The following is a 576716-nucleotide window of genomic DNA, read 5'->3' as shown; positions in this document are numbered from 1 at the left end:
ACAGCCGTACTTCCTTTTACTAGACGACAGCTGAATAATTTCCAACTTACGCTTAATGGACAAATTTTGATGTGCGTGAAAGAGCATAAATTTCTTGGAATTATTCTTGACCGCCAGCTAACATGGGCTTCACACATCCGCGCAATTGAAAAGCAGACCAATGCAGTAATAAACGTACTTCGGCGACTCGCAGGTACAACGTGGGGGGGATCCGTCTCTTCGCTACTACAAGTTCATAACGCACTCATAAAACAAAAAATTGCTTACTCGGCTCCTATTCTCCATGGTTTATCGCAATCTTCTGAGGAACGCCTTCAACGTTTACTGGCAAGAGGGCTGCGAGTGTGTCTTGGGGTTCCACAGGCTACCTCGAGTTCTTTAGTAATTGCTGAAGCTCGTCACCCACCATTTACAGTCATACGAACGGTTGAAACATGCCGACATATTTATCGCATTAACCCAACACGAGAATCATCCATTAAACCTCGCGCTTACCGAAAGAAACAAAAGCAAAATTCACGATGTTGTTCGAGAACATAAAGCATTATTACCAAGGTTTGAAATATGCAAAGTGGATGTTTGTTACCCTCCCTGGATGTTAACATGTCCTAAAATAGAATTATCGGTTGACGGGATTATATCTAAGAGAGACATGTTCATAGTAGCCGCCCAACAACTGGCACTCTTCCAAATTTACTCCTTATATCCCCAGTACATACACGTTTATACAGATGGTTCGTGTCATAAAAATTCCTCGACTTCAGCATTCGTCATTCCACATTTAGCGCTAGAGCAAACATTTAAACTATCCCGAGAGACATCTTCCACTGTGGCAGAACTGTTTGCAATCCTGTGTGCTTTGCGGTTCATAGCATCAAAAGAACATTCGCAAAAATTGGTTATCTTTAGCGATTCGCAAGCCGCTCTCACATTACTACAGAGCAATAAGAAAAATTCTTTGAACGCTTTGCTATTGTATGAGACACTCAAAGAACTTACAAAAGCAAGCGCACTGAACCACGTAATTGCATTCCAGTGGATACCTGGGCACTGCAATATTCCTGGAAATACTGCAGCGGACGCAGCTGCGAATCGGGCGCACAATAACGTGGAGACAACCAATCTTCCTCTATTGCGTAGTGAAGTCCGTCTGCTCCTGAGACAGATTTCTTGTCGCCTCAGCAAAACTACCTGGTTTGATCAGCAAACTAAAAACTCTGAGTTATACTTTATAGACCCATGTATAAACCTAACAATGCCGGGAAATCTAAGAGACAACAGAAAATTTGAAAAATTGGTACACCGCCTGCGTCTTGGTACTGCATTCACTAAACACTTCCTGTACAGGATAAAACGTGTCTCTAGTCCACAGTGTTCTTGTGGCCATACAGACGAAGATGGGCATCATCTTCTCCTCGAGTGCACTAAATACAATCCACAAAGAAGGGTACTGCAAGCAAATTTGTTGATACTAGACAGAAGACCTTTCACTCTAAAAAAAATACTTGGCCCATGGCCAACTGCGGGCCTTCAAAAAAGAGCGCTTCTTGCTCTGAAAAAGTTTTTAGAGGAGACCAACATTTTGGGAAAATATTAGGCATCAGATGATCCGAATGCGCTAAATGAGTAACATAAACGTTGTTCGTGATTCATAATTGGTTTATGAGGCGATCGCAACTTTTATGCAATATGTATAATTCTGTTCTGTACTTGCAGTGCATTACATGTGTTGAGTGTTATGACTGTTCTAAATATCTGACTTTATATATGCGTACGTGGACTGGACTTATGCACAGAACTTTGCGACTCATATACTGTTGGACTGTATATTTTTTATTCATCCAGTGTTCTACTGAGTGCCATCTTTCGTGTCGCTATTCTCCCTTTTTACGCAAACTTGTTTTCCTTTGCCAAGTGACAAGGAGTAGCCGGTGCCACCATAAAGGCGCCAACCTCTCCTAATATTCATCTCAATAAAAAAAAAAGACACCAGAATGAAACACGGTCGAAATACAGAAGAAAGATTGAAGAAATGCTTGAAATGTTTGAACAAACGATGTGGAGAAATGTTAAAAATTATAGGCACAATTATTATTTGAACAAAACAGACTGATGGGCTAGTTGGTATTGCATGGTAATAGTTTTTAGGGCAAAGAAACGCCCGACACGAGAGAAGACACATAGGACAAGCGCTGCGTCCTGTGTGCCTTCTTTCGTGTCGTGCGTTTTTTTTTTGCGCTAAAAACTATTAATGTAATTGGAAGTGTGAAATGTTTGACAGTCATTATGGCGCAACCTGTACGTCTTTGGGAATGCGGTCAGATTTAGTAGAAGGACTATACTTTTTACGTAATTTCTCACTGTACGTATTAAAATTTTAACTGTGAACATTTGAACTATGCGAGTTTGTCTCCACTTGCCCAGTGGCACCTATTCTTATTGTGCGTTTTACCACTTTCAAATGAATCCTTTGTCGTTGGGTCGATCGCCTCTCACAGATGAAAGAAAAATGCATTAGACGAGAAGAATGTGATTCATTGGATATGATGTCAGATTTACTGTCTTATATCGTTACCATGCCACAAAGACAAATATAGAAGACTGCAAGGATGCTAAGCAATTTTGTCCTACTCTGCTGCCTCAATTATAAAATCGTGCGTTCTATACCCAAGCTATCCAACTTAGTGCATATTTTGAGAGCCGTAAGAAAGCATCTTAGAAAACATGTTGCCTGCAGGAACAGTGCTTAGAGCTTTACTAAACATTAAAAGAAAGTTTAGCCATAAATAAAATATTGCGTTTCGGAAACCGTCTCCCATCCGGAAAGGTCTTGATATCGTAAATTTTTCTTCTTCAATTTTTTTCCGTTATATCTCAGAAATTTTAGATACAATAGTGCGAGACTACGAAACATCCTCAGCGTAGAAAACTGCAGTCGTCGGTCCCCATCCGCTAAGAACAATGAAACGTTTCGCGGAAAATAGCTGTTGTACTAAAACACAACCGGCAGCATGTTCCGTCGACCACTCACTTGCCTAAACTAATACAGAATCGGCAATTCAGCTGAAAGATTGGCTGTCTGGCTTTCCTGCGATGCAACTTCATTTGCATACTGCTTGGAAACAACTGCATGCGTCGAACACCCCCGCCCCTCCACACACACGCACGCACACACACACACACACACACACACACACACACACACACACACACACACACACACACACACACACACCTTTTTTTTCCCGTCCTTCGTGTTTCCCGGACGGCAGCGTTCGCAAGCGCGTTAGCGGGCACCGTCCGATGCATTCTTAATAGAAATAGTTCTGTACTCCCAACACCGGATTCGGTAGGCCGGGAACACGCCTTCCGAGAGGCCGTTACGTAGGTGGGAATGCAGACCGAGCGAGCATTTCCTTATTGTGCTTGCATTCCCGGCACTGCATTCGAGAACATCGTTGCGGCCTGCGCAACGAGCTTTCCTGCGCGGCTTTCTGGCCCATCTCTCCTCTGCGTCGCCAACTCGATGGCTGCTTGCGCCCGCACGAATGCGGACGGTCAAGTCAACAGCCCAGCGGTCGCGGGCAAAGAAAGGGCACGCCAACTGCGCGCGGAATTGTGCACCCGTTTGCTTGCCGAGGCAAAAAGCTGCATGGCCTACATTCCGCTTCGCAGTTATCTTGGTTCTTTTCGTTCTCCACGTGTGTGGCAAACGCGCGTCACCAAGCACCAACGGCCGTGCAGTTGTTTCTTCAGTGCCCATCGCTGCACAATATTCTCACTCCAACCTTGTCCGTGGTTACCCTTGCTTTTTTCCCCTCTCTCTTTAGTACGCTGAATCCGCAAACTTCCGTGCGCTTAGATTTAGCCGCACGTGTAAAAACTCCTGGTGGTCGAATCTAATACTGAGCTAGCTATTACAATGTCCTACTACGAAGCCGTACAACGTCAAACGCCATTAAGTAATTGTTTGTTTAACCACCTTCAGTGCCAGCAGAATAATTGAAACGTTCGACGGTAGCCTATCAAAGAGCGTAGCACGTGCTATATGAAGAAATAATATTACCGGAACAATAAAAAGAAAGCAGCTTAAATTGTCGTCCATGCAATGTGGGTATTCTGGTTTCATTGTGAAACGCTTATAACCCTCTGGCCAGATATTACTTTTCATGATCACACGTGATCACCCTTAGTTCTAGATACGTATTCTTTAGCGCAAACGCTCTCGTCACTTTTGCTGAGGCACTTACACTGGTGGTGATTGCATTCAGTTCACGGTGCCACTTCAGGCGGGCTTTCTTTAAAGTTTTTTCGTTGGAAGTTCCGCGCAGCGCAGACTATAGCATTCTCAGCGCCTTTGGTACCTCGGGCGTGTGGAATTTCTTTTATATCGCTGCTGACTTTCTCTACCGCACAGTTAATCAAGCAATCGCCAGTTTGCGTGCCTTCTTTCTAAGTGTTGTCGCCATCTTGTTTTCATCAGCAGTTATTTTGACACAAGCTTTTCGGTTGCCACAAATTATATAGCAGTATCATTGTTTGCGTCCACGTTCTATTTGATATTACCTCCGCTTTACTGATCTGTACTACGCCGCTCTCACAGATGGCGTGGTGCACTCCTTAAACCCAGCACTAAAGCTCAACCTGCAGCACTATGAAGCAGCGGAGTTCACAAATGAAATCGGTACATTGAACGCTGTATTCAATGTGGTGCACTTATGCATACTTCACTGTCTGAACTGTGTACATATCTTAGTGGCACACAGCCGTAGGTCGCCATGTCAAATTTCAAGGAAAAAACGCTTGAGAAACAGCACAAAACGTACAAACACGCAGTGGCCTAAGTAAGTGCTTACTAGCGCCTGTCCATGTATATTCTTCACAATGGCGGCCGAAACCCAGCGTCGTCGGACTGCAGCACAGGGTTCTCGGCTTTATACAAGTCCTTGATACCACATGTGCGGTCGGTCGTTGTTGTTCAAGGAATGCAGAAAAATAGGAAGCTAGGCTGCATTAGGGCCAGCTATACCACGATGCACATAGAAAATGGAAGACACCCAATTGCCCATAAACATGCAGGCACATAACACAAATATACTAACCCTGTAAAAAACAACAGCAACAACCAAAAACACAGGCTGGAGAAGCGAATGATATGCACCCATGTTCAACAAACGAAATTCATGGCCACTGTGCAATAAGAACTCTATTATACGCGAACGTATGTTACGCTCCTCTTTTTCTTCACGTGGTGCGAAACCTATGTTTCACCGTGAATTCCCCCCTCCCCCCTTTTTTTTTTCTACGCTTTGAATCTTGTATAGACTTTTTCATCGGGAAACCCGAAAATCTCCTCTCTGGATTGTGCGGTGTTTCACGCCCAGTTACCACAACTGAGAGAGCAATTGTCTTCATGCGAGACACGGCGCTCTTCGACACCTGGTGACGCACCCCTGATCCCAACTCACCGGCGGCTCAGGCGGAACAATTGCCTGCTGCAACGCCACCACCACCGCCATCCCCACAACCAATGTGGCGACGCTCAGGGCGTTCTCGTTGAAAAGGTCTATACGCAGACATAGAACTCCATCTATTCTGCAAGTGCAGTGGCTGTTAAAGAAGAAAAGAATGCAGAGTGTATAAGGCTGAAAGTCAAACGTTACAACGTCACTCCATTCCGGTGAGCCTATCCTGTCGGAAACAACGCATTGAATAGACCGTTTTTTGTTCACACCGCTGACGACCTGTCAGTTCAGTCGAGAGGAAATGCGCACATTGGCTCCACCAGATCGCTTTTCAGAGGCAACTATATGGGTTCAGTTATAACGTTGGGGTGCAGCAGCCAAAACTCCCGATAGTTGTGGCTCCCGTGACGCTTCGCCAAAAGCGAGCCACCCAGCGGAGCAACCGTTCTCGGCATCGCGCGGGTGCACGGACACAACGCGGCTAATCGCTGTGATCGTTTGTCTTGTCTCGCAATATACGAGCCAGTTCTTCATAGGGAACAAAGGACGAGCATGTCAGACAAGCTGCGGCACCCACAAACCACGCGTGTTTTGCAACGTCCAAGCAGCGCGCCCCCGCCGCGGCGAATAGATAAGACCCGGTTGCGGAATAGACTTCCGCGCTGCCGCTGTTCCCTGCCTCGGTCTCGCGCACACACGGGGCCGCTCGAGGCGGTCCCACAAAACAAAGGCATGACCCGCGAACAATGGCGAATAAGCACGCCAGGGCCATTATCTTGGCTCGCTAACAATCGCGCGCGCGCGCTCCGCGCCGGATCCTGAGCTACGAGAAGACGCCGGCGGCGTCTCGCATTGTGATTCCTGCCAGTCACGGCCTCCTCCATGCCGGCGACACGGCTCCCTCCTCTACGCGCGTTGAATGCCGCTAATGATGCGCCGCACGCGCGGTTCAGAAACCGGGGACAACGAGCCACGCGGGCGTAACCGTAACCACGCCTGATTTCACAAATCAACCACCGTCGTGCCGTCGCGGAAGCCAGCTCAGGCGGGTTAACCGCGTGTGAACTGCGCACTACTCGTGTGGTGGCCTATGACGACGCTAGGCGAAATGCAGCTCCTTGCGTTGCCTCTCGATAAGAAACCGCCCACGGAACGGGGTGCCCATGCCCGCGTGCCTGCCTCAATTCCTTCGAAGCTTCTTTCCCTTTTGTTTTGGCCCCTCGATTAAGTTTGCCCGTCAGTGTCCGAGGTAGAACCCCGGCCTCCGCCCCACCCGAGTTAGAAGAGCGTTATCGCGCCAGCCTCAATCGAGCGGCCGTGTCCCTCGGGTTCTTCGGGGACCGCTGACGCGCACTGAGCTGATAGGAAGAGAAGCGAAAGGTCCACGGGGCACGCGATCTCCTTGGAAAGCGCACGCCTGGGCTACAGTTACGAGCGCTGCCTTAACACGGCGTCACACGCGCTTTTGCTCGAAGCTCAGCGTCGCGCTGACCCTCGCGCCGAATACGTCCCGTGCTTGCATGTCTGGTAACAACACCACAAAGCCGAATTGGCGGCGGGCGCCTGCTCGAGTGGCTAAAACCGTCTAGGGGATCTTAGAATTTGCTTTCTTCAGGATGCGATAAATGTGACTGCTTCGCGTGCTTACTCATCTCAACTTCGTTTGCTCTATTGCTAATCACAGCAGCTTATAGCTGCAAGATAAGAAAAGAGAATAATGCAAATAAGCAGTGCAGGGTCGTACCGCCCCGCCTAATGCAGACTTGTCCGACACTGCGGTGAAAATTTGAAAATAATATGGCACGGGCCACTATTTTTTTTATTGCTATAGGAATTATATGGACACTCTAGTCGCCTTTTTTCTGTCGCCCCCGCGCGCCATATGCTGTATGCGTGAGTGAAAGCACGCGTTGGTAGCCGACGATCGCGGCTCAATCTGACGCGCTCGATGGAGGAAAGCGGACAGCAAACGTGCCGTCTTCCGTCGCGCGAAAGGCCGTGGGGGGATTGGAGGGAGTGAGGGGGGTGGTGTTGGGCTCCGACAGCGACTGCGTTTTTAGCGACCGGGCGCAAGGGAACTGACGATCGCGACTGAAAGTAGCGCTCTAAAGGGAGGAAAGTGGGGAGGCAGGGCGGGAGGGGGGGGGGGGGGGGGAGGCGGTTTTGACTCCGCCAGCAACTGGGTACTTTGTGCGGACTCACGGCCCCGTATCTTGCAAGCTTTCTGCAGGCGGCGCGTAGCTTTGTGCGTGTTGTGTTCCCGCTGCTTATTTTGCGTTGAAGCGATAAACAGCGCGAAGTTCACTTCGCTCGCTGCTGCTGCCGCGCTTGCTCACTCCAGCGTTTTGACAGCGAGTGTCCGTGGCCATCGAGTGTGATGTGTTATATGTTTGCTTGTGCACGCTGGCACCATGCTTGATAATTCAGTTAGTTAGCGAATGTTTGCAAGTTTATACGGCCGATAAAACTACTACCCTTTCTTGTATAGCTGTCTACTAATTTCCGGCAAAAAAAAAACTGTGATTTTTTAATAAATAAGAGGGTGCTTTTTATCGTCTTTTCCCCCCAAAAAACTTCCTTTTTTATCGTATTTTCTGCGGATGAGCCTATGCCTTTCATCGATAAGCAACTGAATAAGAATTCCACATTAAGGTTTTAAGGTTTTGAAATGCTTTGTCGGCTACAACTTCCTCCAAATGACTTGCCACAAGAACAGTGCTACAGCAGAGTCGGTGTTACTGTGCGGCGATACCGTTGACAAAGTCATTTCGTCCTATTATTGTGCTTTAACGTTGAAAAGAGCTCATTATGAACTCCGCAAGTTAGACCTTGAAGCCGGTCCCTGCTACTTTTGCCGGCTTTTCTGAAAATAAATCTGTGCATTCTCACTGCACTGCTAGAATGCGCAGGCCATGATCGGCAGCGCACTTACGCACATCACGACACATCGACCTATGGCTCGCCCATCTGCAATTGATTAGAACAAACAGTATGCTGGTCGTGACTTTATAGAAATTGTTTTGCTTTATTGAGCGCATTTCGGGTGGCCACGCACTGAGAGAATGAGACGAGTCACTGAGCGCCAACGAAGAAGACAGCAGACGAGAACGTCTTTACGCGTTCTGATACACTGACTCCGGCCTGAGGTGTCGTCATGGTAAGGGAAGCGTCACGGAAAGAAGCCTCTGTGGTGGTCGCGGCGTGGTGCCCAACTGTACGCGTGTATGCGTGCGGCGCGCTCGCACGCGTTGACCGAGCCTACGTGTGACCATCAGCCGTTTCATGCGTGTGCAGGCGTACGTTCTTCTGTCGAGCCTTGTCCCTCAACTACTCAAAGCAGCCGCTTCTTTTCCGTCATTCCGCATCGCGATTTTGCGTGCCACAAATGAATAGTCCGCCATGAAAAGCAGGAACATTTCACAGCTATCACTGACCTGAAAGGCGTTTATCGTACATATTCTGAATGACGGGGGTTTCAGTCTGTGGTGATATATTTGCATGAATCCGCCGAAGACGATAAGTATACTCCCAGATTGTCCTTCGTCCATGGCGTGGTACGCGGTGTACGACGTTTCATGCGCGCTCGTTTCGCGCTTCCCGCTTGGTCCCAATAACAGTCGGGAGAGCACGGTTTGGATAACAGAGCGGAACAAAACACGGAGGCTAACGCGAACCTGCAGACACGATGCTTTTGCCACGGTAAGAGACCTACGGAGCAGCACACGCATGAGCGCACACCACTATAAGAAAACCACCATTGCTCCCTCACAACATGGCCGCTGCAGCAAAAAATTCCCCGTGACTACCTCAACACTTCTCTCCTAGCGCACGCACTGGGTGGGGTCTCTACAGCTTTTCCATAATCCATATGTCCAACCAAGTTTAATATTTACTTCGTTATATCCGATAATTTGTTCTTTGTTATATCCGTGTTCTCTATATCGAAGTTCGACTGTATAATGCTGCCGTAAACCGAATGCGTCGCCGGCCTGGCGCCGAATGATGCAATATTTCGGGCAGGTTCATAGACGCGTGGCGCACCCTCCTCGCTCATATGACCGGCTGCTTCAATACAGAACACGAACTGCGTAATCCGCTGCCACCCTTACTTCAGCCCTTTCCTCCACTCTGCTAACCTCTCATGAGGTTCCTCCACCGTCGCCCTATTCCTCCTTACCACGTCATGTGTGACGCCACTTGCCCCATCATACCTGCACCTCACCTCCATCTGTCCTTGCTCTGCGCCAGCTCCATCTACCGACGGGCATACTGCATCGATATCGACCGGCAAGAGACCACCGAGTGTCCTGTTAAATGCTACGTAATTGAAATGGGTGTATGTACGCCACAAGGTATTCTTCCTTCAACCGATGTATTATAGTAAAACATGGAAGAAGTTCAGATGGGGTCACATAAATGTAGCGCGGTCCTTCTATGATATACGTAGCTTGCAGTATTACAAATGTTATATATATATATATATATATATATATATATATATATATATATATATATATATATATATATATATATATATATATATATATATATATATATATATATATATATATATATATATATGTGTGTGTGTGTGTGTGTGTGTATGTATATATATACGTCACTGAAGCAGTAAATTCGCCAAGGCATCGCTGGGATCGATGACGTAGATGGTGTCAGGCTGTCCCACGCTGTTCCACGCTTTATCATCTCTGCCACGCTTTGGTGTAAACACAGAGGGACACAGTGACGTGACATATACAGTTTTACCGAAACAAGCAGGGATCATAGAAAACACACATTTCCAAGGGATTCAATCTTTGTTTTGCCTGGCAGTGAATACTGCGTAGCGGGTCCTGTGGCATCCATCCTTAGCCTTCTTCTCTGTCACTGTTCACCGTATTAGTTTCTTGCTCTCCCTCTCTCCATCCGTACCTTTTTTCCTTTTCTGCACAAATCAAAGTAGCCCCTTCAGGCGCCACTGTACCTCTGCATTATTTAGTCGGGGCACAAATGAAATCTCATTATCAGTTAAAATTAGTGTTCTCCGTTGCCTCAAAACTGCAGTTACTCTGACAGTTGTAATGCTGAACATTGCAGCTCTTCGTTGACTTCATTGTGAGAAGTACATGCGTTGCGCGTTCACCCCATTGCTCATAGCAGTACACGTCTTCTATGGCGCTGACGTCTGCTGACCCCTGTTTGCATTCTAAGGAAACAAAACGAAAGAGTGAAATAAAACTCTTGAAAGTTCGACGTTCTGTCACCCGTGTACCGCTTGCGAGATCACGTTTTGCCTACGCCGGCACACAATCCAATGCCCGAACGTCTGTCGAAATCAACGACTCCACGCCGGCATTTATTTGCCTCGTAGGCGACCACTCAGAATACCAATTCGTCGGACCGTATCCGTACGCAAGTAGGGCAAGTTCAGTTTGCAGGTTGAGTACTAAAGCACCAGAAAAATACACAGAAGCATGGACGACTGTCAGTGAGTTAACAAATCCAAATGAAGCTAGCGATGAGAGTTGAATGGAAAATGGTGCAATGGCACACGCAGCCGAGTCGAAACGGAAGCGCGAGAAGGCTGAACGTAGGATGAAAGTCGCATGCGAGAATAAGCACTCGCAAGAGCAGGTTGAAGGGAGGGGAATTGTTTGTCTTGGCTGCTTCATCTACTTGGTCAGCTAAGCACTGCTCTTGTTGGGTGGATTCACTAAGCGACGCCGAGTGTACGCAATTTCTTAGCGAAAAAGTTCTTACGCAGAGATAAGGCTGCAACCGAACTTAGGGTTGCAACCGAAGGCTGCAACCGAACTTAACTTACGGCGTCGCATGACAGCGAGGAGGAAACAAAGCTCGGATTAAACGACAAGGGACGAGAGAAACGCGGCCAATTCATAGCATGATCGCACGTCATGCATCTGTAGTTGAAGCTATATTTTCACGGCAAATCACTGCACGCCCCTTTTCGACAGCTTCCTTTTCTGGTCGTCTGCTACAGTGCCGACAAGCGCAACCACGCTCGTCCATTTCCCGCACTGCCGTCAAAAGAATGGCGCAGTGGAAATGTCGAGCATTTTTCTCAAATTTCTAACATGCTTGGAGCAGAGAGGCTCAGGCGGCGCAATTGCTGCCCAGGTTTGCCAGGCTAATCTCGCCTGTAGCAACATCCCCACCACCACCACCACCACATCACAGAACGACTAATTGTCTTTATTTCGATGCTAATTAGGCACAGAGGAAAAGGAGAAAGCTGCATAATAAATAGTTCATAAGCCTCCAAGGAAAAGCCACAACCAACCTTACGCTCATCGGCATGGTATGTGATCGCGCTGCACACGGTTGCAGTTGCGGTTCAAATGCCGCATATAGGCTCGATACCAGCTCTCTTGGCAAACGGTGCCGTTTATAAGGTGCTGGTCGACGGTGTCATCGAGGGACAGCTGACAACGAAACGCGCGCTTCATTCGTATAGGACTTCTGTCGGGGGCACGAAGAGCTATGAAAGCAGCCCTGAAAAATAAATGCAGAAAAAGCCTTGGCTGGCGACATTCGCAATATTATGAGAGGAAACTTCGCTAATAACATACGCATGTGCAAGTTTTGCCGTCTATCGCACTTTCACGTCATATGAGCGTTCATCGCACGCGTAATGCAAAGACGTAGGATCGTTCCCCACCTGCGGCAAGTTGTTTTTACATCCGTTTTCATTGCCATTAATTTATCATTTCTTGGATTCAAGTAGCCAGTACAAGTAATTTCCCCTGTGTTTGTCTAGGCGTTTTCGTTCGTTGGCTTCTCACGATATGATTATATATATATATATATATATATATATATATATATATATATATATATATATATATATATATATATATATATATATATATATATGTAACGTTAGACAGTTTCCTAGCCAGCGTTGGCAGACAACTACGGTCGGAGGAAGCTATCCTCGGCCCATGGCCCGACACTGCAATTTCAGTGCGTGCAACCAAAGTATTCTTGAAGTTCCTCCAGGACACCAAGCTCGACGAGCGGCTCTAGCGAGGCAACTGTCTCATGTATACATAAGCACTCACCACTTCTCTTATCATCATCATCCATCCCAATACTTTCACTCCCCTTCCCTCTTCCCCAGTGCAGAGTAGCAGACTAGAGCGCACTAGCTCAGGACGACCTCTCTGTCTTTCCAATCAATAAATTCTATTCATTATTCATATATATATGTATATATATTGTTACACACGAGGTGTTTTAATGCAGAACCAGATGAATCTGGTTGATAGGCGCGGTTGTTGAAGAGCGGTCTCGCGGCAGCTTGGCTCACGTCGTTCTCTTCTTTCTTTCATCTGGTTGTTTGCGCGGCAGGCGTGGTTCATGACAGCTTGTGACATTTCCCCGCTGGCAGACGAAGCCCGCCGGGCGAGTCAGTCATCTCGCGGATTGTAACGCCTCAGACGCGCGACGTGTGTCACTTCAGCCTTGGCCGAGCGTCGTCCACTGCTCGTGAGACGCGCAATGCGGTAGTTTACATCGCTGAGGCGCTCCAGAATAACGTAAGGGCCGACGTAGTGGGCGAGAAACTTCTGGCACAAGCCACGCTTCCGCAACGGCGTCCAGAGCCACACAAGGTCACCAGGATCGAAGTAAACGTGGCGGTGACGCCCGTCATAGCGTATCTTGGACCGGTCCTGCGATGCTATGGTGCGTAGCCTAGCGAGGCGTCGCGCTTCTTCTGCTCGACATAGGAGCTCATCAATTGATTCGTTGTCATGAGCGAAGTAGGGAAATATTGTGTCGAGGGTGTAGCGCGGCGGACGAGCATACAGAAGGAAAAATGGTGAGTAACCAGTGGTCTCGTGTCTCGCGGTATTGAAGGCATAGGTAATGAAAGGCAAGATACTGTCCCAATTCTTGTGTGCTGAATCGACGTACATGGACAGCATGTTGGCAAGCGTTCTGTTTGTGCGCTCGACCAGACCATTAGTTTGTGGATGGTAGGGCGTAGAATGGCGGAAGCTACATGAACACAGACGAAGGGTTTCTTCAACCACGTCCGCGGTAAACTGTCGCCCACGATCGCTGATTACTATGCGAGGAGGTCCATGTCGGAGTATAATGTTAGCCAGCAAGAAGATAGAAACTTCTGTAGCTGTGGCCGATGGCAATGCGGCGGTCTCACAATAGCGGGTAAGGTGATCTACGCAAACGATAACCCAACGATTACCCTTGGAGGATCGCGGGAAAGGGCCCAGAAGATCTATACCAACTTGCTCAAAGGGGACGCTAGAAGGGGGAACTGGTTGAAGCAGGCCATGTGGCGCTTGTGGCGGACGCTTGTAGCGCTGGCATTTAGAGCAGCTGGCGACGTACCGTTCGATATCTTTCCGCATCTTAGGCCAGTAAAAACGTTCTCGAGCCCGGTAGAGTGTCCGTGTGGAACCAAGATGACCGGAAGTTGGGTCATCGTGCATGGCGTGTAATACTTGGTGGCGAAGGTTCGTGGGGACAACTAAAAGGTAGCGTGCACCGGTGGTCGAGTAGCTCTCCTTATACAGCGCGCCACCATCCCGTAGGCGAAAGCGACTGCCCGCAGGTGACTCCTGTGCTGCCGCGAAGAGCGGTTGTAAGCTCTCGTCCTTGTGCTGCTCGGATATGACGGTACCCATATCCGGAAATTCCGGGGACACAAAAGCGATGTACTCATCAAAATTGTCCGCATCACATTCAGTTGTTTCAAGTGGCATCCGAGAGAGACAATCAGCGTCAGCATGCCGCCGACCACTTTTGTAGCAAATAACGAAATCGTATTCCTGTAGACGGAGGGCCCAGCGCGCTAGTCGTCCTGAGGGATCCCGCAGATTCACAAGCCAGCATAGCGAATGATGATCTGTTACGACAGTGAAGGGGTGCCCATAGAGATACGAACGAAACCGTTGCACGGCGAAGATGACCGCCAGACACTCTTGTTCGGTGACTGTGTAGTTGCGCTCGGAGCGGCTCAAGGACCGGCTAGCGTAAGAGATCACGTGCTCTCGGTCGCCAACACGCTGAACTAGCACAGCACCGATGCCTACGCCGCTGGCATCGGTGTGAATCTCAGTTGGTGATGAAGGATCAAAGTGGCGAAGAATTGGTTGGGATGTCAACAGGAACTTGAGTTGGCGAAATGATGAGTCGCAATCTGCAGTCCATTCAAAGGGAACGCCTTTTTGGAGAAGGCGTGTAAGGGGATGAGCCATGTCAGCAAACCGGGGAATGAAGCGGCGAAAATAGGAGCACAAGCCCAAGAAACTTCTTAACTGCTTGACAGAGTTGGGTACTCTAAATGCTTCTACGGCCGCAGTCTTTTGCGGATCTGGTCGGATGATTTCTTTAGCGACCAGATGGCCTAGCACAAGAGTTTGCCGTTCCCCAAAACGGCATTTTTTTGAATTGAGCACAAGACCCGCTTTCTCCAAGCAGTTCAAGACCAAATCCAAACGTTTGTTGTGCTCACTAAACGTTCGCCCGAAGATCACAACATCGTCTAAGTAGCACATGCAAACTTCCCATTTTAAGCCGCGTAATATCGTGTCCATGAACCTTTCGAACGTTGCGGGCGCGTTACACAACCCGAAAGGCATCACGTTAAACTCGAATAGTCCGTCGGGTGTTACAAATGCTGTCTTTTCTCTGTCGTCCTTGTGTATAGGAATTTGCCAGTAACCTGACCGTAAATCGATTGAGGAAAAGTAAGATGCCGCAAAGAGACAGTCGATGGCGTCGTCAATTCGGGGGAGCGGATATACATCTTTCTTAGTAACGGCGTTTAGGCGACGGTAATCAACGCAGAACCGCCACGTACCGTCTTTCTTCTTCACCAATATTACGGGGGCTGCCCAAGGACTAGATGATTCTCGAATGACGCCTTTGCATAGCATTTCTTGGACCTGATCACTGATTATCTTGCGTTCTGATGGGGATACACGATAGGGTTTTTGTCGGATTGGCTGGGCGGCTCCTGTGTTGATGCGGTGACGAGTTCTGGACGCAGGAATTGATGGCGGTCCATTGTGCTGCGCAAAGTCGAATACCGAGGTATGTTTCGTAAGCAGGGCCATCAAAACTTGACGCTCATTATCGCTGAGTGACTTATCAATCATGGAAAGTATCTTCGAGCTCCCGGAGCTCGAGACACTGGTTGCTCCTTCATCGGGGAGTTCCGCAAGTACTGCCACCGATACGGGAGAGTCTGTCGGAAACGTGGCAATCTTTAGGCCTTGAGGTAGCACTGCCGCTTCAGTGGAACAGTTTAGCGCCCATAGCCCCGCGCATCCATTGGTCACTGAGACCACGCAGTGCGGAACTAATACGTTTTTCTTGAGGCAGTTCCGATGCACAGGTTCCACTGCAGCATCGAACGAGATAGGAGTCGGAGATGAACAGGCGACGGCAACACGCATCGCGGATAAGGCGGGCACAACTGTATCTTCAGACACGCACAGCACACTCTCCGGGCAAGCTTCACCTTCTAAGAGCACAGGTGAAACACTGGTGTCGACACTGAGTTCTCCCGTCCGGCAATCAACATTCGCACCACACAACTGCAAAAAGTCAATCCCCAGAATCACGTCATGCGAGGAGCGAGGAAGAACAGTAAACTCTGCATTAAAAACTTTCCCACCCAAAGACACATCCACGGTACACACACCAACCGGGTATAATGCTTCACCACTGACTCCACGGAAACTTGTGCACTGGTCCCAACGAAACATAACCTTGCGTCCCAGAAGGCCTTTAAACCCCACACTCATGACCGAGACAGTTGCTCCCGTGTCGACTAAAGCCATTGTGGAGACCCCATCAATCAGTACATGAACCTTATTCTTTAACATGAAAATAGTTGGAGGCAGTTGAGTCGGCAGCACACATTTTCCAGCGACCTCACCTCCATCGGCCGCGCTGGCTAGTTTCCCGGCGGGGGCGACACGAAACGGCGCCGAGGCGATGGTGACGTGAATCGCGGCCGAGGGGATGGTGATCGGGAGGCTCGGAAGGCTGGTGGTGGCGTCAGAGTACGGTCGGAGGCAGGGGAGCGGTAGCGGTTCCGGGTTCTTTCTGCTCCAAAGTAGCTCTCCTGGGCGGTGCATCGGTCCTCTCGAAAGTGGCTTCCTGAAGAGGAGTCTCCTGGCCACTGAGTGCGCAGTGTACGACCGCTAGACCGCGTAGTCGGCGCTGACGATCCGTAGTTTGATGCTCGGCGTCGGCTACAGTACCTAGCTATATGGCCAGGCATGCCGCAGCAGTAACACACTGGCGAAGGGCGAACTTCAGAATGCGGATTGAAGTAATCTGCCGAAGACATCGGTTGAGGGTAACGAGGCTCTTCCCCTTGAAAGTCGTAGGTAGCGGCGAGTCTTCGTGGACGAAAGTTGCGTGGGCGTGAATCAAAACGTTGAGGGGGCGAATCATTGCGTGGTGGTTCGGTCGTAATGTAATGCGGTTCGTCTCTGGAGCCGATAAGTTCCGCGACGTTCACCGAGTGGTTCCAAGTAGCCGAAGGGGGTTCCCGAAAAGTGTCTCGGAAAACGGAGGAGCTGCAACGTGGCGCCGCATAACGTGCCTGTTCGTCATGTCGCTGGAGCTCCTCGCGGACTATCTGGCGGATGGCGGACGAAAGGTCTGGGAGCAGAGGACTCGTGTCAACACTTGCTACAGTCGTTACATTGGCCAGCCGTCCAAACTTTGGTGTAATTCGGCGAGTCTTCAGCGCCTCGAACGTACGGCAGTGCCGTATCAGTTCTGATACAGTGTGCAAGTTCTCTTTACCAATGAGGAAGTTGTACACGTCTTCCGCTATTCCTTTTACCACGTGCCCCACTTTATCTTCCTCTGTCATTTGAGGGTTGACGGTGCGGCACAGCTTCAAAATTTCTTCGATGTAGGTAGTGCAAGTCTCGCCGGGTACCTGAGCTCTCTGGGCTAATGTGAGTTCCGCACGTTTCCTCTTTGCGTCCGAGTCACCGAAACACTTTTTGATTTCCTCAACGAAGCGTGTCCAAGTAGTTAGCATGTCTGCGTGGTTGTCGTACCATACCAACGCCGTGCCGGCCAAGAAAAAAACAACGTTCCTAAGCTGACTGGCAGCGTTCCAGTTATTGTATTGGCTTACCCTTTCGTAATGGGTTAGCCACTCATCCACATCTTCCTCTGCCTTCGCCGAGAACGTGCGTGGCTCTCGGTAGTGCTGGAGAGGGACTGGGCTCGCCGAGGCACTGCTGGTGAGGGTATTTTGCTCTGTGGCCATGACTGAGCGCGACGGCGAAAGTCCGGCGAGGCGACGGCTTCGGCGTAGCTCTTGTGCTGGTGGCTCCGTTGTAGGTCGTCGGAGTTACCCCGCACAGCTCCACCAAATGTTACACACGAGGTGTTTTAATGCAGAACCAGATGAATCTGGTTGATAGGCGCGGTTGTTGAAGAGCGGTCTCGCGGCAGCTTGGCTCACGTCGTTCTCTTCTTTCTTTCATCTGGTTGTTTGCGCGGCAGGCGTGGTTCATGACAGCTTGTGACAATATATATATATATATATATATATATATATATATATATATATATATATATATATATATATATATATATATATGTGTGTGTGTGTGTGTGTGTGTGTGTGTGTGTGTGTGTGTGCGTGTGTGTGTGTGTGTGTGTGTGTGTTTCCTGGAGTCCAATAGAAGCGACAGCGCTAGGTCAAACTGACAGGTGTTGTTCGCACAATCTTTATTCCACACAGAGTAGAGTATTCGTGCACTGGAGGCACGTTAAAAATCCCCGGGTGGTCACAATTAATCCGGAGTCCCCCACTACGGCGTGCCTCATAATCAAATCGTGGTTTTGGCACGTAAAATCCAATGATTCATTCATTCCTTCCTTTAACACTATTCGCTACAAAAGTCCACAGCAGTGGACGCACACTACAATCATGCACAATACTGCTCAATTCACTTCGAGAAGACAAATCAGACCGCGCCACAAAGATGTAAGCACGCAGAAATTCGGCTATTAGTTGTGGTCCCTGGCCAATCGGCCGAAACGCGCGTTCCAACGCTGAACCGCGTCCTCTCGAGCTGCACAGATAGGCATAATCTTTTTCGTAAGTGTTCTATCCCCCTATCGTAGAAATGTCTTGTCATGTCTGCAGCCGTGACCGCTGTTTAAGTTTTGTGAATCGACTTACGCTTACTATTGGTGCAAGTGGTGAAGTTCGCACCTGCGCTACCATTACATACACGCCTCTTTTCTACTGAAGCGCTCGTATTTGTAGCGGCGGGCATTGAATGCTTGCTGATCTTATGAACAGTTTTAGTTTTGCAAATCCGCTTTCTTTCGTAAGATTTTTCTTACGCCAAAATTTGTTCGTAAGTTTGCTTAGTGAATTCCGCCCCTGGAGCATACACGCTCGTGCGCAAACAGGTCATGCACATATATGTACGACTGCTTCCCGGTGGCGCACCATGTAGTTACGCATACCTATAGCTCAGCAGTGGGATGATGTTCGCTATAAACCACTTTAAAAAGAAAATGTTCTCAACCAACTCTTTCTCATTCTTCAGTAGCACCCTAGTCTGAAACTTATATTTACCGATGCAAGAGCTTAATAGTTGTTTTATTCTTTCTTACGACTGAAGCTACGGTTTATGGCTAGGTATCTCGCAGACATCCGTCTTTAGGATTAAACAAAAAACAAGGCGGTTCTGGTGTACATGGAAATTCGAGGGGACTCTATACTGACAGCAAAACGCTTTGGGGCATGTCCGAGAGAGAGACAGAGAGAGAACAACTTTAGCGAAAATGCCTGCAGAGTCGGTTAGGCTCAGAGAGAGGCAGCGACTGCGCGAAACCGTGGAGACGGGGCAGCACCCCCAGGAAGGGGGCGGCGGCCCTCTCGGACCCACGGAAGTAGCGAGGAACCAAGACCTCGAGGAGCACAATGCACGAGACTGACGTAGTGGCCGCGTCGCGGTAAAAGCTTGTCGTCCGTGCGTGGGGCATGTCCGATGCTGTGATTCGAACCATGGTCCTTCTGTGCAGTTGACGGACGCTCTGTCAAAGTAGCAGTCACGAAACGCATCAACAATTGTCACCCTTTCTTCTCTTCTTTATTAGTAGGCGCTTGTGCTTTGGCACGATTGAAAACATCAATGATGCTCACAAAACTACGATCGCGCCAAAATGCTTTTCTAAATCTTTATCGATTCGTAAACCAACCTTTAACTGTCGAATCTGATCACGTGGGGCTAGATAAACCCCAAAAAAGTTCGATTTTGATTTCTTACTTATAAGTCACAGGGCCGCACCTACACCTGTTCCATGTGGGAAAAAAATCAAACGATCACATTCCCATTCACAACATATAGATGACAGTAGGTGTCTCCTGAAGAAGTCACGCGAATGACATGTGACTAGACATAAATTCATGTTTAAGTGGTATGTGTGACGTCCTGGCATGATTCTGTACGGAGCAAATGCTGGATGAAAGCAAGTGAAAGTTTTGACACTGAAAAATTAGCGGTATTTCACATTGTTCTAAGAGAGCGTCGGAAACCGGTGTAGCTCCGTTCTTAGGTACGTTGTGTGTGCTGTTAAGGCTGCCGAAAGCACGTGAAATATTCCTTATTGAGTTTTAGTGGTGCTTCACGAAATCCAGCATAGTTCCATCGAGAGAAAACTATGCATATACTATGCATAACACGCATCTTCGTGACTACATTCGCTTTTAATGTAGCAACTACTAGCCGCAGCTTCTTTAGTCCAGAATTTGGTTCAGAAATCAAACAGCCCTAATTTTTTCCATGCTTCTCTAAATTTGTCTGGCTGAAGGCGACTTTTCCTACTGTTTTCAACGAGGGTAAACATCGAGGTTGAGGGAGTCCTTAGTTCTGCTGTCATAACGCGATTTAAAAAAAAGTATGAGAGGGGCATTCAGCGAGAGCGGGTAATTTTGTCTGGAAGAAGGGCTACCTCATTTATTCAGTGATGACGGACTTTATGAGTGCATGACTGAACATCAACTTGCGATGCTACCTCCTCCTAGAGTCTCTCCCACCCCGGTTTATGGTTGCGAACGCATAGCTCCGCATAACACCGTGCTCATTGACAAAGAAAAAAAAAAGAGCCAGACGAATCGCGCTACAAACCGCTGATTCCACGTATCTCTGCTCGCTTGCACGCATTGGCTTGGTGTTCTGTGTCCTGAACAGATCATTCAACTATGCTTGAGGTAAATAATGCGTCTTCATCCTAAGTCATACCAGCGAAAATGCAAATCACAAAATGAAATGCGGATAACGACAAGGCACCATATAGATGCCCAACATTTATTTAAGCGACATATCCCGGCTGCGCCTACGTCCAAGGCACACTGTCGGATTTGCGTATCGCTAATGGTACACCATTCGATTCGAGCTTGTCCCACTTTCTTGTCTCTCTGTTCACTTGCTTTCTTCCTGTCTGCCCATCTTACATGATTTCTTTTCTTCTAGTCCAGATCGATAGGCAAGCGGAAGCCTGACTGCGTCGTCGTCCTCGTCGCCATGCCAAAAGGTCCGCCACCGTGTTTAATATTTCATAATCACCTCCGCTTAGGCGCAGCTGCTCCATTATTCAGGCGTGTTCGCCCCCGCCTGATTTGTTTTTCATTCCTCGCCTCAACGCCGCGTTCTCTCCCGTTCCTCTCCGGCAAAGCTGCCGCCGATGGAGCGGTGTGTGCACGGCCGGAAACACACTCAGCACTGTTTTATACCCGGAGCCGCCTGCGCATAACGACGGTTCGACGAAAATCTGACGGCCGGCTCGTCTTTCTTCGCTCTCCCACCGCTGCTGCCGCGCTGGCTTCACAACAGCGCGCGCTGCTCCGTCCGTGGCCTCGGAAGCCGCTTTGACCCCCGCGCGGGCACGGCGCCGGCGCTGCAAGCGACGCGTTCACTGCCGTCTTTACGTCGCGTAGTTCAACTGGGAGTCCGGAAGAATGGGCCAATTCGTCTTTTGCATAATAGCCGTGTTGTGCGCAGTTTTGCTAAGCACCACTTTTGTCCGCTTTATAACCAGTGCTCAAATATGCGTGTCGAACCAGAAGAGGAAGTGGAAAGTGAAAATAAAAACGAAATAGATCAGAGGACGAAGTACAAAGCTAATGAGCGAGTAGGAAATGGCGCAAAGAATGAATGTAAGAAAGGTATGTATAAAGGGTGGTTGAGGCAATACAAAACGACATGAACACGACACAGCCCTTCATCAAGTTGCTTTCTTACCTTTCTTCTCGGTTCATCTTATAACTATCGTTGTTGTTTTTCTACCTGTACATACGCCGATTTGCCAAAATAGAAGTATAGTGTGAACGAGAGGCGGGCTGCAGAGTCACCGGCACTGAAGCGCGACGCTAAGGAAACTAGGCATTTGCAGTTTGTTTACGTGCAACCGAAACATCAGGTCGGCTATAATTTCTGTGTCGCGCGTCAGGACCACTTTCATCTCAGAAACTAAGCTCATTAATCATTTTGGCAAGCTCGACTCGTGTAAGTACAGCTCGGCAAATAAGTTCAACGTGATCGCTGCCATTCGTAGTTAGTTACAGAGTGCGTGCCATGAGCGATGGTTCTTACAGACACTCCTTGAGTTTACTATTAGGCCGTGTTTAAGATACAGACAGTTTTCTACTCAGTAGTTACTTGAGATTCGCCGGAGGGATGATGGGCACAGTTTACTCTGTGTTCACGGCTGCACTCCAAACGGAACCCTATAGAGTGGGCTTGGCTTGTCTTCCTTTGAGGCATGTAAGACTGCGGCTGATTCTCAAGATGGAAAGCAGACAAAATATCTTGGCAAATTCTTCGTCTCTGTTGCTGTCACTGCGCTCGTCCGACTGACAGCGTCGGAACCAGGCCTGATTCCCACTCGGCAAAGGGGCTTATGTTTTGCTGAAATCCCCATCTTTGCTCGCTTACGACCGACTCCCTGTTCCCGACACCCGAACTTGTCGCAGGCGTCCCACGAACACGCGCATCTCGCATTGACACACGATCCGCGCGCTCAGTCGGGCGCCGTGCTCTACGGGCGAAGGGGCCTGCCTGGGGTGTTTGAAGACGGGGGAGGTCGCCTCAAACTCGACTCCCACCGCGTGCCGAACAAGACACGACGACGCAGCCGTCAGCAGCAGGAAACGCGGTAAACGTGCTCTGAAAGCGAGCTCATCTTCATCGTCGCGTCGGCATCATTTTTTGCTATCTTTATCTTGCCGCCTCCGTACGTAGCCAGGTTCAAAACAGAGAGGCTCTTGGCAAAGCTAAGAGGAAACCGAAACAAAGAAAAAAGGAAAAGCGGTAGAGAAAGGGCGCTCGGGAGCGGTCGCCTGGCCTCGCTGGGTGGCTCAGCTGCGCAGCTTGGACGTGCCCGAAATCCCTAATGGCCACAACCCATGCAGCGGGCCATCTTTCCCTCGGCTCTCGTTCGTTTTCTCCCCCATTCCTGACAGATACGTTCCTGTTTGAGCGACGGCTGTTTCATTGCAGCCTCACCAACATCACTGGCACCTTAGCCGCCCTGCCTATGATGAGCGCCGGTCTGCAGTGACCGAACAAAGGCGCCGAGGGAGGGGCGCCCCGTGCCGCCTGTTGCTGACAGCCGGAAGGCGCGTATCGAATTCGGGAAGCCCCGCGGCGAGAGGTCTTGTTCGTCGAGCAGAGTCGCCGCCGCAAGGAGGAGGCTGCGTTCCGAACGCGCTAAAGAAACAGACTTACTTCACTGGCGAGTGACGTCGGCTCGAGTGGCGAAGCAGACGAGCGCGCGGTTCGCCATTCCTCGTGACCGTTGCTGCGGTGCTTCGCTCGCGACGCGACTATGATTGCAGAAAAAGAAATGGGTGCCGCCGTAGGAATGGAATAAGCCTCCGGCCGCACAACGCTTTCGTTAACTCCACAAACAGTTCCTTGCTGATGCTGAGAGCATGTACGAGGGCTGAATAACGTAAGGAGAACTCAACAACCGGCGAGCCACTAGACAATCAAATTTTGTCAGCGGGTGAACTGTATGTTAAACTGCTCGCTTTAGAGCGCGCAACATATACCACAGGAAAAACGTGTATTGCTATACTTTCTGTCTGATTCGCCAGCTGGAAAATGGTGGAAACTCTGGCTACTCGTTCCGGAGCCAAAGTTTCAGCAGAACAGGTATAGGCAAACCTTCATCTCAGCGTTGCTTGTCCCAGATGTCTATTCGGCCCCCCATTGTCGCTGTCGTCGTCGATGTTGTTTACGTTGTTTTCGACGATAAGGAGACGCTGGCTCCAGATGAAATGCCACAAGAGATTTTTTTTTTAAACCTATGTGCAGTGTCACAGGGTCAGAAACAAGAAAGAAGGAAACAAAGTATGCATTATTTGAGAAATAGTTCATGCACCGCATTTCTTAAGTAAAATAATAAAAATGCGACGTTTATCTGGTAAACAAGCCATATGCATACTTTGAAGTTTATTGTTTACAATATTTGGTACATTATCGTACGCAGCAAAATAAAATATATATGAGGTCGTATTATGTAACGCTTCTTTTTATTTATTTTTGTCTTATTTTCGCCCTTAGCCATTCGCTTACACGAAACCGCGCCCCCATTATTCCCGTGACTGACCACTCAGCTAGACGGACGATGTGAAATGAATAGAATGCGATCATAAGAATGCTGACATAATACGGGCCCCGGTGAACTAAAATGTAAATTTCAGTAACGCAAGCTGTGGTGTTAAACCGCATTACACTGATCACAACGCACGCGGCAGACATTGGTTGATGTCATTGGTTTGATTTAGCCATTCGCTCAAGTCCCTCGTTTTGTTGCTGTGTGCTCTGCTCTAGAGCAGGGGTGTGCAAACTTTTTGGACAGAGGGCCGGATTGTCGACCAGTGACGGTGTCGAGAGCCGGACGATGAAGGATGAAATAAATATTAGAGAGAATAAATTCGTAAACATAAGTAACGATACAAGGCGTTGACTAAAACATTTCTTTCAATTATTCGATATCATTTATTTTTTGAAATAATTTTTATGCCGCTTAGTTGCGTTGACCTTCTGGCATAACGTCAGAAAAGGAGCGAAATAATTATTTTAGAATTACAATTTCGCATTCACCGCCAAGTGTCTGCGGGTACCTAATGATTTGACACGTATATTGAACAATCGTGGTAGCGAACAAGTTTATTCGTATTTCAAGGTAACGCGCAACTTCTTTTTTTTTTTTGCTTGTTCACAGTAAGTCTATTTGCGCCAATCTGATATATTTACAGAGAGTTGAGGTGGTCTGGCAAACTTCGTCATTACTTACAAAGGGTTCTTCGTTTTGCAGGTTTGTCATTACCGTAACCCCGGTATTTCTACAAATCCGTGTTCACATTTGCGCGTAGTGTTTATTTTTCAGCAGTGTAGAAGCATTGGCCAGTTGGCCCAGCATTTTCAAGAAGAAAATAGAGCAATATGGAGATAAATAGAGGCTCGTCTTGTGGTCTGCCATGTGCGTTGTGCTATTTTATCCCTGGCAATGTTTTCATTTTAAAAGTTCCCAGCCTTGATTGTTGTAGTTTGTCGTGTGTCATTTATGAACAATGGTCATTCCCGTACTGGATACCTTACTCCTTTAGATGGAGAGTTACTTCAAGGCCAAAATGTAGGACGGGAGTAATTTGATTGCTGGACCTGACGCTTTCACTATTATTCAGGTGCGCGCAACCATTTTCAGATGGCAGGCTAAGCTTATTTTCTTGCGCGGTTGAACGAAATAACCACGTAACAAATTAACCGTGACTGAACCACAAATAAGTCAGTCTAAAAAGCAAGCCTCTTCTGGTAGGTTATCAAGCGAGGTTAAAAAACAGTCTGAGGAATATGGTTAAACATTATTAATGTGAGAACTTGTGTTTTACATAATAATTTCATTGTACAGCTGTCACATTGAATACGTCGAGCATAAAGGCCTTCAGGGCGCGTACGAATCTGAGAATATTTAGAGAACGGGAGAAGAATCAAAATTTGCACATACGGCCATTACACCGTGAGATAGCCGTAAAATGAGGCGCGAAGCACAATACGCCTAATGTCGGAAAGAAAATTCAACATAATGACGGTTGTTTTAAATTTTCGTCTACAAATGAATGTGTCCGCTGATATGAATGAATGAATGAATGAATGAATGCTTTATTTAGACAATACATTGTCTGGGATGTCTGGGATAAGACACTGCACCATCTGTTAAGAATGGCGAGCTGCCAAACAAGATTGCCACACAGTTACGACAGGGCGACACGACGCGCATCTCCCCCTCACCGTCGCTGCAGCTGGGAGGCGTTCGAAGAAGCGGCCTTTGTGGTGAAATCCGCCTCCTTCCTCCAGCCCCTTCGACATTGTGACGGAACTAGTTCGGTGTATGAACAATGATTCCGGAGTTCCCCAACGCGGAGCTGATTTGACACGCATGGACAAGCTGCCGCGGGAACGACGTATTTTTGTGCTTCTCACGCTTCGGCGTGGCGCAGAACAACGAGCGACCCTCGATCGGCACCGATAATTCCCGGAACGGCAACCCTCCAACGCCGTCGTTTGGGCTTCGGAATGTGTGTGCCTTTGTGTCTGTAAACTGATCTGCAGAGCAGCGGCGAGTTGGTGATGAGTAAACGAACAGTCGCCGCGTCGTATGACCGGCGGATCGAGTGTATAAAAACTGTGGTTGTGCGAATGCTGAGGACACTTCTCTTGAGCAGTCATGTTAGACTGAGTCACTTCTCTCATGCAGTCATGTTAGACTGATTTAATTTCTGTAAATAAACCTTTTTCCTCGTTCTCGATGAGAAACAGTTCTTCACTTCATCAACGATCTCAGCGTAAATAAGTTGGACGACGGCATGGGCCAGCTACCTTCGAATTCATGCCGTACTCCAATCTTGGCAAAGGACCACGGACGATGGGATTGAGCCCCCAATCCTGACACATCATAATGGCACGAATCAGAACGGATAAAATTGCAACATCTTGTTACGCGAACGATTGATTGAACACTAAAGACTATTTACAAAATATATGCACAAAACAACTGCAACGCTGGCCAGTTCAGCTGACACAGCTCGAAACTCGTGAGCAGTTCGTCTGCTTCGTCGGCGCGCCCGCGTGCATCGTCCAAAAGAAACACACAATATGCATGTAGCAATATTGAGCAAAAGCAGCTGCTTAACAAAAGATCAAAGGTGATAATCATGCCAATAAATAAAGGCAGGGTAGATTTCTCACCCAATAAATTCAGGAAGGAGGAAAATATTCCCATCATTACATTAGCATATTTAGGGTATGTACAAATGGGAAAGCATGGAACGACAGCGAGGTGCCGCACAGGCCACTTAACAGAATGCACTATATTTTAATGCGTGGTAATTGCATCCCTTTGCTAAGACGTAGGATGGGGCTAATAGGATTGGTGGGCCTGATGCTTTGACTATTTCAGTAAAATGTGGTGGCAAGCCTGATGAGCCAATCATAAGCAGTGAACTCAGGTACCCGTCCCGTAAATTAGCCCTGTATCTCGACTTGTCACTTTTTATTTTGGAGAAAGTTTTCTTACAGAGTTAAGTAGCGTGAAAACATTTACAGGCACCCGCAAGCAAATTGCTTTAAGTTTGGGAACAGTTCAGAGCCAAGTAATTTATACAAATTCATTCGATCTTCTTTCTACTTCTCCTTCAAAATGTCGTTTGATTTCTTCTATTTGAAAGGAACCTGGCGGTACATCCACATCACAGCTAAACTGACTTTGGAACACTTGTAGTTCCTCTTTCCGTGCATCGAGGTCAGAGAATCGCTCAAAAAATTGGTTGTACAGATTGCCAAAGATTCTTGCCGCGAATTGGGAAGGAAATGCCCCATTGGTCTCCACACCGGCGCAGCAGCTGAAGTGCTTCCTTTTTCGATTTTGCATTGGCTTCTAAAAAAAAAATACAATTTTTCCCTGAAGCCTCTTATGTCCGTGTGAAGGTCACGCATGAGGGTGCCTCTCCTTGCAGCTTCATATTGAGCTTATTCCTGTAGTCCGTTAAGTTGGCTCAAAAGTTTTTGATACAGCGCTGTTCTTTCTAGCTCCGGGTTATTTCTGTGAAAACCTCAGTTCATCCGCTGGTCCTCGCTCCCTGCTCAGTCGCAATGGAAGTGGACGACCCCGCACGTCTGCCGGCGACGGCGGCGTCAGCGGCGGCCGCCTCCAGGAAGCGGATCGGTCAGCAGAGTGACACCGACAGCGAGGACACCCATGTCTACTCTCTCAGCAGCGAGGACACTTCCGATGACGACTTCCAGCTTGTACAGAGCCGCAGAGCGAAGCGACGGAACACCAGGACGTCCTCATCGTCAAGCACGCAAACAGTGAGACAGACACAGAGGCCGGACGCCAATACCATCATCTTTGTGCCCCTGCTTCCCAACGTCAACATGAAGCTACTTAACAGGCAATCTGTGTCGATGTCACTGGAAGCCTTGGTGCCCAATGAAATATCGGACATTCGAGTGAACACCCGAAAAAATCTTCTGGCGGTTGATGTCCAGCATGCGGCTGCTTTGACCACTCTACGCAGCGTAACGGACCTCGATGGCATTCAGGTGCGCTCTTACATCCCTCTGGGATCTGACGTAGTCACCGGCGTTATCTACGACGTAGACATCGCCATCCTTAATAACGACTTGCCGATTCTTATCAAGCCAGCCAATGATGAGGTCATCGTTGATGTTAAGCGGCTAGGCAGTTCACGCTGCGTGAAAATAGCATTCAAGGGCAAACATATACCCTCGCCTGTCAAGGTCGGACACTTCAGACATGCAGTGCGGCCTTTCATTGCGAAACCTCTCCAGTGCCGCAAATGCATGAAACTGGGACACGTGAGCAGCGTCTGCGAAAATCAGGCAGCATGCCCCCGCTGCGGAGAGCCCCACGCTGCAGATAAATGTGGCGCGACTGTGGTGAAGTGTTCAAACTGCGGAGGATCACATGAAGCTTCATCGAAGAAATGCCCACATATTAAGAAGGAAATGGCCATCTTGAAAGAGATGGCGAGAGATCATTCATCGCATCGCGAAGCCGCCGAAAAAATCAGGAAGCGACGTTCATGTCACCGGCGCTCCTCAAGACAGGCTTCTCAAGGAAGGCGCATGCCACTTCCTACAACACCACCTCCTCCTCCACCGCCTAGGCCAGACAATGTGGAAAGGACCGCGAAGAGCAAGTCCACTGAGAAGACCACATCTGCCGAATCTTGGCCGGCTCTACCAAAACGACAACATTCACCAACAGAATCACAGCAAACTTTCGCTGGACAACCCCCGACGTCTACTGTCGGCGATGTGTGCGACCAAGACAGGCAGGTGGCTGATGTGCTGCAATCGCTAATTAATACAATGCGCATTATACTGAACAAGCTGCAAACACCAGCAGCTCGAAGCGCTCTGCAAATACTGGATGCACTAAATCCAGTGCTTGCTAGCATCGTTTAAGCACCATGGCTCGACCAATAGTCCCCTTCCGCACTGAAATTAAAAGTGCGTCGATCTTTCAATGGAATGCCAGGGGTCTAAGGACCCGTATATCAGACTTTCGCCAATTCATTTTCACAAATCGCTTCCCCATACTGGTCATTTGCGAACCAAATACATCAACTCCACTCAGACTGTCCGGTTATGAATCTTTCGTCTCGTCCACATGCGGTGCGAGCACGAAAGTGATCATCTACATCCGCACGGACTTCACATATGTCGCTAACGCAATAGATCCTCATGACGACAACCAATATGTCTGCCTAAATGTCCAAAAGAAGAATGTGTCATTTACACTAATTGGTGCCTACATATCCCCAGCGGGTCACTTTGACGGCGAACGACTTAAGAAAATATTACTAATGAACAATGGTCCCTGGGTTATCACAGGTGACTTCAACGCGCATCACCAGCTATGGGGAAGCACTAAAATGGACTCCAAAGGCAGGAGCCTTGCCTCCTTTGCTGCCGACCATGATTTGTGCTGTGTAAATGACGGCAGCCCTACATTTCTGCGAGGCACGACCTACAGTAGCTGCTTGGACTTGACTTTGGTGTCACGGCGCTTTGCCTCGAGCGTCCAATGGTTTACAGACGTAGAAACACATGGAAGCGACCATATTCCAACATACATAAAGATTAGAGGAATTGAGCAACGCTCTTCTACTGTGTTGCGTACAGTTGATTGGACAAAATTTAAGAAGGATATGGATGACACTTGTCGGGAAGGCCTCTCACACACTATCGAAGAAACAATCGCAGAGGCATTGAAAACGTCCATGTGCTCGCTTACAAGGTCAACAAGGCGAACAGACTTGGACGTGGAACTGGATAGGCTGCGTGCGGCACGCCGACAGGCGGAGAGGAGGTATCGGCGCACGAAGTCCGTCTTGGATCTGAGGGCTTCACGACGCATACAAAAGAAAATCCAGCGTCGCATGGATAAATTGGAAGATAAGCGATGGAAAACATTCTGTCAGTCGCTTGATCCCCGAAAATCGCTCTCACACATATGGAGAACGGTTAGGGGTCTTCGCTCATCTCCGCATCAAAGGAAGCCCTTCGCTGCTCTGGCCCTCTACCAACTTCGCTCGGAACTTCAATTGGCTGAAGAGTTCTGCGCACGGATTGCTGGGTCCGTGGCCATCATTACTGACGCAGCATTGAATGACATCCCTGAGGCACGTGTACCAGAAATGAACGTGCTCTTTTCACTCGAAGAGCTCGATGCTGCGTTGGCGACTTGCAGGCGTTCTTCGTCACCAGGACCTGATGGCATCACGTATGCTGCCCTATGCCACCTTGGACATGAGGCACGTGATGAGCTTCTCAACTACTACAATGAGTCTTGGCAGAACGGCGCCGTTCCTAAACAATGGAAATCGAGCCGCTTGATCCCCATTCTGAAACCTGGAAAGTCACCGCTTGAGATCTCATCATATCGTCCGATTGCGCTTTCGAGCTGCGTCGGCAAAGTGATGGAAAGAATGATTCTTGGCCGATTGGAATGGTACCTAGAACGTTTCAACATCTATCCGAACGCCATGACAGGCTTCCGTCGAGGTCGCACGTCCATAGACAACGTCATTGACATCGTAACATGGGTCCAAAACCAAAAAAGCCTCAAGCGCCTGTCTGCGGCACTTTTTCTGGATATAAAAGGAGCCTAGATAACGTCGCCCATGAGGCCATACTAAACTCACTTGAGGCTGTTGGAGTTGGTGGCCGGATGTATCAATGGATTCAAGACTATTTGACTGCAAGGCGTTTTTTCTTACAGACCGAAGACGGCCCAACTTCAGACCATTACATCTGCCGTGGTGTGCCGCAAGGTGGAGTGTTGAGCCCTATTTTGTTCAACCTCGTCCTCGTAGGACTAGCGGATTACCTACCGCAGACAGTACATGTCTCAATATACGCCGACGACATTTGCATCTGGGCCTCTGCGGTGACTCGTCCTCAGCTAAGAGCCAGGCTTCAGAGGGCGGCAACCATGACGGCTTCTTATCTCCGAGAACAAGGCCTCAGTGTGTCTACTGAGAAGTGCGCATTACTTTGTTTTACACGGAAACAAATGTCATCGTATCCTGTTACCATCAATGGTCAAGCTGTATTCTATGTTAAGACACATCGCTTTCTGGGCGCAATCATTGACCGCAACCTCTCGTGGAGCCCTCACTGCGTCTATCTGAAGAAGAAGCTAGTCGCCATTGCTCAGGTCTTCAAATTTCTATGCGGGAAAAACTGGGGTACACCAGTCCACTCTATGTTGCAGGTGCACAGGGTTTTGTTTCTCGGACTCCTACGTTACAGCCTACCAGTGTTGTCAAATGCCTGCAAGACGAACTTTCGCACCTTGTAGAGCATACAAGGTCAAGCCCTCCGCACGTGTTTGGGGCTGCCTCGGTGCACGTCAACAGCAGCAACAATTGCCATCGCAGGAGACCATACAATCCAGACACATGTAGCTGTCGACTCTCTCAGAGCGCACATTCGCCATCTGTCAAGGATCCCCGACCACCATTTGGCCTCCCTACCAGCCGAGAGACCTCAAGCGACCTTTTCACGAGTGATTAACGCTCATCAAGAGTACATACCAGCAAGTTTTACACCGGCGGCGAAGCCTTCCTCCCCCCTGTGGTGCCTGCGACAGCCTCAAGTGAATTTTGATATTCCTGGAATTACAAAAAAGTCCAATCATCCATCGCCAGCTCTGAAGCAACTTACACTCCTATTACTGCACCAGACGTATCATGACCGCATACACATATATACCGATGGTTCAACCTCACCTACCAGCTCAACTGCCGCATTCGTCGTTCCAGCCAAGAACGTTACAGTTAAATTCAAACTGTCGCACACGACTACATCTACATCGGCAGAACTTGCAGCTCTCCATGCCGCTATGATGTACATCGCCGAAGAGCCAACAGAGAAGTGGGTCGTATTTTGTGACTCTAAGGCAGCCCTTCATAGCATCAAGTCCGCGTTACGTCACAGAACTTACGAGCAAATGACATCTGAAATCAGGGAACTGCACCACCATGCTCTGGAAAGAGGACACCACATTGCATTTCAGTGGATTCCTGCTCACTGTGGCATCGTCGGCAACAACCTAGCTGACAAGGCTGCCCGGTGTGCCCACGAAGATACAAAGACGCGTCCAACACCTTTGGCGAGGTCGGACGCTGCCAGAGAACTTCGCCTACTTGCGCGCAAGAAGTCCCAAGATCTCTGGACATCAAGTGGCTTCAATTGCAGATTACGTCAACTGGACCCCACGCTACGGCTACAACTGCCACCTAGCCTTTCCCGCGGCGAAGCAACCTTGTTCTGTCGCTTGTGGTTGGGAGTGGCGTTCACGAACGCATACTCCTACCGTATGGGAATGGCCGAGAGCCCGATGTGCGACTCCTGTGGGTGCGAGGAGTCCATCGAGCACGTATTGTGTACCTGCCCTCGTTACGATGTCCAACGCCTCTCTCTGCGGGCAACTTTACATAGACTAGACTCTAGACCATTCACCGAGTCAAAGATACTCGGACCGTGGCCACAACCGTCACTGGCTCGAAAAGCGATTCGTGCACTAGTGCGGTACTTAAAGTGCACGGGCTTAAGAGACCGCTTATAGTGTCATTGTATAAGGTGTCCCTCCCACATGTACTCAGTGCTGACTCTCTCCCTTTCTTCCTCTTTCTATTCCCCTTTCCCCCACCCCCAGTGTAGGGTAGCAAACCGGATGCTGTTCTGGTTGACCTCCCTGCCTTCCCTACCCTTGCTTTCTTGGCTCAAAAGGTCAATTGATGGAGCCATTCGTAACTGGACCGTAGTGCCTCGGGGCGGTACTATTTTGCAAGTACCTCATTTTTACTTTCATAAGGTGAAAGAAACGACACATAACTTTTCCGCAGCTCAGCCACCAAAGTGCCATGTGATACATCAGGGAACCAATTCGCAAAGGTTCTCCTTCGTAAGTGCCCAATGTTAATTGCCGATGCCTTCACTAATAATACGCCTAGCAACAGGATAGGGTGGAATTTTCTGATACGAACAATTCTAGCGCAACAGTGTTTTGTGTTTAGAACGACAGAAAGCTGAGCTAGTTGGTAAGGATTCATTATGCAAACTGTTTTGTGAATGCGGGCCCATGTCTCCAACCATAGATTCCATATTCTTCATAAATTCGCTGAACTGGTGGCGATTGTGCACCATGTGACCTGATAACTTTAACAGCGAAACAAGATGATTTAGAAGAAAAAAACAAGAAACATGTCCATGTATTTCCCAGAGTGGATTTGCTGGTGAATCATGCAGCAGAAAAACATTGACTTCTAGGATTCACCAACTTCAGCACCTTTTATAATTTGCCTTACAAGATTTTTTTTAACACTCCGGACAAATTTCCCCATGCATTGTGAAAAATTTGGGTTGCCCCTACTGCAAGCTTACGCAGACGTCACCTTTTTGAAGTCCTTAAGGATGCCATTCGCTGTTACCGTACGATGAACGTTGTGAACTGAAGAGAGAGAGAGATAAGTGAGATGTGAAAGGCCAGAAGGTTAACAGGAATATAGATATCCAATTTAACGATCTTCTTCAGTGGACTGAAGAAATTAGCATTATACCATGTGTAGCAAGGTCTCTGAGCCTAGCGCGTCGGGGCAAAGTTGAGAAAGCTTCGGGGAGGGTTCTTCTCACGTGGAGGCTGCCACCGGCCAATCGGAGCATCACACGCTTCTCACGCGATTATCGCATGATGCTCCTGATGATTCGTCGGCGCTGCCTCGGACAATGTAACGTCATGGGGTGATCTTGCAACTGCAATGAATCTGGCTCTCAAGAAGAAGCGCAATAGCACAACATTTCGTGGAAATGCCCCGCTCTCATATGGAGGCGCACCGGAGGCACCGGAGGAAAAGGACCGCCTGCGGGCCTGCATGCCGTCATTGGCTGGACGGGCACCGGCCGCAGGCCTCTGCTGGCCGGATCCCGCCCGCGGGCCGTAGTGTGGAGACCCCTGCTCTTGAAGAACGAGACGGCGCTTCCGGCGGCGCGCCGTACGTTGCCGCAGCGAAAGTGCACGAATACGAAATAATTACCACTCCTGCCCTGCTTCTGCGCGGTCAGCTGCCGGAAAAGCAACTGGGTGTTCGCTAACCAACTGTGCTCCATTCATGCTGCAATCTGTGAATCGGCAGAGGGAAGACGTGTGGTGCAGTTCGCTGCAAAAAAATAGAGACTGGCATTTTTTTAAGGAGTGCAAAGAATCTGTTTTACCAAGTTCATGCTCCTACAAAAGGTCTGCCTGTGCTGCGGACCCTTCGCAACGCATGGCTTTCCTCGAGCACAAAAGAATTCACTCATCCACCAGCGTTGTATCGCTAACATCGAAAGCAAGGACATCAACCCGGGAATATCGGCAAGAGTGAGTACCGCTCGTTATACAATTGACAAAGGGGGTAGCACCATTTTATGCATAATAAGTTCTCGCGCGTTATCGGCACGCATCTACCCCAACTCGCAGGCAAACTTACGCCCACTTTATCGCCAACGTATCAAGAATACGTGAATGGCATCAAATTTGAATCAATGAGCCGAAGAATGAGTGTCGGCGACTGTATATGCGTAGTGCGCGCCGATGAACGCGCCACTGGTGGCGGCCTTGCGCAGAACACACGGGAGAGGAGCCAGTCGCGCGCCGTCGTTGTGTCTTTAATAGTGCTTCTGGGCCTTATTCACGTTTTCAGAGCAAAATAGGCAACACCCTTCGCATGTGTGGGGTGGCCAAAGCTTCAAAGAATGTCGAAGAAGAATTGTTGCAGGGTGGGGGCTCAAATACCGGCGAAAACGGGCCGGCGATACGGTTCTAATCATTCCCCGCAAAGCCTCATCAGCGGTAGCAACGGTAGCAATGGATCGTCGCTTCGGCGGGAAATTTCTTGTTCTCATCCTTTCGTTTTTTGCGTCGGTGTTTTTTTCCACTCGATCATAGTTAGATGCGTTAGCGACGAAGTTCGTCTGCAGTTCAGCATGCGGTTTAAATGCATTTCGCTGAAGTTCGGGATGCCGTTTGCAACTTATACTGTTTTCCGCTTCTTTACCGTGTTGCGCTAGCTAGGCAGCACGACTGCACGAGGTCATTGTGTTGTATGTTAAAGCTACTGAAGTTTGCAAGAACTGAAATTGTTGGTTTACTGTGGCCCGGTAAATCCTCGCACCAGCTGTCACGCACTTCATGTTTTTACACGTATTTTATGCGTGGCTTCGCACATGTTTAATTGTTGCTAGTTTCTTCGTGCATAACTCTTGTTGATTATTTTGAGCTGCGAGGTTTTCCCCCTGCCTCGTTTGTAAAGGGCATAAATCACGCTGTGTCTTATCGGAATGATACCAAGCAAGTGATTTATTGTTTATATTAAAGCAACAGCTTTATTCTTTTCGCCCAAGGGCATCTTAGATATTGTGATTTTTTGGTAAATGTGTTTAGAAAATAGGTAGCTCCGGGCGAGAATCGCTAATAGTTGCTGCATATGGTACTTTTGCTCCACTTTTCGCTGGAAAGTTCGCGTCACGTTTGGGAAGTCATCACACCTCGATGCTCTCCGAGCAGACTTAACACGCCGGGTGATTTGTTTGTTTGACAACGTAGTCCCATCTTGCATTTGAATTTTGTACTCAGCTGAATTCTTTCTTATTATGCTTACGCCGCAGAGGACAAAATCCGGCCTTGCCGCTAGCGCTCGTCTACATCGACTGGCGCTGCTCTGCGTTTAATTATACCTTTATTATTTCTTCTCCCCACCTTGCGGGTTTCTGCAGAACTACTACGTCAAAGACTTGCCTTTGCTTCGTGTTGTCGACAAATTCGACTGCGCCCTACCATATGCTAGCCGCCTGGTTAGCTCAGATGGTAGAGCAGCTGCCCCGGAAAGACGATGGTCCCGGGTTCGAGTCCCGCACCAGGACGAATTTTTCTTCAACTCTGAGGCTTTTCTTTCAAAGCAACCGTATGGGTTTCCTTTGTAGCATTTGCTACGAACGGGTGGATGTTTAATTATCCCTTTATTAATTACTTCTCTCCACCTTGCGGGTTTCCACAGAGCTACTACTACTACGTCAAATGGGGCGCCCCTTTCTCGTGACATTAAAAAAAAGTACTGATAGTTAGTCAGACTTTATCTTTGTACGCTTTCAAGCAGCTCCCTTTGAGAGTTTAAAATGGCAAAAACAACAACGGGAACGGCAGTTAATCGGCGTATGCATCAGAATTACATCGGTGGTACAGCGCTACCACGCGCTTTTAATAACCCATGCGTTTGGTGACTTCGTTGACGCGTTTCCATCAATAAATTTGCAATTACTTTTCTTGAGGAGACTTTGGCTGCACTTATTCGGCGATGTCAGAAGTATTCATCGGCACAAAAATCACAACGGCATATGCAGACATCGCACCGTGCGGATTTGTTTGATTTAAGTCTGCCCTAACGACGGGTGCTTATTATTATTGAGGTACAGAAGCAGCATTACTGCAAGGGTAGAATTAAAAATAAACGATCGAGACATCGCATTACTCAACGGAATTTATCGGCTAGTTAACATGAGCTCCACTTCATGTAAATGGGGTTCATGGCGTTTGTCTGCGGGACGCACCTGGCACGTATGTGGACCATGTTGTCCCAAACACCGGTAACATCGTGTTCATACCCGCTCCCACAGAGGTCAGCGTCTTCCCTACAGCTGTCCCCGCAGAATAAGCAGTCTGGCAACCGAACAAAGGAGAAATCGCAGCCGCGAACTTTAGCCATCCTTGCTGCAAAGGGTTGTCGTCTGCTACTACTCCCGTGCGTACTGTTGGAAGCGCCCGCTAGGTGGTCATCAGCGGCGCCTCTATAGGCGGTGCACGAGGCCTATAGACCGGCTGCACGCGGAAGTTCGAAGTTTAACGCTTCGCGACGGTCGACCGAGTAAGCAAGTGGCTAGCGATAATACGTCTTTACAGCACATCTACTTTCCAAGCCTTGTGCGCAGCAAGAACAAATCTATCGCAACTTAGCACAGCCGCGCGCGCTTAGGCAGAAAATAAATAATCAAACGGTGGCCGCGCCGAGGAACTTTATTGAGTGAGAAACATGACAAGCAGACGCTTCAAAGTGTTTCGCAATAAAGACCGAAAAACAAAACACACTGTTCCTAATTTAATTCATAAGCGGAAAGTTTGGACAGCTTGGAAAAGATTTCTAGCGACGCTTTTAATAAAAGCACTGTATAAGCTACTCACGCCGTTTTGACAAGGCGTAATGAGCTCTGAAATCGCTTACATGAGCTTTAAAGCTGTGGCCAAAGTTTCGCGTCGTTCACCCAGTAATCGTCTACGATATTCACCGAAACAGAGGTTTGCTGAACCACACCGGCGTCATGCACATCCATTATAAACACGGAGGCAACCGAAGCAGCGGAGGCAAGCAAAGGACGCGTCACCACGTGATCAAACATGGCGGCGCCAACAGGATCGCCGTGAAAAAGGTCTGTATGTGGCAATGTGAGTTATATGTTAAATTATAATGACTTGCTGCTGGCGCAGACCGATGACTTCCTTACCAAAATAGCAGGTCTGGATTTGGTGGCAACGTTTCTCACAGACAGTGGTAAACAGGGGGAAATTGATATAGAAGGGGCTGCTTCCTCAAGGTAACACTTCGTTTCCAAGTATAAAAAGCTTGCCTAATTTTTTTTTAGACAGAAGGTTGCAGTTTCGCCAGAAATTCAAAGCAGTGGCTCTATAGTTGGAAAATCTATTTTAAAGAAAAATATTTTAACATTATTAAGTGACGACTGCAGTACGAGTCGTCTTCTTTAGTGCCGGTTGCGCTCCGCAGTGGTGAAGTCGAAGGATAGGTCTTTGTTACCCTTCTCTTTCCTATCCTGTTTTCCTTTTCTTACGCGGATTGCCCAATTTCTTTCACCTCAGCCTTGAGTTAATAACAACGTTTGGGGCATGGTGACACCCGATCATTTTAACTAGTGCTCAAGAAGCCAGGCAGAGTAATCCCTCAGGCGCAGCTTTCTTCTTTGTTGTTGCTTCACCGGGTGTGGCTGAGAAGCAGAATCTTCGAATGGCAATCAATGTTTGTCCGGAGTTTGAATCCATGCGGCATATTGTGCTTTTTATTTCTTTATTGAATTCTCGCAAAGCAATTTGGAATTCCTGCGACGAACCCCGCTGGCGGCGGACACTGACGACCTCGCAGGGCATCAAAACGAATTGGGCAGTGAGCGCATAGGAGCTGTCACTATTTAATGCACTTCGATCAGGGGTGTATTTTAGGGAGAAGCTCACGGGACTTCGCCACTAGTCGAAACCGGATGGACGATGCAAATCTGTATTGTCCTGAGTCTGATTTTCGAACATTGCATTTGATCGATTTTGGCCATTTCACTGCAGCAATAAAACAAGAATAAGTAAGGAGAGGCGGCTAAAGTACGCTGCAAGATACGCATTTTCATCTATCCCTAAATGGCTGGCGTGCTGCCTCAATCGGTAATTTAAGCAGTGTTTGTTATTTATGAATGTATAATAGGTGTTCCTCGGAGGCTCCTTGGAAAAAGCGAAAGCAAAATAACACTTCACTTTAACAAATCCGTTTGCCTAAAAAAAAATGCGTCTTGTGACGTGTGAGTACAAAGTCGATATTGCTAGCCTTGTATATATAAATATCAAGAAAGTTTTCTCAGCTCATCCAAACAGGTTAACACATTCTAATGTAAGAAGCAGATGTGGAGGTTCGGACCTATATATTTACGCCTCAGTCTTTGTACGTGAACCACGTTGTGAGGAGCCTGCTGCTATTCCTAAACGTTTGTTGTTGCTTTTTCTACGTCGAAGAAAGCTGTTTAGAGCGAGCAGCAAGGAATTCTTGTGTCACCAAGACTTCGTTGCGTCGCTAAAATTAGTACATCACTGAGATGCCGCACAAGCGATGGAAAGAAACCGACGGAAGACGCGAAACGCTTGGACGGGCAAGCAAGGGCTGAGAGTCTGACATGACGTGTAGATAGAGACAGAGTTCAACAGAGTGGTGTAGAAAAGATGGCGCTGGCATGATCAGCATCAATGGGACCGAGCAGTCTCAAGGGCATCCTCAGAAACCTTCGGTGACTCACTTGCTCGATTCCTGATAACCATGCGATATCCCATGAACAAGCCACTCACGTTCGGCACGGGGTCGTCGCCACCTCCGAGCCGCAAATCTACCTGATCAGCAGAAGCTGCTGATCACGCGATGCTGAAGTGTTGATCTCTATTAAACATCCACATGGTGGGGGAGGGGGGGGGGAGGGCGTGAGGGCGTGCGGCTCTTTTCGACCACAAATTCTCTTCAGGCAGCGTGCTGCATGCAGTAATTTTGTCCAATTAATGGCTGCTCTCTCACCACAAAGCACGTGCCAAGCACTAATCACAGAAGCTCAGCGACCGTTTCAGCTAAAGCGATGTGAAGCATTTTTCGGAGCAACGTTCTTACACGAAGCTTTCATACAATGCCTAGACTAGAAGTTTGGATAAAACTTATTCTGGTATGTCGTGGTACAAAAGTGTCTAGACAGAAAATGTGTTGTTCGCAATTTTTTTTCTTTCTTTTTTTTTTTCGCCTGAGTGACAGGCACGCATAAGTGAAAGTATACTGCTGTCCACAAGACCGTGTGCACCGGTCTGGAATTGAAGCCAGAGGAAGGCGTTATCACAGTAACTTTAAAATCTACCGTGCCCGGTCTTCATTGGACGGCGCATGAACGCCGAACAAGGCTACAACGGGGCAACATCCAAGGATACCGATACTCACCAATTGCATCTACGCAAGACAATTTTTTTTCGAACGCAGGCTTGGATAGTTATCTTTGCTATCATGTTATGCAGGGGTCGCTAATTATTTATGAGCACATTTGTTCGCGCACTATGTTCAGCACTGGTGCCTGACGTCGACAGCGCCCTGACGGCCGACTGTATAGACGGAGGCTCTTGTTATGCTGATTGTTTCCCAATAAGCTTCCGTTAGTTCAGACGCGTTGCATATACGCATGGCCGTGCACATAGTGCGACGCGGTGTCTGATACAATATTCGACGTGTCAGAACGTTGGCTGTTCCGGCTGCTGCATTCTTTGTAACCTGATGTGGGCCGCTGGAACTTCTTTGGATACCTTCGTTGGTGCGACAGATCGTACGTCGTATATGTGTCTAACGCGGAGTATTGTAGCCTGTGTCTTCTACCTAAGCTGTATCACAATGTAGTAGCGTACTAGACGAGTCCTTTCAAGCGTTGGACATGTCAGTTAATTTTTTGCTGTTACGCGTCCTCTTTAGGCCGCCTTTAATAGAGGAGACGTTTATAGAAGAGCAGGTAATAAACATCATTAAGCGAGTAACTCGGCACGAGAAATAGATAAACGAGGCAACAACGCAAGCCCTGCGCTGTCGTTACGTCGTTCCAAAGTTCATGTGTCGCTCTCTTACGAAACTGCTGATGCATTGCGATATACACTGCACAGCTCAGCAGCAAAAGTGTACACGCGTATCTTTTCGAGCGAGGCAAAGCGCGATGCAGCGCTTTCTGGAACAGCCGCTATTTCCATGTTACCTCGATACAATTTTGCTGCAGATATGTATATTCACTTTACACGATGTCGCACGGAGCAGTTGCATATATTACACAAGCAATGTTCGCCTTTGTACCTGTGCTCTGCCGTACATTCGTGCCGAGACGCGCACAGTCTGTGTGTGTTTCTGAAACGTTATCGTACGCAATACCTTCACCCACCGTGGTGGCGTAGTGGCTTTGGTGCTGCACTGCTAAGCCCGAAGTTGCTTAGTTAGGCTTAGTAACTGGCCACTGCGGCCGCATTTCGATGAGGCGAAACGCAAAAACACCCGCGTACCGCATATTACGTGCACGTTTAAGTTGCCTAGGTGGTCAAAATTAATCCGCAGTCATCTTCCATTACGGCGTGCCTCCTAATCATGTCGCGGTTTTGGCACGTGAAACTCCAGAATTTAATGTCTAATACAATACCTTCTAGCCTTCAATGCAGAGGGCCGACGGCAAGTGCCTTTGCTCGATTTAGTTTGCTACATGCGCGTCTTTATTTTGCAGCGAGCTTTGCACAAACCACGCACCTTCATCCTCAAGCGATGCCAAGAGTAAGTACTTGAAGACAAGGCCACGACGCAACTACTACATATGAAGATTCTGAGACAGGTCATATATCTTTCAAGTGCCACCATTATGAATATAGGAGATGGTGCAAACAAAACGAATCCTGGCACAGACTTTTGAGAGCGAGTAGGCGCAGCGCCTGAGAAGAGAACCCACATTCTCGAACAATGCTGGCATCCAACACAAACCACGCGCGTCATTAGTCTTGTACAGCTCGAGACTATAGAGCGTAGTTACTCAGCGCTCTCGAGCCTTTTTTTTTTATTACCTCTCCCTCCTCCTCTCTTTAATGCAGTGCTCAGAATCTCCGAGACCGCTTCTGTTGTGGCTGTGCTAGTCTCCCAGAACCCCCCCCCCCCCCCCCCCTTGACGCGATGCGCACCGCAGGTTCCCCGCTCGCAGTCACCAGCGCGCCTCGAGCGGCTGACGGAGGCCGCGGCGCTGCGCAGTTATCCTCCATCCGGCATGCGCTTCTAAGCAGAGAACTCGCGCAGCCCGATTCTTTGTTTCGATCTCTCTTTTTGTTCGCACACCTCCTGCCGTCGCACCGCTTTGCTGCTCTTGCGCCGTGGCTACGTATTCGGTGTTTCGCGGCGAGGGCCAGAAGAGCATTACGGGCCGTTATCACCGGGCCCAGGCACCGACGGGTCCCTCGGAGCGCTAAGCGCTGCGAGCTGCGCCTTGTTTGCTATCTAGGCAAGGACATTAATTACGCGAACGCCTCGCGTCTTCTGCCTTTCTTTTTTTTTTCCTTTTGCACAGTCGCTGTGCCACGCTTTATTTTTTCTTACTTATGAAGTGCAGCCGTTCCGTTGAAGAAACACCACACTTCCTGCAACAGCGTGCGAGGAAGCGCTGTGACGCTCTAAAGGTCGCTGTAGGCTGCGTATTCGTCGAAGCGCTGTCGGAGCGGTGATAAAGTGAGCCACTTTCATAAAATGAAGAATTCGGCTAGCAGGTCTGTAATACGGCACCCGATGCATGGTCCTCCAAGCGCACGAGTCGGTCTAGCTACAGGCAAGCTGGACTCACTCGAAAGCTGAATAAATGCTTGTCGGTGGCACCTTCAGCGCAGTCGTATACCACTAGAAGAGGAGGACCGGAAAAGTTTGTCAGATTTGCAGTTACATGCAAAAGCAGAAATAACTCGCGCGTTTATCCGGCATTCAATAAGGCCACCGGCCACCGGTAATCAGGAAGGCAAAAATCATTTATATTCTATAAGTGCAGATTCGTTTAGCACTGAAGCTGGTTTGCGCTAAACGTTAAAAGCGTGGTAGAAACGCGAAATGTTTCGATCTCCACTGTATATCTCTAATGAGCATGGCCTCACTGAGTATGATCTTCATGGACTCGACTACTCTCGAAAGTGCCCGTTAGACAGGGTAATACAGAAGGTAATACAGATATCAGAACGTAATGCAGATATCAGAAGACATTGGGAGTCATTATCTATATTATTCGCTTCTAAGCACTGCCTATGTTTTGTTTGGCACAGCGTTAGGACGAAATCGACGCCATCTTCACGCTAAGCACCGGTTAAGCTGAATCTCATGTTCTACCGCATTTATACTCACTTATACGAGAGCTGACTACAGCTATTCCGTTACTCAGTAGCACCAACATATGCGTACCATGAACCTCTATACTTTTACTTATGGATTATTTGATCGAGCCGCTGGATTGACGATATGATTCCACAGTCTGTTGCGTTATCTTATGGTACTGTGTGCAACAAAAATCCTTCGAAGCCACTTTTTCCACACAACTTCTGAAATACATGCTTCATTAGGACCAAGCAACAAACGAAATTTTTGAAGAAAAACATATCTCCACAAGCATAAAGTTTTCGCGTATTTCGGAGCAATATTTAGGCAAATATAAACATTGAGTGCATTGCGCAAATATCTCTTCTATTCGGGTCACCAGTCTGCTGAATTTCGAGCGAAGCGTTTACAAAAGGCATACCGCGCATTGTGCACGATACCTTGCGTAAATAGTGCTTTTAATGTTTCACAATCACACTCATCAGTCCCTACTGCTCTTTATGCTTCAGCAGTAAGTAGATAATCGCTGCAGCTTAGACAGTTACCACTTGTTACCAACTGGCAGCTCAATGTACAACAGGATCGCCGCCGACTTACCTTATTATTGTCCAGAAAGAACAACAACATTGCTGAGAATAGGTGAAAAAGTGAAGACACCTTAATTTGGTCTTTCTCGTACTTCGAAAACAATTCACCTTGCCGGCAGCGGGAGAAACTCGCACAGTCGCCGTTTACATTTTTCCGTTGCCCTCAGCCGCTATGGCGCTCTCTCGATGAGCACGGATTCTAGGAATCTATCGCCGGTGGCGGCGGCCGCATTGCGATGGAGGCGCAATGCAACACCGCTCGTGTACGGTGCTTTGTGTGGACATGAAATAACCAAGTGTTGTCGAAGCTAGCCCGGAGCACCTCACTACGGTCTCCCATAGCCTGTGCGTTGCTTTGAGACGGTAATTCCCAAGAATCGATTAATTACTTTTCCATCACCGTTCAACCCTGTGTTGTTTCCGCTATGTTGATGTTGACTCTCTCTTAGTTGCATAGCTACCCAAAGGAAAAGAATAATTAGCATGCTGTTGAATTGGAACACCATGAAGACTATATTTGCTCGGACTGCCGTTTGACTTATCAGATGCTTCCTCATAGCGGAATTATTGCTATTCTTCTTTGTCAAACAGCAGTAACGTTCGGGCGAAATTCACTGCCGTCACCACTGTCTTCGTTAGATTGTGCTCGCATTACTGACATGACGGCAATCACTTCCTGCAAACTGTCTCTGCAACAGGAAAACAAACATCAGAATATTTGCTTATGCTGAAGCGCGAAAGAAAAAAAAAAGAACGGTACGTTTGTCGGTACGCAACAACGCACCCTAGCTGTGGTGGCGATGATAGCGGCAATGATTGCGCGAGGGGAGGGGGGAGGAGGAAATGGTTACGCGAAGAATATTCACACAAAGTGAAAAAAGAAAGTTTGGCTGACTTAGGCAAATCTGCTGAAGCAGACACTTTTCGTAATGATGGAAGAAAAAAAAAGTGATCTGGAGAAAGGAGCTCTCGCTGGCGAGTTAACGATACTGTGGTAAGAAGCCATGGGAATAAGCGAGCGATTTTGTACTTACGACGAAGTCCTGGATCGATAGCCCGGTACTTTTTCCTACCCGCTTCGGTGTAGGGGGCGACAGAAAAGTGCAGGAAGATAAGAAGGGCAAAGTACACAAGAGTCCTGTCGCCCTAATCGCTCAGCGAAAGGGACCAAGAAAAGTACACATACAAGTGATGAAGTGCCTGGCCTCGAGGGGTTTCTTGAGAAAGCTGAGGACACAGTGGAGCTAGAAACAGAATTTAAAAAAAAACGAGAAGCAATTGATGCCGAAAAAGAGAGCAAAAAATATTAAAATAATAACGATGCAGCACTAGTAGTGCTCAGAAGACTGTGAAGTGGGCGAAGCCCGACATGGCAAGAAACGGATGCCGTGCGAACTACCTTAAAGTGCCACGGTGGGTATAAAAGCTTCAGCGTGTTCACAAGGAGGTATAGTCTCAAAAATTTAGTAGCCGGAGCGTCATAAGTGGGCTTCGAAGTGCACCTTTTGAATTGAGTCCCTACTGCTCAACCCCACAGTCTTAGTTGTTAATGTAGGTTGAGGTAATACGGGGATGACAAGGTGGTGTGAGTAATCTCCTCGATCAGAATGACCACGTCCTTCATAGCAAAATCAAGTACACCCGCATTGTTGCAAATCAGACTTCAATACATCACACAGCTGGTATATTCTATAGACATCTATCTGCTATGCTTGCCTACAGACTTTCTTTTTCAGGAAGATTAACTCAATTCAGCGCACTGATGAGCCCAGTTCTCACATCTTCGAAAATACATCTATCTATCTATCTATCTATCTATCTATCTATCTATCTATCTATCTATCTATCTATCTATCTATCTATCTATCTATCTATCTATCTATCTATCTATCTATCTATCTATCTATCTATCTATCTATCTATCTATCTATCTATCTATCTATCTATCTATCTATCTATCTATCTATCTATCTATCTATCTATCTATCTATTCTTGCTCCTGCACGCAAAATAGCTTTTTTTAGTTGATTCTTAAAAATATATGTAATTTTTGCTAATAATGCTATAACGCGTTATTTTCTTTTGGTGTCTACATCACATATTGTGAAGTGATTGTGCCTGTGTGAAGTGATATTTTTTATGATACATTTTGTTACATTCGTTCACCGAGAAATTCATGTACCCCCGACCGCAAAAGCATTCGTAACACGGGATTCGTGGGAAAAAAATACAATTTTTTTCTTTTCGCAGCATCTGCCATCAAGTGAACATTTGCAGTAGATACTTCCCCTTACCTCTACTACACTGCTCACCTAATATGCCGGCTGAGAGGCCAAGTCGCGTGAACCTTTTTCGCAAATTCTGTGCTTCTGAAGGAAGGAAGGAAGGAAAAAGTGGAGAAGGAAAGGCAGGGAGGTTAACCAGTTTTGCTTATCCGGTTTGCTACCCCACACATGGGAGAAGGATGGGGGTGATGAAAAATGGGGAAGGGAGAGAAAGAGAGAGCACATAGCACAGAACACACACATCGTCCGTTAGAGTCCATCAATCTGGCGTGGTACGTGATTCACTGTCACAGCCGCTTGTCCAAGCCCGTCTCTTTCAAGAACTGAAATAGTCCCTTCGTGGCCTTCAGCTGCGATGTCTTCTGTCGGCAACATGTGAAAATCGTTTCAACTGACAATGGTCTATTGTCAAGGTGCGCTAGAACGGATACCAGGGACTGTCGCTGAACATTATATTCAAAACAGTCGCACAGAATGTGTTCCAGCGTCTCCTCGCAAAGAGAGGCATTGCAGAGAGCGTTGTCGGCCATTCCAATGCGAAATGAGTAAGATTTCGTGAAAGCCACCCCTAGGCATAAGCGATAAAGCAGAGCCGCCTCTCTTCGGTGAAGTCCAGTTGGCATATAGAAATGCATAAAAGAGGGCAAGTGGTATTGACGGTTGCTCCGGTTGGTCTAGCTGTTTGGTGTGCACCATAGAGAGAGCGTGATCTCCTGTGCAAGCACTCGAAGTCTGCTAACTGCGTCAGATCGTGAAAGCGGTATGGCCTCTTCTTGTGCGTCTTCAAGATCTGCCCGAGCTGCATTATCTGCGTCTTCGTTTCCAGTGACGCCGCAGTGACTTGGCATAAAGCCCCTCAATTTTCCAAAAGTAGCGCCATTCTTAGATCTTTCCGCCACCCCGCTCACCCAGGCGCTTCCTCCTCCACTCCTCCTGTCGCCCCAGCCTCCTCCGCTCCCCCATTGGCCAATCTGTGTCACGTGAAAGCGGGCCCCGCGCTTTTGTATATTTTTTTCTTTCCGGCGCAGAGCAGGCGCCGCGCTTTTGTATATCTTTTCTTTCCAGCGCGCTGCGACCCCCAATCTTGGGCCTGCGACCCCCATTTTTGGGCCTCCGCGACGAAGTACGGCAGGCGGTTTGAAGGAGCGCGGTAGTTTTATACAATGTGTTAGGGCCGAGTGCTTAATTGCGATGCCGTGCTGCTGCGCCTACGGTTGCCACAACAGACCCAGTGACGGCAAAAAGCTTTTTGTTTTACCATCCGCCGGGCGCAACGCAAAACGAAGAAAAGTGTGGATTCACAAGATCGGGCGGGCTGACTTCGAGCAAGTGGCAAAGAACGCGCGGCTTTGTGAAGTGACACGGCTCCTCCAACCTCTTCTTTTGACGCCCGTGTCAAAACGGGCCCGTGTCCAGTGCATTGGGGGTGCGTTAAAGAACCCCAGCTGCAAAAAAAATTAATCCAGAGCCCCCATTATGGCGTGCCTTATGAGATCGTGGTGTTGGGATGTAAAACCCAAGAATCAACTTTTCTTCTGTCTTGTGTGCCTTGACTGTTCCAGTTAACGCAACACTGCTTCCTTGTGAAAACTTACAACGCAAAAAAATACAGACGCACATAGTATACAGATATAAAATTAGCACTTCAACAATAGTATTGCTGGTGCCAATGAGGGAGGGGGATAATTATTTTCTGAACCTCTTTCCAGTTGTCCCATCAAGTTCCTTCTTTCTTTTCTATCAAATTCTAACCATTTGCACCGTAATAAATAAATAACGATTTCATATGCTGGTACGTTGTTAAAAGTATCTATACCGCCTATGTGTGAAAACGTTGCTCATGGCCACCACAACCTGTGCATGAGCTACGTACATCTGTAAAAGGCGCGGAACAGAAACGGCCCTGCTGCCAGGCATATCTGACCGCAGACAGTCGGAATCTCTCACGCGCCGGCCGAACAAAAGCATCCTGCAGGTACGTAAATTAACCTACGACACCACGTGCACATACTTTCGCGCTGTCAAAACCTGAAACTCTGGTAATTACTCGCGTGTCTGAGCACACCGCGTGCTTGTGTCGTGTTTCAGCAACACGAACTTTCAACGTGCGCGCGCTTTACGCCTTAAATACGCCTTGAATAATGGTGCTTTTCTGTATTTCTTCCGCAAATCCGACACGACATTCTTAAGACCAGTTACCGACTGACAAAGCAAGATCTAGATTGAAAAAACTGTTCCGCAGGACTCGAACGAACTTTTCCGCGGATTTCCTCCCGTAGCGTGTTAGCCGTCGTCTGCTACGGCAGGCCCACCACCAGCGGCGCCACCGTCGAGGCCGCGCCGAGCGGAGGAGGAGGGAAGTGAATGGCGCTACTTTGGGAGATTGAGGGGCTTTAACTTGGCAGCGACTGAAACGCCACGTGGTGTCATTTCTCCTGTGATGTATGGAGTAGGCATCTAATATCGAACACGAGCTGTTCGAATGGCCCGCGACGCAGAGCTGATAGCACAGATTGTAGGGCTGCTTTTGAGTCGCTGAAGATTGACCATTGTCGAGGTGGCTCCCGATTGACGAAACAAAGTGCAGCGTGAAGAGCAGCTAGTTCAGCAGATGTCGATGTTGTTGGGTGGTCAGTGCTAAAGCTGATGGTAATAGCTTTTGCTGGGACAACCACAGCACCGGACGAACACTGGATGTTTGTGGAACCATCAGAATAAATGTGTTCACTGTCCGCGTACCTCTCGTGCAGAAGAAGCAGAGACAGTTGTTTCAGCACAGGCGACGACAGTTCAGACTTTTTCCCGATTACGGGTACACTGAGATGGACTGTGGGGCTGATAAGACTCCAAGGGGGTATCGATCGTTTAGATGCAGCGGTGAAGCCCGAAGGAAGTTTGTCGTTGTATTTGATGATAGCTTTAGAGAATGAAGCTCGGTGCCTGTCTGAAGGTAGTGTTGCAAGGTGGTGATAGGGGGCACGTGCAAAACGTTTGATGTGCATTCTCAGGGCTTCCACTGTAATGTGAGTTCGCATAGGATGGTCCCGAGCAATCGCAAGAGTTGCCTCTGTTGACGTGCATCTGGGCAAACCAAGGCAGACTCTGAGTGCTTGAGCTTGTGCTGCCTGCAGAACACGAATATTTGTCTTGCAGGTGTTGTTCAGTACAGGTAGACTATATCTTTAAAAAACCAAGAAAGAGAGCTCTGTAGAGTTTCAGCATTGCGTCTACTGACATTGCCCACGTCTTTCCTGTCAAGTATTTAAACAACTGTGCAGTTGCTGTCAGGCGCCATTTCATGTAGGCCACGTGCGGGCTCCAACAGAGGTCTCGGTCAATAATTACGCCAAGAAATCTGTGGGTTCGGACATAGGAAATGGTCCGCCCATTGATTGAGATGACATAAGGCGTCATCGGTTTGCGAGTAAATGCCACTAGTGAGCATTTTTTTGGTGATAGGCTGAGACCCTGTTTACATAAGTAGTTCGCTGTCAAAGAAGCCGCTCTTTGAAGCCGCGCACGTAACTGAGGACGTGTGACTGCCGAAGTCCAGACACAGATGTCGTCAGCGTATATTGAAATTTTTATGGTAGTTGGCAAGTATTCAGCAAGTCCAACAAGAGCGAGGTTGAATAGCGTCGGGCTGAGAACACCGCCTTGAGGAACGCCCCTGCTGGTATAGCGTCGCGTAGTTGGGCCATCGTCAGTTACCACATAGAATGATCTTGCAGATAGGTGACTTGCAATCCACAAAAAAACTCGACCACCTAGGCCAACCGTCGTAAGAGCGTCGAGAATGGCCTCATGTAATATACGTTATCGTATGCCCCTTTCACATCTAAGAATAAAGCTGCAGATAAACGCTTACGGGACCTTTCATGCTGGACATATGAAACGAGATCAACTACATTGTCGATGGAAGAGCGGTCACGTCGGAAACCAGCCATGGAAATCGGATAAATCTTGTAGTTTTCAAGGTACCATTCCAGGCGGCCAAGGATCATCCGTTCCATTATCTGTCCTACACAGCTGGTGAGCGCTATTGGGCGGTAAGAGGTGAGTTCTAGTGGGGATTTTCCCTGCTTTAAGAGTGGCGCCAGGTGGCTTACTTTCCATTCGTCAGGAACATTGCCCTGCTGCCATGAGGAGTTGTAAAGGCCCAAGAATTCTATCCGTGCGGACTCTCCAGTATAGCACAAGGCCCGGTATGATATACCATCTGGACCCGGAGATGATGAGCGCCTGCAGAGAGCTAGTGCCGCTTCGAGCTCCTCCATTGTAAAAGGAAGGTCCATGCGGCAATCCCAGGATTGGGAGACGTCAGCTCGGGCAAGAGGACCTGGACGAGGTGCTTGGTCGGCGATCCGCGCACAAAAGTCTTCTGCGACATCGATGTATTGCCACCCTTGGAAAAGTGCTAGTGCCTTGTATGGAAAACGCCGTTCCGGAAGGCGACGCAGACCTTGCACCGTTTTCTTGCACCGTGCTTCTGAAATGTTTGTCGGTAGGCTGTGTGTTCATGTTACTGTTCTGTAATGGTACTGAACGGGTGGACAGTGTTGTAATGAAATACAGGTGAGCCGGGCTGTTTACCCTGCCATATTACTTTTTTTTCTCCCCGCACGCATAGTCTTGGTCGACTTCCTCCTCATCTTCATCGAAGTTCCGCTTGTACTTTTTTTTCTGTTCAAATGAAATTGAATAAGGGATACTGAAGAAATAATTTGCCGCCGAGATACTTAGCCCAAATGAAAGCTCGGATGCTGAAAGTGGTTGACCCATTAAAACGGTCGTTTGGGCGAGTTGGTAAGCCGTATTTGAAACAGAACAGCGCGGTTTTGTCCGGGACAGCAGGGAGAAAGGACACGGACGAGTGCTGTCTCCTTACACTGCACGTGTAGATGTAAGGGGTCAGGATTTTTTGGTTTCTCCTGTTGGTTGGAGCAGTTATATATTCTTCGTTCCAAGCAATAAACTTCGGTTGCAGTACAGCAGTCGTCCGTGTCGTTTCTCCCTGCTGTCCCCGTCAAAACAGCGCTGTTCCGTTTCAAATATGGTTGACACAACCATGTTTTCAGGCATTAACTGGCGGAAAATAATGAATTTAATGCATTTTTCGCAATGTACCACGTCAAGCGGCCGCGCCGTGAACCACAGGAAGTGAGGTGTCTGTGACGTTGTCTGTGCCCGATACCGGCGTGCCAGCCATCGCCCGCGTCTGTCCACGCGCATGGACGGCGCCGGACGGCAGCGAACGACGTCTCAACTACGCAGTTGCTCGCAGCCGCATGCTTGTTTCCGCAAGCGGAGCCTGTGCCCAAGTCATCAATATCCAGGTTGTGTTGTGTGCTGGTTTGTAATGTCATCAGTGAAGCAGCTGGCACAACGCAGGAGAATGGCTCTACGCTTCTTCGCACAAGGGTGGGAGAAAAGTGTCGTCGGGCGAGACAAGCCTTGTCATACCTTTCCGACAGAGCCGAAGCTCCGAAGGATATGCATTCATGCTGCGCGCCCATCGCAGCCAACATGGGCGCCATCTAAGTGTGACTTTCTGTGCTCCGAACACTTCGATGACAGAGACTATCAGACGAGCCCTGCTTCGCTGCAGAACTGCGGCATGTCAGCGAAAGTGCGCTATGGCATCGTAGTAGCGGAATCCTTCAACACTTTCCATCTGGTCAGATAGATAGTGATCTAAAGAAGGAAAAGACGCCTAATTCTGCAACCACTGCGGGGGCACGGCCATCTGGTCATGAAAATTCCGCGTAGCGCTAGGAGAGAGCTTCATATAGCGCACGCAGTGGATGCACGACAGCGCTGGCGCAAGTAGAAAGTGGACAGGAGCAGACGACGAACGGACGCCACAGGCGTTCTATGTGTATGCTCGCTGTCGCGCGATGGTCGACTGCCGTATCGGCGTGTGAACTTTGTCGATACAACGTGCAAATCGCCCCCGTGTTTTTGTACAGTGTTCCGAAACTTAAGCGCGAACAATTTAGAAACAACTCTCGTGTTTTGTTACAACAGCGCCTGCTGCTGATGTTGCAAGCCGGCACACATGACGTCACGCCGGTCGGCGTGCAGCCGCCGGGCGCTTACGAGCCTCCAAAAATATGGCCATCACTTGAAAAATATGTGAAATAAGCACTGCGCATCGCAACAGTAGTGTCTTTCGATGCTTCCCTGGTACCAGACAATTGTCTGGTACCAAGCGTGCAGTTGTCTCGTAATTGTCTCGTAGTTTTCTCGTAATTGTCTCGTAATCGTAATTGGCTGGATACCAGAACCTGGTATCCAGACAATTACGACAGATGAGCGAGGTTGCATTGCACAACCTGTGATCATTAAATACAACGAATGGATTGCTGGTATTCAGTGCAGTTGGTACTACTGGTTGACGGTCTGGTCAGTGAAGCTCGAGGTCTATCACTCATTATTTGCGAAGCCGTGTGGTTTCCCCGACGTGCAGTTGTCCAGACGTGCAGACGTGGAGCAAGGTCTAGTGCAGCGACGCTGTTACGAGTGAAATGGTGCAACGTACGAACGTTAGATTCTCCTTAAAACTTGTAAGAATACCAAGGTAATGTCACAGCATCATGCACCAGCTGTATGAAAACAGTGCTTTATAGAAAAAGTTTGTGTACGAGTGGTGCAAGCACTTCCGCGGCGGTTGAGACAGAGCGAAAGACGTGCAATGGCCGGCGTGTTGACGCAATGTGATCGCTGAGCTCAATCACATCCAGCGCAATCGTAGCCTTCGCCAAAAGTGCATATGTGGAACCTCTAAACGCGATCTCAAAAGTGCATATGCGTGAGAGGCGAATAAGCTGTATTCCTGCATACACGTACAGCCTTTGCTGCAAAAATCAATCCATGAAATCAATAATTCACCGTATTTATTGATCCCAGGTTAAGTTTATTGAGTGATGTCGTGTGAGAGCGAGTTGAGTATCAGACGACGGCGAGGCCTAAGGGGCAACTGCACGCTTGTTCCTACCTATCTTGCCCCCTTTACACTTCCTCACGTGTACAGTAGCCAACCGGGCAAGACCGTGGCTGACCTTTCTGCCTTTCCTTCTTATCTATCTCACTGTCTTCAAAACTTATCCCGCTGCCTCCGCTTCTCTCCCGTGTTCGCGTGTGCTTGAACAATAAAGTGTATGGCGCTGCGCTGCTGAATTCGTGGTCGTGGGATCAATGCCGGCCATGGCGCCCTCATTTCGAGGTGAGTTAAATGCAAAAACGCTCGTGGCATTTAGATTTAGCTGCGCGTTAAAGAATCCCAGGTGGTCAAAATAACCCGAAGTCCCACACTATGGCGTCCCTCACAATCATATCGTGGTTCCTGCACGTAAAACCCCAGACTTTAATTTTTTAAGCAATAAATTGTCGAAAATGGCCGCTGCTCTTCATCTGCCAAGCTCGAATAAGCGTGTCCCGTGCCGTGTTCTGCGTGCGCATCAATATCGTTCGCAAAATGCGCCGCTGAGTACATTTCCATATAATCGGAGCTTCGAAAGCGCTAGGCGAAGTAAAACGCTTTGTAACTGGCTACGCGGATGGAAACTTAAAAAAAAAAAGGGAGGAGATCCGGAATGCTCTCTCCGGCGAAACTATTTCATTCGAAGAGTGGCAGTCGCGCACGCTGGCAACAATCAAATTCCCGGACAGAAAAGTGCAGTTCGCGCGGCGCTGTACTGCACAGGAAAGCTCGGTTTTCGCAACACAACGCCGGCGCACCCAGCGACGGGGCTCATCGAGACATGCATTTCAGAGCGCGACGGCAGTGACAGCACTTGGCGGGACACGCCACGCAAACGGAACCGGCATCGCTGTCAAGCCTGCAGGACGCAGTATGCGCGCGCGTTTCCCAAGCCCCTTCACGCATGCAACGGGAACTTGCCAGTCGCTGTCAGGGGCACGCGTTCGTTTCGTTGCGAGCGCCGGCAACGCACCCCGACGCTCGTCTAAGCTGCGCTGGGTGACGGCGCGTCGCGCCGTCCGTATGCGCTTCTCGGCGACGCAAAGCTATAGTTTAGAAAGCCTGAGCTTTTGAACGTTTTGATCGGTGGAAAAGTCACTCTGCAGTCGGCCTAATTTGCTCTAATTTCCGAGTGCGTTGCGCCGCAGCGCACGCCTGCTGAGCATCGGGCGGCGAGCGGCGTTATGCAATTCTGGCGAGCTGGCTTGCGGACTTGAATCTCGAGCTTGAAATATGGATCTGCCGTCTTGTCGTTCCAGTGAATATACCGAGCTATGCTCATCTGGTCGCTTACGAAAGAGACACTACGGGGCGCCCGCTTGCCTTCGAACTAATAGTATAGCGTGTTCCATCGCGGGGCTCGCGCTACAGGCGTCGACTGTACTGTTCCGCAGTTTTGTGACGACAGTGCCGCGCATACCGCAGGGCCTGCAGTGCTGACCGAGACGGCCCAGACGCTTCGCGTTTGCAGAAAACTACCATCGTGAAACGCGGATACAGTGAACTAACGTATAGTTTCATGACGCAAAAACGAATGCGAATTGTTAAAGAGCACGCGGAACTGAAAAACATATACTCTGAATTTGTTCAATGTGCACGCTGTGCACAATGCAGGAAATGTCCGCTTACAGGACAACTGGATATATAAAAGTTAGCTATATGGTATATTGCGCGTGCTTAGAGAGCGTTTCACGGATTTTTCTTCAATTTAAGGTGCTCTACCTTGCTTCGCATTGCGTTATGGCTTGTGATGAATTGTATTTGACGAAATTTGTGTGATCGGTGACATCAAAAAGTGCAACGAGTCTACATGCGAGGATATTGTGTTAAAATTAGTCTTGTGTGCACCTACAAGCGTTTTATGCAGTTAAAAACCTGTCAATGAGATTAAATAATTTTTTTTATTTTTGTACTTTTTGCACATTTCACATGAATGTGTGGGCTATATATTACAATAGAATGGCACGTAAGAAATGGCAATCAGGAGTGTTGCAGGATGTCTTTAAGACTTGTTTAAATAGCGTTAAGAAACACAAGGACTTCAAAGAAGAACTTTTGCACATTCTGCCGCCAAGTGAACACAAAAAGTAAGTATCATACAGGATAATGAAATTTTTACTGTCCATGCAAGTGCTCAGCAGAATGCAAATGAAGCTCTATCAACAAGGAACGCATGACGCTGTTTGTTACAACGCGAATTCTTAGGCGCAAACGTACGCTTTAGCGCATGCAGAACCAATACCGACAACGCAAACATACGTGTTCATGCTCCTAATTTGCCTCCTCGGAAAGTTCGCCCTACGTCAGCCAGCACAGAAGAACGCTCAGCGCTGAACAGCAGGCAGCACGTATTTTGCTGCAGATACGGGATCGGTTGCCCCCGTGCACAATTAAATCAAGCGAAAGCGTCCGCTTCCCAGAAATTTACTCATGAGATGTTTGCACCATCGTAACCTGCGCTGTTACGGCACTGTTGATGGGAGCTTTCTTCGGGAATTTTTCTTTGTGTACTCAAGGTATATGCCGCCCGGAATCATACACGCACACAAAAAAAAGAAAGAAAAACAAAGAGAGAGCGCGTAGTGCCACATTCACACTTTGCAGTTCCATGTTTGAGCCCCGCATGGAGACGGAAGAACGCCTTTGAGGAGCGGTACAGAGGCAGCCCGCTCGCCGCACAGTCGACCGGGACGCTGACGCGTGCTTTACTTTTAATCAAATCAAGGAGGTTCGTATGCTGAGCGCTTTCTTCTGTCGCTTCGTGCTCTGCGGAGACTCCCGTTTCTTCTGCGCGAGTCGTCGCTGCCAGAAGGCACCTTTCTGTGTTTGTGCGCTTTTGGCAGTCCCGTTTCCGGAGACTTAGCGCGAACAAAAAACAAAAAAAGAGTGATACGGCAAGAAGAACAAGAAAATTAACTTTGTAGCAGAAAGAGATCTGAAATGGCCACTCTGGACTCTCCCACCTCCGCACTTAAGACGCGCACGTTTCAGATGTTCTTTCTCTTTATCTCGCGGGCGTATGTGCCGCCAGAAGGCTGAGAAAGCGCTCACTAATTCGGCTAAGGCTTAATATAAAAGAATAGCGTTAGGAAAAACAAACAAACAGCACGAAGGCTGTGAGAAAAGAAACAAACTTCTCGGAAGAAAAACGTGGGTATTTGTAAGTTGCTCCTCGATATCTGCGGCGTTGGCTGCCTTTCCCCTTTTGCTTTTATTTATTAAGGTTGCCCTGCAGCAGGTCTATAAATCAAGCACCGAGAGGAATCTGCGTCGTTATATGTCAGATTGAGTCGTAGCTTCTCTTGCTTCCCGCATTAGCTACTTTCCTATTTTACTTTCTTTCTTTCTTTTTTCTTTATCGCTTCTACTTCCTTTCATTTCCCCTCTGGCGCTTTGGCCAAACCCACCTTAAAGCTGCTTCAATGAATCCCCCATCTCCACTACTGCTTCGGGAAAAGCTGATGCTTTGGAACATTTAGGAGCAATAGCCTTCGTGGCATTTCTCTTCGACAGACACTTCCATGTGCGCCAGATTGGCGCTGCCTTGAAGACATCAGCTGAAGGGACTTACCTCCAGAGGAATCGCCATTTTTGCTTGGCACGCCAGAGTAATGCCGCCATCACGCCAAGAAACAAGCGGAAATATAAAACTGTACCCGTTGCAAAGCGAGAAGGTAAACCACCTTGAAGGACGTAAGACTGAGCCCACGCTCTTCCCCACTAAATGTCTGCACCACGGTAAAAGCTACAGCGTTCTAATGAGATAGCAGGTTAACGAACCTCATAACACACGAAGGTGTTTAGGGATTAGCTGACGATTTTTTGTTGTTGACCGCTCACGATTACCAATGACACAATAGTCAACGTTTCAATAACCACGCGTCGTGCTTACGTGAGAGAGACATTGTGGAGGGCGCCTCTGATCTGCCGCTAATGTGTCCGGCTCACACGATACTGCATGCGCGGATTAAGTGCGGGGAAATATCGGCCACCAAGGCACGCATCGCGTCGGTCTTGCAACCTCTGAGCCAGAAAGAGGTATTCCTCAAAGGCTACACTTGTTTCGAAAAACTATTGAACTGTAACATACATGAGATATAAAGGAATTGTTGTTTTCATAATAGATGCGTGGATTTCTGTGCTGACATTGCAAACTTGAATATTCACAACGATATTTCCTTCCCGTGGACCAGTTTCCCAACGAAAATTGCGTGATCTATAAGTTGGGTTAGTGTCAGACGTCACTTTTTTCAAGTCAGTGAACGGCAAAGTGGTGCAGGAAATGTGCAGCACTGCATGGAACGTTGAAAGAAATGGCAAAAGTGACACGTCGCCGTCCAGTTATCTCACCTGTCAGTGAACTTTGTTCAACGGCAGACAGTCGCCGCAGGGATGGTTTCGAGCCTCGACAAGTTTTCGGGAAGTGCTTCGATAAATGTGTTTTGTCCATTTTACGTTTGTCATAAGCTCCACCGCCAAGATCATTTGTGCTGTCCTGGGAAAGTCACGGCTGTCCTTTCTTCCTTTGTGTCCTCTGACGGGCAGTTTGCGGAGAACAACAGCTTGTAAACGTCATTTCACGCTGACAGACTCGCTATTTGCTCATTTCTTGTAAAACTGAAAGTGTAGCTTTCGGCGTGACTCGTTGGACATTGTTTTTATTCCTTATATTTCTATGTAAACATGGCTGACTACTTTGACAAGTCGTATACGGGAACCGTAAGTGACTATCATAACTATCCCTTGGTGGCAAGTTACTCTCATTGCGAACAGGCACCGAATTATTGAGAAATGGTTGCGGCCAGCTGTGCAAAGAAGAAAAGGTAATTTGGCGGAGATGTCGCGCAGCAGTTATTCTTTATCGAATGCCTACACAGCACATGTGCACCAGTTGCAGCCGTATAGTTTCAATTGATGTAGCTATTTTGTCTGCTTATATTCTTATCGAGGCCATTGGGTGCTGTAGACGTCATCAGAACCGATAGTGCCGTGTCGTGATATTCTCATTCAGGCTTCAGATACAGAATAGTTCGCGCGTAATTTCAACGAGCTGCCTCTACCAACTGCACTACTCCTTGCCGACACTCACAAGATACACCCGAGTTCGCATGCTCCAGCAGCAGCAGGTGCTTGCTATGCCTGCAGCGGTACCCGCGTGCCCCACGCCAATCAAAGTGAGAATGACGAGACGTACGCAGACGGAGGAGGTGCCTATTTTGAAACACTGTCGCGGTCACCGCACTCACACTTGAATTCTCAAGTGCTACCTCGGGAAAGCCATTAACGAACCCCGGCGATCTCGCTGCGCTCACCGCGTCAGCGTTCCAGGCTGCTTCACTCCCCCATTGCGCCCTGGTTACCCTTCCCTCGTCTTCGGTTTTGTGCGTCCGCTGTTTTGCTTCTTCAAGTTTGCCTCGCCTCCCATTAATCAGAACCGCTTCGAAAACTCGTGCGCGGCGTCAAAACCCGAGCGTGCATTAAAACGTCGTTAGGACGCAGGATCCGCGGTTCCCTGCGCATAATTCGATTGCTCCGCGCGCACGCCAGAGGCGCTGCCGCTAAGACCCAAAAGCGCGGAGCGATGCTAACGACGTCGATTGGCGATGTTTGGCGAGCTCCTCCGGCCGCTGCGCCCGCTCTCCGCACTCGACACTCGGGTCCGCCTGTCGGCCCTCTCTGCCTGCGCCGTCGCTCGCTCGGCCCGTTAGGAGCGCGCCACGGTCTTGACACAATGGAGACGCAGAAGCGCCCTCGAGGGAATCGGCTCCCGTCCGAGCGAATCGGTATAGTGCCTGGCTGGCAAGCAAGGGAGGCATGTCCTCAGCTGCGACAAATGTGGGCGCTGGATTTGGCATCCAGAGGCAGGTGAAGAGAGATCGGAACCGTTGTCTTAGTTATTACAATGTACAGAGCATACGCTGTCATTGTTTTGCAATCCCGGGAACGATAGGCTGCATCACGTGGTAAGGACTTGTATGTGCAACACTTATTTCCCCAAGACCTTAGCCCTGCTCAACCCACATTCGCTTATCGGACTGGCACAGACGCTAGCTGTTTATAGGCGTTTCTAGGACATTTGCAGTACACGGAGGCATTAATAAAGCTATTAGTCGAAAAATGAAGTAAAACTATCTTAAGCTGGGAATTAGCACTTGCATCTCGCATGCTAGGTAATATAAAGAGATGGGCGATGAGCCGTTCGCTTTACAGTGCAAGGAAAACGTACACAGAGGTACGTGGTCCGCTATTTCACAGAAATCTCTTGGATATGCTTCAAAGAAAATAGATCTATTTTTTGTGTGTGTCCTTACTTTTCTGTATGTGTTAATTTTCTCCTCGTATTCTTGCTTGGTATTTGCCCGATTCATTTATTTTTGTTTTGTTTACTTTTTGCGCATCACGTTTCTCTTTTATTTTATATTTTTCCTGGTACTGGAACCATCCATAAAGCATGAATGAAAATGAAGGAGAAAAAAAGAAAACCTGCTACAGAAAGCACGCAGGTTGCGATTTTTGATCATTTTCCCTTGCGAAAAAAAAAAAGAAAGAGTGAGAAACATGTCTTAAGCAGGTGAAAGTGTATGCAGGTTGCTATAAACATTCATGAACAACAACACCGGTAGTAAAACACGCTAAGGGAATAGCGCTTGTACAGACACCGATCGTATACACATATTAAATTTCAGTGATACAATGGTTCTTGCATTGGTAGCACAGCGGCGCTTCCAGCTAGGTGTCTCATGTTTTGATTATTCGTTGTCTTCGTCATATTGTAGCTCGACCGGTTACTCGACTGTCGCTAGCAACTGGTCAAGCAAATGTGTGCTAGTATTATACTGATCTAAGCTGATCCTGTTTCCTATTACTGCCGGAAGTCCATCCATCCCATCCATCCATCCATCCATCCATCCATCCATCCATCCATCCATCCATCCATCCATCCATCCATCCATCCATCCATCCATCCATCCATCCATCCATCCATCCATCCATCCATCCATCCATCCATCCATCCATCCATCCATCCATCCATCCATCCATCCATCCATCCGTTTAGTACAATGAGAGTATTCCCTCAGCGTCAAAGAAGTACGTGAAAGGCTCAATTACGCGGTGGACGTCAATCTTGCGATGTCGGCAATTAGCTGGCCGTGTTGGAGCAGATGCGTGAACTTTACTCATATATTTTGGCATTGCTTTGAAAACTGAAAAGGCCTACTGTCATTATTGATTCGGTGAGTGAATCGATTGCTTAGTATTTGGTAAAAATTAACCTAATTGGAGGGTGTTCCTCTGTATTCCATCGAGTTTGTTATGTGGTGTTTATCAAATCGAAACCAAAGAAAGCGTATTCGAAAACTGATATGGCGAATTGTTTATATTTAATGAAGATTTGGGGTTTCCTTTTTTTTCTGTTTCTTTCATTTTTTACGGAGGAGTGAGCAAGTAATCAGTTACTTCTGCTGGAGAAACGTATTTTCATTGCGTTTAATCTGACATCATTTACATAAGACACCAGAGATCAGTTGCTATTAATAAGCACAGGTAATTGTGCAAGGAAACCCGATTGATCGAGGCATCATAACTCGCAATGTACTATAATTCCGCCATGCAGTTTATCCTGATTATTTTCAGAACACCACATTTTTCAACATTAAGGGACATTTGTCAAACATTGTGAAATTTAGGAAAAGTCGAACGCTTGGTTAGAGCTATTTGGCAATTAAAGGAATTTACTTCTCTGCAGAAAAAAGAAATCATCAGCAGTCTAACGTTTACAGGCACCGGGCTTCGTGTCAACTCTTAAAAAAAATGTAAGTGAAACTTGATCATCAGCCTATTGTGATGGCTTTACTCAAGCTTCTTTTTTCTTCTTTTTTTTCATTTTAGCTTGCTTGTAGAAATTACGGCGTAGTGTGGTGGCGCTTCATCATTCTTGATGGCATAGCGTACCAAATATCCTGGTATACCAAATACCAGAGAATCTTATTACAGGTTCTTTGCGGCTTTTATCAAGTTTACATAGTTTCTTCTTAGGTTTGCACCCTCAGGTCAAAAACCTTCACTGATTCAACATGCAAAAACACAGCGTTAATAGACATGATTTGTTTCTTTACGCTGAAACATCAGCTCACAATGCGTATGGGCCACTTCATGCATTGCTATCACTTTACCTCCCCCTCCCCTCTCTCCCCAGCTTAGGGTAGCAAATCGGATCCTCCCATCTAGTTACCTGCCTTTCCCTTTTCTTCTGTCTCTCTCTAAAGGTGACAGGAGGACTTCGCGCAGCTGGTCCGGCATAGCAAGACATCAAAGAAGTCGAGTTGTCGCGACGGAATTAGGACACTCAGACAATAAAGTTGCACATAAAGTTACCCGTTCGCACAATCATTTAACCATGATGCAGGGCAATCGGCCGTAACGTGTTCGCCGTCAAATTCTCTCTATTCGTCAGCACTGCGAACTATAGTGGGCAACTTTTTTTTTTTTTTTCGATGGGGCGACACGCATGGTGTCGAACCCAGCTGTGCCTACTGCTTCGGGGAGCACGTAAGAAGCTCTCCACCTTTTTCCCCTATATTTTCTCGACAGGAAAATGGCAAAAGAAGTGTTTCAGTGCAGCAGAGAAGCGCGTCGAAGCACCGCGCGCAGAATCTCTCGCTCTACGAGCATTTTGGAACGCTTGAAAGGAGCCAGCTGCGCTCAACTTTTCGCGTCGTCACCGCCCGCGATGCTGCGGCAACGGGCGGCCAGAATCTGCGATTGGGGCCTGCGACCTCTCGGTGTCTCAGTTTTCTTTTCGAGACTCGGGTGCACCAGCAGCGGCCGAAGGGTGAAGCACCTGTCGCGAAGCGTCGCCGCCGCGCCGAGCGTGTTTTCGCCTCCCCCTTCGTGTGGGCGCGCGCCACGCGCTGCACTGCATGCGTGCCCCCTGCTGCCTGCCTCCCTCCCTCTGAAAGTTGCCTTGAAAGTTATTGATTTGTCATTTGGAAAGCGCTTGATTTTGGCACCCCTGCCACCCCGGCGGCCCCTTTTCGGTGCGGCAGCCGCAACAGCTGCTCGCGTGGCCCGACAACCAAGGCGCGTCCCGCATTTTCCCGTCCCGACGTTTGCCCGACAGCTGCCGCTGCAAGAGCGACTGACTGGTTTCTTTATTTTATCTCGTCTCCTCCCCACCCCGCGCCCCTTTCCGACAGATTCGTTTCACACTGGCCTTCAACCCTGCAGTGCACCCTCCTCCTTCCCTTGGCTATAAGTTGTACACATTGTCCAAACACGTTCTTTTACTTCCACGCCCCTCTGTTTATTTGTTCGTCGCCCAGTGCTCTTCCCGATGGCAAGTGCTGCTTCTAGGGCGGCAGACCCACTCTCGCCGCCTCTTCCTACGCGTCCTGCTTTTCGCCATCTACGTGATAACCTCGCGTTTTATTTTCGGCGTTCGATTCCCGAGAGGGCGTCGCTGCTGCAGTGATAGCGCCGCAACACCGGCCTTATTCTTCGCTGTCTCTCGATGCTTGCTCTTCGCACGGCGTTTCCGTGGCGAAACGCATCGCCTTTTCCGTCGCGCCCTGGCTGACGTTGAAATGAAAATGAGCGTTCCCCTCTGCGAATTCAAGTTAGCGGCCTTGCAAAAAAGGTGCCACCATGATTGCCTCGCCGAGCCGAGTTTCTTGTGCTCTCAGTGACGGAATATTCTAGGGTGGCCAAAACAAACAAACAAACAAACAAGAAAGAAACAGGGCAAGCATGAAAACGTGCTTTCGCTTGAAGGCGCGACGTCGCTTTAATTTTTGCGCTTTCTGCTGTGGTTGTCAAAGTCTGGTTTTTGTTCACTCGCGTTCTGTGCATGAAGGTGCGTCAGCTCTATTTGCATGATCTATTGAGAATGATTTGTTGGCACTGACTTCTAAGCGGTGCGCTGTTGACACACGAACATTCAATGACTTTAACCTTAAACTTTATGATGCAATTGCGTCGTAACGGCAGGAAAGTGTAGTGAATTCAGGGGCGCTATATTGTAAAACTATTCGAAACTTTTCAATTCAAATTCTGCAATCAGCCCTACGTGATTGGTTAAAAACTTTCTTGTACCACCCCCCCTTCGCCTGGCTGTCACGGGACGTCACGAAAACCACGATAGCTCCCCATCTGATATGATGTGTGCACACTAATTATGCATGATTTGACGGAACAAAAGCAAAAGAGTCATTTCTGATTCGAGGCCTTTTCGCCATTAGCCCTCGGCTTTTGGTCAAAGGCTTTCGGGCTGCACCCACTTCACCTGCCTGTCACGCGACCTCACAAAACCACAAAAACTCACCGCGTCAAAGTGACGCGTACGCGTTAAAGATGCATTAATATGCCGAACAAAACTGAGTTTTCTTCTGAATCGTCGCAGGCTGCCCCGTTCCGAAAGGAATAAAAGATGGCTGCCACCGATCGCCCAGGCACTGGCTATTCGCACCTGCCGGAATGCATGGGTTTATTTGCGTATAATAAGGCCTTTTGCGTGGCCGCATAACGTTTTTGAGCACTTTCGGCACGTTTACGACCTCGTTCTGTCAACTGTTCTTTGCTGAGGATCCATTTTAGTGGCATTCTTAACCTTCCATTGCATGCCGCCGGACCAATCGCAGATGCCGGCACCACCCTCTTCGTCCGGTTATCGATTTTCAGTGCAGTGGCTCGGTCCCATCAAATCCCTCTTCACTTTAGCGTGCTCCCCGCCTCTTGTCAGCTAATTAGATAAGACAAGCCGCTCAGTGTAGGCAATGTTACTCGCTTTTCAAGCAAACAAAAGTTACCTTTATGAACGAGGAGAGCGTTTGATTGGTCTGTTCATACAACCCTGCGGGTGACCACCCGATGCTTGCGTCGGCGATTACGCAAGTTTGACGTGAGGATATTGGAATAAAAACATTTTGAAATAGTTTTACGTTATAGGGCCCCAGGTTAGTTACTTTCGAAAGCCGATTAGTTTCCGGGCATGTATATATATACGGCAGGCATTACCAAATCCTCACTGGAAACTTACCGCTGTCGTTGAAAAGCCAAGTATACAATCATTGCATTCTACCGGTGCTAACATATGTGGCAGAAATGTGGAGGTCAATAATGAAGCTCGAGAACAAGTTCAGGACCACGCCAGGAATTGAATGACTTGAATTCTGGGGTTTTACGTGCCCCCGATTTGTTTATCAGGCACGCCGTAGTGTGCCTGATAAACAATTTTCACTACCACGGGATTTTTGACGTATCCCCAATGCACGGGAAACAGGCATTTTTGCATTTCGCCCCCAGTGAAATGAGGCGACCGCGGCAGGGATTTGATTCCATGACCTCGTGCTTAACAGCGCAACACCATGGCCACTAAGCCACCGTGGCGGGTGCGCGGAAAGAGGGATGGGAGGGGAAATCTTAGGCGTGACGTTAAGACACAGGAAGAGAGCGGTGTGGATCAGAAAGCAAACGAGGATAGCGAATGTTCTAGTTGACAATAAGAGAAGAAAAGGAAGCTGGGCAGGCCGCGGCGGCCGCATGTCGATGGAGGCAAAATGCAAAAACGCCCGTGTGCGCACAATTTGCCAGCCTAGTAAGAAACTGTTCTAGTCAGGTTTTTCGATCGGCCGAATGAGGCCATCACATCTTCCACGTTCAGGATTGAAGCAAACGAAGTTCGAGTCATGTCCGGTTGCTTGAAATCGCATACTTTCCCCACTTCCAAGACATCTTTCCCACAACACAATGCGCCATCAAATACAGCGCCGACACAAAATATCTCCGCAATTTTTACTTCTATACGTATTCCTAATGAGCACTCTTAATGAAGGACTCCTCACAGTGAGTGCTTCGAGCTACATGACGCTGACACTGCAGGTGGCACGGGAAGAACCACCTTTATTGCGTTGCACGCCATTTTATACTGTCTGAGTGTGTGCAGAGTGGCCAGACCACACCGCGTAACACCCCACATATCGCATATTTCGCCGCATATACTCTCACACGGCAATTAGTCTCATCTCACATGTCCTGCAGTCGCTGCTAGAGCCCCACAGCTGGGATATTCACAGCTGGGATCTTCATAATATATGAAGTTGAGACAGCGCGAGAAGTAAGTGAGACCTACACTTTGGACTAATTTACTCCATTAAGGGTGCATAATGGTGTAAATTTGTCTATAACTCCCACCCTTAGATCCTTTACCGGTGTAAGGGTGTGAGTTATAGACCAATTTACACACTTATGCACCCTAAGTGTGTAGATTAGCTTGCAATGTATCATCAACTAGCTGTATATTTTAAAGGAGCAGACATCGATCTTAGCCCGAAGTCCACGGGGTCATCAGCTTAGGCATTGTGTAATCGACGTACCTCAAGATAAGCTTGCCAGAGAGATTAGCGCCCTTTGAAAGGAAAATATACCTTTTTTTATAGTTCCTTCGGAGAAACCAAGATAAATATCGACTTTCATGCGTTCCACTAGCGAGGAGCCTTTCCACGAATGCCTCGCGTGTTGCAAAATTGCGCCATGATTATTAACATTCATGCCTGAAAAAGAAAAATTTTAGTTGGTCTGCAAAATCGAGCGATAATATAGGTGCGATTATTACGATATTTTTCACTAAATTTCATAGAAGCGCAATGCAGTAACACCTGTGCACTGTGATATGGATGTTTTTTGAAGAACCCCGTGTGTAATAAAAATTCTTTCGGAGTTCCTATTTATATACATCCTTGATAGCGAGATGGTATAGAGATGCTGTAGCAGCCTCTGGGGTTGTTGAAACCAACTAATCAGTTGGATTACGCTTCCCTTCCCTTGGAATCCAGTCCGTAACCCTTAATGACCATCGGTTATCTTCCCTCCTCATTAGCTGTCCTACCCATGCCCATTTCTGTTTCTTGATTTCAACTAAGATGTCATTAACTTGAATTTGTTCCCTAACCTAATCTGCATTTTTCTTATTCCTTAACGTTACACCCATCATTCTTCTTTCCATAGCTCGTTGCGTCGTCCTCAATTAAAGTAGAACCCTTTTCGTAAGCCTCCAGGTTTCTGCCTCGTACGTGAGTACCGGTAAGACACAGCTGTTATACACTTTTCTCTTGAGGGACTATGACAACTTGCTGTTCATGATCTGAAAATGCCTGCCAAACGCAGCCCAGCCCATTCTTATTCTTCTGATTATTTCAGTCTCGTGATCCGGATCCGCGGTCACTAGCTGTCCTAAGTAGATTTATTCCCTTACCACTTCCAGTGCCTCGCTACCTATCGTAAACTGCTGTTCTATTCCGAGACTGTTAAACGTTACTTTAGTTTACTGCAGATTAATTTTTAGACCCATCCTTCTGCTTTGCCTCTCCAGTTCAGTGAGCATGCATTGCAATTGGTCCCCTGAGTTACTAAGCAAGGCAATATCATCAGCGAATCGCAAGTTACTAAGGTATTCTCCATTAACTCTTATCCCCAATTCTTCCCAATCCAGGTCTCTGAATACCTCCTGTAAACACGCTGTGAATAACATTGGAGAGATTGTATCTCCCTGCCGGACGCCTTTCTGGGATTTTGGGATTGGGATTTGGGATTTGGGATTGGGATTTTGTTGCTTTCTTTATGGAGCACTATACGGTGGCTGTGGAGCCGCTATAGATATCTTTCAGTATTTTTACATACGGCTCGTCTACACCCTGATTCCGCAATGAATCCATGACTGCTGAGGTTTCGACTGAATCAGACGCTTTCTCGTAATCAATGAAAGCTATATATAAGGGTTGGTTATATTCCGCACATTTCTCTATCACCTGATTGATAGTGTGAATATGGTCTATTGTTGAGTAGCCTTTACAGAATCCTGCCTGGTCCTTTGGTTGACAGAAGTCTAAGGTGTTCCTGATTATATTTGCGATTACCTTAGTAAATAGTTTGTAGGCAACGGACAATAAGCTAATCGGTCTATAATTTCTCAAGTCTTTGGAGTCCCCTTTCTTATGGTTTAGGATTATATTAGCGTTCTTACAAGATTCCGGTACGCTCGAGGTCATGAGGCATTGCGTCTACAAGGTGGCCAGTTTTGCTAGAACAATCTGCCCAACATCCTTCAACAAATCTGCTGTTACCTGATCCTCCCCAATTGCCTTCCCCCTTTGCATAGCTCCCAAGGCTTTCTTTACTTCTTCCGGCGTTACTTGTGGGGTTTCAAATTCCTCTAGACTATTATCTCTTTCATTATCGTCGTGAGTGCCACTGGTACTGTATAAATATCTATAGAACTCCTCAGCCACTTGAACTATCTCATCCATATTAGTAATGATAATGCCGGCTTTGTCTCTTAACGCATACATCTGATTCTTGCCAATTCCTAGTTTCTTCACTGCTTTTAGGCTTCCTCCGTTCCTGAGAGCATGTTCAATTCTATCCATATTATACTTCCTTATGTCAGCTGTCTTACGCATGTTGATTACCTTCTAAAGTTCTGCCAGTTCTATTTTAGCTGTAGGGTTAGAGGCTTTCATACATTGGCGTTTCGGGATCGGATTTTTCGTCTCCTGCCATAGCTTACTGGTATCTATGAGGATAGCAATAGGGGCTTGTTGGTACGGCATATCTTATTTTGTTATAGCGCAAGCTTGACAAGGACAAAAGAAGGCACATCAGACACACACAGCGCTCTTTGCGCTGTGTGTGTCTGATGTGCCTTCTTTTGTCCTTGTCAAGCTTGCGCTATAATAAAATAAGTTACTGGTATCCTGTCTAACGTAGTTACCACCGACTTCTATTGCATACTCCTTAATGATGCTCGCAAGATTGTCGTTCATTGTTTCAACACTACGGTCCTCTTGCTGAGTTAAAGCCGAATACCTCTTATGTAACTTGATCCGGAATTCCTCTATTTTCCCTCTTACCGCTAACTCATTGATAGGCTTCTTATGTACCAATTTCTTCCATTCCCACCTCAAGTCTAGGCTAATTCGAGTTCTTACCATCCTATGGTCACTGCAGCGCACCTTGCCGAGCACGTGCACATCTTGTATGATGCCAGGGTTAGCGCAAAGTATAAAGTCTATTTCATTTCTAGTCTCGTCATTCGGGCTCCTCCACGTCCACTTTCGGCTATACCACTTGCGGAAGAAGGTATTCATTGTCCGCGTATTATTCTGTTCTGCAAAGTCTACTAATAACTCTCCCCTGCTATTCCTAGTGCCTATGTCATATTCCCCCACTGACTTGTTTCCAGCTTGCTTCTTGCCTACCTTGTCATTGAAGTCGCCCATCAGTAGAGTGTATTTTGTTTTGACTTTACCCATCGCCAATTCCACGTCTTCATAGAAGCTTTCGACTTCCTGGTCATCATGACTGGATGTAGGGGCGTAGACCTGTACGACCTTCAATTTGTACCTCTTGTTAAGTTTCACAAGACCTGCCACCCTCTCGTTAATGCTATAGAATTCCTGTATGTTACCAGCTATTTCCTTATTAATCAGGAATCCGACTCCTAGTTCTCGTCTCTCCGCTAAGCCCCGGTAGCACAGGACGTTCCCGCTTTTTAGCACTGTATATGCTTAATTTGTCCTCCTAACTTCACTGAGCCCTATTATATCCCATTTACTGCCCTCTAATTCCTACAATAGCACTGCTAGACTCGCCTCAATAGATGACGGTCTAGCGGTAAACGTTGTCAGGTTCAGATTCCAATGGCGGCCTGTCCGGATCCAGGCATTCTTAGCACCCTCTGCTGCGTCGCAGGTCTGACCGCCGCCGTGATCAGTTGCTTCGCAGCTGCTGGGGACTGAGGGCCGAGGTTTGATTGTTGTATTCATATGGGAGGTTCTGGTCAAGTGAATCAATGCAAAGCAAACCAAAACTTCATATCGGAATAGAAGGGCGCCACTTTCAGTAGCAACAAACTAATATTTAGGCACGCGAATTTATGCGCAGCACATGTGACCACAATGCGAGGTGAGTACGACAGCAGATAGGCACCATGTATACGCGAACGCTGGGATATTCTTTTAAGAGCGGTCTTCATATCTAGCAAATGTTTTATTCTTCTATATTCGTCCGTCGAAATCTGCCGGAGCATCATTCAGAAATTTGGATGGCTTTCAAACATTGGAGGTCAATGCATTCAAACTCTTGACTGTCGAATCCCCCAATTAAAAAATTGAAGGGTTTTACGTGCCAAAACCACGATCTGATTATGAGGCAGGCCGTAGCGGGGGACTGCGGATTGGATATAGATAAGAAGAAGGTAGGGAGGTTAACCAGAATGACGTCCGGTTGGCTACCCTACACCGGGGGAGCGGGAAAGGGGGAAAACAAAGATAACAGGGAGAGAGTGGAGGGAAGGAAAGAAGGAAATTGCAGTGAGTTCGCTGACGTGTGTGGTCTTACAGAAATTACAATTAGAGTCACAAATGGTCGCACAAGCCCGTCGTCCTTAAGAAGCACAAAAGTGCCTTCACAGCTTTTTGGGCCGACGGGCGATGGGGGCGGTGTTCGAGCAGCAGCTGCACAGAAAGCGGCCGATTGTCCAGTTTTTGAAAAGCCCTGGCAAGTTCTTGTCTCTCAGGGGTCTATCGTGGACAGTGGCACAGCAGGTGGTCGATGTTTTCTTCCGTGCCACAGACCTCGCATGCTCCACTGTCAGTCACTCCAATCAATGTAGAGTATGCCTTTGTGAACGCAACTCCTAACCAAAGGCGACAGAGAAGCGTAGCTTCACGTCGAGGAAGTCTGAGTGGAGGCCGGAGTTGCAGGGGAGGGGTTTAGTCGATGCAGCCGTGTAAGTCGCAGGTTTGGCGAGTTCCACTCGGTCAGTGTGAGACTGCGTGCCAAATGTCGAAGCTGCCTAGCGGCGTCTGTCCTCGAAAGCGGAATCGGAACGCTCTGCTCTTCATGATGTGCTGTACGAGCAGCGTTATCGGCGTAATCATTGCCACTGATTCCACAATGGCCAGGTACCCATTGAAAAATGACCTCGTGACCTTTTTGTTGGACATCATGGTAAAGTTTCGCGATTTCGTATGTCAGTTGGTCATGGCGTCCGTGTCGAAGAACTGACTGCGTGCACTGTAATGCCGGTTTGGAATCACAGAACACAGCCCATTTTCTAGCTCTTTCAGATTCAATGAATTCCAGTGCTCGACGCAGGGCCGTTAGTTCTGCTGCCGTTGAAGTCGTGACATGCGATGTCTTGAAGCGCAGTGTCATTCCTCGCGTTGGTACCACCACGGCACCACCGGAACTGCACGACGTAGTTGATCCATCGGTGTAGATGTGGACGTGGTTTCTGTACTTTTCATGCAGAAGAAGTAAGCTCAGCTGTTTTAGAGCAGGGGCCGGTAGATCTGTTTTCTTCTGTAGTCCTGGAATCATTAGATGCACTTGTGGACGGCTCAAACACCACGGAGGAAACGCTGGCTTGGCCGCAGGTGCGTACCCTGAAGTAAACGACGCACGATGTGCACTGACAATGCCACTAAATGTCGAGCAGGGCCTTGCAGCAGTGAGGCTCGCCAAGTGGTGGGAAGGAGTCCTAGCATAATGCCTGAGATGCATACGCATTGTCTCAACGGTAATGTGCGTTTTGATTGGGTAATCCTGCGCCAGGGCAATGGTCTCAGCCGTTGATGCACTGCGTGGTAAGCCAAGACATATCTTAAGGGCTTGGGCTTGAATGCTCTGTATCGTACGCAGGTTAGACTTGCAGGTGTTGGATATTGCAGGCAGGCTGTATCGCAGGAATCCAACGAACAACGCCATGTACAGCTGTAACATAGCGTGTACAGATACTCCCCAACTTTTTCCAGCAAGGAACCTGAACAGGTGGCAGATAGCAGTCAGCCGCTTTTTCACGTAATTGACGTGCGGAGTCCAAGACAGGTCTCTGTCAATTACGACTCCCAAGAATCTGTGACTTCTGCTGTATGGTATAAGTTGTCCGTTAATAGATACGCCGTAACCAGACATTGGCTTCCTCGTGAATGCCACCATTGCGCACTTTCCGCATGAAATTTCAAGTCCCTGTTCACGAAGGTAGCAAGATGTCATTGTGGCAGCCTTCTGAAGCCGAGCGCGAAGCTGAAGTCGTGTCACGCTTGATGTCCAAATGCAGATGTCGTCCGCATAGATGGAAAGTCGTACGGTGCTTGGCAAGTTGTCAACTAATCCACAGAGGGTGAGATTGAAAAGAGTCGGGCTAAGCACTCCGCCTTGAGGGACTCCTCGGCTACCGTAATGCTCGGATGTCGGGCCATTTTCTGTGTCTACATAGAATGGTCTCCTCTGTAAGTAGTTGCACACCCACATGTACATCTTACCACCAAGTCCGACGGCTTCTAACGTGCTAAGGATGGCTTCATGGGTGACATTATCATAAGCCCCTTTAACGTCTAGAAACAGAGCAGCAGATAGTCGCTTACAGGCCTTTTGGTGTTGTACAAAGGTTATCAAGTCAACAACGTTGACTGTTGACGAACGGCCACGTCTGAATCCGGCCATGGCATCTGGGTAGATTTCATAGTACTCTAAGTACCATTCTAGACGTGTTAAAATCATTCTTTTCATTGTTTTTCCGACACAGCTGGCAAGTGCTATCGGACGGTATGAGGAAATGTCCAAAGGCGACTTGCCAGCTTTCAGAAGTGGAATGAGGCGAGTTGACTTCCATTCTTGCGGAACCGTACCCGTCTGCCAGGAGTCGTTGTACAGGAGCAAGAGTGCCTTCCGAGCTTGCTCTCCTAGGTTACACAGGGCACGGTATGTAATGCCGTCAGGTCCTGGCGCTGAAGAACGCCTGCACAAAGTCAGCGCAGCTTCTAGTTCGTCCATAGAAAGGGACTGCGGATTAGTTTCGACTACCTGCATGGGGTTGTTTAACGTGCGCCCAGTGCACAGTACACGGCGTTCTTCCATTTCGCCCCGATCAACATGCGGCCCCCGCGGCCGGGATTCGATGCCGCGACCTGGTGCTTGCCAGCGCAACGCCATAGCCGCTAAGCCACTGCGGCGGGTTCGAATCACCAATGATGTGTGTCGCTGAATTATAAGTCACAAAGTCCACTTCCTCAAAGCTACGAGAGGGCAAGGTATATCCGTTTTAGAAACAGTACCATAGGAACGAAAGAAATAAAGAAAGGAAGGAAAAAAGATAGAAAGCAATAAATGAAGAAAGAAATATCGATCCAAGCAGCAGCGAGTTCTTCAGCGTGGCGTACACAAACATAAAGAGAAAAAGCAAATAAAGGTGAAAGATGTCACTATGGTCCCTAACAGGTGCGACTCTCGCTAGCTGTGCCGCAATCGCCGACGCGTTAAGTGACGCGACACTGAAAACTGCGTCCCCGGCCGACGTCGCACAATAAGACTCACATTTTCGCAGGCGCGTGCTCGGTGCCAGAAAAAGGAAAGGGCGAGGAGGGGAGGGGTTGATAGGTGCTGCAGCCTTAACGCGCGGCTACGCGTCGAAACATTTGCATTCGCGGGACATGCGCCAGTTGAGAACTTGATGAAAAGCCGCAACCCCGCCTCTCTCCCACTGCCCATCTTATTGCCCCCTCTTTCGCGAGGTAAGTGCAGACCCAGCGTGGCTTCGCGCTTATCCGCCGAAATTATGCACCTCGCTGGGAAAACCCCGAAAGTGTTCGTAAATAAGGAATCGCTCGCGGCGAGGGCAAGGAGAGGGCGAGTAAAATAGAAAGAGAGGCGGGTAAATAGGGAAGAGCCCGAGATCGGCTCTTTATTTCATAATCCACGCTGGCAGCGACTGGCTTAAAGCTCGCGGCGCATGTTACGTAGGAAAAAAGAAGAGGGAGAGAGAGAAAAAGGTGCAAATAAAAGGCCGACGGAACGGATGGGCGGCAGTTCCTCTCGTTAAAAGTTGGATGGCTCGTGGGGAAGATTCCGTGGGCGGAAACGCGAGGAGGAAGTGGAGACTAGCGAGCATCAGCAACAGGAGCGGCTGGGCGAGAGGCTCAAAGTGCCCTTCTGGCGCTTATTTTCCCCGCCCCCGTGTATGCATATATACCGTCGTGGCGCGCGAAGAGCAAGATGGCGAAAAACGCACTTTCGCGGCAGCCGCTAATCCGATGGAATATGCAAGGCGGCCTTTCTCGTCGCCCGAGGTTCGCCTCCTTTGAGAAGAAAAGCCTCGTTTTTTTTTTATCTTCCCCCCTTTTTGACTCCTGTCGCGCGGCGCCCGACGACCCGCGAGTAGAGGAGTAAAATCCGTGGCACTTCGAGCCGTGCTCCTCGGAGCGTGCGGCTTTGCAAGATGGCGAATTCGTGTTCCCAGTCAGCTGAACGGTTGGCGGCCGGCCGACGGGTGCCTCCCGATTTTGGAATTAGCGAAACTTAGCGGCGACGGTGACGACGAGAGATTCGGGGCGCGCGCGAGGCCGGGGCGCAGGGCGGAAGTGCTGCTCTCACGTCTCCGCCAAATAAACTCGATTTTCACCTTTTTCCCATTCATCGCGCACATCCTTCTCCGCCTATGCTTCGCGCGCTCTTTCATGCGATGCACTCGAGACAGGTTTCTGCACACACACAAAAAACGGATAATAAAAATCGCGTTCCGCTGTTCTCTGAAAAACAAGCTCCTCGACCCGTACGCGGCCTACGGTGGGGAGATATAAAACGCATATATATGGAGAGCGTTCCTTTTTTTTTTTTTGGTCTTCCTTCTTCGGCGACGTCAAAAACCGTCGGGAAAAGCAACACAATAAAGCGGTGGTTCGTATTTCGTTCGCTTTACGTAAGACGTTGGTTTTGCAGCCCGCCATTTCAACTAAAACCAATCCGTGCTGTGCAAACACGTGGAGGGCTTCTCCGCCGTCGTTCGTTGCGCGCCGCAATAAAAACTGGCGACGGCGTAACAGCTCGGCTGCGAGAAATGAGAGCTTGAGCGCAAGGACAAGGGAGTCGTTTCATAAGCGAGTGATATTTGGCCCCGTAGCGCAAACACGAAGTTTTCGAAGCGTGCGCACGTAGGCGCTGCTTGACTTTGACAAATATTGGCGCCTATAAAGGCTACATGTTGACACTTTGGTTTCCCTCATATTCGCGTTAGAGAAATTGAGAGTTTCACTAGAAACATCATTTCTGGGATTACTTAAGTTCTATTGTTTCAATTTCTTCCTATCTTTCTTTTATGCATGATCTAGTTTTGTCGAGCGATTTCATCCTGCGAGACCGATCGTTAGGCACTAATTGCTGTTTCACTTTGTATTAGTTACACGTGAGCGTGTCTATTAGCGGCGAGAATTTGGAGGGGCGCTCTTTCGCGAGCGACGTCACGGCCAGGACGCCGCTCGCTGCGGCTCGCTCGGCTGCCGCGCGCGCTCGTTCCCTTCGTGTATGCGTGGGGTATGGGCGGCTGGAGCCGTACTTGTTGAAGGATATGTCGGCCTTTTTCTGCTGCCACGCCTGAACCACAGTTCTTTCTCCTAAAGTGTGAGAGTCGATAAAATTTGCGGCTTGGATATCGCAACCTGTGTAGCGGCAAAGAGGTCTACCGGTTTTACAATGCATATATGTGCGCCGTGTCTGTCCATAGATATTGCGTAAAAAGAATTTCTGCAAATTCAACACGCGAAGTTGTGTATGATGCTTCGCTAAACACTTAACATTCCGTTAGTATTTAGCTATGAGAGACATTGCATTTTATATGGAAGAAAAATCTTAGTAATTGGCGTCAGCATGTTATCCGTGTTAGAAAGACACTGCCCAGCGAAACTGTCATCATGAGTCTTAATACTCTGCTGAGTTCTAGTCAAATATGGCCCTTTATTAATGCGTAAAAGAAAGAGTTAGGCGCGCATTTCTTATGAAAAAGTTTGCTGCTATTTTCACCCCTCTCTGAAGCAGGCCTCCAAAAACCGAATTGCTCATGGCTGCTAACACGTCATGTAGAGTATTTACATAGTTCATTCACAAATATCATAGTAGCAATCACCTGAGAGAAAAGTTTCGTGGTTAAGATCGAGAGCCAATAAATTGCAAGCGATGAAATGTTTCATGGTGGCCCTCAGTAGCCTTTATCGACAATATGGCACACCCCTCACTCAACGGTAGGGACCGACTGTCGGTATGGCGAGGCACGCGTTCTTCGCGAAGCCCATCAGTTCACTACAACTTCGAATTGAAACCATAGAACACTTCTTACAGCGCCAATTGGAATGCCTAAAGTATTCTCGAAGTACTATAGCGCAGCTTAGGGTGCCTAGAAAAGTAAAATTCAAGCACCTTCTGCCTCACCATGTCTCGATGCAGCGTTGTTTAGTTATACAAACGGAGAACTATTCGCTTCGTCATACATAAAAGAGAACCTCGCAAACCTTCATAAAGAAAACACCACAAGCCTTACATATTTCACTTGATTTTTGCCCTCCACCGGGGAATTATGATATCTTCAATATGTCCCATACTACTAATGATTGACGCTTCGACTTCTTCCTGACTGTAGCCATACGGTCGATAAGGCATATTTCACAAAAAAATTGGGCCGAGTAGCCTGTGTCAGTTCGCCAAACATGTAGATTCGCCGTCATGTATATTCCGCAAGCAACAAGCACCAGTAAATTTCTCAAGTGAGTTGAACGTGTAGCACGGAAAAGCAAATATATATTGGTACATTCCTTTTCGTATTCTGCAAATAGTCATAAGCCTTCATTAGCTTTACTTCAAATTACCGCCCCTTAACATAAACACGTGAAGAACCGCCTAATTTTGAGAAGCAAGTAAAGAAGCAAGCGGTGCTTGTAGAATCTAAAGTGTTAATGAAGTCCTCGTGTTACTGCCGAGCGTTTCTATGAAGAAATGCACAAATTCGATATTATACCCCGAACCACTCGTCATGAGCAAACCTGTTTTAGCAGATTAAAATCAAGGTAACTGTTGTAAAGGTCATATATAGCCAGCGTTTGTGAGATACTTGTGGCATCGCGACATGTATGGTATCATAACTGGATTATCATTAAATGCTGTGTCTTTGCGGTTGTCGATCCGCTCAGGAAAAATCCACAATGGGCTGGTCGGCGCTCCTTCGGCTGGCACTGTAGCATTGCCTTTGAGAGCTGCATTGTCGTCTAAGAAATAAGCTCTTTGAACAAATTTTCGCGAATGAAGACGCCGTAAAAATATATTTGATATTACCGCCATAAGTATACAAGCAGAGGGAACGAAGGTGGACAAACGAAAACACCGCAGAAAGCGCCCGGACTGTAGCAGACGAAGGCGTGAGTCCGTGCCCTGACGTCACGCGAGCGGTGCTCGCAGCGCCCCTGTAGTTCATTCTCGGGGCTAATAGCTAGCAGATATAAGCATAATTATGAGGCAGTTTATATTATTGCGTATGTATGTATGTATGTATGTATGTATGTATGTATGTATGTATGTATGTATGTATGTATGTATGTATGTATGTATGTATGTATGTATGTATGTATGTGTACGTATAGTACTGGGCCGCTGTTGAAATGAATAGTTCCTCGCGTATCCCCGTGTTTTTGTCCCTTCTGGTCCTTTCAGAGTTGTGCATATCGGACGCCTTTTGTTTTGGGAGACAGAGGGAAAGGGGAGCAGTTATTACCTTTGCCTATGCCTCCACCCTGTCAGACTAAACGCCGCACGCAACAGCCGCGTCCCATCAGGGAGGAGTTTTGGGCCGATCCTCACTATCTTGCATGCGTAATCATGCGAACGACAATTAAAATTTGGAGTAAGATATCTCCGAGCACACACATGCTAGAAGAATTATTCCAAGTGAAACTGTGTAGAAACACGACTGCCTCCAACTTTTGAATACAAACTTACACGCTTGCTGCAGTCAATAAAAAGTTAATTTTTAAATTTTAGTTAATTGTTCTGGTGTCAGCAATAATTATCATCTCATTTTGTGTCCTCCTGGCCACATAACTCATCTGCACAGGTGGTCTTCACGTGCCTCCCAGTGCCTAACTTTAAGAAAACCGTAAAGTTAATTTTGAGCACCCGATATGGAACGGAGCAGCGAGCCAAGCATCACAACAAATAAATGTTGTTGTTTTTTTGTTTGTGTGTTTTTTCTGTTTCTTTGAGTCCTGGTTCTTTTTACTTGGCCAAGGTGTGGCGCCAGGCTTGTTCATGTGCATGGCTGGTACAAGGTGTGGTCATGAATACCACCTGTGAAGTTTCGCGCGCTGGGCTTTTTTTCTTGATCTGGCTGCATGCAGCCATGTCAATACCGCGCTCTAATAGTAGAAATGGGGCCCTATAACGTAAAACTATTCCAATCTGTTTTTATTTCAACCTCCTGACGTCAAATTTACGTGACCACCAACGCAAGCACCGGGCGGTAACCCGCAGCATTGTTTGAAAAGCCCAATGAAAGGAGCTCCTCTGTTTATTGGAGGTTACTATTCTTTTTAAACGAATACATTGCCTACATCTTTTATTTCTTATAGGATTACATTTGATAGAATCAGATTTTCTTATAGAATTGGCTGAAAAGAGGCGAGGAGCACGCTCAAGTGGAGACAGGTTCGATAGCGCCGAGCCATGCACAGTGAAAGTAGATAACCGGATAAACACGGTGGTGCCAGTGTCTGTGATTGATTCGCTTCCCCTAACTTAGCTTGCGGTGGCTGGTCGAAAATCGCGGCGGCGTGCAACGGAACGTTAAGAATGCCGCCATAACGGATCCCCAGCAAAGAGGAGTTGGCAAAGTGATGTATACGTGCGGAAAGGGCTCGATAAGGTTATACTGCCATGAAATAAATGTTTATTATAAGCAAAAATATTCATGCTCCCCGTCCACTCCGAGTAGCTAGTGCCAGAGCAATCGGCCGGCAGCCATGTTCTATTCCTTTCGAAGTGGGGCAGTCTCCGGCTATTCAATAAAAAGTTCAGTTTTGTTCGGCTTATTAATGTGTCTTTAACACGTACATGTCACTTTGACACGGTGAGTTTTCGCGGTTTTGTGACGCCGCGTGACAAACAGGCGAAGTGGGCGCAGCCCGAAAATGTTTGATCAATGGCAGAGTATTATGGCGAAAAAGTCGTCGAATCAGAAATAATTATATTTCTTTCGTTCGGTATAATCATGCATAATCAATGTGCACACATCTTATCAGATAGGGCGTTTTCGCGGTTTTCGTGGCGTTGCGTGAGCGACAGGCAAAGTGGGGGCGGCCCGAAAATTTTTTGACCGATCATGGAGGACTGATTGCAGAATTGGAATAGAAAAGTTAGGAGTAGCTTTACGTTATGGCAACCATGGTCTCAGCCAATAAGAGTTCGCATTTATAAAAGCGGTCGCATTCAAGAGCTGCTGATATTTGGCCCACGTCCGTGTGCGGTTTTCCTACTACAACAACTAACGATACGACGCCCAAGGTATTCGCCCACCGCGAAGTGTTTTTGATTCGCAAACATATGCCCGAATGCCATATCTGTGTAGTTGACGGTTGTTGCAGGAACTGTTTAGTGCGCTGTATTCGACTGGTAACCAACGCTACATACAGCGTTGGTTACCAGTCGAATCCTGGGGCGCTATAACCTAAAGCTATTCCAAACTTTTCTATTCCATTTCTGCTATCAGCCCTACACGATTGGTCAAAAACTTTTTTCGACCACGCCCACTTCACGTGTCTGTCACGCGACGTTACGAAAACCGCGGTACGTCCCCATCTCATATAATGTGTACTCACTGATTATGCATGATTTGACGGAAAAAAGAAAAACAGTTATTTCTGATTCGACCCCTTTTCGCCATTAGCCCTCGGCTATTGGTAAAAATTTTCGGGCTGCACCCACTTCACCTGCCTGTCTCGCGACGTCACAAAACCGCACAAACTCACCGCGTCAAAGTGACGTATACGCGATAAAGATGCATTAATATGCCGAACAAAACTGAATTTTCTTCGGAATAGCCGCAGGCTGCCCCGTTCCGAAAGGAATAAAAGATGGCTACCGCCGATCGCTGAGACGCTGGCTACTCGCACCTGCCAGAGAGCATGGGTGCACTTGCGTATAATAAAACTTCTTGCGTGGCCGTGTAACGTTTTTGAGCCTTTTCGGCACGTTTACCACCTCATTCTGCCAACTCTTCTTTGCTGAGGGTCAGTTATAGCGTCATTCTTAAACTTCCGTTGCATGCCGGCATGATTTTCGACCAGCCACCACAAGCTAAGTAAGGGAAAGCCGACCAATCGCAGATGCCGGCACCACCCTCTTCATCCGGTTATCGATTTTCAGTGCACTGGCTCTGCCCTAGTGAATCCCTCTCCACTTGAGCGTTCTCCTCGCTTCTTGTCAGCCAATTAGATACGACAAGCCGCTCAGCGTAGGCAATGTTATTCGTTTTTCAAGCAAACAAAAGTGACCTCCTATGAACGAGGAGATCGTTTGATTTGTCTGTGCAGACAACGCTGCTGGTGACCGCCCGGTGCTTGCGTCGGTGGTTACGCAAATTTGACGTCAGGAGATTAGAATAGAAACATATTGGAATAGTTTTACGTTATAGGGCCCCTGTATCAGCTACCTCTGATGTCACCCTCAGACAGCCAATACGAGCGCTTAGAAGCCATCCACAGAAAAGGTATCCGACTTTGCCTTGGAGTCCCTCAGCCAGCGTCAAACAAGAAAGTGCTCTACGAAGCTGAGTCACGCCCTCTACGACTTCAGGCTTCCCAGGCTCTGATGATCCAGCTCCTACGATTGAGTGAGTCTACGCCCGGTAGAGCGCTCTTACGACGTATAGGTAACAGGCCGCGCTCACCTTTTTATGCAGCATTGAACACGCTTCGCGTATTAGGATTGCGCTGTTCGAGACAGAGGGAAAGGATAGAACCACCCTGGACATTCGAGGACATCACATGCAACTTAAGTGTACCACGATTGCAATCAAAGAGCTGCATTCCATCTGCAGAAGCCAAGTCATTAGTCCTGGAACACCTGAACACGATTTACCCGAGTCACCTACAAGTGTACACAGATGGCTCTGTCAAGGCAGACGAAGACCGCTGTGCAGCTGCATTCTATATTCCCTCTCTAAGATATACGTGGTCTGGCCGTCTGGACTGTGTAGCCTCGTCGACAGTTGTGGAAGGCGCAGCAATAGCTTCTGCTCTGCGCAAATTAAAGATTTGCCTCCGCAGAATGTGGTTGCCCTTACGGACTCAAAGGCCGCATTACAACAAATATACCGTGGTTTGCCATTCCTCAAGTTCCCACGCAAATCACTAGCCATCGTGAAAGAGCTCAACAACAAAGGCTTCACAGTAAAGTTTCAGTGGATTCCTTCCCACATTGGTATCTCAGGAAACGAAAAAGCTGATGCGCTTGCATACGCAGCGCTCTATCATCCTCCCAAAATCAAGGCCCCAAAGAGTAATCAAGTGCAAAAATGTGAAATGCGAAATCACTTTGCGTCACTTTGGGTTCCATCGCATATGCCCTGCATAACCAAGAGATTGCACCGAGAGGAAGCCACACTTCTATATCGAATAAGGACAGGATCTGCTAATACAGCTGCCTGGTTATTTAAAACGGGGCGAATCAATTCTCCGAACTGTTCGGCATGCAACGAGACAGGAGACATTCAGCACTTTTTGTGGTCCTGCCAGCAATTCCAAGATGAAAGAGACACTTTCCTGAAAAATCTACAAAACAAGGACCTTCCGCATGCGCGCCTGCAACACCTGATATTTCCCGAGGGATCAGTTATAGCGCTCAAAGAAACTTCACATCTCCTCATCGAATTCTTAAGAGAGACTGGTTTGATGGACATATGGTGAAACCCTTCAGCTGTATTGTGCGAGACGCTCGGGCGGAGCAATTGCCCGCCTTGTACGCCAGGCTAACCCCGCCTGTTGCTACAATTCACCACCACCACCACCACCACGCTGTATATCGTGCGTCCTGCAGGGAGACCAAAAATACATTTTGACCACTGTTTTTTTTTCTTTATTAGCTTAGTTAAAACACGTTGGCGGGCTAGTTGGTTAGAATCCATGATAGTGTGTATAAGAGCGACTGAATGAGGACGTAGGAAGAAACAGATACACAGAGACTTCACTTTCGATTTCATTTTCGCACGCATCGACGTATATATGCCGTACGAGCGGAAACAAACGTGACAGGAAAAAAAAAAGCCAGCTCTGCCATTTCATTCTGCTCATTCAAAACTCGTAAAACGCGCAGTAGTAACATCGTGCTTCAATAATTTTATGACAAAGTTATCTGACCACAAAGTGGAAGCCAGTTTTAAAGATCAGGCTAGCGCCTGGCAGATTCCGGTTTCCCGATGCGTATGCTCACCTCTGTGGTTGAGGGCTTAAGCAGGAAGTGTAAAAACGCATCGAATAGAAGCAGTGCCACTGATAGAGCAAAGAAAGTTGCTGTGGTACCATACATTCATTGCATTTCACATAATCTCAGAAGAATAGCGGCAAAATCTGGGGTGGACGTGGTTTTCTCTGCCCATGAACGTCTACAGAAGCTATGCGTTAAACAGGTTCATACAAAAAATAACAAAAGGCACGCATGTTCTACTCAGCATCGCAAACAATTAGTAACCTCCACTTACAAGGTTGTCTATGCCATTCCACTTTCGTGCGGAAGAACGTATGTTGGCCAAACGAGCAGATGCATCAATGAGAGACTAAAAGAGCTTCGATATAACGTCACTAGGGTAATCTCGGGTCATTTGGGTATTGTTCCTGCAAACCCATGTTTGAAAGTACTTCCATTGTGTATAGGGCTCAAAGCAGGATGACAAGGGAGATAGTCGAAGCCAACGAAATTGCAAAATTACAGGGATTCCTCGCTTTAATTTTGTAACCACTGCAGTATATGTTTTCATCATGCCTTGCACACGGGTACGGTTCATCTATACGCACCACTGAATGTTGTTGTTGTTGTTTTTCCTTTCACGTTTGTTTCCGCTCGTACGGTTATATACATCTATGCGTGCGAAAATAAAATCTATAGCTGAAAGTGAAGCGCTGTCTCTGTGTATCTGTTTATTAACGTGCCTTTTTGCCCACGAAAACACCTAACTGACGAGGTAGTCGCAAGAAAGTAAGGTTGGATAAGCACGACATGACTTGCATCAAGAAGCTACTGAATAAAAAATAAAGAAGCACAACTCTGCGTGTCGTCCAATACACGAGGCACAACCCAATCTTAAGCATGTCACGCGCCGAGTGACCGTCGACTATGTCGTGTCTCCCGACGCTAAACCTGGTGGTCGAAATTTGCTGCCAGACCGACCTTTAAGCTGCACTCAATAAGCCGTTGAGAGAGAAAGCCTTCGCTCCCTTCATGTCTCCTTCCATTCACTTTCGTCGCCATTTTCTTTTCTTCAATTCACTGAAAAGCAGATAAACGGCATTTGTGACAGCAGTCAGAATTGCATTCCAATATTTTTTTCCCTATTCTTCGCTTCACTCCCGCAAAAGAATGGCACAATGCGATACCCAGCGGGAGCTCGGAGGTGCAAGCAACAAGAAAAAGAAAGAAGGAAAGAAAAAAGAGAAGGCTGACACACACGCATGAGCATTCATGCTCCATGTGGTAGCTGGCCGCACCACCTTCCACGCGCCTAAAAACTAACGAAACACGCAACATAACGTGCAGAGGTGGCATTGTAGTGGCATTTGGAGCCACGCAGTGAGTTTTGCGTTGGGGCGTTTCTCCATGGCTTTCTTGTGCGTCGTCGCTTTCCAAACGTAAAAGGAAAGGGAAAGTGCGTTAGTTTCTTCTTTCGAGCCATTCCCAACTTTTCAGGGGTCTCAGTGGTGCGGTTGCGTAGTGGGGTTCTGGTATACTTCGCTGCCTGCGCGCTTTCATGGAATTGAAAGAGACAGACAGCGCCGACTGACGATGGTAGAAGTATTTCCATATATGCGAGGGAGAAAAATGTTCCTGCAGCTGCCCTAGACGCCCCAGATGAATGGGAAGTTTTGAATACTTTCCAAATGGTGTGCTCCGTTCCATGCATTCCAGAAAATGTTTTGCAGTCCAGTGTTATTCCGTCTCTCTTTTTTCTTTTCTTGGCGCTCTCCTATTAGTGCGAAAGGCAATGTGCGTTAGCAAACAGAGGGCGCGTAGCTCGGTATACAGAAGCACCTTTCAGTCGCCTGTGCTAGCGCCAAATAAAAGCCTGCTGAACGAACGAGGAAAAAAGAAGATGAATTCTCCGGTACAGTAGAGAAAAAGAAGAGAATCAATTTGTGCAACGTGCCAGGCATGGCTGTGCCTTGTCTGAAGGTCATTGTGACTATCACCGGTGCTTTATCGTGCAGACGGTCGTCCTTACACTGGGTGAAATAGTCTGTCATACGCCACCCCCAAGTCCCCATCGCGTGCTGGAAGAACACACGTACACACACAAACACACACGCGCGAGCGCACGAGCCCGTAGACGTCTCAAGACACGCAAGATGTGCAACGTGTGTAGATTCCGCGCAAGGGGCGAAGGAGACCCTTCTTCTCTTAACTGCAGTTTAAGTGAAGGCGTTTTCTTTATTGCTTCTTTTTGCAGAGCTTAAAGTGACACAATTTCACGAAGTTATGTCTATTACAGTACTGCCAATCCTGTGTCACCATCCACGACGCGCACTCTAACGTTTTTCTTCGCTCACATCTCGCCGCACTCTGAGCGCGGAACGTGGGTTGCCGCTCTTCCCGTCTCTACGTTTTGGAGCAGTTCTCGTTCAGCAATGTAATTTTCCCCTCTATTCGTGATTCAACGGCCTAACAGCTTAAGCGCGTTGCGCGCCGCGAAATGTGAGACCGCGGGGTAAAAGAACACGTGAGGCTGGGGAGAGGGGTTTGGATAGTGAGAAGAGATATGCCATGGGGGAAATCGATACAAGCAAGGTAAAAAAAAACAAAGCAATGACAAAAAGATGGTGTTGGCAAAAGAGGCCGTCTTTGCGCTAACGAGCAGGGCGAATTAATGAAGCCCTCGGAAGCGCGTCGCGCGCTGCGTACGGTACACAAACAAAAGCTGCGACGCCGTCGACGTCCGTAAAACAACTTCTCCGCCCCCCCCCCCCTCCTGCCCTTCCCTATGGCTTGGGCTCAGCGAGTTGAGGGGAGGGGGGGGGCACAGGCTCCGGCAACCTCTCCCCCACGCTGCTGCTGTTAGCGCACGCTCGCCCGTTCTCTCTATTTCTTTGCATGTCATCGTCGTCGTCGCTCGGGTGTGGAGAGCGCGGCGCACTCCTGGCCCCGAGCGTTTCAGAGCCGCTAGAGGTGTTTTCGTGCGTGCTCTTATGAATATTCAGCCGCCTGCTGCTATTTCTTGCTGCTTCCACCGCCACTGCTTCATCGGGTGGGGAAGCAAGGATGGGAGGCGCTTCTGCGGCAGGTAACCGTGAGCGGTGACGTCGGTGGCATCGGTGGCTCAGCCACTATGAATATTCAGCGCGCCACGCGCGGTGCCGGTCCCGCTGAGGGCGACACAGCACCGTTGCGCGTCGCGTGCCCGCTCGAACTCGATAGTCGCTCGAAGCGAGGCGAAAGCGACTGGCGAAGCACGGAACCTCGTGGCCGCGGTGGAGCCGAAGAATGGAAGTCATACGAATGGCGACGAGGTGCGGTAAAAAGGGAAGGCACGGAAGGAACATCTGCACTGACCTCGGGGGAAACGGCTCGACGTGCGGTCGCTGCCCCCGCAGCAACCCCAGGAGGGTCGTGCGGCGAAGCATTTACCGAATCTACTGCCAGGCAGCACACGTTGCGGATAAGCAAAGTGTTCACTCAATACACCTGACATGCAGGTAACAGCGTGAAGAAAGCTAAGTAACGTTAGTCCATGGCTGTGCCAAGGAAGTGATATTGATATACACATATAGATGTACGAACAATGCGCCTTATCGGGTGAGAACACTTAGGATCTATACCATTACCACGCAACGTTTCCAGTGCAGCAAGTTGTCCCTCGCTGAAGAGCGAAACCACGCGGCTTCGGCAGACGATCTCTGGATGACATGGATTCGCGCTTTTGATGTATCTCTATTTTGGGGTAATAAACTTTGAATTACGATGAATCGCGTCTTTTTCTTTGTTTGTTTTTATTTTACGTCTGACACTGAACCAACTTTTAGACTTTCAACATGATTTAGCAGTATATCATGCGACATTGAGAGCACGTCACTTTCCTGCGACCGGTACTGTTGCGATTACCCGTCTATCATTCCCTTACCTTTCGTCCCTGTTTAAAGTTTTCGGTAGTCGCGTTGCTCATTCCTGTGTTATTGCATTGTGTACCTACAGACGAGGGCATAAACAGAACTGATAGCTTTCCCACTGACAGGCAACTGTGACAAGCTCAACAACTGCCAAGAGGTCATTCACATCTCTTACTCGACACGCCCTTTCCTGTCCGGCATGTTCATAGGTAACGCTGAAGTAAGTGGTTTTCTTGGGCAACAAGCGATGAGAGCAAATAAAACGTTTAATAAGTTCGTGAACCTAACAAGCGAAGCCTTTATCGGAAGTTGCTCGAAATGTTTCCTACTGTCGAAGCATGTTTTATGGCAGGGTGTTCCATGAAAGCTAAAAGGAAGCGATGACTCACTGCAATAAACATTAGACGACTATAGATCTAAGTTTTCGTCGCGTTAGCAATTATATGGGCACTTAAGGCGAATTTCCGCCGTCGTCTTCGCCGTGATGTTCCGTATAAACTCCAAGTGGGATCACATCGCGACCGCGCGCCGTATGCTGTAGGCGAGAGGGAAAGCTTGCAAGGGTAAGGGGAGAGAGACGTTAGCGTGATGCGGCAGTGTCTTCTCGCGGCCGCAAGCGAGGAATGCGGGGAGGGTACTCGCCGTCTTCTGAAACGCGCTAGGAGGGGTGGGGTCAGTGCAGATTGCCGCTTCTACACAGGTTGCCGCGGCGCTGCGTGCGGCCGCCCGTACCCTATCTTGAACGTAATCTGCTGTGGGTTCGAAGGCTAAGCGGCCCGAATTAGGTAATGGCTTCGCATGCGCTGTGTTCACGCGCGCGCAGTTCGAAATAGAAGTGAGAGGCAGCACGAAGAAAAATTCAATCGCTGCTGCCGCCGCTCTTCATCACGCGAGCGTTCTGACAGCGAGTGTCCACGGTCATCGAGTGCGACGTGTTCGTGTTTGCTCGTGCGTGCGTGACAGCGTGCTAATTAATTTAGTTAAGAGTCAAATATTTATAGCAATTTAAACATTTATTTAAGAAATAAATGTTTACAGCACTTTATGCCGCTGGCGGATCTTTTAACTTTACTTCGTATAGCTGTCTGATAATTTGCTATGGAAATCAATGCTTAGCATTTTTGGGCTAAACTCCGAAGTTGTTCTGAACTGTGCGTTAGGCAAGCAGCGCAAGGCGTAAATCCTTGTCGCCCGACAGACACAAGCCCACCAACATGCATGGAAACAAAATGATTATGAGCGAAGTTTCAGTTTTTATAGTGACTCCTATGTACCTCAAAACAGTGTGGCAACATGGTGAATATAATCAGCCGGTGAGACACCGCCGGAGCGTGGGAAAATGCCGCCCGCTCTGAACGCAAATAGCTAAGGACATTGTTCCAGGAGAAGGAACCACGACGGCTTATTCGATTATCGTGAGAGCTCCTCTTCATGGTGCTGATACGTTCCCGCCTTTCTACACGGTTTCAGGGCGCCTGCCATGGAGACAAACTCTTGTTTTGAGCCGGAGATGTTTTTTTCTTCTCCTCCTCTTTACACCTGCGCGGCAAACAGCGTTCGTCTTACTTCTCAGCTGCCAGCGCAGGCCGATGGGGCCGCTGCCCGCTCCCCAGCGAAGCGGTCATCCGGAAAGACCGCTATTCCAGGCGCGTTGCCGCTCGAGTGCTCGGCTGCACGAGCGGGGCCAGGTTGCGCCGCTCAGGAGACGTCCTTGACTCCCGCCCCGCCGCCGCCGCCGCCGGGCTCTGGTCAATATTTGCTCCGACTTCTTAAAGCCCGGCGTCGGACCCCGCGCCGAGACGCTTGGTTTCCGCGCGCGAGAAGGGGGAGAACCACGCGGTGTCTCCTCCCCCCATGCGCACGCTGCTTTTGCTGCTTTGTTTCACGGAGTGGCTCCTTCTTCCAGCGGCTTAGGTGAGCGCTTCTGGCGGCGGCGCATCGATCGACGGGCCGGCTTCCGGGCCCTGCGCTCCCGAATCTTGTTTGAATTAAGCGTTTCGTCCCGAAAAGAGCTTTGCCCTCCCTTCCCTCTCCCCTGCATTCTGCTATCCCTCTTTCACCCTCGCACCGGTTAGTAGCGACGCACGTGGCTTCTCCTGTAAAGCACGCTCTGACTACTTCGCAAGAGGGGAAGCCAGCCAACTTAACAGGTCCGAGGAAGAGCGATCTGGTGGAGCCGTCTTTCCGCGTGGATGGCGGCTGGATGGCTTGGCTTTGGAATTTTATGGAAACAAAGAAGGTTGCATGAAGGAGGAGGGAAGAAGGAGGAGGACGATAATTGTTGCCAGCAAGCGGCACGCTTCTCAGGTGTGTCCGTGAAAGCTGAAGGAAGCTGTCGAATGATACCGCGACGGCTGAAACATTCATATTGAAGGACGCCGCCTGTTATTGCTTAGCCGTCGGGGAAAAAAAGTTAAATGTTATAAGTTGTGAAAACAGAGAGAACTGCCTAACAAAGAACCAATATATAGCTATAACAGCCCGAGGAGCTCGTTTATCGACGACGTGATATAATTTTAAGTACGGAAGTGCTGCATGCTCATTTACTGCAGGTGACTGTGAATTGGCCTTGGTAACGGAAGTGAACGGTATGAAAAGTTGAGTAAAGGTTGCATGACTGCGCGCTATGTGTTTTATAAGCACCGATAGCTGAAAACTAGACACACAATGCGCGAAGTCTACAGTTCGGGTAATGGAACTGATAACAGAGATATAACACCAAACTTAACGCAAAAAGGAGTTAATACAAGGTGAACATGTACAAGGTGAATGTTATAAATAAATATTTTTATTACAGTATATATGCAGTTCTCATGGTAGCAACCCTCTAATACTACTACGAGCATACAGAGTGATCATCTTTAAGTCTTATGGAATTTTAACAATCGCCTTTGGCAGGTATCACAATTTTTTGCAGTTGAGCTGGATTATCCGAAAAGGCGGACACTACTAACACTAAAAATCGAAATACATATTCAACTAATTAACGAAAATTAATTAACTTTTCGGTTAATTTATTCACTGCCCCCTTCCCCGCAACCCCTCCTAGCGCGCGCTTATCTCCCCGCTTCCCCCCCCTCCCCTTTTACAGGCGTGAGAAGAAGGCGCCCGCGCTCCCCACCTTCCTCCATTGCGAGTGCGAGAAGACACCGCCGCATCAAGCTACCATACTTCCCGGTTAACCGTGGCAAGCTTTCGCTCGCACCTCCAGATACGGTGCGCTGCCGCGAGGTTATCGCCTTTGGACTTTATAAAAAGCATCACGACGACGACGACGCCAACGGCGAAAATTCGCCTGGGCTGTCCATATTATTCATATAGCACTAAAAATCTTAGTGCCCATGGTAGCCACCGGAGAGTGTTTAAATAATACAAAATGGTATGCTGAGAGCGTACTTAAATATCTTTATTTCTGGATGGGATGTTCAGTATATATAGCAGGCACGTACCCAGGGGGGGGGGCCCGGGGGGGCCCGCCCCCCCCCCCCGAAATCAAGTGGCATACCTCCCCCCCCCCTCCCCATCCACGCCACCACTCCTCACACATTCCTAAAGCGCCGCCAGATTAATGTTGAGACTTGGCAGCTGTTCATCGGTCAGCCTTATCCTGCCTTTTTCACTCCTTTTAGATGGCGGTAATTATCGGCATCTCTTGTAATGTGAAGGACAGTTTTCTCATAGATTCTGCACCCGCGTGATTAACTCGAGATGCGCTCAGTTGTCACCATCTATTCAACCGTCACGCGCATAGCTGTTGCTTTTGTTAGTTCAACCTTCTTTGTTTAGGCTGATCCTGGGACCAGGAGCGGGATGCGGCTGTTACTTAGCTGGTCTGTACTCTCATGGAACGAGTTGCGGCCGGAGAAAACACCAATTGCGTTTAACTTTTCCATTTGCTTCATTATTGCCTTGAGTTACGGCTCGCCGCGACGCTGGCAGATGCCCGGAACCATATACACGTGATATGGGTTAGATAAGGTGGGAAATAAAATGATGTGAAAGAGCGTCCATCATAAAACCCTGCAATAACCTTTAAACCCATAAGCAAGATGATTCGCCAGTTACCTCGTCTGTTTTTCCTTAATTGTATAGCACTTTTCGTGCAAAATTGGAAACCGGAAACAAAAATCGTAAGTAGTTGAGAAATTAAGCGATCTACTAAGGGAGAGAGCCAACGCAACAACCAAACTGCAAGCAAAAGCGAATAATAAAAATGTTAACCGTTGTTTATGAGAATATTTATGGATCAACATCTTGTTATTTAAAAAGGAAGTAGAGAAAACGCTGCCGGAAGTGGAGAATAATTACTTTCTTTGAATGACGCTTCTACAGTTATCGGTCGAACCACCTCACGTAGCCACTTCTCTGCTGTGCTTATGTGGGTGTTTTTCTAACCTTTCTCGGTGAGCGCAGTACGTCTAGAATCGCAGAGTCCTGCGCTCTACGCGGTTGTATGGGACTGGCGGCCGCACAGCGTTACGCAATTCGCGGAACTGTCAGAACTGATCCACAAGGCGAAAATAACTGATATTCGAAACTATAACATGTGAAAGACTCAAGAAGCGGTAAAAAATGAACGCAGCCTGAAATCAGTAAAAAAGAAACCTGGCATAGGACAAACCATGATGTATGCACTAAAAGATAAGAGGGATAATATCATAAGCAATCTCGAAGATACAGTAAAAGCAGCGGAAAAATTCTAAGCTGACCTGTATACAGTACCCAGAGGAGTCACGATACCTCACTTAGAAACAGTAATGAATAGGATACAGAAACTCTCCTATAACTAGCGATAAGGTCAGAAGGGCGCTGCAAGACATGAAACGATGAAGAGCGGGAGGAGAAGGTGGAATAACAGTCCATTTAATCAGAGATGGAGGAGACATAATGCTTCGAAAACTGGCGGCTCTTTATACGAAGTGTATATCGACTGCAAGGGTCCCAGAAAACTGGAAGAATGCAGACATTATACTGATCCACAAAAAAGGAGACGTTAAAGAATTGAAAAATTATAGGACCATTAGCTTGCTCCCAGTATTATATAAGATATTTACCAAAATAATATCCAATAGAATAAGGGCAACACTGGATTTTGTCAACCAAGGGAACAGGCTGGCTTCAGGAAGAGATACCTTACAATGGATCACATCCATTTCATCAATCAGGTTATCGCGAAATCTGCAGAGTACAATAAGCCTGTCTATGTGGCTTATATAGATTACGAAAATGCATTTGATTCAGTAGATATACCAGCAGTCTAGAGGCACTATGTAATCAAGGACTACAGAACGCTTGCGTAAAAAGCTTGAAAAATATTGCTACATGTGTGTGGTATTTGTTTGTGTGGTATTTGGCGCCATCACTCCAGAAAAGAGGAGGAAGAACAAACTGGGCTCGCGCTGTGAATCTGACTGGTCAGCGCTGCAACCGTTGTTGTAAATATAATCTGTAAATAGTTTCTCGTCTTACTGGCTCGTCCTTCGCGTAAGAATATATACAGAGGTTCTACAGCTACCTTAATTCTACACAAGAAAAGCAGGGAGATACCTATAGGGAAATGGGTCAGACAGGGAGACAATTTTTCCAGAGCTATTCACTGCGTGCTTAGACGAATTCAAGCTATTAAACTGGGAAGGCTTAGGAGTAAAGACCGACGGCAAATATCTCAGCAACCTTCGGTTTGCCGATGACATTGTTCTATTCAACAACAATGCAGACGAGTTACAACAAATGATTGGAGACCTTAACAGAGAGAGTGTAAGAGTGGGGTTGAATATTAATATGCAGAAGATGACGATAATGATAAATAGCCGGGCAAAGGAACAAGAGATCAGGATCGCCAGTCGGCCACTAGAGACTGTGAAGGAGTACCTTTACCTAGGTCAATTAATCACAGGGAACCCTGATTATGAGAAGGAAATTCACAGAAGAATAAAAATAGGTTGGATCGCATACGGCAGACATTGCCAGCTCCTGACTGGAAGCTTACCATTATTATTGAAAAGTAAGGTGTGCAATCAGTGCATTTTGCCAGTGCTGACATATGGGGCAGAGACTTGAGAATGAGTTAAGGACCGCGCAAAGAGCGATCGAACGAAGATTGCTAGGCATAACGTTAAGAGAGAGAAAGAGAGCTCTTTGGATCAGAGAGCGAACGGGTATAGACGATATTCTAATTGACATCACGAGGACAAAATGTAGCTGGGCAGGTCATGTAATGCGCCGGTTAGATAACCGTTGGACCATTAGGGTCACAGAATGGGTACCAAGAGAAGAAGGGAAACACAATCAAGGACGACAAAACACTAAGTGGAGCGATGAAATTAGGAAATTCGCGGGCGCTAGTTGGAATCGGTTGGTGCAGGACAGGGGTAAATGGTGATCGCAGGGAGAGGCGTTGTTGTTGTTGTTGTTGTTGTCCTGAGTGGCCGTGGCACATACCCACAGTGGGGGATTGGCCAAGAATCGGGCGGTTTAGTTAGGTGCCTAAAATAATAATGATAACAAGGGAGTTAACAATTTGGACGTGTGAGTTTAAAAGCAAACGTTTTGTGTTTGGAGAAAAAAGGAAATAATCAGATGAAAACCGGGTATAAGATAATAATAATAATAACGCCTTCGTCCTGCAGTGGACATAAAACATGGTGATGATGATGATGATGATGATAATGATGGAGGTGGTGGGCCCCCCCCCGAAAAAAAATCCTGGGTACGTGCCTGATATATAGTATGCTTGACTATGTCCCGTTTCAATCTTTCAGCTCCTGCATGTACGTTGCCTTAAGTGGTATAATTTTTACGGGTAACCAGGTCACGTTCTTCAAAACGAGGTAATCGACTATGTGTCATCCTTTCAAAGGCAAAAACTTTTCTTGCTCACTCATCTACGCTAACTTAATTGAAATGGTCCCAATCCAAATTTTGCACTTGTGAATATGAAACAAATTTTAGCGTTTTACGTGCCAAAACCGTGGTTTGATTATGAGGCACGCCGTAGTGGGGGACTCTGGAATAATTTGGCGCACCAGAGATTCCTTAACGTGCACCTAAACCTGAATACAGGAGTGTTTTCGCATTTCGACCCCATCGAAATGCCATGGTCGGGATTCGATCCCGCCACCTCGTGATTAGCAGGCCAGCATCGTCGCCACTAAGCAAACCATGGCGGGTCCTATGAATATTGGGAAATTATTGATAACAGACCTCTTGCATTGTTTTCCCGCCTTCTCATCACATCATCAATACGCGCCTGCTAACAAACATAGTTAAACTTCAACATAGGAGGCCGATACATCTTCTTCTCCTTTCTCTTCTTCTTCTTCTTCTTCTTAGTGTTGTTGTTGTTGCTGTTGCAAGAAGAAGAACGGGAAAGGAGAATTCTGCCGACCGCACCGCATAACTGCCTAGCCGACAGTTGACACCTGAACCTGTGGAGCGGTGGAGTAACGGATAAAAGAAAAAAATAAAATTATGGTGTTTTACGTGCCAAAACCACTTTCGGATTATGAAGCACGCCGTAGTGGAGGACTCCGGAAACTTCGACCATCTGGGGTTCTTTAACGTGCACCTAAATATAAGTACACGGGTGTTTTCGCATTTCGCCCCCATGAAAATGGGGCCGCCGTGTCCGAACGGATAGAAGGACATCTTTGTGGTGAGTATATTGAGAAAAAGAATAACAAAAAAAAATACGGGAATAGATTTTACATTATCAATGTAGAGCAGCGTAAGCAGCGCGGTCCTTCCCGCGTTTGCTTACGTTAGCGGCCAATATATTTTCACTGATGACGTGCGGCAGTGCATTATTCAGTGCACTGTCAATGCAAATATATAATAATAATAATATAATATTTGGGGTTTTACGTGCCAAAACCACTTTCTGATTATGAGGCACGCCGTAGTGGAGGACTCCGGAAATTTTGACCACCTGGGGTTCTTTAACGTGCACCTAAATCTAAGCACACGGGTGTTTTCGCATTTCGCCCCCATCGAAATGCGGCCGCCGTGGCCGGGATTCGATCCCGCGACCTCGCAAATATATTCGCGTTATAAACCATCGTGATAATTACAAAATGTTTGATGCACACAGGAAATAGACCAAGAAGAAGAAAGAAAGGAGGGTAATTGAATTTCGCTGTATCTGAACGTGAAGTTTCTAGAGGGAGAGTTGCCCTGTGTATCTAATAAGCTTTTCAAACGACTTCAATTCGTCGCAAGCTACTCCTCCACCATCACTCGTCTACCGAGCCTCGACCTGCGACCGCGCATAAAAGAAAAGTTGTTTTTCTTCCCCGCTTTTCAGAGCGGTGTCGCACGTCCCGGAAGCCGTTCGACGTCGAAGGAAAGCAGGGAGATGGGGACGGGTCCTTTTATACGCGCTGCAAAGGCGGTGCGCCGTCACCATTGAAGCCACCTGCGCGTACTTTTTGAGCAGAAGCAAAAAAGATCCAAACAAGCTACAAAAGAAATTGAAGAAGGCACTCTTATTACTTCATGACCAAAACCTCCCCAGCCGCCCCGCCGGGCGGCCTTTGTAAGGGCGCCTTTCACGGGCGCCGTTTCGCGATCCCGCCAAGACTCTCCGCTGGCGCGAACGACGTCGACGGCGCCCCGCGCACGATTGACCCGCGGATCCAGTATACAATACTCCCGGGGCAAAGAACGCCCGCATCCAGACGCTACCGCAACGAGGAGCGATATACTGCCTTCCGCGCACTCCGCCCCCCGCTCCCGTTTGGGAAGGCGCGCCACTTGCGACGGACGGATCGCAGCGGGAGCGGCCGTTGGGCTCGCGCGGCGCAGCCCGCGATTGAGCGCATCGCCCCTCTTTTTTGGGATCGCGCGAGCTGAGCTGCACGAGAGAGCGAGGACGCGCTCGCCCACAACGTCGGATCGCTTTGCGCCTCTTTGTCGCCCCCTCTCAGCGCAGTCGCTCGGCACGTGTTCCATATACACCACACGTGCCACCACCGCGATACAAGTGTGAGAAATTGGCGCGGCGTGGATCGAATCTGTGGGCGCAAAATGCCGCCCAGCGGTTCCTACTTGCGAGACGCGCTCGCTGCCGCCTCCTCTTAGCGGACGCTTTTATCGCGCGGGTTTTACGCACGTGCCGTTCAAGTCTGGACTAAGTATGTGTATTTTCTTTCGTTTCATTACAGCGAACGCTGCCATATGGCTAACCTTCCGCAGTTTTTTCGGCTTCCGGCAAGAGGAAAAAAGTCATCATGTGGGCCGATCCTGGGGCTGTGCAGAAAGTGTCCAGCTTAATGGCACATACCCTTGTGGAAAGGACTTAAAAATTCTCGGTGCCAACCGCGCAAACAGGCTAGTGCCACTGATGACGCGTTCGTCGTCGTCGTCTTCCACGGCTGGCTCCGGTAGGCAAAAAGTTGCATCATCAGCAATGGCGCGAACGTCATCGTCTTCCACAGCTGGCCCCGTTGCCGCTCATCATTCCAGCGTAGAATTCACTTCTCTTCTGTAGTCGTAACTGGGAGACTGCGTCTACGGAGGTATGAACCATTGATTAAGGGGGTGGGAGCCATTCAACAGCTGCGTTATCGATGGGGCGGACAGGTGTAGTTCGTTCACCCGAAGAACAACATGCTTACGAGGAGCGCCGGAGGGAACAGCAACCAGAATGTAAATGGCGCCGGTGCGAAACCACCACCGACGAACAACGCTCCCGCGATGCTCAACGAAAACGACCTTCGCGAGCCCGGGTGCCTCCGAACTAGCAACGACGCCAGACTCCCAACGCAGTACGGCGGCAGAGGTATACTGGGTGGACCGAGTGAACGGCTTCAAAGCTGTGGACACCATGATACCTACCACGCATCACCGGACGTGCATTGATTTGATTCTAGCCAAGAACCTCTCTAGGGTAGCAGTCGAACCACTGAGTGTGTATCCCAGTGATCATAAAGCAATCCCGACTACCCTGACAAAATGAAGAGTCTCAGTCGAACATCAACCACTGTCTTTACTAAATCATCCATTCAAACACATCAACTCTCATCATCAGACACTTCAAACAAATGACAGCCATTCCACTCTGCGAAGATGGAGTGGCTTCACTGTCGGCAGCGAAAGCTGCCGACAGTGAAAGCTCTCAAACGAAAAACAAAATGCCTTCGCTGCCATTGCATCTTCACATAGTGGAATGCTTATAATTCTTATTTTTATTTCACGTGCCCTACATAGTGCTCCCTTGGGCAGAATTGTTTTTTTTTCTCAGTTTTCACCGCTCTTAGTCACGTGTGTTTGAACAGGTTGAAATTTCGTTCCATCGTAAGTTCATACAGTGAGTGCCAGTGAGCAAAATTTATTAAAAGCGTAAATTAACTAGGGGTGTGCGAATAGGGAATTCTTGAGACCGAATCGAATACGAATTGAATAGTGCTAGAAGTGAATTGAATCGAACCGAATATCAAATACTTTTCGAATAGTCTTCAAATAATGAACAGCCATTATCACAATTAATATAAAGCGATGTTCACATCACAGTATTATTAAAGTTAGCAAGTTGTCATTACATAGTGCGTTATGAAGCGTTGTTTATTAAATGCCCAAATGCAGCATTAGAATCAAACAAGACGTTTCTTCTTATGCACAGGGCTCTTCAGAGAGTGCAAATGATCGCTGTAAATCCTGTAAAGTATACCTAAGTGACGTTCCACTGCGCAAGTTCTCATGGTTTATGTCTATACTATGCCCGCGGGGTGAAAATTTATCGTGCTTTCTCTCCAACTTTATGTTTATTTGGGCAAAGCTAACATTCTAAAATATTCAAAAAGCATTCGAAAAATATTTGCATTTACGAATAGGGACTACTCGATTCGAACACCAAATCGAATAGGACACTATTTGATTCGTTATTTGAAAGTTTCGAGCATTCGTACACCCCTAAAATTATCTGTTTTCAGGACAATGCTTTTGTGAGGCCAGTATTGAGGTACTTTTATTGACCACAATATCAAAATGCTTCCGGATGTTCCTTGTGCTGGAAGTTGCAGTTATACAATTTTACCGAAGGGGTAAGACATGCATGGCGGGTATCACAAGACCTTCAGCCTTTGCTTTAGCAGTTTTCATGGAAGAAGTGAGTATATCTCCTGGTAGTTAGTAATGTGCAAGGCTGTGTGCCTTTATCGGAACTGGTGGTCCTAACTGTTCAATATTCTTTAATATTGTTACAAGCACGGGGCACGGGCGAAGGATAGGTCGGGAGGTTAACAGGAACTTCAGCTGACGAAATGCAGAATCGCACTCGGGTGTCCAGTCAAACCGTGCGTCTTTATGTAGCAGATTTGTCAGGGGATAAGCGACGTCAGCAAAACCAGGAATAAATCGGCGAAAGTAAGAGCAAAGGCCCAGAAAACTGCGAAGTTGCTTCACTGACTGCGGTGCACTGAATGCCTCGACAGCTGCCGTCTTGAGGGGATCAGGCCGGATACCGTCTTTGTCAACAAGGTGACCCAGCACAAGGGTTTGACGGTCACCAAAGTGACATTTCTTGGAGTTCAGAACCAGGCCAGCGTTTTTGATGCAGTCGAGGACAATATCCAGGCGCGTATTGTGCTCATTCAATGTGCGCCCAAATATAACAACGTCGTCAAGATAGCACATACAGATGTTCCACTTTAACCCACGCAGAATGGTGTCCATGAACCTTTCAAAGGTTGCTGGAGCGTTGCACAACCCAAACGGCATCACATTGAATTCGAATAATCCATCCGGGGTTATGAAGGCTGTTTTCTCCTTGTCTGCCGGGTGTATAGGGATTTGCCAATATCCTGAGCGCAGGTCCACTGAAGAAAAATAAGAGGCCGAATGCAGGCAATCAATTGCATCATCAATCCGGGGCAGGGGGTAGACATCCTTCTTAGTCACGGCGTTTAATCTTCGATAATCTACGCAAAATCTCCAGTTACCGTCTTTCTTTCTGACAAGTATGACCGGAGCTGCCCAAGGACTCGAGGACTCTTGTATTATTCCATTTTTCATCATGTCACTAACTTGTTCCCCGATTATCTTCCGCTCGTTAGGCGACACGCGATAAGGCTTTTGCCTGATCGGGCGCGCAGATCCCGTATCTATAGTATGGCGTGTTCGTGACTCGGGAATCGAGAACGCTTTGTCCGGCTGCGCAAAGTCAAACACTGACAGATGCTTAGAAAGCGTATCCACCAAGGTATGGCACTCCCTCGTGCTGAGTGACTTGTTTATCATAGACAGAAGCTTTTTGTCTGAGACGTGGCGAAGGTCAGCAGGTTCACACGGCGGATCTGTTAGTACGGCTACGGACGAGGACGAGTATTCTGTAAAGTAGGCGAGTTTCAGGCCGTCTGGAAGCAGGACGGGTTCTGCCGAGCAGTTGGCCGTCCACAAGCCAGCACGCCCCTTGCCGATGGACACCACACAATGAGGGACAAAAATGTTCTTCTTCATACAATTTAGATGCATTGGCTCTACGGAGGCATCGAAACTGTCTGGCACTTCACCGCGACACACAACCGGCACGCACACAGAGGTGGACGCAGGCACAACAGTATCTGCAGATACACAAAGTTCACCTTGGCTGCAAGTCTCCTCTAAGAGCCCGGACGAAACATGGCCATCGACGCAAACTTCCCCCGTGCGACAGTCGACGGTCGCAACACACTGTCGCAAAAAGTCGATGCCCAAAATCACTTCGTGCGTCGATCGGGGAATAACTACAAATTCCGTCGCGAAAACTCCACCAGCCAAGGATACGTCAGCAGTGCACACACACACAGGGCGCAACGACTCGCCGCTCACTCCACAAAACGTTGCAGCCTGGTCCCACCGAAATACAACTTTACGCCCCAACCGACCTTTAAAACCGAGACTCATTACGGATACAGTTGCTCCGGTATCCACTAAAGCCATTGTAGCAACACCATCAACAAGTACATGCACTTTGTTCTTAATCATAGCAACTGCAGGGGGCATTTCTGTCGATAGCACGTGTCGAGCGACCTCACCCCCATCGGCCGCGCTAGCTAGTTTTCCGGTTGTGAAGGCGAGGCGGAGCGGCGCACTGGCGATGGAGATTGACGTAAACGCGGTGCACGAGAAGTCGGCGGTGGCGTCAAACTCCTGTCAGATGCCGGCGAGCGGCTCCGGAAGCTTCTCTGCCAGTAATCGTTGCCAGAAGGGACGCCAGCTGACCAAGAGGTGGTGTACGGCTGTTGAGTTGTCCTCGTAGGAGGTGTGGGCCTTGTTGAAGATCCGGATCGACCATTCCACGTCGTTGGGCGACGATTGCAGAACCTCGCTATGTGGCCCGCGACACCGCATTGGAAACATACCGGCAGATGCCTCAAATTGCGATGTTCTTCCATGTAGTCGCGCATGTTGCTGTCGACTGCATAGACAGTAGGTGGGTGACATTCGTCATGGCTAGGCATCGGCCGCTGGGAAGCGTGTGTGCGGCGTGGGCGTTGGTCGTAGTCATGACCTTGATAGCTCATGGTCCCTCTCGTTTGTGGGGTAGACCTATACTCGATGGTCGCTGAGTTCACCGTGGGTTGCCATGTCGTCGAAACGGCCGTGTTTCTCATCTCGTGTGGTGAGTACGCGCCAGTGATGCCGGGTGTGCAACGGTACATCTCTTCCTGATGAAGCAACTCTTCGCGAACAATCTGCCGTATAGTGGATGGAAGGTCAACACACGAGCTTGGGTCTACACTCGCCACCGTCGTGACATTAGCCAGGCGACCAAACTTCGGTATTATCCGTCGCATCTTCAGCGTCTCAAAGGTTCGGCAGTGGCGAATGACGTCAGACACGGAATCCAAGCTTTCCTTGCCGATCAGAAAATTGTAGACGTCTTCGGCTATTCCTTTCAACAAATGTCCAACTTTGTCATCTTCAGACATTTGAGAGTTGACTATTTTACACAGTTTCAGCACTTCTTCTATATAAGTCGTACAGGTCTCGCCGGGAATCTGAGCTCGTTGCGAAAGCGTCTGTTCAGCGCGTTTCTTTTTTGCGCTAGAATCTCCAAAACACGCTCTGAGCTCCTCGACGAAAAGCTCCCACGAAGTGAGCGTGTCTTCGTGATTCTCGTACCAGACGAGCGCAGTGTCGGTAAGGGAAAATACAACATTGGACAACTGTGCGGTCGAGTTCCAACCGTTAGACCGGCTCACCCTTCGGTAGTTCGTGAGCCACTCGTCGACATCTTCTCCGGCTTTTCCTCCGAAAGTGAGTGGCACGCGGTAGTATTGCCACGGAACACCAGGTGCTGGCCTAGAAGCCGCGTCAGATCCTTCGGGAGTCTGGCAGGCGTATTCAGGCATGTCAGGTGAGGGTGGCGGAAGTCCGGCAAGTCGACGGCTTCGGCGAAGTTGTAGCAGCGTAGGCTCCGTGGTTACGAGGTGTACCCCGCACCTCCACCAATTTGTTACAAGCACGGGGAAAAGGGGTTTATTGAGGCGTGCGAGAGCAGGAACGGCAGGCTACGAACAACAGGAATGGCCGCTGCACAGTCTTCGTTCTCCTCTTCCCCTCTCTTCTTGATCCCCGCGTCCCTTTGACGCGCTTGGACGTAACAATATCTAATCTCTCCAGCCATGAATTGCATTTAATTTCTCCCGATCTAGATTGATGCAGTTATATTTTAGCATTCATTCAGGCGGCATTATGGCAACGTAAGTTCTCCCACAACGGAGTTAGTTTATATAGTGAATAAAAAGAAAACTTGTTTCTGTTACTGATGTATTTAATTGTTGCATATCTTAGTGAACTAATAAAGCTAATTAATACGCTACTTTATGTCGCATCATTTCGTTCTGATGGTATGACTCTGAAGTGCATTGGGTGCTACTTCTGTATCTGCAACACACCAAGGCTTCAGGATAGGGCTTGCGGATGTTTATGGAGGCCATATATTATTTGCCGTTTTCTTTGTCTTTCTGCTTGTGAAACGTACTTTGATGTTCATGAATAGCTCTACAAATAGCTCACGAGGAAAGAAAGGACAGGAGGAGATAGTTCACACAGTTCAGGTTTAGTGATGCGCAAGCCCTTGTTAATATACAGAACTACGAGGACCAATCATAATAGCGAATTCTCGTCTTCCATTCTTCATTTCCCTGACGCACAAAGCATTGGGAACGTTGCTACAGAACCTCGAGTCGGCAGGTCTGTGCGATCGTTCATATATAGGCTTGCTGCGCATCTTGGCGTGATCGCACAACTAGTGCTCTCCTTCTCCTCCTTTGTTTCTGTCTTTTAGTGCCCATAACCCCTCTGCGACAGTGCGGGATAACAAACCGGATGTGCGTCTAGTTATCCCCGCTGCCTTTCCTTGCTTCTATCTCTATCTTTGTGTCAAGGAAGAGAAGAAGGGGCGAAGACGAGCGCCCAGCTTCCTGCTATACGCAAATCTACCGGTTTTTTCTTAAAACGCATATGTTAATAGATAACGAAAGCTAAGAATCAAATGCTTCTTGGCGGCGTTATGAGCTGTGTCGCAGGAGGAATGAAAGCTAAGCGTAGGAAATTAAAAGATATCTTAACGCGTTTCGCCAAGTCGTTCGTATTTAAGAACGACTCGATACACCAATCGCCGGTCAATCGTCAAAACCAATAACTTGATAGCGACTGCGCTGTAAATTGCAGAAAATACTAACATAAGAAAATTATTAAACAGATAAATTGTCATCAACCGGTCTGTAGCACGAAGTTACAAAGGAAATCTATATGGGTTTCACCGAAAGGAAAACTTCCTAGATTAAGTCGCAGTTTCGGCCTAAAGGCGAAGCATTGGTTGCGACAGAAAATTAATGGACAGCTATACGAACTAAAGTTAGTCTTATATCAGGTGCATAAATTGCTGTGAACATTCACTTACTAGCTATATTACCAAGCACGTTGTCACACGAGTGCAGTTAAACACCAACACATCTCCCTCGAATACTACAGACACTAGCTGTTAGAACGCTGGCGTGATGAATAGCGGCAGCGGCAGCGAGTGAATTACCTTTCCTGCTGCCTCTAGCTTCAATGCTAACCAGCCGCACGAGAACACAGCGCATGCGAAGCCATCACCTATGTCGGTTAGCCAAACCTTCGAACCTACCGCCGATTACCTTCAAGATGGTAAGCGTGCGGCCGCGCTCAGCCACCGCAGCCGTAGTAGAAGAAAAAATGCGCAACGACTTTCCAACCGCAGCATTCCGATGGCGATGGAATAGAAAAATGCTCGTGCACAGTTCATTGAGTGCCCGTTAAAGAACCCCAGGTGGCATAAAGTAATGCGGAGCTCCTGACTTGTGCATCTTTCATTACAATACCACTTCGTAGGCTTAAAGAAACGCAATATATGCGTATTCAGTCGTATTCCTTTGCTATATTCACTCACGACCATAGAAAACAAACCTAGATGAACCCTTAGTGCTGATTCGCTCCTAGTAGCATTTACCTTCCTTTTGGGCACTTTTTTTTTATGAGATCGTTTTTTGCGTGTACCGGCGATGGTCAAACCGCACGACATTACACCTACGGAGGTGTTCGTCAAGACGGTGTACTATGCCCACCCTATTCAACCTCCCACTCATTGGTCTCGTTTATCACCTGCCAGCAGCGATCAAGATATCAATGTACGCAAACGACATATGCATATGGACTTCAGGTGTGACACGTCCTCAGATACGTGCAAGACTTCAAAAAGCTGCTACTCTGACAGCTATATAACTCCGCAACCAAGGTCTTGAAATCTCGTCAGACAAATTAGCACTGATGGCATTCACTCGCAAACCAATGGCATCCTACGACATCTCAATAAATATCCAAATCATTTCTTATGAGAAGACTCCCAGATTTTTTGGCATAATCATTGATAGAGATCTCTTATGGAGCCCGCACGTGACCTACCTGAAACAGCGTCTGACAGCAATCTCCCAGCTTTTCAAGTTTCTGGGCGGAAAGACTTGGGGAATGTCAGTGCATGCAATGCTGGAATTGTACAGGGCTCTTTTCCTGGCCTTCTTGAGATACAGCTTTCCCGCACTGGCCAACACTTCCCAGACAAATCTTCGTGCTCTACAGGCTATTCAAGCTCGGGCTCTCAGGGTTTGTCTTGGTTTGCCAAAATGCGCATCGACAGTGGCGACTATTGCGATCACCCGGGACCAGCCCATACAAACACACATTGTGATGGAAGTGCTGAGAGTGCACATTAGGCACTTTGCTCATCATGCCCGTTCCCATCATCTGGCAAAACTACCGCCAAAAAGGCGGCAGGTATAATTTTGTGCTACGATTTCTTATTATTTCACCTGCTTTCCATCAGGCTTCACCTCCGCAACTAAGTCATTGATTCCTCCATGTTGTGTGGCTCGACCTGCAGTGCACCTCACCGTACCAGGAATCAGGAAAAAATCTGAGCTGTCATCAGCTGCTCTTATACAACTAACTCTGCTGCTTTTGCACGAGAGGTACGCCGACCACGTACATATTTATACCGATGGATCGGCTACTCTCCAGTGTTCCTCTGGAGCCATGGTTTTCCCAGCGAAAGCCACCACCATCAGTTTGAAGACGTGTCACCCAGCGACACCGACGGCTGCGGAACTTGCAGCTCTTCGCACTGCACTTCGTCTCTTCAGCCAAGAACAACGTCGAAGATGATCAATATTCAGTGACTCGAAGGCAGCACTGCAGTCTTTGCTATCAGCCCTGCGGTGTGAACCACACGAGCGATTGGTATTCGAGATTAGAGAACTAGTCCATACCTTGACTGAGAAAGGACACCACGTGACATTTCAGTGGCTTCCAAGTCACTGCGGCGTCATACGGAATGAACACGCCGATAGCGCTGCTCGGTCGGCTCTTCAAGGCGACGAAGAGGAGCCATTACCGTTATCAAGGACAGACGCCGCAAGAAAACTTTGAATGCTCACCCGTGATATCACGTTCTCCTTGTGGGACTTAGGAAGTTTTCAAAACAACCGGCTGCACAACCTAGACTCCTCTCTACACCTTTGCATTCCAGCTCGACTCTGCAGTCGCGAAGCTACCCTGCTTTGTCGAATATGGCTAGGGGTGGCCTTCACTAAGTCTTTTGCTTTCCGAATCGGATGGGCCGACGACGCCACGTGTGATGACTGTGGTAGCGAGGAGACTCTTGAACACCTACTGTGTGACTGTCCTCGCTACAATTTACAGAGACGATCACTCGCAATCGCGAGAGCGCGATTCGACCAAAGACCTCTAACAGAGGAACTTACTTTAGAATGCCGACATTAGAAGCCATCGCATGGGAGGGCGACGAGGGCACTGTTGCAGTTTTTAAAGGCAACATAATTGGACAAGCGACTGTAGCCTGAACAGGTGTGTATAGTACTGCAAGTGATACTGTGCGCTGACAGTATGCGGTGACAGTGACCGACTTTCCTCTCTTGCTTTATCTCTACTTTGCTATCACTTTACCTCCCCCTCCTCTTCCTCCCCAGCGTAGGGTAGCAAACCGGACCTAGCCATCTGGTTAACCTCCCTGCCTTTCTCCTTTCTCTCTCTCTCTCTCTCTCTATCCTGCTTTCTAACCGTATTGTTAATTTTTCTACTAAAGCATTGTTTTTGTGCCGCTTTGTTTTGTCCGGTAGCTATTTTTACCACCTAATAACTCAGTATTCAAATCGGTTTTCTGCACAACCGTGTCATTATATCCTATAGCGCTTCGCAAAGCTGCCAGCGTATGGAAATGAATTTGTGGTCGTCGAAGCGGCAACGATAAAAATAAGCTCGAAACAAAGACGGAATGTTGTTCTGGAAGTATAGGAGTAGCTCTACATTACCCTAAGTCGTCTGAGCTGCTTCAACGCCTAGTCAGGCACAAGTCAACGGTTATTTCTGTATTCCGCCACCGCTCGAAATGGGGCGGCTCCTTTGTAGGTTTGTTCGTTTGTTTTTTTTTTTCATCCTGACAGAAAACCCACTCGTAGTCTTCACACAAGCCGGGCATAACACGGCAACCATTGCGCACGGGAACAAATAAAGAGAGATGAATCCTCTACTAGGCCGCATACGCAAAGCCCGCAACAGCTCCTTTCTCCTTGTAGGGTTAACGCGAGACAATGGGGCCTTAATGCAGTTCTCGTTCGCTCCTTTCTCTCTGCCTCTCTTTGCATCGGTAAGTGGCGCCAGCAGCGTGGCCGCGCAAACAAGAGCACAGCCGGCGCAGCCTGCAGAGGACGCGTGGTCTCTCGTGCTCGCAAGACTGCCATTTCGATGCCGGTAGCGTCCGCCGCAAATGGCGCTTGCGTATCCCACGCTGTCGCGCTTTCCAATGCTGGGTCTAACAACACCGCCGGCTCGCTGCGAGCGAGTGCCGGCTTTTTTCTCGGCGCTTCTATTGATTTGTTTTCTTCGCCCAAACAGTCTTGCTGTTTTTCCGGCGGCAGTATATTAGGGTTATACCCACCGCACACGAGCTTGACTTGCATGTCTAACACTCTGCAATTCGCCGCTCGTTTCCAGGTCGGAGAAGAAAAGAAGGCAATGTCCGCCAGATGCACGGAAAAGAAGAAGAGGAGAACAGCTTGTACCTCGGTGTAGTACCGCTTGCTGTTAGGCTCGAAACGCCTCTCGTATGTGTCGGCAGACGTCCTCAGCGTTTTCGGTTCCACGGCCGGTGATTGGTTGCTGCGATGGCAGTATGCGCGGAATGGGTCGTACACAGCTTCTTCAGATTCGAAGGAAAGGAAGTGGGCCATACTGTCCGGACATGGAAGGCCCGTATAGTTATAGTTTTCCGGAGTCTCTTTTCACCCCCGCTCATAGTCTGAATCCCGGGTGCAAGTGTCCTTTGCTGGCTTCTCGTCCTTTTATTTCCGCGAAGCACGAAAAGCAGAGACAAGCAATGCTTCGTGTGATCTGTGGCTCTGGTAGAGCGATATAAGGTGAAAAAGGAAAATCACTGGTGTCTATGCTTTTTGTCTGAGCTTTGTAGTCGTGAGGTGATGGTAAACGAGAATTACTGGCAAGGGGCTCCGTGCCCTGCTTACAGATCCTCGCCCTGAAAGACCGAAATAAGACCGGAAAGCCCGTCCGCGTGCTTAGGCTTAGTTCTTTCCTCTTCTTTTTCCTTCTTTTATTTTTTCACCTACACAGTATTGTCGAACCGGTTTTGACGGGGGCTGCGGGTATGGCAAGTCTTTAAATCAACAATATTGCTTGATTTCTGATTTGTTGGAATTTATTCTACAGAGCAGTTGGAGGATAATTCTGAGTTAATTACTTCTGCTTCGGAAATGCACGTAGGTGAGCTGCTTCTGTTTGAAAGTGTCAAAAAGTGGTGGCTGTATGCGAATCAAAAAGCTACAAGAGCATATAAAAAGACTTGCGGATGAATTTTCACAGACGTAAAATACCATGTGACCTCAACAAAGAATTTTCGTGTGGAATTGCCTTCTTCTCATTAAAGTGAAGTCGGAGGTAACAGAAAAGACGGCGACAAATGCGCTTTCGATTATGTTTTCTTTTTTTATTGAAATGAATATTAGGAGAAGTTGGCCCCATTATGGCGGCACCGGCTGCTCCTTGTCACTTAGCAAGGGAAACGAATTTGCGTAAAAAAGGAGAATACTTATACAAAATATAGCAGTCATTAGCACACCAGATGAATAAAAACTATACAGACTAACAGTACATGAATCGCAAAGCTTTTTGGATGAGTTCAGTACATATTCACATATATAAAGACAGATATATTGAATAGCCAAACACACAACACATGTAATTACACTGCAAGCAGAGACACAATAATACACTGCGTAAAAATCACGATCACCACATACATAAATTTTTAGCCCAGAACAACACCCATCTCACTCATTTAGCTTATTAGGAATAACTGAAACTTAATGTTTCCCCAAAATATTGGTGTCCTCGAAACACTTCTTCAAAGCAAGAAGTGCTCTTTTCTGAAGGCACCCAGTTGGCCATGGACCAAGTGTCTTTTTTATAGCGAATGGTCTTCTGTCGAAAAGCACCAAATTTGCTTGCAATACCCTTCGTTGTGGGTCGTATTTAGTGCACTCGGGGCGGAGATGATGTACATCATCGCCTGGATGACCACAAGAACACTGCGGACTAGAGCCACGTTTTATTCCGTGTAAGAAGTGCCTCGTAAATGCAGTACCAATGTTTCGAATTTTCTGTTTTCTCGTAGGTTTTCCGGAATTTATAGGTTTATACATGAGTCTATAAAGTATAACTCCGAGTTCTTAGATTGCTGGTCAAACCAGGTAGTTTTGCTGAGACGATAGGAAATCTGCCTCAGGAGCAGACGGACTTCACAAAGCAAAAGGGGAAGACTGGTTGTCTCTGCGTTATTTGGCGCCCCATTCGCAGCTGCGTCCCCTACAGTATCACCAGGAATATTGCGGTGCCCAGGTATCCACTGAAATGCAATTACGTGATTCCTTGCACTTGCTTTTGTATGTTCTCTGAGCGTCTCATACAATAGCAAAGTGTTCAGAAAATGTTTCTTATTGCTTTGTAATAATCTGAGAGCGGCTTGCAAATCGCTAAAGATAACCCATTCTTGCGAATTCCTGATGTCATTCCTTGCGAATTCTGATGTCATGAAACGCAAAGCACACAGGATTGCTAGCAGTTCTGCCACGGTGGAAGATGTCTTTCGGGATAATTGAAATGTTTGCTCTAGCGCTAAATGTGGAATCACGAATGCCAAAGTCGAGAAATTGTTATGACATGAACCGTCTATATATACGTGGATGTACTGGGGATATAATGAGTAAATTTGGAAGAGTGCCAGTTGCTGTGCGGCTACCAGGAGCATGTCTCTCTTGGATATAATCCCGTCTACCAATAATCTAATTTTAGGACTTGTTAACATCCATACAGGCTAACTAACATCCACTTTGCATACTTCAAATCTTGGTAATAATGCTTTATGTTCTTGAACATCATCATGAATTTTGCTTTTGTTTCGTTCGCTAAGGGCGAGGTTTAACGGTTGCTTCTCGTGTTGGGTTAAAATGAGATAAATATATCAGCATGTTTCAACCGTTCGTATGACTGGAAGTGGTGGGTGACGAGCTTCAGCAATTACTAGAGAACTCGAGGTAGCCTGCGGAAGCCCAAAACATACTTGCAGCCCCCTTGCCAGTAAACATTGAAAACGTTCATCACAGGAGGAGGAGGAGGAGAAGGAGGAAATAAAGAGAGAAGGCAGGGATGTTAACCATAAATGCGCTTGGTTGGCGACCCTACTCCGGTGGCCGGGAAAGAGGGAATATAAAGATAAAGTAGAGAGAGGGCAGAGGGGAGGGGAAGGAAAGCTGCGGTGAGCTCGTGCTCGCACACGGAGTGCCTGAGCGAGTCAAAGGCGTAAACATATGCCAGTCGCCCTCAAGAAAGACAAAAGTGCCTTCATAGCTTTGTGGGCCAACGAGCGGTGGGGATGGTCTTCAAGTCGCACATCACGCAGAAGTTTGCGACAATGAATCCTAACCAACTGGCCCAACATGCCGTCTTGATGTTCCGATAAACCATGGGGAATAGGTGCCGAATCAGCAATGTTTTGTTGTGTGAGTGCGTTATGAACTTGTAATGGTGAATAGACTGATCCCCCCCCCCACGTTGTGCCAGCGAGTCGCCGAAGAACGTGTATTACTTGGTCTGTTTTTGAATTGCGCGGATGTGTGATGCCCATATCAGATGGCGGTAAAGAATAACTCCAAGAGATTTATGCTCTTTCACGAACATCAAAGTTTGCCCATATGCAGATGTCATCTGCATGCAGAGACTACTGTAGACCAGATGGTAGTTTTTTGTGGTAAGGCTGCCATGGCACAGTTGAATAAAAACAGACTGAGAACACTGCTCTGAGGAATGCCTTGCATGATGCTGTGATAATTACCCTCTCCTTCAATTGTTTTCGTAAATATGCTTCTTTCGTTCAAGAAATTTGATATCCATCGCAATGTTCGAGCGTGTAGGCCAAGCTCTAACATAGCAGCAAGGACGTGTATGTTCCTTGCAGTGTCGAATGATCTTTGAATGTCTAAGACTACTGATATATACTCACATTTCCACACATTCGTTCATGTTCGACGCATGTGACAATGACTAATACTGCATCCCTTGTACACCGGTTTTGTCAAAAACCAGCCATGCAGCTAGAAACCACATTTGTGTGTTCACACCACTATTGCAATCGGCTGTCTACCACCTTCTCCATTAGTTTGCAAAAACAGCTTGTGAGACTGACGGGTCGGTACGAGTCAAGACAAAGGGAAGTCTTTCCTGGTTTCAGTACTGGAATTACCGGAGCTAATCTCCATGGATCTGGACGCGTCTCTCTTATCCAGATACCATTAAATATCTCCAAAAGAGCCATTTTTCCTGCTGGAACCAAGGTTCTTTAACATCACGTACGTAACACCGTCTGAGCCTGCGTTTGTCTTTGTGTATGGCATGACGAAAGAACACATTTCAATTCATCTAAACTAAACTCACAGTCAAGTTGAAGGTGTTGTGAAATAAAGCAAGCGCGAGCCTTCTGCTCCTCTAGGGCTGTGGAACTCGCAAATTTTAGGCAAGTAAACGGAATTCCTGGTTTGGATATGAGTTGACAGAATTCGTTAGCAACAGATGTTTCCTGAGAGCTTCGAGCTACGACAAGGGCTCGGAAAGCATGGCTCTGGGTATCTGGACCACTAAAAGATTGGAAAACTGACCATATTCTGGTAACTGGAGTGAAAGGAGACAACGACGCGTGGTATACTCGCCATCTTCTCATACCTCATTTTTCTAAGTGTCTGCACGAAGTTGACTTGAACTTTCTGTGCCATCTTGTAGTCATCCAGTTTTCCGCTGGGGCGGTAAGCACGTTCTTCACGTCTTCTAATTACTCTTAGACATCCACATTCCCCGTCAACTGCAGCGTATTCATTTGGAACAATGACTTGCTTTGTGCAGATCTTGTAAGTCTCACACAATATATTTGCAAAACTTTGAAAGTTCGGATCTTCACCCAATAGTTACTTAAGTGACGAAAACTTTGCCAATTAGTATATTTTGAGTAGCACCGGGTCCCTTCACTCCGTATGAGACGATGTTTTACCAGAACCGGAAAATGATCATTACCGGGCGTTTCTATGTCCGTGGACCATTCAACGCCATCAAGAAGGTCTTGTGAGTAGAGCGTAACAACTATACAGCTTGAGTGACGAAACCCCCGCAAGAACATTGGAGAGCTGTCATTTAACGCGGTCCAATTACATTTTTCTGCTGCGCACTCAATAACAATGATGTATGTGCGCTGAAGTCACCACAAACCAGCAGATTGATGTGTTTGCGATACCAAACAGATTCACCAAGCTGTCTACGCATATTTTGCTGGAACCTTGTCAATAAAAACTTATCACAGTGACGCATGTATTTCTGAAAGATATCTCATATGCTGCGAACTCCGGTATATCTGAATCACTAGACTGTATCAAATGGGACGGCAGGTCTTTTCTCACACATAACATCGCTCTACTTGTTCCAGCAATGCGCGATGATTTATATATCACATAGTTTGAAAGACTATCGAGGGTCATCTCGCACGCCTGCCTCCTGGATATATCAAACAGGAAAGATCGCGAAAATCAGCTGACTTATTACGAAGGCTATTAGCATTCCACTGAAATATAAAAACATTTTTGTAGCGATTGTTCATTGTAAGCCTGCCGTGGAGCTGTTGGTGGTTGTGGAAGCACCAACGATTCCATGGAAAGCAGTGCTTTTATCTCTGGCAGGTTGTTTGCGTGTGGAATCGAGCTGAGAATTGCACGCAGAGATGCGAATATTTTTTATGCGAAGCATATTACGAGAGCTCAACCCAGCTCCTCAGGCGCGGCGGTGTCGCCTTGAATACCACGTGACACCGTGACGTCACGACAGAGGAGAAGTGGCTTTGGCTCAACTCTCGCAAGATGGGCTGGGTGGGAATCGAACCAGGGTCTCCGGAGTGTGAGACGGAGACGCTACCACTGAGCCACGAGTACGATGCTTCAAAGCGGTACAAAAGCGCCTCTAGTGAATGCGGTGTTGCCTTAGAAACGAGCTGTTTCTAAGGCTCAGGCGTGCGTCGCTTGCTCAGGCGCACATTTCGTTGCCGCGCCGAACGCTGCATTGCTCGACGCTCACCGCGTCCAATGCGGGGCGTCCAAGGCGAAGCAGAGTAACGCATGAGTTGTTTCTTCGTCTAGCCGAACCAAATATATCCAAGCAACAGCAGTTCACCAAGCTAAACAGTGGTTCAACAACTAAAATAAAGGCTAGTATGCTTCGCATTCTGGGCTTAACCTTACCTAAGCCACAGCCATTTTTTTTTTCGTGCTATTCAAAATGATTGCCATTCCTTCTTTTCTGTTTACTTAACTAAACCTTTTGCCTCTCTTTCATTCCAGTCATGCACTATCTCACCCCGCTACTTATTCATTGGCCAAAGATGGTATATAGGCCTCACACTATGCGCACAAGCCAAGAAAAGCTGATATTACACGTGTTGGAGATAGTAGAAGGAAAAGAACTCGTTCTGGTTAGCCCTAACTTGTTCGTGTTTTACTTTTCCATGACTCTATGATGGCGGTCACTCTAATTAGAAACTGCGGAAAAACTGGAATATGAATTTTTACAGTAAAATAAAGTAAATGTGACTGATTTGAATTTATTCGTTGCGTACAGCAGGACTTTATAGTACATGTGGTTCTCGTCATTATTGCTCTATATTTAGCAGCAGTAGGAGAGAATAGTGACCAGCTAGCAGGGATCCTGCTACGCTAACTTAGAAGCAATAATCCTTAGATGTGCGCACACTTCGAGAGTACTGATGATTTCTAATTTCAACCTGCTTGCTCTTCGTGGTGTTCGCTGTAAACAAACAAAAGGGTTTGTTTAGGTCAAACGTGTGGGCGTCTAACATTTAGCTTTAACAACGGTCTAACGGTCTAACATTTAGCTTTAGTGGACCATGAAAGGTTAAAATTGCTCACCTAACGTAAAATATAGTGAATGAACTTAGCCGGAAGCAACATTTCCAAATCTTGCTCTAGAATTGCACCAGTTCGATTTATGCCGCCAGACAGCCTACCAGCTTGGCATATCACATCGAAATTGAGAGTCAAGGAAAATAAGGAACTTCTCTAGAGGCTTTTCTAGTTAGAAGGAGACGGAAAGCCAAGTCAAGATATTCCTTTGAGAAAAGCTGCTGGTCGAATGCTTTCTAAAGGTACAACGAGGGAAAGAGTATGCTTTTCTGCCATGATAGTGAAAATCGGATGGTACTATATAAGATGGTGTGTTAGCTTTGACGCAAAAAAGAGAAAAAGAAAAAGCGAATACACGAGCATAGAGTATTTGCTCAAAAATGCTGCAGTTAATTGCCAAGCGTTCAGCTCACGCTCACTTTAGCACTGTTAAGACAACGGGATATTCTGCTCTGCGTAATCAACTCAGACGTACATTCAGAAAATAGGCAATGTTTCCGACGTGGCTTTCCAAGCTACTCTTTCCTTCTTTTTTTATCATTGTGAATGGGAGCATTGCCAGGACTGTCCTTCTTGACGGTTATTTTTTTTTTATGCGTAAGAGATCGGATCCTGCCTCCCGCTGTATCTGAGGCATGTCGAGGTTGCCTCTCTCAGCAACAAACTATGGGGAAGCAGCACACTATCTTCTTTAGAAATGCCACGTAAACTGGATATTATACTCACAAATAACACCAGTCGCATGATTTACATAAATACAGATCACTTTATTGGGTAAATTTGAACTTTTAATTTTCCATTCGTTAGGCTTTGGGAAAGTATGATGAGAAAAAAAATTATCCCGTCAAAATTTTTAGTATTTTTTTTTCGTGTCGTTATATCTCTAATCTTCAGGCTTAATTAGTGGCTGCATCGCGCATCCATTGACTCATCAGAGTCGCACAGTCCACTTTCTTTGCATGGAATTTCGTGCATATTTATGGGCGGGGGGGGGGGGGGGGGAGGCTATATATGATGAAAAGCTCTGACAGCAGATTTGTCATTTGAACACCGGCGGCGTGCCATACCAGTAGTATACGCGGTTCAAGCAAAGGTAAAACTAAGCTAATGCTTGGTACTGCCTAAAATACTGTATACAGAGTTAGGGAACGAAGAATTGAGGGAAAGAGGAAATGAAAGTCAGTGTAAATAAATTTCGTATGTTTTTTTTTTAATTTGCCAACGTGTAAAAACGGGCATGGCTATCTCATAAATATCATGAGACTGAACAGAGGGAAGAACGGAAAAGTTGGGCTGTTCTTTGTTATGTTTATTCGTTATATATGACGGAAACAAGGAACGTGCGGGTGAATATTCCTTGGTGCACATACGTAAGCAAATTTTCAAACATGTCATTTGAAACAAGATGTACTATCACGCTCACAGTGAGCACGATAGTACTTGTCCTTGTTTTCTTCTTTAAACGAAGGGAAAATAAATGGAGGGCATAATTTTTGCACTATAGTAAGACCAAAAACCTAACAATGACCACGGCAGAATAATTTTCCCGCATTCTTTTTTACCTCTGAAGAAGCTATAGCAGTTTGTTCCCTATATAATCTCAGATGCGGCGGAGAAAGATACATTCAACTGTAATATTCTGCTGCAGCTTGGGAGGCTAAAGCTGTTCATAATCAACTAATTTCAATAGTTGTGCTCAGATGTGCACTCGTGGACAGCATTTCGAGTCACAAGCTGCCCGCATGCGCCCAGACTTTTTGCGTACAGCAACTGCACTGCGAGCGCCCACTCGGCTCAAGATTGCAACGATGCTTGCGGTGGCCGGCCTCGGGGAGCTGGTCGGCATTTGTCACGGGAAGAAGAACCGAGCGTGCCGTTCTTTTCCTCCCTAGAAGCGAGCTGGCCCTATTTCTTCTTGCAGCGAACGTCTGCTACAATGAGCGCGCTGGTTCTAACCACTGCGCCATCAGGAGAGGCGGCCGCCACTGTTGCTGCCGGCGTACTACGGGCTGCTTGCTGCTCGCGCACCGTTATGGCCGGCTCGCAGCCCCCTTTTATGTGTTGCCCCAAGACAAATTGCTGCCCACCTTTCGGGCGGCGCAGGCAGCGACAGCCCGCAGAAGCAGCGGGCCGAGTGCAATCGTTCGCGTGTCCCCCAGCCAAGCTGCGCAAAATATGGCGCCATCGCTCCGGTCTGGCTCGGCCGGCGTCATCCGACCCGTCACCGAGGAGATGTATGCCGCCGTCACTGCGGCCGCCACCTTGTGGGCCGTTCACTCGCGAGAACACGCCGCTTTGGGGTCTCCTCCTTGCGGGCTATCGCCTCCTATATACGAACGTTAATTTCAGCAGTACGCCGGCCGGTGGACGCGGTCGGCTTTTCCCTCTTGAAATTTATCTGCGTGCTGGAGTACTGACTGCGCCCATGCCGTGTCGCGACAACACGCTACTGCGCGACGGAACCAGGAACGAGGGGAGGCTCTTTGATGCCGTGGCGGCGACCTGGTGTTCTACACAGCTAGTATATGCCAAGTTCTCGTATGTGTGCAGAGGTAGAAGGAAATACGTCCGACCACACGGACTGCACGTGCTGCTTAGCCCCGTTAACGTGCACCGTATGACTCGGCAGAATTTCAGGAAGAGCAGGCTTCAGAACCGGGGAAGGACTGTACTATCGAAAGCGGAGATCAAAGACCCCTCACAAGACGTTTTCCCTCAAAGTAGAAGACAACAGTATTTGAGCCGTGGACTCGGTCCTTTGTCAGACTTCGGTCTCCTTTTCTTTGCGTGCGATATTCAAATCATTCGGGTTTCTACGCAGCCTTCCTCGGAGATCCTTGACTACTGAGTCATTCCTTAAATATCCACTACTGACATGTACTTGAGTATAACGAGGGCTGTCTTCGTCACCCTAGCAGGGCACAACGCTGTGTTTCGCACGAGCCCAGATACAGCAACGGTCATACCTAATGTGGGTCGGGAAGTGTGAACTTTTACTGCTACTTGATGTTCACTTACAAGATTTGATACGCTAGCCTCGAAGCGTACTGTCGTTGATAGCTTCTGTGATAGAAAACGTATTATATCTCGGATCGGCTACACACGCTCACAAATTGACAAGCGTCAGTGGATGATGGGATTGATTTTTTCCAAGATCAAGCTTTCATTTAACTTTATTATGCGTTATGGGCATCGAATCCCATGCGCATGAGCCGAAAATGTATAACATGCGTCTGGTGGCGCAGCTGTGCAAGCAAAAATGCTACCAACGGAAACCTCGCGATCCATGAAGCATCGGTTTTCAACATCTAAACTGGCGTTTTTGTTTTGCTAAATGTGAATTAGAACTTCAGGACAGCTGAAGTTTTCGTACAGGTGAAGCTGGGGCATTGAGGAACGCAGGAAATCTTTCTTCGGAAGCATTCCGCAACTGCTTCTCCTTCCAACTATATATGCCTGGCACAGTCTATAACTGAGCCTGTGGCATGGCCTTCACAACGCTGAATCAGTGAGGGCTAGTTAAAAGGGTCTATGGCCCACTGCGAGGTTAAGCAGAGAAGTGTGGCATCAACCGGAATGATTCATGTTCCACAGCGATTTTCTTTCGCTTCGCTAACTACTGGAGCGTATACTCCACCTATTCAGTGACTCTACGCCGCTCACTTTGTGCAGAGTCCGGCTTCGAAGCATTTATAAGCGACATACACGTCGCATACACAGGTTGGTCAACTAATACGCTCACTTTGTGACGTGATGGTCACACGTGTTGGTGATGGTCACACGTGGTCACGTGTTGATTTCTCCCGCGGAGCAAGCTTCTACTTCTCACCTATGAGAGCCCATGCGACGTAGAAATAAATCATGGGGCTCGATACATATGAACAGTGCGATTAACGAAAAGCACCTGTTATTCTGGCGCGATAATTCTGCCTACGAACGAGTGCGCGCGTTTTTATGTTCCAAGTAAAGAGGTACGTTGTAGAAGAGTCTCATGGGAGCCTCTGTGCATACACTTCCCCGAACGCGCGCGAATTCGTTTGGCATAACCGGCACAACGGTAATGTGTCTCTGGGGTGCCCCGGTCGAACACGCATTGTTCTCCCTCGCCGCCGTTCCGGCAATTAGTCAATCGACACTTTGTTCTCGGCAATTTATCGCTGTCCGTTTTGTTTTTTGCTTAGCTTCCTGTTCAATGACCCTTTTCAATGGACCCTGCACATGACAATGCCTAGCCACGACGTCAATGTGCTTACGATGTGGCTGTTTAGAAGCTTATACGTGTATATCGTAGACGTTGCCTGATCGCGTACGTCAGAAAGGATATTAGTGCGGAAGATTCGAGGAAGCAAAATGAGTGAAGGGTGGCCCACATGAGGGTTAAGCGCTGGATATTACTAACAAGAAGAAAGAGGCGCTGCCGGCCAACTGCCTTAGATAATTAATCAGCAATATTGTAGTTTTGAAACATATTATTTTAAATTTAATAGCATAAAATGGGAATGCTTCATTGGGGATTACATCCGGTATGCGACCTAGTAAAATGTTGCCCACACATAAACGGTGCTCATTACTGTATAACACTTTATATTATATTTGCGGATAGTGTTAGCAGCTGTCACCTCCCCTTGCGGCAACAATAAAGTGTATCTGTCCTCACTACGACGTCCAACACCTCTCTCCGGACAATTTTCAACCACCTGAACGCAAGACCATGCCTTTTCCGATTCAAAGGTACTCGGAGCTAGGCCACATCCGTCGCCGGCGCAAAAGGCTATCCATGCACTTATGCAGTTTGCCAGGTGCATCGGCCTTGTGACCATTTATAGACCTTCGGCGTACACGCACTGTCCACTCTCTTCCTCTTTTCCTCTTTCCATTTCCCATTTTCCTTATCTCCAGTTTGAGGTAGCAAACCGGACGCTTCTCTGGTTGATCTCCCTTCCTTTCATGTCCTTGCTTTCGCTCAATTCGAGACCAAGTAGAACAGAAATTAGAACATAGCAATAATTTATACGAAATTTTCAGCAGTTAGTAGGTAAATTTTAACTATTTCCTTGCACCGGACAGGCACCCGCAGCAAACAGGCGGAGTCAGTAAAGAAAACAGGAAGAAAGCAACGCTACCCGCGAACCGGTCACGGAGAGTTGCCAAAGTCGGGGACCTGGAAGTGTTTTTGGCCGCGATGAGCACGTCCGTGTTTGTGCTCCACGGGACCTGCCACGTTCCTCGAGGGGAATAACTGCGCTCGTGAGGGCAGTTTCAGCATCTTAAGAAGAAAACGCAATACACCTGCGACCCAAGGCACAAAGCCACCGCGCACGTGTGAGACTGTTCGGCCTCTACACAGCCTCGTTTAGCTTCGACCGGCCGTTGCGCGTGGCTCCACGGAGGAGCGAGCGGAGGCCGCGAAGTAACCGTATAAAGGGGATACACGGCGAAGCCAGCCACGTACGCCGGCGAGCGCAAAGCTGTGCGCTGCCATCGCGTCGACCGAGCGAAGCCGGCCGGACATGCGCGCCAAGCCGCGCAGGCGGCGAAAGGAGGGGCTGCTCGCGAGGCAAGGTGGGCGCATAATTTATCTATTAAGCCGGAGCACTTTTGCGTATAGCTCACGTCCCGCAGCTTTCCGCTTAATGAAGAAGGCTCCCCCGAATGACCGCGCTCTCAATGGCCTCTTGAACGGTGGCGGTCGGGGCCGCCTTTGTTGCTCGTAACGACACTTTGAAGACGATTCGCCGAGCCCTTAATGTGGAGCCCCCGTTCGCGTGCCGCGCTTGTTTCATCCCATTAATGGCGCTATAAACCACTGCGCTCGCGCAAAATGGCGCCGTCGCCCGGCTCGCATTTGAACTCGTCCTCTGCGCCGCCGATGGAAAAAAGAAGCGTCGAGCTTCTGCGCGGTTCCTCTTTGCGCGTCAGGGGCTGCGCTTCCTTCTTTCGTTCGACTTATTTCTTGTCAGTTCGTTTGCGATTCGCGCGCTGCTCTCGGCGACGTGCGCTCCCTCCACCTCGCGCCTCCCGGTTGCACACGTGGCGAAAAGAACAGCGAAGGAGCGGCCCGCTCAAAACGAAGGCAGCGTTCTTTCAGAGCGGGCTGAAAGCGATTAATGGACGCGCCCTTTACTCGAAAATCGCTAATTAAAAATACCGGCCCGTGAGAAATGGCTGCCCGGCGCCGCGCACTCGAACAGCGCCGCTGGTTTCTGCCGCGCGCCCACCCCTACACTTTCTTTCGCGAGGCAGGGCCAAGGAGCAAACTCCTCAAAACAAGCCCTTCAACGTCTCGCTACACTCTTCGTGGAGCGCTTGCGTGCGCCAGCGACACGCGATGGATGCGTGCTCTGGCTCGGGCCGCGCCAGCTGGCGCCAGGAAACTCGAGCGCCGACTTAAGAAAGTTTTCTCGCAGCCGACCTCGACCGTATACTTCCCCTCCGCGGTGAGTGCGGTGACGACGCCCGAAACTTGGTTCCTGCGGCGCGCTTCTCTGCGGCTAGACCTGGAAGGAAGCAAATACACGGCAGACACACGAGAACCCGCCGGATGCTCTTCGTGGTGTAGACGGCCTGCCAGTTTTGAGCACGGCTGGGCACTGTGAACGACAAGCGGTGCTACACAGTGAAAAGTGAGCCAGGAGGAAGTGAAGGAGAGGATGGAGAGGGGGGGGGGGGGGGGGGCGAGAGCGTACGTCCGAGAGTAAACAACAAAGTAAGAGAAGCGGCGCCTTGAGTTGAGCGCGTTCACTCCTCAGTTGACCTCGTGTGACAATATGTGTGTTACGCACCAGAACCACGGTGGCAAATCTGTTTCCACCCGCTAGCCCCTCAAAGCCGACACGGACACCATTCTACTACGAAGGTCGCTAGCGCTTCACAAGCAGACCGGAAGAATTCAAGGCTACTTTTCCACACGCATGGAAATTGTCACCGACAGGGTCGTTATACCGACTGCATACAGAGGCGGGGCAGTCAGTACTGTAAAGGCATATCGCGCGCACCGTAATCGTACCTGCGGGTATTTTGTATGTAAAACCTGCTTCAAATAAGTAGCAACATTCTTGAAAACGATGCAATATAGAGCTATTTTATTTTTTGAAACCATTGCTACAGGCAGCGGGCATTAGCAATCTAATTAGTAATCACATTATCTTACTATTATTAATGATAATAACAATTTAATATTTCGACTATTTACTTTAGGTCCAATACTGAAATTTCATTCACTTAGATTTTTGGCACTGACGGTCTATATATACAGGGTGTTCAAAATTGGGCTGTGGGGTTTCCTTAAAACTTGGCACTGGGAGGCACGCGAAGACTACCGGTGCAAATAAGTTATGTGGCCAGGGGGACACAAAGTGAGACGACAATTAGCGCTGTCAGCAGCCGAATTAACTAAAATTGTATAATTAACTTTTTTGTTGACTGCAGTAATTCGGTAGGTTTGTATTGAAAAGTAAGAGACCGTCGTGTTTCTAAACAGTATCAGTGCGGCTGGCTACCCTGTAGCCGGGTAGCCAGCCGCGCTGCTTAATCAAGTACAAGCAGCTAACAACCAGCGTTTTTCATGTGCTGTAGGCTACAGACGCAGCATGGTTATGCTTGTAGTGCATAACCATGCATAACCATTCGATATGCTTGTAGTGCAATATAAATATGAATAAGTAATTCCGTTGTATTCTCTATGAAAATTAGTAAACCTCATAGAAATCGACGGAAATAATGAAGTCAAGATTCCTACAAGCTTTCAGAAATATTTATCAAATAAAATTAATTTTACTCTTTAGCTTTGTATGTCTTAACATTAGGTGCCACATATTACGCAAGTTACTTTCTGTCTGTTTCGTTTTACTTCCATGGCTGTGTGAAGCGCATTTCACCGGATTAGCAGCAACATGAGCTCGCCGGCGGAAACGAAGGTATTAACGTGAACTCTCTTGCAGGTACAAAAAAAGCAATAAAAATTTCGACAATAATGCTACGGTGGCAATCACCCGATTCATGCAGGTTAGAATACTGACATTTAAAAGCGAGACCCGGCCACGGAAGCAACCCGCGACTCAACCAGTAGGCCTTAGTTTTTTATATATTGAAACTGCGGAGGCGGGTGTCCGACTGTTACAAGCAGGCACCTTTTCAACGGATCGCGTAGGAAGAATGTTTGTATTCAACAATGAAGAAGCGCGACGGCCAGAATAGTGAAACCCTTACTAATCGCCCATTGTTACGATTTCGCAACATGCCAGTTATAAGCTCCTAAGTCTGAACAGGTTGCTTAAGCGAGAGAAATCCATAGTTTGACGTCGCTCATAGTTGCTTAATAGAAATATGTTTACACGTTTCGTCAGCTCTCGCCGTAAGAACACTCAACCAACGAACCAACGGGGTTTACCCCACGAGGTTGACACAGGAGGAGGAAATAGAAAGAGAAGGCAGGGACGTTGACCAGGAATGCGTCTGGTTGGCTACGCTACTCTGGGGGACGGGGTTGAAGAGAGAAAGAGCAAGGACAGGAAGGACAGGGACGTCAAGCAGACGAGCAACCGATTTGCTACCCTACACTGAGGGTGGGGGAAAGGAGAACATAAAGAGGGAAAGAGAGTAAGCACTGAGTGCGTGGGGGGGGGGGGTGCACAGGGACACTCATTCCAAGAAAGTGGCGCGGCTGCGTGCGTTCATTCGGGCGCACTTATTGAAACCGACATCTTCGCGACTCCAACCGTTTTACAGGCGGCCAAAGGTGCTACACGGCTCGCTTAGTAAGCCAAAGAACCTGCAGCAACAACATGTACGGACATAAAGACACTCTTACGCACTAGACGTTTGTTGCCAGTTTTCGTAGCAAGCCTAGAAACTTGGAGATTCCATCCTGAAGGAGCAAAAGGCGCGAAACTAATCCTGAGTATTCTAAAGCCGACGCACAAGTGCTTTAAGTGCAATTCAGAACGTTTGTTTTCCCGAAACGAAATAGCAAATTCAAGCAAGGAGCGGCTATGCAGCAGGGCGCGTGGGGGGGGGGGGGGGGGGGGGGTGAGGGAATAATCACGAGCGGTGTTTTCTTTTCCACCCGCAGGTGCGTCAGCTATTGTTTCCCGTGCTTTGCACTTTAGCTGAATACGTGGTGATGGTGCAGCTGAACCTTTAATTCTGTTAGGGTAGCTTGCATGAACCCACAATTTCTTCATAATGCATGTGCACAGCGATGCTAAGAATTAAGTCGCGTACGTCATGCGTACTTTTTCTTCGGCCAAAAGAAAGCAATATTGACCGTTCAATTCCATCCGCAGTATTATTATTATTATTATTATTATTATTATTATTATTATTATTATTATTATTATTATTATTATTATTATTATTATTATTATTATTATAGTGATTGCTGTTGACAGTTCACTGAGAAGCATTCGGCGCAATGACATAGAGAGTATACAGGAGTCGATTTGCTTTGAAGTAGGCCTAAACCCTTTTTTTTCTCTTGTGTGCCCCGATGTCACTGATAATAACAGCCTCTGCGTCAGCCCTGAGGCAGAGCCCCTCCAGTGGCATTAATGAAACCTCTTGCTTTAATTTCAAACATCGTGATTACGTTGGCTTACACGATTTCTTCTCCACCATCGATTGGTCACTGTCTACAGACAAAACCAGTGTTGACGACTAAGTAGGTCTGTTTAAGGAGCTTGTTTTGAGCGGTATGCGCAAATAGATTCCCCAGTACAGTCCTGAACGCTCTAAATATCCCCACTGGTTCTCATCTAAATTCATTACGTCCTAAAGCATAAAGGTCGCGTGCACCGAAAATCTAGATGTCCGGTGCCTAGTGCGTGGAGAGAAGAATTCCACTTACTTCGGGCTCTCTGCAAACGACTCCATGAATGGAATCACGACTCATGCATTGCATTCTTCGAAAAGAGCGCTCCAGACCGGCCGGCGGAATTTCGGAACTATATCCGCGAGCACTCGAGTAAACAAGCAGGGTTTTTTCGCCTGCTCTGCTTTAGAAGAGCGGAAGTCCAAGCAGTTGCGGAATGTTTTGCTGCCCAATTATCATCTTTACATAAAGCTTCAGGTAATAAACCTGCTTTCAGTCAGCAGCAAACGACGCTTCCTATATCTAAGGCTGTGTTGTTTGATGAAAAGCTCATCAGTGATTGCCTCAAGCGCTTGAAGCCTTCCCTATTCTGCGGCCCTGATGTCATCCCCTCCCCAATTCGAAAATTACAGCAGTATATTTGTCCCAGCGCAAACATATACAGGGTGTTTCAGCTAACTTTGGCCAGCGCTTACTCCCTCCCTTTCTTCCTCTTTCTATTCCCCTTTCCCCCACCCCCAGTGTAGGGTAACAAACCGGATGCTGTTCTGGTTGACCTCCCTGCCTTTCCTATCCTTGTTTTTCTCTCTCTCTCTCTCTCTCTCTCTCTCTCTCTCTCTTTGGCCAGCGTTAAAAAATATGCCGATGTACTCTAAGACGACGCTGCCAAATGCATGTTGCTCAATTTTGTGTGTGGTGTGTCACGCTATCTTTTTATTTTGCTTAACTAGATAATTAGTCAACATAAATAATCAACTTCTGAGGCAACGAAGTTAGGCAAAAAATTCCGATTAGTAAGTTGTCGAGCACTTTGCAAAACGTCAGATTAGACAGTTTCTAACTATCTATCATTAAGTATTAGTGTTTTTGAGCTTACCGCGGATGCCCGCGAAATAATAATAAAAAAAACATACCGCGTGAAATACACGCTTGCGCGCCTTGATTGCAGCGCTCCCAAGCTGTCCGCGCACAAACGAACGTAGCATCTAGCAGGCCGTACTGCCACTTAAAAAGCGACAGGGCAGTGACGAAGGCGTTGGCTGTGCGATTTACGCCAGCGATGTGCTTCCCTCGCGGTGGTTCATGATAGCGACAAGCAGACGCAGTGACAGCCCACGCAGCTAAACGCTATGTTCGTTTGTGCGCGGAAGCGGTACGCTTGGGAGCAGTGCGATCACGACGGGTAAGCGGGCATGTCACGTGGTTCTTTTTTAATATTTCGCAGGCTGTAAGCTGAAAAACACTAATACTTAATAGATAGAAAGACAGAAACTGCTTATTCGGACGCTTTGCAAACCGGTCTGCAATTTTCTAACTGGAACGTTTTTCCTGCTTAGTTGATTCAGAAGTTGGCTGATTAATCTTGCCTAATTATCTAATTAAACAAAATAGAAATGAACGTATTTGACATAAACTTGGGTAACTAGGTTTGTGCCACTGGGAATGTGACGCTCTACAATGAAGCAAAAGATCGCTTGAATTTATCTGACGCGGAGCATAATCTAGCCACGTCACGAGGGGTCCTCAAGGACGCCAGCCGGTCGCATTAGCAGGCTGCGCCAAGTGTACTGAATATGTGCCCGTTTCCACTGAACGCCTTTCACGCAAACGTTCTAGCGAGCTGCACCATGAATGCACCGGACATGTGCCGTTCTTCAATAAATGTCTCGCCAACTTGGGTCGCGAAGTATGTGCCGCTGAGTGCGCAGCAAGCCAGGGACCAATGCTTGGTGTTCGAAGGCGCGCCATGCTTCTTGTCTCGGAGGCCACGCGTGGACTTCTCGGCAGCGCCACCAGACGGCGCAGCGTCCCCAGAAAGTCAATTCAACAGCAAGTCATGCTCATAGTCAAACAATATTGATACATCGGCGAATGCATAAACCAAGGAATGACATACTCAAGCACCTACCAAGATAATCAGAAAATAAAGTGGAAGCTGGATGCTGCAATAATGAAACTCTTTGGGGCCGCAGTAAATATGAGATGGTGCGTGGAATCTGGAAAGGAGTAATGGCGCCAGCGCTAATTTTCGAAAATGCCATTTCGTGCTTAAAATCGGATACCTTGTCGGGGCTGGAAGATAACCAAAGATCGGTGGGCCAATTGGCTTTGGGAGCCCACGGCAAAACCACAAGTGAGGCAGTGAAGGGTGACATGGGTTGGTCGTCGTTTGAAGTCAGAGGAGCGCCAAGCAAAATTACTTTTGAAGAAAAACTCAGGAACATGGATCAAAATAAATGGGTGGCTAAAATGCACAAATATCTCTACCTGAAAAGCGCGGACACATAATGGAGGAAAAGGTCAGGAGAGTTGGCAACTAAGTACAGTGTGGTTGAAAGTGTAAATAGAAAACCAGGAGTCATCAAAAAGAAAGTGAGAGAAACATATAGAGATAATTGGACGCAAAGAATGGAGATTAAGAATGAGAAGAAAGAAATTAGAAGGAAAAATCTGTACGATAACATGAAAAGAAGGCCCTTTTTGAGGCTCGAGCTGGTTGCTTAAAAGGCCCCTGAAATGGTTCGGACAAATTTTGTAGACGCGTAGGGCACAGCTAAAGTTAATCATTCGCACCACAATTTCTGTGAAACGTCTCATATTAAAAGAGCTACGACGATTACAAGTTGCCCTCCTCCATGGTGATGCATTTTCTCCTCAACTCGTTCGCCAAGTGATCTGGACTAAGCTCCGCCTTCAGTAGCTCTGCGTCATGATGGCACGTCGTGTCGTCGACTTCCGGTTTTCTAAGAGCGAGCGCGCGAAGCCTCTCTAAACTCTCCGCCAGCTGCTCGGCAGTCGACCTCAAGCGAGAGCTATCGAAGCAGCGTGCGATTCGAACATTCTGTCGCAGCGCCGAACGTGTCTCGTATTCCGATAACCACAGGCGAGCTGGGCGTTTCGGCGGATGGCTGGAGGCATAAACTAAAGCTGATGAAGGAACTTTAGCGTAGACGTACGTGAGCGGCCTGATCGGTCAGCATGGTCCAGCCACCTGTTGGCGCAGAGCTTAACCAGCCAAACAAAGCGCTAATATTGCTCTAACCAAAGGTAAAATATTTTAAACATTTACAGAAAACGTGTTAACGATTACACTCCTGCGAAAAATTTGCACCAGCGGCAAAGAAGAATACATTTTGTTACTGCTACTGTGTGTGGTTGAGCTTTGTGCCACCAGGTGGCTGTACCATGCGGACCACGCACATTTGCGCTTCTGCTCATCCCGTGAAACGGCACGGTCAAACAGCCAGGCCCTGTCCCCTTGTGCTTGCGTTTACCCGAATACCGGACTCGCGAAACGCTATTGCGGTAGTAATCCTCCGGTGTAAAGTGACGGCCGCAAACGCGCAAATCCTGGCGCCAATCGGATAGCGGCAGTCCGATGCACTGCAGCCAGCCCGCTCGTCTACTGGCTTGCAGAGGGACACGATGTCGCAGCTTGACATATTGCCAGTCGCTACGTTTGCAGTCCACAATGCAACAAAGTCGAGTCATAGTGCTCGCGAAAAGTCTGAGATCGACTCTGATCGCGGAGCTCTCGTCAAAATGGAGCACGTTGTAACACAAGCAGACGGCGCTTGCTGTGTGCCGGAAGTGCTTAAGTGTAACGAGAAATTGTTGTTGTGCATTCTCTTTCTGTTACTTTATTTTTATTGAAACAAATTAACTAACATTCCAGCTATTACGAGCATTATTGGTTCACCATAGAGGTGGAAAAATTATCGATGACGTGCCCTGGGCAGCCAATCGGATAGCTCGCCCTACTGACGCCAATTGGGTGATTTGCGTCATATGGGTAGCGGCGGCTGAAAATTCCGCCGAGCAGTGTGCTGCAATCGGTGGCGATGTACATTTTTAAAACCTTATAATTAATTACACGCTTTACGCGGCGCGCTTAGATGATCAGAAGGACCTACTCTAACCACTCAGTACGTTAGTGCAAAATCGTCAAAATCATTTCAGGGTCCCTTTAAGGACAAAAACATACCGGAGCAAATATTCGCCACTAGAGAGGCATGTGCACGCTGCAGCAATAATCCGGAGACCACTCAGCAGATCCTAATGGAATGCATGGGGATTCACCCAATGAGACCCGTACGTAACGTACACCTTCCAGAAGCGCTTGGATTTAAAGTGCACGGAAGCATCAACCGGTCACCAGTCGAGATAAGGAAAAGTTGTTTAGAGTATTGGTGGAAAAAGAAAAACAGGGAAGAGATAGATTCTACCGGATCCGTTACAGGCATAGGTAGCAATACAAGGTAGGGAAGTTTTGAGGAAGAGAATAAAGATTAAAGAGATGTATAGAGAAATGCTAGAATGGAAAGCATGTCTAGCATGGCCGAGTAACTCAAGCAGGCTAGGCGAATATTTGACACCGCCCCGTTTCAAAGGGGATGCCACTAAAACATCATAATCATCAGCATCATCAGCATCATTAGGGAAGCGCGAAGGAGCCGTCCCACTGAAGTACACGCCTCATATACATAACTCGTTCCGACGGTGGCAATACGTTGTGTGGCTATACTAATTCAATGCTGACGCATTACCGTCGACAGTCTTCGTGAGATGATTCGCCACATTCTTTCTTTTGTGTTTACTTTGGGCTTTGTTTTGCGTACACTCTTCATTTTGTAATTGACTTATGTACATTTTTTATGTACAATATTATCTACAATAATTTTGTTTTTAGGATTTTATGAGACAGAGAAAGGCGAAAAAGTTTGTGACGGGAAGCTAGTGAAGGAAGCTGGGGTGTTTTCATGTCAATGACGCTTACTGTGCGGTGATAGTTAAAGTAATAAATCTAGCGGCTTTATTCTGGAAAAGTTCAAGTAATAAGTGTATTAGAATAGGGATCCCATATAGAAGACACGTATCCAAGTTTTATGTTGACTCGAGTTTTGTAGAGCATCTACGTGAAAGATGAAGGAGCAGAAGAAAAGTTACGATGGAGATAATCTAGCAAGCGGTTAGCATCGTTAACTAATTTGTTGACATGAAAAGTCCAGATAAAGGTTAAGGTTATGTTGAGACCTGGATAGCGGTTTGAAGTAACCGATTCCAAAACTGTGTTAGTGAGAAAATAGCAGGCAAGGGGTCGATGTGGTTCGTGTTACACGCAGAACATTCCACTTATTAGGGTTCAGTGCCATAAGCCACTTGTTACAGCAGTTAGATGTAGCGTCAAGATCATTTTGTAGAGATATAGTGTCGTTATCACTGGTAATTTGTCGGAAAATGACGCACTCATCGCCAAATAAGAAAATGTTACAGGACACGCAATCCGGTTGGTCGTTAATGTATATTAGGAACAGGAGGAGACCTAAAGCTGACCCTTGTGGTTCCCCATAGTGCACAGGTTTAGTAGATGACCTGCGTTCATTGCATTGGAATGAACTGAAGGCTGTTAGACAGGAAAGAGGCGAGCCAGTTAAGAAGATAGGCATCTATATTTAATTTTCTTAACTTAAAAAAAGTATTTTGTGACACATTTTATCTAATGCCTTTGCGTAATCAAGAAAAACTCAGTCAGCCACGGAAATGCGGTCCGGAATCCGCTGTAGTCTGTGGTTCAAAAAGGCTGAATTTGAAAAGAGAATGATCTTCGAAAGCCATGTTGTGAAGAGGTCAAGAATGAATTCAATTCGAGAAACGGGACAACTTGAGAAGGCAGGATATTTTCAAGTACTTTAGAGGGAACACTGGTTAAGGAGATGGGACGATAATTGAGGCGAATTTTTATTACCGGACTCGTGAAGTGGAATGACTTTCCCGATCTTCCAGTCAACGGGGATGTGGTAGATGTCTAAAGACTTCTGAAATATTTTCGAGAGAATAATCGATGAATACAAAACAGTGCTACCTTAAAATAAATTTGCGTTAGTGAGGTCGGTACCAGGACTAGCAGAATGACTCTATAACCTTAGGAATATATAACCTATAACCTGTTGTGCTATGTTATGTTGCATTAGGTTGTGTTAGGCTATGTTGTGTTATATTATGTATGTTATATATTGTACTCAGCAAATGCATACAATGTGCACTGGTTATACCTCTTTGTTGATGTATGTATATCTGTGTATACTTGAGGCTAAACATTTGGACAAAATTGCCTGTTTGGTTGGGAAATAGATTAGGACTTTCAAACTGACTCCAATCGAATAAGTGAATTTAAGTGAAGTGAAGAAAATAAGTGAAGTGTACAGCTTTTAAAGGGTCTTTTGTAAAAAAGAAAAAGGAGGCGAGAGTACGGAAGGTGGGCAAACACTTCACAGACGGGAAGGGAGGGAAGCGAAAGGGTGAGATGGCTGCAGTGGTACTGTTCGGCTGGGATGACCGATGCTGGGGGAGCTTTACCCGCGGGAGTGCCGTTGACGGGAGGCGGGGTGGCCGGTTACGGGGGAGCTCAGACGTTCTGGTGTTGGTGACTTCGAGCTTGGGAATCTACCTGGCTGGGCGTCCTTCTTTTCGTCTTGTCGCCAAGGCCATGAATATACACCGAGGGTAGGTTGCCCTTCACGTAGTTTATGTTACCCCCCGTATTGTGAATGTGCCATGACTCCAGTAGTAGTCTTTTTCGAGAGTTTGTCTCTGTTTGAAGGATTTGTGTTTCTTGGAAAGCAATTTTGGGGACGGCGTCTTCAGAGGGTTAGGCGACGGCGCTGGGTATACGGTTGAATGTTGTGACGTCGTTATCGTGTTGTCTGATTCTTTCTTTTAGATATTTTGTTTCCCCGATGTGCAATGCTGGACAGTCGGCACAGCCGATTTTTTAGATGACGCCTTGAGCTTTTTCTTTTGGTGGACGATCTTTTGGTTTAGTGAGGAGGATATTGAAAGTGTTTATCAGTTTGTGCGCAACTCCGATGCCTTCTTTTTTCAACATTCGGCTGACCGCTTCGCCGGTACCTCTGCCGTATAGAATGAACACCCGTTTCTGAGGTGGGGGAGAATTCAGCGGCTTCGTCGGGCTAATAAAATTCATTTATTTTGTTGGAGTCAGTTCGAAAGTCCTACTATCTGTGTATGCATGTCATACCGATTTTCACGTGCGCCAGTGCGAAGATCACCAGGTTGTTCCTGAGCACTCTATCAAATTGATTGATTGATTGATTGATTGATTGATTGATTGATTGATTGATTGATTGATCATACACAGTAGGGTGCTGTTATTAATATTGTTATTAGCAAGCGCACTAACTGGGACCTGCCTTCTTGCTTGCTAAGCGCGGAGAAGAGAAGCCGAGACGGTAACGGCACCGGATGAGAGCGCTGACGTCAGGGGAATCACTCGAGGTTCGCCTCCGGGCAAAGAGCGCCGCTCTCAGCGCGCCGACTGCCGCCAGAAAGAAACGGTGCAGCGCCGGTCACGAGCCAAGGGAGTGGACCACATTGGACTCGTTTCTCAAAGGAAGAGGGAGTTTGTTTCTCGAGTGCTTTCTTTCCGCCAATATCGAGAGCGCTGGCGGCGCGGAGTTTCTGGCGGGATCAAGAATTTCGCTGTGATTGATGGATTTGCAGGGCAGCCGCCCACCCCCTGCTTCTCAAGCACAGGGGCCATCTTGATTGCTTCGCAAAGCGGACACTTTCAAGGAGGGCCGTGTCGTTGCGTGTGCACTTGCAAAGATGCGGCTTGGACACAGTTCGCGGTCCCAATCTGCTCTTGTTCAGAAAGCACGGGCTCTCGGCTGCTCACAGATGCTCCCCGCTTTCCAGTTCGCTACACTGAAGAGGAAAAAAAGAAAAACAAATACAAACCTTGTACGCGCAGGTTTGCAGAAAAGCAGGAATCACAGCGTATACGAGTAGCGAGTGAAGGAAATAAATAAAGCATACGAGGTCACTGACTAGGACATTAAAATAACGAATCGGTACACTTCCATCCTCCCAGTGCTCCTCTGTTGCGAAGAAGTGCCTCCACTCTTGGTGGGCTCAAGTTGCCCGTAAAATGTTTTTCGTTCTCCGCTGAACAGACAAATTGAACCCGGAAGGATGCGTCTTTTAGCATATTTTTCCTTACGAAAAAGAAAAAGAGAACGCACCGATCGATTGGGACGTGCTCGTGTAGCAATTGGCCCATCATTCTGCGCGCTGTTTTGGTCCATGGTGCGCTTCTTTTCTTCTTCGTGCACGGGATGTCAACGCTCAATTTTGTTTATTTAGGCCCAAGCCACGAGATTCCGGATCACTACTGCAGCGCATATCTCACGCTCCGGGGTTTCTTTTGTTATTGTTTTTGTTGTTTCTTTATTTTTTGTATTCATTTGCTACGTGCTGCTTGGAAGGGCTCAGTTTTTCCAACTATTACTATTCTGTTCGCTTTCAATGTTCGTGCGGGCGCTTACTGTAAAACCAGGCACGGGAAGTGCTTGACGGCTGTATTGTTGTCAAGACATGGTAAAAGCGCGAGGATTCAGCTGCAGGTTGTTTGCTAAAATATTTAAGGGCATATTTTCTGGCAAAATGGTTACAAACCCACATGTTCCTATGGGTGAGCAGCGCAACCCGGACGAAGGACAAACGGAAGTACGCGATACGAGCGCTCGTATCATGTACTTCCTTTTGTCCTTCGTCCGGGTTGCGCGGCCCACCCCTAGAATTAACTTGGCTGACAGAATCAGCCTTGCATGTGCTGAACGCAACCACTTTGGAAACCGGTAGCCACACTCGCGCAGGTTGTTGTTTTTTTTTTTCGCAGCCGGCGGTCGTTTGTGTTCTAATATAGAACGGCGCCACTCCTTGAGGCTGGGACCGCTGCGGACGGCGCGCTTCCACCGCGGTGCGTGTAACCAAAGGCCAAGCGGCCGCATGTCGCTCAACGGGATACAGGTGCCTTCTTGCCAGGGGTGGGGGCGTTCCCGTGGCGGTGTTTACGCCGCCGAGCATACGTATGTAACGGGAGACCTGGCGGCCGCGTTGTGCGAGGATACGATTCTGTGGCACGACAACGGGGTTAGTGGCTCGCGGGGCAATGTATGGCTTGGGCCGGCTGCACCAAGCCGTGTGGACCCCGAGCAAATGGGCCATGTGGCGTTCGTTGATGTTGATGTGAAGTGATGTTGATCTGTGTGTTCCAAAAACCGGACTAGTAAAGTGTGGCGGCCACAGAGTGTATTGCTGATGATGTCAGCCTACTTTAAAATAAAACTAATTGGTAGAATGGGAACGAGAAGGCTGAAAGTAAGGGTACCACCCCAATGCTGCCGTTGGCTCTCATTGTGTAGTTCGGGCAACTGCCCTCTTCGATAGTGCAGGATACACTACACAAGTAAAAGACGCTCGTTAAAAAACAAAACCGAAGGCATGGACTCGGCACTTCTTATTACTCACGTTTTCGTCAGGCGAATGTGTAGTAGGAGCAACAATGAGTGGTCGTAATCGGGTGACTGGTGCCCAGTGCTCTCGATATTTTGGTATCCGGGCACCCACTACCTTCTCGCCCTTCTGTGGCTCCTCACCTCGCAACTGTGGCTAGTCTGTGCGTTTATTTTTTTGTTTTCTCCGTTTCTGACGCGTGCCTCCTTTTGTCTGTCTTGGACCGACTCGTGGTCTCTCTGTCCCAATCTGGGCCGCCATCCTGTATCCGCGGAACGATGGTTCCGTGTGGACCAGAGCAAACTGGCGGCGAACGAATGGACATGATGTCGGCTATTCGCTGCATTGTGATGAGCGGTGCACCCTCCCCTTTTCCTCATTTCTTGTACCTCTCTTTTTTTTGCGTGTGTGAATGCATGGTACCGACTGCAGGAAGTACCACTCCTCGAACAACAATGGAGGCACACTTTGGAGACCCGATGCTGCCGCCAGTGCGGTCCATCTTCACGCCGCGGCTGCCGCCTTTGCAGGCTATGCCAGCACGCGACGCGCAGCTCGGACGGAGCGAGGCCAATAAAGGAGCGATGGCTGCTCAATCAGCTCGCGCCGTGTTGTGCGGGGACACGACGCGACCGTCGCTCCTTGACAGCGCGCGCGCGCACCCGGCGCGCAGCCGTGCGTGGCGCCGCGGGCACAATAAGGGCGCCTCTCGGGGCGTCGTGCCGGACAAATCGCCGGTGTCATTGGAGAGCCCGCCTCGTTCTCCACCTCGGCAGCCTGTCTTTTGTGCGCGATATGCCTGCCGCGCGCCGCCGTCGCGACGCGCCCTCATTCGCTGTTGTCGTCGCCTTCGTTGTTGTTGACGCTGCTCCTGCACGAAGGTGCCGTTATATGGCCGCGGGCTCCTCCTCCTCGTTGTTGTTATCGCAGTTTTATTTCCTTCTGGTTCTTAGTTTTCGCTTTGCCGTCAACGTGCGCTCGCATGCCGACGCGCGCGTGGACGGTGCTCACTGCCGGCGGCATCGTTATTCTAGCAGAGCGCCTCCCAGAGGAGGGCGATTAATTTACACTCGCACGCCATACATATATTTGGCGCTCATTTGTTAGGTGCAGTATGAACTGCTACGTGCGTACCGTACTCAAGAACATGTGGGGTTCTCGAAGAGCGTCGCAGGTATTCTTTGTATAGGGAAAGAGAGAAAGCGAAGGGAACAGTTATAACAAGGCCACCCGCACGGGGCACTTCTTTCGGATGCGCCACTCGCATGGTTTCGCGGGTCGTCTCTTCTGCTGCGCAAGCTCACGGGAAGCACCGAGAGTGTATTTATTACAGAATCCAATCACGTACGAAGAAACTGTCCAAGCGATAAAGTATAGCCACATGAATGCTTAAACGACGATTGCACGAGTCTAGTGATGGCCCTGAGACGAACGCTTTACCGTTTCCACTGCAAGCGTTTCTTTCAGAACGAAGGATTACGAAATATAGTTGCGCGCTTTGAGCGCGGCAGCGCGAAAGAATGCTTGCGGTACTGGTGACTTGCACCACTCTCGTGTCACCACACGGGGGATTAAACCCTATATACTTGAGTAAAACCACGCCTTGTGCAGTGCAGCAGCTTCGTGTACCTCATGTTACAAAGTGTGGACACCACAGCATTATGTCGGAGGAAAAAATATGAAAAGTCGTTTTATCTGAGCCATGAAAACGACAACGCCGACGAGCTATAAGCCTCCATTCTAGAATAGCGTGCTGCACCATGCAGCTTTAGAATACGTGGTCGTAACACCATAACGGGCAACAGAAGGCTGTTACAGTAAGTTTCACCTCGCGTCGTCACGGAAACGGGTGCACCAAGTTAAGCGAACGCGCTGAGCTCAAGAACTTTATACGAGCCTCATAAACCAAATATCACCGTGCAGTAAAAGCACAGGTAAAAAAGTTACCGACGACTCGGATAATCCCTAACGCGAAATTTGAGCCCAGCTCTATACGCGTTTTCATTTCGCGATATATTGGCTCGTGCGGCACGTTGCAAGCGGAGCGAAGGGTGATGCGACTGCCTCGCTAATCGAGAGATCGCGACAGGCAGACCGCGGTTGACGCGTGGGCGCAATTCGCAGCAGCCACCGCAGAAAGCAAGACAGACCTCCGCTCATGCCGCGCATTGTTTCCATAAACGGCATCGTGCGACGCGCTCGCCGCATGCTATCGGTGAACCGACGGCGGCGTTATGCCTGTTTCACATGATGCGATTTTCGTCGCACCGGAAGTGCGATTTCCGTCGTTTGCGATGAAAATCGCAGTCGCAGTGCCGACCCCCCGATTTTCGGCTGCGACCAACCGGTTGGTCGCACAGTCGCACCGTCGCACCGATCGCTGCGATTTTCCGTCGAAATTGCGCGGAGAGCTGTCAACAGAGCTATTTCGCCGGTTTGTTTTGGAAAAAAGGCGCCTCGCACGACAAGTGCAATGCGCGGAGACGTGGATCGTCGAATTCGGTACGTACGCGAAGGGAGAATAAAAAACTTGTACCGCACATTGCATTCTCCGATTGCTATGCGTTCGTTGACACGCTACACAGCAAATGAAGTGCATTTTCACGTTTGCTTCGTACGCCTTTGCGAGTTGTCAGTGCTAGGAGGTGTTCGATCCCCAGCAGACGACGAGGTCGTCACAATTTTCTTTTGTTGGGTGGCATGCAAAAATCGCGCTTACGGAGCAGCTTGAATTATTTCAACCTCGGCAAGGGAAAATGACAAGACAGCAAAGTACCCGAAGTTTCAACGTAGCGCTGAACGCGGTACCGTTCAGTTGCATTTTCTTGTCGGTTTTCAAGCACGAATTTCCCGATGCATCTTGAAAGCTTATCTTGCCTCTTATTAAATTTGACAGAGCAAAAGTGTAGGCTATCGTAATGAGTTTGCTGCGATAGCATTAAATCCGTGGCTTGAATAAAATATTACATGCACGTTTAGTTGCACCTCTTCTCTGGAGAATTTTTTTTTTCTTGCACAGAAACCAATAAACATTGACTATGTTGCGGACTTTTTATCCTTACGGCATCTGTATGAACACTTGCTGTGCATGGTAATTAACTGTACAGCTAGTAGATTAATTAAATACAGTGACAACGTACCCTCCTGCACAATTATGTAGAACTCGTGCAACAATGCGAAAAGCAGGCAAACGGCCTGTTCTTGTGGGGATAAAACAGTATAAAACGACACGCCGAAGAAAAGTAAATCAACACTGTGCAGTGAAGTCAGCCAGTACAAGCAGTTCTTGCACGTTCACAGCTGATCAAGTGTGCAGAAACATTCATGCCTTACATGTTTCTAGTAAGTTTCTAATAAGTTTGTGGTCACATATATTAGTGTGTAAACCCATATAACGATATCCGCTGCGATTACTATCTTTATAAGTAATGAAATACCATGCTACTTGCAAGAACATATATCACCTGAGGATTCTAGAACAAATTTATGCATTTCAACAATACACAATATGTGGTTTATTCAATAAAAGAACACAAACTGGGCTTTTTTGCAATGACAAACTTATTCCAAACTTTACTTACATACAGGCAAGAAAAAAAATTATAGACAGAAATATTGTTCTTCAATTTGTTCACCTGCCACTGTGGCTATAGCATTCTGCTGCTAACACAAGGCGAGGGATTGATTTGCCAGCCATGGAAGTCGCATTTCGATGGGAGTCATAGGTGCGAAAAAAAGCTCTTGCACTTAGATTTAGTTCATCACCTTTTATTGAACCCTTACACTTCAAAATGCTATTGGGGCGTGCTTATGCAAAATCTAACACCAATAGAAAGCAAAGTGCAGAATTGTAAAACAATCATCTTTCGTGATAATTAAAGTGTGTAAATATTCATTGCATCAATATGTATTGTTCAACAGCACTGTACAAGTAAGCATGATCAGGTATAGCAAGTACTCTGTCAAGAAGCTGGTTCTGCAGATGTATAAATGTCAAGGCATGAATGCTCATACTACGTCGCACACATAGCACAAAGAAAACCTTTTTCAAGAGTTGTCCCTTCTGGCAAATATGAGTGGGCCATAAGCAGCAGAAACTTTATTGCAGGACATTGTGTAATACCGCTTATGAAAGAATGAACAGAGTGAAGAGGCTTTTAACCCTTTATTGACGAGTGTTGCCTACAGGCAACACACCAAAAAAGATTTTTTTTTCTTGTCGAGTTTAAGTATCGAGTACGAAGTTTCTAGCTAAATGTCTTCGGCCAACACTGAATGACAGGCAGCAAGCGTCATTTGTTGGTTTGGAGCAGGAACACTGGACGAGGAAGAAGTTTGGCACGCGACTCACTGTCTTGTGCAAGCAAGTTCGGAGGAGACAGGCCAATGCAACGTATGCAGCTGCAGTGGTGTCGCACATCTGATGTAAAGCAAATGAAATGGGTACCTATGGTTCACATATGATAAGGGCTGTCTATACAAATTGAAAATAAAGCTAGGTGACTTCATTGGGGTGAAGCCCACTTCCAGTTTCCTGCCTGGAGTTTTCCCTCTATTGCTGAAAAGCTTCTGCAAAATATTTTTTTCTTTTTGTTGATTATGTTTACTCTTTATGTGGTTTGCATATTTAGATAGAACAATAAACATGTTTTCTCGGTATTTATATGTCTCGTCATTAAAGGGTTAACAGCAGTACCTCATGCTGCTCTAATAAGAGGAACGATGAGCAAAAACATTTCTGGTAGAGCACTTAAACTAACTTTCTGAAAGACAGAAAATTCCAGGTGAGAGTTGGAGGTACGTTTAGCCCACACACACCAACAACACGGGCATACTACAAGAAACACTACAGCCTATGGTGTATTACAGTCTGTGGGAAAGCTATCTTATACAGAAATCAAGAATGATGCAACAAGCCCTCGACAACACTGCAGACTTTCTTGGCCAGTCTGGCCTCTCGCTTTCTGATAAGTCAGCTCATATCGACGTCAGAAAAAAAAGAAAGACTAGAATCAAGAACTACCCCAGATTGCACATTGTGATCCACATAGCTGGACAAGTATGCCCGCAAGTCAACGTCCACAAATCCTCAGCAAGTGTAAGCCCATAACGGCAGAGCCAGCACGTGGGTGAAACAATTATGCAATGCCTGGACGCAACTTCCACACCTGGTGAAAAGAATAATCTCCAAGTAATGGGGGTGGACGAGTGGATACTATAGAAAATTGCAGATGCTTTGCTTGTGTCCAAGGTATGGTACGGTATGAATTACCTGCAGCACACAAAAAAGACAACTCATCGAATACAGGTATTGGGTAGTAATAACAGGTCTTTCCAACTGTACTATGCTTGAAGACCTCTATGAGAAAGAGCTAACGAACAAGCACCTAGACAGAGTAGAATTGCTGCCAGCAGCACAAATTCTTTGTCTCAAGAGCTCAGAACCTCGTACCAAGATGCTATGCCAGCTAGCATATGAGATGCAAACACGACTACCCCTCCCTTCAGAAACACAACCTCGGGAGTACCTGAACTTGAAACACAACAGGCCCATACCATGGAATATGGGGGCAAACAATTAGGCCAGGAGACTATATGCAACTGCCAAACACACAGAGAAGGTTGCTAGTCATGAAGATACAAGCAAACATAAGGCACATATAGTACACTGATCTGGCAATAGCAGTGTAACAGTAGTATGACACTACATAAAACTAAACCCCATATAAGTGAGTACCATTCCAGGTCAACCTACACCTAGAAAAGCTGAACGGAAAGCAATCAAAGCAGCACTTGTAATGCAGATTACACCCTGCACAGCACCCTGCACGGATTCACCAGAAACTGTCTGGGCCTGCACATCACACAAGATTGACAGGAAAATCAGGAGATTAACATGCGACTTGCCAGCACATGGCCAGAAATTGAATTACAGGATACATAGCCATGCAGATATTCCAGGACACAAGCGGGCTTATAAGCCTGACGTAATAACTGAAAACTAGATGAGTTTGTGTGTATTCATTATTAACTAAAGTGCAACAGATAGACAACACACAAGAAGGAAGCGCTCTGTGTGTTCACTTCGTTCCTGTCCATCGCATTTCTGTTGCAGTATAGTTAATGAATTCATAAGGCTGCACAGGAGATGAATGATACCTCTGCCCAAGGGCCCGATCTCGCATCCAAATCCACGCGTGTGCACACACACACACACAAATGTTGCAAGAGTGCATAGCATGAAGCAGTATCAACAGGATGACACTAGATATGGATGAGGACTAACTTTCAACTGAGGTTCATTTGTAAAAATGTGGCGAGTTGTAAAAGGGCGATGAGCAAAACGAGAACAAGGTGAAAGCAGGAGCCAACGTTTCGACAAGTGGACTTGTCTTCTTCAAGGTCCACGTGTGGAAACGTTGGCTCCTACTTTCACCTTTTTCTCATGTTGCTCATCGTCTTGAATTTCCATCTCCTGCCTTTCCCGAGTTTTCCCCAGAAAAAGAAAGACATCTCTGAAGGATAGATAAAAATTGGTGCTTGATGCAGCCAAACATAAATAAAAATGCTACAGAAAGAAAATAGAGAAAAATTCCAAGTGCAGGAAAAAATAATTACAATTGCCAATCCTGCATGCCAGCACCTTTCAAGAAACACTGTTGTTATTCCAGTAGACAGACTGACAGCTTGCTTATGCAATGCAAGCACATTCTTCCAGTTCCATGCCATTGGGAAAAAAATGAGTTTCCTGGAAGGTAGCCACTTGCACACTTAGTGATCACTGTTTTTTTTCCCTGGACTTGTATATCTATATGTATTTTCCCCCTTTCCTGCTTTTATGTTTGGTTTCATCAAGCACTAGTCCTTATCAGGTTTTATTGCTGTACTACTTTGTGGTAACCTTTATAGATCACTGAATTTTCACAATAAACCTTTTAATTAGAAGTTAGCATACCCTGTTCTTACTGCTTCACACTGTACATTCTTGCTACATTGGCGAAATAAAAGATTTTATAAGGTATCATGAGGGCCATTAAAGTGACTTGCTGCAGTCTAAAAAAAAAAGAACCAATAGCCTGGCTGCAAATGGCACCAAAGAACACATAGGACAAACAAGAAAACCGTGATGATCTAACAATCAAAAGTTTAATGTACACACCGAGTAAATGCTCGCTGACAAGCAATAGACTGAACATACACAAAAAGGAGAAGCAAAAATTCATGTGCATTTCCTGACGGGAAATGCATCCATTTCTAACGGAGGCCGTGATGACAAGATTAACCCAGAATTTTTAGATCTATAGCTTCCGTAACTTCTCTAGGCAGCCGATCTGCACAGAATGCTAGCTTCTTCCTCTACAATGCACGCTCAGATGTGGAGAGTGCATTGTAGAGGAAGAAGCTAGCATTCTGTGGAGATCGGCTGCCTAGAGAAATTATGGATGCTGTAGATGCAAATACACTGGGAGAATCTTGTGTCAGCATGGCCGCTGTTACACTTTCAGAGATGGATGCGTTTGCTGTTGGGATTTGTATGGACACGCATCAGATCTTGCTTCTGCTTTTTGTGTAAATTCGATTTATTGCTTGTCGACCAGCATTTACTCGGCATGGTCAATAAACTTTCATTTGTTAGTACACCTCACGAGATTATCTTGGTATCTAGCAGAAAGGTGTTCATTCTTTTTAGAGTGAAGCTGTATATGCCTAGATGGTCCGATCACAAGAACCCTAGCGTAGGGGTATGAGCCATTGTTTCGGGGGTTGTGAACCATTGTTCGTCTTACATGAGGGACGGAGACATTTCTTGTTGGGTAGACATAGAAATGCTTATGCATTTAACACATAAACATTTATCTACGCATTATTGCAAGGAAGGGACACAGAGTGGGACTGGGTTAAGACAAGATCATGATGTCATAATTATCTTGCAGCAAAGGTGTGGCGGGCCATTGGCTACACCGATAGTGACGTCGTTTCTCTCTAGCAGCAGAGCGCGCGTGCAGAAGTCTCTCTCAGACTTCCCTATAGGTTCAAAAATGTGTCCCTGTATTTAATTAAATGAAATGTGCAGCCCCGGTGTGTCACTTGGTAACTACAGTGCATTACTGAGTCATAAACATTATGATTAACGCATTACAAAACACAAATGCGTAACATAATTAAGAAAGACTTCGATGGACCACCTGGATTAACACAACGAACCGCTGCTCATTGCACTTTCGAAGATGGTGATCTTGCAAAGTGCGATGTGTGGCATTACAAATAAACAACGTGATAAACCCAAGCCAAACATGTGCATAACCTCATTAAGAAACACAGACATAACCAATAATATAGAAAGACTTGAATAAGCCATTGGAATTAACCCAGTGATAAACACCGGGGCCGCACATTTCGGCTTCGCTGGTTTACCGTCTGTACAGGGTGCATGGGCAGTAACTTTTTCTGTTATTGTTTGTTAAGTATTGTATAATGTTGAGCCAGTAAAACACGTTGGGCTAGTTGGTGCAATGTAGTGGTACTGCTTTTTTTTGCTGTTTTTTTTCTTAATGTTGTGCCCTTCTTCCTTTTGTAACAACTTTTTTATTCCCCCTTGCATAATACTCCAACCTTGCAGCCTGCGAGGTATATAAATAGATAAGTACATAAGCACGTCATTCATTCATCTGCATACACCTCGCACCATTCCTTGCTCAACAAACGTCACTGTGTTGATGTCTCGCAGCGTGCATCTACATTAACTGCCGTTTGCGTTTCGGTATGGTTTGTGAACAGTGTAATGCATAAAGATTACATGACATTAAGGTTGTGACCTATGTGGTGCATAAGCAAACCTTGCAAAAGATGACAAGTTGGATTGTTGAAAATAAGACAAATTGTATATATCGCAGTTACTTTAACAGCATTTAATTGACCACTTGACAAAAACTTCACTTCGCATAGATTCCAACACGTACACTGAATCTGCAGTTTTCTTTTTTGCTTATTAATGCAGTCGTTACTGCATGGCCACATTGTAGATTTGAAAACAAAGTGAAATAAATTTGTTTGTTGCAGTATAACAATATGTGTAGATCACTGCGATTGTAACCCCAGAGCTTAATACAAACATGCACACTATAGGACGCAGACAAATGTTCAGGACAAATTTCAGAATGTTTGCATCCTGATACTTATGAAAGTGAACGGTTTCATTCCATGGCTGTCAATGAGAGGGAGAGAGAAAACTTAATTGTCTTCGTGGAACAAAAACGCATTGGTAAGCTTAGACATATAGTCATTGCTTAACACTTTCGAAATGAATAATTATAGCTTGCTATCAACATTGAAGCAGCCATTTAACAGCAAGAAAAGGAATAAGTTTTTCCAGCTCTGAACATTGAATTGCAGGAAATGCAAGCAGGCATAAAATTCTGTCAATATAATGTTTAGGAATACCAAATTGGAATAAACATTGAGGCTTGCATTTGTACTTTCTCTGGCTGAGCAATCTAGTTTGAAATGACTCCCATAAGCATGTCGTAACAGTGTTGATCTAATACAGGTTAAATGCATGACTAGCTTAAGAAATCTGGATGATTGCTATAAATTACAGTGAAGAAACTATAATATCTAATAACATTAATAATATAATAATAATATTTATTTCCACAAAACAGGCTAACCGTGAGAGGCGTGCGAGGCTGAGCAGAAAGCTGAAAAATTCTACGGCAAGTGCGCCTGCCGTGGGCCTACGATCCTGCATTATGAATAGCGCGTACTGACATGGCCTTCTTGTTAGAAGTTCCGAGTATACTACCAGCGCGAGACACGGGACAACAAAGTGGACGAGAAGCGTGTCTTTTAGAATGCTACGTTACAACGTACAGGTTTCTACAAAAGTGACGGTAACTGCTCGAAACATTTGATGCGTCGGCTTTTGCGCCTTTAGAAATATTGAGAGGGGGCTCCCATATATATATTCGCAGCGCAAGCACGGCGATGGACGAACCAGGCTAGCGCTAAGGTTGAATTTCACAACACAATTTTCATTCCACGTCGTAATCACACAGATCGTTTGAGGCTTCGTTCAGGGGCACACGCGGGCGTTCGGGTTGGTGCTTCTTGTTGCGTTTGGCGTAAGAATATGGCTAGTAGCAGGCACCACATATGCGCAATCACGGGCAATATACACGCATCGTTTCTTCAGAAGCTGGCGCGGAGCACGGGTAGCTCGAGAATCTTGTTGGGCTGACACGACAACTTCGTGGCAGCCGAATTCCGAATACTGCATATACGGTGAGGGTAGCTATATGAACTTGTCGATAGGTCATCTTGCAGATTGTTGTAGCACAGGCAGAACGAAACGGTCATAGAAGGTAGATAAGACAACACACATCGCTGAACCACCTGCGAACAGCTGTTTACGTGCGCGATGTCGCACTGAACTACAGTAACCGCCGTCGCGCACCCCAAGACAAATCTTAACTAACGTTTTTAAATGAGTAAACGTACATATTATTTGCTTATAATCAAGAGAAGTCAATAATATTATAGTGTAAACGTTTTATTCACTACAATAAAAGAATTATGCAGCGTGTGCCGCGAAACCTGGCACTAAGCAACCCTGGGCGTCGCACCAGTCGCACTGTTGAAATCGCAATCATGTGAAATGAGCCCTCTAAAAATCGCATTGCGACGCGTGCGACAGCACCGATTTTCGTCGTTGCAGTCGCAGCATGTGAAACAGCCTTTAGACGGCGCGTTCCTCTGGCGCCATTTCGTAGCGCTCGTCACAAGTGTTGCACGGCACTACGCTTTTGTTCTCACGCTGTGCTCTGCCTTCGCTTTCATCTTGCGCTGTGCCCGTTCGCTCGGTTACGCCGAGGGACAACGCCCTCGCTCGCCACAGAGTTGCGCTCTAAAATTGTGAAACGCCAAGAACGTCAGTTGGCCTTTTAGTTGTTGTATAATGCAGTCATTCTTTTTTTCTTTCGTTGAAGCTGAAAGTAAAGGCTTCTGCATACTAGAGGTATTACATCTTGTATATAACTACGGCAGTATATAGCTTTTTGTGGAATACAAGGAAGTTTTAAATTTAGAAGTTATGATGGAAATCGCATGACAATACTTTGAGACAGAAAACAATATAGTGATATGATCTACGGCTGTGGCCTACCACTGTTACTGAGACTATTTGTTAGTTTTGTGCACATGGACCTAGTTCCCATTGCAGTGCATTACAGTGGAGATCACATACAAAACTTTTCTCGAGTAAATAAAGTATACTCACTTATGGAAGCCCTGCATTGGCGATCCGCAGTATTTTGTGCTCACCTTACACCTCCCAAATTCATACCCATGTTCCTCGCACTTTCTTTCCTTTTTTAAAACAGAATTGTCGATTGCTCGGTAAAAAAATATCCGCGCATTGAATCTGACACGCACCACAATATCTGTTTCCAAGGCGCTTACTGCGGGGCTAGTCTAGTTATGACGTGCACTCTTCTTTGCCAAACTTTCCCTTATGCTCATCAAAATATGTACGCATATTTTGCCTAGCTGAAAGAAGCCCAAAAATAAAATCAGCGGAGATAAACAGAACGAAAGGTGGGCTGGGCGGAGATGAGATTCGAGTTGAAGGGGTGGGTGTTTCCTGTCGTGCCTCGGAGCCAGCCAACTATGCCACGAAAGCTGCGTGTATTCCACAGCCTCAAAACAAAGTATCCACACGGTACTTTTGTTTCCATGTCTATGCTCATCGCAGTAGTTCGCTTTTGAATAAGGAAAGAGGTTCGCCTGGAATTTGCCCTCGTTTTCTCGTACGACATTTTCGGGAGGTACAATGAAAGTAAAAGCGCAACCGGAAGGCTTCTATTCACCCGCCAGTATTGCGCAGTAGGTCGAGAGGGTAACGTCTGTTTTGGAGTGGAAAGTGTGCCGGCATTTCTTTTCTGAACGCTGACGGCAGTTACGGCGCGTGCAATATTAAAGAGAGACAGCGCGTATTCCGGCTCTCATGCAGAGCCACGCTTCCTAGATCGGAGCCCTGAACGACAGATATGCAGTAAACTCGTGAGGGATTTGTTCATATTGTGATGCGCGAAGGTCGCGCATACTTCATTTCGCGGAGCTGCAAACAAATTGTTTAGTACTATACTTTCGTCCATATATGCAGTCGAGAAGCAGCATCCACTTTTCAAAACCCCAGCTGATGTGTTGCACCTGTTTGTTTGTTTCTTTCTTTCTTTCTTTGTGTACATTGGCGTTGCTGTGGTATTTGGCAGCAATAAGTTATATATTTAAACAGGTAAAGTTTCACGGAAGGCTGCTTTGCTATAATTACAATATCTCGGCCGGTCGCAGAGTTTCATTTAGTTTTCTTCATTACGTAGTTCACAGTGAAGTTGTAAATATTGTGGAATTCCCCTCTGCTGTCAGTACACGGGCTTCTACGGGAGGAAAACGGACAGTCCCATGTTTGTCCGCTAGAATAAAACTCTAGTCCTTCCAAGTTTCATTCAGCTAATTAACTAGGAAGCACGCTCAATCGCAAATTACAAACAAACGCGTTTTGTTTCGGGCACTCCCTTGGAATGCGCCCCACTCGACGCATATCGTCGCTCGCGTCGAGGTTCGGTTAACCGGCCACCTGCGTGTAAACGGCGCTCCGTCGCAGCCGCGTCGGCAACACCTGCGTCTTTAGAGCGTCGTCGTAGAGGCCCTTCCGCGGTAACTGTGTGTATGTATGACGTAGTGCGTGTCCTTCGGCGGTAACTGTGTGTATGTATTATGTAGTGCGTGACGTAGTGCGCGCCTGATAAGGCGACCAAGGGATTGAACAGTTCGGTCTACAGTGTTACAGCGACCCCAACCTGCCCACGACGACGCGTCAACGGTTGTATATAGATTTGACGCTAGCCAAGAACCTAACCGCCGTCGTCAGAACATTGGCGGTGTATCACAGCAACCACAAAGCCAGCACCCCTTGTGTGACAAGATAGAGAGAGAGAGAGAATGAAACTTTTATTTGAAGTCGTGACTTGTCAGTCGAGGTACGTGGGAGGGTCCCTTATTCCAGGAACCCTCTGGCTTGGATCGCCCTCCGGGCCCGGGCGACTAGGTCGCGCTGGTCGACCAGGTCCGACTTGGAAATCGCAGCCTTCCACTGTGACAAGATAAACATAAAATAAAGAGAAGAGACAACATATGATTATGTATTTCTTTGCATTTCGCATAAATAACATAATTATATGTATAGTTACACACCAACAAAAGTCAACGCCGAAATAATTTATACCACCACGGCAAGTTCGTCGGTCAACCACCTTCACAAGGTGGACTGGCCCCTCCTTTTTTTTCTCTCTCTTTTTTGGGAGTACGCCGCACTGGAAAATAGGCTCCGCTATGGAGAAAATAGATGCTCTTTCACTATTTTCTTAGCTTCCCCTAGACAGCAACCTCTGTGCAGCAGCAACAACCTGTGTCTAAATGCTCGTTCAACATATACGAATATATGTACCGATTAATACCTGAGTACATACCTGCTTCGCTAGAAGAAAACCCGCATGATACATGACGATGGTTCGTGCAAGAAACGTCTTTTGTAAGCTGCCCCAAATTAATTGGGAAAGGATCATTTTTTTAGGCCACTTACAGAAATAGCTCGACTAACTTGCCTGGCACCCTACTGCAATTCTAAACCAGTGCGTGGTTGAGTATAGTGACAAAAAAGATACAATTGGTCGCTGAATATTCACCTGGAGCATAGGTCAAAGCATTGTATATATGCTTTCTTCCTGAAGCGTATCTGGCCTCGTGTCACAGTGTTTGTGACGTGTTGCATACCTTTATTCCGCAAGTATACGGCACGCCTTCGACATGTTGTCGTAATTGTCGCCTTGACAGTATTCGCTGCATCACCAAGTCCAAGAGGCTTGTAGCTGCATACTGCGTGCATATTCGCAGCTGTTTTAGATACGGTGCGGATAAGATACGGATAAATGCCTTTATACCTAGGACCAAGAGACGGCTTTGAATAGATCCCATGCGAATAGCAGCGCCCTCCAATCAAAGTGCACGCCTAAATTATCCACCACTCCATTTTGTTGGCACGGGCTGTACTTGAACTCCTGGCCACCAGAACTCCTGGGCGCACCGATTCACGTTTACAGCAATTGTTCCCCCTATCCACAGTCCTGAGGCTTGAAAACAACCGTTGGCTTCAAGTCTGTGCTCGGCACAGGCACAAAACTTTATTTGATTTTGTTTCTAACTTTTTTCTGTTGTTTCATACAAAACAGGGCAAAATCAAAGCTTAGCACTTCAAAGTCGTCGCAGCACGTTAGTAATAGTGCGGCGATCATGACGAAGTTGATTCGAAGGGAGCTACTCACGCTTCGATGCTAGCCGCCAAGCATACCAACGCCATTTTCTCATGATAATAGGTGTGTATACATTAAACTTACAATAGAGTTTTTTAGTATTGCTTAAAATAATTACGCTGGCGGTAGCGAGCGACGGAACGCTGACGCTATTATTACCTTGAGAGCACGGCGCAAACTGCAGTCGTTCAGAATAGCGGAACCGAGAAGAACGCTAACACAAACAAAAAGAGTTTCGCCGCTACCCATAGCTTCAAAAGTTCACAAAGTACGAGTAAGCCGACTCTACATCAAATGTAAACCTAATTCAATGCTTTGTCCGTATTATCCGTGCAGCAACGACAGCGGTGGCAGGCACCGTACTTTGACTTTGCGCAAACGATGGTGATGATCATCTTCATAAAATTTTGGTTCTGGCCCCATTTATAAGAAATACAAAGTGCGAGCAATCATTCATAATTTATGACCCCTGAGATCTGACAGCATACGTGGCTTGCCGCGCGCACCACCAAATCTCGGACGAGAAACACGGTTCGTGCGGCCGCTCTTGTCGAGCCTAATGCACCGAAAAATCGAGATCTCCGAAAGAGCACCCAGTTATCACGAATACTCTGTGGTCGAACCATTGTGACACTAATCTAAAGCAAATACAAGCATGTGTTGCGAACAAATAATGAACAAAGGATGCTGACTCGATACATGTTTATTGCTTACAAAGGTGGTACATGTGGGGTTGAATATACAGATCAGACGCGGATGCACTCTAAAAACAGTTTGCACCCTTTGGGGTGTATATTTGTCCCACAACGATAATCGTCATCTGCCTTGCTTGCGTTTCCTTTCTTGATAACTCGGCGCTCGCTACTTTCCTGTCGAGAATGCTGCGTCACACTGATAACGCGCATGCCGTTCGTGACCGGGAAGATATACCGGGATCGCAGCGTTAAAGAAAGGAAACGTGGGCAAGACAGATGACGATTATCGTTGTGGGACAAATATACACCCGAAAGGGTGCAACTGTTTTTAGAGTGTGGCTGTCGCCTCGAAGGCACCGCCATGTTTCCCGCGCTCAATCGTCTTTGCGAGCGTTTAGCCTTTCACGCTAACCTCTGAAACTAGCGGTAGCACTCAATGCTCAAAGCTATCGTAACATTCTGTGCGTGCTCAGTCTGACATCTCTGTTTCTTGGGATGGTGTCCCTTGTGCTACGCTAAATTCTTTAATGTACGCTTAGGTATACGTACTATCGCGCTCAGTATGAGCTAAAACGCGCGACCGCTTTGCGAGGCTCTTTCGCGTTGCAGTTCATACCCGAGTCCTTCCATGTTTCTGGTCACAAAACTGCCGCCTCAGTTTCATATATCGAGCAAGCGCCCGCCGCTATAGGCGTAACTGCGCATAAGAGGGCATGCAAACGCCTCTACCGCTGGGGTTGTGTGTGTGGCAGCCTTGGTATTCTAAACTTGCGCAACCACCGCTTTACTTTCACTTAACTATTTGAAACATTCCGAATGCATCAATAATTGCCTGAGCGCGTCTTTGCCATGAAATGAGAGCCCCGGGAGAAAAGAGTAGCTGCTCAAAAAATGCAGCTTGTCGCGGTCTGCAACCAAAGAGAGAAAAAATCTGAAATGTTACGTGGCAAAACCACTTCATGATTATGGGGCACGCCGTAGTGAGGGATCCTCCGGATTAATTTTAGTCACCTGGGGTCCTTTAACGTGCACCTAAATCTAAATAAACGGGTGTTTGTGCATTTTGCCCCCATCGAAATGCGACCGCCGTGGTCGGGCGGCCTCAGTCTAGATTTCTTTCTCGGCGCCGTTCATCCGAACGCTTAGATAGGCTCCGCTTTTTAATATTTGCCTGAAATGAAACACCACGCATTCGCAACAAAGCGCCAGTGGTGCCATTTGTGAACAGAGGCAAACATCTGGGTTGTTCCAACCCCTGCTCACCCGTAAGTAAGCGCCAGGTTGTTCGCCGAGCACAGCTGTTCACTCTGTTAAACCATGAGCGGTATCTTATCAGGAGGTAAAAACAATGAAATCGTTATTGCCAGGGCTGCTTCTGTAATAATGACTTCGTTTAATGACACACAAAAGGAAACTGAGCTGCTCCGTGCGCTTCAGATTTCTCGGCAAAGCGATGCCCTTTCTGAGCGAGATTGGGGTCAGATAAATGTAAGAGACCTCATAACTGTCTTCGGTGCGGCTTTTAGTATAGGATTAAGACGAACGTGAACTGTTAGGACCTGCATAGTTGAAAGGGAATTGTAATTAGGTAATTGCCTTAGCAAGCAGTCGTTTAGAAGCGTGAGTAAGTCCAGCACTTATTCACGTTGCTCGTGGTTTCGACGCCGAAACGACGATACTAGGTATCTGCGCAAATATTTACAAGAGGTTAAAATATTCTAATCAGCGGTCCAGCTATATCTGCGATGGTCGAAAAATGAAAAAAAAAACAGTTTTATAACTGAATCAGAAAAAGAAACAAAACGTGTTGGTGCAAAAACATCATGCAAGCACGAACATTTATTTAGGCCCAAACAATGAAACGTTCCTTTCCTTCGAGCGCTTCCTAACCTTACGTGAGGCCTCCTTACAGCGAAGGACCGATGGAGGAAGCAAGCATACTCTGAAAGCTCCCTTCACCCGTCCTCACGTAAGGAGCGGTTGCCGCCATGCCTGGGTTCGAGATTATCTCTTAAAAGCTTTAGGCGAACACCAGAACACCCCTATTCAATAAAAAAGGTTGTATCGTCGCACAATCTCTAAGTTGATGAGCTAATATAGAGAAGCGTGGACGCTATTTTTTAGTTTTATTTACTAAATCTAAAGAAGCAGTGCATTACAGTGCGAAACTTGATGTGCTCCAGCAACGCTGGCACGCCGGCGTCGTGCAACGCCTAGCAACGCTTCCATGCCGCACGCGTGACTGAAACGAACGTGCCTGGCAAAACGTACCGTGCTCGCGCTTCTCCGAAGGTGGGCGACAGCACGCACGCGCAAGCAAACGTCACGTGGTTAAGCAGTGAGGCGAAGTGCTCGTTCAGGGCCAGGAGCGGCGTAAGGACGCATGAAGGTAGCTTGGCCCAAACAATAAAACGTTCCTTTTAGGGGTGTGCGAATATTGAAATTTTCGATTACGAATCGAATACGAATAAGGCGAAGAACTCTCTTCGAATATCGAATCGAATATCGAATACATGTGTAGTATTAAAAAATTGCAAGAGAGGTAACAATAGCTTTATTACCCTTTTAAAAATAACATTGCATTTTACAAGGTTGCTTCAAATTAAAGAGGTACTCAATTACAGATAATGGACTCAGGTAATGCCCTCAGTCAGGTAAAACGCTTGTTACAGATTGTCGTGAAGGAAAATTAACTGCTCAATATGGCCAGAAGGTAAACGCTCTCTATGCACTGTCACATTACTACCGGTAGAAAAGACTCTTTCACTAGGAACTGAAGTGGCAGGGATCGCCAAGTACTTCCGGGCGAGTGCACTTAAAAGCGGGTACCTGAAGCGGCCAATGGACTGCCACCACTCACAAGGATTCATGCACCTTTCCAGAAGAGGCTTTTGCGCGTAGTCTGTAACTTCCCTCTCAGGGGCAGATGCCAAATGTGTCTTCTCTTTGTTCATCACTAGATCGTCAAAAGCATTCCATACACTCGATGCCACCAGTGGACACGAAGTCGACGCTGGCACGGCGGTGTCCCCACGGTGTTCCACGACGGCTTCCTGGAGCTCCCTTGTCACAAGGTTTTTCAGCCAGATCATCTGACCAGATGCCTGATGAACTGTGGCCATAAAGCGCAGATCAAGAAACATGCCTAGGCTGGCCACTTCATCAAATTTCCACTCCGCACAAAGAGCCTTGATACATTTTGAATCAATGTTAGCAAACCCTGAGTTGCCTTTGCAACCTTCAAGGCAATGGGGCATTCCAAAATAATTGGAATTATAAAGCTTGGTGAAAAAGAAACCGAAACTGATCATGTCTCAAATGCCTGAAGCAGATAGACTGAAACAGAGCATACAGATAATGAGCGGATCATGCGAAGTTCTCAGTTAATAAACATGTTCTTAGGAGAATGCGGAGCAAGCATACAATTGGTTAATTGCTCAATTATTCGCAGTCTATCCGAATATTCGCCGTTTCCACCGTTATTCGGCGGTCCTCGGATATTCATGAATTTCCGAACATGCATTTCTCGAATCGAATACGCTTCGAATATGAAAAATATTCGATTCGTATTCGAAATTCCGAATATTCGCACACCCCTAGTTCCTTTCCTTCGAGCGCTTCCTAACCTTACGTGAGGCCTCCTTACAGCGAAGGACCGATGGAGGAAGCAAGCGTACTCTGAAAGCTCCCTTCACCCGTCCTCACCTAAGGAGCGGTTGCCGCGTGCCTGGGTTCGAGATTATCTCTTCAAATCTTTCCGCGAACACCATTATTCTATTAAAAAATTTTGTATCGTCGCACAGTCTTTAAATTGAATAGCTAATATAGAGAAGCATGGACGCTTTCTTCTAGTTTCGTTTACTAAAGTTAAAAAAAAAGTTGCGCATTACAGTGCAAAACTTGATGTGCTCCAGCAACGCTGGCACGCAGGCGTCTTGCAACGCCTAGCAACGCCTAGCAATGCTTGCATGCCGCACGCGTGACTGAAACGAACATGCCTGGCAAGACGTACCGTGCTCGCGCTTCTCCGCAGGTGGGCGACAGTGCGCATGCGCAAGCGAATGCCACGTGGTTAAGCAGTGAGGTGAAGCGCTCGTTCAGGGCCAGGAGCGGCGTAAGGACGCATGAAGGTAGCTTTGGAGCTACCTTATGCTGAGGAAGCACCAAGGAAGCCTTCACCGAGGGCCCCTCAGTAAGGAAGCTTTCAGAGTGACATAAGGTAGCCTCACCCCAATGAAGGCTTCCTTAGTGAGGTAAGGAAGATTTCATTGTTTGGCTTCTTATGCTGAGGAAGTACCAAGAAAGCACCAAGGAAGCCTTCACCGAGGGCGCCTCAGTAAGGAACCTTTCAGAGTGACATAAGGTAGCCTCACTGCAATGAAGGCTTCCTTACTGAGGTAAGGAAGATTTCATTGTCTGGCCCTTATTATGTAAAATAAGCGACATACAGACAACAGAAAGAGGTCTTCGGTCCCGGATGCTCCACCATTCACAATGCAAGAAGTCAGTTAAAAGCATGGCGCTGATATAAGAAGCATAAAGAAAGGAGGCCAAAAGAAGGGAGATATGCGTTGGGGCGCAGCAAGCACCAGCAAACGAATGGTAATAAATACAGAATGCATAGTCCATTGTTTCTCTGCACAACATAGCACAAAGAATAAGCATTTCATAACACACGGGAAATCAACTCTTAAACAAACAAAAGTAGTCATAGCACCAATACCGCAGTTTTTTTTCTTACTCAGACAATTAAAAAAAAAAGATGGGCGCTCTTCAATTGTACCCGACGACTAACGGGGTGGTTTGCATGGGGGTCGAATTGTCGATGAGCGGGACCGATGTTTGGGTCACGTGAGATTCGCTGGAAGGCCCTCAAAAATTCTTGTGACGGCGTTAGGCTTCAGCGTCGGCTTTTCGCGCGTCAGGGATACGGCGGCGTCGAAGGTTATCTCGAAACCGTAGGCAGTGATGGTGTCCGAGCCGTCGAAGTGGTTCGCGCACAAACGCGTAATAAACAATTATCTGAGTATAGGTTTCACAATGACACCTTCAAATATTCATACTTTCCACAAGCTATTAGAGAATGGAATATGTTACCACAAGAAGTTGTCGATTGTACAAGCCTCGATTCTTTTTTGTCTAAGCTGTCTATCCATATCTTTGTTGCTACATGATGAAATGTGGTTTTTTACATTATATTGTATTGTCACCATGAATGTGCATTATCTATATCGCTGTACATGAGTATGTATACGATTGTTTTTAAACCAAAGCCAAGGCCTCTTGTAAATAATTATCGTTGAACCCTGTGTGAATGATGTATCTTCCCTTTTATGAATGTACCCTTTTCTGCCAAAGCCTTCGTTAAGGCTAGCAGTATGTACCAAATAAATAAATAAATAAATAATTTGCATTCAAAGTTAAAACCACCAGTTTCATGCCGCGGTGTGGCCCGCTTCCATTTCTCGCGCAGCTCCCCTTCTCACTGGGTAAACAAAACACCTTTTCGGCCGTTCCCTCGCAGCCGGAACGGCACCCTGGCACGCAACACATGTTCGGCATCGTCGTCCCACCCGCCGCTTCAGCTGAACAGCCCAGGACCGGTATTTTTTAGCGATGCCTTTTCCGATTCTATGCTTTTTCACGCTTTTCGCGCTTGGCCAGTGGTCAGAGCGACGGTCTGCCCACATTATCAACGAGATCGGACGGCCGTGTGTGGTAGATGATAAGAATAGCATAGAATGAGGCATAAGGCATCGCTATAAAATAGCGGCCCAGAACTCGAAAAATAGCGCAGCACATGCGCAGAACGCACCATAACAATCAGCACACCTCGCACCGCGCGAGCGTCTCGGTACGCAACGATGCCCTTTGAGGCACAGTGGCGCCGCGTTGCGGCAGCTATATGAACCTCGCTCAGCTTATGAACATCGACGGCGGAGTTTCGTGACTAGAAAACTGGGAAGGACTCACCTCACGCTGAGCGCGATAGTGCGCATGACGATTAAACCCAATGACGCATGGCGTATGCTCAGCAAGGAGGTTCTTATTTCTCGGCGACGTTGGGCTTTGGGACCCAGCGCTTCATCCCTGGTCGGCACTTGGTGTTTGCCCATAGCGATCGACGTGATATCGAAACGTGCGCAGAGGCAACTGCCAATCTGGGGTGGTACGCATGCGTAGGAGATGGTTTGTAAATGCCGACACTGTTGATTGTTGGGCTACTCTTCTCGCTGCTGAAGTCACCACAACTACGGTAGTTCAAAATTCGTGCTGTACTAGTATCGCAATTCTTAGAACACCTTTATGTCGAATCGTAGACTTAGCGGAGTTGCACGTAATTGTACCCCAGCAGCACCTTGCTTACAGTTTGCAGACTGCGATGGTGGGAAGAGACCACTGCCGCATCATGTTTGAAGCGCATGACCGAACGACGCCATACCACCCGTACCGCATACGCCCCTTGAGCGCCCCATTCTGCGCAACGTAAGCTCCTGGTTCTGCGGCACAAGGTGTTAGACTGAGTGGTGAGATATCCTTCGATAATAAAAGCTGTACCACAACAACTGATCGAAATGTTTTGATGATACAAAGTCTCTGTTTGCTCAGACTTATGGTGATCTTTAAATAAAATGGTTATTCGTTGTAGATACATAAAAAGAAACCCAGCATACATTCCTCCTTGTACCTGAGTCCAGTGTTATTCCGTTGCGTTCAATTGTAGGGTTTACGCTACCGAAATTGCACCGTGGGTTATAGAGGCGCCGTAGTGGAACAGGGCTCCGGAATAATTTTGACCGCCTGTAGGTCTTAAACGTGCGCAAAATGCATGGTACGCGATATTTATTTTTGCATTTCGCCCCCGTCGGATTGCGGCCGCCGCGACGGGAATCGAACCCATGACCTCGTGCTCAGCAGTGCAAAGCTTTAGTGTTGCATTCTTTGCTTCTCTACATTATACTTCCTGCTACGGATGCTTCGGCAGTGCGAAACATACACGGAAGGCACTGCGTTTGATATTTCGTGCGAGTGGCTTGTACAGATGGTACATTAAACCCCACAGCCTCAGCTCGAAACGTGACTCCCTCATAAACCTGCTGTGCTAGCAGCTTTTCTATTAACGTCCAGCGGCGCACCGCAAGAAATATGAGCTCATATAAGCAGCGCTCACGGCTGTGGCAGTCATGCGAGCCTTCGGAATGTCCGTCTTTATTTCTCTTTTTGGGTGCCTGACTGGCAATAACTCTGTAGCGACCCACTACAGGTCTGTCGCGAAACGACGTATATGCAGGCCGGAATGTAGCTTAGTGAAAGATTAATGCAGCGCCTGGAATTTATGGTGCGTATACTTGGGGACCAGCGTCGGAGCAATAACGCGACGTTCCGGGCAGATAGAAACAATAACGCTGCAATCAACCCACGTGGCAGACTACGTACACAAAATGAGGAATGAGTAAGAGGTACGCTTCTGGGGCTGCGAAAATTCACGTCGCAAAGCAACACTCTTTAGGCTTGCTCTTCTGTGCATCCTTAAATTGCATCCTTAAATAAGTTACATAGGTAACTTAATAAAAGCTACCACCAGAGTGGTGACAAAGGCCTATAAGTAATAAAAGCTGGGGCGGCATAATGATATCAGTTTACGCTTCCTTTAAAGATAATGTAGTCAGATTAATGTCAGTAATTCAATAGTCGCATATTATGTGGGTTGAGGCCAGTATCCTGAGTGACTGGATGCTGACCCACATCCGGCTGCTCACGTGGGTATCTGTCTTGTGTGAAACAAAACATAGCGTAGCCAGAGTCTGTTTGCACAGTCCTACTTCTTACAAGTTTGTTTTATGTATTTGGACACTGGATCTAATGCCATATTTAGGTGCGGAATGTACAGACGGCTAACGTGACGAGTGGAGCATGTTTGGAAACATGTACACATGCGCCTGTATTGTTACTGAAATTATGGGCAGCAGCACACTTAGCTAAGTGCTTCTTTACTCATAGTACCCAAGGAACCTCATGTCTATTTGTCTAGTTGTGAACGGCGGGCCATTCAAATGGTTGTGTGTTATCCATATCAGGGAACTCTGTTCGTATTTGTGCAGAAACACTTAAGCAAACATCAAGCAAACATTAGGTATGAAGCTTCCATGGCACTTGAAGCAATATTTTTTTAGCAACAATAGAAAAGCATCGGCGCTTTCGCTGACCAAAAGAAGAGCTTTCGACGCAGCGCACTATCGTTAATGTTGAGACGAACCAACAACACCGATAGAAAGCATAGCATGCGCGGTCGCTTCAGGTTACGTCGTTTCATTTTTATGATGGAAACGCGTTTCATTCTAGCTCTGCAGTGTTATCATTTCCAGATGAAAGCGTTCAGGCTTATTTGGAAGATGGCATATTTCTTATTTTGGCTCGCGACGTCAACTGCCGCTAGATGCTCGGCCTGCGCCATGACTCGACCGCCCCAGCCATGTACGCGGATAAACCACGATGTTTGTTTAACGCTGCTGCGATACGGACGTATCCATGCGAATTCCGCGTGGAAAAAAAAAAATGTGCTACCCAGGCGACGTTCTAGGTTCCCCGGGAATGCCGGAAGACCCAGGCCCCGTTCGGCAGATCTCCAGAGCTAATTTGATCACGGATTTTGTGGGACCGCGGATCCAGATTTCTTTTTTATCTTTCTTCTTTTCATGTTGCTCGCCCAGGCAATAAGATTTGGGAGCCAACTGTTTTATTATTAACGTTGGTATCGTCGTGTTTGTGTCAGCTCCGTTGGAAGTGACCTCTCCACGTCTCTACCCGGGTCAAACCTTCACGTCTTCCTGTTCTTGTAGTCTACTGCTCTTTTATGCATGAAAGGACGTGTTACTCGCTATTTACTTCGCCTAAATTTAAATTTAGTCCTTATATATTTCTCCATATTGAGTAGGAACTATATAAATGGCTTCATCGGTCTTTACCTAGGCTATTTACACTACAGCCTTCCAGTGTTGTCCAGTACGTGCAAGTTAAATATTCGCTCATTGGAGAGCTTACAGGGCCAAGCATTGCGCACGTGTTTAGGACTTCCTCGCTGTGCATCAACAGCTGCAACAATCGTGCACGCCAAAGATAATTCCATCCAAATATACCTTGCTGTGGGTTGTCTCAGGACACATATCCGTCATCTTTCCCGCGTCCCTCATCATCACTTGGCATTCTTGCCATCGCAGAGACCGTGTGCAACGTTTTCTGAAGATATAATCACCCATACGGATTGTCTTCCATTAGGATACATACCAGCAGCAAGGCCTTCATTACCCCTGTGGTGTCCCCAACAGCCTCAGGTGTGCCTAAGAGTTCCGAGTGTAAATAAGAAGGCCAATCACCCAACAATAGCTCTGAAACAGATTACGCAGCTATTAATCAATGAGACATACGGGGACCGAATAAACATCTATACTGATGGTTCAGCCTCACCTCCCAGCACTTAAGGTGTCGTTCTTATTCCGGCTACGAAAACCACAATCAAATTCAAATTGTCCCACATGACAACATCAACGGCGGCTGAGCTTGCTGCCTTGCGTGGTGCTGTCAAATATCTCCTGCGAGAGACACCTAAAAAATGGGTCATTTCTTGCGACTCTAAGGCAGCACTTCAATGTCTACATTTTGCCATATATCATAGCACTCATGAGTAGCTGACATATGAAATAAGAGAAGATCGCCATCAAGCTATCGCTAAAGGGCATGAAATTATATTCTGGTGGCTACCTGGACATATCAGTACTGCTGGTAACGACTTCGCCGACGAAGCCGCCCGGTCTGCCCATCTGGATGCCTGACCACTTCCAATCCCCTCATCAAGAACCGACGCTGCAAGACAGCTTCATATCGGGGCTAAAGCTATGACCCACAACATACCGAAGTGTTATCTTCATAGGCTGGATCCATCCGTAAAGCTACAAGCGCCATCAAACATTTCCCGTTCTGAGGCAACAGTATTGTGCCGCCTCTGGCTCGAGGTGGCATTTACGAAGGCCTACTCGGTCCGCATTGGAATGGGGGATACGCCCACGTGCGACTCTTGCGGAACCACAGAAACGATTGACCACATCCTGTGTATCTGTCCCCAATACGACGTCGAGCGCGAAGTTCTCCGGACAGCATTGAACCTTCTAGACTCTCGACAATTTTCCGTAATGAAGATCGTTGGATCCTGGCCGTACGCGTCGATGGCACAGAAGGCCACGAAAGCGCTCTTGAAGTACCTCAAGTCGACAGGTCTTGGGAACCGTGTGTAGACTCGGTGCGAACCTTCCATTGTGCGCGAAACTGTGCTCTTTCTCTCTATCCTCTCTCTCTTCATCCCCATACCCCCTTCCCCCAGTGCAGAGTAGCAAACCGGACGTGCGTCTGGTTAACATTCCTGCCTTTCCTGTCTTCTATTTATCTCTCTCTTTATCTCTCTCTATTTACCCACCACTGTGATTCAGTGGCGTTCTGCTGTCGAGCACGAGGTCGCGGCTTCGATTCCCAGCCACATGGCGGCCGCGTTTCGATGAGGGCGAAATGCGAAAACACCCGTGTACTTTTTTTTTTTAGGTGCACCTTAAAGAACCCCAGGTAATCCAAATTTTCGGAGTCCCCCACTACCGCGTGCCTCCTAATCAGATCGTGGTTTTGGCACGTTAAACCCCATAATTTAATTTTTAATTCCCGGCCACAGTGGCCGCATTCCCATCCGACATAAATTCAAGAACCTCCCCTTACCGTGCTTTAGGTTCAAGAAAACGAGGCAGTCAAAAGTAAACCGGCCTCCTCCCCTAGAGCGCCTCTCTTACCCCGTGTGTTCTTTTAGGGCGCTAAACTCAATTAATTATTCATTCAATGAATGCATCATTTTATTATTTAAGTCAGCACGAGGCTTTCAGGATTTATGTCTTCCAGAAGTGACAGGGCTGTAGGAAACGCAGCAGAAAACACGTTCGTACATGTAGAGTCGGAAGGTTCATTGGATGTGCGAAATATTTACGCATGCGTTTTTACATTCGTTCCTAGCAGTCAGCGTGACAGGGAGTTCACTAATGAGGCCATGCGGCAATATATTGTGATAGAAAAAAAAAATTCACATAGCGACTTGTGTGTTGAAATGCTTTCAAAGAATGGGCGCCGATCATTTGCGATAGCGAAAGCGGCTACCCAATGGCAAATATTTCTTACGAGATACAGTTTGTGAATTCTGTCCATGAGGTCTTGTGTTCTCTTTTAAGAAAGGTGCAAACATCTGTTAACTTGAACCAGAGCACTTTATTTCATTGTTGTCTGGACAAGGAGCCCATAAACCGATATGTTGTTACATGATGGTGATTTCACTTTTGCGGGCTCGTAGCGGGGGTCAGTCTTATGACTCTGCTCGCGGGGTCGGACCGACGGTGACTTCGGAGACGTGACGAAAGCCGGGGGGGCTGGGGGGGGGGGGGTGACATTGACGACACAGGCGCTCTTTTGCCAGCCAGTTTCCGTTTCAAGGAGCCTTCCAAGGGGAACTAATTGCCCGTGTAGCTGCCACATGAAGACCCTTATTCATAATTTGACCGTTGGGATAGGTAGTGTGGAGGACGGGCCCCAAAGCACTTATTTGCTGTAGCCACCTATTGTTGATAATTAGAAAGTTAATTACCATAATTTCGCTAATAACGCTCATAATTGCAGAAATTGTTCCATATCTAGAGGATGCTAATCCGTACATTCACATGATAAACATAACGTTACCGTGATTTATAATTTTCTAATTTAAATAATTTGGTGCAGTTAAAAAAAACACCCTATATATATATATATAAAAGCGGTGCCACGCCGCACGTAGTCGATGATGCACAGGAGCTGCTACTATGCTCGGCGAAACTTTTTCAATCATTTTTCTGCGTTATATTATTGTGTCTTAGCGTTAATAATGTAACCCCGTTAAGAGCCGGAACTGAATTGATAACCGAAAACCAGAAATAATTTTGCCTGAACCGAAACTCAAACGGAACGTTACCATTTCTTTTTCTGCTCCGGAGCAATAGCGAAAAGAAAAAATACCAATTTCTGGTTCGTGTAGTTCCATTTATCTGAAAGTTTTCACCTATGCACTATCTGCACTTATGACTCAATATGTTACCTCATTTGTAAACGCACACGGGCTTCCCGTGATTCTAGAAATGGCAGCTCCGCTATTACGGTTTTCAATGTGTTGCCTGGGGGGGGTAGGCATACTCGTAGCACACTCCTGAAGGCTTAAAACTGAAGGCTGACCAATCACCTCATTTCGTGTTCCCCATTGAGAAGTGCTTCTTAGCTGGGCTTTCGCTTTTGATGACACTGGTATTTCAAGTTAAGTGAGCGCGACAGAAGGGACGTGAGTGGAAACAGCGCGAAATAACAGGACGTGAGAAAGGGACAGGCAACAGCGCTGCAAACGAGAGGGTAACCAGGCCTCTGTCGCCATCATGCGGTCCACACCCGAGGCTGGTATCACGGCGCAGAACACGGACCTGGCGGTGGAAGTCGTACAGTCAACCGATTCTTTGACAGTACCGCGCGAGCGGTGACTGAGCGGCCGGTCAGCGCCTTCTAACTACGCAAAGCGACGAGATCAGCAGAAGTAGCGCATGCGCACGTGTTTCACTGCGCGCCGTTATTTCCGATAAGCCGGGGAGCTTGCACCGAGTTAATCGTGCCGGGGGCTGTGTCGTGCTGGTGGAAAGAGCCTAGCAGACGAAACTTGCAGTTCCAGTGTACTTGGTGCGCGTGCGCTACTCTTGCTAATCTCGTCGCTTCGCAGTGTTAGAAGGCGCTGACCGGCCGGCCAGTCGACGCTCGCGCGGTACTGTTAAAGAACTGGTAGACTACATCGCATGTGCCTCGCCAGCAAACATTACCACGAGCGCATGTTCAGCACGCTATCAACAGAGGCGAGCCGCAGGGACGAGTTCCTGTCGGGCAAGCGAGCGTCTTCCATTTTCTGCTTGGTCGAGGCATTCTGGATATCAGTTGACGTGTACAAAACCCTGGACGAGAAAGCCGTGCAGTAGGACCAGATGCATCAACAAAAAAAATCACCGCCGCTTCCGGTCCGTGAAGATTGTCAAGCAGCGAAGCTGTGTTAGAGCGAGTATCATACCATGCAAGTCAAACTTCGCAAGCAGTCTCTATCGTAAATCTTTTGTTTCACCATTCTTTCACCGCATTTTCCCTTTTGCGTGCTTCACATGGTGAGCATGATTTAGGAGCTTTTTCTTTTGTGTGTGTGTGTGCCCGTCAGGCAGGCACTACGACGACGAGCCCGTTCACGAGCCAACTCTCGCTGCCGCTCGCGGTAGGCAGCTTCTTCCTCAGGAATACGCACTACTTGTGGTCTTCCCATAGTTGTATCTGGAATGGAATGTGCGGAACCACTCATTCAAAGCTCCTTATATTGGGCGCAAGGCTCACCACTGGAGATGCGGGCGCTGCAGTCGTTTTGACGATTGGTGGGATTGGTTTGACGATTGACGTCAAAGCAGTGCCGGCAGCCATGCGCTCCTAGTATCGCGTTTCAATCGATGAGCACTGTTCATTGGCCGCAAACCACCAGCAAAACATTTCTTTCTTTCGCGGCAGGGTGAAATCAATCGCCGATAAATTCGATGCCGATCTGGCTCGATCATCGAAAATACACCGTATGACAACCGTACAAGATTCGGGTATAAGATAGCGTTCTCACTGGGGGAAATGGGTCACACCAATCCCATTCCCCCTGTCTTTTCCTCTGCCGCTAGGTCACGTGGCCCCTTTTTTAGAGAAGTCCGACAACGACGGCACAGGGTCCGCATGAACAGCTTCGCTGTAAAACACGGAAGCAGTAAGGTGTCCAAACTGCGCGACAACCGCGCCCTTAAGAAGGGGCTCGCGTGCTAATAATATTTGGGGTTTTTACGTGCCAAAACCACTTTCTGATTATGAGGCACGCCGTAGTGGAGGGCTCCGGAAATTTCGACCACCTGGGGTTCTTTGACGTGCACCTAAATCTAAGCACACGGGTGTTTTCGCATTTCGCCCCCATCGAAATGCGGCCGCCGTGGCCGGGATTCGATCCCGCGACCTCGTGCTCAGCAGCCCAACACCATAGCCACTGAGCAACCACGGCGGGTGGGGCTCGCGTGCTACGGGTGGAAGTTACAAGCAGGGTTCAGATGAAGATGCATGCGCGAATGCACGCGAAGGCAAAGAGGAAGACGGAGTATTGAGGGAATATGGGGACTGAGCATTGTAATAAAAGTGTGACAGCTAGAGCGTTTGTCCACATAACATTATGCAGAATTAATTATAATCATGCAATGGCTAAAGCGCCGCGCCTTCGGATCACTGCACAAACGTGCAGGAGTGCGGGCGTCCGAAGTTGCAGCCACCCCGATGTCAGATCCGCTTCTGTTTGCGGCGCTCTTCGAAATCTGCATACTTTGCCTATACTTTGCCTCAGGGTTCTAAAAGATCGCACGATATTCAACCTTTGCGGTTGAGTCTGCAAAATGAAGCGTTTGCGCCGCAGTGGGTGCATACGTCGGACGTTGGCCGCGGTTGCGACGAGCACTTTGCCTTGCGTAGTAGCGCCGTGACGCGCAGCGAACCCCGCTGCGTGACGCCCGTGCCCCAACACCTCCCTCTCAACTGCCCCACCGCTGACGCGTGGCGATGTCGTGGCAACACCTACATGCGATGACGGCTCCGCAACGCTTCGGGAGAGCAGTGGGACGCATGTGGACAGGCGCTCTACGGCGAGTTTCGTGGCTTCTGTGCCGCACCATGGTTTCCGTGTTTGCGTGAGCGCGCCTCTGGCACTTCTCTTTTCACTTTTTCATTCCCCTTTCCCTGCGGCGGGAGCTACGGCAAGGAGGCTGCCGTAAGAAAGCTGTCTGATCGGGGAGTCGGGAGGAAAAACATGCGCTAGAGGCACCAAGTGGGAACTGCCTCGCCGACGTGCTGCAGCCGGAGGCGGACGGCATAAATCAAACGTATTATGATGAAGCGCTCTGACTGGCAGCCGTGTACGCCTCACTCTTCCTTACGTTTCTTTTCTTATTGGGTCTTTTCTTAAAGCTACTTTTTTTTCCTCACTCTGTTCCATGCTGCCTTGTACGGGCCGGGCTGTCTGCTCGAAAATTTCCACGTGCGCTCGATCTCCGCGCGCTGTTTGTTCACTCGCTTAGCGTCAACCGCGGCGCTTCTCATATCGCGGCCTTTCCGATATTGCCTGGCGCAGATGAGGTGGAAAAAAAGCATTTTTTTTTCTTCTCCTTCTGTTTTTCCTTTCTCATTTTTTTTTCTTTTGGGGGGGGGGGTGGCTTCCGCGATCACCCCTCTTGCATTGCTCGAGGCGGCAGTGGGAACTTGTTCCGGCAGCTAGCAACGGTGCCGACTTTTCGCCGCTTCATATGTCTGTCGACATGCGGCTTGCTGACTTTGTTTCACGCCTACCTTTCGGCCGTATAGTGGCCGCCTAGCGCCCGTTCCGTTCGCGTTGATTATTTTTTTTTTTCTGCGCACGCCTTCTTGTTTCTTCGCGGCAGCGGCCAGGTGCACCGCCGGCGTCATAAATCTCGAGTTCTTTCATTACTCCCCAGCCTAGCTGCGAGAGCAGAAGAAAACGCAACAAACCTTGCGCACTTTTCCAGCCTGTTCTTGTTTTTTTTTTCACTCGTCGAAAGTTGCGTCATCTCGAGTCCCTCTCTCTGGAAGTGACTCCGTTTCCGTTGGCTGTTTTTCCTCTGAAATGCTCGCATGCAGTACGAAAGTCAAGATTTTGTTAGCCCCTTAGCGCGCTGCAATAACGATTCTACCCGATGCTGCTATAGAAACGCGACGCTCTAAAGCCAAATTTCGACTACGGTCATCAGATGGTAACATTCGGCCCAGGTTCAGCCACGCAGAAGAATTCGTCTGGGCTGTATTATCACGACCGCGCACGAAAGTGCACGCCTATGACGGTATCAGTGTAAGACCGATGTAAGTAGAGCTTTTGTGTGTTTTTTGCAATATTTTTATATAAACGCCTGTGCGCTAGTATTTCACGGGCGTGCACCAACCTATGTGACAGATCCTGGCTATTTATATAAACAGCCAGCATGTCGGCAGTCGTCGGCCAGTGCGCGAATATATGGCGAAAACGCTGCCGTATGAAGCTATAATATGCAATAGGCGTTGCGCATACTAAACTTACTGGCTGAAAGCACCGTGCCAGTGAAATGACTTTTCACCGGAGTCATGCTAGCGACACAAGTCTGGCTACAATAGATATTATCTTGACCATTGAACAATGCCTCTCCATGGCAGTATTAACGTTCCCACTACTTCAGTAACATATGGGAAAAAACATGCCCGCAGTACGAGTTAAGGTTTCTGAATTGAGACAATTGATTCAGAAAAGGCTGATGGCTGAAGAGATCCAGCATTATGGCAATACTCTTTAATTGACGCGGCCGATGCATTTAACGTATAATGCCAACCATCGGTAGCAAAAAAAAAATAGAAAGGAAAAAGCGTGGAGGGTGAGTACTGATTGCTGCATGGTAGATTCAAAAACTGCCGCATTCTCGGATGCTCTTGGGCGTCCTGTAAAGCTCGACTAGCACGACTGGCCAAATTTCTGATTCAGTACGTAGAAGAGCTTGACGTGGCTGAGCTGCAACGAATCACGTCGCTAGCAGACCGTAGCAGGGGCATGATTCGGTGGCACTTAGCCGCGTAGTCTGAATCATCAATTCAATCTTGCTTAAAGGACATCTTTTCTTGAATGCACTGCGCTACTTCTAACTTGACGACGTAAAGAAACTGGTGCGGTCTGCAGTTTATGGAATTAGCTTCACGTGAAATGAAACAAAAGATGGCGCGCCGATTGTGCAACGCGGGCTATTAAAAACGAGACAGCACACAGGCACAGTTGTAAAGAATGCGCCCCCGACCCAGTGCAACGCGTGTATAAAAATACGGTGTGATATTTTTTTAACGAAAACAAGTTTTTAAAATAAAATTTAATCGAAGTGAGTGTGCTTTCTTCACTATTCGTCTTTTCAGCGCGGCGGACACTACAGGTAATAAAGAAGCCTCTGTAGTTTGTTTAATAACTAAAGTTCCTTGCTTGCTTTTCAAGTAAAGATATTCAGGCCCATGTTGCAACGGCAGTATTGTAACGGGGCGTCACAGCAAGGGAGGTCAAAGTTAAGCTATATTAAAAGCGTCGTCTGTTGTTGAGATATTTGTCAACAAAAGCACGCCTCATTGCCTTCCAGTTTCAGAACAAGGCGCACATGGAGTGGCGGAAGCACTACCAACGCTATTCGACTAAAGCCGTTTTATACTCGACGCTGTCGTGACACAAAACAGCTCACTTTGATGGCCTGCTGAGGCGTACAATCGTCGTCGCGCGCTGGTGCCGCAAGCGATATTATTTCTTACTGAAGACACTAGGGAAAACTCTGGCGCTTTGATCGTTCAGGTACACACGAATGATGGTTAGCACACTGATTTGTGTTATCTCCATGATTGTGGCTTGACGTTCTTGCGGCTTTATTTACTACACGCTTGATCGGGCTTCACTGGCATAAATTTTAAGATGAAAAGGCTTTCCGCACACGGATAATGAGTGCAGGTTGTAGCATTCATGTGGCAAAATTTTGTTCAAATTGATCAATGTGGAAAGCTACAAAGCTGTTTGAAGCCAAATGGACAAGGTCTATAGGCAAATCTATGCATGCTAACCACCATTCCCATGCTCGCTGAATGCTTGCTGCTTCCGCATACATTAGCATCAGTGTTTATTCAAAGCAATCTTTATCGGAAGCTCTATGCCGCCTGCGACATTAGGTCACAGAGAAATGAGGATCGAGACATGTGCCCATTGGCGTAAATAAATCAAGAGAGGCGGGAAGTGTCACGGGTACAGTGCTTCTGGCTCTCGTTGGGTGCCCGGTTTGGGAATGCAAGCGGGAAAAGGAGAATTTTCGCTAACGAATGTCGTAACGGCGCTCTTAAACTAGCTCAAAGTGCTCTTGCCTCCCCCGGCGCCCTCCTGCAATGCTGTCATTGTGAAATGAGACCTTAGAAGCAGGAATAAAAAGTCAGGCAAAGCGATTTTAGTCAGTTAGCGAGCGAACTGCGCCGGCTACATGACCCCCCCCCCCCCCCCCCCCGCCTATGTCTGCCGGGCTGAAGAGATTACTATTAAAGAAAACGTCCACGCACCATTTAAAAGTTCTTTTCAAAATCAGTTCCCAATAAAAGAGATCACGCGGAATATGCAAATACGTCAGCAGAAATGCTATCTACCACAGAGATGCCCTGAATCGTACTTCTTGCACACAGACCCTATAATTGCACAGACCCTATAATTGAAATATTTAAATACCCCGCCATTTAAACACAGACGCACACGAAGCAAGGAGGAGGAGCTTTGTAAAGTGGCACTCCTGAATCTGAAAAGTTAACATCGGAGAAAAAGCTAAGAAATGCAATTAAAATAACCAGGCAGTGTTTATCTGCGTTATTGAGGAGGCGTTGCGCAAACTTCGTGCGCTGCACGTGCACGTGCAAGTTGCAGAAACTCACACTAGTAGTCTCTGTTGCGCAGCTAGACGGTCGCAACTCCAGGGGATCGTGCCTGTTTATCCCTTTAATCCCGCGCCTTTCTACGAGCCAGAGGCGAGGGTTCAGGCAAGTGAAATGAAAGCAGGGGTATGGTGCGCTGGCGTGAGAACGCGGCGTGTTGCGCGCACTTGGCAGTTTTCTTGTTTTTTGTTTTCTTTCGGTGCAGAGCGTGGCGCCGCAGCCGGTTTCCTAATTGAACCCGACGCCCCGTAGCATCACCGATATTGCGTCGCTGCTGCAATCCGACTAGCACGCCAGCAGCGCTCTCTGCAGCCGGCCACGGGCGTTGCTGTTGCAGCACTGGGACGCTCGGGCGCAGTTTGCGTTGTCTCGGTGACGAGCTTTAAAAAACTAGAAAGAAAAAAAAATGGTGCTAAAGTTGTTGTATTTTTATCGTGTGGATCAGACACGAGTGAACGGTGAGTTGTCAACGGTGAGTTGTAATACCGTTAACAGTAACGTTAGGTCAGTAACGGTGAGTTGTTAGTACCGGGAGGAGCGCAGCGTTAAATTGCATCTCACACGTGTAATTCGGAAAACTCATATGTCGCACTGGTTCCTTAGAACACGCAGAAGATAATCGTGATATCGGACAATAATCACGCAATCTTGTCTATATTTTGCCTTTTATTTGTCTAGATTACACCTGTCCGGACATGGCGGGCATAGCGTACTAACGCTCCTTTTTATTGCTTGTTCTACCTTTGTTACCCCCTCGCTCCCATTTTGTTTTAATTAGTTGTGTTCATCACTATGTCTATGTTTGTTAATTTAATTATGTCTTGCTTGCCCGTTCTCTTTTCTAACCTCGAATACAATATGTTTTTCGATTATTTCTATTGATTCTAGTTTTTTTCTTTTATTACTGTGTTACGATTCTTGTTTCTTTTTGTTATTGTGTGTATTTTTGCGTTTTTTACGTACTTATTCATGAATATATATACACTTTAGGTATGTTGCTTTTACTAGATTTTTATGGACCTTTAGAACGTAACACTTTGATCTAAGTGACCTTAAACGAGAATACGAAGCGATAATTAAACAACAACAATAATAATAATAATAATAATAATAATAATAATAACAATTGCAGTCGGCAAATTAAGAATAGTTGTTATAAGTATAAGCGAGAACCAGTGTATTGAGAACTCCAGATAAGTGTTGTCACAATGGGTCAATAACAAGTAGACGGGCACGTAGGCGAAACGCGACGAGCTTCCACGTGACGAAGACGGAGTAAGCCCTGCTTACTGGGCTCACTTCGACGCGCAGTAGCGGGAAACAACTCGGAGGTGGAGTTAGCGCTAACCATAGTCGACGCTCGTTGTATTGATTGGCGCCTCTTAAACCTGATTCCCCCTTTGTACAATGGCATTTCACGTACTGGATTGGTCAGTCCTTATTGCGTACCATGTAAAACATCACTTCCATTTCAGAGACTAAACGGTGCGATGCGATGACCCCTGTCTGTTTCTGAAAACAGCTACAACAATTGCACTAGAGGAGCTAACGGATACGTAGAACGAATCTTGCGGCTCAAAGTAAACTTGCTATTGGTGATGGCATGGCAACAGCAAAGACCTCAAAAGCATCTACAATAATTGCACAAGGCACAATCCGCAAGCAATCTTTTAGCCTTGACCGCGGGGAGCACCTACGTTTTGCCCAATTTCCATCCTGATGGCGATGAAGTCACGCTTACGTGCGATGTGCATTCAGATTAGCACGATTTCGAAAGTATTTCTCCAGAAGCCGTATTTTTTTATGTTTTAGAGTAATATTATTCTAAACCAACCAGCATAGTGGATAGCTATCCACTGTATTTAAGTTCAGGAACAAATCAAGTTCGAAGTACTTCACAGGTGTTCAGGAGTATTAAGTGAAACCACTGAAGTCTGAGTGTGAAATAGCGCGAAATATAGAAAAAAAAATGGGTTCATATGTTAAGGTATGTTTTGTCTACTTATTTTTCCCTGCCATCGAATACGCCGGCATACGGCTATGACAAGGAAGAACAAATGAATGAAGCTCGTCGCGTTTACTAACACCGCTTATTACCATGTCATTTGCTTCTGTTGCACCTTTTTTCCCCTATACGTGTATGATAGCTCGTATTCGATGTGACGTGCAAATGGAACGACATGGTCTAACTGGCAGCCACTTCGATGTGCGAATCTGCAGTCAGAAAAGGCGAAAGGGAAGCGGACTCGGTGATGGTGTTACAATCTTTAATAGCGTTTGTAGAAGCAACTGAAAGTGTGTATGGAACGACGGTAACCTGAAAGACCTTGATGAAGCTTCGAATCGGTCCAATGAGGTCGCGAATAAATCACAAGAAGTCTCTAATGGCAAGCATACTAGTTCAGAAAAAAATAATCATGACACCGACGATCCGCTAAACAACGTGAGTCAGTGGTCATGGGGAAGTATGTTTTCTAGTGGAACGGAGTAGCCAAACTATTGTACAAAATACACAGTTGTTGCTTTCTTTTTTTTTTTTTTGAGGCTCACTCTTGCCGCTACGTGTGGTACAACTGCCTTCTGCGGGATGTCAGTACTGTTTCGAATGTTGGCCCTGCGCTGTGAAAGAAAGGCACATGTCATTGATTAACTAAGTTTGTTGACGTTTATCGTGTACGATAGATGGCCAGATGTAGCTTAATCTGATCTTAGTTGGTTTTGTTGATGACAAAGAAGATTTCTGCAGCGCAGAAGACAAGAGCGCTTTCACAAGTGAACATTTATGGCGCAGGCGAATAAACTTATTTGGCAGTACAGCGCTTGTGTGTGTTCACCTGTATCGGCGTCCTTCTATTCTGTGCGGTCATAGCCTCATTGTGAGTATTACCTGTGTTTTTATGGCAGTAGAAGAACTCTGCGCTTCCTACCCATTACTGGGGATTTGGTTACTTTGATAGTCCTGGTTATTGAAGCACGAACTGTTAATGCACGGAAGTGTTAACCGAGGTAAAGATTTCGCAAGCTCCATTGAAAGGGCCTTCCTTTCTACACGTATGGAAGTACGCGTCTTCTCTTGGCCAAAGCTTCAACGGCTGCTGAGGGGAAATACATTTTTGCTGAGACAAATGCCCGCTTGCGGGAATAATCGCGGGGCTGTCTGCTTCGCCATTATGGGATTACGGGAAAGCGCAGCAGTCGTTTCGAGATCAGCTCTTATCCACGTCGCTCTTGCTGCACCAGATGGCCGGGGAGGTGATTCGAGAGAAGCACAGTGGAAGATGTATGTGCCTGCGCGCCGCTTGGTGGGTCGCAGGACAGCGTACAGCGATACACGGTTATTCCACGGAGCAAGACTTCAAACGTGCTTGAGACATGTTACAAAACGAGATATTTGTGTGAGATCTCTTGAGAGGGAGCTGGACGTGATCCTGTGTTATCACCACTAGCGCGTATTCTGCCGTCGGGGATCACTGCAGACATGATGCGATATCCAAGTCATAGAGAGCTGAACAGTTTCATAATCTGCTGCCGACACGTGGACACCCTCTTTCGAGGATATCATTTCGGAAAAGAGGTTTAACACAAAAATGTACGTGTATAATGTTTCCTGCTTTCTAGAATGCATTTAAACTCATTGTGATTATTCGGCTATTGCGCTATTTCGCGAATCACTCTGGAAAGGAATGCTCGCGGAGAAAATAGGGTCGCGAACGCGCTTGCCTTTCGGTCGGTCATGGTGGCGGCGAAGCGTGCTCTCTACCCATCAGCTGATCGACCTTTCGGTTTAGCGAGCATATATATATATACAGTAAAAGCTCGTTAATTCGAACCGCAAGGGGAAGCCGCTTCAGTTCGAATTAACGAAAGTTCGAACTAACGAAAGTGAAGGAGGGCAACAGTACACTGCGATTTGGAAGCAGTAGGGCATGTCAGAAATTTGGCGAGTCAGAAAGCGATGGCGTGTGCCGCGGGCTCACGCCATCTTCAAGTCGAAGCTCTGGGTCCGACTGTGCCACACCACCGATGTCTACCGCAACGAACGTTAGCCGAGGCTTAACACCATCACAATGAATCGCGACGGCCGACACCTCCTACGCTGAAAACAGAGGTGCACAACCGATGAAGACTGCCGAGACAAAGACGCTGTACATGTGAAGGTGGCGAAGGCCCTGATTCGTTGGTTCTTGATTGCAAGCGCAGCTGCGACGTACTTGATTCGCTGTGTTTTGGAGCTTGCCGTGCCATCTCCGCACAACATTAGCAGCTGTACAAGATTTGCAAAGCCTCCGAGATTCGCAATGGGCAAGAAGTCTCGGAGGTTACGTAGAACGGAGAGGCGGCAGCCGCCGCTGCCTTCTGGCTGACCCCGCGTCGGTTAGTTTTTTCCGATTTTGCCTTCTCTCGCCGTTCTCTCCGTTTCGGCGGCAATACAGCCTTGTGTGTAGGCAGTAGGCGCGTTTCTCTGGCCGTGTGCCAGGGGAGCGTAGTTCGAATTATCCGTGAAGGAACCTTCTCGCGTTCGAATTAACGGACTTTTTTATACATAGACTTCTGTGGAGCTTGGCCGGACCAGATCGTACAGTTCGAATTATCCATAAATTCGAATTATTGAAGTTCGAATTAACGAGCTTTCACTGTATATACAGTAAAAGCTCGTTAATTCGAACCGCAAGGGGAAGCCGCTTCAGTTCGAATTAACGAAAGTTCGAACTAACGAAAGTGAAGGAGAGCAACAGTACACTGCGATTTGGAAGCAGTAGGGAATGTTAGAAATTTGGCGTGTCAGAAAGTGATGGCGTGTGCCGCGGGCACACCCCATCTTCAAGTCGAAGCTCTGGGTCCGACTGTGCCACACCACCGATGTCCACCGAAACGAACGTTAGCCGAGGCTTAACACCGTCACAATAAATCGCGACGGCCGATACCTCCTAAGCTGAAAACAAAGGTACACAACCGATGAAGACTGCCGAGACAAAGACGCCGAACATGTGAAGGTGGCGAAGGCCCTGATTCGTTGGCTCTTGATTGCAAGCGCAGTTGCGACGTACTTGATTCGCTGTGTTTTGGCGCTTGCCGTGCCATCTCCGCACAACATTAGCAGCTGTACAAGATTTGCAAAGCCTCCGAGAGTCGCAACGGGCAAGAAGTCTCGGAGGTTACGTAGAACGGAGAGGCGGCAGCCGCCGCTGCCTTCTGGCTGACCCCGCGTCGGTTAGATTTTTTTCCGATTTTGCCTTCTCTCGCCATTCTCTCCATTTAGGAGGCAATACAGCCTTGTGTGTAGGCAGTAGGCGCGTTTCTGTGGCCGTGTGCCAGGCGAGCGTAGTTCGAATTATCCGTGAGGGAACCTTCTCGCGTTCGAATAAACGGAATTTTTATACATAGACTTCTGTGGAGCTTGGCCGGACCAAATCGTACAGTTCGAATTATCCATAAATTCGAATTATTGAAGTTCGAATTAACGAGCTTTCACTGTATATATATTCGCACACTTTTTTTGTTTTTCTCCTGAAAAATGTTAACCTTCTCAGGAACCAAACTGGTTCTCTTTGTCGTTTTTTTTTTGCACATTGGTGTCGAAGACATATTTTGATTTTACGAGATGTTCTTCAAGCTGCGCATTTTAGCACCGATCATTTCGAGGATTTCTCGCTCCTGCCGCGGGATATTGTTGTGGTTGTGCACCATTTCTGTTTGGCGTAAATTACCGACATTTCGGCGTAAACCTCGCACAAATGATGTTCTGAAGTTAAAGTTGTAACAAAAAGCCAAATTCACACAAGCCATTTCAAAAATTTAATGGGAAAATTGTCTGCGTCGAATAAGAAGTCACACGCGTTACTCAAGCTGAAGTGTCTATAGTTTATTGAACCACAGTAAGTTGCATATCTTTAACCCGGTTTCTACTTTAATGATTTGTCCCGTGTATAAGCCAACGTTGTTCTCTACGAGGTACGAAAACCTGTAAGAGTCTAAGTCAGTATAACGCTGTGAACACACCCGAATAATAAGAACACGTATCCTAATCATAGCGTTTAACGCGCGAATTATAAAGATTGAAATTCTTGGCAAGCCTGTGCCGAGGAGCGCCAATGACAGGAAAAGAAAGAAACTGTAGACATTGGCAGACGAAAGCCGGATAGCATCTCGAGAAAACAAATCGGATATCGCATTCTTGACTTAAGTTTCACTTATTTCCACCCCACGGCCCAGATGGCAGCTGTTGATCTCAACCAAACCGTGAAGCGTTCTGGGCTCACGGTTGGGTGTTCGTACAAGGTGAACCCCTCACGCAAAAGCGGCGTCTTACGCTTGAGTCAGCTCGCTGCAGACAGGAAAGCATCTGAACGACACTTTGCCCATGATCAAGTCCAGGCGGAAGGTCACAGCGGCTTTTATAAATTCTTCCCTACAAACGTCTAGGCCAGGCTTAAACATCTGTAACGTATCCTTAGCAGACCGTGACTGAGGACACATGAAAGTGCGGGTAATTGGGAAGCGCCCACTTCACATTCTTATGACCAGATTGTTGCAAAGAGGCCGAAGAGGCTGGAGAAAGACTACCATACTTTTGTCCAGCACCTACGACCTCCTTATATATTTGCATTCCATTGTATGCATAGCCGGCATAAAATAAAATGCTGCAAGCGATGAGCCTATTATATACGCAATTTATGGATGCCAGTGCTGCCATTATGATGGTTCAAGTTACGTTACTGGCTTCTGTGACCGCTACACGCTTACGTGGTTTGTTTCTTTGCATGCTTATGCGTTGGTAATACTGAGCCAAGTCCTAGCGTATTGGGACGAGTTACCTGACGATGCAGTCATACCGTTTCGCTCTGCCTGGTTGTACGCGGAACGCCATGTGTGGGACTAATTACCTTGCCTTTCATCGTGCTAATTGGCATACGTTAACGATACCCTTGCCTCCAGCATCTCCTACACTGTTACTCTTGCGTGGAGATGAAAACACCGAACACAAGTCAAGTAAAAAACCTGCCGTGTTTTCTTTCTTTCTTTCTTTCTTTCTTTCTTTCTTTCTTTCTTTCTTTCTTTCTTTCTTTCTTTCTTTCTTTCTTTCTTTCTTTCTTTCTTTCTTTCTTTCTTTCTTTCTTTCTTTCTTTCTTTCTTTCTTTCTTTCTTTCTTCTGACAGAGGAAAGAGAAAGCAGTCGGAATGCACTCCTGTGTTATTTATGCCCTAGAGCGCGACAACAATGTACGATAAACATTAGTCAGAAAATCAATCACCTCGTGAATGTTCGCTCAACATTCCGAGAATGCGTCGTCCTCAGACACGCTCTGACAAGCACTTGGCTGCGTATTTGCAGATGTCCTTATGCACTCAAATGTGCTGAAGGCTTCGGCTGACGCTCAGCTGGGACTTTCGCTGTCTATAGTGATGAAGTAGGTAGGGTTTTGCCCCTTTCGGTAGCATCTGCATCGCATTGTGCAAGCTCATCGCAAATGCCCAAAAAACGTTGTTAGGGGAGTTTCAAGCCCGTGCAAGCCTCATTTTCGATAAAGTTAGAGTACCCATGCCGCATTTAGCGACTTGACGAAGAACCCAGTAGGAGAATACTGTAACCTCGACGTAAATTTCTTAATCATTAAGAAAAGCCGATGATACCACTCGCTGCAGTATTGTGCAAGCTGATGGGCGTGCATGGATTATTCAGCACAAAAGGGGTGCCGTTTTGTTGGCACTGGGTTCAGCTAACAGCGTTTATCTTCGCTTTCCGAGCAGAAAAACAGTCGAGGCTCCTCCAATTACTACGCGCACGGAGACACACAATCATGTAATAGCGATGCTCGACGTCTTTCTTTGAGTGTTAACGTCTTTTTTTTGCGTGCTGCTTACACTATTCCCTTTTCACTTTGTCGTTACAGTGGTGCGGACCCCGCTGGAGGTGTCGGTAACCGACAGCGTGGCCAGCGTTGGGGGCGTGGCCATGCTGCGCTGCCTGGTACCACCGGCGGCGCGGGAGTACGTCTCACTCACCGCATGGGTGTCTGACGACGATGTGACCGTGCTGCCTTCCACCGACGTCTGTGAGTCGCATGTCTACTTCATTTGCAATAACTGACACCAGCTATCTCCGCGGGGTGCATACCCCGACAAAGGCTTCTACAAGGGTGTACCTCTTGTACAGTTACCATTACAGCTTTCTTCTTTGGTAGGGATGGATACAAAACAAGGCAGAAAACATGACAAAGATCAACCATAATACTTCAGCGGTGGGTGACAATTTTCCCAGTAAAGTGAAGCGGCGAAAGGTCTCCACTGCATGCCAGAAATTATCGGCACGCGCCATCGCACGTGGAGACAGCTGGAGAGGAAATGGTCAATCAGCGTCTCGCTGAGTAGTGTTATATGGCCTAATGTGTCGGCGATGCTGTTAACTAAGCCGAGTGAATAATTCAAGCAAATTACGGGTACAATCGCATGAATTCAGTAGATATTATTAAGGTATTAAAGGCACCAGATGAAAGGCTGACCAGTAGAACCACGGCGAAAATGCTGTATGATATTATCGGACACTCAGATTAAGAATAAGCTTGTAATACAACATGCGAGATGCTACCATGAATTTAAAGCACAACACCACCCCTTATGTTCCTGGCGGCAAAGCCCTTCGCATTTCTACCCGTCGAATAGCAGATAATATTCGTCAGTAAAGTAAGTCTCGGAGGACGCCAGAACAATGGTCAAGTGATTCATGGTTGAGAAATATATGTTCATTTCTCTGTTGTATATGTGTTCATTTATTTTCAAGGTTCAGGAAAACGTGTTTTGCTTTCTCTGAAAACTGCAGGTTGAGCTAAAAAATCGACGCCCGTTTCACGGTTGGAAAAGCCAAGGTTGGGATGAAAATAGTCGTCAGTTTATATGACTAAAAGGACAACAGAACCAGTCTGCCTTTAAGCTTTATAGTTCCCGTTTGTAACCTTGTTTTCTATTCTTATCTAAATGTTATTTGACTGCCTCTCTTTTCTCCTCCGGAAAATGTTGTCATTTATCTGCAATACAGAGCTAAATCGCTCTACAGATATCAACCAATTTTCTCTCAAAATCTGTTCTTAAGTTTAACAGAGCCTCTCTTGGACCTACAGACCTAAGGCAACAGCGTCTTTGCTCATTCGAACCATGCAGCTCTGTTCAAGTTCCTTCAAAATCATGGCTTCACCGCATTACTTGTACTTGTGGGGCGGTGCATTCTTTACAGACAAAATTTATAAAAGATTGCCAAGTAAATGTGTTAATTGCCAATAAACAATAGGTTTAGCCATATAACTTCACACTAACATTACCAAAAATAACTGTTGCACTAGTTTTTAGGCAAAGGCTTTTCATGGTAGTTCAATCAACACGGGAAAGAAGTACAGTAATGGTCTTGAGTCTGCTTCGTCCTTCTGGTTTCTGACGTCCTCGTTGCTTCACAAACTTTGTGCAGGTAATGTCGTTAATGTCGGTAATCTTGTGCAGGTAGTTCGTTTTATAGCGTAATTAGAGATCAGTTTAGCTATTGAATGTTGCATTCTGACTCTAAATTAAAGTTACCATAATTAATGTATTAGGACACAGGGTCATGTAGATTTCAGAAGCAGAATGGGTTTTTATTTAGATGATTAGACAGATTGCAAGATGTTAATATACAGAAGGAGTTCCCAAAGTCAAAGACTGCAATGGGACCTCTTTTACAAAGTAAACGTAATGAAACACAAATTATAGCAGTTTTAACAAATCGTTAACATGGAAGAATTACAGATTTTAGTATGAATATCTTGACTGAAGAATTACTTGTGCATAAATGTCATGAAAAAAGCACTGTAAGGTAATTTCGTTGACAAATAATAAAGTAACAGCGTAAGTGAGGTTACGAACACAGTCTAATTTGCTAACTCGAATGTATACGTAAGGCAAGGACATCAAACAGAAACCTAATGGTATGACAATGAAAAGGAAATGAATGCACCTTGAAAGAATTGTTGTGAGTATGAACTAGGCATCAGTATTCGACAGAATGTAATCTTTTTGTTGTTTCTTGAATTCATGAATTTTAAGTGATTTTATATTTAATGGTGGTGTGTTCCAGAATGCGATAGATGAAAAATGGACGCTCTGCTTGCCATAATTAGTATGTATATTGAGTAAAATGAAGTTCCTATTTATTGCAAACCTGGTAATATTAGTATTTATTAGAGAAGACTGTGGTATCAAGCTATCGCATCGTGTGTAATAGATTTGACGGAAGAAAAAGGTACCTAGGTTATATTCAAGGAGTTGTGTGACTGAAATAATGTGATTAGTTTGTAAAAGATGTGAAGCTTGTGGTTATATGGGCTAAATGTAATTATCCTAATAGCCTGATTCTGTAGGATTTGCAATGAGTTTAAATGGGTTACGTAAGTGCTTCCCCAGCAAGTAAGGCAGTAGTTAATGTGGGAATGAATAAATGTGTTCGTATAGGAGGTTAACACATATGAATACAGAGCCGAACACAACACGGACAGGCCGTCATTGGAATCTGAACCTGGCAACGTTTAACGCTAGAACGTTATCTACTGAGGCGAGTCTAGCAGTGCTATTGGAGGAATTAGAGGGCAGTGAATGGGATATAATAGGGCTCAGTGAAGTTAGGAGGACGAAAGAAGCATATACAGTGCTGAAATGCGGGCACGTCCTGTGGTACCGGGGCTTAGCGGAGAGACGAGAACTAGGAATCGGATTCCTGATTAATAAGGATATAGCTGGTAACATACAAGAATTCTATACCAATAATGAGAGCGTGGCAGGTCTTGTTGTAAAACTTAATAAGAGGTACAAATCGAAGGTCATGCAGGTCTACGCCCCTAAATCCAGTCAAGATGACCAGGAAGTCGAAAGCTTTTATGAATACGTGGAATCAGCGATAGGTGAAGTCAAAACGAAATGCACTATACTGATGGGCGACTTCAATGTCAGGGTAGGCAAGAAGCAGGCTGGAGACAAGTCAGTGGGGGAATATGGCACAGGCTCTACGAATAGCAGGGGAGAGTTATTAGTAGAGTTTGCAGAACAGAATAATATGCGGATATAGAATATAGAATAATATGCGCAAGTGGGATAGCCGAAAGTGGACGTGGAGGAGCCGGAATGGCGAGACTAGAAATGAAATAGACTTTACACTTTGCGCTAACCCTGGCATCATACAAGATGTGGACGTGCTCGGCAAGGTGCGCTGCAGTCACCATAGGATGGCAAGAACTCGAATTAGCCTAGACTTGAGGAGGGAACGGAAGAAACTGAACGATATCTATAGCCGCATATTATTCTGTTCTGCAAACTCAATGAGTTAGCGGTAAGAGGGAAAATAGGGGAATTTCGGATCAAGTTACAGAACAGGTATTCGGCCTTAACTCAGGAAGAGGACCTTAGTGTTGAAGATATGAACGACAATCTTATGGCCATCATTAAGGAATGTGCAATAGAAGTCGGTGGTAACTACGTTAGACAGGATGCCAGTAAGCTATCTCAGGAGACGAAAGACCTGATCAAGAAACGCCAATGTATGAAAGCTTCTAACCCTACAGCTAGAATAGAACTGGCAGAACTTTACAAGTTAATCAACAAGCGTAAGAGCTGACACAAGGAAGTATAATACGCATAGAATTGAACATGCTCTCAGGAACGGAGGAAGCCTAAAAGCAGTGAAGAAGAAACAAGGAATAGGCAAGAATCAGGTGTATGCGTTAAGAGACAAAGCCGGCAATATCATTACTAATATGGATGAGATAGTTCAAGTGGCTGAGGAGTTCTGTAGAGAGTTATACAGTACCGGTGGCACCCACGACGATAATGGAAGAGCGAATAGTCTAGATGAATTCCAAATGCCAGAAGTAACACCGGAAGAAGTAAAGAAAGCCTTGGGAACTATGCAAAGGGAGAAGGCAGCTGGGGAGGATCAGGTAACAGCAGATTTGTTGAAGGATGGTGGGCAGATTGTTCTAGAGAAACTGGCCACCCTGTATACGCAATGCCTCGTGACCTCGAGCGTACCGGAATATTGGAAGAACGCTAACATAATCCTAATCTATAAGAAAGGGGACGCCAAATACTTGAAAAATTATAGACCGATCAGCTTACTGCCCATTGCCTAAAAGTATTTACTAAGATAATCGCAAATAGAATCAGGAACACCTTAGACATCTGTCAACCAAAGGACCAAGCAGCATTCCGTAAAGGCTACTCGACAATAGACCATATTCACACTATCAATCAGGGGATAGAGAAATGTGCGGAATATAACCAACCCTTATATATAGCTTTCATTGATTACGAGAAAGCGTTTGATTCACTCGAAACCTCAGCAGTCATGGAGGCATTACGGAATCAGGGTGTAAACGAGCCGTATGTAAATATACTGAAAGATATCTATAGCCGCTCCACAGCCACCGTAGTCCTCCATAAAGAAAGCAACAAAATCCCAATTACGAAAGGCGTCAGGCAGGGGGATACGATCTCTCCAGTGCTATTCACAGCGTGTTTACAGGAAGTATTCAGAGACCTGGATTGGGAAGAATTGGGGATAAGAGTTGTTAGAGAATACTTTAGTAACTTGCGATTCGCTGATGATATTGCCTTGCTTAGTAACTCAGGGGACCAACTGCAATGCATGCTCACTGACCTGGAAAGGCGAAGCAGAAGGGTGGGTCTAAAAATTAATCTGCAGGAAACTAAAGTAATGTTTAACAGTCTCGGAAGAGAACAGCAGTTTACGATAGGTAACGAGGCACTGGAAGTGGTAAGGGAATACATCTACTTAGGACAGGTATTGACTGCGGATCCGGATCATGAGACTGAAATAATCAGAAGAATAAGAATATACTGGGGGGCGTTTGGCAGGCATTCTCAGATCAGCAGGTTGCCATTATCTCTCAAGAGAAAAGTGTATAACAGCTTTGTCTTACCAGTACTCACGTACGGGGCAAAAACCTGGAGGCCTACGAAAAGGGTTCTACTTAAATTGAGGACGACGCAACGAGCTATGGAAAGAAGAATGATAGGTGTAACGTTAAGGGATAAGAAAAGAGCAGATTGGGTGAGGGAACAAACGCGAGTTAATGACATCTTAGTAGAAATTAAGAAAAAGAAATGGGCATGGGCAGGACATGTAATGAGGATAGAAGATAACCGATGGTCATTAAGGGTCATGGACTGAATTCCAAGGGAAGGGAAGCGTAGCAGGGGGCGGCAGAAAGTTAGGTGGGCGGATGAGATTAAGTTTGCAGGGACAACATGGCCACAATTAGTACATGACCGGGGTAGTTGGAGAAGTATGGGAGAGGCCTTTGCCCTGCAGTGGGCGTAACCAGGCTGATGATGGTGATGATGATGAATAAATGAAAAGTATAATGATAGTAACATTTGATGGTTAAACATGTTTATTTGATGTAAATATGAGACAAATGCTCGTAAACTGTCGTTATAGGTTTATTCACTGAAAGTTGCATAATAATTTGATTTGTTTGTGACTTTCGAACACTTTGTTGTTACAAATAAATGTTGTGGGGCAAGCGGGTTACATAATGACACCTTAAAAGAAGTAATAGAGGCCCTAAGTCATTATCTCAATAGAGTAATGAAAAGTCAACTGCAGCGCCCGTCTTCCCTCGCTCAAGGTAGACACGAAACACTGTACGTTTAGTTTTGCTCGCGGACGTAGGTTTATTTTTGTGAATTCTACGTCAACGAAATAAGTAAAGCAGCAAGCAGGCTCGGCTCTCATGCCCTATCTGGGATTGAGAAAGTAAAAGTCAAGGTTAGCTACTTCACCTTCTTACTAGAGCATTACGAAAAAAGATGAAACGTGGTCCCTTCCAAAAACCTGTAGTCTATATAGAGTCGTTCCAAGGACCCCATGGAGAACGACGCCAATTAACTTTCCTTTTGAAGATCGAATGACTGTCACCTAATACGCTGTGTATGGGGACCGAAATGAAGTCCTTCAGTGAAAGGACGTGTCGCAGGCTAGGCAGACGGCTAGGTGACCGGTCAGACCAGCAAACAGAATTTATTCGTGAGAGCGCGTGGCTCGAGGTGCACGAACATGAAGGATGAGGAAAATGGCAGCACCACTAGAGGGCTTCACCCCCTCCCCCTGTAGATAGCCGAGGAGTCAGAAACACAGGCCTACCGCTTGGGACACCGGGCGGATTGCTAGCTGTGCGCTTTCGAACGTATCTATAGTCCTAGCGCAGCTATTTAAGTAGAGACAGACGTGTAAGACCGTTGATGAGACCGCAACGTTCCATGTGACCGCGGTCTTGACGCGACAGCGTGCAACAACTTCATCACGTCATTAACGCGGATGTTCGGCGTTTGCTACGCTCGGTCGAGAACTGGAAAAGTACTGCTATAATGTGGCGCAAGAGAATATCGGATGCGTTCTCCGCGGACGAAGCCTTGATTCGACATGGCGAGGCCCTTGTTCACAAAGACGTCTTGAGTAAAAGCCATTCCGGACGGGGCCGGCCACAGTGCCTGAAAAAGCAGCCTTAGTTGTTCCACATAGTTATGCGGGTAAGGTGGTGCGAAATACAGTAGGATGGAAAATTCACCCGGCAACCGCAGAGTCGTGCTGTAAACCATCCCTGGTGCTGTGTATCCGAGATCTTTATTAAAAGCAGAGCGGATGCCGATGAGGAGCGGGGGAATTTCATCCACCCAGCAGGCACTAGCCTCACGGGCTGTGAGGGCAGCCTTGTGCTGACGACGCAGCCGTTCCACCATACGATTGGCCGACGGGTGATAGGCCGTCGTGTGGACGTGGCGGACACCAATAACGCTTATAAGCTCGCGGAACAGGTCGCATTCAAATTGGCGTCCACAGTTTGAGGTGCCGATGCTGGGCAGCCTAAACGAGAAATACAGCTGCTGGCAAATGTCGACGCCACGGTAGTTGTGGCCATGTCCTGTAGCGGGAGTGCTTATATCCAGCGAGTGTATACTGGTCCGCACTAGCGAACATTTATCGGGAACTGCCAGAGGGGCGAAGATGATCAACCATGCCGATATGCACGGGGTTGAAACGCGCGTTCTGAAGGTTACATCAGTGACTTCATATGTCAGGTGATCTTCGGGAGATGGCACTGTGGGCAGTCATGGGCCCAGTGCTGGTCGTCAGAGTTAACGCTTCGCTACACGAAGTGCGAGGTTACAAGGCGCTATGTTGTACGACCTCCGGGCTGGCTAGCGCTGCGCATTTTGTCAAAGATCAAACAATTAAAGCGCAGTAGAATCAGTGGGCGAGAGCGGCCAGTCGACACATCGCAGGTTATAGCTGCAGTTAGCTGCAGCTAACTCTCACAATGCTGCGCTGCAGCAACCTCCTCGATGTCCCACGTGCTTGTCTACATCTGCATCAATGTGCAAAAAGGCAGTGTTGACGGTACCCTCGATGTAACGCAAGTCAAACATGCCCTCGGAAATAAAACTGCTCGAGCTGGTGATTCTCTCTTGAGATTTACCTATACAATGTTGTTCCCGTGAAAAGCATATGTCAAGAATTTATGGTTCTTGAGAACGCGAAAAACTTGCCAAGCAAGAAGCACAGCCAAACATAGCGCATTTTTGGGGGCTTGAGCTTCTGTGAGAAAAAAAAAAGACTAATGTGCACGAAGAACCACGTTGTTATCGTTGGAGAGCGGAGCCAACAGCAGTGGAGAAAGCGTCCGTGATGAGAGGCATCAATGCTTGGCGGCAACGGATGCACGAGGAGCATTGCGTCATCAAGAGCGTACTTGGTGACTTCAAATGCCTAATCGCTGGCAGATGTCCACTCCAGAGAGACAAGAGACGGCGTGCGCTTCAGAAGGCCGGCAAAGGGTCGGATAACCTTCGCAATCTTGGGCATTAACATGATGGTGGAAAATGAAAAGACCACGGAACTCACGCAGCTTTCGAATCAACGACGGGTGAGGGAAGTCACGCAGCGCCGCATACTTTTTGTCGAGCGTACGGTTACCTTCAGGTGACAACCTGTCGCCGAGGAATTCAATGTCACGAATCAAGTCGCATTGGGATGGGTTGACTGTGAGGCCATGTTTTTGAAGCCGCGCAAACAGCATGCGCAGGTGGGAAGCATGATGTTCAGAAGAGGAACTTGCTACCAGTAGACCATCGACATATATGTAAATGAAATCAAGCCGGCGAGTAACATCATTGATGAACCACTGGGACGTTTGTGCCGCGTTCCTGAGTTCGAATGGCACGCGCACGTACTCGAAAAGGTCAGACAGCGGGATTGTGGTGGTCTTCAGCATATCTGCGGGTTCTATAGGGATCTGGTGGTAGGCTTTAACCAAACCAGTCTTGCTGTAGATGGTCGTGCCAGCAAAACAGGCCGCAAAGTCGTGTATGTGGGGTACCAATCGGGGACGGCATTAATGGCAAGGTAGTCACCGGATGGACGTCAGACCGCAGGATCACTATACAGAATCACGTGGAGAGCAGATGACCAGCTGCCTATGGCACACAGATCCCATTCGCGACGTCTATTACTAGAAATAGCGCCGCACTAGGAATACCGCCATCCAGAGGTGGACGGGAAGGGTGTTGCACCACAGAATCGGCGAAATGAACCGAAATAATTCCCGTTTTGACCATTGACAAATTTGATGATTACATTTTAGCCGCTTTTCGGCTACATGGGAAAGGCCTGCCCTATACATACGAGCTTCCTTCCCATAATTGATTTAAGGTTTTAGATTTACAACTCATTTAAAATGGTGATCATTTGTATTAGCTTTTTGCCGCAGAGCGCGAAAGGAATTGTTGTCCTATGATTCTGCGCAGTGGTCTATGTTAGTTAAACGACGGATAACTAAACTGCCTAGGATCTGCTCTCAAGATGTCCTGCTCACATGATATGTAGAAAAATTTTTATGATCAGATAGGCCGTTTTTTGTCAGTTGGGTACCCTTGCATGGTCTTCGGCGGTTACGGAAGTGCTTCTGCACGAAACAGAAGGTGGCCCTATGAACCAGTCTGGAATGTTCAAGAGCCGAAGTGGGTTTGAAGTGGTACCTTATTTGTATCGGGCTTGCCACAAATACAGGTGCGACGCGCCTGTGATTTTCTCTGCCCCGCGCAAGCTTACTGCCCAATGCCCCGGAATTGCTTCTGAAAGAGAGGAAACTGGCGGTTGCCATAAAAAGAACGCTCAGGCACTCGTCAAGTGCGCTACGGGGGTTGTTAATGAAATTTTGCTGTTTTGTTGGAAGTCATATATCTGGCACACCGACCAACCGAGCAAGCGGAAAGGCAGGGAGGAGCATAAATTTAATTTGCTACCTTCCAAGGAGAAAATGGAAAATTAATTTAAAGAGATAGGATGGCAGACAAATGAGCACCGAAAGCAAAATAAGTGAACAAACGCCTCAGCCGGCACGTCACTATTACTGTCTATACGGCAGACCCATAGATGGCAAGAAGCAAATTAAGAACGCTACATATTTATGTATAATAAACTATATGATACCTGGGGCTCCATAACGTAGAACTATTCCAATCTGCTTTTATTCGAATCTCCTGCAATAAAATTTACGTAATCACCGATGCAAGCCACGGGCGGTGACCCGCAGCGTTGTTTCAACCACCCGATCAACCGCTCTCCTCGTGTATATGAGGTCACATTTGTCTGCTTTTGAAGTGAATAGCATTGGCAACCTTGGCAGGCTTTTCTTAGCTAATTTTTCTCACCTAACAAGAGGTGGAGAGAACACAGAAGTGGAGAGGGGTGTGTTAGGGGCCGCACGAGCGTAATGAAAGCGCATAACCGGATGAGGAGGGTGGTGCCGGCGTCTGCGATTGGCCCATTTCCGCTTCCCCTTGACTTGCGGTGGCTGGTCGAAAATCGCGGCGGCATGCAACAGAAAGTTATAAATGGACTGAATTCTGAGGTTTTACGTACCAAAACCACTATTTGATTATGATACACGCCGTAGTGGGGGACTCCGAATTAATTTTGACCACCAGAAGATATCTAACGTGCCCCCAATGCACCAGACACACGAGTTTTTGCATTTCGCCCCCATCGAAATGTGGCCGCCGCGGCCGGCAGTTGATCCCGCGACCTTGTGCTTAGCAGCACAGCACCATAGCCACTAAGCCACCGCGGCGGGTGGAGGTTACAAAAAAATAAAGAAAAAAATTGCCAGAGACACCTAAGACTACTTACGTGTGGGAATGAGAAACCATTGCAGTCCCATTGGTGCAATGCTTTTTTATCGCGCGCGCGTTCCTTGTTCGCGCAAGCTCTTGCCTGCGTTCTAACCGCACCTCGGTAAGGCCGACTCAAAACCCACCAAACGTCTCGACGAGCTCGCTTGGCGGCGAGGAGTTCATAACTCGAAGGACCACTCGGCGCCGTTCGATTGGACATGAACGCTTTTGTTTTACACACCCATTCTATGCAATCACGACGTGGCGCTATATCCTCCCCATAGTCTACGCCGCCACGAGCCCAACGACGAATGCACTAGGCCCCAAGTTTAGAAAGCCAGACGGCTGCGACCACGTGCTATGTTAGGCACGTCTTTAGTCGACCACAACCGTGGAGCCGCCATGGCGTCGGGGTAGCGTACTCGTGTCGCAGCCTGGAGGCCAGTGTTTCGATTCCCATCCAGACTGAGTGACCGACTGATATCTCCAGTGGACTTTCTCTTCTTTTCATCTTTCCGTCCCCCTTTCCCTTTCCCCAGTGTAGGGTAGCCAACCGGGCTCAGTCCCGGTTAACCTCCCTACCTTTCTTTTAACATTTTCACTCTCTCTCTCCCATCCAGACTGAAATTTACGAACTTATTTTTACAAGGCCGTTAATATATCTTGTTTACATGGGAACTTTGACGTCAATCCGAGCATTTCTTACATGTTTTGACTGTTTGCGCTGTCCGCCATTTTTGGTACCATCATTCGGTCACGCCGCCAACTACAATGCCGGATTTTCGCGTAATGTGGCATATAACGCTGTCGCATTAAAAAGATTACCACTAAAGTGGACCCTCAGTGAAGAATAGTTGGTAGAGCGATGTTGTATCATCATCATGTCGAAAGGCTTTGACAGTCTTATATTGCCACGTAAAAAATTATATTATATGCAAATAAATTCGTTCTCCCCGGCAGCTCCGAATAGCCAGAGTGCCAGAGTGATCAGTGGGCACGCATTTTTTATTCCTTTCGGAACGGGGTAGTCTCCTGCTGTTCAAAAAAAAAAATCAGTTTTGTTTCACATATCATTGCATGTTTAATGCATAAACGTCACTTTCACATGGTCACTTTTCGCATTTTGTGACGTCGCATGGCATAGAGGCGAAGTGAACGCAGCCCAAATATTCTTTACCAATAGTGAAAGGCTATTGGTGTAGAATGGGGAAAAAAATTACAGGGTCGCTTATATTATTATTCCTAGGACGACTTGAAGGCGAAAGTCCAAGTGTCGATGCATTAAAGATGGACACATGACATATACATCCCCCTTAATTCGCTTTCTCATCCTCTTATTCGCTTATTCATCCCTCTTAATTCCAAAGGTCGAGCTTCCACTCCCATCCAAGGTCGTGGGTTCGGCTCCCGTGGATTCGCTCAAGGACTTAAAATGTCGACTCACTAATGAGACGTATACGGCTTTCGCCTCAATAATTGTTTATTTTTTCTTCGGTTTAATTATGCATTATGAATGTCTACACGTCATATCGTATGAGGAGTTCTCGCGGTCTTCGTGACCAAGTGTGACACACAAGCGAAGCGGGGGTGGCCCGAAAAGAAATTTTGAGCTCTCGTGGAGGGCTGATAGCAGAAATGAATAGAATCAGTTGGGAATAGATTTACGGTATAGAAATAGAAACGGTTTGGAATAGCTTTACGTTATACGGCTACTGATGCTACAATTTATTTCGACTTTAATAAAGTGCCAGCTTGTGTCGCTATCCGTACCACAGCATTTCATGTTCAAATGATGACCGATAAATGAGTTTTCGTTGCAAACAAAAAGATAAGAAAGCGTAACGTCTCTATTTGAGATCGTAACCAATGCGAAGATCGCGGTGGCGTGTTCACTACCCTAGCCTTAGGGGACGGATATTTTGGCGCGCGGTCGTTAGTTGAACCACACTGAACTACCAGCGTTATTGTTGTTTTCGAATACGCCGTTGCCGCGGCCGGCCACTCGCTTTTAATTTCAATATAACTGTTGCATCTCGCCTCGTCTTACGAACATCTCTTAAGAGCGTTGCCTTATTGACCAACGTGCAGGTGCCCGCCACTCTTGATGGTGATCAGCACGCCAACAACACGACCGCCGCGGAGATGTCAGACGAGTAGGCGAATCTAAGACAGCCTCAAAGAAGTTCTCCGAACACGGGCCCTGCGTCTGGTACTTCATCTTATCTTTGCGTTGGCCTGGAGTACATTAACCACGGCGATCGAAAAGAAAAAGCGGGCGTTCACTCCTGACCACGAACTCTATGGACACGCCGGGTTGATTCGTAAGAACGGGTGCCCGCCAATGTCGACACTCAGGAAGACGATACTGCGAGAGCACGTCAAAGAACGATAGTTACTGCCCCTCCCCCCTCTCTTCACGTCCAAGCGAGCGGTTCTCTCGTGAAAGAAGCCTGCGAATAAACGCAATAACTGTTTCGAGCGGCCAATCGCGTGTCAATTTTGCGTATATTTGCGGGCTCCTTTCACGCTCGGATAAACGCTTTTATATAACACGTATCAAGCAACAGAAAGCTGTATCGGGAGTTTTTCATGTTGCTCTACAATTTTCTCATTGACACTTTTCATCTAACTATAATATTAGATAAGATGATTAAAAAATTAAATCTAATTTTCTAATTAGGCGACATCAAAAAAGTAATCTCAGTCAAGTGACGGCAAACAACAGGATCTTGGTTCTGTCCAGCTACATGGCATTTGCATGTTTTTAATGTTTGGTTCAAGTTACGTGGGACACCCTGTGTGTAATATATATATATATATATATATATATATATATATATATATATATATATATATACTTCAACTCAGCGTGTTATTGCCGAACGTTAAACCTCTCGAAGGCACACAGCGGGACCATTCATAATTCCGTTAAGCATACGTTAAGTTACGCATACATTGGCGACAAGTCGAGTGAGGCAATTTCTCTCACGTTCACCTGTCTTAAAAAGAAATGTGTCAACGATGTCATAGTGCGCTGAAATGAAAGCAACTTCGTACCACTGAGCATACTGCAAGGTACCACTCCGGTGCATTTCCACCGCAACATACTGTGTGCAGTTCAGTCGCTTCTAAGCGAGCCCACGGTTAAGTCAGCTGCTCTTCCTCGAGAACCTTACGATCGAGCCCTGTAGAAATATAAAGGAAAACTGACAGAATTAGTGGGCCTACTATGGAAACGTTTCGCTAATCGCAGTCGTAACGAAAAGGATGCCAAAACAGCAAATGCATGCATGGTGAAACACAGTATGCAAGATTTTGAAATTGCTCTGTAGCAAACAGGATTCTTAAGTGCGTTCAAAATATTGCCGATGGTGTCGCGAAAAAAGAAAGCTTGTGTAGTATTAAACTTCGTTTTGTAGCTTATTGAGATCAAAGGGCCAGTAAGTGTTATTTCGTCGTTTTGCGATCGCCAGCGAGTCATAGGGGATGCAGCGTTGGACCAAAGGACCGTGGATATAGGTATGCCCGAGGATTGCGAGGCATTGCATCCTCGTGTACTTTCCACTAGGACTTCTGTGTCTTGTCATTATTTTTCTTAGCCTGCTGCCTTTACACCGGGCGCTGAATCAAATTTCTTCTTTCTTTAATCTTTCCGTCCCCGTTTCCCTTTCCCAAGTGTAGGGTAGCCAACCGGGCTCAGTCCTGGTTAACCTCCCTACCTTTCATTTATCATTTGCTCTCTCTCTCTCTCTGTGATTATTGCTTTATTACTCTTGCATGGTCGCCTCGTACGCGAAAGTAATGCTTAAAGTGCTCCCGATTATTTGAAACGCTAGTCAAGAGCACAAGCAAAATTTCGCTGACCTTTTATAAAATAGCGTTATGATAATTACTGTAGCTGTACGTGCTCAGTCGTATACCATACTGGTTCGTACTGCACTTGTGACTTGCGACACGTCGCAGTCGTAGTCTTCATCACTCGGAGCGTTACAGCGATATGTTGTTAAAAATCGATTTTTTTAAACTGGTTTGGAGTAATGTCAGTAACAGTACTTACCATAGACAAATTGCAAAGGTCTCTCGATAACCGTCTACGTTTTTTGCACAGCTTTATCTCCTCTATCTTTAGAAGATTAGATGTTGCTGCTACTGGATTCCGCCAATCAAGCAAACCTGTTACCACGGATGATGAAATTGACAGGTGATTATTGCCCATGTAATGACGAGGTTACATTTCTTAGGCAATTACGCCCAGCACACGTACTGAGAGCTGACGATTTAGCTATGCAGAAACGAAGTGTACTTAACTTGTTACTATATGCTGCCGACAATCGAAAATGTTGTCATGGACAAAAGTATGCAATTAACTGGCGTTTTCTTGACTTCCGTGTTTAAAATATTACCACACACCGCAAATAAACTTGAGGCGCAAAACGTGAGCGCTACAGAAAGAAATAGAATCCTCCTTTGAGAATATAGCACATCGAAATCAGAGTCTGACACTCATTTTTTTTTTTTGCAAAACTATATCCCCCATGTCTGGGTGACTTAATTTGTATTCGTGATGGAACAGCGCAAAGGTCAGAAGGCACGAGAGGGCACACACACAAGCATTGGCTCGAAGCTAGACATTTCTTTCAGACAGAAGATATATAAATCACGAGATGAAGATGACGACGTCACTCTTCACTGTTGAGCAGTTCCAGTCGCTATTTATAAGCAAGACACAGCAACGTTTACGCCTACGCAAGAAGCACAAGATGAAAGAAAAGGTCAACGATTTGATCGCTGCTCAAAGAGGAGAGTTTTCACCAAAGCGAAGAAGTCACTCAGGCCGCTTCATATGCGATAAAATCCGAGGGCATATCCGCGTAAGCAGAGAGGAGTTGCGCACAAGCGCGACGATTCCTGAAGCACCCGCGCTGGTCCAAGGGCGACCGTCATTTCGCTGTTCGGGCACGCAGAAGCTCCCAACAAGCTGCGGCTTGCTTGAATTCGCAGCGGCCCATACACTCGACACAACTCTTTGTAAAGGTCGTAGTGCTTGGCCCGATGGCTCAATTCGCTCCGTTAACTCCGGAGTGTCGAGCACGAGCGGATAGATGATGAGAAACAACGATGTGAAGCTCTTGGTCGCTGTCGCAGGCACGAACGCTGCGAACAGGGTCCCAAGAGCTAGGTGTGCTGCGACAGAACATTGGTGATGCACTGATGCAGATCGTTCCTTGTGCTGGCAACGGCGTCGTCCGGCCGTTTTGAGAAATAGAATTCAGCCTTGCAATTTGTCGTCGGCATCACTGGCACTGTCCTCAACGAACGCCGCAGACACGATTCTCGTAATTAGCTCCGCCGAGTCAGTACAATTGGGGTTGAGCTGACGGAGATTGTTTTTGCTGCTGAGGAACCCGCCGCGTAGTTGACTTTAAAAGCAGGAACCGCAGCTGCAGCTGTTGATCGCCATCACTTGAAGTGGCTTCGAAATATGCAGCGGACGAGATTCCAAACGGGATTCCCTTAGCTATATGCGCTGTTGCAGCACGTTGGTGACACGCTCACGCAGATAGTTTTCACTGCCGAGGAATTATTCGGCCAGCCGTATTGAAACGCACAATCAGCAGCGGCAGCTGCTGGTCGCCGTTGCTGGAAGAGGCATCGATGGATGCCGTGCACAGTATCCCCGTCGCTAGTCGAGCTGTGTCAGCACGTTGTTGATGCGCAGACGTGGCATGTATTCGCTGCCGTGAACACCGAGATAACCCTCGGTGGCTCTGGACAGATTGGTGCATACAAAGACTTAGCGTAGGAGCTCCCGGCTCTTGCGGTTTGTCACCAAGACGCGTCAAGCGTTGTTGCGGCTCCACGAAGGCCGGCAGGTCGATCTCAAGACATAGGAGGTCGACTAACCGTGACGATGCTGCACATGACGTGCACCACAGTGAGCTTCAAACCGGGTGGCCTTCTTCTCAGACTGGAAAGACTTCAGACTGCTGGAAAAATTGCTGCCTATCCTGCTTCCTCCTTGTCTTCTCTCCACAAGCGCCAACTGCACGAGGACAGGCGCAAAACTGTTTTCTCATTGTGCAACGCCGTCTGTTCGGCTGTGAAGAAATAAAGACAACGAAGAGGATTACAAATTGCTTATTTTTTTTTGTTTTATGGTGTCTGCTTAGCCTTTTATTTAAGTTCATGAGGTGTACTGAGAAATTTCTTATTGCATTCGTATCATAAAAATACAAAGAGACAAACAAATCAACACGCAAACAGTCATGCAAACACAAAGTGAATGTGGTGTCTCTGACGTGATACTATACGCGCGCTGGTGAGGCATCGGCCTTATGTGAGACACGGTGTACGGGGGTGTCGTTGTGGCACTGTGATGTTGTGGTGTCCTTACGGTGCGCGAGACAGCCATAAATTACCGCCAAGTTAAAACCAGTGATATGGCGCCGATGGCACAGAAAAAAGCAGGAAGCAAAATCCGCGGTTTTTCTAGTCAGATTGTTCTCGCGTCGTTGCAAATGCTTTCAGCAACTCAAAGTGCGTGAAGATGTAACTTGCTGGTTGTAATGCACGCAATACTGCGCTAGCTGTCGCTGTTACTTCTTTATCTTTCGTACGAATCTTAAAATTATGTCACTGTTGCATGAGCGTTTAATTGCAGTGGAATATCACCGCCTAAACAAAACGCTTGTTTTGTTGCTGTTTATTCACTTGTCACTTATTATCTCCTGCCTTGTTCTTGTATTTTTTTTGTTAGTCTTACCCTCTTCTTCGTTGTTCAGTTTATGTACCATGTCATCTTGCAAAAGCAGAAATATATATTAACCTTTACTTTCTGTGCCTCCACCTTGGGCCTGCATCTCATCCGAGATGCCATGACACGCGCGTGAGATGCGGGTCTACCGGTGTCACAAAGCAATCCTTTAGGGCCACTCAAACAAAACCTCAGCTGCTCTAAACAAAAAACTACTTCAATGGCAATTACGGCGCCGAGAATGACAACGGGACGTCAGTGAAGTAATACTGCAACAGCGGCGGTACAGCGAGAATGCCAAGGCAATGACAACGATGGTGTAGGCTAACGGCAAGGATCACATCACACGTACGCGGCATGCCGACGGCAGCACGACGGCTTACAGGTCGTTGACACGGGATGAGATCCACGTTGCAGACAAGTGGAGTTTTCTAGTGACTTCTTCCTTTGCCATGAATTCGCGATGATTATAGACAATAATCATGTATTTCTATCTCCAAACGTTGTGATGGAGGAGGCAAAAAAAAAAAGAGCGGTTAACGCTTGTCGAGGTTCCTACTTCCTGTACAGCAGGCAGTGGCAAGAGACTGCATTTGTAGCACCTTTAATCACAGAATAATAAACCAAATACATTAATGAGATGTTATAAACAGGCGCAAAAAAACAACAAATGGAACAGCAAATACAGTCACTTGTCAGTAGAGTTCACTGATTCAAATAAAGCTAACGTTGATGGAAAGGAAACAGAAAACCGAAAAGCTGGTGGACTGAGGAGGTACGGGAAGCGATCCATGAACGAAATAACTCATCACGCCAGCACAGGCAGGCAAAAGTGCTGTTCCCGCAGGATGAACTATGCAGAAAATGGGAAGTATACCAGGAGAAAGAATATATGGTTAAAATACTGGTTCCAACAGACATTCACGGTGAAAGCGACTGTTGCTGTCAGAAGTACGTGAGGAAAAGAAGGCCACATCTAGAATATCTTGGGACCATATTAACTTATTAGGAAGGAAGTCTGGAATAATACAACATATTCTAAACGAAGACGGGAACAAATTGGAAGGGGACGCAGAAATAAATTACATTCGAAAAATAACAGTCCAATCATTCGGAGACAATGACGAGGTGGATTCTGAGATAAAAAGGGCATGAAAGAGAACCAGACAGGAAAAAATTAGGCAGTGCTGAGAAATTTCAATGGGAATAAAGCCGAACAGAAAATGACTGAGACACGCAGCCGCAGCGTTAGACTGGGTTTCCGTTAGGCTGATTGAAGAACTTGGACCAAAAAGTAAGGAATCTCTGTTGAACGCAGTATAAAAAATCCTTAATAGGTAGACGAATACCAGACAGTTGGCGACAAAGTAGATTTAATTTAATTATAAAGGTTAGGGGGAGAAAGATAGAATTCACTCATATAGACCGTTGACCACTACATCAGAAATATACAGGTTCGCAATGCATGTGATTAAATTAAAGCTGCAAGCATGGGCAGAAAATACCGGGATATTGGGCGAACTTCAGAATGGCTTCAGAATCGGTAGGCGTCTCGATAACTTATTTGTCCTTACTCAGTGTATTTAAATATCCAGAGTAGAAAGGAGACCGTTATATGTGGCGTTTTTTAGACATTACAGGAGCTTATAACCATGAACCGCTACATTGAACAATGAACAATGAACCACAGCATTTTGTGGGATATTCTGGAAGGGGTAGGCTTAGGCGATGATTGTCTACAGCTTTTGAGAGAGCTTTGCTTAGAAAATACCGTTTGCCTCGAAAGGGAAGGGATGAGGAGCGAGGAGAAAGTTGATATCAACAAGGGACTTAGACAGGGTGCCCTTTATCCCCGCTGTTGTTTATTATGTACGTACACGTGTAAGCAACGAACGCCGTCACCACCAGACCCCGTATTCTCAGAAAGCGAGGCGATTGTAAGGCATTGCGGAGACAGTCCCGCAAGGGGCGGTCTGCATGCCTGCAGCCTCACGCCACCCCCGGTTCGACCCCTTTGCTGACCGGAGGCATCTCCCTCCGCCTCGAGCCCGGCGTTTTACGGCCCTAGCTGTCTGCGGTAGCCTGCGTCGCTGAGAAAGTAAAAATTCGTTTCAAAAGGTAAGATGTGTTTCTGTTTGCTCCGCCCGAGTTCGCGAGGCGCCCTTTTTTTTGCGTGGGAGCCGCTTGGGGCGAGTGTACGCGTGTCTCTTAGCGTCGCGTGTTCCCGGTCCCCAGTGGCATATTCGCGGGCCACTGTTGACCAGACCGAGTTTCTCTAACCAAGTAACCGGTTAGGTAGCTGAGCCCGTGGTCTAGAACATTTACATATAGTGAGAACGGAAAGGGCGCCAGAAGAATCAACATTGGGTTTAATCTTTCATACAAACAGACGGGTCCAATAATAGAGCAGCAGCTCCCAGGTTTGTTTTATGCGGATGGCATTGTATTGCTTGCTAACAGGCAGAGTGACATGGAACTCCTGGAAAGTATCTGTGGAGAGAAATTTGATGTTTCTGGATTGAAATTTAGCGTTAAGAATTCGGGTCTTATGGTATTCAATGAAAACAGTGAACAGGCAGTGTCAATACAGGGCCAGGATATACCTCGGGTAAAAGAATACAAAGCCTCGTTGTATGGATAAATGACGACAACAGATGTATGGAAACACAGGAAAGCAGATGGGAAGAGAAATGCGGCCATAGTGAAACACAGAGCTCTATCTGGATAAAATAGGAAAGAGATGCTCCAGGGTATGTGGATAGGTGTAATGGTTACAGGGTTTACATTTGGAAATGTGGTTGTTTGCTTGTAGTCAGAGGTGCAATCACGACTCGATGGCAATCAAAAGTGAGTGGGACGCCTCGCATTGGGCGCTGACGGGAAGACTACAAAGTAAGCCGTACAGGGTGATATGGGCTGTGCAAGTTTGAAGTAAGAACTTGGCCTTTACTTTTGTGGGCGCATACCTATCTCCGTCAAGTCGATTTGATTACAAAAGACTACAAGACATCCTTTCCTCAACCTCCAATCCCTGGGTCATCATTGGAGATCTCAACGCCCACCATACACTCTGGGGAAGTCCGATGGTCAGCGGAAGAGGCAGATCTCTAGTATCTTTCGCCTCCAGTAATGAACTTTGGCTGCTGAATGATGGAAGTCCTACCTTCTTACGTGGCTCCACGTACAGCAGCTGTCTTGACTTGGCTTTCGTCTCACGAAGCCTTGTCGTTATCCAGTTTTTTTAGCGTTTTCCTCTGCCATCTTTCTAACCCCTATCCCCCATCCCCAGTGCAGGGTAGCAAACCGGAGACTCATATCTGGTTAACCTCCCTGCCTTTCCTTTTCATTCTCTCTCTCTCTCTTGAAGTGAGGGAAGCTCAAAACAAGATTGATTTCCAAGAACGGCTAAGGGATATGAAAGAAAGTAAATGGGTTGCGATCGTGTTCAAGTATTTGAACAGGAAAAATATTGACTCGCATAGGAGGAAAAGGACTAGAACTCTTACATAAAAGCATGCAACCGGTATGGTAAGCAACATGGAAAAAAAGAACGTTAAAGGCATAGTAAGAGAGACTAAGACAATCGCCTGAGTAATGTAAGAGAAACCGGCTATCAGTAACTACCTAAGAGGTAAAAACGAAATCAGGAAAGAAACATTTTATGATAACTCAGAGGGAAGCTCTTTACTTTTCGAAGCAAGATCATGATGCCTTAGAACACCTACTTATCAAGCTAGGTACACCACGGAAGAAGAAGCATGTGCTTGGCTGCTGTAAAGCTATGGAAACAACAAGAACAACAACAACCGCAGCAGCAGCTAGGGAAACTATGGAACATGTTTTATTACAAAATGAAGATATCTACCCGGCTGTCGGTTAAGGCTCCGCTGGCGTCGTTGAAACCCTTGAGTTCACGGATAGCAGCAGGAAAGTAAGCATGTCCGCAATAGAGCTTAGTAAAAGGCTATTGCAGGCTTAGTTGCAGAAAAGTAGGGCGACGACAAACAACGGAGGCGTACAAAAACAAAGCTCCAAGTAATGGCTCAGAAATTCTGGTGCTGGGAACTTTTAGTCTGTAAAAAAAGTAATAAGATAGGAAAGGCATACGGCAAAATAACAAAACGAGCATGGTAGCGCAACCTACCGCCCCATTTCAAAGGGGACACTCGTAACTTCCATCCAACCATCCATGTATACATCACAATAAGTACCAATGTAACACAAAACAAATCAGAATAAAGATATAAATTATTGGTGGCAGAAAACACCTGGTCAATACAACACAATTCATACTGAAAGGAACAATATCGGAATATACAACGATGAAAGGTTCATAACATCATCGCCCAAGAACTCCGTACAGACAGTTTACCAGCGAAGCTGAAGCGTGTGGCCCCGGTGTTTATCACGGGATTCATCCCGGTGGTTCTTTAAATGACGTCTAGGTAGGCTGGCGGATTCTCGGTACGCAGCTGCTGCTTGCGCTCGGTTGTATAAGCCTGTTCTTTTGCCCGGGCTGCAGCATCGACACGGCATAGATGAGCTCGTTCCCGGTTCTGCATTTTTGACCATGCAAAGGGCTCGTTTCTCAAGAACCGCTAATTATGGAAGATCAATTTGCGTCGTTGTACCACAAATTAATCTAGCTGAAATGTGAAATGTGGAGTAGCTGAAATGTGAGCAAAGTGAGGAACTGTACAACAAAAGCTTCGATCTGCGTGTTGCTATGACGTAACGTAATTCTAATCACTGGAGAAGTTTTTTGTGGTAATTGAGTTACGTGATCAATCCATTCAGTGCCTTCTGAAAACACCACTCCTAACGATTTGAACGACCTTACAACTTCATTTTTTTCTGAGTTACAGAGTAAATAAGCAAGGTCACCATATTTCAGATTCTTTGGACGAAAACATATAGCTTTCGATTTTGCCGTATTCGACAAGATGCTAGTATTCCGAGCAGATCATTGGCATATCGTGTTTGATCTCTTAAATATGCATGAGGCTTACTCTTCAAATCAAATAAATCGTATTAGAATTGCGGAAGGCTGAAATTTGGGGCTTTGCGGTGAGCATGGGCCAATTAATTGTATCTATCTTGCGTGTCTTCTTTTTCTTGTCTTTATTTGTACCAATTATTCAGAATGCAATGTATTTGTTTGTTTCTTTGTTTTCTTCAAACAGAGTAGAGAGTTATTTGATAGAAATCAGATGTCTTTGTTTCATTTGAATGCACAAAGTTTAAAAAGCAAGCACGAATCTGTCTGAATGCTTCTACACGAATTACAGCATGAATTTGATATTTTTGTGCTCTCTGAGACTTGGTTCCACGACGAATACGATGTTGCATACATCTCGGGCTATAAGTGTTGTTTACTGTCCCGAAAAAAATATTGATAATATTGATTGAATTTTTTTATATAACTTCTGGGTTTTCTGTAATGCATGAGCACTATGAATCCTTCATTATCAAGGGTGCCACCGCTATATTTGTGGTTATGTACAGGCCTCCATCCGTTGTTGTATCCTCGTTATTAGAATTCATTGTATGTATGTTGGATATTTGTACACACCTTGGCACTCCCCTCTTTGTTACGGGCGATTTTAATATTAAGGAGGACCCGATACAGTCTTTGACTATGGGACCTCCTTATGTATACTACGCACATGTAATTATCTGTATTTTTACTAATAAATAAATTATGAAATTAAAAAAAACCTGCTCTCAATAGACCGGTCCAGACAAGCGTTTCTGGGTGTTTCCTTTTCCTTTGGCTGCGAAAATGTTATTAATGTTCCAACCCGGGTGACGAATAATTCTGAAAGCCTACTGACTTGTGTCTTACAACTCGACTAACTGGTTTAGATTCGGGTGTCCTCATGTCTGACGTAAGCGATCGCATGCCTATTGTCCTGTTCTTTACACGTGAAACGATAGTGTGCCGACAGCGCAAAAGTGACACGCGCTTACAGTACAGATTGATAAACAAGAACACAATTGCTGATTTTGAAGCGTCAGCTAGCAAAGCGGAATGGTCCGAAATATACGCATTGACAGGTCCTGTCAAAGCATTCAATTGCTTTCTCGGCATAATCAAATACCTTTATTACAAAGCTTTCACTCTAATAGAAGCTAGTACAAGCAAGATGTGTAGGAAACCGTGGGTTGACACCGCGCTTCTAAAACGAATAAAGGATCGAGATAGACTCTTCGCTACTTTTATAAAGACAAGGCAATCAGAGTACTTAATTAAATACAAAAATGTCAGAAATAAATTAGGCCGTGATATAAAGCTGGCAAGGAAGAGGTATTATGAGAATAAGTTTACTCATATTCTTAACGATCCAGCATAAGTTTGGAAACCATCGAATGTTCTGCTTCCGAACAGCGAACAAAATTCTGTTTTTGAGGTTGCGGACAAAGGTGTATCTTTCACAGGGACTGCACTGGCAGATAATTTTAATCAGCATTTCTTACAATGTAGCGGGTCTGATGCGTTTCCCGCTGATAGCCCAACTCATAGGTCTTATATTTCATGTAGTATGAGCAGGTCGCTATTCCTTGCACCAACAGTTGAGGCTGAAATAAATGGCTTATTTCTGAAGTTAAAGGATTCCACAGCGTGTGTTGTGGATGGCATAAAGGCAGAGCCAATAAAAGCTGTGACGTTGCATATTTGTCAAGCAGTGTCACACATGTGCAATTTAATTTTGTGTACTGAGGCATTCCCTGATGAATTAAAGATTACACGGGTATAGGTAGTTTTTAAAGGGGCAGACAGGAATGACGTGAACAACTAGAGACCGATTTCAATTCTCCCAATCTTTTCAAATATAGTAGAGCAGGTAATTGACGAAATAATATTACATTTCTGTACTAAAATAATATTAATTATTATTATTATTAATATAATAATAATAATATTATAAAGCGATACGGTTTCCGAAAACACCAGTGTACTGAAATGGCGTTGCTGCACATTAAAGAGAAAATAATAAGTAACTTTGAGGACAAGCTGTACAGAATAGGAATGTTTCGTGACTTTAAAAAGGCATTCGATTCCATTAAACACGATCTCTTGTTGCAAAAGTTAAATAAGTATGGCATTAGGTGAACTGCTCTTAACATAATTAAAAAATATTTAATCAACCGAATACAGTACACAGACATTTGTCATTCCAATTCAGCAATGGGTGAAATCAAATACGGTGTTCCGCAGGGGTCCATCCTAGGGCCACTCCTTTTTTTTGTTATGCATTAACGACATCACAAACGTGCCTCAAACGCCTCACAAAACCATGTATGCTAACGACACTAACATCTTTTTTTCTGGTGAAAACCTGATTACTCTCTAACAGGAAACAAATATTTGGCTCAGTAATCTTTCATACTGGCTTAGAGCAAATAAGTTGGAATTAAACACTAAAAAGACAAAACACATTATTTTTCGGCCTCGTAACAAGGGTATTGATGATAGCTTTTAGTAATAAAATTCCGTGATGAAGTCATTACACGTTCTACGTCCCACAGGTTCCCTGGTGTTACGTTTGAAGAAAATTTAAACTGGTCCAGTCATGTCCGCCGCATTAAAACCAGTATTGCAAGATCCATCGGTGTTATTAACAAATTAAAGCATCTATTACATTCCGGATTTAAAAAACAATTATACTACAGCCGAGTGCATAGCCGAGTGCAATATTGTTTATCTGTCTGGTGTACCACGACGAAAACCAACATCCATAGTTTACTAATCTTGCAGAAACACAGATTAGTGTAATTGAGAACGCGCCTTATAGAAACCACTCCACTCCGCTTTTCAAGAAGAACTGTATTTTAACAATAGAAAGCCTTAGTAACAAAAAACAGCCATTGAATATTTAATGAGGTAAGACTCCATGAAAGCGCCTTTTGCAGAACGTACCTTCCAAATGAACATAAATACAACGCAAGGCACATAACTTACAACAAGGGCGAGATCCGGACAAATTACGGCATGCAAAAGCAAGCGTTCATAGTTGCTGATTTCTTAATCATCATCACCCTGTCTTACTCACTATGATAAATGAATCACCGTCTATAAGCATATATTTTTTTTTAAAGTGAACAAGTATTTGTTGTCGCTTCAGGTATGACTGTTCATTCTTTTGTATACAAATTGCATTCAATATTTCTGTTACGTATTTCGTGTGCTTTCCATTTTTTGTGTATGTATCCACTTTGTGTACCATGCTTACCCTATGTGCTTGAATGTTTTCTGCACTCGGAACGGGTCGGGCAAGGGGACTGATACTTAGTGAGGCATTCGTGCCTTTTTGCCAGCCTCTTTCACAGAGATTCTCTGTATTTTTCTATCAAAATAAACATTCAAACTTTCAACATTTTTAATTACCTTTTGATCTGGTTTCGTTCCCTGTTCCGGCTGCTCGCGTGACTTGATTGTTGCAAAAATTTTTCTGCTTCTTATAAACTTCTGATTTGTAAGTCCAGTGTCTGCATGCCACACCGCGTTTTCTTTTCAGTTTTTTTTTCGCCCGTGTCTCTTTTAGTGCTCTGTTGCTTGAGACGTCTTTGTGACATCAAGCAAGTGTTCCAGGGGAATAACTGAACTTCTGCGTTTCATATGATTTCGCACTAAGGTGCATATTCGATCGTCCTCGCTTCAGCGAAAACGTTGAAAAATTCAGTTGGAGTTGTGCATGGCTACGGTTACATGGCGGACGTTATAGACCAAGACGAGCTTTTTTTTTCGTGTTATACTGTTTTCTCTTCATAGCCCAAGCGAGCAAAAAAGTATTTTACAATCACCAGACGTTCGGAATCTGCAAAGTAGCGCGATTCAATTGTATAATTAAGAAGAGTAGCCCATTCTCATCGTAGTTGGAGTCCTGAATATGGCCGCAATTTTTGTTCCTCTTAGACGCCACGTGTTGTTTTTAAAGATATCTAGTAAGGCGGCGGTGTTATCGTACCAATTCCATCACTACTACTGACGCAGGGCAGAGATGGCGAAGCGCGCCGTGATACTACGCGAAGAATCCATGTCGGAAACTGACAGGCATGCACAGCGTGTACTTAATGTCTGCATCAGAGTCTTCTTTATTCTTTTTTAAGACCGCCGCTCTTAGACGCCCGTTCCTGTGAGCGTCGTCGTCGTACCTCGTAACCGAGCGAACGAGCACAGCCACGGATGAAAGCGAACGCGGGGCGCTGCGGGAGATCAAAGACGGCAATAGTGGGGGGGAGTGCAAGGAGGAAAGCGGAGGAGGAGGGTACAGCGGAAGCATGATGTGGAAAGCGAAGGAGGAGGGTATGGCGAAAGCGTGAGAAGAAAAGCGTTGTGCCGCGCAAGACCGCCGTGCGGCGACAGTGGCTACGAAATGGCGCCCGAGTAGCGCGCGTCGTCTGTATGGAAACAAAGCGCTGCATGAGCGGAGGTGTGTCGGCGGCTGCTGCTGCTGTGAACTGCGCCCACGCTTCACCCACGCGCTGCCACTCGCGATCTCCCGATTAGCGAGGCAGACACGCCCCACTCCTCTCCGCTTGCAACGTGCCGCATGAGCCAGATTGTCCGCACCAGCCAATATATAGCGAAATCAAAGCACGTATAGAACTTCGCTGAAATTCCGCATGTCGGTGAATTTTTTTTCTGGCAGGTATAGATGCATGAATTGCGTTCTAAAGAAATAGTGCACTCTCTGTAAAACACTAATACAACTTCCCATTTGCTATTGTTTACTGCAGAACATGCGCATACTATAATCTGAATACAGTGGAATCTCTTTCAATGTTAGTTACGCGGATTGTGATAAAGTAAAACATCGTCCCTGCAGGTAAAGGTGCGCAATTTCAGAAATTTCAAAGCTTCGTTTTTAGTTTTCTGGGCCCTCATTTGGCCAGTCGTCAAAAATTTTGACGCTACGATAATATTTGTGGGTTTTCCTTTCGCTTTGGCACTGATTTAATCGACCTTCGTTACCTGTAAGTCGGCGGGAAAAGCTTTCGATTCTATCGCCGAGTTTCGTCGTGCGAGCACAGCGACAGCGCGCGCGCTTTCCCAAGACAGGAGCAGGCAGGAGTTGAGGCGCGAGTGAGAGATGAGGCGTCACTTACCAACGTGATCGAAAAAACGAGCCTAATGCGGTTTGACGTTCGTCTACTTACTTTACTCTGCCCGAACACTAACGGGCTCTGGAGACGCTAAAGAGACAGAGCGCGGCGAGGTGTGGCGAGAAGGCTCGTCGCTTCATTCCGCACAGACAGCAACGGAAGCGGCTCGGCACGTCGTCGTCCCATTAGGAAGCCTAGAAAACAAGAAAGCGAGACCCGCGCGACATGTTTGATTGGTCTTCAAGGCGAGAAGGGGGCCGCGAGGAGGGAGTACGCGCTCAAACGACGGCAGCGGCGACGGCGCTGATTTTAAAATCGATCAGACCAGTACGCGAGTCCCGTTAGAATGCGTGGCCTCAGGAATTCGACGGAGGAAATAAAACGAGCAAGAGTGCGGGGCAGCCGCGCACGCGCACCCACAGCCGGTGTGGGAAAGGAGGATGGGAGAGGGTGCTAAGGACGTTGCTATTAGTAAACACATTACCAAGTGTAATCGTTAAGCACTTAGCGTAGCGCGCGCAAGCAGCGCCGGCGTGCTGCGCCAGAAATCGCGCCGCCACGACGGGTCGGGTGGAAGGAGGGCGTCTCAGGTGACGTAATTGAGTCGCAGCCCGCCCCGGGACGAGGCCCCTAATGGGCTCTTAAGATTCCCCTCGCCGCCAGAAGGGAGCTCGGCGTAGGTCATGTTGACGAACACGTCAGCGCAGTTTTGAAGAGCGGCCGGGATTTGAGAAGTAGGCACGAAAAAAAAAAAACTAAAAGGAAAATGATTACGGGCGACTTGTGCGCTTCCCAAACGAGCCGAAAAGCGCTTACGCGCGCTCCTCCGACGACTGTAATCGTGAGCTTATGATCGTAGCGCCGTAGGCAAAAAATCTGATGGAGAGAGTCGCGCGCTAACGGCGGCCGAAATCTTGCCTAGAGATTAGGGTGCGCATGAGGCTAACACCGAAGCTATAAAATATGACTGGCGGCACGAGCTGCGGCAATACTTAGCGCCTGTTAGCGGCAAGCCTTGCCTTTAGCTGTGTTTTATGCGCAGCCATTCTATTGACGGCAAAACTTCGTAACAGCATTAGCCTGCTTCCTTTCTTGACTTTCTTATTCTTGTTTCACAAGAATACTATCTTGAATAATTTCTGCATATAACTTAGGAATAATCGATACCGCAACATTTGGCTCCCGATGTTGTATTTAATATTATCTGTACGTAGATGTTCTCCTACCCTGCACCGCAGTTAGCCAAGTACCTTACTTACTAGAAGGGTTTTTGAATTTTTCTCAGTGTATAATAGTTCCTGCATGTCTGCTCGTTCCCTAAGAGAGTCAATGAGTGGGCGAACGAGTGGGTGAGTGAGTTTAACACCATGCATAAGCTTGCGCAGGGCAAAAGAAAGTCAGCGTGAGCATGTACTTCTGTGCGGTGCTGAACGATCGATGGTACTTTAAAATATATGGGCAGATAACAAGTGCTTTAGAATACTTCCACTGACATTCTAATGCGAATCCTTACTTAGTTATCTCCCTGGATTCGTTACTTCGTCGGCCGTCTGGGTATACTCCGTATCGCAGCCAGCAGCGTCGTGAGCAGGTGTTCATCATAACGTCTTGCACACACACATATTGAATTCAATTGAATTGAGTTGATTCCGCAACAAGAAAATGTTACGAGGAGGACAGGTAAAAGCTGTAAAAACAGCTTGAGGAGCCCTGACCCCCTATCACACGGGGAAGCATAAACGCGTGCGGCTAAGGGAGTACAACCTACTAAGAGGAAAACACTTACAGGAGTTATAAAACGTCACTTGTAAAGGGGATTATACAGTAGTCAAATAGAAAATCATCGTATCACATCATTTTACAAACACTAAACGCAGTTGTTTTGGTGATGTACTAGATATGTCAATCTTACTTTCTTTTATTATGTGTTTTAAAAGTGTAGGCAATTGAAATTTTAACATTTGATTTCCGTAATCAGTGACTCAAAGGCAGCCCTACAATCTGTGCTGTCAGCTCTCCGTCGCGGGCCATACGAAGAACTCGTATTCGATATTAGATGCCTACTTCATACATCACATGAGAAAGGACACTACGTGACGTTTCAGTGGCTGCGAAGTCCCGGCGGCGTCATAGGAAACGAAGACGCCGATAATGCCTTTCGGGCAATTCTTGAAGATAATAAAACAAAAATTACTATTTCGCCCGAAAGGCGAAGCATCAATTACGACAGCAAATTAGTAGGCCGTTATACGAGGTAACGATAGTAGTTTTATCGCCCGTATAAATTTAGAAACATTCGCTTACTAACTGAATTAACAAGCATGGTGTCAGTGCGCGCAGGGAAACATGAACGCACCAGACTTGATGACCGCGGACACTCGCTGACGAAACGCTGATGTGAGCGAGCCCGGCAGCAGCAGCAAGCGAAGTGACCTTCATGCTTTCTATCGCTCTAACGCTAACAGCGGCGAGAAAACAGCACGCACAAAGGTATGAGCCGTCTGCCGATCGCTTTCAAGATACGGCACGCGCGACTGCGCGCCGCCGCGAAAAGTACGTAGTTGGTGGAGTAAAAGCCGCCCCCGGCCCTCCCTCGCAAGCTAAAACCCCTTCAACTTCGTAAAGTAGCGCCACACTTTGAAGAATGCTGCCTCCTCCTCGCGCGCTCTGGCGGAAGCCGCGTCGCTATTGGCCTAATAGCATCACGTGGGCCCTCGCGCCGTGCTTCAGCGCAATTTTTCGCTCGAGAAGTGTCTACAGAGTGGCGAGGAGCGCATGCTGGCGCTGTTGCTACGCTCGAGCGGTGTAGGTGGCGCAGCGGTCGAGGAGGGGGCGTGAAAGAGAGGAGAAACGTAGAGGAGTGAAGGCAGAGGAGGAGAATGTCGCTACTTGACGAAGTTTAAAAAGCTTCATCGGAAGCTGCCTCCTCACTTTCCTCCGTTTCGCGCGCGAGCTTGAGTCGCGTTCAGCAGTTACCCTTGCGCCCGGTCGCGAAATACGCAGTTCCCGCAGGCGCCCAACGACGACCCCCCCCCCCCCCCCCCCACGGCCTTTCGCCCGACGGAAGACGGCGCGTTTGCTATCCGCTTTGTTCCTTCGCGCGCGCCAGATTGAGCCGCGATGTCGGCTGCCCTCGCGAGCGTTTTCACTCCTACATACAGCATACGGCGCCTCGATGGTGTTATCGCCTTTGTGGTATATACAGAACATCACGGGGCGACGGCAAAAATGCTCTTGGACTGTCCACATAATTGGCAATAAAAATATTATGTTGATGCTACGCACAGTGAGAAGCGGCGAAAGAAGAAGAAACTTTATTAAATAATAGTCCGGCTATTCTTGCTTGTGGTGGCCTCAGGTGACGGCTCGAAGTCCTTGGACTCGAGCGGCATCTTGGGCTTGCCGGACGGCCCAGAGCTGGTCTGCCAGCTCTGAACTTTTGATAGCCGGCGAATGCGAAGGTTTCATGATGCCAGCACGCCAAATGGCGCATTATAACGAGAGACGAAGATTTCAGTGACGAACGCGTCCCTATGCCACCAAGGTGCAAGTTGCAGAGTGAGCGAAAGTTTAATGCAGCATCAGAACGTGTTGAAGCAAAAGACGTGGTGTGCTCGACCTTGTGAAAACGTGCCAACGCACCGCGGTATGCAGGGTCTCCAAGCTAACTTTAGCTAAGCTTTAAAAATGTACTGGATAGCTCTAGGAGTGCGCACCGGAATGCATGTCAGTGGCTATTTTACAGGGTAAGTCACACTGTTCTTGTTTTCTGCCTAATTGCATAATTAGTCAGGAATTATCAGCCCCTTCGTAAGTTTTAACCTTAGGGCATAACTTCCAATGAGAAAGTTGTAGAACTCCCTACGAAACAAGATTTAGCAGCTTCGAACATCCTACTTGTTACGTAAGCATTTTTTTCTGCGTCCTAAAGTAAGCCCACGAAGTACGAAAGAAAAAGCACGTGACATGTTCGTTTGCGCGACCCGATTGCAGTGTTCTCGAACGTACCACGTATGGACGAACCAGCGCATGCTGGCGTTTAAAAAGTGACAGGGCAGTGGCGCAGGCGTTAATTGCGCAATTTACTTCACTGATCTGCTTCCTTCGCGGAGGGTCTGGAAAGGGATAAATAGATCATCCAGCTCATCAAGCTAAATGTGCTGTTCGTTAATACGCGGCACGTTTGAGAGCACTGCAATCGCTGCGCGTAAGGAAGCCTGACTGGTGCCCTTTTTCATATTTCGCCACCTTTCTTTAGGTCGCGAAAGATGATTACGTAACAAGTAGGAAGTTGGCAAACTGATGAATTAAATGTTTCCAAGGGGAGCGCTCTACAACTTCATCATTGAAAGTTTTGCCCTACAGGAAATACTTGCGTGGTTTGATGGTTAATTATTCGTGAGTATTTGTGCAATTGAGCAGAATACGAACATTATTGTGACTTGCTCCATACAATTGCCAAAAACATACATTTGGTAGCGTCCTTATAGAGTTATTTTGCATATTTTTAAAATATTGGCTAACATTAGTTGGGACATCCTTTATGCGATGAGACACTCGCGGTGGTGACGAATGCGTCCCGTAACTTCAGTCTTCTTCGTCAGCTATAGAACATGCGCGCTCACTTTTAAATGCATAAGCATTTATATGTCGACTCGCTGAGGAAAACCCTCCCTAACGCGTGACGCCCAGAAGCCGAGTGCCTTAAGGTCCTTTCACATGGCGCAATTTTCAGTCGGCGACACAGCGAATTCCGTGGCTCAGCGGCCGCCGCGACGTCGTGGGCTCTCCGCGACTGGATTCCAAGTTGGTCGCGCCGTTGGCGCCTTCGCTGAGTCGCAGCGATCGGCGCGACGTGTGACGAAACAAAGCGCCGTCAAAATAGGCGCTTTCCTGTTTTACCGCTCGTTGGTAGCTCTGTGGAGCAATGTCGCGCGCCAGTTTTAGCCATGTTTTAATAGGGCGTGCACACCAGCGTTTGCGGCTTAGGAGCTTCATAACCATTTTCCTCTTCTTCCGCTTACACGATTCGTTTAAAAGGAGAAGCTGCACGCTATCCAGGTCGGGAGAAGGACGCCGCTTCAACATAAGGCACGCACCCACTCGATCGCCACCGTCGTCAACCTTTTCATCGCTACAAAATGTGCTAGCTGCTTATACATGCACACTCAAAGGTAGCTTGTTCTTCTGCAAAAGCAAATACTCATCCAGGAAAAAAGTTGTGGCTTCCATAGTAGCAACTAAACTAGAGCGTACTAAACGCAACCACCCCACCGTCGCCGCACAAGCCGCACGCTCATACTTGCGGTGTTGTGCAGCGTCTCACTCACCGCATCTGCAAGCTGTCGTAAAGTCTCCACGCTTTCAAACGTTAAAAAATGGTGTGCTTATTCTATTAACGAATAATAATAGGAAAATTCGAATACTTGACTAGTTTCCATGTTGTTTTTATTTAACGATGCAGGCAGCAACCTTGGAAATCGCAGCGACGGAAATCGCGCTGTCTCAAACGCATGTGAAAGCTATCAGCGAAAATCGCTCTGCGACGTGCGCTGCAGAACGATTTGTTTTCGCCCCGATCGCGTCATGTGAAACAGCCGTTACTTGCGAGGCGTTAAACACACACGCTTGCAGAAAGCGAATATACCTGAACCATATCAATTTGTTAAACCACGTTGTCTGTCTTTTCGCGCAACATAGGCAGATAAGCAGTCACTGAGTTGATAAGAATAATAAGGCTGATGAGGGGTTATATGGGTCTGATCGCGGTTTACAATAATTTGACATGAATGGATAAGGTTCTAAAGGGCGATAAGGGCTTGTAATCGTTGGAACAATTCTTAAATGTTGATAAGGACTGCGGAGGGTTGATAAGGGTCAGATCAAGTCCGATATAGTTGATAAAAAGCGATAATGGTTGGATCATGTCCGTTAAGTTGATAAGGACAGATAAAAGACAGATAAGGGTACTTACTTACTTGTTTACTTGCTTTACTTTATTTGCTTACTTTTACTTCACTTGCTTTAATTTACTTACTTTACTTACTGACTTAATTACTTACTTACTTACTTAATTACTTACTTGCACTAATTACTAACTTGCTTGCTTCCTTGCTTCCTTGCTCACTCACTCACTCACTCACTCACTCACTCACTCACTCACTCACTCACTCACTCACTCACTCACTCACTCACTCCGTTAAAACCGTTTTGTGCCTGCCATCGACCAATAACCAGCTTGTCTACCTGAAGATTAAACACCGGAAAAAAGTTTTGAAGGGAGGGCGGTATAAGTGGACAAAAAGACAAAACAAAAATAACAGGATTAAGCACGTGCTTAATCACTTAGCCTCACCATGTATTATTATTTTTTTACCGATACCAGTGAAACACAGGCTCAGTAACATTATATTATAGCGTAGAAAGGACTGGCTGCCTGGAAGCAGGGAGTGGAAAATACACATGTTCCAGCGCGTAAGCAAAATGAAAAGAGGCGCAGAGACAAAATTACGACGGAAAAGGTAGAGCGCTGGTACAGCGTTTGAGAGGAAGCGGCAGTGCGGTTGAATCCTGGAAGGGTTAAGGAGGCGGGGGAGGGGGGGGGGGGGTAGGAAGGTGAGAAAAAACATCGCTTACTTGTCGGCCACTGTTATGCTTGGGATTGCGCGTGTATGCTAATCTATCGAAAACTATAAGGGTGATCCTGCTTCTTCACTTCAAACGAAGCCTACACGTACCAACTCTTTGTGGCTGAGTTTACACATTTCTGCCAAGACAGCTGCATCGCACTGATAGTTAGAAGACAATACCCCGACGATTTAGGGCCAAACAATTCATAGCTGAAGAAATACGATTAGTTGAAGGCATGGAGCACAAGTTCTGAGCCCTACTAATTGTTCCCATGCCAGATATCACGCTACGTCGTCCGCCTCGCCGCAAGCCTCCCTCACGGATGCCCGTTCTAACCGGCCACCCGAGCAGGAAAGAGAAAAGGGCGCAGCATTTGTTCCTTTACCTTTTGTTTCTTCCCCTCACAGACTCGGAACAACAACGGGGCGCAGCGAGCCGTCGTCTGAGCACTCCGTTGCCGGCCCATTTCCCATCTCACTGTCGGTTGGTCAGCGCGCAGGTCTTTGCTGCCGATGCAGGCGCCACTTCTTTTCTACTTTTCAATGATTTTCATCGTTGCTTTCAAAAGGCGATTCGTTCGCTCGCTCGCTGCCCAGTGAGCTCGCGCACAAACTGCATGCCCTCCAGACGCTTCTCCTCGTCATCTCGCTCGCTTCGCATTCGTTCGAGTAGAAAAGGGAAAAATAAGAATGGGGCAGCGCAGATGCCGAAGAAAAAAAAAATATTTCGGGCAAGCCAACTGGGCAAGGAATCTTGGGAAAACGGGACGCCGGCGGTTCTTCCCTTTCTGCACATGCTGGCGCTTTTGTTCCGCTCCGCCTTCACTTCTGGAGCTCGTGGAATACGGGCGCACAAAGAGAGAGAGAGAGAGAGAGAAAGCCGTGGTGATGAGGACGACGACGACAACAAGCATGGCGCAAAAAGATGGACTCTTCTCCGCAATGATGGATGTGGGCGCGGCAAGGATGCGAATCGACCTCTGCGCCGGAGCGCAGTCCTCTTTGTTCCGTTTGCTCATTGCCGCGCGCCTGGAGGCCGAAAATTTGCAGCGGCGAGCGCGGAACAGTCCGAGCTCCGGCCGCGCTCTCCCTCTTTTGACAATGGGCCGGAACCGTGCGGACTGCGCCGGCGCCGCCGCGTCTGCTGGTCGCCCCTCGTCTGCGCCGGCTTGCTGCACCTCCATCGTGCATGGATGCGCAGTCGAAGAGAACGACCGGCCAGGCGGAGCAGCAACGCGACCCCGCGCGCAGGAGACGTTAACCGGCTCGCTTCTTTCTGGTTTTGCGCTTGGTATAGCTGCACGCTACGACGAAGGGCCAACGTATCGAGAGGACAAAGTATACAAAAAGAAGAGGAGAGACCTTTAGGTCTGTCCTCCGTTCTTTCTTCACGCACACACTGAAAATTAAGAAAGATGAAAAGGGATTTTGCCGGATACTTCTTTTATTTCGTACACTTGCTGTCTAAGAGCGGAAAAAGGAACAATCGAAATCATTCGGGCGTAGGTAGAGCCCGACGCCGACTTTAAACTCGAGCCACGTGGTTCTCCCCTTTCGTTGGTAGAGTGCGTTGAATCGTATTTTTCACTGCACAACGTTGTATCGAGTCCAGCCTTCAGAACAACAGGAAAATGCGGAAATTGGTTTAAATTTTAGTTCATGGGACAGTGCAGTGGAGGTTGGTGTAGGCGTCACGAGAAACACGGCGCTGAACTAACAAATGAACTCTGACTGCGAATAAAAATAAAGCGTTTTAGAGCGCAGCTCCTAGGCGCCCGTTCCTGCGGCGAGCGTCGACGTCGTCCCTCGTAACCGAGCGAACGAACATAGTGAAGGATGAAAGCGAACGCGGAGCGCAGCGGCAGATGAAAGACGGCGATAGCCAAGGGAGCGCGAGGAGGAAAGCGGAGGAGGTGGGTGCAGAGGAACCATGAGCCGGAAATCGGAGGAAAAGGGTGCGGCGCAAGCGTGATAACAAAAGCGTAGTGCCGCGCAAGACGGACTTTTCGCTGACGATAGCCACGACATGGCGCCAGAGTACCGCGCGTCAGCTGTATGGAGACAAAGCGCTGCATGAGCGCGGGTCTCTCTGCGGCGGCTCCTGTCATGCGCGCCCACGCGTCACCCACGCGCCGCCTCTCGCAATCTCCCTACTAGCGAGGCAGTCGCGCCACACATCGCTCCGTTTGCAACGTGCCGCAGGAGACAGATTGCTCGTGTCAGCCAGTTTATCGCGAAATGAAAACACGTATACAGCTGCGCTAAAATTTCGCATTATGGAGTATGGTAATAGTCGGTGATTTTTTTTTCTTTTTGTCATTTTTGAGCGCCTTGGGCACTCAAAAAATGACCAAAAATGTTTTGAGTCAAGCTTGAGCGCCGTTTCTCACTTCCTCCAACCCCATTTTTTGCACTGTTCTCAATCACGCTTCTGGGCTGCAGTCGTTGAAGTCTCTGGCCGCGGTTCCAATGTATTTCAATAAAAGCTGTGATGGCACACCGGTCAGTCTGTAATACCTTCAGAAGTGATTAAATGCTTGTTTGTCTTGAATAAAAGAAACTATACTTGAAAGGTATTATCAATAATATTTGTTGCGATTACGGTTGAAAATGCGGGGTGCCTGCATTTTGCTGTATTTAAGCCTATCTCTAAAGGCCACCTTAAGCGAAGGGCGAGGAGTGCCTGCTAGCAAGTGTTATTTACTTTTTTTTCGCTTTTACAATGAAAAAGGCGATGCGAATGATTGTGCAAACAATGCCGCCAACGTAGGCCACTCATTGATAAATAGCCGTCCGAATAGCGATAAACGGAAGCCGTTGCTGGAGGTCTAATCTCGAAAGACTACTCACATGTGCATCCACAAGCATCATGACCTGGAATTGAATATATAAATGTGGTGCGCAGCAGGCACAAGATCTCTGACGTAGCACCTCATGCAGAATTCGAAGATGTAGTATGGCAAATATCAGAGCCCATTACTTCTCGACTAAGTTGCGTATAGTTCATCAAAACATATGGTTTTGTACGTTACTCTTTCTGGAAAGGACCTGCTGCATGAGAGCAGTGCGCTGACTTTGCGAAGCTGGGTGGTTTTCGTTGCGTCGCTTTCAATTAGATCACGTCAGGCGTTGACTTTATTCAGTCGTATTCAGTTAGCCGCAAATAAATGATGACGCATGGTTTAGTGCAGCTACTTGTGACCAGCAGAGGCGAGTAGGTTCCGATGTCTTCAACATAACTGGGGCGCGTTTCATTGCATCTGCCGTCAATGTGAATCTGGCTAATATAGCTAGGTGCACGATAGACTTTAATGCAAAAGATGATGTTCGTTTTAATCAGCATCCATGGAGTATAGCGGCTAGATGGAGAGCTAGATCTGAAAAGAAATTCTCTACAAGCAAGCAAGCAAGTAAGGAAACAAACAAACAAACACATAAAGAAACAAACAAACAAAAAGCTAAATTCGGATACAAAATGTAATAGCTGTAGTTTATATTGTTTGTGTTTGTCTCAATGATCATATTTATGTTCGTTCTTCACGCCTCGTTCATATTGAGCAGTTGCAAAAAAGCGAGAGGGAGAGAACGAGATTTATATCTAAAGAGAAAAAGCAGAGAAATTAAGCAGGATTGATCCAGTTTCGCTAACATACACTGTGGGGAAGGCCGAGAACTGAACAAAACGAAAGACGATGGGGAAGCCGTGACATTTCCTGCACAAGTACGCGGATGCTACACCTAATGTTTTACGGAAACTTGCTCCATACACTGAAGCCCCTGCGTGATTTATGGCATTGCAAACATTCTTTATCTTCGTTGGGAGATATCCTATTGGCATCACGAAAAGCGCCTTATTAGATCAAACATTTAAAGTAGGCGCTCAATTTGCCGATATCTTGCGTATAAATAGTGTTGCAAATGCTGAGAGGGGGAGAGAGTGAGTGCATTTTAGACTTTCTGTGTACTTACATTTCGGTCAACGCAGCAAGCCTACGTGCCACCGTTCTGTCGTTGTTTTTCATAGCTTATATAACTTCGTTCATAGCTTCCTTCATAGCTTATATAACTTATATAACATAACTTGATCGGGAAATGCCTTAGGCTTCTCTTTAAGGCTCTCACTGGAAGAACCAGATAACTTTTCGTGGTGGCGGTGCAGAAGTTCGTTCCGTTATCGGGGGTAAAGAAAAAGGCGAAAATGGCTTCATACCATACCCCATACAACTGACTTTCCCCATATACCTGCGCCCCCAAACTCTCTCTCTCTCTCATGCGAAACTGAATATGGACATTCTGCGTGAAACTGTCTGGTGTCCTCGATGTTTGCGTTGCATGCAGTCTCGTTTTGCCAATTCGCTACGTGAAGTCACACAAGAACGATTTCACGCTGTACTATACAAGCTTGCGGCTTGTCTCCCCCTGCAGCGTCCAATCGGAGCCGATTCCAGGCGTTCTCGAGCGGCCTGCTGGTGGTGAACGGCGTGACGCGCAACGATGAGCGGCGCCGCTTCCGCTGCGTCGTCAAGGACTCGCTCACCGGCGAGAAGGTCGAGAGCGGCATCTGGGGAAAGTTCGTCGTCACCGGTAAGTGCATCTCACACGCCACGCACGTCAGCCCGCGCACGCAACAGACCCACGCGCGGCTGTCGTCGAGCTCTTGGCGAGAGGAGTACTCTTCGCAGGAACGGAGAGTGAAAAAAAGAAACGCACATACCTTCCGAGGTGCTACAGTCAAAACCATACAGCTTGTTTGTTTTTTTTGTTTTTTTTTAGTAACAGGGGAGGTGATCGAATGCCACACTTATCACTGAACGGTTTGGATGTGGTACACATAGGATGCGGCGTGCAGTACGGGGTTGGTTTGACTGACTGAATATGGCTGGGAGTTTCATCAGGTGACAGCGACGAGACGGGCTGATAATAATAGTGATTGTAGTTGAACGTCCCGAAGCTACGCTATGACAAATGAGGGACACAGCCGCCGGAAGGACTGCACGAATAATTTCAATCCCTGGGGTCCCGTTAAGCGCACCTGCAATCTGAACCTGGTGACGCTTACAAAGGCGATCCTGCCCGTGACGGCTGCACTGCGATGGCGGCGAAATGCAGAACACACTCGTCTGCTTCAACTTTCGTGCACGTTAAAGAAATACCGAGGTGGCTGAAATTGGTCGGCGGATTATTACACTACGGCGTACTTCATAACCACATTGTTGTTTTTCACATGTGAAGCCCTTAAATATATTTAACCTTAAATACCGTGTATTAAAATGCACATTTTCACCTTTTTGTAATAAATGGAGCTGTTTCCTGGAAAAAGAAAGAAATAGACGCAAGAGAAAACGATGGCAGAAAAAAAAGAAAGAAACGAAATTGGATGCTCTTGTTAATTTTTTGAAAGTTCTAAACACAGCATCGATGTTAATAAAATATGCAGGGCGATATACGATTGACTACAGGCGCAGTTGTCTTGTTGCAGATGCCATAACATGACACTTGGCACCTGAGTTACATAGTGTTGGCACCTGTAAATATTTCTGCGAATTACGTAAGCAGTAGATTTCAAGTTACCTCTGGCCTTGTACTATCGTTACTTAGGGAGAAGAGTGCCAGTTGGTACTTATAAACATATGAATATGCCCCCCTTTGTAAGTGTTACAATGCAAATGTATTACAATTGTTACAGGACTCCAAATACATATCTGAATACACGAAAAGAAAGGGGGTTAACCGAGGGACCCGATTTTCATTAGTCATATCATTAGAAGCCAACAAACACTGACACCAAGGACAACATAGGGGAAATTACTTGTGCTTAATAAATGAAATTAACTAATTTCATTTATTAAGCACAAGTAATTTCCCCTATGTTGTCCTTGGTGTCAGTGTTTGTTGGCTTCTTATGATATATCTGAATACAGTCACACTTTCGCATTATGACCTCTTCTCCATTCCTCTCTTCTCCCAGCCACCACCATCGGAATGATGCAGAAATCGAAACTGCGAACAAGTCCCTCGTGGCAGAACGCCAGAAACATCGAGACACCCATGACGGTTAGAGCGTGACAGGCTTAATCTGACTAGCTGTAATAATAATAATAATATTTGGGGTTTTTACGTGCCAAAACCACTTTCTGATTATGAGGCACGCCGTAGTGGAGGACTCCGGAAATTTGACCACCTGGGGTTCTTTAACGTGCACCTAAATCTAAGCACACGGGTGTTTTCGCATTTCGCCCCCATCGAAATGCGGCCGCCGTGGCCGGGATTCGATCCCGCGACCTCGTGCTCAGCAGCCCAACACCATAGCCACTGAGCAACCACGGCGGGTCTGACTAGCTGTAATTGACTGTCATCTATGAAAGGAAAAATGAGCCGCAGCGGTATAAGTTTGGTTTGATTCACTGAGAAGGACCGGTTTGTTTGCGTAAGATTAAAAATGCTAATAACAAGCAACGCCAATCTTTGTGCTTCCGCGTTATTACGAGTTGTAGTATGATATAGTTGTGAGATAACGAGATGACATTAGTTATAAGCACTCGGTGCAGTAGAAACAAAATAATTTTTCATGTGTGAAAGAACTCCGCTAATATTTTATTTAATTTTTTTAGAGGGCAGACATCTCAGATGCACCATATTTCAATGATATACAGGAGCAGACATGCAACTGAATTACATAGACGGCGTCAAGAAGAAAATTTTTGCACTCTTTCTTACACAGCATGAAAAGGCCTGATAAGTCTGGATTACTGGTATTGAAAATTTTTCCTCGGTCTTCTTTTTACGAAAAATTCTTATTGATTTTATTGCACTCTACGCAATCTCTTGCATAGCACATCGTTTTTCTTTTTTATTGTGACAACGCTGTCTCTTTGTTTTGCTTTTCTTCTTTTCCTTCGAACGTTTGCATTGCTTATCAATACTCTATAAACAAATTCACTACTGTCTGGGCCACATGTTGGACTGCAGTATTCTGTAAATAAAAATAAATAAAATACACAGTGAAACCATGAATCTCAATCAGTATTCAGCGGCAAGCATAATTAGGGCTCCGTGCTTTTTAACTGCAAATGACACACAGCCAAACTTATTATTGTTGCTTTTTCCCATGTGTCGTGAACATGAAGAGACAGGACGAACGCGATATGACATACTTCATAAGAGATTAGAGTAATATTATGCCAAGTTTCGCAAGAGAGCGTTGGTTACCCCCCTTATTTTCTTTCAGAGACGTTCCTTTTCACTTCTTTGGTACTGCTGATAACATTTCTAACATCATTTGCTGCGTATTGCCGTACTATGTATTATGCCTGAAATAACCTACTGCTTTCACCGTGCGCTTCTTTCTTTCGCGTCGAACTTAGAGCACTCAAGGCGGCGCGCAGCGACGGCGTCATTCAGACAAGGCTTAATGTACTAAGAGAGCGCATAGTAGGCACGCGACTCTTGAAAAAAGAAAAGAAAAAAGAAGCTTTGCCTCGGCTATGTCCTGCCAACCTAATACAATCAGCAAATTATGCTTAGAAGCATCTACTGATATTTCAAACGGGTGTCACGGCAGAAATTTGTTAATGTAGCATAGATGCAACAACGCTTTAAGAAAAATATGAACCTAAGAGCTTTAACGACAAGAAGAAAAAGGAATGAATGAACGTTTCGATGAACTTCCTGTCGTTTCCTTCTTGCCATGGTGCCGTTTTCTTATGTCACTGCAGTTTTGGGCGCTCTCTCTTCACACACACACACACACACACACACACACATATATATATATATATATATATATATATATATATATATATATATATATATATATATATATATATATATAAGAAGTCAACAAACAATGACACCAAAGACACCATAGCGGAAATCACTTGTAGTGTTTAATTTAAAGATTGATTAAAGAACTGAATGAAAGTGGATGAAAAGAGAACGGGCTAGAGGTGGGATACGAACCTATGTCTTCGCATTAGGCGTGCGGTGCTCCTACCAATTGAGCTAGTGTGGCGCAGGTGGGAACAACTTGCCGCAGGTGGGAACCGAACCCACAACCTTGCGAAGGTTGTGGGTTCGGTTCCCACCTGCGGCAAGTTGTTTTTTCATCCACTTTAATTTCCATTAATTTATCATTACTTTATTTCATTTATTAAGCACATGCAATTTCCCCTATGTTGTACTTGGTGTCAGTGTTTGTTGGCTTCTCATTATATGACTAATAAATATCGGGTCCCTCGGTTAACCCCCTTTCTTCTCGTTTATTACATAACGAGGGTCTCGAATCCGGCAACATTGATGCCTTCAGGTAGCATATGTGGGTTTATTGACCAGTTGCCTTCACCCGAAAAGATCACGTTCTCGTGACGCCTGCGGCAAAAAAGACGTTCCACGTCCGCCGCCAAGGTCTGTGAGTGGGGGCGCTGGCTAACACTCCCAGGGTTCTACTAGTACACATAAATACCCAAGAAAGTGGATGGGGAAACGCCGCCGCGGTAGCTCAATTGGTAGAGCATCGCACGCGACATGCGAAGGTTGTGGGTTCGGTTCCCACCTGCGGCAAGTTGTTTTTTCATCCACTGTAATTTCCATTAATTTATCATTACTTTATTTCATTTATTAAGCACATGCAATTTCCCCTATGTTGTACTTGGTGTCAGTGTTTGTTGGCTTCTCATTATATGACTACATATATATATATATATATATATATATATATATATATATATATATATATATATATATATATATATATATATATATATATATATATATATATATACGTACGTGTATCACATCGCAAAGCTAAACGTTAAGCGGTAGAAGTGACGGCCTGGCGGTAAAACCGGAACCACAAAGTCACCAAGTGGACATGCATCTAATGACGGCCTCTCCCGTTTCAGCGGACCAGAGGAGGTGCTGAGATATTCGGAGACTAGGTAGGCACCTCACCGCTACGATCCTTTATGGAGCGACGCGCTCCTTCGTGGCACCGCATAAACGAGGAAGCGATTTGTTCTTTCAGTTACTGTTTCTTTTTTCTGTTTTCTCCGCGCATGCGCAAGGAGATACGCTTAAATCTCCACGCGGCGGTGGCTATTGAGTGCCCCGGTCCAGCTAGGACCAGCCACGGCCATTCAGGTGTGCGGGATAAAATTGCGCCAGGCAACGAGCTACAGCGGCGGTTTTGCGCCGCGACTCAGCCATCTCAGTGGCGACTGCAGGCGCTAAGCACCCCATGCTCCACCCGGCGCTCGCCTGCCTGCTGCTCCAGGAAATGTTGCCGGTGGTCGCGGTTTTGAAACGAAGTGCGCCTCGCACCCGCATCCTCTCCTTCGAGTGTGGTGCATATACGTTTCTAGTTTTTCTTCGCTGTCCTTAGTAGCGCCTTTCACTGCGTGTTTTCCCCGAGCAGCCGGCATTACGGCCCCGTTTTTTCGTGATGGTTGCCGGGAACAACCCGGTGCAGGAAATGCGCTGTTAACAAAATACGAAACCTTGTTCCGCTCGCCCTCCAACCCCAACCGTCTGCCCTCCCTCATTTATTTATGCTAGTTATTGCGTGTCCTAGTGACCGCAAGGGTGAAGTAGATTATAGAACCTTACCAAGTAATCACCCACTTAAAAGCTATCTTTTTTTTATGTGACGGTAGGAAATGCGTTTGGCGCCGCCTCAACTGAGAAGTACATTGACTGTTCTTCGCGTTTTTATGTCGAGAGCACGATTCATGTTAAGTGCAGCTGCTGAAAGTGCGGACATGGCTGCGTGCAAAGGAAAAGTCGCCGAGCACCTTCGCAGACGATGTATTAAGCGTGAAAGAAATACGGGATGCAACGATCTACACCTACGCGCACAATCTCTTTTTTTTTGCTTTCTTTTTCCTCTGCAACAAAAAACAGATAAGCCGCTGATGGTGTCCTTGCTCCGCAAGCCTTTGCTAAAATCTGACAAATGTATGCGCAAAATGTGATTTAAACTGTTCTGTATACTGGAAATGCTGAAATATGGCCTGCGACAAAGAAACACATAAAATTGACGAGAACGCTCATGAAAAAGCCCGCGTATTTACTCTTACGAACGTTCTTTGCTGTGTTTTAAATTTCCAATTATGTGACTTTACTGGTATCGTGGAGGGGCTCCCATACTGTAAACTTGAACCAGCCACGTTTAATGTTAGGTGAATTGATTGATTGATTGATTGATTGATTGATTGATTGATTGATTGATTGATTGATTGATTGATTGATTGATTGATTGATTGATTGATTGATTGATTGATTGATTGATTGATTGATTGATTGATTGATTGATTAGCTTAACTACATTCAGCTGCTTGAACCCCATGGTGCTCTGTACGTTATTTCCTTCGTTTCCTTTCTTTTCTATTTTCTTTCATTCTTTCACACGCCTTTTTCCTTCCCCAGTACAGGATCGCAAGCCAGAGGTGTTATCTGGTTAACGACCCGGCGCTTGCTTTTGTTTCTCTCTATCTCTCTACGCTCACCACGTTAGTCTTGCACTGGTGAACAGTCAACGCGCGCTCTTATTCAACATGTGGTACTCTTCTAAAACCCATCTATAACTGCGCGAGCTCGTCTACTTGCGACAGCGACTTTTAGCCAGAAACCAAGAAGAAACACGAAGACGATAGATAATAATATCGGTACAAGAACAACTTTTGCACCACTGAGGAGCAAGAAAGAATGAAAAGGAAGCAGTAAACATAGGAAACTGAGGTGTGACACGTTAAGGCCGCTTTTGAAAACACTTACCAATGTCCGAAGACAACGAAGAAAGGAAAGTCATGACCAAGCGGCTAGGGATAGATAGGCTGAAGCTAAGGCAAAAAAAAAATGAAAGAACATCGAAGTAGTGGAGAAATGCCAAGAGTGGCACGGCGGTCACTTTGGGATCAGTGGACGGTTGGGGCGAGCAAAAGAAGGGGGCAGCAGGCGGGGAGCGATCAGCCTCCAGCCGGGACCAAGTTTGCGTCCCTGCGGCAGGTGGACCGGAGAGCGTTAGGCCAGCTCCGGCGCACAGAGATACATCAAGAGGATCCCCACGGTGCCGCTTGTATTTGTTGTAGGCTCTAAGAGCAGCTCTTCAATCTATCGAGAAGGCATTACTGCTCAAGCAAAGACAAGGGTGCCTTGGATGGCATGGACGAGATGGGAAGCCCGAGGACGAGGAACACAAAAAAAAGTTGCACGCGAGTGGCAAAACGAGGAATCGTAGAGCGGCGCTTGGAGGGTCATGGGAAAGGACGAAGAGAAAGAGTTGAAACACTGACTTTTGTAGCACGTCCAATCGTTTTTCTGCACCCTTCATCTTCCCGAGCGCCTCGATACTTTCTCGAAGGCTAGAAACTTTCTTTTACAGGGAACGAGAATGGTTGGCATGCAAAAGCTAAAAGGAAGGTCAAGCACCAGCTAAACGCCACTTGAGTGCTTTGAACGGAAAGCCTTTTATTTACGCATTGTTGTGACCACCTACGAACTTCGTAAGCTGACGCGAGAAAAAAAAGAAAGAAAAATTTAATACGAGCAAGTAAATGCAAAAGCTTCGAAACATACCAAGCCAAGACTGGCGCCCTCTGGTTTTTCTTCGTTTGTACTTTGACATACATAGGGGGGTATACTCTTCGCCCCTCTTTTGCGGTCACTGTTATATAGCCGCATTAAGACAAGATAAGAACAAACGCACAAACAAAAAAGGTTGCATGTTCAAATCTCTCCCTCATTTATACTGATGGTCACACAGCGCTGAAACCCGGAGATGTATGGGCGTGTCAGCAACATATCGTAAATTTAAACATACACATTTCTACGTTTTAGTTTTGCCTCGACATTTCGGTTCATTCGCAAGAGCACCTCAGGGTATCAGCCCTTCATACGTTGCGGTTAGGTAGCACTCATTTAGGACTCCGCTATACTCCGAACAAACACGTGTGGTTAGAAATATGTTCTTCGTATATTTGTTTAATTCAAAAACGCACCTCTGAAAAAAAATCCAAGATTGTTACGTTGAAACGGTAAATGAAGTCGGTGGTCTTATTTTTAAACCATCGTATCCACTCTATTTAGAGCAAACGCCATTCTTCCTTTACTTCAGTCGTCCTGGAAGAATACAGCTGCTACAGTTCTCGGAATTTCTTAGATACAACCAAGTATCTATGTCCTAGCGTCAGGCTAGATAGTAGCATGCATAACTGCGAATGAGCTTACTGTATAGTTTACTTTGTGTGGTCTTTGCTGCACAAGGCTCTTCACTGAAGGCGACGACGCCCAGTTCCGCCAGGTGGCTGGCAAAGAATGCAGACACACTGCCTTTTGTTTGTTTTTTTTCTTTCAGTATCGCACCGGAAAAAGTTTAACCGCCGGTGAAAAACCAGAATGCAAATTCGAAGGAATCCAGGAACCACTGACGCGCTTCTCATCACGCGGCACCTGCATCGTAGGCAGCGTTTACCGAAATGCGCGCCGCATTAGTGTGGCTTGTTTCAGAAATGCGTTTATATACACGTATGAAGAAGCGTTAAGAGAAAGAGGGACCACCTTCTTGGAAGTCCGCGCGTTCGAGTTGGAAAAAAAGAGAGAAAAAAGTGCGCGATAACTGTAAAAGGAACGTCCCATTAAGGACTGCACCTCGCACAAACGCTACATGTGCGAGCCAGTTTCTTTCCCGCCATTAATTTTTGTGCGGTGGCTGATCTTGCTTTCCATGCAGCGCCCCTCGCGGTTCCCCCAAGGGCGTGTTGCGCAAACGCCAACACAACCGCGCGCGTTCATTAGGGCGTTAATGCGCGCTTTCTCTTCTGCATGCCTGCATTGCTTACTCGTCCGTCGCGCGCTAGGGCTTCTTAATTCTGTACAGTGGCTCCGGCGACAAGTATGGAAAGCGAAGCGGAAAAAAATGATTAAAAAGAGGTTAAAGAAATTACTTAACAGACGAAAACACCGGATTTAAGCCTAAACCTGCACATGTTTTCTTTTGCTTTCTTTCTCCGTATGGTACGTTGGCTGTGCAGACTGTCTTCTTTTATTTCGCTGGCTATTTTGCAGGGGTGAAGTTGCCACTGCTATGCTGTCGCTGCTGAGCGGGTTTGATGCTACGGCACGACGTGATGCAGTGTTTCCTGACACTTTCACTTCACGAACTCGAAGCTCACACACGCAGTAAGGGAAGCTCCGCTGGTGCGCGATATCTCACCGGCATACGTCAGAGGGAATGGTGCGAAAATAAAAACACGGGAGTGAAGACGAGAAGGTTAAATGTAATAAAGCGTAAAATCATTCAAATGTAAACGGTTAGCATAAAACTATTGACGATAACAAAGGCAACATGGTTAATCTGGACACAAAAGTCGGTCGCACTCACTTGAAAACGCTGCGCAGTGCACTGCATTGCCGTTCGATTCGCAGTCTTCTCAGGAACTCTTCTGCCGCCCTCGGAGCGAACAGAGTGGCAAATACAGGTATTAGGTATTGGAGCCACGAAAGAAGTCGTTGAATGACACGAGAACCACCGCTGGTTCGGTGCTGCAGGGAACTAATTCGGGAAGCAAACGTAGTAGTCAGTATTCACGGGATGTCGCCCCTACTCGCTGCGTATTGGCTACCCGCCGAATGCTAGCCTGTGCTGAATTCCCTATTCGAGGTGAAAAGAACCTTGGCAAAGGTGCTTACGCGGAAATGGCTCGCCTGTCGAATCATTTGTGTACGCGTATACCTGCATTAAACTATTAAACTTGGCACAATTTCTTAGATTAGCGTTCAGGCTGACTATTGCTGGTTACATCACTAAGCTCCTTCCTTCGGCAACATCGAGAAATGCAGAAATGCAGAAATAAAAGAGGCAAGTAGAGGCTTCCAAATGAACGATAACGAAAAGGCTAAGGACATTTGGTGGCGTGGATATTCTGGGATCTTTCTATTGATATTTTGGCGATGTGTTCGTCTTGATAGGTGGATGAGCAAGAAAAAAAGGAAAGAAAGAAAAAGTCCAGTATGTCCCGCAGAGTATCGCACGCGCGACCTCGCGCTCAGCAGAATGATGTCATAGCCAGTGAGCCACGAGGGCGGGTAAATTGACTGATTATGTTCATTGGTGACGGTATCGTTTTCGACACGACACGACGCGACACGATAAATAGGCCATTTCGCGTGGGATCCATCAAACGATCATGCACTTACCACTTGGGCACTCTAAACTTTACTCCACGGTTTCTTTTCCCGATCAGGCAAATAATACTTGCATACTTGCTGACTAATGGCGGCGTTTTTTAGTGCCGCTTATCTCGTGCACAATACCAGCCTTAAAGTGTCGCACAAAAATTAACAGAGGGAATTATCATGAGGGAACTATGGCGTTATAGTGTCTGCGAAAACTTCAACTATGGTGGCCCAGCCAGCATTGAAGGGTTATTACATGAATTTGCCTAAAGTTTGCTCTTCTGTCTTTAGACAGTTTTGTGTCCTGGAAAGTTGATTATTTTCAAGAAAACATTGCGTGATAAAGATCATTACGCATGCGGGCAGAGACTCATTACCTTGCTTTGTTTAGAAAAGTACGAGTGCTTTGGAAGATTAGAAAGGCAAAGCGTAGTAAACAACTTTAGAGGAGAGCCTTTGAAGTCACGAAGACAATAGACAAATGCATGTACTAACCGTCAGGTATCAAAACGATTGGAGGGCTAGAGTTCCATCTAGTAATTTTTGTAGAAAACTCCATAGAATTTTCTGCAATAATTACTAGAAGGAACTCTATCGCGGTTGTGTACATGAGCTGCAGCTCGGCGGTTCAGCCAGCATGAGGATGAATGATGGCGTAGTACATGGACTTTGTCGTTCCTACTTTAAAGGTACGCTAACGATAAGAAGTAAATGCATTTTTACACTGATAATTTGTTCTTTAAAAACTCTATTTTCGTTGAATTCGCGGCAATATGTGTTGATTATAAGAAGAGGAAACGGAGGTCAAAGTTTAACTTTTTTTTAGTTTCGTGTCGAAACCTCCCAGTCGGGACGTCAGTGTGACGTCATAAATTTCAAGGCATATTGCCGTATTTTGGATCGCCAATCTGATGCTCAGTAAAATAATTTAAAGCTTCCTAAGTTCAGTATTTGGTTCTTTTAGAATTCAACGTAGTGCATCTTTAACTGTAAAAAGTTTACTAGGCCCGCGCAGGCCCTCTCAAAAGCCATGACCTCACGACGAGCTGGTCCAAAAACTTCATCGACGGGGGATGCATCCCATTTTCATGTTTGCGTCTTTTCTGGCTATCCGAACTCGTTCTTGAGCTAGGAGTGGCTTTCTTGGTTTTGCGGAGTGGTCATGGTAATTAACTACGACAAAGGCACCTTCATGACAATAACACAAAATAAAAACCCTCTGTTATTCCCTTAGTCAGCCAACAATAATTTTGGCTTTGGACTCTATATATAATGCCTTGGACTCTATATAAAGAAAACAATCTTTCCTGGAAAACTGATGTGGATACTGTCGCGGTCACATGTCTTCGTAAGTTGTTTTTCTTAAGACGCTCATTAAAACTCTCCACACTAGTGGTGCGTTTTCTGGCATACAGGGCGTCCCAGCTAACTTTACCCAGAGTTTAAAAATGTTCGAATGCCACGTAGCTGGATAGAGCCAAGGCAATGTTGTTTGCCGTCGCTTAGAGATACTCAGATTATATATTTTTTTTCATTCTGCTTAATTACATAATTAGTCCTAATTAATCAATCAATCAACTTCTATAATATTATAATTAGATGAAAACTGTCAATGAGAAAATTGAAGAGCTGCATGAAAAACTCCCGACACAGCTTTCTGTTGCTCAATACGTGCTACATAAAAGTTTTTTTCCGAGTGTGAAAGAAGCCCGCGAATACACGCAAAGTGCTTCCAGTGGCCAGTCGCGCGGCAATTTTGCGTGCATTTGCAGGCTTCTTACGTTATTGCCTTGCACGGAGAATAGAGAGTTTTCGTTTAGGGGACGCAAGCGGCTTGCGTCCCCTAAACTAAAACTCTCTGATAACTAAAAAAAAAAAACGTTTTCATCGCCATCGGCAGTGGACGCAACTCAGCTCAAGAAAAGAACACCTTCTGGCTCGCATATGCATGTCACAGATTGAGGTGCACAATTATTAGCAAATCATTCTCTCTAGAATGTGTGGCCTAAGAAACATTACTTAGTTCCCATCGGTGCAACGTAATTTAATCCTAAGAACATTTTTAATGTATTGGCAAAGGCGGGGGGAAATAGCCGACGAAACGCGATTCTCCGATCACTGCTGCACAGTCTCATTTTTTCACCGGCTCTCCCGTCGGGCGGCACGGCTAATTGTTTCAGTCACGGAACGCTCTTCCTGCGCTGTAGACAGGGGGGGAATTATCGAACATTTTATAGTTCCGCGAAAGATAAGAAACGAGAGGCATTCATTTTAGTACGGGGGGACGTTTTGTGATCACTTAGCACAAGTAGCTTCTCCGTGCTACAGAAACAAAAACAAACACCTTAAAAGCTCACCACCGCATACGCCACCAAGAATGATGGCAATAAAGAAAGGCTCGCGTGCTTGCTCGCATTACCACACGCAGAGGGTTCCCTGCTCTGGCGCAGAGAAGGTATCGCTCTTCGTGCCGGCTGTGTTAGCCTAAAGTTGGATAATGACTTTGTTCGCAGTGCTGTGGCATTTGTCCCTGAAGCGGCCGCGGACTGAAGCGCAGTTCCAAAATAACATACCACTGCGAATGTGCGTGTGTGCGTTTTTTTTTTCTTTCTTCTTTGTCTTTGTTTGTCTTCTTTGTCTTTGCCTGTACTTGATTTGAAAGCGGGGCGTCTGACACCATCATTTACAAGCTTCGATGCTAAAGCGTGGTCTTCATTGTGCCGTGACACGCTTCCATTTTTAACGATGAAATCGCGCAGAAAGTCTTCGAGTACGAGTTTTTTTTTTTTTATAGCACTTAAGGGTAATGTCGATATATTATTCCACCGCTTATATATGGCGTCTACATATAGACTTCCGCGTGGTTGGGAGCGCTGCAAACGGTAGCAGTGCGGGTCGAGACTAGCAGGAAAAAGAAAGTTGCCACACCGACAGCATTCAGGTCATGACAAATCCTTTTTGTGAACCAGGCCATCTTCACGGGGTGGAGTTCAATAGAACAAAGTGAGACAAAGCGCTATGTCACAAGACACATCAATATCGCGCCCATTGCAAATCCCTCAATGACATATAACCTCTTTCTGTAGGTTGCGTAAAGGCAGTTAGTATAATTGCCTCCGACGCTCGGGCAATAGATATCCTCGCTTCACGCTTTATCTTCAGCTTTATTTGGCGCTATTTGTGGGGCACTGGTATATCTTTGTTGTTTTCTTTAATATTTTTCGTTCTCTTTCTCGTTCTCTTTTGTTCTGTAACATTCTTAATGAAAATAATAGTTATGTTGAACAGATCTCAAAGGCGATACTGATTACTAACTTTAATTATTTGAAACTGTTAAGTGATTAATATTGTGACTTGTTTTCTTTTTCTTTTTCTGTTTTCTTCTCTTTCTTTCATTTTTCTTTCTTTTTTTTCCTTTTTTTTGCACTACATCTGCAGGCTTGGAGTGTCGCCTGACACTGGCGAAAGATGCCGAGAGCGAGTGGGGCTATACTAATCAAGGCACAACCAAATTAGGAAGGCCCACTAAGCTTGACCAAAGACACTCCCTCCCCAGAACAGGAATTGGCCTCCCTGGTGCAGTATTCGGCGACAACCTACCTAATGAAATGATCTCCTCAAAGGAATGGCCCTCAGTCCCCAGTGGCTGCGGAGCGTCTGACCAAGGCGGCGGTCAGACTTGCAATGCAGCAGAGGGTGCTAAGAATATCTGGGTCCGGACAGGCCGCCAATGGAAACTTACTCTTGCAACGTTTAAGACCCGAACCCTCTCGAGTGAGGCAAGCTTAGCAGGACTCTTCGAAGGACTATCAGACATTGTTTGGGATATTATCGGCCTTAGTGATATTAGAAGACCTGGTGAGGCTTACACATTGCTGAATAACGGCCATGTTCTCTACTATAGAGGTCTCCCGGATAAGAAGCAATACGGGGTGGGATTCCTAATCCATAAAGACATAGCAGGCAACGTTGACGAATTTTACAGCATCAACGAGAGGGTAGTAGTTGTCGTAATCAAACTTAATAAAAGGTATAGATTAAAGGTAGTACAAACCTACGCTCCAACGTCCAGTAATGACGAGGAGGAAGTAGATCAGTTTTATGAAGATGTTCAATTAGCGATGAGAAAAGTGCAAACGCGGTATACAGTAGTAATGGGGGACTTCAATGCAAAAGTGTGGAAAAAGCAGGTGGGTGAACAGGCAATTCGCAACTACGGTGTCGATTCTAGAAACGCTAGAGGCGAGATGCTGGTGGAATTCGCAGAAAGGAATGAGCAGAGAATAATGAGCACTTCTTTCAGGAAACGTAGCAAGAGAAAATGGACCTGGAAAAGCACTAATCCCAGCATAGTGCAGGATGTTCAAGTAATAGGTACGGTAAAATGTAGTGATCATAGGTTAGTGAGGGCCAGGATCCACTTGAATTTAAACAGAGAAAGAATGAAATTGTTCAAGAAAGAACAGGTCAACTTAGAGGCAGTAAGGGTCAAAGCAAACAAATTTAGGCTGGTACTTGCAAACTAATACGCAGCCTTAGAACAGAGAGATGATGATGTTGACATAGAGGTAATGAATGAAACCGTAACGAGGCTGGCTTCAAAGGCAGCAATTGAAGTAGGAGGCAAGGGACCAAGGCAACCAGTAGGCAAACTCTCCCAAGTAACAATGGACCTAATCAAGAAAAGACAAAGAATGAAAGTGTCCAACTCAAGAGATAAGATAAAATTTGCGGAATTGTCAAAACTTATCAACAAGGCGAAAATAAGTGATATTCGTAACTATAACGTGAGAAAGACTGAAGAAGCCGTAAAAGATGGACGCAGCCTGAAATCAGTGAGAAGGAAACTTGACATAGGACAAACCAAGATGTATGCGCTAAAAGATAAGCAGGGTAATATCATCAACAATCTGGAAGATATAGTAAAAGCAGCGGAAGAATTCTATACTGACCTTTATAGTACCCAGACGACTCAGGAGCGCTCTATTCAAAACAATAATGAGCAGTATATAGAAACTCCTCCTGTAAGTCGAGAAGAGGTCACAAAGGCCTTGCAAGGCATGAAACGGGGAAAAGCGGCAGGAAAAGATGGAATACCAGTCGATTTAATCAAAGATGGAGGAGACATAATGCTAGGAAAACTGGCGGCTCTCTATACGAAGTGTCTATCGGCTGCAAGGGTCCCAGAAAACTGGAAGAATACAAACATTGTACTAATCCACAAAAAGGGCGACGTTAAAGAAGTAAAAAATTATAGGCCCATTAGCTTGCTCCTAGTACTATACAAAATATTTACCAAAATAATTACCAACAGAATGAGGACAACACTGGAATTTAGTCAACCAAGGGAGCAGGCTGGCTTCAGGAAAGGTTACTCTACAATGGATCACATCCATGTCATTAACCAGGCTATCGAGAAATCCGCAGAGTACAATAAAGCTCTCTATATGGCTTTCATAGATTATGAAAAAGCATTTGACTCAGTGGAGATACCAGCAGTCATAAAGGCATAGTGTAATCAAGGAGTACAGACCGCTTACGTAAATACCCTAGAACATATCTACAGAGATTCCACAGGTACCTTAATTCTACACAAGAAAAGTAGGAAGATACCGATAAAGAAAGAGTCAGACAAGGAGACACAATCTCTCCAATGCTATTCACTGCGTGCTTAGAAGAAGTATTCAAGCTATTAAACTGGGAAGGCTTATGAGTAAATATCGACGGCGAATACCTCAACCACCTTCGGTTTGCCGATGACATTGTTCTATTCAGCAACAATGCAGACGAGCTACAACAAATGATTGAGGACCTTAACAGGGAAAGTGTAAGAGTGGGACTGAATATTATTATGCAGAAGACAAAGATAATGATAAATAACCTGGCAAGGGAACAAGATTTCAAGATCGCAGGTCAACCTCTAGAGTCTGTGGAGGAGTATGTTTACCTAGGTCAACAAATCACAAGGAACCCGGACCATGAGAAGGCAATTCACAGAAGAATAAAAATGGGTTGGATCGCATACGGCAGACATCGTGAGCTCGTGAATGGGAGCTTACCGCTATCATTGAAAAGGAAAGTATACAGTCAGTGCATTTTACCGGTGCTGACATACGGCGCAGGGACTTGGAGGCTGACAAAGAAGCTTGAGAGCAATTTAAGGACCGCGCAAAGAGCGATGGAACGAAGAATGCTAGGCATAACTTTAAGAGGCAGAAAGAGAGCAGTTTGGGTCAGAGAGCAAACGGGCGTAGACGATATTCCAATAGACATTAAGAGAAAAAAATGGCGCTGGGCAGGTCATGTAATGCGTAGACTAGATAACCGTTGGACCATTAGGGTAACAGAATGGGTACCAAGAGAAGGGAAGTGCAGTAGAGGACGGCAGAAGACTAGATGGAGTGACGAAATTAGGAAATTTGCTGCTGCTATTTGGAGTCGGTTGGCGCAGGACAGGGGTAAGGAGATCACAGCCTTCGTCCGTCAGTGGATATGAATAAGCTGATGATGATGATAATGATAATGATGATTGTGACCTGTTTTACAAGTCAATGTTACAATATTACCGCCATTTATGAATGCTTTTACTCTTCGTCTAATGAAACTATAGTACGTTATACCATGAAGGTGTCTACGTCACATGACTCTCTTATTTATTTTTACTCTGTCTCTTTTTTGACCTCACTGTCAATCAGTCTTCCAATAATTATTGGGGCTGCTCCGAAATTTTTTTGTGCAATGCACCTATCAGAATAACATGTGACAACGGGCGTAGGGTGGTTTGCAAGCAGTAGAAAGGAAGTTCTTGCTCAGCGTCTGCTCTTTGTGATATTGTAAATGTCTACCATGAAGAGAAATAAATCTGTATGTGTATCTGTGTTTACTATAAAAAAACAAGGCCGCACTTCAGCTGAGCTTATAAGTAGAGCCTATTTCTTTAAAGTTACGTGAACGCCAATGGCTGCCTTTTCTAGCAGCAGATTTTTGGGGGGTTTCTTGAGAAATGATTCGGAGAGGGAACTTTCTTTTAACCACCACACATCATGAGTTAGCCATATGTATCAGAAAAGAGCAGGTCAGTCGCCCATTGCTGTATTACGATGGCAACTATACGAATACTCCAGACGCCTTTTTCTCGTCGCCGTGCTGTCTCGTATAACAAAATGCAAGTGCGAGGAGAATGAGCGGCGCGTATGTTGCTGGTCATCGGATGCGCTGCAGGTTTGAGGGAAAGCACGCGATGTTTAGCCGACAATGGTGTTGGCTTCATGTGCACCGTCCTACTCGGGGCTTCAACAGCCCCAGGTTGGACGTCATGTGATTGGGCCTGCGCTGCCCCGGGGCTGGGATAGAGCAGGAGAGCACGCCTCTGTTCCCCTGTTCCATAGCTCCCCGCCCGGCCGAGCGCCTGCGAGGCCCGCGCGCCGTGTGTTGGAGGTGATCTGCTGAGGGTGCCAGGGCAAAGGGTAAGAATGCGGGCTTCATGCGCGCCCGGTCCTCCCGCGCGCCTAGGTCGCATAATCGGAGTTTCGCAGACGCCACGCAGCTGAAATGGGGAAGCAAGCGGCCGCACAAAGCGTTCCCTCTGAGACAAGCACGCGAGCTTCCCGCTGCCGACGCTCCTTATCACGCCGGCGTTGTGGCATCGAGGGCCCGCGGTCATCGAGTGAGATATGTTAATGCTCGTGCTTGCGCACGTGACACCATGCTTGTTTGGTTAGTAATCGAATGTTCGTAGGAATTTATATGGCATAAAAAACGATGGACCTTAATTTATCTCATATTTTATTACGCTGCTAACGCTACCAATTAATCGCATTTCGAGTGATACTGCGCCTTCCGTTCTTTCTTTTTTTTCCGCGAATCCGCTCATGGAGCACACTCAACTTATGTACATTCGCGTCTCATTGCGAACATTATTGTCACTGATTTACTGGGCGATTTGGAGCTACATGAAACGTTCCCAAAGTAAATCGAACAAACATAAAATTTAAGAGCCATCGGCGACCAAATGAAAGCTAGATCCAACAACCTATATCTTATAATTATATACTTACACTTGTGGGGTCTTTAGGTCTCACAGGAGTAGCGACCACCGCGGGTTCGAGCTTAGCGAACCACAGGGCCTGCGTCAGTCGTCGCCCCTAGCGCCGCAGCGCGCGAGCTCAGGCAGCAAGGGGCTACCGAGCGACGCACGCAAGAACACAGTATTGCCCTGAGTTGACGTAAACCGTTTATTGTCTCCGGCGGCACTCGACAGGCACACACGCCCGGCCCAGGGGCGGCCGGGAACCAAAGGGGTCCCGCACCAAGGGCGAATATTAGTCAGGGGCGCCTATAGCACGTCGCTGTGAGAGCACAGGCTCAAGCTGGGACACGCTGCTAGGAAAAGTCCCAGCGGCTATGCTACTTGCTCTCGTGATAACCAATGGGCCAACTCGCGAGAGCTCGGGTAATCTCCTTCGGCTTGGGCCTCCGATGAGTGCGGCTCGGCGTGGTACGACCTCGCGCGAGCACTAGGCACCCGTTCTTCGGCTTAGCGTCCGGACAGGATCAACACGAGGTATGCGCTGCCCGCACGGGCATAGGCACCGTGCGTGAGCTCAAGTCCTAGTTACAGAGGTTTCGCCGAACGAGAGGAAGCATGTACGTACCCGGCGCAGTCCCAAGGGAGAAGAGACACGCTACCGCCACGAGAGTAGCCACCAGCGGCCGCCGTGATGTCATAAGTGGAGCGCCAGCCCTGACAACAGGTTACGAGAGAAATGCGGGTCAGACGTAGGGATGGCAGAACAGGTGAATGCGCCCGCGCAATGGCGCCGGCGAATTCATTCTTAATCACCACACAATTTTGAAGTCTAGATCATTTTTGCGTGCTAGGCGCAGTCACTGTAATCGCCGTCTTCACAGACTCGACCAAGACATGAGTCTGAGGTTACGGCCCACCGCCCCCTCCCCCAACATGTCACGCTAGCTTGCTGCGCAGATTACGACAGCAGTGGCGTTTAGTTGATGTTACCTGCAAATTATCGGCCATGAAGTCAGTCCAAGCTGTGAGGAGCGTGATATACTTGGGGTTACACAAGACCTTTTTTCCTCTCGTTTGTGTCTTTTAGCCGGCCAAATTCATATAAGCACTGTTTGCCTAAGAGAGAAAGAGTAGCGGGCAACACCCGTGATGCCCACCTCTTTTGCATAGACATTAAATAATAAAATTTTAAAAAGAAGCGTATTGCGCATCTGCCAGCGATATGTTGTCGGAAGACAATCGCCGGCGGAACATTCGTCAAACTTCAACAATCAAAATTCGCATGAAAAGTATTTCCTCGGACCCTTGCTGACGCTCTTCGTCAGTGAGATGTTTTAAAGGTTGTGAACTTAGTATATCATTGAGTATGTTGCAATGTGTACATACGTGCCGCTCTTCAACGAACCTCTTTCACGCCGACGTGGGTCTCCGTAGGCGCGGGACGGGGTAGGTGCGGCTGTTCGAAGAAGCTCTTTGACGCCCACTTGGGTCACTGGGTATGTGCCAGTAGGTGTGTGTCGTCCTTCAATGCACGTCTTTGACGCCAGCTTGGGTAACTAGGTGTGGGCCACTGAGAATGTGCTGCTCTACGTTGAAGGAAAAGATCCCTTAAATTTCTCCGATACTGAGCGGAATAGAACCCACGTCACAAGGGTTCCTCAAGTGCAGCAACACCATGGTTAATTAGCGCGCTGCATGCGCCACGAATGCACTGGGTATGTGCCGCTCTCCAATGGACCTTTCGCCAACTAGGGTCACCGTGTATGTGCCACTGAGCGCGGCAAGTGAGGGAACCATTCTCAGTGTTCGCAGACACCGACACGCCGCGTTTCTCGTTTGGAAGGCGACGCATGGACTTCTCGGCTGGGCAGCTTGATGCCGCAGCATGTTGAAAAAGAAGCGCGAGAGAGGATCCCGGTTGCCGCGTGACGTATTTCTCAGCGTTGGCACTCACCGGTGCGCCGTGCGTCTCGGAGGCCGCGCGTAGACTTTTTATTTATGAATACTGCGATCTTGTACACAAGATCATAGCAGGTGGGAAACATTGTGCGAGATACAGAATTGCAGACACAAAGAAAACAAAATTGCACATAGAGATTCAGCAAGAGAATACAGCGACAAGGTCAATTAACAGCAATCAATTCAAATGCTCTTGAAATGAATGTAATGATGTCTGTCTGACAACATCATCCGTGAGGTTATTCCAATCAGTGATGGTCCTTGGAAAAAAGGAATATTTAAAACAATTAACTCGCGGATTTAATGGTGTTATAGAAAGAGAATGGCGATTCCTAGTTTGGTACCCCGAGGAATAGGTAAGGATATTGGAGGTCTCAACTTTGAGATTATTATTAATTAATTGATAGAAAAACTTTAAGCGACATATGCGATTTCTGTTAGGAATAGAGGGTAAACCGCTTTTCTTGAGGAGGTCACTGACTGATGCTCGCCCGTATGTGTTATATATAAACCTTACTGCTTTCTTTTGGATTCTTTCAAGTTTATTTATGTTTACCTTTGTAAAAGGGTCCCAGATAATTACTGCATATTCTAAGATTGGTCTAATAATAGTGTTGTAGGCAAGGAGGCGTGTACCAGGGGTTGCTAGCTTGAGCGAGCGTCGTAAGAAAAAAAGCTTTCGGAGAGCGTTTGCTGAAACATAGTCGACATGCCTGGTCCAACAAAGGTTATCAGAGATCCATAGACCTAGATACTTATATTCTTTGACTTCGTGAAGAAAATTATTATTAGCAGTGTAGTTATATAGAAGAGGGAGCTTTTTAAGTGTTATTCTCATAAATACGGTTTTTTCAAAGTTAATTGACATTTGCCACTTCTCACACCAAGAAACTATTTTTGAAAAATCATTATTCAGCCTAATTTGATCATCAGTCGAACTTATTTTCTCATACAGCACGCAGTCGTCGGCATATAGCTTAACACGTACTGACAGGTTTTTAACAATATCATTAATGAATATTAAAAACAGTAGGGGGCCGAGGACGGATCCCTGGGGAACACCAGAATCGACAGGAACGTAATTGGAGCAAGTTTTATGGAGTTCGACAAACTGACGGCGATCAGATAGGTACGATTGTAGCCATGTTAATATCTGTTTATTATTTATAATAAAACTGAGTTTATGAAGTAGTTTCTTGTGCGAAACCTTGTCGAAAGCTTTTCGAAAGTCCATAAAGATAACATCAGTTTGTTTTCCTTCGTTGATTGCTGTCGCAAAATCATGGATTGTTTCGACCAGTTGAGTGCATGTAGAATACCCTCGTCTGAACCCGTGTTGAACATCTGCCAGTACATTATGCTCGTCGAGGAAATTAGTTAGATGCTTATGAATGATGTGTTCTAATAATTTGCACGTTGTCGAAGTTAATGAAATAGGGCGATAATTTTCAATACACGTCTTCTCTCCACTTTTATGCAAAGGCTTAATTCTGGCAGTTTTCCAATCACACGGTAGAACACCTTCTTTCAATGATCGAGTGAATAGGACGCACAAATACTTTGAACACCACTCTGCATACTGTTTAAGAAAGGCATTCGGAATATCATCTGGTCCAGGTGATTTCTTAATATCCAGTTTTAATAATAGATTAAAAACACCCTCTTCAGAAATTATAATATCAGGCATGGAAGGAAGGGACATGCTAAAGGGTGGGAGACGCCCGTCATCTTTCGTGAAAACTTTCTTAAAGGTGTTATTAAATGCTGATGATACCTGGACATTGTCACTTACATGTTGTCCATTTATAATAAATGCATCGGTAGAACGAGAAACTGGTGCAATTGACCGCCAAAACTTTTCAGGTGCAGTTTTCATAAAATCCGGGAGTTTTTTATTGTAGTATTTTTCTTTATCTTTCAAAATGCATTGTTTTAATTTCTCTGAAACATCATCACTTCTCAGCGGTGGCGCTAGATGGCGCAGAGTGTTCTGAGGGGAACGTGAAAGAAGAGCCCCGCTGCAGCACAGGCCTCATACATAACTCGTTTTGACGGTGATAATACGTTGCGTCGCTATATTGATTCAGTGTTAACGCATTACCGTCGACAATCATTGTGAGATTGGTTCTGCCGCAATTTTTGGCAAGTGCGTCAATAATTTAGAGTGGGTGATGATCTGCAGCGTTGCTGCAATTATCTCGGTTTGAAATATCAGATAAATGAATTCTCTTGGTATAATTATGTATGAAGTCCCTGGCAGGAAGAAAACCACAGTGATTATACCGTATAACTTCTCGTATTACATGTATAGTATACACTTCAGCATTCCTGTTTTCTGTCCCTAGGATGCACCACCGCGACTGCTTTTGCAAAATGTGCGCGGTCTATTGCGTCTTTCGATTTGGCGAGCGTCATTCCTATCGCGTGTTTGGCCTAAAACGAATATATAAGCATTTCTAAGCAATTAGAACGTGGTAGTGCGGACGTGCTTTTTTTCTGTAGAAAAAACGGCACTTTAGGCGTATCGTAACTTCCTTGCTCCAGGTGTGCACCCGAGTTGCCAAGAACTAAAACAAATTAGGGACAGTAAAGCGCTGAGATTGTTCTGGGCGGAAAGTCGAGTGCCACGGCGGGACTTGACCATTAGTGCGACCGTTTGCAAGCGTACAATAACCAAAGCGCTATGGGCGAAGCAACGCCCCACGGAGAGCGACTCTGGGGACATGTACACACTGGCAAAGGCCACTTCTGCCGCGCAGTCGCAAGTTGCCGGTGTCGGTGCCGCCACGACGCGGCGTAGATCACGCGGACGCCTCCTTCTCCTTATGCATTCGTTCCCCATTCTCGGCGTTTCAGCTTGTCCGCCTTGATCGATGGCCGCGGCGATCGCGGCTTTCCATCATTCTGGGATAATACACGTATTCAATCTCGGCCCGGGCGAACATTTACAGAGTTTCCACCCTTTCGTGCCTCTCTTGCTCCGCTTTTTGCCAGCGTCCGCCCTTCGCACTCCACTTCTTCGTCTTGGCATTCGCTTCGTCCTGTCACGTAGACCGCCTTTCTTGGCCTGGCTGCTGCCTCTGTCACTTCTCTCCGCAGGCTCTTTCGGGAGTAGTTGCCGTGGTGCTGGCTGGCGGTATTGTGGCCTACCAATAAATAAGCAAACAAACAAACAAATAAATAAATAAATAAATAAATAATATGGCGTGCCACTGGTCGATTGTACAACATTAGCATTGTGCGCAGACTGGCGAAGCATCGATGTTTTCTCCAACGCCTGTGCGATACGCACGATAGACCGGCTGTTGAGACTCCTGAAATAACTAGTTCAGCGACGAAGTAGAGGACATTTGTATTTGCGCCTCCGCACGGCCTATCCTTGTATTCTGTATAGGGAAACCAGGGAAAACATCCCAGTTGACACCTGCTCCTGTCAGTTGTTGCCGGAGATGCGCGCAGAATTGACGAGTAGGCAAAACTGTGTCCTAAAGAGTCAAGTGAATCTTTAAAGAAACTACGCTCATCACTGTAGAGCCGGCACAGCGTGCAGGCTCAAGCGTTTAAGCACCTAATTCACCATGTTTCTACAGGAGACTGTGATGGCCTAGCTTTATAGGATGAGAAAGGTGCGAAAAGTAAACCTTGAGTACAGGTGCGAAGGTAAATACTGAATGTGAAATTGCAACATCGTCGAGCTCCTCGTCCACGGCGTCTAGGTATTCTGCGGCTCTGACAGGATGGCACGGGGTGTATATGAAACGGAACGCATCAACGTAGGAAGTGAGAAGAGTGTTAGAAAGCGCTTTTAAACCTTAGCTTTTCGTAGCTCATTGTTCAGTTTCGCACCGCTGGCGTCGTCTGCAGTGAAAGAGGTGAGTGGTAGAGGCGAGAGGCGCCAGAAGGTGCTGCCATTGCTGGAAGCGCACGTGACGCCAATGAGACAATACAGCTCGGTCACGTGTCGCAAAACTCGGCTTCCTGGAACGCCACAAGAAGGTGTTGCCCTCCGCGTGTCACGGACGACGGAATACGCAGATTGCGTCAGCAGTATCGTGAAAACATTGGCGCGGCGCGGTCACGCCTCGCCTTTCCTTTCGTGAGGCAGTGGCGGCACGGCCGTTTACCGCCGCGTCGCTTTTAACAGATGGTGTTTACAGAAGTGCCGGTGGCTGCGGCTCGGTGGGCGTGCTGCTGTGCGCCCGGCTGCACCACTGTATGCTTGGAAAGCAGGCGAGCATTCGAGCATTTGAGAGGAGCGTAGTACTTGCAACCAGAACTCTATAAAGCATCGTTTACAGAGAATTATCGTTGAGGAAGCAAGCCCGTCAGACCCTCAAGCGATTCGGCGAGCTCGAGATCGGACGCGAAGACGCCCAGCCCGCACCACATATAACGCTTAAACATTCGCGTTTATTTATTCCTTCGCCGCAATTGTAAATGTTGGTACCGCAGCTTTCTGTTCTCATTCACGTGTCTCGTGCAAGGTGAACTTGTTTGCGGTGCCCTGCGTTGGGCTTCGCTCTATGGTGCGACCTAGAGGTTCGTGTAAGCACTGTAGCGAAATGTTTGAGTTTGTTTCGTTGCACCTTCTCTCGTAGTTGCACAAATAATGCTTCATGTAGAGCTCTTGGTTTAATATCGTCACTTTCAGCCTGCGTTAGAGGCTCGGAAAACTTGAGCGAGTTCAAATTCACTTAGGCTGCGTAGCTGTGGCGAAACGCCAAGGTAGACTGGCTACCAGCGTGCAGCGGAGAAACGTGACCTGCCCTTTCCTGGAATCCCCACGGCGCCGTGCGTGAAGGCGAAGTGCGCGCAGTGGCAGGGAGGCCGACTTTTGCTGCCGCTACGTGGCGCACGCCGCGACTCCGCAGCGCTCGCTAACGACTTCGGCCCCGGCGTTCTAATGAGAGTCGTTGCGTCGTCGCTGCGGGTCAGAATCCGGGCACTCTGACCCGTCACGGGACACGACCTCAGTATGTGAGAACCGCGGACGCGGGCTAAGGAGGCTGCTACCATCTATATACCGGGTGTCCCAGCTAACTTGGCAAATATTTAAAAAAGAAAGCAAGAGTTCTAGAGAAATCACACGAGCTACGTATTAGCGGTAGTCATGCGTACTTAGAACTCGTATTTTCTCATTACTAAATATTAATTACTTAACTGTTCTTATTTGGTCAACTATTTATTTATTGCTTGAATCTCTAACATCAATCGTACAGCTACAGAGTGCCTCAAATAACCCAGTATTCGAGAATTTTTTTCGTGCTACATTTTGCCTGGTCATTCGTGCCGAGAAAGAAACAAAAGCACGGGAAATAATAATAAAAAAATGAAAGCGTGATGGGGCGTTTGCGTGCCTGCTATTGTGCTGCGCTCAAGCGCGCCATGGGCGAACACGCGCGGCTGTGGTCGCGGCGAAGTGACAGGGCGTTGCGCCGGTTGTAGGCATCCGGGCCTCCGGCTCTTGTCGCATAACGGCGCAAATGCATGCTACTGGCCGAGCGCTGACGAAGCGATGAGGCGTCCAACACAACACAACGCAAGAGAAGGAATTTTTTATTCTGTTTCAAAGAAGGAAAGCGTGAAGCGCTTGAGAACGATGGAAGGCGATGACAGCTACAGTAATCTGCCCGCTGCACAAAAATAATCTGATAAGTTTCTACGTCGTGTCAGCTCATCCAAACGAGAGAGAAATTTTCACAGTAGGACTGCGATTGAGCGTAGCAGAATATCAGACACGCAAGCGCCCCATCACGTGGTAGTTGTCCTACTTCGCGGACTTTCGTTTTTTCTGGGCAAGAACAACGGGCAAATTTTAACAAAAAGAAAATGCTTGAATCCGAGGTTACTTGAGGCTCTCTACAACTTTATAGTTGACATGTTAGAGATTCAAGCAATACTGGAAGAGTGGTCCAAACAAAAACAAAAAATTAATTATTATTTAGTAAGGACAAAAGTAGTTTCGAATTACACACGACTACCACTAATATGCAGTTGGTGTGATTTCTCTAGACCTCTTCGTTTTCTTTTTTTTCCCTGAAATCTTGGTTTCAGTTAGCCGGGCCCAGCGGTATATAAACATATAGTATCTGTGCCCGGTGAAGGCAGTTTCCTGGATTTGCAGGGCTGCAGAATAGTCGTCTAATAGTGAAGGAACTTGGAGAAAACGGGCAATAGTCGCTAGACACCAACGACCCTAAGACTGCTTTATTCATTTCTCTTGCCTGTGCAGCACTAGCTTTTGGCAAATCAATTTAGAGGAGAACCGCAGAGTCGAAGAATGCTCATGAAAGGGAAGAATTGTCATCCACCAGAATGCGGCACGAAATTATACAGGAAACGCCGTACAGACTTCTGATAAAGAAAACTTCGCAGTTGAAGCAAAACTCTTCCTGGTCCGGTATTCGAACCCGGGGCCAACGCCGTTCAGTGGTGGTCGCTCTGCCATCTGAGCCAACCAGGAGGCTTGCAGATCGATGCGCGAGGGCGAATTAATCGACAGCTCGAAGCACTGGGACACTAAATGTGGCAAGTCAGTCTTGTGGGCTTCCGGAGAACTGATCTACCATATTCAGCGCCCCTCTACTTCGAGTTTTCAATGAATTTGCCCTCGCTCTGCTATCTACTAGAGTCCTGGTGAGCTCAGATGGTAAAGCGACCACCACTGAATGGCGTTGGCCCCGGGTTCAAATACCGGACCAGGAAGAGTTTTGCTTCAACTGCGAAGTTTTCTTTCTGAAAAGCCCGTATGGGTTTCCTTTGTTCGTGCTACATTCGGGTATGGATGGATGGATACAACTTTCTTGAACGTCCGGCAAGGTTTAACGCGACCCGGGCTCAGGTCTCCCATGGAGGAACGTCAAGGCCCTGCCTCAACGCCGCCTCACGGGCTTGCTGGACTGCCCACGTCTGGATTCCGAGGTCTGAGCTGCGCAGAGCGGCGGCCCACCTCGACGACAGGGTCTCCGGAGTAACTGCCATCCCTCCTATAACTACACTGCACTCCCACAGCATGTGTTTGAGTGTTGCTGGTCCTTCCTGGCACAATTTGCACGTGTCGTCCTGATGCTTATCTGGGAAGATGCGTTTGAGACGGAATGGATTAGGGAACGTGTTTGTCTGGAGTTGTCGCCAGGCGACGGCCTGCCTCCTGTTCAATTTGGGACTCGGCGGGGGGTATATCCTTCTGGCGTTCAAATATGCACTGGTGATGTCGTTGTATCTTGTGAGCCTGTCCCGTTCTGCTCGAGAAGCGTTCGCTATCGTGCGAGAGGCGTTTCCCTGTTCGGCGCGGCGGGTCATGTCTCGCGCCGTCCGGTGCGCCGTCTCGTTTAGGTTCGGGAGCGCGTCGCCTTCCGTGGTGACGTGCGCGGGGAACCATATGATCCTCGAGCTCGCGGTTTTGGATCTGCCCGCTTTGGCTAGAATGGAGATGGCTTCCTTGGAAATTCGACCTTTGGCATAATTCTTTACTGCCGTTTGCGAGTCACTTAGTACGACTTCGCATTCCTGTTCTGTAAGGGCTAGCGCAATCGCTACTTCCTCCGCTATTTCTGAGTGTTTGGTGTATACACTACATGTGGTTCTGATTTTTGATTCTGCGTCAATGACTACGGCGGCGTATGTTTGGCCGTTCGCATATTCGGCACATTCGGGTAGGCGACAATTTTTCCCTTTCAAGTACTGGTTTTTGGGGTGTGAGTTTCAGACTTTGATGATGGTACTTTTTAGTATGAAGTATTATAGTGTAAGGTAAAAGGTAAGGTCTTCAATATGGTACGTTGCATATTAATAGAATCTGAAATGTTGTGGTAAATGCTATACTAGCTTTCTTCTAACTATGAACCCCGTTGCACGAGTGAAGAATAATCCTGCGCGAAGAATTGAGGTCATTGGAAAGATCAATTGAGTTTCACTAGCGTGCATGTTGCGGACATCTGGCTAAAAAGCAGAAGAATGTAGCCTAAGAACGAGCGTGTTCCTAAAATTATCTCTTATAGGGCACCAAATAGTCATCAATGAAACTTGCTGCTTATATACACGTGGGAACGTTTATGCGGACCGAGTTATTATTCGCAGGGTCGGAAAAATTAATCCGCAATATAATTATTCTGGCTTGCGTAGTGATCGATTTTGAATGATGTGAATTCAATATTTATCCCTTTATAAATTATCTTAGACTCGTCACTTCTAAATGTCTGGAGGTAGTGGAATACGTAAATTTAGAAACTTACGATATCTTCTCGATTCTTTTCTAAACGAATTACACGCTCTCACCTTCATTGTCTGAATGTAGCGCCCCATTGCCGACAGTAAAATAATGCCACAGAATGCACAACATCAACAAACACAATAGATTTTTTTTTTTTGAGCCGACATGAGCGAGAGTATATGCCTCTGTATGGGCAGAAGTTAAGACATTCCTGATGTTTGGCTTCGAAAAAGTAGCCTGCTCTGAAACTCTGATTATTTTCTTCACTGCGATATGTGATGGTTCATGTGTAGAACCGAATATCCAGAAATTTTCGCAAGAGATGTGTCATGCCAATTTACCTACTGCTACAAATTCAGTTGCAGATGTTCATGAAACATTCAAATATCTTTATCAAAGTCAGAGCCGCAAACACCACTGAGAGTGCGCTATCCAGTATGTGCCGATTTTTCTATCATATTTAAAACCGAAATTAAAGAATTTAAAATCAATTCCTGTTTTTTTTTTTTTTTACGCGACGAAACCACCATATGATTATGAGGCACGCCGAAGTGAGGAGCCACCGGATTAATTTTGGCCACTTGGGGTTCTTTACCATGCATGGTTCACAAGCGTTCTTTTCATTTTGTGCCTATCGAAATGCAGTCGTCGCGCACCCGGGATTCGATCCCGTGACCTCTTGCCTGGCAGCACAACGCCAAAGCCACTATGCCACCACGGCGGGTAAAAAAGCCAATTTCATCCACTGCATGTCCCATTCGCAATGCATTAATCTTGACAGCAACTGAACAGTTTTGACAGCGATAGAGCATAATGACTGGGCGTAGAAAACTATCAATTATGGGCGCCTTGGTGTCAAAGACCTCGGCTGTCGTCGCCACATGACCAAACGGAGCAACAACGACAAATTGCGATGTGCTTGCTCTTTACCCACAGAAGGTGCAAGGTATTTAGCGCAACTAACCACCGAACCTGAGGTCGTCACGAAGTCGTTTCGACAAGCGGACCAGGACGTTTTAGGCCTCATTTAGCGCCCCGCGCCCTGACCGAAACTTTTTGCTCGCACCAAATAATCCGCCCCCCAGCTCGCACACTGCTATGAGCAAACAGGGTACAAATCAGAGCGTGGTGCGCGCCGTGGTTATTAAACGCCTGCTTAAGGAGCTGTTGCGAACATTTCAGCGGTGACCTTGCTTTCCTTTTCTTCTCCTTCTTGCCTGTTTTATTGGCTTTCCTGTCTCGCAGTTGTTTTTTCTTATCGTTACCGATATAGGAAGCTAGGAGACGGTCGGCGACGTTTGGCACCGAAGCAGGAATGGACACGACAATGGCAGAGAGGCGTTTGATAAAAATAAACAAATGAATGAATAAATGAAGAAATAAATAAATAAATAAATACGTGAAGTGGTTCGACTCGGCAGTGAAATTTTGCGCGCGCAAGCATTAGTTCTGTGGTCGCTTAGAGGACGAGAAGTCTGAGGCTGCGGTTGAGGGAACGCACACTCGCGGCACGAGGAAGTGGATGCGTAAGTCACAGGTCCAATGCTCCGTCAACCAGGGTGCTACGCTATGTAGTAACATCATCGGGTCGCATTTGAAGAGTCTGCATAAATGAGGTAAGAAGAAACAAAAGCAGCTAAAATGAGCAAGCTCTGCCATTAGTTGGTCGCACTCCAGAAGGGCGATTGCGACAACTGTTGTCATCCGGAATGTCGCTATACACTTCGGCCCTACGTTTGGTTCATTGTCGTATTTTGCGATATAACATGTCTTCGGTTTCAGCGAAGCTTAACGAGCTCCCTACCAGATTTGGAAATTTAAAACAAGCAAACTCGGTACGTAGATGAGGCGGTAACGATAGCGCGTGGAACATATTGGTTTTATGTACGCCGCGAAACTAGCTGTGTACACGTTCTTATCTTCTGAGCAGCCAGTCTCACGGCCAACAACAATGACGCCAGTGGCAGCATGAGCATCACCTGGGTGCCTCTGAAACACAGAGCTCCCAAAGCCACCACCGGAAGTGTGCACCGTGCAGCAGGAAAGAGAGAGAGAGAGAGAGAAAAGCTGCGTGATGCTCGGGACGTATAGGCTGTGATATCCGAGAAGGCGAGCAATAAGCGGCGGTCGTACGCTGGTCGAGGCAGTACGAGAGATCCTCTGCGTCGAAAGGGCCTCTCACCTCTTGTCACCACCGCACCGCAACATTTCCTTTGCTTCCTATTGAAAAATTATTGCGCTAGAATGCCCTTTCGGACGGCGCTTTACAATTTCCCGGCTCGTGCAATCAGCGTAAGTTGAAACGAACAGAAAAAAAAAGAAAACTTTTCAGAGCTCCTACTACGCGTATTCACGCGGGAGTGTGATCTGCAATTGCTCGGCAGTGGGTTTTTAAGAAAGGTATTCTCAAATATTTACGTTTCAGCGCATAGATTAAGTCAATGTTAAACATAAAGGTGAACCTGGAAGTATAATAACGCATTCCAGTCGCTTTCTACTCATTCGTATTTCAATTTATGCAAACAGTACATTTGCGGCGGAGCCTGCATGGTGCAAGCGTTTCAGCGTAAACTTCCCCCGAACCTGGCTGGAGACCATTCGTTCAAAATCCCTTATTAATCTGCGCGTTAATGTGAGAGCACGCGTATAATCGTCGTTATCAGTGCGCCAGTAATTATCATCATCGTGAACAATTAATAAACAAATGGGTCCACCTTCCTACACCCACGCCGGCGTACTCGACCGACGAGCAATAAGTGGCGGCTTACGTGATCTCGAACAGCATGCATGGGTTGGATGATAGAAATGTTGCAACAGGGCCGCCGCGTGAAAAAGGCAATATGCGGGTGCGTGCCGTGTCTCTGTTATGTGTCTTCTGTTGCTTTAAATTGCGATGGACATCCTCCTGCTGGCACTTCAATGCGTCTTGCAACACGCGTTATTCATCGCTGGAGGCGCGGTGCAATGCGATCGCTCGGGAAATGTCTGGGCTCATCCGGCTTTGCTGTCCCGCCTTACGCATTCCACACGTGTGCGCGTACATACGCTTTTCGGAGGCCCAGCCTTGCGGTCGTCTCATACATATTTCATGAGTAGTTCAGTTTACCCGACGTGGCGACACGTTCTACGAAAGCCGAGCTTTCTGATCTCGGCCTTGTTCAGATCAGTGGATTGGCGAAGTGGAGGAGAGCAGAGGGACGAGGTGGGCGGTGAGCCATAGATGCCGAAACGCAGCAATCGAGCGCGTGTTGCCAAATCCGCATATTGAGGAGGAAGTGGTGGCGTGCGGTTACACACTGTTGTCAGATGTGGCTCTTTATAGCCGGACTGGGAAACGTAAAGTATTCTTGTTTGCGGTTTGCACAATTTGGTGCCGTTACAATTTTAAAATGCAGCTCCTGCGTTGAGCGTCGGCGTGTCTCGGAGTCTCTCGTAATCGATCGAACGAACTCAGCGAAGGATGAAAGAGCGAATGCGGAGCGCAGCGGGTCATGAAAGACAGCGATAGTGAAGATAGCGCGAGGAGGAACGCGGAGGAGGAGGCTATGGCGAAAGCGTTCGAAGAAAGGCGAAGTGCGCGCAAGACGGGCTCTGCGGCGACAATGGCGACAAGATGGCGCCAGAGATTGAAACGAGCGCTACATGAGCGGAGGTCCGTCTGCGGCAGCTGCTGTGAATCGCACCCACGCGTCATTCACGCGCCGCCTCTCGCGGTGTCCCGATTAACGAGGCAGTCGCACGACACTCCGTTTGAAACGTGCCGCACGAGACAGAATGTCCGCGCCAGACAATATATCGCGAAATAAAAACACGCAAAGAGCTGCGCTCACATTTCGCATTAGGGAGTATCGTAATCGTCGGACAATTTTTAAGTAGATGATTTCAAAGGTATCGTTAATAGAAAAAGCGCTTTTCAGCTTTTCAGGTCCATTATGTTCGTGGAACCCTAATACTGCGACCATTTTCTGGAAATATAATTTATCCTAGATGAATCAGTTCGCGATCTTTATTACTGCAATCAAGCCCGTCACGCCCGTCTGCTTCTTTCAGGGATATTTCTCCCTGGTTTCTGCGTGTGAACGTAAAGAAGCCTGCAGATTATACAATGATACAACGAACAAATATGTACCTCAGATCTTAAAGGTAACCGAGGTGTACCATATACAGCAGAACGTGTGGTGTCGATCTTAATTATGATTTGCACATTCATGTGCCTTAGCGACCTCACTTCACAGTCGGTCCTCTTACTGCAACAAACCTATCTAGATTGTTGCGCGTATGAAGCGCGCATGTGGACATTCTCCGACGTGCTTCTGGGCAGGTGCTCACAGCAGCCCGTATGGCATTAGGGTGACGCCTTGGGAGGTCTCGTTGCAAAGGTGCGAGTTGAGCGAAGATTTTACGCAAATGTCCACATACATACAGTCGAGAAAAACTGCTCGTGCCTATACATGGTGCTTGAGTGTGTGCCCGCAGAAATAAAGCTTTCAGTCTAGTTAGCAGTCTAGTTCCATTTCTTGAATCCATCTTTATTTTTCTATGTGGACTCCCCCCAAAAAATCACCAGCCAAGCACTCCGTACAGATGGCTAACCAGCGAAGCTGAAACTTGCAGCCCCGGTGTTTATCACTGGGTTAATCCCGACGGTTCATTGAACGACAGCTTGGTAGGCTGCCGGATCCTCGGCACGCAGTTGCTGCTTGCGCTCGGCTACACGAGTCTGTTTTTGGGCTCAGGCTGCAGCATCGGCACGGAGTAGACGAGCTCGTTCCCGGTTTAGCTCGCGGCTTTGCACGTCGAAAGCTGCCTGCTCCTCAAGAGTACGTATGACGCATGACCTACCCATTTCGTAGCCGGAGAGAAACTGCTGCGCTCGCGCTTGACTGCGACGGAGAGCAATGACGCCACTACTGTCGCAGCCTATCGCGCGCCTCTCTTTCTCGCACATGCGCATAGGGTTGCGCCGGAGGAGTTTTCGGCGTACAGGCGACAGACAGTCGGAGGAACCGGCTAGCCATATACAGCTTCGCTGCAAAAAAAAGTATTTTTACGCGTGCAGTGTGATATATCTTTGCGCGCTCTACCTTAGGGGAAAAAGCAAAAGAAAGCTCTTCAAAAATCCCAAGTAGTCAAAATTAATCAGGAGTCCCCCTCTACGGCGTGCCTCATAATCATATCGTCGTTTTGGCACGTAAAACCCAAGAATTTAATTTTTTAGGTCATAAAAGACGCGCATTTTGCTCCTTAAGCGTTGTGCAGTGAAATGGTAGACTGATTTTGTCTGTGGGACTAAATAAGGCATTGATTCGTGGTAGGTGACCTGTCATACTGGGAACCTCGATAGCGCTAAAAAGACGGGGACATACGTAGAAACGAGAACATATGGCACTAGCTTCCAACTGATTATTTCGAAATAGCGTATGCCATTCAATCGACTTTCTGCGCATGTCCACAAGGTGTGAATTCACGTAAATATAGACTCACGTTCATGGCCTTTTAAATAAGCGAGTTTCTTATGAGATAATATTGACAGGGATGCAGCGCTGACGCACCTGTCTGCTAAGTGCTGTATATGAACAGCTTCTATTATCTCACGTGTCATCTATTATCCGACTCTGTCTACAATACTGCACTGTTCAGGAAAAGGTGTGCATCCGCACTCTACAATGGCCACGCCAGCCACCAACCGGCACATTTTTTTTTTTTTTGCAATTGTTGTAATGCCCTCGTGGCGCATCATTAAGGCATCGCCCTGTTTGTCCTACATCGACTCTACCGCATGACAGCGGTAAGTGATAGATGAAGTACTTCGCCAACAATCAATGAACTTATTTTTGCGCTTTATTTTCGCCCTTTTGTTTGGCAGTAGCATTCGGGTTAGTCATTATTCATAGCCTTGCTAGCTTGTTAGGTGCAGAAATTACTACATGTATATTCGATCGCTGGGCAATATTTTTTTAAGTTGTGCGATAGCTAATGTATATATGGAACGACAGCAACTGTTTTCTTTTCTCACCCGCCGCGGTTGCTTTGTGTCTATTGCGTTGGGCTGCTAAGCACGAGGTTGCGGGATCAAATCGCAGCCACGGCGGCCGCATTTCCATGGGGGCGAAGTGCGAGAACACCAGTGTACTTAGATTTAGGTGCACGTTAAAGAAACCTAGGGGGTCCAAATTATTCCGGAGTCCCCCACTACGGCGTGCCTCATAATCAGATCGTGGTTTTGTCACGTAAAACCCCAGAATTCAATTCCAACAAATGTGGCGGTCGCAGTCAGTCAGTCAAGAACTTCATTGAGGTCCTGGGGAGTTTTAAGCCATTGGAGACCCCACGCGGGGAGATCTTCGGGCCGAAACCGTATAGGCGACGCCCAAGTCGGGACGGGAACGTGGTGACGCTCCACCAGTTCTTGGGCCCTCTGGACGGCCCTGAGCTGGAGTTTGAGGTCCGGGCTTTTGAGGGCTTCTTCTCATTCTAGCTCACTGGAGAGAGAGCCCTTTGGTAACGCGGTACGTTGCCATAGCATGTTCGAGGAGAGGAGAGGAGACAAAGGAGGGGAAAGACAGGGAGGTTAGCCAGTGTATAGTACCGGCTGGCTACCCTGTGCTGGGGAAAGGGGTAAAGGGAATAAAAGGAGAAAGAAGAAGAGGAAAAAAAGAAAAAAAAAGAAAATTCACAGAGTAACGCGAAACTACGCTCTACAACGTTCAAAGGCGGTCACACAATTCGCATGTCCTTAAAAACTTCAACAAAGCCCTTAAGGCCTTCAGTGCCGAAGCCCGTCTGGACCAATGTCCTAGAGCTTTTTCCTCTGTAAAGGGGCGATTGTCCAGTTTTGCGAGAGCGGTCACAAGCACTGTTCTTCGCACTGCGTAACGGGGACAGTCACAAAGGAGGTGTTCAATCGTCTCCTCGCAGCCGCAGGTGTCACAAGTAGGGCTGTCGGCCATTCCGATACGGAATGAATATGAGTTCGTGAACGCCACGCCGAGCCACAGGCGGCACAGAAGTGTTGCTTCCGCTCGTGGCAACCCTGGTGGTAGGCGGAGTTGCAGACGTGGATCCAATTTGTGGAGACGTGCGTTCGTGAAGTCACTGGTGTTCCACAGATTTTGTGTAAGCTCGCTGGCGAGGGAGCGAAGACTTGTGGCTGTATCTTTTCTTGACAGTGGTATGGGTATAATCTGGGCGCCATCATGAGCCGACGGGGCAGCGTTGTCCGCACTGTCATTTCCTGAAATTCCACAGTGACCCGGTATCCACTCGTAGATGATGTTGTGTCCCTTGTTGATTGCGTGATGGTGGAGTAGTCGGATGTCTGCGACTAGTTGCTCATTAGGTCCATGGTTGAAAGGGGACATCAGACACTGAAGAGCTGCCTTTGAGTCACATAAGATGGACCATGAATGTGATGATTTCTGAACAATAAACTCCAGAGCAGCACGGATAGCTGCGAGTTCTGCAGCCGTCGATGATGTAATGTGAGATGTCTTGAACTTGAGGGTGACGCACTCTGTGGGAATCACCACTGCTCCAGCTGAACTATTAGAGGATACAGAACCGTCAGTGTAAACGTGGATGCGTCCTCTGTGTTGTTCATGTAGCACTGAAAGCACGGTTTGTATGAGGGCAAAAGTTGACATCTCTGTTTTCCTTTTGATACCGGGAATAACAAGGACAGCCTGGAGTGGATGGAGGCACCACAGCGGTTGAGATGGTCGTGCTGCAGGCGTGAAGTTTGACGGTAAAGTTCCATTGTTGGCGGCAATAATCTTGCTAAACGCTGAACGAGGTCGAGCGGCAGGAAGGGAGGCGAGATGATGCGATGGAAGTCGGGCGAAGTGCCTGATATGCATCCTCAAAGTGTCGACTTGAAGATACGTGTTGATAGGGTGGTCATGCGCGATGGCTATTGTTGCTGCCAGTGGACGCACATCTAGGAAGACCAAGGCAAATTCGCAGAGCTTGAGCTTGTACAGATTGGAGGGCACGGAGGTTGGTCTTGCCGGTCCCACCCAGTACAGGTAAGCTATAGCGCAGGAGACCGAGGAACAGTGCGTTATAGAGTTGGAGCATCGCACTCACAGACGCACCCCATGACTTTCCCGCAAGAAATCTGAGCACGTGGGTTATCATGACTAATTTCCTTTTTAGGTAGGAGATATGAGGACTCCAGGAAAGGTCTCGGTCTATTATCACTCCTAGAAAGCGGTGCGTCTTCTCGTAGGCAATTGGCTGTCCATTAATTCTGATAACGTATGGTTTCATTGCTTTACGCGTGAAAGCGACTATAGAGCACTTCTCGCAGGACAGCTCCAGACCTCGTGCTCGAAGATAACCTGATATTAGTGTGGCCGCTTTTTGAAGTCTGGCGCGCACCTGAGGACGCGTCGCTCCTGATGACCAAATGCATATATCGTCTGCATAGATCGACACATGGACGGATTCCGGAAGGGTATGAACCATGTCGATGAGCACCAGGTTAAATAGAGTGGGGCTCAAGACTCCGCCTTGTGGTACGCCTCGGTAGGTTTTGCGTTGTGATGACGCACCGTCCTCTGTTTGCACAAAGAATGACCTGTCCTTCAAAAAGCTGGATATCCACCGAAAAACAAGGCCGCCTAGGCCGACATCACCCAAGGCGTCCAGGATGGCTTGATGGGTTACGTTGTCATATGCGCCTTTAACATCCAGGAACATCGCCGCTGACAGCTTCCTGAGGCTTTTTTCGTGCTGAACAGACGAGACAAGATCTATGACGTTGTCTATAGAAGAGCGTCCGCGTCGAAAGCCTGCCATAGCGTCAGGATATAACTTGTAATGTTCTAGATACCACTCTAGACGCGTCAGCACCATCCTCTCCATCACCTTTCCTAGACAACTGGCCAGAGCAATGGGACGATAAGACGCCACGTCTAGGGGTGATTTACCTGGCTTGAGCAAAGGCACAAGGCGGCTGGACTTCCATGCAGCTGGAACTTCTCCTTCACGCCATGAATTATTGTACACGTCTAGAAGTGCATGCTGGGCTGTGTGACCGAGGTTTCCAAGAGCTGCGTATGTCACCCCGTCAGGCCCAGGCGATGAGGAACGTCTGCACGCTGCCAACGCCGCCTGCAACTCCTCGATGGAAAACAGATTGTCCATACGAGAATCCCGCGAGATTGGAACATCACGGGGATCACGTGTAGCGAACGATGACGGTAGACCAGCGACCTTGACACAGAAGTCGTCCGCTACGTCGAGCTCTCTGCGACCTTGGTAGAGAGCCAGGCATTTGAAGGGGTGGCGTTGTTGCGGTGATGTTCGAAGACCACGCACTGTTCTCCATATATGTGACAGGGGTTTATGCGGATCAAGGGTATCACAGAAGGTTTTCCATCTTAGAGACTGCAGGGCGTTGATCCGACGCTGGATCTTCTTCTGTATGCGTCTCGCCTCCCTTAGGTCGTAGATGGACTTGGTGCGCCTGTACCTTCTTTCCGCGCGACGGCGGATTGCTCGAAGCCGCTCCAATTCTGCTTCGAATTCAGAATTCAGCATGTTCGAGAGTTAGCAATAGAGTTCTTGGCAGTCTGGGCAATTTGCCGGGATGTCTGAGTTATAGTGACTCAGTAGGCCTCGTGACGGATACGAGTCCGTTTGTAGCATTCGAAACGCGGCCGCCTGCGCGCGTTCGAGTTTGGAGTGTGGGAGCGGGTATTTGTTTCCGCCTTTTCGATAGTGTGAGGTGATTTCCTGATAAGTGAGTAGCGGGTCATTAGACTGAATGTCAAGCCCCTCGGAGGCCGTGGGACCGTCGCGGCGGGCAAGTTCTCGCGCACGGTCGTGGGCCGTTTCATTGAGGTTTGGTTTTCGCGGGTGAATGTCTTTCATCATGTGAGCGGGGAACCAGGAGAGGCGTCGTTTGCTCTAATTTGAGCTCGCTAGTAGTATATGCGCTACTTCTTTACATACGTTGCCGCTTTTGCTGGCCCAAATTGTGGCACGCGAGTCTGTGAGGACATGGGTAAAGGTGGGGTCTGCCATGGCGATGGCTACGGCTATCTTTTCTGCTTTAGAGCTGGTGGTCGTTTTAACCGATGCGGATGATCGGAAGGATCCATTAGCGTCCACGACTGCTATCGCGAAAGTGGATGTGTTGCCGTACTGGGCCACGTCCACAAATGCGGTGGCTTCACGATCTGTGTCGGTGCTGTCGAGAATCGCGCGGGCACGGGCCCGGCGCCTGCCCACGTTGAGTTGTAGGTGGACGTTTCTGGGAAGCGGTGCAAAGGATCAGTTTTTGATACAGAAAACTAACCTTCCTTCTACAGGCAGCTCATACGTCACCTATAGTGGCATGAGGCAACCTAACCTAGCCTAAGAACCTAGCAAGGCTATGAAGAATGACTAACCCGAAAGCTACTGCCAAGCAACAGGGCGAAAAGAAAGCACAAAATTACGTTTGATGATTGTTGGCGAAGTACGTCATCTACCCTGTCAGCGGTAGAGTCGACGTAGGAGAAACATGGCGATGCCTTAATTATGGGCCACGGGGGTCTAACAAAATAAGAAAAATGTGCCGTTGGGTGGCTGGCGTGGCCATTGTAAAGAGTGCAGATGCGCACCTTTTTTTGAACAGTGCAGTAGTTTAGACAGAGTCGGATAATAGACGACACGTGAGATAATAGAAGCTGTTCATATACAGCACTTAGCAGACAGGTGCGTCAGTGCTGCATCCCTGTCAATATTATCTCATAAGAAACTCGCTTATTTAAAAGGCCATGAACGTGAGCCTATATTTACGTGAACTCACACCTTTGTGGACATGCGCAGAAAGTCCATTGAATGGCATACGCTATTTCGAAATAATCAGTTGGAAGCTAGTGCCATATGTTCTCGTTTCTACGTATGTCCCCGTCTTTTTAGCGCTATCGAGGTTCCCAGTATGACAGGTCACCTACCACGAATCAATGCCTTACTTAGTCCCGCAGACAAAGTCAGTCAACCATTTCACTGCACAACGCTTAAGGAGCAAAATGTGCGTCTTTTATGGCCTAAAAAATTAAATTCTTGGGTTTTCTGTTCATATACAACACTTAGCAGACAGGTGTATCAGCAGTGCATCCCTGTCAATATTATCTCATAACGAACTCGCTTATTTAAAAGGTCATGAACGCGAGCCATTATTTACATTAATTGACATTGTACTTGCGCAGAAAGTCCATAAAGAGAAATGTTCCATTACCAAATAAACAGTTAGAAGTTAGCGCCGAGTGTTGCGGTTTTTATGACTGTCCCTGTCTTCTTTACGCTCTTGAGATTCCCAGTTCTCTATAGGAGGCTTATTTTTCAATTGATTGATCGAAACCAGAATCTGGCCATGAAATATCTCTTTGTGGAACTTTTGATAATTGTTTACTACCATTAGAGATGATCTAAACATAAATATATAATCTCATCTCAAGTACTGTGAAACGCCTTATAAACATTTTCATAAGTAGACAATAATTTCCGATATTCGATGTCTGCAAACATAAAAACATACACAAGGAATAATCAGGAACGGGTCGGGACACTGCGACTGCTTAGAAAGCGCTTTTTCTTTTCTCTCGCCGTATTTTAGAAGACAAACTTCGCGAACGCCTTTTCAAACAGCAAGGTTTATGAGCTTTTACAAAGTAACCGGAGTTGCCGGTGCCAACAGTGCCAAATGATGGACGCTGACGTGCGAAATAAGTTTGCGGCTCCGCTAACCGGGTCTCGCGTGCCCTGCGATATTGCTTCAAATTCTGCTTTTCCATTTCAGCTTACGAGAATAAAACTAGCGAAGGAAAAAGTGTTCTCGCAATCACCTCAAAATATTAATTTTATAAGACAAATTCGATTTTTCTACCCCATCTCTTCATAAATTGAACTGTAATGTCACTAGAATTTTCTGTTGCTCTATAAAAGAAGTGTGCATGGGGATATGTGCAATTTTGAAATACTATATCCGGGCTGCTTCTCACCTAAACGAAAAAAACTACGACGCCCATAAGGCGTATTTGACACATATATTGAGCAACTGCCCCGGGCTAAAGCCTAGATCGTAACTCCAACTTAACAAGACTTAGGACTGGTAGGTATCGGTGTCCAGCTAGGGTCCCGCAGTACAGCTGCGCCCCGTCAACTGGACTTTGGAGATCGCCGAAAGTCAAGGACTTACGGCATCCTCACGCCGCCTGGCACAAGAAATGACTCAGTAATTCACGTAATTTCAAGGTCTGGTGAAAATAAAGTTTTTCCTGCTCCTCCTCTCCTCAAAATAATTTCACGATATGAGTAAATTACGTAATCAAATATCTAGTTACACTCTTGCCACCATTGATATACGAGTACTAAAGGTTGAGGACTAGAGTATTTTTTGAGGTTAGTACATCTGAAAATGTTTCAGGACTTTGTACTAGTTTGTGTCTTGCTTTTTTTAGGAAGCGGAGACAGGATTTGCAACTGTCGCTATTTGATTACAGCTCTATTCTTTCAACCCGGTCGCATACCGGCTATTATTCAAACTTCATCCTTGTGAGCTTATCGCTGCATAGGTTTTTGCTATATCAACCAATAGCGTAGCGTGTTGATGCCATTTTCCAAAAGTCTTAGCTACAACCGGAAGGAGCCTGTCACCACTCGTTATCAGTGCGGGCGCAATACAACTCAGAGGACCATGTTGCGGTCACGTTTTATTCTGTCAGTAAAGTGCCACGCTCCGCCTTCGTGAGATACTTTCCCTCTTTCTATTTTTAAGTAATATCATTACAACTCTTCACGATGCTTAGAATTGACTACAAAACTACAAAGCGAAAGCCATACCTCACAAACCATAAAAATTTAATATAGAGAAAAACATATGTGACTGAAACTTTGACCCAATTTGTTAGCATCCCTGCATTCCTGTGACGCACAGCATGTATGGACTAACTGTTAACGGTGCGACAAATGTGCCCTATATTATGCGCAGGATTGGAATTTTGTCCTTGCATTGACTATAGGCATCGAATCATTCAGTATCTGCACCTCAAATATCCGCAAGAAACTTGATTCTGCAAATGAGTTAAATGCAACAATAAATTAGAGAAGCGTCAGAACGAAAACCTGATCGTAGGACAATGCAAGGATTCTATTCCAATGCCGTTCCGTTTCGCGCTTCGTCAATGATGCGAGCTCGCGGTGCAACGTTGTAGCGCTGGTTGATAAGAAGGCTTTACATTGTGCCTGTCCTGATTATTCGAGGGTAAGGCAAGGGTAAGGCATGTCGAAACCAGTGCTCTCTGAGCCCGCTTGCAACGGAAGAGCTGAAGCGACTGTTGCTTTTTCGGAATGAACGCTTGTCAAGAAAAGCCCTTCGTAACTGGTTGTGGCCGCAAAATCATCGAAGGAAACATGGAATGCCAAGTTGTGCCGCGCAAATTTTAAGGGAAAGCGCAGAAACTTGAACCTAGAAATGCGTGAAATTTCCCTTTTTGTGCTTAGCATATCCTCGATTTACCCCGTGCCTTACGCCTTCACTGGCGTGTATAAATGGAAAAAAAAAATGTCCGCAGTTAAAACGCCTTCATGCTGAGAATGACGACGCCTGGCGCACAGGGCAACTCTGTCGGCGCGGCTCGGGACATCCGCTCCTTGTTAGCTCATCCCGCTAACGGGGAACCAAGAGCGATGCTCCCGCTGCATCTTTTTTTTTTCTCATTTCGCCGACAAGAGAACGTTGCCCCGAGTGACAGATAGCGTCACCCTAACGACGTGTGTTGATGTGCGATTCAAAAGCGGCTCCGTCTTTCTCTCGCAGCAACGAACCGATTCCTCCGGCGAACGGCACCCGACACGCGGTGCTGTCGCGCTCTCTCAATCGTCGCATAGTCGAACTTGCGCGGCCAGCTTAAGCAAACAATTGCTCGACCACCCGAAGCCGCCGAGCGGGCGCTGGATGTCTCCGCGAGACGGCCGAGTGCCGCGCGGCATTAATGCGGCGCCTCTCCGCGGGCGCGCTCCGTGCTTTTCAATAATTCAAACGTCTCGGCACTTTGGCGTTGGCGTGGAAGGGCGTAGCGCCGCTCAGGTAATCAAGATGGAGGAGGTTCGGCCGAGCTCCGGGCAAGACGGCTCGGCTATGCAAGCGCGAGAGAAATATGCTCCCCCATCCGACGAGACGTGGCCGAGGTTACGTCCACTCGCATGTGCCGGGCAGTGCATCGATTTTATGTGACCCTTTCCTTCCGTGATGTCAGCACTGGTTTTTGCGGTCTGCCGAAGCGGGCTTGGCGCTTCCGGCAAGCGGACAATAAATAAAACGGCGGTGCTGCTTCACGTTTCATAAATAACCGCATTATGTAACTTCAAGTTAGATAGGCCGCTTTGGCCTAATTGGCCGCTGTTTTACGTTATTTTAGAGACCATTTCGAGAAATTGTCTACCAGAAATCTCACTGATAATGAAGAATTACCAACACTGCAATACGTGTGAAGGGAGTATAGTTTACCCCCTAACAATTCCTCTCTTATCCCAAAAACGTTGTAATTTGCTTGTCGCGAGCCGTCGCCTATAGTCGCTTATAATAAATAAAAAAACGACTTCTTTCTTTTTTATTAGTGGTTATTTTAAATCAGCATAAATCAATTCCTGGTTGTAGGACTCTTGGCACCAGCCCTGTCATATCCGGAACATTCTGCAGCGATAGCTGGGTTGCAATTCTCGGTCGGCTTAGGAGTATGCTGCGTGCAGAACAGTGAGTTTGTCGTGGCATTCTACAGGGAGGCATTTTATCACCTCCTTTCTTTTTTCCAGTGTCAAAGCGTGTATTTTTAAAGTACGAAGACGTGGTTTGACGCTGGTAAAGACCTCCATCTATGAGAACAGTGCGTATACACACACGTCTAAGGCTGATGGGCTGGTGTCAGTTACTGCAAATGCAGAACATTTATCTATCGACAATTGCATTGTCACTGTGAGCAGAAAATTCAGTCATTTAGTGCGCCAAGCACTTACGACTTAGAAAACCCAGTTGTTGCTTCCCTTATCTGTAGGCCAGCGAGTCCGTTGCTCTCGTATGCGCTCGCATGCACTGTAGCTGACGACAAACGCTACGCGCCTGCGAGGAAGCCAAGCTGGTGAGAAGAGCTAATGCGCAAGTGTTCACATGTAGCAGTGCTGACGTCAGCACCGATTGGGGTGCTCTTAAACTTCAGTTCATGTTCAGCTCGTCCAACTCGCGCCCTCGCGTAGAGCAGCGATGCCTACTTATATTTCTGCTCGCAATAGTACGATGTATGGGCCTTCTGGAGCAAAAAAAAATCTTGACACGATTTGCACATCGTAATGAAATGCTAAGATATTCACCCAGACAGGACCATAGTGCGCACCCACGTTCCTCAAGCGCCGGGGTTGAAAGTTGATGGGGACGCTAACTGGGCAGTGGCCCAGTTAAGCGAGAGACGTTTAGAGTATTGACGAAAAAAAATGCAGGAAAGAAATGGAGCCAGGACCGCTACAGGCGTATAGGTAATTTTACATTTTAGAGAAAGTGGTTTAACGAAGAGAAAGACTAGTAAGTAGAAATAGCCAAAATGCTAAGCTGATACAGGTGTATACTAAAGCTTGATTAGCTCAAGCAGGCTAGGTGAGAATTTCTCGCCGCACCGTTTGAAAGGGGATGCCATTAGAAATCATGATTGCGTGCGAGTCAGAAGTAGATGCGGCCCGATAAAGACACGTGTTCCACTTCGCATCGAATTACCGGTGCTGCAAAAGCCGAAGCGCGGCTTGCAGCTACAAGCGAAGGCATGAGAGCGTCTTAGAAAAAGTCGCACAGAACTCGCGCGTCCATCCCGAGGGGTGCGTCGAATGAGAGATTCGAGCCGAGGGAGTGTAGAGAAGGTGTGAAGACATAGCCGAAGGGGTGTAATTGCTGAGCTGCTACGTAGCGTGAGAAAGAGACGAAAATGTGCATGCCTTGTCTCAGATGTTTCATGTGGGGTAGGGAAAAGCGTTCTGCTTAGTGCAGTGGTTGACTCGGGATTATATCATAAGCTTGTGGGACGGACGGACGGACGGACGGACGGACACAGACAGACAGACAGACAGACAGACAGACAGACAGACAGACAGACAGACAGACAGACAGACAGACAGACAGACAGACAGACAGACAGACAGACAGACAGACAGACAGACAGACAGACAGACAGACAGACAGACAGACAGACAGACAGACAGACAGACAGACAGACAGACAGACAGACAGACAGACAGACAGACAGACAGACAGACAGACAGACAGACAGACAGACAGACAGACAGACAGACAGACAGACAGACAGACAGACAGACAGACAGACAGACAGACAGACAGACAGACAGACAGACAGACAGACAGACAGACAGACAGACAGACAGACAGACAGACAGACAGACAGACAGACAGACAGACAGACAGACAGACAGACAGACAGACAGACAGACAGACAGACAGACAGACAGACAGACAGACAGACAGACAGACAGACAGACAGACAGACAGACAGACAGACAGACAGACAGACAGACAGACAGACAGACAGACAGACAGACAGACAGACAGACAGACAGACAGACAGACAGACAGACAGACAGACAGACAGACAGACAGACAGACAGACAGACAGACAGACAGACAGACAGACAGACAGACAGACAGACAGACAGACAGACAGACAGACAGACAGACAGACAGACAGACAGACAGACAGACAGACAGACAGACAGACAGACAGACAGACAGACAGACAGACAGACAGACAGACAGACAGACAGACAGACAGACAGACAGACAGACAGACAGACAGACAGACAGACAGACAGACAGACAGACAGACAGACAGACAGACAGACAGACAGACAGACAGACAGACAGACAGACAGACAGACAGACAGACAGACAGACAGACAGACAGACAGACAGACAGACAGACAGACAGACAGACAGACAGACAGACAGACAGACAGACAGACAGACAGACAGACAGACAGACAGACAGACAGACAGACAGACAGACAGACAGACAGACAGACAGACAGACAGACAGACAGACAGACAGACAGACAGACAGACAGACAGACAGACAGACAGACAGACAGACAGACAGACAGACAGACAGACAGACAGACAGACAGACAGACAGACAGACAGACAGACAGACAGACAGACAGACAGACAGACAGACAGACAGACAGACAGACAGACGGACGGACGGACGGACGGACGGACGGACGGACGGACGGACGGACGGACGGACGGACGGACGGACGGACGGACGGACGGACGGACGGACGGACGGACGGACGGACGGACGGACGGACGGACGGACGGACGGACGGACGGACGGACGGACGGACGGACGGACGGACGGACGGACGGACGGACGGACGGACGGACGGACGGACGGACAACGAACTTTATTTAATCCTGAGGAGCTACTGTCAGGACCTCCTAACGGGAGGCCATTGTAGCCGCTGGCCGCGCCCACGTAAAGGACAGAACGCCGTGACGCTCCGCTCTTTCCTGGGCCCTCTGGATAGCCTGGGCTTGCTTACGGAGTACCGTGCTTCTGATGGCCTCCTCCCATTCGGCTTCGCTGGAGAGGAAGTCGTTAGGCAACGCGGGACATCGCCAGAGCGACATTAAAGTGTCACCATAAAGACCCATAAATACAGTACACATAAATGTACACATAAATACCCAAGAAAGTGGATGGCGAAACGCCGCTGCGGTAGCTCAATTGGTAGAGCATCGCACGCGACATGCGAAGGTTGTGGGTTCGGTTCCCACCTGCGGCAAGTTGTTTTTTCATCCACTTTAATTTCCATTAATTGATCATTACTTTATTTCATTTATTAAGCACATGCAATTTCCCCTATGTTGTCCTTGGTGTCAGTGTTTGTTGGCGTCTCATTATATGACTAATAAATATCGGGTCCCTCGTTTAACCCCCTTTCTTCTCGTTTATATATATAAATATGGGCACGTGTGCGCTAAGACGCTGATGAACCTGCTGCGCAGAGACCAAAGGCCACTCGGCTCCTCAGCTTCTCGAGTACGAGGGCCGGGTGCGGGTGCGCGAGGGAACGCTGGCCAAGATCCCATGCGCGGCCACCGGGAACCCCCCGCCCAACTATCGCTGGTACAAGCTCACCGGCTCCCAGATTCACCCGGTGGTCCTCAGTCACAAGGTGAGCACGGCACACTGAAAGTAACTTGCAAGAGTTCGGATAAACACCATGTACTTTGATTCAGTGCTTTCTTATTGGTGATATGCTTCTGCTGTTTCTATGCGTCATAATAAGAATGCAATATTTAACTAAATGAAAGAGGAAAGCGAATTCTTAATTTAAGTACGCCAAATGCGTAATTCTCTGCATTAAAACTACACACTGTTCTAGCGAGCAATTGCTTCTTCTAGAACAATGTCGGCGAAACTTTATCAAAGAACATACCTTCGTTATAAACTAACGTCACTATGTTCATGCGGCCAGTGGTTGTAGTGGTTTTTGGTGCTAGCACAGTTTTGTGACTAATGTTGATGCGCTTAAGCTTAAACATTGTGTGCATGTTGGCGCTTTCTCCATGGAACTTTGTTCAAGCATTCAACAACCCAGGAATGTAATATTCACGAGCACGCAATATAATATCGCCAAGAAAGCATCGCTGAGAGACATTGCTCTAGAGTATGTAGCTAGAGGCGGGGGAATCCCTTTCGAGCGAGGAAGAAATGTAAACCAGCCGTTTGCTTCACTCAACGTAACTATCTTTCTCCCCACGTTGTGTATTCATGCCAAGAATACTAAGCAGCTCTCGTTTTAGCCATTAACTGCGGCAGTCGCGCTGTAAGCTGAAACAATGGAACCTATAGACAAAAATGTCGATTTGCCGTGAGCTTCCCACACCGTGCATTGGTAGTGTTTCGTCTGTCAGTATAAAATTATAAACATACATAACAGACGCATTGCATTTCTATTGCGTCCCACGGTCCCATACACATAAATGCAAGGAGCTGTGTTGTTTTTGTTTGGTTTTCTACCTTTGAGCGAGGCGTTTCCAAACCGCCGTATTAAGGCACAATACTTCCGATCAAAATTCCAGACATCATGGGACAATCTGACGGTGGACGCAGACAGCGAAACTTTCCCAACACTAGTCGGCGAAATCTCCAGCCTACCAAAATAAAAATAAAGAATTTTTCTGCGCTGTCTCAAATTTCGGACGCCCCCATAGCCATGTCCTGTTTCGCAATGTATAAGAGAATTCTGAGCCTTGGGCAATCGAAACGATGACCGGGATGGCGGATGGGTTACCAGGACGACAGACAAGAATATCTGCTGCGGAACGTACCGCGGACAAACTGAACTGCAGGCGGTTCTCTGTCATCAGCTTCTTTATAACAACACATTGGCCCCAGAAATATTTCCCCTCCAAAAGCAGGCGCGACCAGAGGTCACAGAAAAGCGCAGAGCCCCCACATCTCTCCGCGGCCGAAGTGTCTTCTCGGGTTTTCGAGAACGAGGCGAGGACGCTCTGCGAGAAGCGGAGCTGCGTGTGCCGCAGTTTAATTAAGCGTTGATTAGGAGCGCCCTCGCCGGGGCCGGCGCCCGCAAGCGCTGCTCGGTCGCGGGTCGCTGCGCAGTTCAGGCAGGCGCGGCGCCAATCCGCGAGACACCGGAGCGTCGCTCCTTAATAACGCGGCAGCGCGCGGATAACGAGCAGCGCGGACAGCGCGCGGCCTCGGGCTGCCCGAGCGACACGCTCTCGGCGAGACGCCCCAAGGAAGCGCGCCGCGAAGGAAGCGCCCTTCGCCTCGATTGCGGAGTGGACGCGAGCGTGCTTGCCGGTTTCGCTGCATGCGCTCGTTGTCATGACAGCCAGCTGCGCTGTGCAAACGTTTCTCCAGTCCGGGGCTAGGCCCGCTTAAGCCAGGTTTTAGGCGGAGAGACGTTCGGATTATCAGCGTCGATGACGGACACTCAAAGAAGGCTCTGGATTCCGCCACACTGTTGGGAGAGTGCTGGGCCTTGTGCCTTGCTTCATTTTTGCGTGCGTATCTGCTGGCACTGTTCCATCCGGAAATAGAGAGAGTGCGTTTTTTTTTTTCGAGGAGTAAGTGGTACATATAAGACTGCAGAGCCACTTTTGGGACCATGGGACTTGGATGAAAACGAACGATGTATGAAGGCAAACTTGTTTACCCTCCATCGCGTCTGTTCTGTGGCTGCCATTTAGGTAATTGCTATGTAAACAGGATAGTACGCATTAGAATGCGCGATAAACATCTCAGCCGATTAAGATGGCGTAGCAATTTAAATCATCTGGCCTTAGAGAACGCACAGTTCAAGCTGATAATTGAATTACGTGAAACATTTGTTCTTGCACCTACAAAACAAAAGTGTGTGCAGTAAAGTGGACAATTAGAAATTTAAAAGAATCCTCAGGGCTTCCTTTTGACGAGACTACATATGCTTATAATACGGGGCCTGATTTATTTCGTTCGGAGGTGCTGTTTGCCATTGGCTGCTCTTCACCGTCAATAGTACGTTCGGCATCCCTATTTGGCTGGAATTTTACAATATCACAATATCTTTCCAAGCAACGTCTCGCTGCTCATACTTCGGTTATAAGTTAAGGTAATGCCACTTTGAACAGTTTTTTTTTCTTTTTTAGTGGCGCGAGCATCGAGTGATACTCTTGTTTCTTGCGCAGCACTTCCGGTTCGCCTCCTGAGACGACCGGGGAGGAAATTGAAAATAACTCAGAAAAAGAGATTAAAAAACTGTACGGTACAAATTTCATGGGTTTCATTATAGATATGATATCAGAGCGCAAGTTCAGTTACAAGATGAGTTACTGAAGTGTGTGGAATAATCAGAATTAATTAGAAATCACTGTGACGTCAGGGGACGGAATTCAAAATAAATCAGATAAAGGAATTTAAAAAATAGTACATTACCAAATTCATAGGTTTCATTATAGATAAGATAAGAGAGCATAAGTTTAGTTACAAGGTTAATTACTGAAACGTGTGGAATAATTAGAGCTAATTAGAAATTACTGAATACCGCACACCAAAACACGCAATCGTAGACTTTGGAGACTCGCCATGTAAGCACGACTTTGGCGAAATTCCTGGAAACCCCGAAGTAGAAAGCAAAAGTAATGACGTCACTAATGACGTCACACACAAGAAGGTGCCATGATGTCTAACCAGCAAATTAAGGGAAAACAGTTGCCTCCGAGTTCGGTTCATGCGTTGCGTTCGCCTAAAGTTAGCCTAAAGAACACCAAAACAGAGGTGCTAGTGCCACCAAGAGGCACCGAAGTCAAAGATTAGGGTCGCCTACCGTTTTTTTTTTAGTATTGTCTTGCTCTCAAAGTGACTTTTCAATTGAATTATATTTATTCTTTAACATGAATTGCTTTTTTAGAATCATTGGCGCTCTCTACTTTTCCAGACTTCTTTTTTTGTTGTTGTTATGCGCACTCGCAACGTCTGAGGTGTAAAAAAACGAAATGCATGGAAGACGTTTATTCGTAATAAAAGGTTGAGAGGATAGTTTCAGGCAGATTACTGTAGCTGAATTCTCTACGTTGGGGGGGGGGGGGGGGAACAGAAGGGGAAGATAATGATCGGCACTATATGCAACAATGACAAGTGAAAGTAAAGGCATGAGTGCACGCAGTGAACAGGGAGTCGTGGCATACTCGAGTCCAAGCGCAAAATGATACGCCCGTGTTGTCTTTATGTGTCTTGCTTTTGTGTGTGTTTTAACTTGCGGCAAAAAAAAACATCTCTTTTAGCAAGCACCAACTAGGCCAACAAGCAGTTCTGTTGCAACATACTTAGATCGGTTGCAAATACCTGCTATACGAATATAGCAGAAGCTGCCAATGTTGTCGTTCATGCGCATTCCAACTGCAGATGTGACGTGTGTATGGCGCAAGAAGCTGACTTGGGATCCCATGTGCCATACAAAAATGCGCACGCCCGTCGCGTAAATGCTGCTACCAGTCTTAATCAATAAAAAAGGAATATCTTGAAATTTACGGTACCTTCCTGGATATCATGGGAGAAGTCTCAATGCTCAACTGACATCAACCTCGTACATACGGCGATGACAGCCATCCGGATGTGTCCGAATGCTTTGCTGTCGCGATGCACATAACATCTCGGAAAAGGTTTCAGGTGTCCGGCCTTGGAAACAGGACGATAATTGTGGCAGCATAATTTAAGTATACTCTAGCCTTAAGTAGTAAACGTTGTTTACCGCATGGAGACGCAACTCACCAATGTCAAGAGCCCATATATTATAACGGTTCTGCAAGAAAATTTGTATTTGTAGTGCTGGTTTTTAAATTACGAAATGTAGAGTACTTTACACTTAAGAAAACTACTGATTTATAAGTGGTGTGACCTGCCAAATAGCCAGTATTTCGGACTAATTAAGCAGACGTTAACGCCTTGTGACCCAAGAGATAGAATAATAATTATATAATCATAATAATAACCCTTTATTTCACTCATGAAGTGAGGGAGTGCGGGAACAAAAGCTGACAAGTCAGCTTGACTGTCTATGTGCTGTCAATGTGTCAATTTCAATGTACACAATGTGCTAGAATAAAAATGTCAGTAGTCGAATGAAGTTCGAAAGCCATTCACGTACACGCCTGTGTATTTGTCCACTTTTAGTTTTGTTACATATCCAATAATGAGTTGTTTCAGGCATGAAGTCGATCGCACCAATTTCTTGAAAATTCTGGGGGTAAATCTTGCCAAAGGTTTGGACGTTATCAACGGAGGCCGGTTTTGTGATAACAAAACTGATAACGAACACGCTAGGTGTTCGTAACCAAGAGCCCTATAACGTAAAACTATTCCAATATGTTTTATTCCAATTTCCTGACGTCTAATTTGCGTAACGGCCGACGCAAGCATCGGGCGGTGGCACGCAGAGTTGTCTGAACAGACCAATCAAACGCTCTCCTCTTTCATAGGAGGTCGCTTTTGTTTGCTTTAAAAACGAATAACATTGACTATACACTGAGCGGCTTGTCTTATCTGATTGGCTGACAAGAGGTGAGGAGCACACTCAAGTGGAGAGGGATTCGATGGGGCCGAGCTGGTGCACTGAAAATTGATATCCGAATGAAGAGGGTGGTGCCGGCGTCTGCGATTGGTCCGCTTTCCCTTACTTAGCTTGCGGTGTCTGGTCGAAAATTGCGGCGCCATGCAACGAAAGGTTAAGAATGCCGCTGAAACGGATCCTCTGCAAAGAAGACTTGGCAGAGCGAGGTCATAAACGTGCCGGAAGTGCTCGATAACGTTACGCGGCCACAAAAAAGTTTTATTGTGTGCAAATAAACCCGTGCTCTCCAGCAGGTGCGAGTAGCCAGTGTCCGAGCGATCGGCGGCAGCCATGTTTTATTCCTTTCAGAACAGGGCAGCCTGCGGCTATTAAAAAAAATCTATTTTATTCGGCATATTACTGCATCTTTAACGCGTACACGTCACTTTGACGCGGCGAGCTTTCGCGGTTTTGTGACGCCGCGTGACAGCGAGGTGAAGTGAGTGCAGCCCGAAAACTTTTGATCCATAGCCGAGAACTAATGGCGAAAAGGCGTCGAATCAGTTTTCTTTTGTTCAGTTCAATCGTGCATAATCAGTGTTTGTGCGCATATCAGAAGGAGAACTATCGCGGTTTTCATGACGTCGCTTGACATACAGGCAAAGTGGGGCTGGTTCAAAAAAGTTTTTGACCAATCCCGGAGAGTTTAATGCAGAATTGGAATAGAAAAGTCTGGAATAGCTTAACGCTATAGCGCGCCAAGCTTGCTAAGACCACGAAACTATCCAAGTCCAATATCCAATACCATGAGCTCGCTACCATGAAAGTTCTTATGTTTGTCTTCGTTTCAGCATTTTGATCAGACAGATAATTTTTCACCTTTCCAGTGTTCAAGAGAAGCACAGTGAGACAAAACACCTTCAGCTTTTCCACGTTATGACAGGAAAGAGTGAAATAAGCAACGTCAGAAAAGTTAGGTGAACAGTGAAAGCTTCGAATCAGTAAGCTCTTTTACAGTGCATATTGGAAACGTTGGGGTGTTGCAGGCTGTGAGAACACGGTTCTATAAGTTCAGCTGAACGAGCTATCTGCAAGGACATTTGCACTGCCTGACCCTGCCACTTCTGTTTCTAAACATATACTGAGCCTCAGCACTTGCCACCTTAGGGCCAGACAATGAAATCTTCCTTACCTCAGTAAGGAAGCCTTCATTGCAGTGAGGCTACCTTATGTCACTCTGAAAGGTTCCTTACTGAGGCGCCCTCGGTGAAGGCTTCCTTGGTGCTTCCTTGGTACTTCCTCAGCATAAGAAGCCAAACAATGAAATCTTCCTTACCTCACTAAGGAAGCCTTCATTGGGGTGAGGCTACCTTATGTCACTCTGAAAGCTTCCTTACTGAGGGGCCCTCGGTGAAGGCTTCCTTGGTGCTTCCTCAGCATAAGGTAGCTCCAAAGCTACCTTCATGCGTCCTTACGCCGCTCCTGGCCCTGAACGAGCGCTTCACCTCACTGCTTAACCACGTGGCATTCGCTTGCGCATGCGCACTGTCGCCCACCTGCGGAGAAGCGCGAGCACGGTACGTCTTGCCAGGCATGTTCGTTTCAGTCACGCGTGCGGCATGCAAGCATTGCTAGGCGTTGCTAGGCGTTGCAAGACGCCGGCGTGCCAGCGTTGCTGGAGCACATCAAGTTTTGCACTGTAATGCGCAACTTTTTTTTAACTTTAGTAAACGAAACTAGAAGAAAGCGTCCACGCTTCTCTATATTAACTATTCAATTTAAAGATTGTGCGACGATACAACATTTTTTAATAGAATAATGGTGTTCGCGGAAAGATTTGAAGAGATAATCTCGAACCCAGGCACGCGGCAACCGCTCCTTAGGTGAGGACGGGGGAAGGGAGCTTTCAGAGTACGCTTGCTTCCTCCATCGGTCCTACGCTGTAAGGAGGCCTCACGTAAGGTTAGGAAGCGCTCGAAGGAAAGGAACTAGGGGTGTGCGAATATTCGGAATTTCGAATACGAATCGAATATTTTCCATATTCGAAGCGTATTCGATTCGAGAAATGCATGTTCGGAAATTCACGAATATCCGAGACGGCCGAATAACGGTGGAAACGGCGAATATTCGGATAGACTGCGAATAATTGAGCAATTAACCAATTGTATGCTTGCTCCGCATTCTCCTAAGAACATGTTTATTAACTGAGAACTTCGCATGATCCGCTCATTATCTGTATGCTCTGTTTCAGTCTATCTGCTTCAGGCATTTGAGACATGATCAGTTTCGGTTTCTTTTTCACCAAGCTTTATAATTCCAATTATTTTTGGAATGCCCCATTGCCTTGAAGGTTGCAAAGGCAACTCAGGGTTTGCTAACATTGTTGCAAAATGTATCAAGGCTCTTTGTGCGGAGTGGAAATTTCATGAAGTGGCCAGCCTAGGCATGTTTCTTGATCCGCGCTTTATGGCCACAGTTCATCAGGCATCTGGTCAGATGATCTGGCTGAAAAACCTTGTGACAAGGGAGCTCCAGGAAGCCATCGTGGAACACCGTGGGGACACCGCCGTGCCAGCGTCGACTTCGTGACCACTGGTGGCATCGAGTGTATGGAATGCTTTTGACGATCTAGTGATGAACAAAGAGAAGACACATTTGGCATCTGCCCCTGAGAGGGAAGTCACAGACTACGCGCAAAAGCCTCTTCTGGAAAGGGGCATGAATCCTTGTGAGTGGTGGCAGTCCATTGGCCGCTTCAGGTACACGCTTTTAAGGGCACTCGCCCGGAAGTACTTGGCGATCCCTGCCACTTCAGTTCCTAGTGAAAGAGTCTTTTCTACCGGTAGAAATGTGACAGTGCATAGGGAGCGTTCACTTTCTGGCCATATTGAGCAGTTAATTTTCCTTCACGACAATCTGTAACAAGCGTTTTACCTGACTGAGGGCCTTACCTGAGTCCATTATCTATAATTGAGTACCTCTTTAATTAGAAGCAACCTTGTAAAATGCAATGTTATATTTAAAAGGGTAATAAAGCTATTGTTACCTCTCTTGCAATTTTTTAATACTACACATGTATTCGATATTCGAAGAGAGTTATTCGCCTTATTCGTATTCGATTCGTAATCGAAAATTTCAATATTGGCACACCCCTAAAACGAACGTTTTTTTGTTTGGGCCAAGCTACCTTCATGCGTCCTTACGCCGCTCCTGGCCCTGAACAAGCGCTTCGCCTCACTGCTTAACCACGTGACGTTTGCTTGCGCGTGCGTGCTGTCGCCCACCTTCGGAGAAGCGCGAGCACGGTACGTTTTGCCAGGCACGTTCGTTTCAGTCACGCGTGCGGCATGGAAGCGTTGCTAGGCGTTGCACGACGCCGGCGTGCCAGCGTTGCTGGAGCACATCAAGTTTCGCACTGTAATCCACTGCTTCTTTAGATTTAGTAAACAAAACTAAAAAATAGCGTCCACGCTTCTCTATATTAGCTCATCAACTTAGAGATTGTGCGACGATACAACGTTTTTTATTGAATAGTGGTGTTCTGGTGTTCGCCTAAAGCTTTTAAGAGATAATCTCGAACCCAGGCATGGCGGCACCCGCTCCTTACGTGAGGACGGGTGAAGGGAGCTTTCAGAGTATGCTTGCTTCCTCCATCGCTCCTTCGCTGTAAGGAGGCCTCACGTAAGGTTAGGAAGCTCTCGAAGGAAAGGAACGTTTCATTGTTTGGGCCTTAGAGTCGGACTAACTGAACAGTCAACAAGGTCCGCCCATGAGGTGCTTAAAAACTCCCTGCCTATCTGACTTCGCGGGACACACTGTGGTCCGAACTCAGTAGCAAGACAAATTAGGTACCGGAGGCTACCCTTGCGTGATGGTGTTTACGAGCCAGCCTAACCACGTGCTTATCGCTGCTTGCTTCGAGCTGTCTCGCCTTCAAGTCCGTCTACGAGAGCAAAAGCTCACGATTATCGCCAAACAAATGTTTGTACACACAGAAGTATGACTTCATCCTAGTGACGCGGCTGTCATCACTTGCTATGTCTATTCCTTCCTTCATAATTGTTTTCGAGAGGCTAGGTAATGAAACTTCGAAAAGCTGCGCACGCTTTTCTGAGAAGTCATCGTGCTTCCCTTACAATTTGTTGAGATGTAGTATGTCATCACCGTCGCAACAGCTGCCAAGAACCAATACGCTGCTTCTGTTTCCGGGCTTTGGTCATTCGACAACTGTATCATCCAAACGCCCGCGGTCATTCTCTCTTGTAGTCAACATCAAACGTCGTTCCAGTACAGGTTTCCCTTCCGTCTGCCAAAAATGAAGCAACTTCGGCACGTACGTATTTCCAAGGAAGCTCTTATGTTAGAATTGTTCGTGAGAGCAGAGGCATCCAACCGTGATGCTGGACAAATTATTAGCGCAGGCGGCCAGCCGATGGGGAAAGGCGCTTACCAGCGAAAATCTTCTTAAGCTTGGTCCCAAGATACTGCGAACGTCTTTGCGACCGTTAGCGTCCGCAGAACAGCTCCGAAGTTCAAATAAAGGGTTATATTCTCATTCAGAGCTTTTGCCCATGTGTTTGAGCTACATCTACCTGAGCATACATGAGCCATGCGCTAGCAACTACCTGTTGAAAGTATTAAAGTAAGCTGTTATGTTCCGAGACGCAGACGACCAACATTATTCATTGGCTACGTCCATTTTAAGGGATCGACTAACTTCTTTGTCATTTCCTGAGAAGCTTACACTTCAGGTGGTGCCATGCGACAAGGATGCAGTCACTGTATGAGATTTTCTCAGCCGCAGCGCGCACCGGCTGTCACTAGCGACCGCGTTGGCGCGCCTTGACGACAGGCCACTTTCAGAACAGTCAGTTTTGGAATGCCGACGTGAACTGTCGTCGCAGCAAAAGTCGGTCAAGGCTCTGTTGACTTTTCTACGTGACAGTGGCCTATTAGAAAGACTCTAATGACCCCATTTCGTCCCTTCTCATATTTTTTTTCTCATGCTTTCATTTTTGTCACGCTCTTCTTTCCGTCTTTATTTCCCCTTTCCCTTCCCCTAGTGCAGGGTAGCAAACCGGACGTTTTAAGTCTGGTTAACCTCCCTGCCTTCCTTTCATTTGCATCTCTCTCTCTCTCTCAGCCGCTGTAGAGCCATCAGACGTGTCGGGACGTTACGGTGCGCGATGCTACGGTCCCGTTGAATTGGGCATACATTGCACTGCTACGCACGAGATCGCGGTGTCAAATCCAGGCCACGGCGGTCGCATATATATGAAGGCGAAAGGCAAAAAGACCCGTGCGCTTAGATTTCGGTGCACGTTAAATAACCCCAGGTGACCAAAATTAATCAACAGTCCCCCTCTACGTGGTGCCTAATAATCATCTTCTGGTTTTAGCACGTAAAACCTTATAATTAAATTTCAATTGGGTTACATGCGATCCATTGTGCTTGTCAGGGTGTAGCGGAGGGTCTCCGTCCCCAACTCTGCCAGAGGACAGCTCTAGATAGTAATAACGAAAGAGAACTTCGAAGAATCGGAGAACAAAGGATTGTTACTGGAGTCCAAGCATAGCACGTACCCCAATGGCTGGTGGACCAAGTGTCGGGAAGCTGAGAGAAACGCCGTAAAGAATAATAAATACTGAATAGAAGCGAAAAGGGGGAAACTTGTCGACAAGGAAAGCAAAGAATAGTTCTCCGCATCCTTCATCGAGGTAAAAAAAAAAAAGAATATAAGCTATAATACTGCGTGGTGCTTGAAACAGTTCATGGTTTGGTTGGTTCTTTTCTTTATGTATACGGAGAACGGTGCTGTAAAAATTAAATTTTTTTACCGTGGCAGTGTAATTTGTGGTTCATTCGTGCTCCCAATATTGCGGCCAGAGTGATCGAAGCGTCGACGTGTCTGCGTACTTTCTCACCACTGGCGACTCCTCCGCGTCTTTACGCTGCGCAGGTTCAAGAGGTTGATGGAACTTTAGTGTTCCGGCGAGCGAGCCTCCACGACAGCGGCAAGTACGTGTGCATTGCAAACAACTCCCTGGGCCAAGACCGGGCCGACCGGGAGCTCACTGTCACAGGTGAGTACACTTTAGCTCGCAGCGATTTTGACTGCCTGGATTCAAACGAAATGAAGGAGCCGTGTTCAAACTTGGGAAATATACTCGGAAAAAAGTACTTAGCTCTGACTAGTTGGTGCCATGTAGGCCGGCAAAAATCTGCTTCACTAAGGAGCGAAGAAGTTACTTTTTAACTTTAAGGTTACTAAGGGTGCCCCAAAATTAACCGAACCCAAAGCGAGTGAAGAACACATAATTGGACCGATATTGCTTAGAGACACAGTTAGCTCAGCGCGTTAAATTGCGGACATATTCCAGCCCTTCGTACAGCATCTGAAGCCAGGAGAACGATGTTGCACATATTAATATCGCCTTACGGTTCATATGTTCTTCACTCGCTTTGGGTTTGGTTTATCTTGGGCTAACCTTTTCTTTATTTCTTCTATAGTCCACACCATATATCTTCTTGCACTTGATCGAACATGACGAATTATACATGTACATATAACTAGCATGCATCACACGTTTTATTCCACAGGCGAAGCTTTCGAATAAAGAAAAACATACGTCTCCACGTCTCCTGCGAAGGAGCTTTCTTTCTGGTAGCCGCCGTACATGGACATAATTACAACAGACGGTGAGCATCTGCTGCCGGCACGGGGGCACAGCACTTGATACAGCTTACCTGTTCTTCATGGTGCTTGAGCGCAGGTCGATGTGACGGAGAATGCAAGTATTCCTCCAGCTCCAAGTCTTCAGAGAGAGTTTCTGCACATGAGTGTGATTACGGGTAGCAGTAAAAATTGGATGATGAAAGTATTTCTGGGACACTAAGTCGCTAAACTATGTACAGTAACTGTAGTGAAGTAGGAAATAGTCACAGAACATGGGCGCTATAACGTAAAACTATTCCAAACTTTTCTATTCCAATTTTGCAATCAGCCCTCCACGATTGGTCAAAAACTTTTTTCGACCACGCCCACTTCACCTGTCTGTCACGCGACGTAACGAAAACCGCGATACCTCCCCATCTGATATGATGCGTACACTTTGATTATGCATGATTTGACAGAAAAAAGAAAAACAGTTATTTCTGATTCGACCCCTTTTCGCCATTAGCCCTCGGCTATTGGTAAAAAGTTTTCTGGCTGCACCCACTTCACCTGCCTGTCACGCGACGTCACAAAACCGCACAAACTCACCGCGTCAAAGTGACGTGTATGCGATAAACATGCATTAATATGCCGAACAAAACTGAATTTTCTTCGGAATAGCTGCAGGCTGCCCCGTTCCGAAAGGAATAAAAGACGGCTGCCGCCGAACGCTGAGACGCTGGCTACTCGCACCTGCTGGAGAGCATGGGTGTATTTGCGTATAATAAAACTTCTTGCTTGGCCGTGTAACGTTTTCGAGCCCTTTCGGCACGTTTACCACCTCATTCTGCCAACTCTGCTTTGTTGAGGTCAGTTTTAGCGTCATTCTTAAGCTTCTGTTGAATGCCGCCGTGATTTTCGACCAGCCACGACAAGCTAAGTAAGGAAAAGCCGACCAATCGCAGACGCCGGCACCACCCTCTTCATCCGGTTATCGATTTTCAGTGCACTGGCTCTACCCCAGTAAATCCCTTTCCACTTGAGCGTTCTCCTCACCTCTTGTCAGCCAATTAGATACAACAAGCCGCTCAGTGTAGGCAATGTTATTCGTTTTTCAAGCAAACAAAAGTGACCTCCTATGAAAGAGGGGAGCGTTTGATTGGTCTGTTCAGACAACCCTGCGGGTGACCGCCCGGTGCTTGCGTCGGTGGTTACGCAAATTTGACGTCAGGAGATTGGAATAGAAACATATTGGAATAGTTTTACGTTATAGGGCCCCATGTTTTGACAAAGTTGAACTGTTCAGTTAAGAGCGGTACGTCCTAAAAAAGGGCGAGCGTCAGGGCCTCCGCTTCGCGTTTAGACGTAGCCTCGACGCAGATGGGAACAGACGTGAGTCACGATGCCTGGGACCCGTCGCGGCACTTGGTGCTGTGTGTGCCCGGCCATTAGTGGCCCCTTAATGTATCGTCTGGGCTGGAGGATAAGCTCTAGCATTAGAACCGACCACGGCACGCTGAATCATTGATTGCGTCAGCACAATTGCCGCGTTGTGAAAGAAATGCGACAAAATCAAGGCTCAAGGAACTACCGCGTTACTTGTCATACAGTTCTAGCTTGTCTCTAGCAGACGGACAAAAGTAATTCCGGAACGTCCTCTGCAACAGCGCTCGCCGACTGTTGTTTCCCTTGTTTCGTTTTTTTTTTCTTTCTTCCCACACGCGTTTTATTTATTTGCTTCGCGCTAGATCAGGTGCAATGCCGGAGGTGGTGGTGTTGCACATTTGGCCCCTCAAGCTCGACCATGTTTCGTCGTTGCAATTTTCGCTGAGACCTGTGAACCAGCTCTGATATCTCGTACAAACAAAAATAAGAAATGTGACTTTCATATTCAATGGCATGCTTCTCCGAATGCCGGCACATAAGAAATGACAAGGGCGCGCGAGAAACGGAAACGCCGAAAAAGACAGGACATGTATGTTGCAGTATAGGCACGAAAAATGCTACGCATGCAGACCGCTTTTGAGAAACCTGAGCGAAGCAAACAGCACGTTTCCTTGTATTGATTGATTCGTCAGTTAATCTTGCGGTCCCATCTTAACGAAAAAGTGCGCGGAAAAGACGTAGATGAGAAAGAGAGAAACACGCGCGCCCGTGTTTGTCGCTTGTCCCTCGCTCATCTACGTCTTTTTCGCGCACTTTTTCGTTAAGACGGAACCACACCAACTCGCCCAGTTATCAGTTTCTATAATCTTGCGGTCTTCCCAGCGCTGCATGCAAAAAGAATAGTTATCTTATTTTACACAGACTGATTTTTCAACGCTCTTTCTTCCAACGTATTTAATACTGTTGCCGATAAACTGGCTGCGGACATATTGTTCAGTGTCATTGATTGCATAGCACTCTGTCACCGCTCATACACATATAGTGTTGCCTTTAAACCGTGCGTCACAGCTCTACGTATACGCAGAGGCCTGTTTATCCAGCGCGCATACGCAGGTAGATCCCTTCCAGTGCCAGGCAGTGCCCTTTTTCGATGCCGCCCAGTCGAGCCTCACCGGGTGAACCGATCCCCGTCTGAGCCCTCCCGGTATACGCTGGGGCGTGCCTTTTTATCCCCGGTGTCTGTGTTCCCAGGCGGCTGGTTCGTCTGCAGCAAATAACGAAAGCAGCGGCGGCCACAAAAACACCAGAGACAACAAGACTTGCGCAGGTGTAAACATTTCCTCGTCGGATTAGCGTTAAGTGGGGCCTCGTGCCGACCGCATCGCCCTGCTCTCTCGCGTCTGCCAGCCGGGGCGGTTCAATAACGAAAATCCTGCCGGCCGTCGGGTCCTCGGTGCCTTCTTCTCGGGTCTCGCCGGCACATGGAGCGAGACGCAAGACGGGTGGCGGCTCAGGCGGCAATCCTCGATTGTGTCGCCGGGAATACACTTCTTCGTGGCAACCGTCAGAAGCGCCGGCATAAGCGGCAAGAGCTCTGAAGAGGGGGCGAAGAAGTAGGAAAGAAGTGATGAGGAAGGAATCACAAAATAAGCTGCGCGAAACCGGTGCAAAATGGAACCCGGAGAAAAAAAAAAGCAATAAAACGGCGCGGAAGCAATTTTTGTTAAGCGTCCCGAGTAGGTCGGCTTATGGTCGCCAGGAAATCTTGCTTGAGCCGAGAGCCAATCTTGTTGAAATCACTTTGGCCAGGCTGCTTTTCTAGGGGCTAGGATGACGGTCGGGGTTCGACGGGAAAGGCTGCACGCCTGAGGACGTTTCTGTGCGCCCGTTCCCAGAGGGTAGGGTAAGCCGCTCTACAGCGCTGGCTTTGCGCCTGGCGAGAGGATTAACTGCCTGCCTTAGTGAGGACTTCCGTCTTCTCGCCAGGTGCCCCGCCAAATGTGTTACGAAGGCCGACCTCCGTCGACACTGGACGTGGCGCTTCTGCCTCACTTCTTGGGAAACATATACGACTACTGGCTGGCACGAATGGTCGCCATCGGGTCGTCCTTATATCAACAGCAACGCGATGAGAGAGAACTGGCTGTGCCGGAAATTATACCGAAATGGTTCCTGGCATAAAACATGGCGAATGCAGCCCGACTGCCCTTTTCTGGCTTCGAGAGCTCCCACTCCAGGTTATTGAAGATCAACAATAATAAAAATAATTTTGGGTGCTGCTCATTTCTTTTCTTTTACTGGTCGTCGCGAGCTTTGCGGTGCCATTTATTTTCGCTTCCATTTTCTTGCCGTCTTCACTTCAGTAGCATTTTATTTTCTATTCCATGTTTCTGTCTGGTAGCCTTTCAATTGCTACCTCGTCTCAGTCGCCCCTTCGCGACCATTTGTTTGGGACATCCCAACTGGTCTCGCACAGATCAGATTTTACTCGACATATGCGCGCGACGAAAAACAGCTTTAAAAAGATATTGCTCCTTCGGATTTGAACTGGAGCTGTCAATAAAAAAAGATGTGTGTGAAGTTTATTATCCCAATCAAATGAGGTATAAAGCAATTTTATTCTTGGAGCTTGGTTACCAGGGAAAAAAAGTTCACGCCTATCTGATACGAGAGTCAAAGTAGGATAGCTCAGAAGCCACGATCCTGGTTAGAACTTCCAGATACTCTGGAGGTGATTCGAATTCAAGGAACACAGCACGACATTCCAAACCTTCGCCTGACGGGACAGTTTCATTGCAGGTTTGGCAGAAACTTTGCTGGAGACCAACACGTATTTTTTTTAAATTCTAACTGTAAATCACCAGCAGGATACTGGAAGCAAAGGCATGGCGATGTTTCGGAAGTCAAGGGGGTAAATGAGGCGCGAGGAAGGTAAAGTAATATTAAGGTACACAATGGTGGGCGCTTTTTTTCTGGATGTATTGGTTAGCTGCACCCGTGAAACGACAAAGATCTTGGCACACAGCAGAGAAGCAACCTTTTCTAGACTGCTTTTTTTTTCTTCAAACATTTCTGATTCAGTTTGATGTCACCTACAACAAAAGCTAGATCACAGGCTTCGACGAAAAGTTAGTAGGAAGCGAAACCGTCAAACAGATCTGCGTTAATATTTGTATTATTTATCATTAAATCAGCGGGAAGATACGATTATATGTGTTATTTCCACGGTGAAGCCTGGCCAATATCTCCTCTTGAGTATGTCCGACAATATTAGACACGACGACGATCACGACGAGAACAACAACAACAACGACGACGACGAGAACGCCAAACATGAGAAATGAAAAAAAACATCAGTAGAAAAGCATGAATGGCTCAACTCAACGACTCAACGCACGACGCACGGGCGCACGACTCAACGAGCGCACGAGGCGTGCCGGGAAGGCAGTGGACGGTACGCAGAAACACAGTACGTGGTTGCCTTTTATTTTTTTCTTATTATTCTTCTTTGCAGCCATGCTGGTGAAACAGTATGGTAATTTTCCCTTCGTGGTTTATGACACATACACGTTGCAGCAAGCGATCTAACTCGCAGAAATCGTCAGTACGGGTCCTTTCGGCAGTGGCAAGAGCAGTTTCGCTACGTGAATGGATTGCTGATTCGTTGGACATATCGATCACGTGTGCACCATGGGTATTCTCAATGTGAAAGTCGTTAAGTACGCGTCATACTTTACCGCCTACGGACCAATATTGTATACGAAATCACGCAAGGATCCGAAACCATGGACGCGTCGTAATCTGTAATAAAGAGACCTGCTCATTGTATATGCGTACATACCATGTGCTGTGTTTCAATGCACTGTTCTCCAAAACTAGGAAATCATCGACAAAGATCAAGAATGTGTTGGGCCTGACTTTTTTTCTAACTCTTATTTACTGATCCTATCATGGTTTTGTGTTTGTTGAAATTTATCTCTCTCTCTCTCTCTCTCTCTCTCTCTGATTTTGTTGCAGTGGTAGCTGTTGTAAGGTCTTTCTGTTCTCAATGTGACCATGCATATGTGACCAAGAAAATATCTTATATCGAGCAAGGATAACATGACCTGGAAAATATCTGAAAAACGAAGGCACCAATACCCGCAGCGGTAACGCACTGGCTATGGCATTGCGCTGCTGTGATCCAGGTCAGAGGTTAAATTAAAGAACACTAAAGAAAACAACACACTCCCCACCCACCCAATCGGAGGGAGGGGTCCATCGTGGTCTTCGTCAAGCCAGCTCCTCCCCTGGATATGTGTCATCTATTTTAAAGACAACATCAACCTCAACGCAGCCAAGAAAAATAACATGTCAATGTTGGCGCGACCATGCTTACCCGCGTTTCTTCCGCCACGGCAGTCATGTGATAGTTTCGAAATTCGCGTGATGTCTACACTTGCGCCACCGCGGGTCTGATACTTGATTCCAGCTAATTCGAGAAAGCGTAGTACGTCCTTCCCGCGCTTGTCCACGTGATTGAATTAGGGATTGGCCACTTCCCATTACTCTCCTAAACCGGCGTTGCATGGCAAAGCACAAAAACTACTCAAGGAATAAAAAATTAAAGTAACAAGCTGCGAAAGACATACGCTCAGCGCAGGGCAAGAGTGCTGTTTGGCTGTTTTCGTTGTGCATTTCCGGCAGCCAGTGGTACGCCGCGCACGCCTTTCCCGTTAGTATGACGCTCTATCTTAGACGGCACTAATGGGCTCCCCTGAGTAGCCCTCTGCTATTTTCACCTCGTCCTGATCGCATTTTCTTCGGGGAAATAATGCGAACCATTAGCTTTCAGCTTCAAACAGAAATATGGGAGCGAAGTCCTGCGAAGCGTGCTCTACCTCAATACGGCTATTATAGAGGAGAAGCCGGACACTAACGAGCAAGTGTGTACGTTTCCAGGGAAGGCGCAAGTTTTAAACGTGAGAGCATTGCTTGGCACATTGTGCGACCTCGCCGTCATCAGAACGCAAATGGCAGAGAAACGTTACACAAATTACGTCATCTTCGCCTAACCAAATTAAAAATAAAGTTTGGCAGAGACATCGCATCGAGAGTCCATCGCAGCAGACACATCACCGACGGAATCCCAAGAGCAAGTGACGCACGGGAGGCAGCGCGCTCATTTCATACACTCAAGACGTGGCGCCACCTCTTCCCCATTGGCTACGCCGTCACGTGCCCAATGACGCACGCACTAGGCCACACCTTTACTCAGCGAGAGCCGGCCGAGGAGGCGTGTTCGTCTCGCACTCCGGAGGCCCTGGTTCGATTCCCACCCAGGCCGAAGTCTACTGAATTTCCTTTTCAAAACTATTAATCTGCGTTGTTTGCAGGAACCTCCCTCAGAAATTTTGCGTCAATCCGAGCATTTTCGAGGTGTTTTTTAGTATTTACGCAGTCGGTCATTTTTGTTACCATCGATCCGTCACGCTGGCGACTACGACCGACTTTCCAGTAATGTGGCATAGAATGCTTTCGCATTAAAAAAATAAATTGGCCACTGTGGGGATTCGATACCCTGCCTCACCACCACTGCTACCACTCCGTAGCCGAGCGCACTAACCACAGCACCACCATTGCATCGCGCCACCGTTGCAACAGGGAACGGTGGTGAACGCCTTCGAGGCTGTGTACGTGGTTGGGCTCTGCGTGGCGAGCGATTCACTCGATGGTGCATAATAGGAGTAGCGCCACTGTCGGTGCTATAGAGCCTTCGTCGTCCGAAGTTGAATCGGTCGCGTCTGCATCATGCGGTGAGACAGCAAGGCGTGGCCCGAAGACGCCAGTTCACTGCCGACGAAGTACGAGACCACAGCAACGCAGCGAAACGTGCGAAGCGAGCTGCTGCATCGAGACAACTTTCACCACCAAAGTCCCCCACAACACGAAAGGCATAGCGAGCTGCTGCGAAGCGAATGCGGCGAGCTGCAGTGAGACATATTTTAATGAGAACTCCCCAAATAAAACTAAACTCAGGATCGCAATATGGCCGGTTTGTCGTCTTGCGTTGTTGTGACTTCATAAGCAGCAACACCAGGCTCGGAAACACACCACAGCAGCACTAAGCTCAGCAACATTTTGCCGCAACACTAAACTCAGCGGCATAACTCAACGACACACTCAGCGAGAAGTAGTGCTCTCGCATTTACACATCATAAGAATTCCTTAGGTGCCGCCATATATACATATATTTTTAAATGCCTTCACAAAGTCGTTGCATCGTCAAGAACCTAACAATTTGCAGCACTGCATGATCCAGCAAAAGGACAGAAAAGCATTAGAAGTCAACCTTCTTTCTATTGCATTAATTGCTCGCTTGGAAACGGGACAATGAAAAGGAGCAAAAAAAATGTGTAACGTCGGCTGTGTGAGGAGTGGAAGCTCGTTTTTAGGTAGCACCGCTTGCGACTTAATTCAGAGTCAACCGGAGATGCTGCAGCCGGCGAGACAGTGCTGATTTCTGCGTCTTTATTTCGTCTCTTGGTTCCTGCGTAAGACGGTAGTTGAGGTGAGAACATTGCCACGCTCGTTACAACCGCTCCCGGCGTAGTAACGGAGTCCTTACATTACAGACATTTGCATGGCGCTTCTGAGGCCCTCTGCAGCGGAGATGGCGACTTCGATTCCAGCTCGTTATGAGACGGCGCAGTGGTCCGCTCTTCGTGCTCGGCTCCCAACGAAGCCACTGCGGCCCCCGGTCATCCGTGAATGGCGGGTGAAGAGCCAGTTAGGGACATCGCAGGCGCTTGCTGCCCTTCACATGCAGACTCGTATGAACGAACGTGAATGAAGAAAGAAAAGCTTGGAGCATTAAGACGTCTGCATGTGACTCGGTGATTCGAAGATTGTCCGCCCTTCTCTGACCCTCCTTTCCATCCAGTCTCATTTTATGAAAAAAAAAAAACTTTATGAATTGCATGGTCAGCTAGGCTACATAACCAGTCGAAAATTTGGTGCGGCATCATTCGGGTAACTCGAATAATAGCAAATAACAGTTATAATCTAAGCTTCTATTTCCTTGCTTAGCATTCACCCATCAAATTTTAGGTTTCATTCACCTTTATTCTCTAAAAAATAAGAACAGACTGGTCCAGAGAAAAAGTATGCCTCCCTACACCTTGACAAGTTCACAGCTCTTTAAAACATGTATCAAAATATTGTATACAACAATCATCACTTACAATATGGATGAAGAGAAGGAAGGAGGAAAGAGAAAAGTAGAAGGCAGGGAGGTTAACCAAAATAACGTCCGGTTGGCTACCCTACATCGGGGGAATGGGTTAGGGGAAAACAAAGATGACAGGGAGAGAGAGGAGGGAAGGAAAGAACGAAATTAGTGGTGAGTTCGCTGACGCGTGTGGTCTAATAGAAATTGCATTAATAGTCATAGGCGTTCACACAAGCTCGTCGTCCTCAAGAAGCACAAACGGATGAAGAGAAGCTGCAAAGGAAGCATGGTGCAGCCATGTCCGTTGGCAGTATTTGCACAAGGTGATTATTTTTGAGTTTTATGTAATTTTAGAAAATAACCTGTTGCAGATATCACTATTCTAGTCCATGAGCTTAATTATTCAGAGAGGTGGACATTACTTGCACGTGAAATCAGAGCACATATTACCTTAATTAACAACCCTCTAATTAACTTTCGAATTAATTACCTTGCAGCATATATTGCTATTTAGGAATTGTAGCCGGTGAGTTTGCAAGAAGTGGAATGATTTTACATAATGACACACACACGCACACACAGCGGTGTATGTGTGTGCGTGTGTGTGTGTGTGTGTGTGTGTGTGTGTGTGTGTGTGTGTGAGAGAGAGAGAGAGAGAGAGATTCAATACGTTTTATTGCTGAATCCGCTTTCTCTGCAAGGTCCATCGTGCTGACGGAGGGACGCATTCGTCGCTGAAATCTGCCACCCATCTCGTGCCGTAACGCGAAACCTACTACTTGCAGATATATCAACCCAAGATTGGCTCTGCCGAGATTTCTTTTAATGTGTAAGCATTCTTTGGCGAGTACTCCAGCCCCGTCTCGCGAAAACTGTAATGCCCTGTATCTGCACAAAAATGCGTGATTTGCAAAGTTAAGAAACTTAGTCATTACGTTAGTGTAAATCTAGATGATTGGTAGTTTTGTGAGCGATAAGGAACAATTTAAACAAAAAAAAATGAATGGTGGGCCAACTTTCAGTATGGGGCAGGCCAACTGAATTTTGGGGGTGGACCAAATTATAATTCGGTGGTGGGCCAACTTAGAATTTCGACGTGGGCCAACTTGAAATTGCACCAACTGAAATTCGGGGTTGGGCTAACTTGAAATGTGGGGGTGAGCCAAGTTAAATTTGGGGGTTCGCAAATTTGAAATTCGGAAGTGGCTCAACATATATCTCGGGATGGGTAAACTTAAATTTGGCGGTATGCTTACGTATAGTTCGACAACTCCAGTGGAGTTTCTGCATTCTTTTATTTCGTGGACACATCCTAATATGTCGTGGCAAGCGGATGTGAAAGGTGCCCTTTTATTATGATAAACAGCCCTAAGTTTAAATTCATTCAAGTTTGTTTTCCCCGCGAGTGTGTGTGCGATGTAGTTAAACGATGTCGGAATTACTTGTACTACTTCACCGTGTGCAAAAGCGCTGCTGCGACATTTGAAAGCTACCGGATTGTGTCACTGTCTGTGATCCGGACTGAGTTACTGATAGATATCCCCAGTGCACTTTCTCTTCTTCTTTTAATCTTTCCCTCCCCTTTTCTCTTTCCCCTGTGTAGGGTAGCCAACCGGGATCGGTCCTGGTTAACATCCCTGCCTTTCATTTATCATTTGCTCTCTCTCTCTCTCTCACCGTCTGCATGCAATGCTTACACTTGCTCCATTGTTTCGCGCGTTACCTTACGCCTTGCACTATACGCAGCTCTACACCCCGCATAGTAACAATGGTTGCACTCGTGCTGCGAATTAGAACGGTCACATGAATTGAATATAAGGAATCTGCACCGAGCTTCCAATCATTTCGGAAAAAGCGCTAAGTAGCCACCAGCGCTGTTAACAATGAAAAAAAAAGATGCGACAGCATGTGAGCATCTCACGCGCCCCGTGCCAGCGTGTCAATGCGTACGTTCAGAGCCGAGAAAGAAACAGAAGGCGAAGAGCACGAGAGCGTCTTAAGCCTGGCGTGAAAGTTCGACGTGAAACATGTGCGCCGATTTGTCTCAAGAGAGCCCGGGACACGGCAAGGAAGTCATGTTGAGGCATCGGGAGACCTCGCCAGACAGCTGAAGAGTAGTGTCCTTCCGCCCGCAGCTGGCCTGGAGCAGGAGGCGCTGGTACAGTACGCCACCGGTCAGGACGGCCCATCCTCCGGACGCCGGAAGCAGCCCAGGAATCGCTCGGCTGCGACTATTTAGTCGCAGCATTTGCATTTTTTGCAAAGACTACGTTCAACCTCAGAGTTAAACGCCTGCTTGCAGACCCACATGTTCCATGGTACCAGGGCACAGGCCATCCTGCGGCACCAACCACGCCATGGCGATCGAAGCGGTGCCTGCGCCTTGTGAAGATGCGGGACCTCTTCAAACGGTCATCTAAATCCGTAACTAGGCCCGAGCCACATGCGGTTCTACGGTGACGCATTACACTGTGCAATCCCTGTGGCTGCGCATCGCAATAGCGCTGTCATGCTGCCTACGCCGATGCTCTCGTACAAAATGGAAATAGATATTTTCCACATGCTCAGGCCACCTCGTCTCACAGTTTTACTTAGCGCAACAGCACTGTTTCATTTGTTTTGCTGAAACAATAACATTACCTGATTTTCAAATGGCGGTAGTCGGGATCGCCTGTGTCCTCAGCATGGTGGTGCCGCAGCTTTTCAGCTGTGTCCAATCACGATGGCAACCCGCCAAGGAATTGTGGAAACACGAACCTCATCTCAGAGCCATCACAAGAAGCTCTTCCACATTCTTCCGACAAGGCGGGAAGTCATCTTCCCAAAATATTCTCAGGTCTGAGACACAGCGAGTTCCAACCCCACATGTAACGCGCTCTCTGTTAAAAGCAAGCCGTCAGTGGGAATAAAGTAAAGAAGCATTGGCGAATAACCATTGAATGTACGCGTAATGCGCTGTATATTGATGAGACGTGCGCGAAAGGCACCCTAGAATAAGCACAAGGGGGAAAAAAGGCCGCGAGTCTGACTATGGAAATGAAGCGCCTTGGAATATAGGCAAGATGTGTTGATGGACAGTCGCCGTGTAGTGTGGCCTACATCAAATATAGGGTTTCCTGGAAATATGGTTTGCTTGTCAATGAAAGACGGTGGTCACTTCTACTGCGTCTGCCATAGAAGCCCTAGTATTCACGCGGAATCTGCAGGCGGTGATCGGAAGCAGCAATGTAGTCTTTGTACTGCAACTGAGGAGGGTAACATTGAGCAGAACAGTGGGGAATAAGTTATGCCTAATACGTTTTTTCTAACCTTGTTGAACACGTGCTTGATTTTGTTGTCGTTGTATGGAAATATTTAGAGGCATTTACGTTCTAATTCTTATCATTCAATGGTTTTGAGAATGTTTCGAAGAAAGATAGTTGTTCCAAATATAAAATTATCATTACTCATAGTGGCGATTACTTACATATAGCCATGTGGATTTAGCGACATGCGTATGCTGTCATATTTATTTATTCGCTAGGTTTCCGTTTAAAATGAGACTAAAAAGACATCTAAGTTCAGCGGTGTTACTAACTTCCGTTTCTACTTTACCAAAAAAAAAAAAAAAAGGCCACGTTTACGCTTAGGGCACATTCACACCGGCGACTTGAGGAGGTCGCGCGACCATTTGCGACTCGCAATCAAAAAGCGACCGAAGGCGACTGATGTTCACACCGGCAAGCCCGGCTGAGCGCGACCCGCAAGTCGCAATCCCGGAGATTATCGTTCTCAGCGAGAACTCTCGGAATCTACGCGGAATTTGAATGCGACGCCGGAGGAGGCCGGATGTAGACACACGAAAGATCACTTCCGGTGTGCCGCTGATTGGTTTATCAGTTTTGCGACCACGGTCGCGCGACTGAAAAATCGCGCAGAGAGCGACTCGCCCAAAATGGTCGCTTTTCGAGAAAGCGACCGTTTGCGACCATTTGCGACTGGTCGCAAAGCGACCAACTTGGTCGCGCGACCTCCTCAAGTCGCCGGTGTGAATGTGCCCTTAGAGGAGCCTGCATAACACCAGAAAAGACGCAAAAGCGAAAGACTGGTGACGATTTCACCTTGACGATTCCACAGATCGACCTGTTGTCGCCAATTTTCACGGAACCTGCTCAGTTTTAGCAAATTTTTGTCGGTAAAGTGGACTACATTCTATTTTATAGAGAAGCGAAATATTCGATATAGCTTCGCGAGCATGCAATCTGCCACAACAACCCAAATCACTGCTGTTATCTTCTGATTATTGTTAGCCTTAACCGTGTTCTGTCTTTTCGGGGTTTTTTTTGTTTTTTTCTAGACTTTTTCTTACAAGTGCCTTCTGTTTGCCCTCAGGATAGATGTAGTATGTGATAGTTCACGGCCCGGGGCCGTAGCTCTTGCTTTATTTCGTGCCTGATAACATGCAACCTTTGGCGTATCTTTTATTTATTTTTGTGACGTTTCTTTTTTTTGTTCGCCTTTCTTTTTTTGTATATATTTTTGCTCCGCGAATAAACCACCAGTGACTCGTCAGCGCCCGCGTTGTTGTCTTTCCAATTAGTCCTGTTGTCTGCGCTGTTTGTTCGGAACATCGATGTTCATTCGACTAGCCCAAATGAGCCCTCTCGTCCAGTCCGTTCCTCTGTGCTGTGCAGTTAGCGCTATTTTGTACCCTGTCGTGCTTGCATATATTTTGCTCTCACTTCACATATTCGTCTTACTAGTATACCATTTACATTGCAGTAGCTGTTGCTCACAAACTTTGATGTGGAGAAATTTAAAAGTTGCAACACGCTTTCTCAAAGAATTCGTACCAAATTGTAAATCTACGTACAAATACTACCCATGTTTCCAAAGACGAAGACGCGTAGCTGTCGTCACCCGTCGCGCACCGTGCGTCAATGCGGGTCCCGTACGGAAGTAAGATTAATGCAAAATACGTCTTGCTCTCTTGCGTGTGGACGCGCGAACTGAAAAATTGCGATTAGAATAACCGAGGAGTTCAAGGTAAAGAGAGGTTCAAGGTAAAGCTCTCACATCTAAGCTTGTGCAAGAACCGTGATGTTGTAGTCGGTGAATCATTTGGCTTGAAGCGCTGGCGACTTCCCTTGGGGATATCTTTAATAAGCTTGTGAAGGAAGACATTCAACTACTGTTGCCAACCAAAATTGAAAATAACATCCTGCTCTGCGGAAAAAAAAAGAAAACTAAGAACTACGTGATCACCTTTCGATGATCCTCACCCTACGTTTCATCGTTCGTAAATGATTTAGTGATTGTCGCGTGATTTCATGCGAATCTGAAACAAAACTTGCTGAAAACAGTACAAAAGTTCAGCGGAAAAAAATGGCCCAGAAGCCTTGTAACAATGGCAGCAACATATTCTATCAGATAAAATTGAATATTATGCTAGCACGTAATTAACGGTAACTATTATTTACGAAGTGAAATTTGCCCTTCTTTAAAGTCGTCCTGAGATGCACGGACTAGGTTGCAGTGATTCCACAAAATGCGAGTTCCATTCATAGAAGCGTTATGTTTTGCGTAAACATAATAAACCCTCGTACTAAACCTTGTAATATAGAAAGCTGCGTTGTCAGTTTCAGTGTGCGATTGGCTGTTATTTATTTCTATTATTTATAGCTGTCTTTGGCTCATTCGCGAATGCTGGATTCCCTGCCGGACTTATGAGCTTTTGTTTCCTTCACCGTCGTAAACTGGAAAGGAGGGAGGATGGAGAGCAAATGGAGAGTGTTCAGCAGCTCATTGTGCACTGTTTCATTAACGAGAACTTATTCATTTTTTAAACAGCGCAATGGTAACGAAAATATAGGAGGAAGCGCACTTGACCGGCCCTGAAATGTTCAATGACCGTTTTCAGTTGGCGAGCTGGTTAGCGTAAATTTCTTTACCGGTTGCCAAATTGACTGAATTTTGAGAAAAGTTACAGTCTTGAAATCATGCTCCTCTAATAAAACAGTGAAACCAACGGGAACATTCTCAGCTTTACCCTGTTTTCCTTTCTTTACGATCAGTCAGTGCAAAATATACGTAGCTGTCTTTGAGCGCGAGCTGAAAAATTCCTGAACGGAAGAGCAACTACTCACTTTGCGAGATTGTACAATTTATGCACAATTGATGAGGCATGTCCCACTTGTGAATTCGCATGCCATATCTCAACTCTCACTTGCCATCTTAGAACCGATTTCCCCCGTGGAAACGTCTGTGTTACTGACATGCGGAGGAAGCTACGAGTTCACTGAAGGTTCTACAGACTTTCAATGCTATATCCAATTATTGCTAGAGGATGTTATCCTAATCTTATCTTATGATCAATTATCAAGTGCAATCACCTCTCATCGTATACAGAAAAGATAGCGGTCAAAAACTTGGTTTAAAGCATAGTTTCTTAAGGATTTTATTTATCCTAATGTTTATACAAATGAAGCTTGGACGAAACGTGACACTGAGCGGAAAGGTCCCGACGGTATTACGGTTTTTCCGAGCACTTTAAATGACGGAAACAACCTAAACGTATACTGTTATTTACAATATTCTGCGACCGAAAACACAACGCAGGTGGGGTTACATATACATTAAGAAAATTTTATTCTTGCGTCATATAACAATATAAGTTGTTATGAAGTAGCACACAAATCATGTAGGCGCAGATGAAAATATAAAGTATAGTTGTACCCCACAGCTGTCAGCGCTCGATTGCAATAAGAACGGTGACGTTGAGCAAAAATGTGAAGATTTAAGCACGGAGCTTTATTACAATACTGAGTGGAAATGTGGCTAGGTGGTCTGTGTTGTGCCGTAATGTGTGACGGTCAAGGCAGCAAATGCCTTTGATTACGTATATATTACGTTCCTAATCTTGTTTTTCAACAAAAATGTTTCTATTGTTCTAATTAGTCTCACTTAGCATCTAATTTATGCCATTTATTAGTTTTCAGAATGTTACGATAAAAACATTTCTCACGTATGTAAAAAATTGTTACACATGGCCATTATTGCTTAGGAAGCATCATCAATATTTAGAGGCATGCAGGCCCAGACAATTAATGCAATAAAACGTGCTAGTTGCTAACCTAAAAGTCTTAACTGCTCCAAGGAAGGGTTGCATTGTTAAGACGCAACACATTTAAAACACAAAAAAAGACGTATTAATAATCAGCAACACGCTTTCTTAACGAATCCGTGACAGATGGCAGAAACATGTGTGCATTACCAATGATTGATATGGTGGCTGAATGACTACAACGCTACACTCTTAGACAAATGTACACCCTTTGGGGTGTATATTTGCCACACAACTATAATCGTCATCTGCCTTGCTTGCGTTTCCTTTCTTGAAAACGCTGCTCTCGCTACTTTCCTGTCGAGAATGCTCTGTCATGCTGATAACCCGCATGCCGTGCGTGACTTGGGAGTACCGGGCTCGCAGCGGTAAAGAAAGAAATTCCGGGCAAGACAGAACACGATTATTGTTCAGTAAAGTGGAAAGTTGGGCTAGTTGGTGAGTGATCATCATACCTTGCTGGTGAAGCAGCGCACTGACACGGACACAGTGAAGACAAACAGGAGTGTCGAATGTCGTCAGCAGCGAGTGTCGTCTTTTCCTGTTTGTCTTCACCGTGTCCGTGTCAGTGCGCTGCTTCACTAGCAAGGTATGACGATTATTGTTGTGTGGCAAGATACGACCCAGAGGGCGTAATTTTGTTTAAGAGTGTAGATTCAATTTAGCATCAAACTGCATGCTTCAAGCTTGGGGAATGTAAATTAAGCTTCCATATGAATGATCGGAAAATTTTGAGGATGCTTAAGAGAGAAAGAGAGAGAGAGAGAGAAAGGCAAAGGAAAGACAGGGAGGTTAACCAGAGATTATCTCCGGCTGGCTACCCTGTACTGGGGGAGGGGAAAGGGGATGCAATAGGTGAGAAAGAAAGAAGGATAAAAAAGAAAGGAAACAAAAAACCTAAGCACACACACGCACGTACACACGAACTATTTCTGTGGGCACTGTCACGCAGCCCGCAAAGGCATTCCTAGTCTTACGCAGTGTCACCGTACAGTCCTGCGCCACACAGTGTACTGTCACAATTTGTCAGAAAGTCCCGTGTCTTTCAAGTATCGCAGCAGCGCCTTCATAGCGGATCGCGCTGATGTTCGCGTAGGCCAGGTTCCAAGGATCTTGTTTTCTGTCATTGGGCGCTTGTCCAGTTTGTCTAAGGTGGCTGGGAGGACAGTTCTTTGTGGGTTAAAACGAGAGCACTGACAAAGAAGATGCTCGATCGTTTCGTTTCACCCGCAGAAGTCACACAGTGGGCTTAAGCTTAAGCCCGCTTAAGCTTCGCCTTTAAGAGTGCGACGCGATAGCATTCAAAGATCCCCCACTGCTTCTCACGCTCTGCGGTAACTGCAGCGTATGTAGCCGTAATGTTTGCCAGCAATCGCTGGCGTTGAACGCCATGCACGTCGGTGGGCTTTCTGGTAGAAACGCGGCCTCTTGCGTGGGCCGCGATGCGGCGGAAGCGAGCGCCATGTGGAAGTGTTGCAAGGAACCGGCCAGGCGCGCCGCTCCGTGGCCTCCAAGGTATTAGCGCGCAGTCGCGCAAATGGCGGACGCCATGGCGGGTCTATGCATGGTAAAAATGCTAGGAAAGGGGTTTAAATTTTCGCGTAACGGAATTATGTTTTCTCGTGTGTTCAAATTACAATACGACGCTATCATGTCTGCAGGTTGTGCGTAAGTCGTACTTCACAATTTTTCTACGTATTTCAGCTTGAGAAATTCAATTCGTTCTGTAACTTCCTTACGGCACATGAAGGTGCTGGGTATGGGTGGTTCAAAATTCTTTCCGCCGAAACATTGTCCGACTCCTGACGCCGACGCCAGATTTTCTGTGACTCGGGGACCCTTAACGAAATAGCGTTAGAACCGCCGTCTTCCGTCGCGTGCGTAGCGCCTGGGGGAATGGAGGGAAGGGAGGCAGCGTTGCACTCCGGCAGCAACTGCGTCGGAGGCAGTGTCTAGGTGCGACAGCGGCTCATACCTTTGTGCGTGCAGCGTTCACGCCGCTCAGGTTGGAATACACAGCACGAAGGACACTTCGCTTGCTGCTGCTGACACGCCTGCTCACTGCAGCGTTCTGACAGCTAGTATCCGGGGCCATCGAGTGTGATGCGTTCACGTTTGCCTGTGCACGCTTACACCATGCTTGTTAATTTAGATAGAGAGCGAATGTTTGCAAGCTTATACGGCCGATAAAACTACTATCCTTATTTGGGGTAGCTGTCTATCGCAATCGATGGTTCGCATTTCGGTCGAAACTGAGACTTTTTAAAAATTTCTTTTCCAAGTTTTGTTATTTATAACTCGTAATTTCGTTTCTCCTTGTGAGCCAATTGCCCTGATGGCTGTGTGCGATGTTTGTAGGAATAAACAGAAACACCAACAATGACGCGACGCCGTGACATCAATTCATACGGCGCGCGCCAGCTACTTTTGAAGAACACGAATTAGAAGAAGAACGCGATCATTTCAACGATAGCTCATTGTGTTGGCTCGACGAGGAACATCTTTTGGTCTTTGTTAGATGCTCTCTAAATATCGACCTAATGTGGCCAATCACTCCTGTGGGTACGAGCCATGTTTTGAGGCAACAACAACACCAATGCTTTGCATTGCGTGGGGACTGCTCGGGATAAACAAAGCGAATCATGGGGAGTCGACGGGGTGCCTTGCCTATCGCTGATGCCCCTCGGGCCACTGCTGGCGTCCCTCAATAAGCCGGTCCTGAGCGTAAGGCCGTGCACCATATACCTCTCTTCACGATTTTGTTCATACACCGAGGTCGCCTGGTCTCACTTCTGTCTACAAGAACAACATCTGTGATGACTACTCACCTGCCACCCGCCATATCAGAAGTAAACTGATTGCCTTTGCAAAGAAGTTACCGGGCAAACCCCTGTTTCATCTCCAATACAAAAAAATTAGTCGTAAACAAGAAGCAGTACACGTACGATCCCGTTACAGACAGCGTGACAGAGTGCACGTCACAACACACGCGTGCTAACACCGAACCGTGTACTGCGCCACCTAATCGTCCATAGGGAAGCGCGAGGGGCAGTGGAAGTCACTTATACCCCGTGTCTGTCCTTTTCACTAACATTCGAAGCATCAAGAACAAACGCGACTCATTCACTTCCACAGTCGACACGTTTAACCCAGATATCATTGCACTTACCGAAACATGGCTGCATCCACATATTCGAGACCATGAAATCTTCTCTATCGCACATGGCTTCTCAGTTTATCGCTGCGACCGTACGTTGCGTCAAGGTGGTGGTGTTCTTCTCGCAATTAATAAACACCTACACTCTCAGCACATTAATATTGCTACTAACTTGGAGATAGTCTGGCCAATTATTGAAATAAACTACGAAAAAATTATAATGGACGGATGCTATCGCGCTCCTACTGACGTTGCCTCCTTTGCTAATGAATTACAAGACACAATCAATATCGTCGTAACACGCTTTCCTTCCTTACCCTTGTTTCTACTGGGTGACTTCAACATTCCAAACATAGCCTGGCATAGTGAACCCCTCGTGATACACCCTTTATCCGCGTTAGCAAAAGATATTGATACACCCATCCTTAAGCGATCACTCCCTTATCCATTTCAACATCAACACTTCACGTCCGAAATCAGAAAAAATATCAAGACAATTCACGACTATAAGAAAGCCGACTTTGAATCAATTAACAACGAGCTCTGTATATTCCTAGATACTTTCCTGACTGACTTCTATAACCGCAGTGTGCAATCGATCTGGAATATGCTTATTACTAAAATTAGTGAATTAACGGGAAAATTTATACCTGCCTACACTTTTTCCTATAATGATAACGCTCCCTGGTTCAACACCCCCGTTAAGCGCCTTTCTAACAAAAAAAACGTTCGTACAGACTAGCTAAAACATCTGCAAACGCTGAAAGATGGGCAGCTTACAAACGCGCTACATATAACTACATAACAGCGCTTAAACAAGCTAAAGATAACTTTAAAAAAAAAACACATTGCCATCCATGCTAACCACTGATACGAAAAAGTTCTGGCGCACTATTAACCCAAAACATAACGATGCCAAAACCCTTGTTGATAGCACCGGTACCGCAATTCTCCCTGCCGATTGTGCATCTGTATTAAATGACGTTTTTTACGCGTAACTTTTCCAAACACGCTCATGTTATACGTTCAACTACACTATCTTACGACTACGCCGCAATGCACCCTTTAATAATCGAACCCGTTGGCATAGAAAAAATAATCGCATCATTGAAACTCTCATCAGCTCCTGGCTGTGACTTAATTAACGGAAAGTTTCTAAAAAACACTAGTACATATTGTTCCATTATTCTTGCAAAGATTTTCCAGCCATCACTTGACAAAGGTTCACCGCCTGCTGATTAGAAGGTGGGGAAGGTGATTCCACTCTACAAAACGGGTGCTAAAAATTGCCCACTGAACTATCGGCCTATTTCCTTAACCAGTATACCATGTAAAATTATCGAGCATATTATTTTTTCTCATATTGCCAACTTCTTAGAAAAAAACTCCTTTTTTTTCTGAGTTTCAACACGGCTTCCGCAAAACATATTCATGTGACACGCAACTAGTATCATTCACGCATAAACTGAACTTATTGCTTTACCACTCTTCAGTTGCAGATCTAATTTTTTTGGACTTCACAGAATCGTTCGATAAAGTGGGCCACAGCTTATTAATCTACAAACTGCAACAACTAAGCCTTGATCCTAAAATTTTGTACTGGCTTGAGGTTTTCCTCACTAACCGTTCACAGTTTGTTTCAGCTAACGAAGTAACCTCTAATCTGAGTCCTGTTTATTCAGGTGTACCACAAGGCTCCGTGTTTGGACCCCTCCTATTTCTCATATATACTAACGACTTACCTTCCTGTGTTTCATCTCAAATTCACCTATTCGCTGACGACTGCGTAATTTACACCGAAATAACTCGCGACGAGAATGTAACCCGGCTTGAAGCTGACCTTAACGCCGTTTCTGCATGGTGCAATTCACGTTTAATGGAACTAAATGTTAACAAGCGTAAATTCATGCGTGTATCTCGAACTACCAGTTAACCACCTGTGTACTGCCTTAATAACGCTCCATTAGAATTGGTGACAACTTACAAGTACCTTGGCCTTCACATCACCTCTGATCTTACTTGGAATACCCACCTCTCCCATATAATAGGTAACGCCAACCGTATGCTACGTTCCTTACGACGCAGCTTTTCCAAAGCACCTTCTTCTATAAAATCCTCTATAAAACTCTAATACGACCTGAACTTGAGTATGTTGGGGCGCTATAACGTAAAACTATTCGAAACTTTTCTATTCCATTTCTGCTATCAGCCCTCCGTGATTGGTCAAAAACTTTTTTGGACCACCCTCACTCTCCTGTCTGTCACGCGACGTCACGAAAACCGCGATACCTCCCCATCTGATATGATGTGTACACACTGATTATGCATAATTCGACCGAAAAAAGAAAAACAGTTATTTCTGATTCGACACTTTTTAATTCGCCATTAGCCCCCGGCTATTGGTCAAAAGACACATGATCTCGTACAGCACGAGTCACGGATTTTTAGGGGTGGTCCTTGACAAAAATCTCTCCTGGACCCCTCATGTGAATTATGTGAAAAAACGCCTGACAGGAATTTGCCATATGTTTAAGTTCCTTGCAGGAAAGACCTGGGGAGTGCCAATACACTCTATGCTGCAACTGTACAGGGTCCTCTTTATTGGATTCCTGCGATACAGCCTACCTGTCATGTCCAACACCTGCAGAACTAACCTGAACATAATCCAAAGCATCCAAGCCCAAGCACTCAAGATATGTCTCGGTCTACCGCGGAGTGCGTCAACGACTGAAGTTATTGCAGTGGCTCAAGATTTCACTATTAGAACGCACATTAGCATTGAAACAATGCGTGTGCACCTAAGACACTTCGCCCGGAACCCTACCCACCACCTAGCAAGTCTCCCAGTAGATAGGCCCCACACGACATTCAGTGCGACTGTCTTCGCGCACCGTGACTCTTTCAGGTCAGGTTACACACCTGCGGCAAGGCCTTCTATTCCTCCATGGTGTATGCGCCGTACTCAAGTGAACCTTACAGTCCCAGGACTTCAGAAAAAGTCGGACTTGCCATCATCAGCGCTCAAGCAACTAACTTTATTTCTCTTGTACGAGAAATACAGCGACTGCACACACGTCTACACTGATGGATCAACTACATCAACCAGTTCCGGCGGCGCTGTAGTTATACCAGCAATGAGAATAACCAAGCGGTTCAACACTTCCCATGTCACTACGTCTACAGCTGCAGAGCTCGCGGCTCTCCGCGACGCGCTTGAAGTGATAAATACTGAAAGTCCTAGAAAATGGGCAGTCTTCTGCGATTCCAGGCCGGCCTTGCAATGTGTGCATTCATTTCTCCGACATGGAACTCACGATCAGCTCACGTGCGAAATCGCGGAACTTGTCCATCACTTAGGAGAAAAAGGCCATGATATCTCTTTTCAGTGGATACCAGGTCATTGCGGTATCATTGGTAATGAAGACGCCGATAAAGCAGCTCGGACGTCAAACCAAGAAGACCGCTGCGTCCCCATTCCGCTCTCAAGGACCGACGCCGCGAGACAACTTGGCATTCTGGCACGCACGATCTCCTTAGCAGAGTGGAATAATGTACATACAAGACGCACAAGACTGCACCGACTAAACCCATCACTTCAACTCAGACCTCCAGCCGGTGTGCACCGGCGTGAAGCGTCTCTTCTGTGTCGGTTATGGCTTGGAGTGGCCTTCACGAATGCCTACTCAGCACTAATTGGAATGGCTGATAGTCCTGCATGTGATGTTTGCGCATGCGAGGAGAACATTGACCACATATTGTGCCATTGTCCTCAATTTCAAGCCCAAAGACAGTATTTGTCCGACACATTGAGGAAACTAGACGATCGTCCTCTGAGTGAACAGACAATATTAGAGCACCGTCCCGACCGATCATCGGCTCAGAAGGCAGTGAAGGCACTTTTGTGTTTTCTCAGAACTTCTGGTTTGCTCGAGCGACTTTAACTGAAGTGCTGTCCGTACGCGTACCTACACCTTCTCTCTCCCTTCTTTCTCTTCCCCTTCTCCCTTCCCCCAGTGTAGGGTAGCCAACCAGACTATTGACTGGTTAACATCCCTGCCTTCCTGTATTCTTCTCTCTCTCTCTTGGGGGCTGCAACCCACTTAACCTGCCTGTCACGCGACATCACAAAACCGCGAAAACTCACCGCGTCAAGGTGACGTGTACACATTAAATACGCATTAATATGCCGAAAAAAACTGAATTTTCTTCTGAATATCCGCAGGCGGCCCAGTTCCGAGAGGAATAAAAGATGGCTTCCGCCGATAGCTCAGGCGCTGGCTACTCGCACCTGCCGGAGAGCATGTGTTTATTTGCGTATAATAAATCTTCTTGCGTGGCCGCGTAACGTTTCCAAGCACTTTCGGCACGTTTACGATCTCGTTCGGCCAACTCTTCTCTGCTGAGGATCCGTTTTAGGGTCATTCTTAAGCTTCCGTTGCATGCCACCGCGATTTTAGACCAGCCACCGCAAGCTAAGTAAGGAAAGTGGACCAATCGCAGACGGCGGCACCACCCTCTTCATCTGGTTATCGCTTTTCAGTGCACTGGCTCTGCCCCATCGAATCCCTCTCCACTTGAGCATTCTCCTCGCCTCTTGTCAGCCAATTGGATACGACAAGCCGCTCAGTGTAGGCAATGTTATTCGTTTTTCAAGCAAACAAAAGCGACCTCCTATGAACGAGGAGAGCGTTTGATTGGTCTATTCAGACAACCCTGCGGGTGACCGCCCGGTGTTTGCGTCAGTGGTTACGCAAATTCCACGTCAGGAGATTGGAATAAAAACATAGTGGAATAGTTTTGCATTATAGGGCCCCTGCTTCAGTCTGGGATCCAGGTCAAATAAATCTAACTCACTTACTGGAAATGGTTCAGAATAACTCTATTCATTTCATTCTTTCTAACTATAATAGAACAGCGAGTATCAGTACCATGAAGTCTAGCCTTAACTTACCGTCCTTGTCATCACGTCGAAAAATGTTCCGTTTGTGTCTTTTTCATAAATTATTTCATCCCCCGCTGCTACGCAACAAACCTATTTCTCCGCCTCCGTATGTATCGCCCAGACTAGATCACTTTCATAAGGTCGGCATGCCATTATGCAGATCCAACGCTTTTTTGCAGTCATTTGTACCACGCACTTCCAATGAGTGGAATCGCCTTCCCGCTTCGATGGCCACCATCGCAGATCACCAATTATTCAAGAATGCCACAGCTAGCACTGTATAACTAGAAACCTTTTTCTTCACATTGTTCAACCTGTACTCACAAACGCCACAGCTAACATTGTATATCTAGGTGCCATTTATTAAATAGTCTTGTATATATATATATATATATATATATATATATATATATATATATATATATATATATATATATATATATATATATATATATATATATATATATATATATATATATATATATATAAAAATTTCTGCACTAGTAACTCCTGTTTGCTGAATTTACCCGTTGTTCTTGTAACCACTCCCCTCTATAATGCCGTAATGGCCCTGAGTGTATGATAAATAACTAAAAAGATTAATATCCTTTTTGTTCACTGCACAAGCGGCAATCGGCCCTGTTCCCTGAAGTGTCAGTTTGTCCGGATATCCTGTAGCTCCACCCACATCCCCTGCAACGGAAACTAGAACGACGTTCAGTCGCGTCAGTGGCTTCGTGAAACCACTATCTTTTACATTGACAACATCAGAGGCCTTCTTACGCAGGGAACTTGCCAGATTTCTCGCACATTCAGCATGGCAATTTCCTAACCACCCCCCCCCCCACACACACACACACCCCTATAAGGATATCTTTATCGAAATTTCTTGCATTTATTATTTGTTTTGATAGCGTGCATCTCCACAATAAAATAAATGGTTTAAGATATATTGGACAACCTCCGAGTGCATAGTTCCTTACAAATTGTTTGCAGCCTTCTGTCGTGAAAGCAGTCGATTACACAGGAGGCATAACTGCGCGTACTTAGCTGTAAAAGAATGACACTACTTAACGCAACGCAATAAACATGCCGACTGATGTAATTTAGATGTCCCAGGGCCTCTGAGAGACGCTGAAGGGAAGCGCCTCGACCACCTGGCGTTCTCTCGTGTGCACCTACACCTAATTATGCGAAAGTTGTTTCGCATTTCGCCCCCATCGGAATGCGGCTGCCGTAATCGGAAATTGCACCCACGGCAAATCGGGGTGGGTATTACACGAATGATACCGGGATAACTGGAACAGGAGCGATTGATGCGGCGGGCTATAGGCTGAATATTGGCACTACTGCTGCATGGTTTAGTTTGAATGTGTGAGTGCTAATTGTGATAAGAAGAAGCGAAGATTCTCGCATACGCTCTTTCTCTTAAAGATAAGGAAAGAAATGTTAGAAGTAGGATTCTTGCTTGCTGCAGGGGGGCTTTGCAAAACCTGTCGGCAATTGTTTCGCGCAAGCGCCACCTATCAAGTTCTGTAGGGTCTGAAGCCCGTCACAGCACATCTGGTAAAGCATTCATCATCGAGTGGTTTGGCCTAAACCCGTGCAGGCTGCCCTGCGTATCTGGGGTCGAATTCACAAAGCTTTTTGTTTATAAGGGCACCTCGCCCTTGGCCTTCGTTTATAATATTTACAGCCTCAGGACTGTGCTGGTATGTGCTTTTATTAACAGTTTTCGCAGTAAGAACTTTCTTTCTGTGAATTCGGGCCGTGATCCACATGTAGAGGGGAAATTGGGGAACATACATTTACAGACGTGGGGCGAATTATAGATAGTAGTCGTTCCGAAAGTGTCCTGCGGCCGAGGCTCTGTAATCCTGTGTTATCTCCGAGCAGTAAGGAAAGCTAAATTTTAGTAAAGTTAACAATCTAATCGCTTGCTGTCTTCACAGCCCGAGACATTGACAAAATTAACGTTTATGAAGATCATGGTCAACGCTTTGTTTCTGATTATTTGGGGACAGGATGTCTTAGTGGCTGTTGTATCACAAAAGTGGAAGCAAGACAGCCCATTCGAGCTATTAGCGACTACCAAAGTAGGGCTGTCCCGTTATCCCAAGGTGCACCGCCACCTTGGAGTGGAGATGATGAAACTTCGCCTTCTCTAAACGGCCGTGCGCGAGAGTTCCTAGACGATGGAACATTCTCACAGGCATGTCTGCGCAGCCGTGGTGAAATTTATATTCGATTGAAGACGATTTGTTTGCTAAATTTCAAAATATTATGTGATTTTACTTTTTCTTTCATTTATCAAAAGTTCTCACCAGCGTCTTTTCTTTAGTTATTTCACTAATTATCTTCCAAACCCCATTGGATTCTTGACCGATCCTCTATATGGGATGCATGGGCCATATATAGGGTGTCCCAGCTAACTTTAGCCAAGCTGCTTAACGAAAAAGAAAAGAATAAACAAAGACGGTGCAAGATACAATTATAAGGCCTAGGGTATTCTATCGCCAGAGGTCTGCAGCACACTGCAATATTTTTTAATTAGTTCGCCGGCTCGCTCGCATCGTCGTCACTGGTCCGGTTTTAAATGTTTTAAATGTTCTTCCCAGTTTTTCTTTTATTGCAGAAACAAGATTTTAACTTCTTTTATTGCTCTGGTGCAATGGATTATCTGTAACTTCTGCTGATGATTTGCGACATCTATAATAACTGTGGGACACGAACCAACGCTTTTCATGACGATGCGAGATGACGCTATCGAGCTTCCGTTGTAAGTTCCGCGACTGAATTTCTACCACTGTAGATTTGGTTACTCATTAACTAACCTCTGTTCTTTTAGTAAAGAACCATAAACAATCGATCATTTCTTCCTGTTGTGCCGCCGCTTCTCCTCCCTCCGTAAAATGCTTCTCGTACTTTAGACTAGTAACCTGGGCTTAGCCCTATCAACATCCAACCTATTGTCCTTTGGCACTTGTCAATCAGGTAAAAATCGCAGGTCTGCTCTGCAAAAATCACTCTGCTAAGGGTGCCAACGGTATTGTACCTAATTCCCCCGTCCCCCTGTGTGTGCGTGTGTGTGTGTGTGTGTGTGTGTGTGTGTGTGTGCGTGTGCGTGCGTGTGTGTGTGTGTGTGCGTGTGTGTGTGTGTGTGCGTGCGTGTGTGTGTGTGTGTGTGTGTGTGTGTGTGCGCGCGTGCATGCGTGCGTCCTTGCGTGCGTGCGTGTACGTGAGTGAGTGAGTGAGTGTGTGTGTGTGTGTGTGTGTGTGTGCGTGCGTGCGTGTGTGTGTGTGTGTGTGTGTGTGTGTGTGCGTGTGTGTGCGTGTGCGTGTGCGTGTGTGTGTGTGTGTGTGTGTGTGTGTGTGTGTGTGTGTGTGTGTGTGTGTGTGTGTGTGTGTGTGTGAATAACCGCTATCAAAATTTTGTTATGTTATAGTTGATCAAGATCTGCTCTTAATTATTTTTTGAAATTTTTATTTTGTTGTGTATATTTTGCATTAACTACAGTGTTGCTTATCCCGTTCGTGGGCATGAGCCAGGTGTTGAGGCCAGAACAACAACAAGGATGACGATGACGGCGAGCTGACACGTAGAAGGAAATCCAATCCAACCGCCCGATTCATGGTCGGCCCCCAAAGTGGGTTGCGCCATTTCGCTGAGGAACAACCAACCAACCTGACAAAAGGGCGTGGCACATGCTCTCGCTACAGCAGCGAGTCGTTCAAAGCGCCCATTCCCCTCCCGCCGCAGTGAAGGCAGGGAAAGCATGGGACAAAGAGGGTGGCATTATGACATCGTGTAATCGGTGTGGCGTCGAACACTATCAGCACCCGTTATTGCTTGCAAGAACACCCCAGTCATGCACGCTTGATTCGAAGGCTTATAACAGTGGTCTTATCTTAATTTGAAAGGACTGGATCCACCATCCCAAAGTCGTACCTCCACACTTGGTAGGATGTCCTGAAACATACGAACTTACCTCGAAGCGCCGTGGGAATGTACGACTGAAGTTTGCGACGCGCTGGGGCTGTCACCAGCTTTTTATTTCGAACGATATTTTAAGATCAGTATCTTTGTTTTTTGTAGTCTCTCTTGAAGCGTCCAGACTGCGATATACTTAGCGGAATACAGCTACCCAATGTGCATTATCAGGCCTTCAGGTCCCAAATTTTGCCTTCTTGGTCGACGAGCACACTTATTTCTTTCGAGGCACGACATGCCGTCGTTCCTCGAAAGTTTCGTGAGCGCGGCCTCAGATCGGACCCGAGAGTGAAAGTGGCAAACTAGGAGACCAGTACCGGGCCGTTCTACTGTTTGAATTAGCTTGCAGTGCTACGAAGAGAAAATGTTAACTGTTAAGACAGAAATACCAACTTCACTTCGAACCATCCAGGCTTTCCTCTCCCGCCTAAGAATAGATAGGAAATTGGCAGGCAACACTCGTTCTTTTTGTCGTCGTGGCCTGGACCACTGTACTCTTACTTTTAGCTGTATGTGAATTCTAGCTTTTTATGGCTGAGAGGGTAAGAGTTTCCTGGAAATCTCACTCCTCTTAATCTAGCAAGGGCCATCGTTGGCTTGCCCTTGGATTGCACACACCGAACAAGAAAAAGTCTGCAATTTTTTCGAATTATGTAGTCAGCCAGCTGACGCGCAGTTCAGCACATCCTTTAAACTAGGTCCTCCTGCTTCCACGGCCTCCTCCTTAACGCTGGGGCTCTTTATCTCCTTCCCTCTAAAGTATGGGCGCGCACTTTCTTTGATGCGAGAGCGAACTCGAAGAACAACTGGGCCGATCGCGGCGAAATGCACTGTAGACAGCTCCCGCCCAGCAAGTTGGAGCAGCTGAGTCTTTAGAGCGAAGTTTCGAGATGAAGAAAGAAATAGCAGCGCAAGAGAAGATCATAGCCACAGGGGGCTTTAAAAAACGAGGCACGTGTGAGGAGAAGGAGTACACCGAAGGCGGACCTCAATCGGCGCACAGGCTATCCAAGAAGAAAGGCCGGCTGCCTAAAGACACGCGTGGAGGCGCTAAAAGAGCGGAAGTGGGGGGAACAAAAAAACGAAAGTAATGATAACGCGGAACAGAAACGTCCGCTCAAGATAACAGTGAAAGGGGGCTCGACGGGAGGGGAGATAGCGGGGCATTTCACCGATCGAATGTGAAACACTTCTTGGACGACGCGAGTTTGAAGCGGGGTGAAACGCGGCGGCGGTGGCTTCGTTTAACGGCTGGCCAAGAGAGGGGGGCCGAAAGTATACGACGGCCGAAATCGCGGAAGGCTGCCCACGCCGAAAAGAAGAGAGCAGAAAAGAATAATAATTATAGTAAAAGCCGGCGGAGGACCACTACTTGTCTTTCTTTTCTTCCCCGCGCTTGACATCTTTTCTTTTTTTCCTATTTTTGCACTTCCTTCCCTACTGTCGTTTAAGGCGGCTTTAAAGTTTCGGGTTGGTTGGGTCCACCACAACTCCAGCCACCTCCACAAAAGCATTTCTTGTCTCACGAAATTTATTTTCTTCTTTTCATTTTGAAGCCATGTGGCCTAACAAGACCTTGCGCCACTTTTCTTTTCATTCCTAATTTCAGCTCAGAATGTTTCTTCGTATTGGTTGGTTCCATCTTTCCCTTGTTGACGCTAAGATTTGACAAGTTATTCTGTCTCGCCTTGCTGAGAACAAAGAAAGTTGCTTCGTGCTTTCGGCCCAAATGTGTCAGGCAGTCTTTCTCCACACTAGCCTGTATTCTTGTCAAAAAAAAAAGCGTGAAAGTTGCTGGCGAAATAGAGCACGACCGCTTGTCTTTTTAGCTCTTAAAAATAATCTCAGACTTGTTTACCAGTTCTCAGAAAAAATGAAAAACGCCGAATGCAGCGCTGATTCTTAATGAAGAAGCCATACATTTCGGAGCCAGTATTGAAGACAAGCCGGCTACCTTAAGGCAGCTTAAGAGAAGCCAACAAATGCACTTATCAGCACCAAAACACCTGCAACGCTTTTTTCATTTTAGAAATTCATATCTGGATAACTTAACAAAAAAATTGGTCGAATCGTAGAAAAAATGTGCGTTGCCTCGGAGGCCCCAAATGCGTGCGTAATGCAAAAATTACACGATTCTTCGGATGCTCTACGAAAGAAGGCACTGCCCTTCTCTCCGTATGCTATCATGCACGTCGCAAACCCTCGCCGTATTTCTGTGTGCTCACGTCTTGGTGACTGTTTCGAAATATTACCGGTCACGTTGCCGTTACCGGTGTTCCCTTGCGCACGCTACACTCTGCGTCTCGCACATTGCTAACTTTATTCATTGATGAGTGATGCTTTATGGCGCAAAGGCATCTGAGGCCATAAAGTGCCATGGCTAATGCTTTGAGCTAACTTTATTCCAATGGCACTTGAGTGCTCCTAACAGTTTACTGTCTCCGTCCACCCGTCCATGTCCACCCGGCTAAGCCGCATGCAGTGTGCGTCGTAATGCTGTGACCCGTGCATTCTTTTAGTATATGGACTACGGATACGATGGGAAACATTTTTCTGCAGCGGCAGTTAAAATATCAAAACACGATTTTTTTTTACATTCTTCAGTACTTCCATCAACTACATTATGCCGCGCCATGCATAATGTAGCTACAATGCACTACGGACACCTCGGTCGACACTATACGCTGCCGCTTCGTTTTCGTGCACTACAGTGCCCTTTGCGCGTTCGTCCTGTGCGGATCCCGGAGGTGCTTCGCCGGTAGCAGCCAAGAACAATACTTAAGAACAGGGTAACTTTAGCGAACATGCCACCCCAGATTGTTAGTAGTCGTCTATAAAAACCAACAACGTGCGCAGCTCCTCTTAGCTAAAAATGACATCTGGCACGGCAGTTATAGGAGATGTTGCACTACATATTGACGAGGACGTATTTGATGCATTCGCATTTTTTCTCAAGAAGGCGTTTAGTACTTTAGGAGTCTGTATAGTTGTGGTGTTATGTTATTATTTTTTTTCTCACTTTACTCTTTACTCAGTATTAAAAGAATTAAAGTCGTTGCCGCGCGCTGCATGGCCGAGTGAAGGCGTGCGAAGATGAGCTGGCGATCACGGCTGTATTTCGCGCACGCAAGTAAGGAGGGAGCGCGCCGTCTTCTGTCGCACGCAATGACCCGAGGGGAAGGGGGGGAGGCGCATTCTACTCTGCGCGCACCCCGCCCAGGCCGTTATATCTTGAAAACCATCTTCGATTGGGACAGAGCCCGGCCGCGCGCTGTGTTTTCGCGGCTTAGTTCGCGTTGATGGGAGACGCAGCATAAGCAGGTGAATTCACTCGCTCCTGCTGCCGCGCTTCCTCAATCCAGCGTTTTGACAACGAGTTTCCGCGGTCATCGAGTGAGATGTGTTCATCATGTTCGCTCGTGCACGCGTGACTCCATGCTTGTCAATTTAGTTAGTATGCCTACGTTTGCAAGTATGTACGACCGATAAAACTACTGTCGTTACTTCGTCTAGCTAGTTGTCCAGTAATTTGCTATCGCGACGCTTCGCCTGTCGGGTGAAACTGCGACTTTTTTTTTTAATGCGAGAGCATTATATGCCCCATTACGCGAAAATTATTCGTAGTCGGCGGCCTCACCAAATGATGGTACCAAAAATGGCTGCCGGCGCAAAGATGAGAAACTCGTGGAAAAATGCTCGGATTGACGTCAAATTTCTCAGGGACGTTCCTGTAAACAAAGCTAATTTATGGCGCTGTAAAGAAAATTTAGTAAATTTCAGTGCGCGTGGGAATCGAGCCTTGGCCTCCGGGGTGCGAGAGGAGCATGCTTCCACGACGCCATGGCGGCTCCACGGTTGTGGTTGACCAAAGGTGCGCCTAGCGCGTGCGTCCTTTCACGCGTCACGTCGCAGCAATTTGGCTGACTAAACGTGTCGCCTATAGGGCGTGCGTCGTTGAGCACGTGACGGTGCAGCCAATAGGGAGGACGTGGTGCCACAAAATGAGTGTGTAAAATGAGTGTATAAAATAAAACCATTAATCTGCAATTGAACGCCGCTGAGTGGCCCTTCGAGTTACGAACTCCTCGCGGGAAGCGGGTGCCTTGAGACGCTTGGCGCGTTTTTATGCGGCCTTGCCGATTCAATTTCTCGTGAAAGTCCTGTCCGCCTCTATGAATAGTCTAGCTCAAGGACGAGAATCATGTTAACTGCAACAGGCTATGTTTAAAAATTCCATAAAGCTCGAAAATGATCACCTATATATACACCTTTAAATGGATATATCGCCTGCTGCTCTGAGCACTTGCGGGCAATTGAGAAGACTGAAAAGATAGTTTACTGCATAGCATACACTTATGCATGCCTAAAGTTATCATCTCCTGACGCAGACCGCTCTAGACTATTTCAATATCCAGACCCTCTGTAAGTCGTAGTTTAGGAACTCGAACTCGAACGACGCCTACGCACGAGCCACCGCCGCAGTTGTAGCGTTCGCTTTCCTACTGTATTTGTTCATTCTTTACGTCCACGAAGAGAAACCTGTTTCTACGTGTTTGCTCAACCCAGCCCACCTGGAGCTGTGCTCGAACGGGCCTCGTGAGAGTCCATGTTCTGCTAGCGGCGATGAGCGGCCGTAAACGCGCCGCCCTAATCGCCTCCTCTTGACCGATACTCACTGGGAGTGACTGTCGGTCGCGCAGCGGGGCCGGGACGACCCTCTGAAATATGCATGCGGACGAAGCGGACACCCGTTAGACGAGAGACACGGGCAGGTCTGTCGCGGCACCGTTCGGGACAAAGCGATGCGTCGCCGCAAGAGCTTCAGGTGGCCAAGCATGGCTCAGTCCCTCCGATTCCTTCGTTATTCATTCATAAGCGCCCACTCAACAATCGTCTCGCCGCTGGCCGCTAACGATCAGACGTCGCACACTAGACCGCTCGATGGGCTTAAGCGAAGACCACGGCGCCCGCGTCGATTGTGGGTGGGAAGCTTTGTACACGTATACCGATGGTTTAGCTTCACCGCGCGCGGCGGAACGACTACGACTCAAAGTGGACCGTTATTGTTCTATTGTAACGTAAGCATGACTGATCGTATGCGAGATCGCTGTAGACTTACGCCATGTCCGGACGCTGGTCGGCTGCTGTCATTTGTCTTGTGTGGGTCTTCCTACGACCGCTGTCGAAAGCATGTGAAGGGAGCACTACTTCGTTTGCGCAAACGTTACAAACTGCATGCTTGCGATGCATTGTCTTTTACCAAACGGCCTTTAAGTGTACGCTAATAATGCAGCAGACCCGTAATCGGGGCTCGTAAGCAGAAAATGTTTCCAAAGAAGTGCCGTCTGCAAATGGAGACCGCCGCGGCTATTGTCTACCCCTACGTACGCGCCGAAGTCGTAATTGGGACCGGATGAGCTAACTGATATACTTAAGGAGAACCTAATGTATTGCATAAGAAGATATGTATTTGTATAATACTCATATATATTTTCTAAAGAAAGTTCTTGACATCTTAAAGGCTTGTAATAATTAGTAAATTGTGTAAAGTATGAAGGTAAGCCACTTAGCAAAATGAATAATGCAACTTATTTCGGAGATATTCTACATAACTTACTATAGTAAGTAAAGGGAGACATGCATTAGGAGTTTCATGTTACTGAAAATGCTAACACTCGTTTTTCCTTGAGGGAAAAGACCAGAGGGATTCTTCTGTAGACGTTTACTTAGTGGACATGTTCATTTCTGCCGCTGCTGAAGTGCCGAATTGCTGGGTTTGCGTGCCAGCGAGAAGGAAACAGGCGCACACTGCCAGTTTTTTTTCTCAGCGGTGGTAGAAATCGACATTACACTAGGTGAACACATACAAAATATCACCCCCCCCCCCTACCCTTCGCTTTAAGCCACATCACCTTTAAGCCATATCACCTTTAGGACACAGTTTCCTAAGTGTGCAGATACCATACAACTTAATTTCTATACTAGGCAAGGTTTCTTTAGCGTTAAGTAACGTTGGTTCATGCCAGCGATGGAGTCTAAGGAATGAAGGTTAGGGCTCATTATGGACTCGATGGTAGCCCCTTTTATCAGCCGTGAATGAGGGATATGCGCAGTGCTAGGCTTATGGCACAAAGCTTGTGAGAGTGAGTCCCCGCCCTTCCATCTACACCTTTACTACTTATACATATAGTGCGCCTTTACTAAACCTGATATGTTACTATAACTGGATCACTATGAGCTACACGAACGACATTTATTTTTTTTTTATTTTCGGGGGCCTAACTTATCTTACTTCCCGAACCCGCGCAAAGGTTTAGAAGCCGTTTAGTTTGTCTGCACTACTTTCTAGCCGAAGTTTTTTCACAACGTTACGCGTTTCGGATCCCACTGGCCATTTGCATAGGGAGAACTTTTTTCATCCTAAACCGTCTTTGTAGGCTTCACTGACACCAAAGAGATCAGAAGTAAACAAGAAAGCGTCATTGTTGCTATTACAGTTGTGCACAAGCGTCACAATCGTCGCAAAATTCGTCGATGTGTCTTTGGCGTCGAAACCGTAGAAGTAACTGCGGTCTTTTTGCGAGCAAAGTAGTCTACTGTCGGTCGGCTTTTGCAGGCCTGTATTTTATATCTAGACGGCTCTGCTTGTACCTCGAGGTATACTGGCCGTAGTTTTCTTCACGTCTTCAAAAGTAATGTTCACGTTGTGTTGTTTGACCGATGTGCGTATATTGCGCTTCTGTAGTAACTTTGGAGATCGACTCTGGCACATCTTAAAAATTAAGCTTGTGATGTCGGGTTATTCATGTGGATCTAAGAGGATGTCGGCCTTTCACTGAACTTAGCATTGTTTGTTTGTGTGTGTCAGAGGAGAGGGGGACGGGGTAGAATAAGTAAAGGCCTTCTCGACTATAAAACATTTTGTGCAACATTTCTCGCGGTATTACATGCACCTATGAAGTCAGCGTTAGGCGCCTTCTCCTCATCTGCGTCTTCTATACGAGCAGAACCGTCGAAATAAACTCCGGCAACATTCTCATCTCGTCATTACTTGGGTCGACGTCCGCAATGTTCCCCGATGCAACATTCTAGAAGGACTTGCCCGCACACTGTTTGGTCTCACCATCCTCACAAAATCAGAAAGAATGTAGCGCAACAACGCCTGCAAATAGAAAGACGAACGATTCACTGGCCAGCCCTGTTCAGCGGTGCTCGCAGAGCGTACCGAGTTCGTCGATCGTAGCACTTTGTACGCTTTTGCTACCAGACAAATATTGCGACACCGGCCGTACATCCATTGCGTGCGGGTGGGTGTTGTAACCTTCCAGATTGTGACATCAGTCGGTGATTTTTGTAAGGCCATGTGGGAGTGGCAAAAAATGTAGACAGAAAGGGGAGAGTTGGCCTTGGTTCACCGGTTTTAACATCACAAAGCAACACTGGGGCTATGAGCAAGATCGTAGTACCAGAGGGCTCCGTATTCATTTTCCCCCTCTGGGGTTCTTTGAGGAGCAGCTAGACTTGATTACGCGATAGTTTTGACCCAACGAAATGTGGTCTCCGTAGTCGGAAATCGAAGTCGCGATCTCGTGCTCAGCAGCAGGACTCCATACATGCACTGAGCCACCGTTGCGGGTGGAGAAAATTGGCTCGCCTGGCGACGCCGAACAGTGTTGCTGCCATTCAAACAAGTTTCGACGTTGTTCTTAACCGCGTGCTGTAAAATCCGTAACTTGAGATGAAGACTGGGACATTCCTCATTAACCGCGCAAGTGGCCTCATCTGTTACAAGCTTGGAGGAAAGAGTGCAATTTCATTGAGTATATAACTGTGTACTTAGCGTCTGAAAGGGCTTTAGGACTGTGAATCATAATTATTTCGTGATCTTTACTCACATGGGCTAGGAGGTTATGAAGAAGGTCAGTCTTGCCCTGTCTCGCGCAGCCGTCAGAAACAATGCGGCGGACTATTTGTGGTGCCCCCATTGAGACCGGTGTCGTTCATTTTCACGTAGGGCTGGTGCACTTAATTCGCAAAGAAATGCCAGAGCGCTTGGATATCTTGCATTTCGAGTCACCACAGAACCAACTAGCATATACATGCACGGTATTTCCGTTAACTTTAGCCAGAGTTTAGCCGCGCACAAACGAACATAACATTTAGCCGGATGTGCTGCCGCTGCGTCTGCTTATCGCTATCATGAACCGCCGCAAGGGAAGCACATCGCTGGCGTAAATCGCACAGCCAATGACGTCATAACGGCCCTGTCGCCTGTTAAGCGGCAGCACGGCCTGCTAGATGCTGTGTTCGTTTGTGCGCGGACAGTTTGGGAGCGCTGCAGTCAAGGCGCGCAAGCGAGTATGTCACATGGTATGTTTTTGTATTTCGCGGGTATTAGCAGTAAGATGAAAAACACTAATACTTAGTGGACAGAAAGTCAGAAACTGTCTAATTGGACGTTTTGCAAAACGCTCTAAAACTTCCTAATTGCATTTTTTTCGCCTAGCTTCGTTGCTTCAGAAGTTGCTTAATTAATATTGAGTAATTATCTAATTAAGCAAAATACAAAAATATAGCTTGACACACTACATACAAAAGTGAGCAACATGCATTTGGTCACGTCGTCTTAGAGTGCATCGGCATATATTTAAACTCTGGCTAATGTTAGCTGGAACACCCTGTATGTGCTTTACAATGATTATCTTGTTGAGCCCACAACACTGATATTAACAAGTTGCGCTAAAATAGCAACGGCGTGAGCACGGGAGAGGTACTCAGTGGACAAAAGTGAGCGATAGCAATGCAATAACATCAAGGTTTCTTTTTTTTCTTCCTTTCTGCCCACTGCGACAAATTGAGAAATGAAAACTTCACTCGTAGAAGCAGTAATAACAGAAGAGACAGGTAGAACATATTTTGCATCTTTTAGCGACTTACTGCTGGAAGCATTCACTAAGCACAAATATTTTCACTCGTTTGAAACGCAAACGAAGTTACACATTTTGCGAGTGCAAGGTATACCAGGTTTACTCCTGAATAAAAGACCCCGACGACAACGATGACGACGTCGACGGAGTAGCAACAATAACAGCATTACCACGAAACTTCGCTGACCGTCGTGCAACGCTCATTCGTCGACCGTTGCACTACAGCGCAACGCAACAGCGTTATGCTCAAAGTCGCTGCCGTATGACACCAGTGCTTTGCGTAGTCAAATGGAAGGAGCCGAAACAACTTTTGACTACTGCGCTGCCCACGGGCCAGTTAACGAAGCGCACATTACGGTGCTCATGTTAAGGGCGCGCAGCACGAAAACAACGCCGCGCCGTTCTTTTCAGACCAGCGCATAAGTCGCTCGGAACCGCCGTCACCGTGCATGCCGAAAAAGCAAAGGCGCTGCAAACTGTTGCAGGCTGTGCCGGCTCTACACGAGCACAATAACTGGCGCGCAGTAACGTGAACTAATCGCTCAAATGCACGTCGATTCAATCGAAGATGTAGTCAACTTCTTGCGGTATTTCATTACTTTTCTTTTTTTACACGCGCCTAACTTTCAGTACAATAGACGTCTTCCTTGTGACATGTCTCAATGTGCGGCTCCCGCGACCGAGCTTCTTTCACCAGCGAAACGTTCGTTGTTATTAGCGGGAGTGGCGTGAAGGAAACATTTTGAAGGAAACCTATAGGGCGAACAGCAACCCAGAAACGGCGATAGCGCGCACCTTTTCATAGTTCGCGAACAGCTTCGAAGCAAGCGTTGTAACTGACAGAAAGGGCGCCGGTGTGAACGTCTTAGGGTCGTAGTTTTGTGCAAAAAGGGGAACGGAAAACAAAAGAATGCGTTACGCAATTTTCGGACGAAAAAAATGCAGCGGCTTAGAACACAGCGCCTCCTCCCGAAGCAGTGCCCGGAAAAAGTGAACTGTCTAGCAGTAGAAAGAAAAGTTTGCAGGCTGTCACGTAAAAGTGATGTTGATAAATTAACGGTGTCGGAAAAGGGAAGCGCTCCTTAGTGAGCAAGGAACACCAGACACTACACGTTCTTAAAATGGAGCTGTTATTTTTTTTCTCTTTTGATTCAGCGTACAGCGAAATGCTGGAAAGAGTAATCACCCGCTGTCGCTCAGAGGCATGCAACAACGAATCCACTTTCTTAATTTTTTTCATTCAACTTAAACAATGAAAAAATGCACTATATATTAGAGCGCTGAAAGGATTCATTTTTCCTTCTGCTGTGCTGTGTGCTGCTCTTTCGTGCTACCGTATATAGTTACAGTGTGCTGTGTTTATCACGCCCTGTCCCGTAATTTGACTGTCTGCGTTCGCTTTTCTTACTTTTTCTTTTTTGCCAAATAAGTACGATGCGTATTCCACATGATCACGGAGTTTTTCTGACACACAAAACACAGATATACCAAGCTAAGACTTAAGAGTAAGTACTATAGAAATAACCAACCTACTTACTTGTGATTTCTTTATGTTTCTCAAATGTGGCCAATCTGCCAAGAGAAAATTGCATTCACTGTCAGAAATTGTTTTTCTTACATGTTTTCTGTAGTCACACCGCATTTCTGCAGTCATATGCAAATACGGCGCGCAAACTCTTACCATTAATGGCTTCGTGCAAATGCGTGACGCAAATCAAAAGCCACGTCGCTAAACTTAAGGCCAACACAGTTGGTAAGGCAGCCTAATGAAAGCAACTAATTTTCTTGAAAGTAACAACTTGATCTCTCCATTTCAGCATGGCTTTCGAAAGAAACTGTTGACATCTACGCAACTTTTAACGACTGTTCACGAAATCGCTCTAACGCTTGATTCTTCCGGACAAGTTCATCTTATCTTCCTTGATTTCAGTAAAGCGTTTGATCACGTCCCTCATGGTAAACTTGTTCGAAAACTTACTAAGCTCGGCCTTCCTACATTTATGATAAATTGGATAAGAGCCTACATTTCAAACCGTAGTCAGTTCGTAGACGTTAACAGCCATGCTTCTACTGCATTACCAGTTCCGTCCGGAGTACCTCAAGGAAGGGACTCGGCCCGATCTGTTTCTTAATCTATGTTAATGATATAACTAGCACAATTCATCCACACGTTAACATTATATTGTTCACAGATGATTGTCTTGTCTTTAAAGAGATTACTTGCACTAGCTTAGCCAGACTTAATGAATTTTGCACCACCTGGTCTATGACCCTAAATGCTGACAAAACTGTCTTATTTCGTGTCACGAACAAAACGCAACCTATGGCATTTCCATACTGCATCAATAATACAAAAATAAAGGAAGTCTCGGAATATAAATATCTAGGCATAACGATTACCAACACTCCATCGTGGTCGAAACACATTGCGAACGTTTGTGCATCCGCCTCTCAAATGCTTGGCTTTCTGCGTCATAAATTGAAAACAGCACCTTCAAATTTGAAACTTCTAGCATGCAGAACTTATATATTGCCAAAACTAGAATACGCCTCAATAGTATGGGACCCCTGTTACATAAAGAATAAGCATAAGTTTGAAATGGTTCAGAGGCGAGCAGTACGGTTCATTTTCAACAAGTTTAGGTGCACTGATTTGCCGTCACAACTAATGACGGGAAACCATATCCCTACCTTAGAAGCACGAAGAAATGTGGCACGACTAAATTTTTTTTTCACGATGTACGACAAGTCGCTTGAATTTAATGGACGAACATACATTCAACCTTACCTGTCTCGCGCGTCTCGACACCGTCACGCTCACAACTTGCTCCTTTTCCGTGCACGCACTAACCTGTTTAAAATTCATTCTCTCCTCGTATTGTTGTTCAGTGGAATGATCTACCCTGAGAAATTTTCTCTGGTCATAATTTTGAGCAGGCACTACTCATGTATTTTACGCAATGATATGGAATGTTATTTTTCCCCTCTTTTATTCATGTTATTTTACTATCGCCTATGCAAGTGCATTTTGTTCTGATGAGAACTTGTTATTTTGATTTGATATTCACTATTCCAGTGCATTTTTCTGATGGTGTGAATATCGTTCTTTGCAATACAAAAAGGCCAACTTGTTACTTTTTTTTCTCTTTGCTCTCTTCCTTTTTCTGTTCCATATGTCTAGCACAAGAGCACATATTATTCTTGTCCTACATGAGTGTTTGCAGAAATACGCCCACCTGCTTGGTCTGTATAGACTGCAGTATGTAATAATAAATAAATAGATGAATAAATAAATAAATAAATAAATAAATAAATATCCCGGCTCTGAGAGTGCCGTCGCAAAAGCTAGCTGTATGTTTCCAAAGAAAGCGAGAGAGAGCGCAATTTTGCCTCTTCGGGTGGTCACCATGTCGCTATAGCATTCAGGTCAAGATTTTTCTCTCCGGTGTCATCCAATCAGTCGCACCAATTCAAAAATAAACAACATTCTGCAACTTGTAGCACTATCTGCCAAAATCTTCGCGAGGACCATGTTGCACAATTCGGACATAATGCGGCGATAAATTCCTAAGATGGAGTGTTGCCCCTTGTCTCATTCTGTGCCCCCTTACCTCCACTCAGTAATTTGTCCCGGAGCATAAAAAATAGATATAGTAAAAGAGAAAAGTAGACAGGCCTTCTGGTTGCCTATCCTACAGAAAGCAGATAATGAAAGTGCTGGAAGAAAAAAAAATATAGATTTTAACGTGCCAAAAGCACTTCCTGATTATGAGGCACACCGTAATGGAAGACTCCTGAAATTTCGACGACCTGAGGTTCTTTAACGTGCACCTAAATCTAAGTACACGGGTGTTTTCGCATTTCGCCCCCATCGAAGTACGTCCGCCGTGGCCGGGATTCGATCCCGCGACCTCACGCTCAGCAGCCCAACATCATAGCCACTGAGCAACCCACGGCGGGTTGCTGGAAGAAGGTTAGAACTGGACAAATTAAGAAATATGAGCGCATGCATAATTCGGCTGCGCGAGATGTACAAGAAGCAGGGTGGGCAAAATATGCACTGGGCGTAAGGCGGAAACCCGGCCAAGTTGGTTGCTTGAACAGTGCAGCATAATTGCAACGCACTAGGACGGACGCTGCACATCAGCTGGTTGAGCACAACAGAATCAGGCTGTACAGCGTTACACGAACGCTTCGAGCTGCAATCAAAACAGACGCACCCATTCAACGCACGTGCGTATACGGTGCAGCCTCGACTGAGGCAAAATAACAATTACTTATTTATAGAGCGAATAAAAGAAAAAACAGCATTATATTTGAAACCTTCTTCGTTAAAAAGAACGTTGTCAACTGCGTGACCACCACACTTATTGGACTCTAAAAAAAAGAGAGAATTTCATTACCTTAGTCACTTCAAGTGACGTGCTGCACTGCCTGATTCTGCTGTAATAAACGAGTTGATGATCGACGCCCGTGATCAGGATTTCATGCCCATGCGAATACCTCACACAATTCACGCTGGGGATGTGCTTCACGCAAAATCATGATGCAAACATGTAAATATGTAGTCATAAGTCATTATGACACTCACGTCTGTAATACTCCATAAAGCGGTTGTTGCTTACGGGCGCAGTGATAATTTTAATTAAACCATAAAGTAATATTTTCTTTGTTTGAGGAAGAAACGGGGGCTGGTTCGACTGCTATAATGAAGTTTCATCTTACAAGGGGACGAAAAAAATGTGCAAGCAGTTAGTTGTGCTGTTTTGCTAAAGTGGAAGAATTTACAAGTCTACTCATTCAATGCAAGTGTTAACGCTATTGATGCGATATAACTGCTGCAGTGCGTGGCAACGCATGACATTTTACATGTCTGTGCATTGCTTTTCTAGTAGCGACAGAGACGAAATATGCATTTGCCGTGAGTAATCTGCTTCTCAATGCCAGATGAAGCTACAAATGGTGTGATATTTCTACAGGGCGGTCCCGCATTGCGATGAATCCTAATAAGGGCGAACCACATTATGCTGATGGTTTTTAATGGCCGTATCAATAATGTTTATTCGTCTAGTTTGTATCTTTTTCTGTTTTTTAGCGAAGTAGTGCTCACGTATTCCGCTGTGATCTCCGGATGGCATCAAGTGTTCATGTCAGCCCGTTTCCCCTGTGCGTTGTGCGCAAAAGCTTACTACGCATGCTCTGGGCAGCGTCGGCCAGCCGTGATTCTGGGCTTGGAACAACAAGAGCTATTTGCAGAAATGCCTTGTGTTCTGTCAACTGGCTTTGACCGAGTGTGTCCCACTGCAAACCGGGATTCCCAGTGGCCTTTCATCGGCCATCGAGAGATGCGGGCCTCCGAGCAGGCCATCAGAAGCGAGCCTTAGTGTGTGTCAACCTGTAGACTGACTGCGTGCAGAAGTAAACTGGAGCCACCGACTGCCGAAATCGGTCTGCGAGGATCTCTTTGGAGCTCAGTCTGCTAATGAATTCGAACTAAACGTCTGCTCCAACCAAACGCGTCCACCCTGACTGCGTCGAACTCGCCTCTCGCCATCCGAAGCTCTTTGCGCATCGCCTCCCAACGCGGCCATTGTAAACCTATGGTGCGCGGGTGAGTTCGCGCACTCAGCGGCGAACCACTATGGACTCAAAACCTGTTGACATTCTGTGGACTCGGAGAAGTCATTATCCGTCGGAGGGTTTCAGGTTTCGTTTCGCTTTCATTCGAGTGTGGCCTTGTATTCATGGACAGAGAAATTTGGAACGCTCAAGCAATTACCTTTCTGCCTCACGCTTGCCGGACACAGAAGCAAAATCTTGATTCACTTTTTTTCAGGTATTCACAGACTTAAATATGCGAAGGCGACACTCTAGGTATACACATGACATGTTTTCCTCAGTGCTGTGTAACAGACTTCTTTACAGAAGATGAACGATATATAGTTGCTAAACAGACTGTAGTTGTTACAGATGCGTCCTTTAAGATGAAGTAACATCCGATTAGTTTGGAGAAAGGTCAGAAGATAAAAATTCAATAGGGTCCAAAACAGTCTGCTCCGATTTTCATAATGTTTCGTCCATGCTGCTTGGGTACGATATTGTTACGTTGCAGAAGTCACATGTATAAAGATTTATTTACAATATTTACAAGAGAGACAACGATGCATAAATAAGATGGCTGTCGAGACCGATTCCACCTACACACGTTAAATCGTCTTCTTTTGAATGGCACCACTCTTCGTTACGCCGTAACATAACCTCCGCCTGTAAAGGCGCCATCTCGGCGAAAACTATAAGGGAGTTTAACTCACGGCAAAGTAAGGCTTCAGCCAGGACACATACACAACAATCGTAGGTATACGCGAATCCCGTGGAGTGATCTCGTAGTTAACGTCACCAAGCTTACGCAATATCATGTAGGGCCCTGTGTAGCGCGGCAACAGCTCTTCAGACAAGCCGACGCGGCGGCATGGTGTCCATAGGACGACAACGGCGCCAGGAAGAAATCGAACGTCCCGATGTCGGCTGTCGTACCGGATATTCTGCGCGGCCTGAGACCTAGTGAGCCGGGAGCCGGCAATCTGATGTGCTATGTGAGCCCGGGCGAAGAAGTCTTGAGCATATTCAGTGAGAGTGTTCGCCGAGGATGGAAGCAGTTTGTCAAAGGGTAAAGAGGGGTGGCAGTCGAACAGAAAGCAAAAGGGTGAAAGGCCAGTGGTGTCGCTATGGGACGAATTACAGGCGAAGGCCACGAAGGGTAACGTGCTGTCCCAATCACTGTGGACGTCAGGAACGCCCATAGCATTTTGAGCCGCTCCGTCAATCCGTTCGTCTGCGGGTGTGTAGGCGGTGGAAAGCTCGTGCTCGGTAGAACCGGAGCTAAGTAGGTCTTCAACTACTCGGGACAAAGGTGCGGCCGCGAGTAGTCAGGAGCTGCCAAGGTGCGCCATGATGGAGGATGATGTCCTGTAAAAGGAAATCTGCTACCCCAGTTGAACAGCTTGTGCGAAAACGTCGCGTGGTCGCGTACCGGGTAGCGTAATCAGTTGCGACAACGACCGAGTTATTGCCAGATTCAGCCGTCGGAAAAGGGCCGAGCAGATCGAGACCGACACGAAAGAATGGTTCTGAGGGAATATCGATAGGGTGAAGGCGTCCAGCGGGCAGCACAGCAGGTTTTATGCGTTGCTGACAGAGCGCACAGACTACAACGTAGCGATGCACAAAGCGCTACAGACCTGGCCAGTAGAAGCGGCGCCATACGCGGTCGTAAGTATGCGAAACGCCGAGGTAGCCTGCAGCAGGGGCGCCTTGCAACGCTCATGAACTGCTGTGTGGAGATGGCGTGGTACGACGAGTAAAAATTCTGGTCCTTCAGGGCGTAAGCTGCGATGGTAGAGAACGTCGTCGCGGAGCGCGAACCTGCGCAGCGTCGACTCCAAATGTCCAGAATTGAGGCGATCGATGATAACACGTAAGCAGTCATCACGCCGTTGATCGTGCAGATCAGAAATGGCCAGGACACAAGAGTCGGTGTCGTATGCATCATATTCAGGGCGGTCGACAGGATGACTGGAGAGGCAGCCGGCGTCCGCGTGCGAATGGCCTGACTTGTATAAAACAGCAAATGAATATTCTTGGAGACGTAGCGCCCATCTACCGAATCGTCCACTGGGGTCTTTACGCAAGGAGAGCTAGCAAAAGGCGTGGTGATCCGTAGCCGCGGAACATGTGCGGCCGTACAAATAGGGGCGGAATTTAGCGACTGCCCTAACTAACTCCAGGCACCCCCGTTCGGTAATTAAAAAATTCCTCTCGGCGGGTGACAGGAGGCGGTTGGCGTATGCAATTACGCGCTCTGCGTTACGCTGCTATTGAACAAGTACAGCCCCAATTCCATGGCCACTGGCATCCATGTGAAGTTCAGTGGCGTCAGATGGCTCAGAATGAGCCAGCAATGGGGGAGCCGTGAGCAAGCGTACGAGGGCGGAGAAGGCTTTAGTTTGAGAAAGGCCCCATGTGAAAGCAACATCCTTAAGTAAGTCGGTGGTTGTCGCAGTAGTCGTCACCTCGAACTGGACAACATGACGGACGAAGCTGGACCCGACATGGCGCGGCCCACATCAACGGCTACAACCCCGACGGTTGTGCTGGCTCAGCCGCGGGATCCAGGAACGTTCTGCGGCACCGACCACCTTGACGTGGAAAACTGGTTCGCCACGTATGAGCGTATAAGTGCCCACAAAAATAAATGGGATCCGACGATTATGTTGGCTAATTTGGTCTTCTACCTAGAAGGTACGGCGAATGTGTGGTATGACAACCACGAGGAAGAGCTTAACGACTGGGACACGTGCAAAAAGAAGCTGAGGTGCTTGTTCGGCCGTCCCACCAGCCGGAAGTGCACCGCTAAGAAAAAACTAGCCACCCGCGCCCAGACGTCCACGGAATCATACGTCTTCTACATCCAGGACGTGCTGGCTCTGTGCCGTAAGGCCGACAGCGGTATGGCTGAGTGAGACAAGGTTGGGCATGTGATTACGATGCTGACGATGCTTTCAACCTGCTCATGTGCAAAAATTGTGGAACAGTACAGGACATCGTAAAAGAGTATCAACGCTTTGAGCAGGCCAAGAGTCGCCGCATTGTAACGCTGTTCGCACGTCTGCCGAACACAGCTGCAACATTCTCTTGTGACGACAGGCTATAGGAGTGCCATGACCATCATCATCAGATTACCTGACGCGGATAGTGCGGCGAGAATTTGAAGGCATGGCTCCTGCAGGCCTTTTTTCCCGCCCAGTGAGTCTAACAACTTGCCTACAGAATCATTGGTGCTGTCCGCGAAGAATTAGCTAATCTTCTAGTTCATTCTGCATGTGCCGTTGACGCTTCACAGCTGTCTCACGCTCCAGGTCCATCGACTGGCCCGTGGTACCCCCACCTCCACCAATTTGTGACGTTGCAGAAGTCACATATAACGATGTATTTACAATATTTTCAAGAGAACAAGGATGCATAAAGAAGATGGCTGTCGAGACCGATTCCACCTATACGCGTTAAATCACCTTCTTCTGAGTGGCGCCACTTTTGGTTGCGCCGTAACAATATTATACAGAAAATTAAAGCCACATCGGCCGATTTAGCTTAAAAGGAGAGTATCGCGACTTATTGAGAATGCAGCCGGTTATCATTCTTCTTTATCAGACTCTTGATTTAGGAATTGCAGAATTATGAGAATGTCGCAAGCTTACGCTGTGGTCTGATGGTGCAAAAGTAGCAGTGCCACAACAACACGGGTGTCCAAAGTTGGGGTATCCGAGTTGGCATCTTTTGAGCGCGAGCAAAGGACTTTATTGTTCAGATAGCTCCCTAACTGAACCAATATTTCCTTCGTGAAGAAATTATTCAGTTGATTCGTTTATTATGCAATATGCGTTAAGTGTGGTCGAGACATAGACTCAAAAGAGATTGCATGGCATGAGTCGCCACTACTGTACACGGACCAAGATACCTAACAGAGCAATAAAATATAACAACAACAACAACGCCAAAGCAACATGAAAAGTTATAAACGCACTACTGAACAGGTACATTAGAAATAGAATAAATGGCTACTTTCTGAGCGGCAGAATAGCTAATGACCATTCTGCAATTGCAGGAAGTTTCGATGGTTACTTTGCGACAATGACTTCGAATATGGCCACAGCCAATGCATAGAATCCACAATCAGACTTCTCATTAAGAAGTAGTAGTCCGAGTTCTTCCTTTCTTCAACCTACTGGCGCTCAAAAGGCTACTAACGTAATTCTCTCCTTAAAAATGCTTCATCGACTAGCTTATACTCTGTTTCTATGACCTTTCTAAAAGATAGCTCGATGTGCATATGTGGTCCCTTATCATTTCATGTCATTAAACATATCATATCATTAACGACATGCTCCTTTGAGGCACATTTTATACGCAACTTGAAACTTCTAAGGATGTGCCAATATTTCAAAAGGGACATAAGATGGATATGTCCAATTACAGTCCGACATTGACATTGTCTCCGTTCTTCAAAAATTTTGTAAACCTACTGCTAGCTCTTGCATAAAATTGATGCAAAAGTCGAATATTGGTACATAAAAGGAAAATCAACACAGACTCCGCTACTGAACATCTTAGAAAGGACAAAAGCAAATATTCAAGGAAAATTGCTGCGGATGTTTCATAGACCTGACTAAAGCTTTTGATCTGGTGAATCAGAATATATTACTAAAGAAACTTGATAAATATGGTATTCGTGGCGCACCCTTAAGCCTTATTAGTACATATCTGAGAAACCGTGAGCGGTATGCAGCAGTTAATAGCACAGCTTCTTCAGGGCTAATGACTAACACCGGAACAACCCAGGAATTCATGTAGGCCTCTTTTTGCTTTCGTTCTTTTTTTTTGCACGTATAACTTTTCTCGGCTACCTCTCAGAAGATTACATCTTACACGCAGACGATACGAATATTTTCTTAATGGTCGAAACAGAAACAAAACTCTACAGAAGAGGTACTGATATTCTACGAAAAAATTCCGAACTGGGTTCTATTTAATTGCCTTCGAGCGAACATACCTAAAAGCAACTAGATAGTCTTCGCCGCGAAAACGCTCGAATAATAACACTGAATCTTCAGACACAAAATCTTCAGAAGTTCATCTTGACAACCAACTACCATGGCAGAAAACCATCCACAAAACTACGCTCACCGTCTGGAAGAGAAAAAAAGCGCAATACTTTAAATAATTACGCCATGTCTTCCCATTACATGCACTTCGTACTATCTATATTGGCTTCATTCATTCGTATGTTACGTATACCATTACTATTCATCGCCTATTGCTATGCTGTACTTCGAGCTATACCGTACTTAAACAGGATAACCTCGCTTAGTTTTGTTTACCCCTTGCTTAAAATAATAACAGTGAAAGATTTTGCTAGGAGAATGCCAGCAAACTTTAGAGTAGGAAAATATCGAGGGGCAGACATACACAAGGAAACCATCCTGTCTCTTTGTCTATGTCTGCCTCTCGATTTTTTCCTACTCTAAAGTTTGCTGGCATTCTCCTAGCATAACCATGTACCAACTAGCCCAACAAGCTACTCTCATGAAGTGAAAGATTTCCCTTCGTTACCATTTTCTCGCTTTGATTTACAAAATTATGCACAAAATACAACATTGCAGTACAAAATTATTTTATTTCCTTCAGTAAAAATTACTTATCAGAGTATCGCATTCTCACTACGGGACCTAACACGATAGTTGTGCTAAACGCCCGCACTAATTATGGGTAATTTTTTTTTCTTTTTCTGGAATGCAGGAGAGTTGTGGAACATACTACCGACCGATCAAACTTTATAGCAGTTACAAAACTAACATTCTCCCTTTCACGCTAGTATCATTCACGCATTGAAGGCGCAATATATTTGTACTGTCGCAAACACCCTTTTCTCTTCTCTCTATTTTCTTCCTTCACCACGCTCATTGCGCTTATATGAAACTATATAGTTTATTGGGGACCCTTATATCATATTATACCTCATGTCACCCTTTATAGAGGGGGAACGACGCTCATATCACAACTGATTTCAAATTTCGTACCAAGTCAGTGTGCCATGAGATATGTGCCCTAAAGTAGTCAAAGCAAAGTGAATAATTCTAGGTTGAATTTGTCGATTATGCATTTCTATTTGAGAGAATGTAATGTGCGCCTCTTCGAGCTATCCGGTTAAAAATCAGAATTATGCTATCTGCATCTGACGAGTTCTAAAGGTTAATTTCTAAAGGTTTCCTTAAGGTTAAGAAAAGGGTATACTTGATAATAGATTCAACAATGAAAGTACAGCACGAATTCAAGGTTTACCAATGCGCGAAATTCTGCACGCGTACTGCGTATGTTACAGACTTCCACTTCTACATGAGAAAGAGAGAGAGAGAAAAAAAAGAAATGTCAGTGTAACTGTAAATAACTCCTCAATGGCCGTTCACTGCGCACTCCCTCGTGGCCTGCGGCCGCGTCGGAATGTAAACATCCAAGTTTGCCGGTGCCATGTCGTCAGATTGCCATCAGGAGCTGCTAGCAGAGTGCAGTACAAAGAGGTCTCGGTGAGCGGTGAGAGGATTGCAGCGAGCTTGCTGTGACAACCAGGAAACAACCCTTGGCTCTTCCACGCAGCGAAGCTAACAGAAATCAATTTTATGTTGTTCCTTGCCTCTTTTATTTTTCTGACACGGCGCCGTGAGATGAAGCCTGGAGACATGTAATAAAAGAGGTTCTTTGTTCCGCTTCCCCGAAAATTCGTTTCCGCTTTCGTAAGAAAGAAAATATTAAATAAGAAAACGGGGGCGGGGGCGAAAAAAAAAAGCGTCCTATAAGAGTGAATATCTGGAAATCGAAATAAGAACGAGTAAATAAACAAAGCACGGCCGATAGAGAGAAGGAACGTGTCGAACAATTGAGTTAACGTGGAAAGAACGCGGAAGCTGGAACCAAGCGATATTGCAGGGTGTGCACTTCGTACATACACCGCTACGCTTCGAACGTGGGATGGAAAATGGAGGAAACGCTGGCGCGATGACTGAGCAGCGGGTCGAGTGAATCGGCGGCGCCTTCATTCCTCAAATAGAATTTTTTTTTTTTGTCATCCTGCACTCTTCCGTTGCTCTTCTTGCTTTCTCGCCCGTCCTCGCTTCGCGCCACGGTCCAGTCACGTCGCGTGTAGCTTCCAATTTCTTCCTCCGCGGTCGCGCAGTAAATCCGCAAAGCTGCCGCACCATTTATTTAATGCTAGACGTCCTCGCTATTATCAGTCGCATAATTAAGCTCGATTTGTGTATTTAGACGCCATTACACAATTTCTGGTTAGCAGAAGAGCGCTGGGGGAGCTGTTGCCGAGGATCAGCCGCTTTCAACAATGTTCGCCGGCAATGGTCCAGAAATTTAACGCACCAGAAATGGTGATGCGGGTCTGTGTATGCCTCGCAGTTCAACTTTCTCAGCTGACAAAACAAATGCCGAGCATTGTTTCCAAGTACATTAACTTCTAAGCTACGTTCAAGGGACGAAAGCTTGGGATCATGCAGGAAAATAAAAGCCCGTGCCGAGCTCATAGTATGACCGCGCAATACGAGCATCCAGGAACGTACTGCTTAGATGCTGTGATGGATGTATTTGTCTCAATGAATGGCTTTCATGTATTCGAGGGTTTGACGAAATATAGTATGCTTGGAGCAGTCGAAAACTTTCTTCTACTAAGAGCTTTCTTGCGTTTACTGTGGTCGTAGACCACAATGCAACCTGCAGCCACAACATCGCATACGGTTGCCAGTGCGCAAAAAAGAACGCAGAGGCCAGTGTATACGGTTGCCAGTGCTCATAAAAGAACGCAGAGGCGCGCACCGCCTAAGCAAGTCTTTCACCAGAGATTGTTTTTATCGTTGTCGGAAAGGGATAAAACATGATCAGGGATGGGGCTTTCAAGTTGTGGAGCATTGTTCACATGAGAGCAACGAGAATTTTGCTGCTGTGTGAGGATGAAAGAGCGGTGCAGGTAGCGGGTTTCGTAGCGCGCGCACGCATTGCATGACGAGACATTCGTCGTCGCAGACACCGCTATACCTAAAGAAGACACGCGCTTTTGTTAGTCTGCACGTGTTTCTTGCTCACAGCGGGTCTGTTACCTCTGGAAAATATCACGGCCCGTTTTCTTTCGCTAGCTGAAGTTTCGGGCTCAGACAGACTCGAATGAATTCAGCGTTCAAAAGGGGCGAAGAGCATGTTGAATGAATCCTTGAAGGTGTACGACTCCGTATTTTCCTTACTGCGGCCTCTTGCGGTGCACAAACGAAAGGCAAGCCGTTTCTTTCACCTTAGGTGATTTTTTTCCCACAAGATACCGCAGCACAAATAACATCATTTTTTTATTTGCAGCACAGCATCAGCGGACGTGTGACAGCAACGTTACGAGCAATTGATGAACTGATAAACCGAAATTCACGAATTATTTATAGCAAATAACATTTCGGTATGTATTTCAACTGCGCAACCGAAGCGAAGGGACACTATAATATGCGCATGCAGGCATGGGCGCTATAACGTAAAACTATTCCAAACTTTTCTATTCCAATTCTGCTATCAGCCCTCCACGATTGGTCAAAAACTTTTTTCGACCACCCCCACTTCACCTGTCTGTCACGCGACGTCACGAAAACCGCGATACCTCCCCATCTGATATGATGTGTACACACTTATTATGCATGATTTGACAGAAAAAACAAAAACAGTTATTTCTGATTCGACCCCTTTTCGCCATTAGCCCTCGGCTATTGGGAAAACGTTTTCGGGCTGCACCCACTTCACCTGCCTGTCAGGCGACGTCACAAAACCGCAAGAACTCACCGCGTCAAAGTGACGTGTACGCGATAAAGATGCATTAATATGCCGAACAAAACTGAATTTTTTTTCGGAATAGCCGCAGGCTGCCCCGTTCCGAAAGGAATAAAAGATAGCTGCCGCCGATCGCTGAGACGCTGGCTACTCGCACCTGCCGTAGAGCATGGGTGTATTTGCGTATAATAAAACTTCTTGCGTTGCCATGTAACATTTTCGAGCACTTTCGGCACGTTTGGCCCCTCATTCTGCCAACTCTTCTTTGCTGAGGGTCCGTTTTAGCGTCATTCTTGAGCTTCCGTGGCATGCCGCCGCGATTTTCGACCAGCCACCGCAAGCTAAGTAAGGGAAAGCCGACCAATCGTAGACGCCGGCACCACCCTCTTCATCCGGTTATCGACTTTCAGTGCAGTGGCTCGGCCCCATCGAATCCCTCTCCACTTGAGCGTTGTCCTCGCCTCTTGTCAGCCAATTGGATTCGACAAGCCGCTCAGTGTAGCGAATGTTAATCGTTTTTCAAACAAATAGAGTTGACCTCCTATGAACGAGGAGAGCGTTTGATTGGTCTGTTCCGACAACCCTGCGGGTGACCACCCGGTGCTTGCGTTGGTGGTTACGCAAATTTGACGTCAGGAGATTGGAATAGAAATATATTGGAATAGTTTTACGTTATAAGGCCCCATATTTCCAGTGTTGTTTTTTTTAGGGGAGGGGGGGGGAGTGGGCGTGGCTTTGGCACTCAGTAGCTGCAACTGCACAATCACAACGCATGCCTAAAGAAATACTAAACATTTATTGGTTAACGTGAGGTAATCATATGAAGCAAGCGCACTTAAAACAGACACGTTCATGGACACATTAAAAAGGGCATCCACATGCAGGCGCTGGACTGCAACTACTGATTTATTGCTCAAAGACCCTGCAACTACTGCTCGGTATCACTCAACTGCAATCTCGGGATTACTCTGAAAAAGCGCGCCCCTACCTTATGCTTTGATTATATCTGGAGTGGGAATCTAAAAAAATGTTCATCTTTGTCTATTTGTTCTAATTCTTGTTCCCACTTCGCTGCTATCAGAGCACTTGCCTTTATCAAGCGACACAGCAAAAAGGCAGGTCTTTGAGCAATAAAGCAGCAGTTGCAGTCCAATGCCTGTCTATGTCCTTTTTCATGTGCGCCTGAAAATGTCCGTTTCAAGTGCGCTGCTTCATCAATATCATGGCTCACCGACTAGCCCATCAGTACCTATTAAGAGAGGTAATCAAATGGTTAATTTGTGTCCATCACTCAGTTTCTAGAGGCTGCAATTGCGAATGAATGTAAACGACAGCGGTGCGTAGCTGTAGACTGGCTCGTGGCCAAAGAAAGCGTCACTTTAAAAAGGAAAGAGTAATTTCACAACTTCCACCGGAAGAAACAAGACGGGTGCTTTCTCGCCAGAAATAAATATACCCAAGGATTTCAGCCGAAGGAAAGGAAAATAAATGACATGAAGCGAATGCTATAGAAAAAAAGAAGGTATTACGCCCGGCGTAAGAAGCTTACGCAAGAGGTGAAGAGGTCTTTCTAAAATACCAGGGCGCGAAAGTCAGCGCGCCCTTCTCTCACGACTGTCCACAGACTAAGTGACTGCTGTCAAAACATAGCTTCTCATCTCAATCGCCACGTTTTCCCACTATTATTTACACTTTTTGGCATAGTTTCGTGTACACAGACCATTCGCCAACATGAGCGCGACGTTATACTTGCATGAGTAGCGATGTGAATAAAAGTGCAGGACGCTTATCTGTCAGTGACTTCGTTTGCTTGTTTATTTATTTATTTTAGATCCACTCAAGTGCAGGAATTCGGGACATTGGCAAATAATGCCCATGACTTTCGTGCTTTGCAAACATGGGCGGCTTCTATTGTACGTAGTCGCTTCTCTGGAACCGCTGATTGCAAAGGCAGCAAATCCAAATCATTCAGAGAAACTTGTCCACCTCATGCGCGCTGTTCCACGAATTGCAATGCTCGTCATGGCAAAACTCCTGCTCCAAGCAGCGTGTGAACTTCGAACGGGAGTGAGTCAATGAAAATTGCCAGAACTTGCAGTCATGCTTGCAAAGAAAAACTTGGCTTCCGGCAAGGTTAACTGGTGTTTCGCCACTCTCTTATTTAGTTCGCCAGAACGTGGCACCTTCGTGCACACAAAAGGCATCATGAGGAAAAACGCTTAACACCCTACAGCTGGCGCCAGTACAATCAAACTGGGCCGCGATTATGCAGCGATGCCTTTTGCCCCATGCTAATGCCTTTAGGCGTCTTTCGCGTTCGTGAGTGGTCACGCGGCCGCTCACTACTTAATCGCTATTATTCGCTACTTAATCGAGGCCCAGTTGCCTTTCTTTCTTTTTCCCTTCGTATAACCGATACTGCGAGATAGTTCTAAACGCAGTACTCTGCTAATGAGGCAACGCCTTTTCAAAAATTCGTAAACTGCAAGGCGTTTCGTGATATCATCTACAAGTTTTAGATTAGACTCTCCAATGCTTGTGAGCGGAGCTGCTTTAACCACGTGCTTTTTACGCGCAGTATTTTCGGAGTCACTTTCGCTGCCGTGAGCGCAGATGTGTTTACACTCGAGTCCGTCAAACCTGCGCCAAGTTCTAGGAAAATAAATGCGTAAAATATGTGTGAAAGCGTGGCGAGCTTCGCAAATAGACACCGCAATGAACGTTGCCCTTTACTGCTATGCAAATTTGAGTAACAGCGCGACCATACTGGTTTCGCTAACAAAAAATCGCGCATTATTTTTTATTCAAAATACCGTACAGGATCGATGAATGGACATTTGGTGAGGGGTTGCGTTCTGGTCACTTGTATTTTCACAAAAATTTGCAGTGGCATTCCGCTTAAATCATGAGTATCCATAGGTGCAGAACTCTTTGCAGGGCCAGCAGCCTTTATTTTATTTTATTTTATATTATTTTATTTTATTCTTACTTTTCTTTTTTTTTTTGAAACTCATTGGCCTAGCACCTATAGCATAACACATTCCCGAATATTTCTACAAATCTCATGCTTTGCCGCCTTGAGTCTGAGCAGAATTCAGTGTCGATACTACTCCGTACCCTCAGCGTTGTACTGTGAAAATTTAGTACTCTGCCCTTTAGCGCAAGAGTGTTCGGAGGAGGGAGGTCATGAAATCATGGTGTATCCTGACGATTCACATTGAATTTAATGTTGAATTTAATGAATTCAGCATCGGTTTTCTCGAGAAACAGTAGGCTGCACCTCTCCATTCGCCCGCGAGTGCGCTGGCTGTTACTATTATTTTTTGTTATAATTTTTATTCCACGCTCCGAAAACTTCTGTGGGCGCGGGTACACCAGCAGTTATCTATAAGCATTAGTTAATTCCTTCTAAACAGTATCCTTTGCAGAATCAATGCACGTATAAGATAAAGAATCTCGTTCCTTCGTACATTCATTCATTAAATCTCTCATTCGGTAAGAAGGCAGAATGCTTATTGCGAGATTAACAGGAATGTCCTACACTGAATAATGCAACTGTGCTAATATTGTCCACCGAGGCCATAAAACTAGAGGAGCCAAATGTTTTATTATCAACAATTCAGGTATTTTTTGTTTGTTTGTTTGCCAATTCTCGTTTCTTTGCCGTCGTAGGCTGTGTGCGTCGTTGTACTTGGCGACCCAGAACGTCTTGAAGACAAAGTGTCTACGCTGATATATTGTCCCGCATCACGGGCTGCTTCTGATATAACGCAACAGACATAAGATTACCACCGCGACCGGCTATCAATCCTTGATACGGCAGCAGCCGTCTTCATATTTTATTCCGCAGCTATGGAGCACTGGACGTAATTCGATCAGCGAGTGGCATCCAAAGATACTTTCTTTTCCCAACAGCTCTGTGCGAACTCGGGAAGACAGCTCTGTGGACGGGCTTGTTTCGCGGAAAAAAAGCACGCTTCTCTTTTGTGGCTCATTTTGTCCCACCAGGCAGAAACAGCAGCCGCGCTGGCTCATTGGCAAGTCCCTTCGCGCAGAGAAAAATTGCATTTGAAAACGTGGAGAATTGCTGACGCCGACTACAGTTTCTTGTACGAAAACAAAATTCAAGTATGAATTCCAAATCTTGCCAGTCATCGCTAACGTATGCGAAAGACTATAGCGCTACAAGTAACTACATGGTTAAATAAGAACAAACCAGGTTGTCTCCTTTTTTTTTTTTTGAGTGAACATTAGTACCAGAGATGATTCGTTAGCATAGGAGAAATTGAGCGCTTTCCCGGCCCTATGAAAAGAAACACGTTGCCAAGACCAGGAGCAAATAATACTTAAAGTGATGGACGTCGCTGTCTATACCGGGAAAATAAGAACCAGGAATCAATGAGCCAAAGTTGTACGTATATTTGGTTTACGACTAAGTTATTACGTTCGAGTGCTCCAGTAAACAAGGAACGGACCACGGTGTGAAAACGGCAAGCTATGCGAAAGAACTGGCAGGTTTCTGTGCGACGTACGACATGTGATTTTCCGATTACTCGGGCTTTTGAAGCCAGCGAGCAGATTTCCCGAGGGGAAGGTCTCAGTCTTATCTAAGCAGGAAGTAACCACTGAATCCGCCTCTGGAATTCATTACTTGCTGAGTAGAATAAACACGAGTGGTGCTGTTTGGCGGTATAACACTAAACTGCCCAGAAAACAAGATATACAACTTGCTTGCTCAGTGACTAAGATAAAAAAAAAACAGTTAGCTTTCAAATGGAGTTCTGCAGACAAAGCTAAATACAGTAGTCAGAGGAGTGGGTTCCTTTACTGCGGCGCAGCAACATCTACAGTTACGCTTTCGATCTAACACTTCAAAAAGAAAAGAAAAACACCGAATTCAACGCACTCTTGCCATCTACGTGACGCGAAGCTTGTTTGATTTAGCGAGGTGACAGGATGACAAGATGACAGGAGCACAGCGTCGTTGGTTAGCCGTCTGTGTTGCGTGGGCAAAGGCAATGTTTATTGCATGTTGAAAGAATGTTGATTAAAGGCGCGCATGGCACAGGTAAATCTCTGAATACATTTAAGGCTTTGATAACGTTTGTGTCACAATGGCACAAGCTCACTATGGGGGATCGGCCAAGAATGACCCCATACCCAATGACCCAAGTTGTCTACTCATTAAGACAGCAGCCGGCAGCACCCAAAAAGTGCAGGGGAGAGGCAACGAAAGCTCCTCTTTGAAAATAAATGCAGTGTTTAAAAATTTGCAGCGTTTTAGCGCTTTGTCAATGCTTTTCAGACACGCTTTTCAGAAAAATAGTTTCCTGTTGCATATTCAGCAGTGATACATTTCCCTAAACCAAGGCTAGTACACGAGAGCTAAAGGTTAAAGGTGTCCCACTCGAGGCTCTAATGAAAGTATAATGAGACAGAAACTAATTACAGGCGGCTGCATTACGATAAAGCGCGATATCTGTATTCACCATGAGACTCTCGAAAAAAAGGCGCTTCTTAGGTGCGTTTAAAAAAATGGCGAAATAATATTAAGCGTACATGTAATTCTTTGCTGCTTTCATAGGGTGTCCATGAAATATCACCTGCATAGCTGGAATGTCACGCAATGTAAGATTCCTCTATAATACTTTTTCCTTAATAAGAACAACTCGCTTACTGTGCAAATAACGCCGACAAGTAGGAAATTATTAAGAGGCGAATGTTGCTTTTTATTGCTATAAATGAGGCGCAAAGAGCATAAGTTGGCGTATTATCCCAGAGGGCAGTGATAGCGATATTACCTGATACAATTTGCATTTCCTTCAACAGGGAAATGAAGGGACGGGGCGTATAAGCATGCCAGGGCCACACTCCTGTTAAAAAGCTTGATAGTGATCTCACAGCAGCTTGGAAAGTTAGCTGAACGTCTGGGCTTACCAACTATTTGTATGGAGTTCTGTCTGAGCAGTTAAAGTTTTAAATTTCTGATGCTGCAGAGCCACAAAAGAATTTTTAACGAGAAAATATGTGATGACATATTTCATTAATGATTGTAAAAAGTTAGCAGAAACTTAAAAGCATCAGAAGCATTTGGTCTTAGTATTAGTGGAATATTCATCAAATTTCTTAAAGTTTCTACGACTAAAAAATAAATTTCGCGGGGAGCCAAAATTTATGGTCACGTGCATTAGTTGACTACATAAGGGGTCATCCTGTACGAATTCGACAGCCCTTTTTCTGCATTCAAGTGCATTAAAGGATTGTGCCTAGCCACATTAGCATATAAAGGTTAGGGACGAAAATAAACGAGGAGTCTGGCTGCTCAGAACGTGAAGTACAAAAAGAGGGCAGGAAGTGTTCTGTGTTGCTCCAACTAATCCGCATAAGATGAAGCAAATCAGACGAAGGTATCGAAACGACGCGTATTACAGTTCACGGTGAACCATATTTTGCGCTCTTCAATTAACCAGAGTGTAAAGTGGTCCTCACGACGAAGCTAATTCATTAACCACGAAGGAAGGGTTCATTAGCTTCCTTAGAAATTCGTTAGTTGCCACATATTGGTCTTTGGTTCTCCTTGTCTCCTACTTGTGTTCGAGTTTGCACGCCTGCCTCTCCGTACCATGAATTTCATTTCCTTGCGTTTATTTTCACCTTAAAGGTCCGACGGCATTACATAAGGGAAGGCATTGACAAGCTTTCAATGGCTCGAAAAATTAAGGAGGCAGTAGAAACAACAACAAAGCAAATAATAAGATACAGAAGAACGCAGTTTGTCAGTTTGGCCACCAATTTTTCGCGGCGTGCATAAGTGAGCAAATGCTGCACATCTTAAGGTTGCTTCGCATGACTTCAATCAAACTTAGAAGTAAAATGCTACTTCGTGCACGTGTGAGACAGACTACATAGTACGTTGTCAGCTAAAACGACTCAGAATACTTATGCAGCTCTCCTAGCAAACTGCTTCTTAAAGATTACGTGACATTTTATGCAATCATATTAGAGATTAAGTAATATATTCAAAAGTGGCGATGCCGGTGCGTTCGAAAACGCGCAGTGTAGTAGCTACCATGAGCGTATCGTTTATTTGATTCATTTTTCCGGGTTCTAAAGAAAGCCTGCGAAATAAAAAAAAAATGGGGTCACTTGGCACATGTCTGGTTGGGTCAAAGCGCTCTGATGTGTGGGTTCAGCGAATCATATCCTCCGGCTGCCACGAATGAAGCGAACAAGAGAGCTTCAATCGGCTTTGGCCCTCAGCCTGCGGGTTTGCTGGCTGCTAACATAGCGGTTTTTCATCTTCCAATGGCGTTGTTGGCGTATTAGCTGTCTGTCTATGTTGGTTGCTACATTCCAGGCGAGTAAAGGCGTAGTGACATCATCTTTTTATTTAGTGGACTTCCTTCGGAGACTTGAAATAAATATTATGGCGTAAAGGAAAATTTCGAAGAGACAACAAAATCTGATCGTTTCTGGACACGCTAACGCACTTTGTGAAAGGCCTTCCATTTGGGCTGCCCGACGGCATTATACGGCACCGCATGGGTTGCCACACGGCATACTGAAGTCGTTAAATAATGCGTGCAGCTCTGTTTTATGCATAATTAAAAAGTTTAGCAAAACTTAACTAATTAGCTAACTAATCGCTCTGCAAAATGTATATATAGATATTTCTGGATGTTCAAAACCGCGGTAAACCGCGTGCTTCGCATGGTTTGGTTAGTTAAGTCAGAAGTTTGATTGATGGTTGGGAACACATTTGATTCTAGAGTTAGCAGATGTAAGAATGGTTCGTGCATAATCGTAATTAAATCCCTTAAAACAGCCGTGGGGAAACTATGCAGGAGAGAAGCACCAAAAACACCCTCTTCCCACCCCTCTCTTCTTGAAACCCACACTTAATTATCTCCAGGGGTGTGCAGATTGTAATATTTTAGATTGAATTAAACAGGAATTGAATAAAAATATCTTAGTCCTATAGGTGCCAAGAGAGAGAAAATAATGCAGAGAAAGGCAGGGAGGTTAACCAGAGGTAGTTCCGGTTGGCTACCCTGCGCAGGGGGAAGGGTGAAGAGGGATAAAAAGAGATACAGAGTAGAAGGGGAAGATAGAAAGGGAGACAAGCACGAACAAAGCGCGTACAATACAGAGCGGTAGGGGGCGGCATTCTTAGAGTCTGTCGTGAAGCCCCGTAGACCGCAAGAACCTTACTAGCGCGTGTAAGGCCTTCAACGCGGATGTCTTTCGGAACATTGGCCTAAAGCTTTTAGTTCTGAAAGTGGACGATTGTCCAACTGGTCCAGTACACTGCACATCACTTGTCTCTCGGCACTGTATCGCGGGCAGACACAGATAATGTGTGCGAGCGTCTCGTCGATGTTACATGTGTCGCACGTGGGGCTGTTCGCCATTCCTATGAGGAAAGCATAGGCGTTTGTAAAGGCAACGCCTAGCCACAGACGGTAGAGCATGGTCTGTTCACGTCGTGGTAATCCAGGCGGGAGGTGCATCCGTATGTCCGGAGACAATGAACGCAACCGACACATGGTGAAAACATTTGAGTCCCACAGGGGCAAAACTTACGAGAAGTGAACGAGAAGTGAACTTATCAATCTCCGAAGTTGTAATAATAGCGAATTCTTTATGTTCAGCTCTCACTGCAAATAGTCGCTCACAATTTTCACGTACATTTCATTGTTTATTACCTTCGGATTTAACACTAATTAGATTAGTATGGGTGCCTTGTCATAAAGGATTAGTTATGAATAAATTAGCAGACAGCTTGGCGAGAGCGGCGCTTAGTGGTCCAATTCTTTCTAACTTTCCTGTATCTGCTTTCATAATTGGGGCTAGGTTCAGGAGACGTGCTGTCATGCATAACTCTTGAAACCTATAATTAACAAATTTAACTGATTGCCGACACCTCCTATTTCCTTGGAGCAGAAACTTCTGCTGGAATAGAAAAGTTGAAATCCTGTTTACCAAATTCTGATGGCAAATGCCTACATTAAACTATAATCTGCATCGATTTGGTCTGACCCTCTCCTCCTTGTGCTCATACTGTAGTGAGGATAAGGCAATAGAAAACTACTTCCCACCATGTCGCCGTTTTTCATCGTTAAGAAAACACACTTTAGAAGGAAAATTTCATGGTGCTGGATTGAATATAACGATTCCCGATATGCCGTGTTTAGGAGTCTCTTCTCTGGGGCATTATCATAGGTATGTTCGTGCAGCTGTGTTAAGGTATATAATTGAATCAGGACTATTTCCTCACTAAGTTCTGAAATTTTTATCTGACTTCATTCTTTCTACCTATCGAAATTTCTCAATAGTGCGTCTGCTAAGGGATCGTATGATCATTTTCTTAACTAACCCGATTGTTGGTCAATCGTCCATAGCTGGTATGAGCCACTCTTGGAGGCAAACAAAGAAACGTTGCTCCTCTTTTAATTTTTTTTCGCAATAATTCATGATCAAATACGTTTGCCTTTCTTGACTTTCTTTTGTAAAATATATCGACGTTCATAGGTGGTGATTTCATACGTCGCCGTGTGCCGCGACTTAATGGCGACGACAGCGGTGCGTGTCGACGTGTCCCCCATCCCGCAGTGCGCGACATTCGTGCCGCTTTCTCCTCTCTCTCTGGCGCAGCCCCCCTGCGGGCCGAGATCATGCCCAAGCGGCTGACGGTGCGCAGCGGCGACGACGTGACGGTGAACTGCACGTACGCCGGCGGACCCGTGCACTCGGTCCACTGGCTCAAGGACCAGCGGCCGCTGCTCACCGACCACCGCGTGCGACAACTGGGGCGGCTCGTGCTGCACGTCAGCGGATTCCGGCGCGCCGACGCCGGCATGTACCAGTGCTTCGTCGCCAACGACGCCGACTCGGCGCAGGGGCACGCCCTGCTGCTCATCGAAGGTGAAACACGTGCGACGGAGAGCGGGCTCTCTATGCTTCCCCGGCAGACGAGTCGGTTGTGCACAACTTCCGGGTCTAGCTACCGAGCAATAGTAGAACGCCAGGTCACATCACGCAGGTTGTCGCGTCAAACACTTTAAACTCCACAGGGCCTCATCCTATGGCGTGTCGGCAGTAGCTCAACTCTACAACTACCGATGTCCTATAGGTATTGATTTTCGGGCGAGTTGATGAACCACAGCTACGGTCTATTAGAATATAAGGGTAGTGTGCTCAGCGGCGACGGGAGCGTGAAGCCACGGATGTCAACTTGGAAACGGAGCTATACATGGAAATCGACGCTGCGATGCCTGGTGTGCCGCAGGGAAAGCGCATATTGCTACACATGCAAAGAAGAGCGGCGTCGGACCGTCGAGATCAGTGTAGCGTCCGCGACCGCGTTCACGTCCTTTCTGTTTGTGTTCGACGCCGCGGTGCTAGCTGTGCATGTCCGCGGCATCTCTTCTTTGCATGTGTCGCAATATACGCTTTCCCTGTGGCACGTCAGGCGTCGCAGTGTCGATTTCCATGTATAGCTCCGTCGGCGGCTTCACCTGTCCCCGTTGCCGCTGGTGCGCAGTGGGCACACTACCCTTATATTCTGGCACACAGTACCGTAGCTATTAGAAGGCCCCAAATTCATACATACACAGAGGACAGACAAGAGGAGCATCACTGTTGCCTACTGATAGGCTGAAATATCGCCAAACGAGATATTACGGTCGGTTTTAATTCAATTTTTATCTAAAGAACTATAAAATCTGTAAAACCCAGCACGGATTTAATCCGGAATCTGTCCTGCCGGAACACTTCCTAAAATTTGCACACCTGATAATTTATAAGAAAATTTTCACAAAGACCAAACTGATAATACTCTAGACGGCGGGGTCATGACTAGTGCGGAACTCAATAAAAATCTACCGCAATGTGCGGCTCACGTTTTTTCTGATATCCTCTGTTATATCTTACAGCCTTTATAAACATGTAGCCTTTGATTTCGATCGCTGTATCTTCCAACTGTACAGCAGGCAGTGGCATAGAGAAAAGGACAAGTGTCGCCCTGAACGGCTAGAGCCACCTACAGAAGAGAGATGATTGAGCAGATCGACTCGGCTACCTGTCGTGCCCGTGTTCTATCACCTTAAGTCCACCTAAATCTGGTGGCACATTAACATGATTTTATAAATTCTTTTCATCCTCGTATGAAACAAGGGGCCCTATAACGTAAAACTATTTCAATATGTTTTTGTTCCTATCTCCTGCCGTCGAATTCACGTAACCGCCGACGCATGCATCGGGCGGTCACCCGCAGGGTTGTCTGAACAGACCAATCAAACGCTCTCCTCGTTTATAGGAGGTCACTTTTGTTTGCTTTAAAAACGAATAACATTGCCTACACTGAGCGGCTTGTCTTATCTAATTGGCTTACAAGAGGTAAGGAGCACGCTCAATTGGAGAGCGATTCGATGGGGCCGAGCCAGTGCATTGAAAACTGATAACCGGATGAAGAGAGTAGTGACAGCGTCTGCGATAGGTCCGCTTTCCCTTACTTGGCTTGATGTGGCTGGTCGGAAACCGCGGCGGCGTGCAACAGAAGGTTAAGAATGCCGCTAAAACGGATCCTCAGCAAGGAAGAGCTGGCAGAGCGAAGTCATAAACATGCCGAAAGTGCTGGAAAACGTTACACAACCACGCAAAAAGTTTTATTATACGCAAATAAACCCATGCTCTCCGGCAGGTGCGAGTAGCCAGTGCCCGAGCGATTGGCGGCAGCCATCTTTTATTCCCTTCGGAACGGGGCCGCCTGCTGCTATTCAGAAAAAAAAGCGGTTTTGTTCGGCATATTATTGCATCTTTAACGTGTACATGTTACTCTGACGCGGTGAGTTTTCGCGGTCTCGTGACGTCAAGTGACAGGCAGGTGAAGTGGGTGCAGTCCAAAAACTGTTGACCAATAGCCATTGGTTAATGGCTAAAAGGCCTCGAATCAGAAATAACTTTTTTTTGTTCGGTCCAATGATGCATAATCAGTGTGTACGCGTCATATCAGATGGGGAGCTAGGCGAAGTGGGGGCGGTTAAAAAGTTTTTGACCAATCGCGGAGGGCTGATTGCAGAATTGGAATAAAAAAGTTTGGAATAGCGTCACGTTATAGCACCTGAGGAAATAAATCTGCCGGCGCCATTGCACTTTCTTTCCGTCAAGCGATGACAGGCCTGCTGGTTTATCGTCCGCTAGCAACGAGAAGTCATGCACACATAAATCTGCCAGTCAATCTGACATGAGTCAAGCAGCGCACTAAAACCCGACATCGTCGGTATCTGTCGAGACGAGCAGCCCGTGTTTGCCACCGGCTACGAGTGACGGACGGACCACGCGTGCTTGCAGAGGTGGCCCCCGCGCTGCCGGACGTGTTCACGGCCCAGGTGCACGAACCGGGCCAGGGCGTGTCCCTGCGCTGCACGGCCACCGGGTCGCCGCTGCCCCAGGTCTCGTGGCTGGTGGACGGCGAGCCGCTCGCCGAGCGACGGGACGTGCAGCGCGGCGACTTCGTGCAGCCCGACGGCGCCTTCGTCGTCAGCTACGTCAACATCAGCGCGCTCGCCGTCACCGATGGCGGCGACTACACGTGCGTGGCGCGCAACGAGGTGGGCGCCGCGCGGCACACGGCGCGCCTGAGCGTCACCGGGCCGCCGTTCATCCGGCCCGCGCGCAACCTGACCGTGGTGGCAGGCAGGCCGCTCACCCTCACCTGCCCCGTCGTGGGACACCCCATCGATGCCGTGCACGTCGAGAGAGGCGAGTGTGTTTTCAAAGTGCACTCGCGCATTTTCTGAGAGCAGCTCAACCCCGTGGTGCTCTGCTTACGAGGAGGCGGACGCGGGTAACAGGTGAAAATGGAGACGGCAAAACCCGCCCAGTCGTCGAGTCGGCGCGGTCTCTTGCGCGCCTGCAGCGTTTCCGTGTAGACGGCATGCAAAAATACGCGAGTACGGAAATTATCTCGCAACTTAAAGCGTCACCGGTGGTCAACATTTGTGCGCAGCTCCCTGCCACGGCGTTTCTCGCAGCCCGGGCGCGGCTTTGGAACGTAAAACTCCTCGGCAATAAAGTATTACTTCTCTGCGCCGCGCGCCGCCGGAGTAATGCAATTCCGCTCCAAAGCGCGCTCTCCTTAACCTGCGTCGTTCCAAATCCCCTCCATGCTCCGTGGTTCGGGTGCAGCGCGGAGAATAAATGACCGCCTGCTGCAGGCCGGATTCTCTCAACGTCACGAACGGCAGAAGCCGAGGAGCGAGCAGAGCGGCGCTGAAAGAACCGAGCGAACGCATCGTGCTTCGTTCCAGGGACCGGGGAAACACCCGTTTGCCGAAATTTCGGTTCACGCCGAGGCGCGCATTGAGATATAAATTTATACGAAGCCTTCCCTTACCGTCTTCCTGCTACCTAACGTGTTTACTTTGAGGGCGTATAAGGCATCCCGCTCTTTACTTAAAACATATGGCCTCGCGCGCCCTCCCACCGTCTTCAGCGAGTACAGGCCGACACGCTGGGATCCCGATAGCTGGCACTTCTGGCGAAAGCGTTCTCTCGCTTCAGTAGACCCATCCTGCGCGGTTTTGTTTTGCTGCTTTCGCCTTTGCCTTGACTTTTACTTACTCGCGGTTACGCCAGCCTCGTCACTTCATGCTCACCTCTACAAAGAGTAGCGTTTCTACCATACGCGCGATTTATCTTATCGCCGTCGCTCCGCCATTTTTTTTTGGCTCTTTTATCGGATCACCTCCGGATTTTGGCAGGCCGCAAGAGGGGGTGACAAATTATTCGCGCTACTCCCAAAACCGAGACAGCAAAGTTACTAGAGCTGTCGGTCTTTCGTGGTCCGGATGGACCTAAAATGGCGTGCAGCAGAACAGAGCTACATAGAAGTCGACTCGCATACGAGACAGCGAGAAACAAAAACAAAACAAAATTACTGAAATTTGCGAATGGCCGCCACACAAAAAAAGGGAGGATCGCGATGAGCGTTTTGCAATTCTAATCGCGCTTCCTCTCGCCCTGCCATTTTCGTCTGATTGGCGGTTGGAGGAGAGAAATTTGCATTCGTCCGTAGCGCTGATATGCCGGGAGTTCAGGGCTATGCAAAAGCAAAATATTCGGCAGACGAAGAGAAAACAAGAAAATATTAAGGAGTGCCCCGCAGCTTTGCTCTCCTCTCGTTACGCGCCTCCAAGAAGGGATCCGCGTATTAGTGGAGAGTCGGGAATTGAGCTGCGCTACACGGTGTCGCAGAGGCGCACTCTGTCCGCCCCAGAGATCCTTTCTTTGAGCCCCTTCGCTCTCCATTCTCTAACACCGACTAAGGAAATGGCTGCCCGGAGGAAAGCGGTAAAAAGGCAGCAAAAGAGGGCAGAAGGTCGGTTGCCGGCTGCTGTGTCTGGTTTCGTTCTCCTTTTCTCGCCATATGCGCTTGAAGAAGAACGCGCGTTTACCTTTAAGCTATACCCGCATTTACAATTTTATTCACAACAGCATAGCAATGTGCCAAGGGAATCGCGATTCTGACGGCTGACCGGACGTGTGCATACGTTTGTCGTGTTGACGGCCGCCCCATTGGAATGTGTGTCACCCGTCTCATCGACGCACGGTGATCTTTTCTGCACCCGTTTGTCTTCCGAACACGACCAAAAATTACGCCTGTTTGCTTCTTTTTCCTACTCGATTTACGCGCACGGCTAGTGCTTGGCTTTCAGCGCCGCCACAACCCGCTGAAACTGCCGGCCGAGCTAACGATGCCTGTGCATTGTGCTTGGTCTGTGCGGACAAGCTGCAAAACTGGAAAATATTTCAGCAGCATCAGTCACTAACTTTTAAATACCTCCACCAACATGTTTATCAAGAAAAGAATATGTTTCTTTCAGCCGCACAGGTTTTGTGTGTGTACGATGATGCGCTTCGCTTCAATTATTTAGCCCTAAGTTATCAGTTTAATTTTGAAGAGGCTACGGTACCTGACAGTCCGCTATATTCGGAAGGTCAATTTTTTAATACTGCTGTTCGTGCTTTTATTACGCGCTGTAAAATTATGTTTATAGTACTCGCATTTCCCGCTACGTACGCCAGTATGCGGCGCCCTGTCTTCACAGCGTAAAGTTTCAAAATTTCATATCCCCCTTATCACGAAACCAATGATCTAAATCACTCTTCGCGACAATCAGTGAACTAATCAGTGATGCGGCACACCGGTGCATGGTGCAATCAAACCATAGAAATCGCGGGCACCGAACAACGCGCAATTATATCTGCAGAATTGTTTATAGTCGGTGAAACCGATCGACCTCCGGCTTCGCGGAAAGTTCTTGCACCTGACAGATATTTATGTACACCTTAGCGCTCCCGTTACATTTGGTTGCTGTACTTTGAAAATTGCGATTACGCACTGCGGAAAAGCACATCTTTAAGCGCTGCCCCGACGGGCGCTTCCTAATTCCGCCTTATGCAGTTATCACTTCGCAAGTCTTTCCTCTTTGAGAAATGACAATTTCCACAGGCTCCCTTCGTTCAAACTTCAGAAAAGATTGTAAAATATTCCGTCACGGAAGGAACGATTCCGCCAGAACGCATCTCACGATGAATGTCGACGTTAATGCGATTAATAATGAACCAACGCAGCGAAGCACCGCGTTTCCACCGCGCAGACGCGTCTGTATACGAGGCCGTGCATGCAGCCGAGCTCCATTCGGTCAAAGTCCGCGCCGTAGCACGTGTGTGAATATACATTCAGACGTGATTGTCTGTGTATACATATACGACGCGGATTTTCCCTAAGCACACTCGGCGCCGTCTAGCGCCGCCGCCGCGAAGCTTGAGCGTGGCCTCCGAAATGCTTGGCAAACCACTGCGTGCGAACGCTGAGAAGCGCGTCGTGCGCCAGTCGGGCTCGCGCTTCTTTCTGGACCTGCTGTGTGATCTAGTGGCGCCGCTGAGGAGACTGCGCGTGGCTTCCAAGACGAGAAGCGAGGCTGCGTTCGAACGCTGAGAGTTGTTCCCTCGCTTGCCGCACACCCAGTGGTACATGCTCAGTGATTGCGAGATGTTCATTGAAAAGCAGTACAAACCCATTGTGTTTGTGGTGCAGCCTGCTAAAGCGTCGTGTTGTTGTACTTGAGGGACCCGTGTGACGTGTGTTCGATTCTGGCCAACATCGGAGAAATTTAGAGTGTCTTTTTTTTTCTCATTGCAGCGCGCCATATTTTCAGTGGCACATACATGGTTACCCAAGTTACTTCAATGCTAATCGCAATGACTTCGACATTTACAATAAGATTGATTCTGCCAGATTTGATTTTTTACTGAACCACGCATAAATATCGCGCAGAAAATACGCACGGCTCTCGGTTCGTGTGTTTTCCGTTCACTTTTAACTCCGTAATACGTTCCTGTAATAGCGTACAATCTACTAGCCATAATGTTGGCTAAGCATAAGGCTTGCCATAATAGTGGCTAACCATAACGGCGGCAAACCGTAATGCTGGCTAACCATATATTTTTGCTAACCATAATAGTTGCACTGTACTCTTTTGCTCGAGTCTTCGGCGTCATTTACTGGCTATGACGGCCGATCGGAGAATATGGCGCTAGCCAGCTCCCTCCTGTTCACTGACATTTCCCACCATTTCCTAACAATAACCAGTCAAAGAATGCGTTTTTTTTTACTTTTTCTTGCTTAACGACTTCTTAAACCATCTGTTATTTCATTGCAGTCTCTTTTCTTTTTTTGTTTTCTCGCCAGATCAAGATAAGTAGTTGGACGCGTTGGACAGCATACCTGTGATGGTCTAGTTAGTTCGTTCCTGTGTATTCTACTAGCAAAGGTGCACGTCGGTGCCTCAGTGTAACAGCAGAAACACCTGCACCAATGAGAACAAAATATACAGGCCAAATATATCTGATAAAACAAAACAAATGGTATTTATACACCGCCTAGCCATCTGATCTCGACCTAAATAGTACGTATAGTCTGAACATGGAACGCGCAACCACCCCTCTATACACTCATCGTTTTTAAGCCGTGTATTTATTGGGCGAGGAAATTCAGTTCTTGCGCTGACGTTGTGAAGAAAGAAAGGAGGAAATAATTAATTATGGACATGTTTATATTTTCTATAATGTATGCAATTTCATTAGAACGCGCGCTATTTTAAGTGAAGCTTTAAATCTCGCAAGGAAATTTCTAGCATAAGACATTTTCACGTGCGAAAATTGGAATCGCTATTGTAGCTCCTGCTTTGTCTGCCTAAACTTTACACAGCAAAACTTTCACTTCGCTGGACTGCAATGCGAGCGCACATTCTCACTGATATATATATATATATACATATATATATATATATATATATAATGTTTCCCTACCTACATCTGTGTTCATCCTGGGGCAAAACAGTGTCCCTGTCCAACGGCGGATTAAAATCTGCTCTAATGCATTTTAAATGGCACTTTCCCGAGCTCGAAATAAATTATGTATGCTTATTATTAGCGGAGACCTTGGAAGTTGCAATCAATGCACACATGTCGAACAGTTTTCAGAATCTTTACATGCCGGCGCGGGTAATTAATCTATTTCATTGCTTTGGCCCACAATGCTTGTTCGATGAGGATATTTCTTTTTTTTTCCTATCTTTGTTTCTGTGTCCCTCGCCCACGTCTGCACTTGATGAAAGTAGATGGACCAAGCGTGTCTCTGATATTCTTGTCGATACACGAAGAGGACGTTGCTTTCTGCGGCCAGATCCCAACTCCCGTGCCTGAAAAGGAAAAAAATTGAAGAGAGAGAGAGAGAGAAAGAACAAGAAAAGAAGAAACAGTACAGAAAAACAGTGCAGTTACGGCTTTTCGCGATCACTTTCAGCGAACTTCGCTTTGTTCGGTGGACATTGATAAAAACGTTCAAGGCAGAGCTCCTAATAATTAATTACTTACGCTAGTAGTTCTCCAATCAGCTGCTTCAAGTTACATCGATTTCAGCAAAGTTCGTTCGCTCAGCTGTGCTTTTAGCGGCTCTGTCTGTTGATGCATAATAATAACAATAACCGTCCAGCGGTTAATTTGCTCCCTTCTTTCCTTTTTCCGCAAGCGGCCCATCATTTCTCTCCACATGTTTTTACTGACGACTCTGTTAGTATACCAGTAGGTCCTGTGAGTACATAAGCAGCCAATAAACAGGAAGCTATGCGTCAGCTAAAGCGAAACCTGTCAGCCCTTGAGCAATATTACACATCCGAGCCATTAGAGCGATGCGGGTATATATAATTTTCTGAACATATGAGCCTCGCTATGGATTGCGAGCAGAAAGAAAATATACAGTCAACTACAGACACGATTAAGCGTCCTCGTAGTTCTAGAAATGCGTGCTCTTCACCAGGTTATGCCAGGGAGCGCACGTAATTCAACACAACGCCAAAAGTAACCTCATTACTTGTCGACTATAACAGACATTTAAAGCCAGAATCACCGTGGCCAGCTTACGATCTGATCGAAAGCTCTAAAATAAAAGCAGAACGTTCATGATTATATTGCGCTTAGTGTTACACTGACGAACATAAGGGACAAGACGCGCTCGTACGTTCATTGCTTTACTAAAAGCAGCACGCTTTAAAGGAGCATCGCTAGCGCGGCGTAGTCCACTGCTCCTACATAGCGACAGTCAACTTTCCGGGCGTAGGAGGAACGGCTGATACGTTTGCTTGACGTGACTTGATTATTACATGTTATTCTCAAGCGGGCGCAGTGTCACGGTATGAACACGCGCCAGCCAACGCCGCAATGCACTCTGTAATGAGCTAAGCCGAAGATAGAAACCAAGATATTCATTTTTTGACTCGCGATTCTTTTTTTTGTGTGACTCCGTATCGATGAATACTACGCCTCTGTATAGAGACAGTTGCATTGAGAGTCTATATATTGCGTAGTTATACGTTTCGAAAGCACTCGTGTCTATTTCTTAGTCGGAGGCACCGTTCCCTGTGGAATAAAGCCGAGAGGGAAGAAAAAAGCGGCAGGCGGCAACTACTGCAGCAGGATTTTAAAAAAAACCAATGTTATCACTACTCGGGGCCTGCAATACGGTGGAGTGGTTTGAAGGTATCTCCAGACTTCACAGCAGAAAACAACAAACGAAAATCTGATTGAAGTACGAGAGAGGAGTCGGAGTGGACCAAATTAAACTTTTCATTATTTTCTGTCAATATACTGGCCGCCATAGTGGGCTTGGATCGGGAAAGCGGGAAAAGAAATAATAAAACGCAAGACTTGAAAACAATTTCTTTTCTACCAAGCTGCATCCAGCAGGTTGTTGCTTGGGCCGCTGCCATGCACTCTTCGCGCGGTCTCATTTCTGCGAATGTGCAGCTATCGGTTTGTGTTGTTCGACCGGCTAGTGAGCGAAATTTGCCGCTGCTGCTTCTGCAACCGAGAAAATGAGCTCCTTTCAGCGCCGCACTGGCTGGAGCGCCCCAAGGTGGACTCGTAATTGAAATATGATTTGCCCCCCCCCCCCCCCCCCGCCACTGTCGTGCAGCCCGCGGCACAGCCGGGGATGACGTTTTCGTTTCGGCGGCGGCGCACCCAGTTTCGATTCTGTTCGGCTTTGTGTCCGAGCGGTGTTTGCGTTATTAACGAAATCGAGTTCCTTCCTTTTTTTGCATTTCACCTCCCTACGCTTTCTTTCTTTTTTTTTCGCTTTCTTTCGCCGATCACCTTGTTTCTGAAGAGGCCGAGGAAGGGCACGCGCTCCTATGTACGCTTCGAGATTTCTATTTTTGTACCCCCCCCCCTAACTTTTGTCTCGCTGCTGAGAAACATGGCCCTCCTTCTCGCATGCCGCGGAAACCCTCTGGCGTGATTGAAATGCATTAAAGTGTCAGCCTGTGCAGCGTTCCACCCCGACGTTTGGACGTATTGATGGAGAGCCGTCGGGTGTTCGTGGAGTGAAGCGAAGTTTGACTGTCCCCGCTCGTTCTTTCCCTCCGCGGCGCCCGATTTACCTCGGCTCTGTCCCGAATTCCTCTACGCAAGAACACCACTCTCCGAGCCTCCACCCTACCCGCGCCCCGATGCTCGACGGAGAATAAAATTCGTATGCATAACTGAAGCGAACGCGTTTACTTTACTTTCACGCCAACTTCCTCGAGCGTGTTTACGTTTCTCGACCCCCGTGCGTCCTATGAACTCCTTATGCAAATGAGCAATGCGAAAAAGAAACCTCTGTGCGGAAATTCTCAGCATTTTCTGCACTCTAGGCAGTCGGTTATGTATTTATTCCACGTAGGAAAACTTGGCTGCAGTTCATTTTTCACTTCTCTTAACACATATTAGCTAGCGGATGCATGTTATGGGGTCGTTCTCAAGCTCGCATCTTGGCAGTTCCACGCAGTATTTAAGTTGCGTTGAAATGTACTAACGTTATGCTGGTGAAAGCTAAACGAGGCCACAATGTTCTGCAACTATACGTTCCGCTCGAATGGAACTCAAAGGAGACGGAAATTTTCTTCCGTTTCACCAACTGTCACTGCAGGCAAAATTCATAGCGTTCCTGATATGCTGCTGTCCGCAAAGGTAAGTGCGATAACAAAAGGCTTTGTCCTATTCGCATTATTTATGAATTCGCCGCAAGCAGTGTGCAGCTGAACTTCGCGCGATGTGTATCGAATAACACATTCGTCCACCGCCGAAGTCATTTTGCTGCCATGGGTATTGTTCGTCTTTCTTCAGAAATGGCCTTTTCTATGATAACTAGTGCCCGTTGACCTAATGGTTTGAAGAATGCTTAGCGATAACGCACATATGGTGCTCATTACTAATCGAGAAACCTTTCGCCCTAGCATACAGTTTACGCCAAGTGCAGAGCTAAAGTGCTTCTACTAAATTGTAAAAATAAAATAGGGTTATAAGGAGGTTTCATTTATCAGAGTTTTGTTCATCCGGAATCTACATTGTACTTTGTAAAATTTCAATAATTTGAGTTTCGAGTGCAATTATCGAGTATAGAGCTAAGTTCAGCGACGAACTTCTACACCAATGGTCCTATTGGTCCATGTATGAATTTGTGTAAACAAAAAAAAAAGGTCCATGTATGAATGGAGGAAGAAGAAGAAGTCTACTAGTGCGGGCGCTTTGACATCGGCTCCAGCTTTCATCAATGTTTTCGAGTGGGTCTCCCTGCGAAACCGGGCGAGTTATGCTTTAATCGACGTGGCACGTCAAGAGGACTCTGCCGATACCGGATTTTCGTCGGTAGGAGGACATTTTGCCGTTCTGCGAGTGTTTGAAACACGGCGAGGGTAGGCTTAGGCCTACTCCCGCGCATGTGGGACTTTGAATCCAGGATGGACGTTGTCGAAGGGAAAGAGATTACTCCAGAAGAGGCATGCGACGCGGGTTGGGAGGTGGCGTACGGCCGCCGGCCCGGCAGGCGCAGGGAAGAATATTCTTCGGGTCAAGACGGTGCAAATACAAGTAGCAGACGGAGGGACGGCGGCCGCACCGCCGGACCACGCGACGCGATACGACGCGTCACCGCTGCTTCGAGGCTGCCTCGGCTGCCGAGGGACACTTTTCGCATTATTGTCAGACCACGCGACGGCCTGAATGTCAACAAGGTCAGTAAAATACGCTTTGAGCAAGCCTTGGCCATGGCAGCATCCTTGGCTCCGGCCGCAATCGAAGAGGACACGATGTGCCCCAACGGAGTTCAGAACATTTTTGTCGTGTGTACTCCTCACGAGAAAAACGCGGACGCGTACGCTCGAGTGCAGCAAATCAGGCTCGGTGAAGGCACGTTTAGGGTGGCGGCGTACCTGGCTCCACCCGAGAATACGTGTAGAGGAGTCATAAGAGGAGTCGACGTGGAAGTCAGCGAGGCTCAACTCAGAGCGAGAATTGTAAATAATCGGAATCCGGGTGCTTTGGAGGCCAGGCGGATCAAGAACACTACAGCGGTGGTGGTACTTTTCGAGGGAATGAGGGTGCCCAACTACGTGGCATGCGGCGCGAGCATGTTTCGCTGCACACTCTACCGACGCCACACGGAAGTCTGCTACGGTTGCGGAGGACTGGGACACCGGGCTGACGTGTGTCCCAACCCTGGAAGCAAGTGGTGTCGCACCTGCGGCAAACGATCGCCGGCGGAAGATCACCAGTGTGATCCGCAATGCACGCTGTGCGGTGGCCCGCACCCCACAGCGGCCAAAGAGTGTAGGGACAAATTTCAAGTACCATATATCGTCAGAAGAAGACGGCGGCAGCGGCGTCGACGCGCCGAGCAGCTGAAGCTGGGAACCGACGCCATCACGGCGGGCGGCAGGAGCCGCTCGCGCACGCCAGCTGTGCAGGAGCGCAGCACCGAAAGAAGCCGCTCTCGCACGCCAGCTGCGCGGAAGCGCGGTGCAATCAGGCAGCGCTCCAGATCAAGAGGGCGCTCGGTGTCCAGCGTGCGGATCCAGGAGGAGCCTACCTGGGCGGATCGTGTCAAAGGCAAGAAGAAGAAGGAGCTACAGAGACCCACGGAGGTAACGCGGTCGGCTTCGCCAGAGCATGGTAGTAGGTCGCACGTGGACGCATTACTTAAGGAAGTTAAGGAGCTTAGAGAGGAGGTACGCCGACTCAAAACCGCCAAGGCAAACCCAGAGTCCTTTGAAATAGAGGCGTGCGACCAGACGCCACAGGTAGTCGAACATATACCCCGCGTAGGGCTCACTAAAGCAAAACGTAAGGCCCCCCTTCCTAACGACGAGAGCGACTCGGAAACGTCCGAGGGAGAGGTCCAGCAAAGAAAGATGTTGGAGGAACTACTTAGGATAAGTAGAGAAAATCAGGAAAGCGTAAAGCTTTTGGTCCAAAGAGTGACCGTACTAGAAAAAAAGGCGGCGATTAAGGCCAAAGCCAAGGTCCGAACGCAAAGCAAGGCAGTGAATCACTCCGAGGTTGCTCCGGCTGTGGAGCAAGGTATGTTGTTGTAGCATCATGGCGGCCGATCACAAAGAGCTGGTAATATGGCAGTGGAACTGCGCTAGTTTTCAAAGGCGCAAGGCTCCGCTACGGCAACTATTGGCGAATGAGGTGGAAAAACCGCAGATTTTGTTATTACAGGAAACACTATGTGACGACCCTACCCTTTCTGGCTTCAACACTGTGTCGGTCAGGAACGAGAGAGGCAGAGGACTAGCTACGATGATTAAAAAAAATCTAGCCTTTATTGAACATCCAATCCACTCTGGACGGGGTAAGATGGAGGCCCTTTTCGTGGAGGTTATACCGCACGGGCGTCTCAAGCAGAGCGTCTTTGTGCTTAATGTCTATAGCCCGCCGTCGGACCAGAGACAGACGTTTAACTCCCTGCTTAGGAAGGCGACTTCGATAGCCAAACACTCTCCTCTGATAGTTGCTGGGGACTTTAACGCCCCTCATAATGCATGGGGCTACGTCAGACGGACTGTAAAAGGAGAGAACCTGGCAAGGATCCTGGATGATCTTGCGTTTTCGGTAATAACGGACCCAGGGTTCCCCACTAGGCTGGGCACGTCAGTCGCGCGAGACACAACGCCTGATTTGGCCTGTGTAAGGAACGTAGGTAACGTAACGTGGGCCAATAAGCAGGAGAACCTGGGCAGTGACCACTTCATAGTAGCGGTAACATTAACGGTGGAAGCCCGACCGGCCAGGGTATTTCGGGTCACGGATTGGGACGAATTCAGGAAACTTAGGAAGGAGCGAACGAGCACATTTTCCTCGTTTGACGAGGCTATCGAATCGCTAACAGAGGACGTCGAGAGGGCTACTAAGGTAGTACGAACAGAAGCGGAGGTCCCAAGAGTGGATCCGCACCTAGCGCATCTGTTGGAGGCGAAATCGTCAATTCTGATGAGGTGGAAAACACAAAGGTTAAATCGTAGGCTGAGGAAAAAGGTTGCGGAGCTTAATAGAGAGATTGAGAGATATTGTGCGGAGCTCAATAGGCTACAATGGGACGAGGTCTGCACGGCAGTAGACGGGGCCATGCGCTCAGGAGGGAAGTGGAACCTCCTCAAGCACCTCCTGGGTGACGCGCAGACAAAGGATAATCAAAGGCAAACACTTAGTAAAGTCATACACCGGCACAAACAGGAGGGCGGCAGTGAAGAGTCACTTTTGAATGCGATCGCGGATAGATACCTTCCTATAGGGCCGACGCAGGAAGAGGATTATCCGCAGATCGAGTGCGCGACGGTAGAGGAACTGGACGCGCCTTTCACAGAATCAGAGGTCAGGGCGGTGATCTACAATTTAAACAGCAGATCGGCTCCGGGTCCGGATAAAGTTTCTAACAGGCTATTACGAAACCTGGACGATAAAGCAGTGGAACTACTTACTAAGGAGGTCAACAGGGTATGGGAGACAGGACAGGTGCCTGACAGATGGAGGTCGGCTATAGTGACACTCATCCCTAAACCAGGAAAACCTCTTCATTTGGACAACATGAGGCCAATATCACTAACCTCGTGCATAGGCAAGGTAGCGGAGCACGCGATCTTGAACCGGGTTTCCGGGTACATAGAGCGCCAAAACCTCTTCCCACATAATATGGTTGGTTTTCGGCCCGGCCTATCGACGCAGGAGGTTATGCTAATGCTAAGGAAGCAAATCTTTGATAGCGGCACCCGGGACGTGAGAGGGATTCTCGCCCTGGATCTCACTAAGGCGTTCGACACAGTGTTTCATAGATACATTCTGCAAGCCACGGCCGGGATAGGCCTGGGAGTCAAATTCCAGGCCTTCGTCAGGTCCTTTCTCATGAATAGAACTGCTACTATTCAGGTGGGGCAGATTCGGTCGAGCGTGTACGAATTGGGAGCTAGGGGTACCCCTCAGGGATCAGTCATCTCGCCACTGCTCTTCAATATCGTCATGAAGGGTCTATCAGATAGGCTGGGCGGCCTCCAGGGCATAGGTCACGCACTTTACGCAGATGACATCACGATCTGGTGCCCAGGGGGCTCCCTCGCTGAAATGGAGCAAGCTCTACAAGCGGCCTTGGACGAGACGGAGGCTTACCTCGCGGACACGGGTCTCAAGCTGTCTACGAGTAAATCGGAGCTGTTGCTTTACAGACCCGCAAGGCAAGGGGTTCGGGGTCTGACACCCCTCAACCAGCTACCCGTGGCATTATACGCGAATAATGGGCAGAAAATTCCCAGAGTCGACTCAGTTAAGATCCTAGGCCTGCTCATAGACGCGAGGGGCTGTAATGCCAGAACAATTACCCACGTTACAGCTAAAACAGAGAATATGTTGCGGCTAATTTCTAGGGTGTCCAACCGAAAGAAGGGGTTAGGTGAAGACAACCTCCTTCGGATGTACAACGCGTTCCTCATGAGCCATATTAACTATGTGGCGTCAGCTCTAGTGTGGACAAAAACGGAAAAGACCAAATTAAATACACTCATGCGCAAGAGCATCAAGAAAGTGCTAGGCTTGCCTATTGCCACGAGCTCCGACAGGCTAGATCAACTCGGTATGCACAATAGCATAGACGAGATCATAGAGGCACAGGTCACTGCCCAGGTGGTTAGGCTATCGTCGACCCAAGCTGGCAGGCGAATTCTCGACGAGGTTGGCATGGCTCCTAGGATAATGGAGGACCGGCGTATAACATTGACACGAGAAACGCGGGCGACATACCTGGTGAGGCCCTTCCCGCGGAACGTACATCCACAGCATAACGAGGGTAGACGTAAAGCCCGTGCACGAGCCATATTGAAGAAAGTTAGGGAAGACAGAGATTCCGCGGTCTTTGTCGATGCGGCGCAGTACGGGAACAGGAGAGTGTTCGCGCTGTCGGTTGTAGACGGGCGGGGGGTTCTTCGGTCCTCGGCCTCGGTCAGAGCGGCCACCGCGAGTATAGCAGAGCAAATTGCGGTTGCACTGGCCTTGTGTGATCCAGAGCGTACCTACATTTACACCGACTCGAGAGACGCAATCAGAGCTTTCGAGTCGGGTAACCTCGCACGAGAAGCGGCCTCCATTTTAGAGAAAAGGGCTTGCTCCGGTTTTCATTATATCACGTGGTTCCCCGCACACATGGGGACGAACGTTCTCGAGGGATTCCCAAACCTCAACGAGCTTGCCCACGACCGTGCGCGAGAACTAACGCGCCGCGACGGTCTGGAGGCTCCGGAGGGGGCAGGAAGGGCCTCAGCAGAACGATCCACTCCTCACATTTAATGAAATCACTAAACATTACCAACTTGGTCGGAGAATTTATCCTCTGCCTCACCCGAAGCTCAGTAGAGGTCAGTCAGCTACACTTAGAATGCTGCAGACGGGATCTTTCCCGTCGCGGGGATTCCTCAGTAGGATCTACTCGGATGTGGACCCTAGTTGTCCTGACTGCACTGAAACCTTTTGCTCAATGGCTCACATGCTCTGGCGATGTCCCGCGTTGCCTAACGACTTCCTCTCCAGCGAAGCCGAGTGGGAGGAGGCCATCAGAAGCACGGTACTCCGAAAGCAAGCCCAGGCTATCCAGAGGGCCCAGGAAAGAGCGGAGCGTCACGGCGTTCTGTCCTTTACGTGGGCGCGGCCAGCGGCTACAATGGCCTCCCGTTAGGAGGTCCTGAAAGTAGCTCCTCAGGACTAAATAAAGTTCGTTGTCTGTCTGTCTGTCTGTCCATGTATGAATTTATTCCACAGGTAAACTCCACTACAGCGACTATTTCAGGCAACTCTGCCATCAGTGCTTGCTCTACGTATATTCTGCGTCTTCGTTTCGACTAAGTTCACGCAAGAGAAATGCAGAAATGCATTGTATCTGTGTATGGGGAGCTTAAAATAAGCCTGTTGTAGACGTTCCAGTTGTGCCAAACAAAAGGAGGTCGATGCAGCTGCTTTCCTTGTGACCTGCTTCGCAACGACTGTATCGTTCCGTGTGAAGCACAGGGCCGTCATGCCGATGACAAACTCACGCGGAGGCTTCCCGAGTCACGTTTTCAATTGCCTTGCAGCTCTTGTAGTGTCGACTCCGTGTTGCTGTCGAAATGACTCTCTCCCCAAGAACTCAAAATATACGAACCTGCTGAAATCCTCAGAACTGCGAGGGGTAAATTTGTGTCTTGTTGTTTGCTTTTCCTCCTGTTAAAGAAAGCACTCGAAATAAGAATATTTTCGTTACAACTGCATATTAAATAGCCCGTAAAGTTGCCAAAACGAAGCTCCTATCATTGAGAATAAAGCGATGCCTTTACTTTCAAAGAAAGATGTATATCTACCTGATGCACTTATGATATTGCCATTTTTATCTTTGCCACGGAAAAGCACGTACAGGTTGAAATCGGTCGGTCGGTCGGTCGGTTCAAATCAAGTCGGGTCGGGTCGATTCGGGTAGGTCAATCGGTTTGACCAGTCTTGCAATCGATGAAGGTATTTTTAATTGATCGCTCATTTTCTTTCCTCTGATAACCTTGCATTTCTGGTGGAAAGTAACGGCACGTTTCTCAGTGATCTAGTTAACCAAGGTTGCGCTCCTCAGTGCTGGGACTCAAAAGACATTCAAGTTCAACTATTCTAGAATAAACTTTGGCCTTGCAGACGCTAACTTCATGGATTATATTTTGCTTCTAAGTGATTTGCGTGTGCACATTCTGTTAAGTACTGACGGTGTGACTAAACCACTCACCCAGCCTCTTTCATTATCTCTTATTTTTATGGCGCCACACTTCCCCATAGAGATTATTCGGAATGAGGCAGATGGTAACGGCCAATATTTCATGGCTGACAGCTGAGCGAGTAATAAAAAGTGCGAGTGGTTATCTAGTTGCAGAATATGATAATAATGCGCAGACCTCTAGGAACTAACTAAATTTTCTATCCCAGAAGAGTACCGCAGCATGCTTAAAATAGCACCAATCTCAAGGAACATGGACCCCAACCTCTATATAGGTCGCAGGGAGGCAAGGGCCGAATAGCTCCAGAAAACTTGCGCACCCCGAAAAACAACAGTGTACATGTGGACGCATCCATATATACCAGACAAAGGGAAGCAAGAATACAGTAGCAACGATGGTCGACTCGGCGCTACGAGAGAGAACCAGCGTTTCGATACAAGACTGCACGGTAGTCGAAGCGGAAGAAGTAGGGTTGCTCTAGCGGCAGCGGAAAGCTATCGCATCAGACAGTCGCTGACAATACTCTCGGACTCGCAAACAGCCTGCTGCAACTACTTGCATAGCATAATCAGTCACCGAGCACTCCGACTACTCTCCTCAGTAGACTGTGAAACGCGACAACACACAGGCACAGAACCACACGAAGTGATCACACACAAGATCATATGGGCACCGCAACACACGGGGGTGGGAAGGAACCAAGAGGCGGACAGGATATAGCTCGAGAGTACACTAATTACCGAGCGTCCAACGTCGACAGCCTCGAAGAACCCGCGCCTGTACCCCAAGAGGGCTCGGCCATTTTAGACAGTTACAGAGGTAGCAGGAAGCGGTACCCCCCGCCGCACAAGTCCCTTAGCAGGGAAGAAGCTGTCGCATTCAGACAACTGCAAACAGGGTCGTACCCCAACCTTAACGGGCTAAGTTTTAACACACTACATAAAACACTAGGTATATAGTGCTTAACACACTGTATAAGGACAAATATCCATAGTGCAATGACAAACCCACATTATGCCACATAACATGGGCATGTAAACAAACTGACGTAGTCCCAATCATATCACACCCAAGTGCGGAGCAATGAGAGGAACTGCTGTCCAGCGACTGCTGCGAAGACCAGCTAGGTCTAGCGTGGCGTGCACAATGGACAGCAGAAGCCAGTGGAGCCCTGGACTGAGAGCAGCCCACCATTGCGAGAGAGGACGGAAGAAGCAGCGGGTGAAGATCTCCGGGGCAGGCACAAGGAGGAAGACTCCCCTGAAGAATCCGCCCCAGCCGTAGAAAAACACGATTACTAGAGCTCAACAAAATTTTTGCTCACTCGCTCTAGACTCTGACAGTGGTAATTTTGTAGTACAATTTATCAAACAAACATGTACAGACACCACGTTTACTCTTACTTTGTCCATGTGGAAAGTGTTGGAACGAGGGGGAAAATCGTAACTATCCACACTAACTCATAAAACTGTTAGGCTGCTAGGGCGGCCAAATGTACCTGAAGAAGCGCCGTCTTTCACTGCTCCAGAACACGCTGAATGCGATCTCCAGCACTTTCACGTTTGCTGCGGTAAAGAAAAATATTTACCGCGCGTCTTGCTTCTCTTAAATGTTACCGCTTCTGCTCGGTTAACGGAACCATCTGGTCGCGCTGAAAACGATGGAGTTTCTCTTTTGTGTGGTTTCCATCTCGTGAATAAAGAAGTCTGCGCATCCCCCATTCCTGGGTAGATGCTATCGTTATTGAAGCAGTGGCAATAACTTCAGTGTGTCCGTTCCAGACGCTTTGCTTGTTACTCTTTGCAGATGGCAAGCCATTACCGCAGGAGTCCCGACACACACTGGAGAAGCCTGGCACCCTGGTTATCCACGAAGCTCGCAAGGAAGACCAGGGCCCGTACCGCTGCATTGCCGTCGGCAGCAAAGGGGACATGGCCACGCGCGACATATACGTCATCGTTGTCAGTGAGTACGCCAATATAAAGGCTTGGTCGCCTCCACCGACAAGATTTACAAAGCGTTCAGCGCCAATATCAGTGCCGAATCCCCATTATCTTTTTTTTTTTAAGCGAAGCTTTCTTCTCCTACCCTTCTGGGTTTGGCGTGACTGCTGGATAGGCCGCTCAGTATCTTCGCGGATATGTTTGTGAAAATATATGCAAAGGTTGCACATGCGCCGAATGAAAGTACCAATGCGTACCTCAGTTATGCGTAAAAAAAAAATCCTACATAAAACCTGAACATATAATGGGGGCTCAAAGGCTCACACCGACCTGTTAATGAAATGGTGAATTAAACCGGGTATTTCTGCGAATACTTTCAAAATTTTTTAAAAAGTGCCTGTGGCAGATAGCACAATTCTAGTACATGAGCTGGTCTACTGGAAGAAGTGGACATGCTCGAAAAATTGAAGTACATATTCGGTTAATTAACAACAAATCACTAATTAAGTTCTAAACTAGTGCTCTTACGGCACATATTGCAATTTACAAATTCTAGCCGGGGAGTTCGCAAGGCGGTTTCACTTGGAACAAATTCTCAGGATAACACCAGTTTCGAGATATCAATTCCCGAATTTTGCTAAGAAATGCATTGGCGTTCTAGTTACTTTTGTGCTTGAATGCATAATACGACGTTCTGTTGAAAAAGTAAGTGGAACCACAGTGCATTTTCACCGCAAGTTTGACGGCGCATATCTCGCAAATGGTATCGTGCACACAATTCTTTTCAAATGGATCCGCCTTGCGAAGTCACCGGCTAGAATTTGTAAATTGCAATATGTGCCATAAAGTAATTAGTTAAAAAACTTAATTAGTGATTTTTTTAGTTAGTCAATTATGCGTTAAAATCTTTGGTGCAAGTAATGTCCGCCTCTAATACCACCCCCACCTTCGTCTCGTACTATACGTGCAGTGACGGCTCCGCACAAAGTGCGTCGGTGAAGCAAGAGTGACGACTTAAACCGATTCGACCCGAAACCAGCTCGAATGTCGAGCCGGTATATGCTTTGCGGCGCGGAGCAGCGTAGTATTCTGACGTGCACCTAAACGCGCGTTCTTATAAAGCTGGTACATTGATTGGGACGTTGGCTCCAATAATTGTGGTGATGTCGAGTGATTAGCCTTGACTTCTGTAAGGTGCCACCGGCGTTAGGACAGGCGGGTGCCACCTGGGTTATGACAGACGCCGTATTTAGCGGCTCCAGGTCTTCACATCGCCAACCTATGATTTATTGCCGGGCTCAAAAATTGCAGTGTACGCGCCTTTGTGCATTTGGCCTATGTCGGAATGCAGCCGGCTATTGGGGGCGAGCTCACCACTGGCGCTGGCGCCACCGTCGGCGTGACGTGGCATGAGGGATAACGTGGACACAGCGGCCGCGTCGGCTGCTTCGGAAGCACCGAAGCGAGCTGAAAACGAAAGTTTAAAGACCCACCTGCGCCGCGGTTCTGATTAAGTGGTGAGGCTTTACCGCATTGAGTGTCTGCTTGACAACATTTGAAAGTACCTTTGGAGGCGTGCAGCATGGTGGGCAACTGCTCGCGGGTCGCAGTTGCCGGACGTACGCAACGGAGCCCGGTGTCAGCCTTATTCACACGTAGCCGTAGGGCAAGGAGCTGCGTGAAGCTTGGCTGGCGAGCTTAGAACCGGTAGACAGCCATCGGCTACAACTCAGGTATGCAGCAAGCACAGCCGCGAAGAAGATTTCTGCAACAGCGCCGGGACTGCGCGATGTTCGATGAGTAGCTGAAAACGCGCACTGAGACCCTCGCCCGCGCCCGCTGCCCGGCCAATGTCATGACGGTTTGGTCCATGAACTTTTTGATGCTAGATACTGGTAAGTTCACTAGAACGGAAAGGGAGCGGTAAGAGGCACATTAAAAAAAGGCATGACATAGGTCATGTTTGTGTTATGAATTAATGCACTGGATTACGAAAAAGAAGCAGAGGGGAATCGCACGCTGAGAATAGCGATAAACATACAGTGCGACGCAACTTGAAAAATAATATTGAAATGTCCAAAAATTTAGAAGACAAAAAAAACATTGAATCGTCGCGACGGCACATCACAGACGCCGTAGGCGTCGAAGTCTCTATAACGGAATTATTTTTGAACAGTTCTGATAGCGTACACGCAACAATGGTTGCTATTGTACTGTCAAATGCTCATATGCTGCGGCCTAAAGCTCACGGCACGGTGCAAAGACGCGCTCACGGCGAAAGCAAAATATTGTGCGCGGACATCCATGCAGACGCGCAGTCGGTCGCAGCGAACCCGTGCGATCGCTGCATTGAGGCTTCATTCTGTTATGTACCATTTGGTTATACAGACAGCCCACTATAAGAGCATATTTCACGTAGTTTACTCTCAGCGTTTACCTACCTTTCACGCGAGAAGCCGGTTCGGGAGACTCCATCGCGGCGACCACGCGCAGTGGCGTTCACTGTACGTATTCGGAAAAGAGATAGCGTCAGTAAACAATTCCGTGTTTTCAGTTTGCCCAAGATTATTATGTAGACCGCCAAAACTTCCTAGGTTTTGAGAGTACTTGCATAAATGTCCAGGAAGGCTGCCGCGTGGTGTTTTTATTGAGCGCCGTGAGCGAAACCTATGAGGAGCGTGCCGCGTGATCCCTCATACTACGCAAGGGAGGCGCTTCCGACAGATGGCGACTCCGTAACTCCTCGCCCCCAATACCTGCATAACGAACCCTTGACTTGGCATCATCGTGTTTTACCAGCTGATGAGAAGCCAAGCAGAAGCGATGAACGCTGTTACGACGTCAAATTTTGATAGGTATCGAAATTTGCACGTAGGATATTACGTAGCCAAGTTTTTGTTGTCGCCAATTCGGCAGTGTTGGTAGCCACGGCTTCTTTCAGCGTCTCTTTTTCATAGCTGCTTTCATAGCTCTCTGTGCCCTCGACAGTGATCCTATGCGAAGGGAGCGCGTGTTTCGTCCCCGATTGGCACTCGACAACATCGTCGACTAGCCCCGTATAAACGGTACCGGCTGCCGAGGGAGCTGATATTGAGCCTATGTGCGGTATTAGAAGCGCAGCTGCAACCGTGTGCAGCGCGATCTGTTATTATCCCGATAAATGTGCGGGTGCTGCTGGCCTTGCCTTGAAACCATGTGATCAAATTATTGTGCAGTTTTATTTTCTTTCCTTCCCTCATTAGTATCGAAATAAAGACACTCCGCGACTTTGTAATGCGGGGGTGGTGGTAGTGATGTTGCTACAGGCAAGGTGCCTGGCAGACCTGGCCGGCAACTGCTCCACCTGAGCGTCTCTTTTTGCGCCAAATATGTCACCACGTGTCCATAAGTCCTGTCTCTTGCAGAAATGTGAGAAGAATGCGTGAAAATTTCTCTGCCATTCTTTTGATGGACAAGCGCGGGTGCGCTTGTCGGCGGTGTAGCAGACGCCCGGAAAAAAAAAGCTGTCGAAAACGGGCACGCAGTAATTTGCCATGAGAGAAAATTCCAGGCAATCCTGATGGTGTATTACATACTATTAGCAAAGGCGGCCGGTGAATGGCAAACATCACTTTCAAACAAAAATCTTTTTTTCAATTCGGCGCCACCTTCTAACACCTTGTTTGGTGTGATTGCATCGGATGATGACTATATACTCTTTCCACAAGGCGGCTTTCCGAAATCGAGTCGAACCCGAATTTTGCGAAACAGTCCACATGGGGCCAAAGCAGCGAGAAATCGGCTATTACACGACAAAGGAGGGCGTACAAGTGATGGACCGTGGTGTTAGCAACGAAAAGAAGGTCCCCCAAAAACAGCACGTATCGTGAACCGCCCCCCCCCCCTCCCCCTCCGCTTTAGAACCCTCTGTGATCCAGCCCGCGCCGCAGCTGTGCTCGAGAAGCGCTCTCATCGGCGCCACCTTTCTAACAGTGGCGCGTTTTTGCGCGCGAGAGTACGCGAGACAAAGACAGCGACGCGACAACTGCTTCTGGCGCCAGTGCAGAACATGCGCGCCGCGCGCGCCATGCGCGAGACAACGACGCGCGAGGAGAGGAGGGAAGAGCGAACAATCCCGGCAGCCTCGCGATTCCCGGACCGCGGAATGTCCCGAGGCGACACCAAACGGGCTTCCGCCGCCGACTCCCCGCAGGAAATAACGGGAACACAAGTAGTTTCGTCTCAGCCGTTACTTCTCGCGCGTGTTTCTGTGCCTTTCTCTGTCTCGCTTTGTTCGCTGGTTTAACTATTCCGCAGCGGAGCCGGCAGTCTAGCGCAAAACGATCGCTGCGCCCTGTACACGGTTTCCCAGCGGTGACGACTGTCTCTGTCAGGTGCTTGGCTCGCGGCGCTTTCGAGGCAGACTTTGTTTGCGCGACAGCGCGAGCCGACCTCCTTTATTTTGCTCACGGAGTCAAATCCCTTTTGAAGTAACTTTCCAGCAAGGTATGAGTAGCCCTTTCTCAGAAACACTGCGTGCTGGCTACACGAAAAGGAAGAATTTTAACAAACAAAAAGACCCCCGCCATACGTGCTCTTTACGTCCCCATTTCTTCACCACACCGCAGTGACGTCTTGTGACAATAGTCTCGACAAGTGCGCATGACGAATTTGCCTGGATCCCCGTATCTACAGTTCGAAGGAGAAACTTTCTCGTTCTGCGCACGCGGCGCCGCGCGACCTTTTCGTGCCCGCTTTTCCCGCGACGTGCGTTGCCATCGCAAGGCACACACTCCAGCTATACGTCGTTTCTTTGATCCGAGACACGGTCGCGCAGCGCGCTCAGACTCGGTGTTTCACGACGCGAGCTGTTTCACGGCTGGGTGGTTTGACACCTGTCTGACGCCGAATATTGCTTGAAATAGAACTCCACCCACTCTCTTCGCACGAGCTTTTGTTTGGTACCTGCCTCATTTCGAGAGTGGTGGAGCGCGAATAATGGGTGCATAAATATACCCTACGGAACGAATCTGCATTCTGTTCAACGTCGTAGCAAGCTGTATCGTGTCGTTTTCGAACTTGCCGTATCGGCTTTGCGCAACGGATTAACTGGTTGCTTTAGGCTTAAAACTCAAGTCAGGTAATTACTTCTGCATCAGGTGTACTCCAACACGCTCGATAACTGTAGAATTCTATATATAACTTTGGACGTTGTGGAAGAGCATCGGGCGCATAAAGCTTCTATGTACGCGTTCGCTAGCGGTATACGAAGTAGCTCCTTCGCAGTTCTTCGCTGCATCAGGACTAACGAGCAGAGCTGCGCTAACCTGATTCTACGAAAAGCTCGTACGAAGTGTCTCAGGTATACAGGTACCTTAATCCCGAAGAAGCGCGTGACTGTAGATACATTCGCAGTTTGCTACGGGACGTTGACACCGAATAGCATCACGTGACGCGGCAGTTCAAATAATTCGCTGTAGTGGCCGCGAGCTTTCTATATTGGTCTTTGTGATTCCATCTAAGATCTAAGCGGTCTCCTCTCTCTCATTTCTGTATCGTGCATTAAGGGCCGCTATCCGTACATGGAAAGCAGAAAGCGAGACAGTAATTTCATGTTTTTTCAAGTTTAAATTGGTTGATTTCGCTGAAATTACCCGTTTCCCTCTCTACGCCATCAGCTCCTGCAATTTAATCATGGGGTCGTCAGCGCACCTTGCGAAGAGTTCATGAATCTGATTTGCAAGTCGAGGTTTGATCTTCGGGCACGCGTATGAAATGCATAAAGGAGCTGACACGGGAAAGCTTTCCGGGTGCAAACGTCGTCTTCATCCACTCCGTTTTGGTCTGTCGACCTCACTTGAGGACAAAGTCTTTGTTATGCAAAGTAGTCACGTGGCGCTCACTTTCAGGCATACGACTTTTGGATGATCCTTTGTGTGGAGAACGGAGTTTAAGAAAGAGATCGCATCGGCACAGTTATGGAAATTACAAGTGGGCGCGCGCCGAGTTTCGAAGATTTATGGAAAGAGGGTCTGAGCCCGATGAAAATTCATCAAAGCCCAAACGTGACGAAACCAAATGCAATTTATTACACGGCAGTGACCTACCAATTCTGAAGAGAAGTAACGCAAGCAAAATACTGAGCTGGCTCGCATGCAAGTCTGGTTATACCAAACGCGCGAGGGATGCCAAGCACTGGGGGATTTGGTTCGAAGCTTCTACGCGCCATCCAAAAGTGCAACTTACCCTAACAAAAAAGACAAAAGACAACGTGCCCCATGACCCGTGTATCTAATTATCCTGCGTGAAGAGATGAGCATCTTATATAAAAACCGCATGGAATTATCGGATATAAAAAGAATAATTTACGTATATTTTCATTTTCTTCTTCTTTTTTAAGCAATGCAACAAAAAAGGCACTTGCCATCCATCTGGGTCAATACACCAAAATTATGTAAATACTTTGGCAGAATAACTTTGGCAATACCTCGGCAAACCGACAAGAATGCCGGTTCTCTTACATGTATACTGCACCTTCGCGGCTCATTCTCCCGATGACGAGATACCGTACCGCTCGCGTCCGGCAGCAGCAGTACCGCGCGATGTCTCTGTCATGTGACTGACATTTTTAGCTTCCTCCTTTCATCGAAAGGCGGCGCACGGCGTTATTGCTGACAGCCAATAGAGAAAGGAAATATAACGCTTGTCCGAGTGTATACGTGGGGAAAATGAGAAATTTCACTTAAATGTGGTGTAATTTTATAGGCACGCCACTTCACGTTAGTGTTAAGGCTACGTGATAAACGCATCGCGACATACTTCATTCGGGCCTTGGATAATTCACTGCGCGGTATCATTATTGTTATAGCTAGCCTAAATGCATCAAAACGACCTCTCCCGATACTATGACGTCCCCAATCACGCCCACCCACATACAACTTCCTTAAACCCTGAACTTTGTATGGCTTTCGTCTTTCTAAGGTACACTTCTCTTTTCCTTAATTGGAGTCCACCATATGTCGCTCTAATAGACGACGTAGTCCACTGTATCTGTTGCTTTTTGCTTCCTCTTGAATATCACAGGCCTGCGTGTGTTCCTATATCTATGCTGCTCCCTTTCTATGTGCTGACTTTATGCTCATCATTTTCTTCCTGTTCTCTCCTTGCATTGTCCTTTGTTTCACTTCTGTCCTTTGACCATCACGTCGGCCGGCGGCGTATTTACTTATGTCATGAAACACTTTAAACGCACATTCGCTAGCCTCTAACCAACGTGAGTCTCTCGTATAGATGATTTGCTATGCGCAGTCGCTTCTGTGCTCTGAATTCCCATTGTTTGCCCCTCATTCGTCGAGCGCAACGCACAATGCAACATACCTTGCATCGCAGAATGCAAGCCTTGAAAGTCGACAGTCTCTATTCCGCGCGAAGCCCAAACATTCACCAGCTTGAAGGGCTAGCCGCCTGCGAGACATAGCAAAGCCATCTGCATTTTTCGCGGCCATTTCAAACGTAATAATTTTTGCAACACTCTACGACCCGGAATCACTGAAGCGAGTCTCCAGCCGTCAGCATGTGTTAGCCAGTCTACACAAACGCACATTATGCTCAAAACAGGGAACATAATTCCGATTGTGTCGTTGCGCCAAGTTTTCGGGAAACTAAACGTCGTGAGAAAATCACTTTCCCATATTTAAAGGGTTTCGTGTAACCGTAATACCACCATCTAATAACTTAACCCATTGTTCGGTTATTTGTATCTCAAGATAAGCTTCACTGCGTTAAAACGTCTATTTAAACAACCCAAGAAGCGCAGTTTTTCAGCCAAATTATGGGCGTTTGAAGCCGAACGATTTGCTCGTCGCGCACATTGGCGGTATATGTACACGGACGGTTAGGCACAACTGGCCATGCACGTGGAGAGAGCGAGATAGATCGATAATAGAACTAAGGTATCCCATCCAGTGGCGTAGCTAGGTCGTCTGGCACCCGGGGCCCTTAGCGCTTCTGTCACCCCCTCCCCCCCGCCCGGGTGTAGTCGAGGAAGGCGAGGATATCGACAATTTTCGGGTGCCAGACCTATATGACACCCCCCCCCCCCCCCCACTGGCCCCGTGCACCCGGGGCCCACGGCCCCCCGGCCCCCCCTGTTGCTACGCCACTGATCCCATCAGTCAAGCGCATTCTGCATGGCGCCGCACTGAACCAGAAATCGAAGTGGTGTGCATAGCCCGTCTGTGGCGGGGTTATTTTTCTGCTTATCTGCTAACGTGGCGGCATATTTCTCGTGACTACAAGAAATATAGCGACTACAGGGAGAGACCATGAGACGTGGCGTGGGCCTCCGAGCGTTGCGTGCGACGCTTATTCAAACTTCAGCGGTCAGTAAGCGCTGGTGCATGTTGCGTGCCAATACAGTAGGCCACGCAGAGTTTGCGAGTAGTCGTTACACTGCAGACGGAACCCACAGCATAACCTTTATGAGGAGAATTCTACTTTCCCCGAATACCCGGGAACGGAGTGGCGACCCGAATGTAGAGAATAGCCCCGTTTATATGAATGCGACAGTGGCGCATCGCATTTCTAAGCGCATTGGGGAAAGGCGATGCGACGCCGTTTACATGTAGCGCCTTAACTCTCGCGAGAACGTAGCGCCACATGGTGTCGTATAAGAGAAGTGCAACCGACTTCCGGTGTAATTGGTTTCCGGTAGTAGGCCGAGTGCACGTAGGTGGTTGAGTGCCGAGAAATAGAGAGTTTTAGTTTAGCGTACGCTATAGTGGAGCGGACGCAAAGCCGCGCACGTGTTTTGCAGCTTTAGTTGGCCAGCGAGATCTTCGGATCTCAGAGGCCATATGCTGTCATTGCGGCTATTTTCCGACTCTAGCGATAGGTAGCGCTGATATCTCGAATGTTTCTTTCGTTAGGCTTCGACTCGTTCGAAACGAGAAGCGATCTCGAAAACACCACAAGGGTATCCATAATACTCTATCGTCGAAGCGGCCTGAGACTAAGCGAAAGCCGTTTACACAATCATTTGCTGCGAACGAAGTGCATTTTACAAAAGCAACGCCAAATTCAATTCGAAGCCGGCAGCCGGGACCGCCGCCATGTTGATGGCTAATTCCCTCCCATCATTCCTAATGCGACGATCCTGCGTTCACATGCTCCGCGAGAGTCGACTCGCGCCCGTACCCTCGCCGGGCGCATTAATGCGATGCGCCTTCCTAGCGCATTACTGCTGTTTACATGAATGTGATGCGCTAGAAATGCGATGCGATGCGACACTGTCGCATTCATGTAAACGCGGCTAATGTGTCTGTACTAAATGCGTGTCATGCCTTTGACATTGATGATGCCACTGTTCTCCGTTCATCGGCTGAATCGAGTGCACGGCAATTATTCGCCGTGTCTGCGACATTGCACTTCCATGTAATGCTATTCGAGGGCACCTTTAGTGTGAATGGCCTTGGCGCGCTTTCGCCTCCATACCCATGCGCCTAAGAGGCTATAGCATTAAATTGCACTTTGGACTCCCAACAAGCGACATGTGGAATGTCATTCTTCTTTCTGTTCACATGCCATGAATGGTAGAACATTGCGTAGACATGAGCTTTGAAAATACTCACCTAAAAGTTACCCGTCATATAATTGCCAATTCTCAAGCCAAATGAGTGAACAACAATGAGGTGGGTCCTATGCGCCATGGGTTTTATGGGTCAATGAAGCTATCCCCGTTACTTGACAAAATGGCCCAGGGTCTGCGAAGTAAGCCGGTGCGAGGAGGTTAGAGGCTTCCTTCACACAGCAGTCGATCCAAACGTAAAAACGTTTCTACAGCCTGTCGGCGCTCCGCGGCTAGCTTGTATAGTGGCAGCGACATTCGATCAATGCAACGAACAAAGCGCCAACCTCACACAAAGTTTTGCGCGCTGGGTGGATTCGTTCCGTGGTCAGTTTCCAGGACGGTGCCGTGGATGTACAAAGAACACAAACACACGCTAGATCAGCTTTGTCGTTTACTAGTAGCTAATTTTTACCTTTGGGTCGATTATTCTTCGACACATCGCAGACGAGATGGCATGGTTTTTGCATACCGCAGCTTCACAAGCCTTCTTTGACAGGCCTGCACATGTGTTACTCTGGGTTTCTAAAAGACATCAATGAAGTGAAGCAATGGCCTCGCCTAACGCTCTCTATTGCTCAGTCGTTCCGTGGTGATTTCGTTGCTTTTGCTCGGGGGTTTTCCTGCAGTCGAAGACAAATGCATAAACTTGGTAGTGTGTTAGGTTGCACATGCATAAAGAAAGAAGAATGTCCGCAGCTTCGGCATTGGCAATTGCTTATATTCCGATGTCCGCAATGGTGCCGTGGCCTCGGTGAATATTATTCATTTCTATAGCTGGAAAAAAGGGGGGGAAAGGGAAGGGGGGGGGGGGGTACTGGAGAAATACGGGGGCGGAGAAGCCACGGCGACGTCATCCAGTCATTTGTTCCGCCACAGCGCAGACCAATCTGGGAGGTCGTAGACGTTGCACGGACGGCGCACACCGAGCGAGGCACAGATCGAACAACTCCGGACGCGCTGTCACCTGGTCAGAACTCATGAATGATTCAGCCGGCGCTGTACACGTTGCTTACTGTTATCGGCCGAGAACAGAAAATGCATGCCTTGTTTGCCAAAAATCACTATACAAGAACTACCCTTCCACCTTGTTTCCTTATATGATCGATGTAATGCTGCTGTCCTTAGCGCTGGCGGATTTGTTTTGTGTCCTTCGCATGTACGTTTGCCGCGAAAGTAGGTGCGTGTAACGGAAGAACGTCGCGCTTTACCTCGCTTGTTTTACTGGTATGCGGTATTCGATCATGGCACTTGTAAAGCGTGTGGTACGGCATAGACTCCCTTTCCTAAGGGTTTTTCTTTTTCCTTTTTTTTTTGCATGAGCAGTAACCAATACTCCTTACCTCAGCTAATTCCGGAAAATTCTGCGTCTTGTGCCTCGTATTGGCGTTCTTCTGCCTGACACATACTGCCGACCCTCCCGCTAACAAACCTAGCTTCCCCAAATAGATTCAACATTCAAAACCACTTTCACCTTACTCCAAAAGCAAACCCTTACTGAAACAGTCATGACATTATTATTCCTTCCACCTGTCTAAGGCAAAATACGCAAACCTTTTCGGTCGTAAGTGGTCTTTGTCATTCGCTTCTATCATCGCTAATAACATGCCCGACATCTAGATTAACTGGCATCTAGCTGCTCTCTTAAGAACAGCTCCAGAGTAAGACAATGTTGTGCGTGAGTGCACGCGTGTGTGTGTGCGCGTGTGTGTGTGTGCGTGTGTGTGTGTGCGTGTGTGTGTGTGCGTGGGTGGGTGTGCGGTCGTGGGTGCTTGTGTGTATGTGTGTGCGAGAGAGAGAGAGAGAGATAGCACATACTGCATTGCAGCAGTCATTTTTACATGTAGAGACATGTTGTAAATAGAGAGATTGTACATTATAGCGAATCACGACAATCTGCAAGGCTTCCCGAATCGCGTATTTCGTTTTATTTTCTTCAACATGGTGTCACGATGTTTTCCCTCACACATCGACAGATTCAATGCATGCATATTACCTGCGCGCTACACTTAGATGTTATTGCGATCCAAATTAGCTGCCCTTTCACTGCAGGAGTTCTTAGGTACTACGATGTTCAGGCATGTGGTCATTTTGTTGCTTAACTCCACCCGAACACTAACGTGCAACGAAATTTGAATTCATATAGTCCCTCAACATGATAATGAGGAGTACTTCTACCAGTTGTCATTACATGAATTTTATCATGCGGGACGGAAGGTGTTGTTTGTTTATGGTACGGATACATCTTTACTGCCTTTTCTACTTTAGCTCGGCGAACTCCGATTACACCTATTCGAATACCTGTGCTTTTATGAGACAACTGCTTGACCGATTTGAATAAAGTTTGTAGTATTTAAGAGAGAAAGGTCATTTCTAGCGACTCTATAAAACGTGCTTTTGATTTACGGCCTCGAATTTTTTTACAAGAAATTGCAGGTAAGTCGTAAGTTAAAAAAATACAAGCACGAAAGTTAAAATGCTTAACTCTGCACCAAAAACAAATATCGCAATTTTGTAAGATGCGTCCGTTTAAAGCGGAGACGTTTCAGGTATGAATTTACAGCTTACGTGAAATCGTTTCAATGCTTGTGCTGCAAAGGCCTTACAAATTAGTGGTATATGCCAGAGTGGTGTATAATCGTCTTCTGTTGCTGAGTTACAGAGTTCTAAAATTGATAGTTGAGTTCATTGAAATTTGCACTTTTCCTTTTTTCTTTATGTATCGCAAGAATTCAAACTGCCCTCTTTATAGAGTTACTAATCTTAAGATTTCCTTTTAAACGCAAGAGTATTCATTAAAAACCGGTGCAGTTGTTGGGAGAAAATATTTCTCAGTTCCACGTATTTAAATAAGAGCTCCTGAGCTAATTGTTCCTCTTAACATACTGCAGTTCAATATATCATGTTATCGTTTACATAAAGGGCCATTCGGAACACTCATGTTTAGTATCAGTATGTTAGCCTATGACTCGAAAAATTACGCATGTTAATAAAAACAGACCTAACCAACAAGACGGTAAAAGATTAATGCGGCATGTAGGATTAACAAGGCGCGCTGTGAACGTTACAGCACAGAAAAGAGCCCTTGAAACTAGAAATTACATTTCCGAGAATAGTGAAATGGTCAAGTTAAGGCTGGTTCATTATAAGCAATAGCACTAAAAACTAAGTTGGTGATAAACACGTGTACGACTGGAAAAAGGCAATGTCTCTGAAGTGCTATAAATAAGGGAAATAAAAACGGGATACGGATCTAACGCGCTCTACGAGAAAGTTCCGCACTTGATCCGCTTATTGTTCTTGCGGACAAAGAGAGGAACACGGAGCTCTCTAGGCAGCGCTCCGGACACCTACACTGCACGCCATTGCTCTTTCGCATGGCGTCTGCTGCAATGGCGGCCGCAATTTTGCCGTCTGTCGGTCAAACAGCTTAGAAGTCGGAGACCGGATGCGAAATATGGCGGGTGTATTTCGTTCCCAGGACGTGCCGTGGGCTGGAAAAAAATAAAAAGGAGGGACATAAAGACGGGAACGGGGTGTCTGCGAGCGCGGGGGTAAGAAAGGGGGGAGTGAATCAGAATCAGCGCCGAATAAAACGACAGCTGAGCCGGCGCAATCGAACCTTCTGGACGGCCGCTCCAGCGGCATGGCTCCCCTGTTCTGCATACGGCGACGTCGTGGTCAAATAGCATCGGCCGGTGACAGCAGGACCACGAGAACGGCACTGCCAGGCTAGACCCACGGATCGGTGGCCCGAGAGGGGGCATAAAAAAGAAGTTTGAGAGTCGAATGGCATAGTGCTGGCCATGCGGGCGGTACTGCGCAGGCCGCGAAGAGGATCTCATATCGAAATGGAATCGTCGAGGTGTTGGTTGTCCGACGCGCGGCGCTGCCAATCTTGTGCGCCGGGGGAGGTGAGGGGGTGCGCTGCATGAGGTTCCACTGCTTGGCCACGCTTCGTCGTCGACGGCAGCGGCGGCGGCGGCGGCGACGGCGGTCGTGCATAATTTATGAGAGGTCTCCCGATTATCGGGAGATCGAATTGAGGCCCCGTGTGCCGCTTCGTTTTCTTCACGTGTGTTGTGGATTCCCATGCAGCAGCCGCTACGCGCCCGGCTTGGCGGCCTGGGTCGATATGGAGATCGGGCGCGCGCGTTCGGCGCGGAGGCTACTCAGCGGGACGGCTGCTGAGGAGCGCCGCCCCGCACCGAGAGCACCGGCGCCGAAACGTTCGGCACCGCGGGCGAGCGCTGCGGAGAACATCCACATTAGTGGGCGGGCGCGCGAGTCGCCCGAAAGCGTCCTGGTCGAAAGAAAAGAGACGGGGGCGCATACGTTGGCCCTCGTTTCCAGTCTTTCAATCATGCTGCAGTTCACTGTGTAGATTACGCTATATTTTCTGGAAGCACTCACCTAGAATAATTTTCACCCTAAGACCGCTCAGTGTTGTACTATAAAATTTAGAAATTCATTTAATGTTAGACGTAGAAGGGGGGGGGGGGGGACGGCGCTAAACATAACAATCCAGAACTATTATTATTATTATTATTATTATTATTATTATTATTATTATTATTTTACATTTTAATAAATATGACAAACAATACACCCTTACGTTATTTCATAAGGAAAGGTAAAACGTGTTTTTTGCAGCAATGTATCAAGAAAAAAGAAAGAAGGTAGAAAAAAAAACGTTTCTTCAGGAATCCACTTTGCTGAAGGTACAAAACAGTTTTACGTATGTTTCATGCCATGCCACAACAAAAGTGTTAGGCCCTTTAACGCGTAGCACTGGAAGCGGGCTGACGCATGGCGCGTGGCCCAAATGGTCTCCCGCGCGACCACACCTTCGATGACCTCGGGAAAATGCTTGCCAAGAAACGGGAAGAGAAGCCGAGGAGCCCGATTTTTTCTTAATCACAACCGTATGAATACATCAGAAAATGAGGCGAATGAAAGCATACGGAAAGTTGTGTGTAGCTCCAAGTGTAGAAATCATAAAATAATAAGAAATGAAAGAGAGCGACAACAAGACTTGCCGTCGGTGGGAGCTGAACTCGCAGCCTCTGCATTAGGCGTGCGCTGCCCTACCAATTGTGCTACGGCGGCGGCTGTTTCCACGTCCACATCCTTGGGTATATGTGTACAAGATCTAACCCAGACAGCGTTAGCCAGCGCCATGCTTGGCCATGGTTGTGGATGCATCCTTTTGACTGATGGTGTCACGTAGCCCGCGAACTTTTTTTTTACGAGTCGGCAGCTCACCTATAAACCCTCGCACGCCACCTGAAGGTATCAGTCTTGCCGGATTTGAGACCTTCGCTATGCTGAGAGACAGCTAGTCTTGCAAGGTTGCGTTATTCACAGAGAACAGCATCATAACCAAAAGTTTTGGGCACTCATATCGCTTACAGGTGCTTCCAAAGTAGAGCGAGTTTACTCCAGTACTTGAGGATGCTTCTGTCTACATCAAACATCGTGTGCATACTGTTAACAACATAACAATAAATCATTGAGAAACAGTCTACGTGGAATGCACTGCGAACGGCACGCAGGCAACAAGCAACACAACACAGTGGTCGCGAAACTAGCAGTGTGCTCTGCAAGGAAGCGGTGACTCCTGTGACTAGCTGCGTGTTTTGCGTAAATGTGTAGCTAATTTTGAGCAACTGCCATCTGTTCATCTAGATTATGGGCGTGTGCGGAGACAACATATTTTGTTATTTTAGCACTGCCAAAGGAAGCATCACCGTAAGTATTTCGACGTAGAGGTGTTTATAAGTATGTGGCATCTTCCTGTCACACTCAAACGGTCTTCTTTTCTGCGTGCACAAAGTCATCTTCCCTTCCTTTTCCAGCTCCGCAGTGTACACCTGCATGATAAGCACTTTTTAGACCATGGGCGCTATAACGTAAAACTAATCCAAACTTTTCTATTCCAATTCTGCAACCAGCCCTCCCCGATTGGTCAAAAACTTTTTTGGACCACCCCACCTAACCTGTCTGTCACGCGATGTCACGAAAACCGTGATAGGCCCCAATCTGATACGACGTGCACACACTGATACTGCATGATTTGATCGAACAAAAGAAAAATAGTTCTTTGTGATTCGACCCCTTTTCGCTATTATCATTCGGCTATTGATCAAAAGTTTTAGGGCTGCACCCACTTCACCTGCCTGTCACGCGACGTCACAAAACCGCAAAAACTCACCGCGTCAAAGTGACGTGTACGCGATGAAGGTGCATTAATATGCCGAACAAAACTGGATTTTCTTCGGAATAACCGCAGGCTGCCCCGTTCCGAAAGGAATAAAAGATGACTGCCGCGGATCGCTCAGGCACTGCGACTCGCACCTGCCGGAGAGCATGGGTTTAATTGCGTGCAATAAAACTTTTTGCGTAGCCGTGTAACATTTTCGAGCACTTTCGGCACGTTTACGACCTCGTTCTGCCAACTCTTCTTTGCTGAAGATCCGTTTCAGCGTCATTCTTAAGCTTCCGTTGCATGCCGCCCCGATTTTCGACAAGCCGCCGCAAGCTAAGTAAGGAAAAACGGATCAACCACAGACACCGGCAACACCCTCTTGATCCGGTTATCGACTTTCAGTGCAGTGGCTCGGCCCCATCGAATCCCTGTCCACTTGAGCGTGCGCCTCGCCTCTTCTCAGCCAATTAAATAAGACAAGTCGCTCAGTGTAGGTAATGTTATTCGTTTTTCAAGCATACAAAAGTGACCTCCTATGAACGAGGAGAGCGTTTGATTGGGCTCTAGACAACCCTTTGGAACACCGCCCGATGCTTGCGTCGGCAGTTACGCACATTTGACGTCAGAAGATTGGAATAAAAACATATTGGAATAGTTTTACGTTATAGGGCCCCATAATACGGTGGATGATTAACACCCTCGGCAAGCCCCCTTGGAACCTATTCGTGGGATGCAACTGTGCGTTACAGATGGCAAACATTTCGTTGCAGCACTTCGACGTTGCATTTCGACGGACACTTTGAAAATTAATATCTCGGAACTGGTGCTGTCCAAAGGATTCGCTCCAAGTGGATACGCCTGGCGAACTCACCTATATACCATAATTCCTAGATTGAAATATGTGTCGTAAAGTAATTAATCAAAAGGTTAATTAGCGTAATTACGTTAATAATCAAATGAACATTTTGATTTCTCGTAGAAGTAATGGCCGCCTCACGGAGTAGTTTAGATAAAGGATTAGAAGTTGCTTTCTGCCATAGGCGATGTTCAAAAAATGTGGCGCAGGTAAAAAAAAAACACCCTGTATACACTGTCTACAGACAGAGGCACTTAACAATCCTGTTTGCTTCGATCTATTATACTACACTGACTGAGATGAGATTGCTTGCGGGAATTCAATTGACGTTAGTCGCCAGGAAGTGCAACTTCACAGGCGATCTGATATAGATTCTGTAGAGCCTTCGGAAGGAAAAAATAAGTGCCTTTAGGCTTTCTGCAAACTCAATTGCGCTTTTTTTTTTGTCAAAAATTGCCGCTTCAGTCATTATAAATTTCCACCGGAAGGTCCGCTTGAATATTTTACCACCGCTCAAGCCGGACAAAATTAAATTTCTAATGCATCGTGCTCTCATATCTAGAGTGGAGGCAACTGCCCCCCCCCCCCCCCTTTCACTGCGTAACTTTGAGCCTAGCCACGTTATGGAGGCCCGTCGCGCGCACATACTTCGGCATAACCCACGAGATACGGCGGCGCGTGTATTGAAAGGTTTTCACTGTCTTTTTTTTTGTGTGCAGGCTACGAGCCGAACATTCCACTCCTAACATATGCCATTCGAATATTTGAATTTACCGAACGCGAATATTCAATCAATTTAGCCTTTTGTTGTATCACACGGGCGCTACTGCGGAGTGAACGGAAAATATTGATATCGGGCAGAACATGAGAAACTACTTCAATTTTGTCAGCAGAGGACACGTCGCCGGGCGATCGCAAAACGCCAACAATATACAGGCAACAACCAAGCTTATATTTACGGAGAGTGCATGCTCTTCCACGCAAAAAAAAAGAAAGAAAGAAATGTGTGTAAGTAATGCCAAACTTTTGTGTCAGAAAAGTAAAATTTAAATAAGTTCGGAAAGTTAGAGGATCAAAGCAAGTTTAACATGGTTTGTTTGTTTGCTCTTGGTTCTAAATGCACCGACAGAGATTGAAGATCGCCCTGATTTTTGCGATCGTGCGATTGCGCTTGTTCATAGTACTCATACCGACTGTCACATTACTCACGTACAATCGCACTGACAATCTCCCTGATAGCGCAAATGTTTCTTTCTTTCGATAATTGTCATCCCAGAAAAATATTCTGAAATGTTTATGTTCTTGATTGTAGTGAATTCGGCGTGTCAATCAATCAAGTTTGTTATATATTTCGGCGCGTAGATGCTGTACTACAGCATGGGAAAGCGCAATCTTTGGTCCTGACATAATTGCAGTCGGTTAAGTTGCAATCTTCTAAGTTTGTCCCCTTGGTACAGTAAGCGACTAGTTGTCTGTGTGCAGTTGAAGGCAGTAAAGGGCAAGATGGCGCCGATCCGAATAACACGGGCAGAAAAACATTCGATGAGCATGACTGGTACATACAAGCAAGTGCGAAATCAACAAGTTTTTTTTTCTTACTCCTAGGCACTAATACATTACGCAAACAGAGTAAATATTCTGACTGCAAACTTGGCAGAGCCAGAGGAAATTCGTGACCTCACCGCTTTTGTTCCACCCGTCCTATATTTGGCGTCTGAGGATTACAGAGGCCAGATTGGCAAGCACTGCACGCCTGCTGAAGCCTTTCCGCGTGGCATTTGTGTGATGACAATTAAGAGGACGGGAGAGTTAACGCTGTGGCTTGCCAGCGGCACGACTCGCCGAAGGTGGACGGGACGGGTACCGCCGTACAGACTCTTGTAACGAACACTACGCGCTGGCCACGGCTGCCGTACGCTCGAACCTTTTCTGCTGCCGCGTTTCGGAACGGCGTCATGAAATGACGCCGAACAAAACTGGTGTGAACAAAAGCGGTGTGACGGGCTTCTCACGCTGTTCTTTTTTTTTTTTTGCACTTGTCGCCGCTGGAGAAGTTGTGCGCTGCAGAACGGCACTGCCTTGTTTCTTCGGCATGCCGGGACGCCACAAGCATTTGCATAGGACTGTGACCGGAGCAGTGTTGTCACTACGTGCTCAGAAGTGTAAACCTGTAGATTGCTTGGCTCATTTCCTTTTCCTTGACGTTGGGAGGTGATATACGTTCCTGACAGGTTGCGCTGTGCCTATTGTCCTGCACTGCCTTATAGGTAGAAAAAGTTGATTCGGGAGGTTCACGCCATTCGCATTGTCCCGATGTCACAGTGTTTTCAGCTGCTTTCGTCCTACTGAACTTCACCGACGCCTCCATAAGGCTCACCGCAGTCAAGGCACAACTATTGCTGTTCTGCACAAATAAAAACAGCAAGGCAGATAAACATTACCAAATGCCGTCTCTAGAGAAGTTATCAGCATTGGTAAGCTGCTTATACAGTTAAACTTGAATCGGCAACGCGTCGTCTTACAACTCGATAACTCAATCACATGTTGCCATTACCCCTCAATCAAGACACTACTCGGCGAGCAAATCTGGTATGTAGGGCTGCGAATAACGGCTACACACTAAGTACTCCACCGCTAACTTCAAAGTTGCGTTAATCATTAAGTTGCGCCTTTTTTTTTCGTCGAGGCTGTACCGCCAGCGCTGACGCTGTGTCGTAACTGCGCGCATGCAGCTGCTCCGGTGATCAGCCCGTTCTCGTTCCCCGAGCGGCTGCAGGAGGGGATGCGCAGCTCGGCCACGTGCACTCTGCTGGACGGCGATCCACCGGTCACCATGGGCTGGCTCAAGGACGGGCGGCCCGACCTAGGGCCCGACGTGCAGGTGGTGCCCATCAGCGACTTCGTATCCAACCTCATCATCGACAAGGTGGCGCGCCACCACTCGGGCGACTACACCTGCACGGCGGCGAACGCCGCTGCCTCCACGAACCACACGGCGCACATGTTTGTCAGGGGTAAGCGAGTAGGCGGCGCATCTTCGGGCCAATGCGCGGCTGTTACAGCGTCTCCTAACACGTCGCGATTTTTTTTTTTGCCCCCTTTTTGTGCCACCTGCTCTCTGTCCCGTTCCACCTTCACGAAGGAACCTAATGCGCTACCCTGCCATCGAGAACGCTGCCCCAAAATAGTAGCTCTCTCCCTCATTTCGTTCCGTTTTCATGCCAGTCGATTAAGGCAGGTCGGACAAGGGTAGTACACGACGCCTCGTGTATCCCCGGGACGTCAGTGTCTTCATGTCATGCAAAAATATATGCGCGTAAATATTGGGAGAAAAAAATAATAATAAACTAAGGATTAGCGATTCTTGGGGTTATATAATAAAATGAATTGTATAAGTACTGGATGCGTAAATCTTTCGGTATAACCGATTGCAAATATTAGATAAGCAATTCTGTCCGTCTAGAGTTGTAAATTACAACCCACAGAAAAGAATCAGCGTGAAAACATACAATTAGCTTGCCTGCAAGCTGCTGCATCGACCCAACATGACGTCCGCACCCTTCCCGCTTTCGAAAAAGAACCGCTGAGCAGGAATGAAAGAAAAAAAGAAAAGTTGTACACAATAAAATCTGCTGATATGTCACTCGCACATGTAGTGTCGAACACGTGTCTTCTATAGGAAGAAACGTCCTGGATAGCTTGCTACGCATTGTTAGAGTCACCTAGGGCCATACTTATGTAGAAAAGGTGGATTTCTTTTTGTCCGCATTTGTTTGCTTTTTTCGTCTTCGTTTCAAATTTAACTCTTGTGCACGTTGCGCCAAATTTATCTCGAGAATAACGCGGAATGACAAGGAACTCGCACTCGCCGAGCAGCTTTTTTCTTTTGTTGTTAGGCGGAAGGCTCCCTAACGCAATGTCACGAAAGAAACAACTTGCGTCGCTGCGAACGAAACGAGGGCACACGCGCGCGTGGGTAAGAAAAGGCAAAAAAATCCGGGGAGGGGGGAGGCACACAAGGAGCCGCACGCTACGACATCAAACATTCATTGCGTCGCAGCTCTGTTCTTACGCGCCCACCCCGCGACTTGTCCTTTCACCTCTCCTCCCGCACCCCTTCCAAAGTTTGCGCGCCACGGCGCGAAGCCGTTGGGCCGCTACACACGCTCGCCGTTGTCGCGTCGACAGTCAGTTCCGGAGTGATGCCCCTCCGTCATCCTCGTCAAAGCAAGCGAGGCGCAGAGCGAGCGGAGAGTAGGCTGCCCCCCTTGCGCAAACAACGGCGCGCGCTCAAGTTTCATCTCAGAGTGCCGCACGAAGTGTGCGGACTTTCTTTTATTTTGCCCTGTGCGTATAGAGCGCTGACGAGAAACGAGAAAGAAAAAACATTCGAGGATTGCCCTACCCGCGCTCCGTTTGCCTTGCTCGACTGCGACAACTGTTGTTTTGTCACGTCTTTTTCTTCGTGTGTGTTCTTTTCTTTCTCGTGCCCAAGTATCATTTCCAGTGCTGGTAAAAGCACCTCCAAGCCCGACCGGCATCTCTATAGCGTACGTGGCGTGACTTTTCGCATAGTGAATTTTAGCGAACCGCTCCACACACGATGAACCAATGAAATCATATTTTTCTGCTTCAGTCATTGTTCCATTTCTAACTAACTGTACATTTAGGCCTGTAGTCGCAAAAATTATTTTGCTTAAGAGCATTTGCTCATTCATCGGTGTCTGGGCATCCGCCACTTGGGAAGGCGATAAATAAGCACCAGACAATCGCCTCGGCGACGACAATTCGTCAATAGCACTTAAGACAGCGAAGCTTTGTGAATACGCGCACTGACTAAAAATCGAACCTGCATTTCTCGACTATACTTACTCTGCAATCACATCTCCACCAAACACCGTAATGAGGGCTAGTAAGCTGACAACTAATTTCAATATACACGTGTACGCGCACTAACTGTTTGCTGATTGGCAATTATCATATTTCAGTATAGTCCCAGCCGATCACCTTTTACTATGGTTTGGTTTTCTTCATGGTTCTCCATTGCACGTTACTGTTTCGTTACCATGCATGCTATTCTCTTCGTTTATTTCTGTTTCCGAATTTCACTGTTTCACTTTCTAGTTTAACAGCTGACTTTCAGCGCCTCTTGTTGCTCTGAATTTGTAAAACCTAGCAGCGGACCTTGTTTTGTTTTTTTTTGGCGGGGGGGGGGGGATTTTTGTACTGAAATTCTCAGTGCGCCCGTACTTCCATTTGTAAATTCCTTTGCGGCGATGTGACGGGAGCAACTGCGTGCAGAAGGCTTGCGCGCCTGGTGAGAAGGGCAGCTAGCCAACTTTAAGATGAGTTTGCAATACCGCTATACTGTGATGCTGTTACGCAGCACTGGTATATGATAGCGCTAGTACATATAGGTACGCATCTGGAGCTGCGAGTCTACCGGTGTTTTTTTTTTTTTTTTTTTTTTGTGTGTGTGTGTGTGTGTGTGTGTGTGTGTGTGTGCGTATTTTTTTGTGCGTGTGACATTGAACTACATAGCCTGGCTAAGATCACTCATCGTGTTGCATAGCACGCTTAGCTGAATTCGTTGTCCCGCATTCGCAGCTCTTCCACGCTGGACTATACGGCCCACGGACATGTCGACCGTTGTGGGCTCCTCTGTGACATTCGACTGCCAAGCCGAGGGCGAGCCGCATCCCGTTGTGCGATGGAAGTATGCCGTTGGTAAGTACTCGCAAAACACCTGTCACCAATATGTCACCCGTGTGCAGTGGAAAAGGGGCGAGTGCGGGCTCACGAAACTAGTCATTTATTAACAATATTATATTTAACTAGTTGATGTTAAGGGTGCACATGTATCCGTGTAGAATGGGTGCATGGGCTACTTGTGACGCCTGAGCTATTATTTCAGAAAGCCAGTTTTGTTATACGAGGACATGCAGAAAGCACCAGACGGACCAAGACGCTACTGCCAACTAACGTATTAAGTGGTAAGCGGCCTTCAGAAAACGTAAATTTCGCATCTTCGGAAAGCCTCGCCGTCGCGTCGAGATGCCGCAGTTTTGTTGGCGACGGCGAAGCAGAAGCCACGGACGCTGACGCATCACCCGCGTATGTCGGCAGCGAGTCCGTCGTGCCGCAGGGATAAAGCTGACTCATCTGTCACAACTAAAGGCTCCTTGCGACGACAGTGATCGCGCCAAACTTCCGAGTTCATTTACACTCGTGACTGTCAATGTCAGGGCGACCTACTTTCGCATTCATTCGTTCTGGTGTTGCCGTAGGCTTTCTTTTGAACGCAGATATATGTGATATTCACGGAGTAGTTCATAAACAAAAAAATATATTATGGGGTTTTTTTCGTGCCAAAACCACTTTCTGATTATGAGGCACGCCGTAGTGGAAGACTCCGACAATTTCTACCACTTGAGGTTCTTTAACGTGGACCTAAATCTAAGTACACGGGTGTTTTCACCTCAATTGAAATGCGGCCGCCATGGCCGGGATTAAATCCCGCGACCTCGTGCTCAGCAACCCAACACCATAGCCACTGAGCAACCACGGCGGGTCAGTTCATCCAAGTATCTACATCAATGACGAAGCTCTTCCACAGTTCTCTAGATACGTTGCTGGCGCCCTGTTTGACTTTGTTCAAATGAGCCTGGCACTTCTCTGGAACGCTCTTGTAGGAAAGCTGCCTTGACAAAGGCTCGCCAAACTAAAACCTCGGGACAAAAGTTAAAGCCAAACATCTGCACGCTTCTCTGATATTATTGCCATCACAGCCTTTTTTTTTTTTCAGCAAGAATCGACTGGCACAGTTTGCTCACTCTTTACTGCATCGCCACACTTTATACACGAAGCCTCTACTAACTTACGCTATGTGTGGCGTTCTAAGAGCTATGACGTCGTAGCTTGCTCCGCTTATTCAACTCTCGAGTTGGCGTTATGCGTCTGTCTGCGGCCGTTCATTTTGACGGCCCTTCGCATTTGGCGCCGCACTTCGTTAGTGCAGCACCTCCAACTGCGTCAGCAAGTGCGATGCGTCACAGAAGGTATTCACGCGCAATTGTCCTTGTCTGCAACAGGAAGCTCAGTTAAGAGGAAGCTTTAGCTCGGGTGCTCCTATCTAAATACATGTAAAAGGAGAATTCGTTTTTCTCGGCAACCACAGCAATAAATTTGACGGGGTTTGTTGCATTTAAAAGAAAAACTTAAAATCTAGTGACTGTTGGTTTCTAATTTTCGATTTAGGTCGTAAATTTTTTATTAAAAATTGGCAAAAATCGCAAATTTTCAGAAAACGAAACTATCAAGTTTACAACTCTGTAGCTCAGAAAGAATAGGTGATATCGCAATTCTGTGAATTGTACTTAATAACACATCTAAAGCGGACAAATTTGACATCTTATACATGAATCTCAAAAAATTTATTAATACGTAATTACAACTTTTGCAGAACCCTCGTAAACAACGTAACAAACTCACGTAAGATGTAAAATGACATATGAAATTTGTCCGCTTTGCATGATCTAATGGATGCCGTTTACAGAACCGCGATATCTCTTTTTGATGCAGAGCTATTAGTTTGTAAACTTCGTGCTTCTATTTTTTTCAAACTTCTGAAATTTTGTAAATCTCTGACAAAATGCTAGCCTGAAATCAAAATTCTGCTTCCAACAGTCACTAGAATTTAACTTTCTCTCTCAAAAGCAACAAATTTCATTAAAATCGGTCCAGGGGTTATCTCAGAAAAACGTTTTTGCGTTTCTACATGTATTTGAATAGGCCGCGTCGGAGTTGGGCCCGAGCTGTTTACGCTGTCTGTGGAGAGAGTGCACAATCGCAAAGCAGCGGAATATCGTACAGCGCTGCGGGAACGCAAACCACCACTTCGCACTTATGTGCACCCAAATGTCCAAGACGGCACTGTCCAACTGTATAATTGTAACATGGGCAACCAAAAACATCGAGATCAATGATGGCTTCTTTCTGTGGTCACCGTAGTCGGTGTCACTGACGGCACGCGTCAAATGTGTATGCACTTTTGCAGCTTCAAACCCAAACAGCGTTTTTTTTTTCTCTAATTCTCTTCTCTCGCCCTCTTTAAAACAAGGTCGTTTGCTCAAGGTTAACTTATCAGAACCAAACGTTTGACTTCCTGATTATTATATTGATATACGCTGGTAAAGATGTGGCGCCACGTTCGCTAGTGCTGCAGTTTTTCAGGCATTAGTAAGGTACATCGTGTGAACAAAATGGCACCTCTGGCCCAATAGTGTAGCGCGTACGTGGCAAAAATATGTGGAGCACCCCACGCAATGCCCTGCAACAGTACATAATAAAGTTACTCCGTATACAGTTCTGCGTGTATACCATGCTCAACTGTAGGGCTTGATGAACAGAGAGGAAATATACAGGTGGGGAGATTAAGGCAGAAAAGTGCCCCGCCGGCTGCCCTGCGCAGGGAAACAAGAAAGTTAGAAAATGAACATTGTACACAGGCACTGGCGCAAGGAACAATGTTACGCGGTGACAGATGTTCTCACCGGTATTTCAATCTCAGAAAAGGGTATGAGTGCCTTTATTCCTCGTGAGCCAATTAACGGCCAAGTCGGTGCACCAGCATTGCTCGACGGACATTGACCGATCGCTTAATTATCTTATCGCAATAGAAAGCTGTGTATGTGTACGCAGCGGAACAGTAGCACATAAGATGGTTTGTAGTCTCTCTGCAGACGCAAACATCCCGGGCAGCACTAAGAGCCATTCCTTTGAAGTCTGAGTAGGATTTCGTGAAAGCAACTCCATCGTCTGCACAGGAGAGTTGCCTGTCAGCAGTGCCCAGGGGCAGGTCGGCACTGTAGCGCATTGTTCAGGAAATGCAACGAGCTGTGCCTGATCGGGTTTGGTCGTTCTATTTATTCAGTGTGACGTCTCAAAAAAAAAAACGGAGCTACAAGCGTCTTCTCACCTGGAAAGCACTGACAACACCGTCGTCCTGAAAAATACCCCCAGAGCTGAATAGAATATTACATCGCTGATCGTATTTTCCAAGCCTGAAAGTATCCTGACTACACTACTTTATTTATTTATTTACAGAATACTGCAGGCCAACCTGTGACCCAGGCAGGAGGGAATTCGTTCATACAGTAATGCAATTAAATACGTTCAAAGGAAATAAGTGCATATGAAATAGGAAATACATTGAATCATATGAGGTATACATTGAAGGATGATATAAATACATAAAAAACACATTCTACAAGCATACAATGCAAGAGATTGAATTAAAAGGAAAGAACTATTTAGAGCACCAGTTTGCACAGTTTTTTTTTTTCATGCTAACACGCATGAAAGTACTCATGCGGTCACACGTTTATTTGAAATGCAGCTTTTCAATGGCATGTAATATATTATTGGACAGGAATACACCGGCCGGCAGAGAGTTCCATTCATTTATTGTTCTAGGAAAGAAGGAATATTTAAAGCAATTTGTACTCGCGAAAGTAGGGGTTATCTTGTCGGGGTGATAATTTCTGCTAGCTCTAGCTGGTAGCGGCTGGAGACCGGGTGAATGGCCAAGTTGTAGTTCCCTTTTCCAAAGGCCGAAAAGCAATGTTAGGCTATACCTTTCTTCGGGATTCTAGGGTGGCAATATTATTTTCATTAATCAATTGAGAGGAGGAGTCACAACGTCCATAACAATTATATATGTAGCGGACGGGAAGCCTGTTTATGTTTTCCAGTTTCTTAATATTTTTTTTTCGTGAATGGGTCCCAGACGACGCAAGCATATTCTAATCGTGACCTTACGAGTGTGTTGAATGCCAATTGTTTCACGGATGGAGGAGAATGTTTCAGCTTGTGTCTCAGTAGGCCGAGTTTACGTCGAGCAGACGCACAAACATTATCAATGTGTTCCGACCAGGTTAGACGATTGTTGATGGTTACACCCAAATATTTAAAGGAGTCTGTTTCAGAGACCGCGGATTGATTAATAGTGTATTGATATGCTAGAGGGTGTTTTTTGTTGGTAATGCGCATAAAAACCGTTTTTTCTCCATTAATTTTCATTTCCCAGGTGTCGCACCAGTCATAAATCGCAGTAAGACTTTTACTTAGGATCACTTGATCATTGGCATCTTTAATCTCTTTGGAAAGTAAGCAGTCGTCCGCGAACAATTTAATACTCACACTATCGTCTCTGCATGCTGTTATGTCGTTAATGTATACTAGGAAAAGTAGCGGTCGGAGCACGCTTCCCTGCGGCACTCCCGAATTTACGGGGAGACATCAAGAGTAATGGCCCTCAACATCGACGATTTGTCTGCGCATGCTCAAATATGCACAGATCCAGTTTACAACGTTAGGTGGAAACCCATAGTTGCTTAGTTTTGTTATCAAACCAAAATGCGAGACCCTATCGAAGGCTTTGCTGAAATCGAGGAATATAACATCAACCTGACTGGCTTTATGAAGAACGGAGGCAAAAGCGTAGACGCTAGAGAGAGGCTGAGTAGTGGTTGACAGCGCCTTACGAAAGCCGTGTTGGCACAGGGACAGAATACCACGTTTTCCAAGAAATTCCGTCATGTAATTTGAGATAATATGCTCTAAAAGCTTGCAAGATGTACCCGTCAGTGATATAGTGCGATAGTTTGATAGTAATGTTGGGTCGCCTTTCCTAAATACAGGCACAACACGAGCGACCCGCCAGTCTGATGGAACGATGCCACAAGATATGGACGCGCAGGAAATTACGAGAAGAAAATGTGAAAGCCACTCGGCATAGCGACGAAGAAAAGCATAAGAAATGCCGTCAGGACCGCATGTCCTTTTTGTGTTTAGATTTGGGAGCATAGAAAATATACCCCCGTATGTTATAAAATCGGAATTTACGTTTTCCACTATTCATCTCATTTTCCATGTTTCAATCAGTAATAGTAGTATGGGGTGGTGCCTGCTATCGGAGTCACCTTCATCGTCTCTTCAGCTGCTCCGACCATTCCGCTCTGAAAATAATGCAGTAATACGTAAGACATATGGCAGAAGGTCTCACATGCAGTCCCCCTGAGTCTTAGCTGCATTTCATACCGCTGCAAGGCTGAGAATGGCTTGACATTACTGCTGAAGCCATCGTTGCCTAACGTGCCAGAAACCGGCAAGCACCAAATAAAGTGCATTTCAGTGATGGGGCTTCTCGGTAATGACGCTGTGCCACCCACTCTTCAAGAGGAACAGGTGATAATAATTATACTTACTAATGTCGCTTATCGTTCTTGTCGCTCATCGCGCAGGGGTTCTACGATAACAGTTAGTGAATTCTCGATTATTTTAATTCCCCAGGCATGAAGGCGGTCCATGATTGACCGATGCCTTGTATAACTGGACACCGTATAGCTTCCAAAGCAGGGACTCCAGCCAATTTCGGAGATCGCGCGTACAAACAACTCGGTGAATCCGATCCGTCGTTAGTTGACGCACTCTGCACCTTCCGCAGCGAGGAACTTTTTTACTCGTGGCGAGCAACAGCGCCTTCTTTTTGTCTTTTCGCACTTCTCCCTTAAAAAGGAACCGTTTGCGCTCTGGCACCCTTTGTTGATCACCGTGAAGTAAGCTCAGAAGTGGCGGCAACAAGGCGCGAGCACAAGATGAAATTCTCTGGCGGTGTTCTTAACGCTTTTTGATCGTAAAAGCTATTTGCTTTTGTCCGGCTGATTTCGCTTATAACATGTCCAACACCGTGATTGGCTCAGACCGGCTGTTACAAACCGTTTTTTGTAAGAACATTTTTTTTCCCCTGAATACCAGCCCTTGGGCTTAAGAGTCGCTCTTTCTCTTTCTTTCTGAAAAGAGGCCTGATCGATACCGCCTCATTGAATGCGGACGAAGCGGAGGACAACGCCTTTACTCCGAAGATGTGGGCTCTTCATTTTAGCTTTGGTTTCCTGCGAAGTAATACAAAGCTATGCATGAGCTGAGGCTGCCTCGTGAGCGACTCTCGTAATCTCCTCGAAACGGCCGCTGCCTTCAATTAGATGCCAGCAACGCGTAGGCAGATAAAGGCAACGCCTTGGTTACAGAAGCGCTCATTGTACAGTCGCTCTTCCAATCTGCATACCTCTAGGCTCCAATTCAGTCTCCTTTTGTATGAAATAATCTCCTAATTAATACTCACCCGCCCTGGTGGCGTAGGGGCTATGGGTTTGCGGTACTAAGCTCGAGGGCGCGGGATCGAATCCCAGCCGTGGCGGCCGCATTTCGATGGGGGTGAAATGTAAAAACGCACCTGGTACCATCCACTGGGTGCACGTTAAAGAACCTCAGGTGGTCTAAATTAATCCGGAGTCCCACACTACAGCGTGCCTCATGATCACATCGTGGTTTTGGCACGCAAAATCCCAGATTTTTTTTTTTAAAATTAATACTCATGCACTGGAATCTGGTATGGCGCCGAGTTCATAAAGATTTTCGTTCGGAAGGAGAATTTCTCATTGGTCGGCCTCTTTGCTAATAGTGTGCTCGTTATAACGGTTGGCAGGTGCCTCGTATTACGAACAGGCCTAGCTTACTAACTGCGTTAAAAATGAGCTGCCGAAATACAAAACTCCCCTTCGTAAGAACTATTTGTGATTTGCATCAGCCTATAATATGTTCGCTATCGCTATTTGCCATGCTGTTCTATTACTACCCGTTGTGCATGGTGTAGGAACGGCTTTGCGAATGCGGACCATGCTCTATGCACCTACGGCCGCTTGTCACAATGCGTTGGCGGGCTAGTTGGTTCGGATCCATAAATGCTTTGTCTTGTGTCCCTTGTAGTGCGCTAAACAAAGTATTTATGGGGCCGCTTATCACCCGTGAGGTGATGCTGCTCTTGTGGCCGACGAAATTTCGCCTCGAAACCAGAGTGCAGTGCAAACGCTTGCGAAGTTTGAACTATGCGAGCCTGTGGCAATCGTCGAATTTTATGCAGAAGGCACCACGCGCAGTGCGAGCTCCAAGAATCTATAATACAGGTTACGGCCTCCGCTTTCACCTTTTTAAAACAAGCTGTCTAGGCACCGCATTGCCGAAATTCCAGAATCATGATTCTCTAAGCCTGGTTGCATCGTCTAGTCGTATCTGGGCATACAAATACGTCCACACCCAGATTGAGCCGAGCGAACAGTGACCAAGTGGTTTCGACTACCACGTATCTCGACGATTTTGGCACCGATCTTTCATTTAGTCGCCGTGTCATTCATTGATTTGCTCGATTGGGCGTCGATTAACTCAGCACAATGATCTATTCACGGAAATATTGAATTTTGCGGCTTATAGAGTAGTATAGGGAATGTTTCGATGTCGCGGTGCGCGTGAATGGGGAAAAAGTCAGCCCGAATGTCCAGAATTTCTCCGCGGACAAAGCGTTCTATGACTGACGCTTACTCGGCTCATCAGTGGCACCTTTCGTATTACGCTACAACATTGATGCGAAGAATTTGGAATCATAATCGACCTCAAATCACCGCGTGTACCGACTCACGCCAAAATTCTCGATGCTTCCTCATGCTAGCGTATCAATCACGCGCTGGACGAAATGGATAATGAACACGCCATTACTTCGCGCACAGTTACTTCGCGGAGAACCGCACTCCCTGCAGCGCACGCTTCCCCGTGCAGCACAGTCGCGATTGTGAGTACCCCTCCCCCCATCCTGCTCACGACCTCAATTGCTTCACCGGCTGTTGTCGTGCCAAGAGCACGAGCATGCATGGCGTGACTCGAACAGTTTAGTCCAACCTATCACGCTAATGAACCGAGCCGTTCCGCGGAGGCTGCTCCCCCCTAGGCGACACTCGTGAATTATTAATTGCGGCAGACAATCTCCCTTCCTAATTTTACGCGCCCGCTTCCATGCGCTGCCGCCTCGAATTTTACCTTCTTTCACGGCTCGTTTCTTTCGCTCGGCTTTTTTTGTTTTATTTTCCCCCCTGCATTTTGTCTCGTCTTTGTCACTCCTTCCTTTTTTTTCTTTCTACCTTCTCATTTTTATTCTTTTTTTATTTCTTTCGCTTTAAGCCTGCAGCCTTTGTTTTTGGGGCTAACCGGGTTTTATATATTTATAAGTTTCGCCACTCTTCCGAAATCTCTTTCTGGCATTTTTTTTTCTTTGGCTCGTCGCACCCCTACTACCCGAGGAGATAGGGGGAAAAAAAAGCGGCGGGCGGGTGAAGGCGGGAGGGGGGAGGACAAAGTATCTGCAGGGAGAAATAACAGAGAAAGATGCCAGGGTCCCAGTGGCCATTCTTTCCCCCTTTCGTTTTGTCTCTTAATTGATTTCGTGTAATTACAACCGGCCCCCGAGCGTCTTCCCCGGTTTGTTATTGCATCCCAAGTGATTGTCGAAAAGGGCGTAGCGAGCCGCATTAAGGCCCTGTTTTAATTAAGCCTTTATCGGCGCCCCAGAACCGCTCACATCTTCTACGCTCCGGGAGAGTCTGCGCGCACGTGAGGGAGTGGGCACGAAGAAGGGGGAGGGGGAGGGGGGAATCGCAGATGGAAGGGTTAAGAAACGGGCTGCGCCAGCCCGGGAAATAATTCACCGCGCGTAGTTTTTTCTCTCTCTCCTTCTTCCATCAATAAACACGTATTGGCGGTCGGATCTGAGATTCCGGTCACGCGTTCGACAGCTGCGCGTAGTCTACACAGCGCTGGTACCACCCGGTGGGTCCACGCGTCTGGTTTGCCTCCACCACCATCGCCTCATTTATGTTTTGCTTTTGCGAGGGCAAAGCTCTAGACTCGGTCGATCACAGCCGGCGGCAGTGGTCGGGCTTTCTGGCCTGTTGTCGGGACTAAACTTTGGCGCAACCTAAAGAGTTTTTATTCTTATTTTTTTGTCCGACGGCTGCCGACGTTCTTATTCATTGGCCGCTCACTCTTCGGCGGCACGCTCTTGGCGCTCAAGCCGACAACACCGTCCCGGCTTCGGAGTCGGCCGGCCCTTGTTGCGGCTTCGCAGGGAGCGCTTTCCCCTCTTCCTCATGCCCATATGCCGCTCGTTGTGGCAGTGTGCACGTATCTCTATGCCTCCAACTTCTTATTTTCGACTGCCAATTTTAAGACTAAATTGTTTGACACGTTCTTTTTCGCGCATTTTTTTCGCTTTAGCGTGACCGCAACTCTTTTTTTTTCTGTTTTACTCTTGGGTTAACAGTACTTCAATCGCCCTCGTATCAATTACAAGGCTAACGCGACATTCGCATTGGCTGTTGGTCGTTTACGGGCTCGCTTCAATTTACTTGCCTAGTTACCTTCGACCGTTCTCCTCTTTCGGAGTGCCGACTACCCTACCGTAAGCAAATGTGACTCCTTTCAGGATTGGGGGCTCAATCCCATCGCTCGTAATCAGTTGTCAAGATTGGATTCGGGCATGAATTAGAAGGTAGCTGGCCCATGCCGTCGTCCAACTTATCCACGCTGAGGACGTTGTTGAAGGGAAAGACTGCTTCTCATTGAGAACGAGGAATATGGGTTTATTTGCAGTATCTACATCATGATGTTGCAGTTCATCAGTATAGCATGACTGCGAGAGAAAGTGTACTGAGCAGCCGCACAACAGCAGTTTATAAACACTCAGTCCTCCCTTGATCCCAAGGTGAGGGAAACGTTCGACCTGGAGACGAGCCGCCTCTTCGCGAGGGATTACACACAAACACACACACACGCATACACACACGCACAGGTACATGGTCCCCCCCCCCCCTCGAGGGCAGAGGGCCTTCGCAGAACTCGGAGCTCACCCCCTCAGCGCGGTGTCCATTGTATTGCTTATTGAACGGCGCGTGGGAAGGGGTCTCCGTAGACGTTCCCGCGGCAACTTCCCCGCTCGTAGCAGATCAGATCCGTGGTGGCGGGTTCAGGCACAAAGGCTGCTTCGTCAAACTCGGCTCCAGCGAGGGAGAGTCGAGGACGCACGTATTGTTCTCCACACACAGTCGACTTAGTGACGCCGTGGCTAGAGGTTTGCAGTGGCATTCCAAGAAAAGTTTGCCGCCGCTGTCGCAACTGGCTGGCAAAACTTGCACGTTGCCACCTCGGCAGGCCATTCCTAACAGCTAAAACTTGCATGTCAGCGGGCCGTTCTTAACACTCCCAATAAACTGCAGCAATCGTTCGCAACAGCGGGTCAGCCGGTGGAATATTCATATTACGGGATGGTGCGTTTGCACTTACACGCAATTAAGACGTAAAGATTTATGTTTTTTTTCGCGTCAACGCGAACAGCCTGGGTCGGTACTCACAAAGACGTTCTGACGCTAAAACTGCTTCTAAGAGCAGTTGCCGGTCAATCGTGATGTTGGACATATCATAAGCGATAGATCCGGGCCAATGCGAAACTGCGCTTGTGAACGAAAAAAAAATCTCCAATTATGCGCCTCTTTGATAAGTGGTGTTCGCGATGGTCGCTTCGTTATCACGGCCATTGCTATCGGGAGTGGCGGGCGCCGGAACGTTGGCCAATGAGGAAACGCTCTTATGTAAGTGAACTTTTGTGAATACGGGCCCCGGCTACTATATGAAGAGCCTGCGGTTTCAAATTCAAAGCCGCAAGATCGAAGGTCTAAAACACTGAATAAAATAAAAAAACAGTCTTTTTCAGGCTGGAGCACATACGCAGGCGGGTGCAACTGTGCCAGACAGAGGCAGGTGGCTTTACGTAGATTAAAAGGATGGCATTATGGCAGTAGCGTTAGTGGGTGACCAAGAAAAGGAAAGTGGTTTAACAAGGTATCAAATTAAGGCTGGTATGATGTAAGGATTATTTTCGCGACGATTCCACTCCTTTGCTATCATCCACCGTTCAAGACCGGCCGATAGTAACAACGTAGGTGCCTTGGCAACCACTGGCGAAGCGTGAAAAAGAATCGTATTGGAATAGAATCGTCACATTATCCCAACCCAAGTGATCAAATGAAAAAAGTGAGGTCATGTGATATAATGTCTGCTTTGTGTTTTATGATCAGACGCTGCTTTCAGTAAGTATCGAAAACTTCGACACTTCTTATGCTGATAGTAAAACTTAAAATGCATAGTACAGAACAAAATTAATTCGATTGCTTCAGCAGATATCAGCGGAAAACGCTCAGAGCGAACATCCGCCTTCTTCGCTCGATACGGCTCCTATCCACAGTTGCAGAGCGAGTGTCGACACTTGTAGGTCGACGTCATAGTAAACATTTAGTTCACTCAATAAGATAGTGTGTGCCCCGTCGTCCGAGGCGGTGCTGGTACGTTGAGAATTATTAACTGAACGTTATAGCTAATTGAATCTAGGACTTCGAATAATGGCTTCGGTTTCTAACGGCTTAATTAGCTTAGCTCGCTATCTCCCACCCAAGTCCCGACGATTCTGAGCTGCGATCTGTCACTTAGCTGCAGCCCAGCAGAGGCCCTCGAATCTGGAGCTGAATTCACAAAGCTTCTCGCTCGTAAGTGCTCTTTGCCATTGGCTGGCCACCTTCGCTAATGATATGCCCAGCATCAGGATTGGCTGGAATTTTCTCATAAAACGTCAGAGCTTTTTAGAGTACAGTACATATATATATATATATATATATATATGTGTGTGTGTGTGTGTGTGTGTGTGTGTGTGTGTGTGTGTGTGTGTGTGTGTGTGTGTGTGTGTGTGTGTGTGTCAGGAAGCATTCTGAGCATTCAGTTAATTAGAAATAGCTACTTTACTTGTGTGTTCTGCTATAACGACCTACCGACTGCTAGCGCGAACCATCATGGCACCGTCTCAGAGCATTTGGAAACCGCTGCTGTTACAAAAAATGAGCCATCCGTATAATTAGCACCCGCCTTATATCTCCGACACGGATCATGACTGCCAAAGAAAGCCAGGGATAGCGAGCGTCGAGTTTTAGCCTGCTCTCGGTTATTGTTGTTGTCGTAAGCGCATAATAATTAGGACAGATTATGTGCTCCGCTCATGCTTTGTCTCAATTATTGCGAGTTTACAGTTAAACCTTGGCGAATGCAGCTTTGCGAGAAAAACTATAGAATCACCTAAGGTACTCGTAATGACAAATACTGGAAAGGTAACAGATGCCGCGGAGATTTCGCAGAACACATGCTCAAATGGAACCACTCCATATTTCGCAATGAACTTCAGAGACACTGTGGTGCATCTATAGTGTTGAAACGCCGACGTTTCGCCCTTATGATATACTTAGAGCATTCCTAATAAACTTTGCGTATTATATTTGCTGCTTTTTTGTGTATCTCTTGCATAATGGGATTTGAAGCTTCCTCTCTCTCTCTCTCTCTCTCTCTCTCTCTCTCTCTCTGCCTGCACTTTCTTATGTTGTTTGGTGGAAACGGTAAAAAAATTGTGCGCGTAGACGTTATACTCTTAGTATTGCTATGACCACAATACAGTATCTTCTGAAAGCCTAACAGCATAACCACCTTGATATTATAAAATTTCTGCCGATAAAACGCACGAAATCGGCATTATGGAAGTCATTTTTGTGTTCGCGTGCAAAGTTTTAGCGCGGCCCAGAACGACATACAGCCAGCATTTAGGTTTCAGAAGCAGTCCCTAAGGTCCCTAAGGGCCAATAAAGTCAATTAGCCTCCATATATGCATTCTCGCAATTCTGTAAACAATATCATAGCCCACATTGTGGTCGCTTTGTTCCTAGACTAATCGGATGACTTTTTTTTTCACAGGACTTAGACAGGCCTACTTCTGTCTCACGCCCGCTTTGTGGACCTTAACGGTTTTGCCGCCAAAAGTATGGCGCCCGGTGCGTTCCGACGCAATTGACCGGGGAAAAAAAAGAAAAACTACAATTATCCGTATAATGTGTTTTCAAAAACGCTCGTAATTAATCTATACGGTTTGACTAAACCTTCGGAGCGCGTTTTTCCTTGTTAGCTGCAACGTGTCAACAGTACGTGACTGTACAACCACACGAGGCTGACCACGTAGCGGGTTTCGGCTTCGTCCAAGTGTCCGCAGGGCGGCCTAATAATGCGCTCTATGCACCTACAGTCGCTGTGCGGATTCGCGCCCTGCGATGGAGCCCCGTTCATTCCTCTGATTGCGGTGGACCCCGCTCGCAGCCACGGCTGCACTGCGCCAATTTTGAGACGCACTACAGAGGAGCGCTACAGGGCGTCATAAAAACGGGAGATGTCCAGGGGCCAGGAGCCGTGGTCGTCGGGAGAGCTCTGAGTCGATATCCTTTTTTTTTTTTACTTTTCCGTCAGGAAAATCCATACTGCAGTCTCGCGACAGCACCAGATTAGGCTGACGGCGGAAAAGGTTGCGAAAGTGAATGTCAGCACATCGGGCTCAACGCTTACCACAAGACATGAACGCGGCTTTGCCTGCGGCATGATGGGAGAAACCTTGCTCAAGCAATAATTGTCGGGTAGCGTAAATGCAACCAATATAATGATGATAATAATAATAAAAATAATTGCAGGGTCCCACTCATGGAAGCAGTGATGATGTTTTAGTCTTGGGTAATAGCATCTAGGGGACCATAATAGCGGCCAGCATATGCGGGATCGTGTCCCCAGTAATTTTATATGAAACGATTTCGATCGCCCGAGTACGGATGTTAACCTTTCCCGCCAGTAGGGGTGGGTGACCTTTGAGGGACGTAAATCGTGAATACCCGACCTCACGTAGTTACCGTGAACCACCAAAGCGCTGACGACTACGAACTCAGCCGTCGTCTGCTCAATTTCACACGTTCGTCGATGCCGGAGCTATAGGCGAGAGACGGGCACTGGCGTCTCCCGGCCGTGTTTCCACAAACGCACGTGCAGCCGCTCTGAAAATGCGTCGCCACCAGCGTGCTCAACGTCACACCATTCTGCTCTCAACCATGGCAATTTCATGATGGCTATCGCAACGAGTCCGGAGAAGGAAGGCGTGTTTTTAGACTTTGAAATTGAATTAAATTACCTTTTAGCGGAGGGGGGGGGGGGGGGTCATCTGCTATCAGTCATATTTCGCGAGAGCGTTGACCGTAGGCATGCAAAGCTTATGCTATAGCCAATTTTGCCTCTTGGTGCTTACGCTTCGGTTCAAGTGTGTCTATATATATATATATATATATATATATATATATATATATATATATATATATATATATATATATATATATATATATATATATATATATATATATATATACACATATTCATGTTGATTAAGATGCGGCATGGTAACAGAACCTTCCACAACGACGCCAGCGTCCTCATAAGCAAAATATTCTCAGTGATTAGTCCTCAGTCCATTAAATCTTCTCAACTCTATTAGTAAAATGCGTTTTATAGCTCCAAGAGACACAACTGTTTAATGTTTTCAAGTGGCATATGGCGAGCAGCGATGAAGTACACAGCGCAACGACACAAAAAGAACATGAGGAGGGAAGTCTAAACGAAGCGGGCGATGTCAGCAAACGTGCACGGCGCAATTGTTCATAATTGCGTAAGACGTCGGTACGGAATCTTTAAATGCATACATTCAATTCGCATTTACATCATCCTGTATATCACTTTGTAGCCAAAAGTGTGAAAGTTTACCACGTGTAGAGAGAATGTAAAATTTTCAACTGGTTTTGGAGGTGCGCGAGCCTGCACATTACAAGAACGTTCCACGCAACAGGTGAAAGCAGGCTTCATGTGGTCCGTCTCGACCTAAGAGATATCTCAAGATTTCGGCTGACCAGTACAGAAGCTTAACATAGAAAAAACCCCAACGTGTTTAGTTTGCCTGGTCTGCTTACAGAGAGCTTTGCGAACTGAAACCCGTCTTCGGTGTTGCACGCACGCAGAAACTCAGCGCGCTCAATGGGACGACGCGCTCAGGTGTGTTGTTTTTCTCGCTTAAGTCCTGTCCCTGCGTCGCCTTGCGCAACTGTGTTGAGTATATTTCTGTGTTAAGAGAACATCATGTGACGTGTATCGTTCCTTGTGTTCGTCTCAATTTTTCTTTTCTTCACCAGGTGGCGAGCTGCGCGAGTTTCATAGCATCGTGAGCAGCCCGCACATCCACGTGCTGGAGAACGGCTCGCTGACCATCGTGTCCGTAGTGAGCGAGGACAGGGGACGCTACCTGTGCGAGGCCTCCAACGGCGTGGGCCCTGCAATCAGCACCACCGTCACGCTGACAGTCAACAGTGAGTGGCCCTCCGTTGGCTTTGTAATCGACCCACTTAGATGCTAGTGGCCACGCTGCCAATCCAAATTATTTTACTTCTCCGTCTTCTGAGCTGCGGGAACGCTTTTGTTTGAAATGGGTGGCATTTGCGCGTTTTTTTTGTTTTCTTCTTACGGGCCCTTACAGACGAAATAAGCCTTAAATGACAGCAAAAAATCACATAGGTGCATTGATATAAGCCATTCCCGCTGCAGGCCTTCCACGTATCCTCATTTCACTTCACTTCTAAAGTGAAGTGAAGGGAAGTGAACGCGAGTCGAACTCATTTTCCCTCACTTCTATAGTTACGTAAAGGGAGCTTTGTTCTATTGTTCTACTCTTGTATCTTAAACCACGAGCTGAATTCGCAAAGCTTTTGGTTCGTAAGTTCTGTTTACTATTCAGAGACTGATTTCTCTAATGATAATCGCGTTGCTAGCCTTTTTAGAAGGCGATGCTTCCTAACTTATTTTGTTGACCTTCTTTTACTTTCTGTGTACTATGCCTATTTGAGCCCTCGAGTTCAGCTGACATTCCTTTTCCTTTTTTTTATGCTTGAATACCTGGCTTGTTTTAATATTGCCATATTTATACATGCCTTGTTACCTTGAGTTTTGCCTACTTTTTCCGGTTTTTTTAGCTCTACTGTCTACCAGGCTTGTGTTCTGTTTATTGTTATATATGTACTTGCGTTGTTACCTTTTATTCTCTAGCATTCTGATTCGGTGCCCCATCCCCTATACAATGTCCTCCGTTGGGCTCTTAGGGTAAACGAATGAAATACAAATGATGATATGTAGAATTTGGCGATTGCCTTCCACCGGCTCTTACGAACAGTTCCCGCACAGAAACCTCTATGTGAATAGGAGCCTAATTGCCCGGAAGTCACAAGAATCTCTTGCGGCAGAATTGTCCGTAAGGGAACATTCCAACGAATCCTGTGGCTGGACACATTGTTAACGAAGGCTGCCAGCCAATGACAAAAAGCACTTGCCAACGAAGAGCTTTGCGACGTTTGTCCCATATCTCTCACTGAGCAGTCTGCGCACAGTTAGCGATGCGCTTAAAACGACTCGACCGAACAAGGTCAGCATTTATCGAAAACGCTACTCTTTCCAAAACACAAAATTCGCGATATTCTATTAAAGACAAAGTAAGCCGAAAATCCCCTATATGACAGTTTTAGCATAAGAACTCCTTTTCGAGCGCAAGTCCTCAATGTCAGAATCAGTGTAAATTATCTCCACTCCATTAAAAATGAATCATAATGCGTAAAGTTGAGCTATCATCCTGCGTCTATCACTGCAAACCTCATTCGCTTTATTGCTATGTTTTTTTCAAATATCATTATCCAAGTCACATAATATCATATCGGGATTAACTGATGGCTGCGAACCAGTCAATTAAGCTGTTTTACACTGCAGGAGTCGAATTCACAAAGCTTTTCGTTGGTACGTTCTCCTTGCCATTAACCAGCCACCTTCGCTAATAATACGTCGAGCGTCAGGATTGGCTGGAATTTGCTCTTGCAAACAATTCTAGCATAAGAGCTCTTTGTGTACACGGGCCCAATTTTTCCTCACAATCCTTCAGTCTAGGCAGGCGTCCGCAAAAAATGACTTGCATCACAGCTGTTCGTAAGAGTGCGACTAGATGCTGGCCGATCACGATGGTGGAAATTTAATTAACGAAAGCTGCTGGGAATTGTTAAACAGCAGTTACTGGCGAAAGTTTTGGGGAATTCAGCCCTATATCTTAATATAATCAAAATAAAACTTTGACTTTGACTTTCAGCGGGTGCACAAACTTTAACCAGTTTTGTGAAGCATGGTAACATAGAATATAACTTTCATTCACGTAATTATTTTTCGGCAAACGCAGCAACGTTTTGGGGACTGCTGAATTCTCTCCGTGGCTACGGATTATATAATTCTTCATATGCAAGTGCTCCTGAGATCACTGAAACGAAGCTTTATTGTGTTTTATCACTTCTTGCAAGGAAGCTAACCCTGTAATACAGAGTGCTGATAAAATACAGCTGTTTTGGGCCCGTATTCACAAAAATGTATCTTGCTAAAATTGTTCTCAAGAACAGACGGCAGTCAATCATGATGTTGGACACATATCATTAACGAAGGCGGACTGTGAATGGCATAACTCACTAAGGAGGAAGCTTTAGCTCGGGTGCTCCTATCTAAATACATGTAAAAGTAGAATTCATTTTTCTCGGCAACCACCGCACCAAATTTGACAAGATTTGTTGCATTTAAAAGAAAAACTGAAAACCTAGCGACTGTTTGTTTCATATTTTTTATTTAGGTCGTCAATTTTTTATTAAAAATTGGCAAAAATCGAGCATTTTCAAAAATCGAAACTATCAAGTTTACAAGTCTGTAACTCGGCAACGAAAATAGATAATACAATTCTGTGAATTCCATCTATTAGTACATCTAAATCGGACAAAATTGATATGTTACACATGAATCTAAAAAAATTGGTAATATGGAAATATAGCTTTTACGGAACCTTCGTACATAACGGAACAAATTATGTAAAATATAAAATAGCACATCAAATTTGTCTGCTTTCAATGGTCTAATGGAATCTGTTTACAGAACCGCAATATCTGTTTTTTTGCAGAGCTATAAGTCTGTAAACGTTGTGCTTCTATTTTTTCAAGCTTTCGAATTTATGAAAATATTTTTAACAAAATTCAGGACCTAAATCGAGATTCCGCTACCAACAGTCACTAGAATTTAACTTTCTCTCTTAAATGCAACAAATTTCATTAAAATCGGTCCAGGGGCTATCTCAGAAAAACATTTTTGCGTTTTACATGTATTTGAATAGGCCGCGTCAGAATTGGGCCCGAGCTAAAGCTTCCTCTTAAGAACAAAGTGCTTCGTGAATTCGTCCCCAAGTAGCTGCTTGAGCGAGGGAGTTACGATATCCGAAACCTGAAGTTATCCCTTCCACGCCGAACATTCGAAACATGACCTCTCCGATAGCACAAAGAAATGTTGTCGCAAGAGCATCGAGGACTTCTATATAGGCCAGGCAGTTCGTTCTGAAATCTGTTTACTATCTAATAACAACATAACCAGCTGTAAATGGTGGAGCTTTCGTATATCTTATATTTTTGTTGTTTTCACGAGAAAATCTGATGGCGGGACTCCCGCCTGCTAAGCAAAAGGAAAGTTAAAGATCTCGAAACTTACCTTTTACACTTGTCCGTTATAAGCACAAAGTATTAAAAGGAAGCTCCTAGGACGTATCCTGTCGTCTTCAAGAATGATGTCAAATGCTCAGACAATTCTTGCTTGCGATTCACTTTGTTATACGGCCGGTGCAATGGCCCAGAATATTACCCATTTCTTCTGTTTAACATTCTTTCGCTCATTCTCGGTCGGCCCAAGCAATTACAAGCGCAAACACAAGATCGTTTGCCTCGAGCAAAGCCAAGCACATGTGACGCCCCCATGCGGCTGTAATTACGCTGTTCCCCTGTTCAGCTTGAGCTCCTGTGAAGCGTGCTCCTCCTTATGCAAGTTTTAATTGCGGAAAAGCCTCAGTCGTGTGGGCGCTGCCCCGTCGATAAACGAGTACTTCGTACGAACAGCAAAGAAACAAGGCGTGAGGAGGGCAGACTTGGTTTGCTTCCAGCGTCACCCGGTGAATACACGTCACTTGATTACTTTTAATTCGCTGCACCTGCCGCCTGGCATGGTAATGCTGTTTTGTTTTCTTGTCGCACTCGTCGAATCAGTGAGTTATTTGTGAGCTTCGTCCGCCATAGCGTGCTGACTGAGACTTTCTCCGCTAACTTCTTTACTGCTAATGATAACGTTCCATTTTTCGTTGATATACACAGTGTTTCTGCATAGAAAATTCCGGCAATTCATATACAATAAAACATGAATAGTTTTATAAGCATGTGCAGAAGTTGCCATCTGGCGTTTCTAACAGTTGTGTAACCGGCGCACAATACCTTGCTGAATAAAAGAGGTGCACTTTTTTATACTATCATATTTTGGTTTTGTCTGCAATCATTACGGATTCTTCATGATACGCGGTGAGAGGAGACCAATAACACAACAACCCAGATGTTCATTTTTCAGCGCCAATCGACCTCTTGCGTTTTTTTAGTTTGCCTGTCTTGAAACTGTTCGAAAAAATCGTTGAGAGCCACCTATGCTCGATATCCGTGAATCCGCCCAAGTCGCTTTCGCGAAATAAATTATTACCATTCAGTGAAGTAGTCGGGCAGCTCCCCGATAGCGCGTGTTGCAAGCGCAGTGGGCGGCTGCTTCACTTGGTCGAAGCTGCACATGAGCGATTAGAGCACGGTTGGCGCAGAGCACAGGCGTTTCTTGTTCTGTGCTGACGCTTTCCGTCGTCGCCCAGCATTGGCGAATGAGGCATGACACGCTTGCGTCCGGCGCAGCGCGCGAAAGGCGGTTGCTGAGGCGAGCGCAAGTCGTAAGCGTCCTTCTCGCGCGGCCGCGTCTCGCGTGCAGGTTATTAGAGGCGTCGGTGCTCAAATGACGCTTCACGCGTCATTGCTCCAATGAATGAAGCCAAGCAAGCAGCTCGACGGGCGCGGCAAACGAGCGATGTGTACAAAGTCGGGGGAGGGCGCGCCTAGAAACACAGGGGTGGGACAAAACTAGCGAGCGTCTGGGATGGCGCGAGCGGTGGCGGCTCGTGTACGCCGCGTAGCCTCGCCGCGGAACAGCCCGGCTGCGAACGGGCCTCCGTTGAAACACGAACTACTTCGGCGGCAATAGGCGCCGCGAAAATGTCGGGAGGGCGAGCGGCGGGCGAAGGAAGGGGGCGGATAGTGTTCTCTGTCCCCGCGAGTCCATAAATCACGACCAATGACGAAAGCACAGCGCCTTGCTGCTTGCCCCTGGCCAGGAGAAAAATGATGGCTCCCCTCCGCCGTTTTCTCCATTCATTCTCAATATCCCTTTGAAACGCAAACGCTGCCCTTCCCTTCTGCCCCCCTCCTCCGTTTTCTCTTGCGGTTGCTCTTGCTTTCAGCCCTCGCTCGCTCTTTCTCCTTTCCCCTTTCTGTCTTTCCTGGGAGCCAATATAAGCCGCACTGACTTCACGACGGTGTCGTTCTTAAATTCAGCGCGCGCACTCTTCAAGTTTGACGCGGAGCTGGCGCAAACTGTGCATCGCCTCCACTACGGCGGTCTGAAGCGAGCGGGACGACACAAGGTCCAGCACGCGCAAGGCCGGTGGCTGCACAGTTGCTCGCCACAATACTCGTAGATGCAATCTGAAACGTGCATTTCGCTTGTACGTTAATTAGTTTTCTTGCGATAGCAATTATATGGACACTCCAAGCGAACTTGTGCCATCGTCATCGCCGTAAGGTTCTGTATATATTTAGGTATGTGTAAGCTATATGACATGCCATGCTATATGCTCCCTGCCTTTCTCCCCTTTCTCTCTATCCACGCTGTATGACATACGGTATATGCAGGCTATATTGCGACATCATTCTATCACTAATGTTCCTCAGACCAGATCTTACATTTTTGACAAAACTATTCCTCCGAATTTCGAGAATGGCAGCCCACAAACAACTGTCACGAAACAAAACACCGACAGCCGCGTGCTGTTTATCTTAAATTTTGTCAGACTTAAATATTAAACATGCGAAACAATAAAAGAGCTCAAACCTGAAAAGGATGCAATTTATTGCTTAGCTGTGCACTACCTCCGCGGTCGGCCCAGCAAAGAGGTTTGAAACATACCCGATGGGGAAAAGTTGTGATAAAGTCGCTACGAAGGACGTGGCTTTAATTAATAAACAGAAATCAAAATTGTCCGGTGGCACGATTCATACAGAGGACAACCTAGCACAACAGCTCATATTTACTTAGTCAGCTTACGTTTACTTCAATTCATGCTGCCACTACAACTCACTTCATATAACATTCTAATATGTTGAAATCGCATTCATTGGTCCGCCCTTATGGCGAAACTGTGAGATTTTTCTTTTCGTCGTAAAACTAACTGTCGAGTTGAGTCACTGCTGTATTGGTCAGGTAAGAGTAAAGGTTTAGTAACTGGCAGTAAATAACTTCGGTAGATAACTGGCAGCAGCTGAGCTCAATTTCCACCGCGCAAGCATTCATATTTGTCTTGCTAGCCAAAGAATCCAGACCCGCCGACCGCACACTGTTTCACTTGCTCACGTCCCTCATCACGAACTTGAGATTATTTTCTTCTCTTTCCTTTCTCGTCCTTTTTTTTTTCATTTCATATTCCCAAGTTGTGCATGGACTGTAAAAGCCTCCATATCGGAGGGCAGGAGCCTGGAAAACTGGGCCCAGTTAGCACGTGTTCAAAAAGCGAAAACGGAACAAATAGAGAAAAACGAAAATCGGACGTTCATTTTGTCATCTTTTTTGTACCCACCGGTGTAGTTAAGTCCCCATAGCGTTTAGCTGCTGAGTACAAGGTAACGCGTTCAACTCCTGGCCATGGTGGCCGCATCCCAACGAGGGCAAAAACGATCGTGTACAGAGGTTTTCAATTTTCTTTCTTTTTTTTGCACGTTAAAAAACCACAAGAGCTAAGGATTAATCATGCCGCTACAGCGCTCCCCATCACCCACTGTGCAATTTATGAACGCTGAACACGAGAATTTAATTTTTCATTCTTTTTTATGCTGCGTATTCCGTTTACGCTATGTACCAGAATTTCGCAGCGGTCTGGATTAATGTAAACGATGCACTGTTCTCTAACGTTCACAAAACTGCCAGAGTACAATTTTTCTTTCTCTACCTCTATTTTTTACCCTTTCTGTTCCCGCACCTGTGTTAAAGGCCCGCCTTAAACCTGAACCGGTAGCTTTAGTGAGAAAACAGACTCCTGGCATCGCCGTTATTCCATTTTCCTTCTGGAGGAACGAGAATAATACCTTCCCTTTTGCTCCCTGGCGTCTTTGTTCAGATAAAACAGTTTGGCTACGTTTTTTTTTTTCTTTCAAAGACATTCGAAAACCGAGCTTCGCATCAATTCCCTTTTCCCGTCGTTGTAGCCCTCGCAGACCCGAGAATCATCATTCTGGTTCACTGATGGGGTAGATGTGCGGAAGAATCGCCTTAATCTCTAGCATCTCCTTTTCAACGCACAATAAAAAACGGCTTTCTAAATTCACCGAGTCGTTATGTGGCTCTATAAATCTCTTCTTTGCGTGAAAAAAAAGAAAAGTCAATAAATTCTTTTAAAAGAAAAACTGATGAAGCCCAGTAAGCCCGTTTATGAACGGAAACACGTCTTAAATAAATATAAAACAGGGAGAAGGGTGCGCAGGCGAATTGTCTTGGCATAGCAGTAAATCAAGCCAAGAGCAGAAAACTGAATTCAAAAGCGACGGCGTAAAAACTTTTTGACTTTGTCCCCTGCCGGTCACGAATGTGGTCAGACACAGTGGTGGCGGTTTCACGTCAGCGCTTTCTACATAAGTACATACACATATCTACGTGACATCGTCCAAGTAAATACAAGCTCGCACACACACACACAAACGAGAAACAAAGAAAGGGCAGCCGCGTCTCTTTGCGGTACCCGCACGGAGGATGGAAATGCGGCTTCGGTGAGATTGTGCGGGAGCTCGTTATGGACAGATATCTATAAAGAATGGGCCGCCGAATATGACTGGACGGGGAAATAAAGAAGGGAATGGGGGACGCAGGCCACGAAAGGAAGTGCAGCGCGCGATGCAGGAACACCCGTCGACAAACGGGCCGGACCGTGTACACCGCGGTGGCCTAAGCGGGACTCGTAAAACTCGCGTAAAAAACGCGCCCACCGCTCGCGCTGGGGAAAACGATTCACTTCTCGGGCAGGCGGGATGAGCGGGGAGGCGTCATAAAGACGGCGGTCCAGCCACCGTCGCGATGGGGCGGAAGAGGTTTTGTCCTCGTCGCCGGCAGCCTCGCAGCGCTGCCGGTGAGGTGCGGCCTGCAGCGGCGTCCGGCAACGCTCGGGGAGAGAGGAGAAGCTCGGCACAATGACGCGCGATTAAGGTTTTTAAGAGGCTTCTCGCGCACTGCGGCCGACTACTTCAGGGCCGAGGGAAAGGAGGCTTTTACGGCCGGCCGCCGCCGCGCGAAATGAGAACGCGCAGTGCGCGCCCCTGGCCGTCTTTCGGAAAGCGGCGGAGGGTTGCGACAGAAAAGTGCGGATAGAAAACGATTTGTTGCTGCTGTTGTTGGTAATTTTGGTAGGTGTGAATACGAGTGGACGTTGAGAAATACGAGTAAAAGAAAACGAGAGCAAGAGGGGATCGACCGAGGCACCCAGACAACAGCTCCCTCAGCTGCTACGAACACGGCAGGCTTAATCGAAATCACGTCTCTCCTAACAAGAAAGAAAGAGGAGCGGGTGAAGCGGGGCAGCAAAATGACAGGGGTATCGAGGCTATACGGGACGATGACCAGGGAGATTTTCCTTTATGCTCGGAGCCTACTAGGGCCATTAAAATTGTAGCTGCCAGTATAGACAACGAAGCCGAAAAAGACAACGAAAAAGAGAAGTGTAACTCGGCGAAACGAAGGCTCCCTGATGGCCGAACACGCTGCGCTGTTGGCAGGCAGGCGTAAGCCGACCTCCGCACAAACACCGTCTACTCGTCACCGCCACCACGTTGAGCGCACGCAAGGTTTTGTGGCGGACCGTGTTCGGCTGCCAAGGCCGCCAGCTACAACCGTAAAATGGAGCCTTCTGCGAACCGGCCTGCATGAATGGCCACTGGAGATGAGAAAAGACGCGAAGGAGCTGGAAGGCGTCAGGCCTCGCCAAGAACTCTGGGTGCGCACGGCAGGCGCCACGCACGGCCTCATGTCCGCGCGGGCACCCGTGTCGGGGGTCGTGTCGCGAGGAAAGTATACGTGGACGGCTTCAGCGTGGAAATGCGCCTGTGGTAGGCCGTTTTCATACACTGATTGAGAACATGGGCCAGAGATGAGTCGTTTGTAACAGACTTGAAATTTCGTGGTGTTCAATCAGCATGACCAGATCCATCGCTTAAGTTTACAGGATACGCAAGACACAGTAGAATGCAGGAGTAGAGATTATGACCAAGGCCCAGCTTCGCTTCTAAACTGTAGCACTTAAAAGCGAACGCTACTTAAAAAGCTGACTAAATTCGTGTCAATGCAAGTTAAATCACCTGTAACTGCGACGTATAAAACTGCAACAGAAATACCGGCGCAATACCTATACCCAATGGGAACACTCCACTTAGTAAATGCAATAATTACAACGCGTTGACTGAATTAGTATTATCTTGTGTTTCAAGTTTGCAATATCAAAAGGCTCGAAGCCTCATTGCACAAGTAATACGGGCGCTATCACAATGTGCATATATAATAGGATTAAAGAAACACGAAGAAAGTGGAAAAGCGTGGAAAAGTTCTGACAAAAACCAAAGCTGGCTTTAGCCAATTGCATGTATTGTTTCCTAGGCGACTGGGATCAAGAAACGGGCTGCCCTTCGAAGAGGAAGCTTTAGCTCGGGTCAGGCACGTACCCAGGATTTTTTTTCGGGGGGGGCCCACCACCTCCATCATCATCATCATCATCATCATCATCATCACCACCACCACCACCATCATCATCATCATCATCAGCAGCAGCAGCAGCAGCAGCAGCAGCCTGTTTTATGTCCACTGCAGGACGAAGGCCTCTCCCTGCAATGCGATCTCCAATTACCCCTGTCCTGCGCCAACCGATTCCAACTAGCGCCCGCGAATTTCCTAATTTCATCGCTCCGTCTAGTCTTTTGTCGTCCTCGATTGACTTTTCCTTCTCTTGGTAACCATTCTGTGACCCTTATGGTCCAACGGTTATCTAACCGGCACATTACATGACCTGCCCAGCTACATTTTTTCCTCTTGATGTCAATTAGAATATCGTCTATACCCGTTCGCTCTCTGATCCAAACCGCTCTTTCTCTCTCTTAACGTTATGCCTATCAATCTTCGTTCGATCGCTCTTTGCGCGGTCCTTAACTTGCTCTCAAGTCTCTGCCCCATATGTCAGCACTGGCAAAATGCACTGATTGCACACCTTACTTTTCAATAATAATGGTAAGCTTCCAGTCAGGAGCTAGCAATGTCTGCCGTATGCGATCCAACCTATTTTTATTCTTCTGTGAACTTCCTTCTCATGATCAGGGTTGCCTGTGATTAATTGACCTAGGTAAACGTGCCCCTTCACAGTCTCTAGTGGCCGACTGGCGATCCTGATCTCTTGTTCCTTTGTTGTTGTTGTAGCCTGTGGCACGTGTGGCTCCTACCCATGATGGGGGATTGGCCAAGAAATGGGTGGATTATTCCAAAATAATATAGAATATAATATAGCATTGAATAGGGTTGAATCACCGACTAAAATAATATCAGGAAGGTGCTGTTGAATGAGGAATAATTAATTTAAAAGTAATAAAAAAATAGAATTTAGCAGGGCATTCGCTTAGATTCTGTAATGAATGTTGACAGCGAAGCATGCATCCCTGTGGCTGAATTCCAAAGTGGACGAACCGAACGAGAGAATTGCAGGTTCTGTCAAGTCCAGGTCAATTCTTCGAAAAGGTATCTTCAACAATCTTTTTCTTAACGCAGCAAAGCGGCGGCAAGATAGAAGAAAGTGCTGTATCGTCTCCTCCTCTTCACTAAAAGAACAAAGGGGAGAGGGAACCAAACCCGACCTGTATAAATAGAAATTTAGGGTGGGAATGCGGCAGCGTAATTTGGTGAGGCAGACACCAATTACGCTGCATCTCAAGCATCTTTCTGTAACAAGATTCGCTATGCCAGGGAAATGCCAGGTGTTTATACTCTGGAGAAGCTGTCAAATGTGGGTTTCTGGGTTTATGTGGGTTTCAAATCTGGTTTCTGTCAAATAGGAGTTTCTGTATCCTGTTCATTACTGTTTCTCTAAGTGAGGTATCGTGACTACTCTTGGTACTGTATACAGGTCAGCTTAGGATTTTTCTGCTGCTTTTACTATATCTTCGAGATTGCTGATGTTATCCCCCTTTTTATCTTTTAGTGCATACATCATGGTTTGTCCTATGCCAGGTTTTTTTTTTTACTGATTTCAGGCTGCGTTCATGTTTTACGGCTTCTTCAGTGTTTCGCATGTTATAGTTTCGAATATCAGTTATTTTCGCCTTGTTGATCAGTTTTGACTGTTCCGCGAATTGCGTAACGCTGTGCGGCCGCCAGTCCCATACAACCGCGTAGAGCGCAGGACTCTGCGATTCTAGGCGTACTGCGCTCACCGCGAAAGGTTAGAAAAACACCCACATAAACACAGCAGAGAAGTGGCTACGTGAGGCGGTTCGACCGATAACTGTAGAAGCGTCATTCAAAACAAGTAATTGTTCTCCACTTCCGGCGGCGTTTTCTCTACTTCCTTTTTCAATAAAAAGATGTTGATCCATAAATAGTCTCATAAACAACTCTTAACTTTTTTTATTATTCACTTTTGCTTGCAGTTTGGTTGTTGCTTTGGCTCTCTCCCTTAGTATATCGCTTAATTTCTCAACTCCTTGCGATTTTTGTTTCCAGTTGCCAATTTTGCACGAAAAGTGCTATACAGTTAGGGAAAAACAGACGAGGTAACGGGCGACAGTCATCTTGCTTATGCGTTTAAGGGTTATTGCAGGGTTTCATGATGGACGCTCTTTCACATTATTTTATTTCCCACCTTATCTAACCCATATCACGTGTGTATGGTTCCGGGCATCTGCCAGCGTCACGGCGAGCCGTAACTAGAGAAAATAATGAAGCAAAGGGAAAAGTTAAAAGCAATTGGCGTTTTCTCCGGCCGCAACTCGTTCCATGAGAGTACAGACCAGCTGAGTAACAGCCGCATCCCTCTACTGGTACCAGGATCAGCCTAAACAAAGAGGGTTGAACTAACAAAAGCAACAGCTATGCGCGTGACGGTTGAATAGATGGTGACAGCTGAACGCATCTCGAGTTAATCGTGCGGGTGCGGAATCTATGAGAAACTTGTCCTTCACATTACAAGAGGTGCCGATAACTACCGCCGTCTAAAAGGAGTGAAAAAGGCAGCATAATGCTGACCGATGAACAGCTGTCAAGCCTCAACATTGATCTGGTGGCGCTTTAGGAATGTGTGAGGAGTGGTGGCGTGGGTGAGGAGGGGGGGGGGGTATGTCTCTAAATTTCGGGGGGGGGGCCTGGCCCCCCCGGGGCCCCCCCCCTGGGTACGTGCCTGGCTCGGGTGCTCCTATCTAAATACATGTAAAAGGAGAATTAGTTTCTCTCGGCAACCACTGCACCAAATTAGACGAGCTTTGTTGCATTTAAAAGAAAAACTTAAAATCTAGTGTCTGTTGGTTTCGAATTTTTGAGTTAGGTTGTCAATTTTTCATTAAAAATTGGCAAAAATAGAAAATTTTCAAAGAACGAAACTATCAAGTTTACAACTCTTTAACTCAACAACGAAAAAGGGTAATACAATTATGTGAATTGCATCTAATAGTACATCTAAAGCGGACAAAATTGATATGTTACACCTGAATATTAAAAAATTTAGTAATATGTAAATACAGCTTTTGCAGAACCCTTGTAGCCAACGTAACAAATTCACATAAGATGTAAAATTACATATCAAATTTGTCCGCTTTGAATGATCTCATGGATGTCGTTTACAGAACCGCGATATCTGTTCTTGGTGCAGAGCTATGAATTTGTAAACTTCGTGCTTCTTTTTTTCTCAAATGGTCGAATATTTCAAAATCTTTTTAACAAAATTCAGGCCCTAAATCGAAATTCCGCTTCCAACAGTCACTAGAACTTAACTTTCACTCTCAAATGCAACAAATTTCATTAAAGTCTGTCCAGGAGTTATCTCAGAAAAACTTTTTTGCATTTTACATGTATTTGAATAGGCCGCGTCAGAGTTGGGCCCGAGCTAAAGCTTCCTCTTAAAGCGAAACCTTTACTAACCGCGTCGAGCTGAGCTTCGCCGTCGCCAGCAATTTGACCTTCGTTTGACCGCAGCTGCACAGTAGCCTTGGCAACGCATCACGTGACTCACTGCGCCGAGCTCCGCCGCTGCCGTCGGCTTGGCGCATGCGCTCTCCGCAGCTGGGTCGCCGCCTGACCACGTGACTCGCCGCGCGCCTGGCTAAGAGGGTCGCCGCGCTCTCCTAGTCAGTGCGAGCTTGGCCTTGGACGAAAGCGAGGCCGGGCTGTCTTCTCAGAGCGTTGCGCGGGAGGGGGAGGCTTTGAGCCATCGTCACCAAGCGTCTGACCACCCCGCGAATATCGCCAGGCGAGCTGCTTCACTGGAGAGGGTCCGGAATGCAATAGGCATCGGACCATCGAGAAGAATGTAGCGACCGCGTTCGCGCCCTGTCCGTTTGTGCTTAGATCTTGCGCATGTTCGCGGCGTCTCTTTGCATGGCTAGCACTGGCACTTTCATTGTGGCCCAACAGCCGTCGCACCGTCGAACGATGCGTGCCTAGCCAAGCCTAATCACAGTCAAGTCTAGCCGCCGACCTAGGCACAGCCATCATACCTGGCTTAACGATGATTGTATACCTAAGTATAATAATTACAGAGAAATCAAGGTTTAACCGAGTGAAACCAAGACGTTAACCAAACTAAACCAAGCTTTCGCTTTGCATATGCAGGGTTAGCTGAGCTAAGCCGCAGGCAATATTTTAGTATTAGCTTTCGATGAAAACTTGCTCTGCAACTTAAAAGTAGTAGCGCCATTGTCCATGGCCCTGAATGCAGTGTACCGATTTCGGACGTTCTGCTTTAAATTACTCCTATTTGATCGTAATCAACAGCATGACTATCACTACCTTATATACATACTTTAGTAGGGATTAAGCAACGCGCACAGGAGTGGGACACTATCTGGGCGGCCGCTGCGAGCGCAGATGGCGAGCTGTTGACGCCGGCTGAGACTTTCTTTGCTGTGCACGTAGCGCGGTCGTTCCGCCTGCCGTCCGACCTTAATATTAATAATATTTAAATCAGATATATATATATATATATATATATATATATATATATATATATATATATATATATAGAGAGAGAGAGAGAGAGAGAGAGAGAGAGACACTATATATTTTTCAGCGCACAAAACAAATGACTCCGTTTACTCTCACGGTTCATCTAGAAATGCACATTAAAGAATAACTTCCCCTCGATTGTTACGCAGCTCCGCCTGGAATACAGAACTGCTTCTTGGCACCTATATCAGCAGGATCCATTGCCAGTGCTGGATTTAAAGCCCTAATTAGCGAGTAATATATGTTGCAAATGTACCACTTTGCCTGTTTTTATTCCGAACTGTGCATATGCACGCCGCATTTCGCTTCTTTTCATATTGAAAGCTGACACAATTAGCTGCCAAAAACAAATGGGTCGGCTCATTCATTACCCAAACCATGAGCTTGAAGCTGATCATTTCCTTTCTATATCAAATAGTGAACACGTACGCCCTCGTGAAACACGAAACTGTTTTGCTAATCAATTATTCCAACCACTGCGAAGGATTAGGATTGGATTACCATGGCGCATCTTTATTCAGCACGCTCTTATGAGCCGAAGAGCTGTTATTCGACACTATAGTAACAAGAAAGCTTTCTTTTTTTTACGAGCTTTCAGGATGAGCACCATTCTGCTATTTCTGGTGCTGAGTAAGCGGTAAAATTTCGCATCATCAAGGCGCGATCATTAAACCTTGCTTTCCCTTTGTCGCCTTGTGTACTTAGTATATCGGAGCATTTTACAGCATCAGTGAAAAATCGGAGAAGTAGCTGGTCCTTCGCACACATCTTAATATGCCTCAGAGCGGTACAACTTCTTGTTCCCATTCCTTGAACTGAAGAAAGCAAGATTACCAGCCTTCTTCAGATCAGTCTAAGTTGGTTTAGGTGAAGTATTAATGTACACCTATAAACGTCGATACTAGCTTACTAGCAAAGTGAAAGTTGTAACTGAAGCATACATTATGGAGTTTTCCTTTCAATAACGTTGCGAACATCTATGTTTGGTGAGTGCAGAATGGCTCCCTGATTTCTTGCGTTGTATCTTTCTTAGTTTCTGTTTTATATTTTATAACATCGCCAGATTTACATGACATTTAGGTGTTAACAGTTTGAAAAGCACTCCTTGCGCCTGCCTGGTTGCTTAGTGGCTATGCTGCGGGGCTGCAAAGCACGAGGTCGCGGGATCGAATCCCGGCTACGGCGGCCGCATTTCGATGGGGGTGAAATACGAAAACACCCGTGTACTTAGATTTAGGTGCACGTTAATGAACCATGGGTGGTCCAAATTTGCGGAGTCCCGCACTACGGCGTGCCTCATAATCAGAAAGTGGTTTTGGCACGTAAAACCACATAATTTAATTTTAAATAATCGAAAATGATCCATGCAGTACACCGCGACTCTTTCTGTTAAAGTTAGCAAAATGTACATGTTTTGCATTCGTGGACCACACGGCAAGCATTCGTTGAAGGGCCCTTGTCTACGTTTCCAGTTCTTACAAGTCAGTTCCGTCTCCCACTTGGACATACATCAATAACTATTGTTCAGCTTTGGTTGGGTTACCAGACGTGTGACATCTGCGGCTGGTCATGAGACCATCGCGCAACTTGTCTGGCCGCGTCATAGCGCGGAGAGGGAAGTGATGTGCACCGCGATAGACTGACCAGACAACCACCACGTCGGGAAAACCTGCAATGGTCTCTGTCAGGTCCAGCTCATGAGCACGAGATCACGGGTTCATTGGCCGACCACATCGCACACATTCCGATGGGGTTGAAATGCAAAAAAAAAAAAAAAATAGGGGACTCGTATATTTAGCTTTAGGCCCATGTCAAAGAGTTTCAGGGGTTCAAAATCAATATCTAGCCTAAACAAATCTGACGTAGACCACCATGCAGCTTCGAAACGCTAATCCCACTTATTAAGCCTTACGTTATAGGTAGCAAAAGAAAACGAAATATTTGTTGGACAGTATATCTTTTATTACCTACTCGTGTAGCCGATTTAAGGGTATGAATGTAGTATACGGTATTTAACACAAAAATGCACTGCTCTCGACAGCAAGTTCTAAGCGGCCAGCTTAGTACTTGCATTGGCACCGCGCAGTTGAGACATTGCGTTTAACGGTTGCCTTAAATGTACGGCTGTAGGTACAACCTTAGTACTGCACTTATTTTTCTTATCCCTGTTTCCATAGGCGATGGATACGGATGGCTTCAGGGCCTGAGCCCCCCCCCCCCCCCCCGCCCTAACGTGTCATTGCCAGAGTTTTATCACCCACATCATTTGAGGTTTCTTTTGACTTGCCTCGACCTTTTAACTTAAAATTGTAATGTGGATAATAGGTTACTGCATCATTGTTGGCGCTGACGTGCACGGATTTTAATTCACGCTTTCTTTATTTCTGAAATTCTTTTTTTTTAAAGAAAAACAAGCGCATTAGAAGTACCAGCGGCGGCTGCTTCATTCGTCTTTTCTCCCACTAATAGTGTTTTAAATTTCCACTGCAAACGTCATGCACGTACACAATATATCGAAATATATACGCAGGACAAACTTTATTATATTTTTTTAGAGAAGGAGGTAGCACATTAACAATTATTTTTAAATATATGGATAGCCTATGCTTAGAGAATGAATATGTTGCTGTATGCTAACCTCGCTTCAAATTGCTTTGCGTGCTTATTTCACCCTGAAAAAAACCTGCAGACTTCAGTGACCCTTTCGGGAGAGTATTTTGCCAACGGCGTTTGAAATGCACGTGAATGATATGTGTCTCAGTATTGCTTCTCTTTCCATTAAGCAATGCTAACGACTCATTAAAAAAAGCTTTTCTCATAATTTACAACATTTATTAGGAATGTAAACATCGTCACTTCATGCAGAGGTCATAGATATATACAGGGTGTCCCAATGAACTATCATTCACTAATATTTAAAAAAGAGCAAATGCTACTCGAAAAAAAATCTAGCGCATATTATTTCCAGTACAGTGGAGCAGCTGCCAGTAACTTTTTCGTTACTGAGACTTAACTAAATAATTGTAATGATTGATCTAACTCAAAACGTACTATCCTAATTACCAAAGTATTAATGAGGCATATGTAGGTACCGCCGAGGGACACCTAACTGCGGTATTTTCAGCGATGAACTAATTGCGTACTAATTTTTTACTATTGATAAATAAACCCTGCGAAATATGGGGAATACCACGTGACTGCGCTCCCACTTGCATCATAAAGCAGTGCCCTCGAACAAGCTCCCTCTGAGTTAGCCAGAACGAAATAAAGGAAATAAAGAAAAAAATTGGAGGACGCTTAAGCTTCGACTTTAAGAGTGGAACGCGATAGCATTCAAAGATCCCTGACTGCTTCTCACGCTTCCCGGAAACTGGAGCACATGTAACCATAACGTTTACCAGGAAATGCTTGCCGCGAACGCTATGCACGAAGGCGAGCTTTCCAATAGAACCACGTGCGTGGGCCGCGATGCGGCGGAGGAGAGCGCCAGCTGGAGTTAATACAAGGAACCGGGTGCGCCGCTATGTGGCCCCCAAGACCATTTCCTTCATCCATGCCCAAGACACCCGTCGCGCCGGCGCGCGCGAAATGGTGGACGCCGCGGCCGGTTTGAATGTTTGAATGGGTTTCTTTGAGTTTTCCCATAACAGAATTATGTTTTCTCGTATAGTCAAATTACAATCCGAGAGTCATCATGTTTGTAGGTTGCGTGCAAGTCGTATTTTACGATTTTTCTACGTGCTTTAGCTTGAGAAATTCAATTAGTTTAGTCAATTTCTTGCATAATATGGAAGGTCTGGGTATATTATGTAACGTCTAACGCCGACCGCTGGTATTCTGCGACACAACCCTCTTCGAAAGACAGGGACCTATAGAATCGTCTAGATTTCTCGGATTGGGTCCTTACAAAAGCCGATGAGTCACCGGACTTTTTGACGAACGTCATGTGCACAGATGAAGCCAATTTTCGCAGAAATGCCTAGGTAAATTTGCATAATGCACACTCTTGGAGGGACTCCAATCTACACTGGGTAAAGCGCAATCGGCACCAGTACCAGTTGTCGCGCACTGTGTGGTTCGGAGTCTACGCCGGTGCTATAATCGGTCCCATCTTCGATTGGACAGCGCTACGTGGACGAAATCCTTGAAGGAGCGGTGTATGAGTTTCTCAGCGAAGCCCTGGTGTCCTGTCTTCCATTTCTGTGGTATCAGCAAGATGGGGCACCAGCACACAGCAGCAGCCGAGCACGAAACTGGCTGGATGCGACTTTTCATGCGCAATAGATTTGAAGGCACAGGCCTGTAAATTGGCCGGCTAGGTCAGCTGACCTCTCTCCACTCGATTTCCTTTTTTGGGGATTATATGAAAGACCGTGCTTACATGATCGAGACGGACGTCCGATTAGCTCAAGACAAGGATGTCTGCCGTAGAATTCGAGCGTCGGTCATCAACAAAGCCACTGCAGACTTGACAAAGCGGACTGAGTACTGCTTAGCTGCAGAAGACCTATCCGAACGCGTCCTATAGGCAGCAGCTGGTGTTCGACGGCGCTTTCGAATTCATAGATAATAATGGCACACTGAAATCTGATGTTTTTTTAATTATTATTTTTTTATGCAGACTGCCAATTGGGCGCATTTAGAAGTGGTATATGTATTTACTTTTTGAACGCATCGGCTTTGCCGCTTCTCTACACGTGAGTCGCTTCCCAGGCTGTGTATTTCGCTTTTATTTTTTGCCACCAACCTGTTTATGCAGCAGGTATACATTCTCATGAAAAATAAAACCGTCACTTTAATTTGGTTTTGGTCCGAAGCAAGTTTCGAAGCAGTCAGTTTCTGGCGCGAAATATAGCTGCGCGCGCACTCTTTCGACGCGGTGCGAGCAAAGCCGGGATTCCAAACATGCTGTGCATATTACATGGCTTTTCGTGTTTCGTGCGTGGTCAGAGCGGCGCTTCGGCCGCGTTATCAAAGGGCTTTTCTAATCAATGCGATCAGTCAGCCTTGAGAGACGGATAATAAGTGTAACGTATATAGAGGAAGGAATAGCTAAGAAGCGGCGAAACCTGCTGTTGGTGCTCCTTCCGTACCATTATCAAGGTGATGCGCTGTCTCTTTGGATTTGCGCCAGACAATGCAGTTGCTTTCAATCAGCTTATTTGAGGGCTCTGCTTCATGATGTTGGTGGGAGCGCAGTCACGTGGTATTTTTCATATTTCGTCAGGTTTGCTTGCCAGTCGGAAAAAATTGCACGCGATAAGTACATCGCTGAAGATACGGAAGTTAGATGTCATTTTGGGTTGCCTACAAATGCCTCATTGACACTTCGATAATTAGGACAGTACTTCTATAATTAGACAATTAATTGCAATTGTCGAAGTAAATTTCAGGAACGAAAGATATACTGGCCGCTACCCCGCCGTACTGGTGACGATATGCACTAGGTTTTCTTCGAGTAACGCAACTGCTCTTTCTTTAAGTCTTGGTGCATGACAGTTAGAGCACCCTGTATATTTCACTCAGTAACCGAAATGAGGCTAAGCTGGATTCACTGGAAATCAGAATCAACAGCAGTCATGCGCATGAGCGCTTATACTCTAACTCACGGAAAAAGATAAAATAAAGACAGAGACAGGCCGAAGTTTCTCCGGAATAGCATATATATATATATATATATATATATATATATATATATATATATATATATATATATATATATATATATATATATATATATATATATATATATAAGTGTGTGTGTGTGTGTGCCTCCAGCGTATGAAATGTAACGAAGAAGTGCCAGTCAGTTAGGCGCATCACCAGCGCTTTACGCACGGGGCCCGTTCTGACTGCTCGCAGGGTTTTGCTTACCGCACCTAGTTCGATCTCTCACTCCTTACGTACCCTGTCAATAAACAACCTGACAATATATATATATATATATATATATACACATGGGTTCGGAAAGCTGGTCGGGCCATAGCCCCCAATACTCCCCCCCCCCCCCCCCCCCCCTCCGCCCTGGGAATATGAACTTTCCGCCTTTGCCTGTTTCCAGAACCTATGCTAGTACTTCAAGTAGTTTGCTGACTAACTAGCAAAAGTTGATTGTAATAGCACGAACAAGACAGAATTCTACCGAACCTTCCTCAAGCCCGCTGATAGAGCGACCCGCTCTGTTGTGCTTTTCAGACAGCCCGCACGTGTCCGGCATGTCCAGAGTTCTCCAGGCTCGCAGGGGCGCCGAGGTCACCATACAGTGTCACGTGACCGGCGACGAACCAATCAGCATCTCCTGGGGACGAGACGGCTCGCCCCTGGCTCCTTTCCAAATCACCAAGTACGTCATTCTTGCGTTCATTTTTTATATGTCGTTTCTTTTGCTCAATACAGTGCACGTCCAGGCTAGGTCAAAGCAAAAAATAACTAAGCGAGAAAGAAAAATAGCGACGCCGGGTAAAAATAGCGGACATTTATTCATCTGCTTTTATGTCCTCTCTTTTTTTATGCTCAAGTCCTTTCCCACGGAGAAGCTGTTTTTCTTCCGCTTCATCCCAAAAGTTGGTCTCCGCTTTGGAGGCCATTCTTGCAGAATTATCTGAGCACCTAAAAAGTCGCTCGCCGGCAAATGCTTCTTATCGTCCCATTCTGCAGTGTCGCTGCCGTCTTTTCTTCTTAGCGGTCTCCTCTCGTCTCTTCTTATCATCCCTCTCCATTCTTTATTTCCTTCCATTATTTCTCTCCCTCCCCACCTCTTCCTTTCTGTTCGCTCCCTCTTAACCTGTGCCACGTCCCTGATGCTGCAAGTACGTGCTCCGGGCCCGGCGAATAGCAGGGCCGCCGCTTTATTGCTGAGCACGTCCTATTTTTCTCCCGTCGTATCTGGGCTAAATTGTTGACGTTTTCTGTTCGCCCGCTCTTCCGCGCTGGTAATTACTGGCGCCTCTCCTTTTCTTCCTCATTCCGTCCCTCCTGTCCACGCCCTCGCCATACAGCTTGGCGCGGTGTTCCCGCTCTGCAAACAGCTGTCCCCTGTCCTTCCCTTCAGAGCAGTCTCTGGTTTTGCCCGGAATTTTTGTGCTCCTTCGCTCGGCCCCGTTCGCTTGATCTTGCTGCGCGTCGGCCCCACCGTCTCCCACAGCTTTCCGCGAGCTACTCGCTTCGAAAGAAGCCAAAAAAGAATAAAGCAAGCGTGGCCTCACTGACAACTGAGGTAGAAACGGCCGCCTAAGGTACGCCCCTCGGTTCTTTGAAGGTGCGGGAAGTGGGTTATTTTGCAGTTCATCCAGGTCCGCCTTCCGCAAACCGAGAGCACGGCGAAAAGCCCAAGGCGCTTCAGTGGATGTCGCACTAGGCGACATCCCACACACAGCACAGCCGTATCAAATATGTCGGTGTTCTGGTTTCTTTTAACCACACACAGCGCCACAGTCAACAGAGAACGAAACGCGAACGCGGCATTCTCTGTCGACTCGCCGAGCTTCCGCTATAATCAGGCGCACTGGTGGGCCAGCTAGTTATCCGTAACTCAGTGAAACCAGCACACTGGTTTTATAGCACGCCATAAACGAGGCTCCACGAAGCGACATAAGCGTGGAAATGGCTTGATCGCGTGACTCTACCATGGGATACAGTTTCGGCCTCGTTAGTACGTCAACTTTGCTGGTGTTTAGATAAAAAAAACTTCACACAGAGATAGGCAGTAGGCAAGACACACACAAGTGCAAACTTCCAACAACGGCTCACTGGAAGCCGGGTCTCGGGTTTATATGCGCGAAAATATCATACAAGAAATGCGTAAGTTAAGAGACAGCAAGAAATGACAGTTCTGTCCTTGACAAAACAAAGCGAAATAACGCTAACACGTTTTAGGTGATCGAAGCTTATACATTTTTCTCCTTCCAAGTGTTTTGCGCTAAACACTTGAAAAGCTGCCATGCGAGTTTCGTCGTTTCCACCTTAACCACGCCAGCATTCGTTTTCCAACACTATCTCTTATGGAGATCGCGGTGGAAGTCACGATTTGTCGCCGCCAGATCTGATCATGCTTCATACATTGTCAACTTCCCAGTTTCCGTTTATTTGGTTGCAATTCACGGGGGGGGGGGGGGGGGGGGGGGGTTGAAACAGCGCGCCGAAGCAGGCAATAGAGTCTCCGCAGCACAACGCGACCTTTATAGACTGCCTAAATGATGTAGCCTTTATTCATTCCACTTCTGCAACTACGAGATTTCAACTTACCCAAGTGATGGCTTTATGCCGAATGCCTTCACGGCATAGAATTGTCATTCGACTGCTCAAGTGTTTAACGATTTCAAGGCTCCAAGGTTTTGTCAGGTACACTACCCTACTTATGAATATAATGTGCGTTTGCAAACAAAGAGGCGAAGCGACAAATAATTCTTCTTCGCCACTGAAAGTGTATATATATATATATATATATATATATATATATATATATATATATATATTTAACACCCGTGTACTTAGATTTAGGTGCACGTTTAAGAACCCCAGATGTTCGAAATTTCCAGTCCTCCACAATACGGCGCATGCCTCACGATTAGAAAGTGGTTTTGGTACGCAAAACACCATAATCTATTATATATATATATATATATATATATATATATATATATATATATATATATATATATATATATATATATATATACCAGAAAAAAAAGCAGTTCTGGGTCCGGGTAAATATTCACAGTGAAGTAGACGAGCGTATGAAGCGGTTTATTGACGTTTCGGCCGGGGTCTGGCCTTCATCAGAATACATTGCATGGTGTCAGTACAGTTAATCTACATGTGCCTATCAACCAAATGCAGATACGTTTACATGAAAAACGAATGAAATGAGCGAACAAAATGCATCCGAATCGTTCAAAGGATAACTGACACGTGTATAGACCGATGGCGATTGCAAATATATCATCTAAAATGCAAAGCATAAAAGCGCACTGAAATGAATTGGAAAAACCAATCGCCACGTGACAACAAACGTCAATATGTGCTATGTTATCAAGCAAACACAGACACAGAAAAAGGGGGATAGCGACGTACTAGTAGCAGAAGGGACAAGTGACGGGCTACAAAGACAGGCAACTCAATTTTCCTACACATTCATTCATACCACACGCGACGGTATCAAACTTATATATAAGGAAGGATTCGCGGGCTTCTCTATCATATTTTGAACGAAATTTAGATTCAAGCAATGTGACTCTCAGTTTATCAAATGAGTGGTCAGGAAGATGCACGTGTCTTGAGATGGGCAGGTTGGGCAACGGGTTAGCGTGGGATTTATGATTGTTAAAGCGGAATGTGAAAGACCCTTCTGTTTGTCCGATGTACCGTTTTTTGCAGAGCGTGCATTCAAGCATGTATATTACGTTTTTTGTGTCGCAGTCGAAATCGCCTTTGATTTTTAAACAAAAGTTTGAAGACGTACTAGTAACCTGTTGCGATGTGACTATGTAGGGGCGTACTTTACACCGCGGTTTTCGACAAGGATGGCATCCGATGGCATCAGGGCAGTCAGTCTTAGTTGATGATGCTAGTATATCTCGAATATTTGTAGCTTTACGGTATACTGCTTTAGGCGGATCAGAGAATATGTTTTTGAGGCGTTCACTTTGCATTAGAATATTGTGGTGTTTCTTTAATACATGCGAAACACTTGAGATTGACGCAGTGTAGGTTAGGACAAGATTTGTCTGGGGTGAGGGAGCCGGTTTGTTCTTAATGCAAAGAAGCGTCCTTCGGTCATGCGCGTCTGCGCGTTTTATTGCATCGTCAATTAATTGTGCTGGGTAATTTTGTTTGGCTAAAGCGTTTTTTAGGGTACCGATATTCTTTTGAAACTCTGATTGCTCAGAACAAATTCTTTTAAAACGTAAGGCTTGGCTATAAGGAATGCTAGTCTTGCAATGTTTAACGTGACTGCTATCGAAGTGCAAATATTGACATCTATCTGTCGGCTTTTTGTATAGGGCAGTAGATAGTTTATCATGTAGCACTGAAACGCTGACGTCAAGGAAGTTAATAGCAGATGCAGAATACGTGTGAGAAAATGATGTGGATGGAAGGGCATTGTTAAAGTCAGATATGAAAGAAAGCAGTTCCTGTTCCCCATGAGGCCAAATCAGAAAAACATCGTCAATGTAACGTTTGTAATAAAAAGGTTTTAACGTCCTGGTTAGCAAAAATTTATCTTCTAGCTGACCCATAAATATATTGGCGTAGTTCGGGCCAATTCGCGTACCCATAGACGTCCCACTAACTTGCACAGTGCTGTCCTTCAAATTCGAAGTTATTTAGTTCTAAAATAAGGGCTAGCAAAGTTGCCAATGTGTCGCTATCGATGAGCTTCTCGGGTGATACACATTCGTAGCAATTGACGACTGCCATGATGCCATCAGAATGTGGAATGTTAGTATAGAAAGATGCTACATCAAGTGTGACCAAAAGAGAACCTTGAGGAATAATGAGATCGATTATATCCGACAGGAATTGGGTAGTGTCTCTTACGTAAGAGGCAAACGTAGCTGGGATATTACTCATCAGGGAATCTATACGTAGCTGGACAAATTTTCTGTGACTGTACCTACACCAGAAATGATGGGACGACCTGGGTTGTTTATCTTATGTATTTTAAGTATGAACCACAGATTCATACCAACAGGAAGAACGTTAAAGTGAAGTTTCACTTCGTGAATGCGCGTGACGCTCAAGCGTATCGGTGCTGTAGTGCACACGAAGCTGTTGGCCCTCGGTGTGCCTAGACGCCCAGACTGTCCGCATCGCAGATCGCTTTCAAGATAGGGCTCGTGCGGGCGCCCCATGCGCAGCTGCCGCCTGAGTAGGACGACATCTCCCCCCCCCCCCGCTTCCTCCCCGCTTTGCTCCCTTGCGCGCTCGAGATTGAACCGCCACCGCCGGCTCACCGTCGCACGCTTTAACTCGCACATACAGCATACGGCGCGCGTGAACGATGTTTTCGCGAGACGAACCCGGTACGTCCACACCGCACACCGAATCCGTAATAACTGCCAGAGGAGGTCAATCCAGCGCGCCTCCGCCTACCTTCCTCCTCCGCGACTCTTCGCCTCTTTTCTCCTTGCCCGCTTCTCTCAACGCCGCCTAGACTTTCCACTAGACGGCATCGCTTTGTACTGCTTCGTACTTACGCCGGCGGCATTTTCACAATTGCTAGTAGGTACAGCGCGGCGTGGCGTTTCTGGTGGCGCTCGACGTTTCTGCGCAGACGCGAGTAAGAGGAAATGCGAGGGAGAAAATCTGGGGGCCTTTGCTCCTTGAATATGTGACTCTGCCTAGGCACTACGGAGGAGGTTTCTTAGCGCGTGTTGTATGCGTTTGTCCCCTATAAATGCCGGCATTGCGGAGTGCGGTCGAGTTTGTTTACGCTCCACTGTTGACTGCCCGCGCGGTGAGGCAGTGGGCACGGACGCCCCATTTGGTGATCGCTGTGTCTGAAAGGGCAAGGTTCTGACTGGTGGTGTATAAGCCGCGGGTCGCTTTTTTCATCGCGATGATAGATTGCATTTTTTACAAGCACTGCTCCAGGAGCGCACATGTAACCGGCTAACGGAGGCCTCAGGAGAGCACCTGAGGTTATAATAAAGTAGGCGGCGCAGGATCTCTGGGCACTGAAGAGGTAGCGGGGGGATAAAATCTGGAAGCAGGGCGGCCCCTGGGATGGGGCCGCGGAGGCCGAAGCGTGCCAGGGGGTGTTCGCATAAAAAAGTGGCCTCACGGACGAGTCCAGGTTCTAGCTTTGGTGTCCGCGTTGGCGCGTTGGTGTCCTGGAGGCGCCGCCAATAATGCGAAATGATGACACGGTGTTTCAATTAGTAAAAAACACGATTGAATAAATATAATTACGTCCAGCCGCCAACTTGCGACGCTAAGTTCAGCACTACCGCGCCCCGCGACTTCTGCCGGCACGCCTAGGGACAAACGCATGCAACACGCGCTAAGAAACTCCTCCGTAGTGAATCACACATTCAAGGAGCAAAAGTCCCCATATTTCCTCTCTCCCGCCCGCTCTTACTCGCGCATGCGCGCACATGTCTGGCGTCTCCGCAAGTGCCACGCCCCGCTGTACCTACTAGCAATTCTATAATACGCTCCCCGGTGCGTGATTCTCTTCTCCACTTCCAGGCGCCATCCTCCTCTGGCGCTAGCTTCCTTCGCGGCTTCAAATTTACCTTCGTCGATTTCACAGGTGGGCCATGTACAGTTGCGCGTAACAAAGACTGCATGATAAAGATGGAAAGAAAATACACAGCGTGACGGAAATTCTGTTCGACTGCTGAGTGTTGTAAGGCACTGGTGGGGCAGTGTCTTCGTTCCTTTTCTTCGTTGTATTTCTACCACAGCACAAACTACCGCGTCTGGCAGTCCTTGGCCGGTATTCACGAAACTTCTCTAACGTAAATGCTGCTTGAGATTGGCCATACCCGCTGGTCAGTGGCGTAGCCAGAAACTTCTTACAGTAAGGGGGGTGGGGGAGAGGGGGAGGGAACAGGGCAGGCCTCATACTAAAAAAAAAGATTCGGCGAAACGGGTGGGCACGTCTCCGTCTGCCATTTGGACAATTTCGGCGCTGTAAAAGTTCCCAAAAATAGCTAGGTTGAGTTTATGATTCCTTTATAGGACGCATGCAGTCAACTCGTTCTTGACCGATGAACGATTAACTAGGCTCTAGTAGACGCTATCCAAGCTCATGACATCACGGCGAGCTTGTGCGATAACGTCAGGGTAGCGTCGCCGCCCGTCGTTCATTTTTGCGTCTTTTCTGGCTTTTGCAATTCCACAATACGCCGGTAGCAACGAACGCAGCCTATCCTGCAAGTCCCGTCCTGGTTTATTTGTCTCACATTGTTGCGCTGGAAATGCGGTTAGTTTACTTTCTGCAATAAGTGTGTAATAAGTTGCTGCATTACCAATCACTGTAGCAAAAACTTAAATTAACAGGAGCTAGTTTGGGCAAGTTCGTTTCTTGTTGCGCTACGCAAAGGTGACATGAAGAACGAATTCCTCCAACTCGTGTCCGTTCAGTCGTCTTTCATCGCCCATAAAGTAAGCTTCTATAGTGCAAGAAGAAATGAATGGCTGGGATATTCAATCGACTAAACACTTTAGGTAGATTGAAAACGACTTGTTTTATGCATATTTTTTTTTTCGAACGGTGTTATTTTTAAAATACTATTTCACATTAAGAGCACCCGACACCTGCCAACAGCATTTCTATCGCTATACTCTGACGCTAACACCATAAAGTTTTCCTACTTACAGAAATATTGCACACATTTAGTCGCGCCGTTAGCAGCATGTATCCCGCGAAATTTATATTATTTCGCACTACGACTCGACCACTTCTGACATAAAAAAAAAAGCTGACGCCCAGCGGCTTCCTTTTGTTCCACATTGGTGTCCTACATGCAGTAGCTTCCATCGAGCAGGCAGCAGACGTCACAGCAAACTTTATCCTTTCTAGGGACGCGAATGCGACGCGCATTCCAGACGAATTCGCCGAGCGGACGGTGCAAAACGTTCCGCGGGCAGACGGCGTGTTCTCGATGCAGCAGTTTTTCCTTCTGCTGCGCGACCAGAGGAGATCGCAGTTAGAATCACCGCATTGGCCGCGCGCTACAACGGCCAAGAGCGGCGGGTCTTCTCGGCAGAACAGAAAAAAAATTAAAAAGCGGAGAACGACATTGATCTCGCAGGAAGCGCCGGTGGTCAGGCGAAAGGGGCCGTGAAATATGTGGGGATAGAGAGGGAGAAGGCTTCGAGCCGCTCGCAGATCGACGCAAGCTTTCGCGTAACAAAACAACGTACAAAAAAAAGGAAGAAGGGATTCGTAAGAAGAAATACGCAGGTCGCCGCCATAGGTCTTCTGTTGTGGCTCGAGGAAGGAAACACGCACAACAACAACCGATACACGAGAAGGCCAACGAAACGCCCGTGGCAGGAGACTTTGACTCGTTCGGCGGTCGCAGAGGGGGCGAGCGGCAAGGAGCCGGAAATGCTGGCGGACACGGACGACAACGGCGCAGAACGAAACGCTGTATTGTCTGGGCCCACGGGAGGAGCGGCTTCTTCGTCGTCCGGCCCGCCACGATAAGGCGCGGGGGAAGACGACGAGGAGGTTGCGCCGGGCAGGCAAGCCGCGTAAAATATGACCCGATCGCTTTCCCGCCTTTCCTTTTCTTAACCCCGTCCTTGCTAGGTTCGCCACTCCCCGCCTCCGCTTCTCTTCTCCCTTGTCGCTGTCTCGATGTTTCGGCCCCTCGCGCGCGGCCGTGTATAGGGACCGCCGTATATACGAAAGACCTTCCATAAAATTGCTCCAGCCAGCCTCCCGTGGTTCCTCGAGCGCCGACAACAATACCACGCTTGCCAGGGTCGGTGGGACGGTTCTCTTCCGGAGCCTAAAGGGTGAGGGGGCAAGGGAATCGATTCGCGGCCAGGGCATCTGAGGAAGCCCGGCCGGCAGTCACGCCGACCAGGTGTCCGTAGCCCGACCGGGTTTCTTGTGGCTCTATGAATGCACCCGAAAAGAATGCTCAGCGCTGCGTCGCTAACAACGTTTCACGGTTGTTGTTTTTTTCTTCTTCTTCGCTTAGCTTCCTCCCTGGTTCTCTTTCACTTTTCGACACGTGCTCCGCATGCGTATTCCTCAATTGAGCTGCAGTAAGCAGGCTGTCCGAGCGTACTACACAAATGTTCTTCAACGCAGTAACGGTGCTTGCAAGTTTGAGCCGCCCGCGTGTAGCCCCTGATTCCACTTACCTCGACCGTAACCAAATATGTACAATGCGCCGTCTGAAGCACGTACGTACACTGACACAGAACTGCACTTTGTTGTTATTGTTTTTACCTCTACCCTCCAATGCATTTGTCGGGTCCATGGGGAAAAATAACCACTCTCGCGGGCCGATCCCGGAGGTAGTGAAATCGTAGGCTAAAATTGGAGCGAAAAGTGTGCATGTCCTGTCGACTCACACAGACAGTGCATACTACATAGGTCGTTTCGATAAAGAAAAGCACAGATTGATTGATAACGACAACCCCTGGTATATAACAGGGGTCGTGCCGTCAATACACATACAAAATAAAAACTAAAGTGCAGGTTTGTGACAGCACAGTTTGTAACACAGGACGTGACGTCAATACCTTACATATTTATATATATATATATATATATATATATATATATATATATATATATATATATATATATATATATATATATATATATATATATATATATATGTGTGTGTGTGTGTGTGTGTGTGTAAAGAGATAGACAGTGGCGGCTTAGCGGTTACGGTGCGGCGCTGCCAAGCACAAGGTCGCGGGATCGAATCCCGGCCGCGGCGGCCGCATTTCGATACCATATGCGCGCTCGCACTGCGCTTCGACGCGTACGATATGCGTGTACGACGCGTACGTGTTCGAGCCTAAGTCCCTGGATTCGCTTGCTTTCTTTTAAAAACACATACAGGGACTTTGATGCACGTAAGCGCTTCCAAGCTGCAGAATCATCGTTAACTCCGTGAAAAGCTCTGGCAAAGGGAGCTGGGGTGAAAAGGGGGTTGCAAATGCCTTCCGATTGCTGACTGCTCACAAAAATTAATAAAATGGTGTGGGAGGAAGGCAGATAACGACACACAGGCGGAGTTGCTACGACTTAGAAAAGAACGCCGAGGCATTCTAATTTAAAGGATATTGGATAGCAAGGTAGGCGTATAGTCACGAAATTTGACGCGCTTAGTTGTACAGTACGGGGGAGTGACGTCGTAGGTTGCCAGAGCTCGTTTTATTGCCTTCATGTCCTTTGTGTGCTTTGTTTGATTGATCTCGCTTGGAGGCAATACTGTTAAACTCAGCGCACGTTAGCTGGGGAAAGTTGTATTGTCCTATGCAATCAATATTTTATCATTTGCACCGGAGCAAATTGCTTTTTTTCTTACCGACTAACCTTCTTTCTAAAAGAGCTTACTACCCTAGGAAAGATGTGAGCGCTAGCTTAGCTAGAGCATGCCGATGATGAGGACATTTATGTCGACGATTCAGTTTCCTTTGATGGCGCTAAAACTACGCCTATTACGATAGTATTTTTTTATGAACCTCACTTTAGGACATTGAAATACTGATGAAATGGTTATAATCAAAACATTCAGTGCCGATATAGCCGGACATGCAAGAGAAATTCGTTAGCAATGCGTCGCACCTCTTTCAGGTCCCGGATCCATGATTGAAAGCGCGTACGTTGAAAATTGTTGTTCAGGAACTCGCTCGACACACGTCCTGCCTCTGAGAAGCGAAGTGCAACCACCGTCAGCAGACCACCGTCAGTTGCACTGCATACATTTATACAGTTCCTTTCTTCTCGTTCCCTAAATATATATATATATATATATATATATATATATATATATATATATATATATATATATATATATATATATATATATATATATATATATATATATATATATATATATATATAGGTACGGAACGGAAGGATGACAGAGGAGAGAGAGGTGACGATTACTAATAACAACGTCGTTCTTCCGCTTCTGAATGTCAGCTTGTGCCCTGAAGTGCTTCTAACCGGCATGTTCTTGGCTAGCGTTTCTAATACTTCCGAATTTGACATTTAAAGTCTGAATGCCGAGAGCGGTTTCTTAGCACCAATTGCAGCTCACAGCTCTGTCTCCCTAACGGATGACTTGGCGAAGATGATTGCACCTGACCTCACCTCTGCAGAGGCCACGGACATAGGTCTCCTCCTCGACAAGCCTTTAGGACAGACATCTGTTGTTCACCACCGTATCAACACTGGAGACACGAATCCTATTCGTCTGCGTCCCTATCGTGTATCGCATGCTGAAAGTCAAGTCATCCAATCAAAAGTGGAGAAAATGCTCCGCAAAGGGGTCGCCGAACCATCAGCCAGCCCTTTGGCTTCGCCTGTCGTCCTTGTGAAAAAAAAAAAAGATGGTACCTGGCGTTTTTCCGTCGATTATCGCCATTTAAACAAGATGACCCGAAAAGACGTCTACCCACTACCACGCATCGATGATGCCTGGACTGCTTGCACGGAGCTAAATAGTTCTCGTCTATCGATCTTCGATCCGGCTACTGGCAGATTTCAGTTGTTGAAATGGACCGCGAGAAGACGGCCTTCATCACGTCGGATGGCTTATATCAGTTCAAAGTCATGCCCTTTGGCCTATGCAATGCTCCTGCGACATTTGAACGTATGATGGACTCTCTTCTGCGAGGCTACAAATTCACCACCTGTCTCTGTTACCTTGACGACGTTATTGTTTTTTCTGCCACATTCGCCAGCCACCTTACCCGACTCGCTGCCATTCTTGCGGTCTTCCGAAAAGCCGGCCTCCAACTGAACTCCACGAAGTGTCGATTCAGGCACCGTCAGATTACCGTGTTGGGACACCTCGTTGACGCATCCGGTGTCCAACCAGATCCGGAAAAAGCTTGCAGTCGCCGTATGCAGTTTCCCAGTGCTACGTTCTGCTTCTGACGTGCGCTGCTTCGTCGGCCTGTGTTCTTACTTTCGCAGTTTCGTCAAAAACTTCGCCGACGTTGCTCGGCCTTTACCAGATCTTCTAAAGAAGAACACGCTGTTCTCATGGGGCCCTGAGCAAGCTCACGCGTTCGCTACTCTCATGGGGTTTCTGATTATTCCTCCCATACTAGCCCACTTTGATCCATCTGCACCGACCGAAGTCCACACTGATGCAAGTGGCCACGGCATCGGCGCTGTTCTTGCCCAACAGCAGAATGGTACCGAGTGTGCGATAGCTCACGCCAGCCACCTGCTGTCACCTGCTGAGAGAAATTACTCCATCACCGAGCAGGAGTGCTTGGCTTTAGTTTGGGCTGTCGCCAAATTCCAGCCATATTTGTACGGCTGCACGTTTTCGGTTGTTACAGACCACCATGCCCTCTGCTGGCTGTCTTTCCTCTGGGACCCCACAGGACGGTTTGGTCGCTGGGCTTTGCGGCTCCAGGAATTTTCATTTGTTGTCAACTATAAGTCTGGACGTCTGCACATTCACGCTGACTGCCTCTCGCGTCACCCCGTGGATCCTCCCGATTCTGTTGCGCATGATCCGGTGACCTGCGTGACGGCTTTGGCTGACATGACCGACATGCGTGCTGAACAACAACACAACGCATCCTTACAGTCCATCATCGCTGGAGTGCAATCTGGCAGCACCGACGGCACGTGGCGCATGTTCGTGCTGCATGACGGCATCCTCTACCGCCGCAATATCAACCCTGACGGCCTTGAGTTTATACTTGTCCTTCCTCGTCATCTGCCATCCGTCGTTCTCCAGCAACTTCACGATGCACCGACGGCGAGACACCTTGGAGTTTTGCGTACATACGCCCGCGTACGACGCCGGTTCTTCTGGCCGGGTCTCTACCGCTCGGTGCGTCGTTATGTCGCAACTTTGTGTCAGCGCCGGAAGAAACCTCCCCTATCACCTGTCGGCCGACTCTATCCAATTGAAGTTCCCTCTGAACCATTCTTTCGCGTAGGCCTTGACCTGCTTGGCACTTTTCCAACGACGACTAGAGGGAATAAGTGGATCGCTGCCGCTACTGATTACGCGACACGCCACGCGATAACAAAGGCGTTGCCGACTAGTTGCGCAACTGACGTCGCCAATTTTCTCCTTCACGATGTCATTTTCCAGCACGGTGTACCTCGACAGTTACTTACAGACCGCGGTCGCTCGTTCTTGTCTCGAGTTGTAGACGACCTCCTCCGCTCTTGTGCCACTGAGCACAAGCTGTACAACCCCTACCACCCACAAACGAACAGTCTTACGGAACGTTTAAACCGAACACTCACAGAGATGCTGTCGATGTACGTTTCCAACGATCACCGCGACTTGGACGCCACGCTGGCCTACGGGACATTCGCGTATAACTCGTCCCGACATGACACCGCAGGATATTCACCATTTTATCTTTTGTATGGTCGCGAGCCAACTTTGCCCTTCGACACCATCCTACCTTCTGTGCCCCGCGTTGCCACCGAGTACGCTCGTCAAGTCATCGATCGCGCTCACATGACGCGTTAAGTCGCCCGATCTCGCTTACTAGCCTCGCAGCATCTGCGAAAAGAGCGTTATGACCCATGCCATCACGATATTCAGTTCGCCCCAGGTGCTTTGGTGCTGCTTTGGTCACCATGTCGTCGGGTCGGCCTTTCCCAGAAGCTCCTATATCGCTACACAGGGCCTTGTGAAGGCCTACGTCAAGTTAGCGACGTCAATTACGAGATCGCGCCGTTACAGTTTCATCCATCCTCAACTCCGCCGCCTGTTGACGTCGTGCACGTATCGAGGCTGAAGCCATACTTGTGTCGCAGTTCTTGGCGTACCACGCGCCGAGACGGCGCTTCACGACCCGGGGGTCCTGTTACGGATGGATGACAGAAGAGAGAGAGAGGAAGAAGAAGATCGCGAGACGCTGGCTGCTGCGTGTTGTTGCTGGTCAGCCATCTTGACCACATTGACTTTTCTTGTATATATATATACGGTAAATATATTCAGTCTATACTCCCAACATCCCCGTAACACACACACACACACACACACACACACACACACACACACACACACACACACACACACACACACACACACACGCATATATATATATCAACTGGTGGACCAGCGTTCAGAGTATAGTAGGGCCCTGCGTGCTGAATTTTGAAGAAACCCCATATATATATATATATATATATATACACTCTCCTTATGCTTTCGAATTAAAACATTGCAGCGGGGAACTTAAGGGGCGATGTGGGTCTTATACAAACATTTTAACAATGTTTCTTCTTTAACGTATGGCGCTGAAAACTTGTACAAATGTGTAATGTTAAGTGCTTATATCAAAATATGAGGTGCATTTTTGTTTACCTCATTTGGTTCGAATTTTATGCAAGCTTCATTTAATTCATTTCTGAAAAGATTTGCAAAATATTAGTTACTGTAATTTCGCTAAACATGATATCCGTGGCTTCCGTATGACTCAAGGAATGTTATAAGGCCAACCTTATTCCTCTGCCTTATTCATAACACGATTTGCGAATGCTTTGAAGTTGAGACTCGAAAGAGTGTTTTTCTGGTACCTTGAAGTCTCGCAATATTTACTTCGTGCGCACCACCCGCCCTCGCAAGCGTTTGTCATATACATCCCAGACGGTTGCTCTTTGTGTTTGGGACTTCGAGTCAGACTTCATTAAGTAAAGTCCAAACGCCTTGCACACGTCATGCGGCATCTAGTTTGCTTCGTCTCTATTTTGCTTCCCTTCGTGCGCGCGATAATCTCAATTCCCACGGCCCCTTAATTTTTCAAAATAAATAAACGAACCGAAAGAATGGAACTTGCGCCAGACTTTCATTCTGCACCACTTTTGCTTTCAGCGTATCACAAGCGCCAAGAGGTAGACGGGTCGAGTATAAACAGTGAAAGCAAGACAGATGCCACTCTAAATGTTCGCTCAATAAAACTATCTTCTGATTTTTTTTTTTATGCCGGGACACCTAAGTACTTTTTTGCGAGTTCTGAATGCGAAAGCGCTACCTTTCCAATCCGCCTCTTTTATGGAGCGACGGCGCATGCGCCCTGCCCTAGCGGATTTGTCGCGAAACGTTTTGGAAGGGTCGCGCGCGTGGCCGCGCGCCGGGAAGTCCCCCGAAAAAAAAAAAGAAAAGAAAAAGCGCTCGGACGCGCGCTGCTGCAAACACTCGTGCCATGCACCGCGTTGAAACTCTACTCCGGTAGCTCGACGTCGGTGCGGTCCCGAAAACGTGCGTAGCGTAAGACCGCAACTCCACTTTAAAAGAGAAAGCGGCCATAGCATCGTCCGAGTTGTCCGGACTGCACCGTGAGCCAGGTAGTTGCCGCCTTTCATGAATGGCTCGCTAATTTAACGAAAAACCAGTGCGTTATACTTGGGTTAAGTACATCACGTTGCTGACGAAGTCTTTTTGCACCATCGGTCCTCACTTGCTGGTGGTGGCAGCGTGTTCGTGACTGCACGTACTCGTAAGGCGCGGCAACGCTGGGTCGATACGAGACCGACAAGACGCTCACTCCAATGATTGACCGACTATTGGGCGTCACTGAAACCTTTTTATCATACCAGGTCGACAACGACGCAACCGACGAGCGCGAGTTCTACTGCGACAGGCTTGAGGATGGCACCGGCAAAATCAGCGCGCCGACCATCGTTCGACCGAACCCCGCGCGATCGGCTATCGAACCGACAACACAATAGCGACTGCGTCTTCGCTTGTATATTTATTTATTCAGTCACCTCACAGGCTCCCGAAGGAGTATTGCGTGAGGGGAGGATACAGGCAATCAGTAAAAAGAAAGGACTACAAAGAAATTATACATTGTTAGCGAGTAAACATGAAAGAACAAATATCTAACAATATAAATAACGCGATAAATGAAACAAAACGACTGTCTGAAGTAGCAGAAAAGGAATACCAAGAAATTATATATATGGTAGCTGGTGACGATGAAAGAGCAAGGGCCCTATAACGTAAAACTATTCCAATATGTTCTTATTCCAATATACTGACGTCAAATTTGCGTAACCGCCGACGCAACCATCGGGCGGTCACCCACAGGGTTGCCTCAACAGGCCAATCAAACGCTCTCCTCGTTCATAGAGGTCACTTTTGTTTGCTTGAAAAACGAATAACACTGCCAAGACTGAGCGGCTTGTTTTATCTAATTGGCTCACAAGAAGCGAGGAGCACGCTCAAGTGGAGAGGGATTCAATGGGGCCGAGCCACTGCACTGAAAATCAATAACCCGATGAAGAGGGTGCTGCCGGCGTCTCGGATTGGTCCGCTTTCCTTAATACTTAGCTTGCGGTGGCTCGTCGACAATCGCGGCGGCATGCAACGGAAGCTTAAAGATGACGCTAAAACGGATCCTCAGCAATGAAGAGTTGGCAGAACGAGGTCGTAAACGTGCTGAAAGTGCTCGAAAACGTTACACGGCCACGCAAGAAGTTTTATTACATGCAAATAAACCCATGCTTTCCGGCAGGTGCGAGTAGCCGGTGCCTAAGCGATCGGCGGCAGTCATCTTTTATTGCTTTCGGAACGGGGCAGCCTGCGGCTATTCAGAAAAAAAATTCAGTTTCGTTCGGCATATTAATGCATGTTTCACGCGTACACGTCAATTTGACGCGGTGAGTTTGTACGGTTTTGTGACGTCGCATGACAGGCAGGTGATGTGGGTGCAGCCCGAAAACATTTGACCAATAGCCGAGCGCTAATGGCGAAAAGGCGTCGAATCGTAAATAACTATTTTTCTTTTGTACCGTAGAATCATTCATAATCAGTGTGTACACGTCATATCAGATGGGGAGCTATCGCGGTTTTTGTGACGTCGCGTGACAGACAGGCGAAGTGGGGGTGGTCCAAAAAAGTTTTTGACGAATCGCGGAGGGCTGATTGCAGAATTGTGATCGAAGAATTCGTAATAGTTTGACGTTATAGCGCCCCAAGTCTCTAACAATGTTAACGCAATACAATATAAACATTCAAACTGTATAATTAATTCAAACTGTACATAATTGATCGTGCTCAAAATGAGTCAAACACGCCTACGAAATGTACAAGCTTTAACCCTCCCACGCCGTGCCCACAAAGTTTGAGCCAATGTCGATCCTGTTCAGCGAAGGTTAACCTGGCGCCGTCGAGTTCGTGCACCCGCTACCGGCGGACCTGAACTGAAATGTAAGCAGTTAGGTCGAACGAAACTGCTTTTATAGTTCAGTTCTGGATTTAGCGATTAGAAATCAACTACACTACACTTCGCACGGCGCGTACACAATACGCGGCAAGCGGCGACACAGCGCTGTGCCAACATCTGTACGTCACCGTACCTGTAGGCTGTCGGCCGCATTCGCTACGTATGTGGGTGGGCCTGTACGTGTTGCTTTGCCGACACATTTCTCAAATTCAGATATGCACTGTTTGCCTCTGCGTTAAGCGGCAAACAAGAGACTGTGTATTCGATATACAGCAGCACAAACAACCGCTTCGCTCAGTTATACCAACGCCGTGTGAGCGATATGACATCCACGCGTTTTCGTGAGGGTACAACACGGCCTACAAATGAGCACTTATGCGTGCACAGCTTTCTCTAATAGTGCTCTATGGCACGCTAAAGCTGTAAGTATGATGGAGTTAAAGAAAAGCGAGAATGAGTTAACAGCCTGTAATATATGTATCTGGATCACAGTTGCCGTTGTTTAAGTGGTTCGGCCGCTCATAGTCACTCGTCTCAGGGTGTGACAACACATCACATATGCGCAGATATGCATGGTTTGCTACGTTCTGACACTATTTCATATAGGCGATGTACCTTTTCCACAATATTTGACGATAACAACTGTCTGCGGCTTTAGATGTCGATGTAAACAGGTGCACCGCATTGATGAATCCGACGTAGAAGGCTGCGCTCGAAGACTTCTTGAATATGCGAAATGTCTAAATAATGTGTAAAAAGAATACTAAAACCGATGTCCAAGTGCAGAAATCTGACAAATTCCAAGGCAGCTGTGTCGCCAAACGGAACTCAGCGTGCCTTTATCGGCCGAACTGTTCGCTGAACAGAGCACTCAGGCCTACTCACCCAGTAGTCGGTGAGTGCTACATGGCTTCCAGGAACGACATGCTGTCTCGAAGAAGCCATTAATAATGATTCGCTATCCACGACACGCACAAGCGACGCGCATTCAACGTGGCCGCAGGTACACAAATCAACCGGCGAAAGCCCCGGGACCCGTCCGAAACGTTTTCAGCGGCGTGCGGCAAAGGACAGCACAGAAAAATTAAAGAGGCGGATCGAATGCCGCTGAGCAGTCCTTCGATTTATGAACTCCTCGAGGGCAAGCGAGCGCGTTGGGACACTTGCCCGCCTTTTGGTTTGGCTTTACCTAGGCGCAGTTAGAACCCAGGCGAGGGCTTGCGCGGACAAGACACAGACAGTTAAGACTGCTTACCTGTGGAAATGCGAAAGCATTATAGCGTTGGTAGACCTCGGAACGCCATGAACGCGCTCATTTTATACACTCATGACGTGGCGCCACCTCCTCCCCGTTGGTTGCGCCGTCACGTGCTCATGCCCTATAGGTGGCACGTTTGGTCAGCCAGATGGCTGCGACGTGACGTGTGCAATGACGCACGCACTGTAGGCGCACCTTTCGTCAACCGGAACCGTGGAGTCGCCGTGGCGTCGGGAAAGCGTGCTCTTCTCGCACCCTGGAGGCCAGGGCTCGATTCCCACGCACACCGAAATGTTCCAGATTTCCCTTTCAGGGCCATTAATTCACTTTGTTTACACAAACCTCCCTGAGAAATTTGACGTCTATTCGAGCATTTTTGACGTGTCCTCACTATTTGCGGCGTCGCCCACGTTGGTACCATCTTTAGGTCACGCCGACGGATTTTCACTTAGTGTTGCATATAATGCTTTCGCATTCAAAAACGTGGGCTTATTTTCGTGGACTAACCAGTACCGCAAAGAGACTGGCAATAATGGAGAAAGAAGAGTAAAGAGCCCGGACTACGCAAAAAATAATAGCCATCGGCGGTCACCTTTAGTTGGGGCAGGTTCGTCCACAGAGCTGCCATGAGAAGTTAATCACAGTGAGCATGAAGGCTGTCTCGCACTTCTTTCGTCATACGGCTTCATCCCACTCCTAAAGACCGGCGGCGGCGGAATGCGCCCGTGCTTCACCAAGTGTAGCATTGCACAAGCTGGAAGTCGTCTCCCTGCGTATGACCAACGAGGCCTTGAAAGGGGGCAGATATTCTGGGAGAAAGCCAGAGGCACTTTCCAAGGCCAACCAGGCGTATTTTTTCGGGCAGTGAGGCATTGCAGACTTCCGAAAGTAACAAGCTTCGGGCATTGCAGCAGAGTTAACAACCTTCTCGAAGAAATCGCCTCTGAGGGCAGAGTGTTTCGTAAGTCCGGATTGTTTTTTCCCCTTCTGAGGCCTCTTCCCCTTCTATCCTTAAACGCTGCTGTGTTATTCAAGATGTCCTGAGAATCACGCGGTAGTCTCAAATGTGTCGCAATCTCGCAGGCACTCTTATCCCCTAGCTGCAGGTGACCCTCGCAAGAGGTGGTAAGAACTGCCTGCTGCAATATATTCTGGCCTCGACCTCTTTATCCTTCTTGTTTATTTTTTATACCGTCGATGCCATACTGGATCTTGCCTAATCATATTTTAAAGATTCTTTTAATAAGTCACCGTCCCAAGTCGTATCGTCGCACCGACATGGTATCCTCTGGTAATTTTCGCCTAACGACACGTTCCTTTGAAAGCGTCTGATGTAATGAAAGCGACGGCCTTGTGGGGGCTATGGATGGACGGCCGGCTAACTGCTAACCACCGTACCCGATTTGAAATTGTTTAACGGTTTTCGACATACCTGTCGGTCGCTGGCGCAAGACGCAGCGTCAAAATGAAAGCGAAAGATATTGAACGGTGTCATTTATGTGCGGCCTATTACCACGTGGCTTTCGCGAACACTTTACTTTTCTTTCGGCCGAAATAATAATGCAGCCAGCCACAGTGCAGGTTTCCTTCCGTATCGTATTTCTTCGGCCCTTCTTTGCGTTTCGCTAACAGTTGTTCGTCCCTTCTCTTGTGAAACGCACCACGAAGCGGTATACGATGAAGTCCCTTGCTCAAACACACGCCTTGACATATTGGTCTTCAACCCTGCGTCAAGATAATACCCTCACCGAGTTCAATCTCTGCCCAATGTGCTATCGTGAGTTCAGCCGTCAGTTTAATTTTTTTCTACTTCAATGCAACCATTGCTGCTTCTGAACCGCTTAACCCGGGCAGACTCTTTGGCGAAGGGTTGAGTGTCATTGCGCAATGTAGGGTTATTGTCATTTATTTACCGCAAAGCCTGCGGAGCAGCTCATTCATCGTCTTTCAAAGCACCTTAAGACCTTTTGTTTAGCCGTAAGGCAATTGCAGGTTTCACAACGCCTTTGCCCGCGTTTGCAACAAGAATATAACAGCTGCGATTAGAAAAGGCCCCGCTGCTCTACATCTTCTTCGGCAGTAACTAATGTACCACTGCACGGCTTTCATGGGACATTCAGTTGGAAAGAAGTATTTTTGCGTTGTTTACGAGGCACCGGCTGGTATCAGGAACATATGCGCGCACGCTTGTTTGCACGAATGAACCAGTCTTCACAAAGAAATACAACCCTTGTCTTTGATCAAAACACATGCTTGTTTAATTTTGTAATAGATTCCACAAAGACGCATTCACAAACTCTTCTAAGCTTTTATTCATACTCCTTTATAATTTCCTTCAAAACCTCTTTGCAACTACGCCTTTTGCGTAATCCGCGTAAGAAGACGCTTTCAAACGAATGGCATGGGTGGGTGCATGTTGAATCACGTGGGAGCGCCGGCATGAATGGGCTTGCATTTCGAAATGCCAGCGGCGGGATGACCCGAACGGCCGCTAACAAATCAGTGTTTCGGAGGTTCTGGTTAATGCACGTGTATTCGGTCGATGATCCACACACACACACACACACACACACACACACACACACACACACACACACAATATATATATATATATATATATATATATATATATAATGAAATTGAAGCACGCAGTCATTCAATAATTTGTAATTTTACGGCTGGCTATACGGTCTATCAATGGCTCTTGCGCAACGCGCAATGAGGTGAAGAAACGAGGAGCATTCCACACCGAACAACCTGAGGCAGGCGAAGCGGGGCACAGGCAGCGTTTCACGCACTAATTTATCTTTCAACAGGCATAATGACGCAAAAATCGTTGTGCCGTCCGCTTTGCTGTCGCATTCCCACGTGTACGCATAACCTGCACTACGTGTTTTCCTATTCTGCTGTTTACAAGACTGCTCGCGTACATTCTGGCTGAGTTTTGTCGTTATCCACCTCACAACACATGACTTGGCCCCGCGTACTTCTGGGCCTTATGTGCTTGTCGCTGACATGGAAGCCATCCAGAAATGGCTGCTGGTTAGTTGCGCTGGTTAGTTCTAAAACTGAAATAGCCCCTCACAAGGCACCTAGAATTGTATGTGGCGATCCAAGTGATTTTCTAATCGTATGCGGACCCGCACTGACAGATTCGATTTCTCACCTTAGCTATTAGGTGCATGGGCAGACTTCACTTTAGTGCGTGCCTCGCATGCAGGCAAGCTCCGCACCCTGATAAGCCTATCGATGTTTCTATGCACTAAACTTTTTCAGCACATCTGCATGGCTACAGCGACGTCATTTGACCATAAAGTAGCGTAAACCCCGTTGCTGAACGCATTTGCAAGTGGCTTGGACCAGATACGAGCTTAACGAAATCGCCTTCTTCTATCTCACTCTGCCTCTTCTTCTAGATATTTTATTTTTATTTTTTTAGAACGTGTACTATATACGATGTCACGAAACTTGAACCTGTGTTCCTACGGATGGCTAGCTGTACGAGGCAATATGTTCTTGATGTACGGAAGCACGCCCAGCGTCGCAAAGCTATCCGCATATGCAAAAGACCAACCTTTCTTTCTTTCCTTCCTTCTTTCTTTCTTTCTTTCTTTCTTTGCAAAGCTGTTGTTGACCGAGAGGCCACGCTCTCGCATTCAACACTAAATGTGCTGTGAGTGATACATCCAAACATACGTAAGATGACCTACGCACGCGCCAAATCCGTTCGTTAGTCGCAGCAACGACCGGGCTTTCGGCGTTCTGCCGTGCACCGACAGTCACGCCGGCGCGCCCGTAGCATTCTGGAGCAGTGGCAAACATCTCGTTCCGCAATTAATGCGGCGCGGTGGGAGTTCCGAACACTTGCCGGATTCCGCGCGCCTAAAACTGATCCGTGATTCCTGAGTGGCGCGCGCCTCTGTTGCTGGCGCCACGCATCGAACCGGGCAACCCGCGTGCGCGGACGGCCCGTCTGCGGCCCGCGCTACGCCTTCGCGACTCTTATTAAAACGTCACTCGAGATGCCTACGCCTAGCGCTGCGGGCGGCGGCCCGCGCGCCGGCTCCTTTAATTAATTCGCGCCCCCGCCCCTTGAAAAATCCATTTCGCCGCCAGAGGCGAGAGCGTGTTCGAGCCCAGGCGCGCGTATATGAGCCGTGCGTTACACGCCGCTGCAACCGCTGGCCGGCTGTCCGCTTCTGCGACTTGTAATTCGCGGTAGCTTCGAGGGGGAACAAGAGGCCCCTGAGCCCTCCGACCCCGATACCTTAGGCTGCCCAGAAAGGACACGCGCACAAAAAATTAGACCCGATTTAATAATTCGACTAACTGGCGAAATCCTCTCTTTCCCATGACAAGAAAAGGAAACAAGTCTGACGCTCAGGAAACCGCCCGCACCCTCGTGCCGAGCGTGTAAAGTATGGACTGCTCGACGGCTGCGTAACTCTTAGCAACCTCAACTTTGTTTCTCAAGCGCGAAGCGCGGACATGGCTTTGATTGCTTCTTCGTCGTGGCTTTCGTCGCCCTAAATAGCCTATGCGGTGTCGTCAGAGACGAAATTAATTTGCAAGGGATAGGGCATCTCATAATTTGCTGTACTGACGTGCAAAGCATCGTCGCGGCGTTCACACAGCGTAAGGTGGTTTTCTATATGTTTATTTTAGTGGGAGAGGCCGATTTCATCATCATCATTTATGTTCCCTTAAGGACTCCTGTCGGGGTATAACATGTAAGAATAGAAACAGTGATATGGTTACAATTTCTTACAAAACTCAGCCTGTGGATTCGTATGAGAACAAATAAAGAAAGGCCAAGCCGCACACTGAATAGAATGCAAAAGCAAATCAGCAGAACAGTCACAATGTGAGACGGCAATCGCAAAAGAATGAAGGCACAGTGCGGTCATTATAAGGTTAGGGTTTGAGGCGACCAGTAAGCAGCTGCTTGAAGATAATGGGGTTACGCTCATTTACAACTCTATCTGATAAATTGTTCCACTCTGCAATGGCGCTATGCAAAAGCGATTTATGAAAGGAAAATGTTGAACCATGCAAGCGCTGGATGCTGCAAGAGTTAAAAAGGCGACGAGATGTACGGGTTGGTGGGATTAGAAGCCTTCCATGCAGTTCAGAGAAGTTATAATAAAGTCGCTGGAAAAGACACAGTTCTGCAATTTTACGACGCAACACCAATGGTTCGAGTCCTAGAGATGATTTAATCGCACTGACACTTTCTTCACGGCTGTACCTGGAAGTGATGAATCTAGCGGCACGATATTGTATTGATTCTAATATATTAATTAAGTAAGCTTGGTGCGGGCTCCCAATAGCTTAGGCGTATTCAAGTTTACTTCGAATGAAAGTTTCATAAGCTTGTTTTCTTGTGGATGAGGGCCGCACAGCGCAAGCGTACGTCTGACGTAATCAAGTGATTTAGTGGTGTCGGTAGCCAATTTTGTTATATGGTCGGATCAGGTCAACTTGCTACTTATAGTTATACCGAGATAACGATACGATTCAACGGTGGATAGGGCTATCGAGTTTAAAAAGTACGAGTGATCCTTGTTAGTGTGTTTACGGGATACCTGCACAACCTTACATTTTTGGGGGGTTGACACGTATGATGTTAGGCGAATCGTGGTGGAACAACTTCTTTTTGGATTGTCTCAAAGTGCTAGTGTATTCGCGCAGGCATTTAAAGTACTTGTCTCACTCGGAACAAGATTTAGAGTGTTTCGCATCACGAAACAGACGTTTTTTTCTTTCCCGGCTACCTCCTACGTGTGTTACAAAATCAGGGTTTTCCTAAATCACCGCGAATGCGAACAAGAGGCACATGTCTCTCTAAGCAGGGCCAAGCTCACCTGAAATCTATGTACTTGACGTAGAGGGCAATGCGCTAACCGCCGTCTCTATCCGTTGCTTCGTTTCGTCGGTGCTGACATAGCAGTAGCCTGTCACGTGTCACGCTGCGCTAAATCCCCACAATACATGGCACTTCAGTTAACTTGTGCCAAGCTTTTAAATATCCACGTGTGCGCTACGAAAATGTAACCAAGCTAGTATTGTTCACTATGCTTGATTAACAGTAATAAATAACAAACTTTTATTGTTCTGCTTTAAACGCGAGATCTTCAGTGGATAGGTTGTAGAGCCTATTAAGAAATAGCCAGAAAAGTATTTCCGTGACGTTAGCTGCTGTGGTTTTCATTTTTCCAGGCTGCAAGGAAAGCGTGCGAAATTTGAAAAGAAAGTGCTAACACGCAGCGGCATTAGTGGCCTCAGACATGCCATCAACGAATGATACGTGCTGCACGCACACCGAACGCGTGGATAGGCTGAAAGCAAAAATGAGAGCCGATGGCCACACCTGTCGTTTTCGACGAATCGCCAGCCACCGTGAAAGCGTCGTCGCCTTGCACGTCGTCGTCTGTCAGCAATAAAAATGCTGACAGAATTTCAAGAATTTCCATGGGCAATTAATCGTATACTGGCTCCAGTTGCTTCGTGCCTTCAACACACAAGCTTCCTTAGAGAAGATGGATCCCACAATCATCGTATTCAATCCACGTCCGTTGCTTAAGGCATACTTTATCCGTTAGATCTGCCTGAAGAATCGATCTTCCATTGGTAATATGTTTCGTGACACTAATGTCGCCGCGCACAAGAGCCTAGTCAGGTGGTACTGTTTTTGAAATCTCGCGCGCTGTCTTTTCAGACCCGAATAATTAAAACAAGAGCACCTTTCTTGAGGATAATTTATTGGGATGGGCTGTACAACGTCACTGAATATGTTGAATTATGTAAATCCTTTAAAGTTGGTTAATTCATCATAATTAATGAAAGGTCGCAATACAATATACTTTCGATTTGCTCAAAAGGACAGTGAACAATACTAAGTGGGTTGCATTCTCGTAGTGCCCACAAGTTAGCTGAGCCATCCTGTATATACGTCGACATAGACACTCCACCCAAGTTCTGATGGGAACGGCACTGCGGATGGCATCGTTTACAATTGCACTACTTGGCAGTTCAACTGCGTCATACATCGTCCCATCCTGTGCTCGAAAATGTCCCCTACCCTTTATATTTTCTGTTATCAAACTTTTTTTTTCCTTTTGTTGCTTTATTGGACTAGTTGAGGGTGATCACAACGCTGAAAAAAAAAAACGACAGATTTCACTGCACAGCTAAGGTATAAACTTTTTTAAAACAGGGTTGAAGTGCCTCAGACAGGCTGGCCAACGTTTCGATAGGTGGACCTATCTTCGTCAAAGGCGGCCTCGTCATCCTCGGCGTGTTAGTTTTAAAGGGTTAGTGCAGTGACGTCACGTGCGGGTGTTGTCGCTGGCGGCTGGTTTTAAAGAGAGAGATAAGTAAGACATAATACCGCCCCCCACCGCGGTGGCTTAGCGGCTTATTGGCTATGGTTTTGCGGTGCTAAGCACGAGGACGCGGGATCAAATCCCGGCCGCGGCGGCCACATTTCGATGAGGGCGAAATGCAAAAACACCCGTATCCCTTGCATTGGGGGTGCGTTAAAGATCCTCTGGTCGTCAAAATAAATCCGGAGTCCCCCCACTACAGCGTGCCTCATAATCAAATCGTGGTTTCGGCACGTAAAACCCCAAAATTCATTCATAATACCACCGTTTGTCTTCGTGCCGTTTCCTCGGCCTCCTGCTTCCCTGCGCGCTGAAGAGAAAGTCGCTGCCGTCTTAAATGCGGCCATCTCGATACACATGAACATGTTATCAAAGATTTAAACAGTGAAACTTGCGCTGCTTGTGCATGATCTCTTTTCTTGTTTTCTTTCGGCACCGGGCAACATACAGCGAGGGTGTTTCTATATCTCTCCAGGTACGTGCTCAAGGAGGAGAACGATGAGCGAGGCCGCCTTTCTACGCTCAAGATCCGCACGGCCGAGCGCAGTGACTCCGCGACCTTCAGCTGCACCGCGTCGAACCCCTTTGGCAGGGACACCGGCAGCAGCCGCGTAATCGTGCAAGGTGAGCGACCGACCGCGCGACGCTGGAATTCAGACGGCCGTTGGGGTGCGCGGCAAAGGTCGACCCACGTAACGCCTGCACTCTTACAAATAAAGCTAATAAATAGCTAGTAAACGCACGCGTTTACTAGATTACGAAGTATTTTACTACATTCAAATTAGTTTTGTACTAGCTAGTAAAGCTAGTAAGTGCTGCCTTTACTAGCCACAAAGGCTCCTTTGCAGTTTTTACTAAGGAACTACTAAGTCACTACTACCTCGTCGGGCCGTGGCCTACTATGCTGTGATTGTGACAGTATTATGCAAAACTGCGATAAACTGTAGTGTTGTTTATTATGTTGCACCACCAGTTATGTGCGACGTCATAGTACACATGTATGCTGACAGAAGGCCCTAGAAATTTGTGCACAAAACTTTCTTTATTTAACCAAGCACGTAGGTGCTCACCGGTGCAACATGTTCTCCCTCAAACTAGAGCTATAAATACTCTTGAACTTACTCTTTGAGGAAGTGTCAGGTAGCACCTTTGTCGTTCTGTACGTGTGCTATTGCTTATCGTTGCTTGTTGGAGATATGTAGTACATTCTTACTCGGAGTCGGTGCGCCTTAAGAGGAAGCTTTAGCTCGGGCCGAACTCCGACGCGGCCTATATTCAAATACATGTAAAACGCAAGAACGTTTTTCTGAGATAACTCCTGCACCGTTTTTAATGAAATTTGTTGCATTTGAGAGAGAAAGTTAAATTCTAGTGACCGTTCGAAGCGGAATTTCGATTTAATGCCTGAATTTTATTAAAACAATTTTCAAATATTCGAAAGTTCGGAAAATATAGAAGCACGAAGTTTACAAATTAGTAACTCTGCATCAAGAACAGGTATCGCGGTTCTGTAAACGGCACCCATTAGATCTTTGAAAGCGGACAAATTCAATGTGCTATTTTATATTTTACGTGAATTTGTTACGTTGTGCACAAGGGTTCTGCGAAAGCTGTATTTTCGTATTAGTAAATTTTTTGACATTCATGTGTAACATATGAATTTTGTCCGCTTTAGATGCATTATGAGATGTAATTCACAGAATTGTGATATCATTTTTTCATTGCTGAGTTAGAGTTCTAAATATGATTGTTTCGTTTTCTGAAAATTTTAGATTTTTTGCCAATTCTTATTTAAAAATTGACGACCTAAATCAAAAATTCGAAACCAACAGTCACTATAGTTTAAGTCTTTCTTTTAAATGCAATAGACTTCATCAAATTTGGTGCAGTGGTTGCCGAGAAAAACTAATTCTGCTTCTACATGTATTTAGATAGGAGCACCTGAGCTAAAGCTTCCTCTTAGTGTGCGTGGTAAATGAGCACTAATATACAATGAAAGGACGCATTATATATATAATGGCTTAATATAGACCATTCTGTCGTAGGCGCCTCCATATTGTGAACGCAGTGGCGCCGCCTATGAGCAGCGCCATACTGGCTTGGATGAAAGCGGTCTTTTGCATGGCATGTATACGCTGTAGGGGTTGGATGACGTACTTCGGGATGAAAACCAAACTTGGGAGTACTTATTTTACATTATATACAGAGAGGTGAGACTCAAGTAACAGTCGTACAATCATTACGGGCCGGCAGCAACTTGGACGTTGCGGCCCGCGGCAGCAAGTTCGAGAGAGGTCAATCAGGGAATCAGGGAATGCTCTGGTCTCTCTGGAATGCTTCTTATAAACCCTTCGAGCACTGGAAGTCGCGTCATGTTTGACCAATGGGAGAGTCCGCTCAGATGACGCCATTTTCGGCCAATCGTTGGCGCCCATGTCGCGGTGTCACACCCGGCGGCTCTCTGCGGTCTTGCCTCGCTGACTTGCAATGCACTTCTTCTAAGGTGGAGAAGTGGGGGCGCTCATGCTCCATTGTCCGAAGGCCCACCTGCTCCCGGTGCTACGGCCCCGCAGCGGTAGCAAATGTCTTCTTCAAATGCGAAGGGGGACGATTGGGCTCCATTGTCCGAGGGCCCCTTCTAATCCTGGCGGCGTACGAACTTGTTTGCAAGTGTCCTGCCTCAGGAATGTGGCATCCCTGCTTCTGCATTCCTCAATTAGCTGTGCTGCGATTCGAAGTGGTTTGGGGAACTCGAAGTAGGCGCAGGAAACAGCTCCATATCTAACAACGCTCGGCGGTAGGTTCTGGCGTTTGTTTTCGCGGTCGTGCGGTCTATTTAGTATGAAGTGCGTCTTGTGCGTGGTAAACGGTTCTGTGAGACGTGCTGGAGTGGTTTAAGGCGTCATAGCCGGAATTTCTGCTGGCGTTGAGGTGGACGGAACACGCAGCGCGATGTGTGCGCGCATATTTGAGCCTACAATCAGCATCAGAGATCATTTGTGTATTTCTGAATGTTCCAATCACTAATGTGACCTTATTGCAGTATTATCCTCTATTTCTAAGCTGCGGTTTAGGAGCCATGAAACATACGCGACGATCGTAACAGCGTGGGTACCGTTCTGCTACGATAGGAGCTGAGATGTTATACTTAGACAAGCGTTCAAGCTGTTCGCTGCAGGTTACATTGCGTGACTACTTGGTTCGATGGATGAGGTTTCTGCCCCTGAATAAAATAGTTTTGGCAAGTAATAGCAGTATACCTTTCAGTCTGAATTAAGCTTGTCCAGCAAAGAGACTGTTTACGAACTGCGCGAGCGTCCTAAGCAGTGGTAGGTGCTGGATTACAGACATCTTTGTTCTATATACCGCATGGTCCAAGCATACGGCATCAGCGGTTATATATTTATGAACGTTGTGCGGCGTGACTATGCGAGGTCGTATTGCGGCGTTTCTCTTGCTTTTTCGAGAAAGAGGATGATAACCGATCTTTTTTTTCGGCTGTGTTCGTTCCGTTCTCTACGACGCGCTCACACGTATTACAGAAATTTTGTCCTCAAGAATAGGCATCGCATTTTTTATGCGATCCCTCTCATATATTATGGCTGTATACAGGCCAAAAAGGCAATGCCGAAGTGCCCAGCTTACATATGTATCGTGCTGGTTCACCAACCGCAGTGATCGCTGTGTTGAGCAGCGCCATCGGCCTCATGCAGGAAGGCTAGCGTAGACAAATGGTAATTTGAAGACTACTAAACTTGAAATGTGCGAGAACGATGCCGGTGCATCACAAATATTTGCTAGCGCCTGCCGCTTAGATGTTTCGTGGTTGCCTTATAGGTTGGCCGTGCACGAGCATGCGCTCTTATGCTTTATGCGTTACTCCCTACGCCAAGCGATCAGATAGTGAGCAGATTTACCATTTCATGCTGCTAATACAGAGACACCGGTTTTCTTTGTTGAATTAAAAACGATATAAGCAAAATAGTTCACAACACATACACAAACCACGACTGATAATGTGCGTACACCGTGGCTGATGAAGCGCGTCACATTTTTCCGCCTGCTGCAGTTACCGATGCACCGAAAGGCTTCCCTGACGACCTTATATGAACGGACATGGCGTAAATTTCACAAAGTACCATCTAAAACATCTCGAAATCGTTCCGCAGCACGCGACAGCAATACTTTCAAGCAGCGCTGCGGCGGATCGCCCAAGCCAGAGAGGAGGAAAGGCTCTCCGCGCGCCCTATCCTCCTCGCCCGATGAAAAGGTCTATATAGCGCAAGGACACAGTCCTCCTTTTCTTGATATATTTATTATTTTACCTAATTATGCTTTCACAATACCACCGACTTCATATGATAATGCAAGCGGCACTTATAGACCGAATAGGCCCCATTGTACTGTTGGCAATTATATTTCAGTTGCGTTAGTAGCTGCACTACCGAGGTCGTATTTCGTTAGTACTAAATTAGTGCTCTCTTTCTAGCTTCAGCAGGTAGTGAAAAGTACTAGCCTTCAATTTACTGCCTGCATTTACTAACAAGGTAGCGCCTTTTGGGACAAGCAGCGTGTTAGCATTTACTTAGTAAATATGACGACTTTTTTTTTTCTCTCAAGAGAGTGCGGGAGAGCCGCCACCCGCATGCACGCGTCAAGCGCGCACGTCAGCCCGCGACAGTTTGAAGCGAGCGCCTTCTCCCCGTCATCGATAGCAGCTGCGCCATCGCGAGCGCATTCTCGTCTAAGCAACAGCTTCGAACAAAACGGAAAGATTAGGAGATACATTCATAATGAATGTTACGAGCGCAAAAAAGGGACTAAGACAAGAAAGAACACGGGACGAGCGCTAGTAACATTCATTGTGAACGGAAACCGACTCGCCCGACTCGCTGTATTACTACTGTAAGATACATTGAACCAGATTTCCTGAAAAGACAAAAATAAAAGGAAAGATATTGCGAGAAATTTCTTCACTAATACGAGAAAAAAGAGCAGTTCAAGGATGTCTCCTCGAGCGACGCTCGTTGAACAGCGCTAATAAGTGCACAAGAAGAGCCTATGTCATGGCTATAGGGAGAAACCTTTCTATGTCGTAGGTGCAGCAACGCTCTTGGACCGCAGCGATTCAACTGTACCGTACATGCAACTGCACACTTGATTTTGATGATTCCGGTGGTCTTTTCCATGCCATGTTCGCTGTCGTGACGCGACGGCCGTCTATCCAGAGCTTCTGCGACCCGTAATCTCATTAGCTCCCTGACGAAACATCCGCTTTTATCACCTCGAGCGATTTCCTGTTACACACTGAAAATGTTTGCTCGGAGACACGAGGACAGCCGAGAAAAAACAAGGACGAGCGCTATCCTGTTAGACTATGCATTCTCATGCCCTCCTCAGGCACGCCTTATTTTGAACAACAATTTCCATGTTGCACTCTTCGTCTTTCTATATTAAAAGACGGAGAACACATCTGAAACACCGCGCTATTCCACGGGTCAGAGTTCAGGTGACTTTTCTCGCAAGCTCAACAAAAGTAAGCAGTTGACGTTTCAGCGCCTTCTGCACTAGCACGGTTCATTTACACGTAGTTACGTAAAGTAGAAGCATCTAACTGAACGTGGCGGCACTTCCTCGTCACGCTTCATGACGGACGTCGTACTTTCATCCACAGAGGTTCCCGACGCACCCGAAGACCTTCGAGTGGCGGAGGTGACCAGCAACGTGGTCAGCCTCGTGTGGACGGCGCCCTACGCCGGCAACAGCCCCATCACGAGCTACTCCATCGTCTACCAACCAAGCGGTATGTCGAATGCACCCGTTGTCACCATTCGGAGACCTCTTGATCCGTTTTCACCCTCTGTGAGTGAGCGAGGGGGAGTAATTGAGCGACCGCGTGTTAGTATGCCCCGAGTACTAACCCTGCGAGGTTATCTTGTAACACTATTACGATTGTTGCCCCTGCGGGATCAAAGTACTAGTGTGCACGTGCAGACCGTAATGTATACGGCATGTGTACCGATGCGCATAAGGACAGTGGGCGGGAGGAGGCACTCAGCCCCTCATCATAAGATCCTGTAAGACAGGTCAATGATTTAAATAAATTATACGACGATGGTTCCCAGTGTTTTCCTCTCAACGGCCGTATGTTCGGTGTGCGTTCCCACTTGAACGGCGCAGTGGGAGGTGGCCGACACGACCACGACTCCGTGCGGCGCATCTCAGTGCCAGGGGGACTGACCACGGCGTCGGTGACGAACCTGCAGCCGGTGACCGAGTACCAGTTCAAGATCATTGCCAACAACGACCTGGGCTCCTCCGCACCCAGCAAGCCCATATCAGTCACGACAAACATGGAAGGTAAGAAACCAGCAAGTGGATTATGTATAAGCTGCTCCGGTGACATGCTTATATATATATATATATATATATATATATATATATATATATATATATATATATATATATATATATATGCTCTAAATGTATCGAAATATCGGGTAATTTCTTTTAGTCGTAAGCGTGACAACTCACATTTTTCATACAACGTCAATAAGAAAGCATTGTTACTTGCAGGCTCATATAAATGTTTGGGTGTTCACCTAACCGAAACCCTTTCCTGGACAGGCCACATTGCAGCCACCTGCGCAAAAGCTTCAAGGACATTAGGTTACCTACGTCGTAATCTGGGCAATTCACCTTCCAACATCCGCTAATTGGCCTATCAGACATTTGTTTGTCCACAGCTCGAGTATGCATCATTCATTTGGTCCCCACATCCAACCTAGTTAATCGACATGCTTAAATCAGAACAGAACCGAGCTGCCCGTTTCATCTCACGCAATTATAGCCACCACTCCAGCGTAACGCAAATCAAACTCGATCATTCCCTCCAGCCTTGCTGTTATATCGCTTCGTTATCCTTGTTTCACAAATAAGTTTATAATGCCACGCAATCCGCACTGCATATCCAGATCGCCTCAAACAGGTCTCTCCGATCAAATAACCACTCAAGTTTTGCGCGCATGTACGGTACGACGCATGCTTTTAACTTTTCCGCACTCGCTGCGACCATTCGCTTGTGGAACAATGTTCCTGATAACATTGCTTCCGAATCAGATCAACAAAATTTCGTCATCTCCTACACGAGCATTTTTTATACTAGCACTTACAAATCACTTTATCTTGTTTCTTATACTTGGCAATGTGCTTCGAACTACTTGCGAAGATTTTATTTCTACTGATGCATTGCTATCTCGCTCTGATCAATTGGTATTTTATGCTGCGTCACGTGCTCACTAGTATGCCCGGTCTATATTATTGCTTTTTTGCGTCCTTTTCCCGAAATATTCCTTGAAGTGTGCCTCTGTGGCATTTCATTACTTCAGTTTTTTTTCTTTCGCATCTTTTGATCTTTCTAGTAATGTTGAAGAGCCCTGCATTGCGACGTAGCTTTTGTACCAGACTTCAGAAGGCTGCTGGCTCTTGTTTGCCTTTGACTTTGTAACCCCCCTTACACAATGCCCCCATAGGGCCGTACAGTATTTTATATATATATATATATATATATATATATATATATATATATATATAGTCGACTGGATAGCTGGGAGAGCTTGTGCAATCCATTCCATGGCGTGCGTGTCTTCATACCTTTCCGCTCCATCTTTGTGTGCGCAACTTCAACAATGAGCTGCAGCTAGCAGCTCACTGGCACTCCGAGTCCCACTGTTGTTACATCTCTTGTGCCAAAGTGCTGCTTGTAACCTTGCGACATGCTTTACTTACGCCGTATAATGCCTGCGGGAACTGGACAATACTCCGCTGTTGCTTCCATGACATTTTGAATCCATGTCCGTCGTTTCAAATACTCTGTAGCCATAAAAAAAACTGTTTAAAAACAAACAGGAAGAACACTCTCAATTGTCATTTTTTTCCGATGACTTTATCCTACGACGCATGCCGTACATTTACACAAATTCGCTTTGTCTTAGTGGTAATGGCTTTTGCGTGAGACCTTTAAATTCACGTTTCAATGTGCTTTTTCAGCACCTCAGGAAGCACCATCCCAAGTTAGCGCGGCTGCGTTGGATTCAAGCTCGATCAAGCTCTCCTGGAGGGTAAGTTCACATATGCTGTACGAGTGCTGCTTCGTGGTCGAGTTGGCAATTCATACGCTAGCTGTGTGCGCTCTTCTTTATGCTTCCGGCGTGGTATAAGGTTGCACTGCTTTAGAATAGTGGTCACGCAGACACGTATCCTTACCACGAAAGCTGTGCGTATACTTTTAATCTAAAAAAAATGTACTTAGTCTGAACAGCAGTGGCACGTTTTCTAGAGCCAGCAGAAATTTCAACACAATATATTCTCCCTTTTTTTTCTTCTTTTTTTGCGAAATATTTATTTATTGTTGCCCTCAGGGCCAAAGGTATTAAGGAGGGGAGTGGTTTACAGTAAATGAGAAAAAGAAACAAATGTAAGCAGTTAGAACGCTTAAGTACAATGGCTTGTGATCATAGAGTTTTAGCTAGGGTTTACAACGTCCTCTTTAATTGGTAGCAAACTAAGATAGTAAATCGGTAAATACAAAACCGCTTAGGTTACAACCATACAGTAAACAACAACAACAACAAAAGGCTTCGATTACACAATGTTAGCTAGAGCTGCTCGAAATCTTTGGTTATCGTAAATTGATGCAACTTCACCAGGAAGATGGTTCCATTCCGTGAATGACTGCGAAAGGTTTTAGTGCTACATGATTAAAGGCCAACTTTATAACGGTGGTCGATTCGAGGTCATACGTATTGTGGCTGAAAAATGAAATCGTTGCGCAGTGTTGAATGATGGTATAATTTATTAAAAACGACTAAACGTGCGATTTTACGACGAGAAGAAAGAGGGCTAAGTGCAAGGTCGGTTTTCATGGCAGACGCACTTGCAGTTCTGTTGTAAACCGCCGTGGTTGCTCAGTGGCTATGGTGTTAGGCTGCTGAGCATGAGGTCGCGGGATCGAATCCCGGCCACGACGGCCGCATTTTGATGGGGGCGAAATGCGAAAACACCCGTGTACTCACTACGGCGTGTCTCATAATCAGAAGGTGGTTTTGGCACGTAAAACCCCATAATTTTTTTTTAAGTTCTGTTGTAATTACATAAGATGAGACGAACTGAATTATATTGCACGAGTTCTATTGAATTAATTACTTTGTCAGTGGCGAGATCTCAAACAGCGCTTGCATATTCAGGTTTCGGACGTGTAAGGGTGAGTATAAAGAAGCATCTTTAGGGATGAAAGGGCCGTTGAAAAGTTACGGCGTAGGTAGCCAAGCATGCGGTTAACATTGCGGATTACGTAGTCGGTATAAACATTCCAAGATAAATTAGCAGAGATATGCACACCTAGGTAACTATAAAAGTGAACTAATTAGGGAACATTATTTGGGTAATATGTATGCAGGCTGTTCTGGATACACGCATACTTGTTGTGCAGATAGTTATTCGGGATACACGCATCGCTTTACATTTGCCAACGTTTAGCTCCATTAGCTATGTTTGCACCAGTTAGCTATACTAATAACGTGATACTGATGGCTCTGTCGCTGCCTGCCAGGCACTGCCGTTCAAGCCCACTGCGGCTTTGGCAGGCCCGACTCTTCCACTGTATGATCCTCAAGTCATCAGTAAAGTATTATTATTATTATTATTATTATTATTATTATTATTATTATTATTATTATTAATTAGATCAGACTGAAGGTGGTTAGGAGCCTCTGCATTAGTTATTTCACGAAAGATAACACAATGATCAGCAAATAAGCGAATGTTAGATGAAAGTGAGTAAGGGAAGTCTAATATAAATGAGAAACAAAAGAGGCCCGAGTACTGAACCTTGAGGTACACCGGCAGTTACGCTTCAAAGTGGTATGGCCGTTTGCGGTTACAAATTGAGAGTGATTAGATAGGAATCATTCAGTCCACTTTAGGATGTTAGGGTCCAGGTTCAACTGACTTCGTTTGTAAAGTAAAAGTTTATAACAGACCTTATCAAATGCTTTAGCGTAGTCCTAACAAATGCAATGTGTAAATGACGAACGATCGAAAATACGATGCAATTTGTGCGTAAAGATTGCAAGCTGAGTTTCACATGAAAATGTTTTTTGAAATCCATGCTGAGCTGGTGTGAAAAATGCATTAGATGCCAGGAAGTTAACAAGATGTTTGAAAATACGTTCGAGCAATTTACAGCAAGTGTTTGAGAGTGAGATGGGACGATAATTAGCTGCTAAATTTTTGTTACCTGATTTATGCAGTGGAACCACCTTTCGATTTTCCATTGGCTAGGTTGAGTAGATGTATTCAGTGATCGCTGAAAAACGTTTTGTTAGTATAACAGAACCAACGGCGTTGGTATTTTTAAGAAATTTCGAATTACTAGAGTCGTAACCAGGCGATGAATGTTGGTTCAGGGAATCAATTAGTTTCGCAATGCCAGCCATATCCACGATCACTGGAGGCATAACTACATAATCGTACTGGCGAGTACGAGGTAGGCGGCCATTGCAGAGGACAGAAAAAGTTTGCACAAATGCGTCATTAAGGGCGGCAGCGCACTGTTCCTTAGGTATAAGGATGCCCAATGAGTCTTCCAGGGTTAGATGCTCATCATGCAAGGGGATGATTACACCCCAAAACTTTTTAACATTAGTCTTTAACATTGATGGAAGTACGTTAGATAGAAAGTTAGATTTAGAGTTCTTTAGTGCTGTTACGTACGTGTCGAATGCGGACTTATAAGCAGACCGTCGTGTGTCAGCTGGCGAGTGTTTTGCGGAATGATAGAGGCGTTTTTTTTTTTGCACTTACATAGGCGCTTAAGATGGGTATTGTACCAAGGAGAATCAGAATTGGAGGTAATGATGCGAGATGGAATGTACTTTTCAGTTAGTTTCTGAAATTTTGCGGCGAACGTGTCCCAATGGTGCTGAAGCGAACTATTTTCAAAATTCGGTAGGAAAGTGTCTAGAAATGCAGTTAATTCGTTATTTAGGGCGGTAAAGTTAGCGCTTCTTTAAATATGTATAGTTTTTCCGATATTATTTGGTTTGGGGGTTAAAGTGTCCATTGAAAATAATGCAAGTAGGCAGTGATCGCTTATACCAGGTAGGTGTGTAATCTCCGAAATTGTATCAGGGTGGGATGTCAAAACCAGGTCAAGGGTGCTTGCGGCATTAGAAGCTACACGTGTAGGTTGTGTTACGAGTTGTGGCAATGAAAAAACCGAGCACAAGTCTAAAAACTCCTTAGCTTGTGCCGAAAAGGGAGAAAGTGGTGGTTGATCGTTCTAGGTTATGTTTGGAAGATTAAAATCGCCCAGTAGGATGGGAGATGAAGGAAATCGCGTGCGAACAAGGTTTATATTGTCGTGTAGGTCATGTAAAAACGTAGGTTGTGCAGAGGGTGAGTGATAGAACACGCCTATGATGTTTTTTTTTTTTGTGACCAAGAGTTAGGGAAACCCAGACAGCCTCTAGATAGTCGCTCGTACAGACAAGCGAAGACGGAATAACATTTGAAATTGTCGAAAGGACGCCACCTCCTATGCGCGCAGTACGATCGCAGCGATGAACACGAAATTTCACAGCATCGTGAAACACTTCTGTGTCAGTGACATGCGCAGGCAACCATGTTTCAGTAAGCGCAATGGTTTTTGCCGAACATTTGTCAATTGCAGAAGACAAAGAATCGCATTTGTTGGAGGTGCTTCTCACGTTAGAATATAAAACTGAAACTTGAGGAAATAAAGAAAATGAACCACTGCCCCTCGCGCTTTCCTAGATCGGAGGACGTGGCGGAACAGGATGTACACGCGCTACATTGTCAATTCGTTGCTCGAGTTCTTCAATTTGATATGAATTGGCGTTGTACACGTATGATTTGCCGTTGATGATTAACTTATCATATCGCAATTTGAAAGGTTCAGAAGAGGCGTGGCTGTTACCGAATGCTATGTTTTATTCGCGCGGTTTGTGCAGCAACGGAAAAGTCCTCACTTAGATTGATCTTCTTATGCTTGAATTGGCTGCGCAGAGACAGTCGTTTCTCTTTGGTATTGAAGTTTGCGAATTTCACATTAACAGGACGGGATTTATTAGCCGTGTACGAACCTAGACGGTGCGCACGTTGGATTGCGTGTGCATGAAGTGCATCGGTAATACTACCAATTAATGTGGTTATATTAGATTAGGTTTGTTGCCCTCCCTCATTATTATCAGAGAGACCACGGAAAATTAAACTGTCGCGGCGCCACCAATCTTCCAATTCATTTAAACGAGATTCAAAAAGATTATTCCGAGTGCTAACTTTTTTTATTGTTTTCGTTATGCTGGAAACTTTGAGGCTGACATTATCAACGTTTTGAGACTTTTCCTCTAGTGGGTCTAGCCTTTTCATAATACCAGAAACTTGATTCAAGTGATTTTTGTCCACCTATTATGGCCTTAACCTCAGCATTAATCTCGACCTGGAACTTTGACGTTTGTAAGGAACGCGTGTGGATGTCCTTTATGAGCTTGAAGATTATGCTCATCTGCTAAGAGAGGTTGCCTGGCAAGGACTCAATGTCAAGCGGAGATTCAGAGCGAGTGTTAGGGCCAGGGTTCAATTCAACGTCCCCCGAGCACAACAAAAGAATCACCATAGAAAAACACTCACAAGTGGTTTCAAAGGAAACTCTTGGGCACGGGAGCAGACGCAAACATGGGCCATCGCTTTTCTTAGTGCACAAGGAAAAGGAAGCACAAACCTGCGAAGTGAAAACATAGTGGTTGAGAGCCATGCCAACGGTGCTGTTCCCGTGCCCACTGAAGGCGGATGGGACAGGCGGGCGTTTTCTATAGCTCACAGCAGGCGATGTCACCGATGAGCGTAAGGGGGAGCCAGGGGTGATTTGCATAGAGACAGTCATGTCGATGAAGGGCGCAGCATCCAAGGTGCAAACGGGCAAAACCGGCTGGAAATGCTGAACATCGGAGGCAATGATGCCGTGCGTTAAGGTTGATAACCAAGCAAGCCAGCAGACAAGTAGCGCCTGCGAAGTGAAAGCATAGTGATTGAGAGCCATGCCAACGGCACTGCCCTCGTGCCCACTCACTCACTCACCCATTTACTTCATATGCCGCTGGTGATCAGGCCATAGCACTGCACGCAACTTGATACTCGTAAATGTAGCAAAATGCGATCGTCGGGTTCAAACGTTCGCATATTCGCCTGCGTGTTGCACACAGGTGGCGTCGTCTTTCGGTTGCCAGAGAGCTATAGTAGGAAATGCAGCACGGTTTTAGTTCTGTTTTGAAAGGGGGCGGGGAGGCTTGGTTTACTACAGGCTTAGCCCGCAGGTCGCAGTTCTTTGGTGGCAGTTTTAGTTGGACCTTTGGCGATGATTTGAGGGTGTCAGAATGTGTAAAAAGCAAAAATAAGGACTCCCAGGACGGTTACGAGTGTGTAATGCAAATGTTTAAGCGCTAGGCTGTGGTGCGGGCTAGGCGGTTTCGCTCCCGATCTATAGCTCGCCGAATCGCTTATGGGTCCGAAGTTCCTGCTTACGCCTAGGCATTTCGGCGTAAACGATGTTTTACAGCTTTCTGGTTTAACTACGAACGCACCTCTCCAATGCTCGAATGCTCGCCGGTTTCTAAGCATCCACTTAACGCACACCGTGATGTTAAACACCATCTGGTTAACGCGACGCTGCGGGAAACAGCCGCGCCGCCACTGACTAACGATGGAAAAGGAGAGGCATGACCGCGCCGCTGCAAAGCTTCCAGAGTACTGCGGGCACAATCGGTGGGTTCCGCCGCCCGTGATGCGCGGAGGGCAACACCGCCTGGCAGCATTGGTGGGGAACCGACCTATGCGTTACCCAACCAAACTCTCCTATCTAAGTGGCACGTGCGCTTCCACTAATGAGAGAGTAGAGTGGAGTAGGTCAGAGAGACTAGAATGGAAGTCTGTGGACGACGCCAACATCACGAAACTGAGGAATGAGCTAAGGTAACGCTTTCAAACGTCGAAATAGTTAAGAATAATCACAGCAGCAGGCCAATATGAGAAAATACCGCTTATGACGCTCCAGCGTACGACGGCAAATAATAAGCGAAGAGTTAACCGTTGCAAAATACACCCCGAGTCCATGCCTCTACAGAGACGACCTCGGCAGTGTAAAATTGTTTATTTAATATTGATGTTAACTGCTCATTGATTGATTGAACACTGATGTTCTTGATGTTCATTATGAGCAGATGTTAATTATGTGCTTATAAAGGTATCTTGCTTTGTTGCATATCTCCAAAGCCACATACGTATAGAGGTACTTAGGGAACTCTGCGCAGGTGCGTTTTAGCCGTTTTGCTTTGTGCTTGCTCGAAACACGTAATTTTGCTGTCGTAAACAGAAATAGTAATCGTTATCGCGTATTGTCACAGTCATTTAGGTGCAGTCATGCAGTGCGAAATGGCACAGAAACGGTGTGAGATGAAAGAATAATTTTTACACCGCCAAGCTGCGTGATATGTGCCACTTATTGAACCGGCACTTCATTTTGTTTTTTCATTGATTCCAGAAACCACACCACGACCATAAGAACATGCAAATCAGTGGCTACTACGTGGGCTACAAGCCTCAGGGCACCAATGAGCCGTTCATTTACAAGACGGTAGAGGTTGACAACAAAGGCGTCAAGGAGGAGTTTGTCATTGGCGGCCTGCAGAAGAACACCAAGTACGTCATCGTTGTCCAAGCGTTCAATGGCCAAGGAGCCGGTCCTGCCGCCGATGAAATCGTTGTGAAGACCTACGAATATGGCAAGTGAAGCCTCTAGACTGCCCGTCTGCAATATTTTTTCTGTGCCAGTTGCAATGGCTCGCTGGCTGCGGCATTCTGCTGCCGATAGCGCATTCTTACGGCCGAGTGGAATGCCAAAACACCCCTGTGCCTATAGCTTTGGTTGCTTGTTAAATGTATCCGGGGGCCAAAGTTATACTGCAGCACTCCGCTACAGCGTCTCATAGCCCCAGAGTAGCCTTCGAACGTAAAACACCATCCAGCATGGACAGTAATACTGCTGTCCCCCAAACCAAGTGCTCGTTTAAGAAACAGGCAGGCGTATATTTTTTTTAAGCCCTCGTGATGTTTGAGTCGGTTCAGTTGTTGTCACAGAAAAAAAGTTATACAAGATTAACGCTTGGCCTGCATCCGAAGTGCTGCGACATTTGTTTTTTTAACGTTACTATTCATTTATATTACATCTCCGTACCGGCAACTGAGAAGCTTGTATTTAAAGTAAATCCATTACTCCCCCCATTTCCTGTCATCGTTTTCTTTTTCATGCCAAATCGATAACTGCATGAAATAAGCGAAAATGGTGGCGATCATTCCCGCAGATCCACCGCGGTCTCCTCCGCTGCGCGTGATCGCGACCACGTCTACGTCGGTGCACGTGCGTTGGGAGCCTGCAGGCAAGGACAGTGTGGTGACGGGATACATTCTCCACTACAAGCACGCGTCGTCGGAGTGGAAGGAGGAACAGCTGCACAGCTACCAGACGAACAAGATACTCGACAACCTCCTGTGCGGAACGACCTACCAGCTCTTCCTCACTGCTTTCAACGACATCGGCCGCGGAGAGCCAAGCCCTGTAGTGGAAGTTACCACCGAAGGCAAAGGTAGAGCTTTACTGTTCTCGTCCTTCCAGGAAAAAAGAGGCAACGTTTGCTCGTCCTCATGTCTCTGCGTGGAATTATCGCTCATTGTCCGGTTGTCCCGTAATGTCGCAAATTGTGGCACTCTCAGTTCGAACTCTAAAACTTGTACAGCCCTTGCCAAAAGAAACGAAAGCACAGCGCGCATTACTGCAGATCGTTCCGGGACGCCTAGGCGGCCTCCGTCACACCCACAGTCCACAATGCCCAAAAGCGCTATATAGCGCTGTATAGGCGTACTCTCGTTCTCACAGTCCATAGCTTTCGGGCGATACGACGCATCCAGGACACAGCAGCATTCATGTACCTAGTGGATTCGTTTCTTTTAACAAAGGATCTACATGTACTGGCAGCGAGGCCTTCTGCTAATTATAATTTACTCAAAAACTTGACAATAATATTTTGAGACACAGAAGCCATTTTCTTGGGCGCGTCGAACACTGGCCCTGTCTGTCTTATGCGGCAATATTAAGAGGCTCGAGCTTCTGTATGCTATCACGTTAGTTGACTGTTTACCGTACCATCTAGCCATTCGGTCACAAGGAGGCCGTGGTGGTCGCCATGACACCCCGTTGACAACCCACTCGCCTCGCAGCGCCTGTGGCTCCGCCCGGTGACTCGTTCGTGTCGGCCAACATGTCGTCGGCGAGCGTGCAGCTCAAGGCGTGGGCGGACGGCGGCTGCCCGATCCGCCACTTCGTGGTGCAGTACAAGCCGCAGAGCACGCGCGACTGGATAGTCGTCTCGAACCACATCGTGCCCGAGCAGCAGACGCTGCAGCTGAGCGACCTGAGCCCGGGCACGTGGCACGACCTGCTTGCCGTGGCGCTCAACGACGCCGGCAGGACCGAAGCCGACTACCAGTTCGCGACCCTGACGCTGCAGGGCGCCACGGTGCCGCCCCCGTCGGCCGGGGGCTCTTCGTCCGGCAGCCGACTGGACGACGCGGCGCTGCTGGTGCCCGTGCTCTGCGCCGCCGTCGTGCTCGTCGTCATCGCGGCGGTCGCCTCGTTCGTGGTCGTCTGGAAGCGCCGCGGGGACCCCTTACCCGACGCCGCCTCCGACAACTGTGAGTGTCTCGGCTCGCTAGGCGTGGCACCCCATGAATACTAATTAGAAACGTCGTTAAGCCGTGTGCTTCAGAGACCAAGCAGGTATTTCATTTAAAGAGCAATAATGTGTCCGCGGCAGTGCACCATAGACAGTTCCGGCCAGTTGTAATGTTCTAGCTAACTGGCAGAACGCAGTTTTTCTAATGCTTAGTATTTCTTTTTCCCTGTGTAGTTGAACTTGTGCACACAATGCACAATACCCTTTTATGAGAAGTATTCGCAAGTATTGTTAATCGATTTGCTAATTCGAACAACTCAGAAACACGAAAGAAGCTTCATACGCAGCCTTCCATATTCATTTCAGTCTAACTCGCTTCTGTCAAATGGAGCCAATGCAATTAGATAGTGAATGCTACCACGAACAGGTTCATCCACCAGAGACAAGTTCGCACGCTCACTGATGTGCTTTCTCCCTGTTCCGAAATGACTAATAACTCTGTTTTGAATCCGTGCTGCTCCACAGATTCCTGTTAGCGCTTGCCATGTAACGAAACAAAGTAAAGAAACAAACCACTGCGCAGACGCTCGTGGCTCCCCCGGACGGCCGGACGACATGTGCCTGAGCACGTATGGCAAGACGACAAAGGGAGACGGCATGTACGAGTCGCAGCGCGAGTCACTCTACTATCCGTCGCCGTACGCCACGAGCCACATGGCGTACTACGCGGGCGGCGGCCGCTCAGCCCAGGAGGACGGCACGCTGCGCCGAGCCTCCCGTGGGGCCAAGGAGCACACCTACGACGTGCCGCACCGGCTCAAGGTGAGAACATTCGGATAGCCGTTCAAGCTAAATGGACAAGCCAACAGTCACGCCGCTCACTCGCAAAATGAAGAGTAAATAAATGTAGACTCCGAGTAAACGCACTCGGAACATGTCGCCAACGGAACGCGTGGCGACCAGCGCAACGATATATAGTGTGCGCAGGCACGGGTGCTTTTCCGAAAAAGTGTGACGCCTGCTGTTGCCACGTCGTCAGAATTGAGCGACGTCCGCTAATTTTGTCTCGCAAGAGGCCTGTCGAAAGATGACTGGAAAGATAAACCACGCACGAAGAGCAGCTTTAAGAGCAAAAGGGCTCCTACTTGCGACAGCGCTCTAGCTGTTGCGAGCGTCAGGTTTCTCAGCACGCGTAGTGGCAGCTTTGCGCAACATATGCAATATTATGCCTGCCTACTGGCGCTGGCGTTTCAGGAGGTGCCACCGCTGTCGCCGGCTTCTTGCTATCCATGAGCCGGCGCGGACGTTCACACGACGCCTCATCAGAGAACATGCAGTGGAGTGGCGCTCAGGATCCGCGATCTATCGCAGCGTTCATTAAGAGCAAGCATTTAGTGAAAAATTGACTCGCCATCCCGGCCCTGCGAAAGTGAATGTCCAGCGAAGCTGTTGGAAAGCACCACTGCAACTGCTGAGGGGGGCGGGTATACAATGCTTTATTGCTTTAGAGTAATATGTAGTAACGGTAATTTAGAGTAATGGGAGTAATGGTAATTTTGACAACGCGCCGCCGCTGGTCGTATTGCCGTTTCTTCTACCTTTGCCGCTCTTCGTATTCACGCTGCTCCTCGGCAGTCCAAAATAAACGTTGCCTACCCATAACAGTGCTGCAACAACAATGAAATAAGTTGCTAGGCTGGTTATTTTATATATGAAAGATTAGTGACGTCATTCCCCACGTCGCAAGCTGTCGTCGCCGCGGCTTATTGCGCAACAGTAATCTGTACCGGGAAACGTATGCGGGGAGCGCTATACGTGCCTCGCATTGTTATCAGGAGCGCCTTATCATCAATGAGGTGATGTTGACGCTTGTTTTGGGCTCGTTCTTTATCGAAACGAATGGTGTGCTGTATGTTTTATGCGTGATACCAAAGAATGTTATGCACTTTTCGATTCAATCGCCGCATGGTTCTTGTTTCTTTTTTTTAATCGCTGAAGGTGTCTTTTTACATGAGGGCGCGCTGCCAAAAATTCCAACCAACTAGAAGCTAAGAGCGAAGGAAGGCTCTCCGTAAATTGCTACCGAAATGTAGGCGTTCAGCGAATGAATAAAATAGCAAGGTGACACACAAAACAAAACACGCATCCTTGAATCCGCTCTCGTGTTCGTGTTCAGCATACCTTTTACTTGTGTCAAAATTTATATGCGCTAGAGAAATCGATGTGTTACCGATAAACTAGAAGATCACGCGCTTTCAATTTAGCATAAACTGGGTCACACTTTAAAAACAATTACATTATGGGGTTTTACATGCAAAACCACTTTCTGATTTTTAGGCACGCCGTAGTCGCCCACCTGGGGTTCTTTAACGTGCACCTAAATCTAAGTAAACGGGTGTTTTCGCATTTCGCCCCCATCGAAATGCGGCCGCCGTGGCCGGGATTCGATCCCGCGACCTCGTGCTCAGCAACTCAACACTATAGCCACTGAGCAACCACGGCGGGTCATTTCAGTTCCTAGAAGAACACTCTTCTTTTGTTACATGGTGCCTTGTTTGGTGTCGCGCTACTAATTTTCGGAGGTATACATGGCTTATGTTAAAAAATAACACAGTTGGGAGTTTAGCACTCTTTGTCTTTGGTGTCCTTCCTTCCTTGTCGGCCCAGGAAACTCTCATTCGCTATGTAGAGACTTTTATCTAATTAAGTACCTTTTAATGAATGTTTTCTTTGAAGAATATTTATTTATTTATTTACTTATTTATTTATTTATTTATTTATTTATTTATTTATTTATTTATTTATTTATTTATTTATTTATTTATAAAGCATCCACACAAAAGCTTCATAACTCACTTTTGCTGCCTAAGCTCAAATTGAAGAATGCTTAATAATGTGCAAAATATGCAAAAATGCAACAGGCGGTCGCACAACTCCTTTCATTGAAGCAGCCGTTTCTTTGCTTGCTTCTCGTCTCCTCTCGTCGGCTGGGTGCGACTGGACGGGTGTCTGCTTCTTAATGCGCTCCACAACTTTTGCATTTGTATTGCTTTAAGTCGATAATTTAACAAATTAATGCATGTTAGTTAATGAGCCAATAACACTTAACGATTAAAGTAGTTGCCATTGCCCAAAAGGGCAGTGAACGTAGCATGCACCTGCTATTCCTAAGCTTTATGAGAACTCCTACTAGGCCTATATATAGTTTGTATTTGCTGAAGGACATAATTACCGCCAAGAGGATACACACAAAAAGGAATTCCCCCACACTCCTGACAGCACTAGCTCAACTTACAACTGATTACTTACCGTACAGACCCACGAATAAATATACAAATACACGCATGCGTATATAGCCTAATCACAACCCTTGAGGCAACCAGCGGTCTAACTATCTCGTCTCTGATTGATATATAAGAAGCGATGCATTACTTATATAGCTATGTTATATCTTTATTTCTTTAGTACTCTTCCATTAGCTCACTTGTGGTCTGATTCTTGCTTCTCCTGACAATCATTATCTCACCGAAGCATGGTTCACGAATGCAGGCCTTTCAGTGTGCGGGCAAGTGCACCACGCCATTTTTCTCTTGAGATTCGGGTCGTGCGTATTAATTCTTATGTGTATCCGCTTAGTGGCAAATACGTATTCCAGCTTTCAAGGTTTGGCACAAGTTAGTTGTCTGTATTCAAATTGATGCTGTAATTTGTTCGCCTATCTTCTTTCTTTGATCGAATTTAGCGAATTTTTATAGGCGCCCGGTGTTCAAAGCTTGTATGCGTTGCGGGATAACTTCGGCCACAGAAAACAGTACGACATGCGTAATGTGCGTCTAGACGCGTAAAATCTAATTTTTCAACCACATTACACTTTGTGCCATCCGAGGCCTGATTCCGGCTCTCAGCCACTTGGGACGCTTGTTGTCTATGTCCAGAATTTCCCGCTGATACGCCAAAGTAAGTGTTTTGCTCTCCACTTTCGGAAATGTGTCATATTTCAAACGTGCTAAACGTGACATATCACCTTCAAATAAGCACTTCTGTTCAGCCTGACCAAAAACATTGAAAACAGAGATGCTGCAGAGCACCTTCGGTGAGGTGTTTTTAATTGTACATTTTGCCTCTCGTTTCAGCAAAACGGCACGGACGCTTCAAATGAGCAATATGCTCAGCTCTGGACCAGCTCAAGACACCCCTCGCTTACCGGAGGAACAGAAGAGGACTTTGAAGGTATTTGGACGAATCAGTGGTGGCAACCTGTGCCTGCCTTCGTTTGCTTGCTAGAACGGTTCTTGAGAACATTCGTGGCAAAAAGTGGAATCCGGGACAGGATTTGAGAAGAGCAGATAAGGCAAGCACTGGCAAGGGCTGCCATAAATTAACTCGCTGAAGGCTTAGTTATCAGATACTAGACACAGTACTTGTACTAATTCCATTAGTTACGTTTGACTTAGTACGTGGTACATGCTTGACCCAAAGAACATTGACAGTGCGTGTGTCTCGGTGAGCAGGCGAAGCGAGTGCACTTGAATATTCACTGCCGTTTCATTGCGCAGCCAACTCCGTGTTGGCCCCCGAGCGGAAGCGCATCTTCATTCTTTGAATTCCATAGAGGAGAAAATTTTAAGAGCGGGCGTGCACAGACATATGTGGCCCCCAGGAACGAGCGATAGGACGAATCGTCATTTATGATGGCTGCAACTCTTGGCGCATTTATACGCGCCATTAAAGGATACCTCTCGCCACGGTGACTCAGTGACTATGGCGTGTTGCTGCTCAGAACAAGACCATGTGGGCGAAACAACGCCTCGGCGTTTTTTTTTTTCGTTTTTTTTTCATCTTGGACTGAAAGAACGTTTATGTACAGAAGTTAAGGTTCATGTCAAAGAACTTCAGATGACCATAAGTTATCGAAAGTCCTCCCGTAAAGCGTGCTTAAATTTAAATTCAGAAGTTTCACGTGCATTAATACCAAGATCTAATTATGAGGCACGCAGTAGTAGAGGACTCCGGATCCATTTTGACCACCTGAGCTTCTTGAACGTGCATATAAATCTACGTAAACCCTTGCAATTTTCAATAATATCACGCGAGTGTCGACCGCACGTGGTGTCAGCGGCCTTGTATGGCGCGGCCACGCGAGCTCCACCTCCAAAGTGTTCTGGGATGCGGACAGTGTTAGGCGCACCGAGGGGCCGATAGCGTCGTGTGCGCTATGGCACCCATACGCTTGCGCGTCACCGCGTTTACGAAGTGAAACGTCACTGTCTTTTTTTGGCGATAATTGTCGCTTTTTGACAATGAGAAGTTAAACCCTTACAATTACGACAGGTGATGACTTTCATCTCCGGTGCGTTACTAGCGGCTGCAGAATAGATTTGGGACATTAAAATACAAGATAGCGACGTAGGCCACGTTACTTTCTCTGTAGCATGCTGCCAGTTCATGTACTACGTCAGCAGAAAAAGGTTGGGGCGTTTTACGTGCCAAAGCCACTTACTGATTATGAGGCACGCCATAGTGGAGGACTCCGGAGATTTCGACCACCGGGGTTCTTTAACGTACACCTAAATCTAAGTACACGGGTGTTTTCGCCCCCATCGAAATGCGGCCGCCGTGGCCGGGTTTCGGTCCCGCGACCTCGTGCTCAGCAGCCCAACACCATAGCCACTGAGCAACCACGGCGGGTATACGTCAATCAGCTGCTTCAACCTTAAAACAACCCGTCATGCTCAAAAGGTTACAAATGACGACTTCAAAGCTACTGACTATCATCCAATCCAGCAAGAGTCCCGTTTTATATTTTACGTGTGAAGAGTGCATGCAGTACGTTAGCCACGCTAATTCGAAGCTGAATTCGGATCGAACTTTACTTCTCTAACGGCCGCTCTTGAAAGTGCTAGATGATGCCAAGCGAGCAGAACATATATATCAAAGGGGTTGCTTGCAAGGCAGTTAAACACGTGGAGTGCATTCAGGCCATCCGCTCTCGGCATCCGCTGTCAGCCCGGCTGTGCCTGCTCTTTATTTGTCTCTCTCGTGAACTTCAGTGTGGCCGGCACGCTGGCACGGAGATGTCGAGGTCCTGACAGGACCAAAGCGGCGCGCATAGCGTTACGGCTGATTGGAAAGAACAATGTAGTACTCTGCATGCATGCTATTCAGCTTCACTTGCAGCAAAGGCACCACTGATGGAGCTTGGCCTGTCATAAAACGGGAAAGGGCTTATTAAACGTTGCTCCATCTGACCCTTGGCCACGAGCCGTGCCCCTGAACTTGCGCCAGTGTATAGCGTTTAATATCGTCGCAGCTTTTCCACGCTCGACACTCTCTTGCTGGATACTGGAAGTGACAAGTGCGTGTGCCACGGACAGTGGGCGTGAATAAGAAACACCGAAAAACATCTCGCGTGCAATGCAGCTGACAGATGGGGGCATAGGAAACTCCAGGGCCAGACCCTTTCAATCTGTCTAAGTTGCGAAACTTTCGACGTTTTCCTCTGGCATGCCATGGCACACGCATTTTTATACAGCTTGCGTCAACGACACCGTCAGGCTCCGAAGTCATTTGGCAACAAATATGCAATGCGCACGTGAAGTAAACAAAAAACAAACAAACAAGCTGTTCAACCGCTTCTGCCATGCGAGGCCTTTGCATATGAACTGGAACTAAAATTTACGATTTATGAGCGCTCGTGTTTGTAAATGTTCTTTGCTTTGCACTCTTTGTTTATGAACTTTCCTGAAGCACGGTACAGCCACGTTTTCTAAGCACCTCACTGCTGAGGTTCATGACGGAATTTTACATATCAGCAAACGATTGTTAAAACTCGATGGCAAATGTTTAATAATAATATTTGGGATTTTACGTGCCAAAACCACTTTCTGATTATGAGGCACGCCGTAGTGGAGGACTCCGGAAATTTTGACCACCTGGGGTTCTTTAACGTGCACCTAAATCTAAGCACACGGGTGTTTTCGCATTTCGCCCCCATCGAAATGCGGCCGCCGTGGCCGGGATTCGATCCCGCGACCTTGTGCTCAGCAGCCCAACACCATAGCCACTGAGCAACCACGGCGGGTGATGGCAAATGTTTACCGCGGCGAAAATTCCGTGGTGAATTGCCTTACGGTGTATTGCAGTCACAGTCCTCCATGCAAAGATGACGCGGTCACTTGCACACTGTAGTGCGCAAAACTCTCGGTCTTTTCTTCCTTTTCTTCGTCTTTATTTTTTGTAACGGGCTTATTGACTGAGCGACAAGCCTAGTAACGTACAGCGCAGAGCAGTCCTAACCAAGCGCAAACGCGAGTTATCTTTTTGTTCATTTCAAGAGCAAAGCAGCAGTAGCGATGTTTCAGCTCCCTTTTCATTATATTTTTTCAGCTATATTCAGAAAGGTCCTATGCCGCGTATGTAAAAAAAAAAAGAAATGTGTGTTCTTCTTCTTTCTCCGTCTTTTTGGACACTGGGAGTGGTGCTTTGTGTGTAGCACAACGCACAGATAGGGGCGGAATGCAAAAACGCCTGTGTTTCCCGTGCATTTTGGGCACGTTAAATATCCCCTGATGATCAAAATTAATCCGGAGTCCCCCTCTACGGCGTGCCTCATAATAAAATCGTGGTTTTGGCACGTAAAACCCCAGAATTAAATTAAATTAAGTTCCCTGCCGAAAATTTACCACAGTCCACGCTATAGGAACCTTAAATTTTGGTCCGTGAGCTTTCATTCCTCTGTTTTCGTTCGCGTGCGCCCGCACAAGCATGACTCTGATTGCACACGCCGGCTTCCTTTTGTCCAGATGCCACATCTCCGGTCCAGTACAGGGAGGAGACGTACACGAGGTAAGCACGTCGTGGCCAGTGCTACGCGCTCCAAAATTACACATTGAGGCACCGCTTGAGTTCATGACTCGAGTGTGCAGAGCCGTCCATGCAATATGGATGGATGACACCAGAGGCTGCCAGTAAAGCCCCGGTTTTCCCTCTGTCAATTCTTCTATTCCAGTGGCAAGCTCTCCTCGCGGTTTAAAGAAGGCACTTGCCGAAAAGTCCCTTACGATGACTTAGGTGAACCAGAGGAGTTGTCTGAGACTGAGTGTGACAGAGACCACAATCTGTACCAGTATAATGGTATGACGCCCTTACGTTTGAATAGCCTTTTTTGTCATCTTATTCATAATGCATGCGTCAGTGCCACCAGGGTTTAGCGCTTGCAGCACTTTGTCGAGGAGAAAGCAAATCCGCTGTCGATGCAGCTGGTATGAACCGGCAGCGCCTTAACGTCGTCGTCATCATCATCATCATCATCACTTACAATAAGCATAATGGTCTTTTGTGGGCATTCTTAATAGAACCCGGCAGAAGCTATCCAAGTAAATTGCCAGTTACTTGTTGGCTTAATATCTCCGTATGCCGGCAGGCCAAATACAATAAGCGCTTGTAAACTGTTGGCCCACCGATATTATATATACTATACTGTTCGCTGTAGTCCTACTGTTAGCCTCGAACTGTTACATGGCAACAGCAAGAGCGAGACATGGTATGCAGTACCCAACATTAGAAATGGGTTTTAAAAATGCGCCATCAACAACAAACGCAATCTCGCGTAGCCGAAGTCCTACTTTTATTCTACATCGACCATTCAGAATTAAGGCACCAAGACTTTTGTAAAGAATAACTATATTTCAGCTACGCCAGATATATTAATGCAGCACTATTATTTATCCGAGTTAGCACAATCGGCAGCCATGAACGCCAAAGTATATCACTAATTATAAAAAAAATTATTCACATTTTTTTAAAATTATGGACACGATATGTCATGTTTGTTTAAGAATTTGAAAACGATCGTCATCCAAGGCAAGCTTCTTTGTGTGAAATTCTGCTAACAAGAGTTTGGTCCACTAAACAATGTCTGCACTTTTTTTTTCTTTATTTACATCGAATACTCTTTCTTTAAAAAGCCTACAAAATTTACCCGAATTACGTCACTACGGATAAATTATCTGCCCAGGAGGTCGTCCTTTAGAAGAAAAACCAAATCGATTGTTTCAGAAATTAAACATTAATTAACTTTTTGATAATAAAATTAACGGCACAGGTCTATGGTGGAAATTTGAATGCAATCATTATAAAAACATAGTTTCGTCTTTCTACATTTCAAAACGATTATGTAGGTCAAAATAACTGTCGTGAAATTATTCGTTCAATTTATTTGATACTCACGCGGAACAGCGAAGCGCAGCTCGTGGCGAAACCTCCTGTGACGTAGCGGGGCGGCGCAAAAAAAAAGCTTCGCCATACTCGCGATAAAGCAGTCCGTCTCGCTCCTGCTGCTTAAGTGGCTTTACGTTGGATCGGGAGCTGCGCAGAAGAAAAAGATAATTAATGTAGGTCGTTTAATTAGTAGCTAAATTGCTTTCGTCTTTCCTGAAAATGATGGCCGTCTGGGCAGATAATTAATCTGTAGTGACGGGATTCGGATAAATTTATTTTTAAAGTTCCAAATAAAAAACAATGCACTGTACACAACGCGCAAATTAGCCTTCTGTTCGCTCATTAATCATGCAGCCGAAGTCTTCTCCGCAAAGGCCGCCTGGCCGATTTGATCGACCTGCGGATGAGCTCAAAGCCCCCGATGTCTCACCAACTTTCTGCAGCGGAGTGAAGGCTACGGCTCGTGTCAGCCGATAAGTAAAACAAAAAAAAATTGTGGTTTTACGTGCCAAAACCACAATATTATTATTAGGCACGCCGTAGTGGGCGACTCCGGATAAATTTAGACCACCTGGGACTCTTTAACGTGCACCTAGTGCATGGTGAACATGTATTTTTTCTTTCTTTCATTTCACCCACACCGCGAAATGCGGCCGGGATTCGATGCCGCGCCCTCGGGCTTAGCAGCGCAACGCCAACGCAGCGTAGCCACCGCGGCGGCGGGCGGTGTACACGCGACGTAGGCAGTGACGGCCGGCTGCATGTTCCAAAGAGAAGGGCTCGCCCGTTGTGCGCCGCCGATCTCACCGCGACGCTTCCATTCAGCGGGCGCCTGTCTGAGGGTTTCTCGGAGAGTTTAGGTAAGAGACGGAGCCTGCGCCATGACATGGGACGCGGACAAGGAAGGCCGACGCTCTTGTTCCCCTATTGAGAAGCGTGGTTTGGAGAAATGACAGTCCCAAGCGTCACCCGTGACCTCCACGATAATGTAGATACGGCCACTCCTCCTTCCCGCGTGACCTCGCGGCTCGGAGCACGCAGGCCTTTATCTCCCAGGTGCCGCTGAGCCGATGTTTCGCTCGAGCCTTTTGATGTGTCTGACGAAACGCCACCGTCGGCCCACGCACGTCGCTACATTGCATGCATCGCTGTTGGCCCTGCTATAGCACACACCTCTGTAGAATTACATCACCTGAAGCACATCACTTGTTTTTTCTGCGAAATTAAGAGAAACTGCTAAATTTGACGCCCGATAATCCGGAGCACGTATTCGTTAGCAGCATAAAAAATGATTTCGTGTGATAATAACTATGGTAAATTATCGCAAATTCATAACGGACACAAATTTCTTCGTGTCCGTTATGAATTTGCCTTAATTTACCATAGTTTAACTACGCAAGACCAATAGCCTAATAGTCAGTCCTCCTGGAGTTTGCCTCGAATAACGATCTCATTAAACTTGATAATATAGACCTCATCTGCTACTATGCGTTACTCATTTCACTGTTTGTGCCAGTTTATTATGCTTTCGCTAGGTTATTATGTTTTGTTAGGGGTTCAGTATTAGGTTCATTGGACCGAACAATATAGCGGCTACACTGCTGTAGTTTGCGTAGCTGCAATACCATTTATTTATCAAATTATAAGTATCGTTTTGTAAGGATATATCTATTAGAGACAAAAACGCTACTACGCTATTCGCTGGGTGTCACTCGATTCATATAGAAAGTGTGCAATTCTCGTTGACAGTTAGAAGTTCGGGTATGTACGCACTTGCGATGTCTGCTCTTGCCAACAGCCATATTTTTTTATTGTTGCCTTTGACACGGGCTATCTCACTGTGGCATTCATCGCCGCACAGTCAGCGCAAATTTTCAACCGTGATCGAGGGTCATATACGCCAGCCGATGTCCGTGGGGTGTGGCGCTTGCTTTGAGACACGTGTGGCGTTTCAGCTAGTCGGCTGTCGCCGTGCATTTGCCTTCATCCGCTTTTCTCTTTTCTCCTTCTGTCTTCCAGTGAAAAATTTTGCACGCCAGAGCTCGAATATCGACGGAGTGTATCAGTGGCCCCTACAAGGGTAATTTACGGAAGAGCCTGCATTTGGTAAGACCGCCGTCAACTCTTGGGTTACGTCGGTGCTTTCGCTACAGACACCGCGATGCCCTCGAGGCAAAGCGGCTGCGTTTCGTCATCTGATGTGACAAAAATGCGCCTACAAAATTTCGTATGTCTAACGTAAGCAAAAGCTTTTCTAGGAGCCTTCCACAATGGCGTCCTAAACGCGTTACCAACCAACTTAAATACTGTGGTGCAACAACAGTGTGGCAGGAATTAGAGATGGAAGAACCTCGGGCTTATGATTAAGAGTACATTACAACATACAGGAGAAAAAAGACTGCGCGCTTTTTCTTATATGAAAAGCGACAATAGATATTACGAGTAACGTCTGACTCAGTAAGCACCTCCAAAATTGCCCTTTTATTTTGCTCTAAACTTCGGAGTAATAAGCCACATTGATCCCTACATCTGACACCTCTAACTATCGCTTTGTGAAACGATACTGTGGCCGCCCCTTCCAGGAGCAAACGAGTCACTCTCGTTCTAGCTGGTAATAATTTGTCTGGTTCTCGCGCTTTTATTGCCAAGACGCCACCAGTCAAAGAGCAGCACACTGCCGCGACTGACGTGGCATGTCGCGATGTTCGAGTTCGAGGGAAGTATAGAATCATACGAGGCAGCTCGGTTGATACCTATTACCCTTCTAAATGCAACAAATGCTAGTCATCTCTGTGGTGGAACCAAGAGTACATAGATGGCTAACATTTTATGCATTAACGGTGCCATAAAGCTCCACTTCCCATTTTCATTTCATGGCGCTCACTGGTGCCCCTTTCCGAATTTTTTGTGCGAGTGGATGCGCGTGCAATTTGTGTGTGTGTTTTTTTTGGGGGGGTCCTTTGATCTCTCTTCACTGTAGTAGCATGCCAGACCTTTTTCTCGGCTAACCTGTTCCCCGATTATTAAAGTTTCTCGCACCAGCGTGCACGTATTTTAATGCACTGGTTGATGTACACGGTTTCCTTGTGATGCATTCTTGGAATACGTAAATTGTGTGTCCGGTGGGCGAGATATATTCGGTGTGAATAACACAGACTGGCAGTGCGCGTTCAAGAAACCATTGCCCCAGGCTAGCGGTCTGGCATAACGCAGTACCAACATTCTGAATAGTTTCGCTCGCAGGACCCAAATGCAAAGTATCGTAGCTTTGTGTTCACTATAATGTACGTATTTCGACAGTTTATTGCAGATTTACGTCGTCTGACTGGAGCTGTACGAGAAAGTGGCAGCGTAGAAAAGCTGTATATGCTTCTCGCGCACCGCTTGCGCATTCGGCACTGCATTTGTCTCCTTTCATGGCGTACACTGCACGGAAGAAAGCCCTAAGCGCAAGAAAGTCTCCGAAATTCCCACCGAGATGTAGCTCAGATGGGCAAATATACTGCATTCCTTAGCGGAGGCTTTGCTTTTGTGCTACACGAAACCGATAAACGCTGCATGGAGGCCGCTGATGACCGGCGTTCTTGCAGCGCCGCCTGGGCAGCGCAACACGCCTATGGCATCTGCTAGTTTTATACGTTGTCGATTTTCTACTCTTTATTTTTGATGTAGTCGTATATATGACATGCGTAAAGCGAACTAGACAAAATAGAAGATGGTGTCTGTTTTCCGGCGAGACCAGCTCAGAGATGTTACAGTGGGCTGACAGCTTTCTGGCATTTAGCTTTAGCATCAAGCACGGAATGAGAAGCTTCCCAGCGCAGGCAATGCAAAGGCGCTGGAAAACGCAGTTGCATTCCCAGCTGCAGAAGCTTTACTTCGCATATTCGGAAGTGTCTTCCCTTAAGTATTTGGTGCCGAATGCGTTCCCATGAGCGTCTGACTTCGCTGTTAACGCACTTGCACCAAAGTACTTAGAAAAATGAAGAAGACAAAAAAAGAAAACTACATACTGTTTCACCACCACCGGCAAGCCACGCAATCTGCCATGTTTTGTTCGCCCTCCAGATTTTTTTTTTCTATTATATTTCCATCCGTTGAATTACAAAATTTGGAAAAGCGAAACGCGTGAGACGGGCTCCTAACCGACCTGATACTTTGCTCTATTGATTATTCTGCAAACCCAATCTAGTGTACGTCGCAGGATTGCGCATACATCGCGGAATCCTGCGTTATATAACAGGAACATTGAAAATTGCTGTTTTCGACGTGTCGCTGTTGTGCTTTCAAAATTTTAAAAAGTGGTAACAGCTGTGCAGCCGAATTCTGGATTGTACAAGGTCGTTAGCATTACGAAAAGCTTCATTTGTAAGCACTGTTTCTGTCAACAAGTTAATTCCACTGGCACAGTAATAGTACCGTGGAAGTGCAGGGAACCTCGAGGCAAAACGATTTTGCTGGAACGAAGCTTTAGCGCAATGCAATCCACATTTGTTGAACTGTAAAAGACACATCACTGTTTGACATTTACATCCTGTTTGTAGTGTATATGCGAACGCAACCTAACCTATCCAACAGGTACTGCGACATAAACGTAAGAATTTACATACTGTCTTCACAATCACTGTGCTGCATGCGGATAATTGCCGTGGTTTTAAATAGCAGAGTAGAACATAGTGCCCATACTTCAAGAACTAAAGAGAAATTAAGCAATTACAGAATACATTTCTGGCACACCAAGCCCTAGACTTGCATTCTTGCTTTTGTTTTCTTCATTTTAGGGAAGCATTTTATTAATTTTGCATATTTCTGTCACCTGCATATCCCACCCTGCTTTATCGCTTGCAGACAACTGACTCTCAACCTGGCGGCTGATGCATCCTCGGCAAAGAATGTCCTGCTGCGATCCAATGCCTGCTAATCGCACTTGGACAGCACTATATGGCAACAAATGTCTTGATCATTCGTTAGCAGTGCGACTGCGCACGTTCCCACCGCGGCACGCTGTCACCTGACCAGGACTGCCGCTTGGAAACGCCAGAGGGAAAGACTGGGAACTAGCTCCTGCACGCAAGATCTCGAGAACACTGCAGCATTTGCCGCTACATAATGGCGCCTGCGTAGACTGCGTCGCCCAACGCAATCCACATGGTGCGCAGACGATGAACTTATCGGGCCGGAACTTATCATTATTGAGCGGGTTCCTGAACTTGCACACGTGCAGACATCCGTACATGCGCGCACGCGCACATGACGTCAGGAGAGAACGAAACTCCAGAGAGCCGATTCGGTTATCACACTCAAGTTCGTCGCGAAATGTCACTTCGCAACATGTTTTAAAAACGCTATGGATGCAGCACTTGGCATCAGAACGATGACTAGAGCTTTGCCTGCGTTTCATTCTACCCTGATAGTGCGTGCGCAAGTTATACATACATACATACATACATACATACATACATACATACATACATACATACATACATACATACATACATACATACATACATACATACATACATACATACATACATACATACATACATACATACATACATACATACATACATACATACATACATACATACATACATACATACATACATACATACACACACACACACACACACGCGCGCGCACACAGAGAGAAACGCAGGCATACGTCGTGCGACCTAATGCTCGGCGTGAGGGATGTCTTCCATTAATCAAGACTGCCCAAGAGGTGTCATTGGGTTTTCTGTTAATGGCTCTGTAGCGTCTTGCTTTGACAAAGCCCCACCTTCTCCGGTAGGAGATTTCGAACATGTAAACGTCAGCAGGCGCTGTTGTCACTGGATGTCTGGCACAAATCGTCGGCCATTGGCAAGTCAAACCTACCGAAGATTAGCGCTCAGCACGAAACTTCTGCAACGTCACCGCTTGCAAAGCAGAAGTGATAACTTATTTCTATTCTTCTTCGAGTAATGAGTACTGCCAATGCTACACTGGGATGCTGCAACGCGCAATAGCGTGGCCACTGCAGCATTACCCACGTAGAAAGACAGGAGCGCTGGCTCGCCTCTCTTGCAAGGCATTTGTATCTTCCAACTAGCATCTCAGCTACACTTCGAGTTCCAGCCTTTCTTCCGCAATTCTCTCTTCCTCCGCTCGCTTCCTCTCTCACGCCTTTGTAACGTGTTCTTTTATCCCTTCTCCCTTCACTAGCTGTTCTCAATAGAGTTATTGTATACGCTACCAATGGTAGTGTATGCAGTAACTCTAGTTCGCAATAAACATGCGCGCCGTTGTGCGGACAAGGCAAGAATTAACAACCGCTGTGTGAGAAGGAACGATGCACTTCGACCAGGCGGATTACGCCAACATCGTGAAACGCTGCGGGCTTCGCAAGATGTTCGTTATCTGCAGTGGTAAAATGCGTGATAAGCCCATTCCACGCTTTAGAGATCGCAACAGCTTGATTTAGGTGAGTTGGTTCATCTTGAGTAAAACTTGAAGCAGTGCAAAGAAGGCGAAGACAACAATCGAAAACACACACAACAGCGCTCGTCCTGTTGTGTGTGTTTTCGATTGTTGTCTTCGTCTTGTTCGCGCGCTTCAAGTTTTACTCGAGAGATCGCAGTGTTGCCGGCGTTGCTAGAGGGCACAGACAGCGCGCTGCTCGGCTGCTGCTAGTGTGAGTGCTTTCATTGCAACCTATGCATTACTTTACGAAGCTAAAATGAGCAGAACTAAAGTTGGACCACCTTGTCAGGCAGGCCAGCGCCCGTGTTTATATTAGCACGTACGCCTGCAAATACTACCGTTGGCATCTCTTAGTAAATTAATGCGAGTCACCGAACTAGAAGATCTAGCAAATTTTTAGGTTTGTTCTTTAGCAGAGCCTCGTGAATTTCGGTTGCCGTGGAAGACAGTAACGAGTTGAAGGTTGGAGCATGGTTGCGTAGAAGCAGCTTTTTTTCTCTTTTGTCAGTGCGCCGATGTTCGCTTCAAATCTACCCGGGCCTACTAATCTTTGTTGTAGTCTGGCGAGTTCCATCGGCAGGGACCGTATTAAATCACTGGCCTGTGTCCTATATACTGGAACTTTCGCGACTGAAAACTGCTGCATATCCTGGCGCGCTGTCTTATTGTAAAGCGACCTCAACAGGTGGCTCTGTTCGTCAAAGCCCTTGTTTCACAAACTTCGCCCGTTCTTTTTTCTGGAAATTCGCATGGGACAGCCAGTGCCAACAGCGCTTGCTCCCCATCAAAGCGTCGTGATCCCACAAGCGTCAAAACCTCGCGCTTTGTCCACGCGCATCTGCACTCTGTTACACGCCACTGAAGTGTCGCAGCAGACCTGCTTGCCGCAGAGTTCCTGCGACAGCCAGGCATAGTACGTTCACGGCTCGGCGTCCGCAGGGCCACGCTGAGGCACCTGTGAGTTGTTTTGTTTAGTTCTCGCCGGCCAGCTTGCGCACACTGTGTGCCCTGTACAGGCGCCCGAGAGGAGCTATTTTTATAAATGCTACTCGTCCTCACAACGGGTGAACCATAGTTCCTGGCGACGCTGACTTGTAGACGCTTTTGGGCAGCGCGTGTATCATCTCGCGGGTTGTGTCTCTCTCATCTTTAGCTAACACGATGTACGGACTGTGGCTTGTACTAGCGAACGTCCCTACGCTTGTTCACATGAGGGGCAACGCTAAGCACCAAAGATCTGCGCAGCGGGCTCATGTCTGTGATGATGTGAAATCTTACTGAAAAATGGACAGTAATCTGCAAGCGGCGTTGGAAAATAACCCCAGCGACGTCACGTGCAAGCTACGTACCCGCAAGCTCCTGTACACGGTGCCGGTACGGCTGGCAAAATCCAGAAGCCTGTGAGTTGAGACCATCACGCCCATAAATTATGTCCGTAACCCACAAAAGACGACTTGGACCAGATTTTCAGCGCCACCGTAGTCGGCAAAGTTGATCCGACAGAGAAGTCCCGCAGCTTTCCTCAGCCGAAGGAACTGGCTGCGGCTTCCCGCGGGCACTGCCGGCAGGAATGTGAACAGTGTTTCAAAAGTTGTGTTTCGTTGCCTGTCCGGCGTGTGGTGCGCTTTCTGCGAGTGTGAGTGGTGCAATGCGCGCGTCATTTTTCTTGGTGTCTGAAAGTGCCTTATTTCCTTGAGCAACTTGTCTGACATATACATATATGTACATATACTTCGCGTCATGTGTGTTCTCCCAGTCATGGCAGGCAAGCTGGTGTTATATACATATGTATACACGATATATGTATCCAACTTCGTCTTACTAATAGAGTTCACATTACTGCACGCATGCACACACGTGAGCACTTTTGTCGGTTATTAGCTTGGTTCCAGGCTGGCAGTGGGAAACACAAGCCCGCGCCCCCATCCTCGTCGTTAAGTGTAACAGCCAGAAGCGGTCTAACACGATGGTAGTGACCATTCCTGCAGTCTTACACCATGCGCACCTTTGCGCGTAAACATGGTGCCAGAACAGCGCGCGATGTCTCAAACACATGGTTGTTGGTTCGTTTAGAAAGGAAGTGAATGACACGTGATCAAAACTACTGTTTCTCCGGTCCGCCTTTAATCGACTTAGCAATGAGCGCGTTGCCTTAGGCACTTATCACTGTTATATTGATTCATAATACTAAATACTTTAAGCATGCTCAGAAGCGTCACGTTGCGGCACAGTTCCGTTGTTTTGTAGTGCCCGCAGTCAAGTTCTGACTGTTGTGAGCGCTTGTGATCACTGCAGGGAGTTCTGCGCGTAAAATGTCTGTTTCGTTAAATGCACTCGCAGAAAGCTTGGCTTCGGGGCACGAAGCAACCTGAACTAAATGCGCGCAGAATTATGCTTCGTTGTGTCGGTGATGATTTTGGCTCCCCCTTAGCATTCCAATATTCTTTTGAAAGAAGAGAAAATCGAAAGCTAGACACGTTAAAAAAGACACCGCACGCGAACCAGCGTTCGCACAGTAAGCTTTTATTCCCAGGCTCATGCATGTGGCCCTTTGACGTCCCGCTCCTGCTTTCCGAGATGTCAGTGCGCATGCGCCGTCATCGCACGGTCTGGTCGTACGCGCGCGCTAGCCTGTTCATGTCGTTCTAGTCACTGGATAACGCTTTCGTGTCACCCACTCTAGAGCAAAGGGAGAGCACGAGACATAAAGACGCAATCTGTAGTGGAACACACGCCAAAATGCATGTCCTTTTCGCACTTCGGTTTGCGACAGCTCGCGTCAGTCTGCGCTGAAGCACCTGACATTGGGAACCGGCACAAGTAAGGCAACTCCTTTCAAGCAAACTTTTGACATTGCTGGTGCTGTTGTTCTTTACGTGCACCCGTCTCTGCCTGAATGCGTGTTCGCGACAACGTTTCTCGCGGCTCAGAAACTGAAGGAGGCGAGCGACACGACACACGGTGCTTGTGTGGCGTCGGCCGCCATCGTCTCCGGCGCGCTGTCATATAACCAATATCAACCTGTTTTTCTCACCTCTTCAGCGTTCGCTGTGTGGGTGCGGAGCGTGATAGCTCTCACATATTTAGCAGCCATCATTAAGTCCGCGGAGTCATCGTGCGCAAATGTTAAGGTGCTGTTGGGATGGAATTATGCGTATTGAGCAATAATACTACACAAATTGCTGCTGGTGTTTATTCGCTTTGGTGCAAGCACATCACATTCGTTACGGCAGCGAGTACCTGCCAGTTGACGCAAGTCATGCGCTGCGCAAGCTTGGAATTCTTATAAAATTGGGCCGCTACAAGCTATTGCCGCCGGCGCCTAGACACCGCCGTTACGTGAGTTTAAAATTATAAATTCCTTGACCCTACGCACCGGTCGCCACACAACTGTTCTGTTCCGTGCATTGGCTGCAAATTCTATTAGTCGGGAGGGGACAGCATCGATTTCCATCAGAACAGAGATCAGTTGAGGCCAGCGCTATAGGAAAGCCTTTTCCAGTGGCTCGACTCAAGGTATCCAGAGCGGGGCGCGGTCAGACTAGCCAAGTAACAGCTCCCCGCCACGTGCTATGAGCGCCTGTGTGGCTGGTATTCGCATGTGCGAACAGTTCGCCTTTGTGCGTAAGCAGTGTAACGCCAACCCTGTGTCTCTGGAATCGTCAGTGTCGGGTTGGTTCCGATGGAGGAGGTGTTTGCCGAGATAACGCTGCTACAAATACCTGAACGTTGGAAGTGAGGACGGCTCAAACGCCTCGTGAACGTCCGCACGCTGGTTGTGTCGTTCGTGCCGTGTCCTCAATTCCCCATCCCCCCTTGCGACCCCCCCCTCCACATCCCATGCCTTTTTTCTGCCCTGGCGCTAACAAGAAAGGGTAGCGCTGTGTAATTGTTCATGTGTGGAGTGATTCCTTGAACGGAACTTGTGCGGTGTCATTGGATATGCCCGCCGGCATGGCGGTCACACATGAATCTCTGGAGTGCGCGAGCTAAAACCGTCAAACGTTGATCCCGAGGTGCCCTCAATCAAATCGGATTCGTCTATACAGGGCTCCAGAACCCGGCTGTTTCTTCAGAACCACGGGTGCAGTGGCAGAGGGAAACTCCCTGTTATCCTGAATCACATTCTTCTTCAATGCGACATTGCGTCAACATGTGATACAGTTAAAGAAAGCAGCCAAGTGCGCTAACGCGTGGCCTGCCGTCGACAGTTTGACGAAGAAAGAAAGAAGAAATGATTAGTTGAAGTCTGTTTAGTGCTAATCTACAAGGTCGTCAAGGCAGTGTTGTAGAAAACTATATACGCAAAGGAAGTATATAATCGAGGAGTTATATCCTAAACAATGAGATTATATACTTTCTTTGAATTTCTCGTGCATGTCTTTTAGTGGGCGCAAATTTTAGGCGGATCATCTATAGAACACTGAATAGATTTTTGACTTCTTTATTTTCAAATCGAATGTGTGTCTCCTTGCTTTGCTGTTTATTTTTTCTCCTTGAAGTCCTTCATGAAACATGCAGAATATCTTTTCACTTCAATTTTGCACACATAAAAGCAGGCCGCGGCAAAAAGTGTAATATTTTAAAATACACCTACTACCAACGCTTTCGTGCATTCTTGAGGATATATCAGAATTCAGCATTTACTTTACTGACTTATTCATGGTCGCCATTGAATGCTATTTCACTAACCAGCTTTCGTTGCCTTTCTTGGTTTTCGTTTGCGCCTATAAAACAAAGCCTGCAATACCTGTTGTTTACTTTTTTATACACGTGCTTGCGTTTTTTTAGTCGTTGATGTTTGGCGATTTCAGCTGGCGCGAATCACCGTCGATATGGCGCATCGCTCCATGTCTGCGGTTTGCTGTGCTGTGTCCAGTGTATACATATGTGACCACAGAGTGCGCGTTGTGCTGAACTTTGTTGAATGGGAAGCGTTACGTACGTGATGCAGACTTGCGGAAGAAAACGTGCAAGATGGCCATTCGTTGACTCCGTTGACAAATTGTGTATAAAAAAAGACGGAGAAAGAAACTGATGCTACCAACACAGTACCCAGTGTTCGATGGTGTCTTGTTCGTGTGTGTTGATCAAGCGCGTGGGGAGACCACTGTTTTCTCGGAAGAATTAGAATTATACATTATTCATGGCTTACACCCTCTTCTCTGCGCCGTTTCTCTGCAGCGTACGGTAGCACTTTGTTTGTGTCTGGTTGTAACCTGGAACAGGGTATGTTGCGCACCCCTTAAATCGCAAAGCAGGATTAGTTCGTTCGAGTATGCTGGCACATTTAGAGCGCTGAAAAACAGACGCACTCAACGTAAGGAAGCGCCCGGCATGTCTTCGTTACGTTGTGCGTTTCTGCTTTGCAGTGCTGTAAATATGCCGTGCATTATTGTAGGACGCACATAGTTCATCGTGGCGCAGTACCTGCAAAGGTAAGTGTCTTCACGAAGTTCAGGGGATTCCCTAACGTGCGCTTGCTGAAACATCCAACGTGGTTGAAAGCCATTATTTCGCAGATAATTACGCCGAAAGAGTCCTTCTGTCGTAATCATCTGCTTTACCGACCAACACACGTGCAGAGGCGTCACAGCTATTCGGTCGTTTGAAAGAGAAGGCAGCACCCACGTTCTTGCCACTGCATTGTTCGTACTTGTAAGTTTCTAGGGGCGGTCTTCAGACCAATGCTGCCCAACCACTTTTTTTCAAAAATACCCTACGTGGCGGCCGAAAAAAAAAAGCCCTTCATGACCCTACAGATAGCCGTAGCCTCACGGACTGCGGCATTGCGGATTGCGGCACGTGAGTCCGTGAGGACTCACGTGCCGCAATTCGGGCCAGCGAAAGCGGCAACGTATGTAAAAAAGTAGCGCATATACTACTAGCGAGCTCAAATTAGAGCAAACGACGCCTCTCCTGGTTCCCCGCTCACATGATGAAAGACATTCACCCGTGAAAACCAAACCTCGATGAAACGGCCCACGATCGTGCGCGAGAACTTTCCCGTCAAGACGGTCCCACGGCCTCCGAGGGGCTGGACATTCAGTTTAATGACCCGCTACTCACTTATCATGAAATCACCTCACACTATCGAAAAGGCAGAATGAAATACCCGCTCCCGCACTCCAAACTCGAACGCGCGCAGGCGGCCGTGTTTCGAATGCTACAAACGGACTCGTATCCGTCACGAGGCCTACTAAGTCACTATAACTTAGACATCCCGGCAAATTGCCCAGACTGCCAAGAACTCTGTTGCTCACTCGCGCACATGCTATGGCAATGTACCGCGTTACCAAAGGGCCCTCTCTCCAGTGAGTCCGAATGGGAAGAAGCCCTCAAAAGCCCGGACCTCAAACTCCAGCTCAAGGCCGTCCAGAGGGCCCAAGAACTGGCGGAGCGTCACCACGTCCCCGTCCCGACTTGGGCGTCGCTACGGTTTCGGCCCGACGAGCTCCCCGCATGGGATCTCTAACGGCTTAAAACTCCTCAGGACCTCACTGAAGTTCTTGACTGACTGACTGACATGACCCTACGCAGCCTTCGGCTCGACCCTACGTATGACCCTACGCCCTAACTTCTGGTTCAAATATGCGTCACTACATCGTCGTGAACTCTAAATAATAGGCTATCAAAATTAGTCACTGTAACTGGTAAATAGTTAAAAACACAATTTTCGAATAAATGAAGTTTCCTGTAAGTTACGTCGCAAGTTCATTTATAAAGCAATATATTATGGCCAACATTCGCGCATTTCAGGACCTACATTAGGTTTCGCTTCGAAATAAAACTGAAATCTGAACTTGCAATACCCTCTGATGAAATGTTTTGATGACTGTAATGGTATAAATACACTTGATTGGTTTTTGTGTATGGTGACTAAGTACGAGGCCAAAATAAGTGATTATTGCTTGTTTATTTAAAAATTATTCCTTCTTGCAGGGCCGTAACGAACCGATCACAAGATCAGAGATACCTGTTGTTTACTCATTCCTCAAGCAAAGTCATTCTCAAGATTATGTCTCCGTTCAGCATATTTACTTTCGATCAAGTATAATAATTGGTCCTTTCTTATTATTCAATTGCTGCTCATATTGGCGCACTATCAAAAAAAGCTGATTTACAAAGACTGTGGCGAGGTTTTCAGCTCAAGTTCGTCCCGCTTTTTTTTTTTTACGTCACTCATGCTGGATATGTTTCTCTCAGTCGTAGCGTTAGTCACGCGCGGTATGGTATGGTATGGTAAGGTATGATGAACTTTATTTAATGTCCTGAAGATCAACCCTTAGGTTGACGCAGGCGGCTCCCACGTCGGGACAGTAAGGTTTAACCTTACCGCAGTATCATGGGCCTTCTGGACGGCCTGTACTTGATCGAAAGGACATCCACTGTGTAGGACTCGCTGCCACCAGTCTCTCTCCTTGTCACAGTCTGTGAAAGTCCCAGGACACTGCCAAAGCATGTGATCCAGAGTAACGATGCCATTACACTTAATAATAATACTATAATTTGAGCCAATTTGGAGATATTTCTGAACTCTTTCGTGTCATAAACCTTTAGCTCTCAAATTTTTGCTCTGAATGATATAGGTAACTGCTTTCAAAGTGGCTTTTTTGTCACTGGTAAATTAAAAAGGCAGCGTTCTCCACTATTGTTCAGTTCTCTCTAGATTAGGCAACGAGCGAGCATAATGCCTCAGAAGTATGGACAGCCTCATTCTCGCTTCCAAACTAAGAGCAGGAGTTATTGTACGTCATAAAACCGTTCCAGAGCACAGCAGTCTTTCGTTCACCTCAATGGCAGCTAGCTGCTTCATATTGTAAATGGCGGCTAACTCAGAGGTCGTGCACTTCAGCTTGTTTGCCAGCATAAATTGCGTGCGCCTACGCAGCGCTTGTAGTCTTTGCCTAGAAGCAAAATTTTCTATAACCGCAAAACTTGCACGTGTGTAAGATCTGCGCCACTCATTTTTATACTGTTGGTTGAACAAAGCGACACTCTAAAAACCGTTGCACCCTTTGAGATGTATATTTACCACACAACAATAATCGTCATCTGTCTTGCTTGCATTTCCTTTCTTGTAAACGTTGAGCTCGCTATGTTCCTGTCGAGAATGCTCTGTCCTGGTGATAACGCGCATGCCGTTCGTGACTTGAAAGTACCGGGCTCGCAGTGTTAAAGAAAGGAAATGCGGACAAGGCAGATGACGATAATTGTTGTGTGGCAAGATACCGCTCACAGGGCGTAATTTTGTTTGAGTGTATGCACGAGGATCATCTGCCCCGATTATCCTGCAAATTCCTGAATATGTCTACCAAAACAAGTACGCATTGGTTTTAGGCAGGTTTGTCCTTAGTTTCAGAATGTGCGACTCGCCAGATTTGTCGCGCTTTCTAAGGTTGCTCAGAGTTTACTGCCAAGGACACAAATTTCCAGGCGAAATGGAAGAATTCTACATATGATTGAAAAATTATCTGACGGCCCTACCAAGCAGCTAAAGCACAGGAAAAAATCTGACATGTAGGGTAAGTGCCCTAAGGTTGCCAACAATGCTTCAGATAAAAAAAATAAGAGGGTAAGGGTAGGTTCCTCCTACACCCCGCGCCCCGTCCCCCTCTTTCTTCTTCCGGCACGGAGAAACTCCTAACCCCACAACATGCTAAGTAGTCGAACAAGATTAAACTCGGTGATCCCAAAGTGACAACACAATAAAAATCCAGGGAGAATACGGGGACGGCGGGAGATGTCAATTCAAGACGATGAGCAAAACGAGAACAAGGTAAAAGAGGAAGCCAACGTTTCGACAAGTGGACTTGCCGAAAAAATACAAAAACAATAAAAAAGAGTTTTAGGGGAAAAACATAGCGAAGGAATGAAACGCTGAAGACCCGATCCTAAAGCCGAATGGAACAAAATGCTAATAATTCTCAAAAGTGTTATAGGCGAGAACAACGAAAGGAGGCATGACACGGTCGTCCGACTATTCTCAGTTTATCATTGTAGCTGAGAATAGAAGGCACAATACGGTTATACACACACACCTAAAAAAAATTCTGCACGAAATCGCTACTTCTAAGCTTTTCTCACTGAGAACGACCGCCTTTTCGGCATGGACTGGGTGACGTCAGGAAATGCGGGATCATTGCTGTGTCGTCTGCTCTGAGACAGTTCTAGACCACATCGCACGTTAGTTGCGTCGCACGCTCTGCCACACAACGTCGCAGCAAGCCTTCACCGTTGAGCTGGGCCCACAATTCCTTCCCTCGCGCCGTGAAAAGCAGAAGGAAACCGCCGAGACGCACATTTAAAAACGAAACGACCCATGGCTGCCATGACGTATTTCCAACTCTAGAAATTACTTCCGGTGCTTGCAGTACACAAGTGTGTGCCTTTTGAGATGGCTTCCGGCCCGTTGTATCGAGAGAGCCGTTTCCAGGGTGCGTTTCATTTCGTCATCACTCAGATTTATCAGACTGCTGCACGGTTCAACTGCAATATAAAAAAAATCAAATACAAATTTTTCGCCGCATTGAATGTGGTAAATTTTGCAAGCTTGGTGTGGGACGCGTGCAGTTTACCATACAATGCAAAATTCAGGCTCGAAAACCTGATGTCATGGCCCCTTAAGCAAGAAACTGTCGTGCAGGAGATTAAAAATGGAAGTATACATGTTGCGATGGCTTAAACCTAGTGTTGCTGTTATCGCTACCCTAGAAAGAATGGCGCAAATCTGCCACGGTGAGTGGAAGCACAATAAGTCATTCTAAAACAAACGTCACGTTCGGAGAACAACAGTGAGGGACCGAGACTCCCAGCATCATATCTACACTTTAAATCAGCCTGATTAACTTCGTACTATCAGTCGTCAAAAAAGAACAAACAAACAAAACCGTCATTCCATGGGTGTCCTAAATTTGAAAGTTTAGCCTTTACCGAGCTGAATCAATTCTTATGTGGTGGTGATGATGGTGGTGACGATAATGATGATGATGATGTATGAGGTTTTATGGCGGAACGAGTTCTTATGCGGCCGTGCACTGTTTTACAAAGCTCTCACCAGAGAGGTTCGGACTGGTGTTTTTCAACTCCAATACTAATAACGGATTTTTTCTTCGATTTTTCTTCAGTGGGCTTCACTGCAGCGCTATCGAATTTCAGCGTCACTCAAGACCTTTACGTTGCGCGGTACCTTGAAAACTGCCCAGGGGCTGCAAATGCAAAGCCGCACCGTCATTTCGTCTCACTTTCTTATGGCATCTTCCCGTGGATCGTTTCAGAGCACCCGGCCGCGCTTCAAAGGCCATGAAACGCTGTTTGTAATTTGTGTTACGAGAACAAAATAGATCTAGCAATGGTAGTAAGGTTTCATTCAGCAGTTAGATCGCGCTTATTTCGGCAATAGAGCTTAACTGCTGTCATACACCCTTTCTACAGCTGCCGGGGTGCTCCGACTACCGTTCGAATGCGCCATTAAAGTGCTGTTTTAAGTGCCCCACCGTATCCTGCACAGCACTATAGCAAGTGACCGTCGTATCACTGCCGCCGCCACTGAAATGTTTTAGGACACGTTAGTCAATCCTTCTTTTTTTTATGCTGCAAAGTTGAGAATACGCGGGAAAATTATTTCACACTTAAAGCACAATTAAGCAATAAAATGTGCACCAGGAAATCTACGCCATGAAGTTAACTCTACCTTCCGGTGTGAAAACTGTTGTGCGTAGTCGATCCACGTGGAACCTCGTGATGCTGTAAACTGAAAGTGACAGAGAGACATACAAACAAAGAACTTTATTGATGGTCCTGAGGTATACCGGCGTTAAGGTACCTCCCTTTTAGGGAGTCCCCGTAGCGGTCGCGCGCCGCACCCACATCGGGGTCGGGAGAACGTGGTCCTCCGCCCTGTCGCAGGCCCTCTGGACAGGCCGTAGTTTCTCTGAGAGGTCGCCGCTTTTAAGCGTTGCCTCCTAGTCCGTTAGAGTGGTAAGCGATGAGCTGCGTAACGCAGGGCATTGCCAGAGCATGTGAGATAAAGAGCAGTACGCCTCCCCCCAGTCTGGGCAGTGGGGTTCTACATTAGGTGCGAAGTGACTGAATCGGTCCCTGGAGGGGAACGACCCCATTTGGAGCATGCGAAAGGCCGACGATTGTGGTCCAGTGAGTTTAGGATGTGGTATTGGAAAGGCCCGCCGAGCAAGTAGGTAATGTGCCAAGATTTCATGGAAGGTGAGAAGCGAATCCTTGTACAGTCATAAGTATACCCGCCCGTGAGTCCACCGGAACCGCCGCGGTGTGTAAGACCTCGCGCACAGTCATGGGCCAACTCATTAACGTTAACAACCTCAGAATGCACATTTATTCCCATATGGGCCGGGGACCATTTGATGCTATGAAAACCAGCAGCCCCCTCGGTGCCGAAGATGGCCGCCGCCTCATTTGAGATCGAGCCGGAGGCGAACGCTCGTGCTGCAGACCTGGAGTCTGTAAAGATATTGGGGCGTAGAGGGTCCTTCAGCGATAGCTATAGCAACCTGCTAGGCTACTGTTGCAGAAACCTTCCGTACGGATGCTGAGTTAATGAGAGTGTCATTGGAGTCAACCGAAACTACAGCATTGTGATCAGAGCGCCCGTACTGGGCGGCGTCAACGAAACATGCAAGATTCGGAGTGGCCGCAGCCACTTTAAACAGGGAACGAGCCCGGGCTACTCGGCGCCCTACATTGTATTGAGGGTGGACGTTACGTGGGAGGGGATCTACCGTGAACGTATCTCGGACCATGGGTGATAGGGTCGCCTTGCGCTCCGTGATTTCTTGGTGACCGCATCCAAGGGATTCGAGGATGCGTCTCCCCGCTCGCGATGACGGGAGTCGTATTATTTGGGCCACTCGTTGGGCCTCGATCACCTCTGGCAGGGTGTTGTGCATGCCTATAGTCGGATACAACTTTAGAAAAACAGGGAGGCCCCGCCCAGATGACCGAAGCGCGACAGCCGATTGCCTCTGCGACTAAAATAGTCCCGCTCGAAAAATCGTGCTCCTGAAACGCGTAATTCTCGGTATAAATAAAGACTTTTGTATTTTGATGACTGGTTTAGTAGAACTCTCCTGTGCTACAGCACATGCCGGATAGCGACGGAAAAATAACCCCGTGCCTTCTACAACGCTGCCCGTCGTTTGCTCTTTAGCGTCATTGCAAGTGACAAAAGTAGAAAGAGTATCTCTGCAAGGCTTTTGCGCTTGTTCACATGTACACGGCGCATCTACTACCTGTTTTCCAAGCTTAAAATGAATCAGTTGCTATTGAAAAAGCGATTATATGAAACAATTAATGCATTTATCGCAACCATTACAAACCTGGGGCGAGAATACGGTCGAGGCAGGTACAAAAATGCTTCATTCATCATTTTAAATAAATACTCTTGGCTTTAAATAGCATAAAATTTATATTTTTTGGTTTTGTGTTTTCACAATTTCACATCACGCATTCTACAGCTTGCGCGTGCAGTGAGCACTGGTGGAAAGCAATCAATCGATGGTGCTACACAACACTCGAACACTGTCGCTAGACGCTCGGCTATCTCACTGCTGACAATGAGGATCGTTCACGCTAAGTTGACAGTGAGAAATCTTTGCGTTGAAGGCTTCTTCTGCAAATATTTTCTGTTGAGACACTCGTAGGTTTGTTTCATGCGCGCACACTTTTCTGATTTCTCCTGAGAATGGTTTTGCTCCATCACTTCACCCCGTCCGACGAAAAACGCAGCGACACAGTACACGAACACACCCGCCGCTAACAGTAGACAGCAGTCTTTGGAAAACTTTTCTCGTCGTAACTTCCCTCGGGAGCGAAATAAAACAACATGGAACAAACACGCAGGATGTGTGTTCGTAGCGGTCAACGCGGGATCCTGTTTTCAGGCAAAGCGTAGCGCAGCGCCAGCGATGCTTGCTGCAATGTTCCTTCGCCGGATCACGGCTCAGAATAAACGCACGCGGCACAAATGCCGCATCTAAGCTCGCAGTAATATATCCGGCATGATAGACCATCACAAACAGTTCTGGAATTCACTCTGACTAGGGGCTGAAGCCCACAGCTGACGCGACCTCGCCCAGTTCGAAGCGCGGGCGGCCATCTTCTCCGTCGGTGGGGTCACCGGCCGTCCAGCTCATGACGTTAGTCCAGACTGCGCGCCCATTGGTAGATGCTCGTGTGCCTCCTCGGAGGAGGAGTAAACGTCCCCGAGCGCTCAGAAGGCCTGAGCGCTCGGCGAGTGACGTCACAGAGAAGAGGCCGACGGCGTGCTCGGGGATACGGGTTCAACGAAGGGATCGCGCCCTTATGGGCAACACCAGAGCGCAGTTATTGTTGTTTTTTAGGCGTAGTTGAGCAGATGGCCCACCGAGAACAGAGGGTGTTCCAAGATTATTTTTTTTTATGCAAGACTATTTAGTCGCTGCATTATTAAAAAGCCCGTCCATAAAAAAAAAATGAAATGGTTCAACCTTAGGATTGAGAACGCATTTCGGGTAAATGATGACAGGGAGCATGGCTTATATTGAAAAGTCAGTGCTGCCCTCTTTTTCAGAGTAGCTTCTAGATTAGGCTCTAAACGAATAATTTCGCTTTCGAGGCATTATTACATACAGTACCGCAGTCCACATATTTACAACACCTCAAATGAGTTTAGCAATGGAGATACAAAACAATCGCGCAACAATTTATAAAGAAACAGTTGCCTTATTCCGCAGAATTACAGCTTTTCTCTTCTTTGCCTTAGCATTGGCACCCAATATTCTGTCACTGATCTTGCGGAAACATGAACGCATGATTTTTCGGCCCCCATTTCCCCAGCAATTGGGCACGGAGCACTTATTAGGCATATCCTGGCATGAACGTAAACCGCAATCCGCGGCAATGAAGGCAGCCGGACACAACCGCAGAGTCAGTTCACACGAACGCTCGGGAACATGTCGCAGCATGCCAGGACTTTTCTAACCCCGAAGCTATCCAAGGAGCGGCAGGGTTCTCAGAAGTAATCGAATTGTTATCGCCGTTGTTGCCCGTGCACTCGCTCTTCCGCGTCTCATTTTCAACACAGGTGCGCCGCTCGTAGCTTCGTAGCACGCTGCACGGAACTTCTATGTGGGCCTCTTTTGCGTGACGTAGCTCAAGGGGAGAGGGTACAAGTTGGTAGAATTCGATCGAATTTGGTTTATTTTATGCTGCATTTTTCAGGAGTGGTTGATATTTCGCTGACAAACGTCGATGTCTATATTGAACAAAGCTAGATGTGGTTCACACAGCTTGAATGAACTCGATGCCGGTTCTACGTTCGCACTTGTAAGCGCAGAAATGTCCAGCAAGGCAAAGTTCGTCACTAAAATTCGAACAAAGTCCCGCTCGGGACACGGGCAAAATGTCCAGCACGAATGACCTAAGGACGTCCGCAGGAGGATAAGAAATGGATGTTAAAAATTAATCCTATAATGATATCCATTGGATGTCCCCAGGACGACTGCTCTTGGACGTGGATGTCGGGATCTTATCCGGACGTCCGAGGAGTTTCAATGCACATTGGGCAGCTGCTCGTCCCACTCAACCGTATTCTAGTACACTCTAAACATCGCATACATAGTCCTGCATATTTCGCTGCGTACGTTTGAAAAAGATTTTACGCTCACCGTAGTACTGTTCTTGCTCAACTTTTGCAGACAAATCTAATATTTTGAAGTTACGTCGTTTAGTGTAACACTGGGCATAGTTAATTGCCTGGTTTTTAACAGCACAGCTGTTTAAGCTTTAGTTCCGCCGTGGAGCGTTACCAGACAGCTCAGCCCAGCTGTGTGCCGCCTCGCGTTGCCAAGCAACCACCTGCGAGAGCACCAAGCCACGTAACCTTTGCGCACCCTACTGACCCCACGCGCGTAACAGGCGAGGAACAGCCGGCGCGGCGACACACCTCTCGCCTCCTCTACTGTGTGCGTACGTGCTGCTGCATTGGGAAGAGCGAAGAAAGTCCGGACGCCCCAAGAAGGAGCGGCTGACCAGGAAGAGCGTCGTACTGCCAAGCGAGAAGGAATGTGTCGCCGCCGAGCTGATCCGGAACACAGCGCCGAAGCTGCGGCTGAGAAGAGGCGAGGCCGAGGACGCCGACACGAGAGTCGGTGCCTGAACGCTCGACGTCGCCGAGAAAGCGATTCCGGCCTGCAACTGTTCGAAAACTTCCAACGTCAAGCCCGCCGAGACAACTTAGCAAAACCTAGCATAACCTCGCAAAACTTACAAACTTAGACAAGCCACGTAAAAGCTAGATGATCACAAGCTCCGCTGTTTACTCCAGCCTTGCACCACTAGTGCAAGCTACGCATGTTTTTTAAGAAAAACAAGCGCAAATTTGCTTGCACATATGAGGATGCCAGTTTCTGCCGCGACGTCGCAAGCACAAACTTGTTCGCCGCCTGCCGGCAGCTGCAGAAAACAGCACAGCATAGAGAGAGAGAGAGAAAACATTTATTTTTACGCCAGCGTCCGGCGCTCAAGCACAGCATAGAAAACAGCAGAAAAAGCATAGGGTTTCCCGTTTGGAACCACCGTGCCTGGAACCACGCAACTGCCCTATGTGAAACGCTGCTTTCTGCAGCTGCCGGCAGGCGCTGACACAAGTTTACTCTTGCCCGTCGCGGGAGCAGCTCGCATCCTCGTAGGTGCAAGCAAATTTGCGCTTTTTCTTTAAAACAAAATAAGTAGCTGCGCCTTGTGCTATACTAAACGATGTAAACTCCAAAATTAGATCTTTCTGCAAAATTTGAGCAAGAACAGTTTAGCGGTGAGCGCAAAACTTTTTTTTCGAAGTGATTGCAGACACCAAATGTGGCACCGGAAGCGATTGCAGACACAAATGCGTCAACGTTGCAATGTGTGTCATTGTCGCCATGGAGTTAAAATTTACTTTCTTAATGCTCAGCATTAATGCTTACTTTACGCATGCTCATTAAAAATGGTTTTATATTTTAAATAAGGGGACTGACAGTTCAACTTGAATGTAAGCAGTGCTGGTTATGGTCCTGTTTCAGGCTTCCGTCTTAGCTTCCGTCTGCTTCTGTTTTTTTCCCTATCCGTTCCTCCTCCAAACCGCATGGCTACGGTGGCTAGCATGGCGAATGGTTGTGCGCGATCGTTTGGACGACAGTTCTGCTATAGTTCTGCTTGACGCTTGCCTCGTTATCCTGGTGACCACGGTTCTAGGGTGGTGAAGGTCATATGAGTGTACGTTGATATATGTAAAGATTTGATTTTCTCTGGCACCGCATCATTGGGATGAGGACTGCTTTGGCAACCGTGCGCTGGGGACTCGTGTTCATCCGGATGCTGTGGAAACTCGACGCTCATTTTTGCGTGTTATGAGCATGCACCTGCGAGTACAGGAGTGCCTTTTTAAAATCCAGTTTCCAGTATTGTTTTTCACGGAAATGTTATTGGAATGCTGGATCGCGAAACTCGTGTGTGCGATGGCGTACGGGTGAATGCACGTGTCCACACGGGTAGAAAACACGTACGGGTTCCCGGCGTGTTATAAAATAACGTTTTCCGCATCGTGGAACAATAAGGCTACCTGCGTCGGCAAAGTTTTCTGCCTCTTGCTTGCGGCATGCATGTAGAATGAAACCTGTTAGAATTGTAGTCAAGCTAACGCAGTGTTAACGCACTCTTACACGAGTGGTTTTTCATCGTTCAATTATTTTCGTGGATGCCAATAACGATCTGCTCTCTTATAGCGACCTCGTCTTCGCGCCAGTACAGTTAATATTAAATGCAGTACAGCACGTCTGTTAATACGAAGACACGTAGACGTAGCCTACAAGCTTACTCACCGGATCTTGGCAGGAGAACATGTTCGACGCACAGCAGAGCGCTGGCTCCGATCATGGGGACAATTTGAACTTGGTCACTTGAGTAGAGCGTATTTGACTGGTTTCAGAGCGCCTCTGCAGCGCTTCGAAGGTCGTGTAATACAGCAGTTAAGCATTACTGAGAGCTTACGTAGGTGGGCACAAATAGAGATAATGAAGCCTGATTGGCATTATTTGACCCATTTATTCTCGTCATAACATGACTGTTGTCTGACACAACTTGTGCACAAACAGAACGCACCCTGAAATGGCAAATTGAACATGCCAGTACACTGACCACTGAACGAACTTACAGTACCAAGAGGGACTGCGTAATTTCTTGCACCTAATTGGCTGGCTAAGACAGCTTTCAGGTCAAATAAGTTCGAAAATGAAGCTAACCTTGAGACAAATTTCCATCAGAAATTTGTGGTGCTGTGATTCATACGGCAAGCATGTATATCCTGGTGAGCCTTAAGAACGAGATTATTTGTTAGGTGCTATTTAAGCTGACTGAAATAAACACTTCTGAAGAAAGTAGCCAGTAGCAATGATCCACAAAGCTTGGCTATGAAAAAGGTTAAGAAAGAGAAAAGTGGTGATACTTGACAGCAGCACAAAGCTACGGAGGAAACCCATGCAATTTCTCAGAAAGAAAGCGTGGCAGTTGAATAAACATCAATCCTTGTTCGCGGGTCAAACCTGGGACCAAAGACTTTCCAGGGCGGGTGCTCTATCATCGGAACTAGCCCTGAAGCTACCGGATTTCAAAGAGACTGAATTGGCAACTCAAAGCACAGGGAAACTGAATGTGGCAGATGAGTTCTAAAAAAATCCACGAGGGAAAAAAATTTGTTGGTTCATGCTACTGTTGGATGGATGACAATTTTGCCCTTTCATAAAAGTTCCTTCACCTTATGGGTTTCTTTGGAACTGAATGTCCATTCTCAAAAATGTTGCCTTGAGATAAAATGCAATTGCCGATTTGCAACATAGTGAGTGCCACATGGTGTTTTCTAACCACATACGCTTGTTCACAGGCAGCATTTCTCCCTCTGCGTCCCTCCCTTGCCCTCCAGGGAGGAAATGAAAGCACAAAAGCTTTTTAAAAATTGGTGTGAAAATTCCAGACCCTCATAGTTACCCACACCCGCAGGCTCTGGCAAAGTGGAGGAACGTGCCGAGTTCGCCGGTGGTATAGGGGAAGATGTTGAATGGGAACTATAGTTCATTCTGCTTGTCTGTGGTCGAGGTTACGTGGTTAGAAATGCCATTGCTTGCACATGCACAGCAACATTTTTGCAAATGGTCAATTATGAACTCTTACAGCGGTTCCTCTTGCACAACGAAGCAGTTAACAGTATGCAAGCATGACTTTTAATGTCAGGTGGCCGCATAGCTCTGCTTCGATAGTATTAGATTTATTGACAGGTCTTAACTGGTACCTTGAAGGGGCCATGAAATACCTTCCAGGAAAGATATGGAACGGCATTATAATGAGAGCACTTGTTGGCAATCAAGTGTTGCCCCCGCAATGCCATTCTTGCTTTCCCCTCATTTTCATTGTTCCTTTACAGTGTGGAAAAATGTGTGCCAGTCTATAGTGATGCGCATCAGGCCCCTTCTGGCTACACATAATTGTGCTGAGTGTTCATATTGGTACTGAACACCTATGAAGTGCTGAAGTGCTAAGATTTTTTTCGTTTCAGGAGGCCTTGCTACAGCTGTTGAGCCATAGTTGGCTGACATTTAATCCAGCATGTGTTTCCTGTTAAACAAGTTGACCTACCATGAACCACAAGTGGAAATGCACCAGTAAAGTGTACATGACGAATATGTTGGTCCATGTTAAAATGGCTCCACAATGCATGGAAGAAATCGAGGTCGTGGGTGCAATCTCTGCTGCAACAGCCACATATTGATGGGGGCAAATTGGAAAAATGCTTGTGTGCTTAGATGTAGGTGATGTTATAGAACCCCAGGGGGTAGAAATTAATCCCAAATCCCCCACTATGTGCCTTGTAATCATATGAGGCACGTAAAACCTCAGTTTTGTTGCTTGTATAGAATGCATGGACCTGAAAGGCACCCAAGTATGCACACACAAGCAGACAGATGAAGACAAACTTTTGTGATGACAGTGCTGTTTGCCAAGAAGTAGGCTGCTTCACAACTTGAATGATGACTGCTCTTTGAGATGCGGGGTGAAAAGTCGTCTTGCCACTTTTGGCTAATGAATATTATCTTTTATTCAGCAAAATCAAGTTGAAAAATAATCGCATTGCTAAGTACCTTTAGTAAAAACAGGGGCACTAGTAGTAACAATGTGTACCCGCCGTGGTTTCTTAGTGGCTATAGCGTTGTGCTGCTAAGCACGAGGTCGCGGGATCAAATCCTGGCCATGGTGGCCACATTTCAATGGTGAAATGCACACATGCCTGTGTACCATAAATTGGGTGCATGTTAAATAACCCCAGGTTGTCGAAATTAATCCGGACACCCCCGTTATGGTGTGCCTCATAATCGGATCATGGTTTTGACATGTAAAACCCCAGAATTTATTTTAATGAACAATGTGTAAATTCAGCTAGTAATCATGCTTTTTTTCTGTGCCCATATAAGCATTAAACATAGCAGGAATTTAAAAAAGTTGTATGAAAGGGCAGGTTGTTTGTTGTTTCTTGAGCAATTTTATAGGCTCTCTGTTGTGTACATGGGAATAATTTTGGGCTTAGGTGCTAATGACAACAATGTCTATCTAGTAACGAAGCAGGTTTATTTAACACGTCCACAAAGTTTTGCAGGGACCCTTCAGCATGAATGTTCATGCTTCTGTGAAGTATTAAAGGGGCCCTGAACCACTCTTTATCAAAGTGGAGAAAGGAATTTGAAGTGAAAATACGCTATTTGAAAAATACTTTGCCACAAAAAGTACTTCAATGCATTCAGCAGAAGCAGAGTTATGGGAAATCAAACGCGGCCTCCGCTCTGCTCCCGTTCCTTCTTCAATGCACAAGGCATTGAAGAAGGAACGAAGAAGAATAGGCTACGGCATAGTGGGGAATGCTCACAATGCTCCACCTTCTAAATGTTACAGTTCAAATTTCATTTTGGATGTTAACGTAGATGCCAAAGCTTCCGCCTTTGGTGCCTACGACACGCTAAACATATGCCAAACGTGGTTCTCCTCAGTGCGCCGCAGTGCGCTCAGCCAGTGGACTCGTGGTGGCACCCCGGAGCGGCAGCAGTATCTAAGCCATGTAGCCGACTGCAGCTTGATGTCGGCTATTGGCCAATGGCAGCTGTTTAAGCGAATGATGAAATAAAGCACCCGATAATGAAATAAAGCGCCCAGAAGAGAGTGAGGGCAGTAGCTTCTGTTGAAATGAGAGCATTTGAGAGAAAGCTTCACACAGCGCTTATGACAGCAAAACTTGGCTGAGATGTTCACAGCAGCGTATGCTACCCACGGATTGTTCACCAAGCCCGAGGGACAGTTCAGGACCAGTTTAAAGGACACTTGCAACTCAGTTTAGATGGGCAGTTGTGTTATTAATAGATAGAGTTCTGTTATGGTTGGCTGATTAAGATGCTCTAATTTGCAGGGGACACTGCGGCACCTTTTAGGCTTGGCATTTGGGAAGAAAGAATCGGTTAGGTGGCCCTTCATAACCAGCATCATGTCAGAACTGCAGAACATCATAGAAAAGAAACATGCATTGGATGACAATGGTGAAGAAAAAGATGCCAAGCGGCTGAAGTCAGATAGTGAGGTATTGTTGCTTTGTCTTTATGGTCTACAAATTTTTTGCTTTTACATGAAATTGATAATTACTCCTCTATCCTGTACTGTGTTCTGAGTTACAAACCATATGTTTCTTTTCTTGTTCACCCAAGGCACAAAATGCAGAATTCCTAAGAGTGAGGGCAAAGAAGATGGCCTTGTGTATGTGTTACAATGGAAAGGACTATCTAGGAATGCAAAGGTAACTACTGTATTCGAGCAAATTACCTATGGCATACACTAATGGATTTGCACCCATGTATACTACTTTCATTATTTGCATCAGACAGTGCATGTACTTTGAAGCTGACACATTTTGTTGAGCTACTTGGTGGGTCATGATAATGAACTAACACTTGAGACAAGGACACAGCAAGAATATGCAGCACTAGGTTTGCAAGCTATCTCAGATTTGGTGGGACAGTCCTGGCTTTTGATTAAATGGGATCCCAAGTCCTGATTCGACCTATTGGGACAGCCAAATGTTCCGACTTTTAAATTCTTTTTTTTTTCTTTTTACAGTGAAAGCTATGTATGACCAACTTTGCATAATTTTTTCGGCCTCCGGCAACAGAAACGAACTTAGCGATTTCTAACGAAGCCATGCAGGTGCAGTGCGGTGGTGCAGATATCAAAATGCGGAACAGATTAGAACGCTTGCCGTAAACAATACTGTGACGTCAACGTTATGGCAGTATATAAGCAGGAGAGATATCAGCGTTAAAAACAGCTGCCGTATCAATGGGGCGCACATGTATAGTTTGTACACCCGAAGAACAACATGCGTACGAGGAGCACCGGAGCGAACAGCAACGAGAATGTAAACATCGGCGGCGTGAAACGAACACCGACTAAGAATGTTCCCGCGATGCTGAATGAAAACGACAATCCCGAGCCCGGACACCTCCGAACAAGCAACGACGCCGGACACGCAACGCAAAAAATGACAACCATTCCACTCCGCGAAGATGGATTGGCAGCTAAAGCACTTTGCTTTTCGTTTCAGAGCTTTGACTGTCATCATCTTTAGCTGCCTCTTCATCTTCACATAGTTGAATGGTTGTCATTTTTGACTGATTAACAATCGATAGATAATTTCCTTTTTATGCCTGACAGCTTGGTTACGCAGTCTTCTCTTTTGTCGTCTGTTGCATTGTCATAACTGCAAAGGCGTTTTTGTAGAGGTGAGTGAATATTAACATTCTTGAATATCAATTTAATATGAATAGTAAGTGTCAAATATCGAATAGTCAAAAGCATACTCATATATTTAGAGCAGGAATATTTATTTTCGCATAAGTAGGTACCATACCTCTAGTGACTAGTGCAAAAAGACAGCGAACTATTTAGGAAGACGGATCAGTTTTATACATAGGATCCCTAATTGTTATTAAACAGAACTGCATGAATATCCTCTCTGTATAATTTAGAGCATGATTGCACACAAGCCTCTCAAGAATAAATGGCTGCATAATGACTAACATTTAGTGCTGATACCATTTTATGTGAGTGTCGTTCAAGTAAACAGATGCTTCACTTGCTTTTTATTGTGACGCTTTTTGTCTTGTCTGGTTCTCCGTGTACCTTGTGGCGATCCCATGAAGGCAGAAGCTTGGCTCTTTCTGGATGCATAAGTTGTTCCGGCAAAAGTGAATTTTGACTTGTGCTCGAAGAACTTTTGCAGTTGTCATATCGTACTGTGGAGCTGCTTGAGCCGCTTTCTTCAGCAATATCGTCGTTGCAATGCATATTCAAACCATTCTCTTCACTGAACAGATCTCTGTAGCCTCCAGGCTGCAAATAGTGGAAATCCGAAATTTCTATCAACTGCAAGGGTCCCAGAAAACTGGAAGAATGCAAACATTATACTAATCCACAAAAAGGGAGACATTAAAGAACTCAAAAATTATAGGCCTATTAGCTTACTCCCAGTATTATATAAAATATTTACCAAAATAATCTCCAATAGGATAAGGGCAACACTGGACTTTAATCAACCAAGGGAACAGGCGGGCTTCGGGAAAGGATTCTCTACAATGGATCACATCCTTGTCATTAATTAGGTTATCAAGAAATCCGCAGAGTACAATAAGCCTCTTTATATGGCTTTAATAGATTACGAAAAAGCATTTGATTCAGTAGAGATACCAGCAGTCATAGAGGCATTGCATAATCAAGGAGTACAGACCGCTTATGTCAACACCCTAGAAAATATCTACAGAGATTCCATAGCCATCACAATTCTACACAAAGAAAGTAGGAAGATACCTATAAAGAAAGGGGTCAGACAAGGAGATACAATTTCTCCAATGCTATTCATTGTGTGCTTAGATGAAATATTCAAGCTATTAAACTGGGAAGGTTTGGAAGTAAAGGTTGACGGCGAATACCTCAGCCACCTTCGGTTTGCCGATGACATTGTTCTATTCAGCAACACTGCAAACGAATTACAACGAATGATTGAGGACCTTAACAGAGAGAGTGTAAGAGTGGGGCTGAAGATTAATATGCAGAAGACAAAGATAATGATGGACAACCGGGCAAAGGAACAAGAATTCAGGATCGCAAATCAGCCTCTAGAGTCTGTGAAGGAGTATGTTTACCTAGGTTAACTAATCACAGGGAGCCCTGACCATGAGAATGAAATTCACAGAAGAATAAAAATGGGTTGGATCGCATACGGCAGACATCATGAGCTCCTTATTGGAAGCTTACCGTTATCATTGAAAAGGCATACAGTCAGTGCATTTTACCGGTGCTGATATAGGAGGCAGAGACTTGGAGACTGACAAAGAAACTTGAGAACAAATTAAGGACTGTGCAAAGAGTGATGGAACGAAGAATGCTAGGCATAACCTTAAGAGACAGAAAGAGAGTGGTTTGGATCAGAGAGCAAACGGGTATAGACAATATTCTAATAGACATTAAGAGAAAAATTGGCTTTGGGCAGGTCACGTAATGCGCAGATTAGATAACCGTTCGACCATTAGGGTGACAGAGAAGGGAAGCACAGTAGAGGACGACAGAAGACTAGGTGGTGCGATGAAATCAGGAAATTTGCGGGTGTTAGTTGGAATTGGCTGGCGCAGGACAGGGGTAATTGTAGACCGCGGGGAGAGGCCTTCATCCTGCAGTGGACATAAAATAGGCTGATTATAATTATTATTATTATTATTTTTTTTTCTTGAAGGCAAGGCTGAGAATTCGCGTTATGGCTTATGTGTGAGTAGGGGAGTAAGGAGTAAGTAAGTAACTTACAGTGTGTGCAGTCATAGACAAATTGTTGGCCTCCTGCCTTTTCACATCGGCTTCTTGTTGTTGCTTCTGGCATTCAGCAACAATGAGTTGCACCTGGCTTCCCTCATAAATCGTAGAAATGGCTTCCTTTCGCAATCGTCAAGGTACTTTCTTTTCGTGTAGTGGGCCATTCCCTTTATGTTTGCTGCAGTACTTATCAAAAATTAGATGCTGCTCGAAATGTCGCACACATATTTTGTCTTTTGCTCTAAGCAGTCGCTTACTTTCAGGAATTTTCTGTCGCGACTGCTGCAGCAGTGCGGATTAGATGGTGCTGTGAACAGAGAAGACTTCTCCCATCCTTTGCCACATCCGGATTCATAGCAGGGCACAAAACACTTCAGGAATTAATTTTCTGTTGTTCCGCTTGTTCAAGCACCAGTATCAACAGACTTTGTTCTCTCAGGCATGATTAAACATACCGCACACAAAGTAAACAAAGTGCCAAACACAAACAGTGCGTAGCACATAATCTTCACTTTCGCATTGATGTTCCGACATCAAAAACGGTGTACTTCTGCTGTACCTTTTCGTACCACTTTATTTTTTGTCTGCTTTCTCTAGGGAAATGTGGAAATGCTTTGCATACATGCAGAAAAAGCAGAGGAATGTGTTTGCTTGCATTTTTTATTTATGTGCTCATAATTTTTTGCTTGATCGCTGTCGAATGGAGATGCCATGGTTCCGAGCTTGTACTAGACGACAAGCTCGATGCACGCCGCCCCCGCCATTCTTCGCCACTATAGCGCATGCGCATATGGAAGAAACCTGTAAAAAGGTTTCCACATGTCTTAGCAGACGGCTCTGCGCAAGAGGGTGTTCAGCCGGGCTCGGAAAAAGAGACAGCATGTGCAAATACTAGGAAGTGGAGTGGAGGGTGAGAGCAAAGAAGTGAACTAGACATCCGGTGTCCCCATTTCATGATTTGTCCTGAGTGAATGTGTTGCATGGCAATGGAGTTGGCGCTCCTGTCTATCTTACTCCGTGGCTGTGAGAGACAAATTTAGGGACTGCGCCTATGTACTGTTGAGGAGGACACGTTTAGGCCCATTTGTTCCTAGCCGAGCTCCACTACGTAACCGCATATAAATATTCCGGAATAAGCTCTCCCTCCTCCATTTGTCTTTCGTGGTATAGTGGTCACAGCACCGCACTCGTGATTGGAAGATCCATAGTTTGAATGCATGTTTGATTGACTTCTCCACTTTTTCTTCTTTTAAATTTGCATTATTATATTATTTCCCCATTTCACTTCTTCAGCAGTTGTTGTTTACCTATGCTTCAACACCAGGCCTGATGTGTAGAGTTCCTCCAGTGACCTGGCGCTAAGCGTGGAGTGGGGGGGCTTAGTTTACTGTGAATTTGTTATACGTTACTGTGAATTTGTTGTATATTATGCTTCCCCATAACAAACTGTTGACCGCTGTGATCTGGTTCAAATGGAAGTTAGGTGCCTGTTCTCACATAGTGCACATTTCTATTTGCTAGGGACGAACGGAGCAAAGTGTGACCTCCTCTGTAGTACCTTGGCGCAATCCCCATTAGGCAAAGGTGGTGCAGCTCTTGCTTGTCTATGCCCTTGACAAAACGGAAATATGTGTTGCAACATCCAGTTAGATGTCAATGACGGAAACTAAAAATTATATTATGATGCCAAGTCTGCTGCTCATGAGTGCCATTTAAGGTACATGTGTCTCATCCAGGTGACGGCAGCTTGACATCTTTTAAGTACCTAACTACTAATTTGAAAGTAGGGCATTTTCTGGTTCCAAACACTGACATCACTTGCCTTATACATGTTCACTTATACATCTTAGTGCACTTACTTTGAATAGTGGCACAGGTGAGGACACATGGAATGAAGCTACAGCGCGAGCTTGTCTCTAATGCTGCCTTAACTCATATTCATGTTCTGTGTAACTTGCTTCACTAGTGTAGGTGAGACCACTTATGATGGCTCTACTTATAGCGAATGATACATATAGTTTGCCTGCACCCTCCTTAGTGGCTATTGGCCTCGAGCTCCACCACTGGAAAAGCTGGTGCCACCGTCGGCGTGACGTGCTATTAGGGATCACGTGGACATAGCGGCCGTGTCGGCTGCTTCGGGAGCGCCGAAGCGAGCTGAAAAGGAGAGTTTAAATTCCCTCGTACGCTGCGGTCCTCATTTAGTGGCGAGATTTTCCCGCTTCAAGTGTCTCCTTTACAACGCTTGAAAGCACTGCAATAGGTAGTGGCTGCCTTTGAAGGCGCGCAACATGGTAGGCTACTGCTCGGTGCAGCATTGCCGTACGTACCCAACGGAGCCCGGTGTCAGCCTTATTCACACGTAGCCGCAGGACAAGCTGCATGAACCTTGGCTCGCAAAACATAAAACCAGCAAACAGTCATTGGCTACAACTCGGGTATGCAGCAAGCACAGACGCGAGGAAGATTTCTGTTATGGCGCCGGGTCTGTGATCTTCCGCAAAATGCACACTGAGACGCTCGCCCGACTAATGTCATGACGGTTTGGTCGATGAACTTGTCGATGCTATAGATGCTGGCAAGTTTACTGGAGTGGAAAGGGAGCGTAAGAAGCACATTATAAAAAAGTATGACATAAGGTCATGTTTGTGTTATGAATTAATGCACTGTATCACAAAAAAGAGGCAGCGAGAAATCGCACGCTGAGAACACCGATAAACATTCAGTGCGACGCAACTCCAGAAATAATATTGAAATGTCTAAGAATTTAGAAGAAAAAAAAAAAAAGATTCGTCGTGACGGCACATCCCCGTAGGTGTCGAAGTCTCTACAATGAAATTATTTTTGAACAGCTCTGATAGCTCCCACGCAACAGTGGTTGCTTGTATACTGTCAAATGCTCATATTCTGCGGCCTAAAGCTCATGGCACGGTGCGAAAACGCGCACGCGGCGAAAGCGAAACAATGCGCAGACAAGCATGCAGACGTGCAGTCGGTCGCTGCGAATCTGTGCGATCGCTGCATTGAGACTTCATTCTATTAGGCTCCATTTAGTTATACAAACACTATAAGGACATATTTCACATACTCTGCTCTCAGTGTTTGCCTGCCTTTCACGCAAGAAGCCGGTTTGGGAGACTCCATGGCGGCGACCGCGCGCAGTGGCGTTCACTGTACGTATTCGGTAAAGAGATAGTGTCTGTAAACGATTCTGTGCTTTCAGTTTGCCCAAGATTATTATTTAGACAATAAAAAAGTTCTCTTGTTTCGAAAGTACTTACAGACATGTCCAGGAGAGCTCGCGTGTGGTGTTTTCTGTGAGCACTGACAGCAAAACCTATGAGGAGCGCACCGCATGATCCCTCATACTACGCTAGCGAGGCGCTTCCGATAGAGGGCGACTCTGTAACTCCTTGCCTCCAATAGTGTTGCACTGCTGAGCATGAGGTCGTTTGTTCGATCCTAGTTGTGGTGGCTGCATTCCCATAGGGGTGGAATGCTAGAATGCTTATTGAAATGAATGCACATTGAAAGAACCCCAGTGGTCATAATTAATCTGGAGCCCTTCACGTTCACATCCCTCATAACCCATTGTGAAGTTTCATGACATTTGACCCCGCAATTTAAAAAAAGATAGTTTGCATGCAAGCAATGACACCGTCTCAGAATGGGTATATACAGACATAAGAAGTTTGATATGAATGCGCAAGACCTCCGTACTTGCCCGGGAAAGCGACATTTGGTTTCATGTGCCTTGTTTCCTCCTCAGCTCTTGGATTTTGCTCAACCACTGGACAGTGCATGAGGTCAGATTAATCTAACCAGATGTGAAAACATAAACAGTGCAGCCGTGCAGTTAGCACTTTAAGATTTTGCCTTATTCTCGCTATAGTCACATGTGTTTCTCTTTGCGGAACTATGTGCCAAAGTACTTGGCTGGCAAACACTGTCAGTTCACCACTTTACTCTGCAGTGTATAAAGGATCATACACCAGGTTCTTCATTGACCTCAAGAAGAAAGGCTGTGGAGTTCTCAGTGAAAATTACTATTGTAAGCAACTTTGTTTAGCCCATAAAAAAAAAAAAACTTATCTTTTAAGGAAATTTCAGTTTGCTAAACCTTCTGCATTGTTTTTACAAAGCAATCGGTCTGCACCAGAGCCCTTAGTGATGACCATTTGGCTTCACTGAATATTCCAGAAGCCATGGTTATTGTGTCCACTTTCAATAACAGTTGTGTGACCAAAGTGTCTTTAGGTGAACTTTAAAATAAATAAAAATTCAGTCATTGGCGATATCAAAACATAATAAAGTAATCGTGTGTGATGCTCAGGTTTTCAATAAGTGACCTTGCCTGTACTTGGTGTCATTTTATATGTGATGTGATAAAGATATTAGACTACGACAGCACAGGTAAATACTGTGGTATTTTATGGGTTTCCTTTAATGTATAACACTGCACATTTGGGGACCATAAACCAACTTTTATTGCTCAATTGGTTATTATAGAAACAAGGTTGAGCACACTTTCTTAAAGAGTCATCTTTAAAAAAGGCAGTTGTTGAATGTCAGGGTTGTTGCACACGTCTCTCCATATCCAAATAATGATCATGGGTGCTTCTATTTAGAACCGCACAAAATAATTCAGAAACATAGTGTCCATCTAGTGGACTGTCCATTTTGGCCGTCAATGATTGGCTAGAGCAGTACTGCACACACGTGAAGGAGGCAGGGTGGGGGCACAAGCTTTGTTCTTGCTCGTGCCACAGCCCAGCCGATCAGCCATTCAGTACCAGCCGAAATGAACAGTCAGTCCACTAGGTGGACGCTAACAGAATACGTCCCCAGCTCTACCGTAAACTATCAAGAAGGTCTGAACAATAACTGAAGTAAAGCAATCAAGTAAGAGTTAATTTTGGTGCCACTAACCAAAGGCTATCCAGACACCAGTAAAGTTTGTTTTGAGGAGATCTCAAATACAGCCTACAAGACAGTGCAATGACATGAGAAGTGGTAAATCAACTTTAGACAACCAGTTAGCATATATCTCTGGCACTTGTTTTGGAAAGATTTTCTAAGCCAGCTTTCGATGACCATGTAAACCTTCCTCTGAACTGAGTGGTGGTGCCAGGCAATGTAGCTTTACTGAGGCTGGCTTTGATGAGCACTTGTCTGACTTTAGCCACCAAATACTAATGCTGACCATAGTCTTCCATTCTTGCATTAGTAAAGTGCTGCAGTTATAGTTTCGTAGATTCCTAATTGCCACCAGTATTTGAATAATGATCTCAGTAGGGGGAAAGACTAGGAAATCTAGCACGAACACAAATTGTTTCGACCCTGTGATATAAGCATGCATTGACTGAATAGCCCATCCATTGTGCATGTTCTTTTTAAACCCATCATAAGTCTGCTGATAAGCAACTCACCGTGCCTACATTTTTTAGCTTTGCCAACTCCTACAGTACGTGGGATCCGCACAATTTCTTTAAATTGTAGAACAGTGCATTTTTTTCCTAGCCTGCTAGGAAAAAAGTGAGAAAAGTGATATCAAAGTGATATCAAGTGAGAAAGAGAGCATCATTTAATGTAACAAAAACAGATAAGCCAGCCAGACGAGTTTGTCTCTGGCCTACTGCTTTGTGTGAGAAAGGGGGTTAAGGGTATCGAAAAGCAGAGAGAGTGCAGATGATACAGTACAGTGAACTATGGGCATGGTGCATTGTACATATGTGTGCTACATTATGCATGTCGCAATACACAGGCATCTGTCAAGTGGGGCTGCTGTCTGTTGAAAATGCTGAATGCTCTTGCTGCTCATAAGTAATCTTTAATGTCATTTTGCACCCCCAGAATCTTTCTTTCCAAAAAAGCTCTGTCATTCCAACAAGGCAACATGGCATTGAGTGTCTGACATTACATTCTGGGCTATAATCAGAGAAGTTGCAGAGGATGCACAAAATTGTTTCTGGAATCTCTCATGCCTTACAGTCAAGGTCATCTTCACGACTTGTGAATATACCGTTCAGTAAACTTTACCTCGAGTCTTATTCTGTCCTGTGAAGTGTTGTCACTTCGCTTTGTTATTGGTGGAATCCTGAATGTTAAGTCCGGGCATAATGTGAAAGTGCAGTCTTAGTGATAATAGGAATTTGCCAAGTTCAGAATAGAGGTGCTTCGTATTACGCAGAAAAGCAGTGGCATGACGCATCTGTATGTGGAAGCTTTGCTGCCTCATCTGCAAACTTACTGCCTAAAATTGGGTATCCACTGGAACAAACACTATAATGGGGCCCTTTCTGTGTCCATAGGCATACAAGAGAGAGAGAGAGAGAAAAAACATTTGTTCGAACCATCGAGGTGGTTGCTCTTGAGGTCGAGCGGGTGGTGTCCTCATTCCAGGACTCCACTGGCCATGGCTGCTCGACATACTTGCTGGACGAGAGCTTCTCGTCCCGCCAGGGTATCGCTGGTCAGCTGTACCTCCCACCGCTCAAATGACGTGCTAGGCGTCTTTAAGTGTTTAGGTTTGCCCCCGCACCCCCACGAGATGTGGAAGAGTGTAGGGCGTGTGTCGCCGCACCAGGGGCAGATGCCGCGATATGTATGTGGGAACATTTTACTGTATTTGTGTAGGTTAGGAAATGTGTTTGTCTGAATAAGTCAGAGAGCTACGGCATCTTCAGTGCTGAGCTTTCTGGTTGGTGGCAGACCTTAGGGTTTGGATGGTGTGGGAGGCTTTCAGGTTGCTCTGGATCCAAAAACCCAGAATCCTAGTCTTATTGCCTTCCGTGATCTTCTGGCCCTCAAGATAGATGTCGATAGGGCCGGGGGACTTGTAGGTTCCTCCTCCGTGCACCCAGATCACCTCAGACTTTTCTGGCGCGCAACGCATCCCGCTCGCTGCCGCAAATCTCTCCACAGCCGTCGCGGCCTCTTGAAGGGTCGCCTCTTTTCGTGCTAGGGGGCCCTTGGTGGCCCAGTGCATCATGTCGTCTGCGTACAGGGCGTAACCTAGGTCGGGGATCTTCCGCAGCTCTTTGGTCAGCGCTAGCATCGCGACGTTGAATAGAATCGGGGAGATTATCGCCCCTTGCGGTGTTCCTTTGTTCGGCACGTCGATCGTATCCGATCAAGTCTGGCCTATTCCGATGGTTGCCGTCCGGCCCGTCAAGAACGATTTAACGTAATTAAAGATGCGCTCCCCACAGCTGATGTCGTTCAGTCCCTTGAGAATGGCCTCGTGAGAGATGTTATCGAAGGCCCCTTTTAGGTCGAGTGCGAGCAGGAGATGTCCTCCTCCCTTCGGGATGCCCTTAAGAACTTCCCTTAGGATTAGGAACGCATCTTGCGCAGAAAGTGCCGGCCTGAAGCCAAGCATGGTGTGCCATAGGCATACGAAAAATCTATGTCTATGGCAAGTTGCTTGTTTGCTCCTCTCCGTGTGACATCCAACTCCTTGCAGAGACGACTTAGAATCTGAAAATATTGTGCCCATTGATGCAGTACACCGATAAAGATTTGTCTTAGTACCTCTCGGATAGCTGTTAATTACATTGTTGTTGAAGTTTGACTGATTCGGCCAGCATAACATTGCACTAGCCCTGCAAAATACCACGTTGATGTTAAAGATGATCTGTGGCCTACTGTAGGTTTCATGACTGCTGATGTTGTGGAAACATGAGGAGTTCAGTTGTCTGCATACACAGGGCAAGTCTCTAAGTGTTTCTGGAGAAATAACGTACTCTAGAGCACCCCTAGGGCTGTGTTCTCCATTAAGCTGTGTTCTTCGTTGAGCTGTGTAACCTATGGCACAGCCAGCAGATTAAACAGATCATTGAGAGATGACTTGCTCCTCCTCTCTACTGAATTTTGAATATGTATACCTCCTTGAATTTTAACGTATTGTTTTTCTATGCGAAGGGAAATTATGTTAACTTCTGTGATCTGAAAGTGGAACTCAAAAGATTTATTAATAATATAGCTTAAGCTATTATAAATAGCATCTTCTACACATGGCACTTATGATAAAACATTGTCACTTGCTGGTGCCAACCCTAAGGCACAATTCATGATGAGTGATTTGTAAATGCTTTGACAGGAATCCAGGAACCAAGACAATAGAGGAAGATCTGCTCACTGCTTTGTACAAGGGGCAGCTTATACAGAAGGAGCACATAGACATTCCACAAAATGTGAAGTTTCAGCGTGCAGCTCGTACAGACAAAGGAGTCTCTGCTGTGCGACAAGTGGTGTCCCTCAAACTACCCACCAATATCAGCATTGATGAAATGGTGACCAGAATCAACAGCCACCTTGTGGATCAGATAAGAGTCATTGGTGAGTGGTAAACAGTCTTATCTCAGCATCGTCAGTTCCAGGATTTTGATGTCTTTTTCTCACTTTACAGGGTGCCTAACCGGGAAAACCGGTAGTTCTCAGGGATATTGAATAGTCTGGATAAACTCAGGGAAAACGCGGGGAATTTGTGCTTCAATCATGGAAAATTAGTTGTCATTTAAATTTATTGAAAGGGAACGAAAGTCATCTTACTGCTGGCTCGAGTAAAAGAGAGGAATCGTAACGAGTTGTCCTTGACGCCGTGTCGTCGGCTGGGCAGTTGCCAGTCGACGACAAGACCAACGGTCAACACAGTCAACGACCAATTTTCCGGACACCCGATTTTCGTGAAATGCCCGATAATGCGGACGGCTTCGCGCGCACCACCACGTGACCCATAGAGTCAGTGTATAAAAACGTGTGTAATTTCAGACGCAAGAACCCTTCGCTGTCCGATTTTCCGGACTTTTTGCCGTGACCGCAGGAGCTAAGCGGCATTAATTAAAGCCAACACCGTCGTTTTATCTCGCCGCGTCGAACCAGCGCCTTCGCACGCAGGTCCGCTGGCAGCCGTAGCCACCACCGCGGCAACGCTAGGCTTAGCTGCTTCGACGTCCGCTGTGAAGGTTCTTGCCGTTCGGTGCCGTGTTTTTCATTGAAAGAATTCGCCGATGTCAGTAATAGCACCGACTCTGCCTCTGTAATCCTCGCGAGTGGCTTCGAAGCTGAGAAAGCATGGCGCGTTGCATAAAGCCGGTTCCCGAAAGGCAGCTTCGCCTCAACACTGCAGTGTTACGCGGTGAAGCTTAACAAGCGTGGGACGGGGCAGTCGTCACAAGACACAGTACGTATTCCATAATTATACACGCGTGCACTCGCCGTCTCCTGTCGCAGTACGAGCACCGATATGCCTAATAAATGTACTGGCAGGCTTTCAGGGCTTTTGGGGATGTGCCTATGAGGATTTGAGCCTTTAAGGGCAGTAAAAGACGCATTCATTTTTTTCGGACAGCCCGATTTGATTTTTCAGACGTTTTCGTGGCCCCTAGGAAGTACGAAAAATCGAACGTCGACTGTACAGCTGCCCAAGAGGATGCTTCAAATGGTCCGTGTGGCGAACGCCCTGCGGAACGAGGAGAAGAACAGAAATGACCGTCACATTAAGGAATGTTCGGGAAAGGAACTGTGCCGTCTCTTCTTTGAAGGAGCTTGAGCTCAAAAAGCAAAGTGTTCGCTGACGCAAAGGTGCAGGTGACCTTCATCCAAACCAAGATAAACTCTTGAAAGCAGTGAAGCACAAAACAGAGGCATTGTGCATGGGCTAAGAGTATGTGAGGAGAGTTGAGGTTGACTTTCCAACTGCTGAGAAGATCTCACTTGTGACATAGTTCGGGCCTAATATCAATGATCTTGCTGTCACTTGATAGAACTAGCTCATTTTCGAAAATATTTGCTTCTGTATGCATCTTCTTATTCATATTGAAAGTGTTCGACTCGATTTACAATGGGCTTTATCATTTTTCTTTTTCGAAGATATTTTATTTGCTGTTCATTTTACTATACCCTACCTTCAGTTTTCTATTTCAAATAAAATAAGCACTACTCCTTAGTATTAAAACTAGATTAAGTTTCTTTTTTTTAAATGCTTACTTGAGAGTGGCAGCATCGGGCAATGTGGTGGCAGCCTGTCTTGACATAAAATAAAGTTCTGTGTCGCTCAGGGATAACCTGGAAAACTCAGGGAATTTGGAAATGTCAACCTGGTAGACACCCTGACTTTGGCAGCTAGCAGCTGCCTTGCATTCAAGCGGCTGCAGTAGTAATCGTGTGAGTTGGCTTCGCCAGCATAATAAGATGCTCAAGTGCCATTGTTCGCATGGTTTTAAGGGGCCAGCTGTAGTTTCAGTCAAAATTTCTACAAAAGTTACTGGAGGGCACTCTGGTGCTGCAACCATTTAGCCACCTGGTGCTACGATCATTCACCCACCAGGAGATTAATGGGTAGTACATAGATTTGGCTAATCTTCGTGCTTGTGGCTTCAGACATTCTTTTGACATTTATTAGACTTATAAGCTTACAAGCACTCACATTTTTTAAAATGCATGAAGGCAATAAGTTTCGGTGCACATGCATAATCATTGCAAATTGTTGGACTTATAATGCAATACAGTCGCCTCTCGTTACAACGGACCCTGATAATCCAACAAAAAATGTCTGTTTTATCCAAAGTCCGTAATATCCGAAACGCTTTGCTTCCGAAACTTTCGTCACGGTGCCTGACAACTTTATTGCAAAGAGCGACTGATGAACGTCCAAAGTAAAAAACAGACAAAAAAGTAGCAGTCTCACCCAAACGGTAAAGCATCGATTGTGATAGAAATTAAGCGAGATAAGCGCGGCAGCAGCTGCAAGCGAATTGACCTTCATGCTGTCTCTCGCTTCCACACGGACTAAACGTCGAAAGCATAGCGTCGAAGCTACTGGCACTGGGTGCACTTTGTCCATATCGCCGATCGCTTTGAAGATACTGCGCCTGCGTGGGCGCGCACTTTATCCACATCGCAGGTTGTTTTCAAGATATGGCACCCGCGCCGTAAGCAGCAGCTGCCGAAGTAGAACGCCCCCCACCCCCCCATCTCGCCACCCCCTGAGCCTCACATGTGCGTGAAAGAAGACGGCGCGTTTCCCGCCCCGCCTTCTTCCCTTGTGCGCATGATGGTGAGCCGCGAGCATCGGCTCACCCTCGTGAGTCAGTTGTCAGCCCGTGTTGACACGGCAAAAGTACATTTTATAGGCCCGATTTTGAAAAAAAAATGTTGACGCTAAATTCTTCAGCTGTAGCTGATAGTCCATTGTAGTGCAGTCCGTTAAAAGCGAACTTCGTTGCATATATAAAATGGGCAGAACAAACTAAGGCTGAAATATGGGTCAGTTATATCCGAAAGTCCGTTGTATGTTGGCCCGTTGTAATTAGCGTAGACTGTATTTTACTGAAAATGATTATTTTGCCAAGTCACAAAGCCGTTTGAAGCCATGATGAAGCTTTGGCAAATTCAGATACTACGCCGTGATTTCCATGTAGGCTGAACCACCATGCTTGCAGCTCCTTTAGACACTAGACAGTTATAGTATAGCGTATGCAACTATAGCATACGCTAAGCAGCGCACGTTTGTTACAGTTTTAGTTGCCCTACGATATCTTTAGATCTCAGAGGCAATATGCCGTCATTGGGGCTATCTCCCTACTGTAGCTATAGGTGGCACTGACATCTTGAATGTTTCGTTAGGCTCCTACTTATCCGAAATGAGAAGCAATCTTGAAAATTCCACAATTTTATCCATAATACTCTGTCGTAGAAGCGGCCTGAGACTAAGAAAAAGCCGTTTACACAGTCATTTGCTACGAACAAAGTGAATTTTGCAAAACCAATGCCAAATTCAATTTGAAGCAGCAGCCAGGACCACCGCCATGTTTTCCCCAAACTACGCAAACCATGCAAAGACGCTAGCGCTAAATCTCAGAAATAGTGTGAGTATGCTATACGCTGTCAATAGTTTAGTGTTCTGCGCATGCACAGTAACGACCTGCTGTATTATAACGTATGCTAAACTAAAACCAGGCACGTACGCAGGATTTTTTTTCGGGGGGGGCGGTTCAACCCAAGGTAACTTTTCTATGCAAATGAGGTGGAGGGTACCTTTATTAGTACAAATGTGAATAATGCCCACCATTTGCCATAAAGATGCGTAAAGCCGCTAAAAAGAATTGAAATAATGTGTATCTCACAGGTACGCCTGTGAGATACACTTCTTCTTTACTTGGCAAACAAAGAACCACATCAAATGGACTCGAGCATGAAAGGTGCGTGGGAAGAACCTTGCCAAGAACAAGTTAACAAGCGAGAGTGCAAAATAAAGATTTCTAGTAACGTTTTTCGAATTAGCCATGGAAGAACTTCAGATAAATGTATATTTGCACAACAGTCACAGTTCTTTTGCATCCCTCGTTTACTGCTCTACCAAGTAGCAAAACCGACTCGTGTCGTTATTTGGGAAGTTGTGTAACGATGCGTTGTCACCAGTCCCGTACAACCATGTAGAGCGCAGGACGCTGTGGTTCTAGACGCACTGCGCCCACCGCGGAAGGTTATAACCCCCCCCTCCCCCTTTAGTACAGCAGGGAAGTGGCTACGTCAGGTGGCTGGATTGATAACTGTAGAAGCGTAATTCAAGACACACGGAATTATTCTCCAGTCCCAGCGGCGTTTTCTCTACTTCCCTTTTAAATAAGAAGATGTCGATCCATAAATATTTTTGCATACAATTTTCACTTTTCCTCCCTGTTTGGCTGTTGCCTTGGCTTTCTCGCTTAGTAGATCGCTGAATTTCTCATCTCCTTGCGACTCTTGTTTCCAGTTGCCAATTTTGCCTGAAACGTGCTGTACAAAAAGAGAAAAACCACACGGGGTAACGGGCGACAGTCATATTGCTTATGGGTTTAAGGGTTATTACAGGGTCTGATGATGAACGCTTTTTTGCAGTATCTTATTTTCCACCTTATCTAACCCATATCGCGGATATATGGTTCCGAGGATCTGCCAGCGTCGCGCCGAGGTGTCACTCGAGGAAATAATGAAGCAAAAGGAAAAGTTACATGCAACTGGCATTTTCTCTGGCCACAACTCGTTCCACGAGCTTACAGACCAGTGGACTATGAACCAAACCCCTTTCCTGGCCCCTGGATTAGTCTAAACAAAGAACATTGAACTAACGAAGCAACAGGGATGCGCATGATCGTTGAATCGATGGTGACATAAAAATTGTGTTGGGCATTATAAATAAATAAAAATATTATAATTAAAACAATAAACGACGCCCTGCCTGCTGCAATAGATGGTGACAACTGAATTCGTCTTGAGTTCATCGTGCGGGCACCGAATCGATAACTGGCGTCCACACCCCGGGAGATGCCAATAACTACCGCCCTCCAAAAGGAGTGAAAAAATTGACTATTCCACTCCATGAAGATGGAATCGCAGCGAAAGCTGACAACAGTTAAAGCTCTCAAACGAAAAGCAAAGTGTTTCACATTCGCTGCCGGTCGGCCTAAATATAGTGTAATATCGGGCCGACCCGCGGCGGAGTGAAGTGGGCATTAAGCACCCCGCATACGTGGGTCCCTCCCAAAGGTAGTACCATGCCAGGCCGACCCGCAGTGGAGGTGAAGCAGGCATTAAGAACTTCCCATACGTAGGCCGATCCCGAAGATATTGCAATACCGGGCCCACTCGCGGCGGGGGTGAAGCAGGCGTTAAGCGCTCCCCACAGGTGGGTCCATTCCGAAGGTAGTGCAGTGCCGGGCCGACCCGCGGTGGAGGTGAAGCAGGCGTTAACCACTCCCCATATGTGGGCCCATCCCGAAGATTCTGAAGGGCGCGTTATAGGTTTCCGAGTCCACAGGGGTATGTGCCATTGATCTTGGACCCTCTTTGCACTATCACCAGGATCGGCCTACATCGTGATTTTTTCTGTTAACGGACGCCGAAAAAAACTACGAAAGTTAGTCATACACTGCTTTCACTGTAAAAGGCAGCAAAATGTTGACCGCCGAGTTGATTGATTTGTCAAAGCTTTAGGAATGTGTGTGAGGAGTGGTGCCTTGGGCAGATGGGGGGGGTGTATGCTGCTTTGTTTCAGGGTGGGGGGGAGGGGGGTGGGGGGGGCTTCCCCTTGGGTACGTGCCTGGCTAAAACTGTCTACTAATGCCAGAGTTCCCTCTAGTTTTTAAGAAACTTTCATTTTAGTCAAGTTCAAATGTATTGGAGGTGTTATGTATATTTCTGAGCAGCTTGACACGTGACAATGGGAGTACAACAAGGGGTACTGACGTTTAAAATCTGACCAGAACATGTCTCTTGTATTTCCTAGCCATATCTGCATTTGTACATCCTGATCACACTACAGGTCAAGTCAGCTATTCTTAAATGGCAACTTAAATGAGTATGCTTTGGTACACCTGTGTTTGGCTAGAAATTATTCAGTAGATGCACCACATGGTGATAGTTGTGAGCAGATCTGATATGCAATGCAAATGTAATATTAACTCTTTAGACAAATGTTGTCTACAAGCAACTTACCAGAAAAAATGTTTTTTTCTTGCCGAGTTTTGGTATAGAGTACAATGTTTCTGGCTATATGTCATTGGCCAACACTGAATGACAGGCAGCAAGCATCATTTGTTGGTTTAGAGCAGCAAGACAGGATAAGGTAGAAGTTCAGCATGCAACTCGCTTTCTTTTGAAAGCATGGTCAGAGGAGACAGATCTATGCATGATCTCCGGCTGTAGTGGTGTCACACGTGTGATGTAAAGCAGTTGAAATGTACATCTATGGTTGTTTAACAGAGCTAGTTGCTTTATTCTTCAAGGATTGTAGCAGCAGAAATTCTGGAACACAATTTGCCAGTACTCTGAGCCGCAGCTATGTCCATGTCTGTTCGTTCCTTTCTGTGTCCGTGTTCTACAATTTCTGCTGCTACAAGCCACCTATGGTTCACATATGGCAACTGTCTGTACAAATTCTAAACAAAGCCATAGGTGGCTTGGGGTGGAACCCACTTCAGGTTTTCTGCCTGGTGTTTTCCCACTATTGCTGAAAAAGCTTACACAAAATGCTGGCATGTCTTGGTACCTAGCATGTAAAACAATCAAGATTGTAGCAGTGAAGACATTGTACTATATACAAATTGATCTTAACCACTCACAAATTTTGTAGGTACTACACAGCTCTCCGTTATTGCAGTGGCTGTTCATCATGAAACAAGTGCTCTAAACACTACACCTCATGAAAATCTCTGGTGCCTCCCTATTACAGAATGTCTAGCGCTGTCCATGCTAATTATTTGTGTGTTGTGAAAACTTTTGAACTGTTATGCAACAATATTTTGATACTTGTGGACAGCCTCACCAGTATCCAAGATGCAAAGCATTCGGCAGTTATGAACAAGTACAATGCAGGCTAATGTGGTTGCTCAATTGGGTTGCATTTATATTGCGTGACCATATCTACTATTGGGCTGTGTTCTGAAACCCTGTAGAACTTCAATTGCTCCAAGGTCCCAAACATTGAAAAGTACATTGCTGCACACCTTTCTGTGCAATTGAACTCTAACTGTGCAGAGGTCGCTGTGAGCCCTACTACAGGGCCCAGTGGTAAACTTTGAAGTAACTGCAAAACTTTTTATGAAGGCTGTGCCCCTCCACCTTGTCCACACTGCTGCCTTTATGTTGTTTTCTTGTGGCCCTAACAATGTTGCAATTGCCATTCTAGATATCAAGCGAACAACAAGGGGCTTCAACTGCAAAAACAACTGTGATTCCCGCACCTACAGTTACATGTTACCATCATATTCATTTGCACCACCAGGAGTTACGCCTGATGAGTCCTACCGCATTACAAGTATGTTTTAATTTCACTGTGGCATTAACATTTGAGGATGGATGAATGTTTTAAGCAACAAACAAGCTTGTAAGCAGAAACAGAGGTAACAAACTGGGAAGTTAAAGGGCCCCTCATCACGTCCGGCCATTTTGAGCTGACAAGCACAGAGCATAGTACGCGTGCTAATGATCGTGTTTGCAAAGTATTACATCGCTAGGCGCCGCGGAAAGGTCTGAAATTTCAATCTGAACGCCGTTTTTCTTTTCCCTCGCGGCGACTGCGCTCCAAGCCAGACAGTGACGTACTCGTGTGCAGTGTGGCGTCAATCATCGAGACACGTGACTTCAAGAATTATTCAAGGCAACATCTGTTATTTATGTGATCTGTTGCTTGAATTGACGAATTGAAGTTTAGAAAAATAATAAAACACACAAACAGAATGTCTGCGTGTTTTTTTGTTTTACTTCACACCGAAGCAAGCGAGATATACTTCCGCTTCCTCTGCTTGTTCCCACGATCGAGCAGTCACGTGCACAGGTACCGAAATTATGCCGTTTTCTATCATGTTCCAGCGCATGATCATGCTCTGCAATTCGCTTGTGTCTGCCTCAGTATTCGTATAGCACTGAATTATGCCACTAGTCATGTGTCCTTGTGCACAGCACACAAAATCGTGCGCTGCGCAAAACGATAACAGCCAATAACAGTACGCGCACAACGCCGTCAGCAGAAGTGTGCAGCGCGTAAAAAAAAATTAAAAAGGCGAGGAGAAAAAAAAATGAAAGTGGGGCCCATGACATATGCGTCGCGCAATCCTCGAGGTCTGGTATGGGAGAACGTACAGAAGGAATTTCGCTTGCGGAGGATAGACGGGGCGAGTGGAGAGAGTGTCTCTCTGGGCTGTGGAGCTCGCCTGCTGAAATCATGGGTTCGCTGCACTGAAATATTTCTATCTTAGCTATCTTTCTATCTTGAGCCAATTTGAAAAATTTTTGTGACAGAGTGCTCGCTAGAGGACACGTAACAACTTCCAGTGTAATACCAAAATTTGCTATGGGGCCTGGTGAGGGGCCCTTTAAAAGGAGTTAGTGAGTATAGAGTCTCTCCTGTGTCAGTTGCGACAAACACAGTGAAGATTAGCAGGTATGTTTCTTATTCATTTTCAACCTTTTCATAGAGACACAAGAGCCACATCGTTTTTTTTTTTTTAATATGTATGAAATTCGAGTGAAGCATGCCAGGGGCCTTCTTCCTTTTGTTTTGCAGTCCAGAAGAGACTTGTTGCTCCTCTGACCCTGAGCTTGCTGGAGTACATTTTAGAAGCTGCAAGGAGATTTGTAGACAATTTATAAATGATTAGGGTTTTGTTAGTTGCTGCTGACTCTGATGAATTTTTAAAAATAAGAAAGCAAGAACATTCTCCACCAACTGTGGAGTATGTTTAAGAATTTTTCGTAACCTTTCCTCAAAACTTTGCCTGTGCTGAAAGTGTCAAACAGGGGAGGAAGGGTGCTCTTGTGACTGCTACTGATTGTGCCCCAAAACATTTGTTTGCACTGGACCATGTGAAGCGTGAGCAGAATTGTCAGAATTTGCATGGGCAAACTGAACTCATTGAACAGTTAGAATTCAAGATGCGAGGAGAGGAAGAGACACTGTTTCTGGTGGAATTAAAAGCACACTAAACTGGGAGGACACGGTGTATGAAAAGGGAAATTTTGAAGTACCAGCCAGGGGTTTGAATAATTTTAAAGGGTATATTAACACCATTTTTATAAACCTCTTTGTCACATTTAATTATTCTGGGCCAGTTTTGGGAAGTTTGTTAGCTGATACATGCACTTGCTTGGAAAAATATATTGTTTCTAAATTAAAGGATGGCTTGCAAAGCTTATGCATTACATTGCCTAAGGAAGGCCCAATGTATGTAATTGGATTTGTTTGTTTCGTTATTAATGTTTCCTTTTCTTTAAAAAAAAAAGCAATTCTTTAACTGACACTAACGCTTCCGTCTTACACAGTGCCTTAAAAGCTGAAATTAAGCTGAAATTAAGGAAGTGGCATTCTTGAACAATTTTAGCTCATAAAACAGCTTGGAGTTAAGAAAGTTTTGCACAGTACTGGAAGGATAGTTTTTCTTCAGGTTTAGGTGGAAAAACGCCGTAAGAAAAACGAGCTTCACGTCTCAGAAATGTGACTTCCTTACCAGTGCGTATGTGTATGTTTCTTGAAACAAACCATTGACATATTTTAGGCTATTGTCCAGAATTCAGCACTTTTGCCGACCAGTACCTTTGAGCTTCATGAATTTCATGGCGTATTTTGAACCTGCAACAGAGCATCACACAAGCACATCCACCAGCTGTATCTAGTGACCCATCAGGAAGTTGTTCTTATGGCTTATCAGTTCCACTATTGCAGGAAACTGTCTGAAAACTGATGTCCTGATGAAATTCGGTCAAATGCCGCAGGAGCTTCTCACCACTAAAGAGTATGGAACTCCAACTATGATGTTGTATGAGTTTTGCATAAATAATGTTAACCATACACTTAGCTGCTGTGGCTCACAGCAGCTGTACAATAGTGGCCATTAAGGTTTGTGTTTAAGTGGGCACAGCCTTTCTGTCTAGCTCAATGACTGTTGTAGAAAGCAGTGGTCAGAGGTCTCACACTAACAGCATCAGAGAAGGAATGATATGTCACTCTCTGATGATGGGCTTGGTAAGGGTTAGACTGCAGTGTCCAAGGCATACATAGTCGCTTCTCTGTGCCTTTATTTCTCACTGTGGTCAAGTGGCATGCTTTCCCAGTCGAAATTTAGTATCACTAATATAGTGCCTCCTTTATCAGCCACTGGATTGTTCTCGTAGCCATTATAGTTGCCATTGTAGTAATGTATATTTTGGCACACAGAAAAGTCTGGAATTAAAGCTTTTTAACAGTAGTAGGCGTGTGGCCAGGGTGCTTTTTCTTGCTGTGCAAACATAGTTTGAAAACTGCAGTTTCTCCAGTGACCACTCAGTTGACAACGGCTGCTAGCCTTTTGGAAGCCACAAAACGTGGCTGAGCTGAGGTTCCTCCCCACAGTTTTTATTCATCCCCCAGGGTTGCACCTTATATATGGCAAAATGTAGTTATATTTTAGGACATTTTTCATTAAAGTTCAGTCTGTGGCAGTTGCATAGGTCTATGCAATACTTGCTAAATTTGCATTGAGCTCAGATAATCTTAAGTGGGATTATGACAAAGCTGTAGGTTGTGTAATGCTGATCTACATCGCATGGTTTACATGAAAATATGGGGATTGTGGTGATTGGGCAGTATGCACTTTATGTTGTATTTGTAGATTTATGGTCACATACGTGTTAGCAAAAATGATGCCTGCCCACTGCAATCTATACAAGGGTGAAGAACTACCTAATTGCTGTTTGCATTACCTTTTCTTTACTTTTCAGGTGAAAGAATAGACGAAGTAAATAAGATCCTAGCACTGTACAAAGGTTGCCATAACTACCACAATTTTACGTCTGGAAAGTAAGTTGGAGGTCAAGTTGTGTTGATGAAAGTCCATTAATATAAAACCATCCGTTCTCAACCATTGCAAGCCCCATTCTGTGGCCTTGTTGCTAACCTTGCACCTTGCATTGGTTACATTCTTGTATATATATAAATACGATGAAAATCACGAAGGCAGGTTATGCTGCCTTCGTGATTGCAGGCAGTTTGTGAATCAAGTTCATTTTGGTGCGACCTCATGCTCGGCAGCAGGACGCCATAGCTGCTGCGCCACCGCAGCAGGTAGCTGTGTCAGGATTAAAACAATCTTGGGGTACCCACTTTGGGCACCTTTCGTTCAAGTACTGAAGATTTTACCGGAATGGCATTTACTTCTAACATGTGGGTCATTCCACGCCAACTGTCCCAACCTTGGCGCTCGACCATCAGCGATTTCTTTGAAAAAAATTGAGGACTATCTGTTTAAAGCAAGAAGTCCTTCTGTAAAACATTTTTGCGAAAAAAATCTTTTCAGCCCCGCTAGGAACTTGTGAATTTCTTAAAAACTCGAAAGTATGAGTCGTAAAACGCATTGTCAAAAAATTTTCACTTCTTAAATTAGGCGAGCACACAATTTTCCCATGAGAATAAAGATGGGCTTTTCACTTTAAAAAGGTGTTATCGAACTTTACGTTTCCGTGAGTTTTTTATACAGCACTAAATATGCAAAATTTGGTGCGTATTGGGAATTTTTTTGCAGAAAGATAACTTTTACCGAAAGGTTATATTTCGTAGTAACTAATTGCCAGCAAGTTGTACTGTAAGCGAAAAATAATTTGGGACGAATATAATGTGAAATGGCCTGTACAGCTGGCGATAAAGTTACAAGAAAGTTAGTTTTAGCCTATGTTCAGTCGTAAATTTAGCATTGAGGTGGTCGGGGTAAAAATATGCTAAATAGTGTATTTATTAGAAACATCCATTGTCTACAAACTGAAAAACTGTTATCAAATTACTTTTTGTTTTAAGCAAGAAAAAATTTTTTGAATTTGCTTTATAACGGCACATAATTCCGGCGGTTCGTAACAATGCAAGTTCAAACTTCGCGCCCATCTGCTCCGCCGAGCTGCAGAACTGCTGATTCGAGGCGCAACCTTTGTACAGTCGATAACTCAAACGAGCCTTCCCATTTTTTTCTTCAGTGATCGAAAACTGGATGTTAAATCCTGTGCTTCACAAAGGTTATCGGACTGCCTCATTCGGTCTGAATTTAACATTTAACTACAAGAAAGACAGAGTGCGTGAGCAACTAAACGTATTTATTTCTTTCCATTGTCTTTTTTAATGCAGTACTTTGAACTTAAGCATACCAAACGTTTAATGACGAGTCGACATCGCTCCTCTAACATCATTGCCAACATGGTCGCTAAAACACGATTGTGTTGGCTGATACTTGCTACATATTTGCCGTAATAAATCAACAGAGTGTTTTCTTATTCACAAAGTTTTCGCCCATTTCTAAATATTACTGTACGTAACTGCATTCTGTACTCACCGGCGTAACTTTCCGATGCCGTGTGACGACGCTATGCAGGCCGTCGGTGTACGGCGACATCCAGTTAAATGCGCTCTATTGGGACTCGCGTTTTTTATTGGCTAGGCTAATAATTTCTAATAAAACACTCAAGTAAAAACTTGAGGAGCTGATTATCTTGTGTAGATGTTCCTCCATCAACTCAGGAAATTTTGCGTCTGTGCTAGATCTACTTACCGCTAGGACACTTTCCTACGAAGGGGAAACACATGCAAGCAGAGACCGGTATAATGCAAATTCAAAAATTTTGCTCTTGCTTAAAACAAAAAGTAATTTGATAAAAGTTTCTCCGTTTGTAGACAATGGATGTTTCTAATAAATACACTATTTAGCGTATTTTTACCCCGACCACCTCAACGTTAAATTTATGACTAAACATAAGCTAAAACTAACTTTCTTGCAACTTTGTCTCCAGCTGTGCAGGCCATTTTACGTTATATTCGTCCCAAATTATTTTTCGCTTACAGTACACCTTGCTGGCAATTAGTTACTATAAAATATAACTTTTCGGTAAAAGTTATCTTTCTGCATAAAAATTTACAATATGCACCAAATTTTGCATATTTAGAGCCGTATAAAAAACGCATGGAAACGTAAAGATCGATTACACCATTCTTAAGTGAAAAGCCTATCTTCATTCTCAAGGGAAAATTGTGTGCTCGCCTAATTTAAGACGAGAAAATTTTTTGACAATGCGTTTTACGACTCATACTTTCGAGCTTTCTAAAAAACTTCACACGTTCCTAGCGGTGCTGAAAAATTTTTTTTTCGCAAAAATGTTTTACAGAAGGGCTTCTTGCTTCAAATAGATAGTCCTCAGTTTTTTTTCAAAGAAATCGCTGATGGTCGAGTGCCAAGGTTGGGATAGTTGGCGTGGAATGACCCATGTCCCTGTTAAATTGATATGATAGGTCTGTACTATAGGGAACCAGTGCTGGCCAGGAAGTGCTACAACAGTTTCAGAGTCCTACTAAAATATGCTGATGTCATTCGATAGGGATGCCACAAAAATGGTACGATATCTTGAACGATGACAGATGGACGCTCATATTTAATGCTTGGTAACATTTGGTTTGTCCAGCCAAGCTCTGTCCTTAGCAAAGCGTGTTCCGAGGTGCGAAAGCACGTCTACATTCTAGCTCACCTGTGCCCAGTTAGGTCAGATGCTGGACACATGTGCCTCAAGATGAGCGCTCAATTTGCTGACGCAAAATCAAAGCACGTCCTACAGAAACTGTTTTTTGCGCCCACTAGGCTGTGTGTTATGGTGCTGCTGTTGGAACGCAAAGTTTCAGCGCTGGTTGCCTATTCCAAAATCACAATCCAGCTATGGGAAGTGCCATAATGTGGTAGCTGTAGATGAATTTCACTGCCTAGGGTTATTTTTTAACATGAGCCAAGGCTTGATACGCGAGTGTTTTAGCATTCTGCCTCCATCAGAATGTAGCTGATGAGTGTAATTGAATCCACAACCCTGCACTCAGCTGTGGAATGCTATGCCCATCGAGCCTCGTGACAAGTTATTAGTTGGTTTTGTCTATTCTATGCATAGGTGTGGTACTATCATTGTGAAATGAAGTGTAAATGGGAAAAAAACAATGTAGGAGACCTCCTCTGCTTAATTATTCAAAACTGTGATGTGCGATTGTGGCAAAATAGTGCCAAATGTGTTATATCTCCAAACTAAGCTACTGTAAATCAATTGCATCGATGTCACACTAACAAACATGAAAAGAAACGTGTGCTTTGTAGTTTTTCTCAATTTGCTTTCTAGTTTTTATCACATTCACATTTTATTCGTGCATTATAAAACGTGTTAAAAACTGCCTTTGTTTTGGCTGAAAAAGTTTGTCCAAGTCATTTTTTTTTCTTTGTTCAGGAAATCTGAGGACCCCAGTGCAATGAGGTTCATGATATCTGCAGAGGCAAGAACTTTTATACTTTGTGCATGCTTGCTTGTTTCTTTTGTCTCCTGCGGCTGACTCTCGATTCCTGTCTATTTCAGTGTGGCCAGCCCTTTATTCAGGGGAATCTGGAGTTTCTGCAGATTCAGATCAAGGGCCAGAGTTTCATGCTGCACCAGATACGAAAAATGGTTGGCCTGCTCATTGCAATCATGCGTGGGTACACAGACCAATCCACCATTCGTCGGGCATGGGGCCCTGAACGGGCAAGTGAATTTCTGGTTTCTCACAGCTTGCCATCAGCAATTTATGTGTGGTAACTTTCATTTTGCTACTATAACTATCTATTACAACCTAGCTATTAGCATTGGTGCAGTGATGATGGATTCCTTCAAATGTCTGTTTCAGTATAATGCTGCTTTGGTTCTTTGTGCAGGAGTGGTACTTTAATAACCAGTGGCAGCATACATCCACAATGGTGGGGCTACTAGAAATGTGGCTTACACAAGTAGCACATGCTATTTGAATGATAGTTTAATAAATCAATTAGTGACTGATAGTTTCTGTGAGTACCGAAAAAAAAATTTACAGTAACAATAAGTTAGAGCTTTGGGCTGTTTCTTTTTTAACTTTTGTAGCGCCTTGACTGTTCAGTGGACTTGCACTGAAGGAAGTGTGTGCACTGTTTCTGTCAACTTGGCATTTATGACTCCTTCATTCGCGAGGTCTGGGCAATTGTTAGGAGGGAAGAGTACAAAATGAAATTTGTATGTATAATAGTGTAGGTTTCATACCTTTCATGCCTATTTGCAAATTCAGCTGGACATTCCCATTGCACCACCGCTAGGCCTGATGCTGGAGCAGTTGCACTATGACCGCTACAACAAGCGCTACGGTGGAGACGGCCTGCATGAGCCACTCTCTTGGGAGGCAAAGCAGGTGTGTTTGCCGGATGATCCCAACCACGGCGGCTGCATTTCAATAAGGGTGAAATGCAAAAGCACTTGTGTACTTAAATTTAGGGGCACATGAAGGAACCCCAGGTGGCCAAATTAATCCACAGACCCCCACTATGGCATGCCTCATAATCAGTTTGTGTTTTCGGCTCGTTAAACCCAATTTTTATTTTTTTTCTATCTTCTTTTTATTTTTTTGTTTCTGTGTATGTGGTACATGTGTTGCCATATGTGTCTCTTGTTATGATGAGAGAGACCCGACATATTAATTTCCCACATGCAGTATGTTTATGTCCTCGTACCACTTTGCTCATTACCAATTATTGTGTGCTGATACATGGAAATACCACTTATTACTTATATGGCAACACCTCTGAATTAAGCTTAAGTATTGGTTGAATTAGTGCATGTGACCCTGATACTTTACGCATGCACAGTCCTCTTGACAACTATATGTTTAACAATCAGACACCTACGCAATAGCAATAGTTTTTCAGATAAAGGGGATGGCTGGATGCCTCTCAATTACCTAGAAAAATAATATGGAATTTTTTTAGATGTTACATTTGTAGCGTTAACATTAGTTGTGTCTTTTTTATTGCAATGCTTATGTTGTATGAATTTATTTGCTGTATATATGTGCGTTTGTGTGTGTGTGTGTGTGTGTGTGTGTGTGTGTGTGTGTGTGTGTGTGTGTGTGTGTGTGTGTGTGTGTGTGTGTGTGTGTGTGAAAGTACTTTTTACACTATTGCTGCCAGTGTAAAAGGACAGCCACCCATCAAACTGCTAATCCTATTAGTTTGTATGGCTGCACCTTCCTTGTGAACTTATTGTTTCAGCTCAATTTCAATCGCACTTGAACAAGCTGTTCCAGAGTGTCTACTAACTGGGAAAACCGGGAATTCTCATGGATTTTGAGTAGTCTGGAAAAACTCAGGGAATATATTTGTGCCTCTATCGGGGAAAATAACCTGTAATTTCATTGAAAGGGTCGAAAGTCACGGTAATGCTGGCTGGAGTAACAGACAGGAATCGTAATGAATCGTCTTTGACGCCCTGTTGTCAGCTGGAGGAGTTGCCAGTCTGCAGTCAACGACCGACTTTCCGGATGCCCAATAATTTGCACAGCTTCGCGACACCACTACGCACCCGATAGAGTCAATGTATCAGAATGTCTGAAATTTCGGACGCAAGAACCCTTCGCCGTCAGATTCTCCGGCACTTTTTGCCGTGACTGCAGATTCGAAAGGTCATTAATCAAAGCCACCACCACTGCCATTTTTATTACCTCGCCACCTCAAACCGATGCTCTCGCACGCAGTTGCACTGGCATCCGTAGCAACGCTAGACCTAGCTGCTTCGATGTTCGCTATTAGGCTTCTTGCCATTGGGTGCCGCGTTTTCCATGCAAAGGATTCGCTGCTGTCAGCAATGCCACCGACTCTGCCTTTGTGGTCCTCGTGATTGGCTTAGAAGCTTGAAAAGCACGGCGTGTAGCATAATGCCGGTTCCCAAGAGTCAGCATCGCCTCTGTACAGAAATGTTACTTGGTGAAGCATACGCAAAAGTATTGCAGTGAAGCATGACAAGCGTGGGAAGGGGCTATTGCCACGGGACATAGTATGTATTCCTTTATTATACACGCATGCACCCGGTATCTCCTGTCACAGTATGAGCACTGATATGCCTAATACGTGTACCGGCAGGCCTTCAGAGCATTTTCGAATGTGCCCGGGGCGGTTTGAGCCTTTAAGGGCAGTAAATGACATGCATTTATATTTTCCAACTGGCCGATTTTTCGGACATTTGATGCTTCAAATGGTCCGTGGGGGGAACGAGTGGCGGAAGGAGGACAAGAATAAAAAGGATTTATGCACTGAGGAATGAAAGGGAAAGGAAGCGTGCTGCCGCTGTTTTGAAGGAGCTTGAGCTCAAAAGACATGGCTGATGCCGAGATGCAGGTGTCCCTCATCCAAATCGAAACAAACTCTTTAAAGCAATGAAACACAACACTGAGGTGTTGTGTGCGGGCTGAGAGTATGTCAGGACAGTTGAGGTTGACTTACGAGCTGTTGAGAGAGAATCTCAATTGTGACAAAGTTTGGGCCTCATACCACTGAGCTTGCTATCAGTTGATAGAAATAGCTCGTATTCAAAAATATTTCCTTGTGTATGCATCTCATTTTTATTTGTATTCGAGAATGTCCGACTCCATTTGCGATTTTTTTCGAAGACGTTTTATTTGCTGTGTATTTTACTAACCCCTCCCTTCTATTCTCTTCTTGAATAACATAAACACTACTCCTTAGTATTCAAACTGGATTAAGTCGTTTTTTTTTATTTTTTTTTTTCATATGCTTACTAGAGAGTCACAGCATCGGGCGACATGGTTTCAGCCTGTCTTGACATAAAACATAGTTCTGCGTCACTCGGGGAATTTTGCAAAGGCACTCAGGGAAAATCTGGAAAACTCATGAAATTTGGTAATGTCAACTTGGTAGACACCCTGTGTTCATAACAAACAGCAAGTATATCTCCGCCTCTCAAGCAGTAATGTTGCTTGCTTAGAGAGCTCTTTATTTATTTATATCTTACATGTTTACAAAATTCAATATCCAGCCCGCTGAAGCACCAGTGCTTTCTCATCAATGCATAGCACAATGCTTAGCATAAGTATGACTTCAACATTTGTGGTACAAAATGCATAACTAAGTTCACAACATGTGCAGTTCCTGTGATTTCTTAGATTTCCCTGTTGTGCGTACGAATCTGTATCCTCCATACGAGTTGCTGAACTAATGTGATGGTGAACGAACACAAAGCCCTGCTTTCAACAGGTGCAAGCAGAAACTTGCCTTTGCATTGTGGTGTGCACCTGCTTGCCAGATCTCGCACTCCTCTTTGTTCTACAAAAACTGAAAAATGCAGAGAGATTTGTGAGGAATTCCATACATAACAATTTTGTGATGGTGGTAATTCACATGCTCAAATTTTGATACTACATTGTCGCAGTTCACTGAGAACGAAAGCTTTAATTGCAAGAGGTCGTCCTGTTGCACTCTATCGGCAGACCCTAAAATAGGGAATGCAGTCTTCTCCTATTGAGCCTGCACGCACTCTCGAGCAAATCATCTTTGTTGTCGCCATTGAGGCTCAATGTGGATAGGGGCACGACATTGGCCTCCCTCTAGAGCGAGCGTTGTCCCGGTGTGCGGCGAAAGGTAGTCCGTGCACAAATTCAGGTTGTCCATGTCACTCAGAGAGATAAGGCTTCATGCAGGCCACATGAACAGTTTCAGGCACATGCTGGTAGCGCTTTGAGCAAGATGGGGTACCAGGAATAACTTTGTAGATGATGTCACTAAGCCGGCGCAGAACTTTACACGGTCCGAAGTATCGCCATAGAAGTTTTACAGAGAGACCTCAGTGTCTGATAGGTATCCATACCCAAGCTCTATCGCCAGGTTCATAAACAATAGATTTATGGTTGAGATTTTACCGGCGGGCATCACGGTCATGCTGGCTGGCTATTCGGACACGCGGGAGCTGTATGGCTTCCCCGCCAAGCTCTGTAAAATCAGCGATGTCAGCCTCTGTGTCACTGCAATTATGGGGCAGCACAGCGTCAAGCCTCGTTGTTACTTCTCGACCATGGAGAAGACTGAACAGCGTCGTTCCTGTAGTTTCCTGGCATGCTGTGTTGTACGTAAATGTGATATATGGCAGAATTTTGCCCCAATTTTTGTGCTTCACATCAATGTATATACCCAGCACGTCACCGAGGGTCTTGCAGGGGCATTCTATAAGCGCATTTGTTTGACGATGGTATGCTGTTGTCCTCCTATGAGCAGTGCAGCTGAGCATGAGCACACAGCTCGAAAGCTCCACTGCGAAAGTAGTTCCTCTATCTGTTATGACGACAGCTGGAGCACCATGTCTTAGGACGATGTTATCAATGAAAAATTGTGCCGCCTCATCTGCCGTGCCACTTAGAGGTGCGTTGGTTTTCGTGTATCTGATGAGGTAGTCTGTCGTGACTATGACTAATTTATTTCCACTGGCAGACGTCAAAAATGGGCCAAGAAGGTCCATCTCAATTTGGGAAAATGGCATCCCCGGCACTGCAATGGGGTGTAAGAGCTCAGTGGGTTTAGTGAGTGGTAAATTCTGCTGCAAGCTTTGGCCAGTAGTATTTGTTTCCGATTCGTGCCAATGTCCGTGTGTAGCAGAGGTGGCCTGAGGTGGCTTCATCACTACATATTGAATACGTTGCAGGCAGCTATACTCTATGTTCATCCAATATCTACAATTTATTTTCATAATGTTTATAGAGTTGTTCTTGTTTGATATACTCGATCATTATTAACAGATTTCAGTGTAGTAAAATATAACTAGGCTTTTGAGGCTGACCTTTTGCATATTGGTCATGTTTAAGTGGCTTTTCATTGTTACACTCCTTTGTGTGAAAAGTGGACTGTTTGCTTGCCTTGTTGTGGATTTAGATTAAGGTTGCAGTGACAAGCAGTGAGCATATTTTCTTGCTTTGCAATGCAGGACTTGATCCAAGCATTCAAGGAGAAGCATATCTTCCCCACAATTGTGGAGACAGAGAAAAATGAAAAGTCGTATCCTTTCGGCTGTGCTCAATTTCTTGCACATCTTCAGAATCCTTACCTCAACATTCTTTCCCTCATGTAGCTGCAAGTGCAAGCATTCATACAGCTGTGCCTTTGATGCTTGTATAGCTTGCACTTTCAGCGAGACATGTCAGTAACTGTCAAAGATTTTGTCAGGCTCTTGCATAGTACGTCCTCAATGAATTCTCGTACTGTCCAAAATTTATTTTCTAGCTGAACAGAAATTTACTGTTTAGTAAATCTTAATTTATTCTTCATATTTTTCCATGCAAATTTATTAGAAGGTATAACTTCAGAATGCCTGCTTGCATTCAGGTGTCACACCTAAGGAGCTGGTTCAAGTTATGCTGTGTAACTCTGCTATATATGGAACTCTACCAAGTACTAGTTTCTGTGGCAAAGGTAGGGGCTCCCTGGGCACATTGTGCTGTTGCAGTGTCTGTCTGCTTGCTTCTCTCACATGTAGCTCACACTTTGTGGCTACTGTTAATTTTGCCAAGGTAACAATTCTGATAACAGCTTTTTATAGAAAGCTTAATTTTGAAATTCTCTTCATGTGTGTCCTCTGGGACCCCTCCCTCCACTTTAGATTTATCTAAGGCTAGTCATATATACCTTGTTGTAAGCACCTAGTTCATGCATGAACTAGGTGAATGAGCTCTTTATGCATGGCTTGTATTTCCGATGGCTGTGCCTGTCAGAATGTTGAACTGGATGGAGAACTTGCCACTCCACTCCTACAATGTGCGTGAGCCAGGACCTCCGACGCTTGAAGATGCAGAGTTATGCAATTTGGCTGGCAGTGATGATGATGGTCCATACAATGAGGTAAGTTTCTCGATATTGCTGCAGTGCTCAAAATATCAATATGTTCATGATTGTTGTAAATTTTATTGTACTGGATTACATAGTGGCCAGGCTTATTAAACCATGTCTTATAAAAAACTCCCGAAGCTTTTCACCTCCCCTGTCCCCCTCCTCCCTCCTTTTTTCTTGTGTGTGTGTGTGAATGCGTATATACATTAACTGTAATATGTGTGCAGTTAATATGTGTATGCATATTATACATTAACTGTAGTCGTAAATACTAAGAGCTCTGTAATGAAAGTGCTTTTAATCTGTGTATGCATATATACATAATTTAACTGGAGTCATGGACACTAACCCCCGTATTCTCAAGCCATCCTCGATTTGAAGTTCTTCCTCCACTCCACTGAGTGTAGCACCACCCTTCGACTAAAGAAGATGCTATGCTTATCAAGAATTGGCATAGAATGCAGTACAGTGGCCTCTTCTGTCGGGGGGCAATGCTGCCATCAACTTTCTTGAGTGAAGGTAGAGTGTTGAGTGGAGAGACATTCTAGATTACGGGGGTAAGAGCGCTGTAATGAGTGTACATTTGTCTGTTGGGAAATCTTACTAACAGTACACCGTTTTTGTTTTTCCTATCACTAGAAAGAAGCTCAAGATGGCAGCTTCAAAAAGGAAAATACTGACAATACAGAAGAAAACTGCACTAGTGCAAAGAAATCTATAAAGCTCAAAAGTCAAGCTGTATAATAAAATAACCACAGCCATGTTGGTCTTATGCACATTTATTTTATTAACATTTTGCAGGTCCTAGTGGTGACCCTTTACAGAAATTGCAGTCACACATATCACTATTACAGTACACTCATTTGGATGGTGCACTTGGGAATGCAGGTCACTTGTCTGTACCGTAAAGGCAAAAAGAAATAATTAGGAGGTGCACAAGAAGCAAACTCCTGAGAAAAATAACGCAATCTATGCCCACAAAGTATGCACCACTACTACTAGACCCTTAGTGTTGTGGTAGGTTGCTGTGTTGTACATGGCATGAAGTGTTCCAAAATGCTAGTGCTGAAAGTTTCATCTAGTATGTCTGAAAACATCACAAGCTGTGTCCTTTGTAACCTCTGGTGTCACTGTGGGTTGAAATAAAAGCACAGCACGTTTGTGTGCTAATATAGTACAGTGCAGAACAAAGTCCTTTTTTTATGCTGTATGACCCAAGAAAAAAATGTCTGCGGGCAGGCTGTGCCTGTCTCATAACTGCTTGCAACCTTCAAATGTAATGAGCTCTCATTACATTAGCATTCTTGACAGCTTTTGATGCCCAGGATACAAAAAGAGGAGGCCTGTTAGCTAAATAAGACCAAATACACTTTCGGTAAACAAGTATTGACCAAGCCACTTGCTCTATAAAGTCAAACAATGAATGAGCTTTAAGGAAGTAAGCTGCATTAATGTGCACTGCAGTAAACATAATCCATTGATTAGATTTAGTCTGCCTGCTGCTCACAGCCCTTCTCACTAGGAAACGGTTATGGAGGAACAACTGTGAAACAACATTGTGACGAACATTCTTGAATAACACCAGCACCTTCTGTTTAAACGCTTCAAGCAGGATACGTGCAAAACTTGTTGGCAAAATCCACATGTTTCCGTCTATTTCAGTAGAGATGTCAGGGTAGTTATTGGCAATGAGCTCACTGCAACACCAACATGACATTTTGTCACTGTCAGCTCCAGTAGCAGGATGCAAAAATAAGTACTTACGTAAGCCTAAGCCTTGGCAGAATAACACAAGGCTATATGCAAGCTTCTCGGGCTGAAACAAAGATACATTATCAATTAAAAAGCAAGGAACAGCATCTATGTGTATGTTAAAACAAGCCAGGATACAAAATTTTTTTCGACGTGCACAATAAGCCCTTAATGAATTATTAAAAGTACAATATGAGAAAGCAACTTCTGTCTCTGACATTCTGTGCTGTATGTTGTGTAAATAAAGGAGCCAGGTGTACATGACCCTTCTGGCTATATTGCTGGCTTGTTTGCACTAAAATTACCTACAAAGGTGACATTTATGGCATACCATGTTTCGGTGCTTTATTTGGGAAAAGTCTGAGTAAGCATCATGTGCGGTTAAACCAATTGTAAACGTATATTTTTCAGCAAATGGAACAGCGATGTCATCTGTCATCGTTGTGGTGATGACATAGTGCACTCCATTTTGCCCTAACAATGACCGACAATGCCACCATTCCTTTCCTAAGAAGGCCTCTATTCTTTCCCTTTATCACTGCAGGCAATGTATTCTGTATGAAACAGGCAAGTAATGCACCCAAACATCATGCATACTCAGCAAATGCCAGCCCTGCACAATTTGAGTTCAAACAGGCCAGTGATTTCGCCAGAAACGTTGTTCATACCCGACTCCCTTATTCATGCAACATCCAATATTAGGTCGTGTGTTCAATTCCTCGCTGTGAATATCGATGGGGGCAAAATGTAGAATCTCATTTACTTAAATTTAGGTGCATATTAAAGAACCTCAGGTGGCCAAAATTGATTTGCAGTCCTCAACTATTGCATCTGTCGTGGCCCTAGTGTTTCTTTGGGACGTTAAGCCCCATGAATCAATCGGCATTCAGCATTTAAGGGGTTTGTAAGGTATGAAATATAATTGGAATGCCCTTTCAGCTATCGTAATTATTCAGTTAAATAATAAACAAATTGCGTAGCATATTGACTGGGCATCTTTGGCGTTTTACAGAGTACCATGGTGTTTTCTGTGCTCGAGTTCAATGCTTAGGTATCGGCCACTTTTCTGTGTCCAATAACATCTACATTAGCAGTGGCATGCCGAAACTCGATGGTGAATACACTGCCATTTTTTGCTTGAAAGGCGACTCCGCAGGTTTCAAGAGTTTCATGTATGTCAAGCTTTTAATTCATGTTCCGATGCGTGTCCTGATCAATAATGACAAATTACACAGCTGTCTGGTGTTTTAGTTCTCTGAAAATAAATTTTAAGTTTACAAGCCATGTCTGCATGTACTTCATCATGAAGATTCCCTATTCATTCATTTCTGCTTGACACATTGATGGTCATTCTCCTACAGTTACAGAAAGATGTCACTCTTGTGCTCACCCATTCCACACATTATGCAAAAAGCTGTGTGCACTAACAAACGGTACTAGTATGTGGCAACATTGCTATGTCACCTATGTCAGTGCTACACAGCACATCATCGGCACAGTGTCAGTTCGGTTTCTTTCAGGTGCATATGTGTGTGTGTGTTTATTACACTACACAATATTTTCAGAAATAGCTAAGGGTATTGAAGGGAATGGGTTATAAGTACCACAATACAGCAATTATCTCAGTATGGTGGGAAAATGACCGGGTTTGCCTTTTGAGACGCAATTCTACTAAGGTGAGTAAATTCGGCAAACCACTTACTGCATCACTGAGGATGTCTTCAACATCATCAAGTTTGAGCAAGGCAGCCTTTGCGGGATCAATTTTGCTGTAAGTGTTCTGTGTTGTGTCTGCATGCGCTTGTGTACTGCTTGTCACCAGCAGTATGTCGGTTCTGCAAAGACAATGGCATACTTTTGGCAACTTTGACTAATGTGTATATAGAGAAAGTGATAAGTAGCAGTAGTACTGAAGTGCCGTCCTTACTTAAGGTTTTTCTTCAAGGAGCTTGAGATGTCACTTCGACTATATTCAGGCCCCCATTCCCCCCAAAGGAAAAAAAATAATGAAGCACATTTTATTTTTCCATACCATTCAGTGGAGTGAAATGCATACATCACTGGACTTCACAGGTGATGCCAAGTGCCTTTTAGTTTTTTACACATGCTTCATGCCATGCTTAATACACCTAGTTATCACTACAAAAGCACATAACATACGTGAGGTAAGCTTGTATGTAGAAACTTGAATTCTTTCGATTGACTTTTTGCCTCACGCTTTCAGCATAGCTGAGTGCAGAGTTTCCCTGAGCCACTTTACCAGATGTTTCATCCGTGTTCTGCAAAAAAATATTTGATATTCCACCTGCATTATGTGCATATACATGCATCTAGCTATTTATTTCTTTCCTCACCACAAGCTGTGAGAGTCCACTCTGTTCCAGCAGCTTAGAAAGAACCTGAGATTTGATGAAACACAGACGTTAAGACATCCTTGCTGTCATGGCAGCAGCTGCAAGTGGCTCTGCTTTTTTTACCTTGCCAAACTTGTGAAACACAAGAAAGTGTTCCATAGGTGGTGGACCAGATTTCTTGCCACCCTGATACCAGTAGACAACCTGCATAAGCAGTTGATTGAATGTAATGGGTGTGAAAAATAATCTGCCCAGCACAACTTAAGATTACCTGGTAATTGAAGAGCTCCACCAAGCTTGCTTCTGTGCAAGAGCAGTGAATCAAGATGGATCCCAAAACAAGGTCTGGACAACTCGTCTGCAGTAGAATAAATGATACGCTTAGTATGTGACACATGTGCTAAACGTTGCAGCATGTGCGCAAGCGCTGCAGTATGCTACAAAGCAGGAGTACTTCTGCAAGCTAGGACTAGAATAGAAAAAAAAAATTAAAGAATAAGTTTCGACGTGTTGGCAATCCATTTTACCTTTTAGTGCACAAAAGACACAGGGACAGTTTAGACGGATGTAGACAAAGTGCTATGGCTCGCGCTTTGTCTATGTGTCTAAACTGTCCCCATCTCTTTTGTGCATTAAAATCTAAAATAAATAAAAAGAAATGGTAATCATTTCATTCAACTTTTTGGTGGCAGCTTCAACTACGTGGCTAGGTTCATGCAGGTATTCATGCAAGAACAGGCTATTTATGCACAGCTGTACACATTTGCACATTGCCTTACCGTAAATCTAGCAAGGATGTTTGCCCCTGCTCCTTCACCAAGAGCAACGCAGTATGGAACCCTATCAAGATATCAAAGGCAAAGTACATTTGTCCTGCTGTAATGATGCCATTGCAAACCAAAAGCGAAAGCTGAATGACAGCACATACTTGAAGTAGTGCAACACATCAGCCAAATCCTGAGCGAGATCATCCATGGATGGAAACTTGTAGCTGTGCAAACCAAGCCAAACAACTTTTAGTTAATGTTGTAGAAACAATTAGCACATAATAAAAGGCCAGAGGCAGCATACTAACTTAGCACTGCAGCCTTCTAGAGCTGCCACCACACCATAACAGAACTATAGTTCTAGCAGTAATCCTACCTTAGCAAAATGTGTCGCATCAGATTGTTGTGTATTAATTGTACATGTGCGAATTCAAGATGGAATTCCTCCTCTTTGAACTAGGCAATAGTAATTGAGACCGCACTCAAAATTATGCAGCCCCTGGATTACTTTTGAATTGGGAAACTTTGTGACAGTGTTAACTTCATGCTGAGCAGATTTGGCAGTTTGAATTATGTGCTGTGCTGTGTGAATTGATGCTGTTAAATCACAGACGAAGGATACTAACTCTTCTGACAGGTCTGAAGCATTGTATGCTTGTCCAGGAACTTCAATGTGAAGAAACACAGACTTCTCACAAACACGTGTCATGCAAGGATGGGCTGCAAACTGGACAAAGTCCAAGTCTGAAAAAAAAAGGAAACCATTTTAATCATACTGTCTAGGTGTATTACACGTTTACATATTTACTTTAAAACTTACAAGTTGAGCCCACATCGTGCACAGTCAGAAAGATTGGTTTTCTGGGGTTTACAGTGGAAAGGTCACCCTGGAATTTAAGGTTAGCTGATTAGCCATAATTCATTTCTGTCGACAGTATTACTTGAAAGGTGCATTAGTGTCAAGGACTTATACGCGTTTGCGGTCTCGTACCTGCACGTGTACATTTAAGCTTCCGCATCTCGGCGTTTTCACGACGAAAACCTGGAGAAAGCAAATGTTTATTGAAAAACCACGTGATTCATCCAAATTGCTCTTTCATTTCTTATACATGTATTTCTAGAAAGCGGTGCAATTGTGCAGGCATCAAGAAGGCACTACGCGAAACTGGCAGTTCATGCGGATGAAGTGAATCGCGACACCTTTGAGCAACGCAAAATATGCCTCCGCGCAGTTGCGCAGGTATTGCAATATGGCTCGTGCGCAGGAAGGTGAAAACAAGACCCCTCGCAGTCTTTCCTTATAGTTAAAATTTTTACTGACAGATTGCTACAAAGCTGAATGCATTCCACGTCACAAATAGAAGCGACGTCCGCGCGCTTTGCAGGTTGCGTGTGATCTCATAACCGAAACTAAGAACCACTGCAGAAAGTGGCTGCCAATGCGCAGTTGCACTTTCCGCTGTACTGTATCATGCTTAACTGCACTTGCCTCGGTGTAGCAGTCCTCAGAAATTTGTTCCCGAAGTGACGGTATTTTGCTGCTGTCACACATCATCTGCTATTTTCTCTTTGCTCTTCGAAAACAAGAACCAGACCTGCTGCGCGGATGCGCGTGCAGTAGCTTTGGTTGCTGGGCGCAGTACCGCTACCTTGACGGATTGCGTTGTTTGTTTTCTTTCGCGTAGCGCATCAAAAATTTATATGCTGCACACTCTCACTTTGGGTGCAGACATAAATTGCGAAGTGTTATAGAAGTAAAGGGAAAAGCCAGACGTCGTCGAAAAGGACATCTCCGTTGACGGAGCTGTTCATTGCATGCTCGTAGGGCGACGCTAGGTGCGTATTGCGCCTATTGCGCATTCAATATTATCATCATCGCCGGCGAAATCCACAAGTACTGTACCACAAGGTTCTGCCATTCGTCTGCCATTCTGCTCAATGGGCCTCTGGCCGCGTCTGTGGATGTCTATGGTCACCGTTATCCTATCGGTTCTGTCATTCCGCATGTGAGGCCAGTCGATCGAGACGGTGAAAGATGTCGACGGTGAACCTTACAGTAAAATGGGCAGGGAAGGAATATTTGATTCCGGACTTGCCGCTGCACGCTTGCGTGATGGACTTGAAGCACGCGATTTTCGAAAAAACGGGGGTGCTTCCTGAGCGACAAAAACTTGTCGGCGTCAAGTGTAAAGGTAATTGATGTTGGTTATGTGCGCGTTCGAAATGATGTTTAAATGCAAACTGGGGATTTTTTGCCGACGTTTGCCAATCAGCTTCGGTGAAAAGACTTGATTTCGTTGCTGTATGTTGTGAGCTTGCGATCTGTAGTTTCTGTAGTTTCGAGCTTCTCTTGTGGAGTCTTCATTTTTTATTTCTTTCTTTTGAACGCGTGGTCGCTATACATCGCCAAACAACAATACGGTTCGAGCTGGATCAAACGAACGTGTACACTTCTTTGTCTGCGTGTTAAAACACGCAGTTCTTGTGAAAAATAGAATGCAACTTGTAGGAGGAACTTTGTATAAAGTATGGCTTGATTTCGTGTTCTGTGCACGCTATTCTTTCAAGTTGCGTTAAGTTCAAGCGGGGATTTTCTGCCGGCGGTCAATATCATCGGTCGGCAAAATCTGTGCCCTGTCCTGCAGTTTCGAATTGCTCTCCTGGACATTTCCTTTTGAACGCGTCGTGGTGGCAGCGCTACGCCGTGAAACGATATCGTTAACTTTTGGTCTATTGAGCAGTTAATACTTGTGTTCGTTTGGGCCTTCAAGCGTATTTGTCAGAAAGTTAAAACACAGTTATTGAGAACAATGGATGCTATTTGTGGGCCAAAATATTTGCGAAAGTAGCATGTAGTTCAAGCTGGAGATTTTCTTGTCGCGTTTGCCAGCCTGCTTGTGCAGCAGACTGCAACTTTAACTCCCTTTGCAGAATTTTATCTTGTCGTAATTTGCTTTCTAAGCGATTCTTAATTTTAAGTATTTGTCTTGATTGACAGCAAGAAATTCGTCATGCGGCGCGCTTGGCATATTGACTCGGAGTGCTCGATTCTATAAAGTTTTATGTAATCGGAATTAGTGGCTGAAGTGTATCTAAATGTATGGGCTCGAGGCGCTCGTGTGCGTCGTCCTGCAAAATAATCGTGGAGAGGCCCGGGGCTTTCGTTGCCTAAATTAGTCTTCCATAAAATAGAAATGTGCTCTGCTCGCACCAGCCATATTTATCATTCCCCTGTGACCCTTTTCTTGCTCACCCCCCCCCCCCCCCGCCTCTTTTTTTCCCCTTAGGAAAGCCAGTAGCAGAATCGGTGCGTCTTACAGATCTCAAGCTAGAGCCCAACTCCAAGATCATGATGGTTGGGAGCCTGGAAAAAAGTATTCAGGATGCATCTACTCCACCAGATGACCTTCCGGATGTAATAAATGACTTGGATGATGAGGAAGATGACAAGGATGTACCAATTGAAAACCGCGAGGAGTTCCTAAACAAAATTCAAAAGCGAATCAAAAGCTACAAAGTCAAATGGCTTAATGAATCAAGGCCAGGGAAACGGCTGCTTGTGCTTGACATCGACTACACCATCTATGGCAAGTCCAACAAAAACAGCTTCTGAACTTTCAGTGTTCTTATTTTTACCTCATTTGTTTTGAGAAAAAAGTAAGAAATTATGCTGTCAAATGTAAGGTACTGTCTCTAGAAAACTCAAGAAATTGCTGCATGAAAAATGCCACTCGTAGGGTTTTACTGCTTGGTATGTGCAAGTTTGTGCTCTATCTGGTATTGTGTTGGGCAGAACAAACATGTGTAACTGCATGGTTTCAATTGCTGTAAAGTGCTCTTAGGCCATTGATGGATAGAACATATGGCAAACTGCATGATGTTGGTCATAATAATAATATAACTGTATAGGTTATCATCACAGTTTATATGGCTTGGTTTTTCCTAAAGTATTTGCAGAACCCATGAGTGAGATTTGCATTAAACTTGTCTGTTGTGAACCCGCCGTGGTTGCTCAGTGGCTATGGTGTTGGGCTGCTGAGCACGAGGTCGCGGGATCGAATCCCAGCCACGGCGGCCGCATTTCGATGGAGGCGAAATGCGAAAACACCCGTGTGCTTAGATTTAGGTGCACGTTAAAGAACCCCAGGTGGTCAAAATTTCCAAAGCCCTCCACTACGGCGTGCCTCATAATCAGAAAGTGGTTTTGGCACGTAAAACCCCAAATATTATTTGTCTGTTGTGATGTATCTGTGTGCATTGTTAAACTATATTGGCGGAAGCATTAAGTCTGATGCCCTGTGAAGAGTCATTTCCACAACGTGGGTATCACAGCCCAGTGTAGATCAGCATAGCAATAGCCCAGGGCTAGATGTCTATATTGTGTTGCATAATCAATATGCATGAAAGAGTGGAGATAGGTCACCAGTCTGGATAAATTAAAAAATGACGCTGAAATAAGTTAAATTCCGAAACTCACATATGGTCTTAATTCACTAACTGTCATATCCTCTTCAGGTGCCAATTCTATCCATTGTACGTTTCATCACATTTATTGTGCCTTCAGAATCATGGAAACCGAACAGCTGCAGAACAAATTGGGAATTTTTAATTCTTCAATGAGTTTTTCTCAAGTTAACAGAATGTAGACTCTTGTGTGAGAACTCTTTACAGAGACATCAGATATGAGAATCTTAACTATTTCATGTCTGGCATACTTGGAAAGCAACTATCCTGACACTTGGAATGTATACCTAATCTAATACGTTGTGAAAACAATGAACTGAACCTGCTACATGAAGACTTTAGGCGAAGTGGACCCACTATGTGAAGACAAACTGACACTGCGAGGGCAAACATCCAGCTGTCTGCCTTCCAACCCATTTTACTAAAACACTATATATATATATATATATATATATATATATATATATATATATATATATATATATATATATATATAGATTTAGAAACGAAGGTGCACACTTACGAAAATTGCATCTTTAATGTTTGTAACGTTTCGGCCGTGGCACGGCCTTCGTCAGAATAAAAACGTCGTTACCGTCGTTACAAACATTAAAGATGCAATTTTCGTAAGTGTGCACCTTCGTTTCTAAATCTACCTATGCACCGGACCTACAGAACTTCTCATTGAATTATATATATATATATATATATATATATATATATATATATATATATATATATGGGAATTACACTTATTACACTATATGCACTATATTACACTTATTATTCACCTTGCAGCAAAAGTCCAATCATAAGTGTTTCACGATGTCTGCCACATATTCAAATATAATTTGAATTGGTGCATTTGATTTTAATGTACTACCTGTGCATGCTGAATTGTGCTTGTAGTGCCTAAAGGGAATAATTTGATTAGAGTTCTTTTGGAACTTCACTCACTTTTTTCTATGTTCATTCATATCTAACCTCTCTCAAGCTTACTTGGACCCCTGGGTATTTGAAATTGAAATCGATTTATTCATAATAGATTACATGTTATAAAGAACTATAATATACAGAAGTGCTGTATATGTGCAAGAACAGACAACTTGGGTCATGGGATAAGTGCAACTGCGAATGTGCCACTGGGTATGTCTCTAAGTTCACAAATTCGGCAATTGGTTATGTGCAACTGGGCATGTGGCACTAGGTAGACAAACATTCTTGGCTAATCCTCTAGAATTGGTATGTGCCACTGGCATGGTGCCCGGATAGCCAAGCAGAACAAGAGGCTAGAAGTGAAGAAGTTGGCAACACAAAATTGAAGAAGTCAGTTACTGAGTAGCAAAAAAATGCAGCACCAAAAGCAGCCGAGTGTGCAGGAAGGAGTGAAGATAACATAATGAGACGAGCGTGCATTGAATAAGGAATGTTGAGCTGCGGAGAAGTGAAGGTGGTGGTAACAGAAAATTGAACAAGTCAGCTACACAGAAGTGAAGAATTTGATAATACAGTCTGTCGCTACATTGCTTCAATGCTGATTGCATTACCGTCGGTATTCATTGCCAGACAGGTTCTGTTGGAATTTCATTTTGTGTTGCTTAAGCTTTACTCTCTAAATACTGTGTTATCACCTTTTTGCATTGTAGAACTGAATTTGTTTTGTATGTTCTGCTACCCCATCTGCTAATTCACTTATTCTAATGCAGTGTTCACTGCAAGGCTGATTTGCCAATTTCATACCTGGAGTTTATTTCTTGCCAACTCTGCTTGTAAACATGTAGAAGTTGTTCATATTCCTTCTGAATGCATTCCCATGTTTTACCCGACTGCACATGCTCTGGACGCTTTTCATGTTCAGATTAATTAAGTACCGTTATGAGCCCCTAACATTTTCCATCCTTGATTGCAGATCATCGAACAACTGCTCAGTCCATAGTCGAGCTGATGAGACCATTCCTTCATGAGTTTCTAACATCAGCATATGAGGACTATGACATTGCATTTTGGTGTGAGTATTCTCAATGTAGTGTACACAATTATAGTGCCTGTAGAAGTTGTACTTTTTATGTAAGCTTTAGCATAAACACATTTAATTTGAGGAAGAGTTTAAAAAATATTGTTACGGTGCATTTGGACAAGACCATTTGTGCAAGAGGGAGATGAAGAGGAAGTGGTAGACTGTCTCCTGGAGCTGTGACATTTTTATCAGCCTGCGCGATTACCACTAACTTTCCCCATGTAAATAGTTGTACGTACATCTTCTTCGTAACATTTGGCGGAGGTGCTGGATAATGACTCAAAACAGAGCTTCGCAACGGCCACCGCTTCGGTTCTTCACTGATGTCGCAGGAGATGGTGCCTAGTTTGGCAACGCCTGCGTCGACTGTCGTACTCATGCATCCGCGTGATCCAGGAACCTTCTGCGGCACCAATGGCGCTGACATCAACACTGGAGATGTATGGGCGGGTGAGCAGCCACAACAAATGGGATCCCACAGTGATGCTGACGATACAATTTTTTACTTAGTGGGAACTGCACGAGTGTGGCTTCAAAACCACAAAGAACTCTTAACAGGGATACCTGTAAGCAGAAGCTGCGAGATCTCTTCGGAAAACCACTGGGTTGGAAGATCGTCGCCAAGAAAGAGTTGACATCACGAGTTGAAACGTCCACAGAAGGCTATGTCACCTGTATACAAGACGTGGTGGCACTCTGCCTCAAGGCCGACTCTGCAATGTTGTAGTCTGGAAAAGTCGGGCATGTCTTAGAAGGTATCGCCCATGACGCCTTCAATTTAGTCATTTGTAAGAAATGTACTTCGGTTAACGACATTATCACGAAGTGCGAGCGTTTCGAGCTGGTGAAACGCCATCGTATCTGTCAATCATATGCACGGCTTCCTAATATGGCTGCAACATCGTCTTGTGATGACCAACAAGACTCCCCTTTGCGGCAGCAGTAGCCTTCAGAGCAGCTGATCAAGATCGCATGCCATGAGCTGAAAATCATGTGTCCCGCAACTCTGTACCCACCTGTCAACGATACATGCACTTCTATGGTTCCCCTTGTTCAGGGTATTGTGTGCCAAGAACTCGCCAGTGTCGGCTTGCAGTCAGTTTGCACTCAGGCCAGTTCCCGGCCAATGGAACGTCCATCACTCTTGCCTACTTCAAATCAGTGGATCCCTCGAGGTTCTCGCAACATGGCAAAGTGGCGAACACCGGATGACCGACCTATTCGCTTCAGTTGTCACCGCGTTGGTTACATTGCCTGACACTGTCTCAACCACTGGTCCTCTATGTTATTCTTGAACAGCCCTCCTCCAGATGGCGGTTTTTGCCATATCCAGCCGTAAGCCGAGCCGAACGTGCACACCACTGATGGTACAACTGCATGGCGCTGTCGATCACCGTCGCCGAGCAGTCACCAGTCCCGTTCACCGCAAAGTTGCCACCCGTGTTCCTGGTTACTCCAGTCCCATCACCTGTCGTCGTTCTGACCTGGCACAACATAGTCGATGTAGAAGTTGACTGTATTTGTCCCAGCGCTCGTTGATGCTGGAGCCCATATCTCGGTGATAAGCTACTGTCTTCGTTGCCACCTGAAGAAAGTTCTTACACCTGCCGCATCTCGTGCTATTCGGGTTGCTGATGGAGCAACGCCCGTTATCCTCGGCATGTGCACTGCCCAAATAACTGTTGCTGGTTTCAACAATGCCGTTTTATTTGCTGTTCTGGAACAGTGTTCCCATGACTTGGTCTTGAGCCTCGACTTTTTATCGGACCATTCAGCACTGATTGACTGCTCTGCTGGCATCCTCCAACTCGAGCTGCCTATTCACTGCCGTCCTCCAAAATCAGCTGAGCCTCGTTTGTTCTGTACACTTCATACAGTTGCCACCGCAAGCCACCATGTATATGCCTTTGACGTGCTTTCCATCTGTTCCTGACTGTAACTATGTGCTGGCTCCTTATGTCAATGTTCTCCTGCTACACACAGTTACTGTACCTCATACCATTGTGACTATTGCCAATAACCGTGTATTTCTTCCTGTTTTGAATTTTGCTTTAAGTACACAAGTTATCCCGCTTGGCGATACCGCCATCTCTGTATTCGATGTTCTGTGCTCGTCTGCAGTCACCTGTTGTCCGATCTGTTCTACGTCTGATCCATCCCGGCCACGGCGGCTGCATTTCGATGGGGGCGAAAAGTGAAAACACCCATGTACTTAGATTTAGGTGCATGTTAAAGAACCCCAGGTGGTCAAAATTTCCGGAGTCCGCCACTACGGCGTGCCTCATAATCAGAAAGTGGTTTTGGCACGTAAAACCTCATAATTTTCTTTTTCTTCGATTTCAATGCTTCAGAGAAAAGTACTTTGCTCTGCAGGCTTAAGTGGTCATTAAAAAACGCTTGGCTCGAATCTTTGCTTTTGCTGAGATCTTTCACAGCCAGCAGAGCTTTTTTTTTACTTTTCTCTGGAAAATGGTGCTTTTGTCTCTCGAGACAAACTGAACTATTATGTTATGTGCTCTCAGGTTATTAGCAGTGGGTACTCTGTGAATGGTATCAATGTCTGAAGGGGCAATAGGGTATTCAACTTTCGGGCCAACGTCGACTACTAGTTGCACAAGGTTTTCGTCTGTTGCTCTTGGTGTATCATGTATCTCAATGTTGTTCATGCACGAATATTGTTCTAATCCGCCTTTTTCTTGTTCCTGTGCTGCCCTCTTATGCCCGCCGCTGGAAACGTTTTGGAAGGATGCCGGGGCTTCCGCCGGTTGATCTGTATACCTGCGCCCATGTTGAGTGTGTGTCAGTTGTGCGTTTCGTGGATCACGATTATTTATTAATGGCTTCTCCTGGGCAGCACATCGTTCACGCATTGACCAGTGGGTGAACAGGCCTGAGTACGCTGTTGTGCTAACAGTGCGGCCGATAAAGGCACGCTGAGTCCCGTCTACCGACACGGCTGCCTGGGAGTTTGTTGTCACTGATGTCTGCGCTTGCACCTCGCTTTCTGTATTCCTTTTACACATTCATTAAATATTTAGCATATTCAAGAAGCCTTCGAGCGCAGCCTTCCGTGTCGTATTTGCCAAAGCGGTGCATTTGTTTTCATCGATATCTACAGCCGCAGATTGCTGATAGCTTTGAATATTGTAGAAACGGCACATCGCTGATATGAAATAATTTCAAAATGTAGCAAAACAAACATATCTGTGCATATAAGCCGCGTTGTTCCACCCTGAGATGGTCAGTACGAAGGGCTGAGCCACTTAGACGATGACAATTGTAATCCAGACACATATATTACGGGCTGTTATTGCTGATTCTCACTTTTTTTTAACATCGTCATGCTTCGAGTTTGTGCGTGCCATAAAGTATTAGAGTAAACAATGCTCGGCATAAGCCCTCACTTATAGGTCGTGTAGTTCTTTCGCGAAAATGGTGACACCGTTGGTAACTGAGCAAGGCGGTTATTTATGCTGCTGTACCAAATGCATCGCCTCATTGTTTCCCTTTTAACTCAGAGGTAAACAGTGCATCTTTCAAATTAAGAAATGTGTCAGCATAAGAACACGTACAGACCTACCATCTACGGAGCGAATGCGACCGGCGGCATTCGGGAATGGTGGCGAAACTACAAGATGTTGGTACAGCGCTGTGACGCCGCTCGCCACTTATTGTGTACGTACGAAGCGAAGTGAAGAGTACTTAATATCAAATTGCTATAGGGCCACAACTTAAATATAAGAGCAGTCTCCTTAGTCCTAACTACTTATATTTTTTAAGTTCATGTCCATCAGTAGCGGGTGTCCGAACTCGACGGGGCCTGCAGGACTAAATGAAACTTTGCTAAACAGGATCAACATTGGCTCAAACTTTGTGTGCACTGCTTGAGAGAATTGAAGCTTGTACATTTCAACTTCGAAAGCATGTCGACGCATTTTGAGCACGAATAATTTTATATACAAGTGAATGTGCTGCAGCTATCGCATTATTGGTTCGACGGTGGATTGCGTGGGGTTCAGTCGAGCGATCAAGATGCAACCGATGGGTACGAGATGTCATATAGGGCGATGGGCTTTCTTGTTGACGGCACCGACAAAAACAGTGTGAATTTTTGTCGGTGCCGTCAACAAGAAAGCCCATCGCCCTATATGACATCTCGTACCCATCGGTTGCATCGGTGTCAGCCTACTATAATCTAATGGTCTCAGTGACACAGTGCTGAATAGTCGGCCAATTGTTGGCATCAGCGTCTTGTCGGTTTCGTATCGACCTAGTGTTACCATGCCTTAAACGAGTATGTGACGTCAGACACCAGCTGCCACCACCAGCAAGAGAGGGCCAACACTGCAAAAAGTCTGCATCAGCAATGTGATGTTTCTGAAGCGTTGCCCAAGTGTAACGCAGGGGTTTATCAATAAATTTGATAGCCGTCAATAAAACGGTGCAACTACGTGGTTCACGGTGCAGTCCGTATGTACGCATCTTTTTTTAGGGAACTTTCCCCCAATATCTGGCAGCGCTGCCATGCGCGTGTCCCTTCCAAAATGTTTCGCGACTAATCTGCTAGGGCAGGGCACATGCACCATCGTACCATGAAAAACTAGTGCTTGTGTGCTTCAGTGCATGAAACAATGTTTTGTTAAAGGGACACTAAAGTGAAAATTGATTTCTTCTGCATCAGTAAATTACTGTTTTACAACACCAGAAACACCACTCTTACAACAATAAGACGTTTGGTAAACTGGAATAAGCGCAAGAACGAAATACGGGTGGCGACGCCTACTTAAGTACCTGTACCTGGGGGCTGTGACGTCTTATCTTTGATGGCATCTTCTAGGGCCTACTAATTATACATAGCGGTACAGATCGATTACATTGTGTTCTAAAGGAACCAAATATTAAACATGGCAAGTTTCGGGAACCTTTATTCAGCCAATGCGAAATTATTCAGCCAGCGCGAAAATGCGAAAACATACTTTGGAATCCCTGACGTCATGCTGACGTACCGGCACTAGGGCTTCGGCGCGAAATTCAAATACTCATACTTGGACCTTCATTTTCTCATCTAATAATCAAACAATTTTTTTGAAATTACTGCCTGCAGGGTTCTCAAACAATGCTTCATTAGTCTAAACTGATTTATTGTTTCCCATTAATGTCCCTTTAACAAATTAACTGGAATGCCAATGCATTTATCTGCGAAGTTCGGGAATTTATATCTCGAAACTGGTATCATATTGAAAATTCGTTCCTAGTGGATCCGCCTTGTGAATTTCACGGCTAGAATTCGTAAATTGCAATATGGACCATAATGTAATTAGTTAAAAACAATTAGGGAATTTTTATTGATTAGTCAATTTTGCATCTCAATTTTTTGTGCAAGTATTGTCTGCCGCTTCGAGTAGACCAGCTCATGGACTATAATTGAGATATCTGCCACAGGCAACGTCGAAACATTTTCGAAAGTGTTCGCTGAAATACCCTGTATACAAGCACATCTCACTGTAGTTATTGGCATAGTTTTATTGCAAGTATATGTTTTACGCACTTATACAGCGATGAATTTTAGGCCTCTCTACATCCACGTTACATCTACTTACTGCTATTCAACAATCCAACGATTGCCTAATACTATTTCTTGACGCTCTTTGGCCTGGCCCTTATGCCATTAACACTTTCGGGACCGGCCCATAGGCCATCGATCATATATGATCGACGGTATTGCGCGCACTGCCCCGTTCAAATTTCCGCGCGCTTGGACATGTAGCTCCATCTAGGAGGTCGTCAGGAACTAGACTCTCGGTTTCGGCATAGTTTCTTTCATTTCCAGCAGGTGGCGATACGCGAGAGAGAATTTTCTCGATTGCGGCGGCGGCGGACGCAGTGGAAAATGGCGTCGTGCTCGCGTCCGGTCGCTCGAAAAGAACGCCGTCAATCACGCGATTCCGCTGCTTCGGCAACGGATTTTTTTGATGAACCGAGCAGCGAAGAGTCTGAAGACGACTTCGGCAGCTCCGATTTTATTTCGGACTCCGATTCGGATGATGATGAGCCACGGACTTCATCTAGTAGCCGAAGGTGAGCATAGTTCCACATTCATTTCTTTCTGGAGTAGGTGAACGGGCTCGCTATATGTTCTCATTATTTTATCTTTACTTGATAGGGTCTCAACAAGCTACGGCAATGATCTGCTGCCGCCAGCGCAGAAGCGGATTCAGTTTTCGCCGCGACGGGAACCTGGCGTGTACTTGGACGCAGAAGTGGGCGTGGCGCTCAGAAGCGGATCAAAGAAATTCTTGACTGCTCTGGACTTCTTTCTTCTGTTTTTCTCGATGAATGTGATCGAAACAATTTGTGACAACACGAACAAGTATGCTTGGACTCACATTTTGGAAAAACCAACGCATGCTTGTTCCGATGGATCTTGGAAAGAAGTCACCCCAAGTGAAATGCTAAAGTTTATCGGACTCGTAATTTACATGGGCGTTGTGAAGGTTCCTCGGCTGAAGCTGTATTGGAACGTAGGAGATCTGTACAGCGGTCTGCTCCCACCACGGATCATGCGGCGACGCCGGTTCATAGCTCTACTCGCAATGTTGCAAGTTGCAGACTTGGACGATGTCACTCAAAGTTCAAGAGGAAAGCTCCGATACATGTGGTGGCTCCTGCAACACATGAACGAAGTGTCAGCGAATCTTTTCCAGCCACATCGCGATCTTTCCGTGGATGAGTGCATGGTGAAATCGAAAGGGCGGTCAGGCATCCGACAGTATATCAAAGATAAAGTAACAAAGTGGGGCTACAAGCTGTGGGTCCTAGCTGACCCTGGCACCGGATATACTGTGCAGTTTAGTGTGTATACCGGTAAGCGTGAGCAGCCAGGGCCCCATGGCTTAGCTTTCGACGTAGTTTGCCAGCTGTGTCACAGATATCTTGATCAGGGCTACAGGATCTTTATGGACAATTTTTACACTTCTACTAGCCTGTTCAGTCATCTTCTCAGCCGAAAAACATTGGCTTGCGGAACCACACGCAAGGATCGCCGAGGATTTCCTGCCGAACTGAAGGATGCACGGTGGGAAAAAAAAGCTCGACGTGGCGACATTCAATGGTTGCGCGATCAGAACATCCTGTACCTTCAGTGGAAAGACCGGCGTGTTGTCAACATGATGAGCACGGTTCATACTGCAAATGACACGGTCACCGCAAAAAGAAGGGAAAGAAGGCAAAACTCCTGGACTCAGATATCTATAACAAAGCCTCTGCTGATCCATGATTATAATGCTGGCATGCTAGGCGTAGATAAATCGGATCAAATGATTGGATATTATAATGTTCTCATGAGAAGCGTACGGTGGTGGAAAACTCTGTTCTTCCACTGCATCGATATTGCATGTGTGAACAGTTTCGTACTCTTCCAAGCTCACCGCACATTGCACCCAGAGATTCCTGAGCTGGCACGCACTGCCGGGTTTGACCACCTAGCTTTTAGAGAAGAGCTCATTCGGCAGCTTCTGAATCTTGACGGTGCCAAGCAAGCACACACGCCTCCACCACCCGTCGCAAAACATGCACTCCACAAGCCGGAAAAAGTGGCAAAACGCAGAAACTGCAAGCTGTGCTATGAGCAGAAGAAAATCGAGCTCAAAACTAATGTCTTTTGCAGCACATGCCAAGTTCACTTGTGTTTTACGACTGCCCGGAACTGCTTCGTCGAGTGGCACAAGAACCGTGGGACCTGAGTGGCTGACCACTGGTGCAAGCTAGACTTCACACAAAAAAAAGACAGTTGTAGATACGCGTGCCAAATTTTCACAAGCAAGAAAGGAGGCATTGTAGCACATTTTGTATATCTTGAATTTTTTTTATTATGTTTTTCCACTTGTATATCCATGACTTTTCCAACTTTTTTATGTTGTTCTTTCAGCAAATCTTGAATTTGAGATTTTTTAAAAAATATTATATATCACTTTTAAGTCTAACCTTTCTTTATGCATGAAAGACCATCTAATTAGCTACATTTTGATAAACATTGCAGCAATATAGCGTAATGACTATTCGTAATAAAAAATAATTTTTGACACCCATCAGAATTGCCTGTTTTTTCCCCGGTCCCGAAAGAGTTAAACACTATACATCACCATCATCATTGTAGTAGTCAAAACATATACTGCAATACATAATATGATAGCCTGATCACTGGTGTTTTGAATCGATGTAGCATTAATAAATACCCAGACAATTTTTTATAATTCTTATCGGTAACTTCAAAACACTTTCAGGAACACCAATGAAAGTAATAATTTCCTATTTTTAGTGTAAGTACTGAGAGTAAAAATAATCTGAAATGTACAAGATATGTATCTGGTGCCTAGTTCCCAACTTTTCTAAGTCAGATCACATGAAAAGATTTTTATGAAGGTTTGTTGGCATCAGTACTAGCCATAGTGATGCACATGCTGTGCAGGGAAGCAGTAGCTTTGCAGTTGTGAAAACTGGGAAGTGCCCATCATACTGGGAGAATTTGTTTTTACTCATTCCAGCAGATGCCTGGTTTGTTTTTTACAACATTCTATGGGCTTATGAAGCAATAGCTTCAGGTCAGCGGGCATGCAGAAATCTCCTCATACTTAATTATTGCATTCGATCAGCTTTTCTGTGCAGGCAAGGTAGTCTAGTGTGCGTTCAAGTGGCACTGTAGCCTCCACATGCTTTGTTTAGTTCCTGTACAGTGCTGTACAGTAATGTGGAGTGTTGAGCAATATTGTGCAATAATGAATAAGGGCACATGCTCAGGCAGTGTTCAAAATGCGAAAGATTAGACAGCTAATCAAGCTTCGGTTGAAGGTCGATCTGAAATCTGCTGTGTGCTCTTGTGTGAGGGAAAACTCCTTACAATGAGAAGGAATACTCATAATAATTTGTACATAAGCTGTCGAAGCGATGATGGATAAAAGCAACCCACAGGGAGTAGGAGGGGGGAGAAGGGGAATGAAGTTGCACTTGATATTAGTTGAACACAGTTATCAAAATAACATGCACTCATGAGCATTTACTGTTGTTTGAGACATCATCAACGCAGCCGTTAACATCGGATTGGAAAATTGACAACCCGAGGGAACCTTCTATGTCTTCACTGCTGCTGTGATTTAAAGATTACTTTGCCAAGTTGACTGAAGCGCAAATGTTGCAAGATGTGCTAGGAACACTGGAGGCTAGTTTCGATGATACCTCCAGGCGAAGTTTTAATTTCCAGACTCCCTGATCTGGCAAAAATTGTAGAATTTGACCAATAGTTAAAGTTCAGTCGTCATTTCAGATGTTGCTAGGAGAAGAATTACAATAGAAATGTTCCACAATGCACAGAAAAACTGTCATCAACTTGATCAATTTCTATAGGCCCAGTAACGAAAGAGTTAAGATATTCGAGAATACAGGTATATTGCTCCCTTTCTCACTTTTTTGCTGCATATGCTGTAATTATGTAAAAAATGGTGTTTCTGATAAATTTGTACATCTAAGTGCTTGTTGCATCATTTTCAGCTGCAACTAACATGAAGTGGATTGATGCCAAGCTTTGGGAGCTTGGCGTGACTCGTCACGAACAGTACAAGATTGCATTCCTCTTGGACTCTGCAGCCATGATAACCTTGCATACATCAAAATATGGTGTGATCGATGTGAGTACACTGCCAGTATATTTTTGCTGCTCAAGAGCAGCACTCAATCAGTTTATATTAGTGAAGTATTCTTTCAGTGGGGGGGGGGGGGGCTCTTTTCCCTCATTTGGTGGAAAAGAGGTTGAATATTCTTTAAAAAAAAAATTGAATGCCATACTTCCCTTTATTGAATTTTGTGCCAGTGCATCAGCATTAATTCACAAATTTCAGAATATTTTCTCATCTTTAGACTGTTTCGGTCAAGAAAAAGTACACAAAACTTTCAATGTTGAGTCTTTGGTTCCTATAGAATGCAATGTAGTACTAATTCTCTATCGATGTCATTAACTAGGCCCAAGTAGATGCTGTCAAATCTATAACATGGGACTTATTCTGCGACGATCACTTCGATAATACTATCGCCTTCGCGTGACGTAGTGCTCAGCCAGCCAATCAGTGTGCACCTGATAGAAATACTATCACCGAGGCGATGCTGCTGCCGCAAGTGATTGTAGCAGAATACACCCCCATTACGGCAAGTTGGTGCAGAAACTTGGAGCAGCCTCACCACTCGTGTCTTCTTTGCATCTTTGGGTCTTCTCGCTGTTTTTCTGGCTAGCGAAGCCTTGTCTGCCGTTACGAATGGCCGCTTTGCCATTGCTAAAGCGTAGTTTACAATTAAGCTTAATGGTCCCCTTTAGTTCCTCTCTTAAATTTGTATGGATGCTTGTGGTACTTGCTAGAATAACTTTGTATTGCAGTGACTGAACTTGGGTTGCTCTGTTAAAAAATAAGGAATTTCAAGTGTAGTAGGCAAATTGCACTTCTCCAACACCCAAAAGGTCAGTTGTACTCAGAGCAGAGGCTTGCTAAGCTGGAGAATTCACAACACCATAAGATGGGTGGCAGTGCCTCCTTGAAGTTTTCATACCATCAACTTGTGACATCATGAACGTTGAGAGCATGTCTGCTTGGGAGCCGAAAATCATCCATCAGTAAAGAAAGATTATATTACTTCCAAAATGTACCAAAGACTTAACCTAGAGCCTTATGAGAACTTTTTCTGCTCAGAAACGCAGAAATACAATGGTTGCAAACCCATGACATCGCACCGACTTACCAACGCCGTGGTTTTGGTGTAAATTTCAATACAGGGGAGCATACTTTTTTTTTTTTTAATTTGATCAACCTCCGTCTGCCTTGTATAAGTGTAAGGACAGTTCTGGAAGAATGAGCTTTACAATTCCAAAATGAGTTGGTATTGCTGTATCCGTTTAAAGGGTCCTTGAAACAGTTTTTGTAGTATGCCTAGACACAGAGGGTATCTGTGAAGGAATGCTTTCTTGCGATAATCTTGTGTCAGTACGCTGCTATGAAACAGGTATGAGCGGTTAAGCATTAGCCTCCTCTCAAGCCACGGTGTTCCCCCTCAACTTTTACATAGTGCGGCCATCGTTATGTCCCACCTCCTTCATGCGGTGACGCAAGTATTGTCTACTTCCGGTTGTCTTGAACAGAGTGTGTGTTCCCATGTCTCTTTCCCATGCAGTTGCAAGGAGCGAACCTTCACGATAAACTTCACGCAGCAAATAGAGAGGTGGCAGCACAATGTGTAATGTTCACTGGTTTGCGCTACATAAAGCAAAGAAATGCGGACCACGGCAAGCGTTGGCCATGTTGCTGGAAGCGTATTTCCAATGTACAAAATACAATGTAGCTGTTTACAGTGCTATTTTGGCTTGATAATAGCCTGATAACATGTAAATATACTCATACATTTAGAATTGTCTCTCTCATAAGATTTCTTTGTAGTCATCAGTGGTAAAAACAAGTGCTGCCACAGTTAGGCTAAAGCTGCGGCTAACTTGTTGATGTGGTGAAATGGGCCATTTATAATGTTTACTCTAGAATTAAACGAAAATAAATTAGGAGAAAGAAAAAGTCACCAGCATCAGAAATCGAACCCACATCTTTGGAGTGGGAGGAAAAGATGGCACCACTGTGGCTAAACTCGGAACTCGAAATGAAGGCTTTCTGGTAGACATTTTGACTCATCAAAAGGCACATTCAATTGCCTTCGCAACTCTATTTTCCGATCTAGACTTGGTAGGATATTTTTCTGCTTTAATTCCAAACAATTTATACACAAAACTTGGCTGTCTGACAAATGAGGAACCTGTGGTAGCCAATGAAAGCGCCTTTTTTTTTTCTTCAACACTGCAGGTGATTGCTCTGTTGATCAAGAAGGCTGGTGTTGATTGATGTGCAGTGCTCACCTCTTCCACAGTGTGCAGTTGCTGCAGTTTATTACCGGCACACATGTGCAGTACAAGGCCCCGCAGGGGCGTCTGCGTCAGCAGGCGTTTGGTGTGTTGCGACACCACGTACCCGAGTACACAAGGGTTGGATCCTCCCGCGTGTAGCCATGTGCGGTAGCCGTGTCTGGAGAAAGGGGGATCTTGGGGGTTGAGCCGATGCCGGGTGTTCGGACCTTTTAGGCCCCTCAGCAGAGGCAACACACCTCTTTGGCCTCTGCTTCACATAGACGACACGCCCGGACTGACCCACCCGGGGGTAATCGGTAGTTGCCTTTTCCTGTCTCTTTCTCTCTCCAACCTTCGTCTTTCTCTCACTTTCCATCTTTCCTGTCGCCTTCTCATTTCTTTATTACTTACGAACTTCCTGGCAGCAAGGGTTAACCTTGTGTGAGTAGCCAACCTAGGTTATGTCATATTTGGTTATAATGGCAACGTACAGCTAGCGTTTGCAGGCCCTGTTTTTGCAGGCCCTCAGCGTCCCCTTGTTGGACTCCATGGTGGGTGGCTGGCGTTGCTGCCGAAAACTGCACGTCTACACATGGCTACTTCCTTCCCTCCACTACCTGATCGCCCTCAGAAAAGAGAGCGCACCGAAGATGTTTTCAAATTTTTCGTACGCCAAGTCCACATCTTCCCTCGTTTTATGTAGTACACTCAGAAAAACCAGGCAAATCAGTGCGAACCGTCTCACCATTCCTTGTTTCAAAGTCGTTAACTGAAATTTTTGGTCCAGGATATAAGGCGTCGTGGATGGCAAGCGGTGATCTCCTCCTGGAGCTCTGCGGTCAGAAGCAGTATGAGAAACTGCCTAAACTAGTGTCATTTGGGGAACCCAAGTAATTGTAACCTCGCACCGTACTATGAATACCACCCGTGGCGTAGTTTCAGAGGATGATCTTTTGGAGTTAACTGAAGCGGAACTCTTGGAGGGCTTTAGTGAACAGAATGTGATCAATGTTAAAAGAATTAAAATGAGGCGAGATGGCAAAGAAATCCAAACCAAGCACTTGATAATTACCTTTGGTTCAAGTATCCTGCCCGAGTCAATCTAGGCAGGGTACATTAAGCTCCGTGTTAGGCCATACATGCCGAATCCCCTGAGATGTTTCAAATGCCAACGTTTCGGCCACAGTTCGCAGTGCTGCCGAGGCTGTCAAACCTGTGCGAAATGCAGTGCCCATGAACACACGTCTGAAGTTTGTGAAAACTCTCTCCACTGTGTGAACTGTGATGGGTAGCACGCCGCGTACTCGCGGTCGTGCCCATCCTGGAAAAAAAGAAAAGGAAATTGTCACAATCAAAGTCAAGGAAAACATAAGTTTCAAGGAGGCAAGCAGGCGGGTTTCATACCTGCCCAAGAACACCTTTGCCGATGTGGCCCGTCAGGGGGCAGCGCCACAACGGCTTCCGGCGGCTGTCCGACCCACAAGCAGTGAGTCGACAGTTATGCCACCTGCCCCCGCGGCGGCTGCAGCTAGCGCTGCTCTGTCACCCCAGAAGAAGGGGCCATCCACCTCCGGGCAGGTGGCCTCAAAGGCCTTGTCCAACGTGCCGAGGCCTTCATGTCAAACAAAGCGCTCAGCATGTGTCCAGCGCCTCGCAAGAGGTGATGGACACAACCACCAGCAAGACAGCGCCACCAGCGCCTAAGGAGCGGCGAGGCTCTCTCGATCGCTCCAAAAAAGACAAAACTCCAGTCACGGCACCTGCAAAGGGCCCATGAGCTAATCCTCGTCTCTTAAACACAGCACTAAACATAAGTAGCATAATGGATACACCAATACTACAATGCAATGTTAGAGGACTTCTCCATAACCTTGACGATATTAGAGAGCTCCTACACAAACATAATCCAAAGTTGCTGTGTGTTCAGGAGACACATCTAAAACGTACACAAACTTTCTTCGCCAGTACACCATCTTCCTTAATGACCGTGATGAGGCTAACACCTCGGGCGGCGGTGTAGCAATCCTTGCAGGCAAGTCTGTAGCTTGTCGCCACGTAGCCTTACAGACACCCCTCAAGGCTCTGTCAATGAGAGCGCTTCTTTTCAATAAGTTGGTAACTGTCTGTACCATATATATATGCCCAAGCTATCACCTCCAAAAAGCCGATTTCTATAACCTCATAAAACAGCTCCCAGAACCCTACATACTTGTGGGCGATTTTAATGCCCACAACATGTTATGGGGAGACGCGCGTTGCGACGCAAGAGGCTGACCATTGAAAACTTTATTCTGATCTCTAGTGCCTGCCTGTTAAATAAAAAGGAACGAACATATTACAGCATTCAACACAATTCATATTCATCCATAGACCTAGCAATAGGCTCCGCTTCCCTTCTCCCTCATCTGGAATGGAATGTGATGAATAATCCATTTGGAAGTGACCACTTCCCTATAACTTTAAACTCAATAATGCAGCATGAAAACCCTCCTCGTGTTCCGATTTGGAAATTAGCATCGGCTGACTGGGAGCATTTTAAAGAGACTACTCATTTATCAGCCGATTTTATAAACAACTTTAGTATAGATGATGCTGTCGCGTATTTTACCGTGTTTATTTGTGATGCTGCTGAAAAGTTTATCCCGCAAACGAATGGTGGTTCACCTAAAAGGCGTGTTCCCTGGTGGAATGATGACTGTAGAAATGTGCGAAAGAGGCAGAATAAGGCATGGGGAATATAGTGCAGATCGCTGAATACAGAAAATCTAATTGAATTTAAACACATAAAATCCCAGGGAAGACGGATACGACATCAGGCAAAGAGAGAAAGCTGGGCGAGGTTCCTTTCAGGTATAACTTCGTACATGCAGGAGGCGAAAGTTCGGAATGGCATAATGAAGGTGAAAGGGCGGCAAATAAATCCGTTTTTCTGGTGAACGATCAAGGGAATACCCTAGAAGAACAGGCAGACACCCTAGGGGATCACTTTGAGCATGTGTCAAGCTCAATTCACGACTCAAGTACAGACAAATAGAAAAACGTAGGGCATTTGAGCGGAAATCCTCGCAAAACGCTCCATACAACCGTCCTTTCTGCATTGCCGAGCTGAGAGCTGCCTTGATCGTATGCAACAGCTCTGCACCGGGACCTGATAGAATAATGTAAGACATGATTAAGAACGTACACACTGACACAGAACTGTCACTACTTGCACTTTTTAACACTATTTGGGCTACTGGATATCTTCCACCTGCATGGAAAGAAGCGATCGTGGTCCACGTTTCTAAGCAAGGTAAAGATCCTTCGTCACCAGCAAGCTACTGCTCGATAGCTCTCACGAGTTGCCTTTGTAAGCTGTTTGAGAAAATGATTAACTGCCGACTCATACATATCCTTGAAATAAACAAAATATTTGATCCCTACCAGTGTGACTTCAGAGAGGGTCAGTCCACAACTGACCATCTTGTGCGCATTGAGGGGAATATTCGTGACGCGTTTGTACACAAACAGTTTTTCTTATCGATATTCCACAATATGGAGAAGGCGTACAACACAACGTGGTGATACGGGATCTTGCGAGACTTGTCGGGAATGGGCATCCGTGGCAATAAGCTAAACCTGATAGAAAGTTATCTGTCCAATCGTACCTTCCGCGTGAAAGTCTGGAATGTACCCTTACGTCCATTTATACAGGAAACTGGTGTACCCCAGGGAGGTGTGCTCAGCTGCACACTCTTTATAGTTAAAATGAACACACTCCACGCTTCATTACCACCAGCTATATTTTATCCCGTCTACATAGATGACATACAAATAGGTTTTAAATTCTGTAACCTTGCAGTGTGCGAAAGGCAAGTACAGCAGGGATTGAACAAGATATCTAAGTGGGCAGACGAAAATGGGTTTAAAATCAACCGCCACAAAAGTTCATGTCTTCTCTTTACAAGAAAGAGAGGCCTGGTTTCAGACCCGTGCATGGAACTGTGTGGACAAGAAATACCTGTCAACAAAGAACACAAATTTTTAGGTATAATACTTGACTGTAAGCTTACTTTTATCCCACACATAAAACATCTCAAAGCTAAATGTCTAAAAACAGTGAACTTACTCAAAATGCTATCACACAAAACATGGGGTAGCGACAGGAAGTGTATAATGAATATTTATAAGAGCTTCATTCAATCACGGTTAGACTATGGCGCCATGGTATACAACTCTGCCGCCCCGCGCGCACTAAAGATGCTGGATCCTGTCCACCACCTGGGTATCCGTCTGGCCATAAGCGTATTCAGAACTAGCCCCATTGAAAGCTTATGTGTAGAATCGAATGAGTGGTCACTCAATCTGCAGAGATCTTACACCAGCTTTACATATTTCTTTAAAGTGCACTGTAATCCTGAACATCCGTGTTGTGAAACTATTAACAATTCGACATGTACTGCACTTTTCCGTAATCAACTTTCTGTGAGACAGCCTTTCTTGCTCCGTGTGAGTAAGCTTAGCGTGGAAATGGATGTCCCACTCTTCGAACAATGCTTAATGCCTCCAGCGAAGCAGCTACCGCCTTGGGATAGGCAGGTGATAGAATGTGATATATCTTTTATAAGAGTTACAAAATACGCACCAGAGCTCGTAACACGAATGCATTTCCATGAACTCCAATTGAAGTACTGCTGTTCGGAATTCTACACCGATGCGTCAAAATCGCATGTTGGTGTGTCTTATGCGGCCGTTGAACCCTCTTTCTCTGAAGCAGGTGTACTGACCCCCATACAAGCATCTTTACTGCAGAAGCCTACGCAGTACTGTCTACGGTAAAACACATAAAGAAGTTAAAACTAGAGAAAGCGAGAATATTCGTGGACTCATTAAGTGTTGTAAAAGCACTGATGTCCTTAAGAAAACACAAAAATCCTCATTTTATTCAGCTTTACTCGTATTTGTGCAATATTTATTCAGCTCATAGACATGTAATAATGTGCTGGGTTTCTGTCCATAGATGCATCGAGGGTAATGTGATGGCAGACCAAATGGCCACATCAATTACATCGCAAGCTATCAACCCTACCACTGCTATTCCTACCACAGATCTCAAGCCTTTTTTGCGAACTAAACTGCGAAGCCACTGGCAACACTCATGAGACAGCGAAATAAATAATAAGCTCCTTCTGATTAAGCCAAAGTTAGGTTTCTGGCCCTCTGTTAGTAAATCATGAAGAATTGACATCCTATTCTGTCGACTCAGAATAGGACACACATATGGTACTCACAATTTTCTATTCACTGGCAATGAACCTCCAATCTGTGGTAGATGTGGTGAGAGGCTCACCGTCCTCCATGTCTTCATGTAGTGTCGGAAAGCCAAAAGAGAAAGAAGGAAACATTTCCTCTAGCATACCGCTATTGTCTCTAGCATATCCTGCTATGTTTATTGGTAAAGAACCCCTTTTTTCCACCAAAGCTGCACTAGGTTTCTTGAAAGATGAGGTCTTGCATGTTATTAGCCCAAGGGTTTCGTAGCGCATCCTCTCTCCAGATGATGCTGCTGTGATAGTAGCCCTTGTAAAGCGCGCGCCTTCAGGTCCTTGCGTTTCAAGGGCTCTGTTAGGCAGTAGTGCTTTTAAGAATTTTTAGCCTGTGACCAGTTTTAGCGTATTGCAATTCTTTCACAATGTATCTTTCGCGTCCTTGGCACGCTTCATAGTCATTGTCATAATCCTATTACTTATATTCTACCGTTTTTTAGACCCCTTTACAGCCCTGTCACATCCTTTGTTCATAATTTATAGCTTCGCATTGAACACATTCACATTGGCCTGGCGCTCTTTGGTCATACTTGGTCCTTGCGCCTCAGAACACTATACTCATCGTCATCATCATGTGCAGTACAAGGCAAGCTACTACAGCGCTGGTGCCATTTATATTACTGCCTCCAAAGAACACGTCGCTGCATCTGTTTTATTTGAGAGCCTTTCTGCGCCCCATCATATGCTGTCGCCACAGCTGTAGCAGACAACACCTGTTCTCAGGTGGAAGTGGCCCATCGGTGTCATGAAACATGTACAGTCTACGCTCATTACAGTGGACCTGCGTACAACAGACTCGTATATATTGAACCGTATTTCAGCCTTAGTTTGTCCTACCTATTTTATTATTGCAACGAAGTTCACCTTTAACGAACTGCACTACAACGGACTATGAGCTACAATGGACAAAATTAGCAGCAGTTTTTGTCAAAATCGGGCGTATAAAACGGACTTTTGCCGTGCCGACGTGGGCCGACAACTGACTTGCGAGGGTCTGCCGATGATCGCGGCTCAATATCTCGCGCAGGAGAAAGAAAACGCGTCGTATTCTTTCGCGCATGAGGCAAGAGGGAGGAGAAAGCAAGAGAGTTTTACCTCAGTGGCTGCTGCCGCTGCTTACGGCGCGACCGCGGTATCTTGAAAGCGATCTGCGATGTGGACAAAGTGCACTTAGCACCGGTAGCTTCGTATGCACTGTGCTTTCGACGTTTAGTTCGCATTGAAGTGAGAGACAGCACGAAGGTCAATTTGATTGCTGCTGCTGCACCCTAAACTTGCTTAATTTGCTATCACAATAGATGCTTCGCCTTTTGGGCGAAACTGTGACTTTTTTATTTGTTTTTTACTTTGAACGTTCATCACTCACTCTTTGCAATAATGTTGTTAGACATCGTGACAAAAGTTTCGGAAGTGAGGCGTTTCAGATATTGCGGACTTTGGATAAAATGGACATTTTTTTATCAGATTGTCAGGGTCGTAACGAGAGTTGACTGTATATTTATTGTATTTGCGTACTTATATCTTAGGGCATGCAAATTTCTATGCGTACATATGCTTTTAAAGATAAGCTTCATGAAGTGACACATTTCTAGCATTCTCGATGTTGTTGTGTGGGTAGTTAATGAATCACTTTGAAATCATCACTCACCACTTTACATAGCATGGTGAGGGCAGCTGAAAATGCAGGGGAGCGATGCCGATGTGATTGGTAGCGATGCACATTTTTAAAACTGTGTGATAAGTTACACGCTTTACACGGAACGCTTAAATCTGTCTCCTAATGATCAGAAGGATACTGACTCTACATTTGTACACAATCATCAAAATTGTTTCAGGGTGCCTTTAAGAGCTACCTTGTAGCTCTTTGTTAGCATACTCGTTACCACAAAACTTCTTGCTTTAAAAGCACACTAAAGAGCAATATTTGATTTAGTCTGGCAAATAATTTTTTTGAATAAGTGATTTGCACTTATTTGGCAGAAAGTGAGGTTATTAATGGAGAAAATTAGGGAAAAGGTTTCTCGTTTTGAATTTTGCACCCAAGCCACAGTGCCATTACGTTATTCACAGTTTTTTAAATTTTTGCTTTTATTCATTTATTCATAATACCTTACAGGCACATTGGAAGGCATTGAGGTTTGGAAGGCATTGGCGTTTCTACAGAACAGAAATACTGTTTGCATCAAATAAAAAAATTGCAAATGTTACTAGAAAAGTTCAGTGGAACATCATCATACAAAGTTATGAAGGAGTTTATTCAGGTTATCACAAAAAGTTTCGAGGTTTGACATGAATGCTATGTGGTCCAGAAGATTGTTCCAATATGCAATAACTTGAGGGAGTGATGGTGAGTTAAATGCCTGGGTTTGACCACATGTGCATCCAAACTGAGCATGTTGTGAAGGTGTCGTGACATGCGCACAGGTGCATGGATCAGCAGACAGTGAGATTTATTGATATAAATATACCTGTGAAATAGACATGGAAGCGCAATCATGCTTCGAGTTTCCAATAATTGAATTGAGATGTCTCTTTTTTATTCGGGTAATGCTAGAAAGATGGTTGTACTTACGCGAGATGAATCCGGCTGCTCTATGTTGAAGAGCTTCCAACATGCTGATAAGGTATCCCAGATATGGTGACCATCTGAATGAAATTAATTCTAGTTGCATATCTTCCCAGGAGCCTGTGCTTGTGCTCATCCTGGGAAGCAGTGCTGCGATAGACCCTGTATTGTGAAACCGTACCGCTGTGTTTCGCTGATACGTGCTGTTGCTATTGGTAGAGTGTACATCACCATTGCCTCTGAGAAAAACATTAAGCTGAAGCATTCTGTCAGTGGGAAAAGGACTTGCATTATGTGTGTCTGTGTGTGTTTTGTAAATGTGTGTTTGAAATGCATGCGATGTGGTGCACAACACTTCCTGGAAGTCGTAGGTTCTCATAGGTTGACGAATCTCCAGCCTTTACCCTCTTGACATTACCTGGAGGACCCTGTTGTCATCACAATGCACTGAGAGGCACCGGAAAGGCCAGGAGAGGAGCACGGGGTTGCTTTTTGAATTTGTGGTGTCCCCGCATCGTGTAGCCCTGCCGTGTACGGCAAAGATGATTGTCATGGCATTCTGTACTCGTGGCACATGTTCATTTGAAATGTGTAAAAAAATCTTGGAGGTTCACTAGGGGCCCTTTAATGTATTTTTCATAAAGTATAGGCCTTGTACAGTGTTTCAAAGAATTTTAATATCTTTTTGCATGAGCATAACATAATGCATGACTGAGCAGGATGAAATGACTAAAATCTGCCTTGTTGCAAGTTTGTAATACATTTATTGTTTTCTTTTGTGCAGTTGGGGGCTTCTGCACACTATGAGCATTTAGCATCATAAATGCTGTGTTTCAGATCAAACCACTGGCACTGATATGGGGCCTTGTTCCAGTCTACCGTCCTGAGAACACCGTCATGATTGACGACATTCGCAGAAATTTTCTCATGAACCCACAGTCCGGTCTGAGGGTAAGCTAATATTACCATGTATTATTTTAAATAAATTCTGCTGCTCTATCTTCATACCTTTCATTCTCACGCCTGTTGAACGATAATTCTGTCCTGCTAGGTGAAGCCATTCCGGAATGCACATCGTCATCGATCTACTGACCGTGAGCTACTACGACTGGCTCGGTACCTGAAAGACATAGCCTGCTCAGTTGATGACTTCACAGAACTGAATCACCGCAACTGGGAAACGTGAGCTTCAGTTGTTCTTCCTACCCTGGTTAGCCCTGGCCCTCATGTCAGTAACAATTGAAGTACTGGTAATGTGAATATCAGGATTGTTTACATACACTGGGGGGGGGGGGGGGTCATGTGCACACGCACACACACAAACAGTTTGCAGTGTAGTGTCAGAGCCTGATTAAAATGTAGCTGCGGTTAAACGTTTACAAGTATGCAAAAAGCTGTCGTGTCATTTAACAGAGAAGGAAAGGTGCATGTCCACTTCACTGTTTTAACCCTTTCAGGGTCAATGATGTATATATACGGCGCCGCGAACAAGTCCAAAATGGTCGATGCCATATATTTATGGCGCCGTCTGTACGTATAAAAAGTGCGCCAATTTCCTAATTTTTTTTTCTTTCCTGGAATGTGCTGCCACTATGCGAGAATACAGGGAATTTTTTTCTTGTGTCTCCCTCTCTCACTTTTTGTTAGATGGTTTCTTTGCTCCGGCACGTCTTATACTACCGCTTGCACATTGGCGCGCGTGTGGGTGGGCGGTGGTTAGTTTGGGTTTTGTTCTGCGGGCAGTTTTGGCTTTTTGCGCTCATAATACTGATGGCTGTCTCGTTACTAATTGCTCAAAGCGCAACTGCCTGTTATCGCTCGTTTATTGCTCACAGAGGTGCTTATATGAAGGATGGCGCCGTGCATGTGTTTCCTTTTCACTTTTTTTTTTTTGAGACTCGCGAAAACTAATTGCCTCTGGTTGGCAATCAGATAAAGATTAGCGGAAGTTTGTCACATGTCTTGTTTTTTGACAGGCACACAACCACACAGTTTTCTTGAGTGTGCTCTCCTTCGCAGTTCGATTACACTGTGGACGTAAATATTAGTGTAAGAGCAGGAACATTTAAGACTTGGGAAATGATTTAATGTGCAAATTTTGTAAGCCTTGAACTATGTGTATTACAATGCATCATATCTATAATTCTTATGTTTATTTCCTTTTCTTTATTGTTGTTATTCATGAATAAACAGTACATATATACCAACGCAAAATATTTTTTTCTCACTTTGCGGTCACCCTAGAAAAATTACTGTAAATTTTTTTTCGAAATAGGTCCCTCTGAAGAATTTAAATCTGCAATAAAGAAAAGACCCTGGGTGGTCACATATGGCGAAAAAAATCGACCCTAAAAAGGTTAAAAGAATAGAGGCAAATTCCACTGTAGAATCACTCTGAAGAACTGCATTGGCATCTCAACTCCTGTGTCTTTAAACTGGTTAAGATGATGAACATGATGTGCACGTCAGATGTTTAGCTTCCATCATAAAGCTTTCTTTTTATGCGAAGCATACTAGCCGCACAACCACGCTCTTCCTTGCTGCGCCGCGCAAGGCCGCGTAGCTACATAGCCGGGTCTCAGCTCGTGCGCCCGCCGGCGCGTGACCGTGACGTCACGTGCCGGCGCAGCGCCCCTAGCGGGAGGAGCGGGAGTCAGGTGGTGGCTGTGGCCGCGCGCGACCGCGCGAGTTGGGGCCCAGCTTTTCCTCCGGCTGTCGTGACGTCACGTCACATGGTTAAATGGTGGCTGCCCGGCCGCGCCCAAGGGCTGAACTGAGTGATTGCAATATGCAACGCATAACAACTAAAATAAAGGCTAGTATGCTTCGCATCCTGGGCTTAACCTTAGCTAAGCCACAGCCATTTTTTTTTTATGGCGTCCCAGCCTGTGCACAATTTTTTTACCTGAGTGTGTGTTTTTAAAGGGGCCCTGAACCTCTCTTTATCGAAGTCGAGAAATGCATTTGAAGTCAAATTAGACTATTTCAGAAGTACTTTGCCACAAAAAGTTCTTCAATGTATTCAGCAGAAGCAGAATTATTGGCATTCAAACATACCATTCACGGTGCTTCTGCTCCTTCTTCAATGATTTGCACTGTGAAGGCTATGGCAGAGCGGGGTGCGCCCACAACACTCTGCCTACTGAACGTCACCATGGCACGGAGTTCAAATTTGATTTTGGATGTTCACATGGATGCCACTATTTCCAAATTTGGCGCCTAAAATGTGTTAAACGCGATTGACATCAGCGAGCCGCGATGCGCTCACCTGTGGACTTGTTGCGGCACCCCACTGAGATCGCGGTATCTTCGTTACGTAGCAGACCGCACCTACATGCAACTGCAGCGTTTGCTTTGTGCACGACAGGGCTAGAGTGTGCACTAGCGCTCATATGCTTCTCTCTACCTGTACTACGTGGTGCAGACCAGTCATTGTCCTGCACCAGCTTGACTGACGGATAGTAGCCACTTCCAACTTGCGCATTTTGAAGCTGATAACGACGTCAAGTCTGCCAAGGCATCTAACCAGGAGCAGCCAGAAGTGAGCGTGCACCGGCAGGTGTACGTGTGGTCTAAGTTTTACAGGGTTCGAGGTTAGTTAATTGTTCGTAACTAGTCGAAACTAGCGAGGCCAGATAGCTACGACACCGATGAGCAGGGTGGCCAAAGTTTAATTCCTGCGTGGGTGGCCGCTACTGAGCATGAACAGACGATAGTTGGCTTCTTCTGGAAGTACTGTATGTAATTATTATCGAAATTCGAAAGCATATTTTAACTTACTTCAGCATGTTTATGAAATGGTGTCTACAGATACACACAGTAACAGTAGGAAGAAGCACATTGATCCAAACACCTTTCTTGATTGATGTCAGTTATCGGACAATATCAGCCGTGTTTGGGAATCTGCCATATTCCGAAATAAAGCGTCCAGAAAAGCGTGAGGAGCAGGCTTCTGTTGAAAAGAGCATTTGAGAGAAAGGTGACTTCGTGCTCTGCTTGCAAGATCCACACGCTACACACGACTGTAAAACTTGGCTATGATGTTCACAGCAGCGTGTGCTATCCGCTGACTGGGTTTTTTTGCCAAGCCCGAGGGGTGGTTCAGGGCCCCTTTAAGGAATTCTATTGTCTAAGCTTTCACGTTACTACGATAGAAACTGCTTGATAGCCATTGGCCCCTCTTAATGTGTTTTCTCAGTCATTGACCACTGATAAGTCATGCTGGATGTTCCTGTAGTGAAGCAAATCTTTCCTTTGTTGTGCCAGCTAATGCACTGAAAAATATTTATGTAGGCGAAAGTTCTCATTGCATCAAAAACCTCTGGTTGCTCAAAAATGTTGTGGGCCACTGGCTATTCACTGTGCTACTCGCATCAAATTGCCTTATCCTATATTTATTGTGCCACATCTGTTACCAGACAAATTTTTGCAGGAAAAGGCATGTAAATTAAACGGCTACTTCTGCTCAAAAAACTTACCATGAAGGATAAAAAAATACGGACCTGAGCATGCAGCCTAGCTACTTGTGGATTTTAGTGTTTAGCTCCTTCAAGCATCAAATATATTTTAACAAGTGCAACCATTTTCGCACCAAAAGCACCACACTCTGTAAGCACCCCATGTGACCTGGTGCCTGCTGTGCCTCCGAGCAGAGGAATTTGGCAATGACCTTCAAAGCAAGAGCAATATGCCCAGTGCCGAAAGCATTGAATATTCAGCTCTGCTTACTTCTGTCACCAGAAATTAGCTTTGTTGAAGGCTTTTGGTTCCTCAATATTCACGTAGTTGCAGTGATATTAGAAATAACTTGCATCTGCTAGTATGACTGTGCGATTCATAGTGACCCTTGTGGCCCAGCTGACTAGTTTGACTCTCCACAAGAACGCCCATGGAATTAGACTTGCATATGAAGTACATGCAACCAATCAAATGATGCTTTAATTTTTTTTTAACTTTCGTACATACTACAGCAGTATCTCCTGTACTTGTTGGCTACCTAAAGCTGCAGAGCTTCTTTGCTGATATCAGGCCTGCCAATGGCAAACGGCAGAAATCAGTTTGCCTCGAACTAAAGGAAGCTGTTAGCTGTGACCCCTCTTCTGAACCATGCCAGAATGCACAATGATTCTGGCAACTGATGTGACTGTGTCTAGAAAATTCTCGATTGTTTTGCAGGGAATAGAATTACACTGCTATGTTGAAACTACATTTCAGAATCCTAGGTTGAGCATTGTGCCTTGCGCAAAACAATTTTGAACCCCATATATATTGGACTACTTAACCCTTCCAATACTACAGGAAATGGCCCAGGCAGCCATGCTTCCAATGCAAGGATTCAAGCAGCCCTTAGAAAAGAGAGGCCATATATACAATGCCACTAACATTGAAAAGTGCTGCCATGTAGTATTGAGTACTGGAACTTGAAGCAAGCAGGATATACTTGTCATTGGTTCACACTTCGAAGTATTTTTATGCTTGTCATTGGCTATATTATTCATATAAATTTCTGTGATGACAATACTTGTCAACAACAGAGAAACAGTCAAGCAAGAGATGTAAGTCATCCTTAGATACAGGATAACAGACATATTGCTTTTGCTGCCAACAGTGCTTTATTAAGTAGGAAAATAGTGTCAATATTGAATTACTGGTGTCAACATTTGCCCACATGAATATAAACTCATCTAGAGTTTCCCCTCCAGTAACAGGCTCTGAAGCAATGCGACTCTTGTTGTGCTCTGTCCTGAGGAAAGATGATTAGAAGTAACCCCCCTCCCCCCCTTTTTTTTTGACAGCTACCACTCTGGTGGTGTCCTGTGATGCACATACCCTTCTTTTATTTTTTTGATGTTTTTTGGCCTAATCATAGATCTCATGAAAGCAGATATCCTTTTAACACACATTTATACAAGTTATTTTATACACAGCTTGCACCTTTCCACAAGGCATGGCTCTTTTTTATTTACACAGGCAGTGCAATAATCTGTGTTTGTGTATCTGTCAAATGCATCATATTCACCCTTGCTTAACATGCTTTTAACACTGAATTGCACTCATTTTAAGGCCTAAATTATTTTAATGTTGCTGTTGCATGTACAAGAGTCATCCAGAAAACAAAGGCCGTTTAGTTATACAAAATGAAGAACACAATATTTATTGGAAAAAACAGTTCTGTTTACATACATGAAGCTTCCTTCACTTCTCTACGTAATCGCCTCCTACATTTAAATATCTGTCGTATCTAGTCACGAGTTTCTGAACTCCTCTGTTATACTCTTCTGCCGCCAGTTTATTAAGATAGGTGGTCATTGCATTCCCCTACACTTCATCACTTTGAAAACATTTACCGCCTGGAAACTCTTTCAGCTAAGGGAAAAGGTGGAAATTGCTAGGATTAAGGTCCAGACTATAGGGTGCATGATCAAAAATTTTCCATCCGAACTGATCCAGCAATTCTTGAGTTGCAGCAGCAGTGTGAGGGCTGGTATTGTTGTGAACAAGCACAATTCCTACAGAAAGCATTCCTTGCCTGCTGTTTTGGATGGCTTGCCGTAGTTGTATTAGTCTCAAAATAATGATTTTCATTGATCGTAGTGCCTTTTGACACGTAATCCACCAAAACAACACCTTTACGATCCCAAAAGACGGTTGCCATGACCTTTTGTGTTGAGTGAGTCTGTTTGAATTTTCTCGTTTTTTTTTGGGGGGGGGGGGGTGATGAGGGATGATGTCACTCAAGTGATTGCCGCTTGCTCTCCGGGGTGATGGGAGACACCCAGGCCTCATGACCAGTTACAATCCAATCAAGAAAGGCATCTCCATCAGTGTGATATCGGTTCGAGAATATCAATGCTGAGCCCATTTTCTGAGTTTTGTGTTGGTCTCTCAGTTGCTGCGGGACCCATCTGGCACAAATTTTGTTGTAGCCGAGATGCTGCAACACAATTTTACCAAGCAAAGAACGACAAATGTTCGAACACAATGTGTGATTCGTTGAGAGTTGCGTGCCTGTCTTGCAAGATTCTGTTCACAACAGTCTTCAGGTCTTCTTTGATGAGTGAGGAGCGTTCAGGTTGAGTTTCCTCATGCACATCACACAGTTCAGTTATGCAGTTCATTTTGACCATTATACGAACTGCACAAGGGCGACTTCTTACTACCTCCACTCAGTGTTATGAAAGTACAGCTGTTATGGAAGCCAGTTGACCCTGAAAAGGGGAACGTATGTATGTAACAGAATGTTTTTTTTTACAATAACTATTGTTTATTTCATTTTGTGTAACTGAATAGTCTTTATTTTCTGGATGACCCTCATATGCTGGTCATGAAGAAACATATTTATCTTCAAAGAAGAAAGATTTCTATTGAGGATGTATATATTACCCAGGAGTCACTGATACCCGCCGTGGTTGCTCAGTGGCTATGGTGTTGGGCTGCTGAGCACGAGGTGGCGGGATCGAATCCCGGCCACGGCGGCCGCATTTCGATGGGGGCGAAATGCGAAAACACCCGTGTATTTAGATTTAGGTGCACGTTAAAGAACCCCAGGTGGTCGAAATTTCCGGAGTCCCCCACTACGGCGTGCCTCATAATCAGAAAGTGGTTTTGGCACGTAAAACCCCAAATAATAAATAATAAAGGAGTCACTGATGCTGTTACAAAAGCATCTTGACGCTGTTAGAACTAGTTGAAAAAAATATTCGTTACATTCTGCTGGCTTAAGGTCCAAGCACAGAAGGGATAAAATACAAAAAGAAATCAGCAAAACAATAATATGTAACATGTTTGAAATTCAACCAAAGCCTAGTGACATGCTAAAATGTGCATTCTAAACAATTCCAGTCAATAATTGTGCATGAAATAAAAAATTAACAAAGTTCTCTTAATGTGGCTGTTTTAGTTAGTTAAATCTGTCTGCTTGGCAAAATATGGAGTCAAGGTACAGTGACAGTGGTGTCAAGTATGTCTGGTTACAAGGGGTGCTGCTTACGGGGAAGTGTCAAGGACCAGCATTTGGCTAATTAGTTGGCAGAGAAATTCAAAGCATCATTTTTTTTCTTAACACTAAGACAAGGAACATCATTAAAGTCCATTAGTTTGAATGGATAGACAGATGTAGAGACTTTGTACAAGGCATAAAGATGGGGCACATTAAAAGCAGCAGGACTACACACTGTCTCTTGCTGTGTCCCATCTTTGCGTTGTTTACACACATGTAGTTATGCACCAACCAGCCCAAATGCATACCAAGTACAGTGAAAGTTCGTTAGTTTGAACTTCAGTAATTCGAATTTATGGATAATTCGAACTGCACGATTTGGTCCGGCCAAGCTCCACAGAAGTCTATGTATAAAAAAGTCCGTTCATTCGAACGCGAGAAGGTTCCCTCACGGATAATTCGAACTACGCTCGCCTGGCACACGGCCAGAGAAACGCGCCTACTGCCTACACACAAGGCTGTATTGCCTCCGAAACGGAGAGAACGGCGAGAGGAGGCAAAATCGGAAAAAAATCTAACCGACGCGGGGTCAGCCAGAAGGCAGCGGCGGCTGCCGCCTCTCAGTTCTACGTAACCTCCGAGACTTCTTGCCCGTTGCGAATCTTGGAGGCTTTGCAAATCTTGTACAGTTGTTAATGTTGTGCGGAGATGGCACGGCAAGCTCCAAAACACAGCGAATCAAGTACGTCGCAGATGCGCTTGCAATCAAGAACCAACGAATCAGGGCCTTCGCCACCGTCACATGTTCAGCGTCTTTGTCTCGGCAGTCTTCATCGGTTGTGCACTTCTGTTTTCAGCTTAGGAGGTATCGGCCGTCGCGATTCATTGTGATGGTGTTAAGCCTCGGCTAACGTTCGTTTCGGTGGACATCGGTGGTGTGGCACAGTCGGACCCAGAGCTTCGACTTGAAGATGGCGTGTGCCCGCGGCATACGCCATCACTTTCTGACACGCCAAATTTCTGACATGCCCTACTGCTTCCAAATCGCAGTGTACTGTTGCCCTCCTTCACTTTCGTTAGTTTGAACTTTTGTTAATTCGAACTGAAGCGGCTTCCCCTTGCGGTTCGAATTAACAAGCTTTTACTGTATAGAAAATTCATTGTACACAAACCGGACAGCCTGACTGAATCTAAGACTCTATAAACCAAAACTCACCGTTGTTAAGTAGTGGCTGTCAATTCTGTATGAAAGTGTCCAGGGCTGGAAATAACAGGCTATAATAAATCACTATAAATATACTGCAGTATCTTTCATTTCAGAAATGTATGCGACCTCCAATGTCAGTTTTCATTTATTTAGTAATAAAAATATGGAGCACACTAAGATTTGCTGGATAATGCTTTGTAGAAAGCATAAGTACACTTTCTTTTTCTCTGGCATCTATATCATTATGTATCAGTGCTTCTTGTTGCCAGCATTTTGGCTGATTTTATATTCAGCAACACCTATGGAAGCAGGTTGCCAAGAGGTAAAAAAAGAAAACAACATGCATTATGGGACAGCATAAGGCTAGGATATTCTAGCTGAATATTAAGAGAGAAGGATGTTCTAGGGATGCTTGAGCTGAATAATAAAAGGGGGCATCTGGGAAGGGCATGCAGTGTTCAGAACAGGCACGTGGTTCTCTATTAGAATAACAGAATGGATACCATGAGAAGAGAAATGCATATGGTCGGAGTAGGGAAACAGGTGGAGTGATAAAATGAGAAAATTCCCAAGTGTATAGGGTGGGTACAAGTGGTGTTGGACAAATCGACTTAGAGAACATAGGAAGGGGCACTTGTCTTCTGTTGGTTTAGTTAGGTTGGTGAGGTGAGGCTCCATCACTGATCAGTTCATGTGTGCCTTGTCCTGCACATTTAAATCGCTGTATTTAAATCTGTTGCAGCTACTTTCCCTGTTTCTGAGATCTGCAAAGCGGTGCCTGTTGTGAGCATTAATAGCTAGAATGTCAGCTGCGCTAGGGATTTACTTCCCACCAAAATGCACATTATTTTAAACACTGCAGTTTACAGTAGTTCTACTGAGACTGGTTAGGGACTGTCACGAAGTGATACAGCTAGGAATTTTTGGACACGACTGCGAGAAAAACTTGGAGGATGCTTAAGAGTGGAACGCGATAGCATTAAAAGATCCCCACTGGTTCTTGCGCTTCCCGGCAACTGCAGCTTATGTAACTATAATGTTTACTGGGAAACGCTGGCAGCGAACGCTATGCACGAAGCTGAGCTTTCTGGTAGAAACGTTGCTGCTTGCGTGGGCCGATCCTGGAGGTAGTGCGCAGCTGCATAAAAAAAATTACATCATTTCCAGGTTTCTGTTATTGTTTCACGCTTTTGAAATTTAAATGAGAAGATTTAACATAAACGGCATACACTATCGGTGTTTTGTTACATTTCATTTGTTTGTGGGCTGTCTTTCTCAAGGTTTAGAGAAATAACTTTGTCAAGAATGTAAGACAAGGTATGAGCAACTTAGTGATAGAATGGTGTTGCAATATAACGCACATATACCGCATGTCATATAGCAAGGTGTGGCATATACATATACCTAAATACATATATACGGAAATTTTTACTCATGGACAACTCTGCCAGCGCTGACCCCGGATTTTCTGCGACACAGGGCCCTTAATGCTATTGCATTAAAATGCATCACTTCGGAATGAAATATATGAGAAGCCTGTTAAAAAAGCTGGTGCTGTTTTGCATGACTAAAACTGAACAAATTTCAGCCTCGTGCCAACGTTGCACCAGGTGTACTTGTATTTTTCTGACCCTGGCAAAGATAAGTGACCTTGTTCAAATTGCAGACATTTCTAAGACGTTTGCATTTTTTTTTTCATTTTCCGATAATGCACACATTACAAAAAAGACAAAGGGTTCACAGGGCGGCATAGACTTGAATTCATCAAGAGTGGGCAAGTGAGGGATGATTCAGCCTGGAGCCAACATTTCACCAAGAAGCCTTCTCTTTGTCTTGGCAACAACAGGTTTATATAGCTCATTCCCCCTGCAAAGGGCAAGTAGAATAAGTGGGTGGAAAAGAGTAAAGCAAAGGCTGGGTAAGAAAACTGGAAATGTTCAAAAGAGTTGTGCTAGTTAGTGGAAAATGGAAAGAGAAGGGGGGGAGAGGTCAAGTGTAAGCAGGCATTGTCCATCCAGTTTAGTTTTCACAGGAAACAGGAAGTAAGCAGGATAGGCTGTGGACAGTTTAAAAAGTTTAAAAAGAGAACTGAGTAGGTTCCATACCGACTTATGCTCTTTGACCATGGGAAAGGAGTGAGCTATATAATCAAGTTCAGAGAAAGCATTTGTTGCCCTAACAAATGTTCACTTCAGACTGAAGCTTCACTTGTGAAAACCAGCAAATGAAAACCATATTGACACGTGTACTTATCTTTATCGGGCAACCATGTTTCGCCGCTTAACAACTGTAATCGCAGAGCGAGGGACGCGCCTGCATGTATCCGATGTTTCTGGAAAGTTATCGACGCTTCTATCCGCGTGTCTGTTGTCGCCAAACCTTGTGTTATCAGATTTCATCGCGTGACACGAATGGTGTAGAACTTTGTGGAAGACACGCGGGTCCCATCAGTTAATCTGGAACATTCGACGACTGATCTATAAAAGCTGACGCGCTTGACCCGCTGATCAGATTTCCGACGATCGCCGACCGTGTTCGCCGCTATCGTTGTGCTATAAGTGTAGCCTGTTTTTGTGGGCACAGGTTCGCCCAATAAAAGCTAGTTTTGTATTCCACCGTATTCTTGCTTTCTTCACCGTCACTACCCCGTGACAATATTGATTGAGCATGCATGTTCACAAAGTCACTGTTCTTACATTTGCAGCTACATGCCAAAGACACTGCGGTCATCTGAAGCAGAGCCAGCTGAACCAACACTGCCTACAGTGGTGAAATCTGAAGCTCCTGCATCCGATGACGGGAATGATGAACCAAAAGCATGAACCATATTGTGTGAAGGAATTGTGCATTGAACAATGTTGTTTTCATTTCTTTTCATTGATGAACTACTTGCAGGTGCATGAGTAGCTTGTTCTGGTGAGCAGAGTCCTGGTGTGAAATTATTGAAAGCTTCAATCTCATATGTTGCATTTATAATCATGTGCATCCCCTGCAGACCTCAACAGTGAAGTTTTGTTCAATACCATTCCACGGTGTGCAGTTATGTGGAGTAATACTGTGATTGCTCGTTGAGGTTGCAGTGTGTGTTTGTGTGTGAACATGTGCTTGTGTGGTTCATTTGCAGTGAGCACTAGGTGTGCTCTTTGCAAATGCATTTAACCTTCTGAAAGCCATTTTAGCTGTTTCTTATGCTCCAAAGGCAATGGGTGCCCAACACAAGTAAGTGTGGAAATAAAGTTTTTTTTTTCTTTTTTGCAGTTCTGTTTTTTTCTTGAGTTAGATCTAAAGCTAATGGGATAAAGGCTGCTGATGTGTTGCCATGGTCTTGTAGTGTTGTGACTACCTTAGACATTGGCTTGGAATTTCTGAGTATGTAACTTTAGAGTTAAATAGCCTTGGTTTGAAGTACTAAAACTTAAACTTTAAGTATGGGGCAATGTACAATTCAGAGAAGAGTGCATTATGGTGAATAATGTCAGCATTACATGGTCAAACCTGTTTGGTAAAGGAACCACTTGATTGAAGGCAGTTGCATGACCTCAGATAAGGTGATTCTAGAGTGAAACATGCAATGCTGTTTTTTTTTTTATTAAACACCTAGTGGGAAAAATATAGAAAAACATCCTGCTGAAATGCTTTCAATTTGCACAAATGGGGTATATAAGCTGTCCAAAAGTTCGTTTCTGCTTGGAGACATACCGTGCATAGCAAATTGGCTATGACTGCATGACATGGGTGGTAATTCCATAGATGAACCTAGAGGCTGACTTGTTGCTTTTTACATTAGTTTTGCCCAGCATGTTGTAAAGTATAGGTTGTAAAAATACCACAATTCCTCCGCCCTCCCTCTGTGTTTTTACTGAAGAAGATATTGTAGATAAACCTACTTGAATCACACCTATTATATAATGCATATGTGATGTAATGCCAGCAGTAGACCAGACATGACCATTTATTGACGCTACTTAGCATGATCATGTACAGGTGGGTTAACTGTTACAGGGAACACGCGAGCGCGTGGCCCATGCTCCGCGCAGCACCGTGTAAGGGAAGTGGGAACTTCGCCTCTAAAGACTGTAACGCGATAGCATTCATTCAAAGATCCCCGACTGCTTCTCACACTTCCCTGCAACTGCAACTTATGTAACCGTAATTTTTTCCTGGAAACGCTGGCGGCGAACGCTATGTACCAAGGCGAGCTTTGTGGTTCTTTGTTTCAAGGAACCGAGCAGGCCTAAGACATACCTCAAACGGCAGCTGGAAAACGCTGCTGCGTCAAGAGGGGTTTGTGTTTGAGTTTACGCGTAACAGAAATGTTTTCTCGCATATTCGAATTAAAATCCGATGCTATCATGTCAGTAGGTTGTGTGTAAGTCGTACTTTACGAATTTTCTGACGCATTTTACTTTGAGAAATTCAGTAACGCCTGTGCGCCACGCGGAGGGCCTGCGTGGATTGGGATGCGAGGTTCGAGATGATTTTCTCAGCCGGTGACGCCGGCGCCGACGCCGCATTTTCTGCGCTACGGGGCCCGTAACGCTATCGAGTTAACACACTTCTACTGTAGTGGCGTAGTATGCGAATAAGCAGCTGCGGATGTTTCGGAGAACTGCATTTTTGGACACGCAAATAACGGCGCTATGCTGCGTCTCGTGCGGGCATTCCGCGGACGGAAACACATTCACAACGCCGTTGGTAACTGCAAATTCTTCTGTATTTGCTTCTATACGTTTGTGTCACTCCCTTATCATTTTGGAAGAGCGATACTTTCAAATGGCTATATGCTTGTCCACGTTTCCTGATTCGCCAACGGTAGCTTTACACGGCGTTTCGTGTCTTCCAGCAACTCGACAGACTGAGCGCGTCGTAGCCAGACATCACTGAAACGTCCCGTGCTTAACAGTGCCGAAAAACTGCGGTGTGACTCGTTTCGTTGAGTCAATCGCCACGTTCTATCCACGAAGTGAATCTATTTCGATCTGTCGTGCCATATTTATAACGTCCGAACGCGAAGCTTCCTTCAGAAAAACAGTGCTTCATGTCGCCCATAACGTGCCTAAAGCACGATCATTTCTATGTTCTTAGTATCCAGATGGCTGGCAACTCAAGTGCAACTTTGGTCCTTTAGATCGCGTACATCTCAGCCGCGGCTCGAGACGTGTGGTCGCCCAGCCGCGCGCAGGCGAAGCGATGGGGGGGCAGCAGACGACGCGCGGCATGTGCTTGGTTTTCGCCGTTTCCCGTACATGGCGCTGCTCCGAGCATTGTTCCACAGTGATTGATTTATTGAATAACATTGATTCACAGAGGAGGATTCATGATTCATAGGTGTTCATGGTTTGTCACAGTCAGTATTTTTTATTCATTGTACACCAAAACGTCTAATAAGCTAACTTTATAAACTTGCCTAATCGACGAGATGTCAATGAAAATTTGTGAAGGATGTTCAAACAGGAGCTAACTAGATTTAATGCAACCCACGATTTTCATTAACCAATATCCTTTTCCATCAGCGAGATAATTAACGTTAGCTAGTTAAACTTATTAAATTATTAGTAGCTTGTGCACAACGACATACATTGGGTGCTGTTCGCGTAAATGCCGTGGTTATGTTTTTTTTTTTTTTCCTTGGCCACATTTAGTTGGCACGTCTGGTACGTAACTTAATAGTTGTTTCCGAGGAACGCATGTACGTCTCCTTATTCGAGCATATGTCATTTTTTTTTTCCTTTAGTGAACTTTCCTCCGCCTTGCGAGCTTCCGCAGAACTGATTCGCCGCAACCTCGTAGTGTTCTTGATTGGTCTGTATTTCATTCATGTTGGTCCGTACCTAGCATGCTCCAAACGCGTATCTTCTGCTCCCAAACGGAACAATTCCTGCTCCAAACCTGCTCCAATGTACTAAATCTGCTGTTGTTAGAGCTGCTCCAAAACTCCCTTGGCCGCTTCCCTCCCGGGTAAGGCTAATATTATACATATTGCCATTACTTTTCTATGACTGCGCTTAGGAGAGTTTTGATGACACTACAGCGTTAGATAATGTAATGCCATCGCGGCATATCTCAGCACACATCGCCACCAGCAAACCAGAGAAAGCCCTGCACAGTTGTACTCGTAATTATTCGTGGATGGAAGGAAACAGACTGACATTTTTTTGTATCTTAACGACAACGTCTATACTTTTTTTTCAAATGTTTCTATTAGTGACATGGATGCATAATTTTCATCAACTGGTGTTTTGCCCCGTTAGATGTGGCCGCTCTTCTATCGCATGGCCATAATTGATGTCGCTGCTCATTTGTTTGGAACCGCATTGACCACAAGACCGCGAGAGCTTAAGGCCGTCCTGGCCCTCGTGCTAAACAGAACCGCTCGAGACTCGAATAGAGTCACAACCAGGCACGTACCCAGGATTTTTTTTCGGGGGGGGCCCACCACCTCCATCATCATCATCATCAGCCTGTTTTATGTCCACTGCAGGACGAAGGCCTCTCCCTGCGATCTCCAATTAACCCTGTCCTGCACCAACCGATTCCAACTAGCGCCCGCGAATTTCCTAATTTCATCGCTCCACCTAGCGTTTTGTCGTCCTCGATTGCGTTTCCCTTCTCTTGGTACCCATTCTGTAACCCTAATGGTCCAACGGTTATCTAACCGGCGCATTACATGACCTGCCCAGCTACAGTTTTTTCCTCTTTATGTCAATTAGAAGATCGTCTATACCCGTTCGCTCTCTGATCCAAACCACTCTCTTCCTCTCTTAAGGTTATGCCTGGCAATCTTCGTTCGATCGCTCTTTGCGCGGTCCTTAACTTGCTCTCAAGTCTCTGCCCCATATGTCAGCACTGGCAAAATGCACTGATTGCACACCTTACTTTTCAATCATAATGGAAAGCTTCCAGTCAGGAGCTGGCAATGTCTACCGTATGCGATCCAACCTATTTTTATTCTTCTGTGAATTTCCTTCCTATGATAAGGGTTCCCTGTGATTAATTGACCTATAGGTAAACATACTCCTTCACAGTCTCTAGTGGTCGACTGGCGATCCTGATCTCTTGTTCCTTTGCCCGGCTATTTATCATTATCTTCATCTTCTGCATATTAATATTCAACCCCACTCTTACACTCTCTCTGTTAAGGTCTCCAATCATTTGTTGTAACTCGTCTGCATTGTTGTTGAATAGAACAATATCATCGGCAAACCGAAGATTGCTGAGATATTTGCCGTCGATCTTTACTCCTAAGCCTTCCCAGTTTAATAGCTTGAATTCTTCTAAGCACGCAATGAATAACTTTGGAGAAATTGTGTCTCCCTGTCTGACCCCTTTCTCTATAGGTATCTCCCTGCTTTTCTTTTGCAGAATTAAGGTACCTGTAGAACCTCTGTAGATATTCTTACGCGAAGGACGAGTCATTAAGACGAGAAACTATTTACAGATTATTTTTACAACAGCGGTTGCAGCGCTGACCGGTTAGATTCACAGCGCGAGCCCAGTTCGTTCTTCCTCTTCTTTTCTGGAGTTATGGCGCCTACGCGCCTCGTTCAAGCAAACAAATACCACACGCATGTAGCAATATTTTCCAAGCTTTTTACGTAAGCGTTCTGTACTCCTTGATTACGTAGTGCCTCTACGATTGCTGGTATCTCGACTGAATCAAATGCCTTTTCATAATCTATATAAGCCATATAGCGAGGCTTATTGTACTCTGCAGATTTCGCGATAACCTGATTGATGACATGGATGTGATCCAGTGTAAAGTATTTCTTCCTGAAGCCAGCCTGTTCCCTTGGTTGACAAAATCCAGTGTTGCCCTTATTCTATTGGAGATTATTTTGGTTAATATTTCATATAATACTGGGAGCAAGCCATTGGTCCCATAATTGTTCAATTCTTTAACGTCTCCTTTTTTTGTAGATTAGTATAATATCTGCATTCTTCCAGTTTTCTGGGACCCTTGCAGTCGATAGACACTTCGTATAAAGAGCCGCCAGTTTTCCAAGCATTATGTCTCCTCCATCTTTGATTAAATCGACTGTTATTCCACTTTCTCCTCCCGCTCTTCATCGTTTCATGTCTTGCAGGGCCCTTCTGACCTCATCGCTAGTTATAGGAGAGTTTCTGTATCCTGTTCATTACTGTTTCTAAGTGAGCTATCGTGACTCCTCTGGGTGCTGTATACAGGTCAGCTTAGAATTTTTCCGCTGCTTTTACTATATCTTCGAGATTGCTGATGATATTATCCTTCTTATCTTTTAGTGCATACATCATGGTTTGTCCTATGCCAGGTTTCTTTTTTACTGATTTCAGGCTTTCAGTCTTTCTCATGTTATAGTTTCAAATATCAGTTATTGTTTCGCCTTGTTGATCAGTTTTGACAGCTCCGCGAATTGCGTAACGCTGTGCGGCCGCCAGTCCCATACAACCGCGTAGAGCGCAGGACTCTGCGATTCTAGACGTACTGCGCTCACCGCGAAAGGTTAGAAAAACACCTACATAAGCACAGCAGAGAAGTGGCTACGTGAGTCGGTTCCAAACAAGTAATTGTTCTCCACTTCCGGCGGCGTTTTCTCTACTTCCTTTTTAAATAAAAAGATGTTGATCCATAAATATTCTCAAAAACAACGGTTAACTTATTTATTATTCGCTTTTGCTTGCAGTTTGCTTGTTGCCTTGGCTCTCTCCCTTAGTAGATAGCTTAATTTCTCAACTCCTTGCGATTTTTGTTTCCAGTTGCCAATTTTGCACGAAAAGTGCTATACAATTAGGGAAAAACAGACGAGGTAACGGGCGACAGTCATCTTATGGGTTTAAGGGTTATTTCAGGGTTTCATGATGGACGCTCTTTCACATTATTTTATTTCCCTCCTTATCTAACCCATATCAAGTGTATATGGTTCCGGGCATCTGCCAGCGTCGCAGCGAGCCGTAACTCAAGGAAATAATGAAGCAAAGGGATATGTTAAACACAATTGGCGTTTTCTCCGGCCGCAACTCGTTCCATGAGAGTACAGACCAGCTGAGTAACAGCCGCATCCCTCTCCTGGTCCCAGGACCAGCCTAAACAAAGACGGTTGAACTAACAAAAGCAACACCTATGCGCGTGACGGTTCAATAGAGGGCGACAATTGAACGCATCTCGAGTTAATCGCGCGGGTGCGGAATCTATGAGAAAACTGTCCTTCACATTACAAGAGATGCCGATAACTACCGCCATCTAAAAGGAGTGAAAAAGGCAGCATAATGCTGACCGATGAACAGCTGCCAAGTCTCAACATTGATCTGGCGGCGCTTTAGGAATGTGTGAGTGGTGGCGTGGGCGGGGAGGGGGGGGGGGGTATGCCACTTGATTTCGGGGGGGGCCCGGGCCCCCCCGGGCCCCCCCCTGGGTACGTGCCTGGTCACAACCGTGTACCAATGAACTGAATACATTCTTTTCTACTTTTTTTTTCATCATCACGATGCCCGCCTTCGTAGTCGTTTCCTGATTCTTGCGGTGAAGACCCACCTCACCTTGTCGAGATCGCATCAGCTGGTTGGCAGCAATGGGATACTCCACCCTTCGTCCTAGCTTCAGAATTGTCAGTGCTTGACTTTCTTTGACAATTTTCTAGGTTTTAGCTAGTGTGTTTTCTGAAACGGCAAATTAGTTTCTGTACGTGCAGGATCCTGTTGAAAGCTTCCTCACGTCACAGTAGAGTAAGGAAGTCCTCGTTCGGGACTGACCATGGATTTAAGCTAACGGAGAAAGCCAGAGTTGTTATTACTATGTGAAAAGCTGGGAATTGAGGTCGGGAAAAGTCCGATAAAGCCGCAGTTTATTGAGGCGATTGAGAAGTGCGGCGCAATTGACGAAATTTTAGAAGCATGGGAAGAGATAGAGAAACGAGCTGAAAAAGCTGAACAAAACTGTTGTAGCGGGTGTCAGAGTGAGGGAGATGGCCCAAGAGCAAACGCACAACCTTTATTTCAGAGACAACGAGCTGTATATATAGGCTGCTTGCCTATGACGTAACACAAAAGAACGAATCATGTTTGACACTTGTTAGCAGAGCACTTCCAAGCACTTCAATAACTCTGCAGAATAAAGACAAAGAGCGGAGAAAGAAAAGCAAAAAGATGAACAAAACTCGATAGAAAGGCAGATAGCTGATCTAGAGGAAGCTGCAGAAAGAAAAGAACGAGAGGAACGGAGAGCTCACGAACTAAAGCAAAATAACTAGACGTAGTACATCAGCGAGATCTGTCCAGGCAATCGGCAAATAACATCTCAATAAATGAAAGACGTTCAGGTGAAGCAGGAGTAAAAATAGGGGATCTCATGCCGTCGTACAAGGAAAACGATGACATGGGATTGTTTCTCGTTACTTTTGAACGAATCTGCGAGAAAAACGGGTTGGCGCTAGAGAATTTGCCACAACAGATTCTGACCGTTCTTCCTGGCGAAGCAACCGAAATAATTGCAAGGCTAACGAGAAATGGCGCACATGACTATCAGAAAGTCAAAGCTGCGTTGCTGAGGAAATATCGGCTCTCAGCGGAGGCTTTCCGTCGTTCTCGGGAGACGGCAAGAACACCGGGCGAGTCTTTTCAAGATTTTACTTATAAGCTGACAGTCAATTTAATTGAGTGGCTAAAAGGACAAGACGCGTTCAGTTATCACGACAAGGTTGTTGAGTTAATCTGCATGGAGCAGTTCTATGGGTCCTTGAGCGAAGAGATGCGCCTGTGGATTCAAGATAGTGTGGGGCGAAAAGGGCTTGGAACGTGCTGCACTGCAAGCAGATGAATTCGCTGCACGTCACGAATCCGAGAAAACGCGTGTCAGACCATTCAGTAAATTCAGCAAAGAGGAAAACAGGCGCCCCACTCACCACGAAAAAGCTGGAAGTGGAACAAAAGACGTGCAGCCCGATAATTCAGGAGAGAATTACAAAGAGGAAAGAAAAATAGAAAAAGCGTTTGAGGCTAGAAAACAGGTCGTCTGTTTCCGTTTCCAGGAGCCTGGGCACCTTGCGATCGGCTGTCGGAAGCCTAGAATTTTTTCTTTGGTGAATGGCGACGATGACACCTTGGCCCTCTTAGAACCCTACCTTCGCGACCTAGTAGTGAATAGAACTCCGTGTAAGGTGCTTAGGGACTCAGCTGCGACAATGGACATTGTACACCTTGCGTTTGTAAACCTGAGGATTTTGCCAGGGAACATGTGTGGATCCGGCAGGTAGTCGAGGAGAATAGTGTTTGCTTGCCCATAGTCAGCGTGAAGATTAAAGGGCCGTTTGGACTATTGCTGACTGAAGCAGCAATATCGCCCAATGTGCCGAAACATTATCCCTACTTATTTTCAAATCACTCGGAAATGCTGTTGAAGAAAAAAAGCCTGAGTTTTGGCGACCATACGGTCGAAGCTCCGAGTGACATTGTCAAGGCTAGAGAGTGACAAGGCTAGAGAGATCGCGGCGGAGATAAGTCACGGCAACGAAGCCAAATATATGTCTCGTGATATAGGCACTCAAGAAGCACAGCACATAGCTAGTGAAATCAGGGGAAAAGGCGCCAGCGAGGAGGCATCCGGATCAGTGAGAATACTGCCGCAAGGCCTAACGAAGGAATTATAGACTAATTTGGTACTGGCACATTTCGGAAAACTCTTTAGACTTACTGAACGTTGTTAAAGAAGTAATCGCGCCAGAAGAAGAGCGCAATTTTGTCGCGAAATTAGAAAGAGTGGCTATTCCGGAGGCCCTTGCTTGCGGAGATGAGGCTTGTTTAAGCAGCCCCAAAAAGGTCAAGGAGGCGCTGAAAAACTCCCTCAAGTTACGCAAATGATCCGGCGAATAGCAACCAAGACAAGAGGCATGGGGGAGGCGGACACGCTTCGGCTTGTCCAAGCCTTCGTCGTGTCTCGAATAACTTGCGCTATTCCATACGCACTACGCAACGCGATGGAACCCAAGAAAATCAACACAATGATCAGAAAGGCATATAAGCAGGCGATGGGCCTGCCAATCAGTACGTCCACGGAACGCCTACTACGACTATAGGTGTGCACAACACGGCCGAGGAGCTGATCGAGGCACATTTATCCAGTCAGCGAACAAGGCTGGTGGTTACGGAAGCAGGGAGGTCCATTCTCTTACGCCTGGGGCTCTCTGCCCCTCTGAACCATCCGCCGCCTCAGACTGAGCTTACCCCATGTCATCCGGAGCAACATCACCGTACGTCCTCTACCTCGCAATATGCACCCAGTGCACCACGCAGAGCGAAGCGAGGCCCGCGCCCTGGCCATACACAAGCGATACGGAACTTTACCCTCTACAGCCTACACGGACGCGGCTTCTTACTCCAGACGCGCAGCCACAACAGCCACCGCAGTCGTCAACAAAGAACATCGGAGCACCATTTCGCTCACACGAAACAATCCCCTCCAAGCCGAGGAAGCGGCCAATAGCCCTCGCGCTCTCCCAAACAGAGGTTGAAGTCATAGTGACCGACTCCCAACAGGCGTGCCGCAACTTTGCTAGCGGCAGAATTCATACGACTACGCTCCGGATCATCAATCAAAAGCCGCCAACGAGATCAGTCATGATCATCTGGGCGCCAGCTCATCAAGGCATTCCTGGCAACGAGGTCGCCAACCACGTGGCTCGAGATCTGACCCACCGAGCCGACGCCGAGGAATCTGAACCCGAGCGCATGCACCCTCTAGTCTCGTACCAAGACATCACACAACACTACAAGCTAACCCGCATAACATATGCACCCCCACACAAGTCGCTACCTAGAGAGCAGGAGCGATTCCTCCGAGCTCTACAGGTTAGTACATTCCCCCAGCCAACCAGAAATCACCTCATAGACCCTACACAATCCTCTCCGCAATGGCGCTTCTGCGCAGAGCCCGGGTCCCTCAGGTACATAGTAGGGGGTTGCAGAGCGGCACCATTAAATCCTCCGAACCCTTACCCCACTAACGAGCTTTGGGAGAGAGCCTTGGCCAGCTCCGACCTCGAGGATCAGCAACGGCTGATTACGAGGGCCCAGGACGCGGCCCGAGCTCAAGGCATTCTGGAATGAGGACGCCTCTCCAAAGCTGCATTCACTCAATAAAAATGTTTATTCTCTCTCTCTCTCTCTCCGCACTTGAGCGACGTTCCGGAAGTGTCAAAAGGGGAGAAGAATGCCATGGCGGCCAAGCAGGGCAGGAACCCGACGCTCAAGGATTTCAAAGGCACATTCGGTCACCGCCTGGTTTGACAAAAGATTTTAAGAAGCTCAAGTTAAAACGAGCGAAGTATTCGGCATAGCGAGAAATCGAATAAGATGCCACACCGCAGCCCGTAAGACAAGGGAACCGGCCATCGCGCAGAACTTCAAGAGATTGGTTCTAGCGGTTTAGAAAATGGAGGTGTCGCCTAACAACAAAACAGGACGCGTCTCTGCGAGTAGGGGTGCGGCTGAAAGGTTCATCCCGGGCTGAGATGCGTGTACGAGCAGGGGCAGCCACACAGTCACTGCAGTGGAATACGCCGCGAGAGTGAGGGTAAAGGAGGACTGGCGATTCTTCCCACGTTTACGCCTTAACCGGGTGCGGATACGTATAACATGTTCCCCGAGGCCAGGAGCGATAGGTGTAATCTTTGTGGGGCGAGAGGGACCCTCGACCACATAATATGGAACGCCCGTACTCTCCCGGGGGGGGGGGGGGGGGCGACGCACAATATTGGTAGTAGAGACACCTGGGAGACCCTGCTGAGCAGCTCGGACTCAGAGCACCAGCTCCGGCTCGTCCAACTCACTGAAGAGGTTGCTGGGACCCAAGACCTCCCAGCCTGCATCTGAGGCGGCGGCACTCGCCCCCTGACCTGCGTGTGTGGGGGTGGGTAGATCCACGGGTATCTAATCCCACGTTTACGGCCTCCTTTTCAGGGACGAACCCATGAAAATTCAGATTATACAGGCGATGCTAACGAACTTCTAGACGCCCCAATAACGGAGGCAGAAGTGCGACATGCCTTAGCTTCCCTTAAAACTACATCTGCTCCCGGTATAGATAATGTAAATAATAAATTACTCCGAAATCTGGACGACAAATCAATCTCTGCCCTCACAGAATACTATAACCATTGCTTCGATAACAGCTCTCTTCCGAGCTCGTGGAAAACTGCTAAAGTAATCTTTATTCCCAAACCCAATAAACCCTCTGACATAGCTAATCTTAGACCTATTTCCCTCACGTCGTGCTTGGGCAAAACGCTCGAACATGTCATGCTTAATCGCGTCAATAAATACGCGGAAGACAATCAGTTATTCCCGCCGGAGATGATTGGCTTTCGCCAGTCGCTTTCTTGCCAGGACGCCATGCTAAGGCTCAAGCATGACCTTCTCACTCCTACGTTTAGTAAAGACACCCAAGCCATCTTAGGACTCGACCTTCGCGGTGCATTCAACAACATAGATCATGGATCTATCTTACGTGAGTTGAATGTTATTAACTGCGGTAGAAAAATGCATGACTACATCCGCGAATTTCTTACCAATCGCACAGCTATCATAAGTCTCAATGATCAAACTTCGCCCCCAATCACCCTAGGTAGCTTTGGCACTCCTCAGGGTTCTGTGCTCTCGCCGTTTCTATTTAACCTAGCTATGAGGTCTATTGCTGGGAAGCTAGCACAAATACCGGATCTCCAATATTCTTTATATGCAGACGACATTACCTTATGGATTAAGGGTGGCTCGGATGGCTACATTCAAGATACCTTACAAGAGGCTGCAGACGCAGTGGCTACGAGAGCTGGGTTCATGAACCTCGAGTGCTCGCCCACCAAATCTGAGCTGTTAATTCTATCCGCAAATAAACGTGTTACGCCGAACATTCAGATTAACATTAACGGGAAGGAAGTTCCCGTAGTAGACAAAATCCGTGTACTTGGCATGCACATTCAATCTAACAGACTCAATACGTATACACTTCAAACGGTTACTGCCAGCGTAGGTCATACCACACGGCTCATAGGAAGGGTGTGCAATAAGCACGGAGGTCTCCGCGAGGCGGAATTGCTAAGACTGGTACAGGCGTTTTCTGTCAGTAAAATCACATTCTCCCTACCCTATCTCCACTTAACTAGGGCCGAGGAAGATAAAGTTAACTCAATGATGCGCAGACTCTACAAATTTGCCCTTGGAGTGCCAAGTAGAGCTTCTACTGAGAGACTTTTGGCTACAGGTACCTTCAATACCTTTAGTGAGCTCGCAGAAGCCCACCTGACCGCTCAATACCAGCGCCTATCGAACACCCACACTGGTAGGCACATCCTAAACTCCCTAAGTATTGCCCCAGCACCCATGACCAATGAGAAATTCAATATTCCCCACTCGATACATGAGCACTTTCATATCCCTCCTCTACCTAAGAATATGCACCCTGTTCATCACGAGCATAGAAGGCAACAACGAGCTAAAGCCCTGCAGAAAAAGTTATTTAACTACAAAGACGTGCTCTATGTCGATGCCGCAGAGTATCCATGTGGACATAAATTTGCCATATCAGTCGTTGACTCCACTGGCAGTATTGCGACGGGAGCATCCATTATAGCCTCTTCCTCGGAGGAGGCAGAGGAGGCGGCGGTGGCACTCGCTGCAACAATACCCAATTACTCTGTCATAGTAAGTGACTCCAAAACTGCCATACACAACTTTGGAGCGGGTAGGGTTTGCAGGACAGCCCTGGCCATTCTATCTCACAATCCGCCAGCCCAACTTCTGAGTTTAATCTGGACACCTGCTCACGCAGGCCTAATCGGCAATGAAGCGGCCCACCTAAGTGCTCGAGCTTTCACGAACCGAGCACAGGCAGGGGACGGTTCAGACGCCAATAATCTCCCTCTAGCATTCACTTCCAAAGACAGATTACTTACGTACCACGACATTTGCGGGCATTACCGCCTAGGTCGCCTAACCCTCCCTCCTTTAATGATTCGGTCGTCACGCATACACGAGGTACTATGGCGTAAACTACAGACTCGCACTTTTCTATCTCCTGCCTTACGTCACAAAATTCACCCGGGAATATACCCTACTTCAGCCTGCAAGTTTTGTCCTGCTAGCAGAGCGGACCTTGACCACATTATGTGGCAATGCAAGAACCACTCCCCTCCCCCTAACCTTTGTAGAGTTTTAAGTAGTAGGGAGCTGTGGGAGGCTGCCATGCGCAGCTACAACCCCGAACTTCAGGAAGCTATCCTGAGGTGGGCTGAGGTGGTAGAGGAGGCCTACCGCGAGTAGGATAACCTCCCTCGCCTTCTTCCCGCACTTCCTTTCCCTTTAAGATGGGATAAATAAAGTTGTCTCTCTCTCTCTCTCAGGGACGAGAACGCAAGCCGCGGGCACTCAAAGTGGCAGGCGACGACAGAGGGCAGTTTATGCCTGGCCCCCTTCGTTGCCTCGGCGAAGCCCAAGGGCCTGTAATCAGTGATCCGATCGAGTGCGCATTAAGAGGTAGTAATTGTCGAATTGGGCGTATCCAAAGTTTGTTTGTAAATAGAGCGCGATGCAAATTTTTTCGTTTGTTAGTTATTAAGTGCTCATTAGTTTTAGTTTCAAAGGTATCGTTTTACGCTCAGAATTTTTTTGTTTTGTTTGTTGTACGAGCCAGTTACAAAAATGCGCAGCCGGTGTTGCGACTATGCTGGCTCGTGGTCGCGCTGATTTTTGCAGATAAGCCTTGACATTGGAGGTTTGTAGAAACAAACCATTTCGGGTAATTCAATGCTTACACAGCAGGGTACGTGTGCTTATCGGTCACCATTGCAGAAATTTGATTTGCTGAAGCGCGTTAGGAGAAGCAAACATTTTTTTTTGTTTTCGCGCGTAGATAGTGCTTTCTTTTTGTTTTAAATGCCAGTTAATGAATCACTTTCAGAGTTGAAGCGGTCAACAGAGCCCAGCACGTTTTGCATTAGAGGCGCTGATACTGGAAGGTAGCATTGATCGAACGAGTAACTCGCTACGCGGCTTTTATCCGTTTGATAGTTTTCAATGCGTTCTCAGTCTCTCGATAACCGTGGCTTTCTCGGGAAAAGAAAAAAAAAACGTTAGGCATTAGTTTGGTTGAAATACGCACTGAAGTCTGTTTTTTTCCTTCCTTTGTTAGTTTCAGGAATCTCGAACGAGGGCTGCAGGTACGATTCTGGCGAGGTTTTATGTGAAGAACGTGTGAACCTGGCAGTTCTCGTGGTTAGTTGGGTGCTCTCTATTTGTTGTGCCTTGGGCTGGCTTGGCGTGGTTTATTTCCAGAAGTTGTCACCTGAAATGCCTTGGAACGGTCGGCGAAACGAAGCAGAGGCATGGGGTCTACCGGTCTCTTCAAGGTGCTCAGATTAGAGCTGTGCACGGGCCGCAATTCTGAGCCCGCGCCCGGCCCGGGCCCTACACTACCACAGGCGGCCCGGCCCGGACCGACGCTAAAGAAACCCTAGTTCGCCCGGGCGAACCCGGGCTTCTTTAACTCTGATTCACTGAGACTTAACACTGAGACTTCACTTAACCTCATTAACTCTAATTCACTGAGACTCACAGTCACGTATTAGATATGAGTGCACTCGTCAGAGAGCATGCATACCAATGAGTGGTTTACATATTTTACGTGATAACGTTGGAAGCTAACGTTTCTTCAGGAGCCACAACGTAAACGAGTGAAGAAGAAAATAGTTTCTGTAAGCTACTCCAAAACTTAAAACATGAAGGTTTTAAGCTCGGAGGGCGGCAGAAACTAATCTAGTGCGCTTGACGTATCCACGGGGAATTACGTAGAAAGTAAATAATGAAATGACATCGTACCAAAAAAACGTTGCACATCTGACAGTCGAAAAGGTGCACATTGACATTTTATGGGTAACCAGCGTTCTTAACCCTGCTCGAATATTTGGACGTTTCAAATATTTTTTCATCATATGTAAATTTTACATCTATCGGAATAAAGTTTATATAGAGGCGATTGGAACCAGGTGTTATACATGGTACGTCATCGATAATATGATGCCGGACGCTGAAGTTTCATAATATCGATGCCATTTTCACAGCTAACAAAGGATAACCAAAACGTCCAAGCCCGGACGACTGTTATCATTATTAGGGTAAGGAACGCTGGCTATATACTTCTAAAATATGTGCTACATCGAAGTTACCAGAGCGGGTAGACTCGTCGACACAAGACGAAACACGTGAACCGACTGCACGAAGCTCAGTTTCTTTTACCTTAGTGAGCTTCACGCCGTATATGCCTCGTCTTTTGTCCTCGTGCCGCTTTACACTGCACGAGCTGTAGCCGCTTCTGCATTGAGGAACACAACAGCGAGAGATCGAATAATGAGCACATTTACGCGATAATGTAGTAGGCGTGTTGAAGTATAGGCAACAGGTTTTAGACCCATTCTCATATCGCAACATACGTACAGGACTGATCTAACCCATCTGTTTAAATACATACCATGCCACAAAAGTGCGTGCGTCTTCCCCTGCGAGCGACATTTGTGTCGCACAAGACGAGGGGCACTCGCAGTGTTGTCCCAAGCGCAGCTGCGGCGAAGCGTCCACAGACCACGGGCACCGCATAGCGTAGATCTCTCGTTCCGCGACAGTATTTGTTGAATACAGCTGCACGATAAGCCGTGGGCACCGCACGTAGATGTTCTCGCCTGTTCGGGCCGCTATCCGAACAAGCTAAACAAGAAAGGAAATAAGGAGGAACCGGACGCCGAATGGCCGCACCAGTGATGACGGTGGAAAGCGCACATGAAAAGACAGTGCCATATACCGGATGTCCCAAGTAACTTGAGCCAAACTGTAAAAATACGGACGGAACGTAGCTGGACGAACCAAGGTAATGTCGTTTGCCGTCGATTGGAGTTACTCGGATTACTTTTTGCATTCCACTCAATTACATAATTAGTCTTAATTAATAAACATCTCAAATATTATAATTAGGTGAAAAGTGTCACAGAGAAAATTGTAGAGCGACATGAAAAAACTTCCGATACAGCTTTCTGTTGCTCAATACATGACAGAGGCCCTCGAATACTCACGAAATTGCCGC

At 46.5% G+C, this 576716-nt stretch overlaps 5 protein-coding genes and 1 long non-coding RNA gene across 9 annotated transcripts; 4 read left to right on the top strand and 2 right to left on the bottom strand.

The window, feature by feature from the left end:
* Positions 1-159806: 159806 nt before the first annotated feature.
* Positions 159807-331430, top strand: LOC139046737 (cell adhesion molecule Dscam1-like). Its single transcript, XM_070523540.1, has 7 exons — positions 159807-159889; positions 171562-171723; positions 209792-209950; positions 255791-255960; positions 266802-266925; positions 328285-328554; positions 330982-331430. The coding sequence occupies exons 2-7, from the start codon at positions 171624-171626 to the stop codon at positions 331428-331430; spliced, it is 1272 nt and encodes a 423-aa protein (XP_070379641.1). The 5' UTR covers positions 159807-159889; positions 171562-171623.
* Positions 186490-201187, bottom strand: LOC139056877 (uncharacterized). Its single transcript, XR_011512463.1, has 3 exons — positions 201094-201187; positions 198792-198931; positions 186490-187974 (listed from the first exon to the last, which is right to left on the bottom strand). It is a non-coding gene; the product is annotated as an uncharacterized lncRNA (long non-coding RNA).
* Positions 331431-339977: 8547 nt separating the features above from the next.
* Positions 339978-461458, top strand: LOC135902910 (cell adhesion molecule Dscam1-like). Its single transcript, XM_070523469.1, has 19 exons — positions 339978-341595; positions 348096-348254; positions 367633-367914; positions 370508-370627; positions 385924-386097; positions 406403-406550; positions 432198-432346; positions 437397-437525; positions 437903-438082; positions 439772-439842; positions 446340-446580; positions 447160-447441; positions 448073-448546; positions 449111-449349; positions 452661-452757; positions 456330-456372; positions 456536-456660; positions 459766-459852; positions 461047-461458. The coding sequence occupies exons 1-18, from the start codon at positions 339978-339980 to the stop codon at positions 459828-459830; spliced, it is 4596 nt and encodes a 1531-aa protein (XP_070379570.1). The 3' UTR covers positions 459831-459852; positions 461047-461458.
* A 2884-nt stretch (positions 461459-464342) lies between these two features.
* Pus1 (Pseudouridine synthase 1) lies at positions 464343-518519 on the top strand. 3 transcript variants are annotated; one of them, XM_070531300.1, is made up of 12 exons: positions 464343-467028; positions 484703-484870; positions 484995-485083; positions 496247-496485; positions 503816-503944; positions 507382-507460; positions 510895-510940; positions 511021-511185; positions 511739-511858; positions 516430-516500; positions 517214-517340; positions 517968-518519. In XM_070531300.1, the coding sequence occupies exons 2-12, from the start codon at positions 484778-484780 to the stop codon at positions 518070-518072; spliced, it is 1263 nt and encodes a 420-aa protein (XP_070387401.1). In that variant the 5' UTR covers positions 464343-467028; positions 484703-484777; the 3' UTR covers positions 518073-518519. The 3 variants fall into 3 exon arrangements, with proteins under 3 accessions (XP_070387401.1, XP_065289202.1, XP_065289201.1); XM_065433130.1 differs by lacking the exon at positions 464343-467028 and adding an exon at positions 480116-480250; XM_065433129.1 differs by lacking the exon at positions 464343-467028 and adding an exon at positions 480317-480474.
* On the bottom strand, positions 518092-524037 carry LOC135902868 (uncharacterized protein ZK1073.1-like). Of its 2 annotated transcripts, XM_065433135.2 has the most exons (15): positions 523691-524037; positions 523193-523243; positions 523022-523088; positions 522828-522945; positions 522363-522425; positions 522214-522274; positions 521706-521792; positions 521558-521638; positions 521435-521479; positions 521241-521359; positions 521008-521046; positions 520783-520915; positions 519093-519144; positions 518946-519025; positions 518092-518220 (listed from the first exon to the last, which is right to left on the bottom strand). In XM_065433135.2, exons 1-14 carry the CDS (start codon positions 523754-523756, stop codon positions 518982-518984), a joined length of 1026 nt encoding a protein of 341 aa, XP_065289207.1. In that variant the 5' UTR covers positions 523757-524037; the 3' UTR covers positions 518092-518220; positions 518946-518981. The 2 variants fall into 2 exon arrangements, with proteins under 2 accessions (XP_065289207.1, XP_065289206.1); XM_065433134.2 differs by having other exon boundaries at positions 518092-519025.
* A 65-nt stretch (positions 524038-524102) lies between these two features.
* Positions 524103-560880, top strand: Ublcp1 (Ubiquitin-like domain-containing C-terminal domain phosphatase 1). The gene is made up of 7 exons (XM_065433136.2): positions 524103-524393; positions 525489-525788; positions 528575-528673; positions 538226-538362; positions 549315-549428; positions 549529-549659; positions 560328-560880. Exons 1-7 carry the CDS (start codon positions 524237-524239, stop codon positions 560443-560445), a joined length of 1056 nt encoding a protein of 351 aa, XP_065289208.1. The 5' UTR covers positions 524103-524236; the 3' UTR covers positions 560446-560880.
* Positions 560881-576716: the final 15836 nt, after the last annotated feature.

The sequence above is a fragment of the Dermacentor albipictus genome, chromosome 1 (assembly GCF_038994185.2).
Source record: "Dermacentor albipictus isolate Rhodes 1998 colony chromosome 1, USDA_Dalb.pri_finalv2, whole genome shotgun sequence".
NCBI lineage: Eukaryota > Metazoa > Arthropoda > Arachnida > Ixodida > Ixodidae > Dermacentor > Dermacentor albipictus.
Note: the sequence above shows the minus strand (reverse complement) of the source record. Positions and strands in the feature narration are given on the sequence as shown.

Coding starts and splice junctions, on each gene's coding strand:
- LOC139046737 (XM_070523540.1), top strand. CDS start 171,624: ATGCTGCGCTGCCTGGTACCACCGGCGGCGCGGGAGTACGTCTCACTC. Junction 266,926..328,284: donor CCGGGAGCTCACTGTCACAG/GTGAGTACACTT, acceptor TCTCTGGCGCAG/CCCCCCTGCGGGCCGAGATC. Junction 328,555..330,981: donor CGCCCTGCTGCTCATCGAAG/GTGAAACACGTG, acceptor GCGTGCTTGCAG/AGGTGGCCCCCGCGCTGCCG.
- LOC135902910 (XM_070523469.1), top strand. CDS start 339,978: ATGGACGTTGTCGAAGGGAAAGAGATTACTCCAGAAGAGGCATGCGAC. Junction 448,547..449,110: donor CGACGCCGCCTCCGACAACT/GTGAGTGTCTCG, acceptor ACCACTGCGCAG/ACGCTCGTGGCTCCCCCGGA. Junction 449,350..452,660: donor ACGTGCCGCACCGGCTCAAG/GTGAGAACATTC, acceptor CTCTCGTTTCAG/CAAAACGGCACGGACGCTTC.
- Pus1 (XM_065433129.1), top strand. Junction 511,186..511,738: donor GGGCATGGGGCCCTGAACGG/GCAAGTGAATTT, acceptor TTGCAAATTCAG/CTGGACATTCCCATTGCACC. Junction 511,859..516,429: donor TCTCTTGGGAGGCAAAGCAG/GTGTGTTTGCCG, acceptor TTTGCAATGCAG/GACTTGATCCAAGCATTCAA.
- LOC135902868 (XM_065433134.2), bottom strand. CDS start 523,756: ATGATGTGTGACAGCAGCAAAATACCGTCACTTCGGGAACAAATTTCT. Junction 521,639..521,705: donor TGGAGCTCTTCAATTACCAG/GTAATCTTAAGT, acceptor CTGCTTATGCAG/GTTGTCTACTGGTATCAGGG. Junction 521,480..521,557: donor TGTTTCACAAGTTTGGCAAG/GTAAAAAAAGCA, acceptor ATCAAATCTCAG/GTTCTTTCTAAGCTGCTGGA.
- Ublcp1 (XM_065433136.2), top strand. CDS start 524,237: ATGTCGACGGTGAACCTTACAGTAAAATGGGCAGGGAAGGAATATTTG. Junction 525,789..528,574: donor CATCGACTACACCATCTATG/GCAAGTCCAACA, acceptor CCTTGATTGCAG/ATCATCGAACAACTGCTCAG. Junction 528,674..538,225: donor CTATGACATTGCATTTTGGT/GTGAGTATTCTC, acceptor CATCATTTTCAG/CTGCAACTAACATGAAGTGG.